General features: G+C 42.0%; 1 protein-coding gene across 7 annotated transcripts; it reads left to right on the top strand.

Annotated features, from left to right (window-relative positions):
• Positions 1-35,940: 35,940 nt before the first annotated feature.
• On the top strand, positions 35,941-447,829 carry LOC132378980 (tyrosine-protein phosphatase non-receptor type 13-like). Of its 7 annotated transcripts, none has more exons than XR_009507250.1 (49): positions 35,942-36,219; positions 89,676-89,815; positions 108,999-109,159; positions 143,767-143,832; positions 145,190-145,375; positions 169,125-169,254; positions 179,870-180,250; positions 214,853-214,931; positions 224,234-224,399; positions 225,418-225,492; positions 230,423-230,597; positions 238,530-238,680; positions 246,216-246,354; positions 250,072-250,224; positions 251,075-251,260; positions 252,888-253,050; positions 254,058-254,259; positions 258,739-258,842; positions 261,098-261,190; positions 262,682-262,789; positions 262,879-262,995; positions 263,283-263,476; positions 268,420-268,521; positions 271,443-271,536; positions 272,556-272,641; positions 285,725-285,902; positions 307,856-308,067; positions 319,089-319,187; positions 321,566-321,885; positions 331,561-331,885; positions 337,307-337,477; positions 341,594-341,768; positions 346,102-346,312; positions 358,003-358,040; positions 373,529-373,573; positions 375,896-375,970; positions 376,704-376,765; positions 377,055-377,219; positions 399,805-399,967; positions 401,566-401,642; positions 405,957-406,021; positions 408,968-409,125; positions 413,371-413,519; positions 414,924-415,014; positions 418,997-419,328; positions 421,636-421,851; positions 436,974-437,036; positions 438,987-439,186; positions 447,419-447,829. XR_009507250.1 is itself a non-coding variant. In XM_059946390.1 (48 exons), exons 2-48 carry the CDS (start codon positions 89,692-89,694, stop codon positions 439,068-439,070), a joined length of 6,693 nt encoding a protein of 2,230 aa, XP_059802373.1. In that variant the 5' UTR covers positions 35,942-36,219; positions 89,676-89,691; the 3' UTR covers positions 439,071-443,399. The 7 variants fall into 7 exon arrangements, 4 of the variants coding, with proteins under 4 accessions (XP_059802374.1, XP_059802373.1, XP_059802372.1 ...); XR_009507249.1 differs by lacking the exon at positions 447,419-447,829 and adding an exon at positions 441,576-443,399; XM_059946390.1 differs by lacking the exon at positions 447,419-447,829 and having other exon boundaries at positions 179,870-180,034; positions 438,987-443,399.
• Positions 447,830-519,225: the final 71,396 nt, after the last annotated feature.

Raw genomic sequence — 519,225 nt, 5'->3', positions numbered from 1 at the left:
GAATGTATGGAATAATATGCAAAGAAAAGCCGTTCACATGTAACAATAATAAAAACCAATGCTAAATGATATATAAGGAAAACGAAAATCCTACTGATTTATTTTCGAAACAGTGTGCCAGATTCCCATTCAAAGTTGCACAGAACCTTATCAGAGAGGAGTCATAAATTCATACAGCACAGAAACTGCCCTTTTGGCCCTCAAAGTCTACACTGACACATTTGCACATTATATTCTATCCGCATTCCTATCAGCTCCTCCCAAGTATTCAAAACAAACTTTTTTTGCTTTATAACCTATCTTTCCTCCCACCTTTATTGCAGCGTTGTCTTGGAAATTAACCTTTAATTCCTAGAAACTCCAGGAAACCCCAGGAGAGTTCGAAACACTATTTTGGAAAGGCTCATGTTTAGAAGAGGAGAGAGAAAAGCTAGCTTCATTCATAGAGAGGTACAGAATGGAAAGAGCCACTGAAGCCCACTGAGTCCACACAGACTACCAACCACGCATTTATATTAATCCTGTTTTTTTCTCACCACATTCTCATTAACTCTCTCCAGATTCTACCATTCACCTATATCCTAAGGACAATTTATGGAGACAAGGTGACCTACCAATCCATATATCTTTGGCATGTGGAAGGAAAGCCGCACTGTCACAGGGAAAACATGAACACCCCACTGAAAGAGTACCAAAAGTCAGGTTTGACCCCCTGAATACGTACACAACGCTGGAAGAACTCAGCAGGAAGAGTAGACCCTGATGAAGGGTCTCAGCTCAAAACGTTGGCTTCTCACGGATGCTGCCTGACCTGCTGAGTTTTTCCACCGTTGTCTACATATTCTTTGATCCACAGCATCTGCAGTTGTATTTTTGAGGTTTGACCCCCTGGTCTCTGCCTTGTGAATCAGCAGTTCCACTAGATCTGCTATTACCATCCAAAAATACTTAAAAATTGTTCATTCTTGCTGTATTTAAAATACTAATCCTTTCGCTCTGCATGAAAGAGAATGAATTGTTTAAGAGGAACTGTTAAATGTTGTAACAAGAAAAGGTAAACACACGATTTGGGCTAATATATGTTGGCTCAGCAGGATCCATCTAAAATAGGTGTTTTGGTTTTATCTCAGCGCCATTCTCATTTAGAGCATATCTCCTGTTTTATTTGGACTTTTCTTCCAGAAGGAATTTTCTTTGAATATTTAATGTTCCTTAAAGTTCTCATTGGTGGGGGTGAGGTGGGGGATGAGCTCCCACTATCTATTAAATGCTCCCAATGGTGTGTGTCTGACATCTAGATTGCCTCTGACATCCAAGTCCAGCTCCTGGCCTTCACATGTCATTTAGCTACTAAGCCTGGCAGATCTGTTTCTACTGCTGGGAGATGAGTGCAAGGGTGGGTTACTGGCACCTTAAAACCAGTTGCTTTGGGCAGATCGGACTTGTCAGCCACGATTGGCAACTCATCTAAGAGAAGGAAAACTCTGACCTCAAACCTCCACAACCTTGCAGTTATAATCACCCATGGGGAAGATTTTGGGACTAAACCCCAAGGAAAAATCTGGAGATGGAGTTAATAAGGTAGTTCTATGTTGGGTTCAATGCAGACTGGCAACTCCTGGAACAAACCATTTTGGCCTCTGCTGTTCCTTTGGATTCATCAGCTACACAGAGAGGGGAGGCCTGCTGCATAGGCAACAGCTTGCTCTCCATATCATACTGCCCCGGCTTGTTTGCTGGTTTGCACATAGACAGCTAGGATGTAATATCCATGGTTAACTCTGACCAATGAAGGACCTCTCTCTCTCTATATATATATATATATATATATATATATTTAATGTTAATGCTTTGAATCGGTGGACTGGACTGTATTCAGGTATTCATCTTTGAACCTGGATGAGTATGCTGCAGTTGCTACCAATTTCATTAAAACCTGTGTGGATGAGTGTGTGCCTACAAAGTCTTACTGTACATTCACAAATCAAAAGCCATGGATGAACCAGGAGGTATGTCGTCTGCTGAAGGCTAGATCTGTGGCACTCAAGTCTGTCAACCCAGGCCTGTACCAGAAAACCAGCTATGATTTGTGAAAGGCTTTTTCAAGGGTGAATAGATAATTCTGAACAAGGTTGGAGGCAATATCAGATGCACGGCAACTCTGGCAGGGTCTTCAAGATGTTACCTACTACAAAGTGAAATCCAATAGTATGAATGGCAGCGATGTTTCACTACCAAATGAACTCAACTCCTTCTATACACACTTCGAAAGGGAGAACACAATTATAGCTGTGAAGATCCCTGCTGCACTTGATGACCCTGTGATTTCTGTCTCAGAGGTCAATGTTAGACTGTCTTTAAAGAGAGTGAACCCTCACAAGTCAGAAGGTCCCAATGGAGTACTGGTAAGGCTCTGAAAACCTGTGCTGACCAACTAGCAGGAATATTCAAGGACATTTTCAACCTCTCACTGCTATGGGCAGAAGTTCCCATTTGCTTCAGAAAAGCAACAATTATACCAGTGCTAAGAAGAATAATGTGGGCTGCTTTAATGACTATCATCTGGTAGCACTCACATCAACAATGATGAAATGTTTCGACAGGTTGGTTATGACTAGACTGAACTCCTCCCTCAGCAAGGACCTGGACCCATTGCAATTTGCCTATCGCCACAATAAGTCAACAGCAGACACAATCTCCATGGCTCTGCACATGGCTTTAGACCACCTAAAACAAACACCTACGTCAGGATGCTGTTCATCGACTATAACTCAGCATTTAATTCCATCATTCCCACAATCCTGATGGAAGAAGTTGCAGAACCTGGGCCTCTGGACCTCCCTCTGCAATTGGATCCTCGACTTCCTAACCGGAAGACCACAGTCTGTGTGGATTGGTGATAACATATCCTCCTTGCTGACGATCAACACTGGCGCACCTCAGGGGTGTGTGCTTAGCCCTTTGCTCTACTCTCTGTATACACATGATTGTGTGGCTAGGCATAGCTCAAATACCATCTACAAATTTGCTGACTATACAACCATTGTTGGTAGAATCTCAGGTGGAGACGAGAGGGCGTACAGGAGTGAGATATGCCAGCTATTGAAGAGGTGCCACAACTATCTGGCACTCAATGTCAGTAAGATGAAAGAGCTGATTGTGGACTTCAGGAAGGGTAAGATAAAGGACCAGTTCTACCTAGTAGCTAAGCCACATGTGAAGGTCAAGAGTTGGTTGTCAGAGGCTGTTAGAGTCACGAACGATTTGGAGCCCTTTATAGGTAGTGGGAGCCTAACCTCATAGAGGGATCAGAAGTGGAGAGAGTGAGCAGCTTCAAGTTCCTGGGTGTCAAGATCTCTGAGGATCTAACCTGGTCCCAACATATTGATGCAGTTATGAAGAAGGCAAGACAGTGGCTATATTTTATTAGGAGTTTGAAGAGATTTGGCATGTTAACAAATACATTTAAAAACTTCTATAGTTGTACCATGGAGAACATTCTGACAGGCTGCATCACTGTCTGGTATAAAGGGGCTACTGCACATGACTGAAAGAAGCTGCAGAATGTTGTAAATCTAGTCAGCTCCATCGTGGGCACTAGCCTTCAAAGTACCCAGGACATCTTTTAGGGAGCGTTGTCTCAGAAAGGCAGTGTCCATTATTATTAACCTCCAGCACCCAGGGCATGCCCTTTTCTCACTGTTACCATCAAGTAGGAGATACAGAAGCCTGAAGGCACACACTCAGTGATTCAGGAACAACTTCTTCCCCTCTGTCATCCAATTCCTAAATGGACATTGAAGCTTTGGACACTACCTCACTTTTTTTTTAATATACAATATTTCTGTTTTTGCACATTTTAAAAAATCTATTCAATATACATAATTGATTTACTTGTTTATTTATTATTATGTTTTATTTCATTTATTACTTTTTTCTCACTGCGATATTATGTATTACATTGAACTGCTGCTGCTAAGTTAACAAATTTCACATCACATGCTGGTGATAATAAGCCTGATTTTGATTCTGAAATGCCACAACAACTGTCAAAAAGAAAATTACCTGAAGACAATGTGACAGAAACTGTGAGTGTAGATATGTACATGGTTAAGTAAGTAGAAGGGTAAACAAAAAATACAGGTAAAATATTTTCATTAAGGACCTCCGCCACCTCAGACATGCCCTCTCCTCATTAGTACTGTACCATCAGGGAGGAGGTGCGGGAGCCTGAAGGCACACACGCAGCATTTTAGGAACAGCTTCTTTCACTCTGCCATCAGATTTCCAAACAGTCCATGAACCCATGAACACGACCTCAATGTTTTTGCACTATACACATATAATTGTAATTTATATTATATTACATGTATTGCCATGTACTGCTGCAGCAAAACAACAGATTTCACAACATATGTCAGTGATAATAAACCTGATTTTGACTTTTCCTTTCATTTATACATTGTTAAGAAGTAATAGGTCTATTTAGCTCTATACTGATTTACAGTGAAATCATTGCTGCTCTGTGTCCTGGCCAACTTTGTGACCTCAATGCAGACTAAAACAATTAAAGACATTTGACAAAGTAATATTCAGTGAATTTCACAATCTCACTCCGCAATTTCAGCTACACCTTCTCGATCTGTGGTAAAAAGGATCTGGGCAGATAAAGGAAGAGATCCTGAGCAAAAGCTGTGAGACAAAGGTAACCAGACAAAGAAAGAAGTATAAAAGCTGTGAACTACAGGACTGTGGAAAACGACAAGCAGGTCAGTCTGTTTTATTAGGAGGAGAAATATGGAGCTAAGATTGAAGATGATAACATACAGCTGGAAAAGCCAGTTCTGATACAGAGTAAGAAAGTTACTGGAAGATATTGAAATCTATAGAGCCAAGATAGCTGCAATATGACCAGACAGAGATAAGGTGCAGTTCCTCATGTATCTAGTCATTTGGAGTTGTTGAGTTGCTGTCAGGGATTTCTTGCTTCCTTTCCTACGTTATAAAATTTATTTCTCCTCCAAAATATTTAATTGACTAGAAAGTGCAGTGTGTATCCTGATGGGGTTGCAAAAGGATTTTTATGAACTCACATTCAACTAACCTCAGCAGCAAAGTGACTTACAGTTAAGCAACGTATTCTTGAACATAGAAGTGGTGTGGGAGAGAAATAATCAGTCTCAGTCCCTTTTAAATCCAGAGAGTTTGGAAGTTTTGAATTGGGCATGATCATCTCATCTTCAAATAATCATGAAAGTAGGTAATGGAAAGGGAAACTAGGAGTCTTAAATGGAGTATCATCCTTCAGTTCTGATTGGAGAGACTTACAGCATGGAAAGAGACCACTTGATCCACCATGTCTGCACCAACAATCATGCACTCATTTACACTAATCCTATACAAATACAATTTTAATCTCCCACACTCCCCTTGATTCTCCCAAGATTATTCAGATCACCTATCGATTTGAGGCAATTTGCAGCTATCAATTAACCAAGGCACACACAGGTATTTGACAAATGGGCAGAAAGAAAGCAAGTGGAAATAACATTTAGAATTTGCAAACTCTGCACTGACACTACTGGATGACTGAATTGAACCAAGATCTTTGGAACAATGAGGCAATTCTACCTTCCTCAGATCTTTAAGAAGGATTTGAAAGCATTAAAGAGAGATAAAATTTACAAAGATTACACTTTAGTTATGATGAAAGCTTGTCTAACCTAATGATGATTTTATGTTTAAGCATAATAGTTGAATAGGGAATTAATTAAAATATAATAAACTATGAGAGGATGGAAACACAGATATGAAAGATCTATTTCTCATAGCAGAGGGGTCAATAAACAGAGATTTAAGTTAACTAGTTTAAGGATCAGCAAAGCTGAGGAATCTTTTTAATTTATATGATAGTAGTGGACTCACAGTCTGGAAGTGCAATGTTTGAGATGCTTCATCTTATGAGGCCAACGACCAGAAGATGAGATACAGATTAAGTTAGACAGCTCTTTGTCACAGGCTGGACATGACAGGTCAAAAGGTCTTCTACTGTGCTGTAAATTTGGGCATTCTACAATTTTACAGTCCAGTAATCTTGTCCCTAGGCTCTCTGAGGATGACTGATTCTGGTTCATTTTTAATGCTCAAAAACAATCCAATCATTTAAATCACCACACTCCCCACCTTATACATCATTTTCAGCATGGTTTCTCTATGCATGTAATTGAGTTGCAGTGATTTGGTTCTCTGTCGTTTCCTCAATGTTTAGTAATTTCAACTATACTTAAAATGTTGAAATGATGCAGCAACTTCCTTGACAAACCTAATTTGAAAGCTTACTTTGTTTTTACCCACATTTCCATTACAGTGAAATTGAATAGAAGATCAGCTCTTCTGATTTCTCATGAAGCACACAGTCAGAGGCAATATCACAGTAGCACTCAAACTGATGGCATACAGATTCTTATTCACAAAAATAAATATAATGCATATGGACTAGATTTCATCCAGAGAATTCAAAAGCACAAGGTACATTTAAAAAGCAATTGGTTGCTACAATGAGAAGCCTCTAGAATTCTGTGCATGGGCAAAAGACAATTCATTATCTAAAACTATCTTTAGGAAATGGAATTCCAAAGAGACTTGAGATGGTGGAATCTGCAGTAACACACAAATCACTGGAGGAGCTCAGCAGGTCAGGCAGCAACTGTGGAGGGAAATGTGTGGTTGATGTTTTGGGTCAAGATCCTTCATCTGGACCAAAAGATGGAGGGGAGGTAACTTGTATATAGAAGTGGAGGAAACATGGTGGAGCAAGAGCTGGCAGGTGATTGGTGGACCCAGGTGCGGAAGGGTGATAAGCTGATGAGGGAAGGGATGAAAGTGGGAATGATGTCAGAAGCTGGGAAGTGATGGGTGGAAGTGACAAAGTCCTGAAGATAATGGGATCTTCTTAGGCAAGGATGTTGGAGCATGAAATAAATAGACAGAGAGGCAGGGTGGGGAACCAGAGGGAGGGTTTGTGTGAGTGACGGGAAGACGGAGAGGGTGGGGAAGGGGAAACAGCGAGAGTGGTGGAGCTGGTAGATCGGGAGGAAAGAGAAAGGCAAAAAGTTGGGGGGAGGTGAGGGAGAAAGGTACAGTTGAGGAGTGGTTGCCATAAGTTTGTGAATTCAGTGTCAGACGGAGACTGCCCAGGGGTGCTGTTCCTCTAATTTTCATATTGCTTTGAACTTGTAGTGGGAGACGCCGTGGATAGACATAACGGTGTGGGAATAGAAAATGAAAATAAGCTACATTAGAAACTTGAAGATATGCTACACGTACATTGTTCCTTTTAAAAAATTAACTTTATATCTTTAGGTTCAAGAACAGCTCCCATCTTGTTGTTTTAAGACTATTGAATGCACAGTAAGATAGGCTCTTGATCCCACTAGCTACCTTGTCAAGGCCTTGTGCCTTATTGTCTACCTGCACTGCACTTTTTATGTAACTGTAACACTTTATTCTGCATTTTCTGATTGTTTTTCTCTTGTTTCTCTCAATGTACTGATGTGATGAAATGATCTGTCTGCATGGCATGCAAAACAAAGTATTTTAATGTACCTTAGTATATGTGACAATATTAAATCAACTTTCCAATTTTCTCTCATCTGCATTCATTGCAGGTGTGTGTACTTAAGTGAGGGAGTCAAATACCTTGCTGGATGCTGCCACTCTATGATGAAAGAGAGACCACAGGAGCAGGCCTATGTTTCTCAATAAGCAAATCTGAAAGCTAAAAATATATCTCAATAACAATTATACAGGAACCCAAACCAATCTCAAAATAGAAAGTCTGTCAGCAAATAAACCAAGATTATTGTTTGGATTTTACTATTTCATTTCACCCTAGTTGTTCATTAAATGCAATTTGTTTTCCTATGGTTCAACTGAAAAAGAAAAACATTTTGTCTTTGGATTTTCACACAAAGATTCCTTTACCTAAGTCACAATTTTTCCCCAATGGATATAATTTAATTTTGTAAATTGATTTGGCAGGCATGCAACTCTGTTCATTTGGAAGTCTATTTCTTGCTAAATTGATATTGTACAGACTGTTTAGCTGAACTTTTATTTTTGACCTACTATCTCATTAGGTAAAAATATTTCTTCATTTGTGATCACAAGAACTTAACTATATATATCACAAAGCTGATAAAACTTACACAACACCTGCTAAAACATTAATTGCAAAACATCATCCTTCAGTGAAGTACTTGATTCTCATATAAACATTTTTTTGGTGATTGTAAGCTTCCTTATCACCTAATTTATTTAGAATTAGTACTAAGAGTTCAAAGCAAAATAATCCGTGGAGGTGGTTATTAATGAATCTATTTCAACCTCCCTCAACCCTATACCCTTCTTAAATCTTGATTTCTTTCCATGATGCACCATCAATAACTCACACTGAGACGTAAGGTGAGATATCGGCTTTTATTGACTGGAAGAAGGAACCAGGAGTGAGTGTCTATCATACAATGTCTTGGAGACTGAGGCCGAGCGTCAGGCCGCAGATCTCCTTTATACAGGGGCCTGTGGGAGGAGCCACAGGAGCAGTCAGCAGGGGCGTGTCCCGACAGGCACATAGTTCACCACATTCCATAAGCAAGATTCCACGAAATTCATTGTACTTAATCGATGGGCTGAGGAATGGAAAATGGATTTCTGAGGAAGGGTCTCAACCCGAAATGTTAACGGTTTATTAATTTTCGTGGATACTGCCTGAACTGCTGAGTTCCTCCAGCATTTTGTGTGTGTTGAAATGGATTTCAACGTAGGTAAGTGTGAGGTGATACATTTTGGACATTCTGAGCAGGGTAAGACCTATACTGTGAATGATAGGCACTGACAAGTGTTGTAGAACAGAAACACCTGGGACTACAAGTGCACAATTCACTAAAAGCAGCTGTATCAGTAGAAAGGAAGGTGAAAAAGGCATTTAGCATGCTGCCTTCCATTAGTCAGGGGACTGAATGTAGGAGTAGTGATGTACATTTTGCAGTTATATACTGTAAGTCACTGGTGAGACCGTGCTTGGTGTACTGTCTACAGTTTTGTTCAACCTGTTGAAGGAAAAAAACATTGAAGTGATTTACAAGGATACTGCCTGGACTAAAAGGCTTAGTTATAGAGAAAGGTTTATCACACAAGATCTTTATTCCTTGAAGTGTAGGAGAATGAGAGGTGACCTCATAGAAGTTTATAATATCATGAGGGGTATGGATAAGGTCATAGTCTTTTCTCCAGGGGAATCTAAAACAGGAAGGCACAGAACCAAGAAGGGAGAGATTTAAAAGAGACCTGAGAAGTAACTTCTTTACAAAGAGTATAGTGATTGCTTACTGTGTGCATACATCTACTGATGCCTCTGGACACATCATCAGTGATGTTCCTGGAATCATCAGGTGTTTCGGGTCTTTCAACATCATACACCCTTCTCCAGGTGACCCATCTGGGGCTGATCAGACCCCAGCTTGTGTCCAGATGACTAGCTACACATGACTCCATGGTTCCCCACTTTTGAGCCACAGCCATCTTGAGTCCCTCTCTGCCGCATCAGTGGTATTGTGGATGGCTCTCCTCTTTCTCTCTCCCTCAATGCTCAAATTGCTGAAGTCTCTGACTAAGGAATGGGCTACGAATCCCCTACAACCAATTTCCACTGGGAGACACCTCGCTCTCCATCCAGCCTGCTGGCAGTTGCTGACCAGTCCTGCACATTTTGATAACTTCCTTTCAAAGGCCTCTTCCAAGTGATCTTCCCAAGGGACTGTCAGCTCCAGAATCACCACCTGCTTCGTAGACTCAGACATAAGGACAATGTCTGGTCACAGGGTGGTGGCTGCGATATGGTTGGGGAGCTGCCAGAGTAAGTGTTTGCAGTGAGTACAATTGCAACATTTAAGAGGCAATCAGATGGATAGGTGAAACGGGAAGGGCTTGGAGGGTTATGGGCTGAATGCAGACAACTTGGACTAGCAGGGAGAATGCTGTAGTCAGCATTGACCAGTTAGGCTGAAGGATCTGTTTCCATGTTATGTTACTCTATAACTTCATGAATCTACGTCCATCCAGTGGCCTTTAAATGTTTTACCACAGCTTCCTAGGTTAGTAGGCTATGTTTTCATTTCTATAGTCAGGGATCCCAAATGGTTTTATATCAGTTTTATCAACTTACTCTGCCAAATTCAAAGATTTGTGCATGTCATTTGTCATTGTGAATAGATGTGGTTTCTGCTTCTCAATGACATTCTGATCCAGAAACTTCTGTTCACTACAGTCAGATGTTGTATCTGTAAATGTTTGCAGCACCCTCTGGATGAACATGGAGCTCCCAAATATTCAATATTGGCCAGCTTACTCCAAGTTCTGTGCAATGATCATTTACCAATTTCAATCTGCGATACAGTTATTGCTTTCTTTTGTTTCAAGTTTTAAAGTCCAACAGCTTATTGGCAAACCTAGCAGTTGGAATGGGTTCATGGCTGTTAGAGATAGTGGCTCAGGAATATCAGGTAGATTTACTGTGAGTTGAATAGTTTGAGAAGCTATGGAGATCAAAGTTCATAAATTATAGATTGTTTCATATCATTGTAGTATGCACTAATTACCTATTATTCCCTGCGTGTGTGCATTTTCTGGTTACATCATAATCAGCATCATATAATGGACTGTAAGTTTTACTGCACATTAGAAAATACAGTGTACTACAAAGCTTATGGCATGCAATATTGTGTCAACTTTTAACCTACTCCTAGATTAATCTAATGCTTCCCTCCCATATAGCCCTCCCTTTTTCTCTCAATGATATACTTGTCTAAGAGTCTCTTAACTGTCCCTAATGTAGGGTGCTCCATACACTTACCTCTATCTTGTAAAGAAATACCTCTGATAACCCCCTATGGTTTTCTCCAATCACTTTTAAAGTATGCCCTCTCAATATAGTCATTACAACCCTGGGAAAATAGTACTGGCTGGTCACTTTGTTTATGCCTCATAATCTTTTATACCTCTATTAAGTCAGCCCTCATCCTCCTTCACTCCAAAGGGAAAAGCCCCTACTCACTCAACCTTTCCAAATAAGACAAGTACAGTCTACCCAGAGTTTAATGGATTTGCAGTGTTACCTTACAACTCTTGAACTCAATCCCCTGATTAATGAAAGCCATTACATTGCATTTTTCTCAAGAAAAACAACATTAATCAATCAGTTTAATCTCTTCGGCACGTTGTCTAAAACTGACCGACTTCTATAGATGCACAGTGGGGAACACACTGTCTGGTTGCATCATGGTCTTGAATGGATAAAAACTACAATAAGGAGTGGACCCGGCCCACTCCATTACAGATAAAGCTCTCCCCACCATTGGGCATATTTACAAGGAGTACTGTCATAGGAAAATAGTATCCAGTATCAATGATCCCCACCATCCAGTCCATGCTCTCTTCTCACTGCTGCCGTTAGGAAGGACGTACAGGAGCCTTAAGTCTCACACCACCAGGTTCAGAAAGTTATTACCCCTCAACCATCAGTTCTTGAACCAGAGGGATTAAATCATTCACCTCAACACTGAATTGATACCACAACCTATGGATTCATTTTTAAGGACTCTGAAACTTGTGACCCTGATATTGATTGCTTAGTTGTTTATTTTTATTATTTATTTCTTTTATTTTTGAATTTGCACAATTTGTCATCTTTTGTGCATGTTGTTTGTCCATCTCTGTCGTATCAAGTTTTTCATCAATTCTGTTGTGTTTCTTTCTATTTATAACCATATAACAATTACAACATGGAAACAGGCCATCATGGCCCTTCTAGTCCGTGCTGAACGCTTACTCTCACCTAGTCGCACAGGCCCGCACTCAGCCCATATCCCTCCATTCCTTTCCTGTCCATATACCTATAAAATTTTAATTTAAATGACAATACCGAACCCGCCTCTACCTCTTCTACTGGAAACTCGTTCCACACAGCTACCACTCTCTGAGTAAAGAAATTCTCCCTTATGTTACCCCTAAATTTTTGCCCCCTAACTCTCAACTCATGTCCTCTTGTTTGAATCTCCCCTACTGTCAATGGAAAAAGCCTATCCCCGTCAACTCTATCTATGCTCCTCATAATTTTGAATAGCTCTATCAAGTCCCACCCCAACCTATGCTCCAATGAATAAAGACCTAACTTGGTCAACCTTTCCCTGTTGAAACCCAGGTAACATTCTAGTAAATCATCTCTGTACTCTCTCTATTTCATTGACATCTTTCCTATAATTTGGTGACCAGAACTGTACACAATACTCCAAATTTGGCCTCACCAATGCCTTGTACAATTTTAACATTACATCCCATAAAGGCCAGCATACCAAAAGCTTTCTTTACCACCCTATCCACATGAGATTCCACCTTCAGGGAACTATGCACCATTATTCCTAGATCACTCTGTTCTACTACATTCTTCAATGCCCTACCATTTACTATGTATGTCCTATTTGGATTATTCCTACCAAAATGTAGCACCTCACATTTATCAGCATTAAACTCCATCTGCCATCGTTCAGCCCACTCTTCTAACTGGCCTAAATCTCTCTGCAAGCTTTGAAAACCTACTTCATTATCCACAACACCACCTACCTTAGTATCATTTACATACTTATTAATCCAATTTACCACCCCATCATCCAGATCATTAATGTATATGACAAACAACATTGGACCCAGTGCAGATCCCAGTACAGATTTACTGTGAATGGCCACAAGAAAATGATTCTCAGGGCAATGTACGGTGACATATTAGTACAAAATCTGCAATATAATTTCTAGTAGTGCATAAATTTTATATGAATATCATGGGGTGAATGCTTACTGTTTGCAACCCTAGAGTATTATCTTAACAAATACTGAGATTTTTTCTTCTCTTCCTTTTGGGGACTACTTTTGTAATTAATATATATTTGCTTTAATTAATAAAGCATATTTTGGGACACAGCACATTAACAGCATGATGAAAATGTAATGAACTTTAAACAAACATAATAGGAGTGATTGAACACAATTCAATCCTTTGAACAAAGCAGGTTTATCAGTATAATTGGATTTGCAAACATTTTCATTTGAGTTGTAGGGTGTTACTTCAGCATAACAATCAAAAAAGAAAACAAGTGAAAATGGGATTCTAAAGGGCTGGAATGCAAAGGAGTCCATTTTTACCAAATGTTTGACTTCCTTTCTTGATTTCATTCTTCCTGATTTGAATTACACAGTGCAGGTTGCATAGTTATAATGAGGCTCAAGGCAAAATTCAGAACAGTACCTCATCTTCTAGTGATATGAGTGACTGGATGTTGGATCTGGAGCAACAAGAAATCAGCTTAATGATCTCAGCAGGTTGAGCAGTTTCTGTGATGTGGGGGAAGAGAAGCTGGTGACATTTCGGGTTGAAACTGAGGACCTGATGCCATGTTTTCTGATTTAAGGTTTTGAGTCAAAGTGTCAACAATTCCTTTCCTCCCATTAATGCTGTTTGACCTGATCTTCTGCCTGGGCATATTGCATTCTTCTTAACTGTATTAACTGACCCCTGAGGAACACCACTACTCACCAGCAGCCAACCAGAAAAGCCCCTTTTTATTCCCACTTTGTGCCTCTCTGTCAGCCATTCTGCTATCGATGTCAGTACCTTTCCTGTAATACTATAGGATTTTATCTTGTTAAGCAACTTCATGTGTGGCACTATATCAAATGCCTTCTGAAAATCCAAGTAAGTGACAGCTACTGTTTCTCCTTTATCCACCCTGCTTGTTACTTCCTTGAAGAACTCTAACAGATTTGTCAGGCAAGATTTACCCTGACAGAAACCATGCAGAATTTGACTTATTTTATCATTAGTCTTCAAGTACCTCAAAACCTCATCCTTAATTATAGACTCCAACACTTTCCCAATCACTGAGGTTAGGCTAAGTCGCCTATAATTTCCTTTCTTTTGTCCTCCTCCTTTCTTAAAGAATGGAATGACATTTGTTATATTAACTCAGCTTGTCTTTTCTCCCTCTTCTCTTTAGAAATGGTTACATGCCTGACTTTACCTGTTGGGAATGTCTTCCTACTCCGCATTTCTCACTTCTCCAATCTTTTATCTATGTACTCACTCTCTAACTGTTCCCATTCACTCATTGACCATTTTCATAGCTTGTTCCTATGGTCACTAGGGTTTAACCCTATTATAGATGCTCGTCTCTGCAGCTTTACAAGCTTCTTTTCTCATCTTCCAGGTTCTGATGAAAGAACTTCAATTTGAAACATTGACACTCTTTCAATTCCAGTTGATGCATCATGACCTGCTATGGATTGCTATCATTTTCAGTTTTTACTCTGGAAACTTATCTGGTTTTCTGGTGTTAATTGCATTATTCAATTATATCAGCATAGTGCATTTTTCCTACTGCAATAATAGAATGGATTTTCAAGACAGACACAATGAGTTGATGTGAGTGTACAGTCCATTAAATTTCTAGGCTTCAGAATAGTCAATGTGGCAATTATGGTTGGTTTAAGCAAGCGAGTAAATCAAAACTCATTTGATTTTTGTATAGTGAGAACTTACCTTTCAATTACAATGAGTCTCCATGCTAAATGCCATAGTTCAGAAATACTGAAGATTGTTGTAGTATAGGATGAACTATGTAATACGATCTTGACAAAGATATTCACCAGCATATAACCCCAACATTTTGTGGTTTACTCAATTGCTTGATGATCCTGGGCTCATAAAAAACATACCAACATTAAAGATCATCAAGAATGCGTCAATTAAAACTTGTTTGTTCTTTAAATATGAGAGGTAGACGGCAAAGCTCACATAAAATATTTGCAACACACACAAAATGCTGGAGGTACTCAGCAGGCCAGGCAGCATCTATGGAAAAAAGTACAATTGACATTTCGGGCCGAGACCCTTCAGCAGGACTGGAGAAAACAAAAGCTGAGGAGCCTCTTTTGCCACTCTCCATCACCTTGTCCCTCTCTCCTTACCTGCCCTTTGCTCCGCCCCCCCGCCCCCACTCCGGGCGCTCCTCCTCCCTTTTCTTTCCAGTCCTGCCGAAGCCTCTTGTCCTGAAACATCAACTGTATTTTTTTGCATAGATGCTGCCCGGCCCGCTGAGTTCCTCCAGCATTTTGTGTGTGCTGCCTGGATTTCGAGCATCTGTCGATTTTCTCTTGTTTCCAAGATATTTGCCACCTTTAAGTAGAGCTTCTTTGAATGATTAGAATTATAAACATAGAAACATAGAAAACCTACAGCACAATACAGGCCCTTCGGACCACAAAGTTGTGCCGAACATGTCCCTACCTTAGAAATTACTAGGCTTAACTATAGCCCTCTATTTTACTAAGCTCCATGTACCTATCTAAAAGTCTCTTAAAAGACCCTATCATATCAGCCTCCATGACCGTTGCTGGCAGCCCATTCCACGCACTCACCACTCTCTGAGTAAAAAACTTACCCCTGACATCTCCTCTGTACCTACTCCCCAACACCTTAAACTTGTGTCCTCTAGTGGCAACCATTTCAACCCTAGGGAAAAGCCTCTGACTATCCACACCATCAATGTTTCTCATCATCTTATACACCTCTATCATGTCACCTCTCATCCTCCATCGCTCCAAGTAGAAGAGGTCAAGATCCCTCAACCTATTCTCATAAGGCATTCTCCCCAATCCAGACAACATCCTTGTAAATCTCCTCAGCACCCTTTCTATGGCTTCAACATCCTTCTTGTAGCGAGGCGACCAGAACTGAGCACAGTACTCCAAGTGGGGTCTGACCAGGGTCCTATATAGTCGCAACATTACCTCTCTGCTCCTAAATTCAATTCCACGATTGATGAAGGCCAAAATACTGTATGCCTTCTTAACCACAGAGTCAACCTGCACAGCTGCTTTGAGTGTTCTATGGAATCGGACTCCAAGATCCCTCTGATCCTCCACACTGCCAAGAGTCTTACCATTAATACTATATTCTGCCAATATTTTTGACCTACCAAAATTAACCAATTCACACTTATCTGGGTTGAAATCCATCTGCCACTTCTCAGGCCAGTTTTGTATCCTATCAATGTAATCTCTGACAGCCCTCCACACTGTCCACAACACCTCCAACCTTTGTGTCATCAGCAAACTTACTAACCAATCCCTCCATTTCCTCATCCAGGTCATTTATAAAAATCATGAAGAGTAAGGGTCCCAGAACAGATCCCTGAGGCACTCCACTGGTGACCAACCTCCGTGCAGAATATGACCCACCTACAACCAGAACTCATAACTTCCAGGAAGTCCTTCAAAATTCAAGGTAAATTTGTTATCAAACTATGTATACATTCACCATATACTACCTAGATTCATTTTCTTTCAGGAATTCACAGTAGAACTAATGAAAAGCTACACAAGTAAATAAACACTGACAAACAACCAATGTGCAAAAGTTGGCAATGTGTGCAAATACAAAGATAAATAGATAAATAAATAAATAGATAGATAGATAGATAGATAAATAAATAATACTAAGGGCATGTAGTGTCCTTGAAAATGATTCCATAGGTTGTGAAATTTGTTCAGAGTTGAGGTTAGTGAAGATATTGACAGTGGTTCCGGACCCTGGTGGTTGAAGAGTGATTACTGTTCTTGAACCTGACAGTATGGGATCTAAGGCTCTGTACCTCCTTCCTGATGACAACAGTGAGAAGAGAATGTGTTTCAAGTTGAAAGCTAATGTGTATAGAGACAATGGAATAATAGTGCCATTATTTATTGAAAAAGGCCATTTGGCCAGACGGGGGCATGACAGCTCCCTTAACAAAATGCAGACAGAAGCACTTCTTTACTTTATCCTTCTGGTCCTTGTCCCTGTTGACTTACTTCCTTTGTGTGTTTCCAATTTCCTGTTACAACCATTGAACATCTCCTCTTTCTTACTGCCTACAAGTGCATAGAAAATTCTGGTTAATTATACCCTCAAATTATGTTTATACCTTCAAAGATATATATCAATCAACTTTCTGTTCTCTTGCTCTTGTACTTTATTTCAAATGGTGCTGTTAATTTGATTTACCATTCCTTGCTGGCATAATCCATCACATAGCATGTTTCTGTACTAAATTCTACTTTACATATACTCACACCTTCTCGTAGATTATTTGTGCCTTGTTGCTGTTGACAAGGATCTACCTCATTGCTTTGTACTATCAGGAAATAATGCAATTTTTTTTTTGTAGCGAGAAAAAAGCAGTTCTCCTTGTATTGACGCAAATACGAGGAAACCTGCAGATGCTGGAAGTTCAAGCAACACACACAAAATGCTGGTGGAATGCAGCAGGCCAGGCAGCATCTATAGGAAGAAGCACTGTCCACGTTTTGGGCCGAGACGTCTCGATGAGATGTCAGGGATGGGGTAAGAAGGGGAAGATTTATTTATTACCCCCCTCCTTTTTTTCTCTCTCAACCCATCACTCTTTGCCTGTTCTCCATCTCCCTCTGGTGCTCCCCTCCCCCTTTCTTTCTTCCTAGGCCTCCCATCCCATGATCCTTTCCTTTCTCCAGTTCTGTATCCCTTTTGCCAATCACCTTTCCAGCTCTTGGCTTCAACCCACCCCCTCCTGTCTTCTCCTATCATTTCGGATTTCCCCCTCCCCCTCCTACTTTCAAAGCTCTTACTATCTTTTCCTTCAGTTAGTCCTGACAAAGGGTCTCGGCCGGAAACGTCGACAGTGCTTCTTCCTATAGATGCTGCCTGGCCTGCTACATTCCACCAGCATTTTGTGTGTGCTCCTTGTATTGACCCTTGGGGAGGACAACTGTCTATCATCCTTCACCTTAAAAATACGTGTTTAACATGATTGGCTTTCTTCTGTCCTTCTGTCATGTAATATTCATCTCAGCTGACAATGACTCTTCTATTCCAGTAAACTCAATTTTGTTAATCTTCTGTGGTACTTTGCAAACCCTTACCTGTAAACTGTAGATGTTTCCTTCATCAACCTTCTCTATTATTTTGTCAAAAAAATCAATTTGGTTGATCAAACTCAATCTAACCTTTACAAGTCTGTTGCAGTTTTTAATTAACTCAAACTTGTCCAAGTGTCTGTTACTTCTTTTTCTTGAATAATGGTTCCAAGGTTGATGGTAAGCTGGCCAGTCTGTAGCACATGCAACATTCTAATGAATTTTCTTGCTGATGATGAAAAAGTAAAAAAGTAAGTCATGAATAGGCAATGAAGATGGGAGCTGAACATGCTAATTGATACTAGATACTCTAGTTTCCTCCCACATTTGCAGTATCTGCAGGTTGGTACATTAATCAGCCACTGTAAATTGTCTTTGGTGTTAGTGGATGGTAGAATCAAAGAGGATCTGGGGATATACACTCAGTTATGAGGTATACCTGTACACCTGCTCACTAATGCAAATATCTAATCACCCAATCATGTGGCAGCAACTCAATGCATAAAAAGTATCCAGGTATGAGTTTCAGTTGTTGTTTGAACTAAGCATCAGAATGGGGAAGAAATGTGATCTAAGTGACTTTGACTATGGATGGTTGTTGGTGCCAAACAATTTTTTGTTCTGAGTATCTCAGAAACTGCTGATCTCCTGGGATTTTCATGCACAAAAGTCTCTAGAATTTGTAGAGAATGATGTGAAAAATAAAAGAAAACATCCGATGAGTGACAATTCTGTGGGCAACAACACCTTGTTAATGAGAGGGATCAGAGGAGAATGGCCAGACTGGTTCAAACTGTCAGACAATAAATCAGATAATCACATGTTACAACAGTGATGTGCCAAAGAGCATCTCTGAACGCACAACATGGCAAATATTTAAAGTCAATGGGCTACAGCAGAAGACCATGAACATACATTCAGTGGCCACTTTATTTGGTATTGGAGGTACCTAATAAAGTGTCCACTGAATGTAGGTTAGCAGGGGGTTGGGGTTGGGATTGCTCTGAGAGCAAAAATAGACACATTAGGTCAAATTACCTCCTTCCATGTCATAAGGAAATATGGAAATATGGAATTGTCAAAGTTGGTACAAATATGGATTTTTCCACAGGTATTCTGTAGGTTAAATAGAAAAGCATGCAAAAACTAAAATGACCCTAACAGAGTAACAGTGGATGGCACCAAGTTGCAGGTCATTCAGTAGTGAACTGAACCCTTTGGAGGCAATTATCATCCATTGTTCCAGATGGTTTCAATAGTCCCTAGTAATACTATTGACGGCATAATAATGGATGCCTTCTGATCTCTCGAAAATCTTTCATTATTTCAAGCATCAACGAGAAACTATTGTTTTGTGACAGCAGTACATTGCTATAGCTAATAATAAAATAACTACAAATTATAATAAGCAATAAAGTAAAGAACTAGAACTAAGTTAAGTAAGTAGTGCAAAAAGAGAGGAAAAATAATGGGTAGAGTTCATCGGCCATTGCCCATTCTGAAATCTGATGGCAGGGAGAAAGAAGCTGTTCCCGAAATATTGAGACAAGCTCCTAGATGGTAGTAATGAGAAGAAGGCATTTTCTGGGTGACTGGGGTCCTTAATGATGCTGCCTTCTTGAGGGATTGTATTTTGAAAGAACCCTCAATGCCGGGAAGGCCAGTGCCCATGATAGAGCTGGTTGTGTTTACAACTTTCTGCAGCTTTTTCTGATCCTGTGCAATGGCCCCTCCATTCCAATCAGAATGCTCTCCATGTTATATCTGTAGAAATTTGTGAGTGTCTTTGGTGACATGCCAATTCTCCTCAAACTCTTAATGAAATATAACCACTGCTGTGCCTCTTCTGTAATTACCTCAATAAGTTGGGCCCAGGTTAAATCTTCAGAGCTGTTGACACCCAAGAGCTTGAAACTGCTCAAACTTTACTGTGCTGATTCCTTGATAAGGACTGGTGTGTGTTCCCTCAACATCCCCTTCCTGAAGTCTGTAATCAATTCCTTGCTTTTATTGACGTTGTAATTGATGTTGCAAGGTTGTAATTGCGACACCACTCAACCAGCTGGTCTATTTTGTTCCTGTATGCCTCCTCGTCACTATTTGAAATTCTGCCAACAATTATTGTGTCATCAGCAAATTTATGGATGGCATTTGAGTTATACCTAGCCACACAGTCGTGGGTGTAGAGAGCGGGCTAAGAATGGTTAAGTGGGTTAAGAGTAACCTTCTTAATTAAATTTAGGTTGACTGGAAATCTGGCATGAGATTTAACAGCATAGATTTAGATAGTTGACAACTCCTTGCCTTGTTTTGAAGGGTTGTGTTATAACAGCCTTTTATCTTTTCAGCTGTTTTATTTTCTCAATGTCTGTTATTGTTTCAATTACAGTCATCTTCCAACCATTTAACATAATAATTAGTTGTTTTATTCCACCCAAACATTCTCATATGCTCTGACACTAAGAAAAGCTTATGAATCAACATTTGGGAAAGAAAACATCAACAGATGAATGAGGAATATATAGAATAGACAGTGAAAATCTTTTCCCCAGAGTTGAAATGTGCATCTTGTCATTGCTCAGGGAGTTTATTAATTGTTCCAAAAGGGCAGCTCTCGATATCTTGTACTCTATGGCAGAGCGCTGTGTATTGGTCTGAACGTTCACACATTGAACTTCAAATAGATTTAGCCTAATACATCACACATATATCACTCCCCATCATTAATTGTACCCTCAAGAGACACTGCTTCAAGAAGTCAACATCTACCATCAAAATCGAGACAGATCCACATCATCTGGGCTATGCCATCTTCTTACAGCTACTATCTGGCAGGAGGTATGGATGTCAGAAGTCCCACAGCACCTGGTCCAAGAACAGTTACATTTCTTTAGCCATTTGGTTTTTCTACCTACTGGCACAGCCCTACTCACTACCTCAGTAGAGCAGCATCATGACTACTTTGTACTACAATGGACTTAATTTTTAGTTTATACTAAATGCACTCTTTTTCATAAAAATTACGTAAAATTTATGTTTTCTTGTGAATGTTGTGTATCTTATGCAATTTGCCTGTTATGCAGTTTTGAGTAAGTTTTTCACTGAAGCTGTGCATATACAGTATTTCATCTTTTGACCTTCGACATGTAGCTGCATTCAGTGAAGTACAGTATATAATTTAGAAACTCTCCGAGTGAATCCCCTACTGTTGTTCCCAGTCCTTAATGTCATTGCTCCCTCTCACATCAGAAGACAACTGGAGAAGATCAATTTAATCCTGGTTTACCACTGCACTTGAGCCAGTTAACACACATGGCTGGTTTAAGCTTGTTTACTTTCATAACTTCTTGCAACATAGGCAGGAAAAGGGAGGAGGTACTGAAAGCAGACTACAGGGGGTTAGTAAGGAAGTTGAAAAGCAGGACCACAAAGGTAGTAATCTTGGGATTACTGCCTGTGCCACGTGACAGTGAGTATAGGAATAAAGTGAGGTGGAAAATGAATGCGTGGCTGAGGGATTGGAGCAGGGGGCAGGGATTCAGATTTCTGGATCATTTGGATCTCTTTTGGGGCAGGTGTGACCTGTACAAAAAGGGCAGGTTGCACTTGAATCCCAGGGGGACCAATATCCTGGCGGGGAGGTTTGCTAAGGCTGTTGGGGAGGGTTTAAACTAGGATTGTTGGGGGGTGGGAACCAGACTAAAGAGACAGAGGAAGAAGTGGTTGGCTCACAAATACAGAAAGCTTGGGAACATTGCGAGAGAGAGAGAATAAGCAATTGATAGAGAAGGGACGCTCTCAGACCGATGGTTTGAGGTGCATCTATTTTACTGCAAGGAATATTATGAACAAAGCAGATGAGCTTACAGTGTGGGTCAGTACTTGAAGCTTTGATGTTGTGGTCATTACAGAGACTTGGATGGCTCAGGGGCAGGAATGGCTACTTCAAGTGCCAGGCTTTAGATGTTTCAGAAAGGAAAGGGAGGGGAGGCAAAAGAGGTGGGGGTGTGACACTGTTGATCAGAGATAGTGTAATGGCTGCAGAAAAGGAGGAAGACATGGAGGGATTGTCTATGGAGTCTCTGTGGTTGGAGGTTAGGAACAGGAAGGGGTCAATAATTCTACTGGGTGCTTTTTATAGACTATCCAATAGAAACAGGGACATTGAGGAGCAGGTAGGTAGACGGGTTCTGGAAAGGTGTAATACTAACAGGGTTGTCATGGTGGGAGATTTTAATTTCCCAAATATAGATTGGCATGTCCCTACAGCGAGGAGTTTAGATGGGGGTGGAGTTTGTTAGGTGTGTTCAGGAAGGTTTCTTGACACAATATGTAGATAAATCTACAAGAGGAGAGGTATTGGGAAATTGATTTGGTATTGGGAAATAAACCTGTTCAGGTGTCAGACCTCTCAGTAGGAGAGCATTTTGGAGAGTGTGATCACAATTTGATCTCCTTTACCATAGCATTGGAGAGAGGTAGGAACAGAGAAGTTAGGAAAGCATTTAATTGGAGTAAGGGGAAATATGAGCTTATCAGACAGGAACTTGGAAGCATAAATTGGGAAAAGATGTTGTCAGGGAAATGCACAGCAGAAGTGTGGCAAATGTTCAGGGGATATTTGCGTGGTGTTCTACATAGGTTTGTTCCAGTGAGATAGGGAAAGGATGGTAGGGTACAAGACCCATGGTGTTCAAAGGCTGTTGTAAATCTAGTCAAGAAGAAAAGAAGAGCTTACGAAAGGTTCAAAAAACTAGGTAATGATAGTGATCTGGAAGATTATAAGGCTAGCAGGAAGGAGCTTAAGAAAGAAATTTGGAGAGCCAGAATGGGCCATGAGAAGGCCTTAGTGGACAGAATTAAGGAAAATCCCAAGGCATTCTACAAGTATGTGAAGAGCAAGAGGATAAGATGTGAGAGAATAGAACCAATCAAGTGTGACAGTGGACGGAGGAGATAGCAGAGGTTCTTAATGAGTACTTCACTTCAGTATCCACTATGGAAAAGGATATTGGCGATTGTAGGGATGAATTACAGTGGACTGAAAAGCTTGAGCATATAGATATTAAGAAAGAGGATGTGCTGGAGCTTTTGGAAAGCATCAAGTTGGATAAGTCACCGGGATGAGACAAGATGTACCCCAGGCTACTGTGGGAGGTGAGGGAGGAGATTGCTGAGCCTCTGGTAATGATCTTTCCATCATTAATGGGGATGGGAGAGATTCCGGAGGATTGAAGGGTTGCGGATGTTGTTCCATTATTCAAGAAAGGGAGTAGGGATAGCCCAGGAAATTATAGACCATTGAGTCTTAATTCAGTAGTTGGTAAGTTGATGGAGAAGATCCTGAGAGGCAGGATTTATAAACATTTGCAGAGGCATAATATGATTAGGAATAGTCAGCACGGCTTTGTGAAAGGCAGATCATGCCTTACGAGCCTGGATAACTTTTTTGAGGATGTGACTAAACACATTGATGAAGGTAGAGCAGTAGATGTAGTGTATATGGATTTCAGCAAGGCATTTGACAAGGTACCCCAGGCAAGTCTTACTGAGAAAGTAAGGAGGCATGGGATCCAAGGGGAATTTGCTTTGTGGATCCAGAATTGGCTTGCCCACAGAAGGCAAAGAGTGGTTGTAGATGGGTCATATTCTGCATTATCTGTGGTGTGCCATAGAGATCTGTTCTGGGACCCCTACTCTTCATGATTTTCATAAATGACCTGAATGAGGAAGTGGAGGGATTGGTTAGTAAGTTTGCTGATGACACAAAGGTTGGGAGTGTTGTGGATAGTGTGGAGGACTGTCAGAGATTACAGCGGGACTTTGATAGGATGAAAAACTGGGCTGAGAAGTGACAGATAGAGTTCAACTCAGATAAGTATGAGGTGGTTCATTTTGGTAGGTCAAATATGATGGCAGAATATAATATTAATGGTAAGACTCTTGGCAGTGTGGAGGATCTGAGGGACCTTGGGGTTTGAGTCCATAGGGCATTCAAAGCTGCTACACAGGTTGATTCTGTGATTAAGAGTCTGTGATTCTGTGATTAATCCCATCAATTGTGGGATTGAGTTTAAGAGCCAAGAGGTAATGTTGCAGCTATATCGGACCCTGGTCAGACCTCACTTGGAGTACTGTGCTCCGTTCTGATCCTCTTACTACAGGAAGGATGTGGAACCCACAGAAAGGGTGCAGAGGAGATTTACAAGGATATTGCCCGGATTGGGGAGCATGCTTTATGAGAATAGGTTGAGTGAACTCATCCTTTTTTCCTAGGAGCGACAAAGGATCAGAAGTGACCTGATAGAGGTGTATAAGATGATGAGAGGTATTGATCGTGTGGATGATCAGAGGCTTTTTCCCAGGGCTGAAATGGCTAGCGAGAGGTCACAGTTTTAATGTGCTTGGAAGTATGTACAGAGAAAATGTCAGGGTAAATTTTTTTATGCAGGATGTGGCGAGTGCGTGGAATGGGCTGCTGTTGATGGTGGTGGAGCTGGATACAATAGGGCCTTTTAAGAGACTCCTGGACAGGTGCATGCTCAGAAAAATAGAGGACTATGGGTAACCCTAGGTAATCGCTAAGGTAAGGACATGTTCAGCACATCTTTGTGGGCCGACAGGCCTGTATTGTGCTATAGGTTTTCCATGTTTCTATGATTCTATAGAAAGAGCCATGCAGCTATCAAGTCTAAGCCACTTCTCAGATAACACTCATTCCCACTCCCGTATCCCCAACTTACCTCTCTGCAAGCTATTCCCTCTCATCTACCTATTAACTCCCCCAGTTCTCCTGCCACCCACTGGCAGTAACAGTAACTTACAGCAGACTAATCTATCAACACAAAGGAGACAGCAAGTGCTGGAAATCTGAAGCAACAAACTTAAAATGGCAGAGAAACTCAGCAGTCCAGGTAGCATTTATGGAGGGAAATCTACCAACGAGACTTCGAGATGAGGGAAAGGGAGGAAAAGATATGCAGTCACAGGGAGAACGTGCAAACTCCACATAGACAATCTCAGAATTCTGGATTGAATTTTGGCCAGTGGAATTATGAGGCAGCGGCATTAACCATCTGAGGATGCTGTATATCACCCAGTCTTCAAACTGGTCCAGAGAATCCTCTAATCTCTATTAGTGTATATAGATGTGTGTATATATATATATGTAATACCTTAAGGTTGTTATAGCTGGGGGTGCTATTGGGGATAAGCTCCCATTACCTATTAAATGCTCCCAATGGTGTGCGTCTCAAATAGCCTCTGACAAATGGGTCCAGCTCCTGGACTTCACACGTGGCTTAGATACTAAGCCTGGCGGAACTGTTTCTACTGACGGGAGAAGGGACAAAGCTGGGTTACTGGCACCTTAAACCCAGTTGCCTTGGGCAGATGGAGCCCATCAGTCATGGTTGGCATGTCACCTAGTGGGAAAATTCAGAACTCAAACCTCTGCTGCCTTGTGACTTTACCCACTCATAGGGAAGGCTTCCAGAATAAAAACCCTGAGGAAAAATCCAGAGCTGAGTCCCGAAGGCAGTCCTACATTGAGTTTAAAACTGACTAGCAACTCTTGCAATGCTGCTGGTGCCAAACTGTATAGGTCTCTGCCTTTCCTTTGGATTCATCAGTGGCATGGAGGAGGGAGCCTGCTATATGGGGAAAAGCTTTCTCTATATCGTACAGCCCTTGCGTATTGTGTAGACAGCTGGGTATAACATAAATGGTCAAGTTCATTCCAATTCAGTTCAACAGATTTGTTTCCATTGGCTCAGTTCATGCTTTGTTTGGTTGATTTCTAGCACCCAAAAATTCAGATTGTCGATGGCAGAACTTCAAGAACTTATCAAATATAATCGTCACGATAATAAGCTATGTTCTTTCCATCTTGGCAACAGGGGAACAACAGTGAGAAGATAAATATAATACTCATTATAATTAAACGTTTTAAAAATTATAAAAAATACAGCACTGTGCAAAATTCTGAGGCACAGATATAGCTTGGATGCCTCAGACTTTTGCATAGTTCGGTAATTGTCAACGTACAGCAGAGAGCGAGTTTGTAAATCCGGTGGTAGCAAAGGATGTTGGGAATGGCGAGGGTGGAATGCTGTGTGAAGGTTGTGAGATAGGTGGCAGAGCGGGATTGCCAGCAGCGTGGTGGAGGGGGTGATAGTGCGGGTGCAGGCACACCCATCCCTAAGACACCAGGCAAGGTCATTTGATTTGAAACAATTGCTACATTGATCATTACAGAATGTCTCTCTGGTGCTTCCTACTCCCTTCCACCTTTCCCAACCTTGATTTCCCTCTCCTTGCTCCTTTCCTACTCTCAGTCCACAATAGAGACCTATATCAGAATCAAGTTTATCATCACTAACATGCATCATGATTTTTTTTTGCAGCAGTACAGTACAATACATAAAATTACTACAGTACTGTTCAAAAGTCTTAGGCAGCCTATCTATATGTGTATATGCTGAAGATTTTTGCATAGTACTCTATATCAGTAAAACATTCCAGTGAAGCTTGAAAGGTTATTTACAATGCATGCTTAACCCTAGTCATTCAGATGACACTATGCGGTATTGGAGACAACATGCATAAATATGATTATAAGTGGTTGGGCAAAGTCCAAAAAAATACAGCCGTCTACTTTAAGTAGCGTCTAAGCAGTTGTGAGTAAATAAACCATACCAATAGCGTAAAAATGGTAAATGACGATCAGAATAATTGCATCAAAGAGAAGTAAAGCCATTAGTGATGACAGTTGGTCTTTCTAGGACACACTCAGCTCTCCATTTGAAATGGAATCATTTTTCCTATGAATATTACTGGCACTAGGATGATTTATGTACATCCCAATCCATTGTCTAAGTAATTGTTCCTTCATCATGTACATTGACAACAGTGAGCTATTCAAACTTGAAGGTCACCTTCAAGAAATTCAAACTAGTATAGCACCTCCTGATCTACAATCCTCTTCAAGATGGAGAGTATACCATCTAGATAGCCTCCTCATGGCATGAATATCGATTTCTCCTTCCGATGAACAACTTCTCCTCCCACATTTCCTCTAATCCCCACCCTGACCTTTTACCTGTTCTCACTTGCCTACTACTTCCCTCCTCCATCCCCTTCTCCTATGTCTTCTCTCGTCTCCTGTTAGATTCCTTCTTCTCCAGCCCTTGATCTTTCCTACTCAACTGGCTTTGCTTATCACCTTCCAGCTAGCCTCCTTCCCCTCCCCCCTACCTTTTTATTCTGGCATCTTCCCCTTCTTCTCAGTCCTGAAGAAGGGTCTCATCCTGAAATGTCGCCATAGATACTGCCTCACCTGCTGAGTTCCTCCAGCATTTTATGTGCATTGCTTGGGATTTCCAGCAACTGCAGACTTTCTTGTGTACAGTGAAAGCAACAGGTTTGGGCAATCTAATTCTGTAGGAGTACAGCTGGATTTAGTAGGTAGCTTGGGAAGAGAGTTCTGCAGAGTCACCGTCATGCCGTGATGATTTGCACATGTCTTGTAAAAGTATTCAGCTCCAGCCCTTTGTTCACATAAATGAGTATTACAAACAGGGATTTTGATCAATATAATTGAGAATTTTTACTTGTGAATAACATGTTTCTTTTTTTATTCTACAGTAGACCCCAAACAACAGGGAAAATTAGAAAGCATGAAAAACAAAGATTTCCAAAACCAAAATGTCAGCAGTTCAAAAGTATTCATCCTCCTTTGCTCAGGACTTAATCGAACTATGTCTTGCAGCTATTGCAACGTTATGGAACAAGAATTGTCCATTTCCTCCTTACAAAATTGCTCAGGCTGTGCTAGATTAGTTAGAGGGCAGTGATGGACAGCAATCTTGAGGTCTTGTCGATCAGATTAAGGTCAGGGCTCTGACTGGGCCACTCAAGGACATTCATTTTCTTTATTTGAAGCCACTTCCTGGTTGTTCTGGAAGTGTGTTTTGGGTCATTGTCCTGCTGAAAGATGAACTTCCTCCCCAGTTTGATTTCTGGCAGGGGCTAGCAGACTTTTATCCAGTAGCTCTCTGTATTTAGCAGCACTCATCCTCCAATCAATCCTGACCAGATTTCCAGTACCTGCTGCTGAAAAGCATCCCCATTGAATGACATTACTTCTACCATACTTTATAGTAGTGATGGTGTTACCCAACTGACGCACAATATTAGATGTACGCCACATGTACCGCCTAGTTTTGAGGCCAGTATGTTCCACTTTAGTCTCATCCATCCACATTTTTACAGTATCTTCTCAGTGACACTTTTCAAAGTCTTTAATGGCAAGAATATGTTTTTTTTTGCCAGGGCCTCTTTTTTGCCTCGTTTTCATAAATACACTTTTTGTGCTAGGTCTAAAGATTATTAAGATTGTGAAGTCATAAACTTTACCTCCAGTTGCAGCCACTCAGATTGACTTTTAGCATCATAATAGCTGCTCCTATAAGTGCCATTCTTCTCTGGTAACTAAGCTTAGAGAGTAGGCCTGACCTAGGTAGTGTGGTTGTGGTTTCATTTTTTTTTCACTTTTTTATAATGGTCTGTACTGAGCTCAAAGGTATGTTCAGTGCCTTTGAAATGGTCTTGTAGTCTTCCCCAGATTAGTGCTTCTCTATTATAATTTCTATGACTTGGCTTGGATGGTCTTTCATCTTCATTTTTGTTTGGTCTGTTGAAAATCTACCATACTGTTGGACCGTAATCCTCCAGTTTTCTACATCAACAAATTGGGTAAGTTGGTAGGGTAGGAAAGTTAGCATGTAGCTAAGGGGATGAACACTTTTTCTGCCTCACAATTTTGGTTCTTAACTTTTAGTAAATTGTTGACAGGTTTTGGAATTATTCTTTAGATTTGACATGACGCACTATGTTTTGTAGATTAGCTCAAAAATCCTACTGAAATATATATTTTAATTTAGAAAATGAGACAATAAACTGTGAAAATAGTTATGGTGGTGTAAACTTTTTTGAGGCACGATATGTAAGTGATCTAACTTGTTTTGAATATGGATATTGCAATATGATATTTTCTGCATCGAAAGGGTGGACAGAGTCTTTGATCAGAAATGCACGTGCTTCCTTCCTGTTATATTAATGACTAGTAGGTGGTTAGCAGCTGGGAAGTAAGCAGTGTGAAACTATATACTGTATGTGCTTGTATGTCAGAGATTTGGCCTTGTGCGGCTGAGTTTCTGGAGAACAAATGTAGTTGCCAAAGAACCTGAAAAATCAGCAGGCAGTTAGGCTGAGGGTAGCAATATGACACCGGTCCTTGTGACAGAGCTCATATTAATGGGCTACTGTTTGAATGGAGTCACGACGTTATTTCTATAGTGCTCTACAATACATTACTTCACTCAAAAAATGATATTTTTCAGTAATACCAAAACACCATGTCATTGTAATACTCACATTGCAAGGCACCTTGGCTACCATCTTTTATTTGTTGCTATGGTAACACTGTGCTCATCACCATTCTCTTTTTCCAAATGACTGCTTTTCTTTCAAATGACTTTGTAAGCAATGCCTTGCACCTTCTTTGTTAAACTTGAAGGAACCTTGTTACCTCACGTTACATTCTTGGCAGTCCAGTCACAAATATTATTCTCATGCTGCTGTCACCACCTATTGAAGAAGTACATATACTGGGAAACGATTATCTTGGAAAAAGATATTGGCTAAGCACAAAGAAAAGTACCCAGAAAATTTGCCACAAGAATTGATTTCTGAATCATTTAGGCCTTTAGTCAATCTCTGATGCCTCCAATTAAGCTTTCCAACAATCATCTCTGCCACCATCAGCCAGGAGGTACAGAAGCCTGAGGTCCCATACCACAAGGTCCAGGAACATCTGCTTTCCTACAGCAATCAGATTCTTGAACCATCCTGCACAATCCTATCACTACCTCAACTACAGAGCACTTTGAACCAGCTCTTGCGCTGCAATGAACTTGCCTCTGATTGTGAATTTTCTTGCACATGTGTCTTTTGCTACACTTTCCTGTATGACTTATATACGTTCTGTGTTTTGTCTGAACCTACACTCGGTGGCCACTTTATTAGGTACACCTGCTCGTTGATGCAAATATCTAAAGAATCAATCATGTGGCAGCATCTCAATGCATAAAAGCATAACAACATACATTTGTTGTTCAGACCAAACATCACAAGGGGAAAGAAATGCGATCTAAGTGGCTTTGACCATGGAATGACTGTTGGTGTCAGACAGGATGGTTTGAGTATGTCAGAAACTATTGACCTTCTGGGATTTTCACACACAAGTCTCTAGATTTTGTAAAGAATGGCTGCAGTGAGTGGCAGTTCTGTCAGTGAAAATGCCTTGTTAATGAGAGGGGTCAGAGGAGAATAGCCAGACTGGTTCAAGCTGACAGGAAGGTAACAGTAAATCACATAACCACACATTACAACAATGGTGTGCAGAAGAGCATCTCTGAACCCACAATATGTCAAACCTTGAAGTGGATGGGCTACAGCAGCAGAAGACCATGAACACCTCCTCTACCTAATAAAATGGCCACTTGGTGTATGCACACATGCAAGTTTTTCCTTGAACCTGTTCCTCACAGTGCTTGTGGATATAACAATAAACTTGACTTGCCTTGACCTTCAAGGCAAGCAATAGTTTGGCAACAGAAGCAAATGGCTCTCTATGGCGTTTTCTGATATAATTCAACCAGACAGAACTGGTGGTTAGCTATTGATTCTCTAATCCATTAAAAAGTTATTCAATACTACCTTGAAGGAAGCTAAATGATATTAAAAGTGCCGTGCATTTCCAACAGGTTTCATAAATATGTACCATTGCTTTTACAAAGTCTTTCCATTGAAAATGTGGATGAAATTCTTCAGTTTAATTATTTCATTACAACAATTCAAAGTACTTCTTCAGTGTATTTTCTTCTTTCTATTTCAATGACAAAAAGGGGTCTCAGTAACTTTATATTACCCAGGCATCTTAATCAGCCATTCAAAGACTGGCTCTGTGGAGAAGGAGGTCTTTTGTCACTTCATGCAGTGTCAGCTCTTTGGAAGAACCTCCATTTAGCCCTGCTCCACTGCTCTTACCCGCTAAGCCTGAAATAAATTCTCTATCCTGTATTTATTCAGGTCCTTTTTGGAACTTATTATTATTGAACTTTTTTTCTGTTATCTCTTCAGGTATTACATTCCAGATCACAAAGAACTGTGGAATAATTGGCATAAGACAATACATTTACCAGCTTCTTTGAATGGGAGTGGCTTTTACTTAAAATTGAATCTGATTATTTGTTTGATCAGTGCTTTAGTTTGATAAAATGATGATGCATGCATTTTATGCATGTTACCGCTGGTGGAAGTACGATGTGATTGGTGCAACTATAGAGACTAAGGAGTCTATTTGAACTCTGAGTGGACTTTGACCAGACCACAGCTGAAATGTTCATGCCACCTGACCAGAAGTCCTGGCATGAAGCCCAAACTGTCTTGAAATCTTGCCTCATTTCTATATCAAGCTGATTCAAACTTTTTTTAAAATGTGGAATAACCTTGCTCTTTGACGATACAAGGTTGTTTTATCTACCAAATAACTCTCTTCAGCCATCAATTCCTGATGAGGGGTCTCGGCCCAAAACATCAACTGCTTGCTCTTTTCCCTAGATGCTGCCTGGCCTGCTGAGTTCCTCCAGCATTTTGAGAGTATAACTTTGCTTTCCAGGTATAATATTAACATCTGACATGAAGTTAATCGGGCCATTATCAACGCAAACCCAAAGAGTTACATTTTGTTTTCCATATCCAGCTCAATCCAGATGTTGTGGTAAATATAAGAATCTCCAAACGTCTTGGAGAAAGTTTACAATGGATTGAAAATTGGCTGTCACATAGAAATAAAGACTTGGAATAATAGGTCCCTTTCAGACAGGAGGTCTGGTCCTTGGCCCTCAGTGGTTTACTATTTACATTAATGATCTAAAGGATGTAATAAAATTAAAGTTTACAAGTTTGCTGATGATACAAAAAATAGCTGGCAGTGTGTGTTGTGATGAGGACATTCTTATTCTGCAATGGCATGTAGATAGGTTGAGTGACTGGAGGAAAAGTAGATAAACAGAGTTTAATGAAGGGAAGTGTAGGGACTTGTACTTTGGTACGAGGAATCATAGGACAGATTATTGTCTAAATGGAGAGAGGCTGCAAATGATCAAAGATTGAAGGATGTTGCTATTCAATGCATGAATCATAAAAGAACTTAACAGGCAAGTTCATTGGACTTATTAGTTTTTATTTTTGTCACATATACTGAGGCACGGTGAAATATTTGTCATACATACCATCCATACAAATCAACTTATTACAACAGTACATTGAGTTAGTACAAGGTATAACAAGAACAGAGTGCAGAATAGTGTTAGAGGACAAAGAAAGTGCATTGCAGGTAGATGGTACGGTGCAAAATGTCATACCAAGATACATTCAATAGTCTTATAATGGCAGATTAGAAGCTGACCCTCAGCTTAGCGGGATGTGTTTTCAGGTTTAGCAAGTAGCTAAGAAGACAAGCTGAATTTTGATTTTATTGAAAAAGGATTGGAGTATAAAAACAGGGAGGCATTTTTTTTTTCAATTGTGCAGTTGGTTGGTGTGGCCAAATTTGGATTATTATGAACAGCATTTTACCCCTTACTTAAAAACAATGCACTCACATTGGAGACAGTCCTAAGGAGATTCACTAGGCTATTTTCTAGGATGAGAGTCTTGTCCTATTAAGGGAGATTAGTCAGTTTTGGTCTGTGTTCCTTGGAGTTTAGATGAATGAGAGATGACATTCAAATATGCGAGATCTCAGGGGGCCTGACAGTGCAAATGCTGATTTTTTTTGCACTAGTGGTTGAGTCATTAACAAGAAGATATACTTACAAAATAAAGGTCCATTTTTTTTTAAAACTGAGGAGTTTAGGAATAACTCCTCTCAGAGGGTGGCAAATCTCTGGAATTCTCTGACCCAAAGGTGGTAGAGGCCAGATCATTTGATATATTTAAAGGAGGGCATAGATAATTATTTGAAAGATGAAAGAATTGACTGTTGTGATAAATGGCACAGGAGAGGATTGAGGCCCATATAGATCAGCCATGATTAGGCTTGAGAGGCCTGGGGCTTACTGCTGCTACTGTTTTCTTGTGTTCTTGATTATTCACAAACATTTCTATTCTCATGTGGAGTGACTTCTTCAATGCTGGAAATAACTTTGAAGAAAAGCAGGGAAAAGACTTGCTCTTGCCCGGTACAGCTCATCTTGATGCATGCCTGACAAATTCTGTTCCTTTTTCCACAGATGCTGGCTAACCTACTGACTAGTCATACAGTCATTCAGCATTAAAACAGGCCCTTCAGCCCAACTTGTCCATGCTGACCATGGTGCCTATGAAGCTGGTCACATTTGCCTGCATTTGACCATTTCCCTCTAAACCTCTCTTATCCAAGTACCTATCCAAACGTCTTATAAATTTTGTTGTTACCTGCTCCAATTATTTCCTCTGGCGGCTCATTCCATATATACATCATAAGGAGAAGAAGTTGACCTTCAGGTCCCTGTATAATCTTTCATTTCCCACCTTAACCTGATGCTCCCTAGCTTTTAATTCTCCTTCCCTGGGAAAAATACTATGTGCTTTCACCCTATCTACCCCTCATGATTTTATATATCTCTATAAGGTCACCTCTTAATCTCCCATTTTCCAAGGATTAAAAACTGTATGCAGTACTCCGAGTGTGGTCTCACCAATACCTTTTACAACTACAACCTAATTTGCTTCCATGGTTTTCTGGTTTTTTCACCTTAGATTTCCCGCATCCACAGCTTATATCTGACTCTCACGTATAGGTCCTGACCAGCACAGATAGAAACACAAGGTACAGAAGCCTTAGATCCCACACCACCAGATTCAGGAACAGATATTACACTACAACCATCAGAATACTGAACGAGCATGGATAACATCTCTCACCAGTACTTAACACAACTCAACCTGTAGGCTCATTTTCAAGGACTTTTTACAACTCATGTTCTCAGTATTATTCCTGTATTTGCAAAACTTGTCTTCTTAAGCTTAATGGTTGTTGATCAGTCTTTGTCTCCGTATAGTTTTCATAAATTCTATTGTATTTCTTTATTTCCTTATAAATGCCTGCAAGAAAATGAATCTGAAGGTAGTATGTATATGGTTAAAACATATACTTGATTTGATAATATCTTTTACTTTAATTTTGGAAAAAAAATGCTGGATATATTCAGTGAGTCAGGCTTTCCATATGAGAAGAGAAACAGAGTTCTTTTGATTTTCACTTCCTGTCCAGCTCAGGTTGAACAGCAGGCTCTGATTCACATTTGATTGCCCCATACATCCCTAACATCACTCCCTCTCCCACTCAAGGTGGCAAAACGTACTGTAAAGTAAGGAAAATTGTTTGCCATTAGTTTGTTACAGTAAACATTAGTTATCGTTATCAGAACTAAAACTAACTTCGTCTCCTCATAGCTGGTGGAAGACATCTTGCTTAATGCTCTGTCAGCAGCTCAATTATGTTTGCTTTCTCTCGGAAATCTCAAATGTTATTTGCACAGGCAAATTTTTTTTTACTGAAACTGCAACCATTTCCCCCTTGGTCTCAAGGTCTTCCAAATTATGTTTTGTGGTTGAGGCACAATAGCTTTGCTCAGGTAGCTGGTAGTAAGGGTGGCAGTAGAAGTCAGAAGGACATTGTCTCTCCTGGAAGGACACCGATTTCCCAAGTGAGAGCGTGAACCAGAGAGATGAAGAAATAGATCTGTTCACAGAATGTCCTGTTTTCTCAAAAGACTCATTTAGCCCTGGAACTAAAACTGATCTCAGTGATATGCACTTAGGGCAAGGAAAAGAATGACACAATTATGCAGCTAGAAGAGCTGCTGCTTCTCAGCAGTCAAGACCAGTGTTTAGTCCTGAACTCCTGTGCTGTTCATGTGGAGTCTGCATGTTCCTTTGGTAGTTTATGACCCAATGGTATGAACATTGAATTTTCCCACTTCAGATAATTCTCAGCTCCCGTTCTGTCCTCACCTCCCCTCTCTCTCCTTCTCATCACTTAATTTTCACCCTTTCCCACTCCCCTCCAGCTTATCTGCATTTTCATCCACTCACAAGTTTCACTTATTTATAATCCACTCCCCATCGTGTTCTGGTTCCATCTGCCTTTTTTGTTGCCTGCTTCCTCATATCACCCACCTATATTTTGGCTCCCATTTCCACCCCGACCATCTACCCGACATCCTTCACTCCTCTCCCGCCCACCAACCACCTCTGGCCCCTTTTAGTCTTACATCTCCCACTCTTCTCTGTGCGTGTTACCTCTCCTCAGTCTTGATGCAGGATTTAAACCGAAACATCGACAGTTCCTGTCCCCAACAGGTGCTGCTCGACCCGCTGAGTTGCTCCAGCAGATTGTCTGTTGATATGAGACAAAGGCTGTTGCGGGGCGACAGGGAACGAAGGAAAAGCGGGGGGTGAGGGGGGGGGGTGGGGATGCTCGGCTCATGGATTTGATGGACCGAATTGTCTGCTCTGTAGTAGTAAGTTGCATTCTCTCGGATCAGATTTCTCCAAAGAACAGTTAAGACTCAAGTTCAGCAATAATTTTACATTATCCCTCACTCCTCACGTCGACCGCTCTGGGAAACGAAAGTCTTGGGAAGTTTGACAAACTCCCTTCGACCTTTGCCAGGTTGGCTGACAAGCTCCTCCCAGTTTCTCAGTCATTGGCACTTCAACACAATTTAGCGTTCCATCTCCTAGGTTTCTGGCCCCTCCCTCCCCTTGGATCAGAGCCGTCGCAGCCCAGACCAGCCTGGATCGCTCAGGGACGCCGAATCGATGGAATGGCTCCAAGTTCTCCTAATGGGATCGCGATAAAGTCACACAGTTAACTCTGATCGTCAGTCCATTCGCCCGGCGGAGATTCGTCCGCAGATTGGACACCACCGGGAGCTCAGGATGAAACGCCAGCGCTGGAATTTCACCTGCCGGGCACCACTGGGCAGCAGGATCGGTCAGCCGTGACCAGCGCCTTGCTGACCACGTCGGAGTACGGAGTTTACACTGAGGGCGCTAGCAACGCAGGTAAGACTTTCTCCTTCTTCCTTACCCCAGCAGTGGTAATTCTGGGCAGCCTCCTGCCCTTTCCTCGCCATCTTTTTGCTGCAGATTTTGATGGATTTGTTAGCGGTAACTAGCGTTTAGATCTCGGGAGGCTAGCGGTTCTGGGCGAGTGAGGACTGGCAGAGTGAGACAATGCCCGCAACATGTTCAACTACCAACTAACTTTTATTCGGCAAGAGAAGAAATTCACAGCATACTCCCTAACTAGCAACCAGACGGTAGAGGAAAAATGTCAAATAGTGCATTGTGTGTGTGCGAGCTTTGGCAGCTGAAGTTAGGAAAGTCGACTTTGTATATGGGAATTGGTCGTCCTCTGAGAGAGTGTGTGTGTGTGTGTGTGTGTGTGTGTGTGTGTGTGTGTGTGTGTGTGTGTGTGTGTGTGTGTGTGTGTGTGTGTGTGTGTGTGTGTGTGTGTGTGTGTGTGTACACTCTCGAATTCGCTGCATCAATCGCATTCGCATATATGTCCAATCTTAAAGGCAGAATAGGGTCAGTGAATGATTGAGCCCTGATGCAGTATTTCAACCCAAGACGTCTTTCTTTTCTCCCCATCGCTGCTGCTCGACCCGCTGAGTTCCTTCAGCAGATTACTCGTCTTTTCGTATTGCGGCACCTGCACTCTGTTGTGTCTCCGGCATCACGTCGGGGTGACTGGAGTCGCACAAAGGCAGCAGTGTAGAACTCTGAAACTGGAGTGATGCTTGAACAGGATTAGCCACCCTAGAAAGCGGCTTTTGTTGCTAGTTTTGATGCATGCATCAGTGTGAGATTTCTGTTACTTTACAATCTTGAAATTACTCAGTGCAGTTTCTAAAACTCTAGGAACTAGGTGTGAGTAGCTGGGCCTGGACTGGGAGGGACCTGTTAACTGTCCGTAAAAGAGTATTGGTGCTGAAAAAGAGTGGGCACTTTTCAAGCCAAAACAGGCTTGTTTCATTTGGTTCCCCTTAGCACTGGAAAATAAATACACAAACCTCCTGTTGGAGTTGAAGGCAAAACGTAACAGGCTGGTCAGTGACTGTAAAAGGTTATATAAAAAAAATCAAAAGTCAAATTTATTATCATATGAAATGAAGAACTTACTTGCACCAGCATGAAGAAACAGCATTCATGAGAAAAATATAAATTTAACAAAAATTATACTAAATTATACAAGAATGATCACAAGTCCATTGAAGTGCAAGGTGGTCATAATTTTGCTTGACTGAAGAGGTGGTGAGCGTTGGTTCAAGACACAAATGGTTTCAAGGAAGTAACTGTCCTTGAACCTGCTAATGTGGGACTTCAGACTGCTGACCCTCCTTTTCAATGGTAGCTCCAAAAAGCTGCCAAAGTCTGGATGGAGGAGGTCTATAATGATGGATGTTGCCTTCTTGAGGCAGTGCCTCCGATGTGATGGTACGGAGGGATGTACCAGAGATACCAGAAATGTTTTGGTCTGAGTCCACAACTCCCTGCAGCTTCTTATGCTGCTGTGCATAATTAGGGACCACAGTACCCGGGTTATGATAGGCTTCTGGATTTGTGAACTGTTTGTAACTCCAGACAGTTTGTAGGTTGGGATTGTGGTCACGAGCCAAGTTCCAACATGGCAGCGGTGACTGCAGTCTCACAACGGCCGGCAAATCCATCCCGCCAGTTTCCCAACCACTTGTTTCTATGTACGGGTATTTGTAAACTGGGGAACGCCTCTTACCATCAGTGACTGTATTCTGAAATTAAAACAGAAAGAGGCAGCATCGGTAGAAAGAGAAACAGATATGTGATTCAGTTCAAAGGTCAAATTCAAAGTCAAGTTAAAATTTATTATTAAAATACATTTGCCACCATATACTACCTTGAGAGTCATGTTCTTGCAGGAAAATAAAGAAATACAACTGGATTTATGAGAAACTATACATAAGCAGTGACAAATGGCTAATGTGTAAAAGCAAACAAATTGTGCAAACAAAATAAGTGAATAACATTAAGAACATGTCTTTGAAAGTGAATCCACAGGTTGTGGAATCAGTTCAGAGTTGAGGTGAGTGAAGTTATTCATGCTGTTTAGGAGCATGATGGATGTAGGGCAGGGGTTCCCAATCTCGGGTCCATGGACCCCTTGGTTAATGGTAAGGTGCCATGGCATAAAAAAGGATGGGAGCATCTTCTGTAGTGTAAGAACTGTTCTTGAACCTGGTGCTGTGGGATCTAAGGCTCCTACACCTCCTACTTGATGGCAGTAGTGAGAAGAGAGCATGCATGGCCTGGATGGTGTGGTGGGGCGGGCTCGATGAAGGATGCTGCTTTCTTGTAGATGTTCACAATGGTGGAGAGGGCTTTAACTGTGATGGACTAGGCTGTACCATCATTTTATGTAGACTTTTCTGTTCCTGGGCATTGTTGTTTCCATACCAGGCAATGATGCAGCCAGTTAAGGTGTGGGTGTTATATCTGGTTTACTTTTCACAAGTGATGCCTCTCTAACTATAGATGCCTATGTTAAATGCACCATTGCCTTGTTCAGTAAGCACAACTAATATTCCAACTATGTTCCAGGCAATCAAGTGCAAAGTGATTTTGTTCTTTGAAAAGGTTTACTGAGAGATGAAATGATATATAATTCATTAAAGCATTCGCAGAATTTTTCTTGGTTTACAGCTCTTTGTATACAAACTCCACACATGCTAGGTTAGTTCTTCCCAGCAAAAGTACTAAAGTGTTGGGGTATGATTCCACAAAGTTAGCTACCCTCTCAAAATCTTGCCCAAGTGATGTTTTATCACTTGGCTGTCCTAGTCGATGACTTTCCATCTTTTTTATAAACACTCAAGCACACACACAGTGGCACAGACAAAATACCCCAGGTAGAATCCCTGATATCCAGAATAATACATGCAAAATACCAAAGGATCGTAGCAGGTCAGGTACCATCTATGGAAAGGAATAGAGAGTTGATGTTTCAGGACGAGACCCTTCTTCAGGTCTCTACTTCACTTTATTCCTCTCCATAGATGCTCCCTGACCTGCTGAGTTCCTCCAGCATTTTGTGTGTGTTATTCTGGATTACCAGTATTTGCAGAATTTCCTGTGTCCCTGATATCCTGGTTGAAATAGTTGTGGAAGAACTGTGAAATCCTTAACTCCTGCACTCCACTGTAATTTAGAGCTAATAGAGCCCAGGCTACAGGGCCTGCCTGTCGAGGCAGACTCACTCAGACAAAACGGGTGCCCCCCCCGCTTTATGAATGTTCGCTTTACGCCACTTCACTTTTACAAAAGACCTACATTAGTAACCTGTTTTCGCTTTTACAAAAATTTTTCCCATATAAATGAATGGTTCTTCATTTTACACCACCTTGGCTTAAGAAAGGTTTCATAGGAACGCCCTACCTTTGTAAAGGGGGGGGGGGGCGGTACACCTGTATATTAGACTACATGTGAAAAAGCCTCACATCCATTGGCCATTTAATCCCTGGCCTTTTGTCAGCTAAACAGTTTCTTAAGAATCTGGCCAAGGAAGCTCTTTATTTCTAAGGTAATGGATTTCTCAGCAGGTTATATTTGAACATCCATCCTTGCTCTCTATGAAAGGTACATTTTGATATCAAATATTGAGGGAGAGTAATCTGATTCAACAAGATTTGATGAAGTAGTAGTGCGGAAATTACTGCCTCCTATTATGGAAAACAAAATCAAGGGCACTTGATGTTCAAAATGGAAATTAGAAATCACTTTTCTATTCATTCAAAAGTTTGCAAAACTAAACAGAATTAAGCAACCCCACAATCAGTGGATCAGATCAAAGCACTGTCATAACCAGTTCTGAATGGTATAGACATCATTTAAAATGCTGAAGAAATTTCAAAGATTTTCACCTGGAAAAAAAAATGAGTGTAATTTATCCAAGCCTCCTTCTGAGGTCCCATATTCACAGCAGCCAGTTTTTGCCTCAATTTTTTTCTGCCTATATGATATTACTAAGCATCTGAGAGTGTTGGTTATAGCAGATACATTGGATCACAACAACATGAAGGCAGTATATTAAATTGTAATGAAAAGGTGCAACAACTGTGAAATAAATCAATTCTACTCAAAGATCCTGTAGCATCTCAGAGTCATACAACTTGGAAAGAGGCCCTTTATCCCATGCCCAGCATCAAGCATTCAATTATGAGGAGAGAAAAACAGTTAATGTTTCAGCCTGATGGGTTTTCATTCAAATATGATAATGGTAATGCTGAAGGCTTGCTCCAAAACTCGCAGTACCTCTGTCCAAACCTTCTCAGTGTTACTGCAAACCTTGGAATCTATCTAATTGAATGGAATTTGCCCAGATATGTCCTGAACGTAAAATGCAGCAGTCGGCCCTCCCTTGAATGTTGTGTCTTAGCTGTCTATGTAAGCCAGGGTGGTACATTATGGAGAGCAAGTTGTTGCCTATGCAGCAGGCTGCCCCTCTCCACATAGCTGATGAATCCAAAGGAACGGCAGAGATCGATACAGTCTGGCAGCAGAGGCATCGCAGGAGTTGCCAGTCAGTGTTGAACTCAATGTAGGACTACCTTAGGGTTTCCACCTCTGAATTTTGCCTCGAAGTATACTCCTGACACCTTCCTGATGAGTGGGTATAGCTGCAGGGCAATGGAGGTTTGAGATTAGAGTTTTACTTCTAGGTGTGTTGCCAGCTATTGCGGTCAAGCCCCATCTTCCCAAAGTGACTGGTTTTAAGGCACCAGTAAACCCACCTTTGCCCCTTCTCTTGTCGGTAGAAGCAGTCCCGCTGGGTTTAGTAGCTCACTTGAAGGCCGGGAGCTGGACTTTGTTGTCAGAGGCCTTGAGTTGCTTGCCATTAGGAGCATTTAATAGGTAGTGGGGGCTCATCCTCACTACCACCCCCGGCTATGACAACATAAAATGCAGGATGAATCACATCCAGCCAGTGTCCTTCATGTCTCCCTGTGATCATCACTAAATGATAAAAGGTAACTGATGGGTGTCAACACCAAACTTACTCATATCATGCTCCATTGAAATTCCATCAAGATCACTGATCTCCAAGCCTCATCATGTTAATGGACTGAAGAGTGCAATTTTGAAGGTGCAGTGAGAGTGATTTCTATGGTACCCCAGGGCAGACAGCCTGAAGGACCCTTGATAAAACTGAAGCAGCTTCTTCTCCGCACACCTGGCTTAACAAGAAACCATTACTTTTGTCTGACCATCTCCATTAAAAGAGTCTAATTACGAATTTTTAGCCTTTATCTTTGCCAAATTATACTTGCATTATAAAGGTATAGAGTGACATTAGGCCTAACACAGGTAAATGGCATTAATATCAATGGGCATCAGGAACAACATGCTTATCTAAGGTCCATTTCTTTTCTGTATGATTCAAGTTCAAGTTATTGTTATGAGCATAGATACACAGGGTATAAATGCTGTGAAAAATAGCTTAGGTAGCAGCAGCACATTGCATTATGAGATGTGGACAATCATAGGTTAACGTACACTTAACATAAATTATACTTGACTTGCACAAGTAAAATAAACAACAAAATGAACATGCTGAGAGAGAAAGAGAAAAAGGTCTGAGGAAGTTTCAAGGTCTGTCAGTTCAGTTTTGACGGCAGTAGGGTAAGAGGAGTTGTTGAACTTTGAGGTGTGGATCTTCAGTCCCCTGTACCTCCTGCTTGACGGCACCATTGAGAAGAAGACATGAGTTGAATGATGGAAGACCCGAATGATGATGGCACCTTCCTGAGACATTGTCTCTTGTAGATGTCCTCAAAGTTCAAAGTAAGATTTATTACCAGAGTACATACATATCACCACATACAACCCCGAGATTCTTTTTCTGCGGGCATACTTAACAGATCTATAGAATAGTAACTAATCATGACCAATGGACACCAAATTGTGAAAATACAGATATAAATAAATAGCATGAAATAATGAGCATGAAATAACAAGATGGTGTGGAAAGGTTTACCCATGGTGGAACTGATTGAGTTCACTGCACTGGGTAGCCTCTTGCATTCCTGTACACTGCAACACCCATCAGAGGCTGTGACGCAACTGGACGATGCTTTACATCAATGTGCCTAGAAATAATGCATTGGCTGTTGTCATACAGAACACAGAAGAAGATTTTTGTGGACAAGATAGCCCACGAATATCTACACCTGAGCTTTCCTCCTGGAATTCTTCAGAAAAGGACATAAGGCAGTTCACACTGACACAAATACATGGAAAAGTTCTGATTGTGGCTGATAAATATAAATAATGAACACGTGCATGCCCGTAAGAATTGGCCACTTGTTTGAGCTCACTCCACTGTTGATATGATTGTTGATATATCAACGCTGATATGATTTTAGCATCAACTCCCCATTCCCATCCATCTTAAAAAACATTTCACTGCCTTGTTTATTAACTATCTATTTTTGCCTGACTATCTCCATCAAAAGAGTTTAACCATCACTCACTGACATAACACACAAAATGCTGGTGGAACACAGCAGGCCAGGCAGCATTTATAAGGAGAAGCACTGTCAATGTTTCGGGCCGAGACCCTTCGTCAGGACACATCTCGGAAGGGTCTCGGCCCGAAACGTTGTCAGTGCTTCTCCTTATAGATGCTGCCTGGCCTGCTGTGTTCCACCAGCACTTTGTGTGTGTTGTTTGAGTTTCCAGCATCTGCAGATTTCCTCGTGTTTGCTCACTGACATAAATAGCTTTTTAATATTGTCAAATTTTTTTCTATTAATTATAGACCAGAAACATATCAGGGTACCTAGGTACCTTGGCAAAAAGTTCAAAGTAAATTTATTAATAAAGTACAAACACAACCCTGACCAACAGACACAAACTTCTAGAGGAACTCAGGAGGCCAGGCAGCATCTATGGAAGAGAGTACTGTCAATGTTTCGGTCTGAGACCCTTTTGGACTGGACTAATGAAAAGTCTTGGCCTGACACATTGACTGAATTCTTTTCCATTGATGCTGCTTGGCCTGCTGAGTTCCTCCAGCATTTAGAAGGTGTTGTTAGGATTTCCAGCATTTGCAGATTTTCTCTTGTTTGTGATTGAACACAATCTTGAAATCCATTTTCTTGTGAGCAATCGCAGTAAGTACAAGAAATACAATAGAATCAATGAAAGACCACACCCAACAGGGCGGACAAAAGCCAATGTTGTCCGTATCAGTGGAGAATGATTAACCTGCTAGTTCAGCAAAGCCTTTCAACCCATTTACACTTTGGGAGTGTAATGCAATCTGTTCCATTTTTCTAGATGATTGCAGTTCCTCTATATTTCAAGTAGCTCAAGTGCCAACAGCACAAAGCAGTCTCCTTGGTTGACATCCCATCCTCAATGTTAAACTTTTGTTCTTTTTGGTCAGCTTCTGCCATAGGTACAGTGTGTGCTATCACCAAAATGCACTGTAGAAAAGACTAGTCCCATTGCACTGACTGAACTTATGACCACTACCATTTCGGAAGGGCATCATAATGAACACATGTGTATACCTCCTTTCTTAGTTACCTTCCATGTTACACAAAGGGGACTTCATTCTTCATTGTGACTGGCCAAGTCTCTTGAACCACTCAAAAGAATCTTCATCCCATGGATGACAATGAGTCAAAAAGTTAGCTGACAAACCTTCCCAAACTCAATGAGGGATGGACAATGAGTACTCTCATTAATAAAACATTTGGACTTGGTTCTCTAAAAGCCATTGAAACCAGGGCAATACGAGACTAAGAGTGACTGATTTAAATTCAACAGGATAGCCAACTAAGGCATTAACAAGAATTGTGTTGGCACTCACCAATGGTAATGCAGGCTTAGGAGGCTGAATGGCCTCTTGCTATTCCTCTGATTCAGTGGACCTTATGCAGTACTCTGCCTCTTGTATGCATTGTTTGGCTCATGCCACACGCTGGGACCTTCTAAAAAGAAATCATGTTTTAGTAATCAGTAAGTTTATTTTAAATAACAAATAGAAAGAAAGTGATGAGCTGGAGTTACAGAAATGCTTCATGCACTCTGACAGCATGCACAATGAGTGTGTAGGTGGCCCCCTTCTATCCTCAATGTTACTTTCTAAGTAAGTCCTACATATGACCAAATACATGCCACAGGAAATGCTTTCACTATATTATTTGCCCATGCATTATTTTTTTTTAATATGACTTTTCCTTAAGAAGTTTGATACGCCACTGTCAATTATATTAATTTTAATCCGTTATAAGTCATAGTCATGCTATGCTTATGTAGTTATATCAGAAACACCGTGGGGGGGGGGGGGGATATTCATAATAAATACCATTCACTAGAATATACCATTTTATGTTCAAACTGTGACTACACTTCAAAGATATTTCATTGTGTCCTGAGGTCATGCTGCATAAATGCAAATCTCTTGTCATTTACCCTATGAAATGTATAGCTGTAAGGAATATATTAAAACATTTGATTTTATTCTCCCTAACCATTACTTTCCTTGGGCTAGGTATCTGAGCAAGCAGATAATAAAGAAATGTACCTGGCTGTGTTGATCTTTGCTCAGTCCATTTCTGTGAGAGAGCATTTCTTGATGTCTTATCTTTATGATACTGATATGGTATGCACATCTGAAGCACTCAATCCTTATCTATAGGGAGGGCTGGTACCCATTTGGTTCTGAACTTGCAATGAACTTGCAAGAGTTCAAGATATTTAAAGGATCTTGCAAATACTGTAAAATTGGTAAACACAAAGTGCGCAGAAGATGAGTGATGAGATTGGCCTTTAAGTTGTTATCTCAGGCAGTCCATTGGAATTGAGGTAGAGCTGTTTCCACTCTGTTTCTATGGGTTCTGAGGTGACTAATGAGGCCAATGGGGGAACTGCAGACCCTCCCAAAGATGTGACAGGAGGTGCATGGTGGGTAAATTGTGAAATCCAGTTCTCCTTGTTTCACTGGGTTCTAAGGTTATGAGGTCATTAAGTCGCATACTCAACATTTTAGGAACATCTTCTTTCCCTTTTTCATCAGATTTCCAAATGGTCCATGAGCTCATGAATATTACTCCACTGTTCCTTTTTTCTGATTTTTTAAACATTTATTTCTTATTGTATGGCAACTTTTTTATGTCTTGCACTGTACTGCTGCCACAAAACAACACATCTCACAACATACGTCAGTGATAATAAATGTGATTCTGATCCTTTGTACCATTTATGCAAGCCCTCTGCATGCTCCTGATCCATGGACTGGATATTTCATCACTGCCTGCTGTTGGCTCAGCCTTCTGCTGCCAAAGGTCAGGAATTCAGTGCAGATGTTCTAGCCTTTTCCAATGAAGCTTTGAATCTTTTCCTCTGTCCAACTAGGTCACCTTCTCCCATGAAATAGTTGGATCAGTTTTGAGAGTCTGGTATCAAAAACTCAAATGACACAACTGAGCCAGTGTATCTGAGTAAGAGTAATTTGTCCTTCAATATTGATAATGTCACCCTGTGGAAGAGGGGACTGATGTTGGTTTGCTTATCCTTGCTGTAAATTTTGAAGGAGCATTTTTCAGAGACAGCACTGGGTGGTATCTTCAATTGCCTGCTGCTGGTGGTCCTGGTCTCTCTAAAGCTCTCGGGGCTTAGCCCAGTGTTGCCAGTCAAAGGTTGTGATCTTCAAACACCCTTTTCCATCTATCTATCAGAGTTGTGCTGGCATATTGAAGTGGAGAGGAATTTCATCACTGATGCCTGCCTTTGCTCATAGGTGACTCCCATGATATGAGAAGTGACTCACAGGCCTCACTGTGAAGCTTTATTCTCAGAGAGCTGTGTAATGCAGATGGAGCAGGATGGGTGAAGGACCTTCAATAAAAATACATTATATACAGAAAAATGCTGGAAACACTTGGTGGATGTGGAAAGGGAATCAGAGTTACCAATTCCGAATAAAAATCCTTAAAAGTTCAGAATTCTGGCACCTACGGTTAGGTTGATTGATTGGGTAAAAAACTTTGTCTTGCCAATGATCCAAGATGGCGCTGGTGATACACGGCGATGTTTTGTGGGCAGCTCACAAAACTACTGGTTATTCTTTCTTTCTTTTCAAATCTTTTTATTGTCAATCCAAGATTAACAAGAGTACATCGAAGTAAACATCACTTACAATGCCTTAAAGAAAATGAAAGACATTCATATTAAAAGATTGAAAACGTTTTTGTGAGAAAAAGAAAAAAAACCCTACTAAAGGAAAAGAAAGTGGAAAAAAAAATCCATTAGGTGTTCAACCCCGAAGACATGTGTCATACAAAAAGCTTCTTAAAAAAAGGATAAACATTAAATCACTAGTAATAAAAATATATACAAAAATTTACAATTAGATCATGAAGGAAATCTATCAATTAACTCAAATGATAATAGGAAGCAAATGAACCCCATCTTTTCTCAAAGTCAAGCATAGGTTCAAAAGTTCGACTTCTAATTTTCTCCAAACCAAGACATAGCATCACTTGAGAGAACCACTGTGACAAAGTGGGAGCCGACGCATCCTTCCACTTCAACAGAATGGCCCTCCTAGCTATCAATGTGACAAATGCAATCACATGTTGGTCAGACAAAGAGATACTGTGGATATTTTGAGGAATTATTCCAAAAAGCACAGTTAATTTATTAGGTTGTAAATTAGTTTTTAGTGCTTTAGAAATTGTAGAAAAAACTGACTTCCAGAACTGTTCCAATATAGAACAGGACCAAAACTCGTGTCAATGTAGCTGTCTCAGTTTTACATCTGTCACAATAATTATCAACATTAGGAAATATTTTAGACAATCTCTCCTTCGTCAAATAGTAATGGTGTACAATTTTGAATTGAATCAGTGAATGACTAGCACAGATCAAAGAAGCGTTAACAAGCTTTAGAATCTGCGACCAGTCCTCCACCACAAAAATCAAATTAAGTTCCTTTTCCCAATCTTGTTTAATCTTAAATAAAGGACACTTATCCCATTGTAATAGTAAATTATAAATTCTTCCAATGGGACCCTTCATCAAAGTGTTCATACTCGTAATAATATCTAACAGGTTGGCATCCGATATGTGAGGAAAATTGCTTAAATGTTTTTACAAGAAATGTCTAACTTGAAGGTATTGTAAAAAGTGTGAGTATGAAAGAGAATATTTATCAACTAATTGCTCAAAAGACATCAGTCTATCTTCTTCAAATAAATCCAAAAAAGAATTAATGCCTCTATTCTTCCAATTGGATCACTCAATGAAGGCTTAAAAAAGTAATTTCGATAAATTAAACTAAAAAGTTTAAATTTTTTGATGTTAAAAAAATTACAAAACTGGAGCCAAATTTGTAAACAATGCACAAAAAAAAAATGCTTGTGGTACGCAGCAGGCCAGGCAGCATCTATAGGAAGAAGCACTGTCGATGTTCGAAGGGTCTCGGCCCGATATGTCGACAGTGCTTTGAAGGGTCTTGGCCCAAAATGTTGACAGTGCTTCTTCCTATAGTGAAGGGTTACGGTTTGAAACGTCGACAGTGCTTCTTCCTATAGATGCTGCCTGGCCTGCTGCTTTCCACCAGCAATTTTTTTGTGTGTGTGGCTTGAATTTCCAGCATCTGCAGATTTCCTTGTGTTTGCTTTCCAAATTTGTAAAGAATGCTTAATCACAGGATATAAATTTAAATTAGCAACTTTAACTAATTGTACAGGTAAGGCAGCTCCCAATAATGAGGTTAAATAAAACTGTTCCACAGCTTTCAGCTCCAAGTCTATCCAAATTGGCCGATCGTTCTTATCAACCCAGTGTAACCAAAGGGACATATATCGCACATTGACAGCCTAGTAACACATTCTTAAATTAGGCAAGGCAAGACCTCCATCCTTTTGTTAATTTTTGTAAGTGATATTTACTAATTCTTGGTCTTTTATTATTTCAAACAAATGATGAAATAATAGAATCAATTGGATCAAAAAACTTCTTAGTAAAAAAAAGGGATATTCTGAAATAAATATAAAAATTGGTAAAATCATCATTTTGACTGCATGGATGCGACCAACGAGTGAAAATGTAAGTGGATTCCATCTACTAAATAAATACCTCATAGAATCCACCAAAGGAACAAAATTAGCTTTATAAAGATCTTTATATTTTTTAGTAATTGTAACACCTAAATATCTAAAGGAATCCATGACTCTGAAAGGAATTCTGGATATTCTATGAGATATTCTCCTCTTAGAAACATAGAAAACCAAAAGCACAATACAGGCCCTTTGGCCCACAATACTGTGTCAAACATGTACTTACTTTAGAAATTACCTAGGGTTACCCATTGCCCACTACTTTTCTAAGCTACCTATCCAAGAGTCTCTTAAAAGACCCTATTGTATCTGCCTCCACCACTATCACTGGCAGCCCATTCCACGCACTCACCACTCTCTGAATAAAAACTTACCCCAGTCATCTCCTCTGTACCTACTTCAAGCTTAAAACTTAAAACTTAAAACTACTTAAAACTGTGCATTCTCATGTTAGCCATTTCAGCCCTGGGAAAAAGCCTCTGGCTATCCACACAGTCAGTGCCTCTCATCATCTTACACACCTTTATCAGGTCACCTCTCATCCTTTGTCGCTCCAAGGAGAAAAGGCCAAGTTCACTCAATCTATTCTCTTAAGATATGCTCCCAAATTTAGGCAACATCCTTGTAAGTCTCCTCTGCACCCTTTCTATAATTGCTACATCCTTCCTGTAGTGTGGTGACCAGAACTGAGCACAGTCCCCCAAGCAGAGTTTGACCAAGGTCCTTTATAGCTGTAGCATTACCTCTCGGCTCTTGAACTCAATCCCATGGTTGATGAAGGCCAATGCACAGCACGCCTTCTTAACCACACAGTCAACCTGCGCAGCAGCTTTGAGTGTCCCATGGACTTGAACTCCAAGATCCCTCTGATCCTTCACACTGCCAAGAGTCTTACCATTAATACTATATTCTGCCATCATACCAAAATGAACACTATTGCTGAAATCTGCAGCCTGTAATTTTGGACTCACTTTCGGGGACTCCGCAGCTCATATTCTATGGTATTATTTGTTTACTTTTTAAAAATTATTTGCACAATTTGTTCTCTTTTGCATGGTGGATGTTTGACAGTCTTTGTTATATGGGATTTCTCGTGATTCTGTTGTATTTCTTTGTTTTCTTGTATGTGCCTCCAAGAAGATGAATGTCAAGGTTGTATATGGTATACAGTACATACTGAAAATAAACTTACTCTAAACTTCCGAACTTTGATGATATCCTGAAACATACCCAAGAATGTATTGCAAGGTTGTTCACTTCACAGACCCTGACTGACTCATCACATATTTACAGCAGTGACTCATTTCCTTGACAAATGTTTCCATCAGTTTCTGAAATGAAAAGAAGCATAGTTCATAAAGCCAATCAATTAATTTTCATTGTCAACAAAACATCAGGAGTGAAATTATATCAGCCCACTCTTAGAACCATAGAAGAACCATAGAACATTACAGCACAGAAACAGGCCTTTTCGCCCTTCTTGGCTGTGCCGAACCATTTTTCTGCCTAGTCCCACTGACCTGCACCCGGCCCATATTCCTCCATACACCTCTCATCCATGTACCTGTCCAAGTTTTTCTTAAATGTTAAAAGTGAGCCCGCATTTACCACTTCATCTGGCAGCTCATTCCACACTTCCACCACTCTCTGTGTGAAGAATCACCCCCCACATGTTCCCTTTAAACTTTTCCCCCTTTACCCTTAACCCATGTCCTCTGATTTTTTTTTTCTTCCCTAGCCTCAGTGCCTGCTTGCATTCACTCTATCTATACCCATCATAATTTTATATACCTCTATCAGGTCTCCCCTCATTATTCTACACTCCAGGGAATAAAGTCCTAACCTATTCAACCTTTCTCTGTAACCCAGTTTTTCAAGTCCCAGCAACATCCTTGTAAACGTCCTGTTCAGTCCTTTATCTGCCTGTGTGTAGCTAGGTGCCCAACACTTGGGCACCAAATCTGCTCTGCTGTACTCTACATTTGCAAAGCACAGTTGAAATTCCATTTATAGATTCACAGATGATATCATTGATAAACTTTCAGATGTACCAAGGGACTGCATAAGAGCAAGATGGATCAGCTGGTTGAGTAGTGTTGCACAACTACCTTGCTCTCAGTGTCAGCAGGACCATGGAATTGATAGTGGACTTCGGGAAAGGGAAGTTGGGAGAACAGACACCAGGCCTCATTGAAGGTTCAGTGGTGGAAAGGACTGTTCAAGTTTGAGGAGATTTGTTATGTCTCCAAAGACTCTTACAAGTTTCTACAGCTGTATGGTGAAGAGATTTCTGATAGGTTGTATCACTGCATGGTATAGAGGCTCCAATGAACAGGGACACAAGAGGTTGCAGACTCAGCCAGCTGCGTCATGGGCACAAGCCTCCTCATTGTTGAGGACATCTTCCAGAGGCGGCACCTGGAGAAGGCCACATCTGTCATTAAGGAACCTCACCATCTGGGACATGTCCTCTTTACATTACTATCACCACAGAGGAGGTACAGGAGCGTGAAGACCCACCCTCAATGTTTTACGATGTTTTATGATCACTAGCTCATTATTCCTTTCTCTGTTGCACTATTTATGTAATCTATAACTTGCAGCCATTTTGTGTTTTTGCATTATACTGCAGCCATAAAATAATATATTTTGCACCATTTTTGCCAGTGATAATAAACCAGATTCTGATTCTGAGAATATTAGCAAGCTTGCGTGATGTTACAGAAGGACAAAAGTTAGTTTACTACACTTCGGCCAGGTTCATTTGGTTTATTGTATGGTGGTTTACAATTGCTTAAGCAACCTATCAGTCACCAGTTGTTTAACGTCAGAGTTTGCAAATATTTTAAGCTGGTTTCATGTTTTATATGTGTGCAGAAGTGCTGGAAGGAAATAGCTTTGGTCTGTTTGCCAAAACAACGTATCAATTGCCTTCTAAACTTCCGGTTGTGGTATTTATTTAAGCTGGAAAAAATAATGCGTCTAAGTACAAGTTTCCAATGTATCAATGAATAATGAGGAAGGAATGTGGGTGGGATAGTGATTTGATATCAAACTTGACAGGGCCTAATATCACGTGTTTAGAAGAATGAGAGGTAATTGATTTGAAACATACCTGAGGCTTAAGGGGGAAGGTGCAGAGATTATGTTTCCCCTCACTGGGCTGTTAAGAACTACTGGTCAGACAGTCTCAGTATAAGGGATTATTCATTCAGTGCAGAGCTGAGAAGAAATCTCTTCATCCAGAGTAGTAAATCTTTGGAATTCCCTTCCCGCAAGGGCTGTGGAGTCTCAGTTGTTGACCTGGATAGTAACAAATTTTTTTTTGGACATGAAATGAAGTTTAAAGGGTTAGCACAGTAATATTGCACTTAGGCAGAAGATCATCAAGAACACTGAATGGTGTGGCAGGAATTGGGGGCAGTCCTGCTTCTATATTCCATGTCCCCATGTCCTTACTGCTGGACTGTGGCCTGATTGTGGCATTAGGGAAATGTTTAACCATTAAGGTTTTTATTTTATTCTTGAACACACTGATTCTTGTGAATAATTTGTAAGATTTAGCACTGTACACCTCAGAAATCTGAACAAAACTATATGTTATACCAGCCTTCTGCAAACATGCAGGTCAACCAAAGGTCTATGGTCTTTGTGGCCGAGCTGGGCAGCACAGTGTTGAACCCGGCAGAGCTCTCAGCTCCAGTGATCTATGTTCAGTCCTAACCTGCAGTACTGCCCATGTTGAGTTGTTCACTCTCACTGCGACTGCATGGATTTCCTCCAGTAGCTCCAGTTTCCTCCTACATTCCAAGAAGTGTGGGTTGGTAGGTTAGCCACTGTAAATTGCTCCAGCATGTAGGTGAGTTGATAGGGAGTGTGGGAGAAAAAAATGGAGATTGTGTTGATGAGTGTAAAAGGGCGCTAGGTGGTTAGCATGGGTGATGCTACTCAAATGTACATTCAGCATAGATGTTCTAAGTCTCAGCCATCTGGAGCAAGACCTTCACTTGGTTTTAAGGATGTCACCTATTTGAATGCCTTTCACTCTTTAAACACAATTCCATCTTCATAATAGTTATGCTTCATATTGTTTATATATCATTCTTAATAACACCTACTTGCTGTTTTTATTTCCAAAAGTACTCTCTGCTTTTTAATTATTATTAATGAAAATAATTTTAATTGCAATTCAGCTCTTCGTTGGAGCAATTCAGTGGATTCATTCATAGAGCTGATGTCAACAAGAAGACATGTTAACTTAAAGTAGCATTGAGTTTTTTCTCTTTATTTGACCCTCTGTATGAGCATTGCTGGCACTCAGAATCCTGGAGACGACTGTGTGTTGAAGGTGCTCCTGCATTTCCAGGGTAAGAAGTTGTTGACTTTTGACTGAACCATGATGATGGAATAGCTATGAATTTCCAAGCTGGATAATGTGTGAACTGGGGTGGGGGAACGTGCGTGTTCCAATGTTCCTAAAGTTCCCATGGTTACAAGTGACGAAGAAGTGGATCCTACAGATGGTGCCTTTTGGTGTTCTGTCTTGATCAATAGAGTGTCAATGTCCCTGGAATATCCCAAATATTGGAGATGCCCAAATACAGGCAAGGAATATGAGAAAATCTGTAGCTGCTTGAAATCCAAAGCAAACACACACAAAATGCTGGAGGAACTCAGCAGGTCAGGCAGGATCTATGAAAAAGAAAAAAACAGTCAACATTTTCGGTCGAGAGGCTTTGTCAGGACTGAGAGGGAAAGGGGAGATGCCTGAGTTAAAAGGTAGAGGGACGGAAGGCTAGCTGGAAGGTGATAGGTGAAGCCAGTTGGATGGGGAAGTATATGGGTTAGAATAGAATGAATCTGGTAGAAGAGGAGTGTGGATGATACGAGAAAGGAAAAGAGGAGAGAACCCAGAGGGAAGTAATAGGTTGGTGAGAAGAAGTGAAAGGTCAGAGTGGGGAATAAAGGAAGTGGGGGGGGGGGAACATTTTGTTTCATTACATACCTTTGTTGGATGGTGGAAAGGATTTTGGGAATTGAGCCAGTGAGTCATTCAGTCAGGATTCATTGCCTCTTACCTTCTCATGAAACCTCAGTATCTGTATGGCTTGTCCAGTTAAGCTTATATTAAATGGTGTCTCCTAAGGGATTCTTTGACTGTGATCATGCTGACTATCCAGGTGGTTAGAATCTTTTGTGTTGGAGATAGACCTTGTATGCCACTTGAATGTCATAAATGTAATTTTTTCCTACTATCCTACATAAGACTGGATGTTGTCCAAGCTACATTATATTTAGCATAGCTGTTTCTTAACAGGAATGGAACTGAGCACTTTCCTGGCATCGATGAATATCTCCAAATCTGACATGGAAGGAATGTCATTGTTGAAGCAACTAGGAATGTTTTGAGCTAGGAATGGTGTGTGACTTGATGGGGAATTGTGATTAACTATCAATTCAATTAATTTGGGTGATAAAGGACATGCACTTATGGGATGTGGTTAATATCTGTGGAGTGCCTGATCATTTCAAAGGCATCATGTTGATCCTGAAGTGAAACCATTGTAAGTTTCAGTGAACTTGTGATGCTGTATTAATGAGTTACGTGTCAGAAAAAGTGCTGCGATTTTCCATTCTGGATTTGTCAAATGTGTGTTTCGATCAAATGTGTTGACAGTTTGCATTAGGTTTGTGTTCAATTGTTACTGCAGAAAGTCATCAGGCTTGTGCCCATGCTACAGAGTACCAGGTGCCATTATCCCAGTTACAGCCTTGGTAGCTAGGCACCATTTTCCCTTGTTATCTCCCTACTTGCATTGTGCCGAGACTAGCCATTCATGATGTTTTACTTCAACCACTGTGGCTCCTTGGCTGATGCTGTTTGCTGTCAAAGAGGAAAATAATATTTTAAATCAGGGCTGAATGATTTTCTGCATTTATCTTTCAAAACCCTTCCTACAGCTATCTAGTAATAAAGATAGAAAATGCTGGAAAATTATCTAGCATGTCAGGCAGCAACTGTGGAATGGGAAACAGTCAATGTTTTAGGCACCAGAACCTACTGCACATCAAAACTGAGAAAGGGAAAAGCAACACACACAAAATGCTGGAGGAACTCAGCAGGCCGGGCAGTATCTATGTAAAATGTACAGTCGACTTTTCAGGCCGAGACCCTTCTGTAGGACTGGAGAAAAAAGATGAGGAGTAAATTTAAAAGGTGGAGGAGGGGAGAGAGAAGCAGAAGTGATAGGTGAAACCAGGAGGGGGAGGGATGAAGCAAGGAGCTGGGAAGTTGATTGGTGACAGAGGTATAGGGCTGGAGAAGTGACAGTCTGATAGGAGATGACAGAAGGTCATGGAAGAAAGAAAAGGGGGGAAGGAGTACCAGAGGGAGTTGATGGCTGGCAAGGAGATAAAGTGAGAGATGGGAAAGGGAAAGGGGAATGGTGAAGGAGAGGGAGGACCATTACTGGAAATTCGAGAAATCGATGTTCAAGCCATCAGGTTGAAGGCTACCCAGACAGAATATATGGTGTTGTTCCCCCAACCTGAATGTGGCCTCATCACCACAGCCAAAACCTTACTGAAGACAAAAAGGGAAAAAGAAACAATTGAGGTGGGCAAAGTCAAAATAGCAGGCAGAAGTCCCACTCGTGAGTTGAGGACCACTTAAAGAATCTTGACATTCATAGATGAGAAGTAGCAGTGAATTCACAAACAAATGAAAAACAAAACAAAAAAAAAAATTGTGTATGCTGGAAGCCCAAATAAATGCAGAAAAAAAATCCATGGAATTCTTACGTTTTGATATATGGTCATCCTCTTGATATAATAACAGTTTCTTTCTCTGCAGGTGCATCTTGCTGAGTATATCCAGCATGTTTTGTTTTTAATAAGCTAAGTGTGAAGATGTTGGTACATATCAGATCATGTAGAGGAGGGTAGAACATTTTTTCTCTCTGTGGTAATGTATTAGAATATTAATGGCCTTTCAAGTAGAATTGCTGACACAAAATATTGCACAGCCTTTAATTTGCATTCCATCAGCATGGAACAATAATAATAGAGTTGTTGACTATCCATTTGAATCAATAGCTCTCTGTTAGTGTGCAGCAGATCCAAACTTGACTTGAGGAAAGACTCGGTGGTTTTGGGAATACTGGTACCTTGTCAGTTGGTCTCCCAAAGCTTTGATCCACTCACCATATGTTGTGTCTCAAATTGCTCATAAACCGTATCCCTATGTGATGCCAATCAACACTTCCTCTGGCATGTCAAATCTCAGGACTCTTGTTCTCCGACTTATCTTGGCCTCTCCCCACAGTGTGCAGCTGGTCTTTGCCAACCCTTGTCAGTGATACTATTGTAGGTGGGAGATTTGCAGCCAAAGAGAAAGAAAGGCAGGAGAAGTTTTAAGAATGTGATATCTCAGATAAACATTGGTAAACTACTCAGCTTTGCTCCTGTGGTTTGTTAGTTTCCCAAGAGTCTGTCGATCATGACCTTAATAAACGTAGTGGCCTTTTGTTGAAAGCTTATTCACGATGTGACTCAACCATGGTGTCTCAAACCTTGCTTTTACTGCTGCCATTGTTAAAATGCTCTGATTCTGATTTAGGGCACATGAATTAGAAAGTTATTTCACTGTGTATCAAACGGATGACATTGCCCAATACTGACTGTGTTCTTCCCACTGCCCATTGTTAATCTGTGTCATTTACATTAACCTTCTCTTGCCTCTGAAATCCAACATCTTTCACTTGTGTGGTGTACTCTGTTGTTATTGTGGCACTGAATGTTTATTTATTTATTGAGATACAGTGTCGAATATCCCCTTCTGGCCCTTCGAACCACGCTGCCCAGTAATCCCCCAATTTAACCCCAGCCTCATCACAGGGCAATTTGCAATGACCAATTAACCTATCACTGGTATGTCTTTGGAAAGTGGGAGGAAACTGGAGTACCTGGAGGAAACCCAAGCAGAATTTACAAACTCCTTACAGGCAATGGCAGGAATTAAACCCAGGTCGCTGGTACTGTAAAGCACTTTGCTAACCACTATGCTACCGTGCTGCCCCACTTACTATCCTGTAATCTCATTCACCCTTCCGTATTGACTTCTGGTCACCCTGCCACCTTCTGCTTCACGCTATACACCCCTGGACCTCAGACTGTGGAAGTGGCTGTCCTTCATTCTTATCTGAGTGCAGTGGTTACTACTTCATGGCTTCGGTGAGGTGGATTTGATCCTGACCTCTGTTGCTGTCTAGAAACATAGAAAACCTACAGCACAATACAAGCCCTTTGGCCCACAAAGTTGTGTCGAACATGTCTGTACCTTAGAAATTACTAGGCTTACCTATAGCCCTCTATTTTACTAAGCTCCATGTATCTATCCAAAAGTCTCTTAAAAGACCCTATCGTATCTGCCTCCACCACCGTTGCCGGCAGCCCATTCCACGCACTCACCAGTATCTGAGTAAAAACTTACCCCTGACATCTCCTTTGTACCTACTCCCCAGCACCTTAAACCTGTGTCCTCTTGTGGCAACCATTTCAGCCCTGGGAAAAAGCCTCTGACTATCCACATGATCAATGCCTCTCGTCATCATTGTTGTTCATTGTTTGCACTTGTGTTGTGACTGCTTTGTCCCTGGTGGATTAACTGGCACTGTTAATGACCACTGAGTGTAGGTTAACAGTGAACTGAATCAAAGGGAGGTTGATGGGCATGTGCGAGGATGAATTACTTGTAGGGCAGGCAGGGAGGTAAGGGGAGCTGAAGTTTTGGATGGGAACCTCCTGTGTCATTATTCATGAGATCTGCCTCCTCTCAGCTTGGAAACTAAAGCCTGGATTCTACATCATGCCTGAGTCAATTATGGATTCAAATATCCAATCTTAGATTAGATGGCTTAGCATAATGTTCAAAGCTGGAGTTTCATAAATGTGAACAGATTTCCCTTCTCTGTGGTGAGCATACACAGGTCTCATTTACCTGACAGTGTAGATTAGGGGGTAATCTAAAATGCCACCAAAGTAGGTACATGTTTGGCGGATAGCTGTATTTTATTTTAATGAATAAATAGTCAACATTTCAGGCTGAGACCCTTCTTCTGGACTAACCTCAGTCCTGAAGAAGAAACTTGGCCTGAAATGTTGACTATGTATTCGTATCCATAGACGCTACCTGGCCTGCTGCGTTCCTCCACCATTTTATGCTTTGCTTTGGATTTCCAGCATCTGCAGATTTTCTCCTGTTTGTATTTTATTTTACCATGTGACCAATTAACCTACCAAACCCATACATCTTTGGAATGTGGGAGGAAACCAGAGCACCAGGAGGAAATCCACATGGTCGCAGGGAGAGCGTACAGACTCCTTACAGACAGCGGCGGGAATTGAACCCTAGTTGCAAGTGCTCTAATTCGATTGTGCTAACTGCTACGTTACCATGAGTTACCATACGTTACCTGTGCTATAAAGATGCGGGATGTATGGAGAGAGATGCATTGTTGTTTGTTTGAATTCATCTGGAGTGAGCTGTTCCCCAGGCTGCCTCTGAAAGACATAAACGCTGCTGGCCCTATGGACTTCCGGCAAAAGGTGCACTAGAGTTACAGCACAGGAACAGGCCCTGCAGCCCATCGAGTCTGTACTGCCCATTTGCACGAATCCTACATTTTTACGTTCTCCCCACGTTCTCATCAACTCCCACTAAATTCTACCACTCACCTCCACACTTGTGGGCAGTTAATCTTTAGGCTGTGGGAGAAAACCAGAGCACCCGGGGATATTCATGTGTAAACTGCATGGACAGTCCTGAGCTGAGGATTGAACGCTGGTCACTGGAGCCGTCAGGCAGTGGCTCTACCAGCCATGAGACTGTGCCAGCCTAAGATATCTAACATAACTATGCAGGCACTGTTGGGTGTGACCACAGTGTTAGTTTGGTTTGCCAGCTCAGTTATTGTTTCAAATTGTAAGAATGTGACAGAATTCTTTTAGCACTGAAAGACGGTGAGAAATGGAAGGGTGCCAGGTTCCAGTTTGTTTGAAAGTCAGACCTTTTCTAGGGCTGGGAAAGGTGCTGACACCTTCACAAGCTTAGATAAAATACTCTGATTCTGCTTTCTGTTTATACCTTAAAAGATCTTTCTCCATAGCACTGTGCCAGGATCGTTGGCAGGTTGTTCACTCCTTGCTCAGTGAATCTATTTGTATTGCACAAGTTAGACTGGTGATCGCCGGTGATTAGTCTCTTCACTCCTGTCATGCTTTTTTCTGGCTTCCGTACTGTACGTTCTCACAGAGACACTGATACACACAGACTCACATGCTGACATAGTTATGCAGACACAAACACACACTAAACCAGAGCACCAGCTACAGATCTATCCATATTGTAGACTGCTGGATCCTGATCCTGTCACTGCAGGCCCACTGTCAAGAACCTGGTCCAACTGGCTCCAGCCACCCAGCCCACTTGCACTCTGAGTGTAGACTGACCAGTAAGCTAAAGGGAAGGCTAACATGATTTCCAAACAATCGGATGCTGAATTATTGGAGCTTTACTAAGTATTTCACCTTACACTATCACCGTATCTTCTATTCCTTATCCAGCTTCTCCATATACTGTATGCTTCAATTTTTGAATGAGCTATCCTCAATGAGTTATTGAAACAAAATGACCTTCAAATAACAGGGAAGTTTGATCACCTGGCTCTACTTCAACTCCCAATGTACAGACAGAGACTAAAGACTGTAGCCCCAGTGGTGAGGACCCAGAACATGCAGTGTTTGCAGAACTGATTTGAGTTGGTGGACTGGATGTTATTCCAGGATTCATCTTTGAACCTGAATGAAGATGCCACAGTTGTCACCGACTTTATCAGAACCTATGTGGATGATTGTATGCCTTCGAGAACATACCAGACGTACCCAAAACAAAAACCGTGGATGAACCCAGAGATTCGTAGTCTGCTGAGGGCTAGATCTGTGACATTCAAGAACAGTGATCCAGAACTTTACAATAAGACCAGGTATGACCTACAGAAGGCTATTTTAAGAGGAAGCAAACATTTCTGATTGAATTGTTTAGAATCGGATGCATGTCAGCTCTGGCAGGTTTGCAGGCTATTACTTCCTACAAAGCTAAACCAAACATCATAAATGGCTGAGTGCTTACTCCCACCTGAGCTAAACACCTTTAATGCACACTTTGAAAGGGGGAATAAAACTACACTTGTGCGAATCCATGCAGCATCCTGTGATCTCTGTCTCTGAAGCCGATGTCAGAACATCTTTTATGATGGTGAACTCCCGCAAGGCCTCAGGCTGTGATGCACCTGGTAGGGCTCTGAAAATCTGTGCCAACCAGCTGGCAAGAGCGTTCAAAATTATCTTCAATCTCTCGCCGCTGTCATCGGAGGTTCCTGGCTGGTTCAAAAAGGCAGCAATCATACCAGTGCCCAATAAGAGCAGGTTGAATTGCCTCAATAACTGTCACCCAGTTGCACTCACATCTACTGTGATGAAGTGCTTTGAGAGATTGATCTTGGCCAGAATCAGCTCTGGCCCAAGCAAGGACCTAGACTTGCTGCATTTTGCCTATTGCCACAATAGGTCTACAGCAGATCTATTCCCACTGACTCATTCAGCCTTGGATTACTTGGACAATAGCAGTACCGATGTCAGGCTGCTGCTTAATGATAACTCAGCACCAGGATACCCTCAGTACTAACCAACAAGCTCCACAGCCTGGGCCTCTGTACCACCCTTAGCAACAAGATCCTTCACTCCCTCATTGGGAGACCAAAGGCAGTACAGGTTGAAAATAACATCTCAAAATCTCTGATAATCAACACTGGTATACCGTAAGGATGTGTGCTTAGCCCACTGCCCTACTCTCTCTACATCCACAACTGTGCAGGTAGGCACAACTCAAATTACATATACGTTTGTATAAATTTTCCAGTGACACATCTATTGTTGGCACAATTTTGAACGGTGACGAGGAGGTGTACAGGAAGAGTGAGATAGATCAGCTAGTTGGCTGGTGTCACAGTAACAACCTAGCACTCAGTGTGAATAAGGCCAAGGAATTGACTGTGGACTTCAGGAAAGGGAAGTCAAGGGTATACACACCAGTCCTTATCGAGGGATCAACAGTGGAAAGGATGAGCAGTTTAAAGTTCCTGTTTCTCAGCATTTCTGAAGATCTATTCTGGGCCCAACATATTGAGGCAATTACAAAAAAGACATGATGGTGGCTATATTACATTAGGAGTTTAAAGAGACTTGGTATGTCACCAAAGCAAATTTCACAAGATGTACTCTGGAGAGCATTCTAATTGGTTGCATTACAGTCTTCTATGGAGGGGCCACTGCACAGGATTGGATAAAGCTACAGAAAGCTCCATCATTGGCACTATCCTCCCCAGCATCCAGGACATCTTCAAAGGATATACCTCTTCTCTTTGCTACTATCAAAGAAGAGGTACAGGAGTCTGAAGTCACACACTGAATGTTTTAAGATCAGCTTCTTCCCCTCCACCATCAGATTTCTGAGTAGGCAATGAACCCAAGTACACTACCTCACTATTTCTTTTCTTTCTTTGCTCTCTTTGTCCAAAACCTTGTATTAGTTATTAACAGTTATTGACAGAGCAATTCATACAGTGTATGCTGCTACATTTTTTTAATTGTCTGTAAATGAACAAAATCAGCGCACCAAGCATAGATAATAGACTGCCTTTATACAGTGCTATCAATGACTACATCCTCCAAATCTTTATTTTCAATGCAACATTCAAGCTGATTGTCGAAACCTTAAATTCTTCTTAATTCCTAACTTTTTGAAGTATTGAAGTTGATTCATTTTCACTCCTGCTTGTTTCTGGCATCTCCAAGCTTGAATAATTGAAACCGCAGTGAGCAAATTGAATTGTCTGCTGCTTAATTCTCACCAACTATCAGTGACAGAAGTCACTGCTTTTTGAGCACAACCACATGCAACTGATGCTATTTAAAAACTGTTCGCTCTAAGCACATGCCGTGTTTAACAGCCACACAAGTGCACGTATATAAATATATATATTTCTTAATGTAATTGATATTTTTTTATGTATTGCAATGTACTTCTGCCACAAAACAACATACAGTACTTCATGACATGTGCCAGTGATATTAACCCTGATTCTGATTCTGAACTCTATTGATGATTGCATTCTCAAACACACACAGTTGTTGTTAGCACCTACTTAGATCTGGTAGAGAGAAAAGCAAGAATGACATCTGTGACTTCCAAAAACTTTTCCTTAGGCTTTTGGGATAAAGCCAAACAAGCAATTTTGTATTCTTGATACTGCTTACAACATTCTACATGCATTGGTGCATGGCCAAGTGGTTAAGGCGTTCGTCTAGTGATCTGAAGGTCACTAGTTCGAGCCTTGGCTGAGGCTGCGTGTGTATCCTTGAGCAAGGCACTTAACCACACATTGCTCTGCGACGACACCGGTACCAAGCTGTATGGGTCCTAATGCCCTTCCCTTGGACAACATTGGTGGAATGGACAGGGGACACTTGCAGTTTGGGCAACTGCTGGTCTTCCTTAAAAAAAAACCCTGCCCAGGCTTGCGCCCTGGAAACTTTTCCAGTTGTGTATGTTTGAGAATGGACTATAAAGACTAACGGAGTCCTACCTACACTCAGTGGCCACCTTATTAGGTACATCTGCTCCATTAATGTAAGTATATAATCACCCAATCATGTGGCAGCAACTCAATGCATAAAAGCATGCAGACATGGATAAGAGATTCAGCTGTTGTTCAAACAAAACATCAGAATGAGGAAGGAATGTGTCTAAGTGACTTTGACCATGAAATGATTGTTGGTGTCAGACAGGGCGGTTTGCGTATTTTAGAAACTGCTGATCTCCTGGGACAACAGTATCTAGAGTTTTTACAGAGATTGTTGGAAAAAAACCCCAAAACATCCAATGAGTGACTCTGGGCAAAAACACCTCATCAATGAGAGAGGTCAGAGAAGAATGGCCAAACTGGTTCAAGCTGACAGGAACTCAAATAAATATCTGTTACAACAGTGATGTGGAGAAGAGCATCTTTGAATGCAAAACACATCGAACCATGAAGTCGATGGCTACAGCAGCAGAAAACCACACTGGTGCCTAATAAAGTTGTCACTGAGTGTAGGTTCCCTTTTTGTCATAACTCTGTTCAGCAATAATAATTATTATATAACTATTGATTTGAAGTTTCCTGTGTACAATCATGTCTTGATAAGCAAGCGTTGGACGTACAGTGCAACTTTGTTTTGCTGTTGATTAGTTAATTGTATAATTAGGATCTGTGTGGTAACAGTTGAAATATAAAGAAGTTGTTCTTCCAGCCATTGATGTTGATGAGCTTACTTTTTTAATGATAGTTAGCAATGGAATTAAGTAAAAGATCGCAAAGATCTCTACTGACAGAGGCAGTGACTATACCCTTAGTAACCACTTTGCTTTCTAAATTCAACATTGATTGCAAATCAACGCTCAAAACCTTGACAACAAGAAAGGCAGGAACTTTGTGTGTTTATCTTTAATGTTTTAATAACAGGTTATACTCATAACATGTAACTGTGAAACTTATCCTTATCGTGCATTTAGATGATTGGTGACCTTGGTGTTTTTATCCAACTTAGCTTTCATTAAAATTTGTTCCAGCCCCTTAGCGCAGTAACTGATGTATTTTTGAGAAGTATTGACATAGGTGAGCGGCTTAATAAAACAGTTGCAGTATTGTGCATTGTGTTGTTGTTTCCCACATGGTAACCAAAGGGAACCAATAGCCAATGGGAAAAGATCATGACATGGTTTTATCGACTGTGCATACTTAGATGAACTTGGATAGATTGATCTGTGAGGTTTAAAATGTTCCCATTTGGCTGAGGTTAACTATAACCTGATGTCATTAAAAATCATATTGGAAGAGAGAGCACATTATGGACAGGTTTCTCAATTAGTGTGTCCTGAAGATGTGGTTTGATATTTTCTACAGTAGATGTGTGTGAGTACATTCTGTTCTTGTTCTCATAAGGTACTGCTTTGACACAATCATGCTGGAACATGCTCCAGGCTGGATGGAAGGCTCTCTTTTAAATGCGTCTTTTGCCTTGATATACAGTACATGTACAAGAGCATGAAGAGGTCAAGTGTCGGCAGAAGGTTTTTTGATGTTGATCAAGGTTGAAGAGCCACATTGTGAACACCATTGCATGACTGAGTAGCTTGTAACTTGAATGACAGTACACCCATTTCATTATGGAAGGGTTCCATCACAATCTTCCAGCTGTGTGGTGAAAAAGGCACAACAGAACCTCTTTCACCTCAGACTGTTGAAGAAGTTTTATATGGCCCCCCAAATTCGAAGAACTTTCTAGATGGGCACGACTGAGAGCATCTTGACTGGCTGTATCACTGCCTGGTATGGGAACTGTACTTCCCTCAATCGCAGGACTCTGCAGAGAGTGGTGCGGACAGCCTAGCACATCTGTAGATGTGAACTTCCCACTACTCAGGACATTTAGAAAGACAGGTGCGTTTAAAGGGCCTGAAGTGTCATTGGAGACCTGAGTCACCCCAACCACAAACTGTTCCAGCTGCTACCATTCAGGAAACAGTACCGCAGCATAAAAGCCAGGGCCAACAGTCTTCCAGACAGCTTCTTTCACCAGGCCATCAGACTGATTAATTCATTCTGACCCAACTGTAGTTCTATGTTATATTGACTATCCTGTTGTACATAATATCTATTATAAATTACTGTAATTGCGCATTGCACATTTAGATGGAGACGTAGCATAAAGATTTTTACTCATGTATATGAAGGCTATAAGTAATAAAGTCAATTCAATTCTGTAACAGAAAACCTTGACAAAAGAATTTACAACATTTGTTTTTTCTTTCACATTTAGTTATTGCGTAAGAGCAAATTTTTGTTCTGTATCTCAGATGGTTTGATCATGATTTGTGAATTCCACAGGGGCAGAACTCCATTACCAGAATTGTTGTGAAGTATGGGTACAGGTTCTGGAGACAGTTATTGCAAGAAATACTGCTTTGATATTCCTTTTCTCTAGTGGAGTTTGCCCACATACATGATTCCTATCACAGGACTGTTATTGAATGGATTTACTCCTCGGGTAATGGGGCACAGAGATTGTAGCTGTGAAACTGGTTCCGAATCACCACTTTCTTTGCTGTAACTTCAACCAACAGGTTGAATTTCTTCTGCAAAGCTCTTGTGTAGTTTTAGATTAGCGGCCAGTGGGCACCATATTTGTGAGAGCAGGAGTCCGCAGGAAGGAAGCAGATTGTAGACTCTGCTGTCATGGAACAATGATGTCTTATCAATGCAATGAGACGGGACCCAATGGAAGTATACAACTGAGACAGAGGATACACACTTTAGCAGCAGGAAGAATTACTCTCCACCCCACTCCTCTGCACTCACGATTTGGCTGGTTCAGATAATCATGAATTAGTTGCTTGTTTGTTTGTGATTGTTTGGAGGAAGAGTTATTAGACCCACTTTGCAAATTCTGTAGCTAAAGAAACAGTTAAACCCAACTTCTAGAGGAGGCTTTTTTAACATTTTTGTCCTTGAGGAACCCTTGAAATAATTTTCAGGTCTCAGGAAAACCCTGCATAAAAATGATCATATCTAGAACCCACGGTGCATTAGCATGACCAGTAAGTTGTAGATATAATAATCTAAAAATAATTGTTAAAGATCTTATAGGTAGAGAATGAATTTTTAGCCAACCTTTCTGGGAAAAAAAGATAGTTATGCTTAGCTACTTTCTGTGGAATTACTCTTTTAGATATGTTAAGTAGGGAATTAATTTTTAGCCAACCTTTCTGAAAAAAAGATAGTTATGCTTAGCTACTTGAAATTACTCTTTTTTTCTCTTCCATAAATTTAAAAACTGATCGGGCATACATGGTAAATTGCTCAATTCTGGGTCGAACTTGACATAAACACACATGGATTCCATCTTCAACTGAAATGAGATGATTTCTATCCTTGCTCTTGCTGGTTAAACAAGAAAAAGCTTGCTTAGACATGTAAGAAGTTGAAAACTGCATCAAAATGTTCATTGTTTTCCTATAAATGGAAGGATACTCTTCTGTCACAGAAATCCAGAACTTGTCCAGGGACAGGCCAATAAATCTCATCTTGAATGCATGATCAGAGTTCAGCTCACAAACTTCTTCCTCTTCTCTTGAAGTCAATTTCTTAGGCTGAGCAGAAGATTCAGAGAAAGGATCCCTCACCCAGTCATACATTTGTGTTGAAAGGGAGGAAAAATACTGTTCAATTTTGTACTGCTGTTCTTCCCAGTGGTTTTCAATAAGAATCGAGACATCTTTCTCTACCCCCCCCCTTCTGCTTTCCGCAGGGATCGCTCCCTACGCGACTCCCTTGTCCATTCGTCCGCCCCATCCCTTCCCACCGATCTCCCTCCTGGCACTTGTCCTTGGAAGCGGAACAAGTGCTACACCTGCCCTTACACTTCCTCTGTCACCACCATTCAGGGCCCCAGACAGTCCTTCTAGGTGAGGCGACGCTTCACCTGTGAGTCGGCTGGTGTGGTATACTGTATCCGGTGCTCCTGGTGTGGCCTTTTATATATTGGTGAGACCCGACGCAGACTGGGAGACTGTTTCGCTGAACACCTATACTCTGTCCGCCAGAGAAAGCAGGATCTCCCAGAGGCCACACATTTTAATTCCACATCCCGTTCCTATTCTGATATGTCTATCCATGGCCTCCGCTACTGTTAAGATGAAGCCATAATCAGGTTGGAGGAACAACACCTTGTATACTGGCTGGGTAGCCTCCAACCTGATGGCATGAACATTGACTTCTCTAACTTCCATTAATGCCCCTCCTCTCCTTCTTAACCCATCCCTGATATATTTAGTTCTTTTTTCCCCCCCTTTTTTTCTTTCTCTCTCTGCCCATCACTCTGCCTGTTCTCCATCTCCCTCTGGTGCACCCCTCCCCATTTCTTTCTCCCTAGGCTTCCCGTCCCTTGATCCTTTGATCGTTTCCCTTCTCTAGGTCTGTATCCCTTTTGCCAATCACATGTCTAGCTCTCAGCTTCACTCCACCCCCTCCGGTCTTCTCCTATCAGTTTGCATTTTCCCCTCCCGCTCCTACTTTCAAATCTCTTACTATCTTTCCTTTCAGTTAGTCCTGATGAAGGGTCTTGGCCCGAAACGTCAACAGTGCTTCTCCCTATAGATGCTGCCTGGCCTGCTGTGTTCCACCAGCATTTTGTGTGTGCTTCTGATATCCTTCCTCACTCTCAAGCTCAAGCAGCAGTGGGAACATTTCAAGATTTCCTTTTGCAGCATGATTTTTCCAAAGATTCAGTTTCCTTTTAACTCCAAGAATCTTGTCACTGGAAGTCAAAACATTTTCTTCAGGGCCTTGCAGAGACTTGTTTAACTGGGTCATATGATGAAAAATCTCTGTTAAGTAGGCAGGTTTCTGCAGCCATACTTCATCTACAAAACACATAGCAAAATCTGGCCTACTATTTTCTTGAAAGTACTGCTGCAATTCACCTTTAAGCTGAAACATCCTGTTGAGAAGTCTTCTACTGCTAAGTCATCAGATTTCTGTATGTAGCAGGAGATTGTTGTGCTCTTTGTCCAGTTTTCACAGTTTTTTAAACATTCATGAGTGAACTGGTCTTACAGCTACTAAATAATTTGCTTCCTTATCTCTTTTACTGACTCTGACTTTATTTTAAAAAGCTTTAATCTGTTTGTTTTGAGATTCCAATAGTCATTTAAAACAATCTGCACTTGTATGTGTCGTATGGCTGTGATTTGTAGTTGTGTCTTTTCAATGTTGCTGGAGCCATTGCTACATTTGTACGTTGTTTGCCACAGACCGGGCACAATGGAGTAGGACAACTTGGATCACAGTTCATGTAAAACCCATTGATAAGTAGATTCCCTTGTAAAGAAATGGTACTGGTGATTACTTTAGTTCCACCCGCAGCTTTTGACTCCAGGACCCAGAAGAGGCTGGTGGACTTCTTCTGGGGCAACAGGAGGCTGTCGGTCTCTGCAGTGGTCATGAGTCTTCTGATTGCGGAGGGCGGTCAGTCATTGGTGTGTGCGCGCATCCAGCTGACAGCTTGCCATCTCAGAACCCTGCAGAGATGCCTGCATTGCGACTACCCTCTGAGATTGCATGCGCTGGTGACGCACTTTCTCTGCCGGGAACACTGCTTGTAGGAGAGTACGTGGCTTCCAGCGGACAGCATCAGCCGCACCACTCTGAGGGAACTGCCTCGGTTTTACTGAGAGCTATTGAGGGGATGGAGACTAGACAAGGTTCTCCTGTGCCGGGTGGGGGGGGGTGGTGGATGGTGTTCCAACTGCGAGGGGGACTGGTTCCCATCCTATCACAGTGGGTGTCGAGGGGGCTCAGGCAAGTGGAGGGGTTCCAGCTGCACCACCCGCTCCTGTTGGGGCAGAAGTACTGGTCACACCCAGGCCTCAGGATACCACGCGGGAGTGGGTCCCACATAACATGAGCCGTCCTGCAGGGGTGCCCACCGTTCCTTTCTGCGACAGTCCGAAGCATTTCTGGTACTGGCTGCTTTTTCACACCTTTCACTTCCTTGCCTTCATCTGCCGACCAGACTCCCCTAGGTGGTCTGTTTTACCATCTGGCGGCAGAGGCGGACCCCAGTGGAAATCTCTTTATGCAGAGTCCTTTCTCTGTACATTGGGGACCTGGGGTGGAAGGTGTTGCATAGGGCAGTACTGTGCAACAGGTTTTTAAGCAGGATCACTGACACCCCATCTACCTGTCCATTCTGTGGATGGAGGAGTCGGTGTACCACGCTTACATGGTGCGAGGGGTTGTAGCCCCTGTTTGAGTGTCTGAAGGGTTCTGGTTGCAATTCAGCCCTGCACAACTCATATATGGGCACTCAGTATGGAAGGGGGCAGGTTATGAGGAGCATCTACTGGTGGGCTTGCTCCTGGGCCTGGCCAAGTTGGCCATTCATGGGTTCAGGCAGCAGAAAGTCAAAGGCTGGGCTGACTGCTGCTCTTCCAAGGATATGTTGGTGCTCGGCTGTACTTGGAGGGGGAGCATGCGGTCACAGTGGGTACAGGGGGGATTTCCAGAAGTGGTGGCCACCCCCCCCCCAGGGAATTGACTGTTTTATAGACAGTAGTAATTATATGTTTAATTTGAATTTATTCACTGTCTTGTAAATATTTAAAGTTTGTACTTTGTGTATTTGTTGTACAAATAAACTTTTAAAGTTTTGTTAAAAAAAAAGGCAGACGTTTTTGTGGCCGTTGTTGCACTAGTGCAGTGAAATGATGGGGAAGATTGTAATTCTGCATCATTAACCTTATCAGAATTGTCCATAGGCCTAAGCCTGGAACCCTGCTCTTCCATCTCACACCTCCTCTTCAAAAATTGCCACACCGGACTGTCTGTAGAATGAAAATTTCCCTCCAGTTTTCGCTCCTATAAGTCAGTTGGCACATCCAGGGAAGTTGGGGGAGGTAATTCAGGAAGGAGGGGTTGATGTTGCAGCCCAAGTTGGGCAAGTCCATTCAATGCTCAGAAAATGTGCTTCACACTCCTCATCAACTGATAGTCTTCCCCTCTGTGCAATATAGCGCTCACCAATTATCAGCCTATCGTCCTCCCCTCCGTGTAATACAGTCATCACCAATTATCCCCTATCTTGCGTCAAAAACTGAGAATCAACATGGTCCTACTTTGCACTGCCACACTGGGCTGAGAGATCCCTAATGAGATTGCTAACAGGCATGCACGGTCACTGCCCACCACTGTGAGCACTAGCATCACATGTCGCACAAAGTTCTTAAAACATGATCTCTTGTGGAACCCCTAGCGACCTCTCATGGAACCCTGGTTGAGAAGCACTGTTCTGGAGTAACAAATTCAAGGGAAGAAATTTCCCCTCTACAATCATACGCTATCTTGACTTGGACAATTATCACCATCAACTCTCAGGAACTCTCCTAATCAACACTGTAGGACTACTTCCACTGCAAGGATAGAGTGGCACAGAAAAGCTATTCCTTATATTTCTTTACTAAATTCTGACTTTGGCATTAGGACTTCAGCATAATTAAGAAAGAAGGAAGGGCAAAATTATTTCTTGTCCTTCTACACTTCCCATGTTAAATATTTTTGCTTGAGCACAATTAAACGTACACAGCACATTATGGGTTTACATTCCAAAGCATGTCTTTACCTCTAATCATACATTTGTCTTTACCTCTAATCATACATTTGTCTGTACTGCTGGTCTGCTCTGTGATACTCCAGTGTTGCTCCACAGCTGTGGAAGGAGAAAGGAGAATGGAGAAGGGAACTGTCGATAACCTTGTCAGAATGGTACTGAGCAACACTAGAGCTGTAAAAAAATGGTATCCAGTGCAGTTCTGGGCACCTTAGCTTGCATGTCAGCAACCCCAGTTTCCATTAGAGTGGGTGCCCTCTGCTGTAGGGCATTAAGAGCTGAGAGATTGACCATCAGATAGTGAATGACTGTCAGTTCCACAAAGGTTATAGTGGAGCTTGCTACTAAATCCATGCTGGAAAGGGTGAACTCCAAGCTCCAAACAAACCCACTGGAAGAATGAAGTTTGATGCCCACATGACTTATGACATTTGCAGTAGACCTTTTGCCATGTCTGCCAGAGCACCAAGCTGCAGATTGGGCAGGGTTTTGGCGGCATAGTGGTTAAGTATTGGACTAGCAGCTACATCCAGTATCAGGAGTTTGAATCCCGAGGTGGCAGCTGAGAATTAATTGAATAAATCTGAACTGAGAGTTAAATAAATCTCAATTAAAGCAATACTGAAACTACTAGATTGGCATATAAACCCATCTGGTTAACTAGTTCCTCTAGGAACTGAATCTGCTACCCTCATCTGATCTAGAGTAGTCTGTATGTGACCACGTTGCTGTCAGTTGACAGCGATCTATGTGTCAGAAGAGACACAAGAGACTGCAGAGAGAAAATAATCTGCTGGGTACCTCAGTAGGTTGAGGAGCATCTATCAGGAGAAAAGAATTATTGATGTTTTGGATGGAAACTCTGCATCAGGACTGAGACGGGAGAGAGAAGATGGCTGGTATAAAGCGGAGAACATGGGTGGACAATGGTTAACATGAACTCATTGGATTGTGGGACCTATGCCTCTGTGAGGGGGACAGTGGTACGATATGAACCAACAGGTGACTGGTGGACTGAGAAGGAGGGGTGAAGGTTGATGAGCAGATAGAGCCAGTTAGGGGAGGTGGTGAAGGTGTTGTTGGGAGACAGAAGGCGATGGAGGCAGATGAAGGTGAAGAGGTAGATGGATCCAGGTAGAAATGGGGGTAGAGAGAAGATTGGAGACAGCTGCTGGAGGAGGGAGATAAGCAGGAACACAAAGCATACCATAGAAGTGGTGAAAATGGGAGCCATAGGGTAGAGGTGAATGGCAGATAGATGTAGAACTAGTTGTGTGCAGAATTGGGGGGGGGGCAGAGGGGAGTGACAGTAGTGAAATGTGTAGGTAGCAAGTTGATGTAACAGGGATGAAGAGAAGGGCAAAATGGGCGATGGAAGCTGGAATGAGGTATAATTCATGGGATACCCAAATAAGGGGAATGGAGGAGGACCAGAAGGAGAGAGAGAGAAAAGTGGGGAAGGATGGGAGTAAACAGCAGGAATGGGAGCAACCTGAAACCGGAAAATTCAATGTCTATTCTATTAGAATGTAGAATACAAGGTGTTGCTCCTCTAGTTTGTGTTGGGCCTCACCCTGGCAGTGGAGAGGCTGAGGATGGTCAAATCAGTGTGGGAACGGTAAGGGTAATTGAAATGGCATGCAACTGAGAACTATGGATAGCTTTGAGAAGTTGGGATAGACAATGATTGGCAACCTTGCCAGCAATGATTGTATACTGGTAAGAACCAAAGACATGCTCATCACTCTGTGGTTGCCACCTACAGAGTCTCTGTGTGTATTTACTCTCCAGGGCCTAGCATATAGGCTTTCTTTCCTTCAGCTCTGACTGCAGGTCACTTGTGTCCATTGACTGCCCTTGCCTTGAATCTGCCCCCACCACCCCCACATTGTGTAGTGTCAGGATTCGAGCTGGACTCTCTCTCCTAGTGTTCTTTGTCCTCAGGCCAGGCCAGGTAGGAGTTCCACCTTATCAAATGGCACAAGGGTAGGATCACGGTGAGGGAGGGAGATTACAAGAGTCGCCTCCTAGTCTATCTGTAGCTTGTCAGTCAGAAGAGGTTTTGTACTGGAGAGAAGGTAGGATGTGTGTGGGGACGATTTTATGTGGGTGGTGGTTTCTGTACCATCCTGACCACACAAGATGTGTCCAGGTGTCACAACTTTGTTCCTACCAGTTTATCTTCATTACTACCATTTCCAGTGAGAGAGAAAAAGAGAGAGGAGTGTGCGCTGTTTCTGAGTGTTCTCCCTGTCATGGTTGAATAGCTGTCACTCCTTGGAAGATGTGAGGATGTAAGACGGCAAGTCATTCTAGTGCCTTTGATTGAGGTGATCTTTACACCTCATGCTCTTCTGGACCAAACTTAAAACTTATCCCTGGGCAATTATTATCATTTTCTGGACTTCTGAACTTCTGTATATGAGTGATTAGCAGTTTGGTTCCTGACTGGTCAACCCTCTAATCTTTGCTCTACTCAGACGGAGAGTAAATGAGAATTCAACTGCACAATGGCTGAAGAATTCCAGCCAGGTCTCAGACCAGCTTTGGTTTATGTTGTTCCAAGGTGCACCAAAGCACTATTTTCCATTGACAACCAATATGATTTTTCAAGGGACGTTAAGATTCTGCTCAGGGTGCAGGGGGGAATCAATAGAAAGAGTTCAGAGATAATGAACTTCAGCCTCATGCAGTTTTTAATCATCTGCTATTGATGACTTTGGAGTATCGTATACAAGAAGCAGATTTACCGTCGATTGAAGTAAATCACAAACAAGAAGCTAGAGGAGCTCAGCAGGCCAGTCATATCTATGGTGGGTTCTCTGTCCTGATGAAATGTCTTGGCCCAAAATATTGACTGTTCATTTTCCCTCCATGGATCCTGTCTGACCTGCTGAGTTATTCCAGTGTTTTGGGTGTTCTATTCCAGATTTCCAGCATCTGCAACATCTCTAATGTCCCCGTTTAAATATAAGCATTCTCAAGGGGAGCCGACACTCTCTGGAAAAAACTCTCTCCATTGAGAAGATACTTGGTAACTAGAGCATGAGGGTAAGAGGAATTGGAGAGGAGATGAGGTCCCATGCATTGCACTGAGTTCTGATGTCAATTACAATGGTAGTGAAAAAGGTTCAATCGAGATCTCGGTACATGCTTAGGAAGCTTTGGAGATGAATTTATTGGAACATGTTGGATAGAAAGTAGGAACATAAGAAATTGACACAGGCTATTCAGCTCTTTTGTGCTTGATCTTCCACTCAACAAGATCATAGCTTATCTTGTCCTTCTACTTGCAGGCTACTTGCCTGTATTAACCTGATACATCTTTTAAAGGAACCTATTGATTTATTTCTGGAACATACCCAACCACTGAGCCTCACAGCCCTCTTGAATCCAACAATTCTGAATCAGGGTTTATTATCACTGACTTATGTCTTGAAATTTGTTGTTTTGTGGCGTTAGTCCAGTGCAAGACTTAATCAAAGCATTGTAAGTTAAATAGAAAATAAAATAAATAGTGCAAAAGAAGAATACTGAAGTCATGTTCATGGGCCATTCAGAAGGCAGGTGGCAGATGGGAATAAGATGTTCCTCAAACATTGAGTGTGCATCTTCAGGCTCCTGTAGCTCCTCCCTGATGTGGTTATCATGTTCCAATATAATGAGGCACTTCCTTTTGAAAATGTTCTCTGTGGTAGGGAGGCTTGTGTCTCTGATAGAGTGGGCTGAGTCTACAACCCTTTGCAACCTCCTTTGATCCTGTGCATTGAAGCCTGGTGGTGATGCAACCAGTTAGACTGTTCTCTCTGTCAACAGAAACTTGCTAGTCCGTGGTGACACTTGAAATTTTCCGCTTTTACTGCTTATCTCTGTTTTTCCAAAGCTACCCTAATAAGAAGCAGAGGACGACAGCAGAGGTTTACACATTTGTTCAAGTTCAAGTTTAGTGTTATCTGACTGTTTATATATACAACCAAATGAAACAGCGTAACTCTGGATATATGAAGCCTGTGGTGTACCACAGCAATTGGTGCTTGGATGATTACTATTTGTTATATACAGTACATTCACAATTTATATTTGAATGTTGGAGGTATGATTAATAATTGGCATTTTAGTTGAAAATCGGTGGTGCTGTTGATAGTGCAGAGGATTATCATCGGCCACAGTATTATATTGATTAGTTAGTAAGATGAACAGTGCAATGGCAGATGGAATTTAACCCTAATAAATGTGAGGTGATACTCTTTGGGAGGATAAATAATGATAAGGCATACATGATGTATTGAGGAGCAGAGGACCCTTGGTGTGCAGGTATATTGAGCAAAAGAGTAGCTCTCACGGATCCTTGAAGGCAACATGAACAAAAAAAGGTGATATGGAAAACACATAGAATTTCTTCATAAGCCACTGACTTTATAAACTGTTGATTAGCACATAACTGGAATATTGTGTGCAGTTGCTGTAGAAATTACATGATTGTACTGCGGACAGTGCAGAGGAGATACAGCAGGATGTTGCCTGGGATGAAACAATTCAGTCAGAAAGAGAGGCAGATAGTCTTGGTTTGTTTTTCTTTGAGCAGAGGAGGGTGAGTGGCGATCAGGTTGAGGTTTATGAGGGACCCATATATGATAGATAGTAAGAAACTTTTCCCAATATTGAACGCGTTCTAATCTTGGAGGATATAGGTATAAGGAGAGGGATAAGAGGCAATGGCCAGATCAAAGAAGGAATCTTTTCACCCAGTGAGTGATCCTTTTGTAGAGAACCACACTTTGTTCTGTAGAGAACAAGAAAAGAATCAGAATTTCTTGAAGCATGGTTCTCTACAGCAGGATCCATCAACAAACACATTGGCATAGATCTGGTGTATAATCCCTTATGAGAAAGAGAAGCAACAATGTTGACAATCAATGAATCACCAGTAGTTTCAGGATCTGGACGATGAAGCTAATATTTCCAATGAACCTCCCTTGAAGCCAGCCAATCAGAATCTTCTGCTGCTAAACAGTTCGCAGTGTTTTGAACCCACCAATCAGATCACAGCGTCTAATCAGTATTCATTCAGACCTCAGAGGAGCCTATAAGCCAGCATACCGAGAAGACAACCCCTTCAACTGTGCATTGATGATGTGTTCTCGATTGGAGCCGAAACGTCTGCAAACATTTTGCCAAGCTCAGTGATCAACCAAGCTTCCATCTATGCATAATATCCTATAAAAATGTACAGAAATATTTCAAGTGTAACCTTATCTAGGGTTCTATATAATCAAAATAAGGCACTTCTTTTCTTGGACTCCGATCCTCTTACAGTTGTTTCTGGGACAGTTATAAAGAGTTAGGAAGACAAACTGTGCATTCTGAGGTCCACCAATGTGATTTCTTCGTAAGGACCCCAAAGTTTTTCTTTCAAAGGGCCAGTTAAGGCAAGTTGGGCAGACCCATCCCTGAATAGATTCTATGGTTTTGCAGATATTGACAAACCACACTTCATTGTTCCAATACGAAGTAACTGCAGGAGAATTTGAGATAGGACAAATTATTCACTTTTGCATACAGATTTGAGTCAGAAGTTCCATTGAATCTTTGAAAAATCACTGGAGTGGCATTTAAGCATGATATATATTAATATGTATCATTGGAATAGAGCTGCTTATCTCAGTTTGCTAATTTATCTCTGCCATAACGAGCCATTTGAGAAGAGTCCATTTGTAAGGAGAGTATAATACTGGTACCTACCATATTCATATCAAGAGGGTCTTCACAGGCAAGACCAACTGTTAGAAATAGCACCACAAGGCAAAGTTTGTGCTTAGCAGCACTAATGAGATGCTTTGTGAGTCCCTGTTGCCTAGTTATGAATTGCCTCTATGATGAATGACAGGTGGGTTCTTAGAACTTTCATCCAGGCCCTCAGGCATGTTTTGCAAGACAGGATGAACCGTGTGGAACTTTGGAGCTAGGCCATTATTCATTGCTGTAAGCTTCAAATAAGGGCTGAAATTTTGAATAAATACTCATTGTCCCTGGGCTTGTCATCAAAGGCTTGTTTAACAACTGCAGAGAGCGAAAAGGGGGAAAGCAAATGCTGCTAACATTCTTTAACTATCGAGCAGGAGCAAGGCACTAAAATTGATAATCAACCTTGAGTATGTTGACTGATAGAATAGATGCCAAGGGCTGAATGGCTATCTCCTGACCTAATTTCCAAATGTGAGCAATGAGGTAGTACTGCTTTGGAAAAGAATGATTTGCAGTAACACAGTCTTCTTGCAGTTGGAATTGAAATTGGGTTATTGTTGTCACATGCAGCGAGATGCACTGTAAAGCTTGTCTGACTTACTGTTCATACAGATCAATTCATTGTATCATGCACTGAGGTAGAACAAGGTTAAAAAGTAATAACAATGCAGAATAAAGTGTAACAGCTACAGAGACAGTGCAGGGCAGGTAAATGATGAAGTATTAGGTCTTAACTTGGTAGGTTATGAGGTGAAAAGTCCAACTTATCCTATTAAGGAAAAATTTAATAGTCTTATAACCACAGGGTAGAAGCAGTGCTTGAGCCTATTGGTACATGCTTTCAGGCTTTTTTATCTTCTGCCCAATGGAAGAGAGGAGAAAAGAGAATGTGGGGTGAGTGAGGTCTTTGATTACGCTGGCTGCTTTACTGAGGCAGTAGAAAGTATAGAAGGAAGGCTGGTTTCTGTGGTGTGCTTAGCAGTGCCTCTGCAGTTTCTTGCCGTTGCTATATCAAGTCATGATGCAGCTGGATAGAATGCTTTCTGTGGTGCATGAATAAAAATTGATAAGGGTTAATGGGGACAAGCTAAATTTATTTGGCCTTCTGAGGAAGAAGAGACATTGGTAAGCGTTCTAGGATATAACATGCATGAGGTTGCTGCAGGACAGGCTGTTGGTAATGTACATTCCTACGAACTCTCAACTTCTCACCTTAATACTGTTGATGTAGTCAAGAGCAAGTGCAGACCCCCTTTGTAAAGTGAGTGACCAGCTATATTGTTTTGTTGACATTGAGGGAAAGATTGTTGTCATGACATCAGGTTACTATGCTCTTTATCTCATTCCTGTTCTCTGACTCGTCAATATTGAGATGTGTAGTCCCATTAGTGGTTAGAAAAATGGTGATCAAGGCACTAAGAGAGCAGCCCTTTTCTCTCAATAGTGCAGTGGGGACTTTAACATCTATGTGATTGGGGAAAAAGGGTTCAAGTATATCAATTCATGTATTATTAAGCCTCTGACAATGCAGTACGCAAGCTTCAGCTTTGTCATATTAAGTCCTAAGGTGCTCACCGCTCAAACTTCTGGCTCAGAGTGAGGTGGTGCCATTGGTAAGCCAGCACTGAAGCTTTACTCTGACACAGGTGTGTAAACGTTGATGGAAGGAACTGACAGAAGACTCAGAGAGGGAAAAAAATCAGATAATGTTCTTGTCACTAATGAAGTGAAATAAAGTCTCTTGTGTTTAAAAACTACAGCCTGAGTAAAGTTCAAAGGAATTTTGTTCTGTGGCCATTTACTCTCTAAGGAACCAGCTGCAATTATTAAATCTTGAGACAAGGCAGATGTGGGAGATTCCCTAAAATTAATTTCCATACATGAGATGTTCAATTACTTTTTTAATGAAACATTAATAATCTTGCCTTCCTCAGTAATTAATAACTTCCCAGTGAAGGTGCATTCACTGTGATGCCCAATCAGCCTTTCCCAATAGGGGTTCTGAATGTTTCTCGCTAGCAAGCCGACTATAAGAAAATGGAAATGTGCTCACTTAAATGATGGGCAGCACAGTGTTGTGGCTTGTGGAGCCTTTGACTCACAACTCCAGTGAGCTGGGTTTGATCTGGACCTCTAGTGCTGCCTATGTGGAGTTTGCACGTTCTCTATGTGACCATGGGCTTCTTCTGGGTTCTCCAGTTTCCTCCCACATCTCAAAAACATTTGGTTGATGGGTCAATTGACCACTCTAAATTACTGCAACACCAGATGAATGTTGGAAAGTAGAGAAAATAAAAACAAATGAATTTAGATCAGCAGTTCTCAACCTGGGTTCCATGGACCCCTCAGTTACTGGTAGGGATCGATGGCATAAAAATGGCTGGGAGTCCATGATCTAGATGGTCCTTGATAGCCCTTATGGGCCTGGTTTGCCCAGGGGTCTGTTTCTGTGCCGCATCTCTCAATGACTCTATTGCCAAAAAAATTAGAGATATTAACCTAGTAAGCATTCTCCGAACTGATTTCAATATTTTCCATTAAGGAGGGAGACCAATTTTGTACAAATTATTCCAATGTAATTTCACCAAAGTTTTGAATAATTGAAGCATGACCTCCTTACTCTTGCAATTCAATTCCCTTGGAATAAAAGACATCCGAATAAGTATATTGGATAGGAAAGGTTGAGGGGAACAGGGGCCAAATATGGGCAAATGGGACCTAGCTGAGGTCAGCATGGATGAATTGGGCTGGCCTGATTCCAACTGTACCACTCTGTGTCTATGAACATTAATGTTCTGTTAGCTTTCTTAATTAACTGATGTGCCTGTGAACCAGCCTTTTGTGAATTGTATGTTGGGAATTCTGATCTCATACATCACAGAGGACTGGAGTGAGAAGTAATCTCAAGTAATTCCTTTTCCATGTTCGAAAATGACCTAGCTACAATCAATATTATTCACTTGTACATTCAAATATGGAGAGAGCTCAAACAAGCACCAAGACCTTGCTTGGCTGTTGGAAGATGTTGAGAAATGCCCTTCATGCACATTTGATGTTGTAATCCATTGCACCATGCCTTCAAGATGGTTGTGGTGTGGGCGAAAGTGTTGTCTACATCATCTTGGAATTTACATTTGCTCTGAAGATCTGGTGCTAGAGAAGTCATTTAGGACTATTTTTTTGCTTCGGCCATTGATAAAAGTCCAATGATATCCTGGTCCTGTCTGTATAGAGTCTTTGTGAGTGCAATAGTTTCTTTCAGGTGCTCCAGTTTCCTCCCACATCTCAAAAACGTGTAGTCAATGGGATAATTGACCACTATAAATTGCCTCAATATTGTAGGTGAGTGGTTTTCCAGTTTTAAGTCATGGATAATGTTTACTTTTATTAAGTTCTGGAGGAAAGCCAAGTCACAGTGAGATAATGCAGACCCCCGGTGAGCAGCTAAAGTCAGGATCGAACCCGTGACACTGGGGCTGTGAGGCAACCACACAAACTGCTAACCATTTGGTGTTATTGTAGCCCCGATGGCAGGATTTGGCAGCATGCTGGTGTTCCTCACAGATCCAGCAGCTTGGGTTCAAACTGGAAGATGTCTGTTGAGGATCATCCTGAGTGGCCAAATAACACAGGAAGGGACTCTGTGCTCTATGGGCTGTTTCAAGGATGCAGAATGAGACATAGATCAAGTGCTACTGCAAGGACTTCATCTTGGTGAAAGCTGCACTTTGGTCTGTTCGACCCTTAGTGGTCTTCCAGTGCAAGCAAATGTCCGTGACCACATTCCACTGACTGGCACAGTACAGGGTGGATGTCTATTTACTGACGGATGCACTGGAGCTCCATGTACTCACCATAGCGCCTCTACGGGGAAGGACTACAGTCTGTGTTCCTGCTGTCTCTGGACGCTGAAGGTCTGGGCCCTGTGCAATAACCTCTCTAACATTTCACTGATGCAGTGTTTAAGGATGAAGCATTAGTGACAAACTGGAGACACACGAGAGTCTGCGGATACTGGAAATCGTGGGCAATACACACAAAATACTGTGGGAGCACCAGAGGCCAGGCGGGATCTATGGGGGGAAAATAAGTAATTGACATTTCAAGCTGAGACACTGCATCAGAATTGGATAGAAAGGGGTCAGAAGCCAGAATAAGAAGGTGTGAGGATAGGAATGAGTACAAGCTGGCATGTAAGTGAATATACTTCATTCCTGCTTACTAGTGATGCTAATGACCTGTCCCAATTGTATTACTGTTAACAGTCAAAGTGCTTGCACATATCCTTTCCAATCGACACCTTACTCCTTGAATCACGGTGTGGTTTCCGCCTATCTACAGGTACCACAGGCATGATCTTCCCAGCACACCAGTTTAAGAAAAGTCCTGTGAACAAAGGCAACCCTTGCACTTGGCTTTCCTAGATTTGACAAAGGTACTTCATACCGCCAAGCTCTCTGGTTTATACTATTATGACATGGCTTTCCTGAGAGGTACTTATAAATACTGAAGCTGCTGCATGAAGGCATGTCAGCCACAGTACTCAGCAACAGTGGTGCAGAATCGGAACACTTCACTATCAAGACAGGAGTCAAACAGACTGTTATCATTGCGTTCACCCTATTTGCTGTCATCTTTCACCTTGTTGGCCAAGACTTGCCACAGGGAAGCCCAATCGTGTACAGAATAGGCAACAGGCTTTTCAACCTCAACCAGTTCAAGGCCAAGAACAGTTGAGCACAACCACTGTGGAGCTTCAGTATGTGAATAACAACACCATCACAGCGCACTCTGAAGAAGACCTCCAATGTATCCTGAATTCCTTTGCCAAAACACATAGAGCCCTGGGTATATAAAAAGGACACAGGTCCCATATCAGCCACTAGCCAACCAACCATTTATCCAGCCCTCCATAAAAGTTGACAATATTGCTGTAACGTTCTCCTTCGGGTGTACTAATAACGCCGAATTCAACGTCGAGATAAACCACAGTCAATGAAACCAGATCGCAGTAAGATTAACCATTTACTGTTCACTCTTCACATTAACATATGGTGAAAACTGTTGATAAAACAATACAAGATTGATACAGTATTTGTTCCTTCCTTAATATCACATTTCAATTGTAAATACTTGTAAAGGTGACTATAACTACATTACACTAAGGTGCAGTATACAGGCAGAGTTTACCTGCGCCATTGACTACTTTAAATACACTTCAATGCAAACTATCCGCAACTCTTTAACTAACGAAAACATAAACACTATCAACCGTCGTTACTTTTAACAGGATCGGCGTTAACATCTTAGTTCAATATATCGATTATCTATTAACTTACAGCGTTGCTCTCACTGTGATTTCTAATGCCTGCAAAACAACTTCTGCTCAGGTGTGCCTCGTGGTGAGCCCCCACCCTCGCGTTAATTTCAAACCGGTATTTTCCCACAGGACGCGGCGAAACCAGATGTGACGTCATCACATGCCGATATATTTTACATGCAATGAATATACTTTAAACACTTCTAATTCTAACTAGAAAATACTATTAAATGAATTACTAAGCGAAAATATTATAAACTAAATAACTGTAGTAAAGACAGCACAATTGCCCTTGAAAATGTAGACCGCTACCCTTAGCTTGGCAACAGTGTCACCTCAAAGCAGACATTGACTCAGAGATCAACCACTGCCTGAGTAGTGCTAGTGGAGCCTATGCAAGATTAAGGAAAGGAGTCTTTGAAGTCTGCAACCTACAGGTCCGAACAAAACCTTTGGTCTGTGAGCAGTAGACCTTCCTACAATACCATACGAAGCATAATCATGGACAACCTACAGTAAGCGTCTGAAATACCACCCAAGATCTTTATGACAGACGAGGAGGATCAGCTGTAAGGTCTGATACACTAATGTCCGTGTACGGGAGGAGGCCAACATGAACAGCATCTCCAACATAAGCAACACCAAAAATAAGAACTGAAATGACAAATTTCAGAAAACATTATGCACACTGAAATGCACTTTGATTAACACTACCTAGGACAGAAGGGGAAGTGGGATAACAGTGGTTAAAAATCTACACAACAGTCGGACAAAACTTCGAAGGATATACTTCCATCAGTGAAAATAGGAATCAGCACTCCACACAAGCATAGGCAATTCTGATAAGGAGTATACATCACTAAACTTAAATGAGACCACAACCCAGAAAAATGAAGGCATTATCACTATCGAAACAAAAAATTAGCCAGTGGAGGAACATGAACCTCCATGGAAGACATCCCCGTGATCTGAAGAGACTAAGTGTTGACAAGGAAGCGTTGAACGCCTGGGTCAGAGTGGGAGACCTCATTCTAGAAACAGAGAGTTCCTTGTGATAATACAGGACCAGTTGGTTAACACAAATAAAGATCAAAATTACATAATAACAGACCAACAAATTCAAGATGATAAATGTAGAAAATGCTAGAAAAAAAACAGAAACAACCCAACACATTACTGGTTACTGTAGCAGCTTAACTCAATCTGATTACTTACAGAGGCACGATCAAGTGGCAAACATCATTCACTAAAACCTTGCTTTAAAATACAAACTCATAAATGAAATCACACCTCACTATAAGTACAAGCCTGATCCAGTTTCAGAATCAGAATACCACAAATCATATTATGGCCGATAGGTTATTGAAAATAGGGCCATCGGATATAATAATACAGGATAAACAAGATATAATAATACAGCGTCCATTGAGGTTGAGGTGTAACTGTATAGAAATGGCATGAATACTACTCAGAACCATGGAATACCCAAAATAAAGCTGAATTAAAGATCCTGTCACCTAGCACTTATGACTGATAGGTTATTATAAATAGGACCATCCAGATATAATATTACAGGATAAACTACATATAATAGTACAGCATCCATTTTTAAAGACCTCCAGCACCCAGGGCATGCCCTTTTCTCACTGTTAGTATCAGGTAGGAGATTCAGAAGCCTGAAGGCACACATTCAGTGATTCAGGAACAGCTTCTTCCCCTCTGCCATCCAATTCCTAAATGGACTTTGAAGCTCTGGACACTACCTCATATTTTTAATATAGAGTATTTCTGCTTTTGTACATTTATAAAAATAATCTATTCAATATACATAATTGATTTACTTGTTTATTTATTATGTTTTTATTTTTTTCTCTCTCTCTCTTTGCTAGATTATGTATTGAATTGAACTGCTGCTACTAAGTTAGCAAATTTTACATTCCATGCCGGTGATAATAAACCTGATTCTGATTCTGACAATCAAGAACAACTTATTTAATAGGTATAGCCATTTCAAACACACACAACATACAGAAATCAATAAGTGAAAATCACTAGAAATATGCTGAATTAACAGAGGAATTGAAAGACTGTGGAACATGAACAGGGTAGACATTGTCCCAATATTAATATCTACCACTTGTATCATCCCAAAGGCGTTACATACACAGTAGCACTAAACAATTAGGGCTACACAGTAATATCTACAGTATGTAAATCTTCAGAAAGCCACAATACTAAACACCTCTAGAATAGTCCAAAAGTTTCTAGCAATTGGGAAATGAGTGAGCTTGGCTATGCCAGTACCTCAGATTTTACTAGCTTGAGGTGGAAATGAATGAATGAATGAATGAATGAATGAATGAATAAATAAATAACTAAGTAAGTAAATAAATAAGAAAGCAGGCAATAAATATCGAGAGCATGAAATGAAGAGTCCTTGAAAGTGAGTCTGCAGGCTATTGGGTAAATGGAGATTTGCGCCCTCAGAATTACAGCCTCTTGGGACTCTCAGGTATTAGACAGGATGTCTATCTTTAGCTGTGGTCACACCGACTGAAGGCCTTATTTATTATAACACAGGAAGAGACCATTCAACTCCCTTTTTATTTGCCTTTAACAATAAATAATAAAGAAATATCTTCCTGTGCCTCACTGGCACATCAGGCAGCAGCCTTGTCATTTTGTTAACAATTGTCTGTTTATGAGGCCAAATTGCTAGCTTAACGTTCAACCCAGCACGGATAGAGAGCATGCAAGGGGCCAGCCAGATTTGAACTTGGGACTACTTGCCTCAAAGTCTGGCGCAGATGCCACTACATCACAGCCTGGCTGAATTTGCCTTTAACCCTGTAAATTATTCTGTCTCACATGTCCGTCAACTCTTCTTTAATTCCTTTACCACTTCCCTTCTTCCAGAGATAAACTTACAGAAGGCAATTAGCCAGCAAACCAAATTGGAATTAGCTATCTGAGTGAAACAGCAGCAGACTCGATGGGCTGCACAGCCTAATTCTGCTCCTCTGTCTTATGGCCTTATGAATGACAATCCATACACCGTAATTAGTTTTGGTGCCAGAGAAATTGCTAAGGACTTTTTTTTTTAACTTTGACCATCGTACTGAAGTGTTTTCAAAAAATTAACAATAAGTATCTCTTTTTCTTTGTGGCAGAAGTTTACACTACATGTTAAAGCGATAGTAATCTGGTGTGACACTATGAGGTCCAATGCAGGTATGGCCTGTAGTATGTGGTGAAGTGATGCTTCTGACAGCAGCCTCAGCCATAGAGGATCAGGTGTTGTGGGAAGTGTCATGACAGGCAGCAGAGTCTGGATCTAGAGCTGAGTTCCCCTGTGACACAGACTTCTGGGTTACGTTTTGTGTTTCAGACATAGCCCTGCTTAATTGATTAATGTATAAATTCTAATTCAGACAGATGTAAAACTGAACCTTCACCACATGCTGTTAAGGGCCCACCAGCTGTCTCACAAACTGTCTTCTATATGATTGAACTGAAATGAATAAATTTGCACAAAAATAACTGAAATTACTTCTGCCCATATTGGTTTTATTTAGCAGGATATTAAGAATTATGAAGTTACAGCAGGTAGATGGGATTAGAACAGTAGCACAAGAGAAAAGCAGGAAGGAGCAGTTTATTTCCTCCAGTCCTGCTGAAGATTCTTAGCCCAAAATGTTGACGGTACTCTTTTCCATAGATGCTGCCTGGTCTGAAGAGTTCCTCCAGCATTTTGTGTGTGTTGCTGAGATTTCCAGCATCTACCGATTTTCTCTTGTTTGTGTTTATTTCCTCATTGCTCCACAACTTTTAGCAAGATCGTGACTGATCTTTTACCTCAGTGTCACTGTCCTGCACTAACTCCATATCCTTTCATTCTCCTGACGGTGGAAAATCCATCCATTCTTGCAATGATTAACTAAGATTTACTTTCAAGATAGAGAGGTTTGAGTGGGTGAATGCTCTCTTCTCAAAACTCTCTTTAATCCTTTTTGCTCCTTATGGGGCATAGGGCCTCAACAAAAGTCCTCCACTTCCTGCGATCTCTAGCAGATGTTTTTGCAGTCTCCCAAGTTTGGCCGGCGGCTTTCAGTTCATCCAAAAGCCTACGCCTCCAGGTTTGCTTTGGGCGACCTCTTCTTCTCTTCCCTTGTGGATTCCATTTGAGTGATTGTCGAGTGACATTCGACTGGCTCTTCCTCAATGTGTGGCCGACCCATCTCCACTTTCTCTCCTTCCAATGGGCTCTTGGTTTGCTCTCTTCCATAGGTCTAGGTTTGACACTCTGTCGTACCACTTGAGGTGGAAGATCTGCTGGAGGCATTTGTTGAGAAAGGTCTGGATCTTGTTGCAGCTGGTGTTAGTGATTCTCCATGTTTTGGATCCATATAGCAGGATGGCTTTCACATTGGAGCTGAATATACAGAGCTTAGTTTTGACAGAGATGGCCGTAGATCTCCAAACAGGTCGCAGGGTTGTGAAGGCATGTAGGGCTTTTCCGATCCTTGCTCTGATGTCCTCATCTGTACCTCCTGATTTACTGATTTTGCTTCTGCTGTAGGTGAGTTTGTCTACATCTTCAACTATTTGTCCTTCAATCCATAATGGCTGCTCTTGTTTGTTATTAATGCATAGAACTTTGGTCTTCTCCTGACTGATCTTAAGGCCTACTCACTGTGAGGTCTCTCCCAAGGAATCTACTTTCTTCTGCATATCTTGAAGCCGGTGTGAGAGAAGAGCGAGATCATCTGCAAATGCCAGGTCTTCCAATATCCCTGTTAACGTCCACAGGATGCCTCTCTCTGAGCCAGCATAGGCTGTTCTTGTAGCCCAGTTGAGTACCACAAGAAAAAGTAGAGGCGACCGCAGGCATCCCTGTCTGACTCCAGTAGTGACCAGGAACCCTTTGGGCAGTCTCCCATCGTGGATGGCCCTGCATGAGAAGCCATCATAAAGCTGCTTGATGATATTCACCATCTCTTCCGGTACACCATAGTGTCGTAAGATGCTCCACATTGACTTCCTGTCCAGGCTGTCAAATGCCTTTTCAAAATCAATAAAACACACATATAGTGGAGTTTGCCATTCTATTGTCTGCTCCATAATAACTCTAAATGTAGCTGTCTGGTCAATGTATGATCTCTCTTTTCTGAACCCTGCTTGCTCATCTCTAAGTCTCTGGTCAATGGCGTCGTTCATCCACTCCAAGATGACCCTGCTGAGAACTTTGCTAGGAATAGACAACAAGGTGATCCCCCTCCACTTGCCACACAGTGAAAGATCTCCAGATTTTGGCAGCTTCACAAGGAGGCTCTCCTTCCAATCTGATGAAATCTCTCCTGTTCTCCATATCAAATTCAGCAGTATATGCAAATGGTCCACCATAACCTCTCCACCCTCTTTCAATGTTTCTGCAGGAATGTTGTCTTCTCCAGTAGCCTTGCCATTCTTCAGGCTTTTCCGGGCTTTTCGAATTTCTTGCTTGGTGATTTCACCTATATTGATGTTGAGTGGGTCTCCAGGCTCCAGGTCAGGTGGGTTCTGTGGTGGTGGTCTATTCAATACTTCCTGGAAGTGTTCCTTCCATCTTGCCAGCTGATCTTCAACCGAAGTGAGCAGATGGCCTGTCTTGTCTCTTAACAGGTCTGTTGAAATTGCTTTTCTTCCTTCTCAAAAGTTTAGTTGTCGTGTAGAGTGCCTTGAGGTCCCCTTTACTGGCCGCTGTTTCTGCTTGCTTTGCTATTTCATTGAAGTATGACCTCTTGTCCTTTCTGAGCTGTTTCTTCACCTCCTTGGCCATCACACTTGTACCTGTTGGCGGTGATTTGTTTCTGTTGCAGGGTTCTGGCCTGATTCAACTCCTGTTTGAGCTTTTTCCTCTCCTCCACCTTCTGCCATGTCTCGTCCCTGATCCAAGGTTTACTGTCTTCCCAGTACTTCTTCGCAGGCTCCTACAGCGGCCTGCTTGAAGGTAATCCAGGCGTGTTCTGCTGTTCTCTCATCTTGTTCCTCTATTTGAAGAGCCCCAAAGTGGTTTTGCAAGGCGATGTTCTTGTTCTCTTCCGTCTGTAGTTTTCTAACATCAAACTTTATTCGCATGTTCTGTTGCTTCTTCTTGGCTGACAGCTTCATCTTCAGCTTTGCAACAACCAAATGGTAGTCAGATCCAATATCTGCTCCTCTTTTGGCTCTCACATCTTGCAATGAACTTCTCCAGCGCAGGCGGACTATGATGTGATCAATCTGGTTCTTTGTTTGATGGTCAGGCGAGACCCAGGTTATCTTGTGGCAGCGTCGGTGGGGAAAGAGGGTACCTCCAATGGTCAGTTCGTTGAAGGCACAGAAGTCAGTAAGGAGTTCTTCATTTTCATTCAAATTCCCCAAACCATTCTGGCCCATCTCTCTCTCCCTGCCAGTGTTATCGCTGCCTACTTTGGCAATCAGATCTCCCATGACAATCAACATATCTTGCTTAGGTACCTTTCCAGCTACTGCTTGAAGCTGTGTGTAGAAGAGATCTTTTTCTTCTTCCTCTGCGTTGTTAGTTGGGGCGTAGCACAGGAAAATGGATACCTTCTGGAATTTGGACTCAAACCTGGCTGTGATGATACGGTCGGACACTGGTTCCCATTCTATCAAACTTCTGGCTGCTTCTTTGGACAACATCAGGGCCACACCAGCCTCATGCGGGTCATCTTCTTTTCTTTGCTGGAATAGAGCAGAGTTTCTTCCGTCTGCAGTTTGGTCTCACCAAAAGTATTCCACCTTGCTTCGCACATGCCCAGGAGTGTGAGGTGGTTCATTTCTTTCACTGCCTGTGCGCACCTGCCTGTCTCCCAAAGCGATCTCACATTCCATGTTCCGATTAGGATAGATTACTTCTGTCAGAGCAGCTTTGGAACCTCCATTATGGTTTTCCTCGGGTGAAGGAGGGTTGTCAGCCCTGCAGCTTCCTGATGGGTTTGGTTGCAGAGCGTCATCAGCCTCTCGAATGGGGCCCTGCTTTTCCTGAGATCTGGGTTAGTGGTTGACAATCTGTTGATGGTTTCTGTAACAGTTGCTTGTTTTACGTGAATAGGTTGTTAGCCCATTGCACAACCCCCAACCTGGAGGACCAGGGGTTTTCTGTCGGGGTCACCTTCCCCTAGACGACAACATTTCCATGCTAATGAGCTCCACCTGCCCGGATTTGAAGTCAGAGTTTACCCTCTCCTAGATAGGCTGCCATCCAAGGCTAACGAGTCCAATCTACCCGGGTTTGGAATCAGAGTTCCTTCTCCTAGGCTATGTTGGTTCACGGCACCTTCTTCCATATTATCTGGTGCACCCCTCACACGAGGGATTCCCCCATCCACCACCCAGGGGACGCGCCTCAACGCCGTATAGACCCAGCGTGAGGTCTTCTCAAAACTACATTCTGAATAATCTTCTCAAAGATGGTGGTGAAGATTCCAGAACTTAAGCAAACCCTCAAAGTCACAGAGGTGGTAAACTCCACCAGCCCAGACCACTGTTTGGACAATTGCAAAGGGCTAGCTGTGTTAGATATTGTCTTGTGGTAGGCATTGTGCAAAAGCTGTGGAGATTTTAGCTTCCAGGATTTCACTTGTGAAAGTGGTAGTGCTTTGTGTATATTGCTCGGTTTCACTAATTTGCCAAGGGTCTAAATAATTCAGGTCCTTGAATTGATGTAACACCTGAGAGCAAGTATATCCTCTTTACTCAGTCAAGTGAAAGTCAATGTGAGTAGTGACATTACCAGTAATTTATTAACAGAGGGTGTGTGAACGACTAACTGCTTGCAAACAGTTGTATGGGTGCAAAAGGAGTTTACCAGGATGCTGCCTGGATTTGTGCTTAAGGAGACATTGGACAAACTGGGATTACATCCCCTGGTGCATCAGAGACTAGAGGTGGAGAGAACTGATAAAAGTTTATAAAATAATGGGTCATAGATAGCATATTCAGTCAGGATCCATTTTCCAGGGGTGAAGTATCAAACACTGTAGGGCATTTAAGGTGAGAAGGTGAACGCTTAAAGGAGATGAGCAGGGCTAGTTTTTTCACTCAGAGTGTTAGGTGCCTGAAATGGGCTGCTGGGGTAGAGGTGGAAGCAGATACTGGCATTTCAGAGGCAGTCAGATATTCACATGGCTATCCTTTCATTCTCCAGACATCTGAATGCAGGGACATTGATGTACAGGTAGAAGGGATTTAGTTTAATTCAGGATTGTGTTTCGACACTAACTTCATGGGTTGAGGGGCACAGTCTGTTCCATAGGCCTCTGATGAAAATGTTTATTGGCAGTTTTGTAGCCATAGGTGGTTGTACTTAGAGTAAAGCAGTGAGCAGCTTGTACAGGCAGGTGAGTTAGTAGCCAGAGGGCACAGATTTAAAAAGGTTGGTAAATTAACTCAGGCAGGCAATGAGAAGTGTCTTCATACAGTGAACTGAAATAGTCTGAAACACCTTACTTAAAGGATTTGGAAGCAGAATTACTGCCAGCTTTAAAAATAAATGAAATTAGTATTTGAAGAAGCTTTACCGGTAAGTGAGAGAGTGTGGAGTTGGGATAGGAATAAATGCAGATCCTCTTCAAAGTTCTGTTTTGCTACTGAGCTCTAAAAGATCCCCTTCTGGGATGCAATTCTGTTACTTTAGGTTGTTGCCAGTAATATTTATTTGTAACACACACAAAATGCTGGTGGAACACAGCAGGCTAGGCAGCATCTATAGGGAGAAGCGATGTCGATGTTTCGAGCCGAGTCCTGACGAAGGATCTCGGCCCGAAACATCGACATCGCTTCTCCCTATAGATGCTGCCTAGCCTGCTGTGTTTCACCAGCATTTTGTGTGTGTTGCTGTTTGAGTTTCCAGCATCTGCAGATTTCCTCGTGTTTGATATTTATTTGTATCTGTTTTTTTAAATTTTTCATTTCAGGTTGCTCAGAACAGATATGAGTAATTCTTATGTGACTCTGTCTGAAGTTCTGGAGGCAAGAGGAGGCCCTATTGAAGACAATGAAATCTGGGCCTTATTATTAGAAGCCTCAGAGGTCCTGCAGGAGAAGGCAGAGGAAGGTAATTTATTTTCAAATTTACTGGTTCAATGCCTGCCATTATTTACATTCTGTTTATGATGTGAGAAATTATCAAGGGCTTTATGGATGTGAAAGAAAACAATAAAATTTGGTTTTGCTTCTCATATTTCCCCGGGCCTTGATAGAGTGGATGTGGAGAGGATGTTCAAGTGGTGGGGGAGTCTAGGACCAGACGACATAGCCTGAGAATAGAGGGGTGATTTTTTGGAATGGAGATGAGGAGGAATTCCTTTAGCCTGTGAGAGGTGAATCTGTGGAATTTGTTACCCCAGGGGTTAGTGGGTGTCACACCCAAGTCACTGGGTGTATTTAAGGCAGAGGCTGATAGATTCTTGATTAGTCAGGGCTTAAAGGGATACGGTGAGAAGGCAGGAGACTGGGGCTGAAAAGGGAAATGGAACAGCCATGATGAAATGGCAAGGTAGACTTGATGAACCAAATGCCTAACTCTTCTCCTAATCTTATGATCTTATTTCCCTGGGCCATTTGGCATATTGAGTCAATGCTGACTCCCAGATAATTTCTATCAATCAAATTCCTCCACTTATTTTCCAAGTAACCTTTTCTTTCCACAAGCTGACCCCCTCTGCTCCCCATGCTCCTGCTCCTCACCACCACTCCTCTTTGCCGACACCAGGGGAAATTTCCAGCAACCATTAATCTACCAACCAACATGTCTTGAGTCAGGGAGGAAACAGGTTAAAGAAGGGAGAATGTGTAAACTGTACACAGGCAGCACTCCAGATGAGATTGATCCTTGGTCCTTGGGGCTGCAAGACAACAGTTCTACTTGCTGAGCCACTGTGCAACCCAGCTACGGCATGTTCACCTCAGAAAGGTGTCGACTTACCTCTTTGGTTGAAATGCAATAGCCAAGATGCAAAGTCTTTCCATCATTGTTGTGCAGCCACCACTGCAAGTCAAGACTACTCCTAAACATCTGGAACGTGGACCACCACTCAGCCTCACGTGTCCCCACCCTCCAGCACTCCCTCCCCTTGCCTTGTGGATGGAAATTCTGTCACCTGCAAGGCATTGTAGGTATATTTGGAAGTGGTCACAGCAATAGAGAACCTAGAACCAAAATCATCACCACTGATTTGGTGACCAGAAGGCCTGTTTCTGGCAACCTGTAATACTGTATTTTACAACGTCGTCTCTACCATCCTCCAGCAATTCAGAAAAGACAAGCGGCAGAAAATTGGCACCTCAGCTTTCTGTCCAGATCAAAGTACAACCTCTGTGGAATAAATCCCTTGTTTTCTTCAGTTGATAGAAGACTGAATAAATGTGGGTAAATTATTAGCACTTGATTCTCTTGAGGACACCGAGCTAATCCATACCCAAATAAAGAGTTCAAAGGATGCCGAATGTTGCTGGTCGCATTCTATATCACAATTAAGTCAAATGCCCCAATAACTCCTCGCTTTCTCTCGAATCCCACTCATCACCAGTGGCATAGTTTGTGTACCAGCACTGAGATTAGTGTAGCCTGCAGGAAGAGAGAAATCAAAGGGAAACCTTGGTGGGAAGCTTTCTCTTAAGTGGAGTGAAGAGCAACGGAGGAGAAAATTACGGTACACATTTGGCTATTTAATAGAGTAGGTGAAAAGCATGGTGTCACCATCATTGCAGATCTTGAGCCTGTCTGGATTTTCACTTGCAGTAACATGCAATATTGACCGATATAATATTTGCAGACAGACCATTCAGGAACAATCTAGGAGAAGCTGGGTGCTGTCATTAATAATGTAAGCTGCGGTTACTTGACGCACAATGCAGAATCAAATGGACCATAGCAATTATTCACAGAACTTAAAACAATACATTATTTAATACACAGTTGACAGATAGGGATTGGTAATGAATCAGCCGTGGCAGTTATGCTTGGAACTCTTGTCCAAATTAAAATGGATGCATTGGAGAAAGTGCAAAAAAAATAGATTTAAACCTTGGTATAACAATACAGCTGTCAAAAAGTGACTTTTTTGTGAGTTCAAAGTGGCTGCCTGGTTCAGGTCTTTAAAATGTTTGATCGAGCAGACGTAGGGATGATGGGACTAGCTCACTGGGCAACACAATGAGAATGCACGATTTGGGCCGCAGGCTCTTTTTCTATGCTGTAGAACTCTTTGTTCATTGGTACTGATCTTTCATTAGCAGCTGCTGATTGGCGACCGCAGAGGTTGTACTATGCTATGGGCTGTAGGTTGAACTGGAGTTGTCATAATGGGGGGCGTTGGGAGCAGACCCAAATGCAAGACGCAGACATTGAAGTACTAGGGACAGGACTAGGCGAGTCAAGAAAGCAAGGGAAGTGGGGAAGAAATGACGCTGGACAAGACACAGGCCCTGGACGAGACTAGGATACAGGGTTTGGGCTAGGACTAGACCAGGAAAGCGGAACCTGGATGAGGAACTAGGAACTTGGAACCTGACAAGGACTCCGAGCCAGAGACTGGACAGGGACCCGGAACCTGGGTCTTGACTCGGGCTTGGACTCCGGATCTAGGCGAGGACAAGACGTGGTAAGGCAACAAGACTGGACGTGGAGGCAGGACTCAGAAATCCTGGGCTGGATGAGGACATGAAGCTCAGACCAGGTCTTGGTAGTCAGGAACGCGGAACACAGAGTCTTGGTCTTGGGAGACAGGAACGCGGAACACAGAGTCTTGGTCTTGGGAGACAGGAATGCCAAACATAGAGACTTGGTCTTGATACTGGAACCACGGAGCCAGGACTTGATACTTGAACCTCGGAGCTTGGACTTGATGCTCAAACATAGGACATAGAATACTGAGCCGGGACTCCTCCTGAGACACAGCATGGAGCTGGGACTCTTCTTATCCGTGAGACAGACTCAGACACAGGACATAGAATACCGAGCCGGGACTCCTCCTGAGACACAGGGCATAGAGCTAGGACTCTTCTTATCCACGGGACAGACTCAGACACAGGACATAAAACACTGAGCCGGGTATCCTCCTTAGACACAGGACGGAGTCAGGTCTCTTCTTGACACAGCGTCAGGACCCTTCTAGGGTACAGGGCCGGGACCCCTTTTAGACACAGGACATGGATACAGAGACCACACAACGATAGACAGTACTATAACTGGGCACAAGTTTGCTCCAAGCATTGGTGAGCTCTTGACTCACCCTGGCTGGTTAACCTTGCTGGACCCACTCTGGTAAGGGAAGGCAGCTTGCTGGCACTTGCTCCGGCAAGAAACTTAGTTGGCTCCAGCTAGATGACTTTGGCTCACACTAGCTTCAGTGACTTCATTAATACTCCATAACGCTCTCGCACTGAACGTCTGAAGCCAGAGACTTATAAACTGCCGGTTCGGTCGAGAGTAAATTGTCTTTAATCACCAAGCCCGAGGGACACGGGAAAACAGGGAATTAAAGGGAAACGAGTCAACAGTGCAGATCGTAACACAAACAAGGTAAATTTAAAGGGAATCCAATCCGGACCATGATAGGAGTGACCCCCCTTTGGCAGGAAAGCCAGCAGATGATCAAGAGTTGCCCAGAGTGCCAGAGCCACCCATCTGAATTTGTTGACTTAGACATTACAGAAGTGGAACCAAGGCATTGTAGGGATGGGATGCCTTTGGCAGCCACCCAACAGAAGATTGGGTGATCTTCTAAGGTTGGAGAGGGCTGCAATCTGGAGTTTCCTCAGGGTTCACTGCCTCACTCGTCATCTGTTATTAGGGCAGTTGACAATTAGTAGCTGTTGACATCTGGTACTATTAAATCTCCGGCAAATACCGGTGAAGTTGTTCATTTTGGAAGAAAGAGCACAACAGAGTGTTATTTCAATGGAGAAACACTGCAGAAGATTGCTACAAAAGGGGTGCAGAGGTCCCTGAGAGTGAAAGCTGGCACATATGCAGTGAATAATAGAGAAGGCTAAGGCAATGCGGGCCCTTATTTCAAGAGGGCTGGTGTATAAATTTAAGAAAGTGTTATGCTCTGGAGAAGGAAACCAACTCTTGGGGATTGTAAGGGTTTCTCTCTTGGAGTAAACATACTTCATTGAAGGTAGCACAAAGAGCTTGAGACCAAAAGAAAATGGAACCAAAAATTGGCATCTCAGGCTCTCAATCCTGTGCTACCATTCAGTATGAACATTGCTGATGAGTTCTGGCCTCAATTCCTCTTCCGTGCCAGTTACCTGCAATTCTTCAAATGTGCAAACATCTGTCTCTTTCCACCTTAAAAATACAGTGGCTCTAAAAAGTATTCACTCCCCTTGGAAGTTTTCATGATCTATTGTTTTACAACATTGAATGACAGTGATTAATTGGGACTTTTTGACATTGATTAACAGAAAAAGACTCCTTTATGTCAAAGTGAAAACAGATCTCTACAAAGTGATCTAAATTCATTACAAATTTCAAAACACCAAAGAATTGATTAAGTATTTACCCCCCTCCCCCTTTAATATGACACAACAAATCATCACTTGGGCAGTCATTTGGTTTTTGAAGTCACATAAATAGTTAAATGGAGATCTGTTTTTGGAGACCTCTATGCACTTGAGGTGCTTCAATTGATTGTAGTAAAAATACACCTGTATCTGGAAGGTCCAAATGCTGGTGAGACAGTATCCTGACAAAAACTACACCATGAAGACAAAAGAACACTTCAAGCAACTACACGAAAAGGTTACTGAAAAGCACAAATCAGGATATGGATACAAGAAAATATCCAAGTCACTGAATATCCCTTGGAATACAGTTATGTCAATCATCAAGAAATGGAAAGAATATGGCACAGCTGTAAATCTGCCTAGAGCAGGCTGTCCTCAAAAACTGAGTGACTGTGCAAGAAGGGTACTCATGTGGGACGCCAAGGTTCCCATGACAACTCTGGAGGAATTACAAGTTTTGGTGGTAGAGATGGGAGCAACTGCACGTACAACAACTGTTGCCTGGGTACATTACCAGTTGCAGCTTTATGGGAGAGTGGCAAAGATAAAGCCGCTGTTGAAAAAAACTTACATGAAATCTCAGCTAGAGTTTGCCAGAAAGCCTATGGGAGACTGAAGTCAGTTGGCAGAAGGTTCTCTGGTCTGATGAAACCAAAATTGATCTTTTTGACAATCAGAATAAATGCTATATTTGGCTCAAGCCATATACCCCACATCATCAAAAACAAATCTTCTTACTGTGAAGCATAATGGTGGGTGCATCATGATGTGTGGATGCTTCACTACAGCAGGCCCTGGAAGGCTTGCGAAGGTCGAGGGTAAAATGAATGCAGGAAAATAGGGGGGAATCTTGGAGGAAAATATGTTGCAGTCTGCAAGAGAACTGAGACTTGGGAGAAGGTTTGTTTTCCAACATGACAATGGCCTCAAGCATGAAACCAAAACCTCGCAGGAATATCTTAAAAACAACAAAGTTTTATGTCCTACAGTGGTCAAGTCAGAATCCAAATCTCAATCCAAATGGGAATTTGTGGCTGGACTTGAAAAGGGCTGTTCACTCACAGTCCCCATGCCATCTGATAGAGTTTGAGTAGTTTTCTTAAGAAGAATGGGGAAACATATCCAGATGTGCAAAGCAGATGGAGACCTATCCACACAGACTCAAGGCTGTAATTGCTGTCAATGGTGCATCTACTAAATACTGACATGAAGTGGGTGAATACTTCAGCAATCAATTATTTTGTGTTTTATATTTGTAATTAATTTGGATTACTTTGCAGAGATCTGTTTTCACTTTCAGACGAAAGAGTCTGTTTCTGTTGACCAGTGTTAAAACATTTAAATTAAATCCATGGTGATTGAATGTTGTAAAATAATAAAACATGAAAACTACCAAAGGGGGTGAATACTTTTTATCGGCACTATATTGAAAGATCAAAATGATAAAGTAGTGGTGGTGGTGGGTGTGGAGGAGTGGGTTATTAGATGGCAGTGTTGATCAGCCTTAATGCTCGGAGAAAGTAACTGATCTTGAGTCTGGTGATCCTGGTGCGGACATTAGGTAGGCTCCTCCCTGACGGGAGTGAGACAATCAGTCCATGAGCAGGGTAGTTAAGATCCTTCATGATGTTGCTGGCCCTTTTCCAGCACCTTTCTCTATAGATTTCCTTGTTGGCAGGTAGGCTGGTGCTGGTGATGCATTGGAGAGTTTTGACTACTCATTGTAGAGCCTTTCTGTCTGTTGCAGTGCTGTTTCTGCACCATGCAGTGATACAGTATGTTAAGGTACTCTCTACTGTGCATCTGGAGAATGATGTATCGATGTGTAAAGTCCAGCTCCCTTTAGCCTCCTCAGAAAGTAGAGGTGTTGGTGAGCTTTCCAGGAGTAAACAGCTGCCACGTTTCAAAATCTCCATTCCTGGAGAGCTCACCAACACCTCTACTTTCAAAGGACTTCATGGCGATGATACTGTCTGTAACCTGTAACACTCACAAGAGAACAAATTCTTTAAGGATCTTGTCTCCACTTTGTGCTACCTTGGGAAAACAGCTAACATAATCAAGGACCCCACCCACTCTGGTGATTTTCTCTCTCTCCCCCTCTCCCACCAGACAGGAAATGCAAAAGCTTGAGAGCATGTACCACCATACTTTGTGACAGCTCCTATCCTGCTGTTATCAGACCCTTGAATGGACCTCTACTTCACTGAAACAGGCTTCCCAACCTTTCATATGATATGGACAGTACCATTAAGCAAAGGTTCCAGGGACACCGGGCTGGGAACCCCTGCACTAAAACCTAAGTCTTTAAACTTGTGATCTCTCAGTACATCTCATTGTGGTCCATGCACTAAAACTGAGCAAAACTATATTCCCTTTTATGATTTTCTTTTCACTGTAGTTATGATGTAGTTATGAACAGGGTGTGCAAAACAGGTTCTTCACCATATCTCCATGCATGTGGCAATAATAAACCAATACCAATACCTGTACCTGTACCAATATATTGATCACCATGCTTCAGTTAAGGTGAGCAGCCAGAAACACTTTCAGAGTCCAGTCTATTAGATACACCTGTACAGCTGCTTGTTCATGCAAATTTCTAATCAGCCAATCATGTGGCAGCATCTCAATGCATTAAAGCATGCAGGCATGGTCAGAAGGTTCAGTTATATTTCAGACCAAACATCAGAATGGGGAGGAAATGCAATCTAAGTGACTTCGACTGTGGAATGACTGTTGGTGCCAGATAGCATGATTTGAGTATCTCAGAACTACTGATCGACTGGGATTTTCATCCACAACATTCTCTAAAGTTTACAGAGAATGTTGTGAAAAACAGTAGTGGGCATAAACTGCCTTTGTAAATGGCCAGACTAGTTCAAGCTGACAGGAATGTGAGAGTAACTCAAATGTGTTACAACAGTGGTGTGCAGAAGAGCATCTCTGAATGCACAACACGTTGAACCTTAAAGTGGATGGTCTACAATAGCAGCAGACCACGAACATATAATCAGTGGCCACCTTATTAAGTACAGGAAGTATTGCATATACTTATAGCATAAGCAGGTGTGTGTGTGAGAGGGAGGAAAAGATATTAGATACATTGATAAGGTGAGATTGCTTAGAGAATGTTTGTCTAGCGTACAGACAGAGTTTTAGCCTTATGGTTTCTGTGCATAAATTTGACATAATTATCACTCTTCAATCACATACTCAGTGCTGGGCTTTGATGTGTAAGCCAGGATGATACTTCAGTGCCTCACCAAGGGAACGTGGCTGAGAGTGACAACACCTCAAATGTACTTATTGACTGGGAACTCCTTTGAGATCTCTATGAATGTTTAATAGATGTAAATTCCCATTCTTTCTAAGGAAATTTCATTTTGTAGAGATCTGATTCACAGAACAAAGCTCTTTTAGACTGTTTCTGAGGGAATTATTTGGTTGTCTTTTACCTCACTCTTTGCACAGGAAATGGTCCTTGCTTCTTGTGTAATATGCTTGGATTATAATTGGGTGTTTCCAATGGAAACATTATTATATGAAGAGGAATGTGTATGTAACAGTACCTCCTCTTCTTCCTTTCATTGTAGGAATACTGGGTGCAGAGCAGTTTACACAAATTTGCTCTAACCAATCCTGTTGGGATGCGAGCTTTGTGCTAAGTAGGAGGAGGAGTTTCCTCTGAAGATCAGAAGGACCCAGATTCCAGCTACTGCGTCTGCAGGGTTAATTGACAGTGGCACAGCAAAGATGCTCCTTCATGGCCCCAGTGACCTGGGTGCTTTCTGTGTGGAGTTTGCAATTTACCCTGTGACTGCATGGTCTCCACTGAGAGCTCTGGTTTCCTGCCACTCTTTCAATTTATTCTAAGATTAAAAAAACAAATAGTGCACAAGACATATAACAATGTTCATGAAACATTCAGGAGTGGAAGAAGCTGTTCTTAAAACATTGAGTGTAGGTCTTCAGGCTCCTTTACCTCCCTACTGATGGTAGTAACAAGAAGAGGGCATGTCCCAGATGGTGAGGGTCCTTATGATGAATGCCACCTTCTTGAAGTACCAGACCTTGAAGATATCTGCATCGGTGTGCCTGTGATGGATCTAATGGAGAATTCAACCTTCTGCAGCCTCTTTCAATCCCATGCATTGGGGCCTCCATAACAGAGAGAGATGCAACCAGTCAGAATACTCTCCATGGTTCATCTGTGGAAATTTGCCAGTGTCTTTGGTGACAAACCAAATCTTTTCAAACTTCTAATGAGCTAATTTAGTAAAAATCTTCACTGAAGAATAAAAAGAAATAAAAAATAGATATGGCAGTATATATGCCCCAGTAGTAAGCTGCTCTTAGTCTGTGGGAAGCCCCAGGAAAGCTCCAACTCTGCTAAAAAGACTGGCCAGTGACTTTATCAGGTGTGTAGGGGAGGGAGAAGGGGAATTGTATATTTCAGTAAGTGGGACTTTCAATGAAGGAAATTGGAATTCAATTTCAAGCATTTACATGAGCTAATAAATGGCTAGCTGTTGATCTTTATTACATTGGTTGAAGCATGTGATGTTAACTTCTCACTTTCAACACATGCAAATTAATCAAAGGTGTTTGAAGTTATAGTTTTATCCTTTTTGTCAATCGGGGTATTTTTCAGGCAACAAGTCATTTGGAATCTCACTGGTGCACCCAATATCAGTGTTCAGGAATAAAAACAGAAAATGCTCAACATTTCAGCCAGCATCTGTGGTGAGAAAAGCAGGGTTAGTGTTTCAAGCTGATGACATTTAGTCAAACCCATTTTCTGTCTTCATATTTCCAGCACTTGCATTTCTGTTGCTATTTAGGTTAGAGTTTGCTGAGCTATGAGGAGGAGGAGGAGTGGAGAGCCAAGACAAACCCTGCCTATGCTTTGGAGCAGTTTACTGAATCGTAGCTTCCTTGTTTCTCTTTAGAAGGTTACAAGTTGGGTTCTAATCTGGTGATGAAATATCTGCACTGAAGGAATGCATTTGGGACTTTCCCTAAAGTGAGATTATATAGACAGAATCCGGGTTTAAAATGCCTAATTCACGGGCATCGCCTTCATATGATTGAGTAATGTTATTACATTCACAAGTCTGACGCACGGAAAGTACATATGTTTAGTCCTTCGAATGGCAGAACTAGTCAGTCTCTCTCTTTCCCTCTCTCTCTCTCTCTCTCTCTCTCTCTCTCTCTCTCTCTCTCTCTCTCTTCTCTCTCTCTTCTCTCCCCCTCCCTCCTTACTTCTGCCCCCACCCCCTCCAGGTTTTGATAATTGCTCTTTCTGATCAGTTTTGTGATTTAGATGTCAATCATTACAATTCTATGAAGGTGTGGTGTTTTCCCACTTATGGACAAAAATTGACACATGACATCTGTAAAAACAGAACCGATTCAATACCTAGAATGGACTGTAGACTACCAGTCAAATCAGTTCCTCTAGGTTTATTATGTTAAAGCTGTTTTGTCTCCTATTAAAATGGATCGATATATCATTAAGTAGCAGAATAAAAATTACCGCCAGTGAATGAGACCATTTGGCCCATTGTATCCATGCCTGTTTACTTCTAAAACACTTAAACATTCCATGAAGAAACACTGGAATATTGAATAGATAGAAGGAATTTACGCACACAATTACTATATTTAATCATTGCCCAGTAACAAAGGTCAAACATTTCAGCCTAGTTTTATAACTGTAGAAGCACAGGAACATAGCTCTGAATCATATTTAAAATTACTGCTACTATAATTCTAAGTGCTTAGTTGCTTGAGAGTGGCAAGTCTGCAACCAGTACAATAGTGTTTGTGAAATTACCATCCATTACATCCAGGTCAAGCTGCCATAGAATAAAGAATAAGGTCATTTATCTGTGCCAAAATGCATCCTAGGACCATTATTGTACAAGTCACAGAACATTGTTTCAGTCTGCAAGGGATTCAAATTTGCATGGGGGCTTCACTCCCTTAAGGATTCAAGGCACCCTATTGTTCAGTTTCTGCATCACAATTGTTCTGAAGGCATTTTAAGTTTTCTATGCTCTTTATCCGTTTCTTTGATTCATCCATAAACAATCAAAGGGAATCTTTCTGTTGCTGCACACCAGCTGAATGCAATCAGGGGTAAAGTGACCCTGGCCACCTTTCCAAGCTTGTAACATGATCCGCAGAATGCCAGAGCTACAGCTTTCTGACTGTTTCTGAGGACTCTGTATGCTTCTCAGACAAACAATTGAAGGCAGCTTGAGACAAGTAGAATAAAAATGCTCAAGGTATTTCTGTGAAATTTTCCACTTGTTTAACGTTGCCAGTTTTTGGATTATGTTGTCATATAAACCAAAAAGGAGAATTAAAGTCATTTCTTTGTCAGCACTTGCTGGAGGACTCTGAGAATATATAGTACGGGGTAACGTAATTGGTGGAAATATACATAATTCATAACCACTGACATTGAGTTGGGGTTTGGCTTTAAGAGGCTGGTCTGACATGATGAATTTTTATGTGAAGAGTTCTTAGCATGCTTTTATGTGTGGGCTTTGGATTTCAAAAAGGTTTGTTATGAATTTCATTAAACTTAAAACACCTCACTTCGAAAACCTACATTGGTGACCCTGATGCTCTAGGATGATTCTGGAGTTATTGAACATGTCAGCCAAGGCAGTCACTTTGAAACTATCGGAGTTTTGGGAGCAAAATGCTATCGCCTGATTCGTACAAGCCGAGGCCCAGTTCGTTCTGTGCGAAAACACTACCAATGACACCAAATTCTACGATGTGCTAGCGTCACTCAGCTGGTCCATGGTGGTGAGTCTGCTTGAACAGCTGCCTGAGCATGATAACTACCGATCACTGAAAACTCACCTTTTACAGACTTTTGGACTATTGGGAGTCTCAGCACACATAACAGTTGCTCTCCTTGCCTGGCCTCATTGATGCTAGGCCTTTGGAGCAAATGGACCATATGCTGTCTCTCTTGGGAAATCACCGGCCTTGTTTTATTTTTAAAGAACTCTTCACGCAGCAAATGCCTGATCATAAGAACATAAGAAATAGGAGCAGGAGTAGGCCATCCAGCCCATCGAGCCTGCCCGGCCATTCAATAAGATCATGGCTTATCTGTCCATAAACTCAGCTCCATCTATTTGCCGTTTCCCCATAACCCTTAATTCTTTTACTATGTAAAAACCTATCTAACTGTTTCTTAAATATATTTAGTGAAGAAGCCTCAACTGCTTCCATGGGCAGAGAATTCCACAGATTCACCACTCTCTGGGTAAAATAGTTTCTCCTCATCTCCATCCTAAGTCTTCTCCCCTGAATCTTGAGGCAATGATTGGGCTGCAGCCTGTGTGAAGTGACAGCGGGCAAAAATTACCTGTCACGTTCAGGCGCCATTGGCACCTTTTGATGTCCCTGAGCAAGGGTTTGACCATGTCAGTATGGACCTGGTTGGTCCTCTTTCCCCTCTCACAGTTATTTGCACCTTCTTGACGTATACCAGGTGGCCAGAGGTCATCCCTCTAGCATCAACGATGGCCACAGATGTGGTTCAGGTGTTCATCAGTAGCTGGGCTCGTTTTGACACCCCATCTGATATTTCCTCTGATCGTCAGTCCCCAATTCATTTCAGACTTGTGGTCTGCGATGGCCCAGAACCTCGGTGTTAGGCTATTCACACACAGAATATCACCCACAGTCCAATGGCCTATGTGAGCATTTTCACTGCCACTCTGAGGGCTTCCCTGATGGATGAGTTTTGGCATGATCATCTCCTATGAGTCCTGCTGGGGCTCAGAACAGCTCCAAAAGAGGACATGCAGTCGTCCGTGGCAGAGTTGGTATACGGGCAGCCATTACGAGTGCCAGGAGATTTAATTCCTGACGCCACAACACCCTGGGCAGCTACTCAACAGCTTTCCACCCTCCTCAGCAACTTCAATTCCTTTCCACCTATTCCTACCTCCCAACAAGGCATTCAGCACACTTGGGTTCCTGTTGACAAACATGCTGCCTCATTTGTTTTCTTCCACCATGATGCACACCATCATCCCCTTAGGCTCCTTATGATGGCCTGTTCCACATTTCAGGACAGGGAGAAAAGACTTTTGTCATAGATAAGAGGGGCAAACGCGAACGTATTTAAGTAGATTGTCTTAAGCCAGCCCAGTAAGATTTGGAGTATTCCGTTGCCATGGCCCTGGCATCACAAAATGACCATAAGTGTATCAACACTTCTCTGGATGAGCCAGAGGCACGTGCTGTTCCTCCATTCAGGGAGCATAGGACCTGAGTTGAGTGACTCATCCAAGCTTTAGACAGGCTCACAATGCCAGTTGTAGTGAATTCTGTTGGGGTGGGGGGTTGTATAGGGTAACATAATTGGGACTAATGTACATACTTCACACACAACGACTTTGTGTTGAGGTTTCACTGTAAGAGGCTGGTCTGACATGATGACGTTTTTTAGGTTAAGAGTTTTTAGCATGCTTTTATGTGTAGGTTTTGGAGTTCAATAAAAATGTGTTACGAATTTCATTTAACGTAAAATGCCTCTCTTCATTTTGTTGCGAAAACCTACAACAGCACAGGAACAGACCCTCTGGTCATGAAGTCTGTGCCGAATATGATGCTGAATTAAACTGTGCATGATCCACATACCTCCATTCTCTGTACAGTATATTCACAAGTCTATGTAGCAGCCTGCTAAACACACTTAAACTATTGTATCTGCTTCCACCACTAACCCTGGTAGCCCAACCCTACCAGTGTCTATGTAAACTAGGCCTATCGCTCTTTTAAATTTCCCTTCTCACCAGGAAGGTATATCTTCTCATACTTGACATGGCATCCTGGTATTACAATGCCATGGACCTGGCATACTGGTATTCCAATGCCATGGAGATGGAATACTGATATTACAATGCCATGGACTTGGGTTCAACTCTGCTGCTGACTGTAAGGAGTTTCTACGTTCTCCCATGACTGTGAGGGTTTCTGCTTGGTGCTCCATTTTCCTCCCACATTTCAAATACGTACAGGTTAGTAGATTAGTTGATCTCATAGATGTAATTGGGCAACACAGGCTTATTGAGCTGGATCGGCCCATTACTGTGCTGTATCTCTAAATTTAAAAAAAGACTTTGACTGCCTACACCATCTATGCCCCTCATCATTTTATAAACTTCTATCAGTTCTTTCTTCAGCTTCTGATGCTCCAAATAAAAATAGTCCAACTTCTCCTTTTAGCTTATACCCTTTAATTCAGACAGCATCCTGGTAAACCTCTTCTGCACCTTTTTCAAAGCCTCCATATCCTACCTCACTGGCTGTGGCATTGATGCAGCCAGATTAGAAATAAATGACCAGAATTATGCAAATGAAATGGACGGTGAGTCACTGAACATTGTTCTGGAAAGCTGGAGGAGGGCAGACAGATTGGAGCACAGGAGTGATAGTGCTGAAGCTCCAGCTCTCTTCCGCATGTTCTTGTGGTGTTCAGGGGAGTTGCTGTTCTCCCTGATGCAGCCCTCAGTCACAGTGACAAAGAGAAGTGTTGTACGTTCCCCGTTCCCAGCTGCACATGCTTCACATAAAGAGCAGGCCAACACAAAAAAGAGAAGGAATGGTATCATTGGATGAAGTCCTATGTACTTTCCCATTAAGATTGGGGTGAGTGAGACATCTGGATTTTACAGTGAGTCTTTCCGGCACTCCCTACAACTGGAACAAGCTCCTGTGAATAAATGTCATCCATTATCCATGATTCATTTCCCAAGGGGGCTGGGTCCTACCTCACAAATAATTGCTTAGTCATACTGACAGCAATTTCATACAACCAAATAAATTCTTCAGAGAGGCAGCAAAAGGATGACATTTTCTAAGTCTTTGCTTTTTCACTGGATCCATGAGTGACTTCACATGGCTGTGCAGTTAAGCCAAAATAATAATTTCTGAAAAAAGAAAGGGGACTCTAATGGATCATGCAAGAGATTTGATTGGTGGTTTCTTGATTGGTGTAAATAAAAAGCCTACAAAAAGTAGCAGGTGCAGCCATTGACCACTCAGTAAAGCCTTCCCTACCATTGAACACAAGGAGCATTGTTGCAGGAAAGCAGCATCCATCTTCAAAGACCCCCACCATCCAGGCCATCAGGAAGGAGGTAGAGGAGCCTCAGGACTCACACCACCAGGTTTAGCGGCAGTTATCACTCCTCAACCATCAGACTCTTGTACTAGAGTGAATAACTTCACTCAACCCATCACTGAACTGATGACACAACCTTTGGACTCCGTTTCAAGGATTCTACAATTCATGTTCTCAATATTATTTCTTGCTTAATTATTATTATTTTGTTTTTATTTTTGTATTTGCACAATTTGTTGTCCTTTGCACATTGGCTGTTTGTCATTGTTTTTGTGTAGATTTTCATTGATTCTATTATGTTTTGTTATATCTATTGTGAATGCCTGCAATCAAATGAACCTCAGGGCAGTACTGTCTATGGTGACATGCATGTACTTTGATAATAAATTTGCTTTGAACATGAATGTTGAACTTTGAGCATAGACCATTGGAATTGTTCAGCCCCTAGTGGAACTGGAGTTAGGAACAAAAAAATACAAAGTGGTAAATTCAACAGCGTCCAAAAGGAGGCACAGAATCTTGATTAATATACACATGGGCAGTGAGTGAGGTGCTGGCAGCATGCTAATTCCATGTTGCCTGCTTTTTATGATGATCACACAGTCTGGTCAGTGCAAATCACTTCACTCAGTGACTGGATATCTGAACAGATGCTGAACACCTGCTCAAGTTGATGTCAGGTCTATTGTCATATGCACAAGTACATGTATGCACAGCAAAAAATGCTTTCTGCAGCATGACAGGCACATTGCATCAGAAAAGCAGGATTCAAAAGAAACATATCCAGCTTTTACAAGAGAAAACACAACTGGAAATAAATAAAATATCCAATGTGGTCAAAGTTGTCATAGCCTTGGTAAGTTTAGTATATTATTGTTATACTTACTGAGGTGCAATGGAAAACTTCTTTGCATGTCATCCATAGAGATTATTTCATCACATCAGTACATTGAGACGGTACAAGGAGAACCAATAGAAGAATACTGAATAAAGTGTCGCAGTCAGAGAGAAAGTGCAGTACAGGCAGCCAGTAAGGTGAATGAGGCCAAAATGAAGTAGATTGTGAGGTCAAGATCCTACCTTGACCATTCAACAGTCTTATTATGGAGAGATTGAAGCTGTCCTTGACTGTGGTGGTACCATATTGAGGTATTCATTAGGATTGTTCAAGTTAGTTCAAGAACTGGATGATTGAGGGGAATTTGCTGTTGGTGTGGAATTTAGGCTTCAGTGCCTCCTGCTTGGATGATGGCATGGTCTGGATGGTTGGAAACTTTGATGTTACCTTCTTCAGGTATTGCCTCCTGTAGATGGTCCTCTTGCTTCCTTTTGGTACATTCTTGCAAAGAGACACAAGAGGCTACAGGTACTGGAACATGGTCAAAAAGAGAGCTGCTGGATGTAGCTGTGGAAGGAGATGGACAGAGGATGAGACCTTGCAGCTTGGTCATATTACTGGCTATTCAACCATGACAGCTATGATAGGTATCATCGTCAGCATGGACAAGCTGTTCTGTAAGGGCCTATTTCTGTCCTGTATGGTTCTGTGATTCTATGAACTCACTGCCCTGCTCTGTAACTTTTCCAAGACAAAGAGGCACTCCACCAGAAAGTCAGGAGAGAGTCAGGAATGCTGGTAAGCTGAGAATTGCATCTGCTTGCAAAATACAATTTCAGAAAGGAGCACTTTAAATCTCAGAAGGGGGTGAAGCATAAGCAGCGGATGGACTGCACCATAATCTGAATAACTTCCCGACCTGTCCCACCTACGAATGCAGGAAATGGGAGCAGGAACAGGCCACCAACCTCTCAAACCTGCTATGCCAGTCAATACGATGGTGGCAAATTTACCCCATGCCTCTTCTGTACCCATTCCCCATTGCCCTCAAATCCATGATCTTTCTATAATGTACCTGCCTCCATCTTAAATACTCCCAGTGATGTAACCTTTGGAGTATGGAATTCTTGAGATTCATCACCCTCTGAAAAGTAAATGTCCATACCATTGTTTTCAATGCCCAGCTCTTTCCTTAATCTGCATGCCCTTACAATCAGATACTTGCCATCCAGGCATTACATGCCTAACATCAGGACCACCCTCATACCCTTTTGATGTGGACCCACACTTGAGAACCACAGTTACTGATTTAATGGCCTGTTACGTTCACCTGCTCTCATTGGCCTCGGCTGCACAACTTCATCATTGCCCTGGAGATAAATTCTTATTGAAAGAATCAAGGGATATGGGGACAGCATAGGGTAAGTAGTGTTAGGTAGAAGATTGGCCACAATCTGACTGAATGACGGAGAAGGCTTGAGATGCTAAATTGCTTCTGTTTCTTATCGGGCATTTGGGATCCTGAGCTCTCAGCAGAATCCCTGCACCAAACTAGCCACTAGGCTGAATCAAATTTCTTTACTTGAGGAAATACATGCTGGATTTGGAGGTAGTGCAGAGGAGTTTCACCAGTTTGGTCTATACCTGGGACAATCACGAGGAAATCTGCAGATGCTGGAAATTTAAGCAACACACACAAAATGCTGGTGGAACGCAGCAGGCCAGGTATCATCTATAGGGAGAAGCACTGTTGACATTTCGGGCCGAGACCCTTTGTCAGGACTAATTGAAAGAAAAGATGGTAAGAGATTTGAAAGTGGGGGGGGGGGGGGGGGAGGGGAAAATACGAATTGATAGGAGAAGACCGGAGGGGGTGGGGTGAAGCTGAGAGCCAGAAAAGTGATTGACAAAAGGGATACAGAGCTGGAGAAGGGAGAGGATCATGGGACAGGAGGCCTAGGGAGAAAGAAAGGGGGAGGGGAGCACCAGGCAGAGTGATGGGCAGAAAGAGAGAAAAAAGTGTGGTATACTGCACCCGGTGCTCCCGGTGTGGCCTTTTATATATTGGTGTGACCCAACGCAGACTGGGAGACCGTTTCGCTGAACACCTATGCTCTGTCCGCCAGAGAAAGCAGGATCTCCCAGTGGCCACACGTTTTAATTCCACGTCCCATTCCCATTCTGATATGTCATTCCCATTCATGGCCTCCTCTACTGTCAAGGTGAAGCCACACTCAGGTTGGAGGAACAACACCTTATATACCGGCTAGGTAGCCTCCAACCTAATGGCATGAACATTGACTTCTCTAACTTCCGTTAGTGCCCCTCCTCTCCTTTTTACCCCATCCCTGATATATTTAGTTTTTTTTCCCCGTCCGTTTTTTTCCTCTCTTTCTGCCCATCACTCCATGCCTGTTCTCCATCTCCCTCTGGTGCTCCCTTCCCCTTTCTTTCTCCCTAGGCCTCCCATCCCTTGATCCTTTCCCTCTCCAGCTCTGTATCCCTTTTGCCAATCACCTTTTCAGATCTCAGCTTCACACCACCCCCTCCGGTCTTCTCCTATCATTTCGCATTTTCCCCTCCCCCTCCTACTTTCAAATCTCTTACTATCTTTCCTTTCAGTTAGTCCTGATGAAGGGTCTTGGCCCAAAACGTCGACAGTGCTTCTTCCTATAGATGCTGCCTGGCCTGCTGTGTTCCACCAGCATTTTGTGTGTGTTACCTGGGACAATACTCATTGGTACAGAGAGGGGATTTTATAGTAAAATATAAAGTTATGAAAGGGTTAGCTAAGAGAGAGACAGGAAAGTTATTTCCACAGGTAAGTGAGACTAGAACTAGGGGACATAGCCTCAAGTTTTGGGGGAAATAGATTTAGAATGGAGCTGAGGAGAATAGTGAATCTTTGGAATTCTCTGCCTAGGGAAGCAGTAGAGGCTACATCATTAAATATGTTTAAGACAGTTTGATTTTTTCATTGTAGGGGAATTAAGGGTTATGGGGAAAAGGCAGGTAGGTGGAGCTGAGTCCACAGTCAGATCAGCCATGAATGGTGGAACAGGCTCAATGGGTGAGATGGTGAACTCCTGCTCCTATTCCTTTTGTTTTCAACTATCCCATTTAGTAACCAAACTTTCGGAGATTTTCTCATGAGTCTAAATATTACTATTTTATCTCAGATAATAACTAGCTATATCAGCTGCTAACGACCTAAGTAGGCAGTAATAACATTGCCCCTAAATGCAGCAGCTAGCATTTGAACAGATTTGAACTTCTTAGCTTGTTAGCCACAGTTGACCAGGGTAGCCAATTGTTGCCCATTTTAATGTTGCGGTAGTAATCAGGATCATTAACATCTCATTCCATTTCCTTGGCTAAATTTACAGTCCCAGGATGCAAGACAGAGGCAATTGTTGATCAGCTTTGCCGACTAATGATCGTACATTTTGCAGACCAAGTTTTAACACAGAGAGTGCTGTACTGCCCAGAATGCACTGCTCGGGGTGCTGTTAGAGGTAAAACAGTAGAGGTATTTAAGAGGCTCTTGGGCACATGAATGTGCAGAGAATGGAAGGACTAGTTTAGATAGGTTATTAATTAGTAGTTTAATTAAATCAGCACAACTTTGTTGGCTGGATGACCTGTTCCTGTGTTGTATTGTTCTATTGATTTATTGGAAGAGATTTAATCACTGACTTCATTTTTCACCTTACTTTACAGATGCTCCCTTCAGTTACATTATCTGCCCCTGGTCAGTGTTACTCTCAACAAGTGGTGAATTGTCGTTCAGAAGTAATGCCTCAGGTGGGGACGTCTGCATCTTTACTGCCCCAGAAATACTCCAGGGGAGATGCTTGAGCTCACAGCTTGCTATAGAAAAGGTAAGCGGCAAATCGCTATTTGTCTCAGACTCCCCAGAGAGTTTGGTGCACGTGCTCCCAGGAATTGTCTTTGCAGGGCTGAGAGATTCAGAAGCACCAAATGACGTGCTGGAGGACCTCAGCACATCATGTAACATCATGAAAAATCCAGTGTTGGTCCAGCCCACCACGGAGCTTTGTGTTTTCTTATACAGGGCAAGGGGAAACTAGCTGATGAAGCCAGAATATAGAGCACTACAGCACAGAACCATGCCGTTCAGCCTCCCTAGTCCATGTTGAACTGTTATTCTGCCTAGTGGACCTGCTGCTGTACCTCTGTATTGTTCCCGTCCATGTACTTATGGAAAATAGGAGATGTTAGAAATCTGAACTGTAGATGGAAAATGTTGGGGACAATGTTCCCAGCAGGTGAAAAGAGAAATGGTTAGATTTCAAGGTCTGGGACTCTTCAACAGAACTAAGAGGGAGAGAGAGAGAGAGAAGCAAGTTAGTCTACGATGCAGAGCATGTGGGAAAATGCAATGGGTGGAACGGAGAGTGAATAGACTGAATTAAACTTAATTTATACAAATTAAAGAAATAGGTAAAAAAGTAATGTCTCAGTAGGCTTCAATATGCAACAATATTCAGACCATACGCATTACACAGATGAAGCAAATTAACCTCCCCTTAACCTCCATGTTAATTCACCCTGCTGGAATATATTGCTGCAATATCACCCAAGTGTAATATTCATCATCATTATTTTGCGCCGTGTAGTATGGGGGTGGCTGATCATGTTCTCCATGACCCTGATTGTTCTTTGCAATTTTTTCTACAGAAGTGGCTTGCCATAGCCTTCTTCTGGGCAGTGACCCCAGCCCTAATCAATATTCTTCAGAGATTGTCTGCCTGGCTTTAGTGGTCACATAACCAGACTTGTGATATGCGGCAACTGGTCACACGACCATCCACCACCTGCTCCCATAGCTTCAAGTGACCTTGATCGGGAGGAAGGGGCGTTAAGCAGGTATTACGCCTTACCCGAGGGTGACCTGCAGGCTGGCGGAGAGAAGGAGCGCCTTACAACTCCTTTGGTAGAGATGTATCTGCACTCTGCTACCCAAAGTGTAATATTACTATGTGGATTATGGCATCACTGTCTTACCCAGGTAGTGGCTTGTCTTAAAACACTGTACCAGTGGGCTGGATGTCTTACATGAATGGTACACCAGCTAGGAAATTTATGACTCTGAAAAGGCTGAACAAATTTTGCTTGCTTCCTCTGTTTGTTTGTTTCACAGTCATGGAGGTGGCAGAGGATGGGGAACCTACCCAGGTTTAGTTCACTTCGGCCTGGCCCCACTCATAAAGCCTTCTGGAGGTAGCAGGGCAATCCAGTTCTCATGTTATTATAATTCAGTTCTTACATTGTTTAACTGAAGCATACAGCACAGGAAGAGGCCAGCATATCTATGCGAGCTCTTGGGATGGGAAGGTAGTGCATTTGTTAGCACAACGCTTGACAGTACCAGCAACCTGGGTTCAACTCCTGCCGCTGTATGTAAGGAGGTCGTACGTTCTTCCTGTGACCATGTGGATTTCCTCCAGGTGCTCTGGTTTCCTCCCACAGTTCAAAGCCATATTGGTTAATTGGTCATTGTAAATTGTCCCTGATTAGGTTAGGGTTAAATCAAGGGGTTGCTGGGAGGTGTGGCTCGAAGGAATGGAAGGGCATACTCTACGACATATCCCAAGAAGTAATTCAATAAATAAAACTGCCTGAGAAAGTGGTGGAGGCAGACACCTTCACAAATATTAATTGTCATCTGGACATGCATTTGAATCACAAAGTGGTAGAAGGCTATGGACCAAGTGCTGCATGCTATAGATGGGTACTGATGGTCAGCATAGACAAGATGGGTTGAAGGTCCTGGTTCTGTGCCCTATGACTCTCTGACTCTATCTAAAGTGTACTTAATTCCTCCCTTTTTTGTTCTTCATTTTCCCTGTATTAAATATATATAAGTTCCTTCTGAACATTAGTACTGGATTCGCTTCAATTGTCCTTGCAGGCACACATTCCAGGAGCCTACAGGCAGAGAGATGCCTTTCCCCTTCTAGTGTTTGCCAGTCACTCTAAGTCTGTGGAATCTGTTACTGCCAAACACCCGCTGCCCCCAACCCCTCCAGCTTATGCTTCTCGCCTGCCAGTACTCTGCTTTGGCATTTATTTTTGATGTTTCCGGATTTAAGATACAAATTGGCCAAGTGAAGCTGAGTCAGGGAAGGTGCTCGGGAGCCTGAATCATGTTCCTATGCACTGCTTGCTTCAGTCTGAATCGCAGGCATTGATTCAGCTGCCCTGATCTGATCTCAGTCTGACTGAAGCCTGCTCTCTCTCTGTCATAGTAAAGGTGCAATTCCCTGACAACACTTTGGAATAAGTTGCACTTTTGCACTTACTGTCAAAGCCCAGTCATGTTATAAATTGATCATGAACACAACTGGCAGCAAATGGCATTAATCTGCAACCCAAGAGATAAAACTGTCCTTCGGTGTGTGTGTATATTTTATGTTATCATGGGAATTTTAAACAGGATGTGAGATTGATTACCATACAGAACTAAATTATATTGTGCAGGATATTACTCTTTGCGGTTATTTTGTACTCCAGTTGGAATGCAAACCTATTTATTTTGTTGAAATTCTATTGAAGTAGCTGATAACCTCATTTCATATGAACTCCTTAAAGCAGAGGATCACATAAGCTTTCTGGGCTCCACTTCAAGTTCTCTTCCTGAATCTTTCCATCTTTCAACCTCCCTTTATGATATCCATTACAACTAAATCTTTTCCTACACCAAATTTTTTGGATGGCGTCAGTATATTTCATTACACTGAAAAGGCTCTGTAATGTAGGTTGATTTTACTCAGGAGCTTTACACTGATTTTGTGCATTTCTTTCCAACGTATCTTTTTATATAGTTTCCTTTTCCTGCTTCGAATAAATTTCCCACTGTGAATAGCACTGGAAGAGAATCTTGACTCAGGAGTTCTCCTGTGATTTATATCATCATCAGAATTTCCTTTTAGGTTACTTTCTACAATTCTTAAAAAAAATGAGAGGATCTCATCCTGAAAATAACTGAAGTGTGCAGATAATAGTCACTTCAACAGGGAAGCTTGTTAATTCTTTCATTCTTAAATAATTATATTTAATTGTTCTTATGAACGTTGTGGTAAGGATGCTGCGGCAAGTAAGATTTTCATTGCACACTTATTTATGCATATGACAATAAATCTGACTTTGGCTAAATTATGGATCCAACTTGATAAGATTTTGACTTGTGACGGTGTAAACTTAGTGATGGTGTTGTACCAGCCTGTTATGTTTTCTACCATTGATTCCAAGGCAAATAAGTGTTGAGAAGAATATAAAATCTCTTCGTGCTTGCACTAATGCTCAAGGTTAAAATGACCCTTTCAGTTTTAATATGGTACAATTATCTTAAAGCTCAAAGTGAAGAGCTCCTATTTCTTATTGAATACCCCCACGTATGTGGGATTGCTAGTCACTCAAGGAGAACGAATACAGTGCTAGCTCCAGAGGGATGGAGACATTTGTATTTTGAACGGGACAAAAAGGGGAATTGCACTCAGTGGCCACTTTATTAGGTATACCTGTACAGCTGCTCATTAATGCAGATACCTAATCAGTCAATCGTGGCAGCAACTCAACGCATAAGAGCATGCAGATTTGTCAAGAGGTTCAGTTGTCCTTCAGACCGAACGTCAGAATAGGGAAAAATGTGATCTACGTGACTTTGACCTTGGAATGATTGCTGGTGCCAGATAGGGTGGTTTGAATATCTCAGAAACTGTTGATCTGCTGGAGTTTTTATGCACGACAATCTTTCGCGTTTACAGAGAATGGTGTAAAACAAAAAAAAATGCAATGAGTGGCAGTTCTGTGGGTGAAAATGCCTTGTTAATGAGAGAATCAGAGGAGAATGGCCAGACTGATTCCAGGTGACAGGAAGATGATAGTAACTGAAATAATCATGTGTTACAACATTGGTGCGCAGAAGAATATCGTTTAGTATGCAGCAGTTTAAACCTTGAAGTGAATGAGCTACAGCAGCAGCCCGGTGCTGTTCATGCTGTTGACATGACTGCATTGCTAGGTCCAGTTCAAACTGAATCAAGTTGCTGACGACACAACAGTGACTGGCCTCGTCAACAATGATGACGAGACTGCATACAGAGAGGAGGTAGAAAGGTTGGCAGAATGGTGGAAACACAACAAATTGAGTCTCAGCGTGGACAAGACCAAAGAGACGATTGTGAACATTAGGAAGGTGCAGGCTAATCACACCTTGCCGCACATACATGGCTCCTTGGTGTAGAGAGTTAGGAGCACAAAGTTTCTGGGAGTGCACATAATGGGCGATCTCACCTGGTCCCTTAATATAAACTCTTTGGTCAGGAAAGCATAGCAGCATCTCCACTTCCTGAGGAGACTGAGGTGAGTGAGGTTCCCCCACCTGCCCAACATTTTAACCAGTTTTACCAGGGGCACCATTGAGGCTGTCGTGACGAGCAGCTTCACTGTCTGGTACAGGAATTGCAAGGTATCTGACCACAAGTCCCAACAAAGAATTGCAAAGACTGCTAAGAGGATCTCGAGGGGTCTCTCTTCCACCCATAAGGGAAATTTATCAGGGGCGCTGTTTATACAGGGACTTCACTTTTGGCAATGATTTTTCCTACCCGTCCAACAATCTTTTTGATTAACGTAGCACTAGAGCAAGAACGGTTCGGATGAGAAACATCTTCTACCCATCAGGCAGTAAGACTACTGAACTCTCTGTCGCCACCTACGAATCTCATCTTATATATCTCATATATTTATAAATAAGCTCCTGGCTGACAAGATCAAAGAACTGGAGCTGGAGCTGGATGTACTCTGGATCAGCTGGGGTGGGGGTTGACCACCTCACAGAGAGACATTTACTGAGGTGGTTACACCCAGAATGCAGGCTTTGGATAGTAGATGGGCGAGCACCAGGAGGTGAGTAAGCAGTTAGTTAGGCCATTCCTCTCAACACAAAGTATACCCCATTGGAGACTGCTAGGGCGGATGACCTATCAGGGCATGGCAGCAGCAGCCAGGTGAGTGGCAGGGTTACAGGCTCTGGGGCTGAGCAGGGAGAGCGATAGTGATAGGACTCAATAGTTTGGAGACGGATAGGAGATTCTGTGGCAGTAAAAGAGATGCCAGGAGGTGTTTGGGCCCAGCGTGTCTCAAAACAGTTGTAGACTGTTCTCCAGAGCGAGAGGGAGTAGCCAGAGGTCGTGGCGCACATAGGCACTGATGACACAGTGCCACAATGAGAACTCGCAGGATTGGACTCATGGGCGGACTGTCTGTGTCATGGTAGTCGCTGGCACCAGCTCAACACAGGAGCAGAAGATAGCAGACTGTCATGGTGAGCTCGGATGAGGACTCAACTCGGGAGCGGAGGAACAGCAGACTCGCCATGAGGAGGATGGGAACAAGAGGTTACACATAGGAGTACCAACCGAGTGACACCACAAAACAAATCATTCCCCTTCAACGCACAGTAGAACTCCGCTAATGAGGCACAATGTTAATCATAGTTACAACAAGAGAAAATCTACAGATGCTGGAAATCCGAGCAAAACACACAAAAGGGTCTCGGCCTGAAATATCGACTGTACTTTTTCCATAGATGCTGCCTGGCCTGCTGAGTTTCTGCAGCATTTTGTGTGTGCTGCTTAAATAATCATAGTGTAGGTTTTCATAAATAAAATGGCAGTGGCGTTTTACATTTAAGGGAAGCTGTAACAACTCCTTCATTGTTCACCAAACATAGAACATAAAATGAGGTAAAAAAAAACCTCATGCCATTTTCTCATCATGTAATTAGAGCATCTGAAGGTGAACCCCAACTCAATGTTGGTGGTTGTGAATTATGTACCTGTATGTTTCCACCCATTGCATTGCCCGACACAGGCCTCCCCAGGATTCATCTAAAGGGGCATTTTGAGCCTGCCTGGAGCTTGAATGAGCCACCCAGGTAGGGTCCTGTGTTCCATGGATGGAGGAACAGCAGGTGCCTCTGGCTTATCCAGTGGTGTGTTGACACACTTACGGTCATGCTGTGACTCCAGGACCACCGTAGCAGAATCCTCCAAATCTTGGTGGGCCAGTTTAAGGCAATCTACCGAAATACATTCAGGTTTACCACTCCTGGCTGTGATAAAAGTCTTCTCTTTCCATTCCAAAACGTGGAACGGGCCATCATAAAGGGGCTCCAGAAGTTGTTGGTGTGTATCACGGCAGACAAAAATGAAAGAGGGAGACCATAGGTCAACAGGAACTCAGGAATGCTGTTCGCCATGATGGGAAAGAGGAATAGGTGCAAAGGAATTGAGTTTACTGAGAAGGGCGGTATGCTGCTGAGAGGCCGACCAGGCAGACGTGGTGTCAGAAATAAAGTCACCTGGCACTCGTAACAGTTGCCTGTATACCAGCTCAGCGCTGGATGACTGCAGGTCCTTTTTTGGAGCTGTTCAGAGCAGGACCCAGAGGAGACGATCACGTCAATCCTCATCCATCAGGGAAGTCCTCAGAACAGCCTTTAAGGAGCAGTGAAACCACTTGCTTGGGCCATTGGATTGGGAGTGACGCGCCGTAGTATGGTGTAGCCTAATGCCGAGGTTGTGGGCCATCACAGCCCCTAGGTCTGATGTGAACTGGGGATTGCAGTCAGAGGAAATGTCAGATGAGGCACCAAACCGATCACCCAGGTGCTGATGAATGACTGAGCCACATCTGTGGCCATCGTCGATGCTAGAGGAATGACCTCTGACCACCTGGTTGTGCTGTCCACCATGGTAAAGAGGTGTGTAAAAGCACGGAATGGGGGAAGAGGACCAACCAGCTCCACATTGACATGGTCAAACCATTGCTCAGGGACCTCAAAGGTACCATTGGTATCTGAACATGACAATTAATTTTTCTCCTGCTGTCACACCACGCAGGCTGCAGCCCAATCATGCGCCTCCTTTCTAAGTCCACACAATCTTTAATCAAACCAATTTTTGCGAGGCCTTCTGGCTCTGATGCAAGAGACCATGAATGGAGTTAAAAACAATATGCTCTCAGTTTGTGGGCACAAAGGAATGAGCACAACCGGTTGAGCTCATTGCCGGCTAACTGCAGGCCCATGACTGCTGTTTGGTAAGCCTGGACCTCTGGTCAGTAGCTTGGTTGGCTGCCATGCCAGAATGGTCAACCCCAATATGTGTGACCTCAATGGCTGGCCTGAGAGGCAATCAGCCACACCATTATCTTTCCCCTGGATATGTTGTATATCAGTTGTGAACTGCACTCACAGCACGGTCTGAAGTGTCAGTGGTAATAGCCATAGGCGTATTGGGGAGTGGGTGCACCAGTAGGGCCGTGTTGGAAAGAGCTTGTTTAGAGTCATCAAATGCTTTGGTCACGTCTGTTGACCAGTTTAGCACACAATTAGGGGCATTGCTTTTAAAGACACTATACGGGGGAACAGGAATGAAGCAGCGATAGAGAACTCCTGTACTCTTTTAGTAGTGCGAAGTGATGGGAAATCCATAATAGCGGTGACTTCTGATGGGTGGGATGCAATGGCTGAGAAAGTCAATGGTTGACAACCCAAACTGGTTTTTAGCAGGATTACTAATCAACCTGTATTAGCTTTAGTGTTCAACGTGTGGGAGATGTGATACGTGTTCAGGTTTGGAAGCACTGCCGACAAGTATGTCATCCAGGTAAACAAAAAGAAAATCTAAATCTTTTAATACAGAGTCCATCAGACATTGGAAAGTCAGCCTACACGGCATGTGAAGAAACACTGAGGCCAAATGACATTATCACAACCATACCTGATGGTAGCCCCTAACTAAATCAACTTTGGAAAAAATTAACTTTCCGGCTACAAGAGCTGAAAAGTTTTGGAGGTGTGGGACTAGGTAACAATTGAGGGGAGGGTGAGATGGGGTGGGGTGGTGACCTTGTTAATGCATCGGCAATCAGTACAATGGTGGCAACCGCCATTGGACTTGGGGACCATGTAAGGACCATGCATACAATGCCAAACCTTTCCACATTGTCAAGCTCAGCCTTCACGGTTGCCAGCTTTTCTGGGTCCACTCTATGTACAGGGGCATGGACCAGTGGACCAGTTGTGGAAATGTGCTCACCTCCATGTTTTGTGACTATAGATGAGAATGTGGGCTTAGTGAGATTTGAGAATTCGTCCAGCAGTACAGTATAGTGGCATATAGTGGCGCATGTGCTTGACAGGGTCATTGTAGGAAACTTAGTGGCAGAGCATGGTAACAACCCAAAGTCCTTGACATCCACAAGCCAGCAGTTCTTAAAATCATCCAACAGTTCTTATGCACACAGGAAATCTGCGCTGAGCAGAGCTCTAGCCACTTTAGCCAGGTCGAGGTCCCGTGTGTAGCATTGCTCACCGAAACAGAGCATCGTGTCCCTTAAGTCTGGATCCTGCTGTCATTTGTGGCCTCCAGAGAGGTTGTGTCACTCTTTGCCTTCTGATGAATGGGTGATGCTGGCAGCATACTCACTTGAGCTCCTATGTCACACAAAAAGTATCGTCCTTAAAGGGAGTCTGCAATGAACAGTCGACGACCCTAGGAGCTGAAACCCGCGGTGTTCACAGATCTTTGACGTTTTGATGTGCTGGCACTGTCGAAGCTGCAAGGCAGTTGGCATTTCCTAGAGTTTGTGGTAAAAGCACAGTTCTGGCATTGTCTCTTTTGCAGTGTTGGAGGCCCTGTTGATCGGGCTTATTGAGACAGAGAAAGGAGGAGGAATGAAGCACCTCTGCTTGGTTGTGTGTAGCCTATCGGCCATTTACCAAGCTCCCTATAGTTATTCACAGGTGAATTAGCAAGGGCTATATGAACTTGCTCAGGCATTTGCTGCAAAAAGAATTCATTAAAAATAGAATTTAGTGATTTTCCAGGAGAGACAGCACGTGGTCCATTAGCTCTGAAGGTCTAGCATCCCCCAGGCCGGGCAAGGAGAGCAACTGTTTGGCGCATTCAGGCTCTGATAGTATAGAAGTTTCTAATAGGTGACTTTTCATCATGAAAATTTTTTGTGTTCAGGCGGGTGTTTAAGCAGACTCGCCATTCTTGCTGCTGTGGAATTACTGAGCGGTGCTACTATGTAGTAATATCTGGTGCCTTCTGTGGAGATTTGTCTCAGTGTGAATTGCTTTCAGCTTGTACAATCCAATGGTATTTTGCTCCCAAAACTCTGGCAGTTTCAAGCAACTGGGTGGCTGACACATTCAATAACTGGAATCATTTTAGAGCATCGGGGTCATCAGTGTAGTTCTTTGTAAATAAAATGGCAAAGGTGTTATATGTTTAAGGGAAACTGTAACAGCTCCTTTATTGTCCACCAAACACAGAACACACATCATTTTGTCATCACATCAGACCAGCCTCTTAAAATCAACCCCAACTCAACTCAAATACCTTACAATAGAATGCAGGAAACATGTGCTGATCACAATTAATTTGACAAGATTAAACAGAGAGCACCTGGGCTTAACGACTCTAACAATTATAAAATACAGGTGCTCGAGAAACCTGGAAGACCAATGCTCTATGGCAGGCTACAGAGACCCACAGGACTTGTGACACATAGGTAGAAAGCGGGAAGAGGTTCTACACTGTGAGTATAAGGAGTTAGGTAAGAGACTGAAGAGCAGGACCTCCAAGGCTGTAATCCCTGGATTCCTCATGTTTCACGCACTAGACAGGGCAGGAATAGATCTTACAGATGGATGAGCAGCTGACGAACTGGTGCAGGGAGTAAGGTTTCAGGTTCTTGGATGATTAGAACCTTTTCTGGGTCAGGCATGACTTGTACGAGAGGGATGGGTTGTACCTCAACTGGAGGGAAACTAATATACTGGTCAGGAAGTTCACTAGCACTACTCGTGAGGGTTTAAACTAGTTTGGAAAGGGTATGGGAACCAGAGCACCAGGTCAGAAAGTGCAGGTTTAGAGAAGAAGGTAGATGTCAAGGCCATTAATAACAGGCAGGAACTGAGTAATAGATATGATGGGGCAGATAGTTTGAAGTGTGTGTATTTTACTGGATATTATGAGTAAAGGTGATGAACTTGGAGTAGGATCAATACATAGAACTGTGATGTTGTGGCCATTACAGAGAATTGGTTGAGATAGGGACAGGAATGGGTGCTTAATATCACAGGGTTTCAATGTTTTTTGAAAAGATGGGGGGTGGTAAGAGCGATGGCAGAGTTGCACGTCTAATTAAGGGCATTGTCACTGCTGTACTCTTAGGGGATATAATGAAGGGCTTGTCCACTGTGTCCATATGGGTAAAACTTAAAATAGGACCGGTGCGATCTTTCTGAAGGGATTGTACTACAGACCACCCCTATAGGTACCAGGTCACTGAAGAAAAGATGTGCAGGCAGATTAAGGGAAGTTGTAAAAACAAAAGAGTTGTTGGCATGGGGGGACTTCAGCTTCTGTAATATAAACTTGTTAGTGCAATGGATTAAGATGGGCAGAATTTATTAGGTGCATTCAGTAGATAGTCCAAGAGAAGGAGGGGTCGTACTGATCCTGATGTTAGATAATAAGCCTGGCTAGATGCCTGACCTTACAATGGGTGAACAATTAGGAAACAATGACCAAAACTCCTTAAGTTTTAAGATAGCTGTGAACAAGGATAAATGTGGACCTTGTAGGAGGGTATTAAATTGGAGCAGGACAAATTACAACAGCATTAGGCAGAAACTAAGAAGATGTCATTGGGAATATTGGGAATAGCTGGAGGACTGGCAAGTAGCTAATGTTGTTCCTCTGTTCAAGAAGGGAGCCAGGGAACTATAGACCTGTGAATCTTGTAGTGTATTTAATATTTCAATAATATTTGAGTAATATTGTAAATATATTGTTTGATTAAGCATTCTTTGTTTGCGTACATGTTATATGTGAGAAATATGTGAATGACTTGTGTCATATGCCACCTGTCATATTTGAGCAATTCACTAATTAAAACTAAGTGGACACATTATTACAGGCTCCCATCCATTTCATTCAATTAGTTTCTGAAGTTATAAACATAACAGTAGCAATCAGGTAGTTTTAAAATGAACCTGAGCTGACTACCTACCTGTTAAAGTGCAACATGTTTTTTCTTTGGAAGGGGAGAGAGACATTTGAGCTTAATAAAAGGGCAGAAAACAGATGAAATTCATGGGTTCATATACAGTGAATACTGGGTAAAAATAATAAGAAATTTTTAAAAAGAAGAAATGGCTGGCTACTTCTAAAAGATAGATGTGTTCAATTCCTCAAAAGATAACTGGATGATGTATGCTGAATGAATTGAGCAGCACTCTGAAACAAATGAAATAGCCAATAACAAGTGTGTGTAATGTTACTGAGTGTGATAGGTGGAAAAGTATTCAGTTTTCTCAGATGTTTAGCTTCCCATATGAAAATATCAATATTATATTATTAGTCAACACTATCCATCAGTTAATAACTGGTATTTTTTTTAAATTTATAGGACTGCTGAGTTTCCTGAGAAAGTTTGTTGGCTTAACCAACTATTAAAAATTGACTGCTGTGGTTAGTCAACAAGTCTATTCTCATTTTATCACTGACAACCTGAAAGGTAGAAAGTAAGCTAGGAGTTTAGTTCCTATTTCAATAACAATTCAAAATTTCAAACTATGTCATAGTCGTTTAGAACATTCTGAGATCATGTGTAAATATTGCTGTGTTAATGCCAGTTTTAATTTGTTCCATGTATTTCCTACCCACACAGTGACCTTTAATTCAAGAGCCTAAGATTAGGTGGAGGTGTTTGCTGTCTTGAACACATCCACTCCACTTGCAATATCTCATCTGACTCGAGCCGTCATGTGGTTCCTTATTATCTGTGTCCTACTGCCCATCCGCTGCCAAATCCCACCTTCAACGTCCCTCTCACTTCATCCTTGACTTTTTTTTAATTTTTAGAGGTACATAGCAGAACAGGTCCTTACAGCTCAATGGAGCTGCACCGCCCAGCAACCCATTTAGCCTATTCCCAGGACAATTTACAATGATCAATTAACCTACTAACCCATACTTCTTTAGACTATGTGAGTAAACTGGAGCACCTAGAGGAAACCCATGCAGTTTGTACAAACTCCTTATGACACCGGAATTGAACTTTGAACTCTGGAACACCCCAGGCTGTAATGGAATCCGCTAACCATTACACTACTGTGGCGTTCCCTTATCGGTGATTATCTTAGACGCTTCCAATGCACTTAAGGTTCAGCTCTTCACACACCTATCATTTTAGTATATATTTCAGTTAATTCAAGCATCTCCTTTATTATTATTACCATTCCAGAGGGATGTGGAGGGTTGCTGGTGGATCTGTTGATGGTGGGAGAAGGGAATCAGAATCTCCACTTGGATGTAGAAATTTCGCTAGTGAATTGCCTAGTCATTTTGAGTCTCAGTCCTAATGTTTTCTCTGCTTGCTCCTTTAGTTGCTTTCCAGCACTGTCTAATTGTATTTCATGTCTGTGTGTTTTTATGGCTTTTTGCATTTTGCCCATTTTTGGCTTTCCCTGTGCTATTTTACCATCTTGGCCACTTGCATTTGTTTTTCATCCAGTTAAAGTGTTTCACTCTGCTCAGAGGGTCTATATATGATCCTCCAGGTCTGTGTTCTCCCTGTAAATACAACAGTGCACACTAATGCCTTTTCAAGGTTGACTGCAACCAGGAACTCATTCAGTTTGCATATTGGATCTCTCCTTTCCTTATATAGACGTGGTCTGTTTTTCTTGGATTTTGCTTCAGATTAAGCATTTACTTAATCTTCTTTTCAGAAAGGGCAATGTCTTCTCCACAACCTCAGAAGACCCTAAAGCTTTTGTTTTCAGATAACAGGATACCTTCTGTGGCATAAAGTAGAGCAGCTGCAAATCTGTCTCTCAAGATCCCTTTAGATTGGCATTAGGTTGGGGGTTACCTGTTGGTCAGAGAGAACTTCAAACATTGGCACAAAGTATTGTAATCCATCTTGGGCATTGGTAGCCTTAACATCCCATGCAAAATACAACATCCTTGGACTATGCAGCACTCTCTCAAGACCACTCTCCATTTCTAGTCTATACTGCAGGAAGAAGGCTTGCCTAGAATTTAGGAAACATTGTTTGATGAATTGATCAGCACTATGTTTTGATTTCAACTGATTATACTGTAGCTTCCACTGTGTTGCTTATCTTTGTTCTGCTATAGCCTGACTCTTTAAGATGTACAGAACTCTGCCTGATTGCCTTTGGTGGGCAGACTTAGTCAAACCTTTCACCTGACTGCGACTAAATGAACTTCCAAAATCCCAAGTCAAATATACATTCCATCTTTGGATATTCAGTGTATTCCCAATTCTTCCTGTGGCACATGAAAAAGCAGACTGGATTCACATACTACCTCCATTTGTTTAAGCTTTTTTAAAATTTGGTGAAGACAGTTCTGATATGTAAATGCTTAAAAGATAAGTCCGAGTCTGAAAGCAAAATTACAATCATAGAAAAGTACAGCACAGAAACAGGCCCTTCAGCCCATCTAGTCTATTCCAAACCATTGAAATGGCCTATTTCCATCGACCTGCAATGGGATTGTAGCCCTCCATACCTCTGCCATCCGTGTACCTATATAAACTTCTTTTAATCATTGAAACCCAGCTTGCATGCACCATTTGTGCTGGCAGCTCATTCCACTCTAATGCCCCATTGAGTAAATAAGCTGCCCCTCATGTAGTCCCACCTAATCTCAGTGGAAAAAGCTTATCTATACCAGACATAATTTTGTATACCACTATCAAATCTCCTCTCTATCATTTACATTCCAAGGAATAAAGTCCTATTTATTCAATCTTTCCTTATAACTCAGGTTTTCCAGACCCAGTAATATCCCTGTAAATTTTCTCTGTACTCTTTCAACCTTATTTGCATCTTTCCTGTACATAGGAGACCAAAACTGCACACAATACTCTAAATTAGGCCTCAACAATGTCTTGTACAGTACAACATCAACATAACAACCCATCTCTTGTACTCAGTACTTTGATTTCTGAATGCCAATGTGCCAAAAGTTTTCTTTATGACCCCATTAATTGAGATGCCACTTCCAATGAACTATATACCTGTATTCCCAGATCCCTTTGTTCTACCACGCTCTTCTGTGCCCGACCATTCACTGGTCCTACCAAAGTGCAACACCTTGCACTTGTCTATATTAAATTCCATCTGCCATTTTTAGCCCATTCTTCCAGCTGGCCCAGATCCTGCTGCAAGCCATGATAGCCTTCCTTGCTGTCCAATACACCCCCAATATTGGTGTCTTCCACCAAATTTGCTGATCCAGTTAACCGCATTATCCTCCAGATCATTGATATAGATGACAAACAACAATAGACCCAACACCGATCCCCGTAGCACTCTACTAGTCACAGGCCTCCATTTTGAGAGGTAACCATCTCTCTGGCTTCTCCCACAAAGCCAACCTCTAATCCAATTTACTATATTATCATGAATGCCAAGAGGTTGAATCTTCTTGACCAACCTTCCATGCAGAACCTCATCAAATGCCTTATTAAAGTCCATGAGACAACATCCGCTGCCTTGCCTTCATCAATTTTTCTGGTAACTTCCTTGAAAATCTCTGTAAGACTGTTAGTCATGACCTACCATGCATGAAGCCATACTGACTGTCCTTAATCAGTTCAAGTCTATCCAAATATTTTTATATCTGGTCCCTCAGAATACCTTACAATAGCTTTCCCACTACTGATGTCAGGTTCACCGGCCTATAATTTGCTGGTTTATTTTTAGAGCCTTTCTTGAACTGTGGAACATCACTGACTATCATCCAATCATCTGGTAACTGACCTGTTGCTAAGGATGATTTAAGTATCTGTGCTAGGCCCTGGCCATTTCTGCACTTGCCTCCTGCAGGGTCCAAGGGAACACCATGTCAGGCCCCGCAGATTTATCCACCTCTTCCTCTGTAATCTTTTTAGGGTCCATGAAGTTAATGCCACTTTGCCATCACTTCTGCCTCACTGGTCAAAGAACACTGAGGCTGTCTACAAGAAGGATCAGAGCCATCTCTATTTCCTGAGGAGACTGAGGTCCTTTAACATCTGCCGGATGATGCTAAGGATGTTCTACGAGGCTGTGGTGGCCAGTGCTATCATGTTTGCTGTTGTGTGCTGGGGCAGCAGGCTGAGTGTACCAGACACCAACAGAATCAACAAACTCATTCGTAAGGCCAGTGATGTTGTGGGGGTGGAACTGGACTCTCTGACTGTGGTGTCTGAAAAGAGGATGCTGTCCAAGTTGCATGCCATCTTGGACAATGACTCCCATCCACTCCACAATGTACTGGTTAGGCACAGCAGTACATTCAGCCAGAGACTCATTCCATCGAGATGTAACACTGAGCGTCATAGGAAGTCATTCCTACCTGTGACCATCAAACTTTACAACTCCTCCCTTGGAGTGCCAGACACCCTGAGCCAATAGTCTCGTCCTGGACTGATTTCCACTTGGCATGATTAACAATATTATTTAGTTATTTATGGTTTTATATTGCTATATTTCTTCACTATTCTTGGTTGGTGCGGCTGTAATGAATTTCCCTCGGGATCAATAAAGTATGTCTGTCTGTCTGTTCTGTAGACTCTGTCCATCTCTTGAGTAAATAAAGGTACAAAAAATTATTTAAGATCTTCCCCATTTCTTTTGGCTCCACATAGGTATTACCATTCTGAACTTCGAGAGGACCAATTTTGTTCCTTGCAATCCTTTTCTTTTTAACATATCTGTAGAATCCCTTAAGATTCTCCTTCACTTTGTCTTCTAGTGTAACCTCATGTCTTCTTTTAGCCCTCCTGATTTCTTACTTTAGTGTTCACTTGCACTTCTTATGCTCCATAAATACCCCATGTGTTCCTACCTGCCTATACTGTACCTGATCTACATATCTGTATCTTTTCTTAACCAGGGTCTCAATATCTCTTAAAAACCATGGTTCCATACATTTGTTATCTTTACCTTTTATCCTGACAAGGACATACAAACTTTGTACTATCAAAATTTGACTTAAAAGCCTTCTACTTACCAAGAACACTTTGCCTAAGTCAGCCTGTCCCAATCCACACTTGTCAGATTCTTTCTCATACCATAAAAATTGCCCTTTCTCCAATTTAGAATCCTTACCTGCAACCAGATCTACCTTTTTGCATATGCGCAAACGTACCTTTCTTATTTCTCAGTTCCACCCATAATGCTTCACTAGACGAGTTCTCTGGTATGTCCTGACAGAGCACTGCCGCGACATTTTCCCTGACTAGTAATGCCACCCCACCTCCTTTAATCCCTCTGGCTCTGTCACGTCTAAAACAACAGAACCCCGGAATATTGAGCTGCCAGTCCTGCCCCCCCGCAACCAAGTCTTACTAATGTTTACAGTATTAGAATTCCAGGTGTTGATTGATGCCCTGAGCTTATCTGCTTTATCTGCCACCGATACTTCTGGCACTGAAATATACACAGCTCAGGACACGAGTCGCACCATACTCAACCTTTCGGTTCCTGACTTTGTTGGAGGTTTTTAATAATATCTGTCTCCATAACTGTTTTGGCACTCTTGTATCCATCCCCCTGCAACTCTAGTTTAAACCCACAGTGCAGCACTAGCAGACATTCCCGCTGGGATATTAGTCCCCTTCCAATTGAGGTGCAAACCATCTCTTCTATACAGGACCCACCTTCCCTCGAAGAGAGCCCAATGATCCAAAAATCTTCTGCCTTCCCACCTGCACCAATTCCTTAGCCACGTGTTAAACTGTAGAATCTATTTCTGTCCTCACAAGCATGTGACAAAGGTAGCAATCCTAAGGTCACAACCCTGACCTTTAACTTAGCACCTAACTTCCTGAACTCATTTTACAGAACTTCATCATTTTTCCTACCTATGTCATTAGTACCTACATGGACCATGATCTCTGGCTGTTCACACACATAAGAATGCTAAGGACCCAGACTGAGATTTCCTGGATCCTGTCACCCAGAAGGCAACATCCCATCCGGGGATCTCAGTCTCGTTCACAGAATCTCCTTTCTGTTCCTCTAACTATTGAATCCCCAAACACCATAGCGTGCCTCTTCTCCCCCCTTTCCTTCCGAATCACAGAGTCAGACTCAGTGCCAGGGACCTGACTGCTGTGACTTTCCTGTACTAGGTCATTCCCCCCACCCCCCCCCCCCACCCCCAACAGTATCCAAAATGATATTCCTGTTGTTGAGGGGCATGGCCACAGGGGTACTCTGTACTGGCTGTTTAACTTCTTTCTCTTTCCTGCTCTCATCCAGTTTCCTAAGTCCAAAAGGCAATTAAAGACAATTAAACAGCAGGAAGACATAGGGGATGTATAACGATCACCTTGCTTATAATTGTATCCCAGAAGTCGAGGCACATTTCTAGTTGTGATAAGTGCAGTTAATCTTATAATAAATGTTTGGTTTTGAAGGATTAAAAGTTTAAACTACATCAGGAATTATGCCAATGCTTTGCGTACTGGAAAACCAGGCCAATTTGGGGTTTCTAATCTCTAGTTGTAATGACATAAATTGAATGTTACAGATTTTTGCTGAATTTTAGCCAAAAGTCTGATGAAGAATGTGATTCCAGTGCAAAGGCAGGAAATTTTAGCTTGATGTGATTTGGGACTAAAATGGATTCCAGTTACAAACAAGAGAAAATCTGCAGATGCTGGAAATCCATGCAACACGCACAAAATGCTGGAGGAGCTCAGCAGGCCAGACAGCATCTATGGAAAAGAGTACAGTTGATGTTTCAGCCGAGACTCTTGGGCAGTACCCTGTCTGGCCTGTGTTTTGTGTGTGTTGCAGGGACCCTTCAGCAGGATGGTTAATTGGGCTATCATTTAATTGGGGCAGCTCTTTATTTGGGCAAATGTTAAAGGAATAATAACTAGTGGAGAAAGTTGAGGAATCCCCTTCATTCATTTGGGGCACTATGCTGCTTAATTGTGGCAGTAGTCTGTTGCTAGACGTCTAAGAGTCACACAAGTGCACGCAGACTAACTAGCGTCAGTAACGCTCACTTCTGTGGTTGTTGGACGCTACATCATGGATAGAGTGAACGGTTTTTAAAGAGCGTCGGTTGCATGTCTTTGTGTTTAAACAGCAGTGACTTTTGTCATGGATAGTTGGTGAGAAATAAGCAGTAAGATCATTCAGAACTGTTTTACTCACTGCAGTTTCAAGCATTCAGCTTTGGAGATGCCAGAAATGGCCAGGAGTGAAAATGAAATGATGTCAATACTTCAACAAGTTAGGAACTATGAAGAGTTTGAAGGTATTGATAATCACCTTGAATATTGCCTGGAAAATGAAGATTTGGAGGATGTGTAATCATCATTAACATTGTACAAAGGCAGTCCATTATCTGTACCAGATATCTGCACTGATTTTGTTACTGCTAAACTGGATGAATTCCTGCATTGATAACCATTAGGAACTAGTACACAGTTTTATAGTACTCTGGTTCTATTGGCAGTGTTCTAATTTTGTCTGTATTTCACGTAAATACAGTGTATAATTTGTTACTCAATTTGAAATTTTTATAGCTTTTTAACTATTTCCATGAAATTGGGGCTGCTGCTTAACTGGGCCAAAATGTACAGGTCCTGATGTGTCCCAATTAACCAGAATCCACTGTAAAATGTTTAACCCTTATTCCTATGCACACTGCATGGAACTGTGGGATATCTTCTCATAGTGCAACAACTTTTACCAACCACAACAGAAGCAACCTGTATATACACTGGATCTTTTACGCAGAAAAGTGTCCCAGAGCATCTTAACCCACTGTCTTTGTTGTTTTCTTGTGACAATGGGGCAGCCATTTTCATTGACTATGCTAGGTTTTGCTTGTTGTGTGAAAAATAATCCATGGGGATACTTCAGGAAGCTTGTATCAGTCATATGCAGTGGGGCTGCAATCCTAAGTGGAGTGAAACCAGTAGGGTGTCCAATCAATGTAGCAGTATTCATATTTTTGTTTCTTGAACTAATCAAAAGATTACAAGACTGAATGCCATTTTTCTCAGCATACCCCATTTTAGCTGGGTTACTAAGAACTTCCATCTGTCTTGAAGCATGTTAAGGTTGTGAATGGTCTTTACCATGTGCTTGTGTGTTTGCATGTGCATGTGTCTTCTTGTGTCTTCAGTGGTGTATGTATACAGATGCACACTACAGATGAAACTAGGTCAATGTCAATCTGGGGTATAATCAGCCTAACAGAGGATAAGGGAGCATTTCTTTTTCCCTTTCAAATTCTTAAATAATTTTTACAGTGAAGGATTGAATTGACAAGCCTTGTTACCTCTGAGAGCCACTTACGTAAAGGATGTTTGTTTCAAACACAAATCATCAGATGTTGATATTATTCATCATTCTGAAGGCACCAACCCAGTTTCTGTTGCTGCCAAATAACAGCAAGCAATTGTGTTCCCTTGGTATTGTGACCTGATTTTATGTGTTTGCTTGGATCACTTTAGTCTTCACTAATCTCAGAGTCTCATTGCATTATGAGTTAAAACTGTATCCCTGCATTGATTTTAAAACACCCTGCATTGATTTTAAAACAACAATTGATAATAAATTATTAAAATGATACCAGCCCCATATTTAGCTTTGGTCTTGTTGGCTGCTAGACTTTCTGACCACAAAAAAACCATTACTTCCCAATCAAATGAATATTCCTCTGCTCCTGACATCTCTCCTCTCACTCTCTCACCCCTGCTTCCCACAAACTGACTAAAGTCTTGACACTGTCCAGCTGATTACGTTTACAATAATGCTTGCTGGACCACTGAGTATGTTACTGTTGTTGAGTGACATTGAGTCGTCGTGGTGTTGTTGTCTATAAGGTTTCAGTGACAAGATATAGAAGCAGATTTTCAGGCCGTTCTTCCACACAGATACTGTGGCTGTCCAGGTCGGGACCTGGCCAGATTTGAACTCAGGACCATCTGCCTCGGAGTCCAGTACTGAAGCCACTACACCACCGGCCAGCCCAAGTAGGCTTAGGGGTGCTCCAAGCAAATACCCAAAAACTTTACCCTCAAAAGACTCAAAAGCTTGCAGGTCCAAGAGCAAAGTAACTCATTTACTTTAGAAACTGGAGCAGCTCTTTTTTTTCCATGAAAAAAAATGAACCAGTATTCTCCAGAACATCTGCATAGATACATGAAGTGTCAGGACTCTTGGCAGTGAGATGTGGATATTAGGGTGCTTGGAGTGGGGGCAAGTTTTACTGCTTGCAACATGTCAGGCAACACAGAAGGTGCTCTACTTCCAGGTTGTTTAAGTAGTTTTATTTAGAAACTCTCAGAGACTTCAGGATTTTCTTTGTGGTCAAAGTCCCCAGTCATCATCAAAATAAGGTAAAGCAGATTAATAATGAGGCCACTGGGCCAGTAGATGAAGTCTCCTTCTCCCTTCCATTTGTATATTCCCAACTACTGCATCAGCACAAGATCCTAGGCTAATGGTACCAATGGTACTTGGGGACTGTTGGCTAGATCCTGTGCACCAGCACTGTAAATCAACAACAGCAGCCTGCAATCATGCTGCAGATTAAAAATGGTAATACAATTTCTGCACAGGAACACATTAAATTAAAGTTTGAGCATATACAAGGCACTCCTATTTTGAACATGTTGTCTTCTGTGCAGTTTTACCCTGTAAGTAGTAGAGGATATTTTCAATAGTAGGAGAGTCTGGGGCCAGAGGGCACAGTCAGTTCTTCTGTTCTGAGACTGTTCTTCTTTTAGAACCAAGATGGGGATGAAGTTCTTTAGCCAGAAGGTGTGAATCTTTGTGTATCATTAGTGCTTAAGGCAGTGGAGGCCAAGTCATTGGGCATATTTGAAGAAGAGGTTGAAATGTTCTTGATCAGTAAGGGCATCAAAGGGTACACGAAAAAGCAGGAGATTGAGATTGAGAGGGAAAATAAATCATCCACGATCGAATGATGAAACAGACTCGGTGGACCAAATGACCTTATTCTGCTCTCATGTCTTATGGTTTTATGCTCTGTCCTGAGAATGAAGGTGTGCTGCTAGTAAATTATATTGGGTCCTCAAATAAGTCGTCATCCATCCTGGTGTTTTAATTAGGACAGCAATGGTTGCTTTATACCTGATACAAGTCCAGACAAGTAGCACAGCGATCATCAAATACCATGAATAGTCTGCACCTTGTCCTCTAACCTATTCCCAGTCAAATAACTATTCAGCTCTCCATTTTGAAGGAGTGAAAAAACACAGCACCAGGAGCCTATATGTGTCCTGGATGGATACATTTTAATGGTAGTTGGCCTTATCGACAGCTCTTCGCTTTGGGACAAATTGTACTTGCATGGTAAAGAATTGTTGCCGGTTACAACAAGTAAATATATAGCCATCTGCTATTAATGGAAGATTTTCATCCAGGCTAATGAGCTGGCACAATGGACCAAAGGAGCTGAAATGAATGCACCTTTCTCATCGAATAGCTCTCATTATACCCAAGGAATTGGCAGCCTCCCAGGCACCTCTTTATAATGAAGGCTGCTCACATCTGCTTGGGTTCAGAGTTTCCCTTTGTTTCTGTTTGGATTGAATGTCTGAATGAATATTAAAAAGTATAAGGAGGTACAACGCACTGTGTGAAAAGATGGGCAAATTGGTACTTTTAATCAGCAGAACAGACAAAATTCCCAGCCTGATAATATTCTTTTGCAAACTAAATCTATAGCTATTAAGATTCGACCATATTAATATTGTAATTGAATGCGAATTAATGAATGCAAATCAACATGGCACATTCCCTCTCATTTTGAAGCCGTGGCTGATTATGTTGTACAGTTCACGGTTAATCCCATATTGATATGCATAACATTCTACACATCGACTATTTGTGTACATAGCTTGGAGTGCATTGACATAAATTAAACTGATGGTTAACAACTGATTAAATATGGCTGCAGGGCGTCTCTTTTTCATTTTGTGTTGTCTGTAGCTTCTGTGCTCCTGATTACTTTGCCGTCTTGTTTAGCTAAGGATTCTTGATGTTGCCAACACCCTCCATACCTCACCCGCCTTGTATTCAACATTAAGGATGAGCCTTGGTGCTGAATGTGATCCTTCATTCTGCAGAGATCCATAATCAAGCACAGTCCTGCCCTCACGTAGTCTCTATGTCTGGACCTTCCAGCAGGAGTCACTGGATCATTCTCTATGCTTACAGTTTAAGAATGTTAAAGCCAACTGCAGGACTTCATAGGCACCCTCTCAACAGTTAGTGCAAGTGACTTCTCAGATCTTCAGTCAACTGTGATTACTCAGGGGGCAATTTTAACTTTAATTGTTTGGATGAAGTTCAATGCTGTTTTAAAGCTGATTTTAATATTGAATAGGATGCTATTTGTAAGTCTGACTAATTTTGTCGGTTTCCTGTTAGCAAATTAACCCACACTCTCACACAGAGCAGATTGCACTGTTATGTGCTGTTTTAATTTTGATGCTTTGCGTGGGTAGCAATTCAAATTGTGGGTTCCTTTACAATTGTATTTCATCTCTAGCAAGCAAGTTGTGATACTCTTGTCTATCTCACAGAGTTCTCCATGACATCCTTCTCATGGTTTGAAGGCTTGAGTGCCTCGATGATCCAGAGAGCTATGTTGGTTGGAGTTGGAAACTCCATCACACTGAGCACAGCCCCCCCCCTCCCCCCCAGGGCTGTGTGCTCAGTCCACTGCTGTTCACTCTGCTGACCCACGACTGTACTGCAACACACAGCTCGAACCACATCATCAGGTTCGCCGATGACACTACGGTGGTGGGTCTCATCAGCAAGAACGACGAGTCAGCATACAGAGAGGAGGTGCAGCGGCTAACGGACTGGTGCAGAGCCAACAACCTGTCTCGGAATGTGAACAAAATAAAAGAGATGGTTTTTGACTTCAGGAGGACACGGAGCGACCACTCCCCGCTGAACATCGATGGCTCCTCGGTGGAGATCGTTAAGAGCACCGAATTTCTTGGTGTTCACTTGGCAGAGAATCTCACCTGGTCCCTGAACACTAGCTCCATAGCAAATAAAGCCCAGCAGTGTCTCTACTTTCTGCGAAGGCTGAGGAAAGTCCATCTCCCACCCCCCATCCTCATCACATTCTGCAGAGGTAGTATTGAGAGCATCCTGAGCAACTGCATCATTGCCTGGTTCGGAAATTGTACCATCTTGGATCGCAAGACCCTGCAGCGGATAGTGAGGTCAGCTGAGAAGATCATCAATGTCTCTCTTCCCACCATTACAGACTACACGCTGCATCCGCAAAGCAAACAGCATTATGAAGGATCCCATGAACCCCTTATATAAACTCTTCTCCCTCCTGCCATCTGGGAAAAGGCACTGAAGCATTTGGGCTCTCACGACCAGACTATGTAACAGTTTCTTCCCCCAAGCCATCAGACTCCTCAGTACCCAGAGTCTGGACCGACACCAACTTACTGACCTCTACTGTGCCTATTGTCTTGTTTATTATTTATTGTAATGCCTGCACTGTTTTGTGCACTTTATGCAGTCCTGGGTAGGTCTGTAGTCTAGTGTAGTTTTTTTTTTCTCTCTGTGTTGATTTTACATAGTTCAGTGCAGTTTTCCTACTGTTTCATGTAGCACCATGGTCCTGAAAAACATTGTCTCATTTTTACTGTGAACTGTACCAGCAGTTATGGTCGAAATGACAATAAAAAGTGACTTGACTTGACTTGAGTCAGGGCTTTATGCTTTGGCTCTTGGTAGGGTCACCCATGTCAAATAGGCCCAAGGGTAGAGGACAGACTAAGTATGGTTCACCTGTCCTCCAGGCCTGGGGATTCATCTCAGTGCTAATAACACTGACTGGTAAAAACAAAACTATTATGGAAAAAGCAATGAAGAATCCTTCTACATCCGAGTGTGACAGTGTTCCTGAGTCTCCACCCAGGACTTGCATGTTTGACAGTAGTGAAATTGAGAGGAAGCTACTAACATGATGAAGCAAGACCTGAGCATCATTAAAGATGGAGGCCTTCCATTGCTGCCCTAAACACCAGTGGTGTAACAGGCAGTATGTACAGTATCTCACACAGTGGATTGTTGAAAATCAGTGCTATCTTTAATCACAGTATGGACAGATCTTCATGGAGTTTGTTCTTTAAGTTTGTAGTTGTGCACTGAATCAGGCAAGATATGCCCAACTTTCCTAACTTAGACCTGGGCTAACAGGATAATATTTAAATAGTAAAATTGATAATCTGGTGTCCAACCACTTGGTAATACCTGTGTTTCCAAGTGCTAGCTCCCACTTTTTCTTCAACCCTGTGTCCCTGTTGTGCACTCTCTGTGTCCTGTTCCTGTGGTCTCTAACACTCACAGGGGCCACATTTCCTCTGCTTTCCTACACACAGGAGCTTGATGAAATGTTCTCTACTTTCTTAACTGGGTGAGTTTCTTAACATTGCTCAAGGGGCTCAAAACCATCCAAGCTTGATTGAACGTTGTGGAGATGCTACGTTGGCACTGGAATGGATGGTGACGCGTGCAAGCTGCCCCCAGCATAACTAAAGATAATGACGGTTGTTAATGCAAATGACACATTACACTATATGTCTCTTTGTACACGTGATAAATAAATGAATCTGAATCCAAAACTAACATCTTATCCATTACTCATAGACATTATGTTCTTCCACTAGTGGTACACTGTAGTTACAGTGTGTACCATCCACAAAATGTACTGCAGTCAATGGCCCAATCTTCTCCTACAGTGCCTCTCAGAACTTCAGTCTCTTCTACCAAGGACAAGACAGCAGGAGCATGGGGACCACACCCCTCATGGGTTCCCCTCCAAGTTCTGCAGCATCCTGACTTGAACATTTACTGTTGATCTTCCATCACCGAATTGAATTGACTTTATTGCTTGCATCCTTCATATGCATAAGCACAAAAGGATAGTCAATATAACATAGAAATACAGTTGTGTCAGTGTGAATTAAGCAGTCTGATGGCCTGGTGGAAGCTGCTGCCCCGGAGTCTGTTGGTCCTGCCTTTTATGGTGCAGTACCGTTTCCTGGATGGTAGCAGCTGGAACAGTTTGTTGTTGGGGTGATTCAGGTCCCCAATGATCCTTCGGGCCCTTTTTACACACCTGTCTTTGTAAATACCCTGAACAGTGGGAAGTTCATCTGCAGGTGTGCTGGGCTGCCAGCTCCACTCTCTGCATTGCTGGGGCTAAACTCTGGAATGGCCTGCCAATAACACAATGGGAGTAGCCTCACTTGAAGGACTGCAAAGGTTAAAGAGGGACACATATCATAACACATGGACAACACATTTCATACACTACCTCCCCCCACACCCCAAAAAAATGAAGAGATAACAAAAAATGCATATTGTGGAGACACAGTAGACTGCAGATGCTAGATTCTGGAGCAGCAAACAATCTGCTGAAGGAAGTCAGCAAGCCGAGCAGCATCTGAGGGAGGAAAGGAATTGTTGGCATTTCAGGCCAAAACCTTACATTAGGATAGATTGCGAGTTTAAAGCAAGACATCGACAATTTCCCACCCGCCCCCACAGAATCTGCTTGACTCAGAGTTCCTCCAGCAGACATGTGAATATGTATTGTGGAGCTCCTTTTGGGCAACAAAAGGGTGTGTTTGCAGCCAGGGAAAAATAATAAAAGGATCATTCCAAACACATTGCAAAGAACAGGCTAATAAGGTGAAGTACATTGGTGGCGGTCATAAAGATGCTGAATTTCTATTTGACTCTGTGTGTGTGTGTGTGTGTGTGTGTGTGTGTTTTGGCTTGTGATTGTTTTCTCAAGGTCAGCTCTCACTCCAGATTGGATTCTCTAATGGGAATACTCCACTTAATTAAAAATTGTTTCATTCATATTATCTGATCATTTGAATTGGAATTAAGAAATAAATGACCTACTCCTATGCTATTTAATTAAAATCACTCAGTTAAAGTTACTAGATGGTTCTAATTTAACTGGAGGAAAATAAGCGAACTAGCAGGAGTAGACTAAAATGTTGAGAAGTCTGTTACGGAATACACCCTGAGCAGCACCCTAAGCTTACTATGGCCACAATCTGAAGTGGAGACAGACCCTTCAATGCATCAAATCTGTGCTGATAATTGAGCAGCCATTATCACCAATTCTGCACGAATCCTATTTTATTCTCCCCATGTTCCCATTAGGACAAGGTTTCCAATCCTTTTTATGCCTTGGACCAATGCCATAAGGCAAAGGGTCTGTGGACCCCAGGTTGAGAACACCTGCATTAGGGGTACTTACCAGTGGCCAATTTACCTTGCAACTCTCACATCTTTGGGATGTGACAGGAAACTCCACAAAGGCAGTTCCCAAGGTCAGGATTGAACCAGAGTTGCTGGAGCTATGAGTAGCCACACCATTAACTGCACTGCTCTGCCATTCTTGTGTGACATCAAATTAGAATAAGAAGCAGCTTTAGCAGTTTCCATTTGGATTCTGCCAAGAATCTCTGGAAAAGAGTAAACAGTTGACGTTTCAGGCCGAGACCCTTCTTCAGGGTCCCGATGAAGGGTCTCAACCTGAAACATTAACTGTTTACTTCTTTCCTCAGAATGCTGCTTGACCTGCTGAATTCCTCTAGCATTTCAAAATCAGAATCAGAATCAGGTTTAATATCATTGGCATATCTCATGAAATTTGTTAACTTTGCAGCAGCAGTCCAATGCAATACTTAATCATAGAGAAAAACTGTAAATTATGGAATGAGTATATATATATATATAAAGTCATGCAGAAAAAATGGAAATAAAAAAGTAGTAATGGTTCATGGGTTCAATGTCTATTCAGAAATCGGATGGCAGAGGGGAAGAAGGTGGTCCTGAATTGTTGAGTGTGTGACTTCAGGCATTTGCACCTCCTTCCTGATGATAGCAATGAGAAGAGGGTGCATCCTGTGTGATGGAAGTCCTTAATGATAGATGCCACCTTTCTGGGGCATCACTCCTTGAAGATGTCCTGGATACTACAAAGGCTAGTGTCCATAATGGAGCTGACTGAATTTACAACTCTCTGCAGCTTACTTTGATCCTGTGCAGACAGTGATGTAGCCAGTCTGAGTGCTGTCCAGAGTACATTGGTAGAAATTTGAGAGTGTGTTTTTGGTGACATACCAAATCTGTTTTGCTTTGGATTTCCAGGATCTGCAGATCTCCAGCTCATTGACCTGTGATTACTGACAGACTGTGAATAACAATGGTTAACTATGAAGTTCTGAATGGCTCTGAACTTACAAACATACATATATCGGCTACTAAAACACAGTCCAGCTCTGTTACAGTTTCATGTGAAACTAGTGACTTATTTAACTAAAGAGTGGTTTTACCCATTGTATGGCATAATACTCTCTTTATTTCAGCTGCACCAGATATTTTGCCTTGCTGATACCAGCACATTTATTCTAATATTAAGTAAGGTTCATAGAAGCAAAGAATCCTGGAATGTCTGATGAAGGATCCTGGACCTGAAACATTCATAGTTTCTCTTTCAACACGAGTGAATCTGCAGATGCTGGCAGAACTCAGCAGGCCAGACAGTGTCTATGGGAGGAGGTCGTGACGACGTTTCGGGCCGAAACCCTTCATCAGGAGTCATAGTTTCTCTTTCCACAGATGCTGCCTGACCTGCTAACTATTTTGCAGCATTTCTCAGTTTTGGAGTTTCGACAGTCCAGAAGGTTCCTTTTCTCCCATTGAATCTATTCCAACTCCTAGTACTTCTAGAATATGAGTTCTGTCCCTCCATGTTGTCCCCATAAAAGGCAGAAATACATTCCCTCATGCCTGTCCAGTTACATTGTAAGAGCTGATCCACTCCAAAGGGCAATGACTTCCAGATCCTAATTACACGCCATATTTATTTATTAAGATACAGTGCGGAATAGGTCCTTCAAGCTGTGCTGCCCAACAATCTCCTGATTTAATCCTAGCCTATTCACGGGACATTTTATAATGTACAATTAACCTGTGGAGTGTGGGAGAAAAGCAGAACACCTGGAGGAAACCCCTGTGGTCACAGGGAGAACATCCACTGATGGAAAACAGCTAATGTTACCTAGGTACACCATGATTTTGTGTATCTGTATCAAATCCAGTCTCGACCATTGTTCTCGAAACAACCCTGATTTCTCCACTTTAATTTTATGGGTGAAATCTCAAATTCATGAAGTTATTCTGGTAATCCTTTGCTCTACCCAGGAAAGCATACCAATGCCTTTACTTCCTCTAAAGACTAGGGAAGTTTGACATTTCCACAATGACTCTCACCAGTCTGTACAAACGGACCAGAGAAAGCATACTATTCAGATGCATCACAACTTGGTATGGCATTCACGATGTAGAAGACTACAAGAAATTGCAGAGTTATGAATACAGTCCAGTCCATCACATAAACCTGTCCCTTCTTCATTAACTCTTTACACTTCCTGCTGCCTCAGGGAAACAGCCAATATAATTATTGACACCTCACATCCCAACCACAGTCGTCCTCTCATCAGATTGAAAATTTAAGAGCACGTGCCACCAGGCTTAAGGGCAGCTTCTACCCTGTTGTTAAAAGACTGTTGAATGAGTTCCTATTTGCTAATGGTAAGCTCTTGATCTCTCAGTCCGGACTGTGGCATGCTGTTTGTTTAACGTACACTGCACTTTCTCTGTAATTGTAACACTATTTTCTGCATTCTGTTTTTTACCCTGTTGTACCACCTTGATATACTTATGTATGACATGATCTGATTGAATGATGTGCAGACAAAAGCTTTTCACTGTATCTTGATACATGTGACAATAATAAACTAATTACCAATACCCTCCCTGGATCTCCATATCTGTCCAAAAACAGAGTAAGCAGAAATAGGCGTAATATTCTTGTGTCTTGTACCAGTCAAATAAAAATTCAGTGCTTTTTCACTCTCCACCTCCATTTATGAATCTGATATGGGCTGCAAATCCCATATCCCAGCAAATGGATTGGAGAGCTTTCTCCACTGAGTGCACTGCATGAATAGCAAAGCTCCGAAGCTGATCATCTTCTTCAATAGTTCCCGGAATCAGAGTGACAAACACTTGAGCTCTTAAGCTAATGTCGCGGTCGGTATTCCGTTGCCTAGGTAACCACAGAGTTAAGCATACAAAAGGCTGGAGGAGCTAATAAAAGCCCCATGCCAGACTTTATCTAAATTAATCCATTGTGTGAGCATGAGCATGGGTGATGCTGATTTTTTTTTTAACAAAAACCTGAACAAGTGAGGGAGTGCAGATTTTCAAATGGCAGCTGCATCTGAATGTGTATGAAACTGTTCATCTGGTCTCCATCATTACCATGAAGGAAGTCTTGGATGGGCCTCACGGGTTATCTCATGCAAATCTGCTGCCCTCATGCAATTCTTTAAGTATCCATCTTGATTATGAAACCTACCCTATTACTGAAGTAATCCTCTTTGTTAAAAAGATTTCTAAAGTAGCTGCCCATATCAGAACAATTCCACAGGAGAAGAAGTTGGTTGTGGCTATAATCAGTGTAGACCAAAGATTTCAGGGAAAAATGTAAAGCAGAATCAGATTTAATATCACCAGCATATGTTGTGAAATCTGTTAACTTTACAGCAGTACAATGAAATACATGACAAATAAATGTAGAGAAAAAAAAAGAGTAACATTAAGTATATATATGTCTATTAAATAGTTAAGTTAAAATAAGTAGTGCAAAAATAAGAAATAATAAAGCGAGGTAGTGCTCATGGGTTCACTGTCCATTTAGAAATCAGATGGCAGAGGGGAAGAAGCTGCTGCTGAATCGCTGAGTGTTGCCTTCAGGCTTCTGTACCTCCTTCCTGATGGTAACAGTGTGACCATCAAACTGTTCTGGTTGATGGGGATCCTTAATGATGGACACCACCTTCCTCAGGCACTGCTCCTTGAAGGTGCCTTGGGAGGCTGGTAGCCATGATGGAGCTGACTAATTTTACAAGCTTCTGCAACTTATTTCGATCTTGTGCAGTAGCACAAACTCACAGTGTACCTAGATAACATCCCAGACAGTACCAGGCGGTGATGCAGCCAGTCAGAATGCTCTCCGCGGTACATTTTTGAGTGTTTTAGTTGAGAAACTAAATCTCCTCCAACTCCTAATGAAATATAGCCGCTGTCTTGAAATGTTAAGGAATTCATACGATAGCTCTGAAAAAATCTTTAAAGTATTTGCTGACAATGTATTTGATTTACCACAGATTTATCTTCTGTTCCTGGGGAAGTTCTGCCACGTGCATGGGATAGGGTTAATAAAACAATACAGAATTGTGTTCCCTTGTAAACAATAGTTCATAGTGATATTAACATGACAGGCCGGTGATCCAGTTCACTCATTGTCGCAAACCATTGAATGTAAACACAAACACAAGAAAGTCTGTGGGTGCTGAAAATCCAAAGCAATGCACACAAAATGCTGGAGGAACTCAACAGGTCAGGCAGTATCAGTGGAAAAGAGTAAACAGTTGATGTTTCGGGTCGAAATCCTTCCTCGGACCTGAAGAAGGGTCTTGGCCTGAAATGTTGACTGTTTTACTCTTTTCTGTAGATGCTGCCTGACCTGCTGATTACCTTCAGCGATTTGTGTGGGTTGCTTTGGTTGTAAACATTTTGTTAGCAACCACCACAGACCCCTGCCGAAGTGAAGCACTAAGTTCCTGGGTCTTGGCTTCCCCCTCCTAGAATGTAAAACAGTACAATGCAGGAACTGGCCCTTTGGCCCACCATGTCTGTGCTGACCATGACGATGACTTAAACTAATCCCATCCTCTTCACATGGATCCATATCTCTCTATTCCAGGGGTTCCCAACCTTTTTTACGCTATGGACCAATACCATTAAGCATGGACCTCAGGTTGAGAACCCCTGTGCTATTCCCTCCTATTCATTTTGTGTATCTAAATGTCTAATAATTGCTGCTGTGGTATTTGTGTCTACCATCTCCCCTGACAGCACATTCCAGGCACCTACCTGCTCTATATAAAAAACTTGCCTTGCACATCTCCTTTGAACTTTCCCACTCACAACTTAAGCCTCTGCCCTTCATTATCTTTCATTGCCACCCTGAAATAACAAGTCTCTACTTACTCTACCTAAGTCTCTCATGATTTTGTGTCCTTCTATCTGTCTTCACTAGGGAAGACACAAACAATCTCCCAGATGTAATAGTGGCCAAAGGAACTAGGGTAAAGGATGAACTGAAGGAAATTTATATTAGGCAAGAAACGGTGTTGGATAGACTGTTGAGTCTGAAGGCTGATAAGTCCCTGGGACTTGATGGTCTGCATCCCAGGGTACTTAAAGAGGTGGCTCTAGAAATCGTGGACACATTGGTAATCATTTTCCAATGTTCTATAGATTCAGGAACAGTTCCTGCTGATTGGAAGGTGGCTAATGTCCCACTTTTCAAGAAAGGAGGGAGAGAGAAAACAGGGAATTATAGACCGGTTAGCCTGACGTCAGTGGTGGGAAAGATGCTGGAGTCAATTATAAAAGAGGAAATTACGACACATTTGGATAGCAGTAGAAGGATCAGTCCAAGTCAGCATGGATTTATGAAGGGAAAATCATGCTTGACTAATCTTCTGGAGTTTTTTGAGGATGTAACTATGAAAATGGACAAGGGAGAGCCAGTGGATGTAGTGTACCTGGACTTCCAGAAAGCTTTTGATAAAGTCCCACACAGGAGATTAGTGAGCAAAATTAGGGCACAGGGTATTGGGGGCAGAGTACTGACATGGATTGAAAATTGGCTGGCTGACAGGAAACAAAGAGTAGTGATTAACGGGTCCCTTTTGGAATGGCAGGCTGTGACCAATGGGGTACTGCAAGGTTCGGTGCTGGGTGACTTGGACAGGTTGGGTGAGTGGGCAAATGTATGGCAGATGCAGTTTAATGTGGATAAATGTGAGGTTATCCACTTTGGTGGCAAGAACAGGAAGGCAGATTACTATCTAAATGGAGTCAAGTTAGGAAAAGGGGAAGTACAATGAGATCTAGGTGTTCTTGTACATCAGTCAATGAAAGCAAGCATGCAGGTACAGCAGGCAGTGAAGAAAGCTAATGGCATGCTGGCTTTTATAACACAAGGAATTGAGAATAGGAGTGAAGAGGTCCTTCTGCAGCTGTACAGGGCCCTGGTGAGACCCCACCTGGAGTATTGTGTGTAGTTTTGATCTCCAAATTTGAGGAATGACATTCTTGCTATTGAGGGAGTGCAGCATAGGTTCACAAGGTTAATTTCCAGAATGGCGGGACTGTCATATGTTGAAAGATTGGAGCGACTGGGCTTGTATACACTGGAATTTAGAAGGATGAGAGGGGATCTGATTGAAACATTTAAGATTATTAAGGGATTGGACACACTGGAGGCAGGAAGCATGTTCCTGCTGATGGGTGAGTCCAGAACTAGAGGCCACAGTTTAAGAATAAGGGGTAGGCCATTTAGAACAGGGATGTGGAAAAACTTTTTCACCCGAGAGTGGTGGATATGTGGAATGCTCTGCCCCAGAAGGCAGTGGAGGCCAAGTCTCTGGATGCATTCAAGAGAGAGTTAGATAGAGCTCTTATAGATAGCGGGGTCAAGGGATATGGGGAGAGTGCAGGAACGGGGTACTGATTGTGTATGATCAGCCATGATCACAGTGAATGGTGGTGCTGGCTAGAAGGGCCGAATGGCCTACTCCTGCCCCTACTGTCTATTGTCTCCCTTTAGCCTCTGGTGTTTCAGAGAAAGCAGTCCATGGTTTTTCAACGTCCTTATAGTAATGCAGTCCAATCCAAACAACATCCTACAGAATTTCTTCTGCACCCCCTCCCAAGCCTTCACAACTTCCCATTGTGTGGCCTAACCAAAGTGACTTCCCGACTTACATATGCAGTGCCCCAACCAATGAAGGGACACGTACCATATGCTTTCTCACCTGATCCACTTGTGTTCCCACTTTCAAGGAGCTATGCACTTGCAAACAAAGATCCCTTTATATATCAATGCTTCTAAGTGTCCTGCCACTTGCTGTATACTTTCCTTTTGCATTCAACCTCCTAAAATGCAACACATCACACTTTCATCTGCTATTCCTCTGCCCAAATTTCCAGCTGATCTACATAATGTTTGATGACCTTCCTTCCTATCCACAACTCCACGAGTTTTTCTTTTGACTGCGAGTTTACTAATAAGATGACCTATAATTTCACCCAGGTCATTAATATACACCCAGAGGCCACTTTATTATGTACCCCTTGTACCTAATAAATCAGCCACTGTGTCTACATTCATGCTCTTCTGCTGCAAGGTTTGGCATGTCTTCTGGTAAGATCGTGGTGCGCTTGGTCACCGTGGCCTCTCTAGGTCCAAACAAAAGTATAATTGATCATACTTTATGTCTTTTTCACAATCACGAAACACTGCTGAATATGAATAAAGTCAGGTACTGCAGGTCTACACCTTCAGTGAGTTGCTCAATAGTGGAGGAGCTGGATTTATTGTGTACTGTGCTGCCAGCTGCAGCCGCCTAAGGAGGAAGGCGTCAGAGATGTTGTGCGGTCCAACAAACAGTGCAGATGATTGGCTTGGATGCTTCTCTTGTTGGACTTTGGTAATGTAGAATACTGCAAGTCCAGTTCACTGGTTCATTGGCGAGACCGACAGCAGGGAATCGGTTGGTGTACTGACCAGGCCCTTATGCCGCGGATTTGCCTGTTGCAGCTGCCCAGGAGAGGAGACACAGGAGTTGGTGTGGTGGGGCTGGTTTGGCCCCTCCCACTATTTCATTTGATTGTATTCATGTATATTATTTAATGACAATTAAATTTGAATTTAAACTTAATTCCAGTTTCTGAGATTCAATGCACCTCACCTGGCACCAACAATAATTCCACAACCAAAGTCAGTAGATCAAAGTTCTTCCCCATTCTGATGTTTGGTGTGAACAACAACTGAGCCTCTTGCCCATGCCTGCATGCTTTAATGCATCAAGTTGCTCCCACATAATTAGCTGATTAGATATTTGTATTAATGAGCAGGTGCACAGGTGTCCCTATTAGACACTGAGTGTTTATCAGAAACAACAGAGTTTTCAGTACAGATCCTTGCACCTCCAGTCAGAAAGGCACCTCTCCCATTACCCTGTGCCATGCAAAGTTTGGAGTCAAATTTTACCAGCACTCCATGGTTCCCATGTGACCTAATCTTCTCTTCCTTCTTTTGCAGGTCTCTGGTTTGGTTTGAGTTTCTGCTTCACTAGTTTTCTCCTTTGTTTTCAGATGCATGTGTACTCACTCGGGATGACTCTTTATTGGGCAGCAGATTACCAGCTTCCAGAAGCACAGGTGAGAAGTAAGAGGTTCCTCCTGAGACAGGACTGAATTCTATTGAAGCTGGCAAACTACACGTACAACCCTTCACTATTTAGAGAAAAAAAACTAAAGAGCGTGGATAAAATGCTGTGGCAAAACTAGTTGGTACTTTCCCATTTTCTCTGTTATTCTTAAGAGGAAGCTAAGAACTGGACGGCAGAATAGGTCATTCTGCCCCTTGCTTGTTAAGATCATTTTTACCTCAGACCCACCTCTCTCCTCTCACTTTATGTCACTTGATTCCATTAATATCTCAAAATCTATCTCTGTGTGGAATGAGTTGCAGGATTGATCTTCCATGACCTTCCTGGTAGAAAATTGCAGGAAGGTCCTGGAGGATTGCAAGGGTTGCACATACCCTCTGGGTTTGTGTTTCTTCCCAATTCTGTACTCATGGTTGATCCTTATCCGGAAACAGTGGCACATCCCCTCCCTCACCATCCACCCATTCTACACCTTCCTGCCAAGGGAAATATCACATCTGCACCTTTTCTATCACACCCTTGCATACTTCAAAGAGATTATCTCTCATTCTGCAAAACCACAATAAGTATAGGTTTAATACAGTTAATTTCTCCCCACAACCCACTGCCCAAACACTCATCCCAATCTCAGGAATCTATTAGTAAACCTTTGCCGTATTCCCCAACTGTATGCAGCCGTTGATTCAGAAACTCGGGCTGTATACAATATTCCAAATGCAGTCTCTCTGTTGCTCTGTGTAATTGAAGCAAGTTGTCTCTATTCTCGCAATCAAATCTTTACCATATGCTTTCCCAGTTTTGTATAGCACTATATGTTATCTTTCAATGATTAATGTACAAGAATTCCAAGACCGTCAGGACACCACCACCTCCTAATTACACTTAAAACTAATCTACTTCTCTACCTTTTTTATATCAAAGTGTATACCTTTATGCCTTTTCCACCTTATATTGCTGGGTCTCGATGGTTCTCATTCTGTGTTGTGATAATCTTTGTGCAAAGAGTAGGAATAGAGCTAATTGGGCACTTTTTACAATGAGCCAGCATATGATGGGCCAAATGGTCCTCCTCACCACTCTTACAAAGTTGTTGTTTGTTTGCAGTGAAACTCACTGCTTCATCAAAGGAATAGCTGGGATTTTTCAAACCTGTTGAAGTGTGTAATCATTTGCTTGTCAAGCATAAAAAAATCCACCTAATCACCTGATTTGTCACTACTCCACTGAAGATTATATCAAGTGCCTCTGTAATCATAGGATTCTTCAGGATTACTTTTCTTTGAAATTAAAGAGGGATGTTTTAGTTCTCTTGTTTCTTTACAGTCTTTTTTCTGTGCTTTTGACAGCCAATCCAGCTTAGTGACCAGCTGAACCAACTCCTTCTGCAAATGTGTGAGGACCTTCCGAACAAGAGAGTATCCTTGGAGACCATCTTACACATTGGCAAGGCATATTGGCAGAGCTCAGGAGGGCCCCCAACAAGCACATCCATAAGAAAACTTGTTCAACAAGTAGTAGGAAACACAGCAGAGGTCAGTGATGTGAAATAAATGCTCTGCCTTTGTTCTTCTATAGCTGACAATTCCAACAAGCCTGTACAGTTTGACAATGTTGCCGTTTTCTTGAGAATAACCACAGAAATGAAAGGCTTAAAGCTGCAGGCCTGTACTCGATGGAATTCAGAAGGATGAGGGTGAATCTCATTGAAACCTTTCAGATATTGAAAGGCCTGGATAGCATGAACATGGAAAGGGTGCTGCCATTACAAGGATTGATTCTCAGAGCAAATAGATGTCCCTTTAGAACTGAGATGAGGAGGAATTTCTTCAATGGTGACTCTGTGCAATTCATTGCCACAGTGGGCTGTAAGTGCTAAGTCATTGGATGTATTTAAGGCAGAGATTCATAGATTGATAATAGTTATAATAATAAGGCAGAAGAATGGGTTTGATAAAGTAAATCAGCCATGATAGAATGGCAGAGCCATTCGATGGGTTAAATGCCCTAACTCAGCATCTATACCTTTTATGATGATCATATAATTAGTGTAATCATTGCTGATTCTCTACCAAAAAGAGATTGAAGGTCTGATTTGATTAGTACATTCTTCTGGTATAAAGTTCCAAATTAAACATTGCTGTGAATTATTTCCTCACTCCCAACATTGCACTGCAGCCATCTTCCTTGAGCAGCGGAAATGCGTAATAAAGACAGAAAATGTAGGATACACAGCAGTTAGGGCAACATTTGTGGAAAGAGAAACCGAGCTAATGTTTCTGTTTGAAGGGCCCTCACCTTACCCCAGTCGTAGACTGATGCCTCTTCATCTTTGTTGCTCCCTACCTGCAGGATGTTCTGCTCCATCCACTGGAAAAGCTGTGCACATGGTGAAAATGAGATGTGGGGTGGGGTGAGGGGTGTTGTTTGTAATGAGAAGCCATTGTGAAGCAGTGCAATTTGTCGACAAATAATCACCAGGCAATCTGATAGAGTCTTCAACCTGTACTATTAACTCTTGACTCTACAAATGCTGCCTTTCATTGAATCATTAGGCTAAGACTGAAATTAAATTTTGTAACCAATATCTATGCTTGTGAGCTGGTGGGACTCAAGAGACACCCATTTATTTTTTGACTGAACTTAAGAACACAATAACATAGCAGCAAAGTAGGTCACAAGGCCTTCAATGTCCCACCATTCAACATGATCATGGCTGATTTGTTCTAGACCTCAAAGTAAAGATTTAGAAATTGAATTGCAGCTGTTCCATGGACAGGGAGATTCAGCAGATATAGAGTCAGAAACGATCATCTGATGCTTTAGCCAGAAAGAATTCAGGTGTTCAGCCTAAAACCTTACCTATTTCTCTTTACACAGATGCTGTCTGACCTATTTCTATTCATATTTAAGATTTTCAGTATCTGCAGTTTTTTCATAGAGGTATACAACTTGGAAACTGATCTTTCAGCAACATCAATAACCCTTTTACACGAATCCTACAATAATCCCATTTTGTTCTCCACAAGTTCCCTTCAAATGCCCACAGATTCTATCAGTCACATACATGCTTGACAACTTACAGTGGCTACTTAGCCATCAACCCGCACATCTTTGGGAGGGTGGAAGAAATCAGAGCATTTGCAATCACAGGGAGAACATGCAAATTCCGAACAGATCAGAGGTCAGGATTGCAACCTGCTCTCTAGCACTGTGAGACGGGCTCCAGTAGTTGTGCCACAGTGCCACCCAAATGATTTTCACTTGCTGGGATTATACATCCATAATAAAGCGCACCTTCATCCAGTGCAATAATAGGTAGGACAGCTTGGCATGGTTTGTCTTCTTGGCAATCACTCTTCCTGAGCAGTATTTTCTGCCCACCTCTGGCTCCATGAATCCTTCACTTCTGTTGGTAATAGACAGTTCTTTATTAGAGTGAAAGTGGAAGTGAGTTCCCAGGGGCCCATCACTGCCAGTGACGTAGAGCAGACACCAGTTAAGTAGAGAAACAAAAATCACGAGAAACAAAGAGAACAACTCCTTGTTATGACTGGGTCCAGCCTCCCTTTGTTCCTGTACTGCTGTGCAATGTGATCACAGTTCAGAGAAAGGCTTAATTCCAACAGGTTTAGTGAAGCAACAGCAATTCTGGACACCACTCCCTCTCTTTTCTCTGCTAAGACGCTCATTAAAATCTGCCTCTTTGGCCTGGTATCCTTCCATTTGCTTTTCTATGACAGGTATCTAATTTTGTCCAGTAGCATAGAGTTATAGAGAAATACAGCACAGAAACAGGTCCTTCAGCCCACCTAGTTCATGCCGCAACCATTTAAAATGCCTACCATCATCGATCGGCCTGCACCGAGACCATAGCCTTCCATACCCCACTATACATGTAGCCATCTAGTGTCGCTCCTTTGGATGATAAGGTGCTATGTAAATGCAATGCCATATGGTGGGTGAGTTCAGACTGATAAGGGCAAGGATAATATTAAAAAAAAAGTCTCCTGCTTACTGATTGCTTCATGTCACATTGACTGTGCATTTTCAGGGTGGGAAGTATGTGACAGTGAGTATGTGTTGGTTACTTGACAAAGAGGCACCAAAATTTATCCTCCTAAACCGCAAAGTTCTTAGGATATCAGAGTGTGTTAGTTGTATTGTAGCAAGTCTGACAAATAAATGATGCCTCAAGCAAATGTAGAGAATTGTAAGCACCACCCAGTTCATCAGACAAACTAACCTCCCCTCTATTGATTTTGTCTCCATTTCTGCTGCTTTCCATAATCAAAACCCTCCCACCCTGGTACTTCTCTGTTCTCACCTCTACTCTCAGGCAGAATGTTATGACACGGACCCAACTGTGCAGCCTCTAGACTTAGATGCTCTGATTCCCTGGAGTACGGATAGCTGGCACTGTCCCTTCAAAGATTCTGGCCCACTCTGCTAATTGGTGGCCATGTTCGGTACCAAGTTTTGGGTATTTAAAGAGTACCTGAACTTATGTCCGGTGCTCAATCATCAGCTCAAATTCAGTTCAGCCTGTGATTACATCTAGGATTTCTGTCTCATTTGGATTTTTGTCTAGTCTTGTCAAGTTCACGTTTAGCATCCAGTCAAGAACCCTGATCTCATCTCAGTCTGGAAATTGGGTCTCAATTCCAGTGTTGGATACTCCAGCACTTGGGTCCTCACCATGCTCGCCTCGGCCTCTCATCACACAGAATATTGCAAAAGCCCAAGAGCATGGATCACCAGACTCAAGAACAACTTCTATCCCACTGTTAACAGACCACTCAAATGCTAAAAATGGAACTTTGCAGCTTTTGAATTCCCGATGTACCCCATCATGGCTCTCGTACGTTATTTGTCTAACTGCTCTGCACTTTCCCTGTAACTGAAACATTATAGTTTGTATTCTATATTGCTTTCTCCTACCTCAGTGTGATAACGTATGGCATGATCAGTCTGAACAACACGCAAAACAAAAGCATTTCACTATGCCTGGGTACAGGTGATAATGATAAACTAATACAATGCTAACAATGGTAATGAGATAGCACAGTTCTAAGTGATGGTGATTAAAGGATAATACATGCCCAGGACACCAAAGGCAATCACCCCCCCCCCCCCACTTCCCCACAGCACCCCCATTTCCACCTGCACCCATGGTTCTGCAAAATAGTGCTACAGCGTATTTAACCTGGTTGAGGCGTATTTAACATCAGCAAGACTAAGGAATTAATTGTGGACTTCAGGAAGGGGAATTCATGAGAACACATAGTGGTCCTCGTTGAAGGGTCAGCATTGGAAAAGGTGAGCAGCTTCAAGTTCCTAGTCATTAACATGTTATAGGATCTACTCTGGATCCAACGTCATGAAGAAGGCACACCTGTGGCTCTACATCACTGGGCGTTTGAGGAAATTTGTATGTCACCAAAAACTCCAGCAAATTTCTATAGATGTATGGTGGAGGACATTGTGACTGGCTGTATCACTGCCTGATATAAAGGCTCCAGTGCACAGGATCACAAGAATCTGCAGAGGGGTGTCAACTCAGCCAGCTATCACACAAAGGATATGGCACCAGAGATATCTTCAAGAGGCAGTACCTCAAGAAGACAGTGTCACCATTAAAGACCCTCACTCTCTGTGTCATGGCCTCTTCATATTACTACCACTGGGGAGTAGCTACAGGAGCCTGAACACCCACACTCAATGATTTAACAATAACTGCTTTCCCTCTGCCATCAGATTACTGAATGGTCCATGAACACTATCGGGTTATTTGTCTTTCACATTATAACCATATAACAATCACAGCATGGAAACAGGCCATCTCGGCCCTCCTAGTCCGTGCCGAACTCTTAATCTCACCTAGTCCCACCTACCCGCACTCAGCCCATAACCCTCCACTCCTTTCCTGTCCATATACCTATCCAATTTTACCTTAAATGACACAACTGAACTGGCCTCTACTACTTCTACAGGAAGCTCATTCCACACAGCTATCACTCTCTGAGTAAAGAAATACCCCCTCGTGTTTCCCTTAAACTTCTGCCCCCTAACTCTCAAATCATGTCCTTTCGTTTGAATCTCCCCTACTCTCAATGGAAACAGCCTATTCACGTCAACTCTATCTATCCCTCTCAAAATTTTAAATACCTCAATCAAATCCCCCCTCAACTTTCTACGCTCCAATGAATAGAGACCTAACTTGTTCAACCTTTCTCTGTAACTTAAGTGCTGAAACCCAGGTAACATCCTAGTAAATCGTCTCTGCACTCTCTCTAATTTATTGATATCTTTCCTATAATTCAGTGACCAGAACTGCACACAATATTCCAAATTTGGCCTTACCAATGCCTTGTACAATTTTAACATTACATCCCAACTTCTGTACTCAATGCTTTGATTTATAAAGGCCAGCGTTCCAAAAGCCTCCTTCACCACCCTACTGACATGAGACTCTACCTTCAGGGAACAATGCACTGTTATTCCTAGATCTCTCTGTTCCTCTGCATTCCTCAATGCCCTACCATTTACCCTGTATGTTCTATTTGGATTATTCCTGCCAAAATGTAGAACCTCACACTTCTCAGCATTAAACTCCATCTGCCAACATTCAGCCCATTCTACTAACCGGCATAAATCTCCCTGCAAGCTTTGAAAACCCACCTCATTGTCCACAACACCTCCTACCTTAGTATCATCGGCATACTTACTAATCCAATTTACCACCCCATCATCCAGATCATTTATGTATATTACAAACAACATTGGGCCCAAAACAGATCCCTGAGGTACCCCGCTAGTCACTGGCCTCCATCCCGATAAACAATTATCCACCACTACTCTCTGGCATCTCCCATCTAGCCACTGTTGAATCCATTTTATTACTCCAGCATTAATACCTAACGACTGAACCTTCTTAACTAACCTTCCATGTGGAACTTTGTCAAAGGCTTTGCTGAAGTCCATATAGACTACATCCACTGCCTTACCCTCGTCAACATTCCTCGTAACTTCACATCCATTGCCTTACCCTCGTCAACATTCCTCGTAACTTCACATCCACTGCCTTACCCTCGTCAACATTCCTCGTAACTTCGTAACATTCCTCGTAACATTACTTATTTATTTTCAAAGTTCAAAGTAAAATGTATTATCAGAGTACATGCATGTCATCACATACAACCTTGAGATTCTTTTTCTGCGGGCATACTTAGCAAATCTATAGTACAGTAACTAAACTGTAAACATCAGGAACTGTTCACTGTAAACAAACTATGCAAATATAGATATAAATAGATAGCAATAAATTATGAGCATTAAATAACAAGATTAAGAGTCCTTAAATGAGTGTAGCTAATCTTTTGTTCAAGAGCCTAATGGTGGAGGGGTAGTAACTGTTCTTGAACCTGGTGGTGTGAGTCCCGAGGCTCTTGTACCTTCTACCTGCAGACAGCAGCAAGAAAAGAGCATGGCCTGAGAGGAGACGATCTCTGAATTGAATTGAATTGACTTTATTTCTTACATCCTTCATATTCATGAGTAAAAATCTTTACGTTACATCTCTGTTTGAATGTGCAATCTGCAAATTATAGTAATTTATAATAATTAATATGTATAGTAAGATATACAATGGAGCAGTCCATATAACTTAGAAATATAGTTGTGTCAGTGTGAATTAATCAGTCTGGTGACGTGGTGGAAGCGGCTGTCCTGGCTTTTATGCTGCAGTACCATTCCCCAGATGATAGCAGCTGGAGCAGTTTGTGGTTGAGGTGACTTGGTTCCCCAGTGATCCTTCAGGCCCTTTATATGCACCTGTCACTGTAAATGACCTGAATAGTGGGAAAATCACATCCACAGATGCTCTGGGCTGTCTGCACCACTCTCTGCAGAGTCCTGTGATTGAGGGAAGTACAGTTCCCATACCAGGCAGTGACGCAGCCGGCCAGGATGGTCTCAATTGTGCCCCTGTAGAAAGTCCTTAGGATTTGGGGGCTCATGCTGAACTTCTTCAACCGTCTGAGGTGAAAGAGGCGCTGTTGTGCTTTTCACCACACAGCTGGTGTGTACAGACCACGTGAGATCCTTGGTGATGTGGATGCCGAGGAACTTGAAGCTGTTCACCCTGTCAACCCCAGGTCCATTGATGTCAATGTGTGTCAATACAACAATGCTTCATGCAGATGTGTACAATGATTGGGAGAGTTTTACCCCTGATGTACTGGGCCGAATCCACTACCTCTTGCAGGATTTTCCGCTCAGAGGAATTGGTGTTCCAATACCAAGCCTTAATATAGCCAGTCAGCACTCTTTCTATCACACATCTATAGAGGCTAGCCAAGGTTTTCGACAACATGCTGAACCTCTACAGACTGCTAAGGAAGGAGCACTGTCATGCTTTCTTCCTAATTATATTTATGTGATGTAACTTATAGTCATTTTTATGTCTTTTTCTTTACTGCTACTGCAAAACAACAAATTTCAAGACATATGTCAATGATAGTAAAGCTCATTCTGATCCTGATTTTTCACCTGACAAGTGCAGACATGCCCTTTGTTTAATGCCATCTAGTAGGTGGGGATTTCTGAAACTGCAGCTCTGCCTCAGCAATGCAATGGCATATCAGTCAAGATCAGTAAAGTACTGTATCTGCAAAGTTTCTCTCAGCATATACCAATGAGGTATAGTCAATAGATTTTGTTATATCCTGAGAGCAAGGAAGAAAATACAGGAGTCATTAAAGCCACTGCTGATATCCTCTCCCAATCTGACCTCAGAGTTCAATCACAAGAAAATCAGCAGATGCTGGAAATCCAAAGCAACACACACAAAATACTGGAGGAACTCAGCAGGCCAGGCAGCATCTATGGAAAAGAGTGGTTGTTTTGGACTGAGACCATTCATCAGGATTCCATATTCCATAGATGCTGCCTGGCATTTGAGTTCTTTAGTACCATTACTGTAATCTCAGCATCATTGAATTCTGTTTACTTGTGCAAAGTTGTAAATCAGCCATGGATCCAATAACTTTGGGAGACTGGAGGTGTTTTGTACCATTTAGGAAACGCTCTGAGAATTATGAAGGATGTGAGGTTCTGTAGCCGGCTACATTTAAAAATGTAACATTTGTAATATTAAGGGAAAGTATAACCTGCAGAGAGGTTTTGTTCAAGGTATATCCTTCCTGGGTCTGAGCCGCTCCTGTTGCCCTACTTTTCCAGCTGTCTCCTTCGGATTTAGCAGCTTTGGATGCATTTCCTGCCTGGCCCACATTTGAATCTCTTGCTAAATTGGGAACGCTGTATAACCTAAATAAAGTCTTGGCAACCATAAACTTTGCATCTTTGCTTGGTTGGGTCACTTTCGTAACTTAATTTGTTATACTCTATCTATGCTTGTGGATTCCTCATGATTGAATAAAGCAAGAACAATATGTATGTGCATGGAAAGTCCTAGATAGAATTGCTGTGGAGAGGTTGTTTCCTATAGTAGGGAATGTTGTGTTTTTAATATTTCAGTAATATTTGAGTAACCTTGATTAAGCATTCTTTGTTGTTTATATAGTTCATTATGGTTATTTATAAAAATACATGAATTACATGCATCATGATGCTACCACATGATATGCGCGAACCTTGCTTAAAAGTAAACAGAAAGTTAGATTTGCATTTTGGACTCTTGTTTCTTTCTTTGAATTAGTTTAATGGTTTGGAGCAACAAAACATAACAGTGGCGATGAGGTAATTTAAAAACAGACCCGAGATGGATACCGTAGTGTGGAATTGCAGTGAGAAGTTTAAAAAAAAGTACAGTGAGAAACAGTTGGGTAAAAATACAACGTAGCAGATGTAGAAATGGCCGAGTTTGAAAATAGGCAGAAAATGGAAGAATTGAGGAGTTCATTAACCATGAATACTGGGTGATAATAGTCATAAAATAGAGCAGAAATGAAGATTGAGCGTTCCATTACACTGCAGATAACTGGTTCATGTATATTGAGCAAATTAAGCAGTATTTTAAAGTCAATGAAAAACAAGTGTGCTTCGGAGTTTGACTGCTTCAACCAAACCAACCAAAATGAGTTTTGCTGCCCATATGTTAAAAGTAATGCAGGAACATTTAGAACCGAAATCCTTGTTGATTGTAGAACACTTTAGGTTTCATAAGCTGGATCAAAAGGAAGGGGAGTCCATTTCAGTGTATGTGGCTGAATTGAAGAGCTTTTCAGCTCAAAGATGGACTTAACCTTTTTGGCTTAATGATGCACTGAGTTTTCATTTAGTTGTGATTTGGGTTTCTCTTTTACCTGTCTGTAAGGAGATACTTTGATAATAAATGTATTTTGAATTTGAATTGTATTTTTTGTTGAATCTTACAAGAAAGCAGTCAAAAATGGCTCTTAATTGAAGCACAACTTGCATTAAAAAGAGCAGTTGAAATTGCTGTATCATTGGAAACAAAACACAGAGATACAATTGAGTTGGACTCAGCAATGAACAGAATTGCAACGTCGAAACAGAAACCTGCCTGGCCAAACAAATTTTGTCACCATTTTAGCAGGAGTTCACATACACCAGACCAATGCAGGTTTAAAGGTGAAATTTGCAGAAAATGCAACAAAGTTGGACAGATACAAAGTACGTGCCAGGTAGACAGAAATAAATGGACTGCACAGGGAGGAGAAAAAGCTAAAAAAAAAAGCAAGTTTCAGTTTCAAAAGAGCACTATATATGCTGTTAATGAAAACTCTGATAATGATGAGAGTGACACAGGACTGTCTAGCTTGCAGAATTACAATGTGAAAAGTAACGATAGACACGAAGTATGGTTTACACCGGAAGTGAATGGTAAATTGATTGAAACAGAATGGGGCACTGGCTTGGCTGTTCCAGTCATTCTACTAAATTAGTTTGAATGGCATTTCAGAGGTACTGAACTGAAGCGTGCAGATATCCAGTAAGAACTTATACTGGAGAAAAGACAACTCCTGTGGGAATAACGTTTCTAACAGTGAAATACAATAACTAACATACATCATTGGGCTGTATGTCGTAAAAAGAGGAGGTGCCAGCATGGTGGGGCTGTTATTGGCTGAGACCGCTAAACTTTGTTGGAGATGTATTCACTATTTGCATGCCACAGCGTACTGGATAATGCCACAACTGTCTCCATGCTGTACACCTTGAATTGTTGCCCAACATAGGGCAAATGGGTGTTGGTGCCAATCTCTGCTGGAAAGCGCATTGGACTAAGGAAGGACCATGCTGCTCAGAGGAATCATGAAAGTGATGAAAGCAGTGGTCTGACTACAACAGTTTTTGTAGGCAACATATCTGAGAAAGCTTCTGTAAATTAGATCAGACAGTTACTCTTGGTTTTAAGCTGGAAGTGGTAAGTATTCAACTTTTGTGAGTATACAGAACAAGAATGCATTATGGTTATTGCATGAGCTTCAATTGGGAGACAGAAAGTTGCTTTTAAAAGTAAATGTAAAGACTAAAGCGCAGCTGGATGAATGGAAGGCCAAAATGAAAAGAGGCAATGAAGATATGAAAACAGGATTCATTGGATCTTGGTGTGGATGAGGAAACCAAGAGAAGAGATCAGATCATAAAGGGAGCAATAGAAGCATGAATAAGAGAATACACCAGTGAATTAAATGCACTTCCCAAGATCAAAATGCACAAATTAGACAGAGAAAAAGGAAGGAGAAGAAAGGTGTCTAGAGCTGGCAGAACCGCTTTCTGATGTGTCAGAATCAAATCCTGCAGCCACCATGGAGAAGACCCTAGAGATTGTTTTCACAGCCACAAGCCTCACCTGCCAAGAAGAGTGATCCCCTTTGTCAGGAAAGACATTATTCCACATGAATAAGAAAGCTTTCCCAGTGATTACATTTTTGGGCCTGAATGGGACATTTTGAAAATTTGCTATCTTGTGGATGTCTGTATAGTAGTTGTATTATATTGTGTATATAGTTGAGATGCATTCTATATTGAGTTGGAGTTTATTGCTAAGCAGGGAGGAGTGTTGTGCATTTAATATTTCAGTAATATTTAAGTAGTGTAAGTATATTGCTTGATTAAGCATTCTTTGTTTATGTAATTCATTATGATTATATGTAAAATATGTGAAATGCGTACATCATGGCGCAATCACATGATACGCACATGCCTCATTTAAAAGTAAACACAAAGTTAAACTCACATTTCAGACTCCCATGTCTTTGTTTTGATTAGTTTAATGTTTTGAAGTTACAGACCACAACAGGGCGATCTAGCCTTAGAATACAAGGGTGTCCCTTTCGAACAAAGATGAGGAGGAATTTCTTTAGATAGAGGCTGGTGAAGCTGTGAAGTCCAAATCATTGGGTATATTTAAAGTGGAGGTTGATAGGTTCTTGATTAGTCAGGGTATCAAAGGTTACAAGGAAAAGGCAAGAGGATGGGATTGAGAGGGATAATAAATCAGCCATGATGGATGGTGGAGCAGACTCGAAGGTCTGATTCCAAATGGTGAGTCACCGGCCTCAGGGTTCGTAGTCTCTGAAGATCTCTGTGGCCTCAGGACTTAAGTGACAAGCCCATTTGAACTTCTGGTGATAGCCAGGTTGTAGATAGTGGTTCGAGCATTGGAAATGCTGTTGAAGGGTTAGCTGGTCAGACTCTTGTTGCAAATGTTCTTTGTCTGGCCACTGTCTTTGCTGGTGCATATCAAACCCATTCCTGAATGGGTCCAAAATAAAGCTTCATGCAGATGTGGATTGCTTCATTTGCTGAGGAAATCTGAATGGGATTGACTGTACAATCTTCAGTGGACATTCCCTCTTTTGGTCTTATGGTGAAAGGGAGGTCATTGATAAAGCAGCTGGAGATAGTTGGGCTCAGGACACTATCCTGTGGAAGTACTGTTGTGAAGTGCTGGGCTTTGCTAGTTGACCTCCAATAACTACATTCAGCTTCTTTTAAGTGTGAGCTCTGACTCCAACCACTGGAGTGTTTATTTTTGATGCCCAATGCCTTCAGTTATACCAGGACATCCTGATGTCATAATTACTCAGGCATAGTCACTCTCATTTACCTCTGGAATTCCACTCTCTGGTTAGTCTTTGGGCCAGAGCTCTGATGAGGTCTTGAGATAAACGTTGTGAAACCCAAATTAGGAGTCAGTGTGCAGGCTCTTAGTGAGTCAGTACTGCTTGATAGCATTGCTGTTGAAAGTTTACATTGTTTTACCTATGATACAGAGTAGATTGGTTGAGTAGTAATTAGCCAGATTGGACTTGTCTTGCCTTTTGTAAACAAGACTTAGCTGGGCAATCTTCCATACTGTTGGATAGATGCCTGTGTTGTAACTAGACTGGAACAACTTGGCTAGAAGCACAGCTGGTTTCTGGAGCACTGCTGCTGTCTGGATTGTAGCTTTTACTGTATCCAGTGCACTCAGCTATTTCTTGATATTTTGTGGAGCAAATCAAATCGTCTGTAGACTGGTTTTGGTAAAGCTGGGGATCTCAGGAGGGAGATGCAATCGTCTGTTCTGCATTCTTACAGAAGGTATTGGGAATACTTCAGCCTTGTATCTTCTAGTCATGTGCTGATCCCTACCATCTCTGAGGATGTGATGTTCCTGAAACTGTTTCCTCCTGTTAGCTGTTTAATTTCTCCACTACCATTCATGACTAGATGTAGCAGGGCCAAAGCTTGTAGCCTTGCTTTACGTTGTCTATATAAGCTAACCTTATTGTTTAACAGGCAGGAAGTCCAGTGCCTGATTACCTAGGTACAGGAGATGGGGCTTCACCAGGTTCCCAACTCACTTTCAGATTGCCTGGGTGCCACTCCCAGCATGCCTTTCTGTATGAAATGAGGGTTGATTCCCCAGGTTTGCCGTGGCAGAGGGAGGGATGTGCCTCCCCATGAGGTTACAGCTTGTGCTGGTGGACATTTCTACTGCTGCTAATGGTCCTCAGGACCTTCAGGATGCCCACTTTGAGTTTTCATCTGCTTTGAGTCTATGCTTCTCCCCACAGGAACAGTACATTGCACTTCAGTACTATAATGGGCTGTTGCACCTACCACAGGTTGACTGGTGAGGATGAGGTGATGGACACTGCTCCCAATCCAGGGAACATTTTGTGCCCTTGCTATTTTCAGTACCTCTTCCAAGTATTGTTCAACATGGAGGAGCACTAATTCTTCAGCTGAGGGAGGACAGTAGCTGGTAATCAGGAGTTGCATCTGTTCTTGAGATAGAACTCTGACACATTGCTCAGGTTGAATAAATCTGGCACATTGTGAATGATGATTCTGTGAGTACAACTGTGTCAGGCTGTTGCATTACCAGACTGTGAGACAGCTCTCCGAATTTAGTCTCCAGTCCCCAGGTGTTTAGTGAGGAGGACGTTGCAAGGTTGATGGAGTTAAGAGCAACCTTCTCTGTTGGGATCTGAAAAATGTTTTCAAAAATTTCATGTGAGTGCACAATGTCTTCATAACTTGTTATTGTTCAGACGAACAGAAAGGTCATGATCTGAATTTATCCAGAGTGATGGAAAAATATGAAAATTATTAAGAAACAACTTCTGTGAGGGATTATCAGGAGGCAGATTTTGATCATGTTCCTTCGACAGAAAGCAGTGCCTCAGCATGTGTCTTGCTGGAGTTACTCATTAATGGAGAAATCTGATGCACAACGTGGAAAGGGTTACTGGACCTTTGATTAGAAATGGGAATGTTGGTTACTTCCCTTCTTCAGACATGGAGAATGGCAGTAGTGTCTCTTCAAGTTACAAACTCCTCCAGGTCTGTTCCAGCTTCTCTGGATTGCCAGCTGATATGACAATGGCAGGAGTCATCAATCAACTAATCCCTTAAAGGGTACAGTGCAGGAGTGTCATGGCTGATTCTGTGGTGGATACCAACAGTCATGCCAATGACACCACTGTTGTTGGCAGATCTCAGATGCTGACGAGGTGGTGTACAGGAGTGAGGTAGATCAGCTCAACATCAACCTTGAGTAGAATCATAGCACCAGTCTTACCCTTTATGTCAGCAAGAGCATGGAACTAATTGTGGACTTGAATAAGGTGAAGTTGGGAGAACACCCACCAATCCTCACTGAGGGGCCAGCAGTGGAAAGGGTTTGCACCTTCAAGTTCCTGGGTTCCATATCTCAGAGGATCTATCCTGGTCCAAACAACAGAGCCTTCAGGTTTAAGATGGTGCTACCAAAGATGTGCAACAGTGTACCTGTAGTGAGAAAGCAAAGGAATTCAATTAAAACCATTGTTAATAACAATTTTTTGAAGTTAATTGTGGTAAACTATCATTACAAACAACGAAGAAATGAGTGAAGGCAAAGCGAGTTTGCAGGATGTGCCCTGCTGGTGCGCTGCAAAATCGACGCGTCTGTAGTTGGAGCCATGCTGGTTGGAGTGAATGATTCCGATGGGAGAAGACGAGGCAGAGGAGTTCTGCTGCCCGTCCAACTATCCTTTGTAGGAGGGCGGATCACTCAAAGCACTGAGCCGAATTGGAGAGGTTGAGAATGGCTTATTTGCCAGCAATATCTAGGTCAGAATGTTCAAGGCCAGGAGCGATTCTCAGCGGTGAGGCCCGGGTTGCAATGCAAGATACAATCCACAGTTTGGATAATCTGAATGCCTGCCTGTATTGACTGGAAAGGGAGGATGTTGAGAGTCGGGTAAGGTTGAAACACTCTGATATGAAGAGGTCGAAACTGGCTCCTTTGGCAGTGAAATCTTGGTCCAGAGCGATTTGCTGGTGGAGGGTCCAGGTCCTAGTGCAAGGTTTCAGACAATTTAAAAGCCATCCCAGGTAGTCTGGTGACTTCTCTCTCCATGATGCTAGGGCTATGTGACTGCCCTTGGCTGCTATGCTTGGTGTCTGCAAACTTTGCAGTGGTTTTCCCTGCTAGCATGATGAACTGAATACTGAGGCTTTGGGCCTGCTCCGGGGATTTGGATCTAAGGACTCAGTTTGGTTTGGAATGCTGTTGTAGTTGCTCACTTGTCTGCGTGATTTGTTTTGTTTTTACTCTTTCTCTGTGGGCACGGTGGTGGGGGGTGGGTTAGTCTTATTTTTTTAATTGGGTTCTTTCAGGTTCCTTGCCTTGACACTGCCTGTAACCAAACAAATCTCAAGGTTGTATAATTTATGCATTCTTTGATAAGAGATTAACCTGGTTAATTCTGAACTATCCCTTTGCCATGACCTAACAAGTCACTCTGACCATCAGACCACAAGATAGAGGAACAGAATTAGGCTATTGGGCCCACTGAGTTTGCTCCCCATTCAATTGCAGATCCCACCTTCTACAATTAACTTTTAGCCCATTTACCAACCAATAACCTGTCAATCTCTGCCTTAAATATGCCCAATGACAGCCTCCACAACACTGTTGCAACAAATTCCACAGATTCAGCATGTGTTTGGTAAAGAAATTCCTCCTCATCTCAGTTTTGAAGGGACTTCCTAGAATATCTTCCTAATGAAATCATTCTCTCCATCTTCAGGCCTTTCACTCTATTCTACATATTGCTCTTGGAGGTTCTTTGTCACCATTTAAGACCAATTTGAGTTGGGCAATAAATGCTGGTTTTGCCACCAAAACTCACCTTTCAACCATGAATTAACAAAAAACAGAGGAAACGGAAGAAAACTAACAGCTGGAGGCAGCACACCTGCAGAGTGTCAAGCCGTGTTGAATTCAGCTGATACTTCTAATAAAGAGTGCTATCCATGGGTAACCACTCCTGACGACAAGGTCTTAGAATCACCACAGTTTCATTAAATAACAGCAAGAGTGCGGTGCTTCAAATAAATTCTTGCACCCACCTGATACAATTTACAGTTTCAAGCTGTGGTGATGGATTCATCAGTGACTCCAGTGCAATTATCCCGAGTGGTTTCCTCAGTCTAGAGAGCTTGACCGATATTTAACATTGAAGTGAAGGCCCTCCACAAAAAACATTCAGCTGTGATCCACTCATTGCCTTCTTGTGCCAGCTGAGTTATTGAAGCCTGGATATCTCTGCTGTCAAAACAACTATCACCATCCTGAGTCAATAATGCCACACATTTGTGTTGACTTCCTCATTTGGGCTACCCACAGTTCATAGAGAATGCCACTCCTGCTGAGGGCTTGACTGCTGTTACCTCTTAACAGAGAATAAGTGGTGGATTTTCAGGCAGGGAAATACTGCTTGATGGAGCTGCTTCCTTGGTTCTAGGGTTAGCTTTAACCTTGTCTGTGCCTCAGCTAGAAAGTGAATTTTGTAAAGAAGTTTCCCTTGCCTTCTGTTACAGGTTTACTCTTTGGCATGCAACCATTCATTCTAAACTCCCTGAGCAACATGTTTATATCTTACCAATATACCTTTCCTTAATCTTCAACTCTACTTAGCTCCTAATTCAAATGATTCTATCAATTAACTGCAATCTTCATCACACACAAAATGCTGGAGGAGCTCAGCATCTCAGACAACCTCTATGGAACTGAATAAAGAGTCAATATTTCAAAATGAGATCCTTCATCCTGATGAAGGATCCCACTGAAAGGTTTGGTCAAAATATCAACTGCCTATTCTTTTCCATAGATCAGGGGTCGGCAACCTGCGGCTCCGGAGCCGCATGCGACTCTTTCATCTCTGTGCTGCGGCTCCCCGTGGTTTGTTAGTTGAAATGTAATTCGAAATTTGAAGATTATGGTGATCTTGTACAATCTAAATAAAACGTTGTGGAGACCCCATTTCCTGGCACATCCGAACCGGCTCACAATTTGCCACCGTTCCGGCTAAGGGAGATAGCCTACAGGGGTTTGTGAGTACGTGTCTTTTGGAGCATCCGCGCCCATGGGGGGCGGGTTGAGGGTGGCTTTAAAGCAAGGCTGTTTAGTTCAAATAAAGTTATCTTTGACTGCAGTGTCATTATTTTAGCGCTGCGTGTAGCACACTGCTACAACGTGTTTTTTTATCGCTATTAATATACATCACCACTGCCAATGCCTGACACCCGCCAGTGCGCGCTTTCTTTTAATTCTTCGATCCAAGGTAGGCTAACTATGGAGTAACCTTCAACCCAACGTCTTTTTTTCGGAGTTCAAAATGTTTTTGTTGCATGCAGAAATGTAATTTCGTTTTCTCTGCAGGAGTTAATCAATTTCATAAATGCAACACATTATAGTTTGTTTATACATAGCATAAAGGCAAAAAAAACCGTTGTATGCAGTGTTATTTCATTTTAAATGTCAAACGGGTTTTGTGGCTCCCAGTGTTTTCTTTACTGTGGGAAATGGGTCCATATGGCTCTTTCAGTGGTAAACGTTGCCGACCCCTGCCATAGATGGTGCCTGACTTGCTGAGTTCCTCCAGCATTTTGTGTGTGTTGCTCTAGCATCTGCATAATCTCTGTGGTTGCAATCTTCCACATGTGTTTTTTTCTCTTCATGCTGGGCAACACTTTAGTCATTCTGCATTGTATACATTCTGAAGCCTCAATATCCTTCCTACAACCCAGCTCCTGGAGTACAGCAACATGCAACACCTTAACCATCAAAGTTTTAGCCTAGCTCATTAATCGATCCTTTGATAATGCAAACTTCCATTGTTTTTATACTTTTATTATCCAACAAGCAATGTCCCCAAAATCTCTGTGGTTATTCCTAGCTTCCATGACAAATGAATTACTGTCGTAGCACCCCCTTTCCCTAGAAAAAAATATACTAATGTTGGATTATATCAAACACTTTCTAGTTTACTCCCATGTTATTAATTTGGTTTTATAAAGCAGTACTCTAAAATTTGAAGCTGTCTGCATTTTTAGATACTACTGCATGTGGTGTTAATCTCCAAAGCAATATAAAGAGATTGTGATTATGCAACACATTTCACAGTCTCATAGCAATTTAGAGTGAGTGGAGCTCTTTTGAACTACAGCTGTTGTGATTTGGAGAGGTATGAAAGGCAATTTGCACAAGCGGCAGCTAAAGGGGCAGCCTGGCATTCTGTATTAGTGACACTTGTAGAGAGGAAATTAATAGGTCAGAATCCTGAAGAACTTCCCTGCACAGTCAAGGCAGATTGGAAATAACATCTCCACCTCACTCACAATTGACACTGGTGCACCTCAGGGACGTGTGCTTAGCCCACTGCTCTGTGCACTGTACATACATTGCTGTGTGGCTGGATACAGCTCCAACTCCAAGTATAAATTTGCTGATAGCACAAATGTTGTTGACAGAATTTCAGATGGTGATGATGATATCCCCATAATCTCTCTCACGATCCTATCAATTGCTGCTGAATCTTTCAGCATCTGGCTGCACAGGGGGTGTTTCGCAAGTAAACCTGCAAGCTCCCCTTTAGGAAGAGAGTGAAAATTGGAGTATCAGGGAAAGGATCAGAGTGTCCATGTGTTCAGAGCAAGAACATCCTCACTCCTCTGCCATGCACTTATTATTTACCAGATCCTATCTCGCCCCTTCCTCTCATCTCTGTATCAGCTCTCTTCCCCCTTCACTCTCTGCCCTGATACAGGGTATTGACCCGAAGCCTTGACAATTCTTTTGCCTCTCCCGTCCCACAGATACTCCTTCCTACACTGAGTTGAATTGAGCCTTGGAGTTCCTCCACTATTTGATTTTTACTCTTGATTCCAGCGTCTCGTTAGCCTCTTGTATCTCACCATTAGGACCTCTTCAGTTTTAATTTCACAGACATGGCGACAGAATGTTACTGTATGCTTCCTGCTTTTGAAATTGATTTCATTTCACTTAATCTAAAGCTTTGCAATTACTTTTAAAAAAATTTGCAGCTCTGCTTCTCTATCCTGTCAGAACATGTAAAGTACCCAGGCCCCTCTTGCTCTGTAATTCTGGTGAATTTGGTAACTGGTCTAGAGCCTGTTTCTAAATATCAGGGTAACTACATATACTCCTCCTCCTGGTTGACCGGTATCATCCGAATTCTCATGAATGAAGGGTCTCAGCCTGAACCATCGACCGGTCATTTTCCTCCATACATGCTGCCTGACATGCTGAGTTCCTCCAATGTTTTGTGTCTGTCACTTCAGATTTCTAGCATCTGTAGTCTCTCTTGTATCTGCCACACTCAATGGGCAGTCCATATCCACTAGGAAGCCAAGCGATGTTCTAATGTCTAAACTGGATGATTGTTGCACGAGTCAAACAATCTCAGCCAAGTTGTATTTCTCTGTTAAATAATAACAAAAATAAGTATAGAAAATGTAAACAAGAACAGCTTCCATTTCCCGTAGGATTATGTCTTGTCTGGAAAGACCTTTAATTCCTTCAGTCTTCTAAGAAATTGGTTACGACTCTAAAGAAAAGATGAATAAATGCGCACTACTTTGGAATTCCTCCAGACCTCATAAAGCCCCTTCCTAATAGACCAGGTCCAGGGATGGCTGGTTTGTCTAGGTCTGATCTGAGCAATTGAATGATCATGGATCAGTGACTTTACAGTACGGGTGGGACAGTTGAAGACATTTGCTGATACTTTTAGATCTAGATTGCTACAAAGTGGTTAGACTGGAAATTCTTAGTGATGACTATCAGCAAGTAAATTTAATAGTTTATAATCCCTTTACACTGGAGAATGTGCAAACACCAAATAGCAGGTCAGTATCAAACCAAGGGTGCTGGAGCTGTTCAGGGTTGAATATTCCTTGTCTTAATCAACAGAGGGTAAAGTGACCAATTCATGTGATAATTGAAATTGGTCCATCCTGGTAATAAAACAGGACATTATTCCAAGTAATTGCCTGAAGCATGTAAATTAATGCTGAGCAGTGGGTTAATTGGATAGTTCTTTTGAAGAGCTGCAAAGCCTCTCAGATACTCTGTGTCTACATATGACAGAGAGTGTGTATGTGTTTATGAGGGCATCTGAATTTGGGCCTGTGGGCATTTACCTAAAGTTGAGCCTGCGTTTACGTGATTATGCTTGAACCTCACTGTGCACCCTCTCTGCAGTTATGTGCATGTGAACACAAACCTGTGTGCACACACGCAAATCAGTTCTAATGAAGGGTCCCCAAACCTGAAATGAGTGTTGCCTGCATTTATAGTTTATTTTTCAGAGTTCCAACTCCAATGATAACGTTAGTTTTTTCTGGTTTCAGCACAGAATGATGTAACTAGATGAGCTAAAGTTTAATAAAGAACTGGTGCCAGAAAAGCTGTCTGTGCCTACGGTGCCTATAAAAATTATTCACCCCTGCCCGGGAAGTTTTCATGTTCTATTGTTTTACAACGTTGAATCACAGTGGATTTAATTTGACATTTTTTTTTGATACTGATCAACAGAAAAAGACTCTTTTGTGTCAAAGTGAAAACAGATCTCTACAGTGATCTAAATTAATTACAATATAAAACACAAACTAATTGATTGCTTAAGTATTTACCCCCTTTAATATGACACACCAAACCATCACAGGTGCAGCCAATTGGTTTTAGAAGTCACATAATTAGTTAAATCGAGATTTGTCTTTGAAGACCTGCGGCGTGATCAAGAGGATTCAATTCATTGTAGTAAAAATACACCTGTATCTGGAGGGACCAACTGCTGGTGAGTCAGTATCCTGGTAAAAACTACACCATGAAGACAAAAGAACCCTCCAAGTAACTCTGCAAAAAGGTTATTGAAAAACTCAACTCAGGAAATGGATACAAGAAAATTTCCAAGTAACTGAATATCCCTTGGAATACAGGTAAGTCAATCATCAAGAAATGGAAAGAATATGGCACTGCTGTAAATGTGCAAAGAGCAGGCCATCCTCAAAAACTGATTGACTGTGCAAGAAGGGGACTAGTGAGGGAGGCCACCAAGAGACCTATGACAGCTCTGGAGGAGTTACAAGCTTCAGTGGCTGAGATGGGAGAGACTGTACATGCAACAACTGTTGCTCTGGTGCTTCACCAATCGCGGGTTTATGGGAAAGTGGCAAAGAGAAAGCCACTGTTGAAAATAAACATATGAAATCTTGGTTAGAGTTTGCCAGAAGACATATGAGAGACTCTGAAGTCAGCTGGAAGAAGGTTCTGTGGTCTGATGAAACCAAAATTGAGTTTTTTGGCCATCAGACTAAATGGTATATTTGGCATAAGCCAAACCTCTCACATCATCAAAAACACACTATCCCTACCGTGAAGCATGGTGGTGGCTGCATCATGCTGTGGGGATGCTTCACTGTAGCAGACCCTGGAAGGCTTGTGAAGGTAGAGGGTAGAATGAATGCAGTAAAATACAGGGAAATCCTGGAGGAAAACCTGATGCAGTCTGCAAGAGAATTGTGACTTGGGAGAAGATTTGTTTTCCAGCAATACAATGACCCCTAGCATAGAGCCAACCTATACATGAGGCTTAAAACAACAAAGTTAATATCCTAGAGTGGCTAAATCAGAGTCCAGACCTCAATCCAACTGAGAACTTATGGCTGAACTTGAAAAGGGCTGTTCACTCATGATCCCTATGCAATATGACAGAGCTTGAGCAGTTTTGTATAGCAAAATTGGGTAAATTTGAAGTGTCCAGATGTGCAAAGCTGATAGAGACCTATCCACACAGACTCAAGGCTGTAATTGCTGCCAAAGATGCCTCTACTAAATACTGACTTGAAGGGGTTGAGTAATGAAGCAATCAATTAATTTGTGTTTTATATTCGTCTTTAATTTAGATTACTTTGTAGAGATCTGTTTTTACTTGGGCAAGAAAGAGTCTTTTTCTGATGATCACTGTCAAACAAGCCAAGTTAAATCCACTGTGATTCAATGTTTTAAAACGATATAATGTGAACAATTCCAAGGTGGTGGTGGGGGGGGGGGATGAATACTTTCTATAGGCACTATAAATTGAATGAAATGCTTGGTCCAGGTTACTGAGGGAAGTAAGAGGATGAATTGCAGCAATCTTGGCCAGAGCCTTCCAAACATCTGTCGTTTGGAGGCATGCCACCTGAGGAATAAAGAATTGCATATATGAAATCATTGTCAGAAAGGGGTGCAGGGATAAATCCAGTCATTACAGACTGGTCAGCTGAATCTCAGTGCTGGGTGATATTCAAGAAACAATCATCTGGGACAAAATTAGCTGTCCCTTGACCATGTATTAGCATGAATGAGTTAAATGCAAATTGTGTCTCAGTGACAATGAAATAACAGAGAGGGATGTTGAGGGAGTGTAGTTGATGTAGTATATATGGTGTTTTAAAAATGTTTATACAATATTATAAATTTGACTTGTCATCAAGGTAGAATAAAAGGGGTGATATAAAATTAGCAATGTAGCAGTAAATTTGTTTGGGCTGGAGGAAAGTGTGCTATTGTTCCCCATGGTCCATACTAGCATTAGTGATCTTCTTGCCAGAGCAGTTATTAACTTGGAACAATCATTTATTGTAGACTTGGTGATCAGATCACATTTCATAGATCAGAAATTATGTTTAATATGTTGTTGGTGCTTATCTGAAACATAAATGAGGTGCAGCCGGCTATTGACCTATCACCTATGAAGTGTATGGAATAGTTTCATAGAGTTTAGTGTTAAGTTGCATCTTGAATTTGAGGTGCTGTCAAGTTTTATTTCTCTACAGTGTGGCAAACCTTTTTTTATTGTTTTTTTATGCATTTTCTACATCACTACAGATAGAAAAAACCCCAAACCAAAATGAAGAAAATTAATACAGTGCAAAAATAAACATAAAATAATAATATAATACAAAAAAGATAATTGAGAAAGCACCCAAATTGAAGTCATGTGAAGTTAGTATCCTCCCCAAGCCCCGCAACAAAAAAAAACTCCAGACCAACCACAACACAATATAGAGAATATAAATCAGGGCACTCAAACCCCTAAAACTGTAAATACACTTGAAAACAGAAGATAATAATGCCTACTACCAAAAAAAAAGCTGAAAGCAAGGGACCGAAAAAAAAAAACCTTAATTAAGAGGAAGGTTATGAAAGTACTCAATAAAAGGTCCCCAGACTTTATGGAAATTTATATCCGAATTAAGAACTGAATAATGAATTTTTTCAAGGTCTAAGCAGGACATAATATCATTAAGCCATTGAGCATGCGTGGGCGGGGCAACATCTCTCCACCTAAGGAGGATTAAACGTCTAGCCAGGAGAAAAGCAAAAGATAATATTCGACACTTAGTCGAACTCAAACGTATATCTGTCTCACCCAAAAAACCAAACAAAGCAATTAAAGGGTTAGGTTCTAAGTGGTGATTCAGAATATAGGATAAAGTTATGAAGACATCTTTCCAAAATTTCTCTAAGCTAGGACAGGACCAGTACATATGAATGAGAGAGGCCTCGCCCCTTTTGCATTTATCACAAAGAGGACTAATATTAGGGTAAAATTGAAATAATTTAGATTTGGACATATGGGCTCTATGAACAATCTTAAATTGTAAAAGGCAATGGCGAGCACAAAGAGAGGTTGAATTAACTGATTTGAGAATCGAGTTCCAAGTCTCATCAGATAAAGAGATATTTAAATCATGCTCCCAAACCATTCCAATTTTATCCACAGGGGCACGCCGTAAGAATGCTAATTTATCACGAATAAATGATATTAAACCTTTACCCAATGGATTAATAGAAGGAAATAAATCCATAACATTTTTCTCAGGCGTTTCAGGGAAGTTAGGAATTAAAGGATTAATAAAGTGTCTAATTTGGAGATATCTAAAAAAATGGGTATTAGGCAGATTGAACTTAGCAGAGAGCTGTTGAAAAGATGCAAAGCGATTATCAATAAAAAGATCTTTAAAATGTCTAATGCCCTTCCTATACCAATCATGGAATTTTGAATCATACATAATAGGTAAAGAAAGGTGATTATGTAAGATAGGACTAGAAGAGGAAAAGCCATAGAAATCATAAAATTTCCTAAACTGAGCCCATATTCGCAAAGTGTGTTGAACAAGAGGGTTAACAATTAATCTAGACAAACTACTAGGGAGTACAGAGCCAAGAAGTGCAGAAAGAGATAAATCTTTAGTGGAACTCAACTCCATTGCCACCCAATTAGGGCACTCGGGTTGGCTATGGAAAAAAGACCAAAAGGTAGCACAATGTATATTGGCTGCCCTATAATATAAACGTGGCAAACCTTGAAAATTAATTCTGCTAAAACAGGAACACTTTGCTGCCTGGTGGAGAATTTCCTCACCACGAACATTCTTTCAAATTCTCTTTTGATCTCTTCACAGAGGGATGAGGGAGAGCAGAGGGACATTGACGGGATTCAGCACGACCGGAGCTCAGCGATAAGGGAGAGGTTCCATCGCAAAACATTACCCGAGATGCCTGTTGTGACTCGCAGAACCAGTAATCACCGAGGTAGTCCTTTAATGCATCGAGTGTCAGTGGTGCTGTAACCGAGTTACTTAGAGTGCTTAGCTTTGCAAGAAACTGCCTCTGCAGCTTGTCAAGGGGAATGACAGTGAATGCTGGAACCCAGCAGACAGGTTAAGCCCTTGCATATCATATCTTGTTAATCTTACTCTGCGTGCTGTTGTTCCTTTCCGCGCCTTGATGCATCAGGCAGCAACCTTGCGTTCCTTTAGTATTTGTCTGTCTTATGAGGCTGAGTTGCTAGCTCAATGCTCAACCCAGTAAAGGTGGAAAGCGTGCAAGGAGGTGGCTGAGTTCAAACCTGGGTCCACTTGCCTCCAAGTCCAGTACAGATGCCACTACACCACTGGCTGGCTACAACTGCCCCTACACCTCCTCCCTCATGATGATCCAGGGCCCTAAACAGTCCTTCCTGGTGAGGCAACATTTCACCAGTGAGTCTGTTGGGGTCATTTACTGTGTCCAGCACTCCCGGTGTGGCCTCCTGTACATCGGTGAGACCAAAGTAGATTGGGAGACCGCACCAGAACAAGCAGGATCTCTCAGTAGTCACCTATTTTAATTATACTTCCCATTCCAATATGTCCATCCATAGCCTCCTGCACTGTTGGGATAAGGCCACACTTCGGTTGGAGGAACAACACCTTATTTTCTGTTTGGGTAGCCTCCAACCTGATGGCATGAACATTGATTTCTCAAACTTCCGGTAAAACCCCCCAACCTCCCCCTCCGTTTACATTCCCCTTTTCCCTCTCTCAACCCAACTCGCCAATCAACTTCCCAGCTCTTTTTTTAATCCCCACCCCTCCAGGTTTCACCGATCACCAGGTGGTTCTCTCTCCCCTCCCCCCCACCTTTTAAACCTATTCATCAGATTTTTTTTCCCAGTCTTGTTGAAGGGTTTCAGCCCAAAACATTGACTGTACTTTTTTTCCATCGATGCTGCCTGGCTTGCTGAGTTCCTCCAGCATTTTGTCTGTGTTGCTCTGCAGATTTTCACTTGTTTGTGGCTACTCTGCATGCACTGTATTCTTAAATGCTTGCTGCATGGAGAGATAATGCTGTGGTCTCTGCAGTGACACAACTGTTAGAGCTGCTTCTCACCACTTCAGTGACCCGTGTTCAACCCCGACCGGTGCTGTCAGTATGGTGTTTGGCATGTTCTCCCCATGGCTGGATAGGCTTCCCATGGGTGTCCTGATGAGGAGCGCACACTGGTTGGTTAATTGGTCAATTTTCTCTGGTGTGCAGGCAAGCGGTAGAATTTGGGTGGAGTTGATGCGGATGCAGGGTATAGGATAGGATAAGTGTAAATGGCTGCTCAAGGCTCAGCATGGACAGTGGGCTTGAAAGCCCTTTATCTGTGGTGCATGATTCTATGCCTTGATCCTGGCATACAAGCGTCCAGTTGTGGCATGATGCTAGTCAGCAGAGGCAGCTGATCAGAAGTGCATTCAGGGCCTTCCTCTCAAACACCTGGAGAAAGACCTTTGTAAGAAATGTTTTAAAATAAACTGTTGCTCTTGGTTTAGAGGTACCGTACTGAAAATACTGATGTGATTCTGCTCCTTGTAATTGACGTTGCCTGCTTAATCTAACAGGATTAAAGATTCCATCAGGAGCACAAACTGAAGATTCTGGCTTCTCGCCCCTTCCTTTTCAGTCCTGGTGAAGTTTCTCAGCCCAAAATGTCTCCTGTTTATTCTCCTCCATTAATGCAGCTGACCTGCTGAGTTTCTCCAGCATTTTGTGTGTGTAGCGCACATTTTCAGCATCTCCAGAATCTCTTGGGTTTAAGAAGATTTTAATGTCCACCTACGTCTACTTGTTTCAAACATTATATTACGTGATTCGGGCACAGTTGTAGGCAGTGATTGCTGGACGATGTCTCTAAGCATAATCCCATTCTCTTTTGCCCAATGCAAGGTGACAGCAAAGACCAAACATGGAGATCTCTTGGGCATTTCCATCTGTATTGAACAGGGATTTCAGTATGGTGTACTTGAGGTGATACAGGTGTGCAGTTATGGCCCCAGTGCAGAGGGAGAGACACTGAAGCGGATGAAATGCTCACTGAACTTTACTAAGAACTGCGCAGAACAAAAAGAAAAATAATAAACACTAGGCCAACAGGGCTGTTAATTAAAACTCTCAGACTGAAAGCTAACACTGACACTGGGGCTAGGAAGTAGCAACTTAATACTAAATAAATTCCGCTTAGAACCATAGAACATTACAGCACAGAAACAGGTCTTTGGGCCCCTTTTGGCTGTGCCGAACCATTTTTCTGCCTAGTCCCACTGACCTGCACCTGGACCATATCCCTCCATACACCTCTCATCCATGTACCTGTCCAAGTTTTTCTTAAATGTTAAAAGTGAGCCCGCATTTACCACTTCATCTGGCAGCTCATTCCACACTTCCACCACTCTCTGTGTGAAGAAGCCCCCCCAATGTTCCCTTTAAACTTTTCCCCCTTCACCCTTAACACATGACCTCTGGTTTTTTTTCTCCCCTAGCCTCAGTGGAAAAAGTCTGCTTGCGTTCATTCTATCTATACCCATCATAATTTTATATTCCTCTATCAAGTCTCCCCTCATTCTTCTACGCTCCAGGGAATAAAGTCCTAACCTATTCAACCTTTTTCTGTAATTCAGTTTCTCAAGTTATGGCAACATCCTTGTAAACCTTCTCTGCACTCTTTCAACCTTATTAATATTCTTCCTGTAATTTGGTGACCAAAACTGCACACAATACTCCAAATTTGGCCTCACCAATGCCTTACCTCACCATAACATTCCAACTCTTATACTCAGTACCTTGATTTATAAAGGCCAATGTACCAAAAGCTCTCTTTACTACCCTATCTATCTATGACACCACTTTTAGGAATTTTGCATCTGTATTCCTAGATCCCTCTGTTCTACTGTTCTCAGTGCCCTACCATTTACCTTGTATGTTCTACCTTGTTTTTTCCTTCCAAAGTGCAATACCTCACACTTGTCTTTATTAAACTCCATCTGTCATTTTTCAGCCCATTTTTCCAGCTGGTCCAGATCCCTCTGCAAGCTTTGAAAACCTTCCTCACTGTTCACTACACCTGCAATCTTTGTATCATCAGCAAATTTGCTGATTCTTTACAGTGTCAATTTAAGCTGTAGTCAGTTTACTTACCTGGAGCAAGGTCAAAGGTAAGAAGGGAGCATTGACATAGCTGTGATTTGGTCAAGACATGGCAAGACTGAAATGAAAGGAAGGGAGTTAAATACAGCTACAATGAAACACTAATAGGCTGGAACGTACTTACTCACAGGTGTGATTGTTGACCCTGTTCTGCTGTACAAACCTGCCCAGATTCTGCAGCAGAGTCTGTGGCTGCGACTGGAATCCCTCCTTAAACAAGACACCAGACACTTGTACCTGCTGGAAATCCTGAATGAGAAACTTAGCCACAGTTTCATGAGTGAATAGTCCCCAATCCATGTGATACTGGTCCCTGCCTCGCAGCTGGTGAGATGCCAGGAAGTGTTGCACAGAATAGACCAGGGACCCATCCACCAAACGGAGAAGAGGAGGAGGGGAGGATGGGGAGGAAATTACAGGTTTCCCATGCTTTCCGAAGGTAGAGCATTCCTGTGAAACTGTTTGTAAGCCAAAATGTTGTAAAGCGAAGAAGCAATTACCATTAATTTTTATGGGAAAAATTTTTGAGTGTTCCCAGACCCAAAAAATAACCTACTAAATCATACCAAATAACACATAAAACCTAAAATAACTTGAACATTTAGTAAAAGCAGGAATTATATGATAAAGACACAGCTATATAAGGTAGAAATATTGAATGTACAGTGTAGTTTCACATCAAAATCATGAAGACAGCAAGCCAAAATCGATTTGTAGAAAAAAAATCTGCACGTAAGCACATGCGCATGTACATGCATACACACACAACTGCCTGCACAAGGCTTCACCGTCATGGTAGTCTTTCGCAGGGTAAGCACTCGTGTAAAGCGGGCGTCTTTTTCTCGTAAAAGCAAAAATCCTCTTTGGTTAGCGAAAACAGGTACTAATGTAAGTCTTTCATAACAGCGAGCTGTCGTAAAGCGAACGTTCGAAAAACGGGCCACCTGTACCTGCTTGAGCTGGGAAACATGGAACACTGGGTGAATTTTCATCGATGATGGTAGGCACAGTCTATCAGAGGCTCTGTATAGAGCCTTCTCCACTCTGTAGCACAGGGCTAACTTGCAGTTCTCACCTTTCAATGGAAGATCTCTAGACAGCAGCCAAAATTTCTCTGCTGGCTTGAGAGGCCTCACCTGTCAGCTGAGCCGATCAGCCTGCTGGGCATATTGTTTTATGAGAGCTCAGCAGAGAAGCTCTGGCCTGTCTTCACGTGTGCTTGCAGTGTTGGACTAACTACTCAGCAGCAGGAACCCCTCTGTCAATTTCTTGGTCAGAGAAGAGTGGTGGCAGGAATTCCTTTCGGCAGTCAAAGTGGGAATATGCCAGTGGAGGATGACTGGAGGTTATTGTGCGCAATCTGTGCCCAAACCAGTTGGGAGCTCCAACGACAATAAAAGTCTGAAGCTCATGGGTCTGGGGCCCCCCACGGCAGAGACGCTGAGAGCATTATGTGATTAGGGGAAGATGTTTGCAGAGAGAATCGAACCATCAGAATTCTCCTTGCTGTCAAATATCCTCTTTAATGGAGCACTTGGGAAATGAATCCTGCAAGAGTCCTGGCATCAGTACAGACAGGAACCTGTTCTCCTGCACTGATCTTGATCCTCCCGAGATAGGTGCATGCGCCTCACCTGCATAGGCGTCTCTGCCGACTGTGTACCGGGTGACGAGGGAGAGGGTGCATACAGACGGTGATCTAAAGCATAGGAAGATCGGGACATTCATTCTCTATGCCATTCAGTTGCCTGGCTGTCAATTAGAATGGCTAGATTTATCAGATCATTCTGGTGGTCCTGCTCATCACACACTGAGATCTCATGCTGGACCCCTTCACTCAGCCCACACTGGAAATCAGTGAAGAGGGATCTCTCATTCAACCCCAGCTCAAAAGCAAGCGTATAGATCTTTACTGCATAGTCCTTCACTGTCCTTTGGTGCAAGTCCAGTAGTCAGTTAGCAGCCTCCTGACCCCATACTGGAAGATCAGACCCTCTCTCGAATTCGACTACAGTGTTGAACAGGCTGAGCGGGGGTCCATTTAAGAGATTCATCATATAAACCAGTTTACGTGCGTCATCACTGAACTGATCTAGCTGGGCTCGGAAAGTCAGCTCTCACTGGGTAATGAAATTCCTGCAGCTCCCGGGGTCACCGAGTCTCTGCCTGGAAGAGGAATGCTTGGTTCTGGTTCAGATGCTTGTCACTGGGGTTGGGGCATTAGTTGCCAGGACTCAGGAGTGTTGAGGAGGAGAATGATGGAGATGCTGGAAGTGGGACTGTCTCAGCTGAAAGCTGCTGAATTGCAGCAACGTGAGCGGTGATGGCTGACACCTGATGCTGGCTGTCAGTATTGAGCTGCTGAACCACGTCCCGGAGAGCAGTAATAGCTGCCCCCTGGTCCCGCAGTCTGTGGTGAGCTGCCGAACTGTCACTGTAAGGGCTGACACCTGCTTGGACTTGTCTTGCTGCTCTGAGAGTAGTTGCCGCACTGCGTGTGACACTTCAGCCCAGCCAGTGTGTACTGACTTTAGCTTCTTTCCTACCTGACCAATGAATGTCAGTGCCATGGTCAGCTGTTCTCTCTCTGCTGGGTCCATTTTGGTGGCCAAGTCTTGCTGACATGCATGTACAGTTATGGCCCAAGTGCAGAGGAAGAGACACTGAAGCAAACTGAAAAGTTCACTGAATTTTAATAAGAACTGTGTAGGACAAAAGGAAAAATAACGGGGCTGTTAACTAAAGCTCTCAAACTGAAAGCTAATGACGACACTATGGCTTGGCAGAAATAACTTAATGCTTAACAATTTCCTCACCTTTACAACACCAATCTAAACAGTGGTCTTCTTTCGCAGGGCAATGACAAAGGTAAGCAGGGAGCATAGCCATTGCTGTGCTTTTTTCAAGACAAGATTGGAGCAAAAGGAAGGGAGTTAAATACAGCTACAATGAAACGCTAATTGGCTGGAACATGCATAAGTAGGGGTGCTATTGATGACCCCGTTCAGCTGTCCACCTGTGATGGTGACCAGACTTAGTGGCTGTGACTTAAGGGGAATAGAAACTGGTTTTGGGTTTCCTGATGATAAAATTGGATAAGACTGATAAATCAAATGATGGAAGTCAAGTAGTCAGTTTCCACCAGCACAATAACTGCTGGCGAACTCAGTGAGTCAGGCACCATCTATGGAGGTAACGCACAGTCAGCACTTCAGATTGAGTCTCAGTCCAGATGAGGTATTCACTGGATATGTTTTCCACATGCATACTTCCTGTACTCTGTCCCAGCAATCTTTCTGGTGTTGAGGCATTGTTTAAACCTTCCACTGAATCACAGGTATCTTTGTGGTTTATTGCAATGATACTGTCAATTTAAAAAAAAGATCTGCTCTTCCAATTTTGGGACTCATCTACAGCTCCAAATGGGAACATGCCAGTTCCCTACCCAGGGATTTGCCCTGCTGGATGTTAGTCCCAGTCTGGTGTGTAATATGTGGATGTCTGAACTAGCTGAAATTTCCCTAAACTTGTATGAAGCTTTCTGATATTATCCATACTTAATACAAGATGAGATGGAAATGCTTAAATAAGTTTCCAGCTAATTTGTTTCCTGAAACTGAAGGTGGCCCCATCTCCTCCCAAAATACTTCCACTGAATGACTGCAAGAACCTTCTTAAAATGTGCTCAGCTCATGGGCGATACTGTAGCTTAGTGGTTAGCACAATGCTTAGAACACCCAGCTGTAAGATTAGAGTTCAAATCTGTAAGGAGTTTGTACGATCTTCTTGTGACTGTGTGGTGGTTTCCTCCAGGTCCTCCAGTTTTCTTTCACACTCCAAAGACATTCAAATAGGGTTATAGAGTCATAGAAAACTACAACACAGAAACAGGTTCTTTAGCTCATCTGGCCCACAGCGAAATATTATTCTGTCTCCTCCCACTGACCTGCGCCCAGACCAAACTCCTCCCATCCATGTACCTGTCCAAGTTTCACTTAAGTATTGAAATTGAACCCATATCCATTAATTGAACCTGCAGCTCATTCCACATTCTCACCACCTTTTGAATGCAAGTGTTCCCCTTAAACATTTTGCTCATCGCCCATGATTTCTCATTGTAGTTTCACCCAACCTCAGTGGAAAAAGCCCGCCTGCATTTACCCTATCTATATCCCTCATAATTTTGTATACCTTAATCAAATCTCCCCTCAATCTCCTACGTTCTATAGAATAAGTCCTAACCTATTCAAGCTTTCGCTCTAACTCAGGTCCTGAAGTCCCAGCTATATCCTTGCAAGTTTTCTCTGTACTCTGTCTTTTTTACATCTTTCCTATAGATAGATGACCAAAACTGCACACAATACTTGAAATTAGGCCTCACCAAGCTCAGTGGTTCAATTTATATCAGAAAATGTATGCAGTATACAACCTGAACATCTTACTCTTTGCAGACGTCCACAAAACAGAGGGGGAAAGAAATATAAAATGAAGGACAGAAATCATTCTAACCTCAAAGCCCCCCAACACAAAAGCAACAGCAAGATCAATAACTCTCCCCCTCCCCCCACTTGCTCCAGCAATCATCAAACCCCTGTTTTGAAGGTACAATCTGCAGCGATGCTTGTTTGAGCTCTCCCAACTCCAAGCCAGCAGGCTCTCACTCACCGTCGAGAGAGAGAGAGAGAGAGAGAGATTGCTCGAGTGCAGAAGCTTCCAACAGCTGCATCCACTGTCTCGATGTTTTGATCTGCCACAAGAATCAGCAACATCAGCGAAGAATCGGGTTGTCAAAAGGGCCGCACCCCGAAGGCACACACCTTTCAAGCAGCTCCTGGAGTTAGGAAACGCAGGCCACTTGGAGAGTTCCGAGAACATAGTTTGAGTGCAGCTGTGGATCATGGACCCTGACAGGACCCCAGCCACCTTGAAAAGGAAAGTAAAGACATGAGAACAGGAGATTTAACTTGTTTTGCGGACGAACTGGAAGAAGTTGCCCAGGTCCGCAAAAACCTTTGGTGCCATCTTATATAATTTTGACATAGTATCTCAAATTCTGTGCTCAATATATTGATATATGAAGGCCAATGTGCTTTCTTTACAACCTTATCCACCTGTGACACCAGATTCAAGTATTTGTGGATCTGTATTCCCAGATCCCTCTACTTTTTCCTCAGTGCCCTACCACTCACCATGTAAGACCTACCCTGCATGGTCCTGTCAAAGTGCAACACCTTGCACTTGTCTATATTAAGTTCCATCTGCCATTTTTCAACCTAGTTATCCAGTTGGTCCAGATCCTGGTGCACCCTTTGATAGTCTTCCTCGCTGTCTGCTACACTCACAAGCTTGGTAACATCCACAAATTTGCTGATCCAGTAACCACATTATCACCCAGATTGTGATATGGATGACAAACCACAATGGACTCAGCACTGATCCCTGCGACACACCTTTAGTTACAGGCCTCCAGTCAGAGGCACATGTCTCCTACCAGTTTCTGGTTTCTCCCATGAAGCCAGTGTCTAATCCAATTTATTACCTCATCTTGAATGCCAAGCAACTGAACCTTCTTGACTAACCTCCCTTGTCGGACCTTGTCAAAGGCCTTGCTAAGTTTCACGTAGACAACATCTACTGCCATGCATTCATCAACTTTCCTGGTAACTTCCTCAAAAAACTCTGTAAGATTAGACACGACTTACCACGCACAAAGCCTTGCTGAAATTCCTAATCAGTCCCTAACTATCTAAATACTTATATATCCAGTCCATTAGAATATCTTCTAGTAACTTTCCCACCACTGATTTCAGGCTCACTGGGCTATAATTTTCCAGCTTATTTTTAGAGCCTTTCTTAAACAACTGAACAAAATCAGCTATCCTCCCCAGCACCTCATTCGTGGATAAAGATGTTTTAAATATCTCTGCTAGGGCTCCTGCAATTTCTGCACTAGCCTCCTACAGGGTCTGAGGATTTATTCAACCTAACTTGCCTCAAGACAGCAAACCTCTCTTCCATAACCTCATTGCTGCTTTGCCTTACTTCTATAGACTCTATGTCCATCACTAGTAAATAAAGGTAGAAAAAATCCGTTTAAGATCTCCCCCATTTCTTTCAGCTCCATGCATAGATTACCAATCTGATCTTCCAGAGGACCAATTTTGCCTCTTGCAATCCTTTTGCTCTTAACCTATCTGTAGAAGCCGTAGAATTCTCCTTCACCTTATCTGCTCGAGCAACCTCATGCCTTGTCTGCCAAAGCAACCTCATGCTTTCTTTTAGCCCTCCTGATTTACTTCATAAAAATTCTCTTGTATTTCTTATACTCAAGTATCTCACTTGCTCCTACCGGCCTATACCTGCTATGCGTCTCCTTTTTCTTAACCAGGGCCTCAATATCTCTCAGAAATCAAGGTTCCCTAAACCTGTTATCCTCGCCTTTTAATCTGATGGGAACATACAAACTCTGTATTCTCAGAATTTATCTTTTGAAGGCCTCCCATTTACCAAGTATACCTTAGTCAGAAAATAACCTATCCAACCCACACTTGCCAGTGCCTTTCTAATACCATCAAGATTGGCCTTTCTCCAATTTAGAATCTTAGCTCAAGGACCAGACTTAGCCTTTTCCATAATTGCCTTGAAACTAATGGCATTATGACCACTGGATGCAAAGTATTCCCCTACAAATATCTGTCATCTGCCCTATCTCATTCCCCAATGGGTGATCTAGTATCACACCCTCTGTAGTTGGGACTTCTATGTACTGATTAAGGAAATTTTCCTGAACACATTTAACAAACTCTTTCCCATCCAGCCCTTTTACAGTAAGGGAGTCCCAGTGAATCTGTGGAAAGTTAAAATCACCTACAATCACATCCTCAAGATTCTTGCAGTAGTCTATGATTTCTCCACAAGTTTGCTTCTCAAAATCCCGAGAACTGCTGGACAGTTAGAAAGTTGAGGATGTGCCATGTTGGTGCAAAAGTGTGATAGCCCAGCAGAATCCTCGTTAATTTAATTCAAATGGTGCATTTCACTGTACGTTTTGACATACATGTAACAAATAATGTTAACCTATCTTTGTAATATAGAAACATGCAGTTTAAATGGCTCTGCACCCTTAGTAATTACAGGATTGATTCTTTGGCATATTAATTATTATTAATCATTAATCAATTCCTGAAAGATCGCTGCAGAAGGTTGACTTTGCTGTAACCCCTCTGAGATTCACCTCGATGTTATCAGCGTACTTTCATGTTGTTGTAAGTAAAAATCTTTGTTAATTAATGCTAATTGAGGTTAAAACAGCAAAAGCAGATTGACGAATTGCAGTACCTTGGATCATATTAATTCAGTGTGAAATGCTTCTGTTTCCCAAAGCTTTGAGTTGATGTGAACTTTTTTTTTGTTTCAGGGGAGAACAGATTTTCTCACAGGACAGAGGCTGGTATTGACTTGTCACTGTCAAACAGATCCCTTAGTCAACCAACCCCACTCCACCTGGGGCTTGTTACACAGAGCTTCAGCCAAGATCAAAACAGCAGTGCCAAGCCTCTCACTATGGCTCCAGATGCTAATGGTAACTATGGGGCTTCCAAGCCCCTTATGGGAATTTCCTCTTACCTCTCGCGATCTAAGGAATTTATCAATGGCAGACCACAACAGGCAGTTTCGGGAGACAAAAAGGTTCACAGTTTTTCTGAAGCTTGCATCACTTCAGCATTGGATGCCTGTGGAAGAAACAAGGGCAGGCAAGATGAATGGCAGAAAATAGAACATGCTGTCTCAGTGGAGGGTAAGTGAAATCAGAGGTGGATTACGCCATCTCATGGTCTCTCTCATGCCCTTGCTAACTTCAGATAGCTCTCGATGAATGCACATAGCACTGGAGGAACCCAGCGGGTCATATGGAGAGAAATGGACGGTCAACATTTTGGGTTGTGACCCTTCATTTGGACCATTTGAGGAGTCTTGTCCAAATGAAAGTCCTTAACCTGAAACATTGATTGCCCATTCCCCTCCATAGATGCTGCCCAACCTGCTGAGTTCCTCCAGCAATTTGTCTGTTGCTCCAGATTTCAGCATCTCCATTGTGACTCCCAACTAATTCTTCTGTTTGTAGCTCTCTTTAGCAGGGTTAAGTTTGAGTAGAAAGTCCTTAAAATCCTGTTTAAATTGTGAGTTTTTTTACTTATTCCTCTTTTTCAAGCTTTCGGGGCCTAGCCAGAGAGGTTGTACTTCTTGTCTTCCCTGGAGTCTAATTCCTATTGTACATCTCACAGAATGACTAACCACCCTTCAACCACTGTTATTGTTCATCGTGATTGCTCTTTGTTTCTTGTCCCCTGTTGCAAATTGTATAAATATTGTGGTCAATGAGATGCAGTAGCCATGTGCCACCAATAGCCTTAACAACCCTGGGTGAACAGAGTGAATCGAAAGATCCGAGCTTTTGGTTGTCATCTGGTGAGCCACATTTGAATCAGCTGTCAATCCCCACAAAAAGTCATCTGTTGCTCAACAGACAGTGGCCAGGATATATTTATATTTTTTTATTTAGAGATAATGCAGAACAGGCCCTTCTGGCCCAATGAGCCACAATGCCTAGCAACCCACCTCTTTAACCCTAGCCTATTCAAGGGATAGTTTACAATGACCAATTAACCAACTGAATGGTATGTCTTCGGAATGTGGGAGGAAACCAGAGCACTTGGAGAGAACCCATGCATTCATGGGAAGGACGTTCAAACTCCTTACAGATGCATGGGTTTTCTCCAAGTGCTCTGGTTTCCTCCTTACAAATGGTGTTGGAATTGCACTCTGATGAATATTGTCACACTAACTATTGTACTGTAGATGGTCTATACTTGTGGCTGCACCCAAGCATAAGTCAAAGCAGTGGTCAGGTAGGGTATTAGTGTTCATCTGGACACAAACACTATAATTTAGTATTTATTGCTGAGGGAGCAATGCTTCAGGCGAAGCATATTTGAACTTTTATAGCAAGTTTTGAGATTGATGAAGTATGGCTTGTGCCATTTATCAAATAAAGGCAATATTTTTAAGCCTTTCCACAGAGAAAATGCCTTGGAATAAATGGCAGAGAACCTTTGGCCCAAGGTTTTTAATCATCGACACACCTCTACTATCAGACAGAACACAGCCTGGAAGAAGGGGCAGTCTTGTCAAAAGGCCACTGGCTTCCTTTATAAGGAGGTAGTCTCGGAGATTTAATGGGAGTCGTAAAAACTAAGAGCCAGACTAGTCCTCTATTTTGGTCACAAGATGGTGAGTTGGGTAATGTTCCTTACAGCTGCTGCCCTAGCTTTCAGTGATGACAAACCAAGGCAGAAGGTATCTTCTTTCTCCTAACTATAGGACTTGGGGTATGGGCCCAGCTGTTGTTGGCAGAATTTCAAATAGTAATGAGGAGGTGAGCAGGAGTGAGGTAGATCAGCCGGATGAACAGTATTGTAACAACAACCTTGCACTCAACATCAGTAAGACCAAGGAATTGATTGTGGACTTCAGGAAAGAGAAATTGAAGGGTCACACACCAGTCCTCATTGTGGGATCAGCAGTGGTAAGGGTGACCTGTTTCAAGAAGGCACAACAGTGCCTGTTTTTAATTAGGAGTTTGAGGAGACTTGGTATGTCAGCAAAGATATTCACAAATTTCCACAGATAGATGGTGGAGAGCATTCCATGGTTGCATCACTACATGGTGTGGAGAGGCCACTGCACAGGATCAGGAAAAGCTGCAGAAAATTGTAAATTCAACCAACTCTATCATGGGCACTAGCCTCCCCAGCATCGAGGAAACTTGCAAAAAAGTGATACCTCAAAAAGGTGGCATCCATCATTAAGGAGTCCATCACCCACTTCATGCTCTCTTCTCACTGCTACTACCAAGGAAGAGATACAGGGATCTGAAGCCACACACCCAACACTTTAGGAATAGCTTCTTCCCCTCTGAATGGACACTGATCCCATGAATATTAGCTCATTAGTTTTGTTTCTTTTTGCTTTTTGCACTAATTATTTAATTTTTTAATATATCTATTCCTTTTTGTAATCTATAGTTTATTTAGTGTGTATTGCAATGTATTGCTGCCACAAAATGACATATTTCACGACATAAGCCAGTAATACTAGACCTGATTCTGACATTGCTCAAAATAGACATAATGGTGGGGATCTCTGGAAGAAATTGAGCAGAGCTGCCAATTTTTCAGCCTCATCTTTAGCATCTTGTGTTGGATTCTACAGTCACTGAGGGTGGGGTGGAATTGGAATTAGTTTATTATTGCCACAGATACCAAGGTGCAGTGAAACTCTTGTCTTGCATACTATTCATACAGGTCAATTCACTGCAACAGTGCATTGGGGTATTTAAAGTGTAACAGCCACAGAGAAAGTACATTACAGATAGTCAACAAGGTGGAAGTTATAACAAGGTAGATTGCTATTTCAAGAGTCCATCTTATTGCACTGGAGAACCACTCAATAGTCTTATAGCAGTGGGGTCGAAGCTGTCCTTGGGCCTGAAGTTACATGCTTTCAGGCTTTTGTATATCTGCCTGATGGGAGAGGGGAGAGAAGAGAAAGTTCAGAACGTTTGGGGTCTTTGATTATTCTGGCTGCTTTACTGAGGCAGACAGAGCTCGAGGAGGGGAGCTTGATTTCCATGATGTGCTGAGCTGTGTCCACAATCACTGCACTTTATTGTAGTCTTAGACAAAACAATTGTGAGAGCAAACTGTGATGCATCCAGATAGGATGCTTTCTGTGGTGCATTGATAAAAATTGCTAAAGGTCTTCTTGCAATTTCCTCCTTCACTATTTAATTGTCCATCATACCTTATGGTCGGATGTAGTCGGACTGTAGCCCATCAACCTGATCTAGTGATTGTGGGAGGGCTTTGTTGCTTCATGTTCGTGAATATGTGTTGTTAGCTTTCACTGGATACAGCCACATGATCCTGCTCCTGGCATGCCCTGTTGCACCTCTCATTGACCTGGGGTTTACTGCCTAGCTGGATTGTAACCTCAGAGTGAGGCAAAAGCCAGGCCTTGAGGTTGCAGATTGTGGGCTATGCACTTTTGCTATCACTGATGCTCTATAGTGTCTAGAAACTGGGTGTCTACCCAGTCGGATACACTAATCATGCCATACAGCGTGCTGGAGGGTGTTTTAATGCAGCACGTTGTCTCCATAAGGACTGTGACCAGCCTCACTAATCTGCATTTGACAGATTTATCTGCCATAAGGACACTAGTGAGGAAAAGACCAAGTAAATTTAGCCCCTCTTGGTGTAAACACATCCTTAAGGCTTAGCTGTCTCAGTTAGGGTGAGGGAATTACCAAGCCTCTCTTGGTGTCGAAGACCGAAGGTGCCACAACCAGGATATTTTCTATTCTGTAGCTACTTACAGTATATTTTCCTCAACATGAAGGAGTACTGATTCCTCAACTGAGGAAGGATGGTCAAAGTTCAAAGCTAAATTTATTACCACGGTGCATACATGGCCACACAAACAACCCTGACGTTCTTTTTCCTGCAACATACTCAGTAAATCTATAGAACGGTAACTGTAAATAGGATCAATGAACAAATTGTGCAAATGCAAATATAAATAAATAGCAATAAATAACAAGAGCATGAAATATCAAGATATAGAGTCCTTAAAGAAAGTGGCAATCAGGTTTCCTTGCTGATTTTTGACTTGACGTTCTAGTCCTAGTGGGGTCTACAGTCACTATTGAGAAGTTCTTTGGCCACACCGTTCTGATAGTTTTGGATAGCATTACCAAGTTCTGGTGAAACAGAGATGCCAGGATTTGCAGTGGAAGTGTCAGAGATTTTGACTGAGGGATTGATTTTATGCATGTGGCTCTGTCAGACTTTTGTTTAATGAGTGTGTGCTTCAACATTGCCAATTTAGTCTTGAATGTCCACAATAAAGGCCTCATTTATCTCACCAAGGATAGTAATCTGGAATAACTTTGCTGTTGGCAAATGTGCTGCCTGGACCAGTGTTAGATGGCCTGTCTGGGTTTATTCTTTTTGAATATTTTGGGTTTCATACATCTGAAAGTCGTAGCCAGTTAAGAGTGCGTATGGGCAAATTTCCTTCCCTTCTCATCTGGATGTTAGTGAACCAGACACATCCTGTAGTGTCACGGTTTTCCTGGTAGGTTTAAGTAACTTGGCAGGAGCCTGGGAACCTGTATCAGAAAGGAGAAGATCTGAGCTGTAAAGAGCTAACAGGGGCTTGGGCAGAGGTATATTTGGAAGGCAAAATGGAGAAGACAGTAGTGCAGGGCAACAAAGGAGGGTGAGGATAATGAGAGCATATCAGGGAGGGGCAGGACGTATCAGAATGCACTGGCATGTAGAGTCTGGGTGAGGGGAAGTTATCAAGTAAAACGAAGGTTCCTTATTTCATTATGTATAGCATTTGAAATGAGTAGATGGTTTGATGGACTGAGGAGAATTAAATGTGTACTCAGTGGCCACTTTATTAGATACAGTAGCCGCTGTGGGGATTTCTGTATGTTCATGCTCTTTTGTTGCAATAGCCTGTCTACTTCAAAGTTCAACATGTGCGTTCTGAGATGCTCTTCTGCACACCACTGTTGTAATACAGGGTTATTTGTGTTTCTGTCACCAGTCTCGCCATTCTCCTTTGACCAATGTCATTAACAAGGTAATTTTACCCTCAGAACTGCCATTCACTGGATTTTTTTTTGTATTTTGCAATATCTATGATACTCAAACTACCCTGTCTGATACCAATAATCATTCCACGTCCAAAGTCACTTTGATCACACTTAATCCCCATTCTAAAGATTGTCCTGAACATCTTGACCATCTCTGTATGCTTTTATGGATTGAGTTGCTGCCACATGATTGGCTGATTAGATATTTGCAATAATGAAAGGATACCTAATAAAGTGGCCACTGAGTGAATATGATGATATGACCTCTACAGAAGTGTGGCTGCAACATAAACAAGACTTGCTGCATATTTAGGAGTATTTGGTGCTTCAGAAGGACAGACAGGAACATGAGATGGGGTTGCTCAGTCAATAAAGGGTGCAGTGGTGAGAAATTCTATTGGTCCAGAAGCTCAAGATACAGTGAGGCTACAAAATATGATCAGGGATCAGTCCCAAATGATCAGGGAGTCATGCTATTTGAAACACTAAAAGGAAGGCATGCAGATACAAATGCTGACTAGGAAGGTTAATGGAATATTAGCCTTTTTTGCAAGGGCTGTAGTGCATAAATATAAATCAAAATCACAGGGAACTGGTGGGACAGCATCTGAAGTATGTCTTATGGTTTAATCTTCAGATGTGAGGGAGGATATACCTGCATTTCACAAATTGATTCCTGGGATAAAGAAGAGATTGAATGAAGAGAGCCTGAGGTAGTTGTGCCTTGTCTCACTGGAGCTTAGAGCAATGAGAGATGATTGTATTGAAGCCTAAGATATTGGGGGGGGGGGGGGTTGAGAAGATTTCCCCCTAAGAACAGCTGTTGGAAGTTGCCCCCTTCTCAGATCTGTGAGCACTGTAGCTGCACACTCCAGGCTGACGTACCGTAGATGAAATCCTGGAGGGATTATGGAGATGGTGATTAGGTAGGAATGTGGATGATAGTAAAGGATCTGCCACAGCTCGTGGAAAAGTTATGTATAGTTGGATATTCATGGGTGGTTGGTAGAGAAAGGGACATGAGGTGAGGTTATCAGGGCTATCAATCATAGCTCATGAAAGGTTGTGTTATGAATGACTGACTCCCATTTCCAGTCCATGCTGTTAATGGAAGGCAGTGTATCAGATAGAATACATGCAACACACTTCAAATGCTGGAGGAACTCAGTGGTAGCAGCTATGGAGAGGAATAAAGAGTTGATGTTCAGGCCAAGACCCTTCATCAGAATGTGTACTCCTTTCCCTCCCCCACTTTCTTATTCTGTATTCTTCCCTCTTCCTTTCCATTCCTGATGATATTGACTCCATTCTTCTCCATATATGCTGCTTGACCTGCTGATTCACTCCAGCATTTTGTGTGTGCTGCTCCAGATTCCAGCATCTGCAGAATCTCTTGTGTTTTTGAACGCATGGGACCCACACCTCAAGGTTCAACCAGGTTTCTTCCCCATTGCTATCAGGTTCCTGAAATGACTTGAAAAAGCCTAACCCTATAGTATGATATTTTTATTCCTCTCAACTTCCATGAACACTGTGTCTATTTTGTTTATTTTGCCATGTAAGTTATAGATGTATAATTTATGTTAACTGATGTTTATAATGTACTGTGTTGCTGCTGCAGAAAGCTCATTGACATTGCGTATTCATGCCTGTGACAATAAGCTTGTAACTTGGAACCTGGATGTGCAAAATGTGAGAAGGTGCACTGCATTATGATAAATGAAGAGAATACAAGATCCTTGGTGAGGCTGATAAAAAAAGAGTAAGATACATTGTGATAGAGGAGGACATTTCTGACTTAATTGCAAACAAAATCAAAAAGCTCGATATTTATCTGCAACTTGTCCAGAATCTGCCCCAACAACAGGTGTAATTAATCCACACTGACATTGCATTTGCTATCAGAACAGTGTTAATGGTCCTTGATAGATTGCCTCTGGGGCTCTGACTTGTTGGTGCATATAATATTATTAACTATTGCTTAGTATTTAATACAATTAGATCTTCACCACAAAAACTTTGATTGACCTTACCACGGAAACTGTCCAACTTTGCAACCAGCATCACAATTAGGAACCATATAACATATGTTGTGAAATTTGTTAACATAACAGCAGTAGTGCAGTAAAATACATGATAAATCTAGACAAAAATGAATCAATTACAGTGAGTATATAAAGTGTCTATGTATGTATGTGTGTGAATTCAGTATAACCATATAACCATATAAAAATCACAGCACAGAAACAGGCCATCTCGGCTCTCCTAGTCCGTGCTGAACTTTTAATCTCACCTAGTCCCACCTATCCGCACTCAGCCCATAACCCTCTACTCCTTTCCTGTCCATATACCTATCCAATTTTACCTTAAATGACACAACTGAACTGGCCTCTACTACTTCTACAGGAAGCTCATTCCACACAGCTATCACTCTCTGAGTAAAGAAATACCCCCTCATGTTTCCCTTAAACTTTTGCCCCCTAACTCTCAAATCATGTCCTCTCGTTTGAATCTCCCCTACTCTCAATGGAAACAGCCTATTCACGTCAACTCTATCTATCCCTCTCAAAATTTTAAATACCTCGATCAAATCCCCCCTCAACCTTCTACTCTCTAATGAATAGAGACCTAACTTGTTCAACCTTTCTCTGTAACTTAAGTGCTGAAACCCAGGTAACATCCTAGTAAATCGTCTCTGCACTCTCTCTAATTTGTTGATATCTTTCCTATAATTCAGTGACAAGAACTGTACACAATATTCCAAATGTGGCCTTACCAATGCCTTGTACAATTTTAACATTACATCCCAACTTCTGTACTTAATGCTCTGATTTATAAAGGCCAGCGTTCCAAAAGCCTTCTTCACCACCCTACTGACATGAGACTCCACCTTCAGGGAACAATGCACTGTTATTCCTAGATCTCTCTGTTCCACTGCATTCCTCAATGCCCTACCATTTACCCTGTATGTTCTATTTGGATTATTCCTGCCAAAATGTAGAACCTCACACTTCTCAGCATTAAACTCCATCTGCCAACATTCAGCCCATTCTTCTGACCGGCATAAATCTCCCTGCAAGCTTTGAAAACCCACCTCATTATCCACAACACCTCTTACCTTAGTATCATCGGCATACTTACTAATCCAATTTACCACCCCATCATCCAGATCATTTATGTATATTACAAACAACATTGGGCCCAAAACAGATCCCTGAGGCACCCCGCTAGTCACTGGCCTCCATCCCGATAAACAATTATCCACCACTACTCTCTGGCATCTCTCATCTAGCCACTGTTGAATCCATTTTATTACTCCAGCATTAATACCTAATGACTGAACCTTCTTAACTAACCTTCCATGTGGAACTAATAGTTAAATTAAATAGTGCAGACATAGAAGTAATAAAAAAGGAGAGGTGGGGTTCATGTTTTCAATGTCCATTTAGAAATTGGATGGCAGAGGGGAAGAAGCTGTCCCTGATCGCTGCATGTGTGTCTTCAGGCTCCTGTACTTCCTTCCTGGTGGTAACAATGAGAGGAGGGCTCGTCTTGGGTGATGGGGGTCCTTAATAATGGACGCCACCTTTCTGAGCCACCATTCCTTGAAGAGGTCTTGGATGCTATGGAGTCTAGTAACCATGATGGCACTGACTAAATTTACAAGTTTCTACAACTCATTCTGATCTTGTGCAGTAGCCTCCCCCCCCCCCACCCCATTACCAGACAGAGATGCAGCCTGTTTGAATGCTCTGTATGATACACTTGCAGAAGTTTTTGAGTGTTTTAGGTGACAAGCCAAATCTCCTTAAACTCCTAATGAAATATAGACACTGACTTACCTTCATTATAGCTGCATCAATATGTTGGGACCAGGTTAGATCCTCAGAGGTATTGACACCCAGGAACTTGAAATTGCTCAATCTCTGCACTAGCAACTGCCCTGGTACTAGAGAACCAAGTTCTCTTGTGACAGTATGCATTTGAAGGCATACCTCTACCTTGTCATCTTCTCCATCCTCAATATGGCCTCCTGTAGATTGTTGTGACATATGAATTAGGAGACAAAGTAGGACATGCAGCCCTTCGACATTTTTCTAACATACAATAAGCTCAATGACTGATCTGATTCTTACCTGATCTTCCCACTCCTGTCTTTCTGTTGTAGGTTTTCCATTAAAGATAAGCAGTCATTGGGAAAATCTTGTTTTATGCACTTGTTATATCTGAAATAATTTTTCAACTAGTTTCTTTGTCTCCAAAATCAAAATAGAATGAGTACAGCACAGAAAGAGACAACTTGGCCCATTGGGTTTAGGCTGGCTCCTAACTGAATTTCACCAATCTAAATATCCTCTTCTTACTGACAACCCTGCAATCTATTCTATCTCTCATGCCTATCCAGTTCATTTATCAAGACACAGATCTGACTCCACCTGCATCATTCTTACAGACAGTAAGCTCCAGTTGATATCAACTACCTGTGCAGTTCTTTTGATTCTCACATTCCTCATTTAAATCTGGCCCTCTTCGAGAATATTTAGCTTTATCTAAACATATGATTTTGCACAACTGCATCAAATCTCTTCACGATCTTTGTTTCCAAAACAAGCTCAACATTTCCTTGCAGCTATCATTCCTGGATTCAGGATGATAATGAATTTCTGTACTCTCTCTGGGATCTTCACTCCCTTCCTAAAGTAAGACAATCAGAGATGGAGTCTTCAGAGCATCCATTTGACGGCCTCATGGGTCATAGATGGTTTCTCCTTAGCAAAACATTTATCCACGTATCTCTCTGTATTACACGTCCAGGGTGTTTAAGTGTTGTGACATGAATTTCCTGTTATATTTCACTGTCATATTTCATTTTGATAGGAATAGCATAAATTCATATGGCAGTGTAATACTGTAATTGAACATTCAAATGAAAAACATTCAAATGACAATACAATGGTGCAGCTGGTAGTGCTGATGCCTCACAGCTCCTGTGACCCAGTAAACCCCAATAAAAGCATCAAACTTCATTTCCTTTTTACAAAGCTATTTGATTTTTCATCATTAATCTAACTCTTCTCCGTGTCCTGCTGCGGTGTTCTTGATAAGTGTTTGAAGTTTACTGACTGTAGTTTCCTGCATGTGCTGCTTTCTAATCTCATTGTAGCTTTACAAACTCTGGAGAAATTGGGGAACCTCAACATCAGCTATCTCACCAACCAATTCTTTTTGGATCCCAAAATAGAGGTAATCAGAACAGTTACTCGTCAGCTGCGAACCAAAGTTTATTCAGCCAGTACAATTTGACAGATAACTTTCTACCAGCATCAACATCGTCATCTGTATATGGAATTTCCATGAAACTGGTGCAAAGTAATAATTCCCAGAGAATGTTGCAAAGGTTATGTTGGTCAATAGTTAGCACCTGGTTCAGTTCGTATATCTCAGAAGGACATACGTACTTTGAGTACGTATGTCCATCTGAGATTTGTGAATTGGTCTAGAGGTTCTGAAACACTCAGTCTTATCTAGATATGAGAAGCATTAGACGTTCCTGAGCATCAACATGTCTGAGAATCTGCTCTGGGTCTAACACATTGATGCAGTCACAAAGAAAGCACATAAGCGGCTCTACTTCATTAGCAATTTGAAGAGATGTCACCAACGAACCCTACAAAGTTCTATAAGTGCATGGAGAAGAGTATTTCAAAGATGAGAAAATCTGCCGATGCTGGAAATCCAAAACAACAAAATGCTGGAGGAACTCAGCAAGTCAGGCAGCATCAATGGATAAGAGTAAATGTTTCAGGCTGAGACCCTACATCAGGACTGAAAGGGAAGGAGAAGGAGTCAGACCAAAGAGGTGGGGGGGAGGGGAAGAAGCGGCACAAGGCAACAGCTGATAGGTGAAACTGGAAGAGGGGAGGGGTGAAGTAAAAAGCTGCAAAGTTATTGGCGAAAGAGATAAAGGGCAGGAGAATGGAGTGGACAGAAGACCATGGAAGAAAGGGTATCGGGAAGGAGCACCAGAGGCAGATAAGGAGATAAGGTGAGAGAGGGAAACAGGAATAGGGAATGGTGAAGGAGGGGTGCAATTACTGGAAATTTGAGAAATCTATGTTCATGCCATTAGGTTGGAGGACACCCAGTTGGAATATAAGATGTTGCTCCTCCAACCTGAGTGTGGTCTCCTTGTGGCAGTAGAAGAGGCCATAGATTGACATTTTGGAATGGGAATGGGAAGTAGAATTGAAATTGCTGGGGCCAACATGACTTGAAGGGCCGTAAGGGCTTGATCTGAGCTGTGTCGCTAAAATAAACAAAAAATAAAAATAAATTCTTTGTTGTATATAAAGCTTCTGCTAAACTTGTTTAAGATGAGGTGTATGAAGGTTGGTGTCCAAAGATGTCCACTCGTTGTACAACTGCAAAGTTTGACATGCATTGGATTGAAGTTTCTCCTGTAATACCATGAGCTCTTACTTTTTCAAAGCGGCCTTTTGTGCAGCACCTTGTCAAATTCCTCTGAAAATCCAAGTATACAACATCCACGGACTCTCCTTTGTCTATCCTGTTTGTTATTTCCTCAAAGAATTCCAACAGATTATCAGGCAAAATTTCTCCTGCTGAACTTGGTCTGTTTTATCACGTGCCTTCAAGTACCCTGAAAGTTCACCTTTGATAGTGGAATCCAACATCTTCCCAACCACTGAAGTCAGACTCACTGGCCTATAATTTCCTTTCTTCTTCCTTCTGAAAGAGTGGAGTGACATTTGCAAATTTCCAGTCCTCTAGAACCATACTTACTGAGTTCATCTACCATTTCTCTGTGTCACCACTTCTGGCTGCTCACCCACCACCCCCCCCCTCCTTAAAATGCTGTGGACCTGATCTGGGAGAGAACATACCATCCAGGTGTCACTTTCACGTCAATAGAATCTCCTGTCTGCTCCTCCAACTATGAGATATCCTATCATTACTACACTCCTCTTCTCATCCCTTGCTTTCTGAGCTACAGAGCCAGGGAGTAGGTTGCTGTGGCATCCCCCTGGTAGGCCATTCCCCCTCAACAGTATCCAAAGTAGTATAGTTATTATTGAGGAGAACAGCCACAGGGGCACGCTGCACTGTCTGCCTATTCCCTTTCTCTCTCCTGACAGTCATCCAGCTACCTGCCTCCTGCAACCTAAAGGTAACAACCTCCATAAAGCTCCTATCTATCACTTGCTCATTCATCCGTATGAGTTGAATGGCATTAGGGTGAAGCCCACACACATCCAATTTTCAGAAAAGGATAAATATGGTCAAAATAGACTCAATTACTTGGAGTAGGAAAGGAGATAACTTCTTGTAAATAGCAAATCTCTAAGAGCTGAGATTCAGTTTGTGGAAGTGCCTCAGTCAGAGAGTTATGGATTTAAATGTTATTTGAGATTTGATTATAAATTCCAGGCTGATGTTCCAGGACTAAAGAGAATGAAGTGGGATGTTTCTTTATGACAAGCTGATCTTTAGTGTAGACATCTCAACTGCTGTGGAGAGGATGGTTACTCTTGCTCTAACAATTAAATTAAAAATGATTATTAAATGCTGAATAAGACTATCCTTTAACTTGGATCATTACATTTGCAATCGTTAAGCTCCTTTCCTCCCAGAATGCTATTTAATTTCTTGCTGGACACTTCAGTTTGATTAATAGTCAGTAGCCTGCAGTCAGTCTAAGTGCTTTACTTTGAGAGATAATGTATCCCAACTATGTTGGAACTCTGAAGGACAAGGAATAAACTGAGATACACCATATGAATCAAAACAACTAATTTAATATACTAAACAAACTGTAGTTGAGAAATCTTAGCAGATGTAGATTAGTCCATTTGTCTTCTAATGTTTACACCAAACTAGCACAAAAAGAATACAGACAATACTTCAGGAATCCTTTCTATATTTTTCAGAGAGCTTTTGTGCCGTGCTGTTATAATGGTGGTTAGGTCTACTCCCAATGGTTTATTGTATGCCATCCCTCCACTAACTCTCCCACCCACCAGTTACTGCACTATTATTAACAGCTTTGTGGTGTTCTATAAAGCTCTCGTGCTCACAGAAGTGTCCAGGAGATTAATCTTTTATTCTTTATAAGTAACTTTCTTAAGCACTCAATAAAAAAGTGAAATAAAGAACTTTACACAAAAATAGAGACTCAGATGTCATATTTTAATAATCAGCTGATTTACTTATGTGTATAAGCCCACTCAACCCATTAGATCCATGCTAACTCCCGGCAGAAAAATCCATTCATCCCATTCCCCATCTCCTATTTCCCTGTAGTTTTGCAACTCAATCTGTCCACTGACTCCCATTTAACCACTTATCTGTACTAAGGAATAATACACAGCAGGCAGTTAACCCATCAGTCAGAGCTGAGGTAACAGTCCAAATGATTGAGAACATATACAACAGCAATTCAGTTCTTGGGGCTAGCAAAGTTGTTAAGCAATAATTTTGACTTGGACCATTGTTAAATACTCCAGCACACCTCATTATTTCAACTCCATCTATTTTCAGCAAAAAGGGGTTGCAAATTTATTAAGTTCCTTTAAATTCTCTGATTATTTTAGAGAAATACAGAAAAGATGCCCTCTTTGGAAGAAATTTGAATCACAAATGGCATCTTCTAAAGATCGATATTTAATCTACTTGACAGTTTTTTCATTTTAGTGCTCCAAGCTGGTAACTATGCTGTACTCTCAGTGAAAATCCTAGGCCAATGTAATCCCTATTTATTGTTGTTCACCACAAATCATCTAGGTGCCTTGGTGTAGATAGGGGATGAGGCCTAGTCTTTTTTATCTGTGTTGGACTGGCCATATCCACTACTTTTTGTAGGCTTTCCTGTTCAAGGGCATTGGTTTTTCCATACCAGGCTATGATGCAACCAACCAATATGGTCTCCACTGCTACTTTAAAGAAGTTTTGTCATGCTGAATAATGACATGCTGAATCTTTGCGAACGTCAATATAAGTAGAGGCAGTGCTGAGCTTTCTATGTAATGGCATTTACTGAACGTGCTGGAGCCAGGCCAGATCCTCTTAAATGATAACACCGGGAAATTTAAAGTTACTGACTCTCTCCACCTTTGATATCTCAATGAGAACAGGCTCATAGACCTCCACTATCCCCATCTTGTAGTCAGCTCCTTGGTCTTGCTGATATTGAGAATGAGGTTGTTGGTGTGGCACCAGTCAGCCAAATTTTCAATATCCCTCCTATATGCTAATTTATCACAACCTTTGATTCGGTCAACGACAGTGGTGTCATCGGTAAACTTAAATATGGCATTGGAGCTGCGCTTAGCTTCACATCCATCAATGCAATACAATACAATAAATGCACCACTTTCCCTACATTAAATGTGTCATGAGTTCAATACGGTTTCTTGCAATGTGTCAAATGCCACTGACATTTCCTTCTTAGACTTGCAAGACTGTTGCAGAAGACCCAGACCCTCATAGTATCCAGCGGTGGTAAATAAGGCAAATGCAGTGATGGCATTTATTTCAAGGGAATAGAATATAAAAGCAAAGAGATAATGCTGACCCTAGTCAGACCACACTTAGAGTATTGTCAACAGTTTTGGGCCCCATATCTCAGAAGGGATGTGTTGTCATTGAAGAGAGTCCAGAGGAGGTTCACGAGGATGATTTCAGGGATGAAGGAGTTAACATATGAGGAATGTTTGGCAGCTTTGGGCCTGTACTCACTAGAATTTAAAAGAATTCAGAGGGATCTAATTGAAACTGCTGAATGTTGAAAGGACTAGATAGGGTGGATGTGGAGAGGTTGTTTCTTATGGTGGGACTATCCAGAACTAGAAGGCACGGTCTCAAGATTCAGGAGCGACCCTTTAGAACAGAAGTAAGGAGGATTTTTTTTAGCCAGAGAGTAGTAAATCTGTGGAATGCTCTGCCATGGACTGCGGTGGAGGCCAAGTCCGTGTATATAGTTAAGGCGGAAGTTGATTTTTTTTCCTGATCGGTCAGGCCATCAAAGGATATGACAAGAAGGCCAGTGTATGGGGTTGAGTGGAATCCACACTCAGCCATGATGGAATGGTGGAGCAGACTCGATGGGCTGAATGGCCTAATTCTGCTCCTAAGTCTTATGGTCTTATGGTGGATCAGCTTTATTCTCTACATGCTGTACAGTTCCATGTACTGTGGAGTGTTTGTCAGAGTGTGACATACAACAAAAAATACCATTGAACAATTATGAGATTAAAGAATTGTATAAAAATTAGTCTTATAGGTTAAAGTACAGATATGGAATAAAATATGCATACATGCACAAAAACCAACTTGTATTTACAATGTAAACTGTATTATAAAAGTGCATTGACTGAGGTAGTAGATAGAGTGGAGTGGGGTTGGCTAACCAGAATGGGTGATCAGATTAAATGCATGGGGGAAGAAACTTTTAAGATGGTGTTTGTTTTTGTTTGAACAGCCCTATAGCACTTTCCAGAAAGGAGATTTTTGAAAAGGCTGTTTGCAGGTTTGGTGGTGTCTGTAATGATTTTCCTGCCCAATTCTTTGTCCTGGAGACATACAAGTCCTGCAGTGAAGGTAGACCTGTGAGAGGATGCTGCACAAAATGAGACAGTAGTAGCTGATGTGATGAATAACAAGATAATAAGCAAGAATTAGAATTTGAGACCAAGTTAGAAATGTAAAAGCAGATAGTAAGAGTCCCCATGGATGTGTAACACAAGAAGTTTTTAAAAAGTAAGGATTTGTTATATACAAGTTAAGTCTGCCAAATTAATCATAGAAAATAAAGAGATTGCAGATGAATTAAAGAGGGATTCTGCATTGACCTTCACTACGCACACTATAAGTAACATCCCAGATGTAACTGAAATTCAGGAATTGGAAAGGAGGGAAGGAGGTAAATTATAACCACCAGAGCAGTGACACTGGGCAAATTGTGGGATCTGTGAATGGTGAGCCTCTAAATCCTGATGGATTTCACCCTAAGGTTTTAAAAGAGGTAGCTAATGAAATCAGTTATGCGATTGTTTTTAATTTTCCAAAATTCCCTATACTTGGTGAAGGTTTCATTACATTGAAAACTGAATGTGCTATAACTCTTTTAGAGAGACAGAAAGCACAAAACTACAGGCCAGTTAGCAGAACATCTGGTACAATTATTATTAAACTATTAATTTTTAATTTTACTCTGAAACTATTATTAAAGCTAATAAAATAGTAATAATAATGACTAATAAAATGGTCACTGAGTGTACGTTCGTGCTCTTCTGCATGCCACAGTTGTAATGCATGGTTACTTCAGTTACTGTGGCCTTCCTGACAGCTTGAACCAGTCTAGCCATTCTCCTCTGACCCCTCTCATTAATAAGGTATTTTGGCTCACAAAACTGCTGCTGTTTGGATGTTTGTTGTTTTTCACACCGTTCTCTTCAAACTCTAGAGACTGTTGTGCATGAAAATCCTAGGAGATCAGCAGTTTCTGACAAACTCAAACCACCCGATATGGCACCACCAATCATTCCATTGTCAAAGTCACGCAGATCACATTTCTCCCCCATTCTGATGTTTGATCTGAACAGCAACTGAACCGCTTGACCATGTCTGCATGCTTTTATGCATTATTGGCTGATTCGATTTTTGCATTAATGAGCAGATGCACAGGTGTACTTAATAAAGTGCCCACTAAGTGTAATTTTGAGAAAGAGAAATTATGTTTGAAATTACATCGATATTCTTTAATAAAGAAGATATTCTGTACGCAAAGAGGGAACATTAGATATGCTATACTTATATTTCCAGTATGAATTTGATAAGTTATTGTATCAAAATTTGTTGCAGAAAGTTAAGCTCATGGTGTAAGCAGTAACATATCAGTATAACAGAAGAATAGCTGGCTTTCTGGAAACAGATAAGAGGCAAAAACAGAGAAATTGATTAGACGTATTGAGTCAGGTACCATAGAGATTAACACTGCAACCTCAACCTTTTATGATTTGTAATCTCTTTCACAAATGAACATTGTCCATTACAATTGTGTAGTGTCATCCTATAAGATTATAGCCATTGGAGAGTTAAATTAAGTATAATTTTATATTTGATTTTTAAAAATAATTTTACATACCTTTTTTAATGATCCAGCATTTTCCCTCTCTCGTAACTTTTCTCTCTATATTTTATCAAATGAACCAATCTAATTCAACCTTCATTCTCAGTCGCTGCATTGTCATTTTCCTATAATGTGATTGGTTAAGGAACTAGTGAGTTGTTTTCTCTGTTCACTCAGTTCCCAGCTCTCTCTTCTCTATGGATGGAATAGCTCTTAACAGCAACTTTAAACTATGTGCCAGTTAAATATTTAAAGAAAGGAATATGCACGGGCGGGTCTACTTGAGAAACAGGCTGTTCTTTGAAGGGTTTTCAACTTGAATTATTTCACTCTGATTTTGCCTGACCTGCTGAGTGCTTTCAGCATTTTCTGTTTTTGGTTCAGATTTCCAGTAACTGCATTCTTCTTTTGATTTCCATGGTATACCTGACTTGAGCAAAATCTGGTCCAATTTCAACTGCTCTTTGATTAATGTGGAGAACGGGTTGTTCCAGTGTTAGCCTCTCAACTCTGGTCACTGCTGAGCATTGCAGAAGGTCGATATCGAGAGCATTCATTAATCAATACCTATTCACATGCTGATAATAACACAATGTGTGTTCAAGATCAACGGTTGATTGGTTAACTGTAACTAACTGAACATTGATAAAATCAGCACTCTATCAAAGTGACAGTTCATAAAGAATGTATATTGAAAAACATCCAAATTGTAGACCTGTCTTCATCTTTTACTCCCTGGAACTGCATGACTCCATTGGACTAACAGGATTTACCTCCTCTCCACTTGTCTAATACTTCTGGTATATTGGTTGAGTAGTGGGTTAAAAATCTGTAATGTTTCTTCCAAATTCACCAGTTTTCCATCTGTAGAAATACTCCATTAGGGTCAGCACTCCAATAGCCCTTAGACAATCCAACCTGCTCCGAGCCCTCCTCCAGCTTATTGACTGTACTGAGCAGGGTGGTAAGTGATAGGAACACCAGGTACTACAGTAATACTGCACAGCAAAGCAAGAACTGGCCTTGCAGCATTTTGACCTGTACTTGTTAAAATGTGTCCTATCAGTAACTGAACTGGTGTGTGCTCACAGCAGTCTGAGCATGTTAAAAGCTGATCACATTTCATATGATGCTGTCAGCTGGAAATAACAAAATCCTTCATAACTTAACGTAGAGGCTTATTCAGGTTACCATGGGAATTGGACAGGATGCAGAGCTGGGTGGAGAAGTGGCAGATGGAGTCCAATCCAGAAAAGTGTGAAGTGAAGCACTTTGGAAGATAGAACTTGGAGGCAGAGTACAAGGTTAATTGTGGGATTCTTAGCAATGTGCTGAAACAGGACCTTGAAGTCTGAGCCCACAGGTCCCGTTTAGTTGCCACAAACAGTGATTGGGTGGTTAATAAGATGTATGATATGCTGGTCTTCATTAATCAGAGGAATGGGTTAAAGAGCCATGGGGTAATGTTGTAGCTCTATAGAACCCTGGTTATAGCAGTTTGAATATTTTGTTCAGTTCTGATCTCATTGTTAAAAGAAGGATGTGGAGGCTTTGGAGAGGGTGAAGAGATTTACCAGGATGAACTAGAGAACATGTCTTATGAGGTAAAGTTGAGCAAGCTAGATCTTTTCTCTTAAGAGCAATGGAGGATTTGATTGAGAAGTAAAATATTATGAGAGATATCAACATAGTGGGCAGTCACCACTTTTCCCCAGGGTGGCAACATCCGATACCAGATGGCAGCAGCTTAAGATGAGTGGAGGAAAACTTAGGGGAGACGTTAGAGGTAGGTTGATTTACAGAGAGTGGTGGGTGCCTGGAAAGTGATACCAGGTGTGGCGGGAGAGGCCGATACATCTCGCAGAGCCTTAGGTATGTGCATGGATGTAGGAAAAGTGGAGAGTTATGGCTGTGTAGGAGGGAAGGGTTGAATTGATTGTGGAGTAGATTTATAAAGGTCAGCACGTTTTGGTCTGAAGGACCTGTACTGTGCCATACGGTTCTTTGTTCAATGTTCTTAACTCACACTTGTAATAATGTCACTTGGTAATTTTAATACAAAACTGTCAGACCATAAGACATGTAGAAGGAGCAGAATTAGGCCATCTGGCTCATCGAGTCTGCTCCACTATTCCTTTTTGGATGATTTATTGTCCCACTCAACCCCATTCTCCTGCCTTCTTCCTGTAAATGGAAATGTATATTTATAAAAATCCCACATTTAATCATCAATATTGTCTTTTTATAATACAGTATATGTCATTTCCAGAGTGATAGCACCCCAATAAATGATGAGGTGGACTTGGACGCTTTTGGAGAAAATGGAGCTGCTTCCTCTTAGCTGTGGTGTTCTAGATTCGGTCTCGATCTCCGGTACAGTCGGTGTGGAGCTTGCCCATTCTCCCTGTAACCACTTAGTTTCCTGCAGCTTCATCTCATGTCCCAAAGAGCTGAGCATTAGAAGGTTAGTTGGTGTAGAGGTGAGTTGTAGAATCTGGGAGACTCATGGGATTACTGGGAAAATTAACAACGGGATTGGTGTAGGATAAATCTCAATGGATGCTTGAGGCTCAGTGTGGAACAAGGCTGGATAAAGTGTCTGTTTCTCAGCTGTTTGCCTCCACAATTCTACGAGGAGAAGAAACAGGGCTGGACTTCATGCTGGACAGACCGGTACTAAATTTCACATTTCACTTTGCTTTACGTCATATCCAATGGTGCAGTGATTATTTCAGAGCCAAAATATTTAAGAGAGATGCAATCCTGAAATAGTGTGGAGTGTTAAAGAACTGCTGGAATTCATTGTAGGATTGTTGGTGAGAAGTTGAGAATTTGTTCCAAATAAATCTGGGCTCAAAAAATGTTGTTGTCAATGAAATTGACTTCAAAACCATTGCACCATTAATAAAAACCCAGAAATTTCATGCTGCTTAAACCAAAAAACTTTCAGCTTTCTTGGATTTGGTCTTTGTGTGATTCCAGTCCCATCCCGCCTGTGCATCCCATAGTCTCAGATTCAGTTCAGTTTATTGTCATATACAATTGGATGCAACGGAATTCCTTGCTTGCTTGAAGCTCACAGATTAAACAGTAGGCATGGTGCTAATAAATTCAGTGATGAGCACTAAACAACAGAATGGTGTAAAGCATGTTGTGTAAATCTGGAGTAGTGCAAGAAAAAGTAAAGTGACAGTAATGGAATAACCAAGGGAGGTAGAATTAAGAGTCTGAGAACATGGCAGTGCCACTGTGAAGGCGATATAAAAGAGATGATTGGTTTAGAAGTTCGATAGTAGTGGGGGGGAAAGCTGTCCTTAATTTTGGTTACCTGGACTTTCAAGCTCCTGTATCTTTTCTCCAGAAGGTAGAAGAGGTAAAAGGGATTTATCAGGGTGGCAGGCATGCTTGACCACACTATTAGCGTTGATTAGTCTCTATGGTGCTCTTTGTGGTAAAAGCTTCAAGTGAGCTTTGTTGTTGTTAGCTGTTTAAATACCCAAACTTTGTGATTTTTACTTAATGTAAAAGATACAGTATACAATGCTTTTTTTATTTTCCGCAAATCATGATAATGCAAATCAGTCAACAGTTTGTTCTCACTTCTTTTTAATATGACTTTGGTTTTGTGCTTGGTATTGTTGGCAACTCAAGCCTATGAAGCCTTATTACCCCAGTATTCAGTCCACACAGTTTGTTCTCACTTCTTTTTAATATGACTTTGGTTTTGTGCTTGGTATTGTTGGCAACTCAAGCCTATGAAGCCTTATTACCCCAGTATTCAGTCCACACTCCTTGATACGGACCCTGTATGGCAGCTCCAAAGCACATGATTGAAAGAGACTGCAGAATGTTGTAGACTCAGCCAGTTCCATCATAAGCACTGACCTCCCCACCAGTGAGGACATCACTAGTCATTTTTTATCTTTCTTTGCTTCTATTTCACACATAGGAAAGATGTGGAAGCATTGGAAAGGGTACAGAGGAGATTTACCAGGATGCTACCTGGTTTAGAAAGTATGCATTATGATCAGAGATTAAGTGAGCTTGGGCTTTACTCTCTGGAGTGAAGGAGGATGAGAGGAAACTTGATAGAGGTATACAAGATATTAAGAGGAATAGATAGAGTGGACAGCCGGCGCCTCTTCCCCAGGGCACCACTGCTCAATACAGGAGGACATGGCTTTAAGGTAAGGGGAGGAAAGTTCAAGGAGGATATTAGAGGAAGGTTTTTTACTCAGAGAGTGGTTCGTGCATGGAATGCACTGCCTGAGTCAGTGGTGGAGGCAGATACACTAGTGAAATTTAAGAGACTACTAGACAGGTATATGGAGGAATTTAAGGTAGAGGATTATATGGGAGGCAGGATTTAAGGGTTGGCACAACATTGTGGGCCAAAGGATCTGTACTGTGCTGTACTAGTCTATGTTCTATGTTTTATATTTTTATAACTGCTTGTTTTATTATAATAGTGCCAGTAGCATTATACTGTCTTACATAAATATCACCTCACACCTCACCTGCCATCAGATTTCTGAACGGTCTGTGAACCAGTGAACCCATGAATACTGCTTTGCAATTCCTCCTGTGCACTATCTACCTATCTATAATATCTATGCCTATTGTGAGTTTGTAGTAACTTTTTATGTTTTGCCATATACTACTGCAACAAAGCAACAATTTTCATGATATGCGTCAGTGATAACCTGATTCTAATAATTGAAAATTAAAAGAAAAAAAAAACTGCAGAAGCTGAATATCTGAAATACAAACTGAAAGTACAAGGCATGTTATGTAGTTCAGGTAGCAACTGAGGAGAGAGAAAAGCTGAGTTAATGTAACACCAGGTGACCTTACATCAAAACTGTATTTTCATAAGCAGGAAAGGCTGGTTATCTGAAAATTTTGAATTCATTATTGAGTACTAATAGCTACAATGTGGCCAGATTGAAAATGGGGTGTTATTCTTCAAGCTTTCATTGCGATTCATTGGAGCTATGTACGAGATTAAAGAGAATTCTCAGAATTGGATGACCAATCACAGTGACAGATGACTAGACAATCAGAGTCACCCACGTGGACTGATTAGAGGAGTTCTTTAAAGTAGTCACTCAATCTACATTTAATCTCTTCAAGGTAGAGCAAATCTCATTGTGAACACTGAATTCTGTGCATGAAATTGGAAATCAAATGGAATCACTGTTTCATCTGGACATAGCAAGCTCCTCAATACTCAGGTGGGGAAAAAATCAGGCAAATTGTTAATTCTAGTACTAGAAAAGGAGGAGTAATCCTTGATGTTCACAATCTCTGAATCAGTTCCAATTAGGGACCCTTTCCCATTCTACATCGGTGTGGATGAGGATTTCATTCCCTAGTTTCTGTATGTTTAGTCAATGTATAGAATTGAAATACCTCTTGTTAATAGTTGTATTCATGCTCTGGAAGAGGCTGACTTGATTATGCCATTTAATTCATTATTGGACTACCATGAGAATGTCATTCAAATTCAACAGTTTGTTCCATTTCCACTTCAGTGCAATGATGAGGGAGTGCTGCACTGTTAGGGATGTTTTGAAATAGAGCATGAATCTGTATTTACCTGTTAAGCTGACCACAAGATGTCCAGGCTATCTATTCACTGACTGTGGGACCTGGCAGTATGCAAATTGGCTGCCAAATTTGCCTGCAAAAGAGTGCTAATATTTCAGTAAATATTCATGAGTTTAAACAGGGGAGGACCTTCTGGAGTATAGAAAATGTAGGAAGATACTTTAAAAAAGAAATCAGGGGAGCTGAGAGGAGCTTCAGATTAAAGGAAGTTTCCATTATTGTAAATACATTAAAGGCTAGAGAGTAACCATGGATAGAATTAGCAAAGAAGATGAATGAGAATGTTGCCAGAATTCAAGGGTTATAGTGACAAGTTGGACAAGCTAGAACTTTTCTCTTTGTATGGAGGAGACTGAAGGGTGACCTTCTAGAGGAGGATAAGATCTTAAGGGTCATAGATAAGTCTTTTTCCCAGGGAAGGGAAATCAAAAACTAAAGGGCACAGATTTAAACTGAGGGGAGAAATGGAATCTGAGAGGCAAATTCTTAATGCAGAAGGTGGTGTGTATGTGGATCAGAAGCCAGAGGAAGTCATTGAGGCAAGTATGATAATAAAATTTAAAAGACATTTGGACAGGAAAGGTTAAGATGGATATGGGCCAAGGGAGGGCAAATGGGCATTGTGGTCAGCATGGACCAATTGGGCTGAATGGCCTGTTTCCCTGTTATATGACGATGATATCATTACCTTTGGAGGCAAATGGACAGTTAACCTTTAAGGTTGAGACCCTTCATTGCGACTTAATTCTGTCCATTTCTCTCATCAGTCCCACTGAGTTCCTCCAACATCTTGTCAGAATCAGGTTTATTATCACTGGCTAGTGATGTGAAATTTGTTACCTTAGCAGCAGCTGTTCAATGCAATACATAATATAGAATAGAAAAAAAATCAATAAAATAATAATAATATAATAAATAAATAACTCAATTACAGTATGTGTATATTGAATAGATTAAAAATGTGCAAAAACAGACATACTGTATATTTTAAAAAATGAGTTAGTGTCCAAGGGTTCAAGGTCCATTTGGGAATCGGATGGCTGAGGGGAAGAAGCTGTCCCTGAATCACTGAGTGTGTGCCTTCAGGTTTCTGTACCTCCTACCTGATGGTAACAGTGAGAAAAGGGCATGTCCTGGGTGCTGGAGGTCTTTAATAATGGATGCTTTCTTTCTGAGACACTCCCTAAAGAAGTCCTGGGTACTTTGTAGGCTAGTGCCCAAGATGGAGCTACAACCTTCTGCAGCTTCTTTCAGTCCTGTGCAGTAGCCCCTCCATACTAGACAGTGATGCAGCCTGTCAGACTGCTCTCCACGGTTCAACTATAGAAATTTTTATTTAGAAACTATAGAAATTTTTGAGTGTATTTATTGACATGCCAAATAGCTTCAAACTCCTAATGAATTATTTTATTCCAGGATTCTGCATCTGCAATCTCTTTTGTCTCTGTGACGTCAGCATGGAATACAAGGCGTTTCATACTGAGTCTATGGTTAGGTTTGGCAGTGGTAACTGCTGGACGTCAGATTAACAGATGTTGGTGCTGATATTGGACACTTGCAGATTGCCCCAGCATGTCCTTTGGTTGTGTTGGTTATAAATGAAAATGCATTTCACTGTATGTTTTGATGTACATGTGATAAATAAATGAATCTGATCTGATCTGAAGCCAGTGACAGAATCTAACCATACTGGGGTTTCCAGCATTACCCTGTGACACTGCTTTTTTGATTCTACGCCAGCCCCTCTCAGGATTGGAGTGGTAACCTCATTGATTTAAGTAGGTTCCTGCCTCTGCAGAAATGAAAAAGCTAAGTAAGGAAACCTAGGATATATACTTTTTAAATTATTTTAGTTTATTATAACATTTAATTTATGAAGTAGAGGGCTAGGATAGATCCTCAGGGCTGTTGACACTCAGGAATTTGAAATTGATTACTCTTTCCATTCTGATCCCTCTACAAGGTCTGGTGTGTATTCCCTGTCTTACCCTTTCTGAAGTCCACGATCAATTCTTTGGTCGTACTGATGTTGGGTGCAAGGTTGTTGCTTTGTGTTGGTTAACTAGCTGATATATATTCCGCTTCTGTGCACCTTCTCTTTTTTTTTCAAGAATATACTGATTTTTTTTTGAAAACTTTTTTTATTGCATTTTTAAGTAATTACAGAGTAAAGTGTGAAAAAAATGTATATAACCCTTCCCCCCCCCTTAACCCCTCCCCCCTAACTGCCCTATAGAAAAAAAAGAGAGAAAGAAAGAGAAATAAAAAAGAAAGAAAGAGTGCCTGGTTGTTGGAAGATCTCCACATGCTCCATGGAGTTCGTAATAACTTTAATATATATATTTATTTCTTTCCCCAAATAACCAATTGTTTCATCTTCAGAGCATCTATATATTTAGTCCTGTCTTTTGTAAATAAGGGCTCCAAATTTTCAGAAATGTTTCATATTTATCTCTTAAATTATAAGTATTTTTTTCTAATGGAATACAGCCATAGATTTCTTTCTTCCAAGAGTCTATACTTAAATGTGTATCCGATTTCCAAGTAACTGCAATAGCTTTTTTGGCTACTGCCAGTGCAATTTTTATGAATTCTTTCTGATATTTATTTAGTTTGAGTTTCGGTTTTATCCCTTCAATATCACCTAGTAAAAGTAACATTGGATTATGAGGAAATTGTGTTCCTGTAATTTGTTCCAGTAAAAGTCTTAAATTTGTCCAGAAAGGTTGAATTTTAGAGCAAAACCATGTAGAATGTAAAAAAGTACCAGTTTCCTGGTTACATCGGAAACACTGATCCGATAAATTTGGATTTAATTTATTTATTTTTTGTGGTGTAATATATAATTGATGTAGAAAATCATACTGCACTAATCTTAACTGAACATTTATTGTATTTGTCATACTATCAAGACATAGTCTTGACCAATTTGTTTCTTCAATTTTAATATTCAAATCACTTTCCCATTTTTGTCTTGACTTATGGACTCCTTGTTTTCTGTGCACCTTCTCATCGCCATCTGAAATTCTGCCAACAATAGTTGTGTCATCAGCAAATTTGTAGACGGTACTTGCGCTGTGCCTAGCCATGCAGTCATGGATATAGAGAGAGTGGGCTAAGCACACATCCTTGAGGTGCGCTAGTGTTGATTATCGGTGAAGTGGAGATGTCATTTCTGATCCTCACAGGCTGTGGTCTTCCAGTGAGAAAGTCGAGCATCCAATTGCAGAGGGAGGCACAGAGGCCCTGGTTTTAGAGCTTAGGATCAGACCTGTGGAAGGATTGTATTCAATGCTGAGCTGTAGTCAATAAAGAGCAGCCTGACATAAGTATTGTCAATGTGATCCAAGGCCACTTGAAGAGACAATGAGATCACATCAGCTGTAGACCTATTGTTGTTAGAGGCAAATTGCAGTGGGTTCTTGCTGAGACCGGAGTTGATTCTAGTCATAACCAACCTCTCAAAGTATTTCATTATCATAGATGTAAGTGCTACTAGATGATAGTTGTTAACACAGCTCGCCCTATTCTTCCTGGGCACTTTTATGATTTTTGCCCTTTTGAAGCAGGTGGGAACTTCTGACTGTAGGCATGAGAGACTGAAAATGTCAATGAACACTTCTAGCCATTGGCTGGCACAGGTTTTTAGAGCCCTGCCAGGTACCCCAGTGTGCCCTGTCGCCTTGTTAGGATTCACCCTTTTGAAAGACAATCTGATGTCGGCCTCCGAGCCTGAGGCCATAGGGTTTCCAGGTGCTGCAGAGATCCTCAAAGCTGTGGTTTTATTCTCCTTTTTAGAATATGCATAAAAGACATTGAGTTAATCTGCAAGTGAACCATCACAGCTTTCATGATGTCAGGTTTCACTTTGGAGGAAGCAATGGCCTGGAAGCTGTGTGCAAGGCTGTAATAGAGGCTATTGGGAATACTTCTGGCCACTTTGTAGTTGCATCCATGAATACCAAGAAATGTGTGCCCATGACTGTCCGGCAAAGACTACATGAATCTTCTGCCAGGGCAATGCAGGCCATTACCAGGAATGGAGAGGCACTACTCTTGGCATTTTCTGGATGTGTTGGCATCTCAAACAGTGCATGGCAAGCTGCTCAATCTGTTGATCTATCCCTGGCCACTTTGAGCTAATGCCTAGATGACCGGCAAGTAGCTCCTCCTCCTTTAGCTCTTAGCTTGGATGGTAGAACACCTCTCAATCCCCACATCAGGCAACATCAAGGGTAAGTTCATCCTGGCACTGATGAAAATGAGGCAACTGGGATTTCTGCTGTAAGTTCCAGTTATTTTGGGTTGCCATGTAGACCTGATGCAGTGTGGGCTCTTTTCTGCTTTCCCTTTGGATCATCTCTGCCATAATAAGGAGAGTTTTGATTTGTGTTAGGGAGAATATGTCAAGAGGAGTGTCCTTTTTTGTAATTATTTTCAGGTATTAGGGATATTTAAGAGACTATTAAATAGGCATGTGGCACGTGGCCAAGTGGTTAAGGTGTCGATCTAGTGATCTGAAGGCCGCTAGTTCGAGCCTCAGCTAAGGCAGCATGTTGTGTCCTTGAGCACTTAACCACACGTTGCTCTGCAATGACACCGGTGCCAAGCTGTATTGGCTCTTGCCCTTCCCTTGGACAACATCGGTGGTGTGGAGAGGGGAGACTTGCAGCATGGGCAACTGCCGGTCTCCCATACAACCCTGCCCAGGTCCTACACCCTGGAAACTTTGCAAGGTGCAAATCCATGGTCCTCGAGACTAAAGGATGCTTATAGATAGGAAAATGCATGGTAAAAGATGGAAGGCTATGTCAGAGGAGTCAGATTCATCTTACAGTAGGTCAAAAGGTGGGCACAACGTCATTGGCTGAAGGTCCTGTACAGTGCTGTATATCTACTCCAGGAGCAATTAACAGCGGCCAATTAACCCCTACCGACCCTCATGTCCTTGTGATGTGCGAGGAAACTGTATTACAAAAAAGCATAAGAGCATGTGCCACCAGTCTCAAGGACAGCTTCTTTCCCAGTGTTACTGGCCTCTGGGACAGACCTCTCATGTAGTGAAAGATGGACTCTGAATCTCCCATTCTACCGCAACCTGGTTCTTGCACTTTATTTGTCTACCAGCACTTACTCTCTCTGTAAATGCACCACTATACTCTGCATTCCATTTCCCTTTTTACTACCTCAGCTTACTTGTGTATGAAATGTCTGGAGGCCATGCAAGCAAAAGCTTCGCAGTGTATTTTGTTACACGTGACAAAAATGAGAAACCAAACCAAATTTGCACACTCACAGGGAGAAGATGTAAATTTCACACGTGTAGTTCCCAAGGGCAGGATTGAACCCAGGTTAATAATGTGAGACAGTGGCTGTACTAATGGCTCTACCATTGCTGTCTCATTCCCATCCTGCTCCTTTTGTTGGTAGCTACAAAGACTGATCTATGATTTAGTCTTTGTGACTTTTCCCTGGTGAAATTCTATCTTGTCTTTTACTGTATCAGCAGGTGGATCAACGAATGTTGTGAACAGATGGTTTAAAATTAGTAAAGCAGTTGTTCATTATTCATAAAGTCTGGAGAGAGAGTTTTTGAAAAACTGTATAGTTCTTGGAAGTCAAGAACCAGATATGAAAGTCAATGTGTAACTTACACAAAGAGCAATGATCCATTGAATTGAAATTAAGACCTCGAAAGTGCAATTAATTCAGGGCTCAAAGGCCCAGGAGGAGATTAAGAGACTAGAGGCACTGATTTTCATCGACATTTTACTAGTCCTCCTGCCAACCAGAAAGAGATTATGCTTAGTTTCTCTGTATACATGATGAATTGGAATAAAGGACTGCAGATGCTGGAAATCAGGAACAAAATCTGAAAATGCTCAGCGTGCACAGCAGGATAGGCAGCGTCTGAGGAGAAAGAAGCCAAATTAACATTTTAAGCCAAAACTGGACAACTAATGTAGTTTCAACTCAAACTATGGACAATTCCTTTCCTCCCACAGATTTTGTTTGACTGCTGAGTTGTTCCAACAGGTTGTTTGTTTACCAGATCAAGAAAACAAGGTTAAACGAGAGAGAGGGAGGATGAAGAATGTATGGGATTGATGCAGATCAAGGTGGCCAGACTAAATCTGCAGATACTTAAACAACCAGCATTTAGAGACAAAACAAGAACAGAATGTGATTGAAACAGAAAAATATAGCCAATTCTGTGGGGGGAGAGAAAAATGGGGGCTTGTTACCTGAAATCATTAAATTCCATATTGAATTTCAAGAGGCTGCAGAGTCCACTTTATTCAGTCTCTCTTTCACATGGTCTAATTCTGGCACTTTCTTTCTCTTCTTTGGACTCTCTGTCTCCATCTCAGGAGATAGGCTAGCCACGAACATCCATTAGAAGCCTACAGACTCTGATAGTTATCTTGACTGTACTTCATATCAACCAGTCTCACTTCAGAGCTTCATTCCATTCTTCCAGTTCCCCTGTCTCTGTCTCCATTGAGTTCCTAAACTCATGCCTCTGAAATGTGTTCCATCTTCCTGAATCATGGCTTCTCCTTTATCACTATTTACTTATCATGACTTATAGTAACATTTATGTCTTGCACAATGCTGCTACAAATCTACAAATTTCACAACATTCTCCCTCTGCACTAGGGCCATCATCGCACACTGTGTCAACAAGGAATGGCCATCAACAGTTAAATTCTGCTGTCTTGTGGCTGACAGGGTGGAACAAGACATGAGCTTCATGCATTTCCTAGCTCCAGGGTAGCCTGGAACCTCATGGATATCTCTGAGTCGAAAATGAGCAGTTCCCTCTCAACAATGGAGAGAAAATATTGACGTCAATGCTCTGGGTGATCAGACCCTGGGTACCAGCAGGATCCACCATTCCACAGTAACCATACAATTTCTGCTAGAATGCAGCCATGGGGAAGAGTTCTCCTGTCTTGTGGATTCACTTGTACTGCTGTGGGTTCTTGCCCTTCCCTGGCTATGAAGACACAACTCACGGATTGATTGGTCCCTAAAGGCACTTCAAGAGTACGTGTCTTCCAGTCTGGGCATAACATAAGCCCCTGGCAGCGTATCACCTCCTGTGTCAACTGCTAGTACAGACCTGTCTTGTGTTCCAGCTGAATTTGCAGACCTTCTGAAGGTCTTCAGGAAGAAGAAGGCCATCTCCTTGCCTCCACGCTGGCCATACAACTGCGACATTGACCTCTTAGCTGGTATTAATCCTCCCCGGGGCTTACTCTTTTCCCTCTCTCATCCTGAAAAGGTGGTCATGGAAGAATATATCAAGGAGACGTTGGCCTTAGAACTCAACCTCTTTTCAACCTTGCCAACCTTGTGTGCTTCTCTTTTGTGAGCATGAAGGATGTCAAACTCCATCCCTACATTGATTATTAGCTCCTCAACATGGTGAAGAACTGCAACTCTCTTCCTCTGCTAAACTGGGCATTCGAATAGTTCCAGGGAGCAATCATACTCTCCCAGATAGATTTGCGCAATGCTTACAACGTAGTTTGCATCTGAGAAGGGGACAAGTGGAAGACAGCATTTATCACCTCCACTGGCTACTATGAGTACCTCATGATGCTTTTTGTTCTGACCAGTGGCCCTGCTGTTAATCAGGCACTGCTCAGTGATGTTCTCTGGGACATGTTGCGTCAGTTTGTTTTTGTGTATTTGAATGGCATTTCTCTAAGAGAAGATAAAATAAAAGTTCATTTATCCTGAAAAGAATTATTGTTGCAAGGTTGCTCAGTCAGAAATACATACTTTAAAATATAAAATGTAAGCATTGAAGTATGAAAAAAGTACATTAAAAAGAAATAGTGCAAAATACAGATGTGCAATAAAACCATATACTTATATACTTAAGGAGGAAGAGTTGTACAGTCTTATAGCCACAGGGAGAAAGGATCTCCTGTGATGTTCAGTGGTGCACCTCGGTGGAATCAGTAATATACATCAGAGCAGTAAATTTTATGTAATAGCAATCACTATTGTATCCTCCCCTCAAACACAACCACCAGGGAATCCAGTTCCACCCCAGAACAGAATCAGCCTTCCTGACAAGTCTATCAATCTTCTAGGTGTCAGCTGCTCTCTCCCTGCTGCCCCAGCAGACTACAACGTAGAATATAAAGCTGGCCACCACTGAGTCGTAGAACATCTGCAGCACAGCACTGCAGATGTTGAATGACCAGAGCCTCCTCAGGAAGTACAGTTATCTCTGTCCCTGCTTGTACAGAGCCACTGTATTTTTAGTTCCCTGTATTTTTTGTCTATTCCTGCTCTCGCCAGGAACATGTCCAGCACGTCCGGAGTTTTCTCAGATGGCTCCTCAAGAATAATCTTTATGCCAAGCCAGACAAGTGTGAGTTCTACAAAGAGCAAGTGTCGCTCTTTGGCTACATCCTTACAGTCACAGAATGGCCTAAACCATCCACGGTGAAAAAAGTGAGACACTTCCTGGAGTTTGCAAATGTTTATTGGTGCTTCAGCAGAAACTTCAGTCCCATTGTGGCATCCATGACTGGACTTACCAAGAAGATCTCTGCAGGATTCCTCTGGAGAAGTAAAGCAGACCCAGTATCTTCAGAACCAAAGTGATGCTTCACCACTGCCCCTGTGCTACAATATCTAGATTCGTTTTGTCTATTCATCGTTGAGATGGATGCATCAAATGGCGGCATTGGCATTGTCAGAACAGCTGACATGGACCACCAAACACCTCGCTGCTTGTCAAAAAGGCACAACAAAGACTCTTCCTCAGGAAGCTGAAACAGGTCAAACTCCCACAAAAGTTGTTGCTTAACTTCAACAGAAGCACAATTAAAACCATCCTGACCAATAGTGCCGCAGTGTGGTATGCCAGCTGCACAGCCGCTGAGCGACAAGACCTGCATCGCGCGGTGAAGGCGGCCCAGCGAATTGTCAGGATGGAGCTCCCAGGACTGGACACCATCTATTCCAGCAGACCCAGGAGGAAAGCAATCAGCATGACCAGAGACACCACACACCCTGGCCACTCACTGTTTGACCCGCTGTCGACAAGCAAAAGGTTCAGGACACTAAAAGCCAGATTAAATAGACTGAGGAACAGCTTCTACACCAGAGCCTCCATCACACCACTCCCACAGAACAATGACTGAAACTGTGAGCACACACAAGGACTCAAATACTTGCACGAATGACACTTTGTGCATTACTGTGATACTCTGGTGCTGCTGCAACTTATTTTCTGCTACTTATCTATTTAATACTGTTTTTCTATTACTGTCTTGTTTTTATCTACCGCTATGTTTGATTGCCTGAGAGGAAGCCAAACAGTTTCATTGTACCTATGTATAATGACAGTAAATATTATTCAATTCAATTATACTATCCCAGTGCTCTTCTGTGGATTATTAGGTGCACCCTGTGCTTTTCTTTCCAATCATTTTACTCCTTCAGAGTGTAGCTATGATGTTGGGAACCAAGAACCTTTGGCTGACGAAGCATGGTGACACTAGCTGGAGGGAGCAAAGCTCCCCTTTCTGTATGCACAGATCACTAAAACCTCTCCTACATCTATGGTGTCAAGAGACTCAACTCCCATCGGGCCATCTAGCCCAATGGGCTCCCTTCTTCACCTGGTTAAATTCCACACTCAGCTGCTAAGAAGCAGTGATTCACTTCCACTCCCTCCTGTCTAATGTATTGCATTCAGTGCTTATAATATGGTCTGTTACACTAAAGAAACCAAAGATATTCTGAGCAATTACTTTCCAGAGCAATTGTGGTTGTCTGCAAGAGAAATTTTGAGCTCTTGGTTACCTGCCAGATTAATTCCCTATCCTACTCCCACTCTGACCTTTCAGTCTGTTGTCTCTTGCACTGTTACAATAAGGCACAACACAAGCTTGAGTAACCACACCATACTTTTAGTCTTGCAACTCTGCAACTTTCCAGATTCAGTACTGTATTCTCCAACTTTAGGTGCCTTGCTGTCTTGGTGTCAAAACTCACCATGGCTGCTATACGTCATCCATGTTGGGTCAGTTTTCCTCCTTCAGTTAGAACAGCCTGACCTGTGCATGTCCAACAGCCTTGCCATTAGCAGCACATCAAAGTGTAGTCACACTGACTGCTCATTGATCAGCGAGCGTGTCAAAGATTACAGGGAAAAGGTAGGAGAGTGGGGTTGAGAGGGAAAGTTAATCAAAAATGATTGAATGTTGGAGCTGACTCATTATATTGAATGGCCTAATGCTGCTCCAATGCCTTTTGGTCTCATGCCTCCCACTAAGCTATTTGCAGTAGTCTCACTGTATGGCAGACATTGATCTAAAATATCCCGTCTTTCTCTCTCCACAGCTGCTTCATGACCTGTTGAGTGTTTCCAATGTATTCTGTTTCTGTTTCAATTTATCCAGACAACTTGGGCATGTAACCTATTGCAGCCATTTCCTGCTCTCTCCATCCTGCTCCCTCTCTGCAACTTAAACCTCTTGTCTTCTCACTTTGTCAGCTCTGTTAAAGGGTCCTTGTCCCAAAGGATCAGCCCACTTTTTCTCTCTGCTGATGCTGCCTGACCCAATGAACACTTCTTATTGGCAATCTGTGTTCCTGTAATGAAGCCAGTGAATACGACCTGGTAGTGGGTCGTCACTAGATAGGAGCTACATGTTCTGCCCTATACTCTTACTGCTCCATGTTTCTCTCAAGGAAATTTGGCAGATCCCTGATGACCCTCTTCAATTTTTGTAGATGCAGTATAGAAAGCATTTTATACAGATGCATCACAGTTTGGTATGGAGCTGCCAAGCTGACACGAAATTGCAAGGAGTTACAAATGCAAGCTGGCCTCCCCTCCAATAACTCTGTATACACTTACGTTCCTTGCAAGCCTTGGAAAAGCAGCTAACATAATTAAGGACCCCTTCCCACCCTGGTCACTCACATCTCCCTCCTTCCATCAGGCAGAAGATTCAAAGGCTTGAGAGCATATCATATATCTCCAGACTGAAGAACAGCTTCAATCCCACTATTGAATGAACTTCAGATATGATAACGATAAACTCTTAAGTTTTCACTCTATCTCATCATGGCTTTATTTGTCTACCTGCACTCTTTAACGGCACCTTCTCTACATCTTTTTTTAATATCTCGATGCAATATATGGAATGATCTGCCCGGATGGCATGCAAACAATAGTACGCCACAATAGTAGGCCACTTACCAATTACCATTGTACATAACAGTAATCCAAAAGAAACAAAATGAAGAGAAGTATTATTTTTTAAAATGGAATGACCATTGTGTATTATTTAGCTAAGTATCTCAGGAGCATGATTATCATTGTCAAGGTTCAAAGAATATCATAAACCATTTGGAGTATTCTTGATTCCGTGACAGTTCCCAATATTTTTGCCTGTATTATGACTATTATACTATTTCAGATGTCTGTTGTCTGTACAACATTGACTGAGCCCTTGATAGAAAGAAACAAACCAGTGGCTTAAGAAAAAAGACTATTAGCCTCTCTCGTGCTGACTAATGAAAAGATTAAGTGGATTATCCTCAAAGCCAAAGGGACTGCTATTTTTAGTTTTAGTTTTGTGGCTGCTTTGTTGAACTGGGTGTAGGACAAGCATAAACACATTGCAGGCAGTCTAAAGGCAACTTCAAGGTTTAGTGCTAGAAGCCATGCCTCCAGCAAGAAGGCGTTCTGGTTCCCATCACAAGATGCTGAATTGACATGCATCAAACTGTCTCTCCGTGTGTGGCAATACAATGGGTCAAGCTGCCTTCTTCATGGTTAAAAGGATTTTCTCACAATGAAGGAACAGCCATGCTCCACTTGCTGTTATCAGAGAGCACTGTGGCTTTGTAAGTAATTGGATTTGTGTTTTTAGGGAGTTGGCATCGTCAGGAAGAGTGGAAAACAGAAAACAGGAATTCAATAGCGAGCCGTTACCAACCCCTGACCAACAGGTATGCCTTCTCTGGCTATAGCCAGGTGACAGCATTTCACTTTCAGCTCCTTAAACTGACAAGTTATCTGCTTTTTATAATTTACTTCTTGGAGTATTATAATCACTTTATCACCTTCAATTCTTTCTGAATTGACTGTCATAGTAATTTCACACAGCCTGAATTCTATCAATGAACACAACTGCCTATGATTGCTAATGCTGTTAAGGTGCCTTCTAATTATTTGATATTCAGAATTTTGATTTTATTATGACAATGCGGGATGTGTTTCAATGAAACAACATTTCTAAAATTCTGTGGATCTTCGAGGGTTTTTGTTTCTGAGTGAGCTAACATTTGAAGAATTTAAAACATTTTCAAGTTCTTCCATGGCTTTTCTTAGTTTTGTCTTTCCGTATTATAACCTATTTCCAACAGAAGCTGTAAGAAGGATGGAAAAATTGATCAGTACAGTGCAGGACAGGTGGGCAGAGTCAGGGTTGGAGGCTTTTCTTGATACCCATGGCAAGAGCCCTGATGGCTGTGGTGTTTGGCTACTTTTTGTGGTTGGAGAGAGCCTTGGCAACGGAGAACCAAGTGTTGAGGCTTCTGCAGAGAAAAGACCAGTGACGTCATAAAACTGAACCAAAATCCAAGTTGTGGCAGAATTAATAAACTGGGGCATAAATATAATGTTTGCACTGGGACTGACACGGAGACAAATAAATAAGAATTTTAAATTTGGTACATTGTTGGAGACGGAAATCAAAATTCGTGGGATACCAAGCTCAGTTCTGGTGAAAACAATAGCTCTCCTATCAGACCAGACTGCTTACAGTTCTGGCAAACTGAATAACTGGATGCATCAGTAAGGCTTTAAGTTCCTAGAGAGATCAGAGGATCCTTTGCAAGACTGACAAGAAAAGTCAAGGAAGGACAGGGAGTTTATTGACAGAGTTAAGGCTTTAGCAGCTAAGGCCACATCAGGAGAAAAAAAAGAGAATGTAGTGTTCAGAATAAAGTTTCTGCATCTGAATGCAAGCACCCTTATAATAAAAAAACAAAAGGCACCATTATTGAAATGTTCCCACAACCTATGGACTCGCTTTCAAGGACTCTTCATCTTATGTTCTTGATATTTATTGCTTAATTGTTTATTATTATTATTTCTCTCTTTTTGTACTTGCAGTTTGTTTTCTTTTGCACACTGGTTGAACTTCCATGTTGGTGCTGTCTTTCATTGATTCTGTTATAGTTATCATTCATTTATGGATTTAATGAGTATGACCTCAAGAAAATGCATTTCATGGTTGTATATAATGACGTTATATGTACTTTGATAATAAATTTACTTTGAACTTTGAAAAGGATAGCAAGAATAGAGTTAAGTGTGCACTCAGTGGCCACTTTATTATGTGCAGGAGTGGAACCCGGTACAGGCTTCTGGTGCTGTAGCCCATCCACTTCAGGGTTTGACGTGTTGAACCTTGAGTTACTGTCACATTCCAGTCAGCTTGAACCAATTCGGCCATTCTCTTCTGACCTCTCTTATTAACAAGGCATTTTCATCCACAGAACTGCCACTCACTGGACATTTTTTGTTTTTCACACCACTCTCTATAAACTCTAGAAACTGCTGTGTGTGATATTCCCAGGAGATCAGCAGTTTCTAAGATACACAAACCACACTGTCTAGTAACAACAATCATTGCACAATCAAATCACTCATATATCTTCCTCATTCTGATATTTGGTTTGAACAAGAACTGAACTTAGAAATATAGAAAACATACAGCACAATACAGGCCCTTCGGCCCACAAAGCTGTGCCGAGCATGTCCCTACCTTAGAACTACCTAGGCTTTACCCATAGTCCTCTATTTTTCTAAGCTCCATGTTCTTGACCATGTCTGCATGCCTTTATGCACTGAGTTGCTGCCACATAATTGGCTGATTAGATATTTGCATTAACACGCAGGTGGGTAAGTGTACCTAATAAAGCAGTCACAGAGTGAATTTGATTCAGTAAATGTTACTGTGATGAACTAACTATTCTTGGGGTAATGTCATTAATGGGATGGGTGGCAAAGGGTTTGGGTGGCCTGACTGTTCAAGCAATGGAGGGAAAACCCTGGAAAGTGAGAATCAGTATGGCCAAAGATCGTGACTCTGAGGGAGAGGGGTATGATCTTCACACAGGCTGGGGATAGTAAAGAAGTCTAGTGTTACAAAAGAGACCACAGATGCTGGGATCTGGAGCAGCACACATAATGTTCGAGGAACTCAGCAGGTCAGGAAGCATCTATGGAGGGAAATGAAAAGTTGACATTTTGGCTCAATATCCTTCATCTAGAACTGCTATGAAAGGAAATAGACCATCAACATTTCAGGTCAAGATCCTTCATCTGGACTGGGCATTGAACCAAAATGTTGATTGTATTTTTCCCTCTGTAGATGCTGCTTGACCCATGGAGTTCCTCCAGTGTTTTATGTGTACACCCAAGGTTATGTTCAGTGTAATTAGATAACACTATAGTTCTCCATCAGTTCACCACCGTTTACTGTAAATGAGTTTGCATGATGCAAGTTCAAGTTCAAGTTTAATTGTTATTCAATCATACATGAATACCCGTGAGTACATTCAAACGAAACAGCGTTACTCTGGGGCTGAGGTGCAAAACACAGTGTCAAGATTTATATATAGCACAAGGAACATGCAGCACATATAAGACAAGAGCAAAATACAGGCACACAAATAAATATAGTCCAAGTCCCTGAGTCCATCAATGTTGCAGCAGTATGCAGTCAAACAATTTATTATGTCTTCTGCCAAGCGAATACTGGAGAGCAGTACTGATCCCAGCATGTACACCATGCCACAACGCCTCCAGCACGCTGATGGAGCATACTGATTCCGACATATCTCTCTGGACCAGCAGCAAACAGGTGATACTGCAGCTTTAGGCTTGGTCCTCGCTACGACCGACGCCACGCAACTCCCCCGCCACTTACCAATAAATCAGCGAATCAGACTCGCAGCATTCCACGTTGACAATCTCCACAAGGTCATGCAATCACAGGAAAAGCGACTAAAGCGGTCACTCGCTGTTAGACTGCACGCCTCCTTTGCACGTCCACTCCGACGCCTCATTGATGTGGGCAGCAGTGTGGTCCATACCAAGTCCAGCTCTTTCAGTTTCTCTGCCCATTGTGCAAATGGCTGATGGGTTTGACCTGCAGTACTGTAAGTTCTTAATATACAGTAGGATTTTGCTTTCATAAAAAAATACATTTAAAAAAAGACAGTAACACCTTTGGCTGGCCCTTTAGAAGCTGTTTCATCTGAGCATGCCCCCATCTTATCGGAAGTCTACTCTTCCCCTCTCTTCACCCTTCACTTTGCTTGCTTAGCATCCTGACTCTCCCTGTTATGTTTACCTTGTTGGGGAACAGTCTCCTTCCAGTTTAGGTGCCACTATTCCAGATAGGAACACTTTTAAAGCAGATCTAGATGCTTAAGGATGATGTACCCTTCCTCGGGGGCCAGAACCCTTATCAGTTGGTGCTGGGATACCAGCTCCTACTTATTCTGCTCTATCAGGTTCAAAGGCTGGAATCTGGACATAATATTCAAGGAGAGATAAGTGATGATAATTAGTTCAACTGGGAATGGTTAAAAATCAGTCATACAGTAATATAGTATAAGAAACAGTCCCTTCAGCCCGCTAAGTCTGCACCAACTAGCAAGCCTGTATTTATACTTATCCTACACCAACAAGACACCCCAGATTTATCACTCATTTACTCAGACCTACCAACCTGAATGTCTTTGGGATATGGGGGGGGGGGGGGAAACTGGAGCACTTGCGGGCAACCCAGCCGTCACAGAGGGAGTGGGGCAATCTCCGCACAAACAGCACCTCAGGTCAGGATTGAACCAGGGTCTGAAACACTGTGAGGCAATGGCTCAACTAGTTGTGCCAGTGTACCGCCCTGGGGGATCAGACTGAATTAATGTTCAGCCTGGTAAAAGGCTGCTTGGCTGGAGCTGAACCTTCTGGACATGAGAAGTCTTTAGGAACGGGTGAGTCTAGTGGAAGCAACAGGAAGTGAGTAGCTGTGAAGATGGGGTTTAGATTTGGTACTGCAGTCATTCAGTGATCTGACAAGAAAGCAGCTGGCATTGATATTCCATTCCTATTTCAAGCCCTTGACAGGAATTAGTGGCTAGTGCTGGTGTCACCTCTTTGTCAGCTCTGCTGTTTGAGAAAGAATGTGGCCTCTGATTTCTCAGCTTTGATCGCATGAGCAATCATGATTTCCATCACTGTGTCATTGGCACTTGTTAGCTTGCAGAAACCAGGCAGTGAATTCTGAAATTCTCTCCTTAAATCTCCCCATCCCATTAAGGCATTTGGTGAACTGTGCAAGGATTTCATCTAATTTCAGTGTCAAATTTTTTTTGATAATACTCTTTATCTGATAACGGGTACAATTAAAATAGGTAAGCCTTATTTTATTACATCACTAATTGTTATCTTTGTTTTAGACTGCATATACCGAGCAATTAATTCCTCCGGTGAATTTTAACAATCCTCATTTAAATCTCAACTCATTCTTGGATTTTTTAGTTCATATGTTCCAATTTATTGAAGCATCATGTAACTATGCTACAACGTTTATATTAACAAAGTGACCTCACATCATCTTATTTGAGTTGTAGAATGTAGTCAGAAGTTAGTATGTTGAAAGCTCACTCAGTAAACCTGAAACCATAGACAAGGCTTCCTCTCCCAGTCAGAAACTGAGGGAATGTTGCAATGTTGGATGAGCTGTGTAAGATATCTGATGGCATTATTTTAAAGATGGGACAGATCTCCTGTCTCATCTCCAGTGACATATGGTGCTGTCAATGTGAAGTTTATACATTCTCTCTGTGACAATGCACATTACCTCCATTTTGTCATGGTGGAGAGGCTTACAAGTTCCTGAGATCCTGAGTGTTTAGCCATCTGACACTTAGCTCCTGGTAGGGTTATCTATGATGGTAAGTTCAAGGGAGAGGTTCCAGACAAAGAGTAAACCAACCAGGACCTTAACAGCAGAACTGATGGAATATGATGACACTTCACAAAGGTAGCAAAAGTGGAGGAAGGCTGAAGCAGTGATGGTACCTGTTCGTCTTGCATTCCATGCCACTGGACCCTGGCCCTGATCTGTGGTAGCTGCCCATGCATCAGCCACCCCATTTTAAATTTACATGCAGGCATTCTCCATGAAGAGAATTCAGCCTAATATCTCAGTTACGTGGATCCCAAATCAGCCTCTACAGCCACCTGAAAACCAATAATCAATCCCCTTAGAGAACATCCTTCTCGACTCAAGGGATCGCAGTATCTCCAGGTGCCCTGGTTCCCAACACATCCCAAAGATCTGAGGGTTGGTAGACTAATTGGCCACTGTAAATTACACCTAGAATGTAGGTGAGTGATAGAATCCAGCGGAACTTCATGGGAATATGTAGAGAATAGGTTACAGTGAAAATTAGTGGGGAGTGAACCAACATAAGGTCATGGATCATGTAAATGTCGTATGTCACAAGTTAATGTGGGAATGATGGCATGTAGATAGAAAATGCAAGATATAACCTGCAGGCCAGGTTGTCTCTATGTAGAAAGAAGCAGACTTAAGGTCAAGTCTCATGGCCTGAATTCATAACTATATTTCATTCTCTCCAATTGATGCCTCAACTACTAATTGCTTACAACTTTTTCTGTCTTTATCTTAAATATGCATATTCTATTGTATTTGGCTTTTGAATTATTCCTGCTGTCTTGAGCAACTTATTGCCCAACCAACATTTACTCTGAATATTGTTTCATTATTGTGTGTATATTCCATGCAATGTCAAGATTCAAGTTCAAGTTTATTGTCATTTTCAATGTAAATGAAAACGATGCTCCCCTTGTCCAGAGTGCACAGCACAGTACACCTCTCACACACAGCACATAAAGTAATATTACCACAAGTAACAAGTTGCATTTATGCCACAAATTTAAAAAGTTGTCTCAGTTTCATAAAACCATGACGCTGGTTGGGAAGCACTTAGGGCTGTTGTCAAAGGTAACAGAGAAATGCATGACTATTAATTCACAACAAGCAATTAGCAATCTTCAGCTGCATTACGTCGATCATTAAGGAGCCAATTTTTGAACTGAAAATAAATTGATCAGTCATATCTTGAAGGTGAATAAGTTGGTGAATCACTATTTTTTGTTTGTATTCATGTTTAGATGGATCAGTTCAGTATCTGATTTTGCAGTCACTAGTAAATTAAGATTTATTGTTAAAGTTTTTCTGTACTCTGGTTGAGAAAAATTAAAAAGTATCTTGTCCACTCTGAGTGTTAAACTTTAGGAAAGATGGAGACAATGCTCACAAAGTGCCGGAGGAACTCAACAGGCTGGGCAGCATCTGTGGAAAAAAGTACAGTCGAGTTTCAGGCCGAGATCCTTCATCAGGACTTAGAAAGATGGTCAGACTTTGGAGAGGGATTTACTAAAACAATTCCAGCAATTTACTAAGATCCCTTTTGCTGCTGTGTATGGCTGGACTGAGTCACACAGGCTGTTCCTTAGCAAAGAGGAGGCTGTGAGGAGACTTAAATGTGTGTGTAATGTCATGAAAGGTATGGACTGAGCAGATGGAGAGAATTCATTTCAGTGGCAGAGGAACCAGGGATGACAATTGAAAGTGATTAGCAAATAGGGCAGAATTGTGTTTTGGGTCTGAAATGCTCTGCCAGCATGAAATGTAGATTCCACTACAGCATTCAAAAAGAGAACTGGATATGCTCTGAATGGAAAGAAGTTGCTGGGCAATGGGGAGAATGTGAGGGAGTGGAACCAGCTGAATCACTGTTTTTACAGAGAGTCCAGATGGATTCAACAGGCCAAATGCCCTCTTATCAATAAACTGCAACCATGCTGTGATTCTTATTTTATATGTTCTCTTTTGGTGTTTTAGATCATTTGGCCCATCAATTCCATGCTGTTTCTCAGAGCAACCTCATCTGTCTCATTCCCTTTTCATTTCTCTGTAGCCTATTCTTTCTCACATGCCACGTGATTCTTCTACAAACTCACCCAAACTGGGGGCAAGTTATAGCAGCCAATTAACCCACTAACCAGTACACCTCTGAGAGGTGCAAATAAACAAGTTCACTAGAGGACTATAGATCTGCCATTGGTAGGGGCAACCACAGATGTTGCATCCTAGCTGTCTACGTTGTTGGTCAATTCATAAGCCTGGACATAAGCCAGAGCAGTACAATATGGAGAGCACAATGTTGTCCATATGGTGGCTCCCCTCTCTATACGGCCAATGAATCCAGGGGAACGGCAGAGACGGATACAATTTGATACCAGTGGCATCACGGGAGTTGCCAGTCAGCATTGAGCTCAGTGTAGGGTTTCCAGCACTGGATGTTTTCTTTGGGTTTAATCCCAAAGCCTTCCCCATGAGTGGGTATAGACTCAAGGCAATGGAGGTTTGAGGCTAGAATTTTCCTTCTCCTGGATGCTGATGAGCCCCAGATGCTTGAAGTAACTGGTTTTAAGGTGCCAGTAACCTGCCTTTGTCCCTTCTGCTGTCAGTAGAAAGGGTTTTGCTCGGCTTAGTAGCTACACCACACGTGAGAGCAGGAAGTGGACTTGGTTGTCAGAGGCTTTTTGAGACGCATGCCATTGAGACCATTTAATAGGTACTGGGAACTTATCACCACTACCCACCTCCCTTCCGGCTATGACAACCTTAAGGAATATGTAAGTACACACAGCCATTAGCGGAGATTGGGATTAAACCTGGGCTGCGGAATCTGTGAGGCATTGGCACTAGCTGCTGTACCATTGTGCTGCACTATATCAAAAACTCTCAATAATCTGGCCCATTCAAGAGTCACTTCAGGTTTTGGAAACTAAGGCTCAAATCTGGGAACAGAGTGAGTTCCAAGAAGTAGCTAGTTTTTAGATGAGTGAGATCACTGAAATGAGTACTTGGTTATACCTCTGACTGTTTCAGACTTAAGCAGGATAAATGTACAACTTGTGATACAGTTCTATTGTCATCAGCATTCTCTAATGGATGAGTGGAAAGTAAAGGAGCTGCTTCCTCTACATAGCACATGATTTAACAATGGTGAATGTTTTCTATATATCTAGTTAATAATTATTGAAGTCAGCCATAGTGATAACATACTTAAAGCAAAAATGATATAATCTTTATTAATTGATGGTCTGTTAGTGGCTGTGTATGAGGGGTGATTGATAAGTTTGTGGCCTAAGGTGGAAGGAGTCAATTTTAGAAAACCTAGTACATTTATTTTTCAACATAGTCCCCTCCTACATTTACACACTTAGTCCAGCGCTCATAGAGCATGCAGATCTTGGACCTCCAGAAAGTGTCCACAGCAGGGGTGATTGATAAGTTTGTGGCCTAAGGTAGAAGGAGATGAGTTATACAGCTGTCGTTACATGCACATGCAATTAATCTCTTTGCGTGATTATGCAGAAAGTCTGAAATTAATAACTCATTGGGGTGATAGCTGAGCTTGTGGCCTAACATAGAAGGAGATATTAACTTCAAACTTTCTGCAAGAGGGGACTATGTTGAAAAATAAACGTGCCAGGTTTTCTAAAATTGACTCCTCCTAGGCCACAAGCTTATCAATCATACCTCGTATGTCAATGTACTGTGTACAAAATATAAAGATGCAAGGTTTCCACCAGAAGCTTGAAACCTCTATACAATGTCTGTAGTTTGCTGAAAAGCTTTGGCCTGAAGATATTTTACCAGTTAACAGCTCTTGAGCTTTGTTTGAAGCCTTGTGAGAGCTTTCCTGTGACAATCAAAAGTAAATCAGTGACCATAGAAAAATCTCCACAATAGCTGGATGAGCTTCGCTGACATTTGGCCCACATCCCCACTATGCAGACCCTTTGAAAGAGTGAACTAAATAGTCTCATTCCCCTGCTCTTGTCCAATAATCCTCACGTTTTTTAAAGTCCCATATGACGATTGCTCTCAATTGCATTTCCAATTAAGAGCATCTCTGCATATAAGAGAAAGTCTCCCCTCTGGCTCTTTTGCTGACAGTTTAAACCTGCATGTTCACTTGCCAATCCTCTTTCAGCAGAATCAGTGTTACATAAAGCTGTGGAATGAAATGATTAATCTGGGCTCTCTTTCCTGTGGAGCCAGCTCTAGGTAGCTGTAAGTTGATGCTATTGAACAGATTGGGAGTAACTCTCTAATTCCCCTCTGAAGGTCCTTAAGTACGTTGAGTACCAACTCCAGTGGGATCCAGTTGGAGTCTGAACGTGACTACATCCTGAGTAGACAGTCATATTGTCACACTGCATATCCAAGCGAGGCGAATAACTTAGCGCAGAGAGCTGCTTCCGTGTCCAGTTTGTTGCACCGAAAAGGAAAGGTAGGATCCCATTTTACTATCTGGAGTATTGAGCAGAAAAAAATCATGTCTTTTCATGTCCGTGATTCTCTGGAGTTCTAGAAAATTCTGCAGGCTAGATCATTGGAACTATTTAGTGCAGGGGTCGATACATTTTTGAAATATCAGGGAATTGAGGAATATGGGAGCTGGTAGAATAGAGGAGTTAAGGTCTAGGGCAGATTGACCATGTGTATTGAATGGAAGGGAAGGTTTGAGAGGCCTGGTGGTCTATCCCTGCTCCAATATTCCAATGTTCTTGAGTTCAGGTGACTGAGCGAAATATTGTCCACCTGCTCTTGTTGGATTTGCCTGATCCTTAGCTCCTAGCACTTCTACTTTAGAATCAGTGACAAACACCCTAACACAATCTGTGAGAGGATATCTTTGTGCAATTACTTGATGGCTGTGAAGAGTTAAATGTTAAGAAGTCCAGATCTGCAATAGATCGCATGAAAGTGGATTCATGGGCAATTCTCTAAAGTGTATGTGAATTAATTGCAGGAGTAAGGGGAGAAAGCAGGAAGTAGGATTAATTGGACAATTCATTTGGGCACACACATAGACACCAGAGAAATTCAATGGGTCAGGTAGCATCTATGGATAGTTGATGTTTTGGGTCAAGACACTTCATCTGGATGTTCATCAGTCCAGATAAAAGGTGCCAAGCTGAATCATTGACTGTCCATTTCCCCCTACAGGTGCCATCTGACCTCTGACCTCCATCACCTTTTGTGTTGCTCCAGATTTCCAACATTCATTTATTTATTGGGATACAGTAGGGTATAGGGCACTTGGGTCATGCTGTCCAGCAATACCTCATACAATATTTCAATTCTCAGTGGTGGGAATTGAACCCAGGTCGCCTACACTGTAAAGCATTGTGCTAACCACTCTACTACCGTGCTGCCCTAGTATTGATCGCACTGGTAAGATGGGATGAATGGCATCATTGCATGAAAGCTTTCTCTGTGATTGTGTTTTCTCTTCTCTCCACCAGCGATATTTGGGACCAGAGTTCATTCGGATGGCTGGAGACCCTGCAATGCCATTGGATCTGCCAGGCTCCATTGTGGTGAGGAACCCATTGTGGCCAGGCTCTTGTGTGGCCATTTAATTAACTCTAATTATATTCATTGACATGCATACAGCACAGTGAAGTCATGGCTTGGTATCACTGTTAACCCGCGTGATTGCCCCATCACATCTCTTAAACCCACAAGCTGCAGCTTGTGGCCCCTTTTGCAATTTCCCTGTGGTCACTATTCACTGAGATCGAATAGACAAGAGCTGGAAAATAAATAGTCCACATACAGTAGGTGAGAAGATTGAAGTGGGTTTTAACTTTTGCCATTAATGCTAATACTCCTGTACTTCATGTCAATTTGAATTGAGTGATCTGGAAAGAACATTAGTTCAGCATCATACTTTCATTTCTTCCGAGTTTGTTTGTTTTTGGTAATTAGTTATCTAGTTTATTGTTGTTACATGCACTGAGATACCGTGCAAAGCTTTTGTTGGCATGCCCTTCAGACCATAAGATATAGGAACAGAATAAGGCCATTTGGTCCATCGAACCTGTTCTCCCATTTCATTTCATGTATTCAGGTTGTACAAAAGAGGAAAAAGTAACAGAATATATTGTTGCATTTGCAGAGGAAGTCCAATACAGGCAGACAAAGTGCAGGGGTCATGGTGAGGCAGCCTGAGAGATCAGGGTTTCTTCTTTATCATAAGGGGTTACTTATTTATTTATTGAGATACGGAAGAGGCCCTTCAGGCTATTCAAGCTACAATTCCCAGCAAGTGCTGATTTAAACATAGCCTAACCACAGGATGATTTACAATGACCAATTTTCTTACCAACCTCGATGTCTTTGGACTGTGGGAGAACTGGGAGGAAGCCCACACTTTCATGTGGAGAACGTACAAACTCCTTACAGGCAGTGGTGGGAGATGAACTTGGGTCACAGATACTGTACAGTGTTATGCCACCCCAAATTTCTTTTCATATCAAGTGTCTCTGGGTAGACTGTGATTATCTGCTGAGTGAAAATTGAGTGACATATTTTTGACTTGAGTGACTAGTAATGAAGTAGAGCCTGACTCACATCTCTTGTGATTCTCCAGTGCTGTTGATGAGAAAAGAGCTGTGAAGAGTTAAGTGTTAAATAAGTCCATATCTGGAATGGACCACCTGTTGGAAAAACTGCCACTGTCAGGTTCACGGTCTCACAGAAGCTCAAGATATACCCACTCTCTAGCCACCTTACCGACAAATCCATCAGTGATGGTCTGTCATGCACTGGGGAGCTATCTGCTTGCCTCCCACGTAGTAGGTGATTTTAATGGAAAACTATTAACCTTGGGATCATTTAAAATTTCACACGAGCTGCTAGTCATGCCAGAACACAAGGACACTCACTATTGAATTGAGGGTCCTCACAGCGATGTGTAATTTCATACAAAAAAAGGGGAATATACTTTAAATAACACAGTTCTGCTTCTAGATATCCATTTTACTTGAATTTAACCCGTGGCCGGGATACTCCCTCTACTGAACATCTGTTGTATGCCATTGCAGAAACAGGGCCACAGTCCCATGTAAGCATTAACAGTGAGAGTTCTTTCAAAACGAGGGGAGCTGTTTTGCACTTTATGAAGTGATTTTGCCCTCATGGGTTTATAGATAAGTTTGTGTTTCATTTCAAGAGGGGCCCATTTTATGGGCTTCATATTCACATTCTCTGGTGAGGAACTTCCCTCACGGGAAAGCAATTATCCATCCTTTTGTTGGAACCCAATTTCAAAATTAATCCCTAGTTCATCCCCAGTCAGTAACACTAAGCATGCTAAAATGTCATGTCAGACTCCAGAAATCTGCCTTTGAAACTCATTCCATTGAAAATAATAGAATGGATTTCATAGAAATGTAGAGAAGAGGAGGTGGGCCATTCAGCCCTTCAAACCTGTTCCACCATTCAATTTATTTTACTTCTTCTTCTATAAGTGAATTGACTTCTGCTCATTTTTGTAGTAGAGAATTCCACAGTTTCACCATCTTTTTAGAGAAGATATTTCTCCTTGTCTCAGTCCTAAATGTCTTATCCCAAATCCTGAGGCAATGACCCTTCTTTCTATAACCCCAGCTAGGAGAAACACCCTCTTCACATCCAGCCTGTTTAGCCCCATTAAGAAATTATCTTATTCTTATTCTTATTGTTCTACAATTCAACAAACACAAACAAGCCTAGTCAACCCAATCTCTCCTAATCCTATTGTCCTGCTGTCCCAGGAATCAGACTGGTGAACCTTCACTGTGCTATCTCTTTGGCAAGTGTTATATTCTTAGTTAGGGACAATAAAATTGCCAGTAATATGGTTAATGTGGTCTCAGCAAGTTCTTGTTGACATCCTTGCTCCTGTAATTGAAACCTCTTGTCAACTTATCAGTTGCATTGTTAGCTCCTTGGTTCATCTGCATGTTGGCTTCCTGTGACTGGTGTACATGGACACCCAAGCACTACAGTTCAACAACAATCTATTGCTATGTAAATAATACACATCTCTACTCTTCTTCCAGCACAAGGGAGATAACTGCGTATTTAGCCATGTTAAATGGACTGCCACGGTAGTGTAGCGGTTAGCGCGACACTGTTACAGCTCGGGTTGTTGAGAGTTCAATCACAATGTCCTCTGAAAGGAGTCCTCCGAAAGGAATATGGGGGTTTTCTCCTGATCCTCCAGTTTCCTCCCACAGTCCAAAGATGAACCAGGTAGTTAATTGGTCATTGTAAATTGTCCCATGATTAGTTTAAGGTTAATTTAGGGTTGTTGGGGGTTGTCATTGGGCAGTGTAGCTCAAAGGGCTGGAAGCGCCTATTCTGTGCTGTAAATACAGTAAATAAATTTCCTCCACGTCATGTGCACCACTCACAATCCCACCTGGTCTCAGGCATGGCGTGGAATAATGTGACTATATTGTTTGTTTACTGCTACCAAGCACACGTGTGTTTGGGGTGAACTTCCAGGCAAGAGCCAACATGTCAGATACAACGTAGGGAAGTTTTAAATTGAAGCTCCCTTTTGTCTGTCCCAGCATGTGATTGTATATTTCCTTCTCATATAAAATGAATACACTTGACAAAGGTAATTTGATCCAGAAAGACAAAGTCTAGTGTAACTATACAGCAGCTAACTGGCTGAAATATTTCTGTGGTTTTCACCTCCTCAAAAGGAAGACAAATTTGGGGAAAGTTGATTCCAGTATTCATTATGCCTGAAGAAATTAAAAGAGATTGTCACTTGAGGGATACAAGCTCAAAAATTAAATATAAAATATCATGGACTGATTTCCAAATGTGAGCAAGATTCTCCACAGGAAATGGAGAGACTATTCTTGACGTTGGTCCAAAATTTTGGTTGGTGTTCGATGTTTTCTTTTTGCCTCTGGATTGCAATTCCATTGCTTCAATTAGCTGACAGTTTCACTTATGAGATGGAATACATGGGTTTAATCTCCCAGTCCATAATTTAAGCACCTAATGTTGAGGGTAACTTCAGTGAGTTACAGGTGATAACTGCTGTAGATTATTCTCAGAAACAGGCATTACTGCAATGAAGAACACATATTTCCCCAGAAGGTTAGTGTGCAGGTATCGTAAGTAATCAGGCAAACCAACATAATATTATTGTTTATTGCTAAGAGATAAAATACGGAGGGAGGTTATGCTTCAGTTGGACATTGGTGAGACCAGATATGGATCATTGGCTACAGCATTGGTTGTGTGTTTCAGAAAGAATGCTAATGCATTAAAAGCAATTCAGGGAAGGTTTACTAGATCAGAAAGGATAGATTGTCTCACAAGGAAAGGTTGGCCAGACTTGACTTGTTTCCACTGGAGCTTAGAAGCAAATGAGGCAATGATTGGAATATATAAGGTCCTCAGGGGTTTTTACAGGGTGGACGTGAAGAGAATGTTTCCCCTTGTAGGAGAATCTAGAATCTAGGGAGTCACTGTTTGAAACTAAAGAGTTCTGCATTTAAGAATGAAGAGGTTTTTTTTTTCTTTCTCTCATAGTGTGTTGAGTCTAAGGAACACCTTATCTCAATGAGCAGTGGAAACAGAGTTTATAATTTAATAAGGCAGAGGTAGATGGGTTTGTGATAATTAAGAGGATAAAGGGTCACTGGAGTAGACGAGAAGACAGAGTTGAAATTGCCAGCAGCTCAATTGTGATCCTGTAGAAATGGCACAACAGACTTCAGGGGCCAGATGGCCAAGTCCTGCTCCAAGATATATTTTCTGTGCATGTTTAAGACAACCATGCTTAAAATTAATGGCGAAACTGGAGAAGTATTTCTCTCCACACATAATGATTTGAACCTGTAGCTTTGGTTTTAATTCCACTGACTAGATTGTGGTTTATTTTAGTGTAAGGCATAATTTACCTCCCATGTCATTTTACATGGTCTTATTGTCTTATACACAATGGATTTAAAAACCAGAATCATGCCAATGAGGTCTTCAATATGAACCTGCTTTCTTCCCAACTGCTGAATGAAGTTTAGGGTAGCATGGCAGCGTAGTGGTTAGTGTAACGTTATTACAGTCCCAGTGAGATGGGTTCAATTCCCATCTCTGCCTGTAAGCAGCCTGTATGTTCTCTCAGTGACCACGTGGGTTTCCTTTGGGTCCTCTTGTTTCCTCCCACAGTCCAAAGGAGTAAAGGTTAGTAGGCAAATTTAATCACGTGTGTAACTGGGTGTCACAGGCTCAATGGTCCAGAAGGGCCTGTTATTGTGTTGTATCTCCAGATAAAAATAAAATCTTTAAAGCTGGATATTATGTCTCCTTTGAATCTGAATTGCTCAATTGGTTTATAAAGAAACAGTAATTTTTGAACAAAATTAAAGATCTCCTGCAATGTGGTTCACAGTTGACCACACTGTGAGTCGCTGTGGTGAGCTGGTGTAATCAAGTAACCAAGCTTCTTGTTTGCAGAGCAAGAAAGGGAAGATGCATTTATCACAGCGAGAGCTCAGTGTGATCATACCAAATGGACAATGTTTGCAAGTCAAATGTGATGTAAAGGCAACAGGCAGTGATGTATTTGACATGGTTGTCGCTTATACCAACCTTGTGGAGCATTTCTATTTTGGCCTTGCTTATCTCAAAGGTAAGTTTTTTCAAAAGTTTCTTTGCCTACTTTTTTTGGTTAGTTGGTTATGAAGCTTGCTGTTGTTTAACTGAACAATTCAGCTGCTTTATTTTTTGATTTAATAATCTCAGTACGTCAATTTTCCAAATCTCTGTTGCTTCCATTGGAGTTCAGATGGAAGGTTTTGTGAGAGAATATACAGCAGAATATGGTACGGGTCAAATTTGAACACAGTATGGAGGCCGAATCATTTGCAGAGAATAAAAGTCGAAAGCTTAGATTTGGTGGAAAACATCCTCTGTCCAGGAAAACATATCAGCCATCCTCTGACCCAGTCTAGGTTCAGGCGTTCCAATGGATTCCTACCAAATCACAGTTGAGTGCATTCCAATGGGTATAACTCACCCTCCAATATCCCTTCAATCAACTTCCATCCCCAAATTGTCCCTGACCTCTACAGTTTCTGAATAAAGGAAACTGCTCAGAAATTGGGTGATGGTGTGGCAGCTTTCTATCTAAAACTAATGTTGTGTGAAGGAGTGCATTTGCAAAATTAGAGGTGTGGAGTGAGCTCAATTAATCACAGATTTGATTGATTAAATGCCCTTGAAAACTGTAAGATCTTACAATTCAATTTTTTTAATAGTCAAATGATGTATTGATGGTACTCTTGGATTGACTAGACATTGAGGTCTGGAACTGAAAGCTGTCAATATTAATAATAATGCTGCCACACACAGGCACACATTCTCATAGATAGTGTAGACAGCCAGTATTGTTTTCCCAGAGTCAGAGTGCCTAAAACTAGAAGGCATGTATTTAAGATCAGAAGGGAGAATGTTTGAAGGAGTTGTATGAAGGAGGACCTGCACAGAGTGGTGGGTGCTTTCAATGTGTTGGCAGTGATGGTCGCGAAGGAAAGCATGACAGAAGTGTTTAAGAGGCTCTTTGATAGGCAGTAACTGGAACGTTCAGGAAATGGAGGGGTATGGATCACGTGTAAGTAAACGGAATTGGGTGTCATTTGCTTAAATTGTTCAGAACAGCATCATGGGCTGAAGGGCCAGTTCCAGAGCTGTACTGTTCTAGATTATACATTCAATCTTATGAGCTCTGACTTATTTATACAGTATGTCAAAATATATATCTGATTAATCACAGAGAAGGGCTGGATTCTGACAATGTATTCATGTATTCATAAGGGAGTTGTAGTGTACTCTTTCTTAATTGTTTCTTCAAATAAAACATCTGTTTTGCAATGATGTGCAGCTGAAGTTGTGGACTTTTGTAGTATGATCAAACACAATCTAATTTGTAAAGTAAGTAATGTTAAAAATCCAACTCACAGGATAGACAGTGCAACAAGTGGCAGTAGGTGGGGCAATAGGCAAGAGGGCCCATCACAAAGCCTGCCTCCCCCAACTCCCCACCAAGCTAGTAACATGAGGATAAATTAAGTGAACATCTGAGCATCTTTACTCTTCCTGGTGAACAGCTGTTACCCGTGATCATATTAAAATATCTTGGCAGAGACCTTCCTCCACCAGGTTTCTCATGGCATTCCAAAGCTTGGCAGGTTTTTTTCTAAATTTTGGCATGACTCCAGTCAGAAAATTAAATTTCATGGGTGATAGGGGATAACTGGGGAAAGCACAATTGCATAAATGGACCACCATCCTCTCCAGATGGTACGCTGAAAAACTTCCTTCGATCATTTTATCCTACTAGGAGTGTAGGGTCAGTTAGGAATTGTTGGAACTGGGCTAACATTGCTGAAGGTGATGAAAGTCATTCCATAGCATTTATTCACACACACACACACACACACACATACACACACACACACACACACACACACACACACACACACACACACACACACACACACACACACACACACACACACACACACTCAAACATGCACACACTCACTCAGTCACATAAAAATGCATAAACATGTGCATATATGCACAAACTTAAAGACAAGAGTTGAATACATATCTGTACCTAAACACAGATACATACACACGTGAATGTGTTAATAGTGCAGAGCAAAGTGCTGATACAGGATGAGGTTTAGTAGAAGGTATCACATCTATGCCGGTTGTTCGTATTCTGACCCTTCATTGCCCTGATGTTCAACATTTGGTCTCCTTGTTTTCTGCAACAAGTGAATCAGGCTAATGTCTTGTTCCATACGTGACAATATTCATCTACATCTTGATTGGGTCAATGAATTGTATTCATGTGCAAAATACTGAGGGTTAATACTGAGCCCTGAGTATTTGCCATCTAATACCCACAGGAGTAGTTGTTTGTTTCCCTTCCTTACTAAACTGTTACAATTTGCTATAATTTAACTCCAATTTCTGGGTGGATAATTCAGTACGTAACCATGCACACGGTGAGGAGAATGTATAATTCTTGTCCTTGGTAATTGGTTTATTATTGTCACATATACTGAGATACAGTGAAAAACTAGATCGTTTTTAGATGTCAGTACATCCGAGTGGTACAAGGGAGAAGCAATAACAGGATGCAGAATATCATGTTACAGCTGCTGTTACAAAGAAAGTGCAGGACAGGCAGGCTATAAGGTGTGAGGTGGTTTGTGAGGTTAAGAGTTAATTTTTATCTTACAAGAGGGCCATTCAAAAGTTTTACAACAGTGGATTAGAAGCTGTCCTTGAGCCTGGTGGCACATGTTTTTAAGTTTTTGTATTTTCTGCTCAGTGGAAGGGAAAGGGAGGGATATTTGGTTACGCTGGTTAACACAGCAAAGTGTAGACAGAGTCAGAATCAGAATCAGGTTTATTATCACTATTATATGATAAATTACTCTAAATCTCACAATAAATACATAGGAATAATGAAGTAGTGTTAATGGTCTGTTCAGAAATGTGATGGTGGAAGGGAAGAAACAGCTACTAAATTGCAGAGTGTGGATCTTCAGGCTCCTGTACCTCCACCCTGATGGTGGTAACAAGTTGAAAGCACGTACCCTTTGGCAAGGATCCTCTTGGAGATGCCCTCGGTGGTGGGGACGGTTGTGCCTGTGATGGAGCTTGCTGAGTCTCTGCAGCGGCTTGCATTCCTGTGCATTGAAGCGGCCATACCATGCTGTGCGGCACCCAGTCAGATTGCTACCCAGTGTACATGCAGTATATAAAAAGTTCAAGTTTTTGGGGATACACCAAAACTCCTCAGCCTCTTAATGAAATGGATCCACTGGTGCACCTCCATTGTGATGGCCTCAATGTATTGAGTCCAGGACAGATTCTTGGAGCTTATTGATCTTCCCTTTTTCCACTGCTGACCCTTCAGTGAGGACTGATGCATGCTGTCCTGGCTTCACTTTCCTGAAGGCTACACAATTTGCTTTGCCTTGAGGTTATTGTTCTGACACCACTCAACCAGCCAATGTATCTCAATCCAGTATTTTTCCTCATGTCACCAACAGCAGTGGTGTTGTCTAAGAATTTATGGTGTTGTCTTTGAATTTATAAATGGTACTTGAACTGTGCTGAGTGTAGAGAGAGTAGAGTAGAGGGCTAAGCAGACATCCTTGAGGTGTTCCTGTGTTGATTGTCAGCAAGGAGGAGATTTTATCACCAATTTGGACTGACTGTGGTCTCTCGAGGAGGAAGTCAAGAATCCAGTTGCAGGGGCCAGGTTTTGGAGCCTGTTGTTTAGTACTGATGGGGTGATGGTGTTGAACACTGGGGTGTAATCAATCAATAGCTTCTTGATGTACGTTTTTGCTGCTGTCTCTGTGCTCCGAAGCAGAACGAAAAGCCTGTGAGACTGTGTCCGACGTAGACCTTTTATGGCAGTAAGCAAATTGCAGTGGTCCATGTCCTTGTTCAGATAAGAATTAATTCTAGCCATAACCGACCTTACAAAGCACATCATTATGGTAGATGAGAGTGCTACCAGATAATAACTATTGAAACAGCTCCTCCTTCTCTTCTTGGTACCAGCATGATTGCTGCCATTTTGAAGCAGGTGGGAGCCTCTGACTGCAGCAAGTTAGTCAACATAGATTTTCAGTACCCAGCCAGGTACACCACTGGCACCTCTTACCTTGGGAGAGTTCACTCTCTTGAAGGATGTTCTGACATTGGCTCCAGGACAGAGATCACAGGGTTGCCAGATGCTGGGAGGATATGCATAGGTGTTGTGTTATTCTCTCTTTCAAACCATACATAGAATGCTTTGAGCTCATCAGGGAATGAAGCATCACTGGTATTTATGCCATTCGGTTTAACCTTATAGGAAGTAATGACCTGAAAACCCTGCCATAGCTGTTAATGCATTTGATTTCAAATACAATTGCCTTTTCACTCTCAAGATGGTCTTCCATAGGTTGTACTGGGACTTCTTGCTTGATTCTGGATTGCCACAGATCTAGCCCTTAGCAGACTGTAAATTTCCAGCTTCGTCCAGTCCTTCTGGTTTGCAAAAGCTCGGCATGTTCTCAAAGAGACCCTACGTGCCCTTGCAGGTTTTGATTAAGTTGTTGACGGCCATATAATCCCTGATTCTGGTCCAGTCAACCGATTCAAAGCAGGGTACTCCACGGTGGGGAGGCTGGTTTTCATGATGGAGTGAGATGTGTCTGTCCACAACTATACAACTTTTGGGGTTTTGTGCAGAGCAATTGCTATACCAAACTGTGATGCATCCAAATAGCATGCTCTCGATGTTAGTTGGAATCTGAATCACACTGCCTGAGAAGCTGCTGAAGGGAGATACTCTCCCAATGGTTAAGAAGCATCCAGACAAACACCTGAATTGTTGGGCATAGAAGTTTACAGGTAGTATAGGTTGAGCGTGCCTAATACGAAATGCTTGGGGACAGAAGTGTTTTGGAGTTTGGAATATTTGCATCTATATAATGAGATATCTTGAGGATGAGACCCAAGTCTAAACACTAAATCCATTTCCATTAACCTACAGCTTATGTAAGCTGATGTGAAGCTCATGGACTGACGTGATGGAGCTGGGTCCTTCACAGACTGCTGGGGTTGAATGATTGCCCCCAAATGCATCTGTTACCAGTTCCAACATTGTTACAGGCTTCCTATCCACCATCAATTTCAAACAGCTGCCTGTTCCACAGCAGCTACGTTGGGAGGGGGGTACTTTTATTATAATATTTTAAATAATATTGAACTGAAATAATTACCTTCAATTTTCAGTGTGTCGTGATAAATGTTTGCTTGTTTCATGATCAGCATAGGATTAAGTGTAATATGTTCTCTCACGACGATGAATCCATTCTTTCAATACACATTTGAGATCTTCATTTTTCACTTCATGCAGTGTTTTCCTGTTAATGAACTTTTTCTCATTACATATGTGAGGTCACTTCTCAGAACTGTGTAGAGGCCTGCACATCACCTTCCTGGCCTCTTGTGGAATTTTACATTTGTGACATCATGTCAGTGCAAAAAAAATAAACTCAGATTTTGGAGGCTTTCTGATTTTGGAATTTTTGATAAGTGGTACTCAACCTGTACTAGGAAATGGAATTAGTACAGATGGGTCAGCAAGGTTATACATAATGGCCAAAGGGCCTGTTTTGGTGTTCTAATTGTTAGGTAGGCTCTTGACGATGTGAATACAAATCACAAAAACATGTGGTTTTTGTTTGCTGGAACCCTGACACTACCAAACACACAATATCTAACATTTGAGGGCCTGCAGTTAAAGTGAGGGGGGGTAGGTTAAAAGGAGAGGTGTGGGGCATGTTGCTTTGCAGAATAGCGGGTGCCTAGAATACAATGCCTGTTATGGCACTGGAGGCAGAAAAGAGGAGTTTAAAGAGGCTGTTCGAGAGGCACATCAAAGTAGACAGAAAGGAGGACTATGGACATTGTGTCCATTATGTAGAAGGAGTTAGTTGGGCATTGAATTACTAATATGATTAATTTGGCACAACACTGCAGGTCAAAGGCCCATGACCTGTGTAATTCTATTTTTAAATCAGGTACAACTTCTATTGGTACATAAATTATAATTGAAGTGACACTGGAGTATAAGGGTTGTACTGCCTGTAAAGGTGGTGGAAGTAATTTCTTACAATGTTTTCAAAAGCAGTGCGGAAAGAGCAAGGCAACGCAACTGATGATGCTACTCTGGTCAGACTTGATGAGGCAGAAGGTCCAGTCCATTACCATACCATTTATTTGATTCCTATTCAATTGTAAATTCTACAATGTATCAGATTGATTGGGTAAAAGTTTTAGAATACTGTTCTTAAAAAAGCTTTTTTAATACAGTGGTATCCGGATACAGTTTTATTAATATTGCCGAAAATAAGACCGCAAAAAATGCTTTGGTTCTTTGGTTCATAGCTCACAAGCAACTAAGTATAAGTAATTAAAAAATACTTTGAGGAAAGACAAAGAAACCATTTCCTGGTTCCTTTGGTGTAATCAGATTGACAGAAGAACAAAATGAATATTCAGATGTCTTTTTTTAAAAACTTAAAACAGCCATGAAGATCATTGAAACTTGATCTGCTGTATCTGTGTAACTGTGCTTGAAATGTCATGACCTTTCAATGATAGTTTCCTAATTTCTGTGGAATTCAAAGTAAATTTATTATTAAAGTATGCTTATGTCACCATATACTACTGTCCTTTAAGCTTCATTTTCTTGCAGGCATTCACAGTAGAAAAGTGAATATAATTGAATCAATGAAAAACACCAGACAACCAATGTACAAAAGAAAACAAACTGTGAAAATAAATTTAAATAAATAAATTTTGTAAATAATGCTGAGAACATGAGTTGTAGAGTATGTGAAAATGAGACCATAAGTTGTAGAGTCAGCCTTGTGGTACACCTGTGCTGTTAGTGATTTTGCAAGAAATGTTGTTGCCAATCCATACTGACTGGAACGTGCAATTGAGAAAATTGAGGACCCAGTTGCAGAAGGAGGTGTTGTGCCCTAGGCCTTGGAACTTAGTGATTAGTTTCAAGGGGATGATAGTGTTGAAAGCTGAGCTTTTTTGACAATAAAGGAAACACTGATGTATGTATCTTCATTATCCGGAGGTTCCATTGCTGAATTAAGATTTGTCTATACAACACCCGCATGGCAGTACAAAACATTTATCATGTGGAACCTTGACATCAGACTTTGAGGCATCTCATATAATAACTTTGAAATGATGTGACAGAAATCTAAACATTATAACCATTTTGAGTAGCAAGATCCAACAAAGCATATTGAGGCGAATGATTTGTTTTTTCTTCAGCTTTAGTCATGTGTGAATTCTTTCAAGATTTACTTTGGATGGTGGTCTAGTTTCATTAGTGTTAATCAGTATTTCCTCACCTCACCTCCTCGCTGACATCATGGAAACAAAATCAGGACCTTGGAGAACTCCTCTTCCAAAAGCAGCACTTTCAACAATGCCTAGATGGTAGTTTTTGATTGAGTGCCCCATTCAACATGAGACTTAAATCAAGAATCTTTCTGATGAGAGGAAATAAATGATGTTGAAGGGGTCAATCCAACACAGAAATAATTGAAGAAAATGTGATAGGTCATAGTTGGAGTAGAGTGTGCACTTCTGGCCACCAGAGCATAGGAAGAACGTGACTGCAATGGGGAAGATGCAGAGGAGGCTAGCCAGGATATTGTGCGGAATGGAGCATTTCACTTGTGAAGAAAAATTGGACAGACTGGATTTATGATCTACTATTGCCTGTCTGCCTGATCTCCCTTGATTGCTATGATTATGAACCTCTCCCGCTTTTAATTTACTCTAGCTTTGCATATACCTTAAGCATTTAAATAATGATCATATCTGAGGATTATAATGGGAATCTGCAATCTGAATTTTACTAAAGCCTCCTAATTACAGATAATACTGTTGATTATATCTCAGTCTGTTTGGTTCTAATCTGTGAGACCTTATCCTGTTTGTGTTGCAGAGAACGAATTTTTCTTTCTTGACCTTTTTACCAAGCTGCACAAGGTAGCACCAAATGGTTGGAAGGATCAGTCCAAGAGAAAAACAGCAATTGTCAACTTCACTTTATTCCTGAGAATCAAGTATTTTGTCGAGAACTTCAGTATAATCCAGTGAGTAATGAAAAGACATTCAATCACCAACAGTCGAATTTCTGCACGTCTGCTTCATTGTCATTCATTGATTGTAAACATTGGCCTTGAAGCCATTGTTCAATATTGATGTATTTCTTTGTCATCTAGTATAAGGAACATGTTTACAACAATGTGCTGCTGTAGATTTCTGACTCCTTCACTGCTCTATCTTCAGGGAAGCTCCATGGTGCAGCTGGTAGGGCTAAGCTCCAATGATCAGGTCCAATCCTGACCTCAGCTGCAGTCTGTGTTCAGCTTAGACTTTCTCCATTTGGCTCTCCTGGATTCTCTGCTTTCCTTTCACATCCCAAATATATGCTAATAGGTTAATTAACCAGTGTAAATTGTCCCTAGTTTAATGGTGAGTGTAGAATCTGGGAAGAGTTAATGGAAATGTAAGGTCAATAGGTTACAGGGGAACTATAGAAACAGAACCTTGCACAACCCCCCAAATCCTACCCTACCATCACGCACCAATGTTCAGAAATCCTACATTAATTCCATTTTATTGTTGCCACATTCTCATCACTTACTTACTGCCCGTTATGTTGCTAAAAGGTCCTCCTTTTCTGTTGGTCCTTGGCTACACACAGATGCAGAAGGATTTTTCATTACTGTTTTTGTAACAGTTTTGTTTGACCAATCAGGGTTGTTAGTACTGAGCTGAACCCCTGAACCTGGAGGACCGGTGGACCACTCTTAGTCTGTCCTGGACCCTTTGGCCTGTTTGGCATAGGTGACCCTACCAAGAACCAAAGAATAAAGTCCTGACTCCAGCCAGCATAGTTTTCGAGATCATTGAGGCACACCAGCCTCCAAACCATGACAAGGTTGTGGTCCTGTCAACTCCCATAATCTATCAGTCAACTACTTTCCTGCATGTCTGTGGGATATGGAAAGAAACTGGAGTAGCTGGAGGAAACCAGATGATAGCATGCAAACACCTCACAGATTGCACCTAAATTCTGGATCATTGGAACCATGAGGCAGTTGCTCTAACAGCTTTACCCTGTGCTGCCTTGAAAGTGGTGGTCAAAGGGAGAGAATCTGTGGTGGGGTGTGTGTTGGTAAAGTTGATCCTTCACGGTTATTTTTAAGAAGCAGCAGTAAGATTAAATTCTGTAAAATGTTCAGTCCCAATGCGTGGACCCCGGAACACTGCAGCAACTCAGCCATCTGTGTATGACAATTACTATGAGCAGATGTAGTCAGCTGAGGTTCTCCAAAAGTCTCAGAGGTGAGGAACCACTGGTGATAATATTACATTATTGAATTGGAACTCAAAGGCTTTGAAGCTTAAGTAGGCAGAAACTCTACCCAAATTAAATTCCATTTGTGAGATCACTCCGAAGTGTTTATAGTGGGTATCGAAGACTGATCTAAATTCATGGCAGAAGGAATAATGTGGAACTGGTTAGAAACATAGAAACATCTACAGTACAATATAGGCCCTTTGGCCCACAATGCTGTGCCAAACATGTACTTACTTTAGAAATTACATAGGGTTATCCATAGCCCTCTTTTTTTCTAAGCTCCATGTACCTATCCAGGAGCCTCTTAAAAGACTATTGTATCCGCATCCAGCACTGTAACCGGCAGCCCATTCCATGCACTCAGCACTCTGTGTAGAAAAAAAAACTTGCCATTGACATCCCCTCTGTACCTACTTCCAAGCACCTTAAAACTGTGCCCTCTCATGTTAGCCATTTCAGCCCTGGGAAAAAGTCTCTGACTATCCACATGATCAATGTCTCTCATCATCTTATACACTTATATCAAGTCACCTCTCATCCTCCATCGCTCCAAGAAGAAAAGGCCAAGTTCTCTCAACCTATTCTCGTAAGGCATGCTCCCCAATCTAGCCAGTGTCCTTTTAAATCTCCTCTGCACCCGTTCTAAGAACTTAGATCATGGGACAGGTCTTGGAGCTATGATGTTGTTGCCATTACAGAGACTTGGATGGCTCAGGCGCAGGAATGGCTACTTAAGTGTGCTGGGCTTTAGATGTTTCAAAAAGGACAGGGAGGGAGGCAAAAGAGGTGGAGGTGTGGCACTGCTGATCAGAGATAGTGTCACTGTAGGTTTTCTATGTTTCTTTGTGTTTCTATGTTTAACAGCAGAGTTGTAGATAACGGGCCCAAAGCATTGTTGAGGATTCCTGCCACCCTTCCCACATTCTCTTTGACCCTCCCCCATCAAGAAGGATGTACAGAAGCAGCAGGACTAGGACTGCCATATTGGGTAGCAGCTTCTTCCCTCAGTCTATGACTAATGAATACTCTACTACACCGAGGTCTTGTTACTAGGGCAGTGAGCTGTTTAGTGTACGGTTTACCGTTTACCTATGATGCACTTTACTACTTGCATTTTGAAGTACATTTTATTAACTTACTTACAGTATAATATTTTGGTTTATGTGTTGTGTGTGATATATGTTGTGTGGGTAAACTGAGATCTGGAGGAATGTTGTTTCGTTTGGTTGCATATGTACAGTCAGATAACAAAGAATTTGAACTTGAACTAGCCCAAAAATCTGCCCTTCTCATGCTTGGCTCTATCCTCCATTGCAGAGGATTCCAAAGTCTGGGAGAAGAATTTCTCCTCGTCGTTGTCTAAAGTAATTAAACACTTACCCCGAGACTTTGCTCTCTAATTTTAAATGCCCCCACCATGGGATTCATCCTTACAACAAATACCCTATCATAAAGTGGATAAAATCAGTTTTTTAAATACCAGAGAAAATGAACCCAATCTACTCCAAAATGCATCTGTTGTCTCTGCATCAATGCATTAACTGTCTCTAAAGTCTGTTTCCAGCTAAATCCTATATAAACTCCTTGTAATTTCATTGGGGTAGTTTCTAATTTCAGATTAAGTTGTGCCCCTGCTGAGCCTTTATGTTGAGGTCTATGGTCAGAAAGCCTGGTTGCCTCTAATTTAAGATGTTGTCTTGTACCAGTGTAATGCTTTTTATGGAATGATTTGATGACAATTCTGCATTTCCACACATTCCTATAATATTTCTGTGGATGTTCATGTTCAATGCATGATTTTCAGTGCTCATTGGTCTCTGTGTTTGCCTTACCCACACCACATCTCAATGGTAATAGCTCTTTACATTAAACAACTGAGAAAGCTGATGGCTTTCTGGCCCAGTCTGAAAATTACTTAAATGTAATGTGAATAATATCCACGGGAGGATAGATCAGAAATATTATCAGTCCAAAGGAATGTCAGAATGACAAGAGAGAGTGCTCAGAACCCCAAGACATATAATTCTATCTGTTCCACCATTTCCAAAGGGAGAACTATTTCCTGGCTGCTAACTGATCTCACAGGTTCAATAATTTGATATGTATCCCGCTTTTTATTCAGTTTCAAATTAAGATCTTTAGTTGCCTTCTTTATTTGTACAGAGAGTTGTGGGACAGTATTGAGGGAGCATTTCATTGGATATGTCAGCCTGACACAACCCAGAATGGGTTAGTAACCTCAGCTACAATTTTTCATGGTAGCTGGCAGCATTTATTAGACAGATGGGCAGCTCGGAGTTGCAGAAATTAAACAGGTTGAAGTGTAATGAATTATATCTACCTTGGAACCGCACACATTCTCAACTAAATACAGCTAGTCTGGCTGTCTGGCCTCTTGCTCTTGCCCCAGATGAATTACAATGTAAGCATTGGCAAAGGCAGTTGTCTTTGACTGTGGTCTACTCTCAATCCTTTTGTGAGTGCCTGTAGACTGCATTAGTCCTGGCATTCTGCTCAACCCTTGGCAAATTAATGGAAGTGTATAAGAGTTTAAGAAGCACGGTTAGAGTGCGCAGCTAGTGCCTTTTTACCAGGGTGGCAATGGTTAAGATCAGAGAATATCCTTTTAAGGTGAGTGCAAGAAAGAATAGGTGAGATGTCAGAGGTGTTTTTTTTTAAACACAGAATGATAAGTACTGGAATTGAAATGGTGGTAGAGACTGATGCGTTTGGGACATTTAATAAGCACATAGATGAAAGAAAAATAGAGAGTTATGGGCAATATAGGAGGAATGGTTTAGGTCGATCTTGGAGTAGGTTAAATATCTGGCACAACATCTTGGGCTGAAGGGCCTGTACTGTTGTACTCTTCTATTTTCTATGATTATTTGATATCTTCATGAACAATAGAATGGCCTAATTGTGTTCCACCTCCTGCAGACATGTGCCAATTTTTTTTTCTCCTCTGAACTCCCAACACAGCAATTTCTCCAATTTAACAAACTCAGCCCCATTCCATTTCCAGAAAATTCATTCTGAAGCCAAACTTTTGGTTGCTCTTTACTATATCTCGTAATTTTGTTCATCTATCCTTCATTGACTACATCTTGATATTCAACACTACCATCCCCTCAAAACTAATCAATTAGCTTGACCTCAAGATCAACAAGACCTTGGCCTCAATACTTCCTTGTGCATTAGAGTCCCTGATTTCCTCACTTGCAGACCCCAGTCAGTTTGGATCGGCAACAACATCTCCTCAATCTCCATCAGGACAGTTGCCAGCAAAGGCCATGTGCTCAGCTTCCTGCTCTACTCATTTTATACTTCTGACTGTCAGGATAAGCACAGCTCCAATGCCATATTTAAGTTTGCTGACAACACCATTATCATTTGCTAAATCAAAGGTGATTCAGCATATAGTAGAGAGATCAAAAATTTGGTTGAGTGGGATCACAATAACAACTCAATGTCAACAAGACCAAGGAGCTAATTATTGGCTTCATGAGGAGGAATCTGGAAGTCAATGAGCCAATCTTCATCAGGAGAGCAGAGGTGGAGAGGGGAAGCAACTTGAAATTTCTCTGTGTTATCATTTCAAAGGATCTATCTTGGGTCCAGCACCAAAAGTGCAACTACAAAGAAAGCACAGCAGCACTTCTACTTTCTCAGAAGTTTGGGAAGATTCAGCATGACATCTAAGACTTTGACAGACTTTTATATAGATGTGCAGTGGAGAGTATATTGACCGGTTGCATCACAACCTGGCAGGGAAACATCAATGCCACTGAACTAAAAAACATTCAAAAAGTAATGGATGCAGCACAATGCATCACAGATTAAACCCTCCCCACCACTAAGCACATCTTCATGGAGCCCTGTCACAGGAAAGCAACATAAATTATCAAGGACCCTCACCCTCCAGGCCATGCTCTCTTCTTGTGCTGTGATCAAGAAGGAGGACCAGGAGTCTCGGGTTCAGGTACAGTTATTACTCCTCAACCATCAAGTTCTTGAGCCAGAGGGGATAATTTCACTCAGCTTCACTCACTCCATCACTGAACTTTTCACACAATCTATGGATTCACATACAATGACTCTGCATCTAAGTTCTCAATATTGATCTAGCGATCTTTAATTATTTATTTATATATATATTTTTCTCTATCTTTTTGTATTTGCATAGTTGCCCTTTGCACACTGATTGTCATCCAGTTGTGTGAAGTCTTTCATTGATGCTATTGTGTTTATTGAATTTATTGTGAATGCCAGCATGAAAATGAATGTCAACATTGTATATGGTGACATATATGTACTTTATGAATAAATTTATCTTGAACTTTAATTGCAAAAATGCACATGCTCTCAGCATTATCGCAGTGGCTTTTTGAGGGAGACAACTTGATTGCTGCATCTCCTGCGTGGCAACAGTTGACATACTTCAGAAGTCTTGCATGAGGTGCTAAGGTCTCTGGATTGTCCTCTGGGATGGCTATTTCCTTTACAGCTCTTTTCAGGGCCTGGAATGCATGTCACATGTTGGAGATCCTTGCAAAATGCAAGCAATTCTTGTACGAGAGGTAGTCACAAGTCCACTCTCAGTGAAATCAATGAACAGGCACATTTTTAGTGATAGATTTTGGTCAGATCATTAGGAGAATTTGGTTACCCTTTTTAACTGGGAGCTATGGATTCTCTTACAGAATCCTAAACAGGATTAATATCTTCACTGGAAGATAATTGAGGGCAACTTTCCTATTCAGTTCCTGCCTGGCTGTGTGTCAGAATAGCAGTTTTACTTCACTGATTGTGAAGTGCAGACAGATGAGTTTGCTCTGTTCAATCAATTATAATAAAAGGCACTCTTATGGAATGCTAGAGTTTTGACAATTAGCCTGTGGATTCAAAAAGCCTGAAAACAGCTTGTGTGCAAGCTGAGAACAATAGCAACTGGTGAGTATCCAGGAGGTTTCAGTGTCATTCAGGGAAGGAATGTTTGGGCTAGGTGTGAATGAAGCTCAATGAAGTTAGCTTTCCCTGATGAACTAACTCGTCAGGTCAAGAGCAATCAGCGACACACTTTAATGCTACTCACCCGTGAAGTTTTCACGTCCTATTATCAATAATTTTAATAAAAGAAGTTGAGCTCTCCAAACCACAAAGGCAAGAAAGGAAGCAAAATCTTCTCCCCTCCCACATCTTTAATTGGAGGCAATTAAAATCTAAAAACTAGCAATGCCTCCAATTAGAAACAAGAGCAGGAAATATTAGAAACAACTCATTGGGTAGCATTTGTGGAACGAGAGACTCATTAAGGTAACTCAATTTCTCCTTCCACAGATGTATTGATCTGTTAATTTTAGACAGATGAAGTACTGCAAGTTCTCAGATTATAGAGAAATTGGTCAAATCAGCAAGCATTCCTGTTCGTGATCACTGTCAACTGAACCATGAGAGGAGATCTCATGTATGGAACGTAGTTGAATTGATATCATGAGTGACTCAAGCCAGATAAATCAATTGTATAGAATCATTACTTTCCACTCTAAAGGATCAGTTTAAAGCTGCTGTGTAGCACACAGGTCGGCAGTGGTGTAAAGCAGCTAATAGGCTATGAGTGTGCAATTAGTTTCCTTGTTCTACATTGATACTTTGAAACCAACCTTCTTCTGTTCTGGACAATTGCAATTTGAGCTGACAAGGAGAGAAAGAATATTTGTCTTCCAAACCTCGCTTTTGCAGAGTGTGGTGAATATCGGTGGGTCTGCACGGTTACTATGGCAAATTAGTTACTTATCAGCCAAACCTACTCTGTGAAGTTCCTTAAATAGAAATTAGGTAAAGAATTAGAAAGTTTAATGATAATTGTTTGCGGGATAAATATTGACTGGGATGTTTTGAAGATCCGTGCACTTTCTTGAAAGGTAGACATGGACCTGTATTTGAGGACACATCAATGATAGGATGCATCTCCTGCAGCATCCTCAGATAGCAGCCTAGATTTTGTCTCCATTTCTTGACACTGAGGTTGAAATTCACAATCCAACATTAGTGCCAAGGTTGGCATCTCAGTAGGTGTTCAGAGCAGCAATTTCTCAATTTCTCATTCATAACCTTGATCATTATAAGGTAGATCAAGATATACAGCATATATATATAAAACTAGAAATTTATTAATATCTCTTTTGTAAATGTGATTATTAGTAGGTATGTATATATATAAAATGGCAGCATTTTATTATTATCTCTTTTGTTTTCCAGGCACAGGCTCACCAGACATCAGTATTATCTACAGCTGAGGAAAGACATTCTGGAAGAGCGTTTGTATTGCAGTGATGAGACAGCCCTATTGCTGGGCTCACTGGCTCTCCAGGCAGAGTTTGGAGAGTATGTTCCAGAGGTGAGTAGGTTGCAAGCAACAAAACAGTATGAATCATCTTTAACCAGCAGTCAACATTCTGAGATCCTAAATTCAATCCGTACCCGTGTGAATGTACTCAAAATTGTCAGATAGCCCATTTGGTTCACTAGAGTCCTTCAGGGTAGAAATTCTGCCATCCTTACCTGGACTGACCATACAGAACTCCAGGCTCACTCACGTGTTTGACTCTGAATGGCCAAACTAAACTGGTCAAGGGCAATAGTGGATGGGCAATAAATGCTGCTCTTGCTAGTGATGCCTCGATCCTGAAGTATAAACAAAAACAGGCCATTTGACCGTGTACTTGGATAGGAAAGGCTTAGAGGGATATGGGCCAAGTGCAGACAAGTGAGACTAGCACAGATGGGTGTCTTAGTTGACATCATGCCAAAGAGCTGTTTCTGTGCTGTATTACTCTATGATGGTAGAACTAAAGCTATTGGTCCTCACCTGGTAAAGATGAAACACAAGATAACATGGGGCCAGAAGTATTACAGCCTGGTATTTCAACAATGCTCAATTTAGCTGTTCCTTGTTCTGCACCAATTAATAATATTCCCCTGACTGATGGAGGAAAGGGTACAGTCCAGAAATAGCACCCAAGCGGCCAACATCAGCTACATGGTATACATGTTTGACCCAGTTTATGGTAGATTTCCAGGTGGTTCGCTAATCAGAAATGCAGCCATGATCTGAGTGCTCACCTGGCAGAAGATGCCTGCAGTCCTGCAGCAGCCGGCAAGTCCATCGTATCAATCTCTCAAGTGCTTGTGTGTATGCATGGGCTGTACAAAAGTAGGACATTCATAAGCTGGGCAATGATAACAGAGTAATGGAGCTTATCAACATTCATGAAAGGGAGCAGCATATTTTTGGATGCCTATTGTCCATAGGGTGTAGTGCAGTAATTCATCTAAACTTGAGTTATAGAATTGGACAGCAACAAAACAGGCCTTTCATTTCATTACATCCATGCTGGCCCCTTTGCTCATCTACATTAATCTCATTTGCCTTCATTAGGACTATAACCTTCTATGTTTGCCTATTCAATCATCTGTCTAGATACACTTTAACAGCTTCTTCAACATCATCGCCCAAAATCTTCACCTCTACCACACAGAAAGGCAGAAGAACTTCATCCCAGATCTTCCCGTCCAGTTCATGTGGGAACTCAACTTGACCATCTCTTCATTGTCGCTGGGTCCAATTCAGTTTTAGAACATTGTGGGAAGCCTTTCGCTCCCTCTCTGACCCTTCAGTAGACTCAACAGTGTCTTCTCAAGGACGTGTGTGAAGTTAAGCAACCCATATGATAGATGGAAAACTCTTACCCTTCTCCCCAGAAGCCTGGAGATTGTAATGATACTTCAGCACAGTTTCATAAGTGAGTCACATGCTTCTTTAATGAAAAGAGATCAGCCAATGCTTAATTGTTTTTATAGACTGTATAAACTGCCATCTCTATGGGTGGAGGTTACTGAAAGAGTAATAACCTCCTTACCTGCAATCCCAGTGAAGCTGAGCATTATTTTACCCCTTACCAGCCATTATAGTTTTGAACAATAACAACCGTTATACTTTCTCAACATAAAGTCCAAGCAAACCTTAAATGTCCATCCTGATGTCTCCTGGATTAGTTTAATACAAATATTCCTAAACACACACACTATTGGAGTGTCAAAGACAAATAACTTATAACTTAACCATCTTTTCCTAGAACAGTTTGGATTCATCAGTGCTCGAGGTTTTGGTAAGTTTTCTTAATGCAGTTTGATAGGATCTTGTTTGGGTTTCCATACTGGACTGGATTCATCTGAGATTCATGGCTTATATATCTCCATAGGCAAACTGGTCTAGCAGAATTCCTGACTTTATATCGCATGGTCCAAAATCTTGATTAAATTGGAGGAAAGTCTACTGACAGATCCATTTTATGATTGTGCCTGGGCTTTGCACATGGTACTGTAGGTTTTCACAAATAAATGGTGGCAGTATTTTATGTTTCAAAAAAGCCGTAGCAACTCATTTATTGAATACCAAAAACTGTACCCAAACCACACTAAAAAATTGTTATGTAATTATGTCATTCTGTCTGACCAGTGTCTTAAACGGAAACCCCAACTCAATGTCGGTGGTGTGAATTATGTACATATCCACTAATTGCGTTACCCTGCACAGCCAACCCCACCCCCCACCTCCTGAATTCACTAACACCAGCATTGTGAGCCTGTCCAGAATTTGGACAAGGCCAGCTTGGGTCCTAGGTTCCAAGGGTGGAGGAACAGATGGTGCCTCTGGCTCATCTAGAAGTGCATTGACACACTCACGATTATGTTACAATGCCAGGGTCATGGTAGTGGAATCCTCCAAATCTTGGTGAGCTGGTTCAAGGCGATCTTCCAAAATATATACTGTGATAAAAGTCTCTTCGGCCTGTTCCAAGATGAGTAATGGTGGATGAAAACAAACAAGGTGGAATGTAGATCAACAGGAACCCAAGTGTGGTGTATGCCACGTCGGGAGGTAGAAACAGGTGAAAAGGAATCAAATTCACTGAGGAGGGTGGAACGCTGTTGAGAGGCCGACCAGGCAGTTGTGGCGTCAGGAATGCGATCACATGGCATTCGTAATGGCTTTCCGTATACCAACTCAGCCTTGGACAACTGCAGGTCCTTTTTTGGAAGCTGTTCTGAGCCCCAGCAGGACTCACAGGAGAAGACTATCCATCAGGGAATATAGCAATATTTAGTGTTGTTGGCAGAGATTTCTTGAAGCATGCATTGAGCTTCTGCTTGTACAAACCAAGCAACGGCATTTTGCACCCAAAACTCTGTCAGTTTCAAAGCAGCTGCATTTACCGACATGTTCAATAACTCTGGAATCACCCTAGACCAATGTAGGTTTTCACAAATCAAACAGCGGAGGCATTTTATGTTTCAGAAAAGCCGTAGCAACTCATTTATCAAATTAACAAATTGAAAATACACGTGGTCTAAGATGTTAACTGTCCTGTGCTATCATCAGTGGGATCATCAGTTGACCTGCCACCTGTCCTCAGGAGTTTCGGCCTGCTTACAATCAAGACTCCCTCGAGGTGGTGGGCCAGCAGTGCTAAAGCATCACCTCCCACTGATGAGCTTAACAACTTAGCATCTGCCTCTATCAGAGTTGTTGGTCACTTCCACCCACCAGATGGAAAACAAAGCATGCTAAAAAAACTCTTCACATAATTATGTCATCCCGTCAGTCCAGCCTCTTAAAGTGAAACCCCAACTCAATGTCGGTGGCTGTGAATTATGTACATATTCACCAATTACATAGCCGTACAGTACCAGCTGATAGTTTGGTCAAAAGGATGTACCCACTTTCATGCATTGCATACCCTCTAACCTAGGCAACTGAGTAATAATGAGCAGATGAGTAAACAATAAAGGGGGCCTGGGTCTCTACAATTCCATGGCAGTGGAAGATTTGTTGGTACTCAAGGCTGAGCTTTCTTTTTGAAAGAGTTGACAATTAGAGTTGGAGATGGCTGCCAGTAACGCCAGCAAGTGGTTGTGGCTTCTCAGCCTTCTGTTGCAACTCTGTGAGAATCTCAGAGAAATGGTGGTCAGTACTTTAGTCTGGTGATGTTCAGGGCTGCCTGAAGGGATGTACTCTCTGAGACTGGTAACTGTAACTGGTCTATCCAAAAAGGTGCATGGAAAGAATTACTATCGAGTGGAGCACTACATTCCCCCAAGTGTGTTGGAAAAGATGGCTTTGACTTGTGTAAAAGAGGAACTACCTCGCCTACACTCCACTTACTTTGACCTATCTGAAGAAGAGGCTGAAATGGAATATCTGAAGGTACGACACACTACCTACAGTAGGTTTAGTTTCATGTTTGCTCTGTTGATTTTAAGACATGCTTAACTCATCTAAAGTGATCCCATAATAATATACCGAGCACCATACGGAGCAACAGTTTGCTGAAAGAGCTCAGCAGGTTGAGCAGCACCTATTGGGGGGGAATGGAACTGTCAACATTCTGGGTTGAAGCTCTACATCAGGTCTGAGACTGGAGAGGGGAGATGGCAAATATAAAGGGGAAAGGTGAGACAGGATCCTCAGGTGATTGATGGACAAGAGTGGTGAAAGCTGAAGGACACGTTGCACCAGATAGGGGAGAGGTGGCAGGGTGGTGGAGATTGTGAAACAGTGGCAGATAGAGGCAGACAAAGAGAATCGGTAATAGGAGCATACAGAGTGAGATTGCAGAGGGGAGAATGAAGGTTGCAGAAAGCTGCGGGACAAAAGCAGGAACACAAAGGACTGTCACTGCTAGAATCTGATCGTGGGAACTTCACCTCTTGTGTCTCATAATGGGCACATGTGTGCTGTTGCCACTCACAGTAAATTGCAGACTTCTAGAGATGTTACTCATTTAAAATCCTAGCACATGTTCCTATCGTAGTGTACTTAGAGCAGAGTGTTTAGTGTCCTCCCACAGCAGCAGGAACTAAATTGCCAGGTAAATTGTTGCTGATTGTGGACTGCCTCTCTGCCCAAATGATCTGTTGTGTTTTCCAACGTAATGACTTGACTGTGACTGTTCTTCATTAATAAGGATTAGGTGAGGTCCCATGGGGCGTGCTGAGGAGGTGAAGGTGTGTTCGGATGACATGCTAATTGTTGGTGGGTTTACAACACTCTGCAGGTCACCCAGCAGCTCCCAGAGTATGGTGTCCTCTTCCACCGAGTGGGACGGGAGAAGAAGGTTGCTGGAGAAGACATTGTGTTGGGAATCTGTGCCAAAGGGATCATCGTTTACGAGGTGAAGAACGACACTAGAATTGCCAGCTTACGGTTCCAGTGGCGGGAAATGGAACGGATCACTTTCAGTGTAAGTTGTGCCTCGTGCTCACAACCACTCTCAAATACTAAAGATTAAAGGTTAGCTTGATTTGTCACATGTATGTCAAAATATTGAACATATAGTGAAATGCCCCTCATAGTCTGTGATGTTCAGCATGGGCTAAATGAACCAAAGGGTCTTTTTCTGTGCTGTACTTTTCTATGATGATATGAGTCTAGGTGCTGGCGGCTGCCCAGAAGTATTGAGGGCATCTGCCACCAACATAGTACACCCATAGCTTATTAAGTCTAACCCGTGCAACTTTAGAATATGGAAGAAATCTGGAGCTTCGGGAGGAAACCAATGCAGTCACGGGGAGAATGTACAGACTTCTCACAGGCAGACCTGGAATTGAACCGTGATCTTACAGCTGGAACTGTAATAGTATTACACTAACTGCTTCATTATTATGCTACTCCATACCTAACGTGCTCCCTTTTCCTTCTTCTTCTTCTTCCATAGACACTGCCTCAGACCGGGGTGGTCACAAACAGTAATGCAGGACAATATCATTAACCTTAGGGACAGTCAAGATAAAGAATGTGGCTTCATTTTCTAAACAGTCATATTGCAACATCCAGCACTTGAAGTGTGAGCTGAACAATTTCAGATGTTTCACTGATAACGAGACTCAGAGCTGAATCATTAACTCTGATTGAATCTCTGACTCTCTCAATCTGTCTCTATCTCTCTCTTAGCAGACCTGATTGTGTGTGTGCATGCCTCCATATGTATTCACACATATGCATGTCTGTGCGTGTGAGAGAAGAAGAGATTTGAATGGCTAACTCCAGTGGTCTTGATGTGGTTAATAGGTTATGTCTTCCAAAATGCCAGGTTCAAATGGATTGGTAGGTGAAAGTGAAGAGATTGCCCTATACAAATGTATGAAAGTGCCATTTTTCTGCCTGTACTACCCCTTACGCCTCTTCCATACCCACACTAGTGAATGCCAGCCTCACCGAAGCTCTGAATTAAAGGAGGGGAGATTTTCCTCAGACCTGCCTGAGCTTCCTCTAGAATAGATGAAAATGTTTCCTCATCTCCCTTCTAATTTTTCTGTCATCTGCTTCTTGGAAAGATGGACTTTTGGCCTGTTGGATTCATGGCAGCTCTCAGCACAGCGATCCTTTTCATTTTTCATTGCTTGACTCTCATCAATCGATTCCCCCTCCAGTGATTTCTCTGTACCCCTGCAACCATGTGCCCATAAATTCTCCTTTCCTTTTATCTACTCAGGAGGTAGCTGTACAGTAAACAGTCAACATAGTAACCAGACAAAGTGCTGAAGGCACTCAGCAAGTTAGGCTGCATTTATCAAGGGGAATAAAGCGTCACCATTTCAGGCCAAGACACTTTATCTGGAGAGCATGTGGAGGAAACAGAGCACTCAGGGATAACACACACACGTTCAAACTCCACACAGCTGGCACTAGAGGTCAGGAGTGAACCTGGGTTTCCTGTCCAATGAAGCGTTGAACAAATGGCTTTTCCATTGTGCTAATCCGGCTGAAGGATGACAATGTTGCCTTATATCTGGGCACCAAAAATTCAGCGCTTCATGAGACATTTTCTCTGTTACTGGTGGACTTAGTCACCTGATTATCTCTTTCAGAGAAAGAAGTTTACAGTTCAAAGCAGTTCAGATGGTAAGAAGCATGTCTTCATCACAGAAAACAGCAAGACCTGCAAGTATCTAATTGAGTTGTGCTCAGCTCAGCACAGGTTCCAGGTACAGATGAACTCCCGCCAGCTTAGTCAAGCTGCTTTTGCAAATGGTGAGTGCCAACTTCTTTATTCTCCGGTGTAAAGCAGAGGAGACTTGCTTAATGCCAACACCTGAAAACCTTTTAACTCTCAGTTGGTTATGACAATTAGAGGTGAGACCGTCTGACTTACTGTACATATGTGTGCGCATGTACATACACACCACACCCCATGCATATGTACACATACAGATTATTAAAAGCAATGATATATCCACGTGTTTCATCTTAACTGACTGGTTCAGTGGTTCCTCAATGCTTATGACTGAGGAAGTCAAACATCCATTGTTGCTTACAGAAAATGTTGGAAACCCTCAGCAAGTCTGTGCAAAGTGAAACAAAGTTAACCTTTCAGGTTGAAAGATCTTCAACTTGATTCTTTTCCCTCAGATGCTGCCTGACTTGCCGAGTGTTTAAAGCAATTTTTGTTTTTAGTTTAGATTTACAATGTTTACAATCTTATTTTGGTTTTTCTCATTATTTCTTACTTTGATCTCATTGGTTGTTCTGTGGCAGACTGAGACAGTGAATGTTACACCCAATTAAGATATGGAATGGTTCTTTGTTCCAATGAGGGTCTTATGACTTAATGTATTCTTTGGGCTTGCTGCCTCAGGTAGTGTTCACAACTCACAGTGGATCTTAGGAATGTGTCAGTGCCACTCCATTCTATATCTTCCTCTAAACATCCCAGCGCTATGGCAATCTTACCCTTTTGAACGATTCCTACTGCTGTTCTCGTTTGCCAGGTGGTGCACATGTTCTGATTCAGTTTAGCCATCAACCGTCTGCCCGTTTTGTTTACAGGCTAAAAAGTACCTGATTGGCTGGGAACTTAGTTCAAAACTCAGCACATCTTGGCCACTCCGCCAAACACCAGCTGGGCAGATCATGAACCAATTTCCAAAGTTAATACAATGCGGGCTGGTAATGTTCATCTCCGTTTTGGAATTCATGTGTCTTTACTTCAAAATCAAATCAGCATTAGTCAATTTCCTGCATATTTTCTTTCCCCACAGAGGAACATGTTTTTACATCTGTGCTTTCCAATGAGACAAAGTATACCCAGCGTAGACGTTTCGAGGAGATGCGCAATATTTCCCGATCAGAAACCATTCTGAGTCGGCCTAATGTGGACACTGTGTCTCTTGGAGCACTGAGCAAATCCTGTGACAATCTCATGGCAGACACGGTTCCTTCAAGCACCAGTCACATGTGGAGGTAGGATTTCACTAGAGTAGTTACAAGCAAGTATTTAGGAGCCCTAGCAACCCACTGAGTTGTATAGTGCTGATAGTCAACCAGGGGCTCCAGGTATATCATTGAATAGCTGTAATAAAAAACAAATTATAGGTTGTTATTGTTATGCTTGAGGAAAACACAATATTGAATAAGGACAGCATGAATAATGTCTGTATTTTCTATATCTGAATTCAAGTCAGCTCTCAAGTGTCTTAACAAAAGCAAACCAAATTCAATGAAATGTGGGATACTGCAGATAAGGCAAAGTTATCGTCATCACATTTATCTGAAGAATCTGGGCTATCAATTATATTCTGGGATAGGTTTTGTCATTTAAGAGCTTGAGGAAGACTAATGAACAGGCTTTGCCAATTTTCTGTGATGATGATTAAATACAAGATCCAGTCCTCGGTTGCAGTGTTCAATACTGGGACTGTAAACAATCTGAAGAACTTATTTCTCAAACTCTATTAAATGCACAATCTTCTCTCAAGTATATGTAAAATTAATTTCCTTTACTTGAAAGTGAATGCACAATGAACCAACGTTTGAAACCATATTAATTGACTAATAAATGTCTGGAATGAGATTGGCCATGAGGACATGACTTAGGGAGAGGTTACTGCCTGGTCCAAGTAGAAGATATTGATTTTGTAATTAGAATTAGTGATTCCTGACTCATGTGAGTTTGTCATTTCATGTGTATGAGGTAATAGTAAATGATTAGGATCGGCACACTTTTTCCCATGATTCCTGTAGATTCATCACTTAACACTGTTTAAGGAGATTGTATAAGCAAACCACCGTCAGCAGCAGCTGAAAAGAAAAGAAATGGCTGAATAACAACCTATAAAAGAAATCTGAGAAACTGGAAATGCTCAGTAGGTCAGGCAGCATCTGTGGGAAGAGAACTTAAGTTTATGTTTCAGGTTGGAGACTCTTGGTTGGAACTGAAAAGGACTCAACATAACTCATTAATCTGTAGTGAGGGTGGGAGAGAAGGTGGTCCCAATTAGGATGAACAACATGACCATGGGGGTTAGCAGTACACAGGTTATCTGGTGAATGAGGGAATAGGAATAGTGAGAGAAGGAGATTGTCAATGAAAGAACACGGTCATGTAGGATCAAACAGACAAAATGCTGCAGGAACTCAGCAGGTCAGGTAGTATTTATGGAAAGGAGTAAACTGTCAATGTTTCAGAATGAAACCATCCATTATCATGCAGGGTCTTGTTTGTTCCTTCCCATAGATGCTGCCTGACCTGCTGAGTTTCTCCAGCATTTTGTATGTGTTACTTTGGATTTCTAGCATCTGCAGAATCTCTTGTGTCTATGATATGTAGAAGTTGTGAAATGCAGATTGGGCAGAGAGAAAAAGAAGGAAAAAAAGGGCAAGACATAAAACAAACTGAGCTAATATCACAGATAGTGGACTGGTACCGATCAAGAAATCAAGTTAACTGAAGCTATCGAATTCTGTATTGAGTCCAGGAAGCAGCAATGTACCTAGCTGGAAGATGGGCTGCTGTCCCTCCATTTTATTCTGGTCCTCACCATAGCAGTACATGAGGCTACAGACTGACAAGAAAGAATGGGAGTGGGATGGGGAATTAAAGTAGCAATGAGCAGCAAGCTCAGAGCCACCACTGTTGACTGAATGCAGATGTTCCACCATCAGCCATCCTGAATTTCTTCAATTTAAAGGAGACCCATCGTGTGAACACCAAATGCAGTACACTAGAACAGCCTCCCCTCTAAGGACTCTGTCTATATTCCTCACTGTCTCAGTCAAGCAGCCAGTATAATCAAAGATTCCACCCACCCTGGACACTCTCTCTTCTCTCCCATCAGGCAGAAGTTCCAGAAGCCTGCAATCACTTACCACCAGTCTCAAGGATAGCTTCTATTGTACTGTTATCAGACTCTTGTATGACTTCTCCAAGAGTCCAATAAGAGCACAGTAGTTCTGGTTAACCTCATCTAGGATCTAGAAGCTTTAGAAAGGGTGTAATGAAGATTCATACAAATACTGCGTGGATTAGAGTGCGTGTCTTTTGAGGATAGGTTGGATGAGCTAGGGCTTTACTCTTTGGAGTGCAGGAGGATGAGAGATGATTGGGAGAGGTGTACAAAATAATAAGAGGTATAGATTGAGTGGATAGCCAGAGACTTTTGTTCAGGGTGGAAATGACTAACACCAGTGGCCATAATTTTAAAGTGATTGGAGGAAAGTATAGAGGTGACATCAGGTAAGGGTTTTATGCAGTGTTGTGAGACCATGGAACACCTTACCAGGTGTAGTGGTAGGGGCAGATATGTTAGGGGTATTTGAGAAACTCTTAGATAGGCTTACGGCTGATAGAAAAAATGGAGAGTGACATAAGAACTAAGAGTTAGATGGATCTTGGGTAGGTTTAAAGGTTGGCATAACAATGTGGGCTGAAGGGCCTGTATTGTGCTGTAGTGTTTTATATTCTCTTGTATGATAAGATCGATTTGTGACCTCTCCGTCTACTCGTTATGATCTTACACTTTATTATTTAACTGAACTGTACTTTTGCTGTTGCTTTTCAAAGTTCAAACAGTTTAAAGTACTTTTTACTATAAACGTATGCATAAATTATGCAACATTGAGATTTGTTTGCTTACAGGCAGCCACAAAACAAGATTTAAATGTACCATGTGCAATCATAGTAATTTATAATTCTTAATCAAAAATAGAATAGAATGATCAATGTAGTATAGAGTACACTCAAATCAGTGTGAGTTAATCAGTCTAATGGCCTGATGGAAGAAGCTGTCCCGGATCCTGTTGGTCCTGGCTTTTGCGCTGCGGTACCGCTACCCGGATGGTAGCAGCTGGATTAGATTGTAGTTGGGATGACTTGGGTCCCCAATGATCCCACGGGCCCTTTTTACACACCTGTCCTTGTAAATGTCCTGAATCATGGGATGTTCACACCTGCAGCTGCACTGGGCTGTCTGCCCCACTCTCTACAGAGTCCTGTGATTTAGGGAGGTACAGTTCCCATAGCAGGCAGTGATGCAGCCAGTCAGGATGCTCTTGTACATTGTCAAAATATTGCATTGTTGCATTTTTACAACAGTATGAAAGACAAACTTTTCACTGCATCTTGGTACATTTGACAATAACAACTCACTACCAGTACCAACAGAAGAAATGCAAGTTGCTTCACCTGGAAAGAAGGTTTGGGTCCCTGGATAATGGGAAGGGATGGAAGTGACAGGACCAGCATTGCAAATGATGAGAAATCTCTGATACAAAGTCAATGGGCCAAATGGCCTTTACCTATGTTATAAGGAAACAACCTTGGAACAGAGGAAGATGAGAGGTGACCTGATAGAGGTATACAAGATGATGAGAAGCATTGATTGTGTGGATAGTCAGAGGCTTATTCCCAGGGCTGAAATGGTTGCCACAAGAGGACACAGGTTTAAGATGCTGGGGAGTAGGTACAGAGGAGATGTCAGGGGTACATTTTTTACTCAGAGAGTGGTGAGTGTGTGGAATGGGCTGCCGGCAACAGTGGTGGAGGTGGATACAACAGGGTCTTTTAAGAGGCTTTTAGTAAAATAGAGGGCTATAGGTAAGCCTAGTCATGTTTGGCACAGCTTTGTGGGCTGAAGGAACTGTATTGTGCTGTATATTTTCGATGTTAACATGTGACCATGAATCACCTTCACAGAATTGTGGAACCTATTCTTGCGGGTCCTCAAGGCCATTGATATTTCTTGCCCAGTGTGGGAGATGTTTCTAATTCAATTGATGTTTAAAATTCAAGAATTGCAGTTTATGGACGATTCATCGGATCAGTGCTAGCTTCTGCAATCTGCATTAATTAGGAAGTCATTAATTAATCCTTCTTGATCAGACACTTCATCTGATCTGAGGTACAGTCAGGTGCGGTCTCCACCCACCTCATTAGCTTTACCTGATAAAGCAGGAGATCATAAAACCAAAGCCACTCATAAATAGCACAAGAAAAACAAATGTATAAATTTGCACAATATGGGTTCCTTTTTCACAACAGTAGAAAATTCCTCATGCATTAGGGCAGCACAGAGGTGCAGCTTGTCGACCTACTTCCTCACCACTGTAACAACCCAGGTTTAATCACTATCTGTTGAAGATTGCACCTTACCCCTGGAATCACATAAGTTTCCCTTGGATACTTTGGTAACCACTCATGCCCTGGGTTTATTGTCTGCTGCTGTTAGATGAGCTGCAGAATCTGGAGAATTGATGGAAATGTGGAAGATAAAATGGGATAAGTGTAGAATTGTATAGATGGGTCCTTAGTGGTCAGCATGGACTTGTGGGTCGAAAAGACTATTTCTGTGCTGAATGCTGTTCCTCTAGATTCTAGTACATTGTGAACACAAACTTGTTGTGTGACTGTCCAGGAAATTAAATGTCCCTTACTCTCTCTTGTAGCACAAAGGGTGCCATATCCCACTCTGAAATCCTCCCTGTCTTGAAGGAAAGAATGAGATACCTGGGTTTGCAGAGCACAACTTTGGGTCAGAATGGTGCTGGTGGTAAGTTTGATTGAATGTTCAGTTGAAGATAACATTACAAACACTTTTTTTAGCCTCTGCTACCTGTGGGGGAGTGTGGAGACACAGTGACTGCCAATATTGGTGCAGAAAGCATAGGTCAGTAGGTCAGGCAGCATTTGTGGAGGCAAATGATTGATCAACATTTCAGGAGACGTCTGCAGATTTTCTCATGTTTGTGATTTTAGGAGTCCTATTGCATGTCATTTTAACTCCCTTCCTATTTCCATACCATTCTGTCTGTTGTTCTCGACCACTGCCACAGTGAGGCTAAACACAAATGACAAGAACGGTACCTCATTTTCGACTGGTATAGCCTACAACCAAATGGGAAGGACGTGGAGTATTCCTGTTTCAGGCAGCCTACATCCCCTGTGTTGCCTTTCTGCTCAATGGATCCACTCAGGGATTCTCTTCCTTTGCCACAATTTTCATCAATCCACCCCCCCCCCACCACCACCACCACTGACCTACTGTTACTTTGATACATCATCCACCCCCATTTGGTTCCCTCTGCCCATCTATCTGGGTTTTGCAAGCACAAGAAAATCTGTAGATGCTGGAAATCCGAAGTGACACACACAGAATGTTGGAGGAGCTCAGCAGGTTGGGCATTGTCTATGGAAAAGACCAAACAGTCAAGTGCTTCAGGACTGAATGAAGGATCTCAGCCTGAAATGTCGACTGTTTGCTCTTTTCTATAGATGCTGCCTGGCTGGCTGAGGTCCTCCAGCATTGTGTATGTGTGTGTTGTTTATCTGGGTTTCTTCTGCTTTGGCCTTCCCTTCCCCTTCCTCATCTGATTCGTAATCCTTTATTTGGTTCAACTTATTAGTACCTTTCAGCCTGTGGCTGTATCTCCCTCCTTCCCGTCCTACCTCCACCTTGGCTATACTTGCCTAGTTTTATTTCCTATATCTCCTCTCACCTTTTATCTACCAGCTTTGTCTCCAAAACAACCAACCTCTCCCCCCCCTGGTTCCACCTGCCTATCATTCTCCACTTCACCTGGTTCCACCAGTCACTTCCAACACCTGTGCCATTTGCAGTGTCTATCAAGTGGGCTGTTATGCCCTATGTGGTGGTGAGCTTCCTGAATGTTGTTGAAGCTGTACTCATCCGGGCATGTGGAGAGTATTCCGTCACGCTCCTTTTAAGTGGTGGAGATAGGTGAGTTATTCTCCACAGGATTTCTAGCCTCTGACCTGCTGTTGTGGCCATGTTCTATATGTAACTACACCATTTTATGACCAAAGACACTACCCCTCAGGATATTGAAAATGGGGAATTCAGTGATGGTAATGACATTGAATGTTTGAGTGTAGTTATTGGATTCTCGGTATATTAAAAAGAAATATATTCAAAGTTTTAATTAGCCATTCATTAGAGTCATCGCATCCAACAAAACAGCTTAATTTGTGCAGCTTTACAAATGAGGGCAATTATCAAATCCTTCCACACCCCCCCCCCCAGGGATTTTATTTGATTTATGAGTGAATTGTCTTTTTTTTTTGAGTCAGGACTAATTAACACAGTAAGAGGTTGTGGAAATCCACTTTATGACGTGATGTCTCACGTATTTCCTGTTACCTCATGGCACTGAAGGAGGCCATGAAACCCTTTGACATTCATTGCAATCACACCGATCATGTTCCCCCACTTACATCCTTTGGAGTGGCATGGTAGCATAGTGGTCAGTACAATGCCTTACAGTACCTGCGACCTGGGTTCAATTCCTGCCACTGCCTGTAAGGAGTTTGATTGTTTTCCACGTGGGTTTCCTCCCACAGTCCAAAGGCGTGCTGGTTGGACCCATGATTAGACTAGGATTAACATGGGACATTGCCAGGCGGTGTGGGTTGGAAAGGCCCATTCTGCACTGTATCTCAGTAAATAAATAAATCCTTATAATGAATTGCATCTTGTTTATCCATCAACTCCAACCTGACCTGCTGTTTCCCATCTACACCAGAGGCAACTTAGAGTCACTGACCAAGCCACATGTGTCCGGCATGTGGAAGGAAGCCAGATCACCTAGAGGAAACTCGCACAGCCATGGGGAAAACATGCAAATTCCATACAGACAACACTAGAGGTCAGAGTCTGGATCCGTGGGAAAGCTCTGAGTAGCTGCTCTGTGCTGTCCTATCCAGAACCCCAGTCAGTGGTTTCTACTTAAATTTTATACCAGTGTTGATTCTACCCTTTGTTAGCTCACATATACATTTTATTCACAGAACATACGAAGAGCCAAATGGACAACGATGTGACTGTCCCTGAGAGGGAAATCATTTTTGTAAATCTGAAGAAAGATCCCAAGTTTGGTTTTGGTAGGTTAATAAGAGATTGCATATTAGTTGATCTTCATATAGACTAAGACATCAGAGTGGTCCATTATTCACATGGAAATACAGTACTGTGCAAAAGTCTTTAGCACCCTTGATCACTTATACACTTGATATATACACACACACCTAAGACTTTTGCACAGTCCCGTAGTAGTTTTATGTATTGCATTGTACTACTGCTGCAAAAAAAAAGTTTCCTGGCATATGTGAGTGATGATAAACCTGGTCCTGATATGGGTCCCTGTTGTGGACTGAAAGTGGGAAGAGGGCAGGGAGATCCCTCTTGGAGGGATCAGAGGTGGGTTGAGCAATTTGAAGTTCCCAGGTGTCATGATCTCTGAAGATCTATCCTGGTCTCAACATTACCAATGCAGCTATAAAGAAGGCAAGACAGCGGACGTATTTCATTAGCAGTTTGAAGAGATTTGGGTTGTCACTGAAAACACTTGAAAACTTCTATAGATGTACTGTGGAGAGCATTTTGACAGGCTGCATCACTGCACAGTGCCGAAAGAAGCTACAGAAAGTTGTAAATTAATCAGCTCCATTTTGAGTACTAACCTCTGTAGTATCCAAGACACCTTCAAGGAGCATTACTTATTTATTTTCTTCTTTCTATATTATCATGTATCATATTGTATTGCTGCTACTAAGTTAGTAAATTTCATGACAGATGCTGGTGATAATAAACCTGATTCTGATTCTGAGGTTCACAAGGCGAGCTTCTCCCTGTTTACCTAACCAGTGAAATGCAGTTCACTACAATTCTTGTAGCTGCTGTTAGTTGCTGTCATTGTTTTTTTTAAGAGTGTGGGACTGAAGGGTACATGTAGAAAGCTAATCAGTTTTGGTGTGGACTGAGTCCTCACCATTAAACAAATTCTGTTTACACTAATGCTACACAATTTCCATTTTATTCTTCCAACATTCCCACCAATCTGCACTAAATTCTACCACTCATTTTCCAAACAGAGACAAATTACAGTGATCAATTAAGCAGCTAGAATATACAGCAGTTTCTCAGATTCATCAACCAGTGCCAATGGACAATCCATGGGCCTGTTTCCCCTCTGGCCGCTGGTTCAGATCCCAGTCCCAATCGCCAGATTTTTAAGGAGTTGATTGCACATCGCCTATTTCCCCAACACTGAAGCCTTGAGCTTGTTTGCTGCTGAATTTACCAGCAACACAGGAGAATCTTTTTAATGCTTATGTACACATAGCAAATTGCAGGAGGGGGTAATGTACTCAATTCCCACCTTTAGCACTGCTCACAGTCTGAGTTTGAATAATGAGGGAATGTTTGTGATCATTAAGGGTCAAGTTGTGTTGAGAGACTGCTGATTGTAAACAGCGCCATTCACGTTCCTAGATTTCACACTTTCCCATTGCATCTTACATCTTAAGCCATGGTAAGTGAGAAGGTTAGTGCAAAAGCTTCAGGCTCTCAGATCCTGTTTATCCTCTTTGTAGGTTTTATGATCATTGGGGGAGAGAGAACTGGAAAATTAGACTTGGGGATCTTTATCACAGCCATCACTCCTGGTGGACCAGCAGACAAGGATGGGCGTATCAAAGAAGGTGAGAATTAACACACACAATGCTATTTATCACTGAGAGTTTTATTAATAATCTGACCTTTGATATTTAACTGTATTCTTGTCCCGAAGGAGGTCGTCTGATTTCAGTGAACAGTGAGAGCCTAGAGGGAGTCACTCTCAGAACTGCTGTGGAGGTTCTTCAGAATACCACTGATGAAGTATCACTGATCATATCTCAGCCAAAAGGTATTCTCACCCTCCTACCATTTCCCATCTCCAGGCTGGGGTTTGTTCATATCTGAGAAATGCCCTCACCACCATCAATTGGTAAGGTAGCTAACATTCACTGTAAAATTCTGCACTTCTAATAAAGTTTAGCAGATATATTTTAATGTTTCAGTGTCTCACTGGTAGAGTATTCAGACATTTAATTTCAAGGCAATGAAGCCCAGTGGGTGAAATACACTGTGAAAAAGATAAATGTCCTTACTCCAAGTGTCAGTCACTCAGTAATGTGTTAATCCTTGTTCCAGGTTTGTCTGAGTCTTCACATCAGGCTACAGCAACGTTGCAGAGCAAGGTGAATGGCCCGGAGAGCACACAGGACTGCTGTCTCACCAGCTCAGCAGTAGCAGAACATGGTCATGGGATGTCTGGGGCGTCTGCATCGGAAGTGATTCCTGAGACCAGCCGCCCATCTGCCCAGCTCCATGGGATGGAAATGATGGTATTTGTCAAAAGAAGATGGCACTTTGGCCCATTGAGTCTACACTGCCTCAATGAATATTCCCATTTCCCACTAATGTCCCCAGGTTTATTTTAGAACATAGAACAGTACAGCACAAGAATAGGTCCTACAGCACACAATGTTGTACTGAACTAATTAAACTATTATCCAAATGCTAAACTAAACTATTTCCTTCTGCCTACACAATATTGATATCCCTTCACTCCCTGCACATTCAGGAGCCACTTAAATGGCTCTATCATATTTGTCTTCACCATCACCCTGAAAGCAAACTCTAGACACCCGGCACTGTCTACACATCTCCTTCGAACTTACCCTCTCTCACCTTAAATGCATATTCCTCTTCGCATTCCCAGAACCTCTAGATTCTAACTCTCACCTGCATTGGGATGTGGGAGGAAACCAGAGGACTCACACAGTCACAGGCAGAACATGCAAACTCTACATATGCAGCACTTTGGTCAGGATTGAACCACATCAGCTGCAACGAAGCAGCTCCACTGGCCATATCACTGTGCCACCTTGGTATGGCCAAGTCAACAGACAAAGCCATAGCTTGTGAGAAGAGTTACAGTCTTCCTCAGCAATGCTGTTTCCCCACGGTGTGCGTTAATGTGCTCAGTGCTTTGCTACCTTTTCACAATGGCTGCGATGGAACCTCAAGGTTGATGTGCAAACAAGCAAGAAGAATCCCAGCTGCAGGCTACTCAACACTCCTAACTTAGTTCACTCACTGTGTGTGTACTATTGGCATCACACAATCAGGAGTAGTAACAGGTTTCTATTTGTCGTTAACAGAAGGAGCTCTTGATATTTGCTGTAACTCATCCATCCACCAATCAACTGAAGAGTCCCCCAAGAGTGTCATTGCCCAGAGTCATTTTCTAGGTTAATAATGAACACAGACCTATAAAATGGATTTGTTTAATGCTTCTTATTTGTTTTTAGAGATTTAAGCAGTCATTTGTTATTCATTCTTCACAGTCCATGGGAAGGTGGTGTTGAGTCCCTTCATTAAGCTCCTGTAGTTCTTCAGATGCAGGTACTCCCACAGTGGTGTTTGTCAGGGGCTTCCAGCATTTAAGCACAACAATGATGAAGGAAGGAGATATATTTCCAGGTCAGGAATGTTAAGCTGACATGGAGGCAAGTCAGCAGATGATGGTGCTTTCCCTTTACATCTGCTGTCCTCATCCTTCTCCCGTGGCCGAGGTTTTAGGGATGTGACCTGCAGTCAGATGAACTGCAGTGTACTTTATAGGTGGTACACTCTGTGCACTGCTGTTTGAGAGAGTGAATGTTTAGTAAGACACTTGAGTTCTAATCAAGCAAGTTGCTTCCTCCTGGATGGTGCCGTGATCTTTGAGGTAGGTTTAAGGTGAATATTGCTTCACAGTCCTGATGGATTTCAGGTGTCTGCTGCAGGAGATACCGCTGGTGGCTTCCTCTTCTACCCTTGGCAGTTATGAGGCTGGTTCTAGTCAGCACTGATCCCCAGGATGTTGATGGCAGGGGATTCAGAGATGGCAATCCTATTGAATGTAAAAGTTAGGTGTTGAAGATTATCATTGTCTGCAACTTCTGTGGTGGAAATGTTACTTGCTACTATCAGTGTATGCCTGAATGTTGTACAGGTCTTGCTGTATGTCAGCATGAATTAACTCATTTGCTGAGGAGCTGAGATTGAAATTGAACATTGAGCAATTATCAGTGACTATCTCCCTTATTATGGAAGTTAGGTCATTGAAGAAGCAGAAAATGGTTGGGCTCAGGAACCTGCCTGAGGAATCTTTGTAACATTCACCCTAGTCCGATGTACATGTTGTGTACTAACCAGTGAATATCCCCATTTGTGATCTTATGGTCGAAGCCAAGTCTTTGATAAAGCAGCTGAAGGTGGCTGGTCCCAAAATCCTGCCCTGAGAAACTCGAGCAATGATGCCCTGCAGCTGGGATCATTGTCCTGTAACAACTTTCACTTGTGTGGGCTATGATCCCAACTACTGAAGTGTTATCTCCTTAGAGCTCATTATCTTTAGTTTTGCCAGGGGTGCTTGGTCAAACTTTGTATTGGTCACAAAGGCTGTCACTGTTAATCTGCCTAGAATTCAGCATTTGATCAATCTTTGGATTAAGGCTACAGTGAGGTGTGAAGCGGGGTGTTGCTGGCAAAACTCAAAGCTCAGCATCAGTAAGTAGGTGGTAGTTGGGTAAGGTGGATTCAATAGGATGTTAGCACAAATGATGCAGTTTATTTATGAGGAGAGACTAAAGAAATTGGGAATGTTTTCCCTGAGGTAGTGGAGATTAAGAAATAACATGACAGAGGTATATAAAATCATGAGGGGTGTCGATGGTGCGGGAAACTGTCCCTCATATCACAGTTAGATATAACTAGAGGATGTAGCTTTGGGGTGAGGGGAGGAGATGTAGAGTGGATATGATGGGGACCTTATTCAGCTAGAGACTGGTAAGTACCTGGAATGCATTGCCTGAGAGAGTGGTTGACACTGGGTCACTGGCAACGCTTAAGAAGAGTCTAGCTGAGTGCAAGAATCTAGTAACTATTTTATTCAGGAGCTGGTTGATGGTGCCAAACCACTATTGGTGGTACACTTTGAAGTCAACTTCCCAGAGTACTTCTTTGGGCCATGGAGCAGCACTGATTATTCAGCCAAGGGAGGATGGCAGGTGATAACCAGGATTATGTTCCCTTGCTCAGATTTGACTAGATACAATGAGAATTTATGAGATCTAGAGTTAATTTTGAAGACTCCAAGGACTTCCCGCCTGTGTACCACTGCAATGGGTGTGCCCCACCAGTGGGTCACGATGGAACGCTGGAGTGCGATGGAGTGGATTGACAGAGTATATGGTATGACTTAATGAATGTGATAAGGCTGAGCTATCTGCAGACAGGCTCTCCCAGTCAGATATTTGAGAAGAGAATCTTGCAAGGTTAACTGGGCTGGATGAGGCAGTCAGACTGACTTTAATATGTCCAGTCTTGGGGTCCAAGTTCAATATTATTCTCTCTGTTCATTAATACCCTGAAGTATAGCACAACTGAGTGATTTGCTAGGCCATCTCAGCAGCAGTAAGTAATCACCTGCATATAGACAAGCTCAAGTAAGAATGACACCCAGCTGAGCTTCCAATCCAATAGTGTAGTGGCAACTATTACTAAGATTAGTTGCCTTTTTTAATTGCGGGTAATTTACTTAATTTAGATTCCACAACTGGTGTATTGGGCTTTGAACTTGATCCTATGAATTATGAATGTTAGCCAAATTCTTTACGTGGTCTGTTTTCTCTAATTGCATTCCACAAGTATTTTAGGCAAGGAGCCAAGTTTCATGTGTGCCACATCACCCCTGGGGATACTAAGTGATTGTGTAGAAGACTGATAGATTCAGCTTTATACAACAGGGGGACAGGGGTCTTTTACTGCTCACTTCTGTAGGTCCCATGTGAATGTGGGGCAACTGTAGGGATAATTGGACTTTGGGGATGTGGCATTTGAGGGTTAGGTAGATTTGCCAGGTGTTGGTTGAGGGTAGAACTGGGAATATTAGGGATTTGATTGGATGACTGATACACAGTGTGCATGCCAGTGGCCCCCGGTTCATTGGTGGATCTCAAATGAGTCTGTGAGTGTCAAAGTACACTGATGGAAGAGATCAAGGATGGGGGTATGGAACTGATGATGGGAGGCTTAGCACAAGAATGTGCGTGGTGCATACATGTTAAGTCTTAGCAGCAGAGCCTAGTTTCCAGATGTCCTGGAATTCATTGCATTGAACCAAGAGTCACACTGTGAAGTCCCTGTGGTTGATGGTCTGTGAAATGGCTTCTTGTTAAAATGAGTCACAATCAGACATCTTCCCATCTTTATTGGAAGTAAGTCATCCTCGATCCCAATAGTATTAAAACTAGAGGTGAGTCAGAGAACGTGAACAGAATTGATGGGGGTGTTACCATAAGAGCTGGCAGAAAGCAGGTTGGTCAAATGGCATCCTTCTAGTTGAGTGGTGTCGCAGCCACAACCTTGCACTTAACCGTCAGTAAGACCAAAGAGCTGACTGTGGACTTTGGGAAGGGTAAGATAAGGGAACACACACCAGTCTTCTTAGAGGATTCAGTAGTGGACAGAGAGAATAATGTCAAGCTCCTGGGTGTTAATTTCGCTGAGGACTTATCCTGGTCCCTACCTAGTGATGCAACTATAAAGAAAGCGAGACAGTGGCTATATTTCATTCAGAGTTTGAAGAGATTTGGTACATACTAGCAAATTTCTACAGATGTAGGGAGCATTCTAACTGGCTGCATCACAGTCTGCTAGGGGGTGCACAGGATCAAAGTAAGCTGCAGAGAGATATAAAATTAGTCAGCTCCAACATGGGCACTAGCCTCCATAGTATCTAAGACATCTTCAAGGAGCATTTCCTCCAAAAAGGTGGTGTCTGTCATTAAGGTCTCTCACCAGCCAGGACATCCCCACTTCTCTTTGTTATCATCAGGAAGGATGTACTGATGGCACACATTCAAACAATTCAGGAACAGCTTTTTTCCCTCTGCCATCTGTATTCTGAATGGACATTCGACCCATAAACAGTACCTCAATGCATTTTTATTTCTATTTTTGCACTACTTATTTAATTTAGGTACAGTATTCAATATATATGCACTTACTTAATTCAGTTTTTTTTTTCTGTTTTATCATGTGTTGCATTGTGCTGCTGCCACAAAGTTAACAAGTTTCACGCCATATGCTGGTGCTATTAAACATGATTCTGATTCTCAGATAGGATACTTCACCATTCATAAACCTTTGTAGTGAATAAGACTTTCTAACCTCAGTAGGGTAAATGGTTACAATCTAAGCATGAATCCCCATTGATATCTTGTGTTCTGATTGACAGGCTGGTGGTGAAGCATCATCATCGCAACAAGACCTGAAACTAGGAGACAGATACAGTGTGGAACTGGCTAAAATAGATGGAAGCCTTGGAGTTAGTGTCACAGTAAGTGCTAAATAGTTGGCTTGCACTGCTGACTGCTGTACTATGATTTTGTAATGACAAAAGTATTTGTAGAAGCAAGCACAAGCCAGACTCTTCCCCAATACCTCAAGATTATGATCACACTGCCCTTACTATACAGATCGAACATCTCAAGTTCAGTTGTGACTGATCTCTGCTGCCTGATATACATTATCTTTAATGCACATGACAGCATTGTAACCCACCAAAAATACCCAACTTTGGGACAAAGATCAGACCTTCAGCCTCTGGGTCAGTTCCTCATTCAGTTTCTGGTTGTTCTGGGTTTTGCTCTACACTAGCTGTTAGATTTGGCAAATACAATCTATGTGTAAGCTCCAAATGTCCCCCTTCTGTTTTTATATTGGGGGGAGAGCTCCAGATTTCCACCACCCTTTGCATGAGGAGGGGTCTTCTGGATATACCCTAAAAGAAGACAACAACCTTGTAGAAATGCATTCCCGTTTGGAAGCACAAAACACGTTTATAATGGCATCAGCACATTGTGCCCTCCAAAAAGTTCTGTTTGAGCCGACTGACTGCATTTTAGACGGAGTACATTGCACTATCCACTGCTAGAGTGGAGCTCTAAATGTACCTGGATGATTTCATTAATAAACACATAGAGCACTAAGATATAAAATGTAAGCCATTTCAAACAGAGAAGGCTAATAATTTTATAACCTTACCATCATCTGTCTGTATCTGGAATGCTTAGTAAGGAAGGTTTCCAAAGGCTTCAAATATTTCAATATCAGGCATCAGCAAAATATCTGTAAACATGCACATTACCCTTTGATTATTCCAGTGTTATGAACTTGTTTATTTGAAATTTAAATAGTCCTGTTTTTGCACAGGTAGAGAAAAAGCATTGATTTGCTTTTTGCAGAGTCAGCCGTTGTGTGGATGGTCAAAGCAAAATGACGAACTGTGCTGATGTGTGTAAGATCTGATACATTTGTGATTTATCTTTTGCCTTTTTGCTGGTTGAGGTGAGGGAGAACGTTGCTGGGAAATGGAACGTTTTCTGCTTTACATCCTGTGACAGAACCAAGCACTCTCAGGTCAGGTATAAAACACAATGCCACGTCTTGCAACGTGCTCAAGTTTGGCAGTGGTAGAGCGATTCTCTTTGTGTGATTGTGGTACTTCCCCTGTGGTCTGCCCCTGATTTGGTATCACTGTGATGAGAAATCAAAAATGAATCAGCAAAGCAACAAATGAAGATAAATGAAGTAGCATTTTGAACAGAGAGCCTTAGAGGTACAAGTATATATTTCCTGAAAAGTAATAACATGGATAGACAGTGTGTTGAAGAAGGAATATAGCATGTTTGCCTTCCTTGACCTTGGTATCGAGTACAAGATTTAGGATGTCAAAATATTGGTTCAACTGCATGGAGTATTGTGTTCAGATCTGGTCTCCACACCCTAAGAAGGATGTGATTAAGCTGGAGAGATTGAAGAAAAAATTCACAGGGATGTTGCCTGGGTGGAGGCTGGAATTACAAAATCATATTGAACAGACTGGGACTGTTCTCTGGAATGAGGAACACTGAGAAGTGACTTTTTAGAAGTTTATAAAATCAAGAGGAGAATTGATAGGGTAGAGAGTCACTGTCATTTTGCAAGGGTACCGGTGTCTAAAACTAGAGGGCACTGGCTGAAGGTGAGAAGGGAAAGATTTAGAGAGGATCTGATGGGCAAGTTTCTCACACAGAGGGTGGCAAGGTATATGGAAGGAGCTACCTGAGGTAGTGATAGAGGCAGATTCAAGAACAACTTTTAAAAAGCAGTTGGATAATTACATGGATAGGAAAGGTTTTGAGGGATATGGGCCAAAAATGGGCAAATAAGACAACCTCAGGTGGATGTCTAGGCTGACATTGATGTGTGGGACTGAAGGGATGTTTACTGTGCAGTACAACTTGACAACTCTGTGAGATCAGCAATTCCTCTCCACATTTCTATCAAGAACGCAAGACCCCGTTGCACGTGGGCAGCATGGAACACTGCAAGTCTGGTTCACTGGTTCGTCAACAAGACCGATGGCAGGGAGTTGCATTGTCTCAGTTGTGGCGAGGACTAGACCGTTGGACCGCAAAGTTGCTTGTTGCAGGTGCCCAGGAGAGGAGATGCCAATGTGCAATGGGAGGGAGCATGGTCATACTGGACTGTGGGCTGGCCCCTCTGGCCAGTGCTGCCTGCCTGTGTTTGCTCAGTGCTGCTCTCCAGTGTTTGCTCAGTGGAAGAGCTGCTGGACCAGGACAGCATCCCATGCACCACCATTGAGGGAATTGGCCTGTGTATACATTTCTTGTGACTGTACGTTTTCTGCAGTCATACTATATCTGCTACGTACTGTGTGTTGTTGGTAATGTGCTTTTCACCTTGGCCCTGGAGGACTGTTGTTTTGTTCGACTACATTCTTGTATGATTTAATGATAATTAAATGTGAACTTGAATTTCCCGGGTCACTAGATCTGTGAAGTAGTTGCACTACCAGCTGCAACAATATGGATGTCCAAAGCTATGCTTGGATAAATTCAGTTATGATATTTTGAAGTTTTAAACCTCCAGAGGAAAGGTGTAGGAAAACAATAAAGATGTACTAGATGAAGACTGGAATCTTTGTGGTACAGCTGGATGGAATCATCCCAAGAATTATTGGCTCAAGTTCCATTTCTCAATAACTGATCAATATACTGAACTGATCTACTCAATATCTTCACTTAATAAGAGACACATGGCGAGAAAGCTCAATCTTTCCCCTTCACCAATGATTTGTCTGTGGTGATGCGTGGGATCAGTGAGCTCCCTTGATTCGATGCTCAGCAGCCATAGAGGAAGCAAATCCCAGGAGGGAAGTGCGACTTTTAAAGCAGATTCTTTTGTTGTCTACAGGGAGGTGTGAATACCAGTGTGAAGTATGGTGGAATCTATGTGAAGGCAATTATACCTGGAGGAGCTGCAGATCTGGATGGTCATATCAGGAAAGGTAAGGAGAGGGTTTCAAATTCACTCAAGAAGGCACTTAACTATTCTGGATCAGTTTGCATCAAAAGTTGTCCTCTGCACTGAACACTCAGAATGACCCAATTCCCACTTTAAGAGACTGGCTGTACCAGTGGGGCTGACAGGTGACCAGACCCTGGCCTTGCAACTCAATGAAATGCATCCAAATTCAGGATGTCCTCCAAACACTGTTTTGGAAAATATCAATCCATTTCCATGTTAAGCCCAAACATTTGGTGTGTGAGAGTGATGACAGGACTCTGGCAAAGTTGGGCGTCAGCACAGAGAGTTTATTGTGTCAGGGAAAAAAATGGTGTATGAATTTCCATTAATGCACGGAGTGGTCATGCAACCAGTGAGCAGCACAGAAGCACTTATGAACTGTGTCCAGATGACTTCCTGTTTCTGACAATATTATTGGTTTATTTGCTGTCAGTGTTGAAGCTCATGAGGAGAGGACAGCAAGACTTGAAGGTCCTTGAAAGGCTGCAGCACACTGGGGGAGATGGTGGACAGAGATCCAATGGGTTACTGGCAATGTACACAACCTCTATGTTGCATAGCACCTCACCGATCATGAGGAGCTACAATACCTAGCACTGTTGAGACACCACTAAATTAAGATGCCTTTTTTTAAAATCTTCAGCCTGTTATTCCCAAATGAGGCTTTCTTCTCCTCCCCTGTCTTCCCCCCTTCCCCCATCTAACCTGAGACCTCTGGAGTTGTGACAAGTATCCAGGCTTCCTGTAGAGGCTCAAGAAACATTGGCTGCTCAGCCACATCACATTGAAGTCCTGCATTGTCCTAATGAACATCACCTCCCACCCAACCCTTTGTCTGAAAAATGTGAGTTTGAACAAAGAGACACCATCCTGGACCTTTAGCAGCATCCAAGACTTTTAGATTAAGGTGGAAAGATACAATGGATACCTTGTTATGAAGTTTTGATTCTGCAATATAAGTATCACCTCAGTCCTGACTTTTTTTCTTCTGTATGACAGGAGATCGTCTGCAGGAGGTGGATGGGTTCAATTTGCAAGGCATCACACATAAGCAAGCTATTGAGCGCTTGAAGAACACAGGTCAGGTACGTTCCTGCTGTCTTGTCAATCCATCACAACAGGTGATGTGCTGAAGGTAATTTTATCTGGATCAATAGGTTAAAAAGCTTTCTCTGGAATATTGATTGACCTTTCCTGGTTATTGTGTTTCTTATAACAAGGTAGTATAGATCCATATTGAGCAGAGCCCTAACTGAAAGGGAGACAAGAACTGTGAAGACGATGTGAAGTTGGTGGAGTAGGAAAACAAGAAATGGTAGGTTGTACCTGAGAAAGTGCCGTCCTTCTGGTCTTGTCTGGCTCAACATCATGTGATCAGGCTGAGATGGAAGAGTGTGAAATGGAACATGGTACTACTCTGCTTGAATTACTACGTTGGTCATCAGCCAGCCAGTGCTCCTAGTTAGGCATTGTACATTTAATAGCTATGGAATTTGAATGAAGAGAAAATAAATCTGAAAATCTGCTTACTATCATCAAGAATGAGGTACAAGAGCCAGAAAACACACACTCAATGTTTCAGGAACACCTTCCCCTCCACCATCAGATGTCTGATTGGTCCATCAACACTTCTTCTCAGAATCAGGTTTAATATCACTGGCATTTGTCATGAAATCTGGTGCTTTGTGGCAGCAGTATTTTGCAATACATATTAATGAAAAAAACTATAAATTACAGTAAGTGCATATTTTAAAACTTAAATAAGTAGTGCAAGAAGACGGGAAAATATAGTGAGGTAGTAGTGCCTACTTATCTTATTTCTTATTGTAATTTTAGTAATTCTTATGTCTTGCATTGTACTGCTAGCATAAAACAATATATTTCACAACATATGTCAATGATTCTGATTTGGATTGTACTTGTAGAGGTAATACGGAAGTGATTGACTGCTTTCACCTTAAGAGAACTATCTACTCCTTAGATATTAGCAGGAGTTTTCACTGCTTGCTTTGAAACCCTTTATCAGCTTTTAATACTTTTGTTGTGTAGTGCTATTGATTTTGCATATTGTTAAATTTAAACTACTGCATTTCCAACAAAAATAAGAAGCATTTTTTATTCAGAAATGTTCACCTGGATTGATGAAAAGACCATCATAAATACACTTTAGGGAAGAAAACATGCTTTATGTACCCAATGTGATTCTCCATGTTCTTAAGGTTTGCTGCCCCGTCACTCTGTTGACCAAGTTATACAAAAGGATGAGGGGGCATAGAGAGGGTAAGTAGAAACATAGAAACCTACAGCACAATACAGGCCCTTTGGCCCACAAAGTTGTGCCAAATATGTCCCTACCTCAGAAATTGCTAGGCTTACGTGTGCAAGTAGGTTTTTTTTACCCCACTGAGGTTGAGTGGGACTAAAACCAGAGGTCATGAGTTAAGGGTAAAAGGTGAGAAATTTAAGGTGACTATGAGAGAAAACTTCTTCACTCAGAGGGTCGTGAGAGTGTGGAATGAGCTAGTGCATGCAAACTCGTTTGCAACGTTTAAGAGAAGATTGGATATTACTGATATGGAGGACTATGGTCCCAGTGCAAGTAGATGGGAGAAGGCAGTTCAAATTGTTTTGGCATGGACTAGATGGGCCAAAGGGCCCATTTCTGTGCTGTTCCTGTACAATAAAATCTGCAATTATGAGGGTGGAATACTATAGTACCCTCACACTTATCCACCCGATCGTTGCTACATTACATTGGTCTGTGTTTTGATCTGGACAGTAGATGTTGCTGAGAGGGGCTGAGGTCACTGTAAAGTTTGTTTCGTATTGGGTTGAGCCCATAGTTTCTCTTTGAGTGTTGTGAATGGTGGGTTTAAAGTTCAGAGTTACATATATGTTATCGTATACTACCTTGAGATTCACTTCCTTGCAAGCATTCACAGAAGAATAAAGAAATGCAGTTAATAAATCAATAAATCAATAAATAGTTGGTGAGGTGGAATACAGTGACCGTGCACTTTGTTGTGTTTGTCATTGGCTCCACTCTACAAGATTTCAACTACTGCACTTGGTCTATTGCAGGGGTGGGCTTTTTGACTTGTGGGCCACAAAGGGTTCTGAAATTTGACAGGGGGGCCGGACCAGGAGCAGATGGACGGAGTGTTTTGGTAATACACCTCATAAGAGAAAATAAAATATCATGGGATATGTAGAAAACATGTGCTTTAATTTTAATTGAAAATGAACAAATGCATTAAATCAAAATATCTGTCTTTGAAGTCCCATGGTATTTAGCTATTTATTGAAATGACTTTAAAAACACTGAAAATTAAATGAATAAAATACAGCTTTTTTTAATAGTAACAGTTATTATTTTAAAGCACTGAAAATTCTGTTATCCTTCAAGATATTATCATCATCCCTCTCCTCCTGACTGTCTTTATTTCAAAGATGGCAGGAGATGCAGGTCTACTTGTCCTGCTCCTTCTTATTCAATTGTCCCCTGTGCCAAAACTCAACAACGACCAGCCAGTATCGTTATTTGATCTGGAGCGCATTTTTTATTTTGAGAACGTACGTGCACCTGTGCACTACTCATGTCCATCACTTAACAGAAATGACATGTAACATGTAAGGCTTATTGAAAAAAATATTTTCAAATGCATTTTTTACATAACACAATGAAGAAACTTATTTTTAATTTCAGTGGGAACAGTGTTGTTGGTCTCCCTTTTTAGCCAGCACATCAAAGTCTGGATTTAGTTTTGTTGTGGCGATTCTCAGGATGGATCTGAGGTGTTGGTGAGTTAACTTGGATCTGTGGCTGGCTTTGTTGATGTTCATGACGCTGAACGCCTGTTCACACAAATAGGTCGAGCCGAACAAAGAGTAAAGCGCAAATGTGGAGTAATATGCTGCACCTCAACAAAGGTCAATGTGTAGCAGTGTGCTACACGCAGCGCTAAAATTACGACACGGAGTCGGTAACTGCAGTCGAAGAAAAAAACTTTATTCGAAATCCCCAGCCTCACTTTTAAGCCTCCCTCAACCTGCCCCACCTGCGCAGAGGCTCCAAAGCTCTGTGCTCGCAAATCCCCGCAGGCTATCTCCCGTAGCCGGAACGCTGGCTAATTGTGAGCCGGTTCAGATGTGCCAGGAAATGGGTCGCCACAAATGTATATAGAGTGCATCATCTATTGGGAAAACTCCAGAATTGCGGGGAAAAACGTTAACAAGGTTTATTAATATAATTTCATCAAGTTCTGCGGGCCGGATTAAAAAGCTTAACGGGCCGTATATGGCCCGCGGGCCATAGTTTGCCCATGCCTGGTCTATTGTCTGCCCAGATTCAGATAGCTTCAATCTGGGAGCCACATCCTCAGTATCAGCAAATTGTTGCAACAAGCTTATTGCTCATGTACTGTAGATATTGGAGAGGCCTTCGGGGCAATGCGTTGATGAGTACTGATAGTTTGCTGATCTTATCCATTGGGTCAGCCCCCATTGATCTGTGTCCACAACGGAGAAGTAACAAGGAGTATGGCCGCAAACTGGAGTGGGGCTGAGCCTCCCTCTGATGATGTCAGAAGGGGGCGAGGGGTCTGGAGTCGTTGAATCATCGAGTTATGGAGATATGCAGCACAGAAACATGCCCTTTGGCCCAACCAAGTTCCCTCACTGAGCTACTCTCATTTGCCTGTTTAGCTGAAGTCCCAAGCAATCTGGAGCCTGTGATTAAACCCTGTGAAGCTTAAATTAATAAAGTAAAACTGCAATATCCTGCTGATTGTTCTGGCTCTCTGGGTTCTGATTCCCACTTGCTCTTCCACTCACTAGGGTGCCCATTTCCTGTGCTCCCTTTAACACAATGGAACCCTGTCTCCGACCCTTTAGAACCAGTCCTCATGCGCCTTTGAAACTCACCAGAGTCTCATTCGCATTCTCCTTTTAAACTTCCACTGTCCCCAGTCCCAAGCCCCCTTGGAAGTCACTGGGGATCTGCTCTCACTCTCTAAAACTCATCTGGTTCTACTTCCCTCATCCCCTGCAAACTTGGTGGAATTCAGCTCCGATATTCGTTGTGAACATGTGAAGTCAGCCACCACAGGCTCACTGGGGCAAAGTTCCTCCCATCTATGGGGGAGAGAGGTATCAGTGAGAGTGCCACAGCAGCGTAGCAGTTGGCACATCACTATTACAACTCAGGAAATTCTGGAGGTTGCTGTTCAATCCCAGCACTATTCTGTAATGAGACTCTATACGTCCTCCCCATGGTATGCGTAGATATTCTCTGTGTCTTTCAGTCTCCTCTCACAGTTCAAAGACATACCAGGTAGGTTAATTGGTCATTATAAATTGTCCTGTGTTTCGGCGAGGGCTCGAAGAACCAGAGGGACTACTCTGGACTGTATCATTGAAATTTAAAAAAAGCATTCTTAAATTGTCAATGAGGTGATGGGTATTGTAGTTAACAAATCTGAATGCTGTTGAAAATTTAATTTTTATTTTTCAAAGTTACTGTATTTTAAACCCTGCTTTAATCAATACTGACCTCTTACAAAACTCCTTGAGGATCTTGAAATTCTTTGATGTGCCCTGATGTGAATCACCCCCCCCCCCCCCCCCATGGTCACAGCTTCAATGCAAAACTTACTTGTAACAGCATTGCAGGCACATAGTATCTGAAAAACAACATTCAGAAAAATATATAGATCAAATATAATTCCTTTTTACAAGGAATAACACGATTAGATCAAAATTGTCCATTTTAGTGCAAAGTGAACATAATTTTGCTGCACTGAGGTAATGGTTAGAGTTGTGTAGGTTGGTTCAAGAACCAAATGGTTGAAGCTGCTTTTGAACCTGGTGGTGTGGGACTTTAGGCTTCAGTACCAACTCCTGGATGGTAGTTGCAAGAACTTGGCATGGACTGGATGGTCAGGATGTTTGATGATAGATTTTGCATTCTTGAGACAATGAGTGGAGTGTGGGAACCTGAGTCTCAGATCCTCCATTTGATCTGGGCCCATGCTGATTTGGAGGGGAATGTAGCAAATGTTACTTTGTGAGCCAGATGTTGAACCTTCTTGAATTTCTGAATCATCCAGAATTGGGAATGTCTTCACATTTGCATCATTCAAGTTGTCCATTTGACTCAGAGCTATTATCTTTCACTTTTTTTCTGCAGTTCAGTATTGCTATATTTAAATCTCAACGATGCTGTTTATAACAGTAGGTTTTATTGTCCACATAAGAATTTGGTGTGTATTTCCCTCAGCTTGCCCCTAAACATCTGGACTGCTGTCCAGCACAAGCAGAGTGAAACATTCATCAAATCACAAAGGACCCAGATGCATTTCTACAAACAGAACATGATCACCCAAAATTAAATTAAATTCATTAACCAATTCCTTGTCAGAACTGTAAGCATTTTATTTTTGTTATATGGCATTCCAGGTAATTTGTATATTAAATATGTGTATTGCACAATTCCAAATATTAATCAGAGCACTTTATGTATATAATGCAACAGGAACCTTCCAATTTACCTCACCAAGTATTGTAATTTAAATCTCAACAATGCTCTTGTATCTATCCAAGAAAATAGACCCATGATTTCTGCCTGTATATAAAATCATACAATTATTTCACATGACTGTAGCAAATTACTAAAATGCTTTTGACTCTCATAGTGAAATATTCTTTCAAATAAACCCTATGTAATTTTTCATACATAATTTAGCATACGTTGGTACACCATCCAGATTAAAACATGTTATGATGATTAAGTGTTATTAATACTGGCGCAGTTGAACTGTATATTGAGTAAACTAGAAATATGAATCTAGGAACTTGTATATTGCTATTATAAAAGTCTGCAATATTTAAGTTAAATAATTTATTGGCCTGTCATTGCTATTATCACAGGATTAGGCAGGTTTTTATCATTTGATGTAGAGTTTTCAGATCAATTACTTTTGCAATTCCTCTATTTTCTCCATCTCTCCAATGCTCCCCTCACTCTGCATTAAGTATGTTCTTAACTTGCTTCATCTCATCCTTGCCTGCTGAGCTTTTAGTTCAACTTTTGAAATTTCCTCCCGAAACCTCATCTTCTATATTCTCCTTAATTATGACAAGCCATTGCAATGTGAATTAACATAATTAACATAACACTCTTTAACATAATCATGGTAACCGAAATATATCAGCAGGAGCATTGTCGAATAAAATTTGACATATAGGTCTCAATTGAGAAAGAGTCATGGAATCATAAAACATTGAAACAGGCCCTTTGGCCTGTCAACAGATATTGTCGGGGTGAATGAAATCCAGTTTGAAACAGTGCAATCTGGAGTCCTTTCCAAGGTCGGCAAGGCTTCAGTTTAACACCTCATCCATAATACAGCACCATCATCAGTGTAGCATTCCCTCTGCATCACTCTGCAACATACACAGTGGGAACATTCAATAGAGCAGGGGTTACCATCCTGGGATCCTTGCTTAATGGTATTGGTCCATGGTATAAAAAATTGTTGGGAATCCCTGCATCAGCGGATTGTCTGGGGAAGAGTGATCATAGCATAATAGAATTTTATATTCATGCTGGGAGCCAATACTTTTCTGGGAAAATGTGTCTTAATCAGAAATAAAAGAGACTACAAAGATGTAAAAGCATTATTGCCTAAAATGCCTTGGGGAAAATAGCTTAAATGGCAAGGTGGTGAAGTCAGTTACATCAGATGTTAAAGGATAAATGCTAAAAATCTGAACAAAAATATATTCCACTAAGACTTTGAGGACAATGATCACCTGCAATCCACAATAGTATCAAATGGAAAGATAGGTATTCAATGGTGTGAAGGTTAACAGTAGATCAGAAGATTGCTAAAATTTTAGAAGCCAGCAAAAGGTGGCTAAGTAAATAACATAACGGTAGAAGTAGTTGATGTATGTAAACCAGCAAGAACCAATAAAACCAAGAACCAGGCCGTAGGGATGATGACACTATATGTAAAGGAAGAGAGTAAATAAAATCCCTTGAAGGATGAGGGCTGAGAATGGGAAATAAGGCAGCAAAGGCTTGACTCTAGATAGAGTGAACATGCACACTCTCCTTTTCCTGGGGAATCAGTGAACTGAAAATAGGGGGCCTAGGTGAGAGGAGAAAAATTTAAGAGATCGAAGAAGCAACTTCATACAAACAGAGGTGCATATATGGACAGAGATACCAGTGAAATTGATTGAGGCAGCTACAATAACAACACTGGAAAGACATTTGGATACATGGATAAAGATCTAGAGGGATGCAGGCAAATGGGCCTAGCCTGATGGACACCTGGACTGCATGGACAGGCTGGCCTGAAGGAACTGTTTCCATGCTGAATAACTCTATGACTGCAATGGCAGAGATAGCAGACACAAATTTGCTACCTCTCTTCATATAGAAGAGTGCAAAAATATTGGAAAAAATTGGTGAAAAAGGGGAGAAATTAAAGCAATTATTATCTTTAGATAGTATGCAAATTTAAGGGTGTCAGGTCTACAAGACCTGGTACCCTGCAACTGAGAGCTTGAGAAGTGGCTGCAGAGATGGTGGATATATTACTTGCAATCTAATGAAGTCCCCTTGAATCTGGAGAGGTGCCAGCTGACTGGAAAACTTTGAGAGTGACACTACCATTCAAATTGGACCGAGAGCAAAATCAGAAAACTATAGGCAAATTAGTAAAATGTTGAAACCTATTACTGAGGATGTAATAGCAGCAACTTTAGGAAATTGTAATATATTCAATCATTGTCATACTTTCATGAAAGGAAATTCAAATTTGACAAATTTATTAGAATTCTTAGAGGATGTGACAGGCAGAGTGGATTAAGCAGAATTAAAGAAAGTAGTGTCTTTGGATTTCCAAATCCATTCAATAAGGTGTCTTACTGCAAAAGAGTTTAAGGCTGTGCAGTGTTAGTATAGAAAATGGATTGGCTAACTAAGAGAAAACAAAGATGGGAGAAAGGAAAGATGACACAACCGAGGCTAACAAGAGAAGTAAAGGCCAACATAAAAGCCGAAGCGAGGGCATATAATAGAGCAAAAATTAATGGCAAGTTAGAGGATTGGGAAGCTTTTAAAAACCAACAGAAGACAACTAAAAAGTAATTAAGAAGGTAAAATAGAATACAAAAGTAAGCTAGTAAGATAGTTAGTATGAAAGTAAGATATTGAAGAGGATACCAGAAGTTTATTCAGATACAAGTGGAAAAGAGAGGCAAGAGTGGATATTGGACCTCTGGAAAACAACATGATGGGGTCAACAAAATAGCGAACAAACTGAATAAGTATTTTACATCAGTCTTCCCTGTGAAAGACGCTAGCAGTATGGTGGAAGCTCCAGGCGTCAGGGGTCATGAAGTGTGTGAAGTTACCATAACTAAGAGAAAGTTCTTGGGAAACTGAAAGGTCCGAAGTTAGAGAAGTCACCTGGACCAGATGGTGTACTCTCAAGAGTTCTGAAAGAAGTGGCTGAAGAGATCATGGAAACATTAGTAATGATCTATCAAGAATCACTAGATTTTGGAATGGTTCAGCGAGACTGGAAAATTGTAAATGTCACTCCAAGAAGAGAGAGAAGCAGAAGAAAGGACACTATAGGCCGGATAGTCTGACCTCAGTGGTTAGAAAGATGATGTGGTTGATTATTAAGGATGAGGTCTTGGGTTACTTGGAGGCACATAATAAAATAGGCCATAGTCAGCATGGTTTTCTCAAGTGATAATCTTGCTTTACAAATCTATTGGAATTCTTTGAAGAAATAACAAGCAGGATAGATAAAGGAGAATCAGTTGATGTTGGAGACTTGGACTTTCAGAAGGCCTTTGACGAGGTGCCATACATAAGGCTGCTTAACAAGCTACGAGCCCATCGTATTACAGGAAAGATTCTAGCATGGATAAAGTAGTAGCTGATTGGAAGGAAGCAAAGACTGGGAATAAAGGAAGCCTTTTTCTGACTGGCTGCCGGTGATTCGTGGTGTTCCACAGGGGACTAAATTGGGACCAGTTCTTTTTACGTTATGTGTCAATAATTTGGGTGATGGAATTGATGGCTTTGTTGCGAAGTTTACAGACAGTGTGAAGACAGGTGAAAGGGCAGGTAGTTTTGAGGAAGTAGAGAGGTTACAGAAGGACTTAAGACAGATTAGGAGAATGGGCAAATAAATGGCAGATGGAATACTGTGTCAGGAAGTGATTAGTCATGCACTTTTGTAGAAGAAATGAAAGGGTTGACTGTTTTCTAAATAGAGAGAAAATACAAAAAACTGAGGTGCAAAGGAACTTGACAGTCCTTGTGCACAATTCCCTAAAGGTTAAGTTGCAGGTTGAGTCTGTGCTGAGAAAGGCAAATGCAATGTTAGCATTCATTTCAAGTGGACTAGAATATAAAAACGAAGGTGTAATTTTGAGACTTTAATCAAGCACTGGTGAGGCCTCACTTGGAGTGTTGTGAGCAAGTCTGGGCCCCTTATCTTAGAAAGGATGTGCTGAAACTGGAGAAGGTTCAAAGGAGGTTCATGAAAATGATTCCAAGGTTAAATAACGTCATATGAAGAGTGTTTGGTGGTTCTGGGTCTGTATTCAGAATTCAAAAAAATGAGTGGTGATCTGATTGAAATCTATCAAATGGTGAAAGGCTTTGATAGAGTGGATATGGAGTGGATGTTTTCTATGATAGGAGAGTCTCAGGCCAGTGGATTCAGCCACAGAATAGAGGGGCATTCTTTTAGAATGGAGATTAAGAGGAATTTCTTTAGCCAGAGAGTGGCGTATCTGTAGAATTCTTTGCCACAGTCAGCTATGTATATTTAAGGCAGAAGTTGATAGATTCTTGATTAGTCAGGGCATGAAGGGATACAGGGAGAAGGCAGGAGATTGGGGCTGAGAGGTAGATTGGATCATCAATAATGAAATGCTGGAGCAGACTCGATGGGTCATATAGCCTTATTCTGCTCTTGTATCTTCTGGTCTTATGGTCTAAATGAGTTGGCTTCAAAGTGCTACGATGTAACTAATGGGGTGCTGAAGGGATCAATGCTGGGGCCTCAACTATTCAAACTCTCTGTGACTTAGAGCAAGAAGCTGACAGTGTTATAACTAAATTTGTCGCTGATGTGTAGGTATGTGGAAAAGCAGGTCGTAACCTGAACACAAAGAGTTTCAAAGAGATATAGATCTATTAAATGAGCAGGCAGATATCTTACAGATGCAAGTCAGCAATTAATTGTGAAAGCAAATTGGCCACCGGCCTGTATTGTGGAGGGGATAGAGGAGGAATGGAGACATGTCTTGCGGCAATTGTACGTTTTGCTGGGATCAGTCTGAGCATGTAGTATGGATTTAACATACTTACTGCCCATTACGCCACTGGTGTTTAGTACAGCAATGACAATCCTTTACCTCTGTCTGTATAGAAGCATTCTATATTGCAGTTTCCGTAACATTTTTTTTCACCAGTCAGTGCTGTTAGCCTTGAGCTGAACCCCAGAACCTGGAGGACTGATGGATCATTCTTAGTCTGACCTCTTCCCTTTGTCCTGTTTGGCATGGGTGATCCTACCAAGACCCAATGCACAAAGCCTGGACTCCAACCAACGTAGCTCTCTGGGTCATTGAGGTACGCAAGCCTCCAAACCCTACGACAAGGTTGTGGTCCTCTTGGAGGTGGTTGAACATAGAATGTACAATATTGATTTAACATAGAAAAGTATAGCACAGTACAAGTCCTTCAGCCCACAATATGTGCTGACCTAAGGAAGGATAGATATACAGTACTTGCATTGGAGTCAATTCAGAGACTGGTTGCTGAGGTGAAGGGTTGTCACAAAGTAGAGTCATAGGACCATAGACAGAGCATAGATGCTGGCCCTTCAGCCCATTAAGTCCATTCTGACCATCAAGAACCTTTTACACAAATCCAACAATCATTCCAATTTTTGTTGTACACACATCCTCACCCCCAAACTAGGGACAACTTACAGTGGCCAATTAACCCGCCAACAAGTGTATCTGCAGGATGGGGGAGGAAACTGGGGCACCTGAATGAAACCCATGCAGTCACGGGAAGAATGAACAAAGTCCACACTGACAGAGCACAATGTCAAGATTGAATCTGGGTCAGTGGAGCTAAGAAGCAGGGTCCCTACTAGCTGTACCACTGTGCCACCTCTAATGAGGAACATAAATAACGTTAGACTTGTACTCACTGAAGTTTAGAAGAACAAGAGGAGATCTTAGACCATAAGACATAGGAGCAGAAGTAGGCCATTCAGCCCATTGAGTCTGATGCAAGATGAAAGATGCAAGGTTCCAAGGGATAGCAGAGAGGCTGGTTGCTGAGAGGATGCTTATCCTTGATGGGAATCTGGAAGATGGAAACCTAGATTACTAACAATGGATTACCTATTTCAGATGGAGATGAGGAGAAATTTCTCTGAGAGTATTGTGAATCTTTGGAATTTGCCATCTCAGAGACTGTGAAGCCAGGATCATCAAATGGATTCAAGATGTTAAACATTTGAAATGGAGGATTATCAGAAAACAGAGTTGAGATGAAAGGCAGATTATCTTACTAAATCATGGCGAAGACTCACGGAGCTGTGTAGCCCCTACATCTTCTCCTTGTATGCTTACAATTTTATGATTTGAACTCACAGTCTTCATAACTCAAAAGATACAATGCTGCTGGTTGAATCACTGTAAGTAAGGTGTCCACTTTATTAGAAACACCTGATCATAAATGCAAAAATCTAATCAGCCAATCATGTGGCAGCAATTCAAAGCATAAAAGCATGCAGACCTGGTTAAGAGGTTCAAATCAAACATCAGAATGAGGAAGAAGTGTCATCTCAGTGACTTTGACTGTAGAATGTTCACTGGTGCCAGATGGGGTAGTTTGAGTATTTCATAAACTGCTGATTTTCTGGGATTTTCACGCACAAAAGTCTCTAGTTTGCAGAGAGTGGTGCAAGAAACAAAAACAAATCCAGTGAGTGGCAGTTCTGTGGGCAAATACGCCTTGTTAATGAGAGAGATCAGAGGGGAATGGCCAGACAGGTTGAAACTGAAATGAAGGCAACATTGAATCAAATAGCCATGTGTTATAACAGTGGTGTGCAGAAGAACATCTCTGAATGCAGAACATGGCAAACCTTGAAGTGAAACATACACTCAGTGGCCGCTTGATTAGGTATAGGAGGTACCTGATGAAGTGGCCAATAGGTGTAGCAGTTGGTTAAGCAAGCTTCCTATCACACTGGGGTGAATTGTGGGTGCATTTGATGAGAAAAGCTTCACATGTGATTGAAAGATTGAGAGCCATTGTGACACAGTGGGACCATACTTGGAGTGCTGCACATCACCCCATATGTGTGATGCCAGATAATTTCTCAGTTGTCTATGATCTTTGTAAAGGAGAACTCTCTCCAAGTGAAGTTTTCTGTATCCTAAAATCTCCTGTCCTGAAGCCAGTGCCCTTTTCAACATCAGATCAGCTCACTGAGTTTTGGAAAGTGTTCTAGTTAAAGGGGAAAAAAAATCTTAATTCTCACATTACTTCACTAAAATGTCCTCCCCTATTCCTGAGACAAAAAACCTTAAGTGTGCATGGATCAGATTTCCCTTAAGGTCTTATGATGAATGGGAAAGATTTGGTCTAAATCCTGTTGCTGCCTAACTCATTCAGTTCAGGAGTAAGATGTATTGGATAATCAGCGTATAACATTTGTAACCAATCCCTTTGAATTACAAATAAACTTGTACTGACAGGGATATTTCTGCAATGGGAAAAAGGATCAACTGGGAAGAGGCAGATCTATTTGATTGTCAACATTGTATAAAGCTGGCAGAAATTTATAGTGGGCACCTGTCATAATTTCCACACAATCTCAGTTTACAACATAAATTAAATCAACAGGGCTATCCATGATATTGTAGGCTTTTCCCTACACTTGCACATCTCTGTATCTGCTTTCTGTTGCTGGTTTTTCACTTGAGAGTCCTATACCATGTAGAGAGACCAGGGGCTGTGAGGAGAACAGGAACGGTGGCAGTGATTTTCATGTCCAGCTGGGTCACAGACAATTCACTCAATTGCTTCGTATCTCTTTTTACAGGTAGTGCGGCTTGTTCTTGAGAGAGGTCAACAGGGAACATCTGGAACTCATGGTTATGGAAGTCAACAGGGAGCCATTCTCACTGACAGAAGGCACAGCAAACAAGATGAATACCATGATGATTCCATAGCAACCACCTCTGCTGTCGCACCCAAGGACTACAGCTTCGAGACAGATGGTAGGATCTGATGTTTAGAGAGCGAGCATGACATGGCACTTACAGTTTTCAGGGGTAATTTGTAGTCTGTCTCTATAACAAAGGATCTGTGAAGGTAGTTGTTGGAATTAATTCAGTTTCAGCAGTAAAAGAGATGTCTTTGCTCAGTCACATCCTTTCAGACTTAATTGGAGAGTTTGACAATGGTATAGATGGGTGGGACAGTAATAATTTGGCTTTGGAAATGTAGTTTTACATGAATCGGTGAAATGATATTCTTGAAATATAATCTCTAGCATCCATGTACCTAACACATTACTGGGGTTGAACTTCTAAATGTTCATCAATTTAGAAGACTCAACATATCTTCAAGTTTATCATACAGTGCAAGTCTGAACAATTGAAGTGAAAACTATAGTACACTCAAGTTCAAGTACAGTATCAAACAAGTAGGGATATCTTGATTTAGCAAGTCAGAGTTATAGCTATGCAGCACAGAAATCGGCCTTTTGGCCCATTTTGTCCATGCCAACCAAGGCACCTAACTGAGTTAGTTTCATTTGCCTGTAATTGATCCTCATCTCTTTAAATCTTCCTGTCTGTGCACCTGTAAGAACATCTGTTAAACATTGGAATTGTAAATGGGATTTGCTCAATTCCAAACAATTGAAATACACCCTGATTCATTTGGAACCAAGCCTGTTGTAACTGGAGTACAAATGTATGCCACCGAGGCTGGAATCCTTGATCCCAGCCAAACAGTGTGTAGAAATTCACCATAAAATCTTGCATCACACATAACCCATGGTTGCTGCGTCCCACCCATCCATCTTTTCACAGCTTGTCAACCTTCCACAGGCTCCTGGTTGAGCAACCTCTCAGCCACAAAATACATCAGCTCATATTAGATAGAGAGGTGGAATAAGTTGCCAGCCTTCCAGGGTTTAGGCCTTCGGGAGCTGAAGATACAACTGGTAGGATGATTAAGTGCCTGTAATATGCAGAGGTCAGAACTGGAGGAATGCAGGGATCGCCCAGGGTTATAGGAGGAACTGACAAGGATTGGCTGAGGTTTGAAAGTAAGGATGAGAACTTTAAGGTTGAGGTGTCCCTAACCTGGCACATGTATAAGTTTGCAAACATGAAGAAATCTGCAGATGCTGGAAATTCAAGCAACACACAAAATGCTGGTGGAATGGATCAGGCCAGGCAGCATCTATAGGAAGAAGTACAGTCAACGTTTCAGAAGGGTCTCGGCCCGAAACGTTGACTATACTTCTTCCTGTAGATGTTGGCTGGCATCATTTTGTGTGTGTTGTTTGTATAAGTTCGGCAGGCTGGGAAATGATGGGTAAGGTGAACATTGTGAGTTCAATCATGGGTTCAGGAGCTTTCGGCATTCTCAAGTTCAAGGAAATTAAAACAAAGGAGTCCAACCAGGCATGCTACCTTCAGAACTGAGACAGGGATTCAGTTAGAGGCCTGAATGTGTTGATGTCAGATATATTTCACCTGTGGTAACAGACAAGCTCAGTTGCCAGCCACTAGAATTGACAGTGGAAGGGAGCAGAGGCCATTTGAAGACAATGTCTTCACTCTTCTAAATATGTAGTAGGAACAAATTTCTGCTTGTTCCATATGGGGCATGGCACATGTCCCACATCAATGACCCGAGGCCCATCCAGACCCCCACTGCTGTCCATGTGGAGTTTGCATGTTCGCCCTATGACCATGTGTGTTTTCCCTGGGTGCTGCAGTTTCCTGCCACAAAATGTACTGATTGGTAAGTTAATTAACTATTGTAAATATCCCCACACTTGGGTAGGTGAAAAGGAGTCGCCGTGATGGAAGACAGAATTGGTTACTTGGGATTGATGAGATTACACTAAACTGGTACAGGCTCATTGGCCCAAATGGCCTCTTACCTTGTAAGAAATATGTCAAATATATAACAGAAGTCTAACCATTCAGGGGAAAATGCAGGAGTCAAAAAAGGTGTTGTTGAGTTAGAGCTGGGCTGGGTGGTCAATACACACCTGTGAAAATAGAGAGATGTTTTTGGATGATGTTGCTCGGGGAGCCTGTGAAGATATAGGAGACAGCCTGGACAGATCAACCGAGTGAAATGGAGCAGTTCATGTACACGAAGGACTGACGTTGCTGATCACTCTTCAACTGCAGTGCAAATGGGGCCAGCTTTATTCCACTCGGTGAAGTTGAACAGATGCTGTTATTGCAATCTCCAAAGTTGCTGTTAATTAATTTCAACAAAATAATTCTCCTTTGGATGCCACTTGCCATTTAACTTCATGAAATTAATGAGCAGTTGTAATACAGGTCTAGGTCTACTCCAACCTCACTAGGAAAATGAGTGACTGGAACAATGAGGCACTGTAAACTGTAAATAGTGGGGTGGCAAGGTAGTGTAACTCTTTACAGCACCAGCTACAAGATCTGGGTTTGATTCCTGTCGTTGTCTGTAAGGTGTTTCCTCCAGGTGCTCCAGTTTCCTCCCAGGTCCCAGAGATGTGCAAGTTAGCGTTATTAAATTGTGGGGTCATTGGTGCTGGAAGCATATTTACACATGCATGCTGTGCCCAGCACATCCTCGAGGCAAATGTTTCAATGTACGTATGAGAAATAAAGCTGAAAGGACGGGTATGGAATAGGAATGTAAGTAACCAAAGAAGCAAGGTTGTCAAAAGGTGTTCTGTCATCTTGGACATTTACTTACCTCTCAGTAGTTCAAAGTTAAAAGTAAATTTATTATCAAAGTATATATGTCACCATATACAACCCTGAGAATCATTTTCTTGTGGATGTTCACAGTAATTCCAAGAACTCAATAGAATCAATGAAGGATCACACCAAACAGAATGGATAAACAACCAATATGCAAAAGACAACAAACTGTGCAAATACAAAAGAATGAATAAATAAATAAATAAATAAATAAGCGTTCGATTTGAAGAACATGAGATGAAGAGTCCTTGAAAGTGAGTCCATAGGTTGTGGGAACAATTCCGTTCAGTGATAGGGTTGAAGTTAAATGGGTTCAAGAGCCTCATGGATGAGGGGTAATAACTGTTTCTGAACCTGGTGGTGTGGGTCCTGAGGCTCCTGTACCACCTTCTTGGTGGCAGCCATGAGAAGAGAGAATGAACTGGATTGTGGGGTATCCTTGATGATGAATGCTGTTTTCCTGCGACAGTGGTCAGTAGATGTGCTCAGTGGTGGGGAGGGCTTTACCATGATGTACTGGGTCATATCCTCTACATTTTGTAAGTTTTTCTATTCAAGGACATTGGTGTTTCCATACCAGACTGTGATGCAACCAGTCAATATACTCTCCACCACACATCTATAAAAGTTTGTCAAAAGTTTAGATGCCATGCCAAGTCTTTGCAGACTTTTGAGAAAGTAGAGACGCTATTGTGCTTTCTTCATAATTGTACTTGTGTGCTGGGCCCAGGACAGATCCTTTGAAATGATAACGCCAGGTAATTTAAAGTTGCTGACCCTCTCCACCTCTGATCCTTTGTCTTGCTATTATTGAGTGAGATGGTATTGTTGCGGCACCACTCAGCCATTTTCAATCTCCCTCCTATATGCTGAATTGTCACCACCTTTGATTTGGCCAAGGACAGTGATGTTATCAGCAAACTTAAATACGGTACTGGAGCTGTACTTAACCATACAGTCATGAGTGTAAAGTGAGTAGACTTGGGGCTAAGCACACAACCTTGTGATGCACCTGTGCTGATAAAAATTGTGGAGGAGATGTTGTTGCCAATTTGAACTGACTAGGGTCTGCAAGTGAGGAAATCAAGGCTCCAACTGCACAAGGAGATATTGTGGCCAAGATCTTGAAGCTTACTGAACAGTTTTGAGGGGATAATAGTATTGAATGCTGAGCTGTAGTCAATAAAAAGCATCCTGATATATCCACCTTTGCTGTCCAGATGTTCCAGGGTTGAGTGAAGAGCCAATGAAATGGCATCTGCTGTAGACCTGTTGTGCTGGTAGGCAAACTAGAGCAGATCTTCATTGCTTGTCAAGCAGGAGTTGATAGCTTTCATCACCATCCCCTCAAAGTACTTTGCCACAGAGGATGGAAGTGTCCCTCGACGATGGTCTTTGAGGCAGATTACCACATTCTTGGGTACCTCAGACTGCTGAAGTGAGAGGTTAAAGATATCTGTGAACAGTCCAGCCTGTTGTTCAGCACAAGTTTTTAGTACTCAGCCAAGCACCCCATCTGGGCTGATGCTTTCCGTGGGTTCACCCTCCTAAAGGATGTGCTCATGTCAGTCTCATGACTGAAATCATGGGACCGTCAGTGGCTGTGGGAGTTCATTAAGGTTCCTCCATGTTTTGACAGTGAAAGTGGGCATAGAAGGCATTGAGTTAATCTGGGAGTGAAGCCTTGATGTCACCTGCAGTATGTGACTACAGTAATTGACAACCTTGCTCAAGCGCTGCACTTATGATGCAGCTGCAAGTAAGTTTTTCATTACACCTGTGCATACATGTACTTGTGCATATGACAATGAGCTTGACTTTGACTGCCAGGTCACCAGTCCAGAATCAGAATCAGGTTCACTATCACTGGCGTTTATTGTGAAATTAGTTATTCTGCAGCAGCAGACCTGTGCGATACATAAACTATAAATTAGAGAAAGAAATATAGTGAGGTAATGTTCACGGGTTGGTTCATTGTCTGTTCAGAAATCTGATGGTGGAGGGGAAGAAGCTGTTCCTGAAATATTGAGAGTGTGTCTTCACACTCCTGCACCTCCCCCTTGATGACAGTAAGGAGAAGAGCACATGTCCTGGATGACAGGGGTCCGTAATGACAGACACCACCCTTTTTGTTGCATCACATTTTGACGGTGTCCTGGATACTGGGGAGGCTACTGCCCATGCTGGAGATGGCCATGTTCATAACTTTCTGCAGCTTTTTCCAATCCTATGCAGTGGCCCCTCCATACCAGTTGTGAACACCAGCAGCAAGCGTCATGTAGCTGAGGCCAGGAAATAGTCCCGGGCTAGCACGAAGAGATGTAACAGATTGGAGAATGGTTGGGGTGGTGGGCAATGGAAGGACTTTAGGGGTAAAGTTGTGCAGTTAGGTGTTGGATAATGTCAAAGCCGGTAGGATCCATACTTGTCTGGCAGATGGGAAGTGTGGGGTGGAGGCACATGGGCAGGAAGAAGTGCTGAAAGAGTCATGCATACTACTCTGGGTCAAAGAGGGCTGAGAAATGTACGTAAGGTTTGATGCCGATAAACTGATGCTTGCTTTTAGCTGCCAGATTTCCCACACATTTCCGAATGGACGATGAAGCCATGTACACTAGCTCACTTCTTAAAAATCTCTTTTCGTACTGCTTATTTAATTTATTATTTATGTATGTTTCTTATTGTAATTTATTGTTTTTTTATTATTATGCATTGTAATGTACAGCTGCCACAAAAGAACAAGTTTCACTTCACATGTCAGTGATATTAAACATGATTCTGAAATTCCAACCTCTGCAGCCACAATTTTTAAACTTCTGCCCCACCACTCCCCTCTTCCAGTCTTAGAGAGAATTTTGATATTAGACATGATTGGACATTTACTGAAATCTGAGTGTATTCACAACCTTCCTAGTTAGTCTCCATCTGGAGTGGTACTGCTTTGTATGGCTGACCAGCAATCTGAACACCAAGCATGGCCATGAGTATGTGTAAATATTTTTTAAAAAGTGTACCTAATTACACCATCTCGCTCTGGATGAGTAAGGCCATGTCAGATTTCTTCACAGTACACATAGCTGAACAAAATCTGAATTTCATCTTTATATTGTCTTGTCCCTCAGGTCGGAGGTCAGTATTTACATTCATTCTTCTGGTTTGTTTTTGAACAAGTTGATGATGTAGAGAAGATGCATGATGTGCTTACCTTTATTACTTCAAGAATCAGGAAATTGTGTTGCAGCTTTATAAAATTCTTGTTAGGCCTCATCTAGAGTATTGGGTTCAGGTGCTTGGAAGTAGGTGCAAGGGGGATATCAGGTAGTTTTAAGATGCTTGGAAATAGGTGCAAGGGGGATGTCAGAGCTAGTTTTAAAATGCTTGGAAGTAGGTACAAACATGATGTCTGAGGAGAAGTTGGACAAACTTTTTTTTTGGAGTAGCGGAGGTGAGGGGAGACCTTAGAGTTTTCTACAATTATTGGAGGCATAGTGTCTTTTCCCTGGGTCAAAATGTCAAATGCTAAAGGGCATCTGTTTAGGATGAGAGGGGGATCATTCAAATGAGATATGTGGGACAAGTTTGTTTTTTTTTTACACAGAAGCTGATGGGTATCTGGAATGCCCTGCCTGTGAGGGAGGAAGCCAATCTGTTAGAATCAGGTTTAATATCACTGGCAAATGTCGTGAAATTTTTTAACTTAATGGCAGCAGAACATTGCAGCACATGATAATTCAGAAAAACATCAATTACAGTAAGTATATGTATTTTAAATAATTAAATTTAAATAGTGCAAAAACAGAAAAAGAAGTGAGGTAGTATTCATGGGTTCAATGTCCTTTTAGAAATCAGATGGCAGAGGGGAAGAAGCTGTTCCTGAGTCTCTGAGTGTGTGCCTTCAGGCTTCTGTACCTCCTTCCTGATGGTAACAATGAAAAGAGGGAATGTCCTGGGTGATGGGGGTCCTTAATAATGGACGCCGCTTTTCTGAACCATCGTTCCTTGAAGATGTCTTGGGTAGTATGGAGGCTAGTATCCATGATGGAGCTGACCAATTCTACAACTTTCTGTAGCTTCTTACAGTCCTGTGCAATAGCCTCCCCCATACCAGATGTTGATGCAGCCTGTCAGAATGCTCACCATGGTACATCTGCAGAAGTTTTCAAGTCTTTTGGGTGACAAACCAAATCTCCTCAAACTCCTAATGAAATATAGCTGCTGTTTTGCCACCTTTATAGCTGCATCCTTTAGGACTAGGTTAAATCCTCAGACATATTGACATCCAGGAACTTGGAAATCGCTCACTCCCTCCACTTCTGATCCCCCTGAGGATTGGTTTGTGTTCCCTCGTCTTACCTTTACTGAAGTCCGCAACCAGCCCTTTGATCTTACTGACGTTAAGTGCAAGGTTGTTGCTGCGACACCACTCAACTAGCTGGTATATCTCGCTCCTGTACGCCTTCTCAACTCCATCTGAGGTTCTGCCAACAATGGCTGCATCATCAGCAGATGGGGTTTGAGCTATGCCTAGCCACACGGTCATGGGTGTAGTACAGTGGTGTAAGCGCACATTCCTGAGAGGTTCTTGGAAAGACACATAAATATGCAGAGAATGAGGGGCTAGGGACCACATGCAGGCAGAAGGGTTTAGTTTAATTGGGCATCATTAGCTTAATTTGTTTGGCACAACATTGTGGGCTGAAGGATCTATTACTGTGCTGAACTTGTCTATGTTCTAACAGTGATTTTAACTGACAATGAGTAACTCAAAGGACTCGATCATAGAAAGCTCCAAGGTGCTATATCTCCTACAGAAGGAGCACTGCAAAAATTCTTTACCTTCCTTTTTAAAGATTCAGTTCATCTCCGTAGGTGTCTGAAAGACTGACCTCCAATGTTTATCTGCAACCAGCATCAATAAACCTAATGCTGATGCTGAGATTCTCTGTGACAAAGCAACAAATCACTGGACACAAATAATTAGATGCTCATTAAAGTGGGAGACCTCTGAAATTACACTATATAAATATTAATACTGAGTGAGGATGATATTGTGCAATTCACTGGGGGACCTGGGATCCTTCCAAATTCCCTGCTCATTATTTTTTGAGTTTTTTGTTCTTTAAGTGTCAGTGTGATCATTTCAAGCATTTGGAATTCTTCAAAAGAAATCTTCAACAAATTGGAATCTCAGTTGACTCTTGTTATGTATCACCCTGGGCATAATTGGTAATCCAATCATCTTCAAATTCAGCCAGATTCTGGGTAAAAATCCCACTCCGATGCCCAGAATCTTGGACAAGGCTCCAGTGTGATGCTGAGGGAGGGTTGTACTGTCAGTAATCAGACTTGAACCAAATGCCCTGTTCTCTAAAATGGATTAAAAAAATCTATTGACACTGGAAGAAGAGCGGCTAATTACCATAGTAATCTAACCATGGATATACCTGACAAGCCTCATTAACTGATTCTTGTGGACAATGTGGACAATTTTGTTTCTACCACAGACGCTGCTTGGCCCCTGAGTTCCTCCTGCTTGTTGTTTGTTCATCTGCAGTCTCTTGTGTCTCTATTCCTGCAAGTTCCTGTCAGCTTTCTGCTTGCTTCCTCTGTAAACTTCAGATCATCCTCACTACTGCGTCTGTCTCTGTCACATGGCTCACCAGTGCCACTCTATTCACTGGGTCTGAGAGGACTAACAGCTCCATTTTGAAATATTCTTCCATGTTTTCATGTCCTCCATCATGCAGCCTTAGCATTCTTCGACATCTCCACCAACCCTCAGACCCTTTGTTATCTACAGAACCATCTCTCTTTCTCTCTCTCTCCCTGGCCTTTTGCTGCTCTCCAAAATTTAATCACTGTACTTTGTCAACAATGTCCTGAACTCCCAAAGCCCTGGAAGTCACACTATTGACAATTCAGTCTCCCCCATAAAATGTTCATGGAGTTATGTAGCATGGAAGCAGACCTTCTGGCCAGATTCATCCGTGGCCACCATGGTGTCTATCTGAGTAGTCCCATTTCTTTGTGTTTGATGAATATCCCTCTAAACCTTTTCTATCCATACAGCCATCTATCTGTCTTTGAAGCATTGTAATTGTACCCACCTCTACCACTTCCTTGGCAGTTCATTACCATATAGCCATGGTCCTCTGAAAAAAAGTTTTCCTCAGGTCTCTTTTAAATCATTCCCCTCTCACCTTAAACTTGGTCCTCTAGTTTTAGACTCCTCTACTCTGAACCAAGGAGTGTGACCATTCTCCTTATCTACTGCCCTCATGACTTTATAAGCCTCTGAGGTCACCCCTCAGCCTCTTGTACTCCAGGGAGAGAAGTCCCAGCCTGTCCCTTTTCTTTATATGACTTCAGCCTTCAAGACCCAATCTTCATAAAATTAACCTTGGCTTTATGGCTCTCCTCTTATGTTGTTCAAAGACAAACAGTACTTTAATAATGCTTCTCTTCAAATGCTTAAATACATTTTTATTGTATTTGTTGTGGGAAGGTGGGAATCATTGAAAAGTTATTCTTGTGGCACAGTACTGGTTACTCAAATTACTGATAACCCATTCTGCTTTAAATGGATTATCAGTAATTTGAGTAACCAGTACTGTGCCACAAGAATAACTTTTTAATGATTTAAATGCTTTAAATGTTTAAAGCAGAATTGGTGTTAATTCTAGGGCAGTTCAGGTAGTCTTGGTGGGTTTCTTACACTGACTAAATGATATAAGACCCCGATCTTAATCATTCTATGGTCCTGTGTCAAACAGCAGGGCAGCAGAACTTTTGGCCTACTGAGTCCATACTGACCATCAAGCACCCATTTACACTACTCCTCCACTAGAAACATTTTCATTCTCCCTACTTTCTCATCATTTCTCACTAGATTCTGCCTCGTACCCACACTAGGGGGAACTATGGTGGCCGATTCACCTGCCAACCCGTAACCAGTGGATCGAATTTCTTAATTCTGCTCCTGTGTCTTTTGGTCTGTGGGAGTACAATGAAGCACTTGAGGGAAACCCATACAATATCTGTCCCTTCAGCGATCAAAGCCCTCTCAGAGTTCAGTCCCTCTTCTCCTCTGTTTGCATCTCTCACGCTGCCCTTTACACACTCTACATTTGTCGTTAAACAAATGGTTCTGTGGCTCAGTGTCAGCTATGTCAGATTTCACTCTGTAGGACTTTATGGAACATTGAAAGTTGTGGATGACTGAGTGCATCTTTCAGTCTTTCTGGCTCGAGCCCAAGTTGACCAGATTTACTAGTTAAGATTTCCTCCGTTGCCATGGTTGGGATTAGACACAACAGCCAGTTCACTCCCAGTTAGGTCTGGTGGCTTTACCAGCAAGTGAAGTCATTTATCCGGGGTTTGGCCCAAGCATGATTCATGAGAATAAGATGATCATGTGAGGGCCTTCCCTGCAACTTTACTGCTTTGGACGTATTTCTACTTCAAGCATGCGCAGGAAAGACACTCTTTGCCCGCCCTTGTTTTTGACCTCCCATCCTCACAGCGACATAAAAGGGCTGAATGATCATGATGAGCATCATCGGGTCAGCTTTACATCAACAATTCAGTGGTCTGAATCCTACCAAGCAATCAGGCAAGAGAATTGCTCCCAATCTGGCCCCTTTAAGAAGGCTGCAAACCTCAAATACCATGCAAAAGAAATCTGTTTCAGGAATGTACAGTTGATTCATCTGGAATGTTTTCTATTTAAACCTTCAAACTGCTGATAACCACCACACAATTGAACACTAATGTAAATGAATTAGATTTGCAGTGGTGAGGTTTCTGCAGGCATCAATGCTTCATAAACAGCAGACAGAAAAAAAATCAAACAGAATAATTGATATTTTTCGGGAATAGGCTGCCCTGCCGTGAACACGTGCATGAATTTATGACATCCTGAAATCTTGAATAAGTTGACACATTGTGGGAAATCAACACTTCAGCTTGTATTGTACAGCTGGACCCAAGAACTAGTGGTGATCTGATTTGATTTTATTGCCACTGTGTATAATTCTATTTCTGTACTGCTTATTACATGCAAAGTATGTAACAGGTAAAGGTAGAAATTGATGGCAGTGATTGGTATTTAGCCTGATTATTGTCTGTAGAACCACTAGAATTGGAAATAGAAGAAGAGGAAAAATAACTCTCAATTATACTAAAGCCTGTTACATACAATCGACACCTTCTCTCTGTGTAGCATTTCATTGAACTTCACTGAACCTCACATAATTATAATCTAATGAAGCATTTGGAGTACAGATCTTGTGTAATGTTCCTGGTTTTACCACGACCACACACAATCCAACATGGAGAAGGTTAGAATTTCTGAGCATAGTCTGGACCAATAAACCATCAATCTCATGTATGAGAGTGCGAGAGTGTGATATATAGATGTGCTTGGGAGTCATAAGGGCCTAAACTGACTGAGACCAGTTTGTTTCTTCCAGCCTGTATCTCGCATTTTCTCATGTCCTTTGCCTTTTTGGCCCTATAACCATCGGGCAACTTTCATTCATTCCACTATGTTGCCTTGTGCAGTCTTCCTTCTTCGCTCTACCTGTGTGCTATAACCTCAGCTGCCAAGACCCTAGATTTTGGAACATAAAGCGATCTGCTGGAGAACTCAGTTTCAGCGTAGGGAAATGGACAGTAAAGATTTCAGATTGCAAAACTTCATCTGAATTGAAAGCGTACAGGGGAGATAAAACAGGTGACCTGGAGGGTTGGCACAAGAGCTGGCAAGCAATGGGGACTTGGAGGTGATCATTGGAGGCAAGAAAAGGCTGCAGATTAAGGGCTCTGATAGAAAAGGAAGTTTAAACATGAAACCAAATTAGGGAAGTGAGGTGAGCAGGTGGGAACAGTGGGGAATGACACTTAGTGGGAGGAGTTCAGAGAAATAAGTTCCCATCAGTATTATTACGTATCACAGGTTGGTATTGAAACTGCTTGGTATGTGACCACAAGAAACTGCAGAAAGATGCGGACACAGCACAGAACATCACCAGTCTCCCTCTCTGGGCTCGATCTACTCTTCTTGGTGCCTTGACAAAGCAGTCAACGTAATTATATACCCTCCCTCGACAAGTTATTCTCCCTTCTCCCCCTGCCATCAAGCAAAGGATACAAAATCGAGAAAGCATGTACCACCAGGCTCCAGGACAGCTTCTATCATGCTGTTATAAAACTATTGGGTGGTCCAGGAGTACAATAAGATAGACTCTTGAGCTTATAATCTACCTCATTATGGCATTGCACTTTATTGTCTGTCTGTACTGCACTTTGCCTTATCTTTAAATTTATTCTTCATTATGTCTATGGAAGTTCTCAATCATTCAGGTCATTATATATTAAGCAGTAGTAAATGAAGACAACTGGACTTGCTGTGTCACCTGGAAGATGTTTCACCACTCATCCAAGGGGCTTCTTCAGTGCTGATCCATGGTGGCTGGTTTTCCAGTTTATAAACTCTGTGAGTTGTTTAAAGGTGTAGCAATCACATGAGAGTCATTAAGAGTCACAGAGATAATGAGAGTGTCATTAGTCTTATCTTTGCCTATATGAAGGTGTGAACTACGTGGAGACTCCGGGGTAGAGATGTTAGGACAGACAGGTGGTCTGAAAGAGGGGTTAAAGAAGCCATCTTTGTCAGAGTGGAAAACCCATCCCTGAACAGAGGGGGTGGGGTGCGACACCACCTATCAACTATTTAGGCTACATCCACACTAGACCAGATAATTTTGAAAATGCCGGTTTTGCGTAAAAACGATAGGTGTCCACACTAGGCTTTTTAAAAAATATCTCTGTCCACATTGAAACGGATATTTCGGCGAATCTCCTCCTACTGCGCATGAGCAGGACACATCTACCAAAAACAAGCAACGTGTTTGGTGTAGAATCTTGCTGTGAAAGAGCGCGTTTGTGCAGTTACAGACTAGAAAAACTTGAACAACAGGCAACTGTTGGCCCACACGCAGGAGGACTTAAAAGTAAAAAAAACAAATACTGGCACGTATGGAGGCAACCAACAGTATGACCCAGCTGACGACGAACATTGAAAAACTGACTAACTCTGTTGCATTAATAAAGCACCTTGTTAAATGTTTAAAACATATCTGCTGTGGCGACCCACTTTCTGCACAGGTGAACCGGCTCACAAATAGCCAGCGCGCGGGTGGAGACTTTGGTAATGCACCTCTGACGTCATTTCTGCCCGGAGAGGACAAGCGCTAGGGATTAAATACCAGCGCCGCAAAGTTTGAATAAACTAGTCTCGAAACAACTTACCGTCTGCGTGTCGTTATTTCAGTGCCGTGCGTAGCACATCACTACATTGGTGACCCCGACACTCCAAATGGGATTTGGACCAAAGATGACCGACTCTTCATCTGATTACGCAGTTTCGCTAAAAATGCTGACTTTCTGGACGCTACGACCACGCGTGTGGTTTAGCCAAGCAGAAGCCCAGTTCCAGATTCGGCAGATACCTTCTGATTCCATGCGTTACTATCACGTGGTGAGTGTCCTTGACCAGGAGACAGCCGCCCAGGTTGCGGATTTCATACAGTCTCCCCCAGAAGAAGGCAAATATGAAGCATTCAAAGTGCTGTTCATTGGGACCTTTGGCCTCTCACGACATGAGTGGGGTACCCACCTGCTTCACCTGGACGGTTTGGGAGACAGGCTGCCGTCAGCATTGATGAACGAGATGCTGGCCCTGGCTGACGGACACAAGCCCTGCCTCATGTTTGAGCAAGCATTCCGAGAGCAACTGCCCGAGGACGTAAATCTGCTGCTGGCTGATGCAGATTTCAGCGACCCCCGAAAGGTGGCAGCCCGGGCAGATGTGCTGTGGAAAGCCAAGAGGGAGAGCATGGCTTCCGTCAGTCAGATTACCAGGCCACATGACCAACAGCAGACCAGACCAGGCCCGGCAGGGGGGCGCACACAACAAAGAGGCAGGAGTGAGGAGGACAGTGAACAGTGGTGTTTCTACCACCAGCAGTGGGGCACAGAAGCCCGCCGTTGTTGCCCGCCCTGCATGGGCCAGCTGCCACTAATGACTATGGCGGCTGGCGACCAGGACATCCTCTTCTACGTCTGGGACAAACAGTCGGGACGCCGCTTTTTGGTCGACACCAGAGCGGAAATCAGCGTCTTGCCCCCGACGGGGTACAACACCCGCAACAGGAAGCCAGGACCCACCCTGAGGGCCACAAATGGCAGCACAATACGGACCCATGGCACCCGCACAGTGCAGCTGCAGCTCGGCGCCAGCCGGTTCACGTGGGACTTCACACTGGCCGTGGTGGCCCAACAACTCCTGAGGGCGGACTTCTAACAACCTGCTGGTCGACTTGCAAGGGAAAAGACTGGTACATGCCGAGACTTTCCAGACGTTCTCCCTGGGTGAAGCCAAGTTGTCGGCCCCACACTAGGACTCCATCACGCTGTCGGACAACAGATTCACCAGAATCCTGGCGGACTTTCCATCGATTTTGGCACCGCAGTTCACGGCAGCCATGCCCAGACACAGGGATCAGCACCACATCCTGACCCAGGGACCACCCCTCCACGCCCGCGCACGAAGGCTCCCCCCGGAAAAGTTCTGCTTGGCGAAGGAGGAGTTCAAGAGGATGGAGGAATTGGGGATCGTACAGAGGTCCGACAGCCCATGGGCCTCCCCCCTGCACATGGTGCCCAAAGCAGCCGGGGGTTGGAAACTGACTGCAGACTGAACAAGGCCTCAACTCCAGACCGCTACCCCGTGCCACACATACAGGACTTTGCAGCAAACCTGCACGGGGCAAGAATCTTTTCCGAAGTAGACATCGTCCGGGGGTACCATCAAATCCCGGTGCAACCTGAAGATATCCCCAGAACAGCACTCATCACCCCATTCGGTCTGTTTGAGTTACTCCAAATGCCATACTGCCTGAAGAATGCCAAACAGACGTTCCAGCGGCTAATGGATGCGGTGGGATGCAACCTGGACTTTGCGTTCATCTATTTGGACGACATCCTTACAACCAGCAGTAATCGTCAGGAGCATTTGTCCCACCTCCGCCAGCTCTACTCCCGCCTGCGTGATTTCGGCCTCACGATCAACCCGGCTAAATGCCAGTTCGGTCTCGATACCATCGACTTCCTGGGCCACAGGATTACCAAAGACGGGGCAACACCTCTCCCCGTCAAGGTAGGCACAATCCACCACTTTGCCCGGCCCAACACGGTCAAAGGCCTGCAGGAGTTCGTTGGTATGGTGAACTTCTACCTCCGTTTCCTCCCCTCAGCAGCCCATATCATGCGCCCTTTATACACCCTGATGTCGGGTAAAGGCAAGGACATTACTTGGGATGAAGAGGCTGCAGCCGCTGTTGTTAAAGCCAAGGAAGCCTTGGCAGATGCCGCAATGCTGGTGCACCCCAGAACGGACGTACCGACTGCCCTCACAGTGGATGCATCCAACACAGCAGTCGGTGGGGTGCTGAGCAACTCATTGAGGGGCACTGGCAACCCCTGGCATTCTTCAGCAAACACCTACGACCACCCGAACGCAAGTACAGTGCTTTCAACCGGGACCTGTTGGCACTGTATCTGGCAATCAGGCATTTCAGGTACTTCTTAGAAGGCAGGCTGTTCACCGCGTTCATGGATCACAAACCGTTGACCTTCGCGTTCACGAAGATGTCCGATCCCTGGTCGGCTCGCCAGCAGTGACATCTGTCCTATATCTCCGAGTACATGACGGACATCCAGCATGTCTTGGGAAAGGATAACGTTGTGGCAGACGCACTCTCCAGACCAGCTGTCCAGGCCCTGTCCCTGGGGGTGGACTATGCAGCATTGGCGGAGGCATAGCAGGCAGACAATGAGATGCCCAGCTATAGGACCGCAGTCTCAGGTTTGCAGCTGCAGGACTTTCTCGTAGGCCCAGGTGAGAGGACTCTCCTGTGCGACGTGGCTACCGGCCAACCTCGCCCCTTCATCCTGGCAGCCTGGAGGCGGCGAGTTTTCGACTCCATACACGGTTTGGCGCACCCATCTATCAGGACAATCATCCGGCTGGTCTCCAGCAAGTTCGCGTGGCACAGACTTCGCAAGCAGGTCAGTGAATGGGCCAGAACATGCGCGCAGTGCCAAACAGCCAAGGTGCAGCAGCACACTAAAGCCCTGCCGCAGCAGTTCGAACCCACCCACTGGAGGTTCATGTGGATATCGTGGGCCCCCTACCAGTGTCCCAAGGAGTGCAGTACCTCCTAACTATGGTAGACCAGTTCACGAGGTGGCCAGAGGCGGTCCCATTCACTGACACATCTGCCAATTCCTGCGCCCGAGCACTGACTGCAACCTGGGTAGCACGCTTCTGGGTACCGGCCCACATTACCTCCGACAGAGGCGCCCAGTTCACCTCCAGCCTGTGGTCAGCTGTCGCCAGCCTGTTGGGAACACAGCTACACCACACAACTGCCTACCACCCACAGTCGAACGGACTAGTGGAACGCTTCCACCGTCACTTGAAGTCGGCTCTCATGGCCCGCCTGAGAGGACCTAATTGGGTGGACGAGCTTCCCTGGGTCCTGCTTGGAATTCGCACAGCGCCCAAAGAGGATCTGCACGCCTCGTCGACCAAGTTGGTGTACGGCGCACCCATGGCCGTCCCAGGAGAGTTCATACCAGCGGCAAGGGGAAGAGCCTGCAGCAGTCCTGGACAGACTACGTGAGAGGCTTGGCAACCTGGCCCCTGTACCAAACTCACAGCACAGACGGACCCCGACCCATGTACCCAAAGACCTGCAGAACTGTAAGTTTGTGTTTGTACGAAGGGACAGACACCAGGCTCCACTACAGCAGCCATACAAGGGGCTGTTCAAGGTGATCAACAACAACGGGTCCATGTACGTTCTAGACATTGGGGGAAAGAGGAGGTTTTCACGGTGGACCAATTCAAAACAGCCCATGTGAACTTGGTGCAGCCGGTCGAGGTTCAGGCACCATGGCGCAGAGGCAGACCTCCCAAACAGAGACTGATCCAGACTGTGGGCATTTGGGGGTGTATCACTGGTTCTGGGGGGGGGGGGTTATGTGGTGACCCACTTTCTGCACAGGCGAACTGGCTCACAAATAGCCAGCGTGCGGGGGGAGACTTTGGTAATGCACCTCTGACGTCATTTCTGCCCGGAGAGGGCGGGCGCTAGGGATTAAATTCCAGCGCCGCGAAGTTTAAATAAACTAGTCTTGAAATGACTTATCGACTGCGTGTCATTATTTCAGCACTGTGTGTAGGACACTGCTACACTGCATCAGTATTATCTTGTATTTCCATACAATGTTACAGTAGGCTGTTACACATCTATTGTCAGAGAAGTACTTCCATAAATAGGTAAACCACCTTCATACAAGCAAGGACAGAAAACAGGGCAAAGTGAGTCTGTGTATTTATTCAGTAAATTATGTGTCAAAGTATTTGGTGAGTACATTTCTAACTCTTCTGGCTTCAGTCTCATTGCCGTCTGTCCTGAAATTTTTAGATTGTGTGGGGGGTTGGTTTCAGGAAAACAATGAAATGGCGTGCTGCCGTCTGACAGCGTTTTCAGATTTCTCCGGTTACCCCATCCACACTAATCTGCCCAAGCGGCATTTTCAAAATTACATACCCTGGACAGCGTTTCTGAAAATCTCCGGTTTCAGGGGACAAAATTGCTGTTCTCGTGTGGACGGAGGGTAAAAACAAAGAGAAAAAGCTTCGGTGATGGATTTATCTAGTGTAGTGTGGATGTCGCCTTATATTGTAGTCCTAACATCTCTACCCCGGCATCTGCACAACAGTTCACTCCTCCATTCATGCAAAGATAAGACTAATAACCCTCTCATTAACTCTATGAATCTTAACAACCTTCATGTGATTGCTTTACCTAGAAACAACTCTGTTTATAAGCTGGAAAACTACCCAGCATGGATCAGAACTGAAGAAGCCCTTTGGATGAGTGGCAAAGCATCTTCTCGACAACACAGCAAGTCCAGTTGCCTTGATTTACTACTGCTTGATACTTATTCTGCATTATTATTTTCCCAGTTTTACCATAATGCACTGCAGTAATAAAATGGTCTTTATAGATGGCATAAATATAGATGGCATAAATTTCGGCACGGACTAGGAGGGCCGAGATGGCCTGTTTCCGTGCTGTGATTGTTATATGGTTAAATAACAAATATTTTCACTTTAGCTCGGTCTATGTGACAATAATAAACCAAATTACAAATTTAAATTCAAAAGAGAATCAGTCCTCGGGGCGGGGTGGGGGGGGGGGAAGAATTTATTTACATGTAACCTCCCCACAATATTATGACACCAGTGTCTCTTATGGCCACAAGCACAAGCTTCACTGTGGGAGTTCACTTAAGAGTGTTGCTTTGGAAACTGACTAAGCAATAAGTTCTATCGATATGTGTGTAACTAAACTATACTCTGTTAAACAATGCAGCATCCACTGATACTTCCAGCCCATTTAAACCAGCCATAGAGTGTGGGACATTCTGATTCTGCTTGTTGTAAGCAGGCAGGGAACAACAATAAATGAATTGAATTGACTTTATTATTTACATCCTTCACATACATGAGGAGTAAAAATCTTTATGTTAATTGACTCTCCTCTATACTATTCATTGCAATACAGTGGATCTGTGCATAGTTTTTGAGTTATTTTATATATTTACTATGGACAAAATAGATTTAGGAACATAAGTAAAATTGAAAATCATTCATAACCTGGGGATTGCAACAGAGGCACAGAGATAATTTGCAATGCAGTTTGATTCTCGAGTACAGACTTATTTATGCGGTGAATGAAAATTGTCAGTCAGCTATACCAGATACATCGACAATTTTTCTGTTTCTTACTCATGAGTAATCACAGGAACATTTCATGAATCCTGATTGTTAACAACAGTATCACTCTGTTAAATCACTCTACTTGAAGCCACTGTAGTGAAGATTATGCCAGGCTATTTCAAATACACTCTCCTTCAGGTTAACAGTGACCATTTTAAAATTGGCAGCAATATCAAAATGCAAAATATTACAGCAAGTGCACATATCCATTGGATCCTGAGCTATCCCAGAGCAATTGGTGGTATCACTGAAAGTGGGAATTTCTTATTCTTTCAAATGATGTAGAAGGAGATCATTCAGTTAATGGAATGAGTCTAAGCTGACTCTCAGAGCATGTCTTCTTGTACTTTTCTCTATAACCCATTCTCCCTCACAAACTCAATTCTTCCTGATACTCTCACCACTCAAAGCTGTTTACAAGCAGCTGATTAACCCATCAACTAGAAGGCTTTAGGATGCGGCACGAAAGCGGAGCAACTGGGGCAAATGTGTTCACAGAGAGAGTGTGCAAACTCCACACAGACAGCAACATGAGATCAAGACTGAATCTGGGAGGCAACAACTCTACCTGGTGTGCGCTGTGTTCCCAGAACCAGCTGTTTCTTTTATTACATCAAAGAACTTGTCTTGCATTTTTGTAGACAGCCTGTGTCTCCTTTTAAGCTGATGGCCTTAGAAAGCTATGCTTCAAGAGGTCAGAGAATTTATCATCAACTGAAAACATTTAAGTATTGTACCCAGCATTTGCAGTTGTTTTATTTTAGTACACGAGAAACATTTTAAACTAAAAATGCTTATTCTTTTTGTTGGAACTGCAGAAGCTGAAATTTAATAAAATGTAAAATCAACAGCACCAAACAGCAAAAGTAATAAAAGCTGATAAAGGGATTTCAAAGTGAGCAGTGAAAACTGCTATTAATGTGTAAGAAGCAGATAGGTCTCTCAAGATGAAAGCAAGTTAGAGTCTAATGGGTAATAAAGAAGTGATCGAATGTTTATAGAGCAGAACAACACAAAAATAGGCCCTTTGGCCCATTTAGCCTGTGCTGAACTATTGTTCTGCCTGCATTGACCTGCGCACAAACTGTAGTCCCCCATACCTCCTCCATCAATGTACCTATCCAAATTTCTCTTAAGTGTTGAAATCCAACCCTCATCTAACACATCCACTGCATGTTCCACCCTCTTGGGTGAAGAGGTTCTACCTGATGTTCCGCTTAAGCACTTCACCTTTCGCCCTAAACTCATGACCTCTCATTCTAGTCTCAACCAACCTCAGTGGAGAAAGCCTGCTTGCATTTCCCCTATCAATACCCTTCATAATTTTGTATACCTCTATCAAATCTCCCCTCATTCTCCAATTCTCTAGGGAATGAGGTCTTAACCTCTTCAGTCTTTCCCTGTAACTTCGGTCCTCAAATCGCAACAACTTCCTCTGCACTCTTTCAATCTTATTGATATAACTCAGATGCCATAGAGCCATTAAGCACAGAAACAGGACCTTCAGCCCACTGTGTCCATGGACTTCTGTGCCCTGACTATTCAACTACTTGCCTCTTAAATGTTGTGAGAATGTCCACCTACCCCACCTCTTCAGTCAGCATATTCCACACTCCAACTGCCTTCTGTGAATAAAAGTCTTTCTCAAATCCCCTCTAAACCCTGTCCCTCTCACCTTGAACTGATGCTCTTTCATTTCAAACACACCCATTGTGGGAAAAAATATTTGTACTCTATTCCCCACATAAATTGCTCCAGGGAAAGAAGCCCTTCTCTCCCGACTCCCTTTGTAACTGAAATAATCCGACCCAAGGATCATTCACAGAAAGGGGGGAGGATGAAGCACCAAAAACACAGTGAGCACAATGAACGTATAGGTCACGTGGAAGATACTGAGGTTGAATATCAGGACCAGAACAACTGGTATAAGAGCATGAAGATGGAATAGTAAAGGTTAGATGATTCATGTGAAGTTTGGTCAATTGTTTTGTGACGTTCGGCATGATTCAACTGTCCCTTTGAACAACTAAGTGATACTAACAAATTGGGTGAATGATGAAATTAACAGATAGGAAGAATACACAACAACCAGCTCTGAGTGGGACTTGGGGCAGATATTTGGACTGGCTCTCTCCTCCCAGCTCTGAGCTGTGAGCTACAGGGTTGCTGCAGCATTAAATGTCATGTTGTAAAATTAGTCACAGGAAGAGCTGCATGTTTCTGCTGCCAAGAAAAGGTCCTGAAGGGAATAAATTCTTTGTTCTGCTCTTCATTCACTTTCCTTTTATTTTGTGTATTTAGTGATACAGCATTGAATCAGCCCTGTGAGCTGCACCCAACCTATTTAACCCTAGCCTAATCACAGAACGATTTAAAATGACCAGTTTACCTATGGAATAGGTACATTTTCAGTCAGTGGGAGGATACCTCGAGAAAACCAACACTTTGACAGGAAGAGGTACAAACTCTTTACAGACCATGCCAGAATTGATCTTCAAACTCCAATGCCCAAGTTTTAATAACATCACACTAACTGCTGCACTACCATAGCACCCACTTGTGCAGGCGTTTGAGGCTACTGTCAATTTATATCAGGCCCAGCAATCAGAGAAACAGAGAACTAATTTGAAAGAGTTAGTTAAATTAGTTTGCACCTGAATATTCTTTGGGTGCACCATTGGCACAGTTAATCAAGATAAGAGCAAAAATTCACTCCAAGGAGTCCTTATCTGCTGGAGGCTTGTCGGGGGTTAAAGGGCTCTGCATGTGCATGGGTGGGAGTGGGAAATGGGCTTTGTTTTTGCTGTTGTTGTTTGTTGCTTGCTGTGTTGTTGTTGAGCATGCTGTTCTGTTGAGCATCATGGGTGTGTTGTGTTGGCGCCGGAATGTGTGGTAATATCTGCAGGCTGCTCCCCCCTCCCCATCCCAGCACACCCTCTGGTATGTTAGTTTTTAATGCAAATGATGCATTTCAGTGCATGTTTTGATGGAGGTGTGACAAATAAATTTAAATCTTGATCAAAACCTTAAGAGTTGGGATATGAAACTCAAGGTTGCATATGATAAACATACTTTGATAATAAATGTACTTTGAACTTTGAAGAAAATAAAAACTGGTTATAACTTCATGGTCATCTCAATGTTACAGATATTTTTTGAATTACTGATGACTAAACATCATCCTTTCATGCATAAAGACATATGTCTTTATAGGAAAGACAGTTATGGGAAGATTTTGAAGTGTTCAATGGTAAGATGTCTTCTGGTTGATAGAAAATATTGAATTCCTATTGATGTCCCACAATATTTTTAACAGATAATACGTTTGAGGTGAAGATGAAGAAAAATTCTGGGGGTTTAGGATTCAGTTTCCTGCAGATGTGCACAGAAGCAGACGACCCCAGAGAGAGCTTGGTGAGAATTAAGAGGTTGTTTCCAGGGCAACCAGCTGGAGAGACAGGTCAGATTGAAGTTGGAGATGTCATCCTGGCCGTCAATGGAGCTGCAGTCAAGGGGCTGTCATATCAGGTGAGTGTCTAAAACAGTGACTGAAACTAATGAACTGTCTACACTGGGGAAGTGAAACCAATTCATGATCTTTGTTAAAATACGACAGAGAATGCTCAAAATGTACAGCAGGTTAGAAGCAGAGGTACATTTAAAGCTGATGAGCTCTCATCTGAAACACATGACCTCCTCCTATTCAGTAGTAATTGTATGTGAAGATTCAAGTTCTAGAAATTTCTAGTGTTAGGTTACCTATGACCAAGGTGAAATGTGTTTTGGTTTCAAGGTGAAATTAAACCCTACATGATTTAACCCATTGAAGTTAGTGAAGCCAAACCTGTGATGGTGACTATAGGGAGTGTCACACTTTACACCAGTGACCAAAGGTGGGGCAGAATCACTTCTCTGATTTTTTGTGAACTAAACCTTAACTGTTAGTCTCCCTTGGTAGATATTGCCCAACCTGCTAAGATGCTCTTACATTTTGTGTATTGCTCTAGATTCCAGTAGCTGCAGTCTTTTGTGTCTCCAGTGATCAGAGTGTTGGAGGGTTTGGGGCTATGGGGGATTTATGACATCTGAGAGTCAGTGGCTTTGGTGATCAGGACCAATGAGGTCAGGGTAGTTGGGCAGATGGTGATGGGATCAGGACAGAAGGGTGTTGTAAGGATGAGATCAGTCAGAGACTTAGATATATACAGCGTAGAAATAGGCCCTTCAGCCCACTGAGTCCATGACCAACCACCCATTTACACCAATCACATTTTATTTTTCTCACACTCTCAACAGCTTCATCCCCCAAAGTCTCCAATAACCCACACACTAGGGTCGATTTACAGTGGCCAATTGGCCTACCAATCTGCACGTCTTTGGGATATGGAAGGAAGTGGCCTGGGGAAATCCATGTGGTCACAAAGGGAATGTATAAACTCCACTCCAACCAGGATTGAATAAGTCTCTAGTATTGTGAGATAGTGACCATTGGAGGCAAATGAAAATCTTGGGACAGTCTGAAAGATAGAAGGTTGCTCTGTGAGTTACCATCAAGATGTTCCATTCTGATACTGTACCATAAGACCAAGAATAACCAACTGTCTCCGTGGTCTACCTTTAGCAGCCCTCAATGATGTATTGCAGGAACAAGAGCATCAGTTCTGTTTCTGATGCAGGAATCATAGATTTAAAAGCAATTTTCACAAGGGGAAGTGTCCAGTTACATTTCCAGAGTGAACAAAAATGGAAATGTTCTTACAGAACACAAGAGAATCTGCAGATAATAGAAATAACATCTCCTCTTCACTGACAGTCAACACTGCTGCACTTCAAGGATGCACGCTTAACCCACTGTTCTACTCTCTACACTCATAACTGTGTGGCCAGTCACAACTCCCTCCATCTATAAATCTGCTGACAACACTGCTAGTGTTGACAGAATTTCAGATGGTGATGAGGAAGTGTACAGGAGTGAGATAGATCACCTTGTTGAGTGGTGATGCAACAACAACCTTGCACTCATTGCCAGTAAGACCAAGGAATTGATTGTGGACTTCAGGAAGGGAAAGTTGAGGGAACAAACACACGGAAAGGTTGAGCAATTTTGAGTTCCTGTGTGTCAGTCTCTCTGAAGATCTATGCAGGGCCCAACAACCATATTGATGTAATTACAAAGAAAGCATAACAGAAGCTATATTTCATTGAGAGTTTGAGGAGACTTGATACGTCACCAAAGATTCTTGTAAATTTCAGCAGATGTACCATGGAGAGTATTCTAGCTGGTTACATCACAGTCTGATATAGAGGGTCCACTGCACGTGATCAGAAAAAGCTGCAGAAAGTTGCAAACTCTGCCAGCTCCATCATGGGCATGAGCCTCCCCAGCATCAAGGACATCACCAAAAGGCAATCCTCAGAAAGGTGGCATTCATCATGAAGGACTCCCTCACCCAGGACATGTTATCTTCTCATTGTTACTATCAAGGAGGAGGTACAGGGGCCTGAGGACTCACATTGATCATTATAGGAACAGTTCTTACCCTCCACCATTAGATTTTTTAACACATATTTCTTATTGTAATTTAATGTTTTTTATTATTATGTATTTCAATGTACTGCTGCTACAAAACAACTAATTTCATGACATATACCAGTGATAAAGCTGATTCTGATGCTGGAAATCAAGATCAGCGCACATGAAATGCTGGAGGAACTCAGTGCGCCAGACAGCATCTGTGGAGGGGAATTCTCCATTGTCTTTATTCCTTTCCATCGATGCTGTAGGACCTGCTGAGTTCCTTCTGCATTTTGCATGAGATGATCTTACACAGCTGGTCAGGGGAGGAGAGAGCCAAGCGAGCATGTGTTAATCGGCTGGAGTCCATGATTCTCCAAGTGACACAAATGCTGTAGCACAGTGGATGAGAGTGTGATGATTGAGGGTGCTGCTGTCTCTGCAGGAGTGTAAATGGAAGGAGATAAATAATGGCAAGAGAAAGAGGACTAGTGGTGCTAGAACTATGAGATACACAACACAGCAATTGTTGGAAACGTAAAATAAGGAATGCAGTGAGTTCGGAGAGAAAAACAGACTCCCAAAGATATCCTGTCTATACTTCCTCTCACTTGCTTCCTGTTAGGAATGAGTTCCAATCTTCCAATTTCTCTAGCTCAGTTGTACCTACACTGATTGACAAGGATTTCCACGCTGGTCCATCTGAAAAGTACTGCATCACTCTTTCCTGAACTGTGGCTTTCCGTCTTCCATCAGTGGCAGGGCTCTCAAGCCTGTCTTCTCTGTTTCCTGAATTCCTGCTCACACTCTCAACTTCCTTGTTCTCATCGTACACCCACCAGCCTCCACTTTCAACAGGCTGGTTGCAACTTTCACCACTTTCACCTATTGTCCCCCAACCAGGTGCATCATTGCCCTCACCTTCCCCTCCACTATTTTAAAGGTCCTGCTAAAGGGTCTTGGCCCAAAATGTTAACTGTTTATTCCCCTACCATAGATGCTGCCTGACTTGCTGAGTTCTTTCAGCGCTTGGTGTGTGTTGCTCAAGAGTTTCAGCAACTGCAGAACCTCTTGTGTTTATAAATGAACCATTACGTCTGTGAATCCTGAATCCACTCTAACAGCAGCAACCAATTCCCTTACAATACTTCGCCACACATCTGCATGACATGGAATGCTTGCCCTTTTACTTCTTCACCTCTCACCATCCAGGGACCCAAAACACCCTTAGATGAAGCAGTAATTCACTCTCACTTATTCCAGTTTGGTATTTAGTGCTCACAATGTGGTCACCTCTGATGAGAAAATTAATCACAAATTGAGTGACTGCCTTGGAGAATCCACAACTTTGATCCTGAGCTTCTAGTTACCTGTCCCTTAAATTCAATGCTTCGCATTCTCTCTGACCAATCAGTATGTCTTTCTATTTTGTTCCCACAAAGCGCAATTTGATTTCAAGATGCAGCACCTCATCTTCAGTCAGGGCATGTTGCAGTCTGGGGCTCAGTATTAAATTCAACAGTTTCAGATTATAAGCCTTTCCTGAAAATTTAAACTAGACTGCAGATGCTTGAAATATGAAATAGAAACAGAAAATGCTGGAAATACACAGCAGGTCAGGCCAGGTCCATCAGAAGGGAAACAGAGTTAATGTTGCGTGTCAAAGGCCCTTCGTTAAAACACCATTCTTACAGTTCAGATTAGAGACAGCAGTGGATAATGATGAAGGATCTTTGACCAAAAATGTTTATTTGGTTTTCCAACCCACACATGAGTTCTGGCCTGCTGAGTTTTTAACATTTTCTATTTATGCCAGAAGTGAGCAGTGCCAATATAAAGCCATCATCCATGACCAACTCGGGTTTTCACTCTCCATAGATGCTGACTGGTCTGCTGGGAACTTCCAGCAATTAATTTTATTTCCGATATCCATCAGCTGGTGTACTTTACATCTCACAGTACCCAGTATGTTTTAATTCTGTTCCCTCATCATCGCCCATTATTTGCTCTTCTTCAACAATGATTACCAAGCATTTGTCAACACTCCATAAATGTCCCCAACAGCAGTCCATAAGACATAAGAGCAGAAAGAAGCCATTTGGCCCATTGATCCTCTCCACCATTTGATTATTGCAGATTTATTTTCTTTCTCAACCTCATTCTCCTGCCTTCTTCCCTTAACATTTGATATTCTTACTAATCAAGAATCTATTAACCGCCACTATAAATATACCTAATGGCTTGGACTCAACAGTCTTCTGTTGCAATGAATTCCACAGATTCATCACCCTCTTGCTAAAGGAGTTCCTTCTCACCTCTGTTCAAAGGGATGTCCTTCCGTTCTGAGGCTGTGCCCTCTGGTCCAAGACTCTCCCATGAGAGGAAACATTCTCTCCACATACACCCTATCAAGGTCTTTCAATGTTCAATAGGTTCATAGAATTGTACAGCATAGAAGCAGACCCTTTGGTCAAATGCCTCCATGCTAATCAGAAACACATTTATTATCACTGACGTACGAGGTGAAATTTTATGACATCTGCAGCATTTCCTGTCATTTTTAAATTTCCACTCTCTCTGTGCAGCAAAATTATTCTCTAAATTATACCTTCTAGCACATTCTAAATTATTGCAAAATTTGAACACTCCTTCCTACAAATCATAAACACAAGAGATTCTGCCTCTGGCACAAGAGGTTGAACCCTCAACTAGAAAGGGGAGGAGGGAAGAGAAGAGAGCGATAGTTTTAGGGGACTCTATCGTTAGGGGGGCAGATAGGAGATTTTGTGGGGCAGATCGGGAGTCTCGGATGGTATGTTGCCTCCCTGGTGCCAGGGTCCGGGACATCTCAGATCGGGTGCAGGCTATTCTTGAGAGTGAGGGCATGAACCCAGATGTAGTGGTCCATGTAGGGACCAATGATGTAGGTAAGGTGAGTGAGGGGGTCCTGCTTAGAGAGTTCAGGGAGTTAGGAGTGAAGCTGAAAGGCAGGACCTCCAGGGTGACAATCTCGGGATTGCTACCTGTGCCACGTGCGAGTGAAGCGAAGAATAGAATGATTATGCACATTAATACGAGGCTGAGAGCATGGTGCAGGAAGGAAGGGTTCAGGTTTTTGGATAATTGGTCTTTGTTCCAGGGACATTGGGATCTGTTTCGAAGGGATGGTCTACATCTGAACCGGAGGGGTACTAACATTCTTGCAGGAGTATTTGCCAGTGCTGCTCGGGGGGGTTTAAACTAGATGTGCAGGGGGCAGGGATCCAGATCCAGAGGGTTGGTCAGAAGGTGCATGGGGTTAAATGTGTACAAGGTTTGGGTGATCTTGAGAAGGTCATCAAAATTCAGGGTGCAATTTGCCCGATGGAAGTTCAAGGAGCTGGGTTAGGTGCAGTAGACAGTGTTTTAAGCAAAGAGAGGAGGAATTCTATACTTGAATGCGCGTAGTGTCAGAAATAAGACAGATGAGCTTGAAGCTCAGATGAAAATGGGGAACTATGATATTGTTGGGATAACGGAGACATGGCTGCAAGGGGATCAGGCCTGGGAATTGAGTGTACCAGGGTATACGTGCTATCGTAGAGACAGAAATATGGGAAGAGGGGGTGGGGTGGCCCTGTTGGTGAGGAATGAGATTCAGTCCTTAGCAAGAGGTGACTTGGGAACAGGGGAAGTAGAGTCTGTGTGGATTGAGCTGAGGAACAGTAAGGGTAAAAAGACCCTAATGGGTGTTGTGTACAGGCCCCCAAACAATAGCGTGGATATTGGGTACAAGTTGATTAGGGAGTTAACATTGGCATGTGCTAAAGGTAATGCAGTCATTATGGGAGATTTCAACATGCAGGTGGACTGGGAGAATCAGGTAGGTGCTGGACACTAGGATAGGGAGTTTGTGGAGTGTCTAAGGGATGTATTTTTGGAACAGCTTGTGCTTGAGCCAACCAGGAACGAGGCTATTTTGGACTTGGTGATGTGTAATGAACAGGAATTGATAAGTGATCTTGAAGTAAAGGAGCCATTAGGAAGTAGTGATCATAACATGATAAGTTTTCATCTACAATTTGAGAGGGATAGGGGCAGATCAGAGGTGTCAGTGTTGCAATTAAATAAAGGAGACTACGGAGCCATGAGGGAAGAGCTGGCCAAAGTTAAATGGGCGGATGCCCTGGCAGGAAAGACAGTGGATCAGCAGTGGCAGATACTCTTGGGCATAATACAAAAGATCCAAATGCAGTTCATTCCAATGAGAAGGAAGGATTCAAAGAGGGGGAAGGGGCCACAGTGGTTGACGAAGGAAGTCAGAGATTGTATAGCATTAAAGAAAAAGAAGTATGACAGGGCTAAGATGAGTGGGAATACAGATGATTGGGAAAGTTTTAAGGAACAGCAGATCTTAATTAAAAAAGCAATACGGAGAGAAAAAATCAGGTATGAGCTCAGTCTAGCCAGGAATATAAAAGGGGATAGCAAAAGCTTTTTTAGCTATGTGAAGAGAAAGAAGATAGTTAAGAACAATGTTGGCCCCTTGAAGAATGAATTGGGAGAAATTGTTATGGGAAACAGGGAAATGGCAACAGAATTTAATGCATACTTTAGATCTGTCTTCACCAGGGAGGACACAAGCAATCTCCCAGATGTATGGATGGGCCAGGGTCATAAGATATCAGAGGAATTGAGACAGATTGACATTAGGAAAGAAACTGTGATGAGTAGACTGGTAGGACTGAAGGCTAATAAATCCCCGGGTCCAGATGGTCTACATCCGAGGGTTCTAAAAGAGGTGGCTCAGGAAATTGCGGATGCATTGGTAATCATTTTCCAATATTCCTTAGATTCAGGATCAGTTCCTGAAGATTGGAGAGTGGCTAATGTTGTCCCACTTTTCAAGAAGGGAGGGAAGGAGAAAACGGAGAACTATCGCCCTGTTAGCCTAACGTCAGTCGTGGGGAAGATGCTTGAGTCCATTATTAAGGACGAAATAGTGGCACATCTAGATGGCAGAAATAGGATTAGGCCGAGCCAGCATGAATTTACCAAGGGCAAATCATGCTTGACTAATCTGTTGGAGTTTTTTGAGGGTGTAACAAGGATGTTAGACGAGGGTAAGCCAGTAGATGTTGTGTACCTAGATTTTCAGAAGGCATTCGATAAGGTGCCACATAGGAGATTGGTGAGTAAAATCAGAGCTCATGGCATTGGGGGCAGGGTTTCAACATGGATAGAAAACTGGTTGGCAGATAGAAAGCAAAGGGTAGCAGTGAATGGGTTTTTCACAGACTGGCTGGAGGTGACTAGTGGGGTACCACAGGGCTCTGTATTGGGACCACAGCTCTTTACGATTTATGTCAATGATTTAGATGAGGGCATTGAAAACTATATCAGCAAGTTTGCTGACGATACTAAACTGGGTGGCAGTGTGACATGCGAAGAGGACGTTAGGAGAATACAGTGAGACTTGGATAGGCTGAGTGAGTGGGCAGATACTTGGCAGATGTCATTCAATGTGAATAAATGTGAAGTTATCCACTTTGGAAGCAGGAACAAGAGGGCAGAGTATTGTCTGAACGGTGTCGAGTTAGGTAAGGGAGAAATGCAAAGAGACCTAGGAGTCCTAGTTCACCAGTCAATGAAGGTGAATGAGCAAGTGCAACAGGCAGTGAAGAGGGCAAATGGAATGTTGGCCTTTGTTACAAGGGGAATTGAATACAAGAGCAAGGATGTTCTTTTGCATTTGTACAGGGCCCTGGTGAGACCACATCTGGAATATTGTGTACAGTTTTGGTCTCCAGGTTTAAGGAAGGACATTCTAGCAATTGAGGAAGTGCAGCGTAGATTCACTAGGTTGATTCCTGGGATGGCAGGGCTGTCTTACACAGAGAGATTGGAGAGATTGGGCTTGTACACGCTGGAGTTGAGGAGATTGAGAGGGGATCTGATTGAAACGTTTAAGATAATTAAAGGATTTGATAGGATTGAGGCAGGAAATATGTTCCAGATGTTGGGAGAGACCAGTACCAGAGGGCATGGATTGAGAATAAGAGGTCAGTTATTTAAAACAGAGTTGAGGAAGAGCTTCTTCTCCCAGAGAGTTGTGGAGCTGTGGAATGCACTGCCTCGGAAGACGGTGGAGGCCAATTCTCTGGATGCTTTCAAGAAGGAGCTGGATAGATATCTGATGGATAGGGGAATCAAGGAATATGGGGACAAGGCAGGGACTGGGTATTGATAGTGAATGATCAGCCATGATCTCAGAATGGCGGTGCAGACTCGAGGGGCCGAATGGTCTACTTCTGCACCTATTCTGCAGCTGCTGGAAATCCGCGTAACACACATAAAATGCCGAGTTCCTCATTTGGTGTGTTTCTGTCATAATAAAGCTGATTCTGACAATACTGACCATGTCTCTAGATTAGATCCACAAAGTGGACATTATTGAGTTAACTAGAACGTAATCTTGGGCTCGATGTTAGTAGAGTTCCAGCAGCTGCAGTCCCACAGCAACCACAAATCCATTGTGTCATCCTCCCAAATGCTTATTTATATGTACAGGCTGTAAATAAGTTGGGCATTTGTAACCTGGGGAGAACCTGTTGTTCTCTAGTTACCATTTTAAACATCCATGTTTTGGTGAGAGGGTGTGATAAATAAATCCTGGATAGAGGGTATGGTGAAGGCACCTGAGCTACAGGAAGAGCCTCAAGTGTTTACATGGGAGAAGGGAAGATCTGGCGATATTTTAGTACATTTACGTTTCTGAAGGATGCATGCAGCGTAATTATTAAGCTGGAAAATATTCAGAATAGAAGGTATTGAAGAATGGGGTGAAGATGCTGGGAGATGAGCTGTTAAATGTGGACTGTGGTAGGATGGACATAAAGGTCTCTGTTGTCATCTGGGAGCGAGAGTTAGTGGTGTGTTGTTCTAAAGGATGTCTAACCAAAGCTCTGAGTAGTGGCAGCATTACTTTTGCCTTGTGGCATTCCTGTCCATGTGGTGAAGCAAGACTCCACTAGCATTCTCTTCCATAGTTGATCTTCCACCATCTCCAACCTGATGCCTTGATCTTTATTCTCCACTTGGCTTGTCTCCCAGATTTCCAAAAGGGCCATTGACTCAACAGGATCATGCCCATTCTTCATTCTTCACCAACTCAACCATCACCAACACGCTCATTCTCAGGGCTTCTTCCTTTGTGACCTACTTGGCATGAGTCTTTCCAGCAATGTTTAGTATCAAGATTTCAGTATCCACAGTATACCTGATTAGTGATCCATCCCAGGATCATCACAGTTAGTATACAGCACCTGCATATTGGACTCACTCCAAAGCTCCATTGACTTCAGTGAGGCAGAGTACAATGCATTGTCCTGGCTATATAATGCATTGAGTGCTGCTGATTAATTTCTAGGCAATTACTTTTTAAATTATTTTTTAATGGATAAAAGAACAAAACCAAGACCAGTGTATTCAGAGTGACAAAACTAATCTTACCTGAAGGCATGAGGGGCAGATTTAAGGCAAGCATTATTTCTTAATATGACTGGGATATAGCGTTGGATAAAATGTTCAGAAATAGTAGCTAAGAAATAAGAGGTCATTTAACGAGTACAGTGGAACTGGTGTTGTGAACAAATAAAGTCGAACTGGCTAAATGTTTCTCTTCAATCAAGCTTCTTGGTGTGACCTTATAATCTGGCATTGAATTTTCATCTTTCAAAATTATTATCCTGATTATTTTAAAGGCAATAAACAACAGTTATTAATTAAGGTATTTTAGGCTATATTTTAGTTCTTATACAGATGAGATGAAGGAGTATCAGTTTTCTCTCACACCCAAGGTGTGCAAATCCCCTTCTCTATTAACCCCATTAATATTAACTGTTCACTTCTTTTTCCTAGTAAACGATTTTCCTCCTTAAAGTGGGCAGCCACTTTGGGGTGATATTCCACAGGTACTGTGGTTCCTGGAGTCTTGCACAAGCCATCTACTTTCCTTATGAGCCAAGTCAGTGTTTGGACTCAGATCATTTGCCCCAGTCCAAGCTTTGGATGACCTGACCCACGCGTGAGGATTTTGGGCAAACGGGGCACTGGAGGGATAGTCAACCAACTGTGATTGAAAGACTGATTTTCCCTTCTGAGATTAGGTCATTGATAGCAATTCCTTAATATCTTGAATTGAAATGGTTTGTTATTGTCACATGTACTGAGGTACAGTGGAAAGCTTGCCCGGCATGCTGTTTTAGCAGATCAGAGTGCAGGCTGATTCTACCATTGTGCAAAGTGATTTAGTTTCACAAGGACTGGCTCAGCCATTAGATTATTTCACATGACCAGCAGTTCAAAGGAAGGATCTTGATCCAAAATGTTGTCCTTCCATAGATGTTGCCTGACTGACCCGTTGAGTTCCTGCAGTATTTCATGTGATGCTCCAGATTCCGGCATCTGCAGTCTCTTGTATTGTGTTTTTTAAAAATTTTCATTTGACCTAGCATTTCTCTTTAGTTTTGTTTTTGATGCATGTGGCTAATTCATGCTGACCTTTGACCGAAAGAGGATAAAAGCATTTTTTTTTCAAATATGCTGTGAGTTGAGATTTTTGAACTGATTAGTTGCTAAGTATTGGTGTTGGACTATCTGTTCCTATCAGCCATTAATTTTCTGCACAGGAGAATGTAAACTGCTCTGTGCCTTGTTTTAGTGAAAGAGCCTGACCTTATAGCTAAGGTCACTGACTAGCTATGCTGAGATTAATTATACCTAGCTCCACTTTTAACCTAGCTGTCCTTATTGGACTCAAGTGTTAAATCTTTGTCAACATTTTAATGTTGCCCCACCCTGCTCCGCTCTGTTGCTTACAATTCTTCAGTGTGCCAGAGAAAGAACTAATGTGATTAATCCAAGGAAAGGCAGTTCATTCCTTTGAATGATTGTCCACTTTTAGCATGGTGTTTACAGCAATAGCTTAGAGCCATTTGTAAAGAGATGTTATCTGATCAAGATTTCTGTTCAACTGTTATCTCATTTTCAACAGGAAGTGCTTCATCTTCTGCGAGGAGCTCCCCCAGATGTCACGATGAGGCTGTGCAGACCTGTGCCAGGAATTCTGCCCGAAATAGATCCCCAAAGCCTGGTAAATTTATCGAGTTCTAACAGTGCTAGAGACTTTTGGGACGGGGGAGTGGATGCTGGTTGAGAATGCAATGTTTGAAGAATAGATAAACAGTTCATGAACCCATGAACACTACCTTACTATTTCGCACTCTCTCTGCACTGTTTATTTATTTTTTGTTGTGATTTCTTACACTTTCTTATTGTAAATTATAGTTTTTTAAATATCTTGCACTTTACTGCAGCAACGACTTCAGCCACATATGGCAGTGATAATAAATCTGATTCTGATTCTGATTTTTGACTTGCAGGGTTCAAGTTATTTGAGCCAATGGTAATATGGGGAGTGTACCACAAGGCATTAGAAGTGACGAAAAGACCTAAACCTCTAGGATGAAAATTGTGGGATTGAAAATGTACTGCAAAAGGATAGCATGCCAGGAAATATGTCAGTGTTGTGAGGACGTGAGTGGCTGCATTGTCCTGCACATATTCCCACGTTCTCAGCTTGCCCATGGCATGGTTAACAGACAAAAAGCCCTTCTGCCTCTTTGTACATGAAAGTGATGTCCGCCACAGACAGTGATGTGAGCCTTCGATGCAATAGGATGTTGGTCCCTGGATAGAGCATGGTCAAACCTCTGACCATTATCAGTTTAATGCACTCCTTCAGTGCCAGAAAAATTCCCTGCTCCAAATCTCTTAGTTTATCAAATGTAAGAGGTAGAAAGGGGAATGTGAGCCATTGGTTCTTAGGGCTAAACACCTCCTACGGAGTTCATCCACTTGCACAATTTGGGATTTTTATTGATATGCCAAGACAGCAAGATGTCCCAAAGGGAATACTACCAAACAGTGCATACCAGGTCGCAGAAGTGTGCTCTGATGTTTGGTACAAAGGCCATGTAGGGAAGGATCACAAAAGTGGACTCCTTCCATTACTGCACATGGAGAGGATGAGTCAAGTAGGGAAGCCCTTCAAAAATTAAAAGGATGGACCACTCTAGGGGGCCAGATGAGTGGCACGATGAGATTGTTTAAAATAAATTTTAACACCACTGAATGTATTGGCCAAATGACACTAAGAATGTAAAAAATATTGTTTGCACTGCATTTCTTTTTGTATCTTTTGGTATCTTATTGTGATAAACTTTATTTTTGGAAATAAATTGCAATGATTTGATGTCAGGAGGTGAGTGCAATTGCCATTCCATATTTCTGAGAATGGTGATCAACAATAAACATCCCCTGGAATTTAATTCCCACGTAGCCCCAAGTTGACACTTGATGAAAGATTCTTGAAATCAGTGAAAGTGGCAGTAAAGTCAATATCCAAGCAGGTGCATTTGTAATGTCCTACAGTGACCAGAGCTTGGTGGATAAATCTGCCAAGTCCTACACTCCATATTGCCGTAAGACATGGGAGGCATTTGGCCTATCAAGTCTTCTCTGCTCTTACATGATGGCAGATTTATTTTCCCTCTCAACATTCTTCTGTTTTCTTCCTGTAGCCTTTGATGCCCTTACTAATCAAGAATATATCAACCTCTACCTTAAGTGTACCCAAATACTTGCTCTCCACAGCCATCAGTGGCAATGAGTTCCTCAGATTCACCACTTTCCTCATCTCTGTTCAACAGGGATGTCCTTCTTTTCTGAGGATGTGCTCGCTGGTCTTAGACTTTTTCACTACTGGAAACCTCCTCTCCTCATCCACTCTATCTAACCTTTTCAGTGTTTGCTAGGTTTCAATGAAATTCCCCAGCATTCTTCTAAATCCCAGTGAATATAGGCCCAGAGCCACCAGTTGTTCTTCATACAATAATCCTCTCATTCCCAAGATCTTTCTCATAAACCTCCTCTGGACCCTCTCCAATACCGGTGCTTCTTTCCAATACCCAAAACTGCTCACGATATTCCAAATGTGATCTGACCAACACCTTGAAGAGTCTCAGCATTACAGCTTTGCTTTTATATTCTGGTCCTCTCAATTGAATTAAAAGTAAGGAGGCTCTGAACAACTGTATCAATATTCCAACCCAAACTTCCCACTAGTGGGGTCCTTCCTCCAGATATCAATCATGAATTATGTTTCAAAAAACGGTTCTTTCAACAAATTTTACATCTTTTCAATTAAGTTCCATTAAAATTTCAGAATCAGAATGAGCTTTGTTATCACTGACCTTTGTGAAATTTGTTGTTTTGCAGTACAGTGCAGAGACATAATTACTATGAATTACAAAATAATAATTATGTTCACTCATTATACTCTTCTCTCAGGAGCAACCGAGAATCACTTGGGTGTTGCTGGTTTGTGTTTTATGACCGTGCTTATTCTAAATGTTCATATTTAGCATTGACAAAGATACCCACTGTCAACCTTTCATTTTGAAATGCTAGACTCCAATTTCGTCACCTGTGAAAGAATTGTCTGTGTTGAAACCGCCCAACTCGCCACTGCAAGAGCTGCTTCAGAAGGATGGACCAGACCAGGGAGCAGAGTGTGAAGAAGATCCCCAGAGCCTCACTCAGTCCTGTGATTCCAGTGACAGTGAGTGCAGATTGGACACAGTGGAGGAAGCCACAGAACAGGAAGAGCATTTCCAAGATGTTCCACTTGACGCAACAAATTTGGAATTAGTTACTGCTCTGGCTGAAGACCTGAGGCAGAACTCTTACTCAGCCTGTGACCTACCTATTACATTGCCAGGGACAGAGAGGTGAGTACCATCAATCTTCACATTCCTTCAGTCTACCTCAGAAGTCCTCAAATAGCCATAGAACATTTCAGTGTTAGATATTTCTTGAAACAATCTGATCTGTACAACAGATCTGTGAAATTCTAATCATGAAGTTGAATAAATTTAGACCTACAGTTTTTTTTTCAGCAGGAATAATGATTAATACTAAATTGTTGGCTACATTCCCAGGTTGAGCTATTCATAGAGGCATACATTCATATAGTATGAAAATAGGCCCTTCTGCCCAACTGCTCCCTGCTAACCTAGATTTCTAGCTATGCTAGTTCCATTTGTCCACATTTAGCCTAGATCCCTATAAACAGGTCCACAGTCTTTTTAATGTCACAGACCCCTACCATTAATGCACAGTTTCTTCCCAATTGAAGGTGAGAGGAGAGAAATTTAGTTGGGACCTGAAAGGCTACTAAATGAACTGCCAGAAGAAGTGGTTGAGGCAGGTACATTAGCAGCATTTTAAAGACACTTGGGCTGGTATATTAATTGGACAGGTATAGAGCAGGGTTACCCAACCTTGGGTCCATCCAGGCCATGCTGCCTTTTCACTGCTGCCATTGGGAAGGAGCTACAGGAGCTTTAAGAACCACACCACTAGGTTCAGAAACATTTATTACCCTTCAACTGTCAGCTTCCTGAACTAGCATGGACAACTTCACTCGCCTCAGCCCTGAACTGATTCCACAACCTATGGACTCACTTTCAAGGACTCTACAACTCATGTTGTCAATAAATAAGTACACATTTATTTAATCTACCTGCAGTTTCTAACTGTTTATTTAATTATCTATCTATCTACTCACCTATCTATCTATTTATTTATTTGTAGAGTTTTGTCTTCTTTTGCACATTGCTTGTCAGTCTTTGTGTGCAGCTTTTCATCGATAGTATTTCTCTCTTGTACTGTGAATGTTTGCAGGAAAATGAATCTCAAGGTACTATATGCTGACACCTACATACTATGATACTAAATTTGCTTTGAACTCTGATAAACAGGTGACAGTGAGAGTTAGAGAGAGATTAGGCTGAGGAAGCCACCGCTCCCAATGTGGTGGGAAGAAGATATTCCAGTATGCACAACTCTCCAGATCTGAGTTTCCCTGCTTACTTTAATGAACTACACTCAGTAACCACTTTCTTAGGTACCTCCAATATCTAGTAAAGTGGCCACTGAGTGTGTGTTCATGGTCTGTTGCTGCAAGGCAGCCATTTTGTGCATTCAGAAGTGCTCTTCTGCACAAAATGCGTAAGTATTTGTGTTACTGTCACCTTCCTGTCAGCTTGATCCAGACTGGCCACTCTCCTCCAACCTCTCTCATTATCAAGGCGTTTTCAGCCACAGACCTCGATCTTTTTCCCTCTTGTTTTGTGCAGCATTATCTGTAAATTCCAGAGACTATTGTGCGTGAAAATCCCAGGAGATCAGCCGTTTCTGAGATACTCAAACCAATAATCATTCTAGCATCAATAATCATTCCATGATCAAAGTAATTTATATCACATTTCTTTCCCACTGTGCTGTTTGGTCTGAACAATAACTGAACCTTTTGACCACATCGGCATGCTTTTATGCATTAAGTTGCTGCCAGATGAATGGCTAATTATTTATTTGCATTAATGAGCAAGTGTACAGGTGTCCTGAATAAAGTGGCTACTGAGTGTAATAATACTAAATAATAATTTTATTTATATAACTCATTTCATACAGTAAAATGCAGACTCAAAGTCCTTAACATAGATTGTAAAGATAAATCAACATAGTCAAAAATATGAGACAAAATTAAAAATCCTAAATAAAGACAACCATTATATAAAATAAAATATAATCAAATACAACAAATTATATAAATGTAATCGACCTCAACAGGCACTAAGTAATCCTGTAGGTAGGCCAATTTAAAAAAAGTAGGTTTTTAGAAGTGTTTTGAAATATTCTACATTACAAGCCTGGTATATTTCATTTGGTAGAATTTTGCAGATTTTTGGTCCATAAGAGCAAAGGGACTCATCATCAGTTCATATATGTTTGGCTCTCGAAACATTAAGCAAACCAGTATTCACTGATCTGAGATGATAATGATTAAGGATGTAAGGAAATATACACTCCAAAATATACGGAAGAGCTAGATTATTTAGAGCCTCATATATAGAAACATAGAAAACCTACAGCACAATACAGGCCCATTGGCCCACAAAGTTGTGCCGAACATGTCCTTACCTTAGAAATTACTAAGCTTACCCATAGCCTTCTATTTTTCTAAGCTCCGTGTACCTATCCCAAAGTCTCTTAAAAGACTCTATCATATTTGTTATATTTGCCTCCACCACCGTTGCCGGCAGCCCATTCCACGCAGTCACCGTTCTCTGAGTAAAAAACTTTCCCCAGACTTCTCCTCTGTGCCTACTCCCCAGCATATTAAACCTGTGTCCTCTTGTGGCAACCATTTCAGCTCTGGGAAAAAACCTCTGACTATCCACACGATCAATGCTTCTCATCATCTGATGCACCTCTATTAGGTCACTTCTCATCCTCCGTCGCTCCAAGGAGAAAAGGCCGAGTTCACTCAACCTAGTCTCATAAGGCATGCTCCCCAATCCAGGCAACATTCTTGTAAATCTCCTCTGCACCCTTTCTATGGCTTCCACATCCTTCCTGTAGTGAAGGATGATTAAGAGTAGTTTAAAACTGATCCTAAAAGACACAGTCAGCCAGTATAATGATAGCAAAACTGGTGAAATGTGCTCAGATTTTCTTTTTTGGGTTAAGATTCTTGCTGCTGAATTTTTAGCAAGCTGCAGCTGATTTATATCTTTCTTAGTCAGCCTGAAAAGAGTGCATTACAACAGTCTAATCAGCTAAAGTTAAAAGTGTGTTTCAATTTTTCTGCATCTTGACACGTTATAAGAAATTGAACTCTTGCAATATTTCTTAAATGAAAGAATGCAGTCCAGTAGTATGGTTGATTTAGCTCTGAGTCAATAATAATGTCTAAATTCTTTAATTCTGGCTTGATTTTGTAAGGCCAGATGATCTAGTTTGTTTCTACGATTCACTTTTTTCTTGCTACCGATAACCAAAATTTCTTTTTTTCTCGCTTATTTAGTTTAATGAAATTCGAACTCATCCATTCTGTAATGCTAGTAAGACACAAGACCAGAGGTTTGAGCCTCAAGGTCATCTGCTGTAATAAACAAATATAGTTGTATGTCATCTGCATAACTGTGGTAATTCACCTTGTGGTTTGAAATAATCTGACCTAATGGGAGCAGTAGAGTGCAAACAGCAATGGGCCAAGAATTGATCCTCACAGAGTGTATAGCATAGAATCATCATAAATGGTTATTTACATGATATTTATCTACACTGCTTTTAGCATGAAAAGAAATTTTCAAGCCTGCCATTCTCATAAAAGTTATAGAGCAATGCAGCAGCCCAAATCATCCATGCCAACCATGATACCCAATAAACTAGTCCTATTTGCCTGCATGCTTTTCCAGAAACACCAAGGAAAACTGAATAAAGAAACTAAGTGAGAGGTAATTGTATAATTTGCCTCCGCAGAACTTAATTGCTTAGATAATACAGATTGTGTCCAGTCACATTGGAAAGGTGAAGCATTCGTTTGCTTCCAGTATACTTAACTGTTTTAAAACAGCTGTATGTGGTCTGGTCTGTCCTAGAGGTATTCCTGGTTAACCAGATCACAAGCAGACACTGTAATCCCACCAACTTTAATACTTGGGCAGCAATTCAGTTCTGACACAATGAGAATGTGAGTGAAAATGAAATGGGTAATGTGGTAGCCTAACAGTGTTACAGCAGCAGTGATCACCAGTCAGGTTTCGATTCATGCAAGGAGTTTATACATTCTCCCCAGGACCACATTTTAAAAAATACGAGTTGTCCGCATTAGTACATACAAAACGTTTGAAATCACAGCTCGGTAGATGTGGGAAGAATGTTTGCTCTGATTGAGAGGCCTAGAACTAGAAATCACCCTCTCCTGTGATTCCTGTGAGGGGAACAAGGTAGCAAAGAGGTTAGCGTGATGCTGAACCGCACCGCTGATCTCCAGCTGGGATTCGATTCATGCCGCTGTCTGTAAGGAGTTCGTACGTTTTCCCTGTGACCATGTAGGTTTCCTCCAGCTGCACCTCTTTCCTCCCACATTCCTAAGTTAGGTTTGGTGAGTTGTGGGCATACTATGTTTGTGGCCAGTGCAGCACAACACTTGCAGCCTGTCCTGCACAATCCTTTTTGATTTGATCTCAAAGTTCAAAGTGCATTTATTATCAAAGTACTGTGTGTGTGACATACAACTCTGAAATTCATCCTCTCCAGACAGCCAGGAAACAAAGATAACCCTGGGAGCCGTTCATAGAAAAACATCAACCCACCCCCATCTGCGAAAAAAACAAACAGCAACAAGAACATCACACACACACACAAATTGTTCTAATTGCAATGCAAATATCAATCCCTTCCCCATGCGCAAACAAATCACACAAACGACAACAAGAAATAATGAGGGAAAATATAGAATATAAAAACACACGATGGAAAGAGTCCAATCAAACTACAATCCAATCCATAAACTGCAGAGCCAGAACTTCAGTACCATCCTCTGACAGCATTGAGGAGGAGAGAGACCATTCAAGCACAGTGGCCTTCCCTCGGGATCAGTGAGCGAGAGGGGGGGAGGGAGACAGTCTCACACCAACACCTTCCTTTGGGAGCAGTGAGCGAGAGGGGGAGAGGGAGACCGTCACACGCCAACAACTTCCCTTGGGAGCAGTGAGCAAGAGGGGGAGAGAGAGACCGTCACACGCCAACAACTTCCCTCGGGAGCAGTGAGCGAGAGGGGGAGAGAGAGACCGTCACACGCCAACAACTTCCCTCGGAAGCAGTGAGCGAGAGGGGGAGAGAGAGACCGTCACACGCCAACAACTTCCCTCGGGAGCAGTGAGCGAGAGGGGGAGAGAGAGACCGTCACACGCCAACAATTTCCCTCGGAAGCAGTGAGCGAGAGGGGGAGAGAGAGACCGTCACACGCCAACAACTTCCCTCAGGAGCAGTGAGCGAGAGAGGGAGAGAGAGACCGTCACACGCCAACAACTTCCCTCGGGAGCAGTGAGCGAGAGAGGGAGAGAGAGAGACCGTCACACGCCAACAACTTCCCTCGGGAGCAGTGAGCGAGAGAGGGAGAGAGAGACCGTCACACGCCAACAACTTCCCTCGGGAGCAGTGAGCGAGAGAGGGAGAGAGAGAGACAGGGAGACCGTCGCACGCCGACACCTTCCTCTGGCAGTAGTGAGTGAGAGGCCCGTGGAAGGCACTGACACCTTCCGCACTCACCTAAATGCTTCGATCTTCCTCAACGTTTTAATCAGCGAGATCAGTGAAAAATGGTGTCGATCGTGGGCTCGATCTCTGTCTCTGAGCTTCTTGGCCTCAAACCTTCTCGGAGACGGCAAAGCGCCAGATCACTCAATCTGGCCCTTTGACCCAGTATCAATGCTGACCAAGTTGTCTGAAAACACACCATCAAGCTGTAGATCTCAGGCTCCGACAGTACCAGAGTCAAAAAGAAAACAAAAATGTGAAAGGAGTAAATAAAGCAGCTTTGTGGACTAGCTGGAAGATGTCATCTGAGGTAGCATTGTTCGCTGGCACCATCTTGACGCAACTGACGCATTTCCCTGTGTGTTTTGATGTTTCAATGTACATGTGGCATATAAAATTAATGTAATCTAATATAATCTCTTGTTAGATTCTACTTGAAGGCCGGGAGATTGATTACTTTTCCTTCATGCTTTTAACAATAAAGCATTTAGTCCTGACTGTAGCAGCTCACTGTTGCTTCCTGGTCTTCTTTGAACCCTTGACTTCATGCCGGAGTCTCTGCTCATTGCTTGGACCTTGAGACCAACCATCGGAGCTGTTAGTGAGTGGCATAGCACCAACTCCTCCTGAAGCAAATATACACCAGAAGTTATGGACACCCAATTTCTCCAAACAATTCATAAATTTATGTAGAGTTAAATGGCACAGAGAAGGCCCTTTGACCCAGTATCAATGCTGACCAAGTTGCCTATCTGAGCTAGACCTAGTTGCCCACGTTCTGTGTATATTTAAGCTGAATCTCTCTAAACCTTCCCTAACATGTACCTGTCTAAATGTCTTTTATACAGTATTAAAAAACCTGAAGATGCTGAAAGCTTCTCATGTGGGATTTGTTAAAATTAAGCAAACCCTTCTAAAGGCTCTCTTAAGACCCTTTTGTATTCATAAAGTATCAGCATCTTTTATCACATCGTTATGCTGCATAACAATTTTCCCTGTGCTCAGAAGCCTAAAGAGATTCTCTCATTATTATGCTGTGTCCCAAATCAATGGCATTTCATTATCCAACAGAAAATTGGATCATCCAGTCTTATGAGGAATTTCCGTCATAGCTATTCCAATCTGCTTCACATAATGAGTTTCAAACCCACAGTGTGAATTACTATCAAGGCTCTCTCATGGTTAGGCATCACTGACACAATAGTAAACAATTCAATCCCCACTCCAGATCATGAACTCATTCCCAGCACCACAAAAATCTAATATTATATTAAAAAATCCCTTTCCAAGTTAATTCTGATAATGGATGAATTTTAACACATGTTGCTTGAAAGCCTTTTTTATTTAGAGATACAGCACAAAACAGGCCCTTCTGGCCCAATGAGGGGGGCCATGCAGGATCTTATTTAACGCTAGCCTAACCGCAGGGCAATTTACAATGACTATTAACCTACTAACCGGTACATCTTTGAACTGTGGGAGGAAATTGGAGCACCCGGAGGAAATCCACACAGTTTCATGGGGAGAAGATACAAGCTCATTATAGGCGGCACTGGAAATGAACTGGGAACTCCAGAGCTGCAATAGAGTTGCTCTAATCACTATACTACTGTGGCACCCTTTTTCTCAGTGTCCTGTCACATTATTGGGTTGGTAACCACTGCTGGAGCAGCAGTAGACAAGATTGTTGTTTATATTAGTGGCATGTCAGCTCCGAAAATAGTTTCATTTGCAATTCACTGACAAAATTAACAGTTTCCTGGCAAAGAGCAAAATGTTCTTTGTGTTGTAAATAAGATTATTTTATAATAGCAAGAATAATGCTGTTCTTTTTCAATATGCACCACTTCTGCAAAATCTTCTTTTCATTGAATGTTCTAATAACTTGTTTTTCTTGATTTCTCTTCTCATTTTTCTCCCTCTTTCATTTCCTGTATGCCGCTCCTTTGTCTCACCTCTATGTCATTATTTATGTCTTAAATTCTTGTAATCTCCAACTATGGAACAATCTGCCAGATCCCTGTGTATAAAGCAAATTCTTAAAAACTGCAGATTTTGGAAATCTGAAATAATAACAGAAAATGCCAGAAAAATAAACAACAGCTCAGGCAGCATCTGTGGAAAGGGGAAAAAAATCTTACCTTTTAGTTTAAAAATCTAGTATAAGAAATCAGTAAGACGAACAAGTTTGTTTAGATAGAAAATAACTTTTAATTAACTTGATCTCTGAGTTCGCTTTCTTCCCCATTCCAAACCCCCAATTACCAGTTTCTTTCCTCTTTCCCCCATGTGGTTCCATCACTCACATACTCAACCCACCTGAATCCCCAGCCCACTTCCCCTCCCACACCGTTCCCATGTATGCATTATCCCTCCAGCATTTTGTGTGTGTTGCTTGGACTTCCAGCATCAGCAGATTTTCTCTTGTTTGTGAGAATCACTTTTTACCTGGTTCCACTCATCACTTTCCTTTCTGATTATGTTCCATTATCTGCAGCTTTTTGTTATCTCCATTAACCACTTCAACAGCCTCCATCCATATCTCTACTCTTGCCTCCCTTACCTCCTCCATCTACCCATCCATCCTTCCTCACCTGGACCCACCTACCAATTGCCAGCTCCCGCTCACCTCTTTACATTGACTATCTCCCCTGCATACTATCAATCTTGATGCAGCATTTCAACCCAGTTTTGATGAAGAGAAACAGAAATGAAACCCAGACCATCGACTACCCCCTTACCTTCAGTGATGCTGCTGAACCTACAGATTGTCCTTTGCTTTTTACTCTCTTTCTCAGTTTTGATGAAGAGAAACAGAAATGAAACCTCAGGTCAAAGAAACATCAAGTCAAAACCTTCATCAGGTTCTTATTTCTGAAATGCCAACTCCATTCTCTATCCAGTTTATCATGGGTAAGGTCCTCCCCACCATTGAGTACATCTACATGAAACTTTGGTGCAGGAAAGCAACATCATCACGGATCCCCACCACCCAGGAAATAAAGATTGCAGGAGAAAAGTCGGAAGTTCCAAGTAAATTTTTTATCAAAGTACAATATATCAAATATATGTCACCATGTATTACCCTGAGATTCATTTTCATTCGCAGTTTTCAATAAATCAGTGAAAAACAATGCAAAGACTGACAAACTGCCAATGTGCAAAAGAAGGTAAACCGTGCCAATACAAAAAACATTGAAAAAAAGAAGAAAGAAAGAGAGAGAGAGAAAACATAAGATACAGAGTTCTTGAAAGTGAGTCCATAGATTGTAATCAGTTCAGTGCTGAGGCGAGAGGCGTTATCCATGCTGTTACAATGGCCAATTAACCTAACAGCCTGTACACCTTTGGGATGTGGGGAGAAACCAGAGCACATGGAGGGAAGTTTGAGTCTGAGTTGAGCTGTGACAGAGCAGTTCTACTGTATCACTCTAATGGAGAATTGTTCACTGACAACAATACAGATGGGAGAGATGGTTTTGATCATTTGACCGCTGGGTTATGACCGGAGCTTCCACTGCACCTGTACCACCCATATTGAATATTAGATAGGAATACGAATTGAATCAAGTATGAATGAGGGAAGAAGGCACCTGATTTTCTTTCCCGTGAACTGAACTTGCATCCAAAACCTCGTTTTAGTTCCAACAGAACCTTTCAGCGGCCATTCGCCTGAAGGACAACCGTATGGGTGTTTCAGAGGGGGTGTGTTGGGTAAAGAACACAAATACTGTACCTCCCTTCAATTACAGTACCATGTAGATTTTAGCAAAAACATTGCAAGAGGAAACTCAAAGTTGATGAGATTCAGACAATTCCCATTGGAGATCTGACAGCACTAAAAGCTACCTGGGGCTTGTGTATTTAATATTATTTGTCAGCCTTGCAGGCAATGAAAATGTCATTGTTAATATTATGGAATAATCTCTTGTTTAAACTGAAACAGAGACACACTGTCAGAGCATTAGTAAAGGAACTGGCATTTACACCTACCTAGTCTGTGTCCTATCTAACAATGTGAATGACTGATGTTATAATTAATTGATGGCTTTATCTGCAAAGATTCTAATTCTTGTGTTTTTCTAACTACCTCTCACTTCATTGAACAAGATGCATAAATAAGCTTAATTTTCAAAATGTTTTGTTGGTCTTGTAATCACTTCAAATATTTAATTTAAATGAAATCTCACACTTGATAACACACAATCTCAGTGAAAAGCTGTTCTTCCAATCTTGTTAGGTCTTCAGCATTGCAGAGTTTCACGCCCTGAATGACATATCATTATAATTCACAGCTTTCAGTGCAGCATGACTGGTGAAAGAGATCCCAAGTTGCCAGACTACTTCTGCAAGCCTGAAGTATCGTCGCCTACACCAGTAGATGAAGAGTACCTGACCATTAGTTCGACCTCAGCCTCCTCAATATGTGACAGTCCAGACAGCCAATCACCTAATGCCTCTATCCCAAAACATTATGTCTTGGTGCCTTCCACTGAGATATCGGGAGTAGCAGAGAAAGACACAAGTGATAAAGTGGAGTGGGAAGACGTCGAGGAGTTAGATTATGAAGTGGAAGCAGGAATGAGGAATGAAGATGACGATGATGAAGATCCAAATTTAGTAAGTGTGGCATGAGGTGGTTCTGTAAAACAATAGAAGTTTTACACTGTTCACCACGTTATAGCTCACTTGCTGCTTGTGTACTAGTGTTCCGGAAAGTCTTTGCATCAGGAATGAATGGACTAGACTTGATAATAATGCACTGAACACTTGTACCAGACATGATACAAATGTTCTCAGAAGATTTAAAAGCTAAAATTATGTGAGTTAATGCTCAGCCTTTGTAACGTCAGTATTACTGGAATTACGTCTGAATGCTCAGTGGAGAATGGCTTCATGTAACAATAGAACGATCCCATTTGTAAAGAAATAAAATAATTAACGCTGAAGGTGATCAAAACTTTGACCTAAGGAGATCAATGAAATATTTTTTTTATAAATTCTGTATAACTTTGGTAAAGAGTTGTGTAATGCTACCAGAAGGAGAGGGATTACAGGGAGTAAGTGTGCAGATCTAACTTTGCCTAGGTGGTATCGGTTCAGCACCACATTAAGGAAAAGCTGGGTTGCCAACAATATGATGTGAGATGAATGCTGGTGACACCCTCAGTGAGCAGGACACATGAAAAATCTGAAGTGTAGAAGTGACAGCATTGTGAATACTTGCTGCAGAACTGTTGGATAACCCGAGTCAGCTACACAGTGTGGGATGTATAGGTATTTTGGATAAGAGATTCACTGCACAATACTCTCTGCAGCTGAGTTAAACAAGAGATAAGCAAGCAAAATTCTGCAGGTGCTGGAAATCTGAGAGAGAAACCAAAACTGTGTACTGTACTCAGCCTAGTATGAGGGAAATAGAGATATTTTCAGGTCCTAAAGGTTTTTAAATTGCTCATAAATGTGCTATTCTTTTAAAACAAAATCACTGTACCCTGTGATGTTAAGCTCTGGGTCTGTGGATCTTAAGCTCAACTAGTTGTTAGTGTCTTGTTAAAATATTGAGCAGCAATTTGGTGCCTGCAAGTTTGCCCAGTGAAACTTTAATAAGTAGGATGTGGGTCCTTAAAGCTTATCTAATTCAAGTGTCTATCATAATATTTCATTAAAGGTACCCAATTGTCCACTCTTGCTAATAATATGACTTAAAACTATTAGAACAGTCTGTGGTACCCAAATGGAAAACTGACCTTGGTTGGAGATTGACACAGATGAGTGGCATCTATGGTAACTGATTGCACGAGATTAGCTGATGATAAGGTCTTGGCTTGCACATAGCTCTTCAAGACAACAGATGTCCTTCTAAACCCTCTCGTGCTTTACTGAAGGGGCTTAATGATCAGCACTAGGAAGGTTCTCTCATGTAGGACAAGGGCAAGTTGTGTCGTTCAAAGCCACTGTACTATTTGAGGAAAAATCCCTCTTTACTTAAGTCTCAAAACATTATACAAATAACAAGAACAATCATGATGTTTTCAAGAAATTAAATGCTAATTTCAGAAGTGTATCATAATGGAATTAATGAGGAGCCATTTTCCATGAAAATATGGTGACCATTCATAATTCACTTTGTTGTGATTGAAATGAATTAAATTTATATTAAATTGACTACATGATCACTTTGTTTCCATTGTGACTGGAATAGATATTGTTTTAGAATTCAGTACCAGCAACATTTCCCTGCTGTAATAATCATCTTAATTATTTCACTGTTTGTCTTTTTGCTTTGAGTTCATTTTGTGGCAGGGATGGAGTTTGGAGAGCAGTTTGAAACCCTCCATTCCACCATTCTCAGATACTAATTATTTCACATCATACCTGACTTTTTATGCAAAGCCTTTCCTAATTAATTTTATGTAATAACCCTTCCTGGCTGATCTATAGTTCGTTTATTTGGCTACTCTGTTGTACATTTTCCAGTTAACCCTCTTGTTATGAAATAAACAGAAAGTGGGAATGAGATATTCAAACCTGTGCAACACCGTAACACGGGTGGGGGGGGGGTCGTCAGATTAAATTGTATATGGACACACAGTTTGGAAGGTAAAGATCAGGGTCAAGAACTCTACTGGATTCTCTCCTTTCCTGTTCCAGGGCACCAAACTTGTATTGTGCCACTCCTATTGAAATCAGCTGACTAAGACCCAAAAAACCAAAAGACGTAGGAGTAGATTTGGGTCATTTGGCCCATCTAATCTGCTGCACCATTCAATCATGACTGATTTATTATCACTCTCAACCCCATTGTCCTGCCTTCTCTCCATAACCTTTGATGCCCTTACTAATCAAGAATCTATAAACGACCAGTTTAAATATACCCAATGACTTGGCCTTCACTGCAGTTTGGGGCAATAAATTCCACAGATATGTTGCCTTTTGGATAAAGAAATTTCTCTTCATCTCTAGTTCTTAAGGGACATCCTTGTACTCTGAGTTTGTTCCCTCTGGTCCTAAACTCCCCCAGTATAGGAAACATCCTCTCCATATCCTTTCAATATTCGATAGGATTAATTGAGAATTCACCTCATTGTTCTAAACTCAGTGGATACAGGCCCAGAGCCATCAAATCCTCACTTAATCCTTTCATTCCTGGATTCATTCTCGTGAACCTCCTCTGAACCCTCTCCAATGTCAGCACACCCTTTCTGAGATAAAAGGCCCCAAACTACTCACAATACTTCAAGTGCACTCTGATCAATGCCTTATAAAGCCTCAGCATGATTTTATACTTTAGTCCTCTTGAAATGAATGCTAAGTAAAGGTCTATGTCACAAGCAAGAGAAAATCTACAGATGCTGGAAACCCAAGCAACACACACAAAATGCTGGAGGAATGCAGAATTAGGCCATCCATAGCCTCTTGCACTGTTGGGACAAGGTGGCCACACTTAGGTTGGAGGAACAACACTTTATATTCCGTTTGGGTGGCCTCCAGCCTAATGGAATGAACATCAATTTCTCAGACTTCCAGTAATGTCTTCCCCCCCCCCCACTTCACCATTTCCCATCCCCTTGCCCCTCTCTCATGTTTTCTCCTTGCCTGCCCATCATCTTCCTCTGATGCTCCTTCCCCGCCCCCTTTTCTTTCTTCCATGGACTTCTTCCGCTTTCACCACTCAAATTCCTATCCATTTGCTTCATCCCTCCCCCTCCAAGTTTAACCTATTGCCTGGCGTTCCTCTCTCCCCTCCCCCACCTTTCAAATCTACTCCTCAGCTTCTTTTCTCCAGTCCTGCCGAAGGGTTTCAGCCTGAAACATCAACTGTACTTTTTTCCACAGATGCTGCGTGGCTTGCTGAGTTCCTCCAGCATTTTGTGTGTGTTGCAAAGGTTTATGACGGCCAGAGTCTGCATGGTTGAGGCTGCCCTCATGCAATTCAAACATATTCAGTCCTTGGAGAACCACTTACTTTTCTCTCTTGTTATCTCTGGGTGTTGCCTTGTATTCCATGCCAGCTGCAACACTTCAGGGAAGGGAAAGTGGTTCAAAACAGGGTGCAGCAACTATTTGCTGGAATGGCTCCAGGGTTAAACTCCAAACTTAGAGCAAAGAATGTTGAGGAGAAACTTGATCAAGATATTCAGGATCCTAACTGGTCTAGATAGGGGCATCTCCCCACCCATTAACACATGTTTCAAGTTTCAGGATTTACAGTTTTGGAAAAATAAGGTAAATGCGGGAAAAGCATTTCATTCAGAAGGTAGTTACTACTTGGAATTGACTGGTGGATACAGAATTAATCAGTGCCATCAAAACTGAGTTAGGTAGATACTTGAGAGAGGATTATTGGCAGGTCTGTGGCAGATAAAGTTGTGAACAGAACTACTGAGATACTCTACTGGTGGACAACCATTTGGCCACAGATGGGCCAAATATCATCCAGTTGTGAAATAATAATTCTCTGATACATGCCTTCATTGGGAAGATATCCATGTGATTAATGATATTCTGAGAGCCCTCAAATTATGGTGCATAATAATAGCAGATGGCATTGATGTTTCCCTTACTTCTACCCTACACCCAATAAAGCTTCTCCAGTAGGAGATCAGGACAGGATTTGCATCTTATTGCCAACAATGAGGCAGGAAAGTGATGCAACTTGCATTTCTTTGCATCACAGAGCATCTAACAAGCTAGAGGAGATTCACAACCAGTTTAAATGTACCCAATGACTTGGCCTTCACAGCAGTTTTAAGGCAATAAATTCCACAGATTCACAAGGAAGAAAGTAACGGCAAATATCGGGTCTGAACTGGAAACACAAGAAGTTAGTAGAATAAAGGGAATAATGAAGAAGCAACATCTACCCAGCCTGGTTCATTACCCTGCTGTGCTAACAATGAAAACTGTCCCCAGTTAACTTTTCTCTGTAGTGGCCAACCCTGAGATAATTGCGACTGGTTCATCTTTTTCCCCACCATCCACCAAAACACCAGGGTCAAGGTACTGTACACCCGCCAGTTAGCTTACCAACCGGCATGTCTTTGTGGGAGGAAACTGGAACACTCTCCTGAAACCTAGGTGACTATAGGGAGAACATCAATGCATCACTGGATGTCAATAGGGAACGCGGGTTGTTGGAGATATGCAACAATGCACTATCGCTTGACCACGTGGTAGTCCTAATGGTCAGAGGAACATTTGAGAGAGCTGGGCATGGTTTTGAACTGTAACACACAGTTGAACTGACATTGAAGAGTCTACTGAAATCACTTTATTTGCATTCTTCATTTGCAACAGTAACTGCTTCCATTTAGGTAGAGCCTTCAATATTGCCTGGTTCATAGGAGTGTTACAGAACAAGAGTTGGCAATGGCCTAGAAGAGGAAATGCCTTTTAGGTGATTCAGTTGACTTTTTAGAAGCTCCCACTCCATGTAGTGATAAGATCCATATTCTTTCTACTTGGATTGGTTCACAGAGGGTGTGACCTTCTAACAACTGAGCCTAATGCTCGAATCTGCTCATGCCCAAGTTGCAGCATAGAGCATCAGCAAACTTCACATTGAGCTCCATAATGAGATACTGGAATAAACTGGTTTTGAGGAGCTTCTAAACCGAGGAAAGAGAGATGAAGATCCAGGAGGCCTGGGAGGGAAATTCCACACATTCTAGCCCAACCAGATGCTACTATGGTCACCAGGGTGGAGGAATGGAAACTGAAGAAGGTCAGGAGATTACACACAGCGCACAGTAGGAGCAACAGTCTTGATATGGGTGAGGAGATTCAGTGCCACACACTCATCATTTGGGAATTAAGTTGATGAATGAATTAAACTTCACATAAGTTCTCACAAAGAGCTGCGAATGGAAAGTAATCGAGTTGGCATGTCACGCCCACACAAGGTGGCTTACACAGTCAGATGTGGATATCCCAAAATTCTCTCAGAGCTGCACCAAAGCTCTGTGTGTGTAATTGGACAGAGGGAGCAAATGCAGCTTGGATTCATTGTCACTATCACTCACTGATTCCTTTCTTTAGCCCATAATTCGGGAATATGAGATGTACGTAACCTTGAAGAAAAATAAGAAGGGAAGCTTGGGCTTCACCATGGTGCGTAGTAAACTGGATAACTGCTATTACATCCGTGAGGTGCTGAACAACCCCGCCAAGGCTGACGGCAGACTCAGAGCAGGAGACAGGCTCATAACGGTAACACTGGTTTGTATATTGGCTGGTCTTTACTTGTCACATTGACTGTCATGTGTCATTGGGTCAAGATTGGCAAACACACCAAGTTCCACAAATGCCTCCATTCCATTTCTGCTTTTTTACTGACACAGAACAGAAACAGGCCTTTCAGTTCAGCTCATTCATGTCAACCAAGATGCCTATCTGTGCTAATCCCATTTCTCTGCATTTGGTCTATACCTTTCTAAACATTTCCTATCCATGTACCTGTCTAAATATATTTAAAATATTGTAATTATACTGGTCCCTACCATTTCCTCTGGCTTTTCGTTCAGTATATCCACCATCCTCTGCATGAAACCTTATGCCTCAAATCCCCTTTAAATCCTTCCCCTCTCATCCTAAATCTATGGCCTTCAGTTTTAGATTTCCCTATCCAGAAAAAAGGACTGTGATGATCTACCCTATCTATACTCTGCATAATTTTATTAACCTCCATAAGGTCACCCCTCAGTGTCCTTCAATCCAGGAAAAATAGTCCCAATCTCTCCAAACTTACCTTATAACTCAAGCCATTCAGTCCAGACAATATTCCAGTGAATCTTGAATCTTGAATCTCTCTCCACATCCTCCTTATTTATCATGGTGACCATAACTGTACAAAATATTCCAAGTATGGCCTCACCAAAAATTAATTCAAATGTAATATGATGTCTCAACTCTTATATTCAATGCCTCAGTTAATAAAGGCACATACACCTTCTTCACCAACTTGTCTCCCAACATCACCACTCCCAGAGGACCATAAATTTGTACCATAAATAAGACCTTGCTGTTCAGTAACAGTCCCCAGAGCACTGTCATTCACTGGTTGACTGGTCTAACTTACAAAATACATCACTTTGCATTTGGTTAAATTCTATCAGCCATTCTTTTGCCCACTTTCCTGGTTGATCTATATCCTGTTGTAACTCTAACAACTGTCTTCACTGTCTAGAGTATTGCCAGTTTTGGAGTCACCTGCAAACTTGCCACCTATATTCTCTTCCCATTCATTACTATAAATGATGAATACAAAAGAACATACTGATCACATCACTGACTGCAGGTCTCCAATATGAAAAGCTGCCATTGACTACCTTCTAACCCCAAACCAATTTTATATGTAAATTTTCTGACTCACCCAGGATCGCGCGTATTCTAGCCTAAAGATTAAATCCCTTTTCATTCTTCAAAGCTGCCCATGACAGGATTTGTTGTCTCAGGAGAGTACAGATTATTCCACCTGAATTTATAGTACTTACAGAGGTTGGATTGGCATAGAGAGGAGTGTAAGAGCTAACTAACTTTCATAGTGCATTTCCCAATGATCTCAAGTATGTAGATTGAGGAATGATGGGAAATAATTAACACAGAATAGGGGAACGATTTATTGGCTAAGTAGTGGGAATATTGCAGTGAGAAATCAGGGTGAGAAAGCAATGAGATAAGGCGTGGCAAGAGAAGGAGAAGATTTGAAGATGACACACATGCAGTGGACCAAGGGTACAATCAGGGGAAGGTCATCAGGGAGGGAAAATATGGACGAGTCAAGGGTGGCAGAATTGACAAGAAGGGAATAAATTCACTCTGGACAGAAGGATGGTACAGAGCACTTCAACCATGGAAGCTAGTGTGGGGTACATTTTGTGACAGTGTTGGGGAGATGGGTCAAATCAGAGTAGGGCGTGTTTGAGGGTAGGGTTGCATTGTCAAGGAAGAGTCAGAGGACGGGATAAAACGGGATAAAAAGGATGGGGTTTGGACTGAGTACACTGTGTGAGAGGGTCAGAGTGCGGGGCTCAGATTGTTTTAGATAGGGTTCAATGTTTCAGAGGGTGGGGCTTGGATCAGGTACAAGGTACAATGGAGTACTGGTGATTGGACAGAGCGCAGTGTGTCTTGAGACCTGGAGGACTACAGTCTGTCGGAGAGGACAGAATGTCACAAAATACACCATGGCTGCTACCCTAATCTGGCACTGGATTGAGAAAACTTCTCTTTCTGTGTACTGCTGGGGGGTTCTAATCTGGCAACATGGCTATTGAATACACAGCGAATGATCCCAGTGGCACCTGAATGAATAACTTTTTGTAATCAATCTCTGTTCATTTGCAGATCCTTGGGAAACTCCTTTGGGAAATTGTTACATAAAATCCATAAATTCCGCAGTAATATGTAGAGTGTAGCAGAGCTAATAACTATTAAAGGGACGTTTGCTTCTCTATTACAGCTTGTCACTGTGCAGAAAAGAGTTGTGCAATATTCCCCTGTCTCTTCATTAGTCTGCAATCTGACTCATTTATGCACTAAAGTGCAGTGCAGAAAGTAATAAAAAATGGATCAATAATCCTTTGGAATTTATTATATTTACTCAATAGTGACTCAGTTCAATAGCTGAAAATTCCCCTTGGACCTCTTTCAATCGGATGCTGATGTCTTTAAACATTTCAGTCCACCCACCCACATCTGTTACGTCAGAAGCCGATTAGGAGGCGATTGTTGGTAAAAGCGCTCAGGCTCCGAAGTGTCGCTGGCTTCAGCCACATTAACATTATGTTAGTTTATTTCTTGCAGTCATTCTATTCATCCTAGTTTCAGCTGCTTTCAAACACCTACCCATAAGAATGATTCACCCTCTAATCAGGAGAATTGGACGTTCAAGCCTTTCCATCATCAAGCTGACACGACATAGAAGTATAAAAAAAGTAGGTCATTCAATCCTTTAAGACTACTCTGTGAAGCTGGTGGAGCTTCACAGCATTCCCTCTGTGGCAAGTATGTTCTTCCTTGGGTATGGATATACTCTGTGTAGTCTCACATGTACCTTGTATAACTGCAACAAGACAACCTTGCATGTCTACTGAAAACCTTTCGAATGAAAACCCAACATACCATCGATCTGTAAGTTTGCTGTGCTTGGCTGGTGTACAATGACACTCAGGTCCCTTTGTACATGGTTCTATTAACATTTACATAATGCTCCATCCACAGGTCATGCAGCATAGACGCAGGGCTTTCAGCCCACCTTGCCCATGCTGACAGATGGGCACACATCCATATTAATCTCATTTTCCAACATTTGTCCCATAGCCAGCCAGGGCTAAATGATTCAGGTGCTTGTCTAGACCTATTTAAATACTATTAACAACTCTGGTTCCACCACTCTCCAAGGCAATGCACTCCAGGTACTCACCACTCTCTGAGTGAAAAAGGGCCCCCTCACATCCCCTCTAAGTCTCTTGTCTGTTGCCCTAAATCTATGTCCTCTAGTTTTATCACATCTGATTTGGACAGTGCAGTCTGCAGTCTACTCTTTCCATGCTCCTCTTAAGTGTATATATCTCAGTCATGCACCCATTAGCTTCTACCACTCCAGGGAAAAAAGCCCGACCTTCTCCAGCCTTGCCTCATAACCAAAATGTTCCATTCCAAGCAACATCCTGGTGGATCTCAAAGTTCAAAGTAAGTTTATAATGAAAGTATGTACTGTATATATCACCATTTTACCTTTGCACTTTCTTTAAAGTCATTTGGGTATTGACGAACCCCATTAATTTCTGATAAACTATATCAAATGACAACTGTGGCTTATTGTCAATTGAAGACCATAAAACTATTAAGAGACAGGAGCAAAAATCGGTCATTCAGTCCATCAAGTCTGATCTGCCATTTCATTATAGCTAAACTCTGGAGGAGCCGTCTATTCTTTGTCACTATTCCCAAAAATACAGAGTGCTGGGTGTACTCACCTGTTAACAAGGAAAGCCAGCATATCTCTGCATGGACCCAATGGCTTTCTGTATCTCCTACGGGGTGAATATTTTCCAAGTTTTTCGTGATTCTGCCATGAATTTACCCATTCATTCTAATTGTCTAAGATGTATTGAATCTATGGTTGATAAAGAGCTGTTGACTTGGGCTTTTATTCAGAATATTGTCAAAGCTGAAGCTGCATTGCAGGTCAAAGAAAGTGCTGCACTGCTGTAAGACATTTGACAAGGGAAAAGGACCATTAAACTATTGGCATCATGCGTAGCAGAGAAGAAATTTGAACTAAAAGCAATACTTTAAGTTAACTTTTCCATTGTTATGTAGGTAAACGGCTTTGACGTCACAAATATCTCACATGAGAATGCTATTAACTTGCTACGGGCTGCTCCCATCAAACTTACCCTGATGGTAGGACGAGCGGCCCAGAACCTGCTTCCAGTGCCACCTTTGGAAAAGATCCCTGACATCATCCTGCAGAAAGGCCCAAATGGACAGTTAGGTACGTGCTGCACCATTTGCCAAAGAAACTTTGGATTCGTGTTATGTAACTGAAGTGGTTGCAGCTTCCAATTGTTCCATTCAGCTGCAGGCCATTTCTTCTCACTCAAACTTATGCTGTTTTCTTCAAAAATAGGTGATTAGATGGTGGAAAAATCTTTCTGGAAAGTTCCCCGAAATACTAATTAGTTTTAGGCACTAAAAAAATCAGCGCTTATAAGAATCTTGTTCCAAAGAGACTTGTTTTACAGGTCTCTGTTTTAATAGGGCATTCAGAAACAATGCCTTATAATTACAAGACTACTATTTAATTCTATTTTTTTTAGAATAACTGCAGTCAAAATTCTTGGCAACTCTGACAAACGTTGACATTCCCCATTGGATTAATGATCAAAGATTTATGCCACAGAGTTCTTTTGCACAATGTTCATGCTGGATGTTGTATATTTATGTCAATTCCTTATTTATTTTCCAAGTTTTATATTTTTCTTTCAGTTTAAAGAAATGAGGAACTGGGTCCCGTTGATTCTGTTATGTGATGAGTGGGCATAATTAAGTTTGAGGGGTTTGGGCCATTCCCATGGTGCAAGACACATTTAGGGTGGTTGTATGTCTCAGTCCAAAATGTTGACTCTTTATTCTTTTCCATAGATGGTGCCTGACCTGCTGAATTCTTAAAGCATATTGTTTTACATTGGATTTCCAGCATTTATAGAATCTCTTGTGTTTATGTAGAGAAGACAAAGTCATTAGTTTGGGATGGGCTTTGATTACCCCCAACCAGAGGTTTCAGGCCTACTTTTTAGCAGCCAGTAAGTGTTGTTTTCAAAAATAAATAGCCAAAAAGACTATTATTTCACCAAGATGGAATATTCCCTCTGACCCTGCCAGCAGTCTCTGCATTGATATGGTTTTGAGTTGGCATTGAAGATTGCACATGTGATTTGAAATCATGGCTCTATGTGCTACTGCATTATTATGGGTATCCCACTGAAATGAAGCAAAGGAGATGTTAACGGATACCTGGAAGAGATACCACCTTCATAAGTGATTACACAGAGTGAACATGCAGTCATGATCTTGTGCTATCTTACAGAGAGATATTCACAGACTTTATATTTGGACCATTGAACATTATTGCATGTGAACGTGCTTCCAAGTAGTGCTAATTTTCATGAAATTATTTGTGAGACTATCCAGAAGTATTCTCCTTTGGCAATTAAAACCATGAAGCAGAAATATTTCACCCATAGCTCCTTTACACTGAAGCTACATAAATTCAAACTTGATATTGTGGGGAAGTATTTAGTCAATCAAAGCAGAAGGTAGTTGCCTAGTTTTATCAGTTATTAACCAGCCCCTGTGTCTGCTTGCTATGCCCAAAAATATGCTAAATATAAAAGCACTGATGCCACTCTCAGTTAACAAATCAAAATGTTGATAAATTAGCTATCATCTACGATAATAGCGGTAATAAAAAACATTTCATGAGAGCCATGTGATTTGCTAACATGATGAAATATTATTTATTATAACTCCAGCCTGTGCTAAAAAGTTGAAGGGTGTCAATATTTTTCTCAATGTAGAGCAACATCAAAGCTGCTCTTCAGAGTGGATGCAATGCAGGAATGCTAATGGTGATGGAGCCTTGGCAGATTTATTGACTAATCATCCATAGATGTCACTAAAAATTACATTTATGATGCATTGGGGCCCAGCTTAAACTGCAGCACCAAGTGTGAACAGAATGGCAATGCCCTAAATCATATTTACCACCGTGTTCCAATGAAGGTCTTAAAGGCAAAAATGTAGAGACCTTCTGCAATGAGACCTAGAACTGGTTTAAGATTATATTCTGAGATTGCTTTTTAATACTGCAAGCAGATCAAGATTGTAAGCTACAAGGCAGTAAAGTTCAAAGACTGCAGCTTCCCCTCAAGCAGGAGGTCCCCAACCTTTTTTATGTCACAGAGTCTTACCATTAACTGAAGGATCCATACACTCCAGGGTGGGAACCCCTGCCTGAGAGTGTGCTATCAGGCACAATGATCCTTAAATGGAGACATTCACCACAGTTCTCTCACAGAAGTGTTACAAACAGGGATGAGGCTTCAGCAAAGTGAACGGCTGGGGGATCTTACCTTGGAAATTGCAAGGGCTGAGAGTGTGGCCTCACAAAGGGATTTGATTGCGTACATGTGGATAAGGCACTTCCACTAACATATGAACCTACAAGTTAAGAGCAGAGGTAACCCAATGGGCCCTTGAGCCCGCTCTGTCATTCAGTAGTTGAGTTTTTTTTAAGTTTAACTCCCCATTCCTTCTTACTCTTGGTATCTTTTCAATTCTCTGCTTATCAAGAATCTATGTAATTCTACTTTAAAAATACATTTTTTCCCATTGTTCTTTCAAGGAGAGGTCTCCAATGGCAAACACGGTGCTTGGTGGGGTGGGGGGGGAATCACCTAATTCCTCTCTTATGTGGGCTCACCCTTGTTTATTTGATTTTTATCAGGACCAGAATCAGAATCATTATCACCGCATGTATCGTGAAATTTGTTAACTCAGCAGCAGCAGTTCAATGCAGTCCGTAACATAGAAGAAAAGAAATAAATAAGTAAATCAATTACAGTATATGTATATTGAATAGCTTAAAAATTGTGCAAAAATGGAAATAATATATATTAAAAAAGTGAGGTAGTGTTCACAGGTTCATTGTCCATTTAGGAATCAGATAGCAGAGGGGAAGAAGCTGTTCCTGAATCGCTGAGTGTGTGTCTTCAGGCTTCTCTACCTCCTACCTGATGGTAACAATGAGAAAAGGGCATGCCCTGGGTGTTGGAAGTCCTTAATAATGGACACTGCCTTTCTGAGACGCTGTTCCCTGAAGATGTCCTGGGTACTTTGTAGGTTAGTGCCCAAGGTGGAGCTGACTAAATTTACAACCCTCTGCAGCAGTGACTTTGTTTCGAGATGATAAAGATTCTCTTCCAGGATGAAGTATCCTCCCTGCACCCACTCTGTCAAGATCCTTCAGGATTCCAGACGTTTCAGTCTCTTGTGATGGAAATTAAAACACAACAGGTAGAAATTAGATGTTCGATAATAACTTTTAGTGAAGACTCCAGGGCAAAAATTCTTTAACCAGTGAGCAGTTAGAATGTGGACCTCCCAACTACAAGAATTGACTGAAGTAGATAGTGCAGGTGCTTTGAAGAGATAAGCTGGATTTTACTTTGGTGCAATAGGGGACTACCAACCATCTGCTCTCCTATAAATCTCAGACTTCTGTCCATTGAAGCAGAGAAATTCAATGAGAAGGGGTAAGTTGCTGATGCATTTGTTGTGCTGTGGGAATGGGGGTTGGAAGGCAGAGTAAGGGGTGAAATTACTGTCTGGTCCCTGAGCTTTACTCCAGCTTGTATATAGCTAGTGTCCTCTTTCTTGACATCAGCAACCGTATGGAAATAGGTATAGGGGAATCCGTGCCACTTCATTTCACTATTTTAAATATTAGTATTTAATAGGATTTAGTTCATATTTAATCACTTTAGTTTTTAGAAATCTCTTTGAAATAGTTATTATATGCCTCTATAAGTGTTTATTAAATTGGCAACATTTACAAACTGTTCAAATGCCTTTTATTTCTAACCAAATGCTAAAGGCCCTCAGGACATTCCTAGTGAAGAGCCTCAGGGTATGTCACCAAAGGTCTCTTTGGAGACGACAGCCTCTCACTACTTGTCCAGGTGTCCACCTCCAGAACTGCAAAGCAAAATGGACTCTGGGCAACAGAAAATGGATTACAGCAATGAGGGTAGCAGATAAAGAGTGCAGATTGGCGCATTTATAGGCCATCTCCGGGTAAGGAATAGGCCCTGTTTTCACAGTCAATTTTGTTCAGCAGTCAGAAAACACACAAGAATCACTCGATATACTAACCACGGTACGGTGATAAATAGTATCAAAAGCACATATGACTGAAAGAAAGAACAATGAATATAAGTAGAGAGAGAGTCTTACCCTGCTCCGGTGAATGTAACACAAATATATTTATATTTTATTCTTAGAGGTACAGCAAGATAACAGGACATTCCATCCCAATGAGCCCAGAGAGACCAATTAACCCACTAGTCCATATGTCCTTGAAATGTGGTAGGAAACCAAAGCACTTGGAGAGAACTATGCAGTACCATGAGGAGAGCATGCAAACTCCTCACAGACAGCAGCAAAATTGGATGCGGGTTGCTGGCACCATAATAGCATTACTTTAACTGCTGCACTACAGTAGCTTTGCCATTGATCTAATTGCAATTTGTGCTTGTCATTTGCAGGTTTGAAATTAACAGGGGGAATAGGCAGTAAGTGGCAAGGTATCTACGTGCTGGAGGTTGTGCCAAATTCACCTGCCAGCTTGGAAGGCAGCCTGCAACCAAGGGATAAGATCCTTTACATTTGTGACATCTGTACCATGGGCATGACTTTGGATGATGCAGTGAAAGCTTGTGACACTCCAAATGGCCAAATAACCATCAAGGCCATGAGGTAAGGGGTTTTCTGATAAAGTTGTGCAAAACGGTTAACTGCAAAGCCTAGTTATATCGAGCACCTAAAAGAATCAGTCTAGTGGGAAGAAAATAGTCAAACTTCAGATAATTTACAGATACAGATAAAGATAAATGTATGAAGTAGGAGCAGAATTAGGCCATTCAGCCCATTGAATCTGCTCTGTCCAATGACTTGTCCTCCATAACCATCTGTGGCAATAAATTCCACAGATTCACTACCCTCTGGCTAAAGAAATTCCTCCTCATCTCTGTTCTAAATGGGCATTCCTCTACGCTGAAGCTGTGCCTTTTGGTCCTAGACTTGCCCACTATTGGAAACATCTCCACATCCACTCTATATAGGCCTTTCAATATCTGATCTGTTTCAATGAGATCCTCCCTCATTCTTCTAAACAACAGTGTGCATAGTCCGCATGTGTTAATCCTTATAATTCTCACAAAAACATAAAAATAGGACCAAGAGTAGGCCAACTGGCCCATTAAGCCTGCTTTGCCTTTCAATAAGATCATGGCTGATTTGGCCATGACTCATCTCCACCTACATGCCTTTTCTGCCATAACCTTTAATTCCCCTACAATGCAAAAATCTATCCAACCTTGCCTTAAATATATCTACTGAGATAGCCTCCACTGCTTCATTGGACAGAAAATTCCACAGATTCACCACTCTCTGGGAAAAGCAGTTGTTCCTCTTCTCCGTCCTATATCTACTCTCTCAAATCTTGAGGCTATGTCCCCTAGTTCTAGTCTCATCTACCAGTGAAAACAACTTTCCTGCCACTACTTTATCTATCCCTTTCATCATTTTATATGTTCTTATAAGATTTCCTTTCATTCTTCTAAATTCCACCAAATACAGTCTCAGGCAACTCAATCTCTCCTCGTACTCTAACCCGCTCATCTCTGGAATCAACCTGGTGAACTTCCTCTGCACCGCCTCCAAAGCCAGTTTATCCTTCTTCAAGTAAGGAGACCAGAACTGCATGCAGTACTCCAGGTGCAGCCTCACCAGTGCCCTGTACCGTTGCAGCATAACCTCCCTGCTCTTAAATTCAATCCCTCTGTCAATGAAGGCCAACATTCCATGCACATGCAAACCAACCTTTTGTGATTTATGTACAAGTACCACCAAGTCCCTCTGCACAGCAGCATGCTGCAATTTTTTTTTACCATTTAAATGCTAATCTGCACTTTCATTTTCCTTCAAAAGTGGATGACCTCACATTTACCAACATTGTACTCCATCTGCCAATCCTTGCCCACTCACTTAACCTATCTATATCTCTCTGCAGACTCTCCATATTTTCTGCACAATTTGCTTTTCCACTCAATTTAGTGTCATTAGCAAACTTAGATGCACTACACTCAATCCCCTCTTCCAAATCGTTAATGTATATCGTGAACAGTTGTGGGCCCAGCACCAACCCCTGTGCCACACCGCTCACCATTGATTGCCAACCAGAGAATCACCCATGTATCCCAACTCTCTGCTTTCTATTAATTAACCATTCCTCTATACATGCTAATACATCACCCTCAACTCTATGCATCTTTATCTTATGAATTAGTCTTTTATGTGGCATCTTATCGAACACCTTCTGGAAATCCAAGTAAATAATGTCCATCTGTTCCCCTCTATCCACTGCGCTCCTTATATCCTCAAAGAACTCCAGTAAATTTGTCAGACTTTATGAACCTACTCTGAACTTCCTCCAATGCCAGCACATTTTTTTTTAGATAAGAGACCCAAAATTGCTCACAGCACTCCAATTATGGTCTGATCAATGTCTTATAAAGCCTCAGCATTACATCCTTGCTTTTATATTCAAGCCCTCTTGAAATGAATGCTTACAGTGCACTTAACTTCATCACCACTGATTCAACCTACGTTAACCTTTAGTGAATCCTGCACAAGGACTTCCAAGTCTCTCTGCTCCTCTGATTTTTGAATTTTCTCCCCATTCAGAAAATAGTCTATGCCTTTATTCCTTCTACCAAAGTGCATGGATATATACCCCTGCACTATATAACAAATGCCACTTCATTGCCTATTTTCCCAAACTGTCTAAGTCTTCTGTAGACTTCCTGATTCCTCAACACTACCTGCCCCTCCACCTATTTGCGTGTCATCTGCAAACTTGGCCACAAAACCATCAATTTTGTCATCCAGATCATTGACATATATCATTGAAAGAAATGGTCCCAACACCTATCCCTGCTGAACATCAGTAGCCACTGACGGCCAACCAGAAAAGGCCGCCTTTATTCCCATATGTTACCTCCTGCCAGTTAGCCAATCTTCTGTCTATGCTAGTATCTTTCCTGTAACACCATGAACTCTTAACTTGTTAACTAACCTCACATGAGACACCTTGTCAAAGTTCAAAGTAAATTTATCATCAAAGTTTATACTTGTTGCCATATAGAACTCTGAAATTCATTTTCTTGTGGGCATACTCAATAAATCCTTAATAGAATAATAACTATAATAGAATCAATGAAAGACCACACCAACTTGGACATTCAACTAGTGTGCAAATGACAACAAACTGTGCAAATATAAAAAGAAAGAAATAATAAATGAATAAGATTCCCGTCACAGCCTACACATGTACAGAAGTTCTGTCAAAGTTTTAAAACCTATGCCAAATCTTCGCAAGCTCCTTAGGTAGTAGATGCACTGTCGTGCTTTCTTTGTAATTGCACTTATGTGCTCCACCTCAAGCTGCTCTAAAAAGCCACCTTGTAGGCATTCTTCAAATTCTATCTTTTGGGATCGAGCACCAACCTGTTTGTCCCAATCTAATTGCATTTTGAAACCCCTTGTGACCATCATAACGTTGCCCTTTTCATTTCCCATTGTAATTTGTATGCATCCTGGCTACTGTTAAGTGACTTGCATACTGTATAACTCCCATCAGGGTCTTTTTACCCTTGCATTTTTTAACTCTGCCCACAAGGATTCTAGATCTCACAATCCTTTGTCACCTCTTTCTATGGATTTGATTTCGTTTTTTTTTAATCAACAGAGCCACACCACCCCCTGCCTATCTGCCTGTCCTTTTGATAACAATGTGTATCCTTGAATATTAAGCTCCCACAGTTATCTTCTTTCAGCCACGACTTAGTGATGCCCACAAAGCCATACCTGCTAATCTCTAACCACGCTACAAGATCATCTACCTTATTCTGTATACTGCATGGATTCAAATTTAACACCTTCAGTCCTGTATTCACCACTCTTTAAATTTTGCTCTCATCTTACACTTCAACTTACTCCACCAACTACAATTTTGCCCTGTCTTACTCACAGTCTCACTACACACTGCATCAACTTTATACCAACTGCCCTATCTCCATCTCTTTTGTTCTGGTTCTCTTCTCCCTGTCAAATTAGTTTATATCCTCCCGAACAGCTCTATCAAACCTGACCACAAGGATTTTGGTCCCACTTGGGCTCAGGTGCAGCCCGTCCTTTTTGTACAGGACACACCTTTCCCAGAAGAGATCCCAGTGATCCAGAAATCTGAAACCCTGCCCCCTGAGCTATTTCCTCAGCCAGGCATTCATCTGCCAAATCACCCTATTCTTACCCTCACTGGCGCATGGCACAGGCGGTACTCCAGAGATTATTACACTAGAGGCCCTGTTCTTCAGCTTTCAACTTAGCTCACAAAATGAGCTCTGTCTCAAGTACATTGAAATATATAATACAGTGAAATGCATCATTTGCTTCAAATAAAATCAATGATTATCGGGCAGCCTGCAGGTATTACCATGCTTCCGACACCAAAAGAGCATGCCAACCACTCACTTACTCTAACCAGACATCTTTGGGATGTGAGAGGAAACTGGAGCACCTAGAAGAAATGCACAGAGTTATGCGGAGAACATACAAACTCCTGACAATCAGTATTGGGAATCGCACTCTGGTCTCAGAGCTGGCACACTGTAAAGCTTTATGCTGGCCTCTACGCTACCCATGATGCTCGGGTAAACACTGTTTCCTCATCTTCAACATCTAGTGACTCAGCTAAGTTAATTTAAAAGCTACTCATTACTGGTTCTATGATATCACTATCCTTGATGATCCATATATTTATATATTTTCTTTCACTGTCTTAGGGTTTTCCACAGTGCTTCACAGCACAGGACTTTTAAGTCTCGTCACTGTTAAATGTGATAGAGTTTGGAATTTGCAAACAGATCCTGCAGATTCCCACTCACCCTGAGCTAAGTTTATTGGTAGAGGGATGAATATTTACCAGGACTGGAGAACTATGCGTGTTTGACTTTCATTTGCAGTATGGAGTTTATATATTCCCTCAGGATGGATTTTAGTTCATCGTGTCCTTCACGACACTGCAACAGTAACAGTGCTGCTCTTGATAAAGTAAAGCAGATTCAGATTTATTTATCATGTGTACATTGAAATGTACAGTGAAATGTGTCTTTTGCGTTAACCAACACACCCGAGCATGTGCTGGGGGCATCCTGCAAGTGTCGCGACATATTCTACCGCCAACGTAGCATGCACACAATGCTTGGCAAAACAACACTGAGCACAGCAAGTGAGAAAGTAACAATAGCAAAACAACCCTCGTATCTCCCTCTCATCCGCCTGCCCACACACACACACCCAGTCCTCTAGCCACAGGACAGGCTGGCTTCCTCCTCCTCCCTCCCCTGGACTCACAGATTCATAGAATCAGTTCAAGAATGCCTGTTTTGTCACTTAACCTTCTGGTTAGCAGTATATTCATGGAGCCATATTCTCTAAATCTCAGATTGAAAAACAACGTCTTATTTGGTATTGATTTTCATTTATTGAAGGAAGTTGTAAGCAGGCTTACAGCCAATAGATGTCTCACTTCACAAAACATATTACCCAAAAGGCTGACAGCACAGTTAGTTCACTCCTTGACTTGTTGAATTCTGTCTGTGGATAAAAGATTGTGGCCAAATGCATATGAATTTTGTCATTCCTGTCTACATTATATTCATATAGCGATCTAACCAAAGAACAACGGTTGCAATAAAATGTATACATTTATATACACAAGAAATTCTACAGATGCTGGAAATGCAAAACATCACACATAAAATGCTGGAGGAACTCAGCCTGTCAGGCAGCACCCATGGAAATGAATAAGCAGTTGACATTTCGGGCCAAGACCCTTCTTCGGGACTGGAAAGGAAGGTGGAAGATACCAGAACAAAAAGCTGTGGGGAGGAGAAGGAGGCTAGCTGGAAGGTGATAGATGAACCCAGGTGGAGTAAACAGCTGGAGAGGAACGAATCTGATAGGAAAGGAGAGTGGACCATAGGAGAGAGGGAAGAAGGAGTAAACTCAGATGAAGGTGATAGAAAGGTGAGACACGGTAGGAGTCCAGAGTTGGGAATAGAAGAAGAAGGGAGGGGTTGGGAAACTTTTTCCCCCAGGTAGAGAATTGATATTCACGCCATCGGGTTGGTATATAAGGTGTTGCTCCACCACCTAAAGTTGGCCTCATCTTGGCGTTAGAGGTGGCCATGGATTGATATATTGGAATGGGAGGGGGAATCAGAATTAAAATGTTTGGCCACCACTTTTGTCAGATGAAGGGGAGCTGCTCAAAGGGATGGTTCCCCCAATTTACCATGGGTCTCACAAGTGTAGAGGACGCCACATCAGGAGCAGTGGACACAATAGATGACCCTTGTAGATTCGCAGATGAAGTGTACTTCACTTGGAAGGACTGTTTGGGGCTATGAATGGAGATGAGGGAGGAGGTGAAAGGGCAGGTGTAGCACTTAGGCTGCTTGCAATGATAAGTGCCAGGAGGGGGATTAGTGGGGAGGGATGATTACACAAGGGAGCCATGAAGGGAGTGATCCCTGCACAGATGGTTGAGAGGTGGCAGGGAAGTAAAGATGTGTTCAGTGGTAGGATCACTTTGGATATGACAGAAGTTGCAGAAAGTAATGTATTAGATGTGGAGGCTCATTATTCAATAGCTCCACTTAATAGACAATAGGTGCAGAAGTAGACCACTCGACCCTTTGAGCCTGCACCACCATTCTGAGATTGTGGCTGATCATCTACTATTAATACCCGGTTCCTGCCTTGTCCCCATATCTCTTGATTCCCCTATCCATAAGATACCTATCTAGCTCCTTCTTGAAAGCATCCAGAGAATTGGCCTCCACTGCCTTCCTAGGCAGTGCATTCCAGACCCCCACAACTCTCTGGGAGAAGGTTTTTCCTTAACTCTGTCCTAAATGACCTACCCCTTATTCTCAAACCATACCCTCTGGTACTGGACTCTCCCAGCATCTGGAACATATTTCCTGCCTCAATCTTGTCCAATCCCTTAATAATCTTATATGTTTCAATCAGATCCCCTCTCAATCTCCTTAATTTCAGCGTGTACAAGCCCAGTCTCTCTAACCTCTCTGCGTGAGTCAGTCCGGACATCCCAGCAATTAACCTTGTGAATCTACGCTGCACTTCCTCTACAGCCAGGATGTCCTTCCTTAACCCTGGAGACCAAAACTGTACACAATACTCCAGGTGTGGTCTCACCAGGGACCTGAACAAATGCAAAAGGATTTCCTTGCTCTTGTACTCAATTCCCTTTGTAATAAAGGCCAACATTCCATTAGCCTTCTTCACTGCCTGCTGCACTTGCTTATTCACCTTCAGTGACTGATGAACAAGGACTCCTAGATCTCTTTGTATTTCTCCCTTACCTAACTCTACACTGTTCAGATAATAATCTGCCTTCCTGTTCTTACTCCCAAAGTGGATAACCTCACACTTATTCACATTAAACGTCATCTGCCAAGTATCTGCCCACTCATCCAGCCTATCCAAGTCACCGTGAATTCTCCTAACATCCTCATCACATGTCACACTGCCACCCAGCTTAGTATCATCAGCAAACTTGCTGATGTTATTCTCAATGCCTTCATCTAAATTGTTGATGTAAATCGTAAACAGCTGTGGTCCCAATACCGAGCCTTGTGGCACCCCACTAGTCACCACCTACCATTCCAAGAAACACCCATTCACCGCTATCCTTTGCTTTCTATCTGCCAACCAGTTTTCTATCCATGTCAATATCTTCCCCCCAATGCCATGAGCTTTGATTTTACCCACCAATTTCCTATGTGGGACCTTATCAAATGTAAGAGAAACGTGCACAATGTACATCCTGAAATTCTTTTTCTTCACAAACATCCACAAAGACAGAGCCCCAAAGAATGAACTACAGTTAACGTCCTGAAATACTTTTTCTTCACGAACATACACTAAAACAGAGGATTGCTCCAAAGAATGAATGACAGTTAAACATTAGAACCCCAAGCCCCCTGCCCCCACTGCTTCCCCTCCCATGCACAAGTAGCAGCAAGGCAACGACCCTCCTCCCCCACCAGCAAAAAGTCATCAGCACTCTTCACCGAGCACTTAAGCGTGCAGCAAAGCATCAATAAGGACACAGACTTGCAATACCCCAAAGACTTCTTGTCCACAGGCTCTCTCCCTAACAAAGGGAAAAAGTGGTGCCCCGTTTCACAGCAAGAGGGGAGACATAACAAAACAACTCGCTGACTTATGATTTAAAAAATCTGTTGTGTTGCTTTTTCCAAGCTTTGCGTCCAGAGATTCGGCCCCAGAAAGGTGCAGCTCTCTGGACACAGTCCATGGCAGCTAACCCTTTGCTCCTGATGTTGCATGTTCTCCTGCGACATCTCCGTCAGGAGCACTGGCCTTGAATCAGTTCGTCTCCAGAGTCATGAAAATCCGGCACCTTGAAGGTGCGCTTGACTTCCAGGCTGTGTCTTTGGGATATCAAAAAGCTGTCAGCCGTGAGGCCCTGACAGCGGGTCCCATTCCCACAAGGAACCAAAGTCAGAGTGTATCTCCAGGTCAGGGTCTTCAAAAGAACCTTGAAAAGGAAAAAGAAGAGATAGCAAAGATAGAAATAGAACTGCTTCCGAAGATGCAAGCAAAGGAGTCGCTGTTTCGCGCCTTTGCTCCGCCCTCGGAGTCATGGGGTGGTAGGTTCGGTCAAGAGGAATTCTATCACTGTTACTGGCATTGTTTGCAACCCAACTGTGCACAAAACAAACCTTTTGTATTTAGATCGTAAACAGAAAATGCTGGAAATACTCAGAAGGTCAACTGTGAGAATCGCTACAGTTGCAATGTGTGTTATCTAGAAATTGCATTGAAGGTCAAAGAGCTGTGGTAATCTGTAAAATCTATTTACCTAAAGTTGCATGGTGATATGTAAAAGTTACTTAGAGGCAGCAAGATCCCATAAGATATTTCTGACCTAGCCTTGTGGTGAAGGTATTTGTGCATCTGGTTAAATTCACCTTTTGGTCGCGTAGGTTGCTTCCATGATGTTGAGGGTTGAGGGAGAATGGGAGGTGAGAAAAAAATACTGATATTGTTTACCTGTAATATCAGTGATGGTGAGGCCATATTCTAGAACAGTTTGATTTGGTGGTGTCATGTATAGCAGGTTTGCCTATTTTTACTTAGTTATACACTTGATGAAAATCTCTAAAAGAAACTAGATTATTTATAGTATCAACATAATACCACCATTTGGTGATGGTGCTGTTGTTCGGTGAAATCACAGCTGCAAGGTGACGCTACTAATGGATGGTGATGTCACTAGTGCTGGATGATGCTGAGGTTTGATTACGATGACATTAGTGTATAGTGATGTCACTGAACACTTGTGATGTCACCAGTGCTAGATGGATACTGATAGAAGGTTTACAGCATCTCTGCATGCTGACATCACATGCTGATGACACTTTTGCGAATGTTGACCCTTTCATATGAATACAATAGAATAGACCTTTATTGTCATTGCTCCTCCAGTATGTTCAAAACAGATATTTACAATAGATGCAGTATGGCTTCATTAATAAAAATCCCATATTTACATGCAACAAGTGACATCAATGGTCCATAATGCTCAAAGGCTGTTGGCAAGCTGGGGTGTAGCATTATTCAGCTGCACAACAGCCCTTTAGAAGAAGTTGTTTTTCATTCTTACTGTCTTGGCTAAAATGTTTCTGTATCTTCTACCAGTGTCTGGGCAGGGATGGGTGATTAATGATGTTACGTGCGTGTCATATGCATCGAGAGTTGTAGATTGTCTCTAGGTCCAGTAATTGAGTTCCAGTGAGGTGCTGATCCACCCACTGGAGTGCCTTGTGGTCTGTCTTGCTGCAACCAGGGTGCCACACTGTCATTCCATATATCAGTACGCTCTCTACTGCGCATCAATAAAAATTGCCCAGCAATTTTTGGGGTAGGCTAACTCTCCTTAAGCACCTCAGGTGGTATAGTGGCTGTTGTGCCTTCCCTACTATCAGGGTGGTGTTGATGGACCAAGAGAGCTTCTCAGTGATGTTCATCCCAAAAACTTGAAACTGTAGACCTTTACCACTACCTCACCATTTATGAACAGTGGGGTTTGTTTGGGACCTCCTTTCTGTATGCAGATTTGTTATTGTTTGTGATTAGGCCGAATTAGAGTTGTGTTGTTTGATGACTGAGTTTGTAGCATGAGCAAGAGTGCAGTCAGAGGTGAGGAGAGAGTAGAGAAGTGGGCCTACTAAACATTCCACTGCAGAGCACCGGTGTTCAGGATTGATGTGCACATGCCTAGTTTCACCATCTGGGTACAACTAATGAGGAAGTCCAAGGTACAATTACAGGTTGATGTGCTGAGATCTAGACTGTGGAGCTTGACAGCTTGTTTGGTAGCATGGTGTTAAAGGCCGAGCTGTAATAAATGAAAAGCATCCTGATATAGGTGTCCTTGTGCTCCAGGTGTTACAAGACAGAATGAAGGGCGATAGAAATGGCATCTTCAGTTATCTATTTTCCTTGTAGGCAAACTGCTGCTGGTCCAAGGTAGCCAAGGATTACGTCCTTGATCTGGGACATGACCAATTTTTTTAAGCACTTGGCAATTTGGTGCAGCATTGAGTGCCACCAAAGTTAAGTTACAGCCTGTGTCATGGCTTGAATAAAACAGTAAGTATTGAATCCGATTAGGCTGAAAGAGGACTATTTCTCCAATATACTAATGACAGCAGCATGCATTGATGATGAACAGTTATAGTTCATTGATCTGCCATAACGGGCAAATGATCCTGTCTCATTTTACTGACATTACTGAGGAGAGGATGCATCCATTTTGGTGGCACTAGGATCTCAACAGAGAAAGCAGGGCAGTCTGCCAGATGAGCAGACAAGCCTTCATCCATTTCAGCCAACAGGGTGAAAGCAGATTAGCTGGTTATTATGTGGGGCAGACCCATAAAAATGCTTTCTGATAATCAGGAAATGTGCATGTGAGTCAGTCATCAAGTATTTCACAGACTGGTGAACATTCTGGGATATTGATATTGAATTTTACATTAATCACATAACTTTCTCTGCTGTTATTTACAAAGATTTACATTTTTTTTGGCAAACTGTTTATATCTTCGATTCTGTGATGACTGTTGGCAGTTGTCCTAGATGTAGCAGGGTCTACACAATGATTGGAACATTTTCCACTTTGATACAAGCAAGGAAGTTTGCTACCCAATGCCCAGTGGGAAATGTACTGAAATGATCTACTGTTCTACAATCCTGCAGTCTTAGTTGTGGACAGATCAGCTTGGCCTATGGTGAACAAGACCAACTGGATGATGGGAACCCTCACCCAAAGCCATATGTGAGAAATGGATAATTTATTCCTTTTGTAAGGAATACTCATGTCTATGGAAATGAACCATGGAATGAATTAGTGCACATTAAAGAAGAAAGAGGAAAAAACATATATAGGTATTTGCTTTTGAATTCCTGCAACATGAACAGAGAAGTGGAAGTAAATCATCTTCCACCTTGAGCCTTTTCCACCATTCACCAAGACATTGACTGATCTGTATCCCGGCCCCTCAAAGTCAGTAAGAGACTACATTGATTGCATGCTTAGAACAAATAAAAACTAACCTCTGTGTTACCTTGGAACCATTTTTCTTTTATCATAACAGATATGGAGCCAATGACCAGACTTAATGGTCATCAGAAACCTTTTATGGTGAATAATGTATTTCTATAGAATCTGGAAAGCTCTCCATTGACTGGAATCTGTTATCCCAATCAGGAAAGGGACATTCATAATGGATCACGAAGGCAAGCAATTGAACATGAAGCTGTTAATTCAGTTTATGTTTGAAGGATCTTCGCATTTTACTGATTTTAGTTTGAAGTTCATGCAGGTTTGGTACTGTGTCTGTTGAGTAAAGGACATGATGACCTTTACAATAAGACTTCATACAATCTTTGAAACATTTTTTGCTTGGTTTGTACCTTATTGCAACTGACTTCAATCTCAGCACTGGTTAATTTTTAGTGTTCACTCAGAAAGCTGTGTTAGCTTTGTTGTTGTCCATGGCTTCAGCTGTCAAGGTCCTGAGCTCTGGAATTTGCACAATAAAAATCTCCTATTCTTACCTCCTTTCTTACCTCTTTAACTTTTTGATCACCTGCCTTAATGTTAGACAGTTCTAACTTTGTTATTGTGGGTCACCTTATCGCATAGGTAGATTGTTTGTGGTTAGCGTTGTGCTTACATTTAAACCAGTTTTATTTTGCTTCTTCAGGGATGGGAAGCCAGTGATAACAGAAGTATACATGACCGGTAAGTACTGTCTTCAGCAATATTAAACTAAGGCAGTAACAGTATGCTTACGTTAGTTTTAGTACAGATTGTTAATGTTTATCCCAACAGTTCAACAGACCTAATAATCAGCGGACAAGGCCAACTGCATTTGTGTGACAGAGCATTATATATGACAGTGACATCTCATTGATCCCAGGAGGAGATGGACATTTGAGTGTTGTTTCTACAGATTAAAATAAAGTGACCAAAACCTTACTCAAAGAATTATGTTTCAAGGATCATCTTAACTGGAGATTTGAAAGGGTCCAAAGCTAAAGGCCTAAGAAGCCAAAAGCTACACCTGCAACCTTTGGGAAGTGAAGCAGTGTGTTTGATAGTCGAGCAGGATTAGGCCATTGGGCCTACTGAGGCTGCTCCACCATTCAATCATGTTTGATTTATTATCCATCTCCAACCCATTCTCCTGCCTTCTCCCATAACTTTTGATGCCCTTACTATTCACAAACCTATCATCCTCCACCTTAAATATACCCAATAACTTGATCACCACAACTGTTTGTGGCAATGAATTCCACAGATTCACCAGTCTCTGGCTAAAGAAATTCCTCCTCATCTCTGTTCTGAAAGGACATCCTTCCATGTTGAGGCTATGCCCTTTTATTGTAGACCTCTCCCACTCTTGGAAGCATCCTCGCTATCTAGGTTTTTCGATACTTGCTTTCAATGAGATTTCCTCCTCATTCATCTAAACTCCAGCAAGTACTGGTCCAAAGCCATCAAATGTGTCTCATACATTAACCCTTTCATTCCCAGGCTCATTCTGATAAAGCTCCATTGCACCCTCTCCAATGCCAGCGCAACCTTTTTTTAGATACAGGCCCAAAACTGCTCACAGTGCAGTCTAACAAATGCCTTATAAATTCTCAGCATTAAATCTTTGCTTTTATGTTCTAGTCCTCTTAAAATGAATGTTAACATTGAATTTGCCTTCCTTACACCAGCTCAATCTGCAAGTTAATTTTAGGGAATCTGCACTAGGATTCCCTAGTCCCTTTGCATATCTGATTTCTGAATTTGCCTCCCATTTAGAAAATAATTTATATTTTAAGTTTTTCTGTCAAAGTGCATGGCCATACACTTCCCTACTTCTTTGCCCATTTCCTAATCTGTCCATGTCCTTCTGCAGACTCCCTGCTTCCTCAACATTATCTGTCCATCCAGCAATCATTATATCATCAGCAAACTTGGCCACAAGCCGTCAATTCCATCATCTAGTTCATTAACATAGAACGTGAGGAGTCTTGGACCTAAAACTGACCCTTATGGAACTCCACTAGATATTGGCAGCCAACCAGAAATTTATTCTTACTCTTTGTCCGTCAGCCAATCTTCTGTCCATGCTAGAATCTTTCCTGTCTTGGCTGGAAACATCAGCTGGTTATTCTCCTTTATAGATGCTGCATGACTTGCTGAGTTCCTCCAGCATTTTGTGATGTGTTGCTCAGGATTTCTATCATCTGCAGAATCTCTTGTGCCACGTCACAATTACCAGGATTAAATATCACCTGCCATTCCTCGGCCTATTTTACCTGATCAATGTAATCCTGTAAGCAATGAGTTGTCCACCGCACCACGAACGGCACACAATTGTACCATGGCTTTTTGAATGTTTGGTAATGTGAAGGCACTCCAGTTTGAATACTTGTATTTCCTCTTCTTATTGTACCTAACCTTAACAGGTTCTGGTATCACCGGAATATCAATGTTTTAATTGCATATGTGGTTATCGATGTGTGAATCAACCAGCAAGCTCAGGGGGTTAAGAGAAACACTATTAGTTACACACTTCCAAATGTGCAGCTTAGCTTACGCTCACTTGCAGTTGACTTCACTCCAAGGCAATTTCACTGTTCACCGCCTTGTTACCTGTATGAATCTTCTGGAATGGTTAATAATTTCCCACTAAGATAAGAAAGTCATCTGGTATTTGAAAATCTAAGTGTTCTCATGCGGTCTTGATTGTTTAAACGATGTTTTACTGCAGTGCACCTTTTCCAGCCCAGCAAAGGACCTAGTGTGTGCTCAGTCATATTTTCATGTAGCTGTGGTCCCACAGGGATAAACATTAAATCCTCGTTATTAGTGGGGAACAGGGGTATGGATCTTCCATGGATAATTAACTGACTTTGGGTATTACTAGTTGTTACTGAAATGTGAAAGCACTCTGTTTTCTGGAGCCTGACCCACGCTCTGGAACCTCAGGCCATGCTCTGGACCCAAACCCACACCTATCCCACACTCAAGGTATTTGAGGATCTAATTTGACTGACTTTCTGGGACCTTAAACAACCCTGTGCTAACTCTGCCACCCTGACCGACATCTTATGCACATTCTGGGATCCCGAGTTGCACCTGTACAACCTGTCCAATAGTCTGCAACCTGGATCCATATCTGTCCCACAGTCTAAGACCTCGACGCACACTTAACCCACAATTCATTCCCCCACTCACCCGGCCCACACTCTGCGACACTGAGTCACACCTGCCCACGCTCTGGAATCCTCACCCACACCTGTACCACACTCTGGACACTGTCCTGCACTTTGGACTCTAGTTACAACCCACCCTGTACACTGACCTAATGAATACAGCTATGCTTTCCCACTATTTTGGAGCCTCTGGAAAAATATTAACTGTATGTCTGGGGCTGGTCTTGCAAGTACATATGAATATTAAGTGGGTAAAGTACTAAGGGTGTACTATGATGGGCAACGAGCAGTAAAAATATTTTAAAAATTGTGATACTATTTAAATAAAATAAAAATGAAAACCCTGTGCAGAAAAATGAAGAAGTGAGAGATGTTCCCTTTAAGGCCGCCAGTGAGGAAGTATGTTGGCCATTGTTAGGAACTGTTTAATATGAACATCCATCCAACAAAGATGTCTGGAGGTTAAACTGACCATCACTTGTGGACAACTGATTACTGGCACCTAGAACATGGTCTTGAGGGTCAGTCATCAAAGGTAGCTGAGCTTAGCTGACTGGGCTGCCTCCTAAAGTAGCTGGGTAATGGGACATTTTTTTGAGGAAAATGTTGGTGAGGGTGGGGGTAGGAGTGAATAGAGCACTTTGAATTTTGTGTTCCCTTCAGATGAAGCCTTTTCCATTCAGCCCTCCCTCTCCTCTTCTGTGCCCTTCATCATCACCCTCTCCTGGATAGCTCTGTGGCCTCGGTACAGAACTGAAAAGTTGCCATCCTCAGAGGTGATGATTAGAAGTGGGAACAAAGCATGCTGAACATTTGACTGACCCCCCTCTACCTTGCACTGGCACAGTTCAGATTAGACCGGAGAAATGGAGCTGCAAATTGATGTAGTACTTCAGGGTGGTACACATCTCTTTGATACCACTGAAGTGCTTTCAGTCACCGTTTTCTATTGAAAATGTGGCCAATTTACATGCAGCAAGCTTCTACATACAACAGTGTGATAATGGGCCAATAAGGGTTCAGTAATCTTGACTGGCCAAGATGAATTTCTTCTTAAAAATATCACCTTGGAAGCTTCCACGTTCTGAGAGAACAGAGAAGATCTCAGTTTAATACCTTTTCCAAAGACTCATCCTCAGTACTAGAGCCCTTTATGTAAAGAGGGTGGATGGACAGAGTACACTGTATATCTTACTGGTTTGCATAGACAGTTTGAGAATAATTCCATTCCAGGTACTAACTTATTTCTTAACTGTACTTACCAACCATCAGATTGCTTTGAACCGACTGCTAAGTATTAATATCAAATTGGTGGAACATTCAACAAACAGTAATCAGAGGTAGAAGTTATTCTTTAATGCACAACACTTAATCAATTTATGATGGGGTGGTGTTGAGAGAAAATCTTCCTAGGTTCATGGGTTTGGACAAGGTTAAATAGATTGAGGTAAGTATTGATTAGATGGGACCAGTCTAACTGGTTAGATGGGGATAAAATGGCTTTGAAGAAAGATTGAATGCATTATGTTTACTTCTTTGGAACAAAGGATGGTTAGGGGAGACATGATTGAACCATTTTAGAGGTTCGGGTAATAAGGAAGGATCGCTTTCTTTTAGCAGGAAGATGTAAACCAAGGGGTTGGTGAGTTCGAAGGGAAATAAAGAACAAATTTTGCTCAGAAAAGTGTTGGAGGCCTGCAACTCTGAAACTCTGGTGGTAGAATACTTGGATGAGTGTGCCAAAAAGCATGACCTGCAGGATTATGGCCATATTGTAAAATGTGATTAGGATAAATTGCATATTTTTCAACAAAACCCCGGCACATATTTAACCCACACTCTGTGTGATAACTTTGTGATCCCAAGAGTTATGAGGCTGGAAATTCTAGGAAAGAGGAATTAGAAGTAAACCCCAGAACTGCATATGCCCAACAACTTGGAGTTAGACATGGGATCAGGAGAGTGTAATCACAAAAATATATTAGATTTATACCATGTGTACCACTAAAATAAAGCATATCCTCATCTGTAAAGACTTTACAAAGCGTCACTTACAAGATACTGTAGAATTAAGAGAAGTGTAGTGTTAGTCTACTTTAGAAATTTCTTCACATAATTAGAATGGCTTGGTTCTTGAGACAGAGTTAATTATATTACATCAGAAAGGAACCAGAGAGATACTTGAAACCATCTATCATAACAACCATCATGTTACTTTAGACATGACAGTGGGAAGGATGGTGTTACTAGTCAGGGAAAATGTCACGGCAATGCTCAGTCAGGACAGACTGGAAAACTCATCTAGTGAGGCTTTATGGGTGGAACTAAGGAATAAGAAAAGTATGATTTTGTTAGTGGGGCTATATTACAATCCACTCATCTGTCCACAGGATTCAGAGGAAAAAATTGTAGAGAGATCACAGACTGCTGAAAGAAACATAAGGCTATGACAGTAGGTGATTTTAACTTTCAACATATTGATTGGGACTCCCATACTGTAAAAGGATTAAATGGGATTGAGTTTGTCAAATGTGTCCAAGAACGTTCCCTTAATCAGTACATAGAAGTCCCAACTACAGAGAGTGTGATCCTTTACCCTAAAGGGAGACAGGGCAGATGGCAGAAATATGTGTAGGGGAACACTTTGCATCCAGTGATCATAAAGCCATTAATTTCAAGGGTATTATGGAAAAAGAGAGGTTTGGTCCTCAGGTTGGGATTCTAAATTGGATAAAAGCCAATTTTGATGGTATCAGAAAGGATCTGACAAGTATGGACTGGGACAAACTATTTTTTGGCAAAGGAGTACTTGATACATGGGAAGCCTTCAAAAGTGAAATTTTGGGACTCTGTCAGAAGAAAAGGTAAAGATAATATGTTTAGGGATCCTTCATTTTCCAGAGATAGTAAGGCTCTGCTTAAGGGAAAAAAAAAGGTGCATAGCAGGTATAGGCATGTAGGAACAAATGAGATACTTATGGAGTATAAGAAATGCAAGAGAACACTTAAGAAAGAAATTATAAAGGCTAAAAGAAGGCATGAGATTGTCCTAGCAGACAGGCTGAAGGAGAATCCTAAGAGATTCTACAGATACCTTAAGAGGAAACAAACGGATGGCAAGGGACAAAATTGGTCATCTGGAAGATCTGAATGGTAATCTATACGTGGAGCCAAAAGAGATGGGAGAAATCTTCAAAGGATTTTTTGCATCTGTGTTTATTTGGGGGATGGACACATAATTTTTAGATGTGAGGTAAAGCAGCAGTGAGGTCATGGACCCTATACAGATTACAGGGGAGGATGTGTTTACTGTCTTGAGGCAAATTAGGGTGGATAAATCCCCATGTATTGACAATGTGCTCCTTGGACCCTGTGGGAGGCAAGTGCAGGGATTACAGGGGCTGTAGCAGAAATATTAAAACCATCTTCAGCAATATGAGAGATATCAGAGGGCTGGAGGATAGCTAATGTTGTTCTGCTGTTTAAGAAAGGCTCTAAGAATAAACCAGGAAATTATAGGCTGGCGAGCCTGCCATCAGTAGTGGAAAAGTTATTGGAAGTTATTCTCAAGGACCAGATATTTGAGTATTCTGGATAGACAGTGTGGCTTTGTGCATAGTAAGTTGTGTCTAACCAATCGTACAGAGCTTTTCAAGGAAGTTACCAGGAAAGTTGATGAAGGCAAGGCAGTGGATGTTGTTTCCAAGGACTTTAGCAAGGCATTTGACAAGGTCCCACAAGAGAGGTTTTGTCAGAAAGGTTCAGTTGCTTGGCATTCGAAATGAGATAGTAAATAGGATTAGACATTGGCTTTGTGGGAGAAGCCAGAGAGTGGCAGTAGATGTTGTCTCTTTGACTGGAGGCCTCTGATAAGTGGTACAACACAGGGATTGGTGCTGGGTCCATTGTTGTTTGTCATTTACATTAATGATCTTGGTGACAGTGTGATTAACTGGAACAGCAAATTTGCAGATGACTCCAAATTGAGGATGTAGTGGACAGTGAAGAAGGATATCATGGCTTGCAGCAGGAGCTGGGCAAGATGGAAAAATGGGCTGAGAAACAGCAAATGGAATTTAATGCAGACAAGTGTGAGGTGCTGCACTTTGGGAGGACTAACCAGGATAACTTTTACACTGTCAGCATTAGGGCACTGAGGAGTGTGGAATGGATCTGGGAATGCAGGTCCATAATTCATTGTAAGTGCCATTACAGGTAGATAGGATTGTAAAGAAAGCACATTAGCATTCATAAATCAAACTATTGAGTACAGGAGATGGGATGTTATGTTGAAGTGTGCAAGACATTGGTGAGGCCTAATTTGGAGTATCGTGTGCAGTTTTGGTCACCTACTTATAGGAAAGATGTAAATAAGGATTGAAAAGAGAAAATTCACAAGGATCTTGCTGGGACTGGAGGACCTGAGTTATAAGGAAAGATTGAATAGGTTAGGACTTTATTCCCTGGAATGTAGAAGACTGAGGGGAGATTTGTTAGAGGCATACACAATTATGAGGGGTATGGATAGGGTAAATGCAAGCAGGCTTTTTCCATTGAAGTTGGGTGGGACCACAACAAAAGTTTAAGGTGAACATAAGGGGAAACTACTTCACTCAGAGCATGGTGAGAATGTGGAATGAGCTGCCAGCACAAATGGTACACACAAGCTTGATTTCAACCCTTAAGAGAAATTTGGATAAGTACATGGATGGCAGGGATATAGAGGGCTATGGTCCAGGTGCAGTTTGATGAGACTAGGAAGTTTAACTGGTTTAGCATGGATTAGATGGGTTGAAGGGTCTGTTTCTGTGCTGTACTTTTCTTTGATTCTATTATTCTGTAAAACAAGTGAGGAAAAGTGTGAGGATGCATCTCCATTAAAGAGGAAGTGCCATATAAGCTGTGCACGCTCATCCTGGACTGCAATGTCTGTGAATGCTTATGATTGTCAGAAAGAGTTGGAGCAGGTCGTATGGCGTGATTGTCAGTCACTGTTCTCTTCCCTTTCATTTTGTTCCTGTGATCTTCTAATCCTTGCCACCCTGCACCCGCATCAATGACTACAGCTTCTCACTATACATTATCCAACTTCCTATCATTTTATGTATTTCTGTCAAATCTTCCCTCGGGCTTCTCTTCTGTAGAGAACTTGCTGAGCCTCTCAAATCCACTCCTGTGACTGCAGTCCCTCATCTCTGGAAATATAACCAGAAATCTTTTTTTGAACTTTTAATAATATATTTGCATTTTTCCAACAATCCAGTGACTAGAACTGAATGCGTTAATCCCTGTGAAGCCAGACCTGTGTTTTATAAAGGTTCAGCATGATTTCCTGCTTTTATTCTCTGTGCTTTTGTGGGTAAAACCCACAACTGTATATGCCTCTAACAGCTTGGGGAACTTTGGAGTTAGATATGGGATCAGGAGAGTGTAATCACAAAAATATGTATCAGATTTATACCACATGTACCACTAAAATAAAGCACGTCCTTGTCCGTAAAGACTTTTCAAAGCATCACTGTAAAAATGTGGGAGAATGAGACTAAAGTGGAATTTTGGCCCCACACTAAGCGGTACATGTGATGTAAATCTAATGCTGCGCATCAGCCAGGTAACCCCATCTTTACTGTAAAGTATGGTGGAGGTAGCATCATGCTATGAGGATGCTTTTCAGCAGCAGGGACTGAAAATCTGGTCAGGATTGATGGGAAGATGAATACTGCTAAATACTGAGAGATGCTGGATAAAAACCTGCTAGTCCATGCCAGAAAGCTTCAACAGGGGAGGAAGTTCGTGTTTCAGCAGGACAACGGACCAAAGTGCATTGTCAGAGCAACCATGGGGCAGCTACAAATGAAGAAAATTGATGTCCTTGAGCAGTCCACTCAGAACAACCCAATCAAACATCTCTGGCAAGGCCTCGAGATTGCTGTCCACCGCCACTTCCCAATGAACCTGACACAGCTTGAACAATTTTGCAAGATGAAGTGGGAAATCCTGCTCCATCCAAAAAGACTATTGGCTGTAATAGCTGTGTGAGGTGGTTTGATTGAGAAAAGGGGGGTGAATACTTTTGAAATGCTGAAATTTCAGTTTTTCAATTTTTAATTTTTCATGCTTTATAATTTTCCCTGTTGTTTGGGTTTTACTGTGAAAAACAGAGTATGTGATTCACAAATAAAAATTCTCAGTTAAATTGATCAAAATCCATGATTGTAATAGTCATTTATGTGAACAAAGGGTAGGGGACTGAATATTTTTTCAAAGCATTGTTAATGTTCTTGACCTTTATGGTGTGGGTCCTGAGGCTTTTGCACATGGTAGCTGCAAAAAGATGGCATGGCCTGGATGGTGGTTAACCTTGATGATGGGTCTTGCCTTTTTGAGGCAGTGCCTCCCATAGATACTATAAACAGTGGGGAGGGATGTGCCCATGACGTACTGGGCAAAGTCCATTACTCTCTGCAGCTTTCTACACATTTGAGTTGTCATAACCACACCATTCACACCCATTCACAACAATACTGCAGGTACTGGAAACCCGAAATAAAAAGAGAACTTTTTAAACACTCAGCAGGTCAAGCAGTGGATGTGGAGAGAGAAACAGTTAACATTACAGATTGACTGTCCTCCATCAGAACCTTCAGGAAGATGTTATGTTCAAAGTTCAAAGAAACAGGCTGAAGACCTGGATGAAAATTCTAACAGAAATGTTAGACTTGTTTCTCTTTCCACAGATTCTGCCTGACCTCCTGAGTATTTGCAGTATTTTTTGTTTCTATTGTGGACGTATTTCCTATTAGAAAAAAATAGGTTATGTAGAATTGTTTCAAGCTAGTTCTTTTCATGACAGTATTGAAGCAAGTAATTGTTTCTGAGAACTAAATGACGGCATCAAGTCACATAGGAAGGGAGAGTCAGTCAGTTTTCAAACGCAATGTAAAGTAACTTTGCCTCAGGCTAAATCAGTTGAGCTGGCTGCCACATCCTGATTCTCCAGAGGAGTTTGTCTAAGAGCATGCACTGGTTTGAATCTTTCCTGTGTGAAGGCTGTGATCTCATTGAGAGTGAGACAAGTGAAATGGAACTGTCTCCACAATGGCAGTGATAACTCAGACGTAATTATGCTCTGCTGACTGAATGCAGGCACTGTGTAGGTGTAATCTGGAGCAGGTTCAGCCCAGCCTGCTTCCAGATGATGCCTTTTAATTTTTGCTTTACATGCAATGAGCGAATTATGTTGGAAAGCAATTTATTTGCTCTCCACAGTTTTGACATTTGGCCATCATATTATTTTTATCTTTAAGTGGGTTGTGTAAAAAAACTCTAATTGGAATGCATGAACATCCCATCATTCCTATGTTTGTATTAGCCCAGGCACTATAATAAAAGCAGGAAAGGTTAGAAATGCAAAGTCAGCTTCTGTCTCTCTCCCGACACCACTGCTCCCTTTTAAATCTTTCCCCTCTCAACTTAAGCCTATGCCCCCTAGTTCTTAGTTCCATTTTCCTATGTGCATTCATCCTATCTCTTCCACTGATAGATTTGTACTTCTGTAAGATCACCCAACATTGTCCTACGTTCCACTAACTAGTCATAATCTGCCCAACTCTTCTCTGTAACTCAGGCCCTTGATACCTGGCAATCTTCTTTGTAATCTTCCCAGCTGATTGATGGCTTTTCTGACAAAAAATGTGCACGATACTTTGTCACTTTCAGGCCCATGGCTTTTTTCTTACAACTCAGGACAGAAGTGGAGCAAAGTCATACCAAGTATCACTCACTGGGGCTAACAGAACAACTTTTTAAATTCATTCATTCAAAGAATGTTTTTGGCCACAAAAGCATTTCTCATCCATCCCCAATTGGCCCTCAGCTGAGAAATGGTCAAGGGTTGACCATATTATCAAAAGTGGGCAAATCCAAGTATGAATAGCAGATTTCCTTTACTGAAGAACCTTAAAGAACTATATGTGTTTTCACGATAACCTGGTTGTTTTATGGGCCACCTTTAGTGAGCTTAACTTTTTAACCTCCAGGTTTATATACTGTATTTGAATATGAATTTACCAGTAGCTTGATTGGCTTTTAATTTGTATATTGGTTTGTTAGTCCAATGCATCCTAGTTCAGCTTATATCCAATAACCCAGCCTCTGGCCCAGACTAGTTGACTGGCTCAGAACTTCCTAACCATATGTATTCAGGAATCAGTCACTCTGTAAATCTGCATCTACCTGGGTGCAGGCATTTTCCAAAGCCTAATGAAGCTCTACACGGAATGAAAGCAGACAGACCATCAATCACATCACTCTCAACCGTGTGAACAGAGGAGGCATAGTGGAGCATCTAGTAGAGCTGCTGCCTCAAAGCCCCAGAGACCCAAGTTCAATCCTGACCTCCGGCGTTGTCTGTGGGGAGTTTGTACATTCTCCCAAGTGACCACTTGATTTTCCTCTGTGTTCTCTGGCTTCCTCTCACATCCCAAAGATGTGATTAATTGGCCACTGTAAACTGCCCAAAAATCCTGGAGGAACTCCACATGCCAGGCAGCATCTATAGAAATGAATGAACAGTTGACATTTCAGGCTGAGGACTTCCAACAGGAGGAGAAAGGAAGGGGGAAGATGCCATAATAAAAAGGTGGAGGAGGAGAAGGAGGACCAGCTAGAAGGTGATAAGTGAAAACAGGTAAGGAGAAAGATAGGTAGGTGGGGGAGGGGGGATGAAACTGGGAGATAATAGATGGAAAAGATAAAGGACTGGAGAAGATGGAATCTGGAGAGTAGAGTGGACCGTGGGAGAAAGGGAAGGAGGAGGACCATCAAGGAAAGGTAATAAGGAGGTGAGGAGAAGAGGTAAGAGGTCAGAGTGGGGAATTGAAGAAGTGGGAAGGAGAAGGAGGAAAATTACCAGAAGTAGGAGAAATCAATGTTCATGCCATCAAGTTGGAGGATACATAAGGAATATGAGGTGTTGCTCATCCAAACTGAGAGTGACCTCATCGTAGCAGAAGAGTAGGCCATGCGACATGTCAGAATCGAAAGGGGTAGGAACTAAGATGGTCGGCCACTGGGAAATTCTGCTTTTTGAAGATGAAAAAGAGGTGCTTAACAAAGCAGTTCCCCAATCACCAATGCAGAGGAGGCTGCATCAGGAGCACCGGATACAATAGATGGCCCCAACAGATTTGCAGGTGAAGTGTTGCCTCACCTGGAAGGACTGCCTGGATCTGTGAATGGAGGAGGTGAATAGGTAGGTGTAGCTTCTCTGCAGAGTTAAGTGCCTGGAGGGAGATTAGTGGGGAGAATGAATGGACAAGGGAATCATAGAAGGAGCTATCCCTGTAGAAAGTGAAAAATTGGTGGGAGGTAAAGATATGTTTGGTGGTAGGGAAGATGGCAGAAGATATGGAGAATGATGTGTTGGATGTGGAGGCTTATGAGGACAAGAGGAACCCCATCTTCCCACTGTTAAGCTGAGAAGAAGAAACTGAGAAATGTGTTTTTACAGGAGACAGGGTTGGGGGAGGTATAGTCAAGCTAGTCTTGGGAATCACTTGTTAGCTTTGGGAATTGGGAGGTTTATAAAAGATATTAGTGGACAATTTGTTTCCGGAGATGGAGACAGTGAGATCAAGAAATGGAGAGGGATGTTAGAAATGGGCCAAGTGAGTTTAAGGGCAGGGTGGAAGTTAGGTCTCTATCAGCTTTGCACATCTGGGCACTACAATTTTTCCCTGTTCTTTACAAAACTGCTCAAGCACTGTCAGATGGCATGGGGATCGTGAGTGAACCGCCCTTTTCAAGTCCAGCCACAACTTCTCAGTTGGATTGAGTTCTGGAGTCTGACCTGGCCACTCCAGGACATTAACTTTGTTGTTTTTAAGCCATTCCTTTGTAGCTTTGGCTTTATGTTTGGGGTCATTGCCTTGCTGGAAACCAGATCTTCGCCCTAGTCACAATTCTCTTGCAGACTGCATCAGGTTTGCCTCCAGGATTTCCCTGTATTTTGCTGCATTCATTTTACCCTCTACCTTCACAAGCATTCCAGGCCCTGCTGTAGTGAAGCATCCTCACAGCATGATGCAGCCACCACCATGCTTCATGGTAGGGATGGTCTGTTTTTGATGGTGCGGTGTTTGGCTTGTTTAGTCTGATGCCAAAAAGCTGAATTTTGGTTTCATCAGACCATAAAACCTTCTTCCAGCTGACTACAGAGTCCCCCACATGCCTTCTGGCAGACTCTAACCAAGATTTCATGTGACTTTTTTAAACAGTGGTTTTCTCTTTGCCACTCTCCCATAAAGCTGCAACTGGTGAAACACCCAGGCAACAGTTGTTGTATGTGCAGTCTCTCTCATCTCAGCCACTGAAGCTTGTAACTCCTCCAGAGTTGTCATAGGTCTCTTGGTGTCCTCCCTCACTAGACCCCTTCTTGCACAGTTACCCAGTTTTTGAGGTGGCCTGCTCTGGGCAGATTTACAGTTTTGCCATATTTTTCCTATCTCTTGATGGTTGACTTAATTGTACTCGAAAGGATATGCAGTGACTTGGAAATGTTCTTGTAACCATCTTCTGACTTGTGCTTTTCAATAACCTTTTCGTGGAGTTGCTTAGAGTGTTGTTTTGTCTTCATGGTGTAGTTTTTACCAGGATACTGACTCACCAGCAGTTGGACCTTGCAGATACAGGTGTATTTTTACCACAATCGACTGAAACCCCTTTTCTGCACACAGGTCTCCAAAAACAGGTGATTTCCATTTAACTAATTATGCGACTTCTAAAACCAATTGGCTGTACCAGCAATGATTTGGTGTGTCATATTAAAGAGGGTGAATACTTATGCAATCAATTATTTAGTATTTTTATTGGTAATTAATTTAGACCACTTTGTAGAGGTCTGTTTTTCACTTTGACACAAAAGAGTCTTTTTTCTGTTGATCAGTGTCAAAAAAGCCAAATTAAATCCACTGTGATTCAATGTTGTAAAACAATAAAGCATGAAAACTTCCAACAGGGTGTGAATACTTTTTATAGACACTATATACAACACCACCGGGTTCAAGAAGAGTTACTTTCCTACAACTACCAGTATTGTAAATTGACCTGTACAACCACAATCCCACCACCATGGGCCACTTGCACTACCTTGGACTTGATTCGAATTGTGCTTTTTGCACCACTGTCTTGTTTTGTGCAGTCATTTTCTTCACTGTCTTGTGTAATTGATGTTGTGTGTATTGTCTGAGTCTATGTGCTCATGATGCTACTCTGAGCAGTTTTCTCATTGAACCTCTACCTCACTATAATTGTTCACTAAAGTGATGGAAATGGAAGAGATTACAGAGGGAGGGTGAAACACATGAAGATTATGAATTTTAAGATCGAGGGATTGCTTAACCAGAAACAAGTCACTGAGTCAGAGAAATGGAACAATGAAAATTGAGACACAGGTGACAGAGTTACATCACTGATGTTCCTGGAACTGATTCTTCATTGTCCTTCGCTTTGTGATGTATAAGAGGGTGATTTAACAAGACTAAATGGCATAGGATGTTGCAGAGCAAATCCAGTGGAAAGGATTCTACTGCATACATTAATTTGGAATCTCTCTGAAGCCTTGAATCTGGGAAGACATATTTAACACTGGCTAGAATCCAACAGCCACACTGTTTCTGTGCAGTTATTAAGCTATAATTAAGAATATTGCCCATGCCAACATAACAATCTGGATCACATCATCAAAAGGAGAATGAACATGAAGCAGGAATAATTCCTGTTTACATCAATGTCAATAAAAAGCATATTTCTTTAGCTTTATAAATAGAGGCGTAGAGTAAAAGAGCAGCAACGTTGGAAGAAAACCGTGTTAATCATTGGTTTATCATCTGGTGGAATAGCGCCTCCACTCTTTAAGAAAGAAAGTTAATACTTCGGAGAAGGAACAGAGGAGATTTAGCAGAGAACAGAAATTAGTGAGGGACTTCAATTATATGGTGCACTGAGAAATGTGGTGAAGGATAGTGCTAACTTAAACAAAGTGCTCAATTCAGTGAGAGCTCTGATGTTTCCAAAGGCAAGCGGATTGAAATGTTCACATAAGGTTACTAGCTGATAATCCACGTGGGAAACTGGGATAAGGAATTGGTAGGGCCATCCTGTGACGACATGATGGAAGAGAATACCTGCTGTAATACCATAAGAGCTGGCGTTAAGGAGGTGGGGAAATACATGAGATATTGTACATCACTACTGTGTGATCCACCACGGATCATAGATTTAAAAAAAATCTTATCCATCTCAGTTCCTCCGCAGTCCTGCATCAGCCCAGAGACAGTTCACAGTAGTCAGGCAAATCCATGTGTGGTGCATGTGTAAATATGTGTGGTGTGTTTGTGTATGTGTCGGGGTCAGTGCATGTATCTCTGTATATGTGAGTGCATCTGTGTATGAGTGAGTGTGCATGTATTTTTAGGCCTTTGTGTGTGATTGTATGTCGGGGTGAGTGTGACTATGTGTAAATGTTTGTTGTGTGTGCAGTGGCAACTGACAATGAATGGTGAGAGTGGGAGCACAAGCCTTGATTACTAAATATTTATACAGGTCACAGTTATGTATGGTTCTTCTGTTGTTCAGCACCAACACTGCAGCAATGAGTAAACACTCTTCAGTGTGAGGTGTTTGTGTCGATACCTATAATAAAGTACATCCAATGGAGTTACTGCTACACCATCATACTAAATTGCCTGAATCAATGATATGTCAATCAATTAAAACCAGCACTCTAAGTTTAATCCCTGATATTGTCATTGTTGCAAAACATCCTGAGTGCTGTCTGGCTCTGAAATATGATTTGTACAAGTTCTGTTTATTTACAGTATGTGACACCACTGTAGCTTCCACCATGTCCCTCAGGAACCAGATTGTCTGATCACCCCACTGCTGTCACTCTGCCTTGTGGCTGTGCTTTGCTGCTTTCCTGCCTTGTTGTCTTATCTTCTATTCTTTAATTTCTAGGAGCTGGAAGCCGTAAGAAGGCTAAAAACTGCTTGGCATTAAAAGGCAAGTGCAGATACTCTGTTAAGTAGCCTAATGCGTGTTCTTGAGCTCAATTCCTTCTGTCTTGATAGTTCAGCTTGTGTCAACACTTTTCATACCACTTTATGCAGTGCAGTGTGTTTTAAAGCCTATAGACAGCTGTTACTTAACAAACACCATCATGCTGAATCCTTTGGCAGTAGAGGAGGACAGTCAGGGGAATCTGAAGGACGCCACCATTGGTAGTGACACGTCCAAGTGTGCTGTGTTGAAATGCCAGTTCTGATGATTGACCCTAATCCTGAAGTGGAAATTAAACTGGCAACCTTTGGAGCCAGAGACACGAATTCTACTGATTGAGCAAGCAGACAACTTGTATCATTGCACCTTAGGGTTTGTTTCAGGAGCTGGCAAACTTGTCTGGGAGGATAAGACCAGCTGGTCCATTAGGCTTGCCCCACACTGATGCCCAGGGCAACACGTTTGCACCTAATCCCATTTCATTTCAATAAAATAATAGGCTGTCCTTGGATGAGTTGCTGCAGCAACACAGTGACTGCTCTGGTGTACTGTACTGACATCAGAGAGCGATATTCATGGAGACAGCTACAATATAGTTCCCCAAAGCTCTGTGATTAAATGCATGCAATAAGACGGGTTCCTAAGGACAACCAGAAATGCTAGCCATGTCAAATACTGAAAGATATTCTTAAATGAGAGGGTCCGGGCAGCTGTACAGTTAGTAGGGCTGCTGTTTCTTAGGCTCGAAAACCAGGTTCAGCCCTACATTCTGGGGCTGTCTGTTTGGAGTTCCCATGGTCTCTCATTGACTGTGTGGGTTTCCTCCAGGTGCTCTAGTTACCTCCCTTATCACAAAGGTTAATTGACTGCTGGAAATTACTGCCGGTGTGTAGGTGAATCTGGGTGGAGTTGATGGAAAAGTGGGGAGAACAAAATGAGATTTAGTGTCGGGAGTGTGGGGTGGGATAAAGGCCTGTCTCTGTGTTGTAGAGTAGAGAGCAATGAATTTACTGCAAGAAGCTACAAAAGGAAAAGCCATGGTGTTGAAATGTCCTTGTCATTGCCCATGTTAAATTGGGAGCAAATTGTCCTGTTCGCTCCAAACTGGACCCATACAGTTCTTCACACCTTTACCCATTCACCTATCACCTCCCAGCTTCTCACTTCATCTCCCTTCCTCCACCCACCCAGCTTCCCCCTCACCTGGTTTCACCATTACCTGCTAGCTTGTATTCCTTCCACTCCCTCCATCTTCTTATTAATGTGTTGGAGTCTCTCGCGTCAAACGCATCACTCACTGTAACTTCAGCCATCTTCAATGGGACCCTACCACCTAACACATCTTTACCTCCTCCTCCTCCCCCCCCCCTCCACACTTCCCTTTTTCTTCAGGGATCGCTCCATCCGTGATTCCTTGTCCATTCTGCCCTTCCCATTATAATCTCATCTGGCACATTCCTGCAAGAGGCTGAAGTGCCACACCTGCCCATTCACCTTCTCCCTCACCTCCATGAAGTGCCCCCAGTCTTTCCAGGTGAGGCACCAGCTCACCTGGGAATCCTTTGGGGTCATCTTCTTACCTAGTGCTCCCGATGCGGTCTCCTCGACATTGGTGAGATCTAACAGACTGGGGGGACCACTTTGTTGAAACCTCCACTCCATCCACAAAAAATCTGAATTTCCCAGTGGCCAGGCTTTCCCATTCCCATTCCCATTGGCATTCTGACATGTCCATCCATGGCCTCCTCCCCTGCTATGATGAGGCCGCTCTCAGATTGGAGGAGCGACACCTGATGGCATGACCATCGATTTCTCCAACTTCTGGTCAATTTTCCCCACCCCTTTCCTCTTCTTCCCCACCCTGGCCTCTTCTTCTCACATGCGTATCACCTCCCCCTCATGCTCCTCCTCCTTCCCTTTCTCCCATGCTCCACTTTCCTCTCATATCAGATTCCTTCTTCTCCAGACTTCTGCCTTTTCCACCTATCACCTCCCACCTTCTTACTTCATCCTCCCTTTCCCACACTCCAGGCTTCACCTATCAGCTTCTAGCTTGTCCTGTGTCCCCTCCACCACCCCCACCTTCTTATTCTGGCTTCATCCCCTTTCCTTTCCAGTCCTGATGAAGGGACTTGACCATAAACATCAACTGTTCATTCCTCTCCATACGTAAATGCTACATGACCTGCTGAGCTCCTCCAGTATTTTGTGTGTGTTGCAGAGGGTGTTCAAGAATAGGGTTTATTTTATACATGGCGACTTGCTTTATTTTGTTTCTATCTGCACTGTGACTTACACATGCACCTTTTCCTTTGTGAACTCAAGGCTTTGGTGAGTGTAAACAGATATCAAAAGAAGGACGAAGCCAGCTTGACCAGGAGAAGTTGCAGGCTCTGGATGGTAAGAGTGGCTGCCCTTTGTCTTAATCCAGTTTGATCTGGTCTCTCTCTGCCTCAGTAGCGAGTTGTCTGTCAAAGGAAGAGCCTGCATTCTATCTTCCAGTTATAGGAGGATTAATTATTACCGGGCTGTTTGTCTGCCGCTGCAGTACAAGAGTGCAGTTCTGCATCTGATCCAGTGCCTGACTGATTTCTCCTGGGCTGGCATGTAGCCTTGAGAGGTTGCTGAGTAACAGCATGCCAGGGGGTAGACGAGGAACGGGGTATTAAAGCAGTTGTATAAAATAGGGAAGAGCAAAATGAAAGACAGCACTATGAAAGATGTGATTTGCTTCAAAGCTGCAAGGTATTTGAAAACTTGTAGACATTCAAAGTATTTTAAAATATCATAGAGATATTTTTTGATCTAAATAACTTACTGTGGATTTTGAAGGAGATTTATCTTGATATATTAACATGATTAATTATCTCAAAGGAAAATCAAACATTGAAACAAGATCGAAAGAGGTTAGACATTAATGTATCTTTCAACAGCTATCTGTGTCACATAAGAGTTAGTAAATGCTGTTTTGTATAAGTCATAAAGTCTTCACATTATACCCACGTGAAAGCTTTTCTACTTCTGGTGATGTTTGACAGTTTCTTACCCATTCTTACAGAATAGACTCTGTTTCACAGGTAATCAAAGTTATTCCATCAGGAAGAGTTTTTTTTCACATTATTATATCTTTTAGGAAGGCGATCCAAGGATTATGTACGATCCCAAAATAGCTCCACTCTGCCTGCAGAATCTGAGGTATCCTGCTTCTTAAATTTATGTTTGTAAGTGCAAAACTGTTGGCATTTCTGATATTTATTATTATTGTATAGTATTTATTATTTTCTATGTAAATACATGATCACTGTGTGAATTAAGGAGTAAATTATTAGCCAATGCTGTAAAAATATTGTATGGCTGTTCTTTACAATTAATCATCTTGTTGATCCCGTAACAGGACCTCACGGTATCTTACTGAAGGCTCAGTCCTCTCTCCTACTGTGCTGGAGGTAATGAGTGAACCACTGCTCCCCTTTTTATCTTCCAGCAGAGTTCTATAATCCACATTGATTTGGAAAAACCTACAAATGGCGGTTTGGGCTTTGCACTTGTGGGTGGTGACAATGGAACTGCTGTGCTGGTAAAGGCCATTAGCTCCAACAGTGTGGCAGGTCTGGACGGAAGGCTCAAAGTCCGTGACCAGCTTCTACAGGTAACCTCGCTTGGGGGAGATCTGGTGGCTTCCCTTGGGGCTATTGATTCGTGTGAATTGTAAACATGAGCGTAACAGTCTGAGGGAATTCCAGAACACAATTGTCACATAGTCACTGTTACCACAGCCAATTTGCACCAATTTCCCACCGGTGAAAATGCAGTGAGTTTAGTGAGGCTGTTCTGGAAGATGAATCATGAGGAGGTCACTAGGGCAACTACCCTCTGTGCTTTAAAATACTTTTAGATCTTAAAGGAAGAAAAGGCTTAGTTTATTATGTTTCCTCTGAAAGCATTGCATTGCATAGCTTTGACTTTTCCATCAGAATTTGGAGAGTCTCCTAAATGAGTTGCTGGACAATTGTTTCATAATTCCCTGGGTTTGATAGGGAACTTCATTGGGAGATTGCTAGGAAAAAAAGGAGGGATCAAAACCTTCTTTTTCTCTAGGAATTTCACCAAAGAGTGGTAGGGCAGATGTTGTGGTTGGAGCAAGCTTTGTAGACATTACCAAGCTGCAAGAAAATATTCTGCAAAAGGCATTTGTTCAGAAAATGTCTGCTCATGTTCCGTACGGCACTCAGTCATACAACTCCAAAGGTGCTAGAAGATTGGAACTATAGTGAACACAAGAGATTCTGCAAGCGCTGGAAACCTAGACAGCAACAAGCTGGAGTGTCTCAGCAGGTCATGAGGCATCTATGCAGGGAAATAAATAGTCGATTTTTAGAGCCATGACCCATCATCAGGACCTGACCTGCTCAGTTCCTCCAGTATTTTGAGTGTTACTTTGGAAGTATACTGTTTTATAGACTAATCAACTCAAAAATTATGCATTATGTATAACATTTAGTTAACTATAACCAAGTTAACTTCAGTTTCATTCATTGGCAAAGCTGGTTCAAATCTGAAGAATATTTCAAACAAGAGAAATTCTGCAGATGCTGGAAATCTGAGCAACACACACAAAAAGCTGAAGGAACTCAGCAGGTCAGGTAACATCAATGGAAAAAAGGGTTTCAGCCCAAAATGTTGATTGTACTTTTTTCCATAGATGCTGCCTGGCCTGCTGAGTTCTAGCATTTTGTGTGTGTTGAAAATAATATTTATAGTGATACAGTACAGACATTAAAAGTTATTTCAAGAAATCACTAAAACATGAGGCAATCCTTTGGTTTTACATAAATGATGGCACAAGTAATGCAAACTTTTAAATTCTTAAGAACATGTAACATCTTGATTAAATCTTTGCAAGCTAATCTACAGAGGGAAAAATACTGAGGGATAGTTACATGCTCAATCTGAACAATCAGCTATAAATCAAGAGTCTCCCTGGGTAACAAATAACCTGACCATCAGAAGTCTGACTTTACACCAAACACAAAGTACACTGCAGATGCTGTGGTCAAATCAACATGTACAACAAGCTGGAGGAGCTCAGCAGGTTGGGCAGCATCTGTGGATATGAGTAGTCAATGAGTAGTTTGTCGAAGGGTCTCGGCCCAAGATGTTGACTGCTCATTTCCACGGATGCTGCCCAACCTGCTGAGTTCCTCCAGCTTGTTGTACGTATATGACTTTACACCAGTCCTTCTCTACATTTTAGAAGCATTGCTCAAGCTAACAATAATGATAAAATGTTTCATGGTATTCATTATGACTGGGTGCAGTATATATTCCATTATTTTAATTTAGGGAAGGATTAGGATAAAAATTTGACAAAATGAAAGAATTATAGCAACATTTTGATACAGGGAACTATAGAAACTGAATATTGAATTATGGAGAGATCAGCCAGTGGACAATTCTCACAAACAAATCTCCTAATTACCCCAAACACTGACTGAAGAGGCAACTAGTTCAAAAAACAAAAATAACCTTGACAGCTGGCGATCAGTTGAAGCCTGACGTGTAAAAACGTTTTACATTCTTTTTATCTGTTTCACCTTCATTACATAATGATATAACCTTCCACCAAACATGTCATGTTAAAAGGGAGAACATACCTTTAACATGAGCATGTCAGCCAATGCTATGCAGACTCTTCAGTTCAAACAGAGAAACCTTAACCAGTCACATCCATGACTGATATTCCAAAGCACTAAAAAATGCAAAACTAGGGGCTGCAAGTTAGATGGATGGGTGAGTACACTTGTGTCATGCATTGAAGAAATAACCTCATTGAACATCTGTCTGATGACCCATGCAAAAGTCGTTAAAGCTCCATGAATTGAGTCTCTCGATGGATCATGAGCCTTGTCACCATTTCCTCGCCACCAGCGTTGCTCAGTCACCTGAATATGGTCAACAAGGATGTGAATGGCCAGGCCTATTGGAGTAGGCTTCTTAAAGGTGAGTGACATTATTCAAGTGCTTTTGTCATTTAGTTGGGTTTTCGCTAAACTATGGATTTTAATCATTTGTATTACTTTTCCTGCACTAATACTTTTCACTGGTTGGGAATGATATCTTGAAATTCATGAATTCCCAAGTCCATTTCTCATAAATTATTTCTTATTTCCTTTATGACATCTAACTCACATCAGAGATTCTGTTGAAGTTTCTAGTATCAGTGCCTTATCCACATTTCGTCTGCACACTGAATGGCTTTCAGGTTGTAGACTGAGACAGACCTCCCCTGTCAGGTTAAACCTAAGTGCACGTTCTTCCAAACCTCCAGATGCTAAATCAGGAAAAAGCTGCATGGAAGAGGTACACAGGAGAAGCGACACACCTGTACACCAGGTGCCACCGACAAGTGCAGGCTGTCACTTGTGCTCTAACCCCTGGGGAGGGGTAAAAATGGCAAACCTTTTCTTAGAGCTCACACAGCAGCATCTTTACCAATCTCTTCCTCTGACTGCCACACTCTCAGAATTATGTATTCATTTACTTCATTTTTGCTGCTGACTTATTCTCTCTCTCTCCTCTCTCATTTCTCCTCTCTCTCTCTATCTCTCTCTCTGTCTCATCCTGCATCGCATGCCATCCCTGAGCCCACTACCTTAAAAAGACTAACAAATATTCAAGACTTAATTTAAAGTCTTCTATCCCTGTATGGGTAAACATCTACATATACTTGTAAATGCCTTCATATAATAGCACATGTTTGTATATACTTGCTTTTACTTGTAAATGTCTTCATATACTGTACTTACATATATCTGAAAATACCTTCATATACCTGCAAATACCTGCATATGCTTACAAGTGAATACGCTCACATTTACAAGAAAATTCTTAATTTATATATATGTATCTGCATACACCCGCATATATTGACATATGCATATACCCATCTCTGCGTATACCTACATATAACCTTTCAATTAAAGCTGTTCAATGGAACGGTTATTGCCACATGTCCAAAGTTCCTACACCTGATGCTAATTATTTTAATTGAATTAAAACCATGACATATGTATGAGTAGAAATAGGGCTATTCAGCCTATCAAATCTGCTCCACCATTCGATTATGCCCTTTATTTTACTTCTCAAACCCATTTCCCTGTAACCTTCCAAGCCCTTACTAATCCAGAACCTATCCACCACCACTTTAATTATACCCAGTTGATCTAATGAAGATAAAGTTCTTAACTTCAGGGTCTTCAGTCAAGCTGCTGATTATCCTCCTGAGGCAATAGATTGTTTTATCAGTGCAGGCATTGACTGATAAAGGAAGAAGATGCAGGCTGAAGCCTGGATATAGGTACTGAGAGATGGACACAAAGCCAAGGCATCACTGCCAACAGCTGCAGGATAGATCAGTCTTTGGCTCAATACCCTTGCCATATCCATGACAGTGATTACTGATAAAAACTTAATTAACAAGATTTATTTGTTTACAACTACAACACAGATTGGGATTTGAGAGTTAAATTTTGAAACATATTCACATTTGAACATTGTCTGCCCAGAGAGTTGTTGCACATGTGAACTGCTAAGAGAGAGTGGGTAACCTTATATTTTCGTGATCAATAGGGCTTGCAATGTAGCTCCCTGTCTGGAGGTTTAAGGAAGGAGAAATAGATACAGAGTGGGCCAAGAAGGGGATTGAAATAGTGTGAGAACTTTCAATGTCAAATTGAACAGAGGTTTGTTCCATCCAGTCATATCCTAATGTGCTTCCGCAATCCTGAATCCAAGTCAGTGGTTAGTTACAAAGACTACTTCGATTACAAGGTGTTGAGTAAATGAAAGAAAGAATCTTCTGAAGATATAATTTTGAGTCAGCATATATTTATTGATCAGTCATCGGCGAAGGGTTAAATGATTTAATTCAATGCCATATTTGATTCAGGTAATTGACAGCATACGGCTAAGTAGGTTGGATAAGTAGAAGGATATCCCAATGAAAAATCGAATTTGACATCATGTGTTAAGTCTTGAACTGTAAATCATGATGTGCTATTGGTACTGATGTGAACCGTTGGTCACCAGCTACTATTGGTTAATCAGCCTTACCTTGGATCATGGCTCAATCCCAGGTGTCATTAAGGGATCTCAGGAATTGGAGCATATTCAGATCTGAACATTTTCTGCCCATAGAATTGCTGCTAACTGGCAGTGGGACATCTTGTATCTTAGTGACTAATAAGGGCTGCAATGTACCTCCTTAACTGGAGGGTTAAGGCAGGAGGAATAAATGGAGAGTGGGTCAAGGAGTTTGAATTAGAGTGGGAATATTCAGTTAGAGGGTGGAGAAGAAAAATGAAGGGAAAGCAATACTTTGCTTAGAATCACTTGCAAACATTCATACTCTTTAGTTTTGATTTTCCAGCCATGATTCTGGGCAGAAAGGATTGAAAAATAATGAGTAATAATTACCTCCGAAGGACATGTGTGCTGGTAGTTCCTCTGAATGAATTAAAGACAACTCCTCTGAAGAGGTTAACAAGAAGGATTGCAGAAATGTGGCATGAAACACAATTCAGCATTAAGGATGAGATACTGTATACATGAGGCCAACAGCTTATGGCAGTTCATTAAGGCAGAGAAGTTGGGTTCAGTTTCTCACTGTATTGACAGCAAAAGTCTTTGGGGTGTAAGGGCTGGGCTATTATGATTAAATGTAACAGGGACTTGCACTACAATAGCTGGACTTTGAAGTTATAGAAGAATCTCAAAGTTAACCTTTAATGGCACATTGCAAAATAGTCAAATGCTGTTTAATTCTTGTAGAGAAATCAAAGAAAATGTTCCAAAATTTATATTGGTGCTTTCTGCATGTATAATGCGAAATGAATTCACGCCTTTGGAATTGATGCTGATCAGTAATTCGTTATGAGGTATGTCTTCTAAGAGGTAAATTGTATTAACTTCACTTTGGATAAATGATTACTGATGGAACTGCTGTGCAGATTAGCCAAGGATTTGAATGCCATAGGCTTTGTGTGCAGCTGCTGAATGTTAAGAGTATTTATTTTGACATTCAAGATCCAAAAATACATTTAATAAAAAGCCTTCTCCTGATTGTGTGTCAGATGACTAGTGGAAGATCTTTGAGAAAGCAGCAGATGATTTGTAGAAATTCAGCCACATAATCTGATTGAAGCAGATAAGGCTGAGCTAAGTGCAGTCTGGTTTGGTAAGTTTTTTTTAAAGAGGCTGCTAACTAATTTGTCCATCATCAGTTTGACCTGAGATTGAAATATATTTCGAAGATAGTGACTGTAGTACAATTGGTATTCCAGTATTGATGACTTGCCCTTTTCATTGCAAATTCCATCCTTGGCATTTTTGAGAGCTACATAGATCTTTGAAACTGCTGTAATAATACACTTATTAACATACTATGAAAGAAGAAGTAACAAACAAGGGTTTGGGAAGGACAGTAGGAATCTGTACCTAATAAAGTGCCTCTGCTACTGCAGTCCATCCATTTTAAGAATTAATGTGTTGTGCATTCAGAGATGCTCTTCTGAACACCACTGTTGTAATGCATGCTTATTTGAGTTACTGTCACCTTCCTGTCAGCTTGAACCAGTCTGGCCATTCTCCTCTGACCTCTGTCATTAACAAGGCATTTTTGTTCACAGAACAGCCACTCACTGGATTTTCTTTTTTGTTTTACCATCCTCTGTAAACACTAGACTGTTGTGCACGAAAATCCCAGGAAATTGGCAGTTTCTGAGATACTCAGACCACCCCATCTGGCACCAATTATTCCATGGTCAAAGTCACTTAGATCACATTTCTTCCCCATTCTGATGTTTGATCTGAGCAATAACTGAACCCCTTGACCATGTCTGCATATCTTTATGCATTCAGTTGCTGCCATACGGTTATCCGATTAGATATCTACATTAACGAGCAGGTCTACAGGAGTACCTAATAAAATAGCCACTGAGTGTATTTTCTAAGGAGAAAGCTTGAGAAGAGAACAAAGCAACACTTTAGTCATGAATAAAATCCAATGTACAAGTTAAAACCAACTTGGAGTATGAAAGTGTGTGAGGGAAACAAACATTACAAATTGGCATTTATATAGCTTCAGGTACAAGGCCAGAGAGTCCCAGCAAATTGTTAACTCAGCCACTTTTCTATTAAAGGAAACATGATACAGCACACTCCCTCTGACTACAGGGATTAAAGAGCCAAAGATTGTTACTTTATAGCATATTGATCAGGATATAAATAAGCAAGGCAGGAGAGAGATGGAAGGGCAGGAGACAAGCAGTTAAGCGGCTACGAGGCGCCAACTTCACTTTGCTCAGTGATCTCATCTGCCAAGAAGGCATAATGACAGGGTGCTGCTTGGACTAGATCACAGTCAAAAGGAAGTTTTGACTATATTCAAGCGTGTGGTTGACCACTGAAGAAGTAATAAAGGAAACGTTCCTGGATCAATTCACTGATACAGCATGTTCAAATTTAAAACACAATTAAGACCGCTCATAAATGGGCTCAATCAAATTATGCATGCAGCTGGCCTCAGAGACTCCTACATAACATGGATACTTTTTACATCAATAGAAGATAATCAAATATTCAAATATTTGATTAACCTACATAACTACTGAAGATTTTTGTTCCCCAACTCGGGTTAAAGCCTAAGTAATGAAAGAACTCAGGCTTTCTCCGCAGAGAACTGCCCAATAAAAATAAATTGGAAGAAAATGAGAAGCTGTTTTGTATCTAGAAGACCTTATGAATGGATCTTTCAAGAAACTGCTTTGTAGGCAAGACATTTTAGTAAATTGATAGTAATAAAATCTTGTGAGATTTAAGAGTTGCAGGTGATTAAAAAAATGATTCTTAACACCGTAGTTAGCAAATCAATGAAGCTCTGTCATATGAGTGCTGAGATCTTTGGAGGTGCTCATTTTGGCCAAGGAATGGTTGAGCTTGGAGGAAGTTTACACTTGGCAATGTGAACGTAACATAAGACCTTCACAAAGGAATCCAAATTCTGCTCAGAGGTGATTTGCTACTGAGAGTTCTGGCAAGCATTTCTTTCCGTAAGGACAATGGACAATGATGGAAAATATCAGAAGCCTAAGAAAGCTGTGTATTGTGATTAAAACTCACTTGTTGTGGATTATTCACTGCTCATGGTCAATATTTGGAAGAATTGGTCTATTCATTACATTAGTATTTTGACTATTACAAATATGAAAGAATTTTGGTGCAGGGAAGAGCTGTTGTAAAAGGCCCGAAAAGCCAGGACCTCAGGCATGTGGAAGAATATCACTCGGGAACAATTCCAAGAGGTAGGAACTTGGTACACGAATTGATCAAACGTACAGTGGTACAGCCAGTAAAGCTGCTCCAGAGTCCTGGATTTAATCCTGACCTCTGGGTCTCTAGGCATGGATTTTCCCCGAATGCTCTTGCTTTCTCCAACATCCCAAAGTTATGCAGGTTGCTTGGCTCTGAGTAACAATCATGTGAGAGGCAGAATATAAGACCAAAAGATATAGGAGCAGAATTGGGCCATTTGGCCCATCAAGTCTACTCCGCCATTTCATCATGGCTGATCCATTTTTCCTCTTAGCCCCAATCTCCTGCCTTCTTCTCATATCCCTTCATGTCCTGACCAATCAAGAATCTATCAACCTCTGCCTTAAAAATGCATAAAGACTTGGCCTCCACAGTTGCCTGTGGCAAAGAATTCCACAGATTCACCAGTCTCTGCCTGAAGAAGTTCTTCTTCATCTCAATTCTAAAAAAACTCGCCTCTATTCTGAGGCTGTGTCTTCTGACCTTAGACTCTCCCACCATAGGAAACTTCCTCTCCACATCCACTCTATCAAGGCTTTTCACCATTCGATAGGTTAAATAGAATATAGGGGCAGCTGATAAGTGAATAGGTTACGGTGAAAACTAATTGGCAATGGAGTTATTGTGTGAATCAGCACAGTCTACTTGAGCTGAAACTACCTCTTTTTATGTGGTAAAGAAGTAAGAAAACATCCCCTAATTGGTCACAGCCAGAACAGGTAAGAATGAAAGTTACATTGCAACAACAGCTGAAAGTAATCAAATTGAAGATGCTTGTTGCAATTGGAAGAATATTGCCAATAAACAAGCTGAGTATTAAATGTCGTAACCATGTAATGAATTTTAAGAATTTAAAATCTGAATAAACATGTGTTAACTGCACAACGTCTATTACAGATGTTCTTGTAGGTTTAATTATCTGCTGCAAGCACATTTTAACATTATGATACAGCAAGATGAAAAGCAATGAGAGTGAAAACTTACAAGATGAAGAGTCTAATGGCTAGAATTTAGTTACACAGTTCTCTGTCTTAATGTGATAATATTAGTTCATTTGTCTTTATGAAAACTTTGGCATTCTAATTATAAATCTATACATATGATTGTGCTCAGTTGTGAGAAGTAATGTGACTGATGGAATAGCTAGCTTTTTTGCCTATATTATTAGCCTACATCATTCAGGATAATGGGCATTGGCATGGCAACTGAAGGTGACACCCTGCTTAAGAAAAAAAATTTCAATGGACAAATCCAGTGTACATTTTCTATAAGCGTTAGAAACAAAGGTAACAACATAACTCAAACCTTACACTGGAATACTTAAAATACAGATGCTTCATGTGACTTGAAACCTCCTCATCACTGATGAAGGGACTTAGTCCAAAACGTCGACTGTTTACTCTTTTCTATAGATGTTGCCTGGCCTGCTAAGCTCCTCCTGTATTTTGTTGTGTGTTTAAATCTCCTAAGCCTGGACAACCAAAGGACCCAGCAGCTTTTATTTTCCCTACATTTATCATTCTATTAATGACTTTTCAGAGGTCAAAAATATAGTGTCTTGCTATCGCAGCAACAGCCTACCAACCCAAATCAGCAACTACTTCTTGCAAAAATCGATGTTTTCAATTGAGAACTCGGTTGAAGATGTTTGGATGTTAATGGCTCATAACTCCTCAACACGTAGTTCAACAACTTTTGAAATAAGTCAAGACCCAAAACAGAACTTCTGAAAAGAAAAAAATGGATGAAAAGCTTTGGGGAAAGATTGTGACTTGTCCAAAATAGGAACTCTCTAAGTACAGGTCTTCTTCAGCTGACAGTCCCATGTTATAACAGCTTCTGTCTAAAGTTAATTAGATAAATAAGTGAGTAGAGGCAAGGAGTACAACTACATTTGGGAGTATGATTGCCCATTCGCTGAATACATTTAAGGCTGAGTTGATCCGTTTTGGCTGTGAAGAGAAACATGATTCAGACAAGAAAGTGGATAAGTGAAAGCTCATCTATAATCATACTGAACATCAGACCAGTCTCAGAGGTCTTCAGATCCACCTCTGCTGCTGTATTCTTGCATTTAAGAAGGAGGAAATACCAGATTATTCACCCTGGAGACCATGGTGAGGGCTAACTCCCATGCCATTGTCCACACTTGAAAGAAAATGTACAGCCAGGCATGGGAAAGGACTGACTGTTGACATCAGCATTACTACAAGTGGACCAATGAGGTTGCATGCCAGTGCACTGATGTTATAGATGTTGTTTTCACCTTCAGCTCTTGAGTAGAATCAATATTCTGAATACAGTAGAGGTTAGGGAACCAGTGTCTAGTTTATTGTAGAGCTGAAGCCATATTATTGAGCCTCATGTGGTGATCCCTTGAACAACCTTGTTCCAATGCACAGAATTAGGAAAAAATAAACAGCATCAGAGGCACAAGTCCATGTTGCAAGATTTCCCTGGTAAAGCTCCACAACTATTCCTCCACTACACTGATAACTGCATTTGTGCTGCTTCATGCACCCATACTGAGCTTGTCAATTCAATCAACTTTGCCTCCAACTTTCATCCTGTCCTTAATTTCGCTTAGCCCATTTCTGACACCTTTCTCCCCTTTCTCAGTCTCTCTGCCTCCATCTTTGTAGGCAAACTGTTGACCAATGTCTTTTATAAACCTACCAATTCCCATGGTTATTTTGTCTAAACCTCTTCCCATCCTGTCTCCTTTGTCTCCATTGTATTTGTTCCCACAATGTGGCTTTCCTTCCCAGGACATCAGAGATGTCCTCCTCCTTCAAAGAACAGGGTTTTCCTTCCTCCACCATTGATGCTGTCCTCATCAACATTTCCTCCATTTCCTGAACAGCTGTGCTCACCCCATCTTCCCGTTGCCTATCAGCGATAGAGTTCCTCTTGTCCTTACCTACCACCGCATGAGCCTCCACATCCCACACATCATTCTCCACAACCTCCTCCACTTCCGAAGGAATATTATTACCAAACGTATCTTTACCTCTGCCCCGCCCCCCCCCCCCCCCACTCTGCCTTCCACAGGAATTGCTCCCTTTGTGATTCCCTTGTCAATTTGTCCCTCCCCACTAATCTCCCTCTGGACACGTATCCTTGCAAGCAGTCTAAGTTCTACACCTGCCCATTCATCTCCTTCAGCTCCAATCAGGGCCACAAATAGTCCTTCCAGGTGAAGCAACGTTGCATGTGTGATTCCGTTGGGGTTGTGTATTGTGTCTGGTTCTCCCAATGTCTCTAGATTGGTAAGACCTGTCTTATGTTGGTGAAACGTTTCGTTGAGCACCTCTGCTCCATCCACCAAAAGCAGAATTTTCCAATGGCCAAACACTTTAATTCCTATTCCTATTCCCATTCTGAATGTTAGTCCTTGGCCTTCTCTTGTGCCACAATGAGGTCACCCTCACGGTGGAGGAGCAACACCTTATACTCCATCTGGGTAGCCTCCAACTTTGTGGCATAATTATCAATTTCTCCTTATGGTAAAAAAAAATTCACGGCCCCTCCCCTCTTCTTCTATTCCCCACTCTGGTCCTTATTTTTTCTGATCTACCTATCACCTCCCCCTGGGTCTCCTTTCTCCCGTGGTCCACTCTCCACTTCTTTCAGATTCCTTCTTCTCCAGCCCTTTACCTTTTCTATCCACCAGGCTTCACCTATCACCTTCTAGCTATCCTCCTTCTCCTCCCCCCACCTTTCAAATCTGTCATCTTCTTTCTTCTTTCTGAAGAAGGGTCATGGCTCAAAACATCAACTATTTATTAATTTCCATAGATGCTGCCTGACCTGCTGAGTTCCTCCAGCATTTTGTGTGCTTTGCTTTGGATTTCCAGCATCTTCAGAATTTCTTGTGTTTATCAGAGACACAATGTTGATTGCTGTTTAATTTTGGTAAATATTTTTTAACCATTATAAGCAAGAGATTGACATTGGGCATATTTATTTAATACTATACTGATACGTAGATGCATTGAAATATAGAAACATAGAAAAAGGAGACAGTCATTCTGCCTCATTCAACATGATCATTATGGTTCATCCAGGTCAGTATGCATCTATGCCTTCTCCACTATATTCTAGGCATACAGAAGAAGCAGCTTCTATGTTGTCTGCAGGCAGTTTAAGCACTGGGAATTTTCAGCTCCTTATCTCATATCCCAAGATTACGTATTAAACCACATTGGAGCTTGGAACACGGAAATTAGATGCTCATTAATCATGATCACAGAGTTCAATGTCATCTGATCCTTAGAGTTTCAAAGGTCTGTACAATGAACAGCATGAGCAATTTGTGCCACACATTTGAACCCTTTAAAGTCAATTAACTTTTTCAATCCTTGATCACACGCTCTCTTCCAGCCAGCAGCCGGCAGTGAGCAGTAAAATTACATTCACTCCGGTGCTTAATGTTCACTTTTAGCAGCAAACAAAAAAATGCAGATTTCCAAGGAGTCCCTGATGCAGAATATATCAAATAAACATTTAGTTTTCACTGATTTGACATCAGTGCTACAGTTTTCATGTTTTTTGAAGAAGATTTTACGCAGTACTTTTTAAAATTGCTCAGTGTAGCAAATCGGATAGTCCCAGTGCCAGGGATTATGTGAGAGAACCATGTAGAATTGGGATTAGTTTATTATTGTCACAAGTACAGAGGTACAGTGAAGAAGTTGGCTTGCATATTGTTCATACAGACCGGTTCATTGCACTGTGCATTGGGGTAGAACAAAATAAAACAGTAACAGAAAACAGAATAAAGTGTAACAGCTGCAAGAAAAAAAGTGTAGATCAGGTAGATACTAAGGTGCAAGATCATAACAACGTAAACTGAGGTCAAGAGTCCATTTTATCATAGTAGGGAACTATTCAAGAGTCTTATAATAGTTGGGAGGAAGCTGTCCTTGAGCTTGGTGGTATGTGCTTTCAAGTGTTTGTAGCATTTGCCCAATGGGAAAGGGAAGAAGATAGAATGTCCAGGGCAGGTGGTGTCTTTGATTAGATTGACTGCTCTACTGAGACAGCAAGACGTGTAGACAGAGTCCACGGAGGGGAGGCTGGTTTCCATGTTATTCTGAGCTGTGTCCACAACTCTATCCAGTTTCTTGTGGTCAGGGCCAGAACAATTGCTTTACCAATTCCCAATGCAGTCTATGGTGCATTGATAAAAACCGGTGAGGGTCAAAGGGGACATGCCAAATTTCTTCAGCCTCCCCAGGAAGTAGAGGCATTATTGAAATTTCTCGGCCATAGTCCAGAATTCAAAAGACATTTCAAAAGTAGGGGCAGGAGACCCCGACACTAGCGATCCGTAAACCTGCTGCAGACCAACCTGGTAGTTGATGTGGCTGCAGATTAACAAAGGAAGAAGAACACCACTGTGTGATGCTGAACTGGAGAAGGATGAAGCACTCTGGATGAATATGAGGACTACTAAAGAGCAGAATGTCAAGATAAGGCTTGGACCCAGCAACAGCTGAAGAGGACACTTGCTGCTGGTTGAGCTCAGGACAACCTCATGTTCCGGTTTTGCTGTGTCACATCTACAGTTCCCCTTGCAGGAAGAAAACAAGTTATTAAGTTCTGTAAAAGCTCATTCTCAAAAGAATGCAACACACTCCGAAAACAGTTCATCCCTTTAGTGCTCATCATGTTGTGGACTCAATATAATGTTACCAAAGCAATATGATTCAATAAATGTGGCAGAAGTCAAATACTGCATGCACTGCCAATGGAAGGATCCCAAATGTTACATGTCATATGTCATGAGTGAGACATGTGCTTTTACCTCATGAGTGGCTCTTCGGTATGTGCTGGTTGATGATTTCTGTGAATTTTAAGTGGAACACAAATGGGCTTGGCTTCTTGTGTGGAGATGTTAAAGGAGATTTTTAACACTAGGCAACAGGGCACAGAGATTTTTTGTTTTTGTTTCCTTAATCTTTCACTCATTCACGCCTTCACATCCAGGCGTCCCATCACACTCTAATGCCTTGTAAGGTGACCAATATTCAGAAATATTCTTTATCTTTAGGAGAGCAGAACTCTATATACAGCCCCATTTGAACAACGTCCTAGATAATCCGTTTGGCATCATGCAACGTTACCGAGTGGGAGGAAGGAGCACTTAGTGACTGATACACTATAGAATGGGGCAGATGCAAACTGATGGGCCACCTTTTAGGTGTTTACAGCCCAAGCTGTCTAACTCCCTCCATTTCTTTTGAGACATCCCCAAAACCTATCATTTGACTAGGTTCCATAGAACATAGAATAGTACATTAGACAAACAGGCCCTTCAGCACACAGTGTTGTGCTGTACTGAAAACGCTAATGGCATCTAATCAAATAAGCCCTTAGCTACACAATGTTCATATCCCTCCATTTTCTGCATGTTCATGTACCTCTCTGAGAAACTTTTAAATGCCTTTATCCTATCTGCCTCCAGCATCATCCCTAGGAACACATTGTAACCACATATCATTCTCTGTGTAAAAAAAACTTGCCCAGCACATCATTGAATGTATCCCTTTTACCTTAAATGCATGTCCTGTAGAATTAGACATTATGTCCCTGGGATAAAGATACCACTTTTCTACTTGGTTTCTCATAATTTTATAACTAACACGTAACTTATTGCTCGTTATTCACAATTCTTTTTGTATGACTGTATCAAATTTGGGTTAATTGCACCGATGTGAAATAGCTTGGGATGATTTGCATTAAAGCTGTATACAATTCAAGTTTTATCATAACTAAAATTAGGGCCTTCAGGTTGAATTGCCCTCTTGACTCAACTTTAGTTATTCCAGACAATATCAGCTTATGATGGCCTGCAATGGTAACCACAACTGTAATCATATGACTGAGCTACAACAGGGCAAGAAGCCCAGTTCAGAGGCCCAAGGAGGAACTTTACTTGGTAGATGTTTTCTTCCAGTCTTTGTTTCCATTGAAGATACTGTGCCCAGCTTCCCAATGGATATTTAGATACAATGGATGGAAATATCCTTGCTCTCACCACATGTGTTGTTCCAACACCTGGTGCATCATGGTCTACCTCAGGATTCAGGCTGAAACCTGCCAATGAATCCAAAGCCTGCAAGACTGTACTGTTTTCCCGTTGACACACACGCACAATGCTGAAGGAACATAGGTCAGGCAGCATCTATTAGAAGGAAGTGATCAGGGCAGCAACATAGCACAGCAGTTAGCTTGATGTTTTACAGCCAGCGATTGGGGTTCAATTCCTGTCGTTGTCTGTAAGGAGTCTGTACATTCCCCCCGTGACCTTATGTGTTTCATCCGGGTGGTCAGTTTCCTCCCACATTCTAACCATGTATGGGTCAGGATGAGTAAAGTTTGGACATGCTGTATTGAAGTGAGAAGTGTGGCAAAACCTGTGGGCTGTCCCTAGCACATCCCTGGACTGTTGGTCGTTGATGTAAACAACGCACTTCAATGTATGTTCCGATATTTCATTATACATGTGACAAATAAAGCTAATTTGTCTTTTTAATGCCAATTTCTGAACAGTATTGATGAAGTGTCTCAGCCCGAAACATCAACTGTTCTTTTTCCTCCACAGATGCTGCCTGACCTGCTGAGTTCTTCCATGGTTTTGTGTGTTTTTCTCAAGATTTCTGGCATCTGCAGAATTTATTCTGTCACTAATTCTCTCCATATCCCTGCCACCCCAACCACCCCCATCCTATCCCCCACACATTAGGTCAGAACTAATACGGAGAGTAACAGCCTTGCAGTTTGAGGGAGAGGTTGGGAACTGTTAATCGCATGTTGCAGCTAGTGCTTCTGATCTGTTTGATGTTAAACAACTGCATCACTGACATCCACAAAAAAATCAGTAAAGGTCTCTCCCTTACAGTCACAACAGGGTCAGCAGAGAGATTAAGTGGCACCAAGGGGATTGTGGGAAATGACTTGAAGGCAAGCATATCAAAAGCTGAAAGTGTACCTTCAAGAGCAAGGATTGCTACAAAGTTGGCCTTACCTTCTGGGGCTCTGATAATTGTTCATACTAACCTACCACTCCACTTACACCAACAGGCTTTAAGCAACCCTCACATGTGGGTGAAAAAGCTGGGGAGCTTCAGGACCCTATTTTGAGAATTGGATGTAAAGGCCACACTCCTGTATTGGAGGTGTCATCACTGTTTGAAGACAGGCATCTCATCCAGCAGTAACACAAGACAGTGCCCCTATCAGAACTGCCAATCATCCATCTGTATTCATGATTCACTTTTTCTCTCTCTGCATCAGTCTAGCCAGGGCCTCCTGAACATGGTCTAACAGCTCTGTTATTAGCAACATAGATAACTTTCTACCCGCCCTCACTGACCCATTTGGTTTGGTCTTACCCTATCTTTGTCCTAGCTGTCCCTCCCACCATCTTCCTTTCAATTTACAATTACCTTTTCTTTTAACTCTGTCCCATTCTGAAGAATGGTCTCCAGTCTAAAACATAACTGTTTCTCTTTCCACAGATACTGCCCAACCTGAATTTTCTGTTTTTATTGGTTAGAAACTGATCAATACCAACGGCAGTAAGTTTCTGATTCATAACATGAATTCTGTTCTCTCTCCATAGATGCTGCCTGATTTGCCTAGTATTTCAACAGCTCTCTGTTTTTATTTCAGATTTTCAGTATCTGCAGGTTTTTATTGCATTTACGTCATGTGCACCAACTGATCGGGCTTGGAGTCACTGCCTTTGTATTCCCACTGTCAGAAAGAGAATGCAAGAGTATGCTTTGGAGTGCAAGGGCATCAAATTCTGATCTGGGACCTGTATAGCACTTGTGCCACTGTTCAGGGGCACCATAGGCTTAGATCCCACCCCAGAGCTTTGAAGTCTAAGCTGGTCTCTAGCAGTACGGAAAAACATCCATAATTTGAATGAGACATTGAATGAAGGTCCCATCAATGTCTCAGATGCCTAATTGGCATGTTCAGTTCAATAGTTTCTTCCTCATGGGAAGTCCCTGCAACACCTCATATCTTAACTCATACAAATTAAGAAGCAATGATAGCTGGAGGCAGCCTCACAACACACCAAAGCAATGGTGCCATGATTCTGGAGAGTTTGTGGCCTCTACTGGCTCTGTATAACATGGATCATTGACCTAGGCAGTGATCTATGATTGGACTTTTATAACCTCACACCACCACCAGGGGGGAGCAGATTCCCTAATCCTTCTCCAGTTTCTGTAATTTACACCCTGATACGGGGTCTCAATCTGAAACACCAGCAGTTCTTTCCCTACCACCACCCACCAGTCCTGCTCAACCTGTTGAGTTTCTCCAGCAGATTGCTTTTGTTCCAGATTCCATCTTTTGTGTCTCCCGTTAGTATCTGTTACCTTGACCCGTGGGGGCCAATGTTAGCTTTCTTGGTCATTTGCTGTGTGTGTGTACAGACAAAGGAAATAAGAGGCAGACATACCGATTTCCTCAAAGAGGTCAATCCCACTGACCACACTTCCAGCTCACCTCCAATCTCCTACCGAGCAAATGCAAATCCTTTTGCATTTGTACAGGGCCCTGGTGAGACCACACCTGGAGTATTGTGTCCAGTTTTGGTCTCCAGGGTTAAGGAAGGACATCCTGGCTATAGAGGAAGTGCAGCGTAGATTCACGAGGTTAATTCCTGGGACGTCCGGACTGTCTTACGCAGAGAGGTTAGAGAGACTGGGCTTGTACACGCTGGAATTAAGGAGATTGAGAGGGGACCTGATTGCAACATATAAGATTATTAAGGGATTGGACAAGATAGAGGCAGGAAATATGTTCCAGATGCTGGGAGAGTCCAGTACCAGAGGGTATGGTTTGAGACTAAGGGGTAGGTCATTTAGGACAGAGTTAAGGAAAAACTTCTCCCAGAGAGTTGTTGGGGTCTGGAATGCACTGCCTCAGAAGGCAGTGGAGGCCAATTCTCTGGATGCTTTCAAGAAGGAGCTAGATAGGTATCTTATGGATAGGGGAATCAAGGGATATGGGGACAAGGCAGGGACTGGGTATTGATAGTAGATCATCAGCCATGATTTCAGAATGGCGGTGCAGGCTCGAAGGACCGAATGGTCTACTTCTGCACCTATTGTCTATTGTCTATTGAGCTAGAGCTATACTGGTAATGAATACATCAAACAGGGCCTCATACCCTAGAAAACTGTGAGCAGTTTCAAACCCAGGGAAGTGTGCATCTCGCATAACCTCGCATGGTCCCAAAACACACTCACCAATACTTCTACTTCCTCAGGAAGCTGAAGAGAGCCAGACTTTACACGTCGATACTCACATCCTTCTATAGCTGTGCCGTGGAGAGCATCCTAACGTGCTTCAACAGTACAGAAACTGTTCTGTGGTGGACAGAAGCACTACAATGGGTAGTCAAATTTGCCCAGTCTGTCACCGGCACTGGCCTGCCCACCATCAACGACATAGATACAGAAAGGTACTGAAAAAGGGCTAATAAAAATTATCCCACTCACCCTGCTTGTGGCCCGTTTGCCCCTCTTCCATCAGGGAGGAGGCTATGTAGCATCCTCGCCAGGACCACCAGACTCATAAAACGGTTACTTTCCCCGAGCAGTAAGGCTGATTAACACCTTCAATTCCCACAGTACCACTACTTTATCATTTCCCGCCAGAGTCATCTCATGTACAGACAATCCTGTGTCCAGCATCACTTTATGGACATACAACCAATCTGTGGATATAAGCGATCTTACGTATTTATGTTTATTGTTTTTTTTATTTTTGCTCTTCATCTTATTGTGTTCTTATTTGGTTTGTATCAGATCCACAGTAACACTATTTCATTATTTCATTCTCCTTTACACTTGTGTAATGGGAATGACATTAAACAATTTTAAATCTTGAATCTTGAATAGTCACTGTAATCTACTGTTTGTAAACTTGGGGTTGAAACATTATCAACTAGACCCTGTCTCATTATTCCATCCAACATCTCAGTGCAGTCCGCTGCACCCAGTTGGGCAATTGCAGTGTCCAAAGTACAGCTTGTGCCATGATCATCTGATCCAATATGGGCATTCTGACATGATCCAGATAGGAGCTAAGCCCCTTTTCTGGTTACAGATTTGACTTCCTTCCCTGAGGTTCCATTGCTGAGTCTCAAACTTACTCACCTATCTCAGTAAAACTCAGTGTCTTCTGAGATATCACACTTTGTCTATTTATTGAGATATAGCGTGGAATTGGTCTTCTGCCCCCTTTGAGCCATGTAGCCCAGCAACTCCCAATTTAACCCTAGCCTAATCAAAGGGTGATTTACAATGACCTCCCAACTGAAGATGGTTGTGTTTTTGTTGGAGGTCAGTGATTCTAGCTTTAGAACATCACTACAGAAGTGCCTCAGAGCAGTGTCCTAGACTGAACCATCTGCAGCTGCTTCATCCATCATCTTCTTTACAAACATAAGGAATAGGAGCAGGAGGAGGCCATCCAGCCCATCGAGTCTGCTCCACCATTCAACAAGATCATGGCTGATCTGGCCATATGCTCATCTCCATCTACCTGCCTTTTCCCCATAACCCTTAATTCCCCTACTATTCAAAAATCTATCCAACCTTGTCTTAAATATATTTACTAATGTAGCAATTCCACAGATTCACCACTCTCCAGGAAAAGTGGTTCCTCCTCATCTCCATCCTAAATCTGTTCCCCCAAATCTTGAGACTACATCCCCTAGTTCTAAACTCACCCACCAGTGGAAACAACTTTCCTACCTCTATCATATCAATCCCTTCCATAATTTTATATGCTTTATGAGATCTCCTCTCATTCTTCTGAATTCCAGTGGGTACAGTCCCAGGTGACTCAATCTCTCCTCATAGTCAAACCCCCTCATCTCTAGAATCAATCTGTTGAACCTCCTCTGCACCACCTGCAAAGCCAGTATATCCTTCTTTCCATCCTCAGGTGAGAATTGGGGATGGTCAATGTTCAATTCTATTTGCAACTCCTTAGCAAATGAAGCTGCCCACTCCTGCATGTGCCGGGCCTAGACAGTGTGTGACCATTGGCTGTTGATAAACTTGTGCCAGGCCATAACCACCCTCATCCAGAGAACTCTGACTACCATTCATTGACAGCTGTGACAACACCATCACCAAGTCCTCCACCATCAGCATCCTGGGAAGTGGTCACCATTGACCAGAAAACGGATGCACAATCTGACTGTATATTACAGCAGGTCAGAGCTAGTTATCCAGTTTATGTGCCACACTTCCTGAGATTTCAATGCCTTTCCCTCACCTATAAGGATCAAATCAGGAATGCGATGTAACCCTCTCTATGCCTGAATGAATGTAGATTCAATAATACTCAAGCTACTCAGATTCAGATCAGATTACGTTACACCAGGGTGCAATGACACTTTTCGTTCATGTAGAGTGAAAGGTATACATGGTACAACATATATAGCAATAAGCCTAAACAGCAGAATGGTGTGAGGAATGTAATGCAATTTGAAGTAGAGGACAAAGAAATGCTGAAGTGGCAATAATGGAAAAGTTAGAATGAAGGGGTCAAGAATTTGGCAGTACTATCGGGATGAATGTGGAAGAACTCAACGCAACCTAGGGCAAAGCAGTCTACTATTTGCTATTGAATCACTCAACCTAAACATCCCTTGCAGTGTCTGTCAGTCCATAAAACATATTCAGGTACAGTACATGCCTAAACCTTTTCAAGTGCACCTTCCAAACTCACAACCTCAACCATTAGGAAGAATAAGGGCATCAGGTAATGGAAATACCTCCACCTGAATCTTCCCCGCTGGCCATGATTTAGTTTTGAATTTGTGCTCGGTGATCTCTGACAGCTGCAGTCATCTCAAACTCTGAGTTACTTCTGCAACCAAGGTGCCTGTAATTTTCTGCATAGCTACTGACAGAGGAGTTTCCTTCTGCAGTTTCCCTTGCCTACCCTCACCCGAGCATTCAGTACCTCTGCATTCCCAGTGCAGTCTTCCAGCCTGAGGCTCAAATGGCTGTGAACAGCATCCCTTTCCTCACTGTGCGGTGTGTATGGTTCACATGCCTTGCTATATACCCCAAGACAGTCCACAAGGCCTCCTTGATCTTTATTTACCATTTTCATTGATCTCTTGCCAAATTGGTGCTGCACTATTAAAGCCTGCTGTGCATTTGTGCTTTTACTCTCTGCTTGATCCAGTGTTTGAAAATTTACATGACTTTTCATCTTTTAGTTTTACTTCAAAATCATTTTGTGAAGCCTTAAGACCAAATGCTTCTGTTCTGTGAGTAATAGTGGTGGTCTGCAGTTCTTCTGATCCCCAGAACTCATATTAAACACATTAACAGAACCTACAGTGACAGATTGTGCCTCAATTTCCGCTCTGCCTTTTACGCTTTGTCCTTGCAGGCACGGAGTCTCCACACTGTGAATGAGGTTAAAATGCTGCATCTATAGTCCCAACTCCAATACTTTGTTTTGCAGTTCATTTTGATTAAGGCACGTAGGATTTATGGTGATTTGGCAAATGACTTATCCATAGAAGACTGAAAGTAGTGATGAAAGGGAGTTATTCTAACTGGAGGTCTGTGACCAGTGGTTTCCTGCAGGGACCTGTTGTTCTTAATACATATATAACTGATCTGGATGAAAATGTAAATTGGCTGATTAGTAAGTTTGCAAGTAATAGAAACATTGGTGCAGTTGTAGATAGTGAGGAAGATTGCCAAAGGAATTATAGTTGGCAGATGCAATTTAATGTGGACAAGTGTGAGATGGTGCATTCTGGGAGGACAAATGTAGGAGGAAAGTATACAGTAAATGTAGTATAAAGAACACAGAGTATAAAAAGTTAGAAAGAAATGTTGCAGTTATATTAAAATTTTCTTTGGCTACATCTGAAATATTGGGTGCAGTTCTGGTCACAATATGACAGGAAGTGGTGACTGTGTAGAGGACCCAGAAAGGGTTCAGCAGGATATTGCAAGGATTAGAGAGTATTACCTATAAGAAGAGATTATACAAATTTAGCGTGCTTTCTCTGGAGTGCCAGAGGCCAAGAGGTGATCTGTTATATAAACATAAAATTGTGAGAGATATAAATACGATAGGTAGGTTCTTTTACCAAAGTGAAGATGCCAGATATTAGAAGACATAGGATTAAGATGAGAAGGGAAAGTTTGAAGGACATTTACAAAGGAGGTTTTCTTTTAAGCAGCATTTGACTGGAACTTGCTGCCAGGTGAGGGGGTGGATGCAGAAACAGTCGCTACATTTAAGAGGTATTTAGACAGACTCCTGAACCGGCACTGCATGGCAGGAAATGGATTATGTGCAGGCAGATGGGATTGGTTTCAGTTGGCTTCATGACCGACACAGACACGGTGGATCAAAGACCCTGCTCCTGAGCTTTGCTCTTTGAAAATTATTCCAAAAATTGTCTAGTGCATATTGGCTGTGAGACTAAATGCAACAGTGACTAGTCATGACAATAATTGTTTGGCGCTGAAAAAACGGAGGGATCCAGAGGCTAAAAACTATAATGCATGTTCATTGAGATTACTTGTTCCATCTGAACATGTTACTGCAGAAGGTGACTTTGGGGAAGATTTTATTTTGATGGAATGTAATGAGATAAGTTTTAAAATTGGGCTGAATCACCGTTGCGTATCTAATAACTAATGACTAGACACAAATTAGAATGAAGAACACAATTCTACATTCTTAAAGAAGGAAAGAGGGATAACAATATCTGATAGTGTAACATATTCTTGCATGCTTTAGCCAGAAGGCATCATCTTAAGCTTTCACTGCTCTTTTCACAGGTAAATGGAGAGGATCTGTCTGGTCTGAGCCACGAGCAAGTTGTTGAAATTCTGCGGAGAGCCCAGGGTGTAGTGATGTTGACCATCAGCAGAAAGCCACCTGTGCACTTGGACAGTACGCAATGTACCATGAAGACTTCCAAAAATAAATTATTATATCCTGGTAAGGAAAGGGAGCTTGTAAAATCTGATATGAAAATATTGTGAAATAGGTAACAGAAATACAGTTTTATGCAGGAAGGGAATCTCTTTAACAGGGAGAATTAAAAACCCCTTCATTAATTTCAATGATTATAATTTGTCCTCTGCAGCTAAATCTATTCTACATCTCACCAGTTCTTTCCTAGATGTGATCTCCGATTGGCTCACATCCTACTCTGAAGCTGTAGCCACAATTTATTTGGATGGAAAACCAGGAGGCACGAACAATGTGGAGAAGGGAGAATTAGCATGGGGAGAGGATGGTGGGGAGATATAACTGCACTCTGCTTGATGTTGAGAGAGCTAGTGGGTGCAAAAATGGCATTTCTCCACACATTCACACTCCTCACCCTGTTGTGTTCACACACACTCCCCACCCATGCCCCCATGTAGACATCCATCTCCCCACTCCTTGTTCACACTATCATCTCCCCATTTGCACTCACACTCATCACACTTCCCTATTTACAGGGCAAAGGTTAACTGCTGTGTCCATTTGTGCCAGGCTGACCCTGGACATTCACTGTATGTTGCCAGGGCAGCTGGTGTTCCCATAGCTACCTGCTGCTATCCCAGGCAGGCCCCGCCTGTGCTGTTCTAATGGGAAAGAATCCACAGACATTGGGCTATTGTAGCATGGAACAGGCCCAAGTTCAGCCCAGGGGATTATCACACATCCTGAAATTTTGTGACCAGAAGTGGATGCAAAAGATCTTGGTCAGTGTTTGATAATCTGGAGACCTTTTATGGACCAAGAACATCAGTGCAGCAGACAAGCCAACAGTGACCTGTTTTTAACCCTGTAAGGCCTGGTTTTGCCACGTGGCAGGTGGCAAGACTGAAATTATACTGCATGTGATCAAAAATCTCCAGTGCTGTTTTTTTCTGATGAATTGATCAAAAGTAAAATTTTACAGATGATGGAAGTCTTAAAAAATTGATGGAAATTCACAACAAATCAAGGTACACCTAATCTGGGGAAGTATTAACTCTACACAATAGGGCATTGTGTGAATACTGTCCGGCCTGAACATTTCCAGCATTTTCTGTACCTTCAGAGTTTTGCTTTTGTGCATGTGAACCAGCTGGCTTTGCAGGATAACAAAACAAAGGGTAGAGAGCCAACAAAGAGAATCAGGCTCTACGGTGGGTTTGCCGACACTATCAGGTGCAAATGCCTTTCTGTTTAGTTGGGTGTACCACCTCACTTTACATAGAATTCGGAGTCCATTCAATTCGATAGTATAGGTCTGTAAACTCAATAAAATCTGTAACGAAAACTATCAAAATCTATCTGTAATATCTGCCACTGACCCTCATCTTGACCATTTCTGTCAAACTGCAGCCATAGTACTGCAGAGGAAAAGGTCCTTCGGCCCATAGTGTGTGTAGCAACTGAGATCTGATTCCATGACTCATAGGATAGAGATTTATGATTTTCAGCTATTTTCACTGACAGTATTTCCACTACTTGCAATTTTGTTGTGTATGGTTTATCATAACATATATTTGTACTAACATTGGGTGAAGCTGAGGAGGGTACATTCTTCACTTTCACAGAGATACAGTGCCAGCAGAGAAATTCACAAGGACTTGAGGATGAGACCCCAAGAGGATGCCCTGAAGATCCCAGTGAGGTAAGCGAACGAGGAAAATCTACCAGTGGATGATCAAAGTGTCAGATGTTCTCAGGTGAACTCTGCCAGCATGAAGCAGATGACAATGACCTCTCTCTCTAATCTCATCAAAAATTCAAGGTTTAGTGAGTCATCTCTAAAGGCATACAAAAGCTGCCCTCTAGTTATGACAGGCTACAGTTCCTCAGAGCCGTTCATAATCCAGACAGTTTGTAAATCAGAAATGCAGCCACCCAGCAAATGATTGAATTACAAATGCAAGCCAAGCACGGGCAATGTGTCATTGAAACAGAATGTTTAACTCAGCCATTCAGATATCACTGCAGACTTAGTTTTGCACTAACCAGAGGGTAGATAGCCAATGTAAACAGGTGAGAGGGAGAGGTAAGGCTGGAGCTGGTAGGTGATAGGTGGAGCCAATCTGCCCGACATCTCTCTCCTCACTTGGTTCTACCTATCATCTGTCAGCTCCTGCCTCAGTCCTCCATCTCATCTCTTTATACCGGCCATTTCTTGACCCAAACATCTTGACCCAAAATGTCAACCAACCATTTACCTCCACAGATGCCATCTGATCCACAGAGTTTCTCCAGCAGTTAATTTTTTTCCGATTGTGATACTGGGCTGCAGTGAAGGACAGAACAACTGTTTACAGATAACCCCCTTTGTTTATATGTGTAGGAACAGGAAGAAGGCATGATAATTAATTTGCATGAACTTGTAAAAACGACATTGATCTTTAAAATGCTTTCAGAAACCGATTAGTAGTTGCTCCACCATTATGCAAATTGTATTAATTAGGTCAATAGGATTATGCTGAAGTTCTGTTCTTAATCCCTGTCTCTATTTAGACCGATACGAAACTAAATAAAGCAAATATAATCAAGCCCGATTTGCACATAAAAATTAGGTATCAGTAAGTGACCACCTGTTACTCTTCGGGGTTCGAAAATTCTGGGCCTGTTAATAAACATATAAGTACCAGCCATGCAGATCCCCAGTATGTTAGCATTACAAATGTAGAGAATAAGTTGCTATCAGTCCCAGATAGCTCAGTATAAGTGGATGCCTCAACATTGCACAAACCCTAACGGGTCAATAGGTATTTGCAACTTGACCCAGGGATCTTCTTGCACTTGCCTGACGGAAATAGGTTAGCCGTATTGGGACAGGCCTGAATCATTGCCTATGCCTCTATTTCTCTTGTCTAGATGCTGAGGTCTGGCATCACTGGCTTTGTATGTCCTTCCTCCAGTAAGAAGTGGGGAACAGCAGCACCTGTGGTGCAGAAGGATGTCATATCAGTACTTCACAAAATGCATCTGAAAGCTTTAACAGCCAGGAAATATCCACCCCATCACTTTGCCAGCTATTAAAATACTTGAGAGTAATTTAATAGTTTGTGGTACAGAGATAACTACTTCAACACAAATAAATAAATATACAAATTACTCAAAATTTACTCAATTAACTGAAAATACATGGATAATTGAAAATATTAAGCCTCATTAGGATAATTTATGCTTAAATTTCATTTGCCTCCTAATTTTGTGTTCTAAGATCTCCATTTAACCTGGCTCAGAGATTGAGAGACAATATCCCAGATGAATATTGGCCAAACTGTGCAAGATTTTACTCTGTATTCTGAGTTTGTGGAAGGGACTGGGACAGTGCACAAATAGATTTCTTTCTATTGGATAATGCCAATGGTTCTGTTCAGAAATTCCAGCACTTACCATGAAGACCTGGACCATTAAACATTACAGGAGTTAGAAGAGCAATTACCTCATCCAGAAGTGGAGTGTTTACAAAGTGAGCTGTCAGAGCAAGTGATTGAGGCAGGTGCAATAAATACATTAAAAGACACTTAGATGGGTTTGTGGGCCAAACAGAGGCAAACTATGGGTATCTGGGTTAGCATGAGTGCATTGGGCTGAAAGGCCTCTTTCCACACTAAACACAGCAGATTCTATGAATGCTGGAAATCCAAGGTAACACACACAAAATGCAGGAGAAACTCAGCAGGTCAGGCAGCATCTACAGAAAGTTGATGTTTCAGGCCAAGACCCTTCATCAGGGATGGAAAGGAAGGGGAAAGATTTCAGAATACAAAAGGTAGGAGGAGAAGGAGGGTAAGCTAGAAGGTGACAAATGAAGCCATGTGGGTGGGAAAGGTAGACTGGAGAAGAAGGGATCTGATAGGAGAGGAGAATAGACCAGGGAGAAAGAGAAGAAGGAAGGGAAAGAGGAAAAACAGAAAAAGAACTACCAGAAGGAGAAATTGATATTCATGCCATTATGTTGGAGGTTGCCTAGATGGAAAATGAGGTGTTGCTCCTCAACCCTGAAAGTGGCCTCATCATGAGATGGGACAGGAATGAAAATGGTTGCCCACCAGGAAATTCTACTTTTGATGGATGGAGCGGAGTTGCTTGACAAATTCACGTCGGGCCTCACCAATGTAGAGGAGGCTGCATCAGGAGCACTGGGTAATAATAGACAACCCCAACCAGATTCACAGGTGAAGCCTGTTGCCTCATACGGAAGGACTGTTTGGGGCCTGAATGGAAGTGAGGGAGGAGGTGAATGAGCAGGTGTAGCAGTTCTCTCACTTGTTAGTTCCGTTCCAGGAGGGATGTGCCAGAAGGGAGATTGGGGGGAGGGTCGAATGGTCAAGTAATCCACGGAGAGAGTGATCCCTGGAAAAAGTAGAGAGTAGGGGTGGGAGGTAAAGGTGTGTTTGGTGGGAGGATGCTGTTGAAAATGGCACAAGTTACTCTCTCCATACTATATTAATCTATCACTATTTTAGGAAGTAGCAAGATATTGTTGCTGGTTGAAATACTGTAGAAATAGATGTAAAGGTAAGGACAACAAGTTTAGGATTCCATTATGTACCCACCACACCTTGTAGAATATTCTGTTGGCGTCTGACCGCCCCCCCCCTCCCCCACTGATGATTGAAAACAAGGCCATAAGACTAAAAGACATAGGAGCAGAAATTAGGCCATTCAGCCTGTCAAGTCTGCTCCATCATGGCTGATCCTGGATCCCATTCAACTCCGTACACCTGCCCTCTCACTAGATCTCAAGCTTGAAAGGACAAATATTACTAAAAAGGTCAGTGAGGAATTTAGTGCATACCTATAAGAGGAACTCCGTGACTCTGAAGTCCTCTTCAGCTGTGGACTGGGTGTTGACTGGAATACTGCTTTTGCACCACCATTAGTGATGAGCAAAATGTGTCATATAATATGGAATGGGGCCACTTTGCCCATTGTTCCTGTGATGGTTAGCTCCCCATGATCCTTCACACCTCCACATTTCTATTCAAAGTGGCTTTGGAAAGTTCAGATATTTAAAATCTTGAAGGGTAGATCTTGAACTGTGGGACAGTCACTATCAAGGGGACATAGTTACAAAATAGAGGGCCAATAGCTTAAAACTGAGGGGGATAGAAATATCTTCCTTCAGAGAGTGTGTACCTCTGGAATTCTCTGTTCTAAAGGGAAGTGGAAGGCAATTCATTAGCTGTATTGACGGCGGAGGTAGATGTCTGGAGTACTGGAAAGTGAGGGCTGTGGAGAATGAAAGAGGCCAGGAGGGATCAGGCATGATCAAATTGAATGATGAGGCCATGACCTCCTCCTGCCCCTGTTTTCTTGTGTTATTTTTACAACTGCCACCACCAATCTTTTCATCTGTGAAGTGCAAATCATAACAAGTTGCAGTGTTACAGTAATAGAAACAAACTCTCCTCAGCTGCCCAGTATTTCAAAATCAGGTAGATCATAGAACATAGAACGGTACCACGCAGGAATAGGCCCTATGGCCCACAATGACTGCTGAACATAATGCCAAATTATACTAAATGGCTTCTGCCTGCACACAATCCATCTCTCTCGATTTGCTGCGTGGCCATCTTGCAGCCTCGTAAATGTGACTTGTGTATGTTTCCATCACCACGAGCTGAGCATGTACCACTCTGTAAAAATATTTGCCCTACACATCCCCTTTATATTTTACTTCTTCACCTTAAATGCAGGGCCTCAGAAATCTTCTGATTTCTGCCCCTCTTGTTATGAGAATCACCTTCCCCATTACATTCGGCAGATCTGAGGGCTGTCTGACATGGAACTGATTCAGCCTTTGGAGAATTCCCCTTCAGCTAGGTCTCTCTTTAGGCTGGATATTGATTCCTCTTGGTTTCAAATGTCTAAATCTTTGACATTGTATGCTCTCCTCTGCGATAAACAATGCACTTCTCTTGCTGCACTAACAATCAGTTTAATCTGCCTCTTTGATTTTCCACAGAACAATGGTGTCCATCCATCAGAAAAACAGAATCGCAAGGACAGCTTCCAACACAGTGATGGCTGGTAAAACTATGCAAGTTTTAGAGTCATACAGGACAGAAGCAGGCCTTTGGGCCCACCGTGTTCATGCTGAATACCAATTATCCATCTACACTAAATCAGCATTCGGGCTATAGCCTTTTCTGACTTGGTGATTCAAGTGCTCATCTAGATAATTCTTTAATCTTGTGAAAGACTCTCCCTCCACCACCCTCTCAGGCAGTGCAGATTCCAGCCACCCTCTGGCTACAAGCCATTCCTCAGATTCCCTGTAAATCCCCTTTACTCTAATGTATGTGCTCTTGCTTTGAATATCACTATTATAAGACCATAAGATATAGGAGCAGAATTAGGCCATTTGGCCCATTGAGTCTACTCTGCCATTTCATTATGGCCAATCCATTATTTCTTTTAGCCCCAATCTCCTGCCTTCTCTCAGTATCCCTTCATCCCTTGACCAACCAAGAATCTATCAACCTCTCCTTAAATATTCATAAAGACTTGGCCTCCAAAGTTGCCACAGTTGGAAACTACTAAAGAAATTCCTCCTCATCTCCATTCTAAAAGGATGCCCTGCTATTCTGAGGCTGTGTCCTCTGGTGTTGGACTCTCCCACCATAAGAAACATCCTCTCCATATCCACTCTATCAAGACCTTTCACCATTCAATGAGGTCACCTCTCATCCTTCTGAGTTCTACTGAATACAGGCCCAGAGCCATCAAATGCTCTTCATATGACAAGCCGTTCAATCCTGGAATCATTTTCATGAACCTCCTTTGAACCCTCTCGAGTGTCAGCACATTCTTTCTAAGATAAGGGGCCCAAAACTGCTTACAGTACTCCGAGTGAGGCCTTGGAGGATAATTTCCGACTATCTGCCCTGTGTATGTCCCTACTGATTTTGGGCTGTTCTGTTAGTTGCTCCTCAGCCTCCTCTGGTCCATGAAAAACAAACCCAGATTCTCCTCTTAACTGACTCATTCTATCCCAGGCAACATCCTAGCGAGTCTCCTCTGCACCGTCTCCAGTGCAATCACATCCTTCCCACAGAGTGGCAGTCAGAAGTGTTCACAATATTCCAGCTGTAGCCTAACCCATTAAAAAAGCATGTACCATAACCTCCCTGATGTTATATTCTGTGCTCCAGCTAATGAAGGTTAATGAGAGTGGCAGAACAAGTAGATAATGTGGTGAAGAAGGTTGGACCTTCTTACCTACAGGGCTTTCACTTTCAGGAATCCTTAGATTTATATATCAAGCTCACTCTCTCCATTACCTTACTCGCTGGGAGTCTCCGTTCGTTGTCCTGCCCTTGTTGAATTTTGGATGTGATCTGCAAGATCAGTGGTGCTTTGCCCTTTGTCCCAGTGCAGTGCTGAGTTCACGTGAATGAGGCTAACGCAGTCCAGTAGTGCACCCATATTCTGGAAGGAGTGGGAAGCATCAGCTTTGGTCCCCAAAACAAATGGTATCCTGGTCATTGCCAAAACGCCTGTGTGTGGGTGGCAAGGAAGGAGCAGGATCGACCTGTAGGTAAATGAGCTTATCCTATAAGGCATAGAGTCACGCGCAAAGGCTGACTCTGAGGACATTCTGCCTCTGGTCTGGCTTGTGAGATCTCAATACCATCTCTGTTAGAGAAGTAGGAGATGATCTAAATGGGCACATGATGCACAATCCATGCCAAAGTTCTGTGATTCCAGTTTGGCAAAGAGACGTACTGTGTTTTAGATCTAGTTCAGGGTGATGGGGGAATTCATCTCCCATATCCCCTGTGTTTTGTTCCATTGCTCAGAAGGGTAAGATGTAGAGAAGAATATGTTCCATGGGGATTACTGCTGGAAAAATGATGTACTGAGTGTTACTCAGGTATCTCGGATTGATTGGTTTAATTCATGATAATCAGGACAAAACCCTCCTCCCCCTGCCACTCTCAAAGATAATTGGTTAAGTTCATGAAAGCCAATCAGGACAACCTCCATGCCTATGTGCTTGATCCTGACTACGAGCAGAAGTTCCCCTCAAGAGTCTCCTCTTGGGAAAAAAAATCCACTAGAAAGCTATTCCAGAATTTTTTTTTTGTTGTAAGTTTTTCCCAAACAAACCTGGCAATTGGTCCAGAGAAGGAGCTTGCAGAGTCAACCGCACAATTCACCTCCTGTGGCCAAGCCGAGAGAAGGAAGCAGTTTTCCCTCTTTAATGACAGACAGACATACTTTATTGATCCCGAGGGAAACGGTTTCGTTACAGCCGCACCAACCAAGAATAGTGTAGAAATATAGCAATATAAAACCATCAATAATTAAATAATAATAAGTTAATCATGCCAAGTGGAAATAAGTCCAGGACCAGACTATTGGCTCAGGGTGTCTGACACTCTGAGAGAGGAGTTGTAAAGTTTGATGGCCACAGGAAGGAATGACTTCCTATGATGCTCAGTATTGCATCTCGGTGGAATGAGTCTCTGGCTGAATGTACTCCTGTGCCTAACCAGTACATTATGGAGTGGATGGGAGTCATTGCCCAAGATGGCATGCAACTTGGACAGCATCCTCTTTTCAGACACCACCGTCAGAGAGTCCAGTTCCACCCCCACAACATCACTGGCCTTACAAATGAGTTTGTTGATTCTGTGGGTGTCTGCTACCCTCAGCCTGCTGCCCAGCACACAACAGCAAACACGATAGCACTGGCCACCACAGACTCGTAGGACATCCTCAGCATCGTCCGGCAGATGTTAAAGGACCTCGGGTCCTTTGAATCCGAATGTCTTAGGGTTTGCAATAATCTACAGTCATTTATTTTTCCTGCAACCCCTTCTATTTTAAACACTTATGAAACAGCCATTACACTAAATATATCTGTTTGCATTTTCTGCTTACCAAAATGCTTACAACATTACTCATTTAGGAACTGAATAAATATTAATATCAGGGAAGCCAACCATTTAATTCTCTCTTACTTTGAAGCATAGCGAATTGCAGCAGAAGGCACTCAGGAGGGAAGTTCTGTGTTAGTACATATGAGGAACAGTGTGGGGATAAAGACGAGAGCTGTGATTCAGATTGTTGGAGTAATGATGAAGAGCTGCCTCTCTCCTCTTGCAGAGTGCCTGCACCCCCTACAGGTGAGTCTCAGAGCTACAACTTCTGCAACTCCCTTTCTCCCATAAAGAGAATAGATTCAACATTGGAAAATAATAATTTGTATTGCTTACTGTGAAAGCTGGCTATAATGGATTGTTATTCTTTTGTGTTTTGCAGTATATATTGCTGAAAGAATAATTAGTGTAGGTTTATGATTTATTCTTATCGAATGTATCTATTTCTCATACAGCTGCAAATGACTTTAGTCATCACCTCTCGTTAATATCCTTTTACAGTTAGCTTAACATCTGTCATAGGGAAAATGTTAGAAGATATTATTAAAGATGTTACAGCAAGACACAGAAAAGTTTAATTAATCAGGCAAAGTCAACATGGTTTATGTAAGGGAAATCATGCTTAAATAATTTATTTGAGATCTTTGAATAAGTCACACACACCGTGGATGTACTAAGATTTCCAGAGGGCATTTGGTAAAGTGCAGCATCAAAAGTTGTTACAGAAATTAGAAGTATAGGGGGTGGTATCTGGAGGTCTGAATGCTTAGCTGAGAACAGGGTAGGCATAAATAGATATTTCTCTGGTTGGCATAGTGGTCAATGTAGGACCTCAACTTTTACAATGTTTACCAAGTGAAGCTAGACTTCATATGAAATTTAAATTTGCTGCGAACACAAAGTTGGGTGGGAACGTAGTTTGTGAAAGGGATGTAAGAAAGCTGCAAAGGGATATGGATGGGTTAAATGAATGGGCAAAGGTCTTGATAATGGGGAATAAAATGCGAAATGTGAGCTTGGTCACCTTGGTCACCAGCGATAGACACAATTGGCCCTTCATGCTGTCTTCTAAGAATATCAGCAGTGGAGAATCAGTTCCCTGGCGGACGAGACCTCCACCATTGGCTCCTCTGTGAGAGACAATGGGGGTTGTTAGTCATGACGTACTTCAAAGGGTGACATACCCGTGATAGAGGAAGTGTGTAATTTATTGGACAGCTCAGCCCCAAGCAGTTTCTTCTTCCATACGGAAAGGTTAGATGTGGCGAGGCACCGCAGAAACTTCTCCACTTTCTGATTGGGTCCTTCTGCCTGTCCATTGGTCTACGGATGATAGCTGGAGGACAAACTCACTGTGGTGTGAAAGTGGGAGCAAAAGGCTCACCAGGAACAGGAGATGAATTCTTGGCCCTGGTCCAACACAAATTCCAGGGGAAGCTGTGGAGACAAACTAGATGTTGGAGAACAGGTCTGCCTTTTTAAGCAGCTGAGGGAGATTTGGGGAGAGCAATGAAGTGGACGGCCTTGGAGAAGTAGTCCAGCACTGTTGTGATTACCTTGGTCCCATTAGAAGAAGGAAAACTTGTGAAGAAATCCATGACATTGTGGGACCACAGGCTTTGAGGGACCAGTAAGGGTCACAGGAACCCAGAGGTCTGTTGGTTACAGGAATTGGACTCTGCATATTGAGGAAAAGTAGAGATGAACTGATGTACATCTGTCATCATGGTGGGCCACCAGAACAAGCATTACAGAATCTCCAGAGCCCGTTGTGCACCTGGATGGCCAGAGATGGGCAAAGAGTGGATCTACTGCAGTGCCTTGGTGCACTCCAGCACGTACATGTGGTTGTCAGTTATGTCAGCAGGAGCAGGCTCATGCTATTGTTCCTGGTGAATCTGGTTCTCAAGGTCCCAGACAATAGGGTTTAAGATCTGTGAGGATGGAATGATGGGCTGATGGTTGATCTATGTTTCAGCTGATTAGAACTGTCATGATAGAGCATCCACCTTAGGGTCCTTAAGCTGTGTCAGTAGGAGGTGTTGAAGTTGAATTGCTCAAAGAAGAGGGCCCAGCGAGCCTGATGTGGGTTGAGTTGATGGTTCTACTGGAATGGATTGAGGTTCTGGTGGTCAATCCAGATCAGAACGGGATTAGTGCTTCCATTTCTCGAAGGCTCATTTGATTATGAGTACCTCCCTGTCTTCTACTCCATAATGGCACTGCATAAAGTCGAACTTGCTCGAGAAGAAGGCTCAAAGCTGTGTCTTCCTGTCTGGTCCCTGCTGGGAGCAGATGGCCCTGGCACCCATGTCAGATGTGTCCACCTCTACTACAAAAAGTCTGGAGGGGTTCAGACGGCAGAGAATGTTAGCATCTCTCTAACTCCTTGAAATATCTGTCAGGTAGGCAAATTGGAGAGGGAGGCAAAGGGACTGGAGATTTGATTGTAGTTTCTCATGAAGCTGCAGTGGAAGTTGGAGAAGCACAAGAAAGACTGCAGCTGTTTGAGAGAGCATGATCCAGGCCATTCAATCAAGCACACATTTCTTCTGGGTCCATGGTTATGCCTAGGAATGAAAGGACATAACCCACAAAAGAAATGATTGGAGTATGGAACTGGCATTTTTCTCATTTGCAGTACAGTTGGTTTTCGAGAAGATGCTAAAGGACAGATTGGACAAGACAGACATGGCCTTGGGGAAAATTAGAATGTCACTGAGGTAAACGAATATATACCTGTGAGGCATGTTTCAGAGGGTCTCATTGATGCAGGCTTAGAAAATGGTTGGACAGCTGGAAAATCTGAAAGGTATCACCAAGTATTCATAGTGGCCGGTGGGTGTTATGAACACTCTCTTCCACTCATCCCCCTGGTGGATGCAGATCAGGTCGTACAAACTCCACAGATTCAGTTTGGTGAAGATCTGGGCCCTGCGAAGTGTTTTGAATGTACTATCCATCAAGGGGCGAGCATAGTGATTTTTAATGGTGATTTTGGAGTAGTCAACGCAAGGACTTAGAACTCCATCTTTCAGTAGGGAGTCCAAGCTGCACACACTGAGTCTGGTCCAGAAAGTTGCCTGCTGCACCGGAATCTATCTGAGCCTCCTGTATGCATAGAAACATCGGGGTATAGAGGAGGACGGAGCGAGTGAGTCAGTCTATGGTGCTGGAACAAAGAGCTGGGGTGGAGATTACCAGATAGCAGACTCCTCAACTCTACATGGTTGTGCCACTTCCTTTGATGCAGTGGACATTTGAAGATGTGGGTGACTGGCATCCCGGCAGTAAGTGCACAAGTTGTCTTTCTGCCGATGCTCACACTCATGGAGGGTTAAGGGAGTTCTCCCTTCCTGCATGGGTTCCAGAAGTGTTGATGATGAGGGTCCTGCATCCTGAAATGGTTCTGGGATTTGAACTGGGGTTCTGGCTGATGATCTGAAGGGTTGTTCCGTAAGAAGCTTGTCAATTTGGAGGGCTAGAATGATGAGGATTTTGAGGTCAAAGGGCATGATCCTTTCTGAAGTAGACTGTATGTTATTTCAGTGCCCTGGACAAACGTTTAAACCTCAGCCAATATCACTGAAACACTCCGAATGGTGTCCCATTTCTGTTTGTTGCTATGCCTGTGTGTTTCTCTATATCAAACTATTGATTGCACATCGAAGGTCACAGTTTTGTCCCACTAAAATGAACATGACTGATGGATTAATGGACAAGGTGCTGAATACACCAATGTTCTTCTCAGCGCTACAATGATCAGAAATGCTCTGTGGCCTACAGCCTTAGCCCTCATTTCTATATTGCTGCCCAGAATTGATCCCATGATGTCAGACCGTGAGATTCCTTCTGCTGGTCTGATGCACTGTCCTGCCCTGTGATAGCCTTCACAAATTGGTTAAAAGTCATTCACTTCCACTGGGACCCTGGGAAGCTGAAACTGAGCTTCCACTGAGTTCAGCTGTGGTACGTTCAGAGACTGAATACCAGGAAGGCAAAGTTGTCTACAGGGGCAATAAAATACTTCTTGACCTATAGTGTTCATACCAACCAGCCCACAGATACAGGCTTTCTGAGACTCTACTGCATTTATACACACAGTTTGGCCAGGATGTTCAAGGTACAACCAGGCTAACACAGTGGGGCTCCATTGATACAACTTGCCTGTTCTACACCCAGGAGTGGGAGGTGAGAAAGGAGATCAGGACTTGGAGTATAGGTTTATGTAGGACTAGCAATATAGTCCTATATCTATTTTTTATCCCTCACCTGTGTAAACATTCTGCTTCTTCATGGGCTCTCTTTTGAATGATGTGATGTTTATCCTGAAGAATCACACAGGACTAAAACAGAAACAGATATTTATCTCCTGTTGAATAGCAATAGTGAGTTAGCATTCTGTCCATTAGGAAGTGAAGTGTAACCTGGGTTGCCAGTTCCCACAGGATGGAAAACTCCCATACAGTGTTGATTTATCCATCTCTTTAGGCAAACCCATTGTGTCTGAGGTCGAGCTGATGAGTTTGTCCTTGTGGAAAGGGCCAATGGGCCGTAAGTACTCAGGAGAGAGGCTGGAAACAACCATTGCAAATCTACAGCAGCAGGTCGAACTGCAGCAGCCTCTGAAAGAATTCATGGTAGGTCATTAAAAGTGAAGAGTATATGGGGTGGGGGGGGGTGTGGTGTTTGCACATGCTTCCTTTGACTGCATGTTTCTACAACATAAGCTTAGTTTTATGTTTTTAAAGTGTTTTTTAGTTGGTTTATTTCTTTAAAATTTTCAAAAGTTTGGACAGTTTAGGTAGCTGGCAGAGCTGTGGCCAGGGCTTTCTGGCAGTCAGGCCTGTTAGGATAGATTCAGTGGTGGTTCTTCTCGCTCAGAGAATTGTCTCTGAGATCCTGTAGCCCGGTGTGATGAGCGCTCCCTGTCTGGATTATATAGGTTTTTCCCAGCAATAACTAGTGAGTGCAGGCAAAGCCCTTGGCTGCTCCTCTCTCTGCTTCAAGATGCCAGAGCTGCTATATATCAGCATGTTCCTCGTTATAATTCTATTCCCATATCAGGTCTGTAGTATGAGCCATTTCTCCTCTGTAGCTCAATAAAAACAAATGAGTCACATCAATGTGTTATTCATCTTTGTTGAATATAGAGGCAAGAAATCCTGGAGCAAATCAGACAACAGCAATAAATTAGAAGATTATTCAACCTAGACACATTGTGCTCCAAATAAGTCATACAATTAATCATATTTCCATTAATGATTTTCCTGTTGATGTATGCTATTACAGAGAACATGGATAAAAAGTTTTAAGAAGAGGGAATGACTATCGAACAACAGTTCATTTTATTGTTGCTTTTCCCATCTTGTGAGTTGAGTTACCTGTGTAATTGGCATTGTGCATGTTTAGTCAGTTAGTGCTGTTGTCGTACAGCTCTAACTTCAGCCCTGACCTCTGACATTGTTGGTGTGGAGTTTGCAGGTTCCTCTGTGACTTTGTAGCTTCATCCAAGAGCTTTGGTTTCCTCCCACCTTCCAAAGGCACGCTGGTTGGTGAATTGTCCTGAGGTGTAGACAGCGGCAAAACAAATCAAAGTGAGGTGGTGTGTGTGTGTGTGATTGAGAGAGAGAGAGAGAAAGAGAATAACTTGTGGGTCACAGGGAAATGAAGAGCAGGAATGGGACTAACGGGAACAGCATGAATCCTTTGGGCCAAGTGGTCTCTAAAAATGGTGACTGCACTTCAATATAGAGAGGGCTTGGGACAACTTGCGATTGTTGAAGGTGTTAAATAAATGCAAAAATTCCAACTAAATGAGCACTTATGTGAAGTTTTCTACAAAGTAAAGTTTAGACCTCAGAAGCTAACAATGTTGCTGAAATTCAGAAGAACAGTGGTAGGAAATGGTCAAGATGTAACTAACACCTCTGTTAAATACTTGGCCAGCAGATCTACAGATACCAATGAACCTTTTTAACATGATTAAGCATTCAATGAAGCGCAATGAATTACCCTCACTTGGCTCTTTCTCTTCCTCTAAGATGCTAAGATATTTGAAACCTGTTGATGACTGTACAGTGGGAAAAGCTCCAGAAAATAGGGAAAAAAACAGATACAGAGACATCCTGCCATGTAAGTATCCTCTACTGAATAAATAAGAATCCACACAATGCAGTGACTATTGTTGCTCCATCAGTAGCTCTCTGAACACTTACTAATGTACCATAGACACGACTGAGCTAAGACTTGAAATCTCAATAAAACCCTTAAAGCCCAGATGGACGAAGTGGTGAACTAAGTCCCCTCCTAGCCTCTCAATTTGTTGTGAAAGACTTCACAGAAAAGCAAAGGGTTGAGCAGAAGATTTACCTCTCACCCCACATTTTTAGTATACATTCAGTTAATTGAAAAGCAGATGATTGCAGATGCTGGAAACTTGAGATAAGCCTAGAGAAAGCTGGAAATTTACTGCAAGACAAGTAACAACTTTTCAGGAGAAGTACAGGCAACATTTCTGGTCAATGGCCTTTCATCTGGACTGAAAATAGGTAGAAACCAGACCCCAATTTCCATCCAGGTGAAAAGTCAACCTGAGACATCAGCTGTCCATTTCCTTCCACAGGTGCTGCCTGACCCATTGAGTTCCTTCAGTTACTTGTGTATGATTGCAGATTATATCGCTCTCTTGAGATTCCTGATTTAATGTTTGGGGAAGGGGTAGAAACAAAGGAAACATGATAAAGGGAGACCCTAACACTGATGCCGAGCATTTCCAGCATTTTCTGTTTATACTCAGACCATTGATTTCATTTACCACAATTGGGATCTTGCGGTGCACAATCTGGCCAATGTACTTGCTACATTACAAATGTATTTCATTGTCTTTGGAAAAACCCTGGGATTTCCTGAGGTTGCGAAGGTTCAATAGAAATCCATGTCTTTCATCCATAATTTTTTTCTTAAATTTTTGAGTCCATTCCAATCTAAAGCAAAATACATCAAAACCAGCTTTCTATTTTGGAAGAAAATCTGTGGGAACAATTCCATAAATCAAGCAGAGTCTATTGAGCAAGGAACAGAGTCAATGTTTCAGGTTGATGAACCTCCATCTCCTGAAATGTTTCCAGCATTTTTGTTTTTCAGGTTTTCTGTTCTGTATTTCAGTTTTTTTTCTCCTTTGGTCTGTTGCCTCAGCCACATGCTGGTCTGTCATAATGGTCTATCATTTGTGGTGAAAACACACAGTAGTATTAGGGAAGCTTTGTGTTATGGAGTCGAGATTTTCTGATCAGTGGGAGTTACTGTGGGAACCCAGCAATAGAAGGAAGCAATTTTTACAGACGCACCATTCAAAGCATTCTATCTGGATGCATCAAAGCCTGATACGACAACTGCTCTGCCTCAGACCACAAGAAACTGCAGAGAGTTGTGAGCACAGCCCAGTCCATTACAGAAACCAATCTCACCTACATTGACCCTTTCTACGCTTCCCACTGCCTTGGGAAAGCACCAATATAATCAAGGACCCATTTCTTACTCCACCACCCCCCATCTCTGGTCATTTTCTTCTTTTGCCACATCTAATGAGCAGAAGGCATAAAAGCTTGAAAACACCTACCACCAGGCTCAAGGACTGATTCTATCCTGCTGTTGTAAGGCCTTTGAATGGACCTCTTGTAAATAAATATGAGCGGTGATTGATAAGTTCGTGACCTAAGGTAGAAGGAGTCAATTTTAGAAAACCTAGCACATTTATTCTTCAGTATAGTCTCCTCCTACATTTACACACTTAGTCCACCGGTCATGGAGTATAAGGATCTCGGACCTCCAGAAAATGTCCACAGCAGGGGTGATTGATAAGTTTGTGGCCTAAGGTAGAAAGAGATGAGTTATACAGCTCTCGTTACATGCACATGCAGTTCAACTCTTTGATTTTGCAGAAAGTTTGAAGTTAATAACTCATCAGGCATGATTGATAAGTTTGTGGCCTAAGGTAGAAGGAGATGAGTTATTAAAGTCAAACATTCTGCATAATCACTCAAAGAGATGACCTGCATGTGCATGCAACGAGAGCTGTATAACTCACCTCCTTGTACCTTAGGCCACAAACTTATCAATCACCAATCTGTGGACACTTTCTGGAGGTCCAAGAACTGTATGCCCCACGATTGCTGGACTAAGTGTGTAAATGTAGGAGGGAACTATATTGAAAAATAAATGTGCTAGGTTTTCTAAAATTGATTCCTTCTACCTTAGGCCATGAAATTATCAATCACCCCTCGTATGAACTTCTGATCTCTCAATTTACTATGTCATGGCTTTTGTTCTTTAGTTGTCTACCTCCACTGTACTTTCTCTGTAATTGTAGCATTATCTTCTACATTTTGTGCTTTATTACTCTTTACTGCCACAACATACTTTCTCTCACTGGCCACTCTAGTGGGCATCTTCTGTAACTGAGTGTATGTTCATGGTCTTCTGCTGCTGTAGCCCATCCACTTCAAGGCTCGAAGGCCATACATTGCACACCACAGTTGTAATACATGGTTGTTTGAGTTTTTGTTGCCTTCCTGTCAGCTTGAACCATTCTGGCCATTCTCCTCTAACTTCTCTCATTAACAAAGTGTTTTCATCCACAGAAGAGATGCTCACTGGATTTTTTTTTTGTTTTTCACATCATTCTCTGTAAACTCTAGAGACTGCTGTACATTAATATCCCAGGAGTTCAGCAGGTTCTGAGATACACAAACCAATAACCATTCTGGCACCAGTAAGAGCTTAAGGTTAAAGAACCCTTAGAGGCAAGTGATCATATTCACCCTGAAATCTGAAAAGGAGAAGCTAACGTCAGATGTATCAGTATTACGAGTAAAGGGAATTTCAGAGGCATGAGAGAGGAGTTGACCAATATTGGTTGGAAAAGACACTGGCAGAGATGTCAGCAGAGCACCAATGTCTGGAATTTCTGGAAGCAATTCAGAAGGCAAAGAATATATACAGAATGTATACATCTCAAAGAGGAAGAATAATTCTAAAGGCAAGATGACACAACCATGGCTAACAAGAGAAGTCAAAGCCATAAAAAAAGCTGATGTGTGGACATATAATAGAGCAAAAACGAGTGGGAAGTTAGAGGATTGTGAAGCTTTTAAAAACCAACAGAAGGCAGCTAAAAAGACATTAAGAAGGAAAAGATAGAATATGAAAGTAAGCTAGCCAATAATATTAAATAGGATACCACATGTTTCTTCAGGTACTTAAAGTGTTAAAGAGAGGCAAGAGTGGATATTGGATCACTGGAAAACAACACTCGAGAGGTAGTAATGGGGTCAAAAAAATGGCAGATGAACTGAATTAGTATTTTTCATCTGTCTTTGCTGTTGAAGAGACTAGCAGTAGTCTGGAAGTTTGAAAGTGCCAAAGGTCAGAATTGTGTGAAGTTGCCATTATTAGGGAAAAGGTTCTAGGGAAACTGGAAGTCTGAAAGTAGATGTCACCTGGACCAGATGGTGTACACTCCAGGGTTCCAAAAGAGGTGGCTGAAGAGATTGTGGAGGCATTAGTAATGATCTTTCAAGGATAATTAGAATGGTTGAATGGTTGGGGAGGGGATGAATCAGGAATCCAGTGGGTGGTTTGAAATGTTGTAACTGGAGATCTAGTGAGTTGCTGGGGAGTGTTGTAATCAAGGCCCTGGTGACTGGTTAGGGGGTGCAGGAACAAGATCTCTCGTGAGTCATTGGAGGATGCTGTAACCAGGGCTTGGGGTGAGTAGCAGGGGAGTGCAGGCATCAGGAACCCCATGAATGGCTGGGCATGTTGTAACCAGGTCCTAGGTGAATGGTTGGGGAGTACAGAAACTGGGAACGCTGTGAGTGGTTGGGAATGTTGTAATTAGGGCTTGAGTGAGTGGTGGGGATGTTAGAAACCAGTATCTGATGACTGGCTGGGGAGTGTGGGAACAGCAAGTGGCGAATCAGATGGTGAACCATCAGGATAGTTGGCTGGCAGATTATTGGAGATTTCCTGTAGCCTGTTTCGGGTTGCATTTTCTGTGTACTGCTCACTAAGCTGGCCCTATCACTGTGAACTGCATCTATTCCCTAAACCACAGATGACAAAACTCGTGTTCCCATCGGAGACCATGGCTATATCAATGCAAGTTACATCAGGATGCCGATTGGCACTGAGGAGTATTGGTACATTGCCTGCCAAGGACCACTGCCCGGCACCACAAGTGACTTCTGGCAAATGATCTGGGAAAACAAGGCTGATGTCATTGCCATGATGACACATCAGCACGAGCTGGGAAAGGTCAAGTGTCATGGCTACTGGCCTGACAAAATGAACAAGCCAATGAGAGTCAACAGGTATCTCCTTATGCTGGAAAATCACCAGGAGCTGGATTATTTTGAAATAAACATCATAAAGATTGCAGAGATTGAGGTAAGCACAATAACTAGAAACAATGCTAGATGACTGCAAGGTACTGCATGTTAGCTTGCTGATGTAGGCAAATAAAAGTATGGTTTTGATTTATTCTTAAGGAATAACATTTGGGTGGCTTTCTTCCATTCTTGCTTATTCACAATTTGGATCATTGGACCCAGGGAGCAATGTGGGAATGTGTATCAGGGAATGAAAATCGGGGGCAGCAGGTTAGCTACTGGGGCTTGTGTGCCTGGAGAGCTGAGTCTTTTTAGTGTTGACTCTCCAGGGGCAGAGCTCGGAAAAAGTAACGCAACAGACTTTTCAACGAACCATTTGTTATGTTTCCCCTTTTGCTGTGAAACAGGAACATCTCTTTTTTTCTTATTAGGGAGAGAGAGAGAGAGAGAGAGCCTGTGGTATGTCGAATTATCGGGTGAATGAGTAGTTTTTGGGATAATGCAAGTCTGTGTCTTTATTGATGTTTTGCTGCACACTTGAGTGCTTGGTGGGGGGCATTGATGCTCTTTTGCTGGTGGGGGCAGGGGGGATCATTGTCTTTCTGCTGCTTGTGCGTGGGAGGTGGAGTTGGGGGAGCTTTGGGGTTTGAACGTTTTATCTGTCATTCATCCTTTGGGGCATTCCTCTGTTTTTGTGGATGTCTGCAAAGAAGAAGAATTTCAGGATGTATATTGTATACGTTTCTCTGACATTGAACCTATTGAACAGTTCAAACTGATGGAGGTTTAAACATGAGGAGAAGTTGTCACTGCAGTAGCAAGAGAATATCAAACCAAAGAGCCAGAGGAGACTTGAGGGAACATATCCAAAATACTGGAGGAACTCAGCAAGTCAGGCAGCATCTATGGAGGGGAATCTGGATTGTACATGGGCCGTGAATTCCAGTGTGAATATGAAAAAATGGTGAAAGCAGATTCAACAGCAACATTTATAATGGAAAAGGGCAGCTACTTGAAATAAATAGATTTACAGGGAAGAGCTGGTTGGGGGGGGGGGTGAAACAAATATTGGTCTAACTAGTAACTTTCTCAGAGGGTAGTCACATACTTGATTGGCCTCCTCTGCTGTGGTATTTTTGCCCTTTTATCAGATGGAAAAGTATTGAATTGAATGATCTAGTTTTAAACCAGTTTTGCAGGAAGAGAGAAAACTATTACAAGCTAGTTGCCCATTCATGTAGGCTGAGGAAATGTGGATGGAAATGAACTACCATTAATGCTAAAACAAAAACTGATGTGACAACTTCAAACTGATTTTCCTGACCTTCACATTTTGTAGCCGAACAGCCTGGTTTACAGTCAAAAACCCATCAAATACATGACAGATATTTCCTACAGACACACAGTTGGAGGGATAAAGAGGCTGCACTATTGGGGGTATATAAAGCAGAAGTAGATAAATTTTGGAAGGATTGGGAAACTGAAGGCTATGGAGACCAGGCACAGAAGAGGAGATAGGCTTGAGGCAGATCTTATTGAGTGGCAGGGCAGAATCGTAGGGCTGAGTGTCCTCCACCTCCTATTTTCCTGCGGTCTCATATATTCATTGCAGAAAACAGCACTAAAATCAGACTTCAGGTTATCTTGAATGTAAATTTGTAAAGAACATCCAGGGCATTTGCCTGCTGGGTGCTGAAGCCAACTACCAAATCCCTGACTGGTCAGTCCTCACAAAGACTCTGGACACTACCTCCCCTCCTCCCCTCCATCGGGCAGAGATACATGCCTGAAAGCACATGCCACCAGGCTCAAAGACAGCTTCTGTTTAAATAGTACAATAAATAGCCTTTAAATAGTACAATAAATTGGATCTTTGACTTCACAATCTACTTCGTTGTGATCTTGTGCCTTATTATTTATTGGCATTGCACTTTAGCTGTAGCTGTTACACTTCACTCTGGATTGCTATTGTTTTACCTTGTTCTACCTCAGTGCACTGTGTAATGAATCTGTCTGTATGAACAGTATGCAAGGCAAACTTTACACTGCATCTTGGTACATTTGGCAATAATAATAATTGTAATAATAAACCAAAGCAGTTTCAATAGCTGTTCTCAGTTGTCATAAGGGATGACACTGTATTTTCCCAAAGTGGAAAATTATCTGGAGGTCCAGCCTGTAAAATCTCTGGGAGGGAATGTCAGCTGATTACTGTGTCCTCTCAAGCAGTGTGTTCTGTCAAGAATAAAGTAGTAACTGTGATCAGAAAATAAAAGAAAAACAGATTTTAAAAAAGTCTTTGCATTATTCTGTATTCTAGATATGGCAATGATTTGATGACTGGGTGTGTCTTTAATTATTACAGACTGGAGAAATACACCATGTCAAGCATCTGAAATTTATTAGCTGGCCTGACCATGGCGTCCCAAGCTCATCAGAGCAGCTTGTGCACTTTATTCTGTACATGTCGAATGTCCACCGTAGAGGGCCACTGGTCGTACACTGCAGCGCTGGCATTGGGAGAAGCGGGGTCCTGATCTGCACCCACGTGCTCCTGAGCCTGATTAACAAGGAACTCAGTGTAAGTATAGGAAATAGTCTTGGCTTTCAAGGATGCATTTCTCTAAAGCGGCACAAATCAGCCTCCCAGTACATCATTGATTAAATAGCATGCACACTACACTACACCATGGCAATCATTTCCTTCCAGTTAGGTAGACCCTTCCACAACCTTGAAACACTCGGTCAGAGTTTGGATTCTCACTCAGAGTCATTTCCCCAGTGCTTTAGGTGTATGACAGCAATTGCTTTGTTTATGAGAGATTGCTGGTTTGGATGAAATTCATGAACTCATCAATGAAGTGCTGGTAGAAATTGGAACCATCTACAATCCCAAAGCATAGAAATAGTTTCTTCATCCCATTATCTCATGCTGACAGTTAAGCTTTCATCTATTCTAGCCTCATATGCCACCTCTTGGTCCACTTATTTCCATTTCTTGGCAACCCGGGTGTTTTACCAGATACCTCTTAGATGTTGTGAGATTATCTGCATCAACCACCACTCAGGCAGTGCATTCCAGGTTCCAGCCACTTTCTGCATGAAAGAAAATTCTTCCCCAGATCCCCTCTAAACCTCTTACCTTTTACCCTAAACCTATGACCTCTGTATGTACATACTTATAGACTTGACCTCTCTATGCTCCTCATAGGTTTGCAAATTTCTGTCAGGTGTCTCATTACTCCCCACTCCCCACTCCCCACTCCAAGGAAAACAAATCATTCACCTCATTGCTGAGATTCCACATCAGGCAACATCCTGGTGAATCTCCTCTGCACCAACCTCAGTGCAATCATGTCATTGCAATCACCAATGAGGTTAAAGAATTGGGATCGCCAGCTACTGAAGCTTTTGTTTGAGGTATTTGGAATGGGGAAGGAAGGTAAATAGGTGGAGGGACAGATGACCTGAGTGGGGTAGCAGGTTCAGAGAGGTGAAAGACTTTCACCTGCTTCTAATATGCCTGCTGAATGCTGTCTATGCCAATTTAGATGTGTGTTAATGGCTATGATTTAATTACCTGCATCACTGATTAGCAAAACCTAGTAAGTAGGGAAAGGAAAATTCAAAGTAAAATTTATTATCATAGGACATATATGTCACCACATACAACCCTGAGATTCTTTTTCTGTGGGCATACTTAGTAAACGTATAGAACAGTAACTGTAAACAAGATCAATGAACAACAAACTGTGCAAATGTGAATATGAATAAATAGAAATAATGAGTATGAAATAACAAGATAAAAGAGAGCTTAAATGAGTGTAGTTATCCTGTTTTGTTCAAGAGCCTGATGCTCGAGGGGTAGTAACTGTTCTTTAACCTGTTGCAGTAAGTCCTGAGGCACTTGTACCTTCCACCTGATGGCACTGCGAGACAAGGGCTTGGCCTGGGTGGTGAGGATCTTTGATCAAGCATGTTGCTTTCCTAAGGCAATGTTTCATGGAGATGTGCTCAATGGTTGGGAGGGTTTTACCCATGATGTACGGGGCTGAACCCATTACCTTTTTGTAGGATTGTCTATTCAAAGGCATTGGTGTTCCCACCCCAGGCTGTAATGCAGTACACTTTCCACTGCACATCTATAGAAGTTTGCAAAGATTTTTGATGACATGTTGAATCTCCACAGAATCCTGAGGAAGTAGAGGCACTGTTGTGCTTTCTTTGCAATTATATTTATATGATGGGTCCATGACAGGTCTTCTGAGATAGTGATAGCCAGGAACATAAAGTTACTGACCATCCCCACCTCTGATCCTGTGATTACTGGCTCAAGGACCTTTAGTTTCCCTCTCCTGAAGCCTACAATCTGTTCATTGGTCTTATTGACATTGAGTAAAAGTTTCTTACCCAGATATTCTAGGACACCTATGAGGATGACAGCAAGAGATGGGATGTTGTACATTTTTCATTTGTAATCAGTGCGGTCCAGTTGTTCTGTCATGGACCAGGTACAGAAAGTTGTCCTCACCATAGATGCTGCCTGATCCGCTGAGTTCCTCCAACATTTTGTCTGTTGCTCTGGATTTCCAGCATCTGCAGAAATCTCTTGTATCACAGAAAGTTGTCATGAGCCCAGGGGAGAGACGGGGTGGGGGATGGAGTAGAGTGTAGTCCTTGGCTTGCCAATATAGGCATCACTCCAGGATTCCCTAGATCTCAGCGGTCTTCATGTGCAGTGAAGAGCGAAGATGAGAGAGTTGGTGGGTGGAGTGTGGTGGATGTTGAGGGGAGGGGACGAAGACATATTGGCAGCCATTTACATGAATCGATGGTGGGACACCTCAAGCACAGCATTTAGTTTAGGGGAATAGGTCACTGACTGTATGTTGGTAGGGAGTGGTGTATGGAGACTGGTTATGCATTGCTGATGGAGGCACCATCAGACTGGCGGGGGAGTGCTAGTGCTGTGCATTGAGTGGAGAAGGATTTATGCTATATCCTAGGAATGCCTATGACTGCTGCCCTGGAACTAGATAACCTTTTCCCATTGTACTGGGAATGAGTGGTAAGAAAGAGGAAATCACCCTTGCGAGGAGTGCAGATTATCTTTGTGGAGCAACCTAACTAGCAGAGAGGCTCAGGATGTGGTTAAGCCACGTTATATTCTTAAAGGAATGGAGCCCAATGCTCAGTCCAGTAAATGTTGGCACAATTCTTGGAAAGGCCCAAAACCAGGAGAACATACCCTCATTCTCACCTTCAAAGTATTTAGACACACATCTCTTCCACATACCTGTGGAGAATGCTATAATATCAAGTGTGTGGGAGCTAGATCATATTTCATGCATCTTCATACCCAGGAGGTGTTGTGACTGCAGAATGTCTCTCTGTCTCATCTTTGCTCTTCCTTAAGGCATGTACACTGCCACTTGAGACAAAAGTTTTGGAGCAAGGAATTATTTATGGTCCCTAATGAGAATAAGAAGTGACAATGCATTACCTCAAAGCCAAAAATCTGGTTTAAAACTTCAACTTCGTGGGAAATGGAACAGTTGAAACATTGTTCGCAAATTTGAAAATGAACAGAAGTCAACATCATATATTATTAAATATATTTTTGAACCCAATTTCACATCAGCCAAATAATAATAGGGTCAGTTCTAGAAATAACTGTCCTCCCACAAGGAGCGTGGGATGATTAAATATACCCTTATCAGTCTATTAGTTTGGGATCTGTAATAAGAAAACTTTTGACATCTATGGCAATCAAAGAAATTCCTGCACAACTAACAAGGGTAATTGCTGGAACTGTCAAAGCAGGCTAAATTTATGTTGAGCATTGAGACAGTGATGGAAGATATTTGAAAACTCCAGATTGACAAGATATAATGTGGCAGGTATATCTGGACTTTCATAAGGCACTTGATAATGCATCCCACAAGAGACTTGCCACTGAAGTTAAAGGTCCTGTGACAAAAGGAAAATTGGAGAACTGTATGATAAATTTTCTAAATAATTTGAAGCAATGGTTGTGATCAATGATGGTGGCTCTAACTTCACAGCTGATCCTAGTCGACCTACACCAACGATCAATCCCAAGCTTTCTGTTTATACAAAGATCTTGATAAGGCCATAAATACCGAACATTTAAGTAAATTCTGTATGTGTGGGAAAGATCAGAGGCAACGGGATGAAATTCTAAGAAGCCGACAATGAGAAAATGTTATCATCTAAACAGACAGGATACAGACAATGGATAAATGTGAAGTAATCTATGTTGACACTAAAAGTTGTTGTTAATAGTTGAAAAATGTATTTCTAAAATATGAGAGAAAAGCCTGAGGGAGATGAGCTAAGGAAAATTGTTTTTCACTTTTCTCCGTACTGCTGCCCATTTTTCTGAGTTATGAGACACTTGGGTCGATGGTCACCTCCAGACACGTTGCCACCATGAAGTTGTGGCCAGAGAACAGAGATTTCTAAATACAATTTAAGTGGTGGATGATCACATCATCTCATTCTATCTGAGGACTCTCTGACAGAGCCCTGCCCATGGTCCTTCCACTGCTCCCCGTCTGAGGGCCAAACCTCCCCTTCCTGATGATCTTGTCAGGTACAACCAACTCTTTTGACCCTGTAGCAAAATACCCGGTCCGGATTTCAGTCTTTGGATAGTTTTAGAAAGATGGAAGCAAACACTGTTCGATGATGCGCATGAGGAGCACACCAGTAACCGGTGGCTCCTCCTAGCAGTTCTCAACAGCTTCGGGTCATCTTTGGTCTGGAGGTGAGATCAGTGCTGCGTATTCCAGCTCATCACTGTTCTACATCCATAATGTTTCCTGACTCTTCCCCAGCTCAGCTGCTGAAGCCCATATCCAATGGTTTGCTCTGTCTGGACTATGCAATTCTAGGGTGCTTCTCAATGTACCCCTACCCTGACCTATACCCCCACCTTCCCAATGCTCCATTCTAAAGCTATCTGAAACTCATTGTTTATGCCCCACACACCAGGTGTGGTTTGCCAGTGCACTTGCTAATCAATATTACTCCCCAATAAACAATACTTCAATGTTTTCACCATCTTCCAACCTTTCCATAGGCACTGCTCCTTGATACCTTGCTAGCATTGATATAGACAGATGTGCACATACACTTTAAAGTTGAGAGGGTTGAAAACTTCAAGTTCTGAGAAGTGAACATCACTAATTGCATGTCCTGCTCCAGCTCTGTAGATGCCATGGCCAAGAAAGCATGCCAACACCTCTGCTTTCCCAGGAGGGTAAAGAAATTTGGAAGGACTCCATATACCCTTACCAATTTTTATCAATACCCTCTAGAAAGTATCCTGTCTGGAAGCATAATGGCTTGGCATGGCAACTATTCTACAGGTAACTACAAGAAATTGCAGAAAGCCATGGATACAGATCCATACATCATGGAAGCCAGCCTCGTCTCTATGTACGCTTCTCAAGTGCCTCAGAAAAACAGCCAGAATAATCAAAGGCCCCACTCATCCGAGGCATTCTCTTTTCTCCCCTCTCCCGTCAGGCAGTAGAAAAAAAAGTCTGAAAGCACATACCACCAGGCTCAAGGACAGCTTCTATCCCAATGCTGTCAGAATTTTGAATGGGCCTCTTGTATGGAAGATGGACTTTTGACCTCACAATCTAACTTGTTATGGTTTTGCACCATGTTGTTAACCTGTACTGCACTTTATTCTGCATTGTTATTGTTCTACTTTGATCACCCTCAATGCACTGTGTAATGATCTGATCTGTGTGAACAGTATGCAAGACAAGCATTTCACTGTATCATGTACAGTGTTGGCGCATGGCCAAGTGGTTAAGGCGTTCATCTAGTGATCTGAAGGTCGTTAGTTCAAGCCTTGGCTGAGGCTGTGTGTGTCCTTGAGCAAGGCACTTAACCACACATTCACCAGTCACCTAGGTCACCAGTGCCAAGCTGTATGGGTCCTAATGGACAACATTGGTGGCATGGAGAAGGGAGACTTGCTTGAAGAAAAGTTTCTTGGAGACATAAAGAAAAGTTTCTCCCATGGAGAAAATCCATAGACTGTCGAGACAAACAGAGGTCCTACACTACACTACACATGTGATGTTAATAAACCAATTCCAATCTCAATTACCTTTGATTAACTATTCAGTTACTCAGTTATGTTACTTAATCTCAAGTTTTGTTTGATTTAATTCATATGGTAGGAAGTGAAAAGCTATAGTTTGCATGTCATCCAGCATGCAAATAATTACAAACGTACATCAAGATAATAAAAATGCAAACTCAAGATGCAGAGTATAGTGTTATACTTCAGAGAAGTGCAGGTAGACTAGGAAAATGCAAGGGCTACAATGAAGCTTGGGAGATCAACAATTCATTTTTCAGCATTCAAGGGATCAAAACAAGAGTTTGATACCAGTGGGATAGACTGTCCTAGAGACTGGTGATTCATATTCTCAGCCTTTTGTATCTTCAACTGTATGGGAGATGGGGGAAGAAAGAAAAAACAAAATGGGAGGGGTTCCTGATAATGTTAGGTGAGCTCTGTTTAACAGTCCTGAAGAAGGGTCTCAGCCCAAAATGTTTACTGTTTACTCTTTTCTATCGATGATACTTGACCCACTGAGTTCCTCCAGCATTTTGTGTGTGTTGCTCTGTTTTATAGATACCATAGTATTTGCACTCAGTGCATGCAAAAATGAATTGATTTCCCCGTGAATTCTGTGAAAGTGATTTGTAAACAGGGATGAGAACTTAAAAATAAATTCAGAAGCAAGGGAATTGGTGCAAGTTAGAAGTTAGGCAGAGGAGTTTTCGATGACCTAAAGATCTATGGAATGAGGAGGGTGAAGACCCAAGGAGTCAAAATACAGTCAAGAGTTGCACCATCAAAAACTTCAGGGATTTGAAATAATTCACAATAAACAGTCTGCCGCAGGTCAAAGAGCACATGGGGAATAGGGATTATTAATGCCTCAGGTCAGATCTGCAAAAGGACTGAAGATTGAGAGGACAAATGACCTGCAGAAAGAGGGGAGGGGTGAAGTGAGACAGAGACTGGAGGTGTTGGTAGACTGAGAAGGGAGGAGATTTGGAGGATGACTTCTTCGCTCTCCTGTCTGACACCAGATTTCCAAAGCTCCACTTGTCACGAACAGGTTGATATTAGAATCTGCAGCAGTGATGGGAGTATTAATGGAGGAAGAAGATTGCTCTATGAGCCAGCATAGAATTAATCAGCCAAATGGCCTTCATTGTAATAAGAAAATATGGAAATATAGCTAGCTAAGTTTAGAGATGATGAAAATCATACTGTATATAAAATTACCTGAAGAAAGAATCATTAGAATTACAATTACCGATTAACCTAAAATTGTTGAATGCGAGTGTCCAGTACAGGAGGCTGTATTTTGCCTAGTCAGCGGATGAGTTGTTTTTCCTCCAGTTTACGCTGAGCTTCATTGAAATGGCATAACAGGTCAGAATTAAAAAGGCATGACTTTTTGTAATTTAAACAGGGGCATTCTGCAGAGCAGCCTTCCAGTCTGGGCTTAGTTTCTCTATTTGGAGCAAATTCAAGACTCTAAGATAGACATGCCCGGAACACTACTTCACTCGGAAAGAAAGTTTGGGTTCCTGAAAGATGGAAAGGGAAGCGATAAATGAGCATTCATTACATCAGTGTGTGCAAGATCAGAATCAGGTTTAATATCACTGGCATATATCATGAAATTTTTTTTGCGACAGCAGTACTTTGCAAGACATAATAACAAAAAATGTAAATTACAATGAGAAATACATCTAAAGTTAATTAAGTGAGTAGTGCAGAAAAGAGAGCAAAAAAAGAAGAAAAATGGTGAGGTAGTGTTCATGGGTTCATTGTCCATTCAGTTATCTGATGGTGGAGCGGAGAAGTAGTTCCTGATACACTGAGTGTGAATCTTCAGGCTCCTATACCTCCTCTTTGATAGTAGCAATGAGAAGTGGCCATGGCCTGGCTGATAGGCATGCTTGATGATGGATGCCACCCTTCTGAGGCATTGACTTTCGAAGGTGTTCTCGATGCTGGGGAGGCCAGAGCCCATGATGGAGCTGGCCGAGTTTGCAACTTTCTGCAGCTTTTTCTGATCCTGCGCAGTGGCCCCACCACACCAGATGGTGATGCAACCAGTAAGAATGCTGTCCATGGTGCTTCTGTAGACATTGGCAAGTCTTTGTTGACATACCGATTCTCCTCGAACTCCTAAGGACCCCTGTCAGAATTCTGTTCAGGAGGAGATGAGATAAAATAGCAAATGTAGGCAGTGGGTTGAACATGCTTACAACACAGAAGAGTCTCCACATTTAAATGCCAATTATATTATGTTACAAATAGAGTGCTCTGCCTGTGGTATAATTTCACTGGCACAAGGTAGAGCACTTTGGGAGATCAGACTAGGATAGGATTTATAGAGTGAATGGTAGGGAACTGACAAAGGACATGGAACTGAGGGACATAGATGTACAAGAGCATAGACCACTGAAAGCAAATTCACATGTAGATAAAGAAATGAAGAATGAGTTTGACATGCTGGCCTTCATAAGCCAGCACATTGAGTACACGTTTCCCCGCTTTACGAATGCTCGCTTTACACCGCTTTGCTTTTACAAAAGATCTACATTAGTAACCTGTTTTTGCATTACAAAGAGGATTTTTGCTTTTATGAAAACTTTTCCCCACATAAATTGATGGTTCTTCACTTTACACCATTTTGGCTTAAGAAAGTTTTCATAAGAAAGCTCTACCTTTGTAAATGGGGGGGAGGAGGACACCTGTTTTGGAGTTGGGAAGTTATGTTTCAGTTACATAAGATGTCAATGAAGCTGCACTTGCAGTATTGTGTACTGTTCTGGTCACCCTGTTATAGGAAAGATGTTATTAAACCTGAAACGATTTATGAGGATTCAGCGGGAGTTACAAGGAGCAGTAGGATTTTATTCTCTAGAACGCAGGAGATTGAGAGGTGACCTGATACACTATGTAAGGTCATGAAGAGCATTGACAGGGTGAAAGCACAATGTCTTTTTTTCATGGAGGAGTTGCTAAAAACAGGAGGGCATCAATTTAAGATCAAAGGTGAGAGATTTAGAAGGAACATCTGGGGCAGCAGCTTCATGCAAAGGGTGGAGTATATATGGAATGAACTGCTAGATGTACATTACTGATAGAGGCCAAACAATCACAACATTTAAAAGCCACCTAGATAAGTACTTGGATAGGAGACATTTAGAGGGCTTTATGCCAAATGTGGGCAAATAGGACTAAGTCACTAGGAAAGAGGGTTACCATGGACAAGTTGGGTTGAAGAGCTCGTTTCTGTACTGTCTGACTCTAACTTGCACGTGTCTCGTTAATGAAAGCTGGCTCATTTTGATGGGCTATTTTAATAGTAATCTAACAGTCTCGTAAACCTTTGCATAATGATTTATGCTTGCAATGCATTGACAGGAGTCATGTAGAGAAAAAACAGAAACTCCCATGTTAGCTACCTCATTCACAAGAGCTTTTAACGCCCACGTGTTTGTGAACTAACGGTCTAGCTTGGAGTGTTCGTTCTATAAAGATGATGCCAATAGTCAGGCAAAACTAGGCATTCCTTTTACTGTAACTCATGCTTTGAAGCATTTTTATTGATAAGGAGGGAACATGAATCACAGATACTAGTAATGATTTGTAAATAATAAGCCTGGGAATCTGTCATTAATAAGGGTTTTATGTTATACAGAACTGCTTCAAACCAGAAGCTGTTCCGTTTGCCTGACTTCTGAAGCTGTGGAATTTGCCCAAAAGATAGGATTCATGACCTCAGTGATTACATCTCTTGTCTTTCCGTTTAGCTCAGTTGGTGGCATGCTGTAGGTTGCAAGTTTGCGTCACCCTCTCTACACCACCCCCGCCAACTTGATCATGTACTGTCAGTGAGCCTTATCTAAGGATGAAATGAACTACAGTACTTGTTCACTGGATGCAAATGATCCCTTGGCATTATGTGAAGAAAGGCAGTGTATAATGGGTGAAGCAGGCAGCATTTTCCCATAGCATGGTTCACCAAAAGTAGCTTTAACTGATCAATAATCTGTTGCTGAATTTTGGATCTCGCTGAGTGCAAGATTAGTTCAAGATTTTATCAACTCATCATCACTGAATTTACCCATTTAAATGAGCTCCAAAAGTAATTCATTGATTATGTAGTGAATTGGACATGCTAAAGATGTACGAAGCACTTTAGAAATACACTATCTTTCATTAAACTGGATGGCTAATGTATTACCATTCTGGAATAGGATTGAGCACTTCACTTATCTCAAAAATGACTGTTCAGACCACTGGGTGTTCTTGTATGAAGTGCCTGTTTTGAAGTTGTCCACAGCAGGACTACCAGACTCAAAATCAGTTACTTTCTCCAAGCAATTAAACTGATAAACACCTCCACTCACTAACCCACCCCTCCACACCCACCACCGCCACTTTATCATTTCCTGCCAGTCACCTTATGCCTAGTGCCTAGTGTCATTTTAATGGACAAACAATCAATCTATGTATATAAGCTATCTATTTATATTTATCGTGTTTTTTATTGTATTCTTTATCCTACTGTGTTTTTCTTGTGCTGCATGGGTACACGGAATAACAAATATTTTGTTCTCCTTTACACTTCTGCACTGGAAATCACAGTAAACAATTTTAAACTATCTTGACTGCCCCGTTAAGGAATTTATATACAACAGGCATCTTACGCTCGCCAGAACTTGAGTACAAGGAGGTCATTCTCAATCCCAAGGAGTCATTCTCTACCTGCCTCTTTATTTATGGTAATTATTCCCACTGAACTCAGTCCACTTCCCTCTTCTCTAAAGGATGTTAGATTTTGCAAAGTAGATTTACTTTAGAGAATCATTAATATAGACAAGAGTTACAACACTGGTGTGGGTGCATAGACAGAGGGTCAGACATCGCGATTCAGGATAACCTCAGGTCACTGTGGGCACAGGCTAATATTGCATCGCCACTTCAAAGCCCAAAAGTAGATGACTACCTGTCCTAGCTCCCCATCCTTCCACAAGAAACCTCTTTTACTCCAGAGCCTGATAACACCTGCCACCACAAATCTCACCTCTGGTGAGACCGCACTTAGAGTATTGTGTTCAATTCTGGTCACCTCATTATAGGAAGGATGTGGAAGCTGTGGAGAGGGTGCAGAGGAGATTTACCAGGATGTTGCCTGGTTTGGAGAACAAGTCATATGAAGCAAGGTTAGCAGAGCTGGGACTTCTCTCTTTGGAGCGTAGAAGAATGAGAGGGGACTTGATAGAGGTCTACAAGATTATGAGAGGCATAGATAGGGTGAATAGTCAATACCTGTTTCCCAGGGCACCAATAGCAAACTCCAGAGGGCATATGTACAAAATTAAGGGAGGGAAGTTTAGGGGAAACATCAGGGGTAAGTTTTTTACACAAAGAGTTGTGAGTGCCTGGAATGACTTGCCAGGGATGGTGGTGGAGGCTAAAACATTAGGGGTATTTAAGAACCTCTTGGACAGGCACATGGATGAAAGAAAAATGGAAGTTTTATGGGGTAGTGTGGGTTTAGTACTTTTTTTAAAGGATTATATGGGTTGGTACAAAATGGAGGGCTGAAGGGCCTGTAGTGTGCTGTGGTGTTCTATGGTTCTATGGTTCTATGGTTCTAAATCTGTATCATTTTAGTTAGTTCTCTCCCATTTCTTTAACCAATGAAGCTGGCAATCAGTCATGGAGTCAAACAGCTCAGAAACAGGCCCTGCAGCCTGACTAGTCCATGCCAATCATAATTCCTGTCTTACTCAGTCCCATGTTTGGCCCTTATGCTAAACCTTTCCTTTCTATTTACCTATTCGATTGTCCTTTAAATGTTATTAATGTACCTGACTCAATTACTTTCTCTGGCAGTTTGTTCCATGTACAGCTCACCCTTTGGGTAAGAAATGGTTTTCACTTCCTGCATAAATTTATTTGTAGGCCCTTCCCCAATCTCTGCATTAGTGGCAATAATTTCCAGGCACTGTGGCTGAGTCTGCAGCCTGCTCCACCCCATTTCTGCAATACTGCTCTTCCCCACAGTGTGGACCCTTTGTCCCTTTTTAATGTGACCTTTGCTGTTGTGTGCCAGAGGCAGAAAATATGCTCCAATGACAGGTTTTCACTTAGAGTGGGTGGGACCAATGGTAGTGGGAAGGGGAAGCTGTTCATCTTAGACAATCTCAGGACAGACTTTCCTGCTTTACTGTCACCCAGTTTTCAGATTTATTGGAACTGGTTTGCTGGTTATATTTCATATTTTTCACATTTCATATTTCCTTGCAACATAGGAGGAGGCCATTTGGCCCATTGAGTCTGTGCAGGCTCACAATTAATTCACTAATTTTCCTTGGAACCTAACCCTAAAAGAATGAGCCTTTTTCAGTCTGAGTGAGTATCTGGTCAGGCATTTCCTGCTCCATGATGACTCTGCCTTGTGTCTTTACTGGGCAGAGTCAGCAGTGGGCCAATCATTTGGTGACATGGGTCTCTCAGTCATTCTGGTCAGAACCAATGCAAATCTTTCTCATTATCCCATCTCATCGTGCTGCATCAGGTTCGAGTTCAAGTTTAATTGTTATTCAACTATGCATAAATATAGCCAAACGAAACAGTGTTTCTCTGAATCCAAGGTGCAAAACACATTACCAACAGCATATTGCATATAGCATATATAGCACATATGGTTATGATAGCAGAAAGGACAAATAGTCATACAGTGACCAAAAAAAAACTGTTGGGATAGCCCAAGTCCCTGAGTGGCATTGCCTATAGATTGCTGGTGCAGCTTGTTCTTCCATCAAGTGAACATCAAACGGCAGCACCGAGCAAACACTGGAAGGGTTAGGCTCCCCAACCCAGTATGGATTCCAGCACACCCACAGAGGCCTCTGTCCCCTCTCCCACCCCGCCTCCAGCATCTCCTCCACTGGGCAGCTGCAACAGGTGAGCCTGTGTCATGAGGGTTTAGTTCACACCACAACCAAGGCAACACAGCACCCCCGCAATAAACCAGTGAATCAGACTTGCAGTATTCTACATTACCAATGACCAACAGGGTCTTGGGATCACAAGAAAAATGTCCGAGGCAATTACTGTATAGTCTTGACAAAATATGGTATGCAGCAAGTCCAGGCGACTCCAGAACAATGGTACTCACAAGTCTAGATCCATTGTTCTTGAGCAGCTCGCTGTTGGGATAAATGTGCAGTACTTTATATTCTTAAAATCCAGTAGGGTCTCAGGATTGTTAAAAGTATATAAAAGATGAACAACCGCACCTTTGGTTGGACTCAAAGAGGCTACTGTGTCCAAGTGCACCTCCATCTTACCAGGAAATGTATGTCAACTCATCCCAACCCAATGTCCTGTGCTGGGAGGAGTCAGGGCATCACATATATAGAATATGAGAGGCTGCAGCCTCTATCTGAGTATCCAGGTGTCTGCTCTTCAAGCTTTGGTTGCACTTCAGCCCCCCTCTCCTGATCTTCAATCACCCTCTGCAATGGGGAGGGGGGGGGTCATGCCGCTCGGAGGCTCTCCTGGTTGGTTTGCTCCTGGGCCTGGCCAAGGTGGTATTCATGTGTCCAGATGACTGGCAGTCAGGGGTTCTGCCATGCTGATTATCTGCCCTTTCCAGGTTTACAGCCATGATCATGTGTCCCTGGAGAAGGACCACACCATATCTGGGAGTACACTGGGGGTTTTCTGGTACCAGTGGGTACTCCAGAGGCATCCTGGATAGGGATGACTGTGTGTGGTGTGAATCATGGAATACTGTAGTATTTTACTAATGTGATACTATAATCACTGAATAAACCTACTTTCGAAAAGGGAAGGAACACCCATGTCCTGTTCACCCCTATTCCTGAGCTGACAACACACCCATATTTCAATTGAAAATTCTCGTCCCTGCTTCTTAAAAAACTTAAAGTCTGCCATATCTAACTACACTGCTGCATGGCTTGGTGTCAGATTTTAGTTTATTTAGGCTCCTTAGGATGCCTCACTCTACTAAGAGTTTTGTATAAGTCTGAATTGTAGCTGGTGAAACTGTTAATGCAAAGATCAAATGCCCTAATAGATTGCTTCCAAGCTTCATATTTTGGAGAGGTGGCAGCTTCAGTACAAATGATAGACAAATTAAAAGCAAGGGTAGGCTACTCTGACCCCAAGCCTAGTTTACCATTCCTAGTTTGATTGTAACCCCAAGTCTACACTCCTAATTGACCTGGTTCCCCTCAATTAGAGCCATTCACCTTTCACCCTTTTGCTCATCCAGTATCGATCTTCCTCTCTCTTAAAAATATTCAAAGACTCTGGTCTATTTATCTTGGATACAAAGACTACCAAAGACTCTGAGAAAAGAAAATGACTCATCTGTCTTTTCTGGACAACCTTTTAACTAGAAACATATCTAGAGTCCCTGAGAAGAGAAAATATTATCTTCACATCAATCTTCCAAGACTCCTTAGGATCTTGTATTTTTTCAATCAAGTTACCTCTCATTCTTCTAATTTCTAGCAGAAGCAAATATAGCCTTTTCACCATTTCCTTATAGTGCCAACCACTTATTCCAGGTATTAGTATAGCAACCCCTCTCTGAACACCCTTTCTATTAATAATATGGTTCACAATACTTCAGATCTAGTGCCATTGTAAAATGAAACATAACCTCCCTACATTTGGAATCATTTCCCTAACAATCAATAGTATCATTCTATCAGTTTCCTAGCTAGTTGCTATACCCACATGTTAGTCTTTTGTACAAACTGTAGTTCATTCGTCAGATCTATCTGTATCTTGGAGTCTGCGGTCTCTCACTATTTGGATAACATGCTTCTTCCTCGTTTTTCCTGGCAAAGTGGACAATGGTTTGATGAAGAGCAAATAACACCAGGCAGATTGTACCTACACTTTTGATTCTTAGTCTATTTAGCCTGGTCAGGAAGTAACTCCATATCATCCACTGGCACCACTCAAAGCACACGAGTTGTATGCTTGATCATTTTCACAGTAAATCTTTTTCAGTCGTGTTTTATAGCAATTTCTTTTTCCTTTAAACATAGGAGTAAGCCATCTGACCACTGGAGACTGTCCCACACTAAGCTGGAACAATGTCCTTGGAGCCTTTGAATACCAATCTGCTTGACAGTGTTCAGATGAATTTCCTTTTCTCAGCTATAAAGTCTGCACACAAAATATTTTCTCATCAGAGTTTCTGAATCCATGGCACACAATGGGAAGTGTATTGGAATTAGTTATGGATTATTGTGGTTTCAAGTCCTTTGAGTTTGGGCCAAGGGATGTTGTCAGAAGTAACGGATTGAATGTCTGGTCTTTGGTCTGTCTGTGCTAGCGATTGACGTCACTCAAAATATCTAGAGAGATACTGTTAATGAGCAAAGTTTTAATCCTCTAAAGATGTAGCAAGGGGATTGAGTCAGAATTGGACACTCATTTGCTACAGTACAATGATAAACTCTTTGCTTTTTGGATAACTAATGGATACATTCAGTTGCATGTTCATGGCTTGCTGCTTATAAATAATACTACTAGTTTGCATAAATATCTTTTTTTTATAGTTTAACATTATGGATGTAGTGAGGGAAATGAGAAGACAACGGCATGGGATGGTCCAGACCAAGGTAAGCCTATTGTGTGATGCTAAAACTGCTTCGGCCCGGATGTTCTGGCAAAACTGTGCTGGGCTGTTTTAGTCCATTGGTGATCTCACATGAAACAATATAAACCATGAAACCCAACTTTTAAAAATCCCAATGATGGCAAATCTCACGCTTTATCAAATGAGTTACCCCAACAAATGGTTCACATAGTGCTTTCCACTGATAGCTTATTTAAGTGAACTAATTTCTCAAAGTTTAATTGCAAAATTCACAAAACAAATTTTTTATGCTTTGAGTTCCTGAGATGTGCTTGCTGTGTGGAAATATGCCATTAAACCTATTGAGGTATAATGACTATTATGTTGTATCTTGCAAAGGATAATGATGATTTGTTCCTGATCACAGTTTGCATCATTCATATATCCAACAGTGTATTCAATATGTCTTAAATATGTTCTTGGCCGTAACACAAAGGTAATGTTCCCTTGCATTTGATGAGGCACATCCTCACCATTTCACTGTTTCTCTCCTTAATAAATTTAATCCTTTGAGATGGAGTGTGAGTATTTAATATAATCTTGAGATCACTTTACAAGCAGAATTAATACTCAGATAAACTACATAAGTTAATAGCCTTTGACTCAACCTCTGCCTGTACAGAAATAAAACTGATTGCACTACAGTGTCAGATTTCCTGGTACAATTACCTTTTTCACAAATCACTCATTAAAATTCTATCATTCATATCCCCTGTTTGTTATTAGTGCAAATTATACAACTCAGCTGCTCTTTTCTCCAAGAGAATAAAAAGTAATTTCACTGTTAATTGGACCATTTTAATAATAGCATTGATGAGATTCTATCTCAAAAAAAGTATTTTTGCAAAAGATTAAATCTAGTAAAGGAAGAAAGTAGTCAAAAGTGCTACTGCTAAGCAGGTTGACAGTCTATTCATAGGACCAGTTTTGCTTTATTTGTTAATTTCACTTGTACCAAAGAACTTGATGCCTTATCTGTGGACTGAAAGTGGGAACAACATGTAAAACACTTCTTCCACTGTACCTGGCTACATTTTATTTTATTTACTTTATTTTTATACATGTGACAATAATAATTTAACAGTTTACCAGTCATGTACACACTGGCCCATGGTTTAAGCTGGCTGGATTCAACATCAAGGTAGGTTAAAACCAATATTTGAAAACCACTTCAATTTTTGCAATGTGAATTTAGTTATCACTTTATATATATATATATATATATATGTTATGGTAATTTGTAACAGAAAGTAACACTGAAAGGACAGCAGTTCTCCTTCTAGGGGGTTGCTGGCTGAGATGAAGACATAATTGATATGCAAAAAACTCCAGAGGAGATTTCTGTTCATGATCGTTCAGTGAACAAGCCACTTAGCAGAGATGAGTCACCTTGCCCTTGCTGGACACCGATTAGGAACAGACAGTCATTGTTTAACTCATTACTGTCATTGATGCCTACAGTTAGTGACATTCATTGGAATGAGATAATACAGTAATTCCTGAGCAGCACACACAAAATGCTGCTATGCAAAAATCTATCCAACCTTGTCTTAAATACGTTTACTGAGGTAGTCCCCACTACTTCATTGGGCAGAAAATTCCACAGATTCACCACCGTCTGGGAAAAGCAGTTCCTCCTCATCTCCATCCCAAATCTACTCCCCTGAATCTTGAGGCTATGTTCTCAAGACTGAAGTTCTTTTCTTAACAAGGTAAATAAATTTCATAGTAGACTTATTAGAGCATGAAAGAAAGATGAAGGAGGGAGGTGATGGGTAGGTGAGGAGCAGAGTAGGGGTGAGAGGATAACCAGAATAGGGAATGGAAAAGGAGAAAGGTGGAGCGGGTAAAGAAATTAGTGGCAGTTAGAGAGATTTGCTCTTGATGGAGCAAAGCTGCTTAACAATAACTCTTTCTTTGTATCTATGTGCAGGATCAATACTTATTCTGTTACAAAATTGTCCTAGAAATTTTAATAAATATTCTGCAGCTGAACCAACAAGAGGAGGTGCTGTAACAGAGGAATCCATTGGAGCTGAGTTCACAATCTGCTTGCTTTTAAGCAAGCAATTAAACCTCTACTTACTTGCAACTGGAAGAAAAGTGGTGCAAAGCCAAAGCAGAAACTAAGAAGTAACTATGCTTCCTACTTTTACTAATTATAACTATAATTATAGTCGTGTGCTTTGAAAAACTGACAAGTCTGTCCAATGATCTTGGTCCTGGGGACTTGTATTTTTCATCTACTCTTAATTGTAACCATGATATTGCAAATAACTGTTTGTGAGGTCAGTTGTTTGATGCTACTCACTGAATAGAAGCTACAGTAATTTCTACCAGTTACAGGACAGTAGTTAAATATGAATTGTGTGCATAAAGTCATCTGAGCCTCTTTCTCAAGTGTGGTTACCAAGTCTGATTGACAATTTCCACTCTGCTTGGGAAAAATATCATTACACACAGTTTAAAAATAATAATAACCATAGCAATGCAACTCAAGCAACACCAACTCATAACAAAGGTAGTCATAAACTATGGAGATTTTTTAGAGATGATCCTAATGTACTTTATAAAGTTACTCTTAACAGCATTGAGTGACATTAGTGCAGTAGGGCAAAAGGATATTTCTGGAATAACACCATTAATAAATATGTTTCTCCATCTATGTAGATATGGTGTAATAGTTGGCACCTCTAATTTTTGAATTTACTCCCTGTTTAGAAACTAGCCTATGTGTTTATTCCTTCTACCATAGTTCATGACCATACATTTCCCTACACTATATTCCATCTGCCAATTCTCCTAATCTGGCTAAGTCCTACTTGCTTAACACCACCTGCGCCCACCCACCCCTCTATTTTCATATAATCTGCAAACTTAGCCACAAAGCCATCAATTCCATTATCCAAATCTTTGGCATAAAATGTGAAAAGAAGTGCTTCCAATGCCGACCCCTGCAGAACACCACTAGGAACTAGCAGCCAACTAGAACAGACCCTTTAGTCCCATTCTTAGCCTCATGCAAGTCAGCCAATCTACTCTCAATGCTAGTACCTTTCCTGCAATACCATGGACTCCTACCTCGTTAAACAGCCTCATGTGTGGCACCTTGTCAAAAGCCTTCTGAAAGTCCAAGTAAAGAACATTCACTGACTCTCTTTTGTCTATCCTGCCTGTTGTTTCCTCAAAGAATTCCAACAGATTTGTCAGGCAAGATTTCTCTTAAGGAAACCATGCTGACTTTGGCCTATTTTATCATATGATCCAACCACCCCAAAGCTTCATCCTTAATAATGGACTCCAACATCTTCCCAACCACTGGGGTCAGGCTAAATGGCCGATGATTTCATTTCTTCTGCATCCCTCCCTTCTTAAAGAGTGGAGAGGCATTTGCAATTTTCCAATATTCCAGAACCAATCCAGCATCTAGTGATTCTGGAAAGATCATTACTAATGCCTCCCCATTTCTTCAGCTATCTCTTTCAGAACCCTGGGGTATATTTAATCTTGCCCAGGTAACTAATTCATCTTCAGATCTTTCAGTTTCCCAGGTACCTTCTCCTTGGTAATAGCAACTAAACTCACTTCTGCCCCCTGGCACTCTCAAATCTCTGGCATTCTGCTAGTATCCTCTTAATCTTCCTCCCAAACCTATGTACTCCAGTTTCGGCTATCATTATATGGGAATGTTCCACACTATCCACTCTAACTACATCCCTCATAATTTTGTATTTCTTTATCAGGATTTCCCTACTCCCCTCAGCCTAATCTACTTCAAAGAAAACAAACTGAGCCGATCCAGTCTCACCTTAAACTGAACTGTTTATGCCAGGCAGCCTCCTGGTAAATCCACACTTCACCATCTCCAGCACCTTCAGCTTCATTGTCCATGGATACTTTTTGAGTCCAACATTATTTATCAGTAGAATATTCCCACTATTAAAATAACTAAATGCTTAATTCTCTTCGGTCATCTCAAACAGGTAAAAATCCCAAGTGGAAAGTCATCAGTATACAAATGAAGTAGTCAGAACAACAAAGTAATTAAGCATGAGCTGGAGCTTGTCACACACATTTCAATCCTTAGTATCACTACCCATATTCCTCTCAAGAGCACCAGTGATCTGCTAGAAGCATCAAAAGTAGAAAGACAAAAAGAGCAAGGAATAAGTTGAGGAAAATTAACACTGAGGGAGGAAAATATTCTTTGATGTTCCCCTTAGTCAATGTCAACAGCCAGAACTAGTCCAAGATGTCTCATGGAGAGGTTCTATTAATAAATATACTTAACTTTCTATCAGATAGGAATTCAGTCAAGAACTGGCTCAGATCCCCCTTGAGAGTAGATTAAACAGAAACCACACCAGATGATAACCCATTCCAGAGATGCTCTACTTTGTTGATTGTTCTGTTATAGTGAGTCTTAGGCTACGCCCACACTACACCAGATAAATTCGTAACCAAAGATTTTTCTCTTCATTTTTACCCTCCGTCCACACTAAAACGGCATTTTTGTCCCCAGAAACTGGAGCTTTTCAGAAGTGCTCTCCAAAGTGTGTAATTTTGAAAACGCCGGATTGGCTGGAGCAGTGTGGATGGGGTAACCGGAGAAATCTGAAAATGCTGTCAGATGGCAGCGTACTATTTCATTGTTTTCTTGAACGCAACCTAACAATTTCAGAACAGACGGCAACGAGACTGACACCAGAAGAGTTAGAAATGTACTCACCAAATACTTTGACCCATAACTTACTGAATAAATAGGTATACTCACTTTGCCCTGTTTTCAGTCCTTGCTCGTATGAAGGTGGTTTACCTATTTATGCAAGTACTTTGCTGACAATAGATGTGTAACAGCCTAATGTAACATTGTATGGAAATACAAGATAACACTGATGCAGACATGTTTTATACATTTAACAAGGTGCTTTATTAGTGCAACAGAGTTAGTCAGTTTTTCAATGTTCATAGTCAGCCGGGTCAATTTCTCCATGAACTCCCTGTCGGTTGCCTCTGTATGCTCCAGTATTTGTTTTTTTTTAAATTTTAAGTTCTCCTGCTCAAGAGCCAACAGCTGTCTGTCGTTTTGAGTTTTTCTAGTCTGTAACTGAACAAACACGTACTGTCTTTCACAGCAAGATTTGAAACCAAACATGTCGCTTGTTTTTGGTAGATGTGTCCTGCACATGTGCAATAGGAGGAGATTTGCCAAAATCTCCATTTCAATGTGGACAGAGATAATTTTTTAAATGCATAGTGTGGATGCCTATCGTTTTTACGTGAATCCGGTGTTTTCAAAATTATCCGGTCTAGTGTGGATGTAGCCTTAGTCAAGGTTGTTACTCAAGTCTACTTTTTAGGGAGAATGTTAAAACTTACCTATACCTTTTGTTTCCCCTTTCCCAATCCTGGTTGACCTATCAGAGTCCACCAGTCGACTGAGCAGTCAGAGTCATATACCATAGAAGAGTACAGCTCAAACAGGCCCTTCAGCCCACAATGTTGTGCGAACTTTTAACCTACTGCACCTAAGTAACACATAACCCTCCATTTTGCTTTCAGCCATCCATCTATCTATGAATCTCTTAAATGTCCCTAATGTATCTGGCTCTATCACCACCACCTGGCAGTGCATTCCAGGCACCATTCTATGCAAAAACAAAAAAAAAAAACTACCTCTGACATTTCCTGTAGACTTTCAGCTTAAGATGTTTTCTGGTTTTAGTCATTGTCACCCTGGACAAAAGGCATTGGCTGTCCACTCTATCTATGACTTATTCACCTCTCATTCCCAAAGAGAAAAGCCCTAGCTTGCTCAACTCTTAGTGTCATAGGGATACAGCAAGAAAACAGGTCCTTCAGCCCACCAACACTGTACCAACCATCAACTACCCATGGACATTAATCCTGGACTAATCCCATTTTGTTTTACTCTCCACGCATTATCATCAATCCCTCAGATTCTAGCACACACCTACACATCAGTGGGCAGATAACCTACAAACCTGCACATCTTTGAAAGGAAACTGGAACATCCAGAAGGAAGTCATGTAGCCATAGACAGAATGTGCAAAGTCCATGCAAACAACACTGGAGTTTAGGACTTAACTTGGCCTCTGGCACTGCAAGGCAGTTACACTCTAATTGTGTTGCCCATAAATAGCTCAATATGTAGAGTTCGGTCTTCTTCATGACATGACTTTCAGAAATCAGCAGGTTTATATACTTTAATCCAAATCAGAATATCCATAGGCTCCGGGGCTTGACCTAAACAAATAACTCAAGTGCATGCTGCTGCTTAGAATAAAAATACCTGTCACATTAATACACCATTGCTGATGCTCAGGAAGTCAATTCAATCCATTGTTTCACATCCAGAACTATTGGGATGAAGAACTGAATAATTTTGTATACTTGCAGTTTAATTTAATCTATTGTCACCCATGACATGATAGATTTCATTCTTTAGCAAAGACTAATTCACATCTGTAAAATCCCTTACGGATTTGTTGAATGTGGAGTAGACTCATTCTTCATGTCATGAATTTACAATGTAGATATCACTTTATGGACAATAAAATTTCTGTTACGGCAATAACACATGGAATTCCTAGTCCCCAATGCAACCATCTTGTGAAAGACATTATTGACTTGAATATCCTTATAGTTAACTTTAATATTTCTAGTATTTGATATGTTTAACATTTTTTGAATGTATATCTGTATATTTATAAATGTCTTAATGCATATCAGCAAATAAATATTTTTTACAATGTCAAAATAATGTCGAGATAGTTTGTGTCCTTATATTTTTTCCTACTTTAATCTGTTTACATCCCAGGCTGTGTTGTTCCAACAATGCTGCCCACTGCTAATGATAGTTAATGATGAGCAGAAGGACAAGGGAAGAATTGTCTTATTTCTGGGAAGGAAATGAGAGTTGAAGTCCAAAAAGTGGAATGAATGGAGATCAAGGACCTTGTCAATCATAGGAGAAGGAAATTGAAGAAAATGGAAGAATTAGCTTGAAATTGCCATAGTCAGGGCAGTTGTTTCAAGGTGAAAGAAGCCAGTGAAACGGAAAAAGTCATAGGAAGTAGTGTGGAAGGAAGTGTAGTCAAGAAAGCTGTGTAAGTTTGTGGGCTTATAGTGAATACTGGTCACTCACCTTACTCCTGGAATGGAGATGGTAATGTTGAAGAAGGGATGAGTCAAAGAAGGCTCATGTGAAAAGTGAGAACATGATGGAAATTAGCAGGAAAGTTGATGTAAGAACAGGAAGCAGTACGTTTAATCATCAGAAGAAGATGTGAAGGAGAGGAGTAAAGCAACAACTGTTAAGGACATCCTACAAGGAGAATGGTGTAATTTGGACCATGTTTATATCTATTATTGGGAAGTACTGAAGTTAGGTATTGGTGAAAGGGTCATTGGTATGAAATATTTAACACATTTCTCTTCTTTGGATATTAACTGGCCTGCTAAGTGTTGCCAATACTTCTACGTTAAGTTAAAAGCAAAGTTGCTTCATGTGGGCTGGAGAGGGACCAGTTGGTTCTCTGTTTATGAAGAGGAGATAGGCCCTACAAGCATCCCAGTGGGAAATGTAGACACAAGAGGCTGTGGATGCTGGGCACTAGAATAATGTATAATCAGCTGAAGGAACTCAACATGTTGAACAAAGGAATTGTTAATGTTTGAGATTGAAATCCTGCACTAGAAAAACTGCATCATCCTGACCCCGTCCTTATAGAGGATTTCACTCCTTTCTCTCCTCGGTTACTGCGTAATCCACTGAGTTCTTCCAGAAGATTGTTTGTCGTGGGAAATGGAGTTGGTGGAAATATGGCAGCCGATGGGAGATGGGGGGTCAGTGGCATTCTCTGGGTGTAAATAGGGAAGTGTGTTGAACAAGAAAGAATTAAGTTCTGTGAGGCAGGAGCAGGCAGGTCTTACCAACATAATGCAGAAAGGGCTGTATGCACTTGGGGGTGGGGGGGAAGCGAGCTATGAGGTTGAAGGAAATTGGGGGAAGATTAGAGGAAATGGAGTCAGTGCTTGTCTAGAATAAAATAGACAAATGTTCATGAAGGGATCATGGTCCAGAGGGAAGTGTAAGGTGGTGACAGGGAGGTGTTGTCAAACCACAACAACACTGCGCTGGTTTAATCACAATGTGCAACTGTTCCAAGTGTAAGAGCATCAGTGCAACAAGTGGTGAACTTCATATTCAACTTCCGAGTTGATGAGAGATGTATGGAAGACCATGGTCTGAGTGTGGGTAGATAGGACTAGGCAGAAAAGCAGGTCAGCATACACTAGATGGGCCAAAGGGCTTGTTTCTGTGCTGTAGTGCTCTATGATGCCATAAGAATGTAATCTAAATTGAAATGAACAATTTTTTAAGTGTTGAGGACAATAGCAGCAAAGTGAATATTGATTTTGTTTTAAATATCAAAAACGGATGTTATGATCTAATCCAGAATGCATTTGAATCCAATAGGGATAACTTTGATACAAATGGCCCAGTATTCTGAGAAATATTCCTCTGCTTTGTTGGAACTAAAGGAATTGCGTCTCTGGGACAGTACCCATGCAATCAGTATAGTCACCACCGACAAATGATATCCTGCAGTACAGTTCAATTATCTCCACAGTCATGGAGAAATTTCTGTTTTCTCTGTTCCGCAAACATTACCTCTTGGTTATTGACCTCCCCCAAGGAAGTAATTAAATTGGGGAAATCCTGGAGCAGATAAATGATGTGTGGTGCTTTGGAGAGAACAGGTGGCCTCTTCCTGTTCCGTAAGTGCTTATAACATCAGCGTATCAACATGTCAGAAAAGGGAAATGCAACCAACAGCACAAAACAGTCCTTCACAGCAACATCCCATAAGTCTGAAGCCAGCTGGTTATTAGAAACAGGCTGGGGAAAGCAGTGCTTAAGTTAGAGTAAGCCATATGTGTCTGCATTCCCTGCTTTAACAATTCAGTGACTGCTCACTCACACAATGCTCTACTAACTATTGATTCTCCAGTCTGCAGGCCTGTTACAACAAAAAATATCCCGTGAAAACCATGGGTGTAAGCCCATGGACTTGATTAATTCACACTCTGAAGAGGGTAAGGCTATCCCTATTGTAAGTGAAAACTGAATAAGTACAGATGCTGGAAAACTGAAAAAAAAACACAGAAAATATTGGAAACACTCAGCAGGACTGGCTGAAGGAGAAACAGTTCATGTGTCAAGTGCAAGATCTTTCAACTGCAGTATTGACACACTTGATCTCACCTTATCTGAGACAATATTATTATTCAACACATAATTCCCCACGTTTCTTGCTTTTGAAAACTAACTTGATTTTTGGTTTCCTAATCCTAAGAAAGGGTTTCGGAACTGAAGCTTCACTCTCCACAGTTGTCACATGACTTGCTGAGTGTTCCAGCATTTTCAATCTATATTCTTCCTCTCTAGTAAGTTGTTAGAGTACAATCCCCAGTTTTGAAACGCTGTGAACAGTTATACTGTGATAGCTTGTTCTGAACCATTCATGTCAGCTTGACTAGAGAAGGGAGAGAAGCAACTTCAATTTTGTCCTGACTGACCTGTGTATTAGTATATACACAACCGTTTCCCCTACATTCATGATATGAGTAAGGGGCAGCTGTGCAGTTAGGAATAAGAGAAAACTGAATGTTAAACATTTCTCAAATAGCGTGTTATGTAGATCACAGTATCTAATGCACAATGACCTTGGAAGTGACAAAATATGATTGCCATTAAGTGTGAAGAAGCAGTTATAGGAGCTGGCTTATGAATCATTTATCCCACCTGGGACTGGAGGCTGGAAGAGCAGTGGTGAATGCTCAGACATTTCCTGCCAGTAGCTATTACCTCCATGGAAAAAAATCAGAATCATATTCAGTTTTATTATCAGTGATGCACAGTGTCAATAAAAAAGTATTCCTCATCCTTGAAAGTTTTTAAGTTTTATTGTTTTACAACACTGGATCACAGTAGATTTGATTTGGCTTTTTTGACACTGATCAACAGAAAAAGACTCTTTCATGTCAAGTGAAAACCGAACTCTACAAAGCGATCTAAATTAATGACAAATATAATTGATATTTTGCTATTGAAACCAAATTCTTAATATATGTTTAATAATAGGATTAAGGTCTTGACTACCAATCTTAGAAAGCAAAAAAGGAAGAGGAGATCCTAGTACAGACATGGGCAAACTATGGCCCGGGGGCCATATGCGGCCCGTTAAGCTTTTTAATCCGGCCCGCAGAACTTGATGAAATTACATTAATAAACCTTGTTAACGTTTTTTCCCCGCAATTCTGGCTTTTTCCCAATAGATGCCGCGCTCTATATACATTGACCTTTGTTGAGGTGCAGCGTCTTACTCCACATTTGCGCTTTACTCTTTGTTCGGCTCGACCTATTTGTGTGAACAGGCATTCAGCGTCATGAACATCAACAAAGCCAGCCACAGATCCAAGTTAACTCACCAACACCTCAGATCCATCCTGAGGAACGCCACAACAAAACTAAATCCAGACTTTGATGCGCTGGCTAAAAAGGGAGACCAACAACACTGTTCCCACTGAAATTAAAAATAAGTTTCTTCATTGTGTTATGTAAAAAATGCATTTGAAAATATTTTTTTCAATAAGCCTTACATGTTACATGTCATTTCTGTTAAGTGATGGACATGAGTAGTGCGCAGGTGCACGTACGTTCTCAAAATAAAAAATGTGCTCCAGATCAAATAACGCGCTCCGCATACTGGCACGCCGTCACTGTTCTGCCCTTGTGCTGGTCGTTGTTGAGTTTTGGCACAGGGGACAATTGAATAAGAAGGAGCAGGACAAGTAGACCTGCATCTCCTACCGTTTTTGAAATAAAGACAGTCAGGAGGAGAGTGATGATGATAATATCTTCAAGGATAACAGAATTTTCAGTGCTTTGAAATAATAACTGTTACTATTAAAAAAAAGCTGTATTTTATTCATTTAATTTTCAGTGTTTTAAAAGTCATTTCAATAAATAGCTAAATACAATGGGACTTCAAAGACAGATATTTTGTTGTAATGCATTTGTTCATTTTCAATTGAAATTAAAGCACATGTTTTCTACATATCCCATGATATTTTATTTTCTCTTATGAGGTGTATTACCAAAACACTCCGTCCATCTGCTCCTGGTCCGGCCCCCCTGTCAAATTTTAGAACCCTTTGTGGCCCACAAGTCAAAAAGTTTGCCCGCCCCTGTCCTAGTAAAGAGGCCAAGAAATACCCCTTTACCGAGCCTTTCTCCAAATCCACCCATAAAGGACAGTCATGTATGTCTGAGAAATGAATCAAAAAAGAGATATATCGAATATTAATTGCCCAGTAATACATTCTAAAATTTGTCAAAGCCATACCACCATACATTTTTAATTTCTGCAGTAAAGGTTTACTCAACCTAAGATTTTTATTATTCCAAATGAAAGATATAACTTTAGCGTCTATTCTATCAAAAAGCAGCTTAGGAACAAAAGAAGGGATTGCTTGGAATACATATTGAAACTTCGGTAACACTATAATTTTAATAGCATTAATTTGACCAATTAATGATAATGTCATAGGAGACCATTTAGAAAGTACTTGTTGCATGTGCTCAATTAATGGAAGCAAGTTATATTTATACAGGTTGTTAAAATTTTTGGTAATCTTAACCCCAAGATAAGTGAAGTTATTTTTAACAATATTAGAAGTAATTTGGTCACATTGATCCAAATAGTTGTTAATAGGATACAACTCACTTTGTGCAAATTCAATTCATATCCAGAAAAACTACTAAATTCAGAAAATATAGATAACATAGCAGGAATAGATTTCTTAGGATCTGAAATGTAAACTAACAAGTCATCTGCATACAATGAAACCTTATGCACTTTTTCTCCTCTCTTAATACCTTGAACCTTATTGGAGTCCCGAAGAGCAATAGCAAGAGGTTCTAGAGCCAGGTTGAGTAACAATGGACTAAGAGGACAACCCTGTCAGGTACCTCTGCATAACCTAAAATAAGGAGATTTTTGATTGTTAATTATAACTGCCACCATAGGGGCTTGATAGATCAGCTTACTCCAGGAAATAAAACCTGGACCAAAATTAAATCTTTCTGAAACCTCAAATAAATAAGGGCATTCTACCTATCAAAGGCTTTCTCTGCATCAAGGGAAACAATACATTCAGTTTCTTTAGATGGAGAGGAATGAATAATATTCAATAATCTCTAAATGCTAAAATGTGAGCATCTATTCTTAATAAATCCAGTTTGATCCCTAGAAATAACCCTAGGTAAATTATTCTCAAGTCTGTTAACCAAATTCTTAGAAAGAATTTTAGAATCCACATTTAATAAGGAACTTGGTCTATAAGAGGCACATTCAGATAAATTGTTTTCTTTTTTGGAAATGAATGAAATTCATGCCTCATAAAAAGATTTCGGGAGTGTCCCAGAAAATATAGAATCAGTGAAAATTTGGCATAAATGAGGTGTAAGTGTTTCAGTAAACGTCTTAAAAATTCTACCATAAATCCATCCAGTCCTGGAGCTTTACCTGATTCAAAAGAAGATATAACTCTTGCTATTTCCTCTTGATTAATAGGTGCATTTAAAGTATTCACATCTTGGGTAGAGATTTTAGGTATATTCAATCTTAGCAGAAATTCATTCATAAAAGTAGTGTTGTCTGGAAAACCAGATTTATAAAGATTAGTGTAGAAGTCCAAAAATACTTTATTAATATCCTGACAATCTGATGTTTCAGTTCTATCAGATCTTCGTATTTTCAAAATCTGCCTTCTAGCCATAGTTCCTTTGAGTTGAGAAGCCAACAATTTACCTGACTTCATGTATATAAAATTGACTTATAGATATCAAAAGTTTCTGTTCAATGGGATAAGTCAATAGCAAGTCATGCTGTGTTTGAAGTTTCACCCTTTCCTTATATAAATCTTCAGTATGTAATACTGAATAACTTTTATCTATTTCTTTAATCCTGTTAGTAATCACTAAAAGCTTCATTTTAGCTTTCCTTCTTAAAGCTGCTGAATATGAAATTATCTGTCCCCTAAGAAAAGATTTCATCATATCCCAAATAACCAAATTTGACATACCCTCAGTTGTATTTAATTCAAAAAATAAAGAAATTTGCTCTTTAATAAAACTTACAAATGCTGAATCATGGAGCAGTGCAGCATTAAATCTCCACTGAGATGCATTCCGTGTATTATCAGGTAGCTTCAGTGTAAGTCTCATGAGCGCATGATCCAACAGCGCAATAGTGTCATATGCACAATCAGCAACAAAAGACACCAACCGCATATCTGAAGAAAATAATTAATTCTTGAATGTTTATGACATACATGTGAAAAAAGAGAAAAATACTTATCTTTAGGATAAAAAAATCTACAATTATCCACCTTACCGTATTCTAGTAAAAAGGAATTAATACAGGATGCAGCCTTATTAGGAAGGCATAGATTGGTTGATGGCCTATCAATCGAGGGATTGAGTCAGCAGTTAAAGTTGTTACAAACCCCGTAACTGGGTTACTTACCAGCAAAGATAGAGGCGTCCTTTGGAGTCTGGTGATACTAGTTTTAACAGTATTTATTAGTAAAAATACACAAAAATAATATCAATGCAAATATACAGATAATATATGTCATCAATACTAAACCTAAAAGTGTGGGTATAATAATAATCAATAAGAAACAAGCTCTATCGTTGTCTAGGGGATAATGAATTGTCCAATGGAAATATACAGTTCGTTTCAGTTCACACAGGCTGCCGTCGTTTGTTTGTCGCTGTGTTGCAATTGTTGGAGAGAGAGAGAGAGAGAGAGAGAGAGAGAGAGAGAGAGAGAGAGAGAGAGAGAGAGAGAGAGAGAGAGAGAGAGAGAGAGAGAGAGAGAGAGAGAGAGGTAGAAGAATGGGAACAGTTACTGCTAAGTGTTTTTCCAACCTTCCTTTATGATTTCAATCCGTTGGTGTCTTGTTGCTGTGGCCGTTCAAGTATGACCTCTGCTTTAGCTAAACTGTTCTTCCGTGATGAGCCCACCACCCAGGCAAGGGAGGACACACATGAGCTCTTACCGGCTTTTGCTATAAAATGCTGTCACTGGATTTCTAGCATTTCTCCTAGTGTGTCTGAGGGGTGTTCCCCAGACCCCTCTTTTATCCTCACTCATAGGGTCTCAGATGTCAATCAGGTTGGGATGATGCAATCCCTCAACCAGACCACTCTGGTTGTCCCCTGAGGGGTTTCAATGAATAGTACAGTACTCAATACACAATTCCTTCTCCAAGAGCCAATAGCAGTAATCAGTGGTTCTGTTCCGCTTTTGTTAGGAGACAGTCCACCTTGTTGTGTATTCTGTGTTGTCTATAACAACTGCCTTTGCTGTGATCCTGCGACTCTCTCTCTCTCATTTCCTGACATGCTGTGTATCTCTCTAATTCCCTGGGTCTCAGACCCAAAATAATAGCGTTCTTGTGATTCTCAAAAAGGAGGGGGGGGTACTTTGCACCCTTCAGCCCATCAGGGTTACTCCACATTTGTAACAAAGTCACCGCCCGTAATCAGCTTATATTCATTTAAATTCAGCAGTGCAGAATATAACCTCTTAAAAAATTCAGGGCTATCTACATTAGGTGCATACCAAAGACAACTTTTGTCCAGATAACAAGCTAGTAACAATTAAGTATTTTCCAAGTGAATTAGTGACAGTATTAAAATGTACAAAAGAGACTTTAAAATTAATAGACACCTCTCTAATTTTAGATATTAATGAAGAGTGAAACTGAGAGCTCTTCCAAAATTAAAAAAAATGGTTCTCATCTTCCCTATGGATATGGGTCTCTTGCGCAAAAATATCGGCTTGAAGTGTTTTAAATTTCTTAAAGATCTTTCTATGCTTAATAGGTTGGTTCAAGCCATTCAGGTTCCAGGAAATTATATTAATTTTATTAACATCCATACTAAGACTTTAATTCAGTGTGCCGACACAAACCAAACCCGCAGGGAAGAACAAATTATGGATTCAATCAGAAAGAAAAAAAAAACAACATGATTGACAGGAAAACCTCTCAGCACTGCCCAGTCAAAAAAAAACTAAACTAATAGCCCCACCCCAAAGTCAAAGTGATGTCTATTCAGACATAGAACTTAGACTGAACTTTGAACGATTCAGCTACTAACGACTCTCAGCTGAGGATTAAGTGTTGGTGTTGCTTGCAAAACAGGCAGTGTTGGAGTTGCTTACATGAAAGACTTAAACTCATTGACAAATTTCCAAGCCTCCTCTGGGGAATCAAGTCATTTTGGATGTGCATTAAGTGGAATAATTAACAAATGAGCTGGATAACGCAGACAGGGACAACAGTTCTTCTTATAAAGTTCAGCCATCACTTCCCGATATTTAATTCTTTCTGCATAAATCTCAGGGGCAAAATATTCAACTATACGAAACACTACTCCATTATAAATTAGCTTCCCCGTTTCCAAGCATCTTGAAGAATTACTTCTTTAGTAGCAAAGCAGTGCAAGACAAAGAGTCACTGGACGTGGCTTCATTTCAACTGAAGGCTTCGGGCAGGGGATTCAGTGAGCTCTATCTAATAACAGAGAAGCTTCAAGTATCTTCCTACAAAGTGAGTATGACATATTCATAAAGAACTTCAATGGCTCACCGGTTTCCATATTTTCAGGCAAACCCAGTATACGTAAGTTCATCTTTCAACTTCTGCTTTCCAGATCAATTGTTTTCTTCCTAGTTCTTGATAATTCCAAAGAAACATCAACAATTCTCTTTTCCATGGTAGATATATTTAATTCTTGTTCTTTAATCACATGATGTATTGTCTCCTGTTAACTTCCGATTCTATGGGTATCCTTTTTAAGCATTTGATATTGAGGTTCCAGATTCCTCAAAGATTCCTGGACAGCAGAGACAGTTTTTTCAAGCTTTTCATTAGCATTCATCAGTTTATCAATTTTAAAGTCCACCATTCCAATCTTGGTATTAATATCTTGCAACAAAGAAAGCATTCTTTTCTGGAGTAAAGGGTTCCTCTGCCTCCTTTGTTTGTTCAGTTTAAGAAACGATTTTCCCTTGTCTTAACTCCTTTCCAGTTCAGATTCTAGCCATCATAATTAAATCATAAATCCTTCACCAAAAGTAATGAATCTTCAAAGTTTAAACAAAAGTAGCAATGGAAAGAAGGTTGTAAAAGGAAGGAGTAGAGCCAACACATGTCTTACTCCATGAGATGCCCAGAAGACACCCCACTATCCAATTTTTCAGAGCTTCCCCATCCTTCTCTAACGCATCTTTGTTACTGTATTTCCTCCACATAAGAAACTACTCCTGAAAAATTCACTGGACCTTAAACCCATAAAAATGGACAGACAATGCTCCAGCGGAGGTCAATCATGAATTTCAGAAAGCTTCAGAATGACTTCCTTACATTTGTCCTCTCTACCGCCAGAGCCTCATAAACTTCTTTCTCTCTGTCCCGCCGTTTTCAATTACTTGTGCACTCACCTTCCCAGGTCTCTCTCCTCTTTACTTATTTAGAACAGAATTCTTTGTTCATTCTTTAAGTGAAAATGCATTTCAAAAATACTCAAGTCTCTATGTTTTCAGCTTCATCTGCCATGCATCTGTTCATTCCATAGGCTGCTCCAGTTTATCCTCTTTGCAATTCACAACAATGCCAAGTTTAATGGCTTGCACTCTTAAGTGTAGGTCTTTAATACAGCTAAAAAACAGCATAAGGCCATTAGATATGGAGCAGACAGGCTATTCAGCCCATCTGGTCTTCCCCACCATTAAATTATGGCTTTTTTTCTCCACCCCAGTCTCTAAACCTTCTGTTTTGTCACTTCTCTTTGATGGAATCAAAGACATCAATGTTAGATTTCTATTTATTAGCTATAGCTCTAACTTCAACACCATAATTCAAGACAAGCCCATCTAGGTATCTAGCCCACCTAGGACTCTACACCCACCTCTGCAGCTGGCTCCTTGACTTCCTGACCAACAGACCACAGCCAGTAAAGATAGGCATCAACACATCTTCCATGATTGCACTCAAAGGTGGCACCCTGCAAGGATGCATTCTCAGACCCTCATTATACTCCCTCTACAGTCACAACTCTAATTCCATTTCTAACTTTGTAGATGAATATCCATAGAAGATTGGACCACAAACAATAAAAAGACAAGTAACAGGAAGGGGATAGACAGCCTAGTAGCATAGTGCCAAGACAACAATTTCTCCCATAATGTGAGCAAGATGAAGGAGCTGACATTGACTTCAGGGACTGGGGTTAAATACATATCCCTGTCTGTATCACTGGTGCTGAAAGTGAAGATGGTGGACAGCTTCAAGTTTCTAGGATTTGTCATCTTCCAACCACTTGGACACTATAGTCAAGAAAGCACACTAAATGCCTCTACTTCCTCAGAAGGCTAAATAAAGTTGGGTTGGCATGTGCCTGATAACTGTTACCAATTTTTATAGATGCACCATATCTGGATGAATCATAGTTTGCTATGGCAACTGCTCTGTCCAAGATTTTATGAATGCAGCCCAGTCCATCAAGCAAACCTGTCTCTCCTCCACTAACTCCATCTACAATTCCTGCTTCCTCTGGAAAACAGCTAACATATCAAGGACTCATCCAACCTCTCCTCTTGCCCCTCTCATTCTGAGTGAATACCAGACTCAAGACAGTTTCTATCCATCGTTACCAGAAACTGGAGCAGACATCTTATACTGCATGTTGAAAGAAGAACTCTTGAACTCCTGATCTTCTGATCTGCCTTGATCTTGTACTTTATTTTGTCTACCTGCCCAGCACGTTCTCTGTAACTGCAACCTTATAATCTGCATTCCTTTTTCCTTTTAGTACTTTGATACAATTATGCATGCGGGATCTGTCTCAATGGATTGCAAACCAAAATCTTTGCACTGTATCTCAGTACATAGTTGGTTGGCATCTGTCTGTCTTGAAGGTCAATAGGTGATCATCATCATCATCACAAGCCTGGGTGGAAGGTATGAAGATCCTGAGATGTCCAGTCATCAAGGTCCCCCCTTTCACCCTCACCAGTGTAGTCCAAAGGAAAGCTTATGAAGCAATACATTTGGCACCAGCTTGGCTGCAGGAGCTGCTAGAAGAATGTTCAGTGACGTCCAGCCACCTGAGGGGCTCCACTCTGGATTTGCTGTCTGGGTTTACACCTGTATCCTTCATCTCTTCTGAGGCTGCCCACAAGGCAGTGGGGATATTTACCCATATCTGTGGATCTGGTTCATGAGCTCCAGGGCCTGTCCACACACCCCTAGGCCCACATGCTACATGTGCAAGGGCCATACCTCCTCCCATTCTCTGTAGTTCAGCCTGAGTCCGAAAGGAGTTCAGTTTCCGTGTGTCCCCAGCGAGGAGGCACTACATGAGGCTTGCTGTTGGAGAGGCTGTGTACTGGCAGGGAGAGACTTACACATCCAGCTCTCCTTTTTGCAAGACTGCTGGCCAGCGGTGGAAGCTGAAAGTGAGAGCGACAAACACTACCCACTACACTACCACACTCGATGCATCACAACAACCATTTTGACACCATCTCAGTACAAAAAATAAGCAATCAAATCTACAAAGTCTTCTACTCTTTTGGTGTTTTCTGCCAAGCCTCTCTCTTTACTGCGGATAAACCAAAGGATTTGTAAACTGTTGAGGGCTAGACCTGTGGAGTTCAAGACAGGTGATCGAGAACCTTACATGAAGTCCAAGTATGACCTACGAAAGGCTATCTAAGGGCAGAGAAACAATTGTGATTGAGGTTAGAGATGGAATCAAATGCACACCAACTCTGAAACAAAGGAAGATCTGCAAATGCTGGAAATCCAAGCAATACACATAAAATGCTGGAGGAACTCAGCAGGCCAGGCAGCATCTCTGGAAAAATACAGTTGACGTTTTGGGCTGAGACCCTACAGCAGGACTGGAGAGAAAAAGATGAGGGGTTGAGTTAAAAGGTGGAGGGAGGGGTGGGAGAAACACAAGTTGATAGGAGAAACATATTTCCCCCCCACTTCCGGCTTTCCACAGGGATCGGTCTGTACATGACTTCGTTGTCCAAACGTCCCTCCCCATTGATCTTCCTCCTGGCACTTATCCTTGCAAGCGGAACAAGTGCTACACCTGGCCCTACATCTCCTCCCTCGCAACCACTCAGGGCCCCAAATAATCTTTCCAGGAGAGGTGACACTTCACCTGTGAGTCTGCTGGGGTCATATACTGTGTTCGGTGCTCCCGGTGTGGCCTCCTGTATATTGGTGAGACCTGATGTAGATTGGGAGATCGTTTTGCCGAGCACCAACATTCCGTCTGCCAGAAAAAGTAGATCTCCCAGTGCCCACACATTTTAATTCTGTCCTATTCTCTCAGACTCCCCCTTCTCCAGCCCTGTATCTCTTTCACCAATCAACTTCCCAGCTCTTTACTTCACCCCTCCCCCTCCTGGTTTCACTTATCACCTTGTGTTTCTCTCTCACCTCCCCCCACCTTTTAACTCTAACCCTCATCTTTCTTTCTCCAGTCCTGCTAAAGGTTCTCGGCCCGAAACGTCCACTGCATTATTTTCCATAGACGTTGCTTAGCCTGCTGAGTTCCTCCAGCATTTTGTGTAATTGCTTGCACGTCAATTCTGGCAGGGTTTGAAGGCATTACTTCCTGAAAAATGGAATTGAAAAGTGGCTGCGACACTTCCCTCCCAGAAGAGCTGTGCAAGCCACTGCGGCAGCTGGTGACCCTGTGATCTCTGTCTCGGAGCCTGATATCAGAACATCTTTCAAGAGGGTGAAACTTCACAAGGCATCTAGCCCTGATGGTGTACCTGATGGAGCACAGAAAACCTGTGCAAACCAGCTGGCAGGTGTGTTCAAGGACATCTTCATCTCTTACTGCTGTGGTCAGCGGATCCCACCTACTTCAAAAGAGCGCCAATCATATCAGTGCCCAAGAAGAGCAGGGTGATCTGCCTTAACAACTATCATCCAGTAACACTTACATCTATGGTGATGAAGTGCTTTGAGAGGTTGGTTATAGCTGGAATTACCTCCTGTCTCGGCAGGGGTCTGAATCTACTGCAATTTGTCTACCACCACAATAACTCTACATCGGATGCGATCTCATTCGCTTTTCACGTGGACAATACAAATACCTATGTCAGGATGCTGTTTATTGACTGCAGGTCAGTGTTTTACACAATCATTCCTACAGTTCTAATGGAAAATCTCCAAAACCTGGACCTCTGTACCTCCCTCTACAACTGAATCCTCAACTTCCTAACTGGAAGGCCGCAATCTGAAAATAACATCTCCAGCTCGCTGACCATCAACAATGGTGCACCTCAGGGATCTGAACTTTGCCCACAGCTCTACTCTGTCTACACCCATGACTGTGTGGCTAGGCACAGCTCAAATACTATGAATTTGCTATTGTTGTCAGATGGTGACGCAAGGAGAGTGATATATCAGCCAGCTGAGTGGTGTTGGACAACTTGCTCTCAAAGTCAATAAGAACAAAGAACAGATTGTAGACTTCAGAAAGGGTAAGACAAGGGAATACACCAATCCTCATAGAGGGATCAGAAGTGGAAAGAGTGAGCAATTTCCAGTTCCTGGGTGTCAATATCTCCGAGGATCTATCCTGGGCCCAACATATCAATGCAGCTACAAAGAAGACATGACAGCAACTAAATTTCATTAGGGACTTGAGGAGATTTAGTATCCCACCAAAGACACTCAGAAATGTCTACAAATGTACCATGAAAAACATTCTAATTGGCTGCATCACCATCTGGTAAGAGTGGGTGGGGTGGGGGGGAGGCTACTGCACAGGATCAAAATAGCTTCAGAGACTTGTAAACATAGTCAGCTCCATCATGGACACTAGCCTCTGTAGTATCCAGGACATTTTAAAGGAGTCATGTCTCAAAAAGGCTATTGCCCTGTGACACTTACATCTACTGTGACGAAGTCCTTTGGGAAGTTGGTCATGACTAAAATCAAGTCCTGCCTAAGCAAGGACCTGAAGCTGCTCCAGTTTGCCTATCACCACAATAGTTCTACAGTGGAAACAATCTCATTGGCTCTCTGCTCAGCCTTGGATCACCTGGACAATAGTGATACCCACTTCAGTCTGCTGTTTATTGACTATTGCTCAGTGTTCAAAACAATCATACCCTCAGTTCTAATCAACAAGCTCCAAAACCTGGGCCTCTGTACCTCCCTCTGCACTGAATCTTAGACTCAGGAGGCTTACTGTCTTTGGGAATAACATCTCTTTGCTGACCATCAATGCTGGCAAACCTCAACGACGTCTGCTTGGCCCAAAACTCAGTTTTCTATACACCCACAGCTACATAGCTAAGAACAGCTCCAGCACCATCTATAAATTTGCCAATGACACAAATATTTTTGCCAGAATTTCAGATGGTGATGAGCAGGCCTAAGGGAGAGAGATACATCAGCTGATTGAGTAGTGTCATAGCAACATCCTTGTACTGAACATCAGTAAGATCAAGGAATTAATTGTGGATCTCAGGAAGAGGAAGTCAAGGGAACACACGCTTGTCCTCATCAAGGGATCAGAAGTGGAAAGTTTCAAACTCCTGGCTGTCAACATCTCTGAGAATCTATCCTGGGCTCAACATATTGATGTAATAACAAAGAAGGCATAACAGCATCTATATTTCATGTGGAATTTCAGGAGAATTGGTTTGTCACCAAAGACATTCACAAATTTCTATGTTGTACAGTGGAGAGCATTCTAACTCGTTGCATCACCTTCTGCGCAGGATCAGAAAAAAACTGCAGAAAATTGTAAAGTCTACCAGCTCCATCCTGGGCACTAGTGTCCCCAGCATCCCAGGCCACCTTCAAATGTCCATGCCTCATAAAGGCAGCATCCATCATTAAGGATCCCCATTGCCCAGCACATGCCCGCTTCTCATTGCTGCCATCAAGCAGGAGATGCAGGAGCCTGAAGACACACATCTAACCTATCAGGAACAGCTTCTTCCCTTCCGCCATCAGATTTCTGAACGGACGATGAACCACTGGACACTACCTCAATCTATTTTTCCTCTCTTTTTGCACTACTTATTTTATTTAGTTTTCCTGTTTTATATATACTTATTGTATTTTTGGTTTGCAATATACTATTGTCACAAAACAACAAATTTCACAACATATACCAGTGATAATAAACATGATTCTGTTTCTGAATCTGACATTTCTCCTTAAATCCTTCAATTTCTTTGAACAAGCATTATTACCACACCTAATACTTTGCCAATGGATGCATTTCCTGTATAAAGATTTTACTTCTGAAATACAATGGAATATTACTTTTCCATAAAGTATAAGGTAATAGTCATGTAATGACACAGCACACAAAGAAACCCTTCAACTTAATGTGTCCCTGCTAACCACCAACCACCCATTTACACTTCAATCAGTGGCCACTTTATTAGGTACCTCTTGTACCTATAAACTGGCATTAACTGTATGTATGTGGTCTTCTGCTGCTGTTGGCCTACCCACTTCAAGGTTCAATGTGTTGTATATTCAGGTATGCTCTTCTGAACACCACTTTTGTGAACTCCTTCTGTTGGCACCATAGACGTGGTGCCCCAGCTCTCCACATGGTACTCAAGCTAGTGCACAAACCAGGGCAGTACAATATGGAAAGCAAGCTGTTGCCCATGCAGTAGGCTCCCCCTCTCCTTGGAACTGATAAATCCAAAGGAATGGCAGAGACTTATACACGTTGGCACCAGAGGCATCTCAAGAGTTGCCAGTCTGCATTGAACTCAACGAAAGGCTGACTTAGGGATTCCAGCTGCAGGTTTTCCCCCAGGGTTTGCTCTCAAAGTCTTCCCCATGAGTGGGTATAGCTGCAAGGACATAGGCATTTGAGATATGAGTTTTCCATTTCCTAGATGAGCTGCCAACCATGGCTGACAAGCCCATCTGCCCAAAGCGACTGGTTTTAGTGCCAGTAATCCACCTTTGCCCCTTCTCTGGTCAGTACGAACAGTCCTGTTGGTCTTAGTAGCTAGGCTATATGTGAAGACCAGGAGCTGGACTTGATGGTCAGAGGCTATTTGAGACACATGCCATTTTGAGCATTTAATAGGTAGTGGGAGCTTATCCCCATTACTAAACCTGACTATAACAACTTAAGGAACCACCGCTGTTGTAATGTATGGTTATTTGAGTTACTGTCACCTTCTTATCAGTTTAAACCAATCTGGCCATTCTCCTCCAACTTCTCTCCTTAACAACACATTTTTTCCCAGAGAACTGCCAGTCACTGGATAGTTTTTGTTTCTCGCTCTAGTCTCTGTAAACTCTAGAGACTGTTGTGCATGAAAATCCCAAGAGATCAGCAGTTTCTGAGATACTCAAACCACCCTATATGATACCAAAAAAACATTCCATGGTCAATGGTCACATTTCCTCCATGTTCTCATGTTCGGCCTGAACAATGACAGACCATGTCTGCTTTGTGTTGCTGTTACATGATTGGCTGATTAGTTAATTGCATCAATGAGCAGGTGTACCTAATAAAGTGGCCACCGAGTGTAATGCTACATTAATCCTATTTTTGATTCTTTTCGCATTCTCGTCAACTTGTCCCCCCCAACCACTCCTCCTGGATCTTACCTACACACTTCAAGGGTTTACATTGGTCAAAGTTGCACCCCTTGGGAAGTGGATTGAAAAGCCTAGTGCCCAGATGAAACTTGATTCACAGGGAAAGCAAGCAGCCTCCACAAAGCCAACATCTGAAGTCCAATCTCTTGTACTTTGAGGCACAACTGTGCCACCTCTGACCATTTGTACCATCAGCTCTAATTAGAACTTTTTCCAATGCTGTAGTTTGCCATCTTTTACATTGTCCTTGCTTCCTCAAATGACCTTAAATAACAACAAAAAAAAACTTTAATTGTTTGCTTTGGTTTTCTGGATTTGGAATCTGTGTTATCTTTCCACTCATCCTAAAGTCAAATAGCTCAGGATTAAGAACTAACTGGTGCCAGAGTTTTTGACAGATAATCATTAATTCGTGCACTGATCTACTTTACCGAGGGAAAATAAAATTAAAAAGATGCACAGTCCAGATAATGGTGAACATTTATCAGAACTTGCTTGGGGCCAGTGTACTAACTAATCTACTCTGCAGAGTATGCAAGCTTTATTACATGAATGACATTTAAGGGTCAGTCGATCTTTGCAAGGACTTACTGGAGAAATGAATGGAAATTCTAAGCTAGATAATGAGGGGAAGCAACATTACTAAGCTTTGGCAATGGGGTGGTAGTCCATCAGAGACATCTAGCAGCACTTCAGAGGACTGCTGGCTTTGACTGTAAATTGGTACCTGGTGCAATGGGATTAATTCCAAAAGAGTGTCATGGGAAAGAGTGTGGCCAAACAAACACATTCAGAACTTGAGGGAGTAATAGCTAAATGCTGGGTGATTGATTGCAAATTTGAGCTTAGGATAGTGGTGTTTATGTTCACAGGGAGCCCAGAGAACAAATTGTACTGACAGGATTACTGTTTTAGATTGATATGCACAGGTAAAACAAAACATCGTCGATAGAAAGAACAGTTGCAATGCCACCAAACTGAGACACAGTCAACTCATCTTTCCACACTGCCCACCCCTCCTGATGGGATCAAGATCATTGGTTCCAAAGACGGGCATTGTCATGGATCAGCTAGCAATAAGGTTGTGATTCAGAACTCTCTGCAGGTAGATGAGTGCCTGCAATCTCCACAAGTGGGACAATCAGATGTGCAATTGCTTATCTGATCTGCAGCTGTTTCCTCTACTGGTGCATCAGGGTCTTCTTCTTAAGCCTATCACCCCTACTGAGGCGTAGGCTTCCAAAAGCTGCTCACCAGAGTCCTCTGTCCTGGGCTGATCAGCCCTGTGACTTCCACTTCACCACCTGCATTTATATATCTTCTAGGAGAAGGTCCTTCTCTCCCAGGGATAAGGCCTTTAAAGCTTCAGCTGGTGTTTCTGGGTTTTTGTGACATGGGGCTACTAGCCCCATGCCCAACCCTCGTCCTTTCACAGCTGGGCTTGGACCCACCCATGGCAAGGTTGGTATGTTAGGATAGGTGATTAATAATCCAACCCTCCCATGTTGCGTAGAGGTTCTGACTGGGCATCTTTATTGTTAAAAGAACTATCAGCCTTTTCTCTAGTTTCAAGCGCCGTGAGCATGAGTCAGATTATCACTGAAAGTCTTAGGTTCTCACTGTCTATAAACTAGTATGAATTGTATAAGAAACTGCAAGAAGCATTAGCCACTCAAAGGGATTCTGGACAAGGAATGGGTGCCAGAGGTTAGCAGGAGAAGTTGGTGGAGTACATCAGTGGGGGAAAAGTGTCAAAATGCTTTAATGCTCTCTTTCCATTTCCTTTCTTTATTTATTATTTGCAAAAGAGAGAGGAGGTGTTTTAAAGGATGTTTTAGTGTTTTAGTGTGTTCTAAAGGATCTTTAAAGGAGCAGGCCAAATGACCAGGACTGTATTGCTGGCAGAAGAGCTGAAAGCAGATATAACTTTTAACAGCTGCTGCATAGTTAAATTCTTAACATCAACCTGCAGAGCTATGGAGAAACAAATTAACTGGATAATTCTTTTAAAAGCTCAAGACAGGTGCACAAGACCCAATGACTAATCTCTGTGCTCTATCCTGATGCAGGGTTTCAACATGAAAGCATGAAAAATTCCTTTCCTCATCACAGATTTTGTTCGGCCCCCTGAGTTCCTGCAGCAGATTGTTTGTTGCTCCAGATTCTAGAATCAGCAGTCTCCTGGGTCTCCACTGTGGTGTACTGTGACCAATGCGTAAGTGCTGTAACAAAGGTACGGAAGTGCCTTGACTTTCTTAAAAGTTTGCGGTAGATTCAGCATGTCACCTAAACTTTGACAAACTTCTATAAATGCTCAGTGTAGAGTATCCTGACAGATTGCACCGTGGCCTGGAATGGAAACATCAATACCCAGGAATAGAAAAGTCAACAGAAAGTACTGGATTCAGCCCAATTCATCATAGGCAAACCCTCCCCTCCACTGAGCACAACTATAGGGAGCACTGCCACAAGAAAGTAGCCCCACTAGTCTCTTCTCGCTAGTACAATCAGGCAGGAGGTACAAGAGCCTTAAGTCCCATACTAGCAGTTCAAGAACAGTTATTACCCTACAACCATCAGGCTACTGAACAAGCATGGAAAACTTCACTCACCTCGACTCTGAACTGATTTCCCAACCTACAGACTCACTTTCAAGGACTCTACCATTCTTGTTCTCAGTATTATTTTTTTCTTTATTTGCACAATTTTTCTCCTGTTGCACATTATTGTTTGTCAGTGTCTGTTATGTATTGTTTTTCATAAATTCTATTGCATTTCTTTATTTTCCTGTAAATGTTTGCAAGACAATTAATCTTAAGGTAGCATACAGTATATGTACTTTGATAATACATTTTCTTTGACTTTTGGCTCTTTTGCTCTGCGATTCCTTAAGGTACTTCAGTGGAGCAGCTAATAGAGTCGTTGTCTCACAGCGCCGGAGTCCAGGGTTCAATTCTGATTTCAGACGCTGTCTATGTGTGGTTTGCATTATATTCCGTGACACCAAGGGTTTTCTCCTGATAATCTGGTTTCCTCCCACATAAGACCACGAGACATAGGAGCAGAATTAGGCCATTCAGCCCATCGAGTCTGCTCTGTCATTCCATCATAGCTGATCCCGCATCGCACTCCTTTGATGGCCTGACTGATCAGGAAATGATCAACTTCCACCTGAAATATACACACGGACTTGGCCTCCACCGCAGTCTGTGGCAGAGCATTCCAAACATCTGTAAGATATGCAGGTTAATAGATTACTTGATCATTTTATGTGTACAGAATCTGGATGGAATTGATGAAAATGTGGAGAGAATCAAAAATGGAATTAATATATGATTAATGAAAATTTATGCTTGATGGTTGCCATAGACCAAGCCAGTCAAAGGGGCTGTGACTTCATAAAGACAAATTCTACAACATTTACAATGCAAAAAAACCTAGTGTCAGCCTTCCTTCTCCCCAACCAGAGTAAGAATTGCTTGACTTAACAGAAAATGTCCAGATTTCTGCATACCAAATAACCCTCGCAGAATGCTACATCTACAGTGGTCAGTGGACAAATTCTGAAGTATGATTATGTTATATTAATGGTGCTCTGTTGTTGGATTCACAAGTTAATTGCTAAGGAGTTGTGTAGCAGGAACAGAATTGATCACGTCTGCAGAGGGACTGATGAAGATTGGGCAGGGAGAATCGCCCAGTGTGAAATGGAAATGCAATTAGGCCATTGTGTCCATGCAGACAGGGGAAGGATGAGGCACTAAGATATTGAAAAGCCACATTTTGACCCATTACAATTCTAGAGATAGATATGGAATCTGTAACCAGGATTGGATAGGGACATAGTTAGTCAGGCATAGGGTTTGGCATGGGTTTATAATAAATTAGTTATTGGAAATGGCTCCTTGTGTGCAGTGAGTGGTAGAATTTGGGGGGGGGGCGTGGGGAGTAGTTGATGGGAGTGCGGGAAGAATAGAGAGAAATTAGTGAAAGATGTGTGGAAATGGGTGGTTGAAAGCTGACATGGACTGGAAGAGCTGTTTCCATGTTGAATGACTACATTAGAGCGAGAGTAACTGTATTTTTAAAGAGTCTCATTTTGTCTATATTAGCCATCAGGTTAAGCCCTCTTTATGCCTAATTGCCTAATTATGCCCTCGTTAAGCCTAATTGCTGATATTTTCAGATGAAGCAGGACTACAGTCTGTGAAATGCCAGATGGGATTTTGGCTAATCTAGCATTTGGCAGAAAGACCAGGATCTGGATCTCAGGATACATTCATTTAATTCTCTTGTTATTCAGCTTGGGCATTGACACATCTGATGATCAGTCCTGGGCCCAGCACAGATGTTTTCATCAGTCCATTGAGGAGGACAGGATCCTCTGTGGATGAGGGCCACATTCAGCTTCCTTGTCTTGTTGTACCAGAGTTGACTGTACCTGCAGTTGTTGAGACCTGAGGTCAGGAAAGATTGTATCTACAGCTTCTGAATAGTGAGGCAACTTGAAAACATGGCAATCAGCCTGGGCTAGGCCAGGTTTGTCATGGAGTCCTGGGTCCTGGGGCGGTGAGGGACAAATGCAGTACTGTCCATAAGTCTAAGGCACACTAGCTATATATATCTTGTTCAAGAATTTTGCACAGTACTGTATATCAAGACCTGGAGCTTTCTACCTAACAGGGAATTGGCTAACATCCAATATGGTACTTCATAGACCACAGGCTTTCTTTCCAAACATTTGGAAAAATAAACTACACTGGGATGTGCTGATTTTTCCAAACGTACTTGGAAGAGTTTTCAACTTGACAGAAATTGAGACTGAAAGAATGGAGGAAGCTGAGCTGATGATGGTCAGAATGGATGTGACAGGCTAAATGGCCTATTTCAATGCTATATGAATCCTTGACTCTATCTCAGAACCACATTACAGGCAGGTACTTAATTCAGTACTTGGACGTCCCTTTGAGAAAACCACGGCAGTCTCTCTCCCTCCTCTGCGTGTTTCTGTGGTCCATGCCAGCCATGATGTGTTGCTGTTGTCTGGCTGCCACAGGGAGTGTGTTGTAATGAGCTGGCGTTCCAACACACCTTCTCTGCTGTGCAGACAAGCATTGACAGTGGCGCTGACTTCACTGAGATCTCAGACCCACACAGTTCTCACATTAACTCATCTTTCTGGCAGTAGAATGTACTAACGCTACTGAACATTCACTTTTGACTGACTCCATGATTCTTTTGATGGGAGTTATCTGATTTGGCTGTAGCCCTATGCACAACAGTGGTACAACACACCGAATATAGGAACAATCCAATTTCTGGGCATTTCTCCATTAAAGCAGGAGCCACTTATTCTCTCTAGTTGTTGAACAAGCAGACAACAGTCTGTATGACTATCTCTGTACCCCAAAGCTGTTTATTCTGTTAGAGTAGAACATGTTCCTTACTCTGAATCTATAGTGCCGCATTGCTACGTCGCTGTTTACTTTTTCCTACCGTTCTTTTCATTGGGCAGATTTTCACTTGTCAGAATTTCCCTTTTGGATTCAGTTTGACAAAGCCTATCAACTTTCTGCCAGCGATTGGTCTGTGGCGAGGATTTTAACGCAAGATGTAATGTTACACTTGAATACATACTTTTGAAGTGAGACCATGGTCATTAACATTCACTTAACACAAAGCAGGCACAGCAAGTTAACCTTCACACTGTTATTTGGATGGATAACACCATTTTCCTTCCGATTAACTTGAGCCAAAGTTGTGTATGTTTTTAATCAACAGAAAGAAAATTTGTACATCAGGTAACATTAAAGATTGATATCACTATTTTTTCCATGACATTGTGAGTTAGACTATATTACCGCCTTAAGGCAAGACTATTTCACTACACAATATACAGTTTTAATATTGTAATATTTATTTCAAAGTCCTTCCCTTTGGTAATCTCTTTAGAAGTGTAATGCCTATAATTATCACAGCATTGGAAATTTCAAAGTTTAACATGCACTGCTAACTTGTGCCAGTGGGTGGCAGTATGGGCCAGGTTTTCACATGCTGCAGGTGAAGAGTTTATAGCAGTCCAGCATAAGATAGATAGCTAGACAGACAGATACTTCATTGATTCCAAAGGAAATTACAGTGTCACAGTAGCATTACAATTGCACAGGTATACAAATATTAGAAAAGAAGAAAGAATAGAAAATGTTACCTCAAACTGTCTTACAAGAGGGGGTTATCACTTCCCTGGCTATACGTTGACTCATTGGCTGCGGGTGAGAATGACCTCATGTAGTGCTCTTTGGAGCAGTGCAGTTGTCTCAGTCTGTTACTGAAAGTGCTCCTCTGTTCAGCCAAGGTGGCATGCAGTGGGTGAGAAACATTGTCCAGAAATGCCAGGATATTCCGTAGGATCCTTTGTTCTACCACAGCCTCCAGTGTGTCCAGTTTGACTCTTACCAGCAATACGTATGTTAAAGCTGGAAGGATAACAGAAAGATTAGCATGGCTTCTGTGTAACATGACATGCAAATTCATGCACGAAAAGAATAACGACCCATCATTGGTTTTAGATGCTCTAACCTTCATGATCTACATTGTTGCAAAAAAAGAACAGTTGGCAAAATTATAAATGAATAATAAAAGCGGATAATGCTGGAAGTACTCAGCTGGTCAAGCAACACTGAGAAAGATCATTGATGATTCACGTTTACTGCTCTGTAGAGCTGTACCAATAATTGGGGATATCTGAATCGTAGGATAGGCTACAGGGGCTGAGTGGCTTTCTTATTCCTACATTCTTGTGTTTTTGTGCTGCAAGACATCAACAATACAGTAGCCAGTAGATATGCTAGACAAGGGTCAGAAGATCAGTGAGGGACTTGATGTCCTGTGGCTGCTGTCACTTGAGCACACAGATACACTCACACACACACGCACACAAGCACACACGTGCATGTACGCACAAACACAAACACATATAAACACACAGACATATACAGAGATACACACATATATACACAAACACACACACATGCACAAACACAAACACGCACACTTATACACACACATGCATGCATGCACAAACACAAACACATATAAACACACAGAGACACATACAGAGATACACACACATACACACACAGACACTTGTTCATCAGTCACTGAAGGTGAATGAGCAGGTGCAGCAGGCAGTGAAGAAGGTTAATGGAATGTTGGCCTTTATTACAAAGGGAATTGAGTACAAGAGCAAGGAAATCCTTTTGCATTTGTACAGAGCCCTGGTGAGACCACACCTGGAGTATTGTGTACAGTTTTGGTCTCCAGGGTTAAGGAAAGACATCCTGGCTGTAGAGGAAGTGCAGCGTAGATTCACAAGGTTAATTCCTGGGATGTCTGGACTGTCTTACGCAGAGAGGTGAGAGAGACTGGGCTTGTACACGCTGGAATTAAGGAGATTGAGAGGGGATCTGATTGAAACATATAAGATTATTAAGGGATTGGACAAGATAGAGGCAGGAAATATGTTCCAGATTCTGGGAGAGTCCAGTACCAGAGGGCGTGGTTTGAGAATAAGGGGTAGGTCATTTAGGGCAGAGTTAAGGAAAAACATCTTCTCCCAGAGCGTTGTGGAGGTCTGGAATGCACTGCCTCGGAAGGTAGTGGAGGCCAATTCTCTGGATGCTTTCAAGAAGGAGCTAGATAGGTATCTTATGGATAGGGGAATCAAGGGATATGGGGACAAGGCAGGAACCGGGTATTGATAGTAGTTGATCAGCCATGATCTCAAAATGGCGGTGCAGGCTCGAAGGGCCGAATGGTCTACTTCTTCACCTATTGTCTATTGTCTATTGACACATGCAGAGATACAGAGATACACAGATATACACACACACACACACACAAACGCACATACACACATACAAAGATTCAAAGATATACACACACACACACAAACATACATACACGCGCACACACAAACACACACAGAGACATACCGAGATACAGAGATACACACATATACACACACACACACACACACACACACACACACACACACACACAGACATACAAAGACACAGAGATACACACACATACAGAGATACAGACACACACACAAACACATATACACATACCACTTGAGCAATATCAACAAGGATCCTTTCTCTTTCCACAGATGATGACTGACCTACTGAGTGTCTCCAGCATATTTTGTATATTTCAGATGTCTAGCATTTCACTTTCTCTTTAAGTTGGGATGCAGACAAGGCGACAGAGGCTCTCCTGTCTGCAGTCAATGATGAGTAACCATTGTGTGAATGAAGTGAGACAGAATGAAGGGCTGCTCAGCTGTACAGGTTGTTGAGGCGCAGCCCACTGTCTGGAAAGTTCAGAGAAAAATTAGTTATTATTAAAAGAAGGAGTTATGTTGTGATTGGATTACCCAGCTAGTTTAAAACTTGTTAAAAAATCAAATGCAGGCATAAAAGAAGGATTAAATTCTTTCTGAACATCAATTTCTCCAACTTCCAGTAATTTTCCCCCTCCCCCTTCCTTTTTCTTCAATCCCCAGTCTGCCTTCCCCTCTTACCTCTTCTTTTTCCCTCACCGGTCTATTACCCTCCCACCCCCTGGTCCTGTTCCACCTTCCCTTTTTCCCATGGTCTACCTCCTGTCATATCAGATTCTTTCTTCTCTACCCCTTGACCTTTACCACCTCCCAGCTACTTACCTCATCTCCCCTCCCCCACCCACCTGCCTTCACCCATCATCTTCCAGCTCATACTCTTTCCCTTCCTACCACCTTCTTACTCTGGCTTCTTCCCCCTTCCTTTCCAATCTTGAAGATGGGTTTTGACACAGAACAGCGACAACTTATTTACTTCCACAGACGCTGCCTGACCTGCTGATTTCCATTAGAATTTTGTGTGTATTTCTCTGGATTTCCAGCAACTGCAGAATCTTTTGTGTTATTGTTTTCTTTCTACCAACTTCCAGGGGCTGCAATTAATTGTTCTCAATTACTATAAGGCCAAAACAAATCTTCCTTCATGTTGATATTTCTCTGAATACTCCATGGTGAAATTTACCTGATGAAGTTTCGATTTGAACACGTTCTCTTACGGTAATACTTGTCACTTCAAATATCGTTCTGAACTGAGTGCATAGTTTCCAAGGTTCAGATACACGCAGGGTGGGAGCTGTTATTTCCAATGATGTTTTTGACCCGGTGCTGGGAGCTACAGTCACTTCACTCAACCAGATCCATTCTAAGCACTACGCGCTCCCCCGCCCCACCATCGAGAGAATCTTCAGGTGTTGCCTCAGGAGAAAAGCATTTATCATTAAGGACCCTCGTAACTGGGGACTCATTAATCCCATCAGGGAAGAGATGCAGGAGCCTGAAGCCATACATTCAATGCTTCAGTAACAGATTTTTCCCCTTCACCATCTGATTTCTGAGTGGCCCATGGTCCTCGTTTGTTTGTTTATTTTATGTTTTGTCACTCCAAAACATTAAAAACTAATTGAAAGATAAATAAAGGAGCCACAGGATAACTCATGTCTTGCAAACACGAGGAAATCTGCAGATACTGGAAATTCAAGCAACACACACAAAATGTTGGTGGAACGTAGCAGGCGAGGCAGCATCTATAGGGAGAAGCACTGCCAACGTTTCAGGCCGAGTCCTGAAGAAGGGTCTCGGCCTGAAACGTCGACTGTGCTTCTCCCTATAGATGCTGCCTGGCCTGCTGAATTCCACCAGCATTTTGTGTGTGTAACTCATGTCTTGTTATTTTTCATGCATAAGCAAACAATGTATTTACAATATTACTGAAGTATAAAATACACTACACTTGCTTCTGCCTAGCTATAAACTCCAACTCAGTACAGAATGCATCTTAACTATATACACAGTATATGATATAATACGACTACTCCACAGGCATCCACAGCATAGTGAATTTTAAATTGTCCCTTTCAGGCCTAAAGATTTAATTGCTGTGGAGGATTTTTAACTCTTGTGGAATAAAATCTTTCCTGACAGGTGGGGAGGGGGAGGGGAGGGTGGCCACTCTGTTTGGCGGCTGAGATTCGTGGTTGTAAAACAATCGCAGGTTCTTTGGCCTTCTCCGTGGCCGTTGTAGGAGTTGACTCTGGAAGGGCAGGAAGTGGTTTTGACAGCTCTGGAATTGAATCTGGATACCTTTCTTCTGGAAGTGCTGGCATCCAGAACAGAGCATGGAAACTTCAGTGGACGATGTAGATCATAATCAGTATTTGATGTCACCATTCCCTTTTCTTTTTGGAAAGCCAGCTCACGCTGCTTTCTACATTGCCATTTCTTCCCAATCTGTAGCAATAAATTCAAGGGATAGAGCACTGTAGCCAAGTTTGTCTGGAACCTGGTTAAATCCTAGAAAGGACCACAACTGTGACATGTCCTTTGGCCTTGGGTATCCACCACTGCTTGAATTTTCTCAGCACACCTCTGTAATTCTTGTGCGTCAATAGTGTGACCACAGTAAGTGATGCTTGATTTAATTAATTCACACTTGTTGCCTTGTCGTCTGAAACCATAATCGTCTAATATTTTTAATACTGCCTTGAGATTTTGAAGATGTTCTATATCATCCTCACTTGTAACTCCAAAACTTAAAAAACTAATTAAAGGAAAACAAGGGAGCCAGGAGATAAACTGTGTTTAGTTAATTTTTTAATGCTTAATCAAAAAATATATTCCTCAAATATTACTGAAATATTAAATACACAATAAGTCCTAATCTTAATAACAATGGTTGAATGTGTTGGGACCCTGGGTGCTGCAGCTGATGTGTTGATAATAAATAGGCAGAGCTTTCTTCAAAGAAGCCTGATTTACACAAATCCCTGACAGTGATTTGAAAATCATTATCGTAGACTGTTTCCAAATCACAAACAAGAGAAAATCTGCAGATGCTGGAAATCCAAGCAACGTGCACAAAATGCCGCAGGAACTCAGCAGGCCAGGCAGCGCCTATGGAGTAAAAGTACAGTCGCCGTTTCAGCCCGAAACGTGTGATGGTAGGCTGTTGCTTGTTTTCTAGTCATGGAATTCAATACTTTGAGTGCTTGTTTAATATCTGCCTTTGGCGGCATGTAAACTTGCCGTCCAGATCACAAAGAGCCTTCTCAGCAAGCAGAGCAGTTTTCACATAATCAGTATTTTGCCCACACTAGTGTGAGAACCAATGCAATACCTCGGGGTGATAAGTATGTAATCCCCATCCATCCTATTGGCTCAGGTTGGATTTGTTGAAAGGGTCCAGATAAGGATATGGCCTGGGCCATTGCTGCCCTTGGCATTCTAGTGCCCAGTCCCTATCTCTTAGCATTCCACGTTCAATGCCATCCTTTGGCATGTCAAGATCAATGCTGTATCCCAAATTCTTTGTTATTCCAAGGTCATGATCCCATTCCAGATATGAAAATGCCTTAGGAAGGATCTGACAAGGAGATGCCAACATCTAATCAGGGAAAGCATCATAATTTCCCTGAGTGTTTCCTTCCTCACTAGTTATGCAAAGTTGCTTAAGAAGACGTATCCTGATTTCCATATCAGCATAGAACTACACTTCCAGGTTAGCATTCATTAAAATGGGTGGGGATCAAAGTTTTCTTCGTCCATCGTGTGTGTTGAGTTGCCTGTATTTGAACCACATTCATTACTACTAGGTCACACTCTGTACACCCAGGTCAATGAGCACTACTCTAAATACATCCATAGTTAATGAGTGTCACACTCAACTGCACCCTAGCCAATGAATGCCACACTCCATATATCCCTGGTCAATGAGTGTCACACTCAATATATCCCCGGACAATGAGTGTCACACTCAATATATCCCAGGACAATGTGTGTCACACTTAATACAATGGTTAGTTGCTTATAATAAAAATGAACATGCATCAGAGACCAGTTTGTGGTATTCCCAATTGTGCTTTCACAAATGGAGCTGTAATTTGCAACAGAAGCACCATGAGATGATTAATGTCTAGCTAAATGCTCAACTTTGTGGGTCAGTGTTCTCTCATTAAATTAACTTGTTTCCAATTTGTTCCTCTCAGCCCTGCACAGGAAGGATATGCACCATCAGTAATGGCTCATTACAGAAACAAGGACCTGAGATCACTGTGGATTAATTCACCACTGTTCTTTCGTGCAGAAATCCAGCAGGTGGCATGCCTGCCCAGATCACCTCCCTTCACTCTGGTGCATGAGGCAGGTCAAGGAATCCGATATGAAGTATGTGACGGAGTTTAAACCTACTGAATGCTTGTCCAGAGCAAAGATGGTTGATTTTACTGAAGAAAACAATGATTGGTAATTCAGGGAGTGAACAAAATTTTTTAGACCTTTTACACAGAATTGTCTGTTCGAGTGTTGTATACCATGTAGAGTCATCCATCCATGGCGGGAAACAGGGCTAAATACAAAAGGTTCTGCAGATGCTGGAAATCTTGAGCAACACACACAAAATACTATCAGAACTCAAAAAGTTAGGCATTATCTATGGAGAGGAATAACCAGTCTATACTTCGGGCCAGGACCCTTCATCAGACCTCAAGAACTTTTGGCCCTCCAAGTCTGCAGTGACCATCAACCACAATATTTACACTAGTATTCTCTCAACCTTATGTATTCTGCTCTCCGCATTCCTATCAACTCTCCCCAGATTCTACCACTCCTCTGCACACCGGGGGTAATATATGGTGGCCAGTTAAGCTACCAAACCTGGAAATCTTTGGAAGGTGGGAGGAAACTGGAACACCCAGAGGAAATCCCACAGTCACTGGGAGAGAGTGCAAACTCCACCCAGGGGTCAGTATTGAACTCAGGTCTATGCCACTCTGAGGCAGAGGCTCTAGTAGACTCATTCAGGGAGGCATCAAAGTGGCCATTCGGTCCATTGAGGCTTTACCTTCAATTAAAGAGCTACCCATTTATTAAAAATGTAGAAGGAATAGAAGAATAGACTAGTTTAAACAGGGCAAAAATTCAAAGATCAGAGGTGCAGAGAGACTTGGGAGTCCTTGTGCAGGATTCCCTAAAGGTTAACTTGCAGGTTGAGTTGGTGCTAAGGAAGGCAAATGCAAAATCAGCATTCACTGTGAGCGGACTAATATATAAGAGCAGAAGTGTGATGCTGAGGTGTTATATGGCAGTGGTCAGACCGCACTTGGAGTATTGTGAACAGTTTTAAGAGCATTATCTAAGAAAAGATGTGCTGCCGTTGGAGGGGGTCCAGTGGAGGTTCACAAGAACGATTCCAGTAATGAAAGGGTTAATATATGAGGAGTGTTTGATGGCTCTGGGCCTCTACTTGCTGCAGCTTAGAAGAATGGGGAGGGGTGGGGGATCTCATTGAAGCCTATTGATTATTGAAAGGCCTAGACGAAGTAGATGTGGAGGGGATGTGTCCTATAGTGAGTGAGTTTAGAACCCCAAGTCACAGCCTCAGAATAGGAGGTCATCCATTTTAGAACAGAGATGAAAAGGAATTTCTTTCACAAGAGGGTAGCAAACTTGTGGAATTCAATGCCATACATGCTGTGAAGGCCAAATCATTGAGTATATTTAACCCAGAGGTTCATAGGGTCTTTGTTAGTCAGAGCGTCAAAGGTTACAGGGAGAAGGGATGAGAATGGGGTTGAGAGGGACGATGGAATGGCAGAGCAGGCTCGACAGGCCAAGTGGCCTAATTGTGCTTCTATATCATGTGGAACTGAATCACATACCACACCTAAAATGGTGAGAAACTCACCACAAACTCACCCCTCACCTGTGAGGCAGCAGAATGAAGAAACACTCAATTGATTCCTGGGGTGAGGGGTTTTAACTGGAATAGGGCCCTGAGACTTGATTGAAACAGACAAGGTAGAAGGGTTATGGACTAAATTGGGTGAATATGAACAGTGTTGATAAATGCAGTGGTCAGCAGGGAATGCTGGCCCAAAGGGCCTACTTCTATGCTGAATTACTCCAAGACAATATCCTCTTCTTCTTGCTGCAGCAGCCACAGGATGTTCTACCTTCAGCTGGACTGCAAGAGGGATGGTACGTGTCTAGATCTAAAGTTCAGAAATGTAGGTTCAAATTCGACCTCAACTGCTGAATTTGGTAGTTGTCAGAAAAGCTCAGCATATTCCCTGGCCTCCTTTGGGAAAGGAATGTGGTTGCCGTCAGCACTGCCGTCCGTGATTCGGAACCCACAGCAATGTCCCTAACTTCCTATTGAAGTGACCTGGAAAACTTGCACAAAGCGACTATTTTTTAAAACACATCAGGAATAATAACTGAACTGAAGGAAGAAGAACGGGATGCTTGGTTTTCCTCCCACGTTGCCAAAGATGTTTGGGGCAGTAGGCTAATTGACCACTGTAACTTATCACCAGAGTGTGGGTGAGAGGTAGAAGTGAGGAAAATGAGAGGAGAATTATAAAGCAGGATTAAACTAAGATCAGTGTAAATGGGCAGTTGAAAACACACATTTGATGGGCCGAAGGGCCTGCTTCTTGTTTTGCTCTCTATTGTCCCATTACAGCTTTTCATAAAGACAGCTCAGGCCAATCATTGTTTGCTCTTCTCAGCCACGCTCACATTGAGTGTATGAACTGAAAATTATGCCACTCTTCTCCCACTGTGAATCTTCTCCCCTACTGTTTTAGCTGGAATTTAGATACTTTGAGCTTCAAACCACAGTTCAAACACTAGGTTTCACATACCATATGATTCAACCAAGAAGTGAAGGTCTTCTCCCCAGTCTCTAAGTCCACTCTCCCTCCCTGCCACCGCCCTGTCATGAACTTGTCATTGAGCATCATCTTTTGAGTGCAAGTAAGACCCCAACATTACACCTCAGTGGAGACCTACAGTTTGGAATTGCTCCCTCGTGGCTGGCCTACAGCTTTCATTCAACCAACACCACACAGAACCGATGCTGTATCATCCCCATCACTGCAGCAACATATTACTAGATGAATGTAATTTTTTGCAATTTGATGCCAGACCACTTCAAAGTACAGCTAACCACATTACTGCAGTCTGGAGTCACATCTAGTTATCCGGGCTAATGACTGTGGCTTTCCTTCCTTCAGGAAATCAATTAGGTTTTATAATCATTACCAAAACTAGCCCTTTATTTCAGATATATTTAACTAACTAAACCGTTAAAGCTGGGTTTCGAACTTATGACTCCAGATCACTGGCACTATGACAAATGTTATTCCAACATTTTCTCTTGCAGCTCACAGGAAGAACATTCTGTCTGCAGAGTCACGGAACAATACAGACCTTCACCCCAATTCTTCAATGCCAACCAAGACGCCCATCTAAGCCAGCCCCGTTCACATTTTGCCAATGTCCCACAAAAACTTTCCTATCCATCTACCAAACTTTCCTATGCATGTATAAAGACATTGCTGTTTGTGGGAGCTTCCAGGACACATATTGATTGTCATATTTCCTACCCACCAAGAATGACAAGCTTTCAATGATTTTGAAGAGATTGGAATGAACTTGAAGTCATAACAGCTACTTTATCAATTCCCTCTCCCCCACCCACCCAACTTCCCCCCGCCTGACTTCACCTATCACCTGCCAGCTTGTACTCCTTCCTCTCCCCCCACCTTCTCACTCTGACCTCTTCCCCCTCCTTTCCTGTTCTGATGAAGGGTCTCGGCTCAAATCCTCGACTGTCCATTCCCCTCCATAGATGCTGCCTGACCTGCTGAGTTCCTCCAGCATTATGTATGTGTTGCTCTGGATTTCCAACATCTGCAGAATATTTGCTTTTATAAATCCGGCTTTCTCTTTCTCTGACTAGTCTGAACTCAGCTCCTGCACCAGAGTCTCCCTAATGCCCCAGCATGAGAGGCTGAAATGCAAGCAAATGAAAAAAAGGAGGGAGGGTTGTTCCGTGCTCCCAGAGACCTCCTCAGATGGGCTGTACCAAACCCATTTTGTTGCCCGCTGGGGAAGCCAGACAAGCTCACCCCAGCTTGCAAGGCAGACTGCAACCTGACTGCTGGCAAGTTCACAACTCTCACCTTAAATGTGCTCAGGACAAGTACTGAAAGAGAAGGGATCTTGAGTCAGTGTGAGGTCTTGGGCTAGAGTTGAATATTTATCACAGTTGGGGGCTGAAGCGATAATGTTGCCTAGTGACATCTCACTCAGGTCTCTCTTGCACTCGGTGGCCCGACTAAGGTTGGCTAATGATCTAGAACAGGGTCCTCATTTAGCGCAGAGCTGGTGTAAATTCCCTCTTTGTGACTCATTGACGCCATAAATATTGACTCGTTGACACTGTAAATATTTCAGCCAGACCAACAGGGACAGATCCAACCTGTTTCTTGCACTCAACAGTTAGTGCAAAGACAAGAGTTGCACTGAGAAAATATACTCATTTTTAAATTTCTTTAAACGATTACCAAAGCTTCAGAGAGCAAGACATTTTAATTAGCTATATGGCATTAATGAAATTAAATGGTGAAGCTAATTGTGACTTACCTCAGAATTTGCTAACAAGATTTGCTAATAAACTCTTATTAACCATTCTTGGAGGTATTTGCTGCCTCTGAAATTGAATAGACTCTCTGGATATTGTGTGAAGAACATCTGGGAAAGTGGAGGGTTGACGCTTGTTGAGGTAGCAATGGAATTCCAAGTTCCCACAACTCGGAAAATCTATCCAAAAAAAAGACTGAATCGAGATAGATTTCCTCATCCTGCCTGGCATCTGGCTGCATCTGTTGTGATGATCTCTGGGCAGTAGAGGACTAGGGGCCACAGTTTAAGAATAAGGGGTAGGCCATTTAGATGCAGAAAAACTTTTTCACCTAGAGAGTGGTGGATATGTGGAATGCTCTGCCCCAGAAGGCAGTGGAGGCCAAGTCTCTGGATGCATTCAAGAGAGAGTTCGATAGGGCTCTTATAGATAGCGGGGTCAAGGGATATGGGGAGAGGGCGGGAACAGGGTACTGATTGTGTATGATCAGCCATGAACATGCTGAATGGCGGTGCTGGCTAGAAGGGCCGAATGGCCTACTCCTGCACTTACTGTCTATTGTCTATTGGGCACACTTTGTGTAAGTTTACCAGAGATCCACTTGACACACTCTGCAGCTGAGGAGCTGGCACAGCTCACTTCCCACATCCACCGTCCATCATACTGTACCGCCCAGAGGCTGTGTTAAACTGGATCTCAATGTGCCTACCAGCCTTTGAGAACTTGTCCCCATCTAGCAACCTTGGCCAGTGAATATTTTGCAATAGAAGTCAACAAACAAGTAGCAATTTTTATGGCAAATTATGTATTTAGCAAAAACATTGACTCTTTTGGGTCATTAGTGCATTAGGGAAAGCACATGGTGCTACATCTATAAGGACCCAATTATACCATGTCTGTGACTTTTGATAGACTATTGGTTTAAACGCTGCCATTAGTTCAGAGTTTCCTTTGATGAAGGTACTCTGTGCATAAATCTTGCCTCTTTTATTTGTCTTTGTAAGTAGCTTTACAGACATGGTAGCGTAGCAGTTAGCATATCGCTATTACAGTTCACGGTGTTGCAGTTTGGAGTTCAACTCTGATGCTGCCTGTAAGGAGCACGTACATCCCTTCCCGTGAAAACGCTTCTGCTGGGTGCCTTGGTTTTTTCCCACAATCATAAACATACTGGTTAATTGGTCATTGTAAATTGTTCAGTGGTTAGGCTGGGGTTAAACAGGGGGCTGCTGGGTGCTGCAGCTCATTGGACTAGAAGGGCCTGTCCCACACTGTATCTCTGAGTAAATAAATTATAAAAGCCTGCAGCTACTAGCAGCAGGGTGGAAGATTAACGTCCCATTCAAACTTCAGAAAGAATCAGAATCAGAATTAGTCACAAGGAACTGCAGATGATGCAGTCTGGAGCAACACCCAGAATGCTAGAGGAACTCAAGGGGCTAGGCAGCAACTATGGAAGGAAATGGAGAGTCAACATTTCAGGCCAAGATTCTTCATCGATCGTGATTGTTCATTTCTATCCATAGATACCTCCTGACTTTCTGAGTTCCTCCAGCATTTTGTGTGTTGCATCAGACTGATTATCACTGATTATGTGATGTGAAATTTGTTTTTTTGTGGGAGCAGTGCAGTGCAAAGACATCAGACAACATTGTGCTTCACTGGAGATCCTCAATTAAAGCACCAAATCATGGGCCCACAATCCTCTGATTCTTGGGCGCGAGTTCACTGCTCAGAACTAGAGAGCGGAACAGAGAAAAACAAGAACGGTGGCAAATCTTCAGCAGTTGTTAGAGTTACTAAATGGTCAGCTCAGGCTTTGACTCCTGTAACAGAAAAATTTCATTTTAATCTCTCTAACTGGATTGTAATGAATGGTTCTGAACAGAATATCAAATATCCTAGGCTTCTCACTTAATAAGAAAGCTGTTCTTGCCTGAAAAATAATACACCTTTCACTGGGTTATGATCCCTCTGCCTGCTTATGGCAGGATTATTAAGCAAGGGTGAAACATTCAGAGAGGCTGGAGCAAGTATCAGTGGCACCGGATTGAGTAGCTTAGAAATACATAGCACTTTCTGCAAGTCTTCTCCTTCTATTTGTCTACACTCTTAAACTGCTTACCAGGCTTAAAAAAATACAGCATAAAGTGAAAAACTATTTAGTAGCCAATTGCAGACCTTTAATATGTAAAAAGAGCCACATAACTCACTTGTGCCTGTGGTGTTACTGAGTTATGAGTCTTTTACCCTGATGAAAGATCACCTGTATTTCACTGCTCCCTGGAGAGATCTCCTGTACAACCTTCCAACCAGGCTTAGTAACTAAAGTTCCTGAGTTTCACTTCAGTAAATACAGGCATTGTGCGTCTGCTGTTTGCTGCTACTGCACGTAATATGGATGGATAGATCTACGTAGCATGCTCTTTAGTGGCATCAGCTCTGAATAACCTGTATAGCCAGGAGACAAAAGTTGCTTCATATGCATCTTTTTTTGATATCAACATCGGCTGTAAAACCGCCCATAACACCGCTCACATACACTCCGCTTACCTGCACTGTCCTCTCTGCATTTATTTGCATTGTTTTCAGATGCTTCAGATTTCAAAAGGTTCTGAGAAAGTATACAATCTGAAATTCTTGGTCTTCACAGACATCCACGAGAAGCAGAACCCCAAAAGGATGAATGACAGAAGAGCATTAGGACCCCAAAGCTCTCTCTCCCTCCTTCTCCACGCAAGCAGCAGCGAAGCATCAACCTCCCCATCCACCCACCCACGACAGAAAAAAGCGTCAGCGCCCACCACCCACCAACACCCAGAGACCACGATCTGCTATTATTTACCTGTCAGTTTGACATGCCACAGTCTCTCCCCCACTAACACGGGACAGAGAGACATCACCCATTTGGCAGCAAACGGGGAGACTGACAGTCACAGTTACGATATTACAGTCTGCCCCGTCGCTTTTTATTCCGAGATTCTCCGACACGAGAATTGCCAGCAAACTCTCTCTACTTTCGAGAGAGAGAGAGATCACTCTCTCTTTACTTACACTGTACTCCTTGCAGATACCTGTAAATTCATTTGCAGAGGGCTCTCATCACTCACATTCACTGTATTCACTTTCCCCTCTGTAATGACAGGACTCACTTACACCTTACTCAGTACATTCACTGACGTTCCACTCACTTCCACTGCATTCACTTACAATTCACTTGCTCCTTTGTACTGACAGCATACACTTTATTATTTTTATATGCATTTGGATACAGCTCAGAATAGGTGCTGTCCAGCAGTCCCCCCAATTTAATCCTAGCCTAATCAGAGGACCATTTACAATGACCAATTAACCTACCAACTGGTATGTCTTTGATCTGTGGTAGGAAACCCACGCGGTAACGAGAAGAATCTACAGACTCCTTACAACAGCGGGAATTGAACCCAGGTCGCTGATACTGTAAAGTATTGTGCTAACCGCTGTGCTACCATGCCACCCCAAATGGGCAAGTACCACTTGGACTGCACTCACTGCACACACTTATGCTCCATTCTGCATCTTCACCACACTCACATCTCATTTGTGTGCTGCACCAACTCGGAGGTTCTCGTCATCTCGCTACAGGAAGGATGAGGATACTATAGAGAGTGCGCAGAGGAGATTTACAAGGATTGGAGAGCGTGCCTTATGAGAAGAGGTTGAGTGAACTTGGCCTTTTCTCCTTGGAGCGACGGAGGATGAGAGGAGACCTGATAGAGGTGTACAAGATGATGAGAGGCATTGATAGCCAGGGCTGAAATGGCTAACACAAGGGGGCATAGTTTTAAGGTGCTTGGAAGTAGGTACAGAAGTAATGTCAGAGGTAAGTTTTTCACACAGAAACTGGTGGGTGCGTGGAATGCCCTGCCAGCAATGGTGGTAGAGGTGGATACAATAGGGTCTTTTTACCAGACTCCTAGGTACATGGAGTCAAAAACAGAGGGCTATGGAGTTGGGAAATTCTAGTAGGTTTCTAGAGTAGTTACATGATAAACACAACATTGTGGGCCAAAGGGCCTGTAATGAGCTGTAGACTACAATGTTCTATGTTCCTTGTTCTATCAGTGCAATCACCTGGATGACATTCACCGTGTCTACTTGCCATGTATTCACATGGCTCTATGTAACAATATTCATATGCATTATCATCACGACATTCATGAAAATCTCTTGTCGCACTGCAATTAGTTCATTCTTCTGCAACACACACAAAATACTGGAGGAACTCAGTGGGTCAGGAAACATCTCTGGAAGGAAATAAACTGTTGACACTTCAGGCTGAGACCCCTCATCAGGACTGGGAAGGAAGGGGATATAAGGATGGGGAGAGGAGAGGAGGTCAGCTGTAATTACTCCCCCATTACTCCCCAACCAACATTTTTTTATTTTTCTTCCATTCTGGTAGCTCTTGCACCCCCTCTCATCTCCTACCCACCCTCATGACCAGTTCCCCACCTCCTTCCCTTTATTCCATGGTTCACTATTATCTCCTATCAGATACCTTCTTTAGCCCTTCACCTCTTCCACCGATCACCTCCCAGCTTTTCATATCATCCCTCACCTTGTCTCACCTAAAATCTGACAGTCTGTAATCCTCCCCATACCCCTGCCACCCCCACTTTTTTATTCTGGCTTCTGCCACATTCCTTTCTTGAAAAAGGGTCTCGGCCCAAAACGTTGACTGTTTATTTCCCTCATACATGTTGTCAGACCCATTGAGTTCCACCAGCATTTTGTGTGATCTCAAGATTTCCAGAACCTGCCAAATCCCTTGTATTTATGATTTGTGCAATGGAGGTTTTCTCTAACTACTCTACCTCACATCTCATGCCACTTTGTCACTATTTGAGATTCTACCGACAACCGTTGTGTCATTGATGAAATTACAGATGGCATTCGAGCACTGCTCAGCCATGCAGTCATGAGTACAGACAGAGTAGAGCAGTGGACCAAGTATTCACTCTTGCGGTGTACCTGTGTTACTGTTAGCCAGGAGGAAATATTATTATCAACTCACACTGACTGTGTTCTCCCGATAAAGTGAAGGATCCATTCACGGGGGCGGGGGGTAAACATAGCTGTTCAGAGTTTAGGAAAGGGAATATATGGTTAGGAATAGAATACTATTATAACTTTACTCCTGAAGAGTCTTGACAGAGCAGATGAGCAGAGTACATTCCTTCTGTGGGGAGAATCTATAGTAGAACTTGGGATTACTGCTCAAATTAGTGGTTTCCCAGTTAAGGCAGAGAAGAGATGAACTCAGTGCATCACCAAAACCAACCCTACCTGCCATCATGGACATACATACAGATAAGCATATGTACTGAGAGTTTCTGGAAAAAGGCCAGCAATATCATGAAGGATTACACCCATCCTGCTTGTGGGCAGTCTGTGCCACTCCCATCAGGAAAGAGACTATGCAGCATCGACACCAGGCCCACCAGACTCAAAAGTAATTGCTTCTCCCACTACTTTATCATTTCCTGTCAGAGTCACCTTATTTAAAGAGACTCCTGTAACTAGCGCCACTTTCTGTACGTACGATCAGTCAATGCATAAAACCTAATCTTATATACAGTATTTATATTTATTGTGTTCTTTATGCTTACTGTGTTTTTAGTTTTGCCTTTTAATATTGCATTGGATCTGGAGCAATAATCATTTTCTTCTCCTTTATACTTTTTTTTCAAGTCAAGTCACTATTACCGTCAATACAGAAAAAAACTACACTAGACTACAGACCTACCCAGGACTGCATAAAGTGCACAAAACAGTGCAAGCATTACAATAAATAATAAACAGGACAATAGGGCAGTAAGGTGTCAGACCAGGCTCTGGATATTGAGGACTCTGATAGCTGGGGGGAAGAAACTGTTACATAGTCTGGTCGTAAGACAAAATGCTTCAGTGCCTTTTCCCAGATGGCAGGAGGGAGAAGAGTTTGTATGAGGGGCGCGTGGGATCCTTTATCATGCTGTTTGCTTTGCGGATGCAGTGTGTGGTGTAAATGTTCGTGATGGCGGGCAGAGAAACCCTGATGATCTTCTCAGCTGACCTCACTATCCACTGCAGGGTCTTGTGATCAGAGATGGTGCAATTTCCAAACCAGGCAGTGATGCAGCTGCTCAGGATACTCTCAATACAACCCCTGTAGAATGTGATGAGGATGGGGGGTGGGAGATGGACTTTCCTCAGTCTTCGCAGGAAGTAGAGACACTGCTGGGCTTTCTCTGCTATGGAGCTGGTGTTGAGGGACCAGGTGAGATTCTCCGCCAGGCGAACACCAAGAAATATGGTGCTCTTAACGATCTCTACCAAGGAGCCATCAATGCTCAGCAGACAATGGTTGTTACGTGTCCTCCTGAAGTCAACAACCATCTCTTTTGTTTTGTTCACATTCAAAGACAGGTTGTTGGCTCTCCACCAGTCCATTAGCCGCTGCACCTCCTCGCTGTAAGCTGACTCGTTGTTCTTGCTGATGAGACCCACCACGGTCGTGTCATCGGTGAACTTGATGATATGGTTCGAGCTGTGTGTTGCAGCACAGCCCTGGGTCAGCAGAGTGAACAGCAGTGGACTGAGCACACAGCCCTGGGGAGCCCCCGTGCTCAGTGTGATGGTGTTGGAGATGCTGCTTCCGATCCGGACTGACTGAGGTCTCCCAGTCAGGAAGTCTAGGATCCATTTGCAGAGAGAGGTGTTCAGGCCCAGTAGGCTCAGCTTTCCAATCAGTTTCTGAGGGATGATTGTGTTGAATGCTGAACTGAAGTCTATGAACAGCATCCGAACGTATGTGTCTTTTTTGATCCAGGTGGGTTAGGGCCAGTGAAGGGTGATGGCAATGGTGTTGTCTGTTAAACAGTTGGGACAGTAGGCAAACCGCAGGGGGTCCAGTGAGGGGGGCAGCAGGGTCTTGATGTGCCTCATGACGAGCCTCTCGAAACACTTCATGATGATGGATGTGAGTGCAGTGGGATGGTAGTCATTTAGGCAGGACACTGAAGACTTCTTTGGCATGGGGACGATGGTGGCGGCCTTGAAGCACGTTGGAACGGTGGCGCTGCTCAGGGAGATGAGATGAGAACATCTGCTAGCTGGTCTGCACATCCTCTGAGCACTTTACCAGGAATATTGTCTGGTCCAGCAACCTTCCGTGGGTTGACCCTGCACAGGGTTCTTCTCACGTTGGCCACAGAGAGACACAGCACCTGGTCATTTGTAGGAGGGGTGGACTTCCTCACCGCCACGTCATTTTCCACCTCAAAATGGGTGTAGAAATTATTATAATGAGGTTTTGTGCTCTAATGAATGATTATAAACAGTCTGGAATCATGAACAGTTTTGTTTCACAAGCTCATGTCTTTGAAACTCTCTTCCACAAAGCAGAGCATTTGAATATACTTAAGGCAGAGCAGATAAGTTCATGCAAAGGAAGGGAGTGAAAGACTACAAAGGGTCAGAGAATGTAGAGTTGAGGTTGTAGTCATAGCAGCCATAACCTTATAAAAAATAATGGAGCAGGTTCAGAGGGCTGAGTAGCATTCCATGCTGAAAATGCACATTCTCCTATGTGTTACCGTGACAATGGTTCACTGCTTTTTCCTTGGTGGTAAGACTGTTTAGGAGGTAATGAGATCATGAAAGATGTTGTATAAATAACTCTTTCTTCCACTTTTATCTTGTGGATTTGATAATCCAAGCTGTTGATGCTTTAGAATCAGTCTTAATCGATGAAGATTTTCATTTAGATACTAAGAAAATCAAGGCACATGGGGTTAGTGCAATAAAGTGATGGTGAGATAAATAGTCATGATTTTATTGAATGGCAGGGCTGGTGTGAGAAGTTCTTTCTAATGTTGTTATACATTACAAACAGTTTAGTCTTACTGCTGCCTTCACGGTTATTAAGCACCTCTTAAAATTAGATCTTCGGAAGGAAAGGTCAGCTCAGTTGTAGAATGACCTGAAGGCTGTCTTGATACCAAACTTGGGCTCTGGATTGCATCACAGGCTGTTACTGCGGTCTTGATTAAGGATGAAGAAAAAAAAATCTAAACTTCAACACCTACAGATTTACATATGTGCTAAAAAAATTCCAAGGACTTAACACTTAATCTATTTATTCCTATTTTCCAACTGTGAAGACAGGCATTGTACTAGCTACTATCAATCATCATTGTAGTTATTTGGGTAATAAGTCCCACGGCAGTGCTCAGCTAAAAAGGGATATTAGATGTTTATCACAGGAAAAAAACATTGTTAAAAGCGCAGTGGAACACGGCAACTCAAATGATCCATTTGCCTTGAAATTATAATGAGGTCTTGTGCTTATTAAGCTAGCAATTCCATGTGGCAAGTTTCATCGTGCCTCTAATGTCAAACTCAGAAACAATGCTGTCATTGTCACCACATGTAAGAGTTTTTACAATTATACTTTGTCAGGTTAGTGCTGGGAACTAAATAGTCTCCTGTTCCTATGTGCTACTGTAGGGTGCCTGCTAATCTTCTGAAGTTACAATGAGAGATCAGCAAAATCATCAGCTCAGCCCAATTTTCCCCATGCTTCAAGTACCGATTCTTTATTTGAAAATTGTATCATTTAATGAGCAAGGCATCCCAAAAAAGTTGCGAGCAAGAGCTAGCCATGCAAACTCCAAACCTCTGTCATGCACTCCACTCTGCTATCCACACCCACAACCACAAAACCCTTGGCTCCCATCTACTCTAAATAACATTCAAGAATTCTGCTGTCACAAATCTTAGAGGTAGAGAATTCTAAATATTCATAGCCTCTGAGAGATAAAATGTGAGTTCAAAGCTTCCAAACTTGAGAAAATGCCCCCTCATTCTAGACTCCCTTTACAGGGGAAAGCATCCTCACTCCATTCACCCCATCAACCCACTCAGAGTTTTCTGTTTCAATGAGACATGCTTGTACCCTTTCTAGATCTGTCCACTGTCCCAGGAACAGTACAACTTTTAAGAGTTTACTGCCCACTTCTAAAATCCTCCAGTTCTCATTTCCTGTCACCACTGCTTTATTTCAGCTAGGAAGAATTGTCATTTTCCCAGTTTCTTCCTTCCCAATGCCACCCCATTCCACCTTATTCCACTGCACAAACCCAACCCACATCACACCATGTCACCCTAATTCTCCCACACCACCCCATCCCGTCTGACCTACCAGAAGCCAAGTCCTAATTAGAATATGGAAATTAGATCCAATTAGATCCACACTTCATCTTGCAACCATGTATAGAAAGAAATTTTGATTGGCTAAAACCTATCATTGTGTTCTAGTTTGTAATCAAAGAAACCATGATTTGTGGTATGTGACCTGGTCAATGGTGGTTCCAAAGAGGCCATTGGACCATTTGGGATGGAACCTTTGAACTCCTTCAGATCAGACACAACACATCTCTAGCCCTGGGATACAAAGGATAAAACCACACCTTTTTCTAAGTGGCTCGTATTATATTATTTTTCAGTAAATTAATTCTCTGGTATTTTAAAATGCACAGTGCTGGCACTGGAGATGTTTCTGAGGAATGTTTTGCAAACAAAACTGAGACATCATTTGACTCACTACCTTGTTTCAATTCCAGGGTTTTGGCAGCCACTTGGGGGTGAGGAAGGAGGAATTTAAAGCAATGAAGCTTTCACCCTGCACTCAGCCTACTGCCTTCCTACACTCTCCAGGTAAACATGTGCATTGAGGGACTGGGTAGAGGGCAAAACTTGTTGTTAAACACAAAAATTAGGTTTTATGATGTCAAGGAGATCTTGCGTGGTTCTTTGGTGAGGGATCTGTGCAAGTGGATTTAACGTGGGGTTGAGCTTGATATAGGAGTGAGAAGATGTGGTGGTGGAGACCATGAGGAGAAGAGTGAAGGGTTGGAATAGGGAACTTAAGGACAGTGAGTCTAGTAGAGAACTCTGAGTTGCCCAGGAGAGGAAGAGTGGGGAGTGGAAGGCAAAGTAGATTTAGGGTTTGCTGCAGAGGGGACACTGAAAGAATGAAGGAGACAAAGCAATGGGCAGGTAGCAAGGCGTTTCAGGGAGAGATGGGAGCAGAGAGTTTGCAGGAACTCTGCAGAGCAGTGGTGAGGCTCGAGGAGAGGCTCGAGAGATCAAGGACAACAGCTGGAGCAACACACACAGAATCCTGGAGGAACTCAGCAGGCCAGGCAGCATCTAGGAAAAGAGTACAGTTGACATTTTGGGCAGGGTTTCGGCCCAAAATGTCGACTGTACTCTTTTCCTAGATGCTGCCTGGCCTTCTGAGTTCCTCCATTATTTGTGTGTGTTGCTCCGATTTCCAGCATCTGCAGATTTCCTCGTGTTAATGTAATTTTCTCTTGTATGTGACAAGAGCTGGAGATGGGGGTTCAGGAGGCAGGCTTGCAATTATGCAAAGGAGGATGTTACAGGGAGTGGGGAACAGGGTGCACTGAAGAAGGTCTGTTGACTTCTTCCCTCCTGGACAAATCTCTGGGAGATTTACTTAGGCCAGGCACTATGGTCATATCACAAGGTCTCCGAACGCCCATCACCCTGTCTTCACTCTAGTGCAGCCTCCCCTTTCCCCTTTATCACCAACCTCACTGCCTGTTGGTTCCAGAGCAGAACTCCAGGGAACGTACAGCTCTGCATTAGCCTGGTACTCCCAATTAAAAGAAAGCTTTATTCAGGCAAGATAAGCCCCAGTTCTATTTAAATAAATGGAAACTCTCTTTGTAACTTTCAAATGTGCCTTTTCCTCCTTTAAACATGTTCTATCCAATGTGTCTTTCAAGCAACATTTTCACCCTTAAAGCAGCTAATTATTTGTTGCTCACCTGCATTTCAAATTTGCCTATTTTGACATCATCTAATTACAATGGGCAGCTGGTAACACGACTTCCTGATGTCACTTCATTGTACCCGATCTTTAATGGCCACCCAGTTTCATTAAGAATTTAATCAGCACCTGCCACAAATTAATGAATTTTACAGCCTTACTGCGGGGTTATCGTTAACATGGCGTCTTCAATTAGCAGAAATCATTATCCAAAGTAGGTTTGAGGAAAGCCATTTATCTTCATCAGACACATCTTTCTACAGGCAAGGCAGCAGGACTGTCTAATTGAAGGTTGATTAGTAGTGTTATCGTTAGGAGTGGGATAATTTATGACAGTCGTGATGATGAGCCGAGGGAGTGATTTGTATTTGTTACAAGGTAGTCCGCCTACAGCTGGTGATTAACTCATGACTCTGACAGTCAGTGCGGGGAGCACGCCGCCTCGGGAGCACAGATTGGACCAGCCACGGGTCACCGGTTCAACCTATTACAAGCTGATAATAAAGTAAGGCAGACCGCATGAATGGCTGGCCAAGTACAGTGGGTCGTTGTGGCCCATTATTAGCTTCAGATGCGCCTGCTGAACAGCATAGGGGCGCCAGGTCACTCCTTTCAGTGCAATTCTGCAGCTGTGTGGCGCTGTTTGCTCAGAGCTGAACAGGGTACCCTGTGTGGTGGGAGCCGCACTCAGACACACAACTGGCATTTTGTATTCTTCCTAACGGAAGATAGGATTGGAAGAAAGGCATCCAGCCCATAACTATTCTACCACTGACATATAAATGTCACGTTTAATGTAGCATTTCAGAAGTTCACTCCTTAAACACTAAAGCCATCCACAAGGTGGTGGAATACTCTCCACTTGCCTGGATGAGTGCAGCCTCTCCAAATCTCATTGGGTCCTGGAATCATAGAGTCACAGAGCACGGAAGCAAACCCATCAGTCCACCGAATTGGCTACTGATCAACATTTACACAAATCCTGCATTAATGCTATTTTATTTTAAATCCCCACATCCCCTCATCAGCTCCACCCAGATTCTACCATTCTTTGACACACTTTGTGTCACAACCATGGATTTGGCAGCACAGTAGGTACGGTAATCGTGCTTGTGAATTTGCACGTGTCAGCTAATTATTATTTAATTGTGATAGTATTTAACTCCATACTTGTCATTGTAACACTTCTTGAGACTCGGATGGAGCATAGCAACGCTTCGCTGCTATTTTGCTTTCAGCCTTCCCTGAGATATTAGACTTTCAAGTCAACTGAGTCTGAAGACCAGTGGTATTTGTTTAATGTTTAGATGTTCTTTTCAGCCACAGTGTAGGCTTCATGTTCCTTTCGGAGTTTTAGTTAACAGCCCTGTTTGGCCTACCATTTGTTTATTTTCCCTTTAACACTATTTGTATTAAAGTCTGTGGACTATCGACCTGCTTCAGTGTCTCTCACTCTGCACTTGGGCCATATCCAAACCTGGTAACAGCAAGTCTCGACACAACAAAGATGGACCCAGCAGAGAGAGAGCAGCTGACCTTGGCGGTGAGATTCATTGATCAGATAGGAGACAAGCTACAGGCAGTGGAATCTGTTCTCAGTGAAGTCACGGAGGCAATGAGGCAGATAACCTCGTGCCGACAAGTCCAGTCTCACTTGGAGGAACAGGTATCGTCCCTAGCCGCAACTGTTCAACAGCTCACCACAGACAATCGGGTGTCTGCGATTTCCGCACTCACAGCCGCTGTCCACAAACATACTGTGAACAGCCAGCATCGGCTGACAGCCATTAACATTCTCACCAGCTCAGTTCAGCAGCTTCATGCTGCCTCAGTCCCACTCCCAGCATCTCGCAGGTCCTCCTTTTCTGCTGCCCCGACAATCTCTGCTACTAATGTTCCCGTTCCCACGCCCGGACCAGATCTGACTCCCAAGACAGTTCAGGAACCAAGTATTCCACCACCAGGCAGATATTCTGGTGACCCCAATGGCTGCAGGAATTTTATTACCCACTGCTAGCTAACATTCCAAGCCCAGCCTGGTTGGCTTGGTGATGATGCATGAAAATTGGCGTAAATGGTTTATCTTCTTGGTAGACCTCCACTCAGCCTGTTCAATGCTTTACAGGATCAAGGATACCCCGCAGCCCAGTCATTCTGACATTTCGTGGTGGAGTTAAGGAGGGCTTGTGATCTTCCAGTACAGGGTCAGGAGGCTGCCCACTGTCTCTTGGACTTGTGCCAAGGCAGAGGAACAGTGAGAGTCTATGTAGTCAAATTCCATACCCTTGCAGCAGAGATGGGATAGAATAACTTTCAGCGTGGACTGAATGCGGGGGTCTGGCATGAGATCACTGTCTGGGATGAGTAGGATAGTCTGGATGAACTGATTAATCTGGTTACAGGTTTCCCCCACTATCCGAAGGTAGAGCATTCCTATGAAACCGTTTGTAAGCCGAAATGTCGTAAAGTGAAGAAGCAATTACCATTAATTTATATGGGAAAAATTTTTTGAGCGTTCCCAGACCCAAAAAAAACCTGCTAAACTAAACCAAATAACATATAAAACCTAAAATAACACTAACATATAGTAAAAGTAGGAATGATATGATAAATATACAGCCTATATAAAATAGAAATATTGTATATACGGTGTAGTTTCACTTATCAAAACCAGGAAGACAGCGAGCCAAAATGGATTTGGAAGAAAAAAATGCCTACACACGTACACACATGCGCAAACAACCGCCCGCACAAGGTTTCACGGTCATTGTAGTCTTTCTCGGGGTAAACACACATATTAAGTGGGTGTCTTTTTTTCATAAAATCAAAAATCCTCTTTGGTTAGCGAAAACAGGTACTAATGTAGGTCTTTCGTAACAGCAAGCTGTTGTAAAGTGAACGTTCGAAAAATGGGGGCCACCTGTATTTGAGTTGACGACCGGGTAACGGAGTGGCTCAGGGAAAGAATGTTTCAAACGTCCTACGTGCCGCCAGATCACCTTCTTTCCTCGCCCTTTACCCCTTCTTCACCACCCAGCACCCAGCCCACGGAGGAGCCTATGCAAGTGGGGTGCATGCGCCTCTCTCAGAAAGAATGAGCGGCTCCGGAGAACAGGTTCCTGCCTCTAGTGTAGTGATGCAGGGCACATCTGGGCAGCATGTTCCAAGCTTTCAGTAAAAGAGAGCAGCCATCAGCAGGGAGGGGAATCCTGCTGGGTCGGTTCTCTCTTTGGTCAGCTTCCCCTAATTCTGTAATGCTCACAGCTTCCTTGTCGTGGAGGTCTCTGACCCAGGAACTTAAGGTGTTTATTGACTCTGGTGCTGCTGGGAATCTTATGGACATCTCTGTTGCTCAGAGACGGGGAGTTCCAACTCAGGAATTAAGAGAAAAGGCGCTGGATGGTCCACCTCTGGGAACCAGCCAGATCCACCTTTCCATTCAATCCCTCCAGCCGATGCTCGAAGGCAACCAGCATGAAGAAATATCTTTCTGCCTGGTCAATTCACCTGAACTGCCACTGGTACTTGGTCTCCCCGGTTATCCCGACATAACTAAGGATCGATTGGTCTCTGAAGGTACTCCAAGAGTGGGGACCGGCATCCTGTCTACCTGTCTGGGTCCAGCTCAAGCTCCATTCCATGAATCCCCTCCTGTGTCAGCTAAGGATGAGGACCCGTCTGGGATTCCGGCTGAATATACGGATCTCCTTGAGGTTTTCAGTAAAAGAAAGGCCACTACTCTGCCCCAACACCGGCCATACATAGACCTACCTGGCACTAGTCCTCCCCGGGGCCAGCTCCTTTCCCTCTCTCATCCTGAAACAGTGGCCATGGAGGAATACATCAAGGAGGCATTGAGAACGGGGTTTATCCATCTGTCAACCTCACTGGCAGGAGTGGGCTTCTTTTTTTGTGAGGAAGAAAGACAGCAAACTCCGTCCCTGCATCTATTACCGGCCACTGAACAACAGCACTGTGAAGAACTGCTACTCTCTTCCCTTGCTGGCGTCCGCATTTGAACATCTCCAGGAAGCAACAATATTTTCCAAAATTGATCTGCGCAATGCTTACAGTCTGATTTGCATAAGAGAAGTGGATGAGCGGAAAATGGCTTTCAGCGCCACTAATGGCCACTATGAATACCTGGTGATGCCTTTTGGTCTAGCATGGTGTGCTCAGGGTCATGTTGAACCAGTTTGTGTTTGTGTATTTAGATGATATCCTTATCTATTTCCGCTCTCATCAGGAGCACGTCCAGCATGTCCGGAGAATACTCAGAGGCCTTCTTCAAAATTAGCCTGTATGCCAAGCCTGAAAAATGTAAAGTTGCAGAGTGGCCCAAACCGTCTACTGTCAAATAAGTACGGCGCTTCATGGGGTTTGCGAACTTTTATCACCGTTTCTTCCAGAACTTCGGCTCTATCGTGGTTACAATTAATGCACTCACCAAGAAGACCTTGGCAGGATTCCATTGGACAGACGATGCCGACCGAGCATTTTCCGAGCTAAAGCGAAGTTTTACCACTGCCCACTGCTGCAACACCCAGACCCGTCTCAGCCATTCATTGCCAAGGAGGATGCATCCGATGTCGGCATCGGAGCTGTCCTCTCTCAGCACTCGTCTGCAGATAGCCGGCTGCACCCTTGTGCCTTTCTTTCCCATCACTTCTCTCTGGCCAAGAGGAATTATGACGTTGGGAACTGGGAGCTTCTGGGTTTCACAGAGGCCTTGGAGGAATTGCGACACTGGCTGGAGGGGGCGGAGCATCCATTCTTGGCCTGGACAGATCACAAGAACCTCTCCTATATTCAGAATGCTCCGAGACTCAACTCTCCAAAAAGCTCGGTGGGCTGTCTTCACACGCTTCGATTTTGTCATCACTTATCATCCTGGCAGCAAAAATACAAAGGCCAATGCTCTCTCCCGACAGTTCGACAGATCTGAGGACAATGCCGATCCAGAGCCCATCCTTCCCCGTTGGTGTATCGCTGCTCCGGTGATCTGGGGAGTAGAGGCAGAGGTGAGAGCCGCCCAACAATCAGATCTGGGCCCGGATGGGTTTCTTCCCAACCGTTTGTCCCTGCTGCGGTCCATTCCAAAGTGTTGGAATGGGGTCATTCCTCCCATCTGGCTGGACATCGGGGAATTCAACAGACTCAGGAGTTTATAAAGAGACAATTTTGGTGTCCACCTAGGTCCCAGGACGTCCATGACTTTGTATCAGCCTGTCCCACCTGCGCTCAGAACAAGACATCACCCCAGCGTCCTGTGGGTCTGTTATTTCTACTGCCTATGTCCCACCGTCCCTGGTCCCACCTCTCAGTAAATTTCATCACCGGTCTGCCCCTGTCTAATGGAAACACTACCATTTTGGTCGTTGTGGTCGAATTTCCAAGGCTGCCCACTTCATTGCCCTCCCCAAGCTTCCGTCACCTCGTGAGAATGCCACACTCATGGTTCAACATGTGTTCAGGCTCCATGGCTTTCCTCAAGACATAGTGTCTGATCGTAGACCACAGTTCACTTCCCGCTTTTGGAAGGATTTCTCCTCTCTTGTAGGAGTTACCTCCAGCCTCTGGTCTGGCTTCTACCCCCAGTCTAATGGCTAGTCTGAGAGAGTGAAGTCTTGCCTCTTCCAACCCCACGTCCTGGAGCTCCCAAACAGTTTGGGCAGAGATCACCCACAATAACCTCTGGTAATCCTCCACTGGTATGTCTCCCTTTGAATGCCAGATGGGATTCCAGCCCCTGTCCTTCCCTGATCAGGAGATGGAATTAGGAGTTCCTGCGGCTGAACAGCTGATCCAGCATTACAAGCGCACCTGGAGACGAGCCAGGGCTTCCTTGCTGCACGCCCCGAAAGAGCATTCCTGGCAGGCTGGTTGACTCCATCGACAGGTAAGACCATTCAAACCAGGAGAGGTCTGGTTGGCATCAAGGGGTCTTCCCCTGAAAGTCGAGAACTGGAAATTGGCACTGCGCTACGTGGGACCGTTTGTAGTGGAAAAGGCTGTCAACAAGGTGTCCCATAGATTGTGTCTACCAGCATCACTGAAGCTCCACCCAGTATTTTATGTTTCCCAGCTCAAGCTGGTCACCACCTCCCCCTCCTCCCCGCGTGGTAGATGGTTCCCTTGTCTATACTGTGCAGCACCTCCTGGCATCTCACCAGATACGTGGTAAGGTCCAGAACCTCGTGGACTGGGAAGGGTATGGCCTAGAAGAACGCACTTGGATCCCGGTGGAGGACATCTTGGACAGGTTGCTGATCTGGGACTTCCAGCAGATACAGGTCTGTGGCGTCTCAGGGGCTGCGCCTAGATTGAAGGCCCCTATCACAACCACTGATTCAGCGGTGCAGTAGATACAGCAATTGCGCTTGTGAACTTGCACATGTCAGCTAATTATTATTTAATCGTGATAGTATTTAACTCCATGCTTGTCGTCATAGAACTTGTCAAGACTCGGATGGAGCATAGCAACGCTTCGCTGCTGTTTTGCTTTTAGCCTTTCCTGAGATATTAGACTTTCAACTAAATCTGAAGACCAATGGTATTCGTTTAATGTTCAGATGTTCTTTTCAGCTGCAGTGTGTTCCTTTCAGAGTTTTAGTTAACGGCCCTGTTTGGCTGAGTGTTTATTGTTTATTTTCCCTTTAACACTATTTGTATTAAAGTCTGTGGACTATCAACCTGCTTCAGTGTCTCTCACTCTGCACTTGGGCCGTATCCAAACCTGGCAACACCTGGGACAATGTACAGTGACAAGGTAATCTACCAACCCACATCAACTAGGAATGTGGAAGATGCCAGCCAGGATAAAGCAGCCCGCTTGGTTGGCATTCCTTCACCAGTGGCTTCAGTCTGTCCTATTTTGAACATGCACTGTCGTTACAGCACCATCTAAGTGCAGACCTCTTCCGCCAAGGGGAACAACAGCAAAAAAGTGTACAGGACAGCCATCATCTTGATGCTCCTGTCCAAGTTGTACACTAACCTGCCTTGAAAATACATCACTAGGCCTTCATCCTGGCTAGACTCTACATCTTGGAATCCATCCTCAGACATGATGTGAGAGCACTGACACTAAGCAAAGTGCAGTGGTCCAAGATGGACCCCCGTCAGGCTTAATGCCCACATCCAAAAGCATGAGTTAATAAAAACCAGGGATCATCATAGATTTTTATTCAACCACTGGATGGAGACGATCACTTAAAGCTTCTCTCTTATTAAGTTATCTGTTAATATTCAATCACATTAATCGTTTTGGAGTTACATATCGAGTAATAAGGAAGTTTTCTTCCCTAAAGCTCTTTAGTGAAGGAGATGGCAAGGACCGGGTGGCAAGGCAGTGTAGTATAGCAATTAGTGCAATGTATTACAGCTGTAGCTATAAGTTCCTGGTTCAATTCCTGCCGCTGTCTCTAAAGCGTTTCTACGTTCTCCCCATGAGTGTGTGGCTGTTCTGGTTTTTTCCTACACTCCAAAAGCCTGTGGCAAAGGGTTACTAACTTGTGGGCATGCTTTGTTGGCACTGGAGGCTTGGTGACACTTGCAATCTGCCCAGCACAATCCTCGCTGATCTGACTTGATGCAAACGACGCACGTCATTGTATGTTTCAACGTACGTGTGCCAAATAAAGCTAATCATTCATTTCTAATCTTTCTAAAGACAGGTTTTACAACAAGCCAGAGGTTCCTTTGTTGCAATTATGAAGACCAGTTTAAAATTAAAAAATAAGCACTGGAATTTTAAGTTTTCCCATCTGCCTAGGCAGGATTTGAACCCAGTCCTGCTGCTGGTCTAAGAGCAGGCTACCATAATGCATGACTTATAGGGAGAGGACTCCAGTTGATCTTCCATTGGATTTGTAGCATTCTGTTGGAAGAGAGGCATTGAGGATGGAGGGGAACAGAGGTCTAGTAAGATCAACACCACCTCTGCATGTTGTTTCCGTGTTAATTTCCTGAGGAAACGAATCTGAGTGTGAAGTATAGGAAGTAATAGGGAGGCTTAGGCGATTTCAGTTGGGTAGATCAGTGGAGACTTGGACCGCAGGTGCACATGTGGGATCCAAAGGAATAGTTTGCCATGGCCCACACAGAAACATTTAAATCAGATTAAGAGTAAGTACATTGAAACATCTAAATACGTACAGTGAAATACATTGTCCTATATCAACGACCAACTCAGGCCAAGGACTGTGCTGGGGGCAGTCATGCTTCAGGCACCAACATAGCATGCCCATAACTCTGTAACTCTAACCATATGTCTTTGAAATGTGTGAAGAAACCAGATAACCCGGAGGAAACCCATGTGGTCATGGAGTGAATGTACAAGCTCCTTATTGAGGGCGGCGGAAACTGGACTGCGTTTAGTGATCACTGGCGCTGTAAAGAGATTGCGCCAATTGCTGTGCCACCATACTGCCCTATAACTGAAAGGAAGTGGATAGCCCCACCTTCTTTTGGTCTCTTCTGTCCTAACACTCCTGCAGCACTTAAATCATACTGACAATTTTATATCAACAAGTTGTCCACTTGTCTCTGTCAGAACAACCACAAGGGGTTAAATGGCCCTGAGAGTGTGCCATTTAAGTACACTGGTCACACAGAGTTAAAATTAGGCCTGATGAGTCTCCACTGGAGGCTAAAATGAATCATAGGAAACAGTTACAGAGTAGGAAAGAGCCACATGGTTTATATTGCTTCACAGAGAGAATATGAGTGATTAGATTAAGCATGTTTCTTTGCACTTCCAACAATAACATTAATGGGGCTCTTTCTGAAGGTATCCTTACTTTCTGACACATGGTTACTCAAAGTCCACAAACCAAAAGTTCCGGAAGATTTGCTTCCTTTATTGTTATAATAAATCACTAAATCCAAAAAAGCAACTGCAACTTGCTCTTTCGTACCACCTTCGTAGTTCAACACGACCCGAGAGAATTGTCAAACAAAACTGATAATGAGCCATATAAGGAAAAATTAGGGAAGGCGACCAAAAGATTGGTCAAAGGAGCAAGTTTTGTTTTAAGTGTAGAAAGTCTGGTGTAATATTGAATTCATCAGAGAAACTGGTGTGACAGAGATGTTCTCCATCTTCAGGAAGTCACTGTATATTACTGTTGATTTATTATTCCCACATGTTTTGAGACACAGTGAAAAGCTTTGTTTACATGCCATCTAAAGTACACTGAGTTAGTAAAAAAGGAAATTAAATAGCAGAATACAGTGTTACAATGCAAATACTTCTGTCAGGACAATACAAATATCCGCTGTATGTCAGGATGCTGCTTATTGACTGCATCTCAGCATTTAACACAATCATTCCTATAGTCTGATCGAAAAGCTACAGAATCTGGGCCTCTGAACCTCCCTCTACAACTGGATCCTCGACTTCCTAACCAATAGACCACAATCTGTGCATCTCCACCTCGCTGACAATCAACTCTGGCTCACCTCAGAGATGTGTGCTTAGCCCACTGCTCTAGTCCTTCTACACCCTTGACTGCATGACGAGACACAGCTCAAATGCCGTCTATAAATTGTTGGCACAATTTCAGATAGTGACGAGGGGGCACACAGGAACAATATACATCAGTTAGTTCAGTGGTGTTGCAGCAAGACATTGCACTCATGGTCAGTAAGAACAAAGAACTGACTGTGAACTTCAGAAAGAGTAAGATGAGGGAACACACACCAGTCCTCATAGAGGGAAAGAGTGAGCAATTTCATATTCCTGGGTGTCAATATCTCTGAGGATCTCAGCTGAATACAACTTATTGAAGCAGCTACAAATAAGCTACAACGGCGGCTGTATTTCATTATGAGTTTGAAAACATTTGGTATGTCATCTAAAAACACTCAAAAACTTCTACAGATGTACTGTGGAGCGCATCCTAACCGGCTGCAACACTGTCCCGTATGGGGGTGGAGGGGGACGCTATTGCACAAGATACAAGTAAATTGCGGAGACATTTAAACTTAGTCAGCGACACCATGAGCACCCATCTCCATGGCATCCAGGACATCTTCAAGGAAGAGTGTCTCAAAGGGGGCAGTGCCCATTATTAAGGACCCCTTCACCCAGGTCATGCCTTGTTCTCATTGTTACCATCAAGAGGGAGGTATAGAAGCCTGAAGACACACTCTCAGTGATTCAGGAACAGTTTCTTCCCTCTATCATCCAATTTCTGAATTGACATTGAACCCATGAACACTACCTCACTACTTTTTTATTTACTACTTCTTTAATTTAAATATTTAATATATAGTCTTACTGCAATTCACAGATTTTTTATTATATATTCCATTGTACTGCTATCACAAGGCAGACAAATATCAGGACACGTGTCAGTGATATTAAGCCTGATTCTGAATTTGCACAGAAAGTTCAGTTCAGTAGGCAATTAAGGTGTAAGCAATATAATAAGAGTTTATCTTAAATATACAACTGATCCATTCAAGAGCCTTGTAACAGTGGGCTAGAAGCTGTCCTTGAGCCTGGTAGTACACGTTGTCCAGCTTCAGCAGGGTGGGGAAGAAAGAGAATGACCGGGTGGGAGGTGTCCTGGATTATGTTGGCTGCCTTCGCAAGGCAAAAGCAAATGTAGACAAAGTCAATGGAGGGTAAAGAGAGTGGCAGAGTGGAAAGCCATCTCTAGACTACTCTAAAGACAAATATTGGCACTGAGGGCATCAGGCAACAGATACGGTCCTATATCCAATGTGACCAAAGAGACATTCCTTTCCCGTGGCATTTACAGGACTCTTTAGGTGTTTCCCACAATGATCAGATCTGGCAGAATGGTAATTAGGTAACACAGTGTCAGTGTAAAGAGGGAGGTATCAGACCAACCTGAACCTGAAGTGCTTCATGCTGATTTTAACTAAATTACATCCCACTCAAGACCTGGACCTGACATTTATCCAAAATTCCTTTGCTGTGCATAAACTGACATTATAAATCTGAGATGACAGAGTATGAAACAAAATCTTTGCCTTTCATCAGAGGCATGATGTAATCTGTTAAAGGAGAAGATCAACTCTGTCTCTGAGTTTTGCTAATTTTACACTTAGTTTAACAATGTAACGTGTTCCACGACTTTGAGTTGCATTTAGTTTATTTGGGACCTTGTTGGCTCTGGACTCGGATGGGGTATAGGAGGTATGCTCAGTGAATAACATCACACATGAAAGACAGAAAGTCATGGAGAGTCCAGACACAGGCCCTTTGGCCCATTGCGTCCACACTAACCATCAACGACCATTTGCACCAATCCCAATTAATCTCTTTCAAAAAGTAATTCCCCCTGCATTCTCATGAATTCCCCCAGAATCGACCTCTCACATACACACTAGGGGCAAATTACCAACCAGCATGTCTTTGAGATGTGCAAGAAAAATGGAGATCACTTGCAGTCACAGGGAGAGCATGCAAACTCCACACAAACAGCACTGGAGGTCAGGATTGAACCCAGGGCACTGGTGCTGTGGGGCAGCAGCATTACTAGCTCCACTATGGTGTCACTTCAGCCTGAAAATTTGACTGTTCACTCTTTTTCATAGATGCTGCCTGGCCTGCTGAGTTTCTCCACCAGTTTGTGTGTGTTGCTTTGGATTTCCAGCATCTGCATATTCCCTCATGACTGTGTCACCTGATGTTTAATTCAGTTTGGGTTTTCCCTCTCTGGCCTCCACAACCATGATGCATCTCGAGGCTATGATGGTAGGTAAATGCTCAGGGAGCCTGTGACACATATAGTGGCATCAAATACTTGTCCAGGGAGGTACTCAGCCTTGGTGAACTTCCGTTAATGAGAACCCACAAGGCCTAACTCCTGGGCATCTGTACCTCCCTCTGCAATCGGATCCTTGGCTTCCTCACCGGGGACCACGTCTGTATGGATCAGAAATAACATCTCTTCCTTGCTGAAAATTAATGCTGGTGCATCTCAATTCAGGGGCCACTGCACAGGATCTGAAAAATGCCACAGGGAGTTGAAAGCTCAGGCAACTGCATCATAGGCAGTAGCTTCCCCAGCATCGAGGACACCTTCAAAAGGCAATGCCTGGATTCTCATCAGCCAAACCTCCTCCTTGTTACCAGCAAGGAGGAGATACAGGAGCCTGAATAGATGCAGTCAGCATCTCAGTTTCTTCCCTCCCACTATCAGATTTCTGGATGGACAATGAACCCATGAACACTACCTCAATATTTTTCCTTCTTTTTTCACTACTTACTTAATTTAATTTTCATTTTTTAGATATGTACTTATCACAATTTAAAGTTTTTTACTATTATGTATTGGAACGCACAGCTGCTGCAAAATAGCAAATTTCACAGCATATACCAGTGATATGATACCTGATTCTGATATGCAGAGTACTACAGTGTGCATCATGTGGAAGGATGCTGATACACTGCAGCTTTGGTGAGACTTTCTGCCTTCAATAAAGGATGTTATTACTATCACCTTACGTATTTTAAACATACTTATGATTGCAGCAACACCAAAGGAGATCTCTGATGCGACTCTAGCTAACCACTGCTCATGCCCCCGATGGGTCTGCTTCTCAGTGCATCACATCCGAGTCCCTTTAATTACTGGCAGTAGAACACAATTTAAAGTCTGGGTGCCAGGGTGAGATCTGAACCACACTGTGCTCTGTGGGTTTGTTGGATCCAGAGATGATATTGTCCAGAAGGTTCTTCGGAAGTCACAAATGAGGTGCAAATCTTGTGGTTACAGCTGTTTTATAAGATGTTTTTAACTGACAGTAAAGCATTGCAAGGAAGTAGCAGGGAACTAAGCTTAACTGTAACCAATTGGTATCGGTATTGGAGTTGGTTTGTTATTATCACACGTACCAAGATATTGATAGAAGAACTTGTCTTGCATACTGATCATACAGATCAGATCATTACACTGTGCATTCAGCTAGAATAAGGTTGTGGTGGTTCAGTCCAAAGTCCGTGGTCTGGTCCGTGGACTCCGGATTCCGGGTTTTCCGGCAGTCCCTTGCTGCGGTTGGACTTAACTAGAAACACCTGAGGCTCATATTGGAACTGGGAATATAAGTGGCCCTGGGATTGTGTGTGGTTGGGGTTGTCTTGGCAAGATACTCAAGGTTGGTGGAAGGCTAGAATGGGTACTTGGCATCCTTAGAGCTGTGTTAGAGAACCATGGCTTCTGGGAGCCTAGCTGGTAGTGGTCATTATGGTATGGATTCAGCTGTTTCCTGGGCCAGCTGGGTGGCTGTCAGCCACTCTGAGCTAGATAGGGATCTGGTTGCTTCTGTAGCTAGCCAAGGCTGCTGGCCATAATGGCTACTTGGAGGTACCCTGATGCAGAGGTGGAACTGTCTGTTGTTCCTTGGTGTTTGTTTCTTCCTGTCCTTGCCTCTGTTGGGTAGGTCAGTCTGTTCTGCTGTTACCTGATGAATGTTCCTGCCCCACCTTGGTGTGGAGTTATAGATGAGTCCTGGCTTGTTGGAAGATAAGTCCTGGCTCCATGTTGATATACAGTTCCTAGTCTGCCCCTAGCTCCAGTCTCTGAGTTCCCCAAGCTCCAAGCCTGCAGCCTCCAGCCTCAAACCTTGACCCAGGCCTGCAGCCTTGGTCCTCAAGACCCCAAGTCCCTAGCCAAGCCTTGTCAAGTCCTTGCCTGGGTTTGGGGGTCTGAGCCTGAGGCAAGATCCAGGTTCTGGGTTCCTGTCCAGTCTTGGGCTTGGAGTCCACCCCAGGCTCCTTGTTCCCAGTCTCTCATCCTGGTCCTGCTTCCCCTGCCTAGACTGCATCCTGTCCTGTCCTGTTTCTGGGACTCCAGTGTCTGTGTCCTGCAGTTGGGTCCTGATTCAACACCTGACATGACAAAGGTAAAAAAAGCTACTGAAAAAGCACAGTGCAGATAAAAAATAAAGTGCAAGATTATAACAATGCAGACTGTGAGGCAAAAAGTCCATCTTATTGTACAAGAGGTCCTTGGAAAAGTCTGATAAAAGTGGGATAGAAGTTGTCCTTGAGCCTGGTGGTATGTGCTTTCAGGCTTTTGTATCTTCTGCCCAATGGGAGAGGAGAGCAGAGAGAATGTCTGGGATGTGTATGGTCTCTGATTATGCTGGCTGCTTCACTGAGTCAGCAAGAAGCATAGACAGGCCATGGAGGTGAGGTCAGTTTCTGTGATATGCTGAGCTGTGGCCACAACTCTCTGCAGTTTCTTACGGTCATGCGCAAAGCAGCTGCCATTCCAGGCAGGAGGAACCTGCCTTGTGGTCTTTCTTAATGCTGATAACTGGTTCAAGCTGCACACGTAAGGGAATCTTCTCTGATAACAGCCTTTGAGTCAACAAGGATGGCTTTGATTTACACTGCCCTGACATCCCAGGTTTACCGCAAAGAAACTATGGAAGTACAGACTCAGCTTTAGTACAAATTTCTGAAAAGATACTGAACATTTCCAGACCAATAGGTGATTATACAAACACATAAACAAAAAGATAGTTAAACTACAAGAAAAATATCAATTTAGACCCTAATCCAACAGATTCTACATTTTACATTTAAAGCCTTTGTAAGTTGTAAAAGCCTTCAATCGTTTTTATTACAGGAAGGCAGCAGTGGGCAAAATTCCTTCCAGTCATAGGTCCTATCTAAAGTCGGTAAGGTGCAAGAGGCAGTGTTTATAACAGAAAAAGTCTCCCCAGGAAAGCCTTTTGTTTGGGGCCTGGGTGGACATATTTAACGTTAATCTCAGCAGTACATCTTTTCCACAACAGAGGATCAGTGTTCCTCCCTGCTCTGGGAGAAGCTGGTCCAAGTTACACAGGCTCTCACAATGTCATACTGCCTGATTGCCATAATGATCTTAATTGATTTGCTTCCTAATGACTGCCCAGTGGTGATTTACCGCAGCTTCTAACTGGCATTCCCATTCCCAAGAAGGAAATAACTAATTTATTTAGTTATTAACACAGTGTGATCCATTAAGGCATAAGGACTTTGCCAGTCATGTGAGACCCTTGTCCTAAGCACATGCTCTGGTTCACTGCAAAGCTGCACATGGTTTGCATTAAGAGGCCCTTCGTTTGAATTGTGAAACATAGTTCAGTGAGTTCTCTCGCCTCTTTCTTCACAAAAGCAACAAAGCATTTAGCTGTTGCTCTTCCATATACAGCACTTGCTATTTGTCCTGTTGCAATAGTATTGTTCTGATCTTGGAAACAAAGAGGTGTTGCTCTGGTGCTTTGAGTTCAGCATCTGGTCACAGTGACGAAGTGACCATGATGCTGCTGGAGTGTTGGTTTGCAGGAAGAATTGTCTGATTTTATCTTCCTTTCCTCGTTTTGACAAAGAAATCTTCAATCTGAAATGCTAACTCTGCTCTCCTTTCCACAGATGCTGTCTGACCTCCTGACATTTCCCAATAGTTCCTGCTTTTATTTCAGGTTTCCAATATTTGCAGCTTTCTGATTTTCTATTTTCATAAAATAACAAGTCAGCTCATGCCCTTATGCACTTTAGGTCAGTTACTGTCTATTTTGAAAAAATAAAATGTCATCAGATTCTTGTACAATTGTAGCCTGAACATTACACATTTTTCCAATCGGAAATGTAATTGCGGTTGATTTATTATGAGGTACAGTGAAAAGTTTGTCTTGGTATTGATTTATTTTTGTCTCATGTACCTCAATAAGGCAAAAAGCTTCCTGTTTATACAGATCAAATTATTACACAGTGCATTGAGATAGAATAGGGTAAAACAATTACAATGCAGAATAAAGTGTAAAAGCAGCCAAAGAGTGCAGTGCGTGTAAATGATAAAGTGCAAGATCATAATGAGGTAGGTCATGAAGACAAGTCCATTTTACCATACAGGGGGGTTCATTCAAGAGTCCAATAAAAGCTATCCTTGAGTTTGGTGTACGTGACTTTTAAGTCCTCTTTCTGAGAGCTAGAGGGGAAGAGAGGGGAGAAGACAGAACGTTTGGGGCGGTGGGCTCGTTAATTATGCCTGATTTACTGCAGTAGCAAGAAGTGTAGACAGAATCAATAGAGAGGAGGCTGGTAGCTGTGATGGGCTGAGCTGTGTTCACAACTCTTTGCAGTTTCCTGTGATCACGTGCAGAGCAGCTGATTATGCTGGGTGCTTCTCAGGGGCAATGAGAAGAATAAAGGAAGTAGTTTACACCACTGGTTGTGTGTCAGTTAACTAACAAATGCATTCAGGGCTACACAGACCTTTTACCATGCTACAGTGTTTATAGCTCCAACTGCAAATGTGCTGAAGGGCAACCAAAGGATAAAGCAATATTCTTGGCCCAGGAAGCACAGAACTGCAGATGCTGGATATCTGAAATAAAAGCATAAAGTGCTGGAAATACTCAGGAGATTGGGCAGAACTGGTGGAAAGAGAAACAGTGTAATATCAGCTCTAAATCTCACTGTTTTTCTTTCCATAGATTCAGGAAAAAGGCTGCTACATAGATTTTACAAACAGGCCTCACTTGCTGAATGTTTCCTGTAAGTTCTGATTTTATAAGATAGTAAATGAATAAGAGCTATGACAAACTCCATCATCACCAAAACTTCCCCCTGTTCTGGTGATATGTTAGGACCACAGCACCATAAGATCAATGCCAGTTAGTTTTGAATTTGCAGAAATTCGAATTTATGACAAATACATCTGGGGTTTGGGACATTTTTTTGGTTGTTTCATAGAATTACAATAAGCTGTTGGTTTTTGAGCAGAAAAGAAGAAGGGGTTCGCTGACATTCTGGAGTATGTATCTAACATGAAGGAGAAAGTGTTAGAAATATTGATGCACATTGAGGTGAATAAATCCCTAGACTCTGAGAGGTCTATTCCAGAATGCCAAGGGAAGCAAGGGAGGAGACTGGGCGGACTCTAATGAAGATTTGTAGCACTGTTTCCATGAACAGGTTCTTCTGCTCACTAGCAAATTTATAATAAATTAATTAGAATCATAGAAACAGGTTATTTCACCCCTCTTTGACAGTAGACAGTGTGTGAGGGAGGATAGGCAGGTGATTGAGAAGAGGAGCGCTCAGACCAAAGATGTAGGGGAGAAGGAAGAAAAAGATAGTAAAGTTGTTTGAACCGTTAGGGATAAACAGAGTAAGAGGTGGAGAATTTCTTAAATGCATCTATTTCAATGCTAGGAGCATTGTAAGAAAGGTGGATGAGCTTAGAGAATGGATTGATATCTGAACAGATGATGTTGTAGCTATTAGTGAAACATGGTTGCAGGAGGGGTGTGATTGGCAACTAAATATTCCTGGATTTCATTGTTTCAGGTGTCATAGAATCGGAGGGGCAAGAGGGGGAGGTGTTGCACTGCTTGTCAGAGAAAATATTACAGCGGAGCTTTGGCAGGATAGATTAGAGGGCTCATCTAGGGAGGCTATTTGGATGGAATTGAGGAATGGGAGAGGTGTAGTAACACTTATAGGGGTGTATTATAGACCACCTAATGGGGAGCAAGAATTGGAGGAGCAAATTTGTAAGGAGATAGCAGATATTTGTAGTAAGCTCAAGGTTGTGATTGTGGGATATTTTAATTTTCCACACATTGACTGAAAAGCCCATTCTGTAAAACGGCTGGATAGTTTGGAGTTTATAAAATGTGTGCAGGATAGTTTTTTGAAGCAATACGTAGAGGTACCAACTAGAGAAGGGGCAGTGCTGGTCGTCCTGTTAGGGAATGAGATAGGTCAGGTGATGAGGTATGTGTTGGGGAGCACTTTGGGTCCAGTGATCACAATGCCATTAGTTTCAATATAATTATGGAGAAGGATAGGACTGGACCCAGGGTTGAGATTTTTGATTGGAGAAAGGCTAACTTTGAGGAGATGCAAAAGGATTTAGAAGGAGTGAATTGGGACAATTTGTTTTATGGGAAGGATGTAATACAGATATGGAGGGAATTTAAAGATGAAATTTTGAGGGTACAGGGTTCCTGTTATGTTGAAAGGAAAGGTTAACAGTTTGAGGGAGCCATGGTTTTCAAGGGATATTGGAAACTTGGTTCAGAAAAAGAGAGAGATCTACAATAAATATAGGCAGCATAGAGTAAATGAGGTGCTCGAGGAATTTAAAGAATGTAAAAAGAATCTTAAGAAAGAAATTAGAAAAGCTAAAAGAAGATATGAGGTTGCTTTGGCAAGTAAGGTGAAAATAAATCCAAAGGGTTTATACAGTTATATTAATAGCAAAAGGATAGTAAGGGATAAAATCGTTCCCTAGAGAATCAGAGTGGACAGCTATGTATGGAGCCGAAAGAGATGGAAGAGATTTTGAACAATTTAGTTTCTTCGGTATTCACTAAGGAGAAGGATATTGAATTGTGTAAGGTAGGGGAAACAAGTACAGTAGTTATGGAAACTATGATGATTAAAGAAGAGGAAGTACTGGCACTTTTAAAGAATATAAAACTGGATAAGTCTCCGGGTCTTGACAGAATATTCCCTAGGACCTTGAGGGAAGCTAGTGTAGAAATAGCAGGGGCTCTGACTGAAATATTTCAAGTGTAATTAGAAACGGGAATAGTGCCGGAGGATTGGCATATTGCTCATGTGGTTCCATTGTTTTAAAAGGATTCTAAGAGTAAACCTAGCAATTACAGGCCTGTAAGTTTGACGTTAGTGGTGGGTAAATTAATGGAAAGTATTCTTAGAGATGGTATATATAATTATCTGGATAGCAGGGTCTGATTAGGAACAGTCAACATGGATTTGTGCATGGAAGGTCATGTTTGACAAATCTTACTGAATTCCTTGAAGAAGTTACGAGGAAAGTTGACGAGGATAAAGCAGTGGATGTTGTCTATATGGACTTCAGTAAGGCCTTTGACAAGGTTCCACACAGAAGGTTAGTTAGGAAGCTTCAATCATTAGGTATTAATATTGAAATAGTAAAATGGATTCAACGGTGGCTGGATGGGAGATGCCAGAGAGTAGTGGTGGATAACTGTTTGTCAGGGTGGAGGCCGGTGACTAGAGGTGTGCCTCAGGGATCTGTACTGGGTCCAATGTTGTTTGTCATATACATTAATGATCTGGATGATGGGGTGGTAAATTGGATTAGTAAGTATGCAGATGATACTAAGATAGGTGGCATTGTGGATAATGAAGTAGGTGTTCAAAGCTTGCAGAAAGATTTAGGCTAGTTAGAAGAGTGGGCTGAAAGATGGCAGATGGAGTTTAATGCTGATAAATGTGAGGTGCTACATTTTGGTAGGAATAATCAAAATAGGACATACATGGTAAATGGTAGGGCATTGAGGAATGCAGTAGAACAGAATGATCTAGGTATAATGGTGCATAGTTCCCTGAAGGTGGAATCTCATGTGGATAGGGTGGTGAAGAAAGCTTTTGGTATGCTGGCCTTTATAAATCAGAGCACTGAGTATAGGAGTTGGGATATAATGTTAAAATTGTACAAGGCATTGGTAAGGCCAAATTTGGAGTATTGTGTACAGTTCTGGTCACCGAATTATAGGAAAGATGTCAACAAAATTGAGAGAGTACAGAGGAGATTTACTAGAATGTTGCCTGGGTTTCAGCACCTTAGTTACAGAGAAAGGTTGACCAAGTTAGGTCTTTATTCTTTGGACCATAGAAGGTTGAGGGGGAACTTGATAGAGCTATTTAAAATTATGAGGGAGATAGATAGAGTTGACATGGATAGGCTTTTTCCATTGAGAGTAGGGTAGATTCAAACAAGAGGTCATGGGTTGAGAGTTAAGGGGCAAAATTTTAGGGGTAACACAAGGGGGAACTTCATTACTCAGAGAGTGGTAGCTGTGTAGAACGAGCTTCCAGTAGAAGTGGTAGGGGCAGGTTTGATATTGTCATTTAAAAAAAATTAGATAGGTATATGGACAGGAAGGGAATGGAGGGTTATGGGCTGAGTGCAGGTTGGTGGGACTAGGTGAGAATAAGCATTCGGCATGGACTAGAAGGGCCAAGATGGCCTGTTTCCGTGCTGTAATTGTTATGTGATTATATGGTTTGTCCACACCAACCGTGATACCTCTCTATGCAAATATCCTTCGCCTATATTCCTCTGAGTCATTCCTATCTGATTACCTGTCCAATTGCCCATGGCACCTGTCCAAGGGTACCTGTGTAGATAATTATATTATTATAATATTGGTCAATGGCTTTATTAATTTCACCCAGAACATTATAGAAATCTTTAGGTTGAAACAGTATCATAATTACTCTGTACAGATGAATATCATGGAAGCATCATGGCACAAGACAAACTCTAAATACACAATCTGTATTGAGATAGGAAGCTTTGAGTTCCTGAAGCCTTTTTAAAATTTCTCCAAGTATACCAAAACACATTAAGATATAGGAGCAGAATTACATCCAATACTCAAAGTTGGTGGATGTTTAATAGGGTTTTTTTTGAAATAGTTAAGGTTTGGCTGTTGAAAGGCTTCTTATTCCAGCTGGGAGATATCTTCTTTTTCTACTAATCTTTTACTAATTAAAAAAGCTGAAAGACCTGAATGGGGTGTACATAGAGATAGTATTTCCGTTTGTAAGAGAGCCAAGGATTTGAGAACATAATTTGAGAATAAAGAGACATCCATTTAAAACTAAGGCACAGAGGAATTTCTTCAACCAGAGGATGATGAATCTCTGGAATTCATTGCCATGGAGGGCTGTGGAGGCCAGGTAATGGGGTGTATTCAAGGCAGAAATTTACAGGTTCTTGAATGATAATGGGATTAAGGGTTACCGGGAGAATGCAATAAATCAGCCATAATTGAATGCTGGAGCAGACACAAAGCCCAAGTGGACTAATTCTGCTGGATTATGCATGGGTTATGTAGCGAACATCTTGCGCTATCAGTGAGCTGATGGATGCCCTTCAGGTCCCAGGGACAGTACGAGATGGACGTTCAAAGTTGATGACTTGGGTCACACATCCATGATCATGCTGAGCTAGCAATGCAGTCTACATTTGAACAGCATTGACAGCTTCTCCGACAATCAATTATTTCTGTGCCATACCAACACCAGTCACACTTGGTGGCATGGTAACATAACAGCGCAGTCATTTTACAACACTAATGATCACCAATCAGGGTTCGAATCCTGCGGCTATCTGTAAGGAGTTTGTACGTTCTCCCATGATCACATGGTTTCCTGCAGGTGCTCCAGTTTCCTACCACGTTACAAGGACTTATGGGTTAGGGTTAGTAAGTTGTGGGCATTCTATGTTGGCACCAGAAGTGTTGCAACACTTGTGAGCTGCTGGGCATGATCCTAATTGATTTGATGCAAATGTCACATTTTACTGTGCATTTTGTTGTACATGTGACAAAGAAAGCTAATATTAATCCTGTTCCTTAATGAGATTAGTGAGAGGAGATTGCAAACAAAACAATCCAGGAGACCTTCTGTTAATGTCAAAGGCTTGACTTAGTTCCATTTTGAAGTGTAGGTGATGGGTTAGGGTAAGATGACGCATTGAGAGCTTGCATTGACTTGTTTGAGGAACTGCAATTTCAGGAAAGTTCTTCTAATGAGTGGAGGTGAGAAAGCAACCCTCCCATGATGCCTATGCTAAGTGTTGGTGGTCTTGTGTTCCAACATAACAATGTTACCTTCCAGACATAAGACATCACATTATAGACCTCCCACTGAAGGTGGAACACAACATGGGGAAAGGATAAAGATTACAGGAAACGACTCTGTCCAAATAATTTTCAGTGTAGGCATGTTTGGTCACGGACTTTATTGAAGTAGTTACATTGCATCTTTAAAGTAAAGTGAATGAATAATTTAAACAATAAAAATTCAAGTATATCAGGAGAGGAAGAGGCAAATGGTTCAGATGGATTGGTTCATTATTGCTGTAGCTAAGAACTAACAGAGACAAAATGGGCCAAATAAACTTTTAGTCTGTTGTAAATAACCAGGCAAAATGAATTCTGGTAATTTCTCCCCCTTCCCTCCTCTCTTTTTTCATTCCCCACTTTGGTTACCCTCTTGCACTTTCTCTTCTCTTCACCTGCCCATCACCTCTCTCTGGTACCCCTCCTCCTTCCCTTTTCTCCCACGTCCTCTCCTCTTTGGCCCTATACCTCTTCCACCTATTACTTCTCAGCTTCTTACTTCATCCTCCCTCCCCAACCCATTCACCTTCCCCCTCAGCTGGACTTATCCACAAGCTTGTACTTCTTCTCCCTTCCTATTCCGACTTCTGTCCCTTTCCTTTCCAGTCTTGATGTCTCAACCCGAAACATTGACTGTTTCTTTCCCTCCATAGATGCTGCCAGACTTGTTGAGTTCCTGCTGCATTTTGTGGGTGTTGCCCAAGACATCTACATCTTCAGAATATCTTGTCTTTAAGCAAAATTAATCTTTTGACAGAACATACAAAAAGTGGAATTTCTTTTTGGTGTTACTTGGAACAACTGTCTTGCAGTGGGACGATTATCTTTTTTAAAAAAACTACAGACTATTCACCTAGATTTGGGGATCTGCTTCACTCAGTTCCAAAGTAACATTTAGTTCATGAGAGACATGGATATAGTAGGTAGTCAAAATCTTTTCCCCTTGTCGTGGATATTGTAGACAAGAGGGCATGCTACCACCATGCTATAAGAGCATGAGGGAGGTTATCGGTCTTCCCTGTCTTCATGACCCCACCACAGTTCTTTCAAATATGCCTGGATTTTCTCAAGTCACTACCTCCACACTAAAACTCTCAGCCCTCTGCCATGGCCCAAGGTTAAGAACTCTACCTTAGGGATCTCAAACCACTTATCTCCTGATGTCCCCAAATCTTCTAATCATTGAAGTCCTCCAATGGAAGTCACAGAATCCACCTAACACTCCATCTCCATGCCTTCCAATGTCAAGAGACCAGTCAGAATCATTCATACTGAAGTAAAATAATTTTTCTTATGTTCTTGCCAACATTTAGCCCACATCCACTATCACCCAAGCTATGTCGAGTTCAAGGTTATTAATGTCATAGGCATTCGTACACAGGGTATATCTACTGTGAAAATTAACTTTTTGCAGCTGCAGCACAGCACATTACAAATATGACAAACATAAATTGACATAAACTGAAATTAACATAAATTATAGATATGCCCAGTGGTCACTTTATTGGGTACAGTCGTACACCTGCTCATTAATGCAAATATCTACTCAGCAACAACTCAATGCATTAAAGCATGTAGACAGGGTCAAGAGGTCAGTTGTTCAGTCCAAGTATCAGAACAGGAAGAAATGGGATCTAAGTGACTTTGGCCATGGACTGATTGTTGATGCCAGAAGTGTGGTTTGAGTGCCTCAGAACTGCTGATCTCCTAGGATTTTCATGCCCAGTAGTCTCGATAGTTTATAGAGATTAGTGCAAAAGCAAGAAAAAAAAATCTAGTGAGTGGTAGTTCTGTGGTCAAAAACACCTTGTTAATGAGAGAGGTCAGAAGAGAATTGCCAGACTGACAGGAAGGTGACGGTAACTCAAATAACCACGCATTACAACAGTGGTGCGCAGAAGAGTATCTCTGAATACATCAAACCTTGAGGCAAAAGGGCTACAGGAGCAGAAGACCACAAACATACTCTCACGAGGTACCTAATAAAGTGACCACTGGGTGTAATTATACATGGCAAAATAAATGTATTGAATTGGGTGCAAATTGAGAGAGGGAAAAAGTATTGTGGTTTGAGGTAGTGTTAGGGTTTTTCAGGTCAGTCCAAGAACCTGATGGCAGTGGGGGGAAGGTATTGTTGATCCTTGAGGTGTGGGTTTTCAGTCCTGAAGGCAGCATTGAGATAAGAGCATGGCCTGGATATTGACAATCCCTGATGATGGATGTCACCAAATCCCAGTTATAGAGTCATAGAGTTATCGAAAACAACATCACAGAAACAAGCCCTTCAGCCCAGCCAGTCCATGCTGAACAATTTAAACTGCCTACTCCCATCGACCTGCACCTGGATCATAGCCCTCCAAACCCCTGCCATCTATGTACCTTTCCAAACTTCTCTTAAACATTGAAACTGAAATCGCATCCACCTCTTACAATGGCAGCTGGTTCCACACTCTCACTGCCCTTTGAGTGAAGAAATTTCCCTCATGTTCCCCTTAAACAGTTATCCTTAACCTGTGATCTCTAGCTGTAGTCTAATCCATCCTCAATCGAAAATGTCTGCTTGCATTTACTCTATCGATACTCCTCATAATTTTGTATACCTCTAGCAAATCTCACCTCAGTCTTCTATGTTCTAGGGAATAAAGTTCTAACCTATTCAATATTTCCTTATAACTCAGGTCCTCCAGACAACATCCTTGTAAATTTTCTCTGTACTCTTTCAATCTTACTTACATCTTTCCTGTAGGTCTTATACAACTTCAACATAACATCCCGACTCCTGTGCTCAACACTTTGAGCTATGAAGGTCAACATGCCAAAAGCTTTCAAGATGACCCTGAGAAGCTACCTTCAATGAACTATGGAGCTGTGTTCATAATCTCTGTTCTACCACACAAACCAGTGCACTACCGTTCATTGTGTGAGACCTATCCTGCTTGGTCCTCCCAAAGTGCAACACCTCACACTTGTCTGCATTAAATTCCATCTGCCATTTGTCAACTTATTTTTCCAGTTGGCCCAGATCCTGCTGCAATTTTTTGTAGTCTTCATCTCTGTCCAGTAGAGCTCCAATCTTGGTGTAATCCACAAATTTGCTGCTTCAGTGAACCACATTTTCATCCAGATCATTGATATAGAGGACAAACAACAATGGACCCAACTTCAATCCTGCAGCACTCCACTAGTTACAGGCCTCCAGTCAGAGTGGTAAGTGTCTACCGTCACTCTCTGGCTTTTCCCGCAAAGCCCATGTCTGGGAGTTCAGGGAGACCGCTATGTATAAGTTGTCAAGTAAGTTTGCCTCCATTGTAACATGAACTGCACTTTTTAATTATCTATATACTTAGAGATACAATGTGGAACAGGTACTTCCAGCCCAGCAAATGCACTGGCCAGCAACCCATGTATTTAACCCTAGCCAAGTCACAAGACAATTTACAATGTCCAATTAATCTACTAACCACTACATGTTTGGAATGAGTAGGGAAACTGGGGCATGCAGAAGTAACAAACATGCTACACTGGAAGGACATACAAAATTCTTACAGACAGCATTGGAATTGACCTCTGACTCCAACCCCCTAAGCTGTAATAGTGTCATGCTAACCGCTATTGTGACTTCCAAGGGGTGTAAACTGCAAAGGAACTTGGATGGTAACTGAGGATATATATATATAAAAAATGCTCTTGCCATGTAACATTAATCATATTCTTCAGGAATTCAATTGGCTACAAATCAACTATTGTTACACATGAGGAAGGATCTACTTGCTGGTAAACTTACCAGCTGTGAGAAATGAGGAATGGAAATCCTGGATCTCCATCGACCAGTTACTCTTCTTTGATGAGGCAGGATTTATTGCCTTAGCAACTTAAAAGTCAACCACATTTTGTGGGATTGGAGTCACATGAAGGTCAGACTGGGTGGATGATTGCAGCGTGATATTGTGTTGACAGTGAGAGGAAGTTCATGACAACCATGACGAGGCAGAAAGAGGAAATCAAGAGAAAATTGTCAGGAAAATTGAGACTGGAAAATAAATGGAAGTGTTTAAAAAGACATTGTAATTAATGAGTGATATCCTTCAGCGAGGAAACCATACTGTTTTTACCTTGGTCTGGCCTTTATCCGACTCTGAACCCACAGCAATATGGTTTTCCCTTCAAAATGGCCAAACAAGCTATTCATTTGTATCAAGGTGATTACATTAAAATAGAGCTAGGATATGCAGTAGCTAACGGACCTCCCAGTGTTAATGGAGGCACAGAATTCAGACACACTATTGTTGATCCCACCCAAATCAACATTGCAAGCTACTGCTCATGAACTAGAGACTAAAGTCTACATCAGTAGAGCAGTTGCACAGTCTAGCTAGGCTACAGCCTGACAGAGTCAGTCATGTCCTGAACAACAGAGTTGCCAGGTTAGGTCGACATAGAACAATTAACGCAAAGGGTAAACCTATGTTACCTAATCCTGACCATCCACGACTGTACTGACAGAAGTGATTGGTATGGAGTCCAAATGGTGAAAGATCTTGCCTTCAGACCGAGGACACTCACCACCTTACAATGATGGTGACGTGGCGGGGTCAAAATCTGGCTGTCCCTGTGTAGGAGTGGAAGTGTAAACCATCTCAATTTGTAAGGTTGTAGCACCCAGCATATCACTCATCATTCGAATAATGTCAAGAATCACCTGGTTCGATGGGCCATGCAGAATGGGATACTGGAAGCACAACTTGAAGTGAGGTTGAAGCTCTGGCACAAAACTACATGCAGGCTAGCCAGCAGAAACAGTGTGCAAAGCACAAAGCAATTTCACAGTCATCAGATCAAATCGATGCTTTACAGTCCCATCACAAGAATGGTGGTAGACGATTAAACAGGAGGAGGAGGAGGAGGAAGCTCAAAGAACATCCCCAAATTTAATGATTGCAGTTCATTTCAGTTCTATTCACAATTCCTCAACAAATGAAACAGTGCATGACTATATGCAGCAACGCCTAGACAATGGTAAGGCATTGACTGATAAGTGACAACTATCCATCCAATCAAGTTCAGGATCAGTTTATTGTTTTTCAACCATATGCATGCATACCTCCAAACAAAACAACGTTCCTCTGGACCAAGGTGCACAACACAATACATATCTCACAAACAGAACACATAAAGTAAAATTACTACAAATAAATTAAGAAATTCTAAGGTGCATTTACAACTCAAGTTAAACAAAAGTAAACAGTATAAAACTATTGGCGCTTCATGTATGATGAGACCTGGGTGGTGACAGGGAGATCAGTGGCCTTACGGCTTGGGGGAAGAACTTGTTTCCTATCCTCATAATTCTTGTCCTACTGCTATGGTACCTCCTGCCTGATGGTACGGGGTCAAAGAGATTGTTGGATAGATGGGAGGGATCAAATAGTTCAAATGGTTCAATTTAATGTCAGAGAATTTATACAGCATACAACTGGAAATTCTTACTCTTCACAAACATCCATGCAACAGAAATAAACCCAAGGTATGAATGACTGAAATATCCGAATCCCAAAGCACCCCCCACACACAAGCAGCAGCAGAAGCATCGACCCTCCCAACCCCCCTCCTCTAACTTGTACCAGTAAAAGCACAAACACCCCACTCTCCTCACTAGTGTGGGAAAGAGATCATTCCTGCAATAATCAGAGTGGGAGATCAGCAGCTTGCTGTTTCGATGTTACAATCTGCTGCATTGATTCTCTGAGTCCTCAGGTACAGGGGCCTTCATCCAACAGCAGCACACAGCACCTGCTGTCTCAATGTTTCAGTCACCCATGACACTTCCATTAGCTACATTGGCAAGAAACCAGGTCATCTACAGTACTTCACCTGGAAGGCACACTTTGAGGTATTGAAACGTCAGGCTGCAAAGCTTGTCCGAGAAGCCACTGCTCGTAGAGAACTGTAGCTTAAGCTTCAGCTGTAGATCAGCTTTGAACCATTTGATGCAGTTAGTCAAGATACCCTTGATGGTGCTCCTAAATAAATTGGTTAGAAACTGGGAGGGGTGTGCAGCCTCTCTGGTAGATATGTGGGTTACGACTGAAGGAAAATATGGCAGGAGTTACTTAGCACTTCAGCACAATGGTCAGAAAACAAACTTACAAAACTCATTTCAATGTTCAAAGATTCATTTATTATTGAAGTATACAACTCTGAAATCCTTTTTCTCCAGATAGCCATGAAACCAAAAGAGAACAGAGCAGCAGCACCATCATCAACTCCCAAATTCCTCCACCCTGCACAAAAAATGAGAAAGATTGGGTGAAAAAAACAGAATATAAAAAAACACTTAAGACTGAAATTATAGTCCAAGTCCATATCCAAAACATAGAATACCTGGGTAACATGCTCCTAGCACCACGGCAGGCCAACCCTCTCCATAGCAAGAGCGATCTCACTAGTGATAAAAAGGTGATAGCTCTTCTTTGGCAGCAGAGCTATCCCCCAGCGTTAAAACGTCAGGCAGCCAGCGCTCAACTTTCACATTCACTTCTATGTTTCAATTGCCCACGTTGCTTTAATTGGTGAAGAACGGAAGCTTTAATCAGTGAAATGGTTTCGAACATTGGCTCACCGCCTTCTCATCGTGAGGTTCCCTCATGCTGCTTCGCCTCTCAGAGACTGCAGAGCACTGAAACACCCAAATGATCTCCAAGCCACAAATCACAGGCTCCAACAGTTGCAGAATCATATTCAAGTTGAAAAACAAATGTAAAAGACATAACAGAATAGAATTTAGAGGAAATAGTGAAAAGAAAACTGACAATATTTACAAAAAGATATCTATGATAAAACACAATAACAGCATCATACTTTGTCCAACGAACTCCTGGCTGTCCCAGTTGCTCTTTCCCACTCAGAGTGAAGAGCTCAGTTTATTAGGCACCAGGACATACTATCTTTAATTATCCATAAAGTTAACTTAGGACTACCCATGAATTAGAATATGATGCACCCAACGATATAGCTATAATCATATTACAAAATAAATGGAAGTATCTACCTAAAGTACAGAATGCAAACAACATAAACACATCTACATATTCTGATTACTAATGAAATTGAAGAAGTTTTGCTGTGTATGGCGGGAAAGGCCTTAGTTTAGCTTGGTTTAGGACCCATTATGCTGGAAACATTGAAGTGCACACACTCAGCGCAATGACAGCAGAACGACAAGGCAATATCCGTGTGTGTGTGAATGCATGTGTGTATGGAGTGCATTTGTCTCACACCCACTCATCTCAATCTCCTCAGGAAGTGAAGACACTGCTGTGCTGTCTTGGCCAAAGAGGTGGTTTTGCTGGACTCGGTGAGATCATCTATGATATGCACTCCCAGAAACTTGATGCTCCTAACACGCTTCATGGAGAGGCCATCTATGTGTACTGAGGTGTGGACAGCCTGCATCCTCTTAAAGTGCAAAGTCATCCCTTTGGTCTTGTCCACACTAATACTCAAGTTGTTGCACTCACACCATTCGACCAGTTGCTCTACCTGCACTCTGTGCGCCATCTCATCGTTGTTTATGAGGCCAACCACTGTGTGTCATCAGTGAACTTGATGATACAGTCAGAACTAGATCTAGCAGTGCAGTCATGGATCAGCAGCGGGAACAGCAGTCGGCTGTGCACGCAGCCCTGGGGAGTGCCAGTGCTCAGCGTGACCGAGCTAGAGATGCTTCTGCCAACGCAGACCAACTGATTTTCTTTCAAGAAGTTCAGGATCCAGTTATAGAGAGAGGTGTAAGAACCAGTGAGGACAGTTTAAGTACTAGTTTCTGAGGAATGATGGTATTAAACTCCAAACTGGAGTTGATAAACAGCATCCTGGCATAACAGGCAACATTTTCTAGACAGAGTGTAAGGCATCATCAGTGGACCAATTTGAGCGATAGCAAACTGGAAAGAGTCCAATGCGATTTGATGGGATCCATAATGAACCATTCATGGCACTTCCTTATTGATGAGGTCAGTGCCACAGGATGCTAAGTTGTTGAGGCAGGTTGCTGTCACCCTCTTGGGCGCCAGGATGGTAGTGCCACCTGAGGGGACAGGGGACTGTTCCAGAGAGATACTGAAGATGTTAGAACCTCTGTTACCTGGGCTAAATAGCCCCTCAGCACCTGACCACGTACATTATCATTTCCCACAGCTTTACATGGGCTGATCCTGGCTACAGTCTAGCTGAAGTGTTCTTCACTGCAGCTGGACAGAACACCTGCTCCTTGGAGGGGAAGGAGGGCATTCCTTGCCAGCACATCATTCTGTGCATCAAATTGAGTGTAAAAGACATTCAGCCTATCACCGTCAATGGCGCACAGGGTGGACCTGTAGTCGGTTACGGTCTGTGCACCCTGCCACAAGCGCCCCATATAGGCAAAATCCTATTTTGCCTTCCTGGTGGCTTGAGAAAGCACAGCTTTTGCTGACAGGAAAGCTGTCTTACCCCCAGATTTGAAGGCAGCATTTCGATCTCTCTGTTGTGCTCAGATCTCTGCTGTCAGCCATGGCTTCTGGTTTGCCCTCACATAGATGTTCGTGGTCTGTGTTTTTGAACCAGTTCCACAATGCTGAGGTTGCTCCTTCTGGCTAGGGCTTTGAACTGCTAGGCAATGATCATCTTCAGTAAGAGAGTCTAATCACCTGCCCTTGACAGTCAATGGCATTGTTGCATCCTCAACCCCCATCATCGATATCTTGAGGTCAGCAGTTAACTGGAAACTCAGTTCAATCTACAGACATAAATACCAAGGCACAAGAACAGATCATGGCCGGGTGTCTTCTGGCAAGTGACTTACCTCCTGACATTTCAAGATCTTCCCACAATCTATATGAGAAGAGTATAATGGAATACCCTTCACCTGTCTGGATGAGTCTATCTCCAACAACATTCAAGAAGTTTGACACTATCCTGAACAACAAAGCTGCTCACTTGATTGTAACCCCTTCTGCTATCCTGCATATTCATTCCCCCCAACAGCAGTGTGCATCAGATCCCAATCCAACAGCATCTCCTAAACCATCTAGAGGGACAGAAGGAGCTTGGAGACCCCAACACCTAAACATTATACTCCAGGTATTGTACCACCTTGATTTGCAAATGCTTATGGCTAGAGATCAGCTTTATTTGTCACATGTTCATCAAAACATTGAACCATCAGTACTGTGCAAACATCTTGGGTACATATATATAGCTAGAGTGCCTAAGACTTTTGCAAAGTACTGTAATAATTTTATGTATTGCAT

This window comes from Hypanus sabinus, chromosome 21 (assembly GCF_030144855.1).
Source record: "Hypanus sabinus isolate sHypSab1 chromosome 21, sHypSab1.hap1, whole genome shotgun sequence".
NCBI classification, from domain to species: Eukaryota; Metazoa; Chordata; class Chondrichthyes; order Myliobatiformes; family Dasyatidae; genus Hypanus; species Hypanus sabinus.
This window is presented reverse-complemented; position numbering and strand designations above follow the sequence as displayed.

What these genes read in the sequence shown, in the direction of transcription:
- LOC132378980 (XM_059946388.1), top strand. Translation starts at nt 89,692, where the DNA reads ATGAGTAATTCTTATGTGACTCTGTCTGAAGTTCTGGAGGCAAGAGGA. An exon ending in GGGTCAGAATGGTGCTGGTG is followed by an intron (nt 258,843 to 261,097) that starts GTAAGTTTGATT and finishes TTTTATTCACAG; the next exon opens with AACATACGAAGAGCCAAATG. An exon ending in CTCTGCCTGCAGAATCTGAG is followed by an intron (nt 376,766 to 377,054) that starts GTATCCTGCTTC and finishes TTTATCTTCCAG; the next exon opens with CAGAGTTCTATAATCCACAT.